Source organism: Scyliorhinus torazame, chromosome 4 (genome assembly GCF_047496885.1).
Source record: "Scyliorhinus torazame isolate Kashiwa2021f chromosome 4, sScyTor2.1, whole genome shotgun sequence".
NCBI lineage: Eukaryota > Metazoa > Chordata > Chondrichthyes > Carcharhiniformes > Scyliorhinidae > Scyliorhinus > Scyliorhinus torazame.
In genome coordinates, this window is record NC_092710.1 from 142,764,084 (window position 1) to 143,305,335 (window position 541,252).

At 49.0% G+C, this 541,252-nt stretch overlaps 2 protein-coding genes and 1 long non-coding RNA gene across 19 annotated transcripts; 2 read left to right on the forward strand and 1 right to left on the reverse strand.

Annotated features, from left to right (window-relative positions):
• The first annotated feature begins 11,524 nt into the window (after positions 1 to 11,524).
• Positions 11,525 to 76,876, forward strand: allc (allantoicase). 8 transcript variants are annotated; one of them, XM_072498713.1, is made up of 12 exons: positions 11,525 to 11,583; positions 23,695 to 23,785; positions 31,865 to 31,915; positions 34,038 to 34,125; positions 47,687 to 47,812; positions 49,521 to 49,600; positions 50,541 to 50,673; positions 53,494 to 53,649; positions 54,979 to 55,052; positions 56,910 to 57,018; positions 60,698 to 60,825; positions 74,451 to 76,876. In XM_072498713.1, exons 2-12 carry the CDS (start codon positions 23,696 to 23,698, stop codon positions 74,592 to 74,594), a joined length of 1,179 nt encoding a protein of 392 aa, XP_072354814.1. In that variant the 5' UTR covers positions 11,525 to 11,583; position 23,695; the 3' UTR covers positions 74,595 to 76,876. The 8 variants fall into 8 exon arrangements, with proteins under 8 accessions (XP_072354814.1, XP_072354813.1, XP_072354816.1 ...); XM_072498712.1 differs by lacking the exon at positions 11,525 to 11,583 and adding an exon at positions 17,976 to 18,083; XM_072498714.1 differs by lacking the exon at positions 11,525 to 11,583 and adding an exon at positions 18,575 to 18,594.
• On the reverse strand, positions 32,921 to 163,300 carry LOC140410517 (uncharacterized). The gene is made up of 4 exons (XR_011940676.1): positions 163,023 to 163,300; positions 89,448 to 89,598; positions 65,310 to 65,376; positions 32,921 to 33,024 (listed from the first exon to the last, which is right to left on the reverse strand). It is a non-coding gene; the product is annotated as an uncharacterized lncRNA (long non-coding RNA).
• Positions 163,301 to 164,711: 1,411 nt separating this feature from the next.
• On the forward strand, positions 164,712 to 419,608 carry LOC140410513 (doublecortin domain-containing protein 2). Of its 10 annotated transcripts, none has more exons than XM_072498707.1 (14): positions 164,712 to 164,855; positions 189,733 to 190,022; positions 196,892 to 196,940; positions 213,016 to 213,092; positions 237,125 to 237,256; positions 238,382 to 238,528; positions 291,532 to 291,586; positions 359,320 to 359,385; positions 366,786 to 366,969; positions 378,223 to 378,326; positions 387,668 to 388,129; positions 405,034 to 405,129; positions 405,945 to 406,007; positions 418,839 to 419,608. In XM_072498707.1, the coding sequence occupies exons 2-13, from the start codon at positions 189,736 to 189,738 to the stop codon at positions 405,993 to 405,995; spliced, it is 1,710 nt and encodes a 569-aa protein (XP_072354808.1). In that variant the 5' UTR covers positions 164,712 to 164,855; positions 189,733 to 189,735; the 3' UTR covers positions 405,996 to 406,007; positions 418,839 to 419,608. The 10 variants fall into 10 exon arrangements, with proteins under 10 accessions (XP_072354808.1, XP_072354801.1, XP_072354803.1 ...); XM_072498700.1 differs by lacking the exon at positions 164,712 to 164,855 and adding an exon at positions 165,642 to 165,692; XM_072498702.1 differs by lacking the exon at positions 164,712 to 164,855 and adding an exon at positions 165,642 to 165,692 and having other exon boundaries at positions 405,034 to 405,103.
• Positions 419,609 to 541,252: the final 121,644 nt, after the last annotated feature.

Sequence of the window (541,252 nt, forward strand, 5' to 3'; positions counted from 1 at the left end):
AGTCCAACGGGAAGGTTGAGAAAGGGGTGCACATAGTGAAGCAGCTCATCTGCAAGGCTGCGGATCCTGCTTCTGACGTCAACCTTGCGCTGCTTGCATACAGGGCAACCCTTCTGTCTACCGGCATGTCACCGGCTGAACTCCTGATGAACAGGGATCTGCGGACGACTCTTCCAGCCATACACTTGCCTGACCTGGATCACCTCCCGGTTCTGCAGAAGGTGCAGAAGCTCAGGGACCAGCAAAAGCAGAGCTATGATGCTCATGCCACTGATTTGCCTGTGCCATCCCTGGCGGATACGGTCCGGATCCAGCTGCCGGAAGGCTGGTCAGCTCCAGCGGTTGTTGTCCGACAGGCTGGTTCCCGGTTGTATGTTGTGCGGATGGCTGATGGCACTGTTGTGCGGCGCAACAGACGGGCCCTGCGCACAGTTGCCCACCCCCAACCACATTCTTCATTGTTTCCATCCGTTATTGTGCCACCTCCTGATACCTCGAACCACGAGGCCACCAGTCAGGCTTCCATCCCGCCTATCAAGGCGCCGACGTCCCCACCACCACCTCTCCGGCGGTTGACCAGGATCAGACGCAAGCCCCAGGGACTGGACTTATGAACTCTTGTTTTGTTTGCTATGTTCTGTTTTCGCACCTTAGACACCTCTTTTCACATGTACATATGTTCCCATCTGCTACTGTATGTAAATAAGTTAGATTTTCAGCCTACACATGTAAATACTTTCACATAGGCCATAGAAAAACATTTCAAAAGGGGAGATGTCATGATATGCAGACATGCACATAATGAGATACAAATAGGCAGCTAATGAATACAGAGAACAGGACATGACCAATCAGCAGGCAGAACACTTGGGGGTGGTTTCCCACTATAAAAGACACGAGGCACTCACACTCCGCCTCTTTTGACTGGTGACATCTACAGTGTGAGTCAGGGCGTACATATCATATAACTCCTACAGCACGTGGCTAAGAGCTAGTCTGGTTCAGTCAGACAGATTAATCACACTAGGTTAGCAGAGAGTTGAACTCACGGAGGATTGAGGTAACTGTGTGACAGGTTCAATAAATCATATTGAACTAACTTCAAGGTGTGGAGTATCTCTGAGGTAAAGCTGCATCCAGTTGCAGCCCGTGTTATCTTACTGTGCTTAGCACGACAACTGCCACTTGGTACAAAGCATCCAGGTAACTTTCCCCCTCCCTGTTAAGTTGCAGTGCCTGCAGATCAACATCCAGCTCAATGACTGAGCCGAAGCTCCTCAAGCTTGCCATCAATCACTCTCATGTCCAGGAGCTCCCAAATGCTGCAGCCATGCCACATCACCTGCACTGCCACACTTATATGTTTTAATTAATTGCATAATTATTTTATTCAATGATTTATTTTATGTATTTTATTAATCTTACCACAAAATCCTGTACTATTTTAAACCTTAGAAATATAATATACATTAATCACTCACCAAACAGCGAACCTCTCCTCCTGTATTAGAGCAATAACTAATTCTTATAGAGGAAAAAAGTTAGAAAAGAAATGGAACACCTCCCTCCTCTGACTCACACAACTCACCAAACCCCCAGTACTCGGCTGAGGTCATACTCCAATATTAGGTAGCACTGAGAGGCCTGCATATATGTTCTGAAATTAAAAGCACTGCCTGAGCCCCTTTACAGTTTTTACCTAGGGTCCTTATTTTGCTACCTACAAGTGGGCAGCTTCTATCTCGTTGCTAGGCGCCCTGGGATGGCATTTGGATTTTAAGCAATACTTGCATTGAAATGTTAAATACAATCAATTTATTAGATTTTTAGAAATCTGAAGACAACCCAGTAAATCTAACATCCTCTCTTTAATAATAACTCTATAAAATATAGAGAGCATCAAGATAGGACAGATACAATGGTGCTGCAATATGATAAGACAGAAAGGAGAACAGCAAGGGGGTGTGGGCAGAAACTATCACCTAATTTTCCAACTGTATCATTTTAAATTGAGCAATATTTTGATAAAATTCTTCTTCCTGCTCATCAAAGATTAATTATCTTTATTTCCCGAGTAATTATTCCCCTCGTCTCCCCCACAGATTATGGAAGTCACACATTCCCAAGTGTTGTTGGTGTACATTTGGCATCAGGTGGAAGTACTCACCCTGACTACTGGGTGTAAATACTCAGCATGATCACTGAGTGTAAGTACTCACCCTGACCACTGGGTGTAAGTATTCACCCTGACCACTGGGTGTAATTCCTCACCCTGACAACTGGGTGTAATTCCTCACCCTGACCACTGAGTGTAAGTACTCATCCTGACCACTGGGTGTAATTCCTCACTCTGACCACTGAGTGTAAGTACTCACCCTAACCACTGGGTGTAAGTATTCACCCTGACCACTGGGTGTAATTCCTCACCCTGCCCACTGAGTGTAAGTACTCACCCTGACCACTGGGTGTAATTCCTCACCCTGACCACTGAGTGTAAGTACTCACCCTGACCACTGGGTGTAAGTACTCACCTTGACCACTGGGTGTAACACCTCACCCTGAACACTGAGTGTAAGTACTCACCCTGACCACTGAGTGTAATTTATGAAAAGGTGTTTATCAAAAGGTTTATAACCAAAAAAAATACAACCGCTGTAAAGATCAAGAGAAAGGCTCGAGGGCAGGTAGAAGTAGAAAGAAGTTGAAACGTGACGTCACAGCCTGCAGGTAAGGGATTGGCTGGTGACTGGTAAGGAGTTTTTGTTTTATTTTCCCTCAGGCGTTATCGTGCCGGGTGCAGAGGTTGCTGAATGAGTGCTTGCTGAGAAGGGGAGTGAATAACAGGTAAGCTCTTTCTTCCTTTTTCTTTTTCTTTTATCTGGAGGGGATGGCAGGGAAGGTAGTGCAATGTTCCTCCTGCAGAATGTTTGAGGTGAGGGACGCCGTCAGTGTCCCTGCTGATATCATCTGTGGGAAGTGCACCCATCTCCAGCTCCTCAGAAACCGCGTTAGGGAACTGGAGCTGGAGCTGGATGAACTTTGGATCATTCGGGAGGCAGAGGTGGTCATAGATAGAAGCTTCAGGGATGTAGTTACTCCGAACAATAAAGATAGATGGGTGACGGTGAGAGGGGCTGGGAGGAAGCAGTCAGTACAGGGATCCCCTATGGTCGTTCCCCTTAGTAACAAGTATACCGCTTTGGATACTGTTGGGGGGGGGGACTTACCAGGGGTAAGCCATGGGGTATAGGTCTCTGGCACAGAGTCTGTCCCTGTTGCTCAGAAGGGAAGGGGGGAGAGGAGTAGAGCATTAAATATTGGAGACTCCATAGTTAGGGGGATAGATAGGAGATTCTGTGGGAACGAGAGAGACTCACGGTTGGTGTGTTGCCTCCCAGGTGCCAGGGTGCGTGATGTCTCGGTTCGTGTTTTCGGGATCCTTAATGGGGAGGGGGAGCAGCCCCATGTCGTGGTCCACATAGGTACCAACGACATAGGTAGGAAAAGGGATAGGGATGTAAGGCAGGAATTCAGGGAGTTAGGGTGGAACCTTAGATCAAGGACAAACAGAGTTATTATCTGGGGGAAAGGCAATTATGCTGCGATGAGGCAAGACTTGGGATGCATCGGATGGAGAGGAAAACTGCAGGGGATGGGCACAATGGAAATGTGGAGCTTGTTCAAGGAACAGCTACTGCGTGTCCTTGATAAGTATGCACCTGCCAGGCAGGGAGGAAGTGGTCGAGCAAGGGAACCGTGGTTTACTAAAGCAGTCTAAACACTTGTCAAGAGGAAGAAGGAGGCTTATGTAAAGATGAGACATGAAGGTTCAGTTAGGGCGCTCAAGAGTTACAAGTTAGCTGGGAAAGACCTAAAGAAAGAGCTAAGAAGAGCCAGGAGGGGACATGAGAAGTCTTTGGCAGGTAGGATCAAGGATAACTCTAAAGCTTTCTCTTGATATGTCAGGAATAAACAAATGACTAGGGTAAGAGTAGGGCCAGTCAAGGACAGTAGTGGGAAGTTGTGCTTGGAGTCCGAGGAGATAGGAGAGGTGCTAAATGAATATTTTTGTCAGTATTCACACAGGAAAAAGACAATGTTGTCGAGGAGAATACTGAGATTCAGGTTACTAGACTAGAAGGGCTTGAGGTTCATAAGGAGGAGGTGTTAGCAATTCTGGAAAGTGTGAAAATAGAAAAGTCCCCTGGGCCGGATGGGATTTATCCTAGGATTCTCTGGGAAGCTAGGGAGGAGATTGTGGAGCCTTTGGCTTTGATCCTTAAGTCATCTTTGTCTACAGGAATAGTGCCAGAAGACTGGAGGATAGCAAGTGTTGTCCCCTTGTTCAAGAAGAGGACTAGAGACAACACCGGTAACTATAGACCAGTGAGCCTTACTTCTGTTGTGGGCAAAATCTTGGAAAGGTTTATAAGAGATAGGATGTATAATCATCTGGAAAGGAATAATTTGATTAGAGATAGTCAACACGGTTTTGTGAAGGGTAGGTCGTGCCTCACAAACCTTCTTGAGTTCTTTGAGAAGGTGACCAAACAGGTGGATGAGGGTAAAGCAGTTAATGTGGTGTATATGGATTTCAGTAAAGCATTTGATAAGGTTCCCCACGGTAGGCTACTGCAGAAAATACGGAGGCATGGGATTCAGGGTGATTTAGCAGTTTGGATCAGAAACTGGCTAGCTGGAAGAAGACAAAGGGTGGTAGTTGATGGGAAATGTTCAGACTGGAGTCCAGTTACTAGTGGTGTACCACAAGGATCTGTTTTGGGGCCACTGCTGTTTGTTATTTTTATAAATGACTTGGAGGAGGGCGCAGAAGGATGGGTGAGTAAATTTGCAGATGACAATAATGTCGGTGGAGTTGTGGACAGTGCGGAAGGATGTTGCAAGTTACAGAGGGACATAGATAAGCTGCAGCGCTGGGCTGAGAGGTGGCAAATGGAGTTTAATGCAGAAAAGTGTGAGGTGATTCATTTTGGAAGGAATAACAGGAAGACAGAGTACTGGGCTAATGGTAAGATTCTTGGCAGTGTGGATGAGCAGAGAGATATCGGTGTCCATGTACATAGATCCCTGAAAGTTGCCACCCAGGTTGAGAGGGTTGTTAAGAAGGCGTACGGTGTGTTAGCTTTTATTGGTAGAGGGATTGAGTTTCGGAGCCATGAGGTCATGTTGCAGCTGTACAAAACTCTGATGCGGCCGCATTTGGAGTATTGCGTGCAATTCTGGTCGCCACATTATAGGAAGGATGTGGAAGCATTGGAAAGGGTGCAGAGGAGATTTACCTGAATGGTGCCTGGTATGGAGGGAAAATCTTATGAGGAAAAGCTGAGGGACTTGAGGCTGTTTTTGTTAGAGAGAAGAAGGTTAAGAGGTGACTTAATTGAGGCATACAAGATGATCAGAGGATTGGATAGGGTGGACAGTGAGAGCCTTTTTCCTCGGATGGTGATGTCTAGCACGAGGGAACATAGCTTTAAATTGAGGGGAGATAGATATAAGACAGATGTCAGAGGTAGATTCTTTACTCAGAGAGTAGTAAGGGCGTGGAATGCCCTGCCTGCAACAGTAGTGGACTCGCCAACACTAGGGGAATTCAAATGGTCATTGGATAGACATATGGACGATAAGGGAATAGTGTAGATGGGCTTTAGAGTGGTTTCACAGGTCGGCGCAACATCGAGGGCCGAAGGGCCTGTACTGCGCTGTAATGTTCTATGTTCTATGTTCTATCACCTTGACCACTTGGCACAATTATTCATGATGTGGGGAGACCGGCATTGGACTGGGGTGGGCACAATAAGAAGTCTTACATCACCAAGTAAAAGTCCAACAGGTTTGTTTCAAATTACTAGCTTTCGGAGCACAGCTCCTTCATCATGTGGGCCACCATGATCATTGGTTTTAATTACTCACCCTGACCACTGGATGTAAGTACTGACACTGACCACTGGGTGTAATTACTCAGCCTGACCACTGGGTGTAATCACCCACCTTGACTGCTGTATATAATTACTCAGCACAATGACTGGGTATAGGTACTCACCCTGTCCACTGGGTGTAAATATTCACCCTGACCACTGGGTGTAATTACTTATCGTGACCACTGGGTGTAATTATTCACCCTGACCACTGGGTGTAATTCCTCACCCTGACCATTCCTAATCACTGGGTGTAATTATTCACCCTGGCCACTGGATGTAGGTACTGCCACTGACCACAGGGTATAATTACCTACCCTGACCACTGGGTATAATTATTCACCTTGACCACTGGATGCAAGTACTGACACTGGCCACAGGGTGTAATTACCCACCCTGGCTACTGTGAGTAAATACTCACCTTGACCACTGGGTGCAAGTACTGATACTGACCACAGGGTGTAATTACCCATCCTGGCCACTGTGTGTAATTGCTCATCCTGACCAGTGGGTGTAAGTACCGGCACTGACTACTGGGTGTAATTACTTCTCCTGCCCAATGGGTGTAATTACTTATCCTGCCCACTGGGTGTAATTAATTTCCCTGACCACTGGGTGTAACTCATCACTCTGATCACTGCTTGTAAGTATTCACCCTGACACTGGGTGTAAGTACACACCTTGACTATTGGGTGTAATTACCTACCCTGGCCACTGGGTGTAATTACCCACCCTGACCACTGGGTGTAATTCTTCACCCTGACCACTGGGTGTAATTACGCATCCTGGCCACTGGATGTAAGTACTGACACTGACCACAGGGTATAATTACCCACCCTGACCACTGGGTGTAATTACTCACCTTGACCACTGGGTGCAAGTACTGACACTGGCCACAGGGTGTAATTACCCATCCTGGTCACTGTGTGTAATTGCTCATCCTGACCAGTGGGTGTAAGTACCGGCACTGACTACTGGGTGTAATTATTCACCCTGACCACTGGGTGTAATTCTTCACTCTGACCACTGCTTTTAAGTATTCACCCTGATACTGGGTATAAGAACGCACCTTGACTATTGGGTGTAATTACCTACCCTGACTACTGGGTGTAATTCTTCACCCTGACCACTGGGTGTAATTACTCACCCTGGCCACTGGATGTAAGTACTGACACTGACCACAGGGAATAATTACACACCCTGGCCACTGTGTGTAATTACACACCCTGGCCACTGGGTGTAATTATTCACCCTGACTACTGGGTGTAATTCTTCACCCTGACCACTGGGTGTAATTACTCACCCTGGCCACTGTATGTAAGTACTGACACTGACCACAGGGTATAATTACACACCCTGGCCACTGTGTGTAATTACTCACCCTGGCCACTGGGTGTAATTATTCACCCTGACCACTGTGTGTAATTATTTATCCTGACCACTGGGTGTAATTATTCACCCTGACCACTGGGTGTAATTCCACACCCTGACGACTCCTGATCACTGGGTGTAATTACTCACCCTGGCCACTGGATGTAAGTACGGTCACTGACCACAGGGTATAATTACCTACCCTGACCACTGGGTATAATTACTCACCTTGACCACTGGATGCAAGTACTGACACTGACCACAGGGTATAATTACCCACCCTGGCTACTGTGTGTAATTACTCACCCTGGCCACTGGATGTAAGAATTGCCACTGACCACAAGGTGTAATTACCCACCCTGGCTACTGTGTGTACTTACTCACCCTGACCACTGGGTGTAATTACTTATCCTTACCACTGGGTGTAATTACTCACCTTGACCACTGGGTGCAAGTACTGACACTGGCCACAGGGTGTATTTACCCATCCTGGTCACTGTGTGTAATTGCTCATCCTGACCTGTGGGTGTAATTACCTACCCTGGCCACTGGGTGTAATTACCCACCCTGACCACTGGGTGTAATTCTTCACCCTGACCACTGGGTGTAATTACGCATCCTGGCCACTGGATGTAAGTACTGACACTGACCACAGGGTATAATTACCCACCCTGACCACTGGGTGTAATTACTCACCTTGACCACTGGGTGCAAGTACTGACACTGGCCACAGGGTGTAATTACCCATCCTGGTCACTGTGTGTAATTGCTCATCCTGACCAGTGGGTGTAAGTACCGGCACTGACTACTGGGTGTAATTATTCACCCTGACCACTGGGTGTAATTCTTCACTCTGACCACTGCTTGTAAGTATTCACCCTGATACTGGGTATAAGAACGCACCTTGACTATTGGGTGTAATTACCTACCCTGACTACTGGGTGTAATTCTTCACCCTGACCACTGGGTGTAATTACTCACCCTGGCCACTGGATGTAAGTACTGACACTGACCACAGGGTATAATTACACACCCTGGCCACTGTGCGTAATTACTCACCCTGGCCACTGGGTGTAATTATTCACCCTGACTACTGGGTGTAATTCTTCACCCTGACCACTGGGTGTAATTACTCACCCTGGCCACTGGATGTAAGTACTGACACTGACCACAGGGTATAATTACACATCCCTGGCCACTGTGTGTAATTACTCACCCTGGCTACTGGGTGTAATTATTCACCCTGACCACTGTGTGTAATTATTTATCCTGACCACTGGGTGTAATTATTCACCCTGACCAATGGGTGTAATTCCACACCCTGACGACTCCTGATCACTGGGTGTAATTACTCACCCTGGCCACTGGATGTAAGTACGGCCACTGACCACAGGGTATAATTACCTACCCTGACCACTGGGTATAATTACTCACCTTGACCACTGGATGCAAGTACTGACACTGACCACAGGGTATAATTACCCACCCTGGCTACTGTGTGTAATTACACACCCTGGCCACTGGATGTAAGAATTGCCACTGACCACAGGGTGTAATTACCCACCCTGGCTACTGTGTGTACTTACTCACCCTGACCACTGGGTGTAATTATTCACCCTGACCACTGGGTGTAATTCCACACCCTGACGACTCCTGATCACTGGGTGTAATTACTCACCCTGGCCACTGGATGTAAGTACGGCCACTGACCACAGGGTATAATTACCTACCCTGACCACTGGGTATAATTACTCACCTTGACCACTGGATGCAAGTACTGACACTGACCACAGGGTATAATTACCCACCCTGGCTACTGTGTGTAATTACACACCCTGGCCACTGGATGTAAGAATTGCCACTGACCACAGGGTGTAATTACCCACCCTGGCTACTGTGTGTACTTACTCACCCTGACCACTGGGTGTAATTACTTATCCTTACCACTGGGTGTAATTACTCACCTTGACCACTGGGTGCAAGTACTGACACTGGCCACAGGGTGTAATTACCCATCCTGGTCACTGTGTGTAATTGCTCATCCTGACCAGTGGGTGTAATTACCTACCCTGGCCACTGGGTGTAATTACCCACCCTGACCACTGGGTGTAATTCTTCACCCTGACCACTGGGTGTAATTACGCATCCTGGCCACTGGATGTAAGTACTGACACTGACCACAGGGTATAATTACCCACCCTGACCACTGGGTGTAATTACTCACCTTGACCACTGGGTGCAAGTACTGACACTGGCCACAGGGTGTAATTACCCATCCTGGTCACTGTGTGTAATTGCTCATCCTGACCAGTGGGTGTAAGTACCGGCACTGACTACTGGGTGTAATTATTCACCCTGACCACTGGGTGTAATTCTTCACTCTGACCACTGCTTGTAAGTATTCACCCTGATACTGGGTATAAGAACGCACCTTGACTATTGGGTGTAATTACCTACCCTGACTACTGGGTGTAATTCTTCACCCTGACCACTGGGTGTAATTACTCACCCTGGCCACTGGATGTAAGTATTGACACTGACCACAGGGTATAATTACACACCCTGGCCACTGTGTGTAATTACTCACCCTGGCCACTGGGTGTAATTATTCACCCTGACTACTGGGTGTAATTCTTCACCCTGACCACTGGGTGTAATTACTCACCCTGGCCACTGGATGTAAGTACTGACACTGACCACAGGGTATAATTACACACCCTGGCCACTGTGTGTAATTACTCACCCTGGCCACTGGGTGTAATTATTCACCCTGACCACTGTGTGTAATTATTTATCCTGACCACTGGGTGTAATTATTCACCCTGACCACTGGGTGTAATTCCACACCCTGACGACTTCTGATCACTGGGTGTAATTACTCACCCTGGCCACTGGATGTAAGTACGGCCACTGACCACAGGGTATAATTACCTACCCTGACCACTGGGTATAATTACTCACCTTGACCACTGGATGCAAGTACTGACACTGACCACAGGGTATAATTACCCACCCTGGCTACTGTGTGTAATTACTCACCCTGGCCACTGGATGTACGAATTGCCACTGACCACAGGGTGTAATTACCCACCCTGGCTACTGTGTGTACTTACTCACCCTGACCACTGGGTGTAATTACTTATCCTTACCACTGGGTGTAATTCTTCACCCTGCCCACTGGGTGTAATTTGTCACTCTGACCACTGCTTGTAAGTATTCACTCTGACACTCGGTGTAAGTACTCACCTTGACTACTGGGTGTAATTACCCACCCTGACCACTGGATGTAATTCACACTGACCACTGGGTGTAATTCTCCACCCTGACCACTGGGTGTAATTCGTCACTCTGACCACTGCTTGTAAGTATTCACTCTGACACTCGGTGTAAGTACTCACCTTGACTACTGAGTGTAATTAACCACCCTGGCCATTGGATGTAATTATCCACCCTGACCACTGGGTGTAATTACTCACCTTGACCACTGGGTGCAAGTACTGACACTGACCACAGGGTGTAATTACCCATCCTGGCCACTGTATGTAATTGTTCATCCTGACCAGTGGGTGTAAGTACCAACACTGACCACTGGGTGTAATTACCCACCCTGACCACCGAGTGTAATTCTTCACCCTGACCACTCCTGATCACTTCGTGTAATTACTCACCCTGGCCGCTGGATGTAAGTACTGACACTGACCACAGGGTATAATTATCCACCCTGACCACTGGGTGTAATTACTCACCCTGGCCGCTGGATGTAAGTACTGACACTGACCACAGGGTGTAATTACCCATCCTGGCCACTGTGTGTAATTACCCACCCTGACCACTGGATGTAATTCACACTGACCACTGGGTGTAATTCTCCACCCTGACCACTGGGTGTAATTCGTCACTCTGACCACTGCTTGTAAGTATTCACTCTGACACTCGGTGTAAGTACGCCCCTTGACTATTGGGTGTAATTACCTACCCTAGCCACTGGGTGTAATTACCCACCCTGACCACTGGGTGTAATTCTTCACCCTGACCACTGGGTGTAATTACTCACCCCGGCCACTGGGTGCAAGTAACGATACTGACCTCTGGGTGTGATTACCCAACCTGACCACTGGGAGTAATTACTCACCTTGACCACTAGGTGTAAGTACTGACACCGACCACTGGGTGTAATTACCCAACCTGACCACTGGGTGTAATTATTACTTTCGGGCACTTGGGGCAACCGCGAATGAATTCAGTGTTTGGACTCCGCCATCCTTGTTATCTGCAGGTAAATTCTTTCTATTAAACTTCATAAAACATCGTTTGTTAAAATTCCCCTCCCCGCTGGACCGTTTTATTGTTTCATTTTACTCAAACTTACATTAGTATATATAAAACTTGTTGCCATATCCCCTCTTTCTGCCGGGGCTCGACCTCCCTCAGCAGCGGTTTCTTCCGGGTGTCCCGTCTGGAGCAACTTTGATCCTTCCTCAAAGCTGCTGCAATAGGGCTAATCCTGGTCCCAGCCACAGCCTCCCCCAAACTCCATTCAAACCAGCTTCAAACTGAACCAGCCCCACTTCATCACTGTCAAACTCCACCAGCCCCACTGCAACACTGTCAAACTCCACCAGCCCCACTGCAACACTGTCAAACTCCACCAGCCCCACTGCAACACTGTCAAATTGTCCCAGCCCCACTGCAACACTGTGAAACTCCACCAGCCCCACTGCAACACTGTCAAACTCCACCAGCCCCACTGCAACACTGTGAAACTCCACCAGCCCCACTGCAACACTGTCAAACTCCACCAGCCCCACTGCAACACTGTCAAACTCCACCAGCCCCACTGCAACACTGTCAAATTGTCCCAGCCCCACTGCAACACTGTCAAACTGTCACGGCCCCACTGCAACACTGTCAAACTCCACCAGCCCCACTGCAACACTGTCAAACTGTCACGGCCCCACTGCAACACTGTCAAACTCCACCAGCCCCACTGCAACACTGTGAAACTCGACCAGCCCAGTGCAACACTGTCAAACTCCACCAGCCCCACTGCAACACTGTCAAACTCCACCAGCCCCACTGCAACACTGTCAAACTCCACCAGCCCCACTGCAACACTGTCAAACTCCACCAGCCCAGTGCAACACTGTGAAACTCCACCAGCCCAGTGCAACACTGTCAAACTCCACCAGCCCCACTGCAACACTGTCAAACTCCACCAGCCCAGTGCAACACTTTCAAACTGGCCCAGCCTTACTGCAACATTGTCAAACTCCACCAGCTCCACTGTGTGGTATTATAGGTATTACGGTACCTGATAGGCTAAAGCACCATTGGTGGAAACTGTATGCTTTCTATTGGTTAGAATGTATGATAGCTCCGCCCTGCTAGGTGGGGTATAAGAACCCGTGCCGCCCCAGCAGCCTTCATTCTGTACCTGAGCTGCTGGGGGAAACATCTAGCTTATTAAAGCCTTCAGTTGGACTACAACCTCGCTTTAGCGGTCATTGATCGTGATTTAATAAGCTAGTTTTTTAAGAAGAAAGGATGGAGCTCCGAATCAAGCCAGAGTGTCTGCAACATAGCCCCCACGCGGCGAATTCAGCGGCAATCTTTAAGCACTGGCTGGCGTGCTTTAAAGGGTATCTCGGGATGGCCAAAAATGCACCCACGGGAGAGCAGAAACTGCACGTCCTGCACTCAAGGGTGAACCCGGAGATTTACACCCTCATCGAGGAAGCGGAAGACTTCGATGCAGCAATAGAGCTGCTAAAAGGACACTATATTCACGGTAAACCAGGTCTACACCCGGCACCTGCTTGCAACAAGGCGACAAACCCCTGGGGAATCGCTGGAGGAATTCTACCGTGCACTCCTGGTGTTGGGAAGAAGTTGCAGCTGCCCGCAGGTTTCGGCGAGCGAACACACGGAACTCTTAGTCCGGGACGCTTTTGTGGCAGGTATGCTATCTTCACAAATCCGCCAGCGTCTGTTAGAAAAGGACACCCTGGGTCTCAGGGAGGCACGGGCCCTTGCAGGCTCCCTGGACGTGGCTTCCAGGAACGCCCGCGCTTATGTTCCCGACCGTGCGGCAGCCCCCTGGGCAGCGTGGAAACCCTCCGTGGCCAACCCCGAGACTTCCCCCATTCCCCCACAGGTCTGCGCTGCAAGGCGGCCTGGCAACCCCGAGGGGCCCCGCTGCTACTTTTGGGGCAGGCCAAGCACCCCTGCCAGCGCTGCCCGGGCCACGCATCCACCTGCAAGGGATGCGGCAAAAAGGGCCATTTCGTGGGGGTACGCCAGGCCCATGCGGTTGCCGCGGTCTCCGGACCGCAACCACAAACTCCTCCACGGGCCCCGTGCGGCCAGCGGTCGCCGCCATCTTCATATTCCAAGGCAACGTGTGGACCCCGGGCGCCGCCATCTTGTTCCGCGGACGCCACGTTGGAGGGATGGGCGCCGCCAATTTGTGCACCCCCAGCCATGTGTGAACAATGGGAGCCGCCATCTTGGATCAACTCCCAGGACCCCAGCTCGGCTGACCACGCATTGCCCGAAGAGAACTCTCAACTGCTGCGATTAGCCTCGGTGACTCTGGATCAGTCTCGGCCTCGAACACTCAACTGCTACGACGACCGTATTCATCAACGGGCACGAGACGTCCTGCCTAATAGAATTTGGGAGCACGGAGAGCTTCATACACCCCGACACGGTAAGGCGCTGTTCTCGCCTCATCCACCCCGTTAATCAAAAAATCGCCCTGGCTTCCGGTTCACACTCAGTGGAGATAAAGCGGTTTTGTGTAGCAAACCTCAGTCCAGGGAACGGAGTTCAACAATTTCCGTCTCTACATCCTTCCCCACCTCTGCGCGGCTACACTCCTGGGTTTAGACTTCCAGTGTAACCTTCAAAGTCTGACCTTTAAATTCGGCGGCCCTATACCCCCCTTACTGTCTGTGGCCTCGCGACCCTTAAGGTCGACCCGCCTTCCCTGTTTGCGAACCTCACCCCAGATTGCAAACCTGTCGCTACCAAAGACGCTACAGTGCCCAGGACCGGATCTTTATTAGGTCAGAGGTCCAAAGGCTACTGAGGGAAGGGGTCATTGAAGCCAGTAACAGTCCCTGGAGAGCTCAAGTAGTGGTGGTAAAGACCAGGGAGAAACATAGAATGGTCATCGACTACAGTCAGACCATAAACAGGTTTACGCAGCTGGGCGCGTACCCTCTCCCCCGCATATCCGACCTGGTAAACAGGATCGCGCATTATAAGGTCTTCTCCACGGTGGATCTCAAGTCCGCCTACCACCAGCTCCCCATCCGTACTAGTGACCGCAAATACACTGCCTTCGAGGCAGATGGGCGGCTCTATCACTTCTTAAGGGTTCCCTTCGGTGTCACCAACGGGGTCTCGGTCTTCCAGCGCGAGATGGACCGAATGGTTGACCGGTACGGTTTACGGGCAACATTCCCGTATCTCGATAATGTCACCATCTGCGGCCATGACCAGCAGGACCACGACACCAACCTCCGAAAATTTCTCCAGGCCGCTAAATTCCTTAACCTTACATACAACAAGAATAAATGCGTGTTTAGCACGGCCGCCTAGCCATCCTCGGCTACGTAGTGCGAAATGTAGTTATGGGCCCCGACCCTGAACGCATGCGCCCCTTTATGGAGTTCCCCCTCCCTCACTGCTCCAAGGCCCTGAAACATTGCCTAGGGTTTTTTAGCTACTGCGCCCAGTGGGTCCCCAACTACGCGGACAAGGCCCGTCCCCTGATCCAATCCACAGCTTTTCCCCTGTTGATAGAGGCCCGCCACGCCTTCAGCCGCATCAAAGCAGACATTGCGAAGGCCACGATGCATGCCATCGACGAGTCCCTCCCCTTCCAGGTCGAGAGCGATGCGTCCGACGTAGATCTGGCGGCCACCCTCAACCAAGCGGGCAGACCCGTGGCCTTCTTCTCTCGTACCCTCCATGCTTCCGAAATCCACCACTCCTCAGTCGAAAAGGAGGCCCAAGCCATAGTAGAAGCTGTGCGACATTGGAGGTATTACCTGGACGGCAGGAGATTCACTCTCCTCACGATCCAACGGTCGGTTGCTTTCATGTTTGATAATGCACAGCGGGGCAAGATAAAAAACGACAAGATCTTGCGGTGGAGGATCGAACTCTCCACCTACAACTGTGAGATCTTGTATCGTCCCGGGAAGCTAAACGAGCCTCCTGACGCCCTCTCCCGTGGCACATGCGCCACCGCACAAGTGGACCGCCTCTGAGCCCTCCACGAGGATCTCTGCCACCCGGGGGTCACTCGCTTTTTCCATTTTGTCAAGACCCGCAACCTGCCCTACTCCATCGAGGTCAGGACAGCCACCAGGAACTGCCAAATCTGCGCAGAGTGCAAACTGCACTTCTACCGACCAGAGAAAGCGCACCCCGTCCCTTTGAACGGCTCAGCATGGACTTCAAAGGCCCCCTCCCCTCCACCGACCACAACACGTACTTCCTGAACATGATTGACGAGTACTCCCGGTTCACATTCGCCATCCCCTGCCCCGACATGACAGCAACCACCATCATCAAGGCCCTCCATAGCATCTTTGCACTGTTCGGGTTCCCCGCTTACATACACAGTGATAGGGGGTCCTCCTTTATGAGCGACGAACTGCGCCAATTCCTGCTCAGCAAGGGCATCGCCTCGAGCAGGATGACCAGTTACAACCCCCGGGGTAACGGTAAGGTAGAGAGGGAGAACGGAATGGGCTGGAAGACCGTCCTACTGGCCCTACGGTCCAGGGACCTCCCAGTTTCCCGCTGGCAAGAAGTCCTCCCGGATGCCCTCCACTCCATCCGGTCACTGCTTTGTACGACCACCAATCAGACACCCCACAAACGTCTCCTTGTCTTCCCTGGGAAGTCCTCCTCTGGGACCTCGCTCCCGACCTGGCTGGCAGCACCCGGACCCATCCTGCTCCGAAAACACGTGCGGGTGTACAAGTCGGACCCGTTGGTCGAGCAGGTCCATCTGCTCCATGCTAACCCCCAGTATGCCTACGTGGCGTACCCCGACGGCCGACAAGATACGGTCTCCCTACGGGACCTGGCACCCGCCGGAACCCCTCGCACATCCCAGCCACCAGTCCCACCCTCCCCTCCACCGCAGCACCTTACAGGAGGATCGGTCCTTCCGCCGGCCCAGTCTAGGCCCCCCCACCCACTGACGCCCCCCGCAGGCGCTCCCTTCCCAGGTCAACCGTTTCCCCCACCAGCCGTCTAGGGGTGCCGAAGCTGCCATGGAGATCGAAGCCACGCTCCCGGAGTCACAGACGCCCGAGCCTCCACCGGAGTCACCACCGAAGCTCCGACGATCACAGAGGACGACCAGGGCCCCCGATCGACTGATTGCTTCATTTTAATTGTAAACTGTAAATATAAACCATCAAATGTACATAGCTATCAGAATTGTAAATAGTTACTAAACACTGTACGGAGGTGTTACGGTACCTCCATAACTAATTCTACCATGTTTTGTAGTTTGAGGCCACCACCCCCGCCGGGCTCTTTTTTTAACAGGGGGTGAATGTGGTATTATAAGTATTATGGTACCTGATAGGCTAAAGCACCATTGGTGGAAACTGTATGCTTTCTATTGGTTAGAATGTATGATAGCTCCGCCCTGCTAGGCGGGGTATAAGAACCCGTGCCACCCCAGCAGCCTCCATTCTGTACCTGAGCTGCTGGGGGAAACATCTAGCTTATTAAAGCCTTCAGTTGGACTACAACCTCGCTTTAGTGGTCATTGATCGTGCATCACATTGCAACACTGTCAAACTCCACCAGTCCCACTGCAACACTGTCAAAGTCCACCAGCCCAGTGCAACACTGTCAAACTGGCCCAGCCTTATTGCAACACTGACAAACTCCACGACCTCCATTCCAGATTTTCCATCTCCCTAAGACTGTCCTCAAATCGTTTAAAGCAGAGTACTATCCTCCCTTCACCAGCATTGACATCAGAGCAGTGCAGAGGTCACCCTCTGCCCCGCCCCAAATAAACAAAACCTTTATTTTCTCTCTATTAAGTATTAAAAAGATGTTGTTATTTAGACCGATCTCCTGAATATGTATAGTATAGATGTTAAATTGTTACTCCTGACTTCCCCTGTTTTTCCAAACCCACCCCAATTCTATTTCCTATGGATGGAAAGCGTTTCAAAACATTGAACAAAATAATCTTTGCACTAGATGTGATGGGTATTATGTGGATGATCAGACCTCTGTTTAAAAATGAGACACTAGCACAGTGATTTTGCTAGTTTAACATCACTGCACATTTAGTGGTGAGTTTCGAAACTGTGCTACTTTACGTTTTGCCCTCTCTTAGGAAACTCAGGAATGCTCTGTTCTGTGTAATAATTGAGCCAGGGTGGGATGAGTAAGATCTTTGCATTAGAGCCTGTGGCGCATAGAGCAGTTACTACAGATAACAGTATTAATTAAAGACTGGTCACATCAAAGGTGGATGGAAAGGAATTTTAATTCTGTATATTGTGAGACTGAATAAGAAAAGCTGATTAAATGCAGAACTTTAGTCTGTTTTCCGTTTTGCATAGTTTGCAATGCCGGATGGTGCAGTTCGAGGTCAGTGCCTGCCTGACTATAAGTTCACTCTGCAGGTTTACGGTTGAGTTGTTGAGCAGGCTGCAACGTTTTTGCATTTCAACGTCACTCGCTGGCTGGTGAGGTTGTAAACTGGTTTATCAAGGAAAAGTGGTATGTCAAATGCATAACTTGCATATTCATGTGAATTTGGTGTTGGAGTAATTTAAATTGTAGAAATCGGAATAAAATGAACAATTTGCGATGGAATTTTCATTTTGAGAAACGTTTGTTATCTTTAGTGGCCGTTTAAAATTTGAAGCATTTGATGTTGTTATTTCTGTTTTGACTTTAAGATTTGCCAAAGAAAAAATACAAAACTCTTATTCCTATGGGAAGTTCAAAATGCCGATTTAGAATCTATTCAAGCTAGAACGTTGATTGCTAAAAAATATAGCTCATTAGCCTATAAAAGGCCATGACATAGAAGCAATTTAATGCACCAGTTAATGTGTGAACAATAGTGGAAAGATTTAATCATTTACAGGTCTGTAAATTTTCGGAAAAAGGTGACAATGTGCATTTGGATAGCACCTTTCAAGTTAGACAACCATTCCAGTGTGCTTCACCGATAGACGTGTAAGAAATGGTTTCACGCTCGAGAATGTGTGGTGATTAAAACTTGGTGAGGAGAAGGCTTTTCAAAGGTTTTTAAATGAAGAGGAAGATGGAGAGACAGAGCAATGTAGGGAGGTATTTACAAAAACCTGACAGCAGCATCTGAATGCTCTGCTGCCAGCTGTGGACGGAGGGAGAGTGTATGCACCTTAAAAAGGTGGCTGTGGAGATAGTAAATACATTGATTAGAATTTTCCAACATTCCTGATGTTCTGGAAGGGTCCCAGTGGATTGGAAAATATCAAATGTAATACCTTTATTCAAGAAAATGCGACAGAAAACTAGCTAGTTAGCCTTACATCTGTCAGAGGGAAATTGCTCAAATATATCATAAAGGAGCTGATAGATCACTTAGAAAATCACAATGGGATCAGACAGATTTTGTGATAGGGAAATCGGGTTTAGCTAATTTAATAGAGTTCTTTGAGGAAGAACAAGCAAGGTGGCTAACATTAGTGTACCAAAAGGCATTTGGTAAGGTGCCATACCAGATAAGAGTGCATGTAGGGGGTAATGTATTAGCATGGATAAAGGATTGGTTAGCGAACAGGAAGTAGAGAGTAGGGATAAATGGGTATTTTTCGGATTGGCAAAGGAGGAACTAGAGGAGTGACATAGGGCCTCAACCATTCACAATCAATGTCAATGACTTTGATGAAGAGACCAAATATATGGGGCGCCATTTAGATAAATGTGAATGGGGTCCCACAGTGAGCGCGTTTAGCCATGTGTTACTCCCGGTGCTCGCAGTGTCTAGAATCATAACGCTATTAAACGTCACTCGGGTTATTTAGGGGGCCTCAGCGGAAAAAGCATGGCCAACACCACACATAACCCTGTTTGCTGCACTGAGGCGCTCACCTCGCCAGAATTTCTCTGTGTAGCGAGAGATTGGGATGCCATTTTTAAATGGCATCACAAACTCTTTGCAGTGCCAACCTGGTACTCTGGCAGTGCACCTGAAAGCTGGCATTGCCAACTGGGCCTTAGCACGTCTGGTCCTCCCCTATTACCCCTGGGACGTAGTCTTCGATCCTTGTGGGCAGGATCTTCGCCAATAGTTTGGCATCCACATTTAACAGGGAGATCAGCCTGTACGACCCACAGTTTTCCGGGTCCTTATCCCGCTTTGAAATGAGGGAGATTGACGCCTGTGACAATGTCGGGGGGGGGGGGCGCACCCAACTCCTTTGCTTCATTGAAGGCCCTTACCAACAACGATCCCGACACCTCCGAGTACCTCTTAGAAAATTCCACCGGGTACCCATCCGGTCCCGGGGCCTTGCCCCATTGCATCGCCTCCAGCCTCTCTACTACAACAAGCCCATTTGGGGCCCCCAGGACCTTCACCAACTCTTCATCAACCTTGGGGAACTCCAACCCTCCCAGAAACTGCCTCATCCCCTCTTCCCTGGCTGGCCTTCCCGCTCATACACCTCTTCCTCTGCTAACAGTCCCACATCCAGATTCCATTGTGGGCGCCTCCCCCCCCCCCCACTCTTGCTCACTTGTAAATCCACACAGTGCAGGGCATGGTCTGACACCACTATTGCCTAAAACACAACATCTACCTCCGCTGCCAACAACGTCTTATCCAACACGAAGAAATCTGTTTGGGAGTACACCTTGTGCACATGGGAGTAAAATGAAAATTCTTTTGTCCTCGGCCTCCCAAATCTCCACAGATCCACCCCCCCTCCCCAATGTGCTCCATGAACCCCCAAAGCTCCTTAGCTGTAGCCGACACCCTCCTCAACCTCTAGCTCGATCGTTCCAGCCTCGGATCCAGGACCGAATTAAAGCACCCCCCCCCCCACCCCCCCCCCCCCACCCCCCTCCAATCAGCTGATGAGAGTCTAGGTCCGGAATCTTCTCCAGCACCCGCCTCATAAATTCCACATCGTTCCAGTTCGGGGCATAGATGTTTACTAACACCACCGGCATCCCCTCCAATTTCCTGCTTATCATAACGTACTTCCCCCAGAGTCTGCCACTATATTTCCCACCTCGAATGCCATCCGCTTATTAATCAAAATCGCCACTCCCTTCATTTTAAAGTCAAATCCTGAATGAAATGCTTGCCCAACCCATCCCTTCCTCAGCCCAATTTGGTCTCTTGTAGCACGGCCACATCCGCCTTCAATCGCTTTAAGTGTGCGAACACACGTCCCTCTTGACTGGCCCATTCAATCCTTGCATGTTCCATGTGACCAGCCTGGCCAGGGGGCACCCTGCCCCCTCCGCTGATCAACCATAGTCACTCTTGGGCCAGCCTCCGGCCCGTGTCCTGCACCTCCCCAAGCCCGGCCTCGGGCGCCCACCGTCATCGATACTTCTCCCCTTACACTTTAAATGCCCTTCCCCTGTTAGCAGTACACCCTCCCCCCAACCCTCAAATCCCCCAGCAACAACCCCTGTTCCCCATCCCCCCCACTGACCTTCCACTCACCCCCCATTGCACTTCCGTGAACTAGCCTGCCCAGCTGGCCTGGCAGCCCCCGCCCATGACGCCTAGTATCCTACCCCCAACTAATTCCCATCCCTCCGGCTCGAACATTAGTGCAAACAAGCAAAAACAACCCCTACCCAAACCCAAACAAAGAGACTAACTCCCCGTTCCCTATCAAAGAACAAACCTGAAGCCGAAAAAGAAAGAGATGGCGCCAAACATAAGTTCACAGCAACATCATAACAACATCGCCACCAAAGTTCAAAGCCCACCTTCTTCTGCCAGTCCATTGTCTTCAACACAATCTACCACCTCCTTCGCCGAACCAAAGTACATATCCCAGCCTTTGTAGGTCACGTAGAAATGCCGGGTACAGTAGCCCAAGCTTCACCCCCTTGTAGAGGTCTGCCTTGACCTTGTTAATGCTCGCTCTCCTCTTGGCCAACTCAGCACCCAGGTCCTGGTACACTCGGATTTCACTGCCCGCCCAGGTATAGCGCCTCGTCTGTCTGGCGCACTTTATAATTTGCTCCTTGTCCAGGAACCGGTGCAACCGCACCACCATTCGACTCCATTGGAATCGAGTGTGTTCTATGTAGCGCACGGTGCTAGCCACTCAATGGTAGCAGAATCGGTCCAGGTGTGGAGCCAATTATTCTGTAGAAAAAGTCCATGGATTCTCCATTGGAGTCAACACTTAGTCTCAGAATGGAGAATCCCGCACGGATTCCCCTGTGTCTTATGTTTCTGTGGTATTATTGTGCAGAAATAATTCTTGTCTATGTAAATATAAAAGCTGAATTTTGTCTTCCTGCCGATGTCTTTGAAGGCAATTTTAACAGGGAGCATCATTCCTTTCTCCAAGCTCAGACCCAGAAATTGCGTTGTGCTGACAGATTGGTGAGGTCTGGGCAAAAGAATATTTACCTTTTTGGTGGCGGTCTCCAGTGGTCCCTTTAAGGATTGCCTGTGGAGCACATTTGCTACATTTACTGACACAGGTTGTGTTTGGGGCAACCTAATGTTGAAAAGCGAATGTCAAACGGGTACTTTACCCATATTTGCATATGCAAGTGACTAATCATAGAATTTTACAGTACAGAGGAGGCCATTCGGCCCATCGAATCTGCACTGGCTCTTGGAAAGAGCACCCCACCCAAGCCCACGCCTCCACGCTATCCCCATTACCCAGTAACCCCACCCATCACTAAGGGCAATTTTGGACACTAAGGGCAATTTATCATGGCCAATCCACCTACCCCGCACATCTTTGGACTGTGGGAGGAAACCGGAGCACCCGGAGGAAACCCACGCACACACAGGGAGAACGTACAGACTCCGCACAGACAGTGACCCAAGCCGGGAATCAAACCTGGGACCCTGGAGCTGTGAAGCAATTGTGCTATCCAAAATGCTACCGTGCTGCCCATCTCAAACCATTTTCTGCCCTGGCCAATATGGTGGGCAGTGAACTTCCAACACTTAATGAAGATGCAGCATATTGAATGTCAAAATGCCAATTTTGCTGCAAATAAATGGACAGGCATTGAATTTCAAAGCACCAGTGCTCTTGATCTTGTTTCTATTACCTCCCCCGCCCATAAAGCAGGCAAGTGACCTGTTAGTCTTCTGTTACTACCATTCTGTCGGTACTCAGTATAATCTTTGGAGAGTGACATGAAGATAACTTCCCTGCATCGCCGTCTCTTATTGCATTAAAAGGCTGCTGCTGATTTCCTGCAATCTCATGGATCCACACAATGGTCTGTTGTCATGATTTGCAGAACCACATGAAAGCAGATTATCATAGATTATCATAGAATTTACAGTGCAGAAGGAGGCCATTCGGCCCATCGAGTCTGCACCCTACCCAAGGTCAACACCTCCACCCTATCCCCATAACCCCATAACCCAGTAACCCCACCCAATACAAAAGAAAATTTTGGACACGAAGGGCAATTTATCATGGCCTATCCACCTAACCTGCATATCTTTGGACTGTGGGAGGAAACCGGAGCACCTGGAGGAAACCCACGCACACACGGGGAGGATGTGCAGATTCCGCACAGACAGTGACTCAAGCCGGTATCGAACCTGGGACCCTGGAGCTGTGAAGCAATTGTGCTAACCACTGTGCTACTGTGCTGCCCTGATCTTCATTTCCTTTGGAAAAGGTATGGTAGGTGATTTTATACAGGAGATATTGGGGTCTTGTCAACCTGTGAAGCAATTATGGTTAGCACAATTGCTTCACAGCTCCAGGGTCCCAGGTTATCGCCTCAGAACGTTGCTTGTACCATCGTGAAATGAAGTGCTTTGTGACTATCGGTCGTCTGGGAGAGTTTTGATGTCCCTTCCTGGTGCTGAAGGGGCTTACTTCAATCCTAATAGTCCAACAACACAGATCAAGTACTTAGTGCAACCTTAACATAAGGACCCACATTACTGTGCCATTGCACATTTAATGTATTCAATATAAGTGCTGGGCTGCAGGGAAAATATTTCAATCTTATTATTGCATTTCACCTTGGATTGATTTCAATATATAATTTACAAAAAGAAAAGATTGCTTTGCGATTTGTTGCAATAGTTTCATTTGTCAAGAGCATTATAATCAGAAAGAAATTACAACATTTAATCTGTTAAAACTGATTGAAGAATGGCAGCTCGCCCAATCCAGGAAAAGACGGGAAAACTTCCAGACTTTGTCCAGTTGAATGACCTGGCTTGTGAAACAACAGGAGCAAAGGTAAGCTTACATTAGCTTTCGATAATTTGACAAGCCCTTGTGGAATGTATAAATAAATAAATTGCTTTTATATCAAGACTTGAATGTCCTAATTTTCCCAAAGTCATTCAAAACCATTGGATTACTTTGGAAGTGCAGTTAATTCTTGTTTGTAGGAAAATGTGACAACTAGTTAATGTACAAGATCCAATGAACAGCAAATAAATATGTGAGTGACCTAGCTAATACATGTTTGGAATGGTAGGTATATTACTGGGAAAATTCTCTACAATTTTTCAAATATGAAAACGGATCTTTGACATTTAATTAAATAGGGCTAAGTTTAATGTGAATGCGAATGCCAGCACCTCAGGCAATGCAGCACTCCCTCAGCCTGGAGCCTAAATTCTATTTGTGAATCTTTGGGGGAGGGGGGGGGAGAATTGCAAAATACAAGCTGAGGCATTTGTAACCATTTTCAGCCAAAGCACCAAGAAAACTATTCTTTTGACCTATTTCTGACCTCCGGAGCATCACAACTACCAGTCCTCAGCTAATTAATTTCACTGTAGGGGCGGCACGGTGATGCAGTGGTTAGCACTGCTGCCTTACGGCACCGAGGATCCAGGTTCGATTCAGGCCCCGGGTTACTGTCCGTGTGGAGTTTGCACATTCTCCCTGTGTCTACGTGGGTGTCACCCCCACAGCCCAAAGATGTGCAGGGTAGGTGGATTGGCCATGCTAAATTGCCCCTTAATTGGAAAAAAAAAGTATTGGGTACTCTAAATGTGTAACAAATAAAATTAATTTCACTTTATGCAACATCAAGAAATGACTGAATGCTCTGGGCTAAACAAGCCTCCTGACAGCATTTGAGCTGTAGTGTTGTAATACACTCCAGGAATAGCTGTGATCCACTTTCTCCTCCTCCCCACACACCGCCCCCCCTCCTCCCCCAACTAAAGCTTTCCAATAGAAAATTGGCTTCTACCTGATAATTGTGGGAAAGTGTCCGGTTTGGCACTTGCTCACCTAAACCTGCCCACTGAAGATCAGTTTGGGTTCCACCAAAATCATTTGGCTCCAGTCCTCATTGCAACCTTGAGCAAAACATGGATAAAGGAATCTAATTCCAAAGATGAAGTGACTTCAAGACAGTGACTTTTTCTTAAGCCCTCGCAAAATTGAAGCCATTGAGGAGCGGGGAAAAAAAATATCCACTGGTTGGAGTCACACCTGGTGTTCGAAATTGGGTGGTCTTACACATAAGTTTATAAATTACTCTTCAAAATTGTATGATTCAAACCATTTATTGTTGATGTTCACAGGAATTAAGCGTACAGTAATCACTGTAATTGACAATAATTAAACATGCACTTACAGCAATACCTTGCCAATGGTAGAAAATAAAAATACATTCTGTTTCAAGTATGTTCAAGGTCAATCCGGCCTCATCAAATTCTCAGAGATCTCTCTAACACACACTTTTTCCCCAAATCCTGCTGCCTCCAAATTCACATTTCCATTGAATTATCGTATTCAATTATCTGAAGTGTCCATTCCCTCCACCGCTGGCATACTATGATTGCAGTGTGTACTATTTACATGATTCACTGCAACAAATAGCTTCTACCACCTAGAAAGACAAAGTGTGGCAAATGCATAAAATCATCATCACTTCCAAATATTCTCCAAGTCAGAAAGCATCCTGGACTTGGAGATGTGGGGCGCATTCTCCGCCGGCGGGAGTCTCCGTTCTGCCGGCGCCCGGGGGTTTCCCGACGGCGTGGGGCTGCCCCACAATGGGAAACCCCATTGACCGGCCGGTGTTACGGAGACTCCCGCCGGCCGGTCGGCGCAGAAATGTGGCGGGGCGGGTAGGAGAATTTCGCCCATGGTGGTGTTCCTATGTTCTCCCATGTCGGCCAAAATCCTGGAACTCTCTGCCTAACAATGGTGCAGGCATGCTTTCACCACAGGCTGTAAGGTTCAAGAAGAACATTCACCACCGCTTTTTATGATAACTAGATAACTGGGCAATAAATAGCAGTCTTGCAAGTGACACCTATATTTAAAAGGTGAATTAAGAATGAGTCATTGAATCAGAGGTTAATATTTAATGGCGAGCCAGCAAAAGCCTTGCATTGCCTCTTCTTGGGAAGGTCCGCTGTGCAAACTGTCGCACAAGGAGAGCAGCAGGCCTTCAAGGATCCCAGAGCCAAAGGCCCGCCTGCTGTTAGTTGCTGATCAGTCAGAGGCCGGCAGATCTATTAAACAGCACTACCAGGGGGCGGTGGCTGCAGTCCGTATAACATCCTCCTGTGGTCTGGTATTGTCGCTGTATTCTAGGCAGAGTTGAGTCATGTCAGAATTGGGGGGAGGTCACAGGGTGGGCAGCGTGGGGATGGTCGGTAACAAGGGCAGGGGTTGTCTCTTAGTGGGCACCCACTTCCCGATGCAGGGTCCCGTGATCAGGCACTAAATGTTTTTGATTAAGGACCCTCCCCTCCGAGCCCACAAGGGACTCCACACGGATTTTCTGCTTGCGGCGAGCCCGCCGCCAGCTGCTGTGTTAATAATGACCTTTAGGGAAGGAAATCTGCCATCTTTACCTGGTCTGGCCTACATGTGCCTCCAGACCCACAGCAATGTGGTTGACTCTTAACTGCCCCCTCAAGGGGAATTAGGGATGGGCAGTCAATGATGGCAGAGCCTGCGATGCCCACGTTCTATGAACAACAGGAGGCCATTTGGCTCATTGAGTCTATGGTGGCTCTCTGTGCAGGTATCCTGTCAGTTCCACTCTTCCACCCGATTCCCATAGCCCTTGAAGTCTATTTCCTTTAAGTGCCCACCCAATTTCCTTTTGATCTTCTTGGGCGGGATTCTCCCATGCCGCGCCGTATGGGAGAATCGCCGTACGCGCCATTTTTTCCTGCGGCACCAGTCCGATGCCGGCAGGCGATTCTCCGAGGAGCAGAGAATCGGTGCCATTTGCGCCGGCGCATTTTGCGTGGCGCTGGTTGTGGGCTGCTGTCTGCGGCCGGGCCGCCGATTCTCCGGCCTTGGTGGACCAAGCGGCCTCGCGGAAACGGCAGTTCCGCCGGCGCCGTTCACATCTGCTCGCAGCCAGTGGGAACTCTGCGCGTAGGGTCGGGGGGCGGCCTGTGGGGGAGGGGGGGGAGAGCCGCTCCTTCACAGGGGGGCCTCCGATGGGGTCTGGCCCGCGATTTGGGCCCACCGATTGGCGGACCGGCCTCTCCAGCTCAGGCCCTATTTTATTTTGCGGCCGGCCCCTGAACCCCCACGCCATGTTGCGTCGGGGCCGGCACGTTGAGGAAGTCTCCCGCGCATTCGCGGATTGGCGCGGCCCAACTGCGCATGCACATGTTGGTGCGGCGCCACTGCGCATGCGTGGGTTGGTGTGGCGCCCAGTTGGCGCCGGGAAGGGAGGCTGGGACGGCGTGAACCGCTCCAGCGCCGTGCTGGCCCCCTGTGGGTGCCAGAATTGGTAGGGCCCACGCCCGTTTCACGCCGTCGTGAAACACGACGGCTTTCACGACGACGCGAACACTCTGCCTCCATTTCGGAGAATCCCGCCCACTGTTTCTGCTGCCATGCCTCCAAGTTTGGTATCATGTGCAGTTTTGAAATGTTATTCTGTGTGCCAAAATTCAAGTTATTTATATGAAACAAAAAAGGGTCTACCGCTGCGAATACTGTCTACTGTCCAAAAAACAACCATCTACCACGACTTTGCTGCTTTCTGTCTTCAAGCCATTAAAAAAATCTAATAGAGCACAGACCCCCGCTATTCTTGGACCTAGATTTTTTCAGCCAGCCTTTTATATGGTACCTTGCCAAACACTTTCTTAAGATCTATAGAAACACCATCCCTCATTGACCTTTTATTTCATTAAAAATTCAGTTAATTCATCACACATATTTGCCTTTTGCAAATCTGTGCTGACTCTTCTTAATTAATTCAAACCTCTCCAAGTGCCTGTTGATTTTATTTCCCTGATTAAGGATTCCAAAATGTTACCCACCACTGACATTAGACTGACAGGCCTGTAGCTGCTATATGACTGTCCTCACATCCTTCTTGAATGAGAGTGTCATATTTGTTGATTTCCAGTTTTCTGGCACTTCCCTGACATCTAGGCAAACTTGAAAAATTAAGGTAAGCCCTTTCGCCATCTCTACCGCCACTCCCTTTAGCAACCTGAGATGCAAGCCATCTATTTTCTGCCTCCACTATCTCTGCTTCGACCGATAGTTTGTCAGATTCCTCTTCCTCAGTAAACATGGATACAAAGAATTCATAAGTATTTTAACTTTGTCTTGTGGTTCTATATATCCATCTTTGTCCCTGATCGGACCCGCTTCACCTCTCACTACCCGTTTACTATTTACATACTGATAGAAATGTGTTTGGTTCCTTTTAGGTTGATGCCATTCTATGCCCATACTCTCTCTTTGCCAATCTTATTTTCCTCTTCACCTCCCCTTTCAACCTATTATATATGACCTGTTTTTCAATTGAAGAATTCACCTGATCTGCATTATACAACGTCCATTTTTGTTTCCTCACCACATCTATCTCGCTTGTCATCCACGGAGCCATGTTTTTAGCTCCTTTCCCTTTTGCCCCTGTTGGTATTGCCTAACGTCGACCTGAAGCATCTATTCTTTCAAGATCACCCATTGTTCTTATTATTATTGTTCTGTTACAGTTTTTGTCAGTCATAGGTTCCATTTTATTCTGGATAAGTCCCTTCCCATTGAAATTAGCCCTCTTCAAGTTTAATAGTTCCAGTACCGTAATGGCCAGCTGTAACATGAAACTTTACTGCATCTTCCTGCAGGCATGTTAGAGTGTTAACATAGGGGGTGGTACCTTATGTAGCATCTCCATTTCAAGTGACATCAAATAGGGATTCAGATAAAGAGCTGCTCTGTCACTTGTCTGCAGAAATTGTGCCTCCATGTAGAGTTCTATTTTTCTTAATCTTTCCCCCCTGCCTCTTCAGTTTTGCTAAAGACTGTTATGTGGATGACTTGCCTTCTGAGGCTCTCCATAGCTTTTCACATTTAATTTCCCTCTATTGTGATCTGCTATTTTAATTGTCTCATTCTTTTAAAATTTGCCTGGCATGCATATTTTCTCTCTCATTTCTAGTGTGTTTCTAGACTTGAGTCTTGGCTCTGAGCATTTACTCGATTTAGCTAACTTTGGAGAATTGGGTGCCATTACCACATGACCTTTCAGGCCATAGTTACAGAGTTCTCAAATGTGTAAGGATAAACATTTGTCTGGGTCCTTTTTTGAAATTGGTGCTCTGGGCTATCAGCACATTCATTGGAAGCTGCCGGTGATGGGCATGTTTCCATAGTCAGCTCAGCAGACGGGAAGCGCTAATTTAGGGTTGACTGCCTTCCCAGCAGATGCCTTCTGGGGAAGCGTTGGAGCAGATTCTGGTATGGAGGGCAACAATGATACTTGTGGACTTCGAGGGAGCATTCTTGTTCCTCTTGATCCATTGGAAGTGAGTCCTTCTTAATCAATTATTTTTACACTTGCTTGTGGGGTCCATTGAAGAATCCTGTCTAGTGCAGGCCTGATTTCTACTTGGCTCCTCAGTGACATAGTTTGAGATGGAGTCCTAAAACAGGGATATGGTTGCTTGTTAAAATATGCAAGGTGCCTAGCACCTTTTTTAGATGTCTGCCCGGGTGGTCTGAAAAGTAGGGCTACACAAATTTGTCCACAAAACTAATGGATGTTCAGATTAGATGTAGGCCACTTCACTGTTAAACTTGTATGCTTTGTGCCTGTTGTACACCCAAATAAATGGGGCTGGATTCTCCGTTATTGGGACTGTGTCCCTATGCTGGCGTCAAAACTGTGGCGTTTCACACCAGAAAAACTGGCATGAAAGGAGCACATATTCCTAGCCCAGCAGGGGGCTAGCAGGGACCTGGCGTAAATCTAGCAGCTTTTGCTGCAGGTTCGGGCCCCGCACTTCCGGGTCGGAGGCCGCACATGCGCACGGCAACGGCCTCCAGCGGCCGCGCCATGCTCCATGGCGGACGTGGACCGCGCAGCTGGACCCTAATTATAAACCCCTTGAACGGCCATGCCCCCGACCCTCAATGCCCGCACAAATATTTCCCTGCCGCCTAGAAAGCCCCGACCAGGGCGGCGCGGCTGGACCATATTAGATCCACGCCGTCGGGACTGCGGCCGGTCGGGGGTGGATAATGGCGGAGTGGGCCTCTGGCAATGGCCCCAGGTAGGTCCTAGGTGGCACGGTGTACTCAGAGTACACTGCTTTTCGAGGCTCGCAGAATCGGGGAACCAGCACCTGTCCCGGTTCCATGCGGGAAAGTGGATTCTCCGCCCCCGCGCCGGCTGCGATTTCGGCATCGGGGTGTGGAGAATCCAGCCCAGGGTGTTCCTGACCCTTAGAACTGTCCTACACTCTAGACTAAGATAGGCTGCAGTATCACTGGAGTTACACTCTGAGCAGCTTGGTAATACTAAGTGTTACATATATTAGTTATGTTTTTATGTATTTATTAAGTTACTTAAGTATTAAACCAACTTTATAGAATATAAATCAGGATTCATCTTGCTTCTGGTGATAATAAGTTATGGTTTTCACTCAGCAGAAAACGTAGGTGATTGCATGTGGAAAAAACAAAGCTGAAAACATGATGAAGAAGGACATTTATTTGATTACTTAACCCAACAATTAATTCAGTGTTTAATTTCATAGAAGATACTGATTGACTCACAATGGGACATGAAGCAGCAATCCAATGCAGAGATTTATAGGGTAGCATCCACTCTCAGAATGAAGTATAAATTGTGGGCGTGATTCTCCAAAATGGAGACTAAGTGTTTGCGCCGTCGTGAACGCCGTCGCGTTTCACGACAGCGCGAAATGGGCTGGAGCGGTTCATGCAGCTCCAGCGTCCCATCCCAGCACCAAATGGGCGCCCGCGCATGCACAGTTGGGCCGTGCCCACCCGCGCATGCGCGGGGGACTTCTTCAGCGCGCCGGCCCCTACGCAACATGGCATGGGGGTTCAGGGGCCGGCCGTGCAGTAGGCCCGGGGGGGGGAGAGGCCGGCCTGCCGATTAATGGGCCCCGATCATGGGCCAGACCCCATCGGAGTTCCCCCCCCCCGGGGACGGAGCCCCCCTTCTTCCCCCCCCCCCCACCCCACAGGCTGCCCCCGACCCTTCGTGCAGAGTTCCCGCCGGCAGCGACCAGGGGTGAACGGCGCCGGCGGGACTCTGCCTTTCCTGCGCGGCCGCTGGGCCCATCCGGGCCGGAGGATCGGCGGCCCGGCCGCGGACAACGGCCCGCGACTGGCGGCGTGCCAAATGCACCGGTGCAAATGCCACCAAATCTCTGCACCTCGGAGAACTGCGTGCCGGCGTAGGGGCGGCGTGGCGCAGTTGCGCCGATTCTCTGGCCCGGCACGGGGCTCGGAGAATCGTGCCCAGTGTGTTTGCAATGAAATGGTGGGATTCAATTATTGCCTTAATTTCTGACAAACTGTGACATTAGATTTCAATATTTATGAGGATATTTTGAATGGGAAGGTATAGATGCGTTCATCATTGTTTATATAATAATGTACATGGCATTATAGTGCAAAATCTGATATTATGTTGACATCTCAGATTGCTTAAATTATTCCCAGTGTTTTCCCTTAAGAGAAAGCTAAAGTTAAGATTATAGAAAGAAACAGAGTAATATGTTACCTAATAAAATGAATGCTTAATTTGCATATTTTGTCATTTTGTGATTGTTTATTTTTCTTCTATTCTCTTTCCTGATTTTAGTGCTTTGTCTTTCTCAATTTAGGCTATCAAAGCTCTCCTCTTTATCCATGTCCACAACAGTGCCCAGATTTCCTTTTTCCAAACCATTACTTTATACGGATGTGCATGAGCACAGTCTGAGCAGATATTCTTTCACTACCTGTGGGAACTGTGTAACTCTGCTAATTATTCAGATAAGAAACCGTCTACATGGTGAACGTTGGGGCAAGGCCGATGTACTAACTAACCTTATTTTGCAGATTCTATTTGCAACAGATGATTGGTTTGCAGTTGCAGAGAATCTTTTGAAGGTGAGTGCAAGGCATAAAATGGTTCCGTTGATTTTGCTAGTGGCGAATTGGGCAGTAAATTGAAGTGATCCATCTATTCTTTGTGAACCAGGTTCTTAAATGATGGTGCTTTTACCACATGTGTTTTGCTGCAGATAATTTGAGGAAAAACATACAGTTTGAAAATAAATCTCAGCTATTATGAAGAACAAGGGTATGACCAAAACCTTTTGGTGTCCTCTTACTCTCCGTGCATCATCTTGTGCCCCCCCCCCACTGGCTCACTGACTGCCACTCCCTCCCCGCCTGCCCCAGATGCTGAAGTGAGGAGATGCTGGCTGGATTCAAAAGCAGAAGATTCAGGTGACCATGCAGCTTGATGTAGCATAGCTTAGAAACACAGAAAAAAAGAGATAAGTATGTGTAGGTGACTGACACAGTGCCAAACGCCATCATGTATTTTCAGTATTCATAATGTTTTGAAATGACAGCTAACAGGGATGAAATTAGATTTTGGCAGTGCCTGGTGTTCTTTCACATTGACAGCCGTGGAAAAGAACATCAGGAATAGTGTAAAGAAGACAGTAAATTTACCATCACCCAATATACGTTCCGAGGTTTCTTCCTCATAGAAGGTGAGATAAAAGGTATCATATTAACTGATCTCCGTCATTGTTTATGAGTCATTTTTTTAAGTAGACAAGGTGCAGGCGCCTATGTTTGCCAACTTATAAAATGGAGTCTAGACACCAATCAGCAGATCTTAATGAGAGTGTTCAGAGATGCATAAAACAAATACAGATTCTTTGAGCCTTCTGTTGGCTGTGAGTGTAAGTACAAATGTGAAGGTACCCCCTACATTATATTTTCTTGGTTTTATTCCAGATATTCTGCTCTAACTTTCTGTCACAAACCACTTTGCTCTGTTCATTTCACTTCCACTATGGTCCAGATTGTGCCATCACCTGTCCAATACCTAGGTAAATGACAGAGGCGCCCAGGTTCAAACAGAAATTCCTTACCATTGTGTATCTGCTCACTAGAATGTACCAAGTGCAGGCACATGATTCCTCTTTCTTTTGTAGGCAGATGCTCTATCAGATCAAAATGAAGGGTGCAAGCCAGAAAACCTATTTAACAAACATACATATATGGACAATATTCAATGAAAACCTGTATCCTTCAGAATACATATCAAATTAAATAAGACACATCTACTTCAGCTGCCTATCAACGTGTGTTGAACCTGTGTTAGACCCCGACCAGACCCCAAATTTTGTTAGAATACTCCCAACATTTTTAAATTTGTAAAAGTGAGGAAAGAATACTTCACCCCAGGCGTGATGATTGACCATCTTTTATGCTGAAACAAACTTTAAACAAAGAATTAACCAAGTTAATACCAAAGAAATAGCTTTACAGTTAACTGTTAAACAGTTCTTAAATAAGCCTGGTTAGGTTTGAAATCATATTCAAGAGGAATCAGACCAGATTTTCATGGAATTGTTTGATTCGCCAGATGTTTAAAACTGGACATGTCAGTCCCACTCCTATTTCTGACATATCTCATTTTCACTAGTAGGGGAAAGGGGCAGTGTATGACATTTTGTTTGACAGCCCAGAGAGGTTATTAAAGAATTAACTGTCTTTGTGGGGGATTATGAATAGAAGTTTGTTTGTTTTTATAAGAGATTAAGCACTTGAGATTTAAAAGTTTCGAATTGTCTTTCATGAGTGAGATTTTTAAAAATAAAATGAAGGCTGTAATAGATAATTAGACCTTTATTTTATCTCCGCATGGCCTCTGAGATCTGACCATGGTGGTCACTGGGTAAGTTGGCATTTAAGTGACACAGGTGGTGGGTGGGTTGACATTAAGTTAGCATGGGGGGTTATAGGATGCCAAGGGTGGATGGGGTGTCATGGATTTGCAATATATTAATATGGGGGCTATAAGGAGCTATGGGGATGGATGAGGGCATGGCTTGACATGAAGTTGGCATGGGGGCTATAAGGGGCCATGAAGATTGAGTTGGGAGGATTCTTAAGTTGATATATGGGGAGTGCCTCCTGAGGCTGGTATGGTGAGCAGTGTACTCATCAAAATCCTGCATCTCAAATTTTAAAACAAATTGTTTTATAGCGAGTAGCACCGCAATGGAAAGCAGAAGATTTTACAAATTTTGGTAAATGGATGGATGGATGGGAAACCAGGAGAAAACGAATTCCAGGTAAGTTAAAATCAAAACTAGAGATGCCTCAGAACGCCGAGGATCCAGGTGGTTCCCGGCTCCAGGTCACTGCCCATGAGAAGTTTGCATTTTCTATCCTTATCTGGGTGGGTGTCACCCCCACAACCCAAAGATGTGCAGGATAGGTGGATTGGCCAGGCTAGACTGCCCCTTAATTGGAAAGAAAAATCAAAACTGGAATTCTGTAAAAGTGGCACTGTTTGATTTGATATGTATCAAACAGATGACAAAGGAATTCTATTAAAAAAAGAAAAACGTGCATTTATGGACAACTTTTTGGGATTATTGGACGTCTCAAAGCACTTTGCAGCTAATGAAGTACTTTCGATACATAGTCATTGTTGTAACACAGAAAATGTGGTGTCCAGTTTTGCATGCAGTGAACTCCCACAAACAGCAAGGTGATAATGTTCAGATAATCTGTTTGTGTGATGTTGATTATGGGATAAATATTGGTCAGGACAACGTTATGGTGATTTATTTATTAAAGAGATAGGCAGGGCCTCTCTTTTTTTGTAAAATATTTATATTCTCCTTTTTCACATTTTCATCAAATTTACACCCACCAACAAATAATCAACAATAACAAATACAATGGCAATCCCCTGGCCAACAATCCCTTTATCCCACCCACCCCCAAACAGCCCCCAACATTTTGAATACAAAACACAAAAGAAAAAGAATCAGGAATCCACCATTATCGCACACATAATCACCAATAACCTAGACAATAAACTCATGTTTGATGTCATCCAATTCTTGAAAATGCAGGATAAACAAAGGCCATGAATTGTAGAACCCTTCCATCCTTTCCCTCAGCTCGAACTTCACTTTCTTGAGTGTTAAGAACTCCAGCAGGTCCCCTCGCCACGCCGAGGCACAAGGCAGAGAAGTTGACCTCCGCCCCAACAGGACCCGCCTTCAGGCGATCAGCGAGGCGAAGGCTAAGATATCTGCCTCCGCACCCACTTCCAACCCCGGCTGATCCAACACCCCGAATATGGCTTCTAGGGGACCTGGTTCGAGTCTCATGTGCACCATCTTCGAGATTACCCTAAACACCTCTGTCCAATACCTCTCCAGTTTTGGACAAGACCAAAACACATGAACCTGATTTGCAGGGCCCCCCGCATAGCGTTCACAAACATCTTCCACCCCCTCAAAGAGTCAGCTCATCCTCGTCCTTGTGAGGTATGCCTTATACACCACCGTCAACTGTATCAACACCAACCTCACGCACAAAGTTGAGGCATTCACCCTCCGGAGCACCTCACACCACAACCCCTCCTCCATACCCTCCCTCAACTCTTCCTCCCACTTTGCCGTAATCCCCTCCAGTGATACCTTATCCTCCCCCAGCATCACCCCATAAATCGCCGACACCACCCCCTTCTCCATTCCCCCTGCAGTCAGTACCTCTTACAACAGTGTGGGGGCCGGCACCACTAGAAAACTCTGTACCTCCTTCCTAGCGAAATCTCGGACCTGCTTATATCTAAACATCTCCCCCTGCCCCAACCCATATTTCTCCCCCAGCTCCTCCAGCCTCACAAACCGGCCCCCAGACACAAATCCTTTAATATCCTAACTCTCCTCTCCTCCCATCTCCGAAAACTCCCATCCCATTTCCCTGGCTCAAACCTATGGTTCCCCCAAATCGGCCTTTGCCTTGACCCCGCCTACAACCTAAAGTGCTGGCACAACTGCCTCCAGATCTTCAACATCGCCACCACCATCGGACTCCCTGAATATTTTCACGGGAAAGCGGGAATGGCGCTGTTGCCAATGCCCTCAACCTCCTCACTCTCCTCCATTCTAACCCACTGGGAGTCCCCCCCCTCTAACCCAGCTCCTCACCTTCTCAGCATTTGCCACCCAGTAATAATATAGTAAATTCGGGAGATCCAACCCCAGAAAAAGCCGCAGAATCGGAGAATCCAGCCCTTAGTCTCAGGAATGGAGAATGCCGCCCTCTGTATCCAAGGATATATGTCTTATCGAAAGGACAGGCAGATGGGAAAAGGGGGCGGGGTCGTATTGTTAGTAAGGAATGAAGTTAAATCGATAGCAAAGAGCGATATAGGATCAGAAGGCATAGAATCTCTGTGGATAGAGTTGAGGAATCGCAAAGGTAAAAGCACCCTGATGGGAATTATGTACACGCCCCCTAGCAGTAGTCAGGATGTGGGGCAGAAAATAAATCAGGGGATAGAAAAGGCATGTAAAAAAGGCAACATTACAATAATCATGGGGGACTTCAATATGCAGGTGGACTGGGAAAATCAGGTTGGTAGTGGATCCCAAGAAAAGGAATTTGTGGAATGTCTAAGAGATGTTTTTTCCGAGCAGCTTGTGACAGAGCCTACTAGGGAACAGGCAATTCTGGATTTGGTGATGTGGGACTTGATTAGGGAACTTAAGGTGAAGGAACCCTTAGGGAGCAGTGACCACAATATGATAGAATTTACCCGGCAGTTTGAGAGGGAGAAGCTGCAATCAGATGTAACGGTATTACAATTAAATAAGGGTAACTACAAAGACATGAGGGAGGAGCTGGCCAGAGTTGATTGGAAAAGGAGCCTAGCAGGGAAGACAGTGGAACAGCAATGGCAGGACTTTTTGGGGGTTATTAGGGAGGCACCAACAGAAATTAATCCCAAGGAGGAGGAAACATGCTAAGGGGAGGACAAGTAATCCATGGCTGACGAGGGATGTCAAGGACAGCATAAAAGCAAAAGAAAAAGCATACAAAGTGGCGAGGATTAGTGGGAAGCTAGAGGATTGGGAAGCCTTTAAAAGTGAGCAGAGGACAACTAAAGAAGCAATAAGGGGGGAGAAGATGAAGTATGAGTGCAAGCTAGCAAGTAATATAAAGGAAGATAGGAAGTATTTTTTTCAATATAAAGAAGGTAAGAGAGAGGCAAAAAAAGACATTGGACCACTGGAAAATGTGGCTGGAGAAGTAATAATAGGAAACAAAGAAATGGCAGACAAACTGAATAGTTATTTTGCATCAGTCTTCACGGTGGAAGACACCAGTAGGATGCCAGAGCTCCAGGGGGCAGAGGTAAGTGCAGTGACCATGACTAAGGAGAAGGTTCGGGGAAACTGAAAGGTCTGAAGGTGGATAAGTCACCTGGACCGGATGGACTACACCCCAGGGTCCTAAAAGAGATGGCTGAGGAAATTGTGGAGGCATTGGTGACAGGAAGGGTTCCAGAAGACTGGAAAGTGGCTAATGTAACACCCATGTTTAAGAAGGGAGGGAGGCAGAAGACGGGAAATTATAGGCCGGTTAGCCTGACTTCGGTCATTGGTAAGATTTTAGAGTCTGTTATTAAAGATGAGATTGCGAAGTGCTTGGAAGTGCATGATAAAATAGGACTGAGTCAGCACGGCTTTGTCAAAGGGAGGTCGTGTCTGACAAATCTGTTAGAGTTCTTTGAGGAGGTAACAAGAAAGTTAGACAAAGGAGAACTAGTGGACATGATATATTTAGATTTCCTGAAGGCCTTTGACAAGGTGCCGCATAGGAGACTGTTAAATAAGTTAGAAGCCCATGGTGTTAAGGGTAAGATCCTGGCATGGATAGAGGATTGGCTGACTGGCAGAAGGCAGAGAGTGGGGATAAAGGGATCTTTTTCAGGATGGCAGCAGGTGACTAGTGGTGTGCCTCAGGGGTCTGTGCTAGAACCTCAACCTTTTACAATATACATAAATGATCTGGAAGAAGGAATTGAAGGCACTGTTGCTAAGTTTGCAGATGATACAAAGATCTGTAGAGGGACAGGTAGCATTGAGGAAGCAAGGGGGTTGCAGAAGGATTTGGACAAGCTAGGAGAGTGGGCAATGAAGTGGCAAATTAAATACAATGTGGAAAAGTGTGAGGTTATGCACTTTAGAAGGAGGAATTTAGGCATAGACTATTTTCTAAATGGGGAAACGCTTAGGAAATCAGAAGCACAAAAGGACTTGGGGGTCCTTGTTCACAAATCTGTTAAGGTTAATCTGCAGGTTCAGTCGGCAGTTAAGAAGGCAATTGCAATGTTAGCATTCATGTCAACAGGGCTAGAATATAAAACCAGGGATGTACTTCTGTGGCTGTATAAGGCTCTGTCAGACCCCATTTGGAGTATTGTGAGCAGATCTGGGCCCCGTATCTAAGGAAGGATGTGCTGGCCTTGGAAAGGGTCCAGAGGAGGTTCACAAGAATGATCCCTGGAATGAAGAACGGTTGAGAACTCTGGGTCTGTACTCGTTGGAGTTTAGAAGGATGAGGGGGATCTTATTGAAACTTACAGGATACTGCGAGGCCTGGATAGAGTGGATGTGGAGAAGATGTTTCCACTTGTAGGAAAAACTAGAACCAGAGGACATCATCTCAAACTAGAGGGACGATCCTTTAAAACTGAGACGAGGAGGAATTTGTTCAGCCAGAGGGTGGTGAATCTGTGGAACTCTTTGCCGCAGAAGGCTGTGGAGGCCAAATCATTGAGTGTCTTTAAGACAGAGTTAGATAGTTTCTTGATTAATAAGGGGATTAGGGGTTATGGGGAGAAGGCAGGAGAATGGGGATGAGAAAATATCAGCCATGATTGAATGGCGGAGCAGATTCGATGGGCCGAGTGGCCTAATTCTGCTCCTATGTCTTATGGTCTCTGTGTTTGGTCCTGGTTTGTGTTAAGCAAGCTGATCATAGCAAAGTGCAAAACTATAGGCATGCTAATGGACAAAAATAAACCCACTTACAAAGCCTATTCAGGCTTCTGGGTGAGGAAAGAACTAGAAGTGGTTATGATGTCTCCACGATAAGAGGTTCTATCAACATTTGATACAGGAGCTCACGTATGAAGAATAGCTAGTTGGGTGAAAAAATAGAAAATACCTGGCACTGATGGAGCTTTAGAATCATAGAATCCATACAGTGCAGAAGGCTGCCATTTGACCCATCAAGTCTGCACTGACCCTCCAAAAGAGGCACAACCCCCCACCCTAACCACCTAACCTTGTAACCCCAAAACCCCACCTAAACATTGGACACTAAGGAGGCAATTTAGCACGGCCAATCCCCCTAACTTGCACATCTTTGGACTGGCATAACCCAGTGCCTTGAAGAAAGAAGAGAGAATAAGGCTGGAGGGGATTGAAAGAGAATACAAATGATTAAGTATTACAGCAGAGCCTTATGATATTAGCATTATACTAAAGGTCAGATGTTAATGTGGGTAATTAATCATTGCGACAACTAATAATCATAACAGTTATTAGCAAAGATGAGTGTGTGTCTGGGAAATAATTATGAAAGCATCGAACAAGCTGAAATCCCAAACTATATGAATCTAATTTTTCAGGATATTAGGAGTAGAAAATGATTGAAGGAATTGGAGAATGTTCTTGTCCTTTAGAATTATCTGAATCCTGAGTTCTTCATTACAATATGATACAATGAGATTGTCCATCATTAATTATGTTCAGAATGTTCAGTAGAGAATTTTGCTAGCCTCAGTTTCCACTATTTCTAAAAATACACCCTGCAATTACCTCACCAGCACGTACCATAATTTCCAACTATCCACCTTGACATTGCAGCCTCAATTGACATGCTCAACATCTCCCTTTCCTTTCTTCTGCCAACCCTTCATCGTTTCTCACCTCTGGACTTTCCCGGCTGTGGGCTATTAACTTGAGTGAACCTTGTGTCTGGCTGACCTTGTCATCATTGCCGGACTTGAGTGGACTATCTTAAAAAGAATAATGCCTACCTCTCATTTTCCGACTACTTCATTGTCACATGGAGATTAAGGACAGAACCAAACTCCTCTTCTCAAGGCAACTTCCTCCTAACTCTGTTCTTTTGGCCCCTCTACCCTCATCGTTAATGCCAAGACTGATTATTTTCTACTCATCAATTCTGGACCAGTGTTACAATCATGTGACTGTCCCTTGTGTTGTGATGCAAATTTGTATTCCAGACCTTAGAGCTTTGATGACTTTATAATCTATTGTTCACATAAACTACTGAGGAACACACTGTGGCGGAAAAGGCTTTGTGGAAAATCAAAAACAGAACTCCTGTGACCAGTAAGCACATGGTAACATTTTTCTGGATCAAATGGCACCGCCAGATCCTCATATGCGATAAAAACAGAAAATACTGGACAATCTCAGCAAGTCTGACAGCATCTGTGGAGAGAAAAGGGAGCTAAAGTTCTGAGTCTGGATAACTCTTTGTCAAAAAATACACAATGGGCAGCTTACCAGAATATCAAATCTACTTAAAATTTTGACCAAACGACCAGCCTCCTGATAGTGAATTGGTTAACTGCCTCTCGTTCCACTTCTGTTAAAACTGAAAATCGGCAGATTTGGTTCCTGTTTCAGGTTTTAACTTTTTACCTCACTGAACTCCACTTATTTTGTGTGTGTGTGTGTGTGGGGGGGGAGCGCGGGGGGGGGGGGGGGGGGGGGGGGGGGGGGGGGCGGTTAAAATTAGGTCTCAAGTGTCAGTTATGTGCTGAGTGTGCATGCAGTACTTGTCTTTAACAAAATATATTTCCACCAGGGATAAATTACATTCATTTAGGAATCAGAATTGATCAGATTTGACCCATCTTAAACCTTATTTATCCCCAGTCGTACTCAGTTCAAGTAGTTTGACTTTGGAGTTGCCTATTTTTATTCCAGACAAATACATATATGTGTGATATCAGTCCGATGCTGGCTTTGCAATTGATTGCATCAGTTGGAAATCAGGGGCGAAATTCTCCGTTATCGGCGGAAAGTCCGCCGATCGGCGCAAAAAACGGCGCAAATCCCACTTGCGTCACGTCATAAAAATGGGCCGATAGTCTCCGGCCCGAAATGGGCTAGCAGTGAAGTGACGGGATCCGCGCTTGCGCAATGGTTCACGCCGTGCAGCGTCATACGCGCTGCACGGCGTGACGGCTCATAAGGCCGCGCAGCTCCCCCCCCACCCGACCGCAACACCCGACCGCAACACCCCGACTGGATGGCTAGCCGTCGCTCAGCCCCGAGGTTCGAGTCACGCGATGTGGAGGCGCTCCTGGACGCGGTGGAGCAGAGGAGGGACGCCCTGTATCCCGGCACGGCCGCAGAGTTGCCCCACGCCACAGCCGGCATCTGTGGAGGGAAGTGGCAGAGGCCGTCACCGCTGTGGCCCCAACACCACGGACAGGCACCCAGTGCCACAAGAAGGTGAACGACCTCGTCAGAGCAGGCAGGGTGAGCCTCCCCCATATCCCCCCCTCCCCATATCCCCCATATCCCCCCCCTCACCATATCCCCCATCCCCCATATCCCCCCTCCCCCATATCCCCCCTCCCCCATATCCCCCCTCCCCATATCCCCCTCCCCATATCCCCCCTCCCCCATATCCCCCCTCCCCCATATCCCCCCTCCCCCATATCCCCCCTCCCCCATATCCCCCCTCCCCCATATCCCCCCTCCCCCATATCCCCCCTCCCCCATATCCCCCCTCCCCCATATCCCCCCCTCCCCCATATCCCCCCCTCCCCCATATCCCCCCTCCCCCATATCCCCCCCTCCCCCATACCCCCCTCCCCCATATCCCCCATATCCCCCCCTCCCCCATATCCCCCCTTCCCCCATATCCCCCCCTCCCCCATATCCCCCCCTCCCCCCATATCCCCCCTCCCCATATCCCCCCTCCCCCATATCCCCCCTCCCCCATATCCCCCCCCATATCCCCCCTCCCCCATATCCCCCCCTCCCCCATATCCCCCATATCCCCAAGTGAATCCAGCTCTAACCTTAACCTCTGCAATGCACGCGCAAACCGATGGCGTGCATTCATATACCTGCCTAACACTTGCCTTTTACCCCTGCCACCACCCCCCCCCCCCCCCCACAGGAGAAGCGCGCACACAACAATAGGGAGCATGTGAGGACTGGAGGAGGGCCCGCTGATGAGAGGCCACTGACCGTACACGAGGAAAGGGCCCTGGAACTGGCTGGCGGACCTGAGGACCGGGAGGTTGCTGATGCAGAGGTCGGGGCCCCACGAGCAAGTGAGCCACCAACAGCCCGTCCCCATATCCCCCCTCCCCTATATCCCCCTCCCCCGTATCACCTGATCACTGCCTGATGTCTAACCATGCATGCTTCATTGTGTATCGCAGGACCAAACGTCCAGGCATCCATCCCCGCAGATGCACACCGCCCGCAGGATGCCCCTCGCACACCACGGGAGACGGAGAGACCCGCACCCTCCAGCATGCGACGCCCGCAGGATGCCCCTCGCACACCACGGGAGACGGAGAGACCCGGACCCTCCAGCATGCGACGCCCGCAGGATGCCCCTCGGAGACCACGGGAGACGGAGAGACCCGGACCCTCCAGCATGCGACGCCCGCAGGATGCCCCTCGCACACCACGGGAGACGGAGAGACTTGGAGCAACAGGGAGACGACACCCCCCGTCACGTGCGGGAGCGACCACCCAGCGATGAGGGGGGCAGCCACAGGCCCCCGTCACATCCGAGCCAGGACACCACTACCCAGGACACCACTACCCAGGACACCCCTACCCGGGACACCCCTACCCAGGACACCCCTACCCGGGACACCCCTACCCGGGACAGCACTACCCGGGACAGCACTACCCGGGACAGCACTACCCGGGACAGCACTACCCGGGACAGCACTACCCGGGACAGCACTACCCGGGACAGCACTACCCGGGACAGCACTACCCGGGACAGCACTACCCGGGACAGCACTACCCGGGACAGCACTACCCGGGACAGCACTACCCGGGACAGCACTACCCGGGACAGCACTACCCGGGACAGCACTACCCGGGACAGCACTACCCGGGACAGCACTACCCGGGACAGCACTACCCGGGACAGCACTACCCGGGACAGCACTACCCGGGACAGCACTACCCGGGACAGCACTACCCGGGACAGCACTACCCGGGACAGCACTACCCGGGACAGCACTACCCGGGACAGCACTACCCGGGACAGCACTACCCGGGACAGCACTACCCAGGACACCCATACCCGGGAAGACGAAATACCGGACAGTGACTCAGAGTGGATGGGTGGAGACGAACCCCCACCCCAAAGTGCCATGGACTCAGAGTGGGACGAAGAGCACGACACAACGCCACTGCTGTCACCAACACCCTCCACCATCGCAGAAACACTCACCACGGTTGGGCACTTTAGTGATGAGGCGTCTGGTACACTCACTGGTGCGCACAACACAGCCGTCCCGGTACAGCAGGTGGAGGTAGGAGCAGCAGAGGGACCGGGCGGTCGGAGGGCAGCCCAGGCCAAGCGAACATCTGCCGCCCAGATGGATCCCGGGTTCCTGCAGTTACCACACCCACACATAGATCCGATGCAACCACCGACACGGAGACGAGCGAATAGGGTGACGGGTGGCTTGCGGCGGCTGCGGTCGCAGGTGGAGGAGTCCACCCGCGTCCAGGAGCTGGGAGTGGTCCCGGTCATGCGTGCCACCCAGGCTAACACCGCACAGGTGGCGTCCGCGGTGGAGGCAATGGGTGCGACGGTGTCAGACATGGGGAACGGTTTGCGAGGCCTGGGGCCTTCCGTGCAGGCGGCATCTGTGGCCCAGGAAATGGCTGCCCTCTCACAGGAGGCCATGAGCCAGTGCCAGCGCCAGATGGCAGAGGCGCTCAACGCCATAGCCCAGTCTCAGCAGGCCATGGCCCAGTCTCAGCAGGCCATAGCCCAGTCTCTGCAGGCCATGGCCCAGTCTCTGCAGGCCATGGCCCAGTCTCTGCAGGCCATGGCCCAGTCTCAGCAGGCCATCGCTGAGGGCATCGGCGCCAGTGGCCATGTGCGAGCCGGCGTCGCACTGTCACAGACAGGGTTCGACAACCCCCTGGGCTCCATGGCTGCAGACCTGCAGACCCCTGTCGATACCAGCACGGGCCTCCAGGACTGGCAGCGCCAGATGTCGGGGGCGCGTCGGATAGCCAGTCCGTTCGCATCCCCCACCCATGTAGAGGCCTGGGGGCCATCGGGCACCCCGAGGGAGGAGGAGGTGATGTGGTCCGTCCCGGCTCCCTCTGTAGGGGAGGTCCCGGTACACCGCGACACCTCGGACTCCCCCCCCCCCCCCCCCCCTTCCGTCCCAGGTGCATCGGGTGGGCAACGGGCAGGACAGGCTGGCAGCTCGCCATCCCAGTCGCCCGGGCCGCAGCCTGGCCCATCTAGGCCAGGACGCCCCAGGAAACGGCCGCCAAAGGGATCCAGTGTCAGAGGGCAGGAATCACAGGAGTCCACCTCCAGTTCTGCTGTACCGTCTGGGGAACCACGTAGACGTAGTCAAAGGGCCCGTAAGGCCAAACAATTAGACACTGAGTAAGTTGGCACGGGTGCAGGGCACAGATGAGTTTTAGGGGCTAGGGCACGTGCATGAACTCCTTTGGTTATTAAAGTCAATGTTACACCTACCGAAGCTGCCTTTGTGCTCTGTCCAAAGTGTGCGGGCGTGTCATGTACGTTGAGCGCAAGTGTGTGTGTGACGGGTGGTCTTACCTCAGCCCCAGGTGAGTCTGCCCCCTTCCCCCTGGGCCGCCATCAACATCCCCCGGGCAGAGGACGGGACCGTGCGCTGCAGTGTCACAGCCGCATGCAGGGATGGTCCGGGTGGATGGTGGTACTGTGGCCATGGGTCAGACATAGTCCAACGATGTAGAGCCAGGAGCTCATCGGAAGCGGGTTGTCATCATCCTCCATGGCCTGCGATAGACACGCGTCCACCCGCAACTGGGTGAGCCCGGCCCGTTGTGCCGCCGGTGGATCGGCAATTGGGGGGGGTGGTGGTGTGCATGCGGGTGGGGTGTGTGGGGTTGGGGAGGGGGGTGAGGGTGCTGGGTGGGTGGATGGGTGGGGGGGTGTGGGTGGTCGGCTGTTGTCATGGTGTGCGGTCTGTGGCCATACTACCCGATTCCCACGCCCATCTAGTCAGTGAAGCGGGCGTCTATCAGTCTGTCCCGTGCCCGCTGGGCCAGCCGGTAACGGTGGACAGCCACCCGCCTGTGTCTACCCCGTCTGCCCTGACCATTGCCCCCATCCCCCTCATCTGGGGAGGACTGGGCCTCTTCCTGCTGCTCCTCCACTCCGCCCTCCTCTGCCTGCGGCACATCGCCCCTCTGCTGGGCTATGTTGTGCAGGACGCAGCACACCACAATGATGCGGCCGACCCTATCTGACCGATACTGGAGGGCGCCCCCAGAGAGGTCCAGGCACCTGAAACGCATCTTCAGCTCGCCAAAGCACCTCTCGATCACTCCCCTTGTCGCTACATGGGCATCATTGTAGCGGTTCTCCGCCTCATTGCGTGGCCTCCGTATAGGCGTCATCAGCCACGATCGCAATGGGTAGCCCCTGTCGCCCAGAAACCAGCCCCTCAGCCGGGGATGGCATCCCTCGTACATGCCGGGGATGGATGACCGCGACAACACGAATGAGTCGTGTACACTGCCTGGGTGACGGGCGCAGACGTGCAGGATCATCATGCGGTGGTCGCAGACCACCTGTACGTTCATTGAATAGGCCCCCTTCCTATTAGTGAACACGGCCCTGTTATCTGCAGGTGGCCGCACGGCGACGTGCATCCCATCGATCGCGCCCTGGACCATGGGAAACCCGGCAACGGCAGAGAAGCCCACGGCCCGGGCATCTTGGCTGGCCCGGTCCACGGGGAAGCGGATGTAGCGGTGCGCCATGGCATAAAGGGCATCTGTCACTGCCCGGATGCACCGAAGTCTGCGATATGCCGGACAGGTCCCCACTCGGTGCCTGGAATGACCCCGTTGCATAAAAGTTCAGGGCCACCGTAACCTTGACGGACACGGGGAGAGGGTGTCCCCCGCCAGTGCCACGCGGTGACAGGTGTGCCAGCAGGTGGCAGATGTGTGCCACGGTTTCCCGGCTCATCCGGAGTCTCCTCCTGCATTCCCGGTCCGTGAGGTCCTGGTATGACTGCCGGGGCCGGTACACACGGGGCGCCCTCGGGTGCCTCCGTTGCCGTGGGGCCGCGACGTCCTCCTCCCCCTCCTCGTCCTGTCGGTCAGGTGTCCCTCCAGCCTGGGCGGCTGCCGCCTGCCCCTCTGTGGCAGCCTGCGCCGCCTCTCTGGCACGCTCCTCCTCCTCCTCCTCCTCATCCAGGGCATCATAGACATGAGCGGCTGCCACCACGGCGGCCAACATCGCTGGATGGTCTGAAAACATGACGGCCTGGTGGGGGGGAGGGGAACGACGACATGTCATCATTGCTCATATCCCCTCCTCCCCCCAGCCAGGTGGCATGGACCGCATGGGTCCAACTGTTGGAGGCTGGCACCTGGCCAGGTGGACCAACTCATTTGCCCTCCCATCACCCACCCCAGCACGGACCCCCTCCCCAACCCCCAACCTCCACCCCAGCACGGACCCCCCCCCAACCTCCACCCCAGCATGGACCCCCCCCCCCAACCTCCACCCCAGCACGGACCCCCCCCCCAACCTCCACCCCGGCACGGACCCCCTCCCCAACCTCCACCCCAGCACGGACCCCCCCAACCCCCAACCTCCACCCCAGCACGGACCCCCCGTCCCAACCTCCACCCCAGCACGGACCCCCCCCCAACCTCCACCCCAGCACAGACCCCCCCCCCCCAACCTCCACCCCGGCACGGACCCCCCCCCCAACCTCCACCCCAGCACGGACCCCCCCCAACCTCCACCCCAGCACGGACCCCCCCTCCCAACCTCCACCCCAGCACGGACCCCCCCCCCACCTCCACCCCAGCACGGACCCCCCCCCCAACCTCCACCCCGGCACGGACCCCCCCCCCAACCTCCACCCCGGCACGGACCCCCTCCCCAACCTCCACCCCAGCACGGACCCCCCCCAACCCCCAACCTCCACCCCAGCTCGGACCCCCCCAACCCCCAACCTCCACCCCGGCACGGACCCCCTCCCGGCACTCCCCCGGAGCCCAGCCTACTCTAACCACCGCCCCCCCCCCCCGCCCCCCCCGCCGCACACACACACAAGCCGAGACACACCTCTCCTCACGCAATCAGTCTGCGGCCACGCCATTTCCTGCCCAGAGCCAACCCCCCAGGCCGTCACTCACCTCCTCGCTGGTCGGCGTGAGCCTGGAGCACCGGGTCACGCCGATGAAAAGGAGGTTTGATTGACGTCGACGTGAACGGTCATCACGTCGACGGGACTTCGGCCCATCCGGAAGGGAGAATATCGGCAGGCCGAAAATCGGCTGCCTTGCGCAGACCCGTGACATTCTCCGCGGCAGCGGCGCCATTAACGCCCCGCCGACTTTTCTCCCTTCGGAGACTTCGGCGGGGGCGGGGGCGGGATTCACGGCGGCCAACGGCCATTCTCCGACCCGGCGGGGGGTCGGAGAATGACGCCCCAGATTTTGTTTCAAGTCTGACTCTGCTGTTGCTTTTCGTTCCTCTAATGTATTAAGGTCTATTCTTTGAATGTACACCGATGTTTGTTCTTCACAGGTCATGATTGGTGTGTCATCAAGTTGGGCGTGCCTGGAGTCATACATGGATTTGATATAGACACTTCTTACTTTACTGGCAATTATGCTCCCTCTGTGTCGATTGCAGCAGCATGTCTAGATGCTGGTTAGTAAGCAGTGACTTATTCGACTATAGCATTTAGCAGATTTTAGATAAGACCTCAATTCTGCAAAATTATACTAAATATAGCTTTCCTTCATTCCTCACAACTTATTTTTCCCTCCTGAGAATCCACTCTGTGCTTTATAGAATTCCTAACCTTTTTTCAGGCTTCTGCATGTGTTGGTTGCAGTGGTGAGTTTTTATGGACCAGCTCTGATATTTGCAATGTACCTCTGAGGAATCATTTGCTTTACCTCACAGTCTTTTCACTTGAAATCAAGAACTGCTACTGTGACAATCATTGTGGGGAATTGCTGTACCAATAATTTTGCTTGATTCACTGAGCCATCAGGTCAACTAAACTTGCTTCTATTTAGTGTCCCTCATATCTGGAGGAATTCCACAACACTTTGCAGCCAGTGAATTGCTTCTGAGATAGGAGATAATTTACACACAGCTAGTCCCAAAAACAGCAATGGGGATAAATTACCAGTTAATTTGTCCTATTTGGTCCTGGTGTTGCTTGAGGGATAAAGGTTGGCTAGGACGCTGGAAAATCCCCCGCTCTTTGAACAGTTCTGTGGAACCTTTTATGTGCACCTGAGAGATTGAGTAGGGACTTTTTTAAAATATCCCATCCAACAGTACAGCACAGTTTAGCTCAGTTGGCTGGACGGCTGATTCGTGATGCAGAGCGAGGCCAACAGCGCCAATTCCTGTACCAGCTGAGGTTATTCATGAGGGCTGTGCCTTCTCAACCTTGCCTCTCGGGCGTCATTCTCCGACGCCCCAGCGGGTCGGAGAATGGCTGTTGGACGCCGTGAATCCCGCCCCTGCTGGTTGCCGAAGTCTCCGGCACCGGATATTCGGCGGGGGCGGGAATCGGGCCGTGCCGGTTGGCGGGTCCCCCCGCTGGATTCTCCGGCCCGGATGGGCCGAAGTCCCGCCGATAAATTGCCTGTCCCCCCGGCGTGGATTAAACCACCTTTTGAACGGCGGGACAAGGCGGCGTGGGTGGGCTCCGGGGTCCTGGGGGGGGGGGGGGGGGGGGCGCGGGGCGATCTGGCCCCGGGGGGTGCCCCCACGGTGGCCTGGCCCGCGATCTGGGCCCACTGATCCGCGGGCGGGCCTGTGCCGTGGGGGCACTCTTTCCCTTCCGCCTCCGCCACGGTCTCCACCATGGCGGAGGCGGAAGAGACTCCCTCCACTGCGCATGCGCGGGAAACTGTCAGCGGCCGCTGACGCTCCCGCGCATGCACCGCCCCGAGATGTCATTTCCGTGCCAGCTGGCGGGGCAACAAAGGCCGTTTCCGCCAGCTGGCGGGGCGGAAATTCCTCCGGCGTAGGCCTAGCCCCTCAATGTTGGGGCTCGGCCCCCAAAGATGCGGAGCATTCCGCACCTTTGGGGCGGCGCGATGCCCATCTGATTGGCACCGTTTTGGGCGCCAGTCGGCGGACATCGCGCCGTTTTGGGAGAATTTCGCCCCTCGTCTGAGGTGTGGTGATCCTCAGGTTAAATCACCACTAGCCAGCTCTCCCCCTCAAAGGGTCATCTGGGACTATTTTCCATCACAAGCCATTGTTCTTTAACCTCACTCCCCGAGTAACCCTCCATCCTCACATTTGATGTCAATTGCACATTATCTGTTATTTGTAAGCATAATCATCAGCTTCATTGAAATGATCATCTTTAATACTTCTTATTGACTAGATGAGGTTCCAGACTTCCCTTCAAGAGGGGAGAAGATGGGAACTGCTGCCTCAGAGCAAGAAGTTGAAGCCATCAGAAAGGTTTGTCAGTGATGAAATGCAGTTTCCCTGCAGTAGATAACTAAAGGCTTTACTCACATTTGATCAACGACTACAGTTAAAATATTTACATGACTGTGATTTTCCGAGACTTCACCTGTGTTAAAGTGCCTGCCTGCTCTGAGTACTGACAGATAGAATATGGTTGCTCGAGCTGTGATAGTTCAACCATTGCTGTGTGCATGATGAGAACTCAACCTTTTATGCTTGGCTGTACTCTTTTTCACTAAAATAAACAATCAGGAGAAAGCATACCACGAAGAGGTTATAGAGTATTTTTTTTAATTCTCCTGGTGAAGAACATTAGGTGATGGGAGTGCCTATCAGGAATTCAGGTGCTTTGGGAATTCAATACAAAGGTCAGAAAATTGTTCCTATATCATCTCATTAGAATGTCATTAGATCTACAGTAAAATATTTGTGCGGTTGTATATTATTTAACTATTGTAAACCATGTAGCAACAATACCACTTTTACATAAATAACAGCTATGTTATAATTATAATCTTTATTAGTGTCATAAGTAGGTTTACATTAACACTGCAATGAAGTTACTGTGAAAATCCCCTAGTCGCCACACTACGGCACTTGTTCGGGTACACGGAGGGAGAATTCAGAATGTCCAACTCACCTAACAAGCACCTCTTTTGGGGAGGAAACCAGAGGACCCGGAGGAAACCCCTGCATACACAGGGGGCAAACTCCACACAGACAGTGACCTGAGGCCGGAATCGAACCCGGGTCCCTGTAGCTTTGAGGCAGCAGTACTAACTACTGTGCCACCATGCCGCCCTGAGAAACATAATTTGATTTTTATTTAAGAATACTTTAAAATTGTCTGGACACTTATCCTCAATTTAAGATGAAGAATAATAAATGAAACTTTGCAACTTTTTCATATTTGTTTTACCCTCTATGGCAGTTGAAGTCAGAATTCTGGACTGAGTTGGTTCCTATGACAATCCTGCAACCAGGCTATGTTGACACTTGCCACAATTATCTTCCTGCTAAGCAACTGAAGCGATGGACTCACATCAGACTGAACATGTACCCAGGTAATCTTTCAATGGCTTTTTATTAGAAGGAACTAAGGAGAATCAAGGTGCTCCCTAGTCTAGAACATGACCAAGCTTGAAATGAAAAGACAAGCTAAATCCAAGAGTCGTGATCAAGAGATGCCAAACTCTGGTCCTAACAATCCTTATATCGTGGATGTAGAGGAATTTTCAACATGGACCATATTGGTGCATGCCAGGGAGCACTTATACATTCCTGTTCCAATGATCTACATATATCTCAAGCTATTGACAGTCAGAGATGTTTGATTTAGAATTAATCCATAAATGAGGCAACATCACGAAGAGCAGCAATTTAATAGCCTTCAGCTCTATGAAATTTCAACAGGAATAACTAACATAATAATCTTTTTTTACAAAAATATACTTTATTCTTCAAATACCTTAAAAATATAATAAGAAAATAAAAGATCCGGTGGGATTTAGCTGAGGATGTGAATTGCAAGACTTCCCCGTGCCACTATGAACAAACCACACTAAACTATCGCACACTGCTAACTCTTTTGCCCTAGTTCTACAGAACAGTGCTGCAAAGCCCCACATCCTTAGAAGGATAATTGGACACCTCTGCTTTTTTAATCTGGCCCACGCTGGGCACGAGCACATTTTCCACCTTCCTAAATTAACATTTCCACAAATTAGCTTTCACAATGCTGATACTTAATGATGGTTCTAACTTAATGATGGTTCTAGCACCATGGTTACCCAAACCCTCTCGCAACAGTTACTTACATATGAAACTCTGAAACCCCTTCCACTACTCTTAACAGTCATGTACCCCAACATTTGTTATTTTGCTCACCCATATCATTTGGTATCCCTCCCCATATTTATTCTATCTTCCGCATGGGATAAATTGGCAGCATTGTGGCACAGTGGTTAGCACTGCAGTCTCACAGCACCAGGGACCCGGGTTCAATCCCTGCTTTGGGTGACTGTGGCGATTGCATATTCTCCCCGTCTCTGCGTAAGTTTCCTCCTGGTGCTCCGGTTTTCTCCCACAGTCTTAAGATGTCGGTTAGGTGGATTAGCCATGCCAAATTGCCCCTTGGTGTCCAAAAGGTTAGGTGGGGTTACGAGGATAATTTGGAGATGTGGATCTAGGCAGGGTGCTCTTTCAGAGGCTCGGTGCAGACTCGATGGGCCAAATGCCTCCTACATTATACGGATTTGATAATTTGTTCTCAGTGACCATCAGAGGTAAGGCACTAGGTGGGAACTTCCCCAATCTTACACACTTTGAGTAGAAAGCCACAGAGCTTGTGGAGTGGCACTTAGCACTTTCTGTAGGAGAGTGTGAGATCAGTGGCATCTTGCTATTGCTAGTTTACTAACTGAGTAAAGTCGTCATAGTGCCAGATGATTATAGGCTGCTTTCTCCCTTGAGAGGGAGAGCTGACTGGTGGCAATTTAACTGGAGGACCATTATAAATAACTTCAGACGACACAGGAATTGAACCCACACTGTTAGCCTTGCTCTGCATCACAAACCAGCTGTACAGCCAACTGAGCTAAACTGGCCCCGTACCTACATTGTCACCCTGGCATCCTTATGTACTACCATGCAGTCAAAACTAAACCCCCCGGGCGGGATTCTCCAACCCCCCCCCCCCCCCCCCCCCGCCGGGTCGGAGAATCCCTGAGGGGCAGCGCGAATCCCGCCCCGACGCCGGCTGCCGTATTCTCCGGCGCCATTTTTTGGGCAGGGGCTGGGTTAACGCCACGCCGGCCGGGGACCGTTGACAGTGCCCCCCCCCCCCGACAATTCTCCGGGCCCCGATGAGCCGAGCGGCCGTCCGTTTTTGGCCAGTGCCGCCGGCGTGGGTTACGTATGGTCCTGTATGGCAGGACCTGGCAGGAAAGTCAGTTGGGGCGATCCTCGGGGGGGGGGGGGTTGCAGGGGGGATCCGACCCCGGGGGTGGGGGGGGCTACAGTGGCCCGCGATCAGGGCCCACCGATCTGCGGGTGGGCCTGTGCCGTGGGGGTACTCCTTCCTTCCGCAATGGCCCCTGTAGTCTGCCATGGCCGGCGCGGAGAAGAGAACCCGGGCGCATGCGCCAAAACACGGCAGTGGTTCTGCGCATGCGTGAGATCACGCCAGCCCTTTGGCGCATGCGCTAACTCGCGCAGTCCCTTTGGCGCTGGCTGGTGCGGCGCCAACCCCTCCGGCGTCCACCCCGCCCCCGGGACAGGTGAGAATTCGTCACCTTGGGGGGCCCGTTGATGCCGGAGTCGTTGGCGCCGGTTTTCCCACCGGCATGGGGACTTAGTCCCCGGAAAAGAGAATCCCGGCCCCCATTTTCTGTCGCCGTATCTCAAAAGAGTAATATGCACTTGTGCTTTATCTCAGCAGTGGGTGACATGGGAAGATGATGGTGGTGAAGAAAGCAAAGTGACTCCGAAGATGAGGCTGAACCTTACTGCCACATCTCAGGACAGCCACTCACATCAAACCTCACTAACCACCTCTCCCCACACCCGTCCCCACAGCTAGTAGAAATTGGAAGACAACACCAAGCAACAAACTGGGAATGAGGCAAAGGCCACTTAATTCCCATGCCCATTCTGTACAGGATGAGGGGCCAGTCACCTTGTTTGATCCTGTTCCTCAGGTGTCACTTAGAATAAGTGATAGGAAGGGATGTTTGGGACACACTGGAAGTAGGTTACATTACACAAGTTATTGTGTCACAACACATTTTGCTCATATCGGTTTTCTTTTCTAATGCTACATTCCTTTTAATATATCTTACCAAGCTTCTTCAAATAGTTAACATTCCAACGTTTCCTTTCTTCAGATGGTGGGATTGCCCGACTCAGAGTTTACGGCATAGGCCACAGAGATTGGTCAGCAGTTTCACAGGAGCAGACAATAGATCTGGTTGCAATGACCAATGGAGGTGTCTGCTTGGGATACAGTGATGCTCATTTTGGACACCCTAAAAACATTATAGGTAATTTTTTGCAATACATTTTCTTTAAAGTACGGCATTAAAGTTGCTGCATGTTTTATTTTATGAAATTTAGCAATGTATATGAGTTTAAAGTTCCCCCAGCCATTTTAGGGTTCTTTCCATATCAAAATAATGAAGGAATCCAGTTCCTGAATGAGACCAATGCAACCTCTCATTATTAGTTAGTCTCACATATATCAGTTGTTGCACTTTGTACTACTGTTAGGGAAAATGAATAGACTTAGTGAAAGTCACCTGGCATAGAGCAAGCGTACATGCTAGTCAAATGCTTCTACAACCAGTAAACCTTATACACCAGTGAACCTTACACACCCTAAGGGCCTGAATCAGCAGAACTCTCAAGCAAAGCCTTGGTTGTGTATTGTGAGGACAGACATTGAACCAGAGGAGATTAAGAGCAACCTCTGGGATGATGGGGAAAGACAGAGAGTCTCTAGCCAGGAGGAGATCATGAGCCCTGCTCCAGGTGAAAGGTTTAATGTAAATCTATACGTGGACAAGATTGGAATTTAAATAATGTTTTGTGTACGTGGCCAATAGTGTATAAATATAGTGGAAACCTGTGACTTGGCAGAGTGCTGTATGAGAGGAGAGTGCTGTTTCAGAGGTCTCTCTGTGATAGTGCTGTCCCTGCATGCTTGACTCTTCAATAAATTATCTTAACCTGTACCTTGAGTCTCCTGTAACTAGTTTGCAGAACTTCACCAGAACGCAACATAAAAAATAGCAATTGGCGTGAATGCGGTATTTTCTGCTGTAGCCTTTCACATTGCAGTTTTCTCAGGCGAAACATGAGTCTTTAGCAACTCTTTAAAGCTGTTACTTTAAAACAAAATTATACAATTTTATTTGGCTGTTTGTTGATAGAAGAATCAATGCTATTAACAATAATAGAAATTATTTAATCATCAATCCATGCATGTATTATTTTTAAGTATACATTTGAGAAAAATGAAGCCATATCTACTCTATCATGATATATTGCTCTTAATGTCACCAGCTTTTTAATTTTTGTACATTCAGCAGTTTCTCTGTTATTTTCCAAATGGTATGTATGAGACAGACTACCACTGATATCATAAGTTAACATTGCTTGACAATTTAGATGAGCCTTCATTTCCCTTTGAATCATAGAATCATACAGTACAGAAGAGACCCTTTGGCCCACCAAGCCTGCACTGACAAAAAAAACTTATCTTCTAATCATTTTCAGCAAAGACAAATTAAATAATCCTTTCTCTGCTTGAATTTCGCGTTTTAATACTTGACCATTCAAAACGTTAAAAAACTCATAACTTATCCCTGAAGGCATTGGAAGATCCAATGTAATGTCTGATGGATGGGAAACTGCCAGGAGATTGGACAGACCGCCAGTATTAAAGGTAGGAAAGAAATGGTCCAATGATGCTCAGTTTTGCAGTTCACGCTGAGTGGAATCTTCTTCTCGCCTTGCTGACCCTGACGATGAGCTCGGAAGTACGTGGCACTTACGCTCAGAGTCAGAGAGGCTGGCTTTGCATAATTATGCAGTAATTAACCTGTTAGATGTTGTAAAGGTCCTTCCTGTTTATTCTGTCTATTCCCTTATTTCCCTATTAGTTTATTTTGCCATTATATTTTCACTTCAGGGAAGATTAATGGACAGACAAGTGGCCTGTGCCTTTAATTCAAGCAGAAGATTTCAGCAACAGGAGAGATCACTGTGCTTGTTCAAACTGTAGCTGGAGCCACCAGTAGTCCGGCACCAATAACAGAAATTGGCTGGGACTCAGTTTTATTGATTTGGCTGGTGCCCAATGAATGAGCCTAAAAGGCTGTGCTCTGCCCGGTAACAGGTGGTGATTGGGTATTATCCCACTGGAATGTTTTCAGAGTCACGAGGTTCCATTTTGGTTTCACTTTTGAACCTGCAGTCTGGATGGAGGGATCTAACCAACTCGGGTCAGAAAATATCCATATAAACCTCTACAGGAACCAACTGTGAGTGCTGACTCTCTCCAGCAAGCCTGGGTGTCATTCTCTTGAGACTGCAAAGGTTTCAAGTCAAACCATGAGCTGAAAGCCAGGTTTGATGTGAAATACAGTGTCTACATCAAAAGATATAGGGCTGAATGTAACCTACAGATGAAGGCCCAGTTTGATAAGAAATGAACCTTCTCTCCAGAAAGCCTGCTGCCTGTAAGCACTGTGATTTCTAGCATGTGAGAACCTTGAATTAATGACTCTGGAAGGAAGACCATTACCATCAGTAAACCAGAGGTTTCGATCCACTAGCGTGCTGTGAGGAAAGTGTGCTAAAGAACCACCATTTGAAGCAAAGACTCTTTTGACCTGTATCCTTATTACCTTTAGGCCTTTCCACCCCTCTGTGTTTGTCTGTCTTGTGTGTGTGGGTAGAGGGTTGGACAGTTAAAGGGGGTAGTAGGTATTAGCTTGTTGTTATCCAGTTGTATTTACTGCATCCTTCATGATAGTCCCTGGTATAAATAAACAGTAATTGTGTTTCAACTTACAAACCTGGTGACTGTAATTATTGGGCTAAAGACTTCCGATATTTTTATCAGAGTTATTGGTTAATTCACTTGTGTTGTGTCTCCGGGACACGTGGGGCTGGAATTGACCGCGCACTTGCCCAGGGTGGCGGGTGTAACAATATGCAGAGGTGAGGACCCCCAACCAATCATGCGGTAGGCACATGCAGAAATTCGGCGGTCCAGCTGTTACTTCATGAGGTCAAAGGTCAGTGCACCAAATTTGAGTGGCACCCGTATAGACATTCTTGCTATCCAGCAGCATCAATCTAGCAGTTTGTGACGAGTTTATAATCCCTGAATCTGCTGACATTTACGCAACAACATTTTGTGAGGCGATTGCGAGTCATACAGGGCCCTCATTCTGTCTGGAATCTGGTTGCAAGGGTAGAATTTAATCTGGTGAAGTTGTGTTTTAATGACCATGCATGACACGCTAATGTGTTAAAATGCGGTTCGTTCTGCTTGCCGTCGGGTAGCGCGATCCGCTATCAATCTGTTGCCAACTCAATACCCAAATTTCTTTCTGCTGTCGGGAAGCTGACATTTTGTCTCTTGTTCAATAAGTGCCCCCACCGGTCTTGTTTCCCGCTTCTGGGAACTTCACAGGATTTTGCCCTCTGTTTCAAAAGCACTGCTGTTTTTCTAAACGGTTGTTTCTATACATGCTGTCGACTGATTTTTGCTATTTGTACTCCATCTTTCTAGGCAGATGATCAGGGTATTTTACAGGTTCCTGGTTGTGAATGGGCTGTTTTTAAGCTTGGACATCCTGGCATAATAATTCACGTTGAGATTGATACAAGTCACTTCAAAGGTAGAGTGAAAGGGCAATAAATGAAGACTTTTTAATCATATAAATACCTTGAAATTAAGTTATTTGGATATTATTGTACAAATGCTCAGCATATTATATGATACTGCCTTACCTGTTCTTTTAATGGAGGCATTAAACCATTGATTTAAAATCTTAGTGCCTTCTATACATTTGGAAGCAAAGGAATTTAAAACATTGAGCTAAGTATTTGTTTCCTTGTTTTCACGAACCTAATTGCAAGGCAAAAAACTTTCAATATGACTTAACAAAGAACAAACTTGCATTTATATAGCACCTTTCAGAATTCCAGTACCTCCTAAAGCATTGAACAGTGAATAAGGTACTTTTATAGTGGTCATCGTGGTAATGGAGAAACCGTTGGAACCAATTTGAACATAACTTACTTACAAACAGCGGAAATAGATAATAATCAGATAATGGGCTAAAGCTTCTATGTAGTGGCAAACCCCGTCAAATTGCCACTCTGCTCTGATTTACTGAAGCGCGGCATTTTCTGCCTGGACTTCCGAACTGGGCCTCCTCCGAAATGCAGTCTATTTGTTCTCGGAGTTCTTCCTTTTGGTGCAGGATCATCAGGAGAAACCAAACCCCGCCCACCTTTTACAACACTAGCTGCCATATTCCAGTAGACCATAGAATCCCTACAGTTCAGAAGGAGGCCATTCGGCCCATCGAGTCTGCACCGGACCTTGGAAAGAGCATCTTACCCTATCCCCGTAACCCAGTAACCCCGCCTAACCTTTTTGACACTTAAGGCGTAATTTATCATGGCCAATCCATCTAACCTGCACATCTTTGGACTGTGGGAGAAAACCGAAGCACCCGGAGGAAATCCACGCAGACACGGGGAGAACGTGCAGACTCCGCACAGACAGTCACCCGAGGCTGGAATTGAACCTGGGAGGCTGGAGCTGTGAGGCAGCAGTGCTAACCACTGTGCCACTATGCTGCCCAAAGCCACTTTGAGAAGCTAGGGGGTGGCAGACAAGTGAGTGAAGAGGAAGGGTGGCATGTGAAAGGGTAGGCTGGCAGCTGGGTGGGTGAGGTGGTAGTTAGGTAGTTGAGTGGATGAAGGGGTAGGATTGCAGGTGGATTCGTGAGGGTAGGGTGGATAGGTCTGGAATAGTCACTTTGTGGAGTTGTTCGAGGGTCGGGGGGTGTTCCTGGAGGGGATGTCCAGGGTCAGAGGTTGTAGTTGGTGGGGGGTTTGGTCCAGTAGGGTGTTGGGAGGTCAGTAGTATAGCTGCGCAGGAGTTAAAACTGGTTTTAATCCTCCTAAATGTTCCTGGGCAACTATTCTGGTAAGTGAGATGGAACAATTTGAAGTCACTGACTCTAACTCACAGTTTCAGACACAGGGGAATTGACCATCGGAAATTCAAACTACCCAGGCAATTCCCCTGTAGTCAGTGTGTGGAGACTTCTGAGGGGTCTCCCTGAGCACAACTCAGTTGGGGGGGGGGGGGGGGGGGGGGCAGGGGTGGGGGGGGGGAGTGCGTTGGGAGGGGTAACCTCTGGGTACGACCATCTGGAGAGCAAATGTTCTGTGCCAATAGGTTAGATGGAGTAGATATATTTAGGGTACAGATCAGGTGTGACCTAATTGAATGGGAGAACGGGCAAGAAACTAATTACCTGCTCCTGCTCCTATGTCTCTAGATGATTTACTTTAATATTGTTGGTAGGAGGAACTCCCCTGCACTTCTTCAAAATAAAATCATGCAATTGTTTACATCCACCTGAGAGGGCAAGATGGAACCTTGATTTAAGGTCTCATCTGAAACACTCCCTCAGCAGTGCACAGGGAATGCCTTCTTGCATGTTGTGCTCTAGATTCTGAAGTGAAACTTGAACCCTCAAATTTTGACTCAGAGGCGAGAGTCCAACCCCCCCCCCCCCCCACCCCGAGTTACACTGCCACTCATCAAGAAAGAAAAATAAACTGATTGCAGAATTGGAAAGTTAGTTTTATCCTGTTTCTACAATACATCCATTTTCCTTTTGGAATTTGAAATAAAAATTCAATGTAGCAAGATACAGGCGGTATAAAAAAAAGAGCGATCATTGATCAGGGAAGGCTGGTGTGTGAATGGACTGTGCTTCCGTAAAGATATGGGCGGGTGGGAGGAGATAGCTGGAACATGTCAGGTACTGTATGGTCAGAGTGAGATGGAGGGATTTATAGAACGGACAACGTGTCAAAAAAAATGACTGGAGTTCTTTGAGGGAATGAAAGCCCTCATTACAAGGGATGTTTTGTGGACATAATATATTTAGCATTACAGCTTTTAGAACCCGTTCATCCACAAGCCTAGCTTGAGATGTACATGTGGAGGAGAAGAGTACAGATTCCATAAGATGTTAATGGAGTGCCCATGATCCACTTGAGCTGGGAGTTGGGTATGATGACTAAGCAGTGATGGTGACATGGCTATTTGTAATTTACATACATGATTCAATTTAAATTGCCACAAACTTTAAAACTAGGGGTGAGCTTGGAAGAGGAAAAATTCACAAAATGTTTAGATGCACTACTTCATGGAGAGGGTGTTGAACATGAAATGGCCTGTTCAGGGAGCCTGTAGGAAAAGATTGTCTGAAAAAATATCAAAGCTGATTGGATAAATATTTAAGAGCCTTTTAATTTGTGGCGTAGACCAAAAAGTCATTTCCGCTTTTTCTTTACTTCTATTTCAAAGTGGGCGAAGAGTCAGAATGAAGATTGCAATGTGAATTCCTGAAACAGGCATTATTTGCACAGTCTGTTAAACACGCTGATTGTGTTAGATTATAAATTAAACATATTCTAACACCATATCAGGTTTGTGATTTTTTTTTTTGTATGTCTGTGATCCATGAACTACATTACTGATTCACACTTGCTTGTGACAGATTAATTTTAGCATCAGTGGTCTCGATGTTTATAGCAAAAGAGGAGGGCATGGAAGTGATTGACATAGGCCAGTAACGGCAGAGGCCCTGTCAATTTTAATGGAAGGGTCTCATCTGGATTCTTATGCAATTTCCTGTTAGACATCCAGCCAGTATGAGAGTCTGCCTGGCAGGTGGAAAGCCTGTTGTATAAGGTGACAGCTGGGGATTGGAGAATCACAGGAGAGGTTGGGGTTGAGTGGCGGTTAGAGATCATGGGGCCTATTGGAGATTGCAGAGAGGAAGGCATCAGGTTGCAGGGCCATGAGTACATGGACTCTGGAGATCACAGAGAGCAGATTTGGAGTCTGGGGGGGGAGGGGGTGGGGTGGTTGGCGGCAGATCACAGCAGGTCAATTTGAGTGGAAAATGGATGAAGCACATAAGTAATGCCGGATCCAACAAATCTCACCTCCCTTCAGCTATCAGGTTTCCTGATCCCCGGGAATGCGAGTCTGCAGCCGTTAAATCCATACACCTACCTCTTGAAAACAGGTTACTGGTCTGACCCGCCAACCTACTTTTAATGAAAGTAGGCAGGTTTGCAGTGGTTTCGGCTCAAGTTCCTGTTTTTTTGAATTTAATCTGCCTCCCTTTACTGAGAGAGTTTAAATTATCCCTATAGTTTGTAGCAGCTTCAACAGTGTCAGCCTTGGCTGAGGTGAAAATTGGGGTGAAAATGTGAATAATGTGCTTCAACAATGCATTCTTAATCTTTTATCACCAGGGAACTTCCCAGACAGTTGCAAAATTGAAGGATGTGCCATATCTCCAGAAGAGGAAAAGCAAAGGATTACTATGAAGTGGAAAGAGAGTCTTCGTTTGAAATGGGAATTACTGCTGCCAATCACGAAGGTATTTGTCGCTGGAAGTTAAACTTTTACTGCTTTTACCCACCATTTCCCAGTCAGAACAGGGGGCGGGATTCTCCGATCCTGGGGCTAAGTGTTGACGCCGTCATAAACGCCGGAGCGTTTTACGATGGCACATCTGGCCCCGAGGATCAGCGATCCTGCACCGCACAGGGGGCCAGCACGGCACTGGAGCGCTTCACGCAGCTCCAGCTGCTGATACGGGTGCCGGCACGGCCGGCGTGAGATCGCGCATTTCTCCTTTTACTCTTTTACTCTGTCCTTTCTGTGGCTCTGTTCCAATTATGACAATCAGTGAGTTTGCCCTTCTTTCTATATTATCTATGTCCTAATGCTCAGAGTTGCCAGGTATCAAATGTTCCACCACAAGTTTCAACCGGTTATCGATCAAAGAGCCAAACACCAGTTAGTTAGTTCAAGGGTAGACAATAGAAAAATACAGCACAGAACAGGCCCTTCGGCCCACGATGTTGTGCCGAACCTTTGTCGTAGATTAATCATAGAATGTACAGTGCAGGAGGCCATTCGGCCCATCGAGACTGCACCGGCTCTTGGAAAGAGCACACCACCCAAGTCAACACCTCCACCCTATCCCCATAACCCAGTAACCCCACCCAACACATAGAAAAATACAGCACAGAACACACAATTAGTCATGCAACATAAACACTACTAGTTAACTACACCTATCGACTAAGACAACCTGTACTTAACTTCGGGCACCCGGCTTAGGCCAGAGAAATAGTGGCCGCTGTTGGATTCTGGATCTATCGAGTCCGAAGGAGTAAGTGCTGCTCAGCTGGGCTCACCCGTCTGGTAGCGAGCGTTGAACTTGGACTTGCTTCTGGTGTTGCTGCACTTGGAGATAGCCGTGCCCGGGGTACCAAGACCAAGGGAGAGCGAACATGTGGCGGACTCTTCTTCTTATACTTAGGGGTTTTCGCGCTCTTTTGGGTAGTCGTTCAGTCTGGGCCCTACTAATTGGGTGATCCCTGATCACTCCGTTCGATTCCTAACCAATAAGTGGGTGGGGATCTGGATGGCTGGGCGTGTCCCAAGCGGTCACTGACCCCGTTGTTTGCGTTTCCCTTGAACAGGGAGTGGCGCCGAAATGTCTGGGACTGTACAGGTCGCTCGAGTACCAGTCCTTTGTTTTGGTGAAGATGGGCCATCAACTGCTAATCGGCCCCATTACAATGCTAATTGGTCGGAGTTTCGAAATCAACTGGACTTCTTGCTGGCAAATATGCATTTCAGGCTCTGAGCCTGCCTGAGCCTTGGCTTGTCCATTTTACCCGCTAGACTTTGAGAGTTTCCCTGTACCTAGTTAGAAGTGGCCATCCCAGATGGCTACAACACCATGGCCGGCGCGAGTTTGCGCATGCACGTGGGTTGCCTTATCCGCGCCGGCCCCCGGGCAACATGGTGGAGCCCTACAGGAGGAACATAGCCCCCCACCCCCGGAATAAGCCTGCCCACCGAATCGGTAGGCCCCGATCGCGGGCCCCCCCCCCCCCCGGAGTCGGATCCCCCCTCCCCCACACCACGACGGCTCCCGCAGCATGAACGCCGAGGTCCCGCCGGGTAGGACTACACGTGAATACACCGGCGGGACTCCACCGAATTTGGCGGGCATTTGGCCCATCGAACACGAAGAATTGGCGGGGTGGCCACGTTGGAGCTATTGCCACCGATTCTCTGGTCACCGGAGAATCGGCGGACCGGCGTCGGATCGACGTCGAGTGAATCGCGGGGTCAGAGAATCCTGCCCAAGGTATTTAGTTTTGGCCATGGAGCCATATTAGACCCAAAATACTATGAAGTAATCGGAAGTGGGTTCACTGGTAATTGTTCACTGTCCAAGGTGGAATTTACAGGGTTATTGGGAAAAAGCAGGACAGTGGGTTTATTAGTGAATTACCTACTTCTGCATAATTCTAGGACACCTGAGATATCCCTAGGCCTAACCTTTGTTATCTTGTTACTGGAGAGTGGAGGGAAAAGTTAACTTGACCACTCATGCATCTTCTAGTATCTGCAGCTGTTTGTGGCTTTGAAACAGTTTGCTGAGCTGCTGAGACTCAATAAAAGAAGGAGAAAAGCACATTTAAAAAAAAAGAGGGCCTCATCTAGCAATGTTATTTCTTTCCGGTTGGATGCCTGTCTGAGTTAGGACTGGGTAATCTGTTTTATGTGGGGTTTGTCTGGAAATTACCGAACTATAAAACAGACGGCCAAAGTCTATTATTTTTTAAAAAGCTCAGTGACATGAAGGCAGTAATTTGTTAAAACAATTTGAGCATTTCAAATCATTCCCATCATCAGCAATATAAGCTGAAAATGTAAACCATGATCCCACCCAGATTTTACTTTGTCTGGTTTTGAATTTAACAATTTACATTTTTGGCCTTGGAAGCAAAGAAAATATGATATAATATACGGTCTTAATTGGGTCTGCTGTAAGATATATATTTCTCCATCCTACTTTCTAATGGCCATGGCACAGGATTGATGCCTGCTGTTAGAATTCCGGATCAGACCCCAACATTTGCTAGGATACTGAACATGAACCCCAATACTTTTTTATAATTTGTAAAACTGTGAGGAAAGGATACGTTACTCCAGAAGTGATTCCTTGCAAAAAACAGGGATATGATATATTAAAGCAAGCATTATTATTAGCACCGTATTAAACTATCTTAACATCACAGAAATGTAGCTTACAATTAATTACCAGTTAAACAATGCTTAATAATAAAAGGAAACATTTTAACTTCGAACTTCCTTATCTCCAATCAAACAAAACCCTTCACAGATCAAAAACCTCTTTTAAATAGGGTTAGTAAACGCAGGATTACTTGCCTAACTTTGGATAAACATATTTTTTGAGAGAGTGCTTGAGATTTAATGCTGAATCTCTGACAGCCTTATGCAGAAGATGATTTTCAGCTCACAGTTTCCAGAGAACTGAAACTAAACTGCCTGCTATCGACCTGGATCCTCCCACCCACTCAAATCCCATGACCTACTTACTTACATTTAAACACAATGGGGTGTATTTTCTGTCTCCTTGACTGAGTGTTTCTCGAGGCGAGCCATCGCTGGCAATGAGATTCTCCGTTCCTTCACTGGCCAAATGGGATTTCCCATTCTAGCCACCCCACGCCATCGGGAAAACCGTGGGTGGGGGTGCACTACCGGCAGAAGGGAGAATCCCGCCGGTGGAGCATTCATCCCAATATTTCTAATTATTTACTCCCCAGAGAATCCCCAGAAATCATAACAAAAACCCATTAGGCCTCTCTTTGTGAACATATACAGGGTTTGAAAGAATGATGATCTCACTTTTATGACATCTTAATGGCACATTTTGCAGCCAAAAGTCTGGTTGTTTTTCAAACCAGGATCTAAAAAACAATTAATGTAGCAGATACATACACACCCTAACCATATTTTTAAAACATTATTGCACCAAATAAATATAATACAATGCATTTGGCAATTTCTTACATTTAGCACACTGTTGAAGTCTATTGCTGTGCCAGTCGCTGGTGTTGTCCTAAAACATTTGAAACTTGAAGAATTATTATATTTATTTTGTTTTTTTTTAACGTAGCCCTTTAGCTATATTGTTCTTTCACCCTGATAGCGTTGTCTGCAAATTCTAGGTTAACTCAGTCATATCTGTATTTGTATATTCTATTTGCCTCTTTTCCTTGTTTGAAGGCTGTTCTTTCGTCGATAAATCCTGTATGCGAATACTGAGCATAGCACAAGATTCTGGCGCATGTAGGGTTAATGTCGGACTGAGTACAGTATCACCCACGCAGCGATGAAAGAGAGGACATGGCCTTCACCCAGGGTCAGTCTGCCATTGGGCAGAGCTGTGTGTACAAACAAGCATGGAAACTCCTCCTAACTTGTATCCAGAACTGTATTTATAAATAGTTCCAAGAATCAATAGAGGCTCAATAAGGACGGTAGCACAGTACTTAGCACTGTTGCTTCACAGTGCCAGGAACCCGGGTCCGATTCCCGGCTTGGGTCACTGTCTGTATGGAGTCTGCACCTTCTCTGTGTCTTCCTTTGTCAACTGGGTGCTCCGGTTTCCTCCCAGAAGTCCCGAAAGGTGTGGGGTGGGATTCACCGCCGGCGTGATTCTCCATTTTGCCGGCGCCCGGGGGGGGGTTTCCCGACGGCGTGGGGCTGCCCCACAATGGGAAACCCCATTGACCTACCGGAGTAATGGAGAATCCCGCCGGCAGGTCGGGGCAGAAATGTGGTGCGGCGGGGCGGAGAATCCAGCCCAGGCTGTTAGGTAAATTGGACATTCTGCCTTAGTGTATCGGAACAGGCGCTGTGGTGCGGGACTAGGGGATCTTCACAGTAACTTCATCATAGTGTGAATGTAAGCCTACTTGTGACACTAATAAAGATTATTATTTTAAAGACTCACCGTTAACCTACCGTGTATGACTGCAAAGACTTCTTCAAATCTTCTGAGCTGTATCCAACACCGTACAACATTGAGTACCTGAGAGAACGATAAATTAATGGGATGTTAGATGCAAACTTTATATGCAGCTTCTAGCACAGTGGTTAGCACTGCTGCCACACAGCTCCAGGGACCCGGCTTTGTTTCCGACCTTGGGTGACTGTTTGGAGTTTTACATATTCTACCCGTGTCTGCATGGATTTCCTCTGCATGCTCCGGTTTCCTCCAAATATGTAATTTAGGTTACAGGGTTGTGGGTAGGAGGCAGAGGAATGAGTCTAGGTAGCGGGCTCTTTTAGAGTGTCAGTGCAGACATGATGGGCCAAATGGCCTCCTTCTGAACTGTTGGGATTCCAAGGTTCTACTTGCCACCACTCCAACCCACTGCTTCCCACCACCGCGCCACGGTCCATGACCTGTACGTAAGTGGCTCGTGAAAACAATGAACTTATGTTCTCTGGGGTAGCACACACCATTTAAAAATCAGGTTTTTATATCTTTTCACTTTCTATGCCAGTCTCTTTATTAATGCATCAAGAAAATTTAATGGTTAAACGTTCTAAACGGGTCCTTTGTTTTTGTTGTAACATCCTCTTGGCTTTCAGTTTAAGTAGGCGACGATTGGTGGTTTGCATATGAAAGAGTCCTTCCATATCCAGTCATGAATGGTGGTGAACAATTAAACAACTGGAAGAGGAGGCTCCACAAATATCCCCATCCTCAATGATGGAGGATCCAGCATATCGATGCAGTAGACAAGGCTGACGCATTTGCAACAATCTTCAGCCAGAAGTACTGAGTGGATGGTCCATCTCAGTCTCCTCCGGAGGTCCCCAGCATCACAAATGTCAGTCTTCAGACAAAACAATTCACTCCACGTGATATCAAGAAACGGATGAAGGCACTGGACACTACAAAGATTGTGGGCCCTGACAATATTCCAGCAATAGTACTGAATACTTGTGTTCCAGAACTTGCTGTGCCATTAACCAAGCTGATCCAGTACAGCTACAACACTGGCATATACCTGGCAATGTGGAAAATTTCCTAGGTGTGTTCTATACACAGAAACAGGACAAATCCAACCCACCCAATTACTGCCCTATCAGTCTACTCTCCATCATCAACAAAGTGATGGAAGGAATCATCAACAGTGCTATCAAGCATCTCCAAGTCAGTGACAATCTGTTCATGGATGCTCAGTTTGGGCTCCGCCAGGATCACTTAGCTCCTGACCTCATTACAGTCTTGGTTCAAACATGGACAAAAGAGCTGAATGCCAGAGGTGAGGTGAGAGTGACTGCCCTTGACATCAAGGCAGCATTTGACTGAATATGGAATCAAGGAGCCCTAGCTAAACTGGTCAATGGGAATCAGGGGGGAAACTCTCCGCTCATGGTTGGAGGTCAATCACCTCAGCTCTAGGACATCACTGCAGGAGTTCCTCAGGATAGTGTCCAAGGCCCAACCATCCAGATACTTCAACAATTACTTCCCTTCCATCATAAGGTCAGAAGTGGGGATGTTTGCGGATGACTGCACAATGTTCAGCACCATTTGCGACTCCTCCGATAATGAAGCAGTCTATGTTCAAATGCAGCAAGGTGTGGACAATATCCAGGCTTGGGCTGACACGTGGCAAGTTCCATTCGCGCCACTCAAGTATCAGACAATGACCATCTCCTACAAGAGAGGATTTAACCATCGCCCCATGACATCCAATTGCATTGCCATCACTGAATCTCCCACAATCAATATTCTGGGGCTTACCATTGATCAGAAACTGAACTGGACTAGCAATATTAATACTGTGGCTACTAGGGCAGGTCAAAGGCTAGGTGTCCTATGGCCAGTAACTCACCTCCTGATCTCCCCCCACCCCCCACCCCCACCCCCTCCCCCCTCCCCCAAAAGCCTGTCCACCATCTCAAAGGCACAAGTCAGGAGTGTATTGAAATACTCTCCACTTGCCTGGCTGAGTGCAGCTCACACAACACTCAAGAAGCTCAACACTATCCAGGACAAAGCAGCCGCTTGATTGCTGATCCTTCCACAAACATTCAAGCCCTCCACCACCGCCGAACAGTGGCAGCCGTGTGTACCATCTACAAGATGCACTGCAGTTACTCCCCAAGGTTCCTTAGGCAGCACCTTCCAAACTCACGACCACTAAGATCTAGAAGGACAAGAGCAGCAAATACATGGGAACCCCACCACTTGGAGGGTCCTCTCTAAGTCACTCATCACCCTGACTTGGAAATATATTGGCATTCCTTCACTGTCACTGGATCAAAATCTTGGAACTCCCACCCTAACAGCATAGTGGATATACCCACACCTCAAGGACTGCAGCGGTTCAAGAAGGGAACTCACCATCACCTTCTGAAGGGTAACTAGGGATGGGCAATAAATGCTGATCTAACCAGCATTTTCTCATAAATGAATTAAAAAAAATATGTTCCATAAACTGCTCCACTACAAGATTCAAAACTTGTTAATTTTTACATGTGGTGATCTGAGCTCTCTGGTGAGCATTCTTGAGGATGATCTAAAGTTTCTTAGCCGCTTATTTGTTTAGAATCCTGCACAGTGGGGTAATAATTGGGTTTGTTCATGCAGTACACAGATCTCTCTCAGGAATGAGAATTGCTTTTTCGCAGTTGTTTGTTCTGTTAGATGTCTGCTTCATGGATGGTTGCATGAGGCAGCAACTTCAGGGCTTTCACAGATTTATGTCTTCCTCTTGACTGCAGCTGCTTTCGGAAGTTAATATAGTTAGTGATTTAATTCAAAGGCATAACAGATTCATTTTAAATAATCATTTTAAATAATTCTTCCCTCAGTTCAGGGGGAGCAAAATAAATGTAGAATTCAATTATTACATCGACCACAAAGTTAATTCTCTACCAATAGTAAATAAGGGTAAAATCAAATACTTTATCTGCACAATACTTAATTGTAGAAATATAATCACCAACTATTTAATTCCTATAACTCAAGACTTTGTACCCTTCAGCTGTGTCCTTTCACCTTCCTTAAAGAACATGTTTCAACTTAGCTGCTGCCAGTAAATGTTAAAATGTGTCTTTGATTAACCACTGGTCCTTTAACCTTTGTGGTGTGACTGTTAACCCCACATGAACCTGAGAAATCCTATCATGGGCCACAGGTTACTGTCTGCCTTCTGGAGATTCTCAACGCTCGGAATTCCATTGATTGACTATTACTATTATTATAATTATAGAATCCCTACAGTGTAGGTGGAGGCAATTCGACCCATTGGGTCTGTACCGACCCTCCAAAAAAGCACCCTACCCATGTCCACCCCCGTCCACCCCGCCCCATCCCCGTAACCTCATATCCTAACCTGCACATCGCAATGTGAACTCTCTTGATGTGAATGAGAGCAGCTACCCCCATACTTCCCCACACAAACTTCACCACACATTCTAGTCCCCTTTGCAATAAAGGCCAACAGTCTATTTGACTCCCTAATTATTTGCTCTACCTGCATGTTGACTTTTTGTGATTCATGTACTGGACACCAGGGGCGTCATTCTCCGACCCCCCGCCGGGTTGTAGAATCGCCGGGGGCTGCCGTGAATCCCGCCCCCGCTGGTTGCCGAAGTCTCCGGTACCGGATATTCGGCGGGGCGGGAATCGGGCCGCGCCGGTTGGTGGGCCCCCCCGCTGGATTCTCCGGCCCGGATGGGCCGAAGTCCAGCCGATAAATTGCCTGTCCCGCCGGCGTGGATTAAACCACCTTTTGAACGGCGGGACAAGGCGGCGTGGGCGGGCTCCGGGGTCCTGGGGGGGGGGGGGCACGGGGCGATCTGGCCCCGGGGGGTGCCCCCACGGTGGCCTGGCCCACGATCGGGGCCCACCGATCCGCGGGCGGGCCTGTGCCATGGGGGCACTCTTTCCCTTCCACCTCCGCCACAGTCTCCACCATGGCGGAGGCGGAAGAGACTCCCTCCACTGCGCATGCGCGGGAAACTGTCAGCGGCCGCTGACGCTCCCACGCATGTGCCGCCCGGAGATGTCATTTCCGCGCCAGCTGGCGGGGCAACAAAGGCCGTTTCCGCCAGCTGGCGGGGCAGGAATCCCTCCGGCGTCGGCCTAGCCCCTCAAAGATGCGGAGCATTCCGCACCTTTGGGGCGGCGCGATGCCCGTCTGATTGGCGCCATTTTGGGCGCCAGTCGGCGGACATCACGCCGTTTGGGGAGAATTTCGCCCCAGATCTTTGTATTCTGCAGTCTCTCTCTCTATTTAAATAATACTCTCCATTTCTATTCTTCCGGTCAAAGTGGACAACCTTACATTTTCCTACATTATTTTTCATTGCCAGATTTTTGCCCATTCAGTTAACCTTTTAAGACAAAGCCCTATCATCAATCATTACATACAAACATACTTAAATGATCATGCAACATTTAATTCTCACATGTGAAGTTGTCAAAATTTTTTAAAGCTGTCAAAAGGTTCCCATCTCCAGAACAGGCTTCCTCATGGTTCACAGCCCCTCTCTCCTCTGCTGGTTAACATGAGCTTCAAATACCCACCTACCTCAATGAAAATATCAAAGTCAATAAAATTCAAAACTGAGGTGGCTACATAGCCATTCCAATGCCAGTTACAGTCACACATCCTTCCGCATGCCCTAATCTCTCTGAACAGTACTCAGCTACGAATCCCTGTGTTTATCTCGAAATGTTCTACAATCACATTGCTGCCTATTTGTGCTACCTTGCACTGTCCATGTGTTATAATCCCTTCTGTTGGAAACTGGGTCTGTTCCAATGCAAAGGGGGAAAGGCAGCACAATGTACTCCACACTGCACCTACTTGACACTCATTGCTTCCACCCCCTGCCAGTCCTGCATCACTTGCCCTGAATTTCACCATGTTTCTCCATCTTCATCACTATTTAATTATCATGAAATATCCCTACACTGGACCTTCTTCCAGCAGATGCAATAAAGTGAGTGAACAAATCGCGCAGATAGTTATAAATGGGTACGATGTAATTGGGATTACGGAGACATGGCTGCGGGGTGACCAGGGATGGGAACTGAATGTCCCAGGGTATTTAGTATTTAGGAAGGACGGGCATAAAAGGAAAAGTGGTGGTGTGGCACTGCAAGAGGAAATGAACACAATAGTGAAAAAGGATATTAACTCTGACAATGTGGAGTCTGTATGGGTAGAGTTGAGAAATACCAAAGGGCAAAAAACATTCGTGAGTTTCATACATAGATCCCCAAACTGCAGTGGTGATGCTGGGAATGGCATTAAACAAGAAATTAGAGACGCATGTAATAAGGGAATATCAGTGATCATGGGCGATTTTAAACTTCACATAGATTGGGCAAATCAAATTAGCCACAATGCCGTAGAGGAGGAATTTCTGGAGTGTATACGGGATGGTTTTCTTGACCAATATGTGGCAGAACCAACTAGAGAGCAGGCCATCTTAGACTGGGTACTGTGCAATGAGAAGGGAATCATTGGCAATCTGGGTGTGCGAGTCCCCTTGGGGATGAGCAACCATAACATGATAGAATTTTTTATCGGGATGGAGAGTGAAGTAGTTGATTCGGAGACTAGGGTGCTGAATCCTAATAAAGGAAACTATGAAGATAGGAGGCGTGAGTTGGCCTTGATAGATTGGGGAGATTTACTTAAAGGGATGACAGTGGATAGGCAATGGCAAACATTCAAGGAACGCATGGGGGCAGGGACCTGGGTTCGATTCTGGCCTCTGGTGTCTGTGGAGTTTTCATGTTCTCCCCACCGACGAAACCACTCTGGTTTCCTTCCACAGCCCAAAAGTGTGCAGGTTTGGTGGGGTTGCGGTGATGGGGTGGGAGAGTGGAGTGCTCTTTCAGAGAGTTGGTGCAAACTTGATAAGCCGAGTGATCTCCTTATGCATTGAAAGGATTCTATTTTTAAAACTCTATGCCTCTGCACCCACCTCCATGGTCCTTTATAGCCCCGCATTCCAACAACACAAATCATGTTAATCCATGCCCCATCACCTTTACCCTCATGCCTTCCGTGCCACCTCACTCAGCATTCACCATGGGCATACCTCCAGACCCATTCTGAGATTAAATTTAAAAAAGTTCTAAGAACTATTGCAGTCTTTATTTTTTTAAAATCTCTGATAAATACACATTATAAAAACATTTATATTCCTTCAACTACACAATGTCTTATTAAAAACAAACATTTAATTCAAGTGATTAATCCCTTCTAAAGCAAACATGGAATTCATAGTTCCACTTCAAAGAGTCACCACTTGTATATGCCAAATAAACTATGATATTGCCTTTGTGATAATGGCAGGTTGTAAACTCTGTCACCCAACATTAATCCAGTCATGATAACCCTCAGGTTTACATCAACAGACAGTGAAATAACACGTTTTTAAAAAACGCAACACATATTGTTCCAAGAATTAAAGGACAGGCATTTTAAATTTCTTGACAGTTGCTTTTGCCAGTTGCATTTGACGGTTCCTTTTGACATTTTTGACAGTTCATTTCGATAGCCGGCTTAACAGTTCCTGTGGGCTTATACGCATCCCACACAATCATGTCCACTTTTAACAATGTCAAAAAACACCTGTCCCCCAAAGAAGTCCTAGGACCATATCCAAAGAGGTACCCTCCTCTCCAAAAGGGTACCCTCTTCCCCAAAGGACTCCACAAAGTTTAGACCTGCTTCCACCTAATCTAACCTGCAAACATTGTATTTCCCTCTCCTGGCTAAGGAAAATGACACATGACTAGAGAAAGTTGCTGTTTTATATAGCTATATAGCTTATATAGCTGGGTAGCTGCTTTCACAAAACGTCCATCCCCACAAAAGTAGTAGGCGCTGTGTTGGGACAGGACTTCTGGATTTTGGTCTCCTCTACCATTTTCGCAATGGTGGAGAGGCTCTCTGTTGCGAAAATGTAGGCCTAGCGGTCTGCCTTATGGGTGTTCCGTACTTGAATGGCTTTCTTCTTTTTCAGCCACCAGAACTGGTCAGAATGCTCAAGGTGTTTCTCTGACCAAAGCACTGACTTTTGTCTACCGAGTTCAGCATTATTGGTTGCTGCTCTGTATTGATTGGCCATACTGAGCATTAAGTCTCAGAAGACCCTAAGGTTTCTTTCAACATCATCCTTGGCTATTTCATAGATTACATGTATAATGCATATTTGCTTCCTTCATACAACTGCGATGATTTTACATTCATCTACATTTAACTTTCTCTGCCATTGATTAGATCACTTATATTTTAATTGACTGGTTTTGTAATTTTTCGGCTTTTCAGTTTTTAGTCTCCCTCCTAATTTGAAAATTTGACCAATTTGCGTTTAGTTTTGACAGTAACCTGATTTAGAAATTAACCCAACATTGAGAACAAGGACACTCCACTCAGTACATCTCCCACCTCGACATGACCCTCTAATCAGTATCTGTTGTTTTCTATGCTTCAGCCGATTTCTTATCTTTTCCTAGGTTTCACCCTGATCCCACCCCAGCTTTAAATGACACGGTGGCTTCAGGATGATACAAAGGGTTACAGGTTATTGGGTGCATGGACCTGGCTTGTATTCCCTTGACTATCAACGATTGAGGCCTAATCCAATTGGGGTTTGGAAAGGATTCTATAGGGATGATGCAAAGAAACTATTTCCTTTGATTGGGCAATTAAGAACAAAGGACATAATCTTTAAATTTGAGCCATTCCATTTAGGAAGCAAATCAGGCAATTATTTTTTCACACATTTGAAATAGGAATTCTCTGTCCTGAAAGGCATTGGATGCTGGGACTATTGTGGATATTAAGACTGAAATCGATCGAATTTTATTAGGTTTATTGTATCATAAGGCTATAGAGCTAAGATGGGAAATGGCGTTGACATGCAGATCAGCCATAATCTAAGTGAGTGGCATGCAGGATTGAGGGTCTGAGTGGCCTAGTCCTTCTCCTGTGACCTTAAGTTATAGCCTTTTATGTGAACTTTACCAATGGCTTTTGGAAACAATATGGTAGGATTTACAACTTGGGTTATCATGTCACGAATTAAATCAGCGTGGTTTATCAGGCAAGTTCTTCTCCTTCTAAAGCCTCACACTGCTCTTTATTAGGTTGTTGTCAGGTTTACTGCTGATAATTAACTATTCTTTTGCAGGGAATTGAACAGGTTTGTAGTTGCTTGTGTCTATTCTGTCACCTTCTTTGAATATGGGCACTACATTGGTTTCAGTCTGTTAGTACCCCCCAATGTCCATTGACTCTTTCACAATTATTTTCACAAATTTCCTCCATGGTCTTGGTGGGCACTCTGGTATGAATATCACTTGCCTTGGACCCTCATCTCATTTCTAAAGAAATAGAAAGAAAATTGCTGATGTTAGAGATGTGCCATCCTTGCTATTCTTTACCCATGTGGTACTTAAAGCCCATGTGGTAAGGACTAAAATCTATCCCATAAAGAATCCAAGTTTTTGGAAGGAATATACCAGTCCTGTGATCAGCCACCATTTGGAATACTGGTAACTCGGTCCACTCCTGTTGATGGCACCTTGGGCTGTTCTCAGATCCTACTTATCACATGACTTATACTCCCCACAACTCCTTTAATTACTTCAGAGTGCTTTCATAAAACAGAAATTACACTTTTGCTTTTGAGTTGTTTCAATTAAGGGGCATTGTTTTACTAAAAAGGGTTCAATTATCCCCTTGCACTCCTTTCGTTTGTTTATAAAGACATGATGCAGTTATGTAAATCATGTGAAATAGAAAGATAAAATTAAAGGAGTATGGGAAAGGGGAGGGAAATGGAACTCAGTTGATAGCTCATTGTGAGAGCAATCTCTGGTGCACTGGGGTTAGTGTCTGTAGCATCCAACTATCGTCCGACTATGCGTCAAAATGCTTTACTATCTCACTTGCACACAATCTCATTGTGAGGCAAATAGCTCATGGTTCACCCCATTCTTCATCTCTTTCTCTAAGATAAGTTTTTTATAACCAATTTTATTTGAAAAATGCCCCTTTCCATCATTATTAGTCTGTAATAACTACTTGGTTCTTTCTCTTTCAATTTTAGTTGAAACCACACCAGCAACACTTCTACTCCATCGAAATGAAAGACATTGTAACTCATGTGCGACTGACGATTAAACCTGATGGTGGGATCAGTAGATTGCGGCTCTTGGGACACCCATGTACTTTGTCTTCCATAAACCTGTGAAAAGGATCTCTGCAAATGCACTGCAAAGTCGTCTCTAAATTACAAAATCAGCTCTGCTAGAATTCTACTTCTGCTGGTCTGCCAACTTTTCTTAGTTCCAAATTTGTCTTATTGACTTTATAAAACTATGGGCCTCCTGAGAGGAAGCTAAAAAACTAAAGTTATGAGGGAAATCTTCTCTCAAATCCCAATCATGCATGCTTGTACTACTGTGATAGTACCTTTTACTACTGCAAGTGCAGTGGAGGTACTGGCCCTTTTTGAAATCATGAACTAGTCTTATTTTGTGATTTTATAACTTATAAATGTGTTCAAGTTTAAATCCTGAAGCAAATCACTGCTGCTGACTTGGCTGATTTAATTGAGGTCCCTTGTCTAAATCAAACCAGGTGCCATTCCGCCACTATGCATACCTGCCATACTGCTAAGGGCAAGAGAAATGGTGAAGACCCACTACATGTTTGGTCTGCAGTGGCCTTGCCTATCAATTCAATAATAATAATACTTTAAAGGGTCTATTGGCTCCTTACACCGAGAGCTGATCGGACCCAAAAACTACCAAAATTCCTCAGGAATTCTCACAAGCCAGCAGAATGATATGGCTTATTTTACCCTGCTGTACCTAAGGGAACTTGCTCAAGGAAAGCCCTCCTCTACTTTATCTCCTTTGATGGAGGCAAGCAAATTTGGGCTGGGGAGAGGTTCTGACTCAATTAGCCCCTGAGGAGGGAGTATACGCCAGGATCTAGTACATTTGAGTCTAATTTAAAATCACAAGTCTTTCTCAACAATTTAGCCTGCCTGTTGTCAGGACTGAATGAATATCTGCAGGTTTTTGGAGCCTATGTCTCACTTTTAAGTAATATTTGATGACACTCACTAAATAAAAATGTACATTCATTGAATGGATGTATTTGGAAAGTTGTGGGCCAGGAATTACTTTCACAGTAAGTAGGTATTATGGTGCGAATATTTAGTGTACTTGGATCAAAGTTATCTCTGCTTTTTTAATGGAGATGCATGGGTTAATGGCTCAATTAACATTGTCATGAATTGCCTAGCAACAGCAGTAAACAAATTTAACAAAACAGAATAGGATGCAAGATGTTTGCCAACAGGTAGAAATCTGCCTAAAGACAGCAGTAGACAATATACAAAAGGCTCCATTCATATGCGTCTCTTCCAATAACGAGCTAGACGGCCATTTAGGTAATCAGGTGTGAATAGCTTATGAGGAGAAACAGAGTGTAGATGTTTGGGAATGTCCATGAGGTGGGTGGCACTGTAGCACAGTGGTTAACACTTGCCTCACAGCAACAGGGACCCAAGCTCAATTTCCAGCTTGGGTCATTGTCTGTGCGGAGCCTGCCCATTCTCTCCATTTCCATGTGGGTTTCTTCCGGTTTCCTCCCATAAGTCCCGGAAGACTTAGGTGCTTGTTAGGTGAATTTGACATTCTGGATTCTCCGTCAGTGAACCCGAACAGGTGCCGGAGTGTTACGACAAGGGGATTTTCACAGTAACTTCATTGCAGTATTGATGTAAGCCTATTTGTGACACTAATAATAAAGATTATTATACATATGCTAATGTATAGTCAAGGAAGTTAATTGGGGCAGACAACCAAATACACAGAAGGCATAAATAAAGTAGAACAAGGGTATAATTGACCGGATGATCAGAAGCCAGAGGATGCAGTTAACATCTAGCAGTCTCAGAAAGCAGATAAGACAATTTCCAGCCACCAAGCCTGAATGCCAGTTTTCCAGCTCCATCCTAGGGGTCAAGTTTATAAGAAACAAGCTTCTAAGTCTCAGAGCGAAGGCTGTGCAGAAAACCTTCATAACGGCAGTTTTAAATATCGTTGCTGGACCAGGAAAGGATGTTTCCCAGATTTAAGTGTCATCCCTGTATTGTGTGGTAACTATAAGATGGTTATTTAATTCATGAAGGCTTGCCTTCTCAACCTTGTCCCTCGTCTGAGGTGTGGTGATCCTCAGGTTAAACCACCATCAGTAACCTCTCCCCCTCAAATGGGAAAGCAGCCTATGGTCATTGGGACTATGGCAACTTTACCTTAATTTAATTTGGATGTTGTTTGGAGAAATGGGGAAGCTGTACAGAGTTCAGGTCTCATAGATATATTTTGGAACAACGGTACATTACACGGTGGTGTGTTTAGGAATTTATGCATCTTAATTGCATGAGAATAGAGTAATCATGTTCATGCGTATTTGTCTTTTCTTTACTTTAATAAATAGTCTTCAATAATTGTTACACAACGACTGGGCTATTTATTCTCACTGGTGTTTCACTTGTCTCCTCACACCAAAAGAAAATAAAACTATACCCCCACGAACCGGTGTCCAAGTTGCAAAACCCTTGCAGATAACATCAGTGTGCTTCGAGACAGAAAATTGAGGGCTCTAGTCTGGTATCTTAAAAAGTGACTTGAGTGTAGGGAATTTGGACTTTTGAACGTAAAAAAGCAAGCGTGAGAAACAAGTAAGAACGTGTTACATGAAGTAAGATAGCTGCAGAAAATTACTCTTGACCTCACCCAATCTTATCTGGATGTAGATAATGTAACATTAGTGTTATAACCTGCCTGCTTACCATTGGCTGGGGACTAATGTCAATCCCACAATCCTGTGGAAGTATGAGCTTTCCCAATGAGGGGGCCGGAGAAACCATTAGTAAACTCCAAGTATAAATAAAGCTGGCCAGTTTAGGAACCAGCAGGAAGGAGTGTGCAGCAAGGGAAGTTGCTGCTGCTGTTATATATATATATATATGTTATTGTAAATAAATGTTATTACTTTGTATCCTTAAAACTCGTGCTGGATTCTTCGTGGCCCTCACCAAAATTAGCAAGTTTGAAAAGTGTGCCGAAAACAAAATTAATTGAATTAGCAGATAAATTAGAAGTAGTCTTGTCTACAGGATCTAAGAAAGCTGAAATACATTTAAATATATGCGAGGGGTCAGCCAGACCCAAAATTTCAAGAATTTTGAATGAGCGAAAGAGAAAGGAAGAGCAGGTTTCAATGGAAACGAGAAGAGAGGAACTTTAAAAGGGAAATGGAGAAAGAAATTCCTTTAGTAAAAATAAGCTTACAGAGTAGCTTGAAGACAGGGAAGTAGTGGTAGATACGGGAGAAACCATTTCCATTCCAGGCATTCAATTCATTCTAGGGAATGATATTACAGGATCCTGGATGGTAGTGATGCCTACTGTAGTTGAACAGCCTATAGATAACCCAACCACAGAGAAAGTAAATACAGTCCCCCCCACCCCCCAGGTGTATTTCCAGATTGTTTGGTGATTCAATCAGAGGTTCATAAGTTAAGACAAAAGAGGGAGGAGCTGCGTGTGAGATCAGGTTATCTGATACCATTTTTAGCAAGCTAAATGACAATAAGACAGGAAGAGAGAATGAGGCAAACGTATTCAATTTAAAGAGGTTGATTGAATTGCAGCAGAGTGAGTTGAAAGTAAAACATTTAAAGACAACCCAGGAGGGAATACAAACTAGGGCTGATACGAAGGCCCAGACTTTACAACCGAAGAGAGTGCTCATGTTGTTAACTGTATCAGGCAAACCCCTGAAAGCTAGATTCGGTGAACCCTACCACAATGAAAGAAAATTGAGTGGGGTAAATTATCTGGTTTGCACCCCAGATAGATGTAAATCACACAGAGTATGTCATGTCAAAGAAGTATTGGGTTAGAGTAGATGAGAACAACAGGAAGCATTGTTAGTAATGAAGCAAGCGAAGACGAGGGGTTAAATTCTGACTGTGGCTTCCCGATAATTCATTTGGGCAATGAGGACGTACTGGACTAGTTGAACCAGTGGTTAAGTCACCTCCCAGATAAGAGCCGGAGCAAACTGACAGAATTACTGCAGACCTGTAAATGTATTTTCAGAAATAAACCAGGTAGAATGGGGTCAATGCATGCCCTGGATATGGGGATGCGATTCCAATCAAACAACACCCATACAGGTTAAATCCAGCTAAGTTATCGCAGGTGTGGAAGGAAATTGAGTATATGCTCAGGACTGATCTTATTGAATTGTATTACCCTGTCGTCACGATGCCCAAACCGGATGGAACCCAGAGACTGTGCGTGGACTACAGGCGGTTGAATGCCATAGCCCAGAGGGATTCATTTTCTATTCCGCATGTGGGAAGATTGCATCGAAATCATTGGATGGTGACAATTCATCACCAACATAAACTTGCTAAAGGACTATTGGCAACTACCTCTGACTGAGAGGGCAGAGGAGATCACTGTTTGTGTGATGCCATCAATCCAAAGGTAAGGAGTTTGGGAGGTAGAACAGCCCTACAACTGTTAAAGGCCCACACACAGAATGATTCAAGGATGGAGCCACTGTGCCGTATAAAGTAGTGACTTAGTGGTGTTCAGCCAGATTTGGGAAGAGCATCTGCACAACCTAAGGGAACTGTTTGACCGCTTAGAGGAAGACATTCTTGTGAGGAACTGAGCAAAAAGCAAATTTGCTAAGGCCCATAATTTCATATTTGTAACAAATAGTAGGGCATGGTCAAATGGCACCATGAGATGCAAAACACAGATCATGTGGGACTTCCTGAAGCCCACCACTCAGAAAAGAGACTTAGGCCTGGTACTGCCATTGCAACATTGTGAGACTTGTATTGCCAGAAACCCAGTAGAGACAATCAAATATACGGACCACAACCCTTTGTACATTTCTGGAGAGATTTCAAGATTGGAACACCTAGTTATTCTGATGAAGATTGCTATTGAAACCATGTAACTTTTTTAAAAAATCTGCCTTGAGACAGCAGTAGATTGTATTCAAATGCTCCATTGATACGTATCTCTCCCAATAACAAGATTAGATGGCTGTTTAGATAAAAATCAGGTGTGAAAAGCTTATGAGGAAAAACAGTTTAGAGAGTTTGGGAAGGTCCATGAGGCATACATATGTTGATGCATAGTTAAAGAAGTTGATACGGATAGACAGCCAAATACACAGAAGACATAATCAAGGCAGAACAAAGGTATAATGGTCCGGACAATCAGAAGCCAGAGGAGGCAGTTAATATCTAGCAGTCTCAGAAGGCCAGTTTACCGCCACCAAGCTTGAATGCTAGTTTTCCATCTATCATCCTAGAGGCAAAATTTATAGGAAACAAGCTGCTGAGTCTCGAGCCAAGGCAGTGCAAATAACTTTCATAACGGTATTTTTAAATCTATTGCTGGAACAGAAAAGGACGATTTCCAGACTTAAGTATCATCCCTATATTGTGCAGGAACAATAAGCTGGTTATTTAATTTGGATGTTATTTGGGGAAACGGGGAAGTCTTACAGAATTCAGATATCATAAATATATTTTGAAACAAAGGGTACATTATATGGTGTGTGTGTTGCATGAGAACAGAGTAATCCTGTTTGCCTGTATTTGTCTTTACTTTAATAAATAGTCTTTAATAATTGTTACACAATGACTGGGCTGTCTATTTTCACTGGGGCTTTGCTTGCCTCCTCACACCAAATCAAAATAAAACTATACACTCCATGAACCAAGTTGTGAAACACTTACAGTTAACATCAATGTGCTTCGTAACAACATTTTGAAGAAATAAATCTGTTACAAGTATAATTGTTCCAACCGACGTCTACGTTATTTCTTACGCGCCAGATCTTTCTCGTATTTTCCTTAAATGTCTGCAGGCAGTGGCGCAGTGGAATTTCACTGGACTAGTAATTCAGGGACCCAGGGTGATGCTCTGGGGATCTTGGTTTGAATCCCACTATGGCAGATGGTGAAATTTGAATTGAATAAAAAGTATCTGGAGCTAAACGTCTAATGATGACCATGAAACCATTGTGAATTGCTGTAAAAACCCACGTGGTTCGTTAACGCCCTTAAGGGGAGGAAATCTGGTCTGGCTAACATGTGACTCCAGATCCACAGCTATGTGGTTGACTGAAATGGCCTAGCAAGCCACCCAGCTAGAAGGTAGTCAGGGATGCCTACATCCAATGAATGAATTAAAAGCTTATTTTTTTCATGGGGTCAAGGGAGAGGAATCAAATACAATTTTAAGAATTGTAAACCAAAGCAAAAGGCCTTGGCTCAAAATTGCGCTTCAAAGAAACCAACCATTAAAGACGGCATTTTAAATGTTATGTGGGTGGTTTCTGTGCTAGTTGCAAATGAAGTAATATCTGATAAAATGATCAACGGAAAGAGGAAACATAGTGCAGAGGAGTGAATTGATTTGTAATTAATATCTTATTTATTACTTTATTGCTATATACAGAGCCAAAAGTGACCGTGTGTACCAACAGTATGAACTCAGAGTATTTTGCATTACATGTCCCATGTCCCCCCTTCTATTTGCATTGACTACATGTGACAGTTGAGGAGTATTCTATCTAAGATCTTCCCGATTAGTCGAGGTTGTAAGCTACCAGACAAGGTCTTGTGAACATCTAAAGTAAGGCTCGCTATTTGGGAGTGCTAATTATAGTATCCACAATGTACCTTGCTTTCACGACCTTCAGTGTAAAGGATAGACTGTGACCTAGATTGCTATCTTTTCCTTAACTTCAACTAAATATTTCTAATTCTTGAGAGCAATTCATGGGTAAGTGACCCTTCAGATAGCCTCAAAGGGTGAGAATATGATGAGCCTTAGTTAAATGTCACTCTTATTTATTAAAATAGACACGGATCTGTATGGTAAAATATATACACAATTTATTTAAAGAAAAAAGGTAATACAAGTATTTTTGATAAATGATACAATTTGACAAATACAAGATATATTATGAGTTAGTCTGTGACCTCCCTAACTACATATTTGCTTAAGCTATAAACATATCATACTTACATCGACTAGTAGCCTCGGAATTCGATACTCAATCAATGAGCAGAACTCTACGAGATAGCAGCTTGGCCAAATAAACACCAGCAAGCTCCTGAACAGCTCTTCAAGCGAAACTCTAACTTTCGCAGCCTGTTTGGAAATACGCCATTGGCGTATTTTTTGGGCATCCAATTGCCATGGACCAAATCCAATTTCGTGACTTACTTCGTCACAGACCATTTTCAGCGTAAGGTTGGAAAATTTAGCTCCCGTGTGCTCATAGGCCGGGGGGCATGGGGGTTGGTTGTGTCCCCATCCATGACAGAGGGAGAATTCCTTGAATCCTTTCTTAAATTGATCAATTAATCTGTTCTCATCTCGGGCGTTCTTGGCATAGAGGATATTTTCGCATTCTGAAAGGACTGAAAATATTTCTTGGAAGTTTTGGGTATCAGCTTGTATTATTACTTTATGGACGTCTTCTTGTCCTCTAAGGGACACTATCCTTTCCAGGCAGACCATCCATCTACCATCATCTGGGTAGATCATACGGAAGGTGTCTGTCTGTAGGAGTTCTGCTAGTGTCATGGTATTTGGGGAGTTATGCCTGGTTTGGATGCAGTTGGCATATCCTTCTGCCCAGAGTGTACATATTGGATTGAATGGGGTGTGCTGACCTGTTTCTTTTTCCATGGTCAGTATTTTGAGGGCTTGTTCAGGGGTACATCCTATTTGAGGTGCTATTTTATAAGAAGCTAATTTCAGGATTATCTTTTCTGCCAGCCTAGAGTCGGCTTCATAGTTGTCAGGCGCTTGGGAATCTGAGATTATTGGGTCAGAGGACCTTGAGTCATAGCTAAAACTAATTTCTATTTCCATATTAAATTCCCATGCTTGGATCAAACAGTGCAGACAAATGGGAGAGTACTTCCAGTAAATATTCTGGTTGGAACAGGTTGCACACTGGAATTGTGTAAGGTACCTTTGCTTCACGGGATGATTGTGGGCAAAGATAGGCATTCCTGTGTTTAGATTACAATGGCTAGTATGGGCTTTCAGGAAGTCCTTGCTCTTGAGTCCTTGCAAAAGGGTTTATTTTGGTCGCTCTGGGATGTAAGGGCAAGTATAGGAATGAGAAGGCAAATGCCACAATATATCCTCCTTTAATAATATCAAAGTTCTTTGTTCATAGCAGTACGGTAGCATTGTGGATAGCACAATTGCTTCACAGCTCCAGGGTCCCAGATTCGAGTCAAGCTTGGGTCACTGTCTGTGCGGAGTCTGCACATCCTCCCCGTGTGTGCGTGGGTTTCCTCCAGGTGCTCCGGTTTCCTCCCGCAGCCCAAAGATGTGCAGGTTAGGGGATTGGCCATCGTAAATTGCCCTTAGTGTCCAAAATTGCCCTTAGTGTTGGATGGGGTTACTGGGTTATGGGGATAGGGTGGAGGTGTTGACCTTGTGGTAGGGTGCTCTTTCCGAGCACCGGTGCACACTCGATGGGCCGAATGGCCTCCTTCTGCACTGTAAATTCTATGATAAGGCAATGGAGAATACAAGATTGAGAAAGTGTTAGGTCAATACTATATATTGGGAAATTGGGAAAGTGTTACAGAAAGGTGAGGCAGACTGGGGGGACATAATCTGCAAGTCATAATGCACAAGTTGTTGGTCATATCCTCCTCTTGGCCACCTAGGCTGCTGAGTAGACCGGTGGAAATACTAGTGTCCAAGTAACCAAAAATGGGGAGTGGAAGATTTTTAGTCAGAGAGAGACACATCGAAGTTACGGTCGAACGTATTGATATAAGAACATAAAAACATAAGAACTAGGAGCAGGAACAAAGAACAAAGAACAAAGAAATGTACAGCACAGGAACAGGCCCTTCGGCCCTCCAAGCCCGTGCCGACCATGCTGCCCGACTAAACTACAATCTTCTACACTTCCTGGGTCCGTATCCCTCTGTTCCCATCCTATTCATATATTTGTCAAGATGCCCCTTAAATGTCCCTATCGTCCCTGCTTCCACTACCTCCTCCGGTAGCGAGTTCCAGGCACCCACTACCCTCTGCGTAAAAAACTTGCCTCGTACATCTACTCTAAACCTTGCCCCTCTCACCTTAAACCTATGCCCCCTAGTAATTGACCCCTCTACCCTGGGGAAAAGCCTCTGACTATCCACTCTGTCTATGCCCCTCATAATTTTATATACCTCTATCAGGTCTCCCCTCAACCTCCTTCGTTCCAGTGAGAACAAACCGAGTTTATTCAATCGCTCCTCATAGCTAATGCCCTCCATACCAGGCAACATTCTGGTACATCTCTTCTGCACCCTCTCTAAAGCCTCCACATCCTTCTGGTAGTGTGGCGACCAGAATTGAACACTATACTCTAAGTGTGGCCTAACTAAGGTTCTATACAGCTGCAACATGACTTGCCAATTCTTAGACTCAATGCCCCGGCCAATGAAGGCAAGCATGCCATATGCCTTCTTGACTACCTTCTCCACCTGTGTTGCCTCTTTCAATGACCTGTGGACCTGTACTCCTAGATCTCTTTGACTTTCAATACTCTTGAGGGTTCTACCATTCACTGTATATTCCCTACCTGCATTAGACCTTCCAAAATGCATTACCTCACATTTGTCCGGATTAAACTCCATCTGCCATCTCTCCGCCCAAGTCTCCAGACAATCTAAACCCTGCTGTATTCTCCGACAGTCCTCATCGCTATCCGCAATTCCACCAACCTTTGTGTCGTCTGCAAACTTACTAATCAGACCAGTTACATTTTCCTCCAAATCATTTATATATACTACAAAGAGCAAAGGTCCCAGCACTGATCCCTGTGGAACACCACTGGTCACAGCCCTCCAATTAGAAAAGCATCCCTCCATTGCTACTCTCTGCCTTCTATGGCCTAGCCAGTTCTGTATCCACCTTGCCAGCTCACCCCTGATCCCGTGTGACTTCACCTTTTGTACTAGTCTACCATGAGGGACCTTGTCAAAGGCCTTACTGAAGTCCATATAGACAACATCTACTGCCCTACCTGCATCAATCATCTTAGTGACCTCCTCGAAAAACTCTATCAAGTTAGTGAGACACGACCTCCCCTTCACAAAACCGTGCTGCCTCTCACTAATACGTCCATTTGCTTCCAAATGGGAGTAGATCCTGTCTCGAAGAATTCTCTCCAGTAATTTCCCTACCACTGAAGTAAGGCTCACCGGCCTGTAGTTCCCGGGATTATCCTTGCTACCCTTCTTAAACAAAGGATCAACATTGGCTATTCTCCAGTCCTCCGGGACATCCCCTGAAGACAGCGAGGATCCAAAGATTTCTGTCAAGGCCTCAGCAATTTCTTCTCCAGCCTCCTTCAGTATTCTGGGGTAGATCCCATCAGGCCCTGGGGACTTATCTACCTTAATATTTTTTAAGACACCCAACACCTCGTCTTTTTGGATCACAATGTGACCCAGGCTATCTACACCCCCTTCTCCAGACTCAACATCTACCAATTCCTTCTCTTTGGTGAATACTGATGCAAAGTATTCATTTAGTACCTCGCCCATTTCCTCTGGCTCCACACATAGATTCCCTTGCCTATCCTTCAGTGGGCCAACCCTTTCCCTGGCTACCCTCTTGCTTTTTATGTACGTGTAAAAAGCCTTGGGATTTTCCTTAACCCTATTTGCCAATGACTTTTCGTGACCCCTTCTAGCCCTCCTGACTCCTTGCTTAAGTTCCTTCCTACTTTCCTTATATTCCACGCAGGCTTCGTCTGTTCCCAGCCTTTTAGCCCTGACAAATGCCTCCTTTTTCTTTTTGACGAGGCCTACAATATCACTCGTCATCCAAGGTTCCCGAAAATTGCCGTATTTATCTTTCTTCCTCACAGGAACATGCCGGTCCTGTATTCCTTTCAACTGCCACTTGAAAGCCTCCCACATGTCAGATGTTGATTTGCCCTCAAATATCCGCCCCCAATCTATGTTCTTCAGTTCCCGCCTAATATTGTTATAATTAGCCTTCCCCCAATTTAGCACATTCATCCTCGGACCACTCTTATCCTTGTCCACCAGTACTTTAAAACTTACTGAATTGTGGTCACTGTTACCGAAATGCTCCCCTACTGAAACATCTACCACCTGGCCGGGCTCATTCCCCAATACCAGGTCCAGTACCGCCCCTTCCCTAGTTGGACTGTCTACATATTGTTTTAAGAAGCCCTCCTGGATGCTCCTTACAAACTCCGCCCCGTCTAAGCCCCTGGCACTAAGTGAGTCCCAGTCAATATTGGGGAAGTTGAAGTCTCCCATCACCACAACCCTGTTGTTTTTACTCTTTTCCAAAATCAGTCTACCTATCTGCTCCTCTATCTCCCGCTGGCTGTTGGGAGGCCTGTAGTATACCCCCAACATTGTGACTGCACCCTTCTTATTCCTGATCTCTACCCATATAGCCTCACTGCCCTCTGAGGTGTCCTCTCGCAGTACAGCTGTGATTTTCTCCCGAACAAGTAGCGCAACTCCACCTCCCCTTTTACATCCCCCTCTATCCCGCCTGAAACATCTAAATCCTGGAACGTTTAGCTGCCAATCCTGCCCTTCCCTCAACCAGGTCTCTGTAATGGCAACAACATCATAGTTCCAAGTACTAATCCAAGCTCTAAGTTCATCTGCCTTACCCGTAATGCTCCTTGCATTAAAACATATGCACTTCAGGCCACCAGACCCGCTGTGTTCAGCAACTTCTCCCCGTCTGCTTTGCCTCAGAGCCACACTGTCCCTATTCCCTAGTTCTCCCTCAATGCTCTCACCTTCTGACCTATTGCTCCCGTGCCCACCCCCCTGCCATACTAGTTTAAACCCTCCCGTGTGACACTAGCAAACCTCGCGGCCAGGATATTTATGCCTCTCCGGTTTAGATGCAACCCGTCCTTCTTATACAGGTCACATCTGCCCCGGAAGAGCTCCCAGTGGTCCAGATAATGGAAACCCTCCCTCCTACACCAGCTGTTTAGCCACGTGTTTATCTGCTCTATCTTCCTATTTCTAGCCTCACTGGCACGTGGCACAGGGAGTAATCCCGAGATTACAACCCTCGAGGTCCTGTCTTTTAACTTTCTGCCTAGCTCGCTGAACTCCTGCTGCAGGACCTCATGCCCCTTCCTGCCTCTGTCGTTAGTACCAATATGTACAACGACCTCTGCCCGTTCGGAGACATCCTGGACCCTGGCACCGGGGAGGCAACATACCATCCTGGAGTCTCTTTCACGTCCACAGAAGCGCCTATCTGTGCCCCTGACTATAGAGTCCCCTATTACTATTACTCTTCTGCGCTTTGACCCTCCCTTCTGAACATCAGAGCCAGCCGTGGTGCCACTGCTCTGGCTGCTGCTGTTTTCCCCTGATAGGCTATCCCCCCTACAGTATCCAAAGGGGTATATCTGTTCGAGAGGGGGACAACCACAGGGGATTCCTGCACTGACTGCCTGCCCTTTCTGATGGTCACCCATTTCTCTGCCTGCACCTTGGGTGTGACCACATTTACATAACTGCGATCTATGACGCTTTCCGCCACCTGCATGCTCCTAAGTGCATCCAATTGCTGCTCCAACCGAACCATGCGGTCTGTGAGGAGCTCCAGTTGGGTGCACTTTCTGCAAAGTGCCATCTGACACAGTGGAGTAGGCCATCTGGCCCCTCGAGCCTGCTCCACCATTCAATGAGATCATGGCTGATCTTTTGTGGACTCAGCTCCACTTTCCGTCCCGAACACCATAACCCTTAATCCCTTTATTCTTCAAAAAACTATCTGTCTTTATCTTAAAAACATTTAATGAAGGAGCCTCTACTGCTTCACTGGTCAAGGAATTCCATAGATTCACAACCCTTTGGGTGAAGAAGTTCCTCCTAAACGCAGTCCTAAATCTACTTCCCCTTATTTTGAGGCTTTGCCCCCTAGTTCTGCTTTCACCCGCCAGTGGAAACAACCTGCCCGCATCTATCCTATCTGTTCCCTTCATAATCTTATATGTTTCTATAAGATCCCCCCTCATACTTCTAAATTCCAATGAGTACAGTCCCAGTCTACTCAACCTCTCCTCGTAATCCACTTGGATCTCCAATGCCGACATCCACCTCTGTGACTACCCGTTCTCCAACTCCACCGACCAGGCCCATCACCCTCTGCTGGCCTGGGGGGGGGGTTGCCCATCCTCTCCCAGCACTGCTTGCTGGAGCCGCATGGGGGCAGGGGGGGAAGGCGGTTGATGGCTTGTGCATTGTCTGGGATGGGGGTGGTGCAAGGAGCTGGTGACTAACCCTGGCGGTGGGTCCCACGGCGCTCATGGCCTCTGACATCTGCGCCCACACCCAGCTGACGTTGGCAGCCTCCTTCTCACCATGGAGAACAGGGTGTCCCCCCTCTCCTCCAAGGCATCCAGCAGTGTCTCCACCTCCGCATCAGTAAACCTTGGTGCTGCTCTTTGGGGTGACATCATTGTGGCTGGAATGATGCATGGTGAGTGGAGTGATTTTATGCTGCTGCAGCTTGTCAGGTTCTTGAGTGCCAATCCCGACCCCAATGTTTCACACGCCGGCGTGCATTGGAGTTACACTAGTTCCACGTGGCGCTGGTCCTGTCCCATTAGCTTGTCCTGAATGGCTCCGGGACCGGCGCCTCCATTGGGTCTGCAGAACATCCGCGATTCAGTCCTGGCATCAGCAGGAATCCCTTTTTAAAAAATAGATTTAGAGTACCTTGTTCTTTTTTTTTCCAATTAAGGGGCAATTTAGCTTGGACAACTCACCTACCCAGCACAACTTTTTGGGTTGTGGGGGTGAGACCCACACAGACACGGAGAATACATAAATTCCACACAGACAGTGACCCGGGACTGGGCTCGAACCTAGGTCCTTGGCGCCGTGAGGCAGCAATGCTAACCACTGCGCTACCGTGCCACCCTTTCTAACAGAGAATCCCGCCCTATATTTTTATTTGGGTTCCTTGAATGCTAAGCAGGGAGTAAGTGTGGACTTTTAGTGATTCTGTGTGTTTTCTGTGAAGTCTGGATAGATTTTCCTTTAAAGTGCCCATAACATTTTAGCATGAGAAAAAAATATGGGTTACGCACTTATATGTGCAGTAGCCATTGTTTTTTTCATTGAACATTAGACTCCATGTACCACAGGTAAATAACGACCGATTTAGGAGAATTAGAAGAACGGCAACCTATAAGACTTTTCATCCAATACAAGCAAACATCCTTACTTTGCTATCTTTGGAGCTATTAGGCAGACAAAAATGTACACAAATTTCCACATATTTGTATTTTTAGGCATTTTATAATGGTGTAATATCAATATTAGCTTTGCAGGGTTATAGAAATTCCCCTGTCAGGGATACTGAAATAACCTTGAGCGTGTATTTTAAACACAGAATTGTAAAACATTAACAACTGAATTAGACCAACAAACATCCTTTGTGGGAAAAGTGCTTTTGCATTACGTGACATTTTAGCTTTCATGTAAAGAGCATAGAAGCCATAAGTGGAAACCAGAATGGATTTTCAAGCAATAGGTCATGCCTCACTAATCTACTGGAATTCTTTGAGGAGGTAACTAAAATTAGAGGAGGAGTTAGCCAATGGGTTTAATATACATACACTCTCGGAAAGCATATAATGAGATTCTTTATCTCAGATAATTAAAGAAGGTAGTGAACTTTGAATTTAACAGCAAATTAGTCTGGGAGATTGCATGGACAATAGAATACAGAAGGTGACGAGTTAAACACTGCATGCGCTGAAAATCAAAATCAAAGGCAGAAAATGCTGTAACCACACAGCAGATTAATCAGCATCTGTAAGGAACAGGCAAATTGAGGTTTCAAGTTCAAACCTTTTTCACACAAAAGATAAGTTTATTTCATACTTAATATCATAGATTTGCAAATTGACGTGCAATAAAACTCCTTACCTGCGCTCCTGGTCGTCTGAAATTCTGCACTCGGAGCATGAAAGATATTAACCTTTGTCTTTTCTGTTGGTATCTGCTGTATTTTGGTCACAATTGGAGTAGATACTCACAATATGATCTCCAGCACAGGAATGCAAGTCTCAGAGAAAACCTACAGGCAATATAAAAATAAATATTTTCCACGTTGTAAGCATCGAGCATCAGCTTGACCAAGATGAATTAATTCTGTGCTAATTAATTTCCATAAAGAGGAAATAGATGAGTTTTGGTTACCTTGATGTTAGATTAACATTCTGCTACTTGTTTCCCCTATATGAGGTAATATTAGTACAAATAGTAATAATGAATACAGTACATTACTGCTAGTAATTTACAGGTTATCGCAAATAATGCTGTTCCACCACATCCATGTGATATCAAATGTAACTTTAATTAAATAATGCCAATCGGGTTAAACACAATTAAGACATCTATTTTGGTGCAGGTACATCATCTGGTTTGAACCCAGGTGATATGACTTTGCTTTCCAGCTGCTCACCAGTTTTGTATTAATAGCTAGACCGTACATTTTTCAGTTATGCCCAAGAAGTTGGTAAGTATATATTCTCACTGCAATATTAAAATTTAATTTGTGGGATTTTGGCGTCACTGGCTGGTCCATCCCTAATTGCCTTTGGACTGAATGGCTTGCTCGGCCATTTCAAGGGGCATTTAAGAATCAATAGGCAAGGACAACAGAAAGTCGATTTCGGCGGCGTGAGAGCAGCTGGCTGGTTAGTCAATTTCAGCGGGAGCATTGCGGAAGGAGATTGCTGGGAGGTAAGTCAACCTTTAAAAGCACTTCTCTTTGCAGGGGCAGGCCAGTCGATTTCGGTGGCGTGAGAGCAGCTGGTTAGTCAATTTCAGCGGGAGCATTGCGGAAGGAGGTTGCTGGGAGGTAAGTCAACCTTTAAAAGCACTTCTCTTTGCAGGGGCAGGCCAGTCGATTTCGGCGGCGTGAGAGCAGCTGGCTGGTTAGTCAATTTCAGCGGGAGCATTGCGGAAGGAGGTTGCTGGGAGGTAAGTCAACCTTTAAAAGCACTTCTCTTTGCAGGGGCAGGCCAGTCGATTTCGGTGGCGTGAGAGCAGCTGGTTAGTCAATTTCAGCGGGAGCATTGCGGAAGGAGGTTGCTGGGAGGTAAGTCAACCTTTAAAAGCACTTCTCTTTGCAGGGGCAGGCCAGTCGATTTCGGTGGCGTGAGAGCAGCTGGTTAGTCAATTTCAGCGGGAGCATTGCGGAAGGAGGTTGCTGGGAGGTAAGTCAACCTTTAAAAGCACTTCTCTTTGCAGGGGCAGGCCAGTCGATTTCGGCGGCGTGAGAGCAGCTGGTTAGTCAATTTCAGCGGGAGCATTGCGGAAGGAGGTTGCTGGGAGGTAAGTCAACCTTTAAAAGCACTTCTCTTTGCAGGGGCAGGCCAGTCGATTTCGGCGGGAGTGGAGCTGGCTGGTTAGTCAATTTCAGCAGGAGCTGAGAATTTTTCTTTTTTTTTTAAATTAGTTTTTTAGGCGGGATCAGGAAGTCGACCCGCGGACGTCTGGGAAGACCCTCACCAATAAATTCTGGTGGAGAGGAAACCCGAGACACTACACGTGTAGTGTCTCCCACCCGCCCTCCTCCTCTAACCTAATAATAAAACCCATTGGTCTGAGGTAAGTACCATATTTTTATTATATTATTATTTTTTATAAAAATTTAATTAGTTGTTAGCCAGATCTTGGTAGAAAGTGAGAGGAATGGCAGGGAAGGGAGTGCAATGTTCCTCCTGCAGGATGTTTGAGGTGAGGGATGCAGTTAGTGTCCCTGCTGATTTTACCTGCAGGAAGTGCTGCCATCTCCAGCTCCTCCAAGACCGAGTTAGGGAACTGGAGCTGGAGTTGGAAGAACTTCGGATCATTCGGGAGGCAGAAGGGGTCATAGATAGCAGCTTCAGGGAATTAGTTACACCAAAGATTGGAGATAGGTGGGTAACTGTAAGAGGGACTGGGAAAAAACAGTCAGTGCAGGGATCCCCTGCGGTCGTTCCCCTGAGAAACAAGTATACCGCTTTGGATACTTGTGGGGGGGATGACTTACCAGGGGTAAGCCATGGGGTGCGGGCCTCTGGCACGGAGTCTGTCCCTGTTGCTCAGAAGGGAAGGGGGGAGAGGAGCAGAGCATTAGTAATTGGGGACTCTATAGTCAGGGGCACAGATAGGAGATTTTGTGGGAGCGTGAGAGACTCACGTTTGGTATGTTGCCTCCCAGGTGCAAGGGTGCGTGATGTCTCGGATCGTGTTTTCCGGGTCCTTAGGGGGGAGGGGGAGCAGCCCCAAGTTGTGGTCCACATTGGCACCAACGACATAGGTAGGAAAGGGGACAAGGATGTCAGGCAGGCTTTCAGGGAGCTAGGATGGAAGCTCAGAACTAGAACAAACAGAGTTGTTATCTCTGGGTTGTTGCCCGTGCCACGTGATAGTGAGATGAGGAATAGGGAGAGAGAGCATTTAAACACGTGGCTACAGGGATGGTGCAGGTGGGAGGGTTTCAGATTTTTGGATAACTGGGGCTCTTTCTGGGGAAGGTGGGACCTCTACAGACAGGATGGTCTACATCTGAACCTGAGGGGCACAAATATCCTGGGGGGGAGATTTGTTAGTGCTCTTTGGGGGGGTTTAAACTAATGCAGCAGGGGCATGGGAACCTGGATTGTAGTTTTAGGGTAAGGGAGAATGAGAGTATAGAGGTCAGGAGCACAGATTTGACGTCGCAGGAGGGGGCCAGCGTTCAGGTAGGTGGTTTGAAGTGTGTCTACTTCAATGCCAGGAGTATACGAAACAAGGTAGGGGAACTGGCAGCGTGGGTTGGTACCTGGGACTTCGATGTTGTGGCCATTTCGGAGACATGGATAGAGCAGGGACAGGAATGGATGTTGCAGGTTCCGGGGTTTAGGTGTTTTAGTAAGCTCAGAGAAGGAGGCAAAAGAGGGGGAGGTGTGGCGCTGCTAGTCAAGAGCAGTATTACGGTGGCGGAGAGGATGCTAGATGGGGACTCTTCTTCCGAGGTAGTATTGGCTGAAGTTAGAAACAGGAAAGGAGAGGTCACCCTGTTGGGAGTTTTTTATAGGCCTCCTAATAGTTCTAGGGATGTAGAGGAAAGGATGGCGAAGATGATTCTGGATATGAGCGAAAGTAACAGGGTAGTTATTATGGGTGACTTTAACTTTCCAAATATTGACTGGAAAATATATAGTTCGAGTACAATAGATGGGTCGTTTTTTGTACAGTGTGTGCAGGAGGGTTTCCTGAAACAATATGTTGACAGGCCAACAAGAGGCGAGGCCACGTTGGATTTGGTTTTGGGTAATGAACCAGGCCAGGTGTTGGATTTGGAGGTAGGAGAGCACTTTGGGGAAAGTGACCACAATTCGGTGACGTTTACGTTAATGATGGAAAGGGATAAGTATACACCGCAGGGCAAGAGTTATAGCTGGGGGAAGGGCAATTATGATGCCATTAGACGTGACTTGGGGGGGATAAGGTGGAGAAGTAGGCTGCAAGTGTTGGGCACACTGGATAAGTGGGGCTTGTTCAAGGATCAGCTACTGCGTGTTCTTGATAAGTATGTACCGGTCAGACAGGGAGGAAGGCGTCGAGCGAGGGAACCGTGGTTTACCAAGGAAGTGGAATCTCTTGTTAAGAGGAAGAAGAAGGCCTATGTGAAGATGAAGTGTGAAGTTTCGGTTGGGGCGATGGATAGTTACAAGGTAGCGAGGAAGGATCTAAAGAGAGAGCTAAGACGAGCAAGGAGGGGACATGAGACGTATTTGGCAGGAAGGATCAAGGAAAACCCAAAAGCTTTCTATAGGTATGTCAGGAATAAGCGAATGACTAGGGAAAGAGTAGGACCAGTCAAGGACAGGGATGGGAAATTGTGTGTGGACTCTGAAGAGATAGGCGAGATACTAAATGAATATTTTTCGTCAGTATTCACTCAGGAAAAAGATAATGTTGTGGAGGAGAATGCTGAGCCCCAGGCTAATAGAATAGATGGCATTGAGGTACGTAGGGAAGAGGTGTTGGCAATTCTGGACAGGCTGAAAATAGATAAGTCCCCGGGACCTGATGGGATTTATCCTAGGATTCTATGGGAGGCCAGGGAAGAGATTGCTGGACCTTTGGCTTTGATTTTTATGTCATCATTGGCTACAGGAATAGTGCCAGAGGACTGGAGGACAGCAAATGTGGTCCCTTTGTTCAAAAAGGGGAGCAGAGACAACCCCGGCAACTATAGACCGGTGAGCCTCACGTCTGTAGTGGGTAAAGTCTTGGAGGGGATTATAAGGGACAAGATTTATAATCATCTAGATAGGAATAATATGATCAGGGATAGTCAGCATGGCTTTGTGAAGGGTAGGTCATGCCTCACAAACCTTATTGAGTTCTTTGAGAAGGTGACTGAACAGGTAGACGAGGGTAGAGCAGTTGATGTGGTGTATATGGATTTCAGCAAAGCGTTTGATAAGGTTCCCCACGGTAGGCTATTGCAAAAAATACGGAGGCTGGGGATTGAGGGTGATTTAGAGATGTGGATCAGAAATTGGCTAGCTGAAAGAAGACAGAGGGTGGTGGTTGATGGGAAATGTTCAGAATGGAGTACAGTCACAAGTGGAGTACCACAAGGATCTGTTCTGGGGCCGTTGCTGTTTGTCATTTTTATCAATGACCTAGAGGAAGGCGCAGAAGGGTGGGTGAGTAAATTTGCAGACGATACTAAAGTCGGTGGTGTTGTCGATAGTGAGGAAGGATGTAGCAGGTTACAGAGGGATATAGATAAGCTGCAGAGCTGGGCTGAGAGGTGGCAAATGGAGTTTAATGTAGAGAAGTGTGAGGTGATTCACTTTGGAAGGAATAACAGGAATGCGGAATATTTGGCTAATGGTAAAGTTCTTGAAAGTGTGGCTGAGCAGAGGGATCTAGGTGTCCATGTACATAGATCCCTGAAAGTTGCCACCCAGGTTGATAGGGTTGTGAAGAAGGCCTATGGAGTGTTGGCCTTTATTGGTAGAGGGATTGAGTTCCGAAGTCGGGAGGTCATGTTGCAGCTGTACAGAACTCTGGTCCGGCCGCATTTGGAGTATTGCGTACAGTTCTGGTCACCGCATTATAGGAAGGACGTGGAGGCTTTGGAGCGGGTGCAGAGGAGATTTACCAGGATGTTGCCTGGTATGGAGGGAAAATCTTATGAGGAAAGGCTGACGGACTTGAGGTTGTTTTCGTTGGAGAGAAGAAGGTTAAGAGGAGACTTAATAGAGGCATACAAAATGATCAGGGGGTTGGATAGGGTGGACAGTGAGAGCCTTCTCCCGCGGATGGATATGGCTGGCACGAGGGGACATAACTTTAAACTGAGGGGTAATCGATATAGGACAGAGGTCAGAGGTAGGTTCTTTACGCAAAGAGTAGTGAGGCCGTGGAATGCCCTACCTGCTACAGTAGTGAACTCGCCAACATTGAGGGCATTTAAAAGTTTATTGGATAAACATATGGATGATAATGGCATAGTGTAGGTTAGATGGCTTTTGTTTCGGTGCAACATCGTGGGCCGAAGGGCCTGTACTGCGCTGTATTGTTCTAAAAAAAAACCAGATAGATTTTTGTGACAATGGTTTCATGGTCATCACCAGATTTTGTTTTTTTAATAAATTTAGCGTACCCAATTTATTTTTTTTCCAATTAAGGGGCAATTTAGAATGGCCAATCCACCTATCCTGCACATCTTTAGGTGTGGGGGCAAAACCCATGCAAACATTGGGGGGGGGGGAATGTACAAACTCCACAGGGGCAGTGACTCCGTGGCAGGATCGAACCTGGGACCTCAGCGCCGTGAGGCAGCAGGGCTAACCCACTGCGCCACCATGCTGCTCATCACCAGGGGCAGGATTCTCCGACACCCCGCCGGGCCGGAGAATCGCCAGGGGGCGGCGTGAATCCCAACCCGCCGCTCCGAGGCCGGCTGCCGGATTCTCCGGTGCCGGTTTTCGGCAGGGGCGGTAATCGCGTCGCGCCGGTGGGGGGGCCATGGCAGTGGCCCCCCCGGCGATTCTCCGCTCTGCGATGGGCCGAGTGGCCGTCCGTTTTTGGCCAGTCCCGCCGGCGTAAATCAAACAAGGTCCTTACTGGCGGGACCTGTCTCTGCGGAGTCTTCGGGGGGCGCGGGGGATCTGGCCCCGGGGGGGCCCCCGCGATCGGGGCCCACCGATCTGCGGTCGGGTCTGTGTCGTGGGGGCACTATTTCCCTCCACGCCGGCGGCTGTAACGGCCCACCATGGTCGGTGCGGAAAAGAACCCCCCCCGGCGCATGCGCTGGGATCACGGCAGAACATGCTGGCGCTCCCAACAATGCGGCAACTCGCGGCTGAGGCCCCTCGGCGGCGGTTGGTGCAGCGCCAACCCCGCCGGCGCCAGCCTAGTCCCTGAAGGTGCGGAGGATTCCGAACCTTCCGGGTGGCCCGACACCGGAGTGGTTCATGCCACTCCTCGGTGCCGGTACTGCCCGCCCCGCCGGATAGCGGAGAATCCCGGCCCAGATTTTTAATTCCAACTTATATTTGATTGAAATGTCACCACCTACCATGGTGGGATTTGAACCCAGGTCCTCTAGCATTACCGCTGGTCTCTGGATTACTAGTCCAGTGACAATACCACTACACCAATACCTCCCTATTAAAATCTTGAATGAGTGGAATCAGTATTTGGAGTTTGTGCTGTTGCTGGGAGCTGGCATTTCCCATCTCTCTTCAGCAGTGTTCATTGGAATGTATCTCCATTTTGCCATCTACTTGAACTGGTATTTTCCCAAGACTCAGACGTATGAAAACTTTATTATTTACATCTACTTGTTTCAATCTTGGTGGGTCTTGGCTTTCCATCCATTTTGATTATTATTGAAAAAAGAACAGTGGTTGGCTGTGGTTTATCTCTGTAGATGTACGCATTACCAGAAAAGCTGGGCTGACTCAGAAACTGGGATTTTCAGGTCCCATGAGGTGGGTTTGCCGACGGGAGGGGAAAATATTGTGAAAAAGGCCAAAGTTGCATTTTCTATCAGTGTGAAAGCCTGCTGTGACCATCCCCGCCCCCTGCCAGTGGTGGGCAGCCCGTATGCTGGAATCATATTGACGTCAAATTATCCATCGGACTTCTGGAGGCCACCATGGAGTGAGTGGTCGCATATTTGGTAGCTCCCGCTCGTGGTGGACCTTTTGGGCCTTTTTCCCCGATTTACGGTGGATTTGATTGACAAAACAAGGGACTGGTGAAGTGGAGGAGAAGGATGCCCCACCAGTGTATGGATCCGTGGACTAGAAGTGGTCTGAAAAGAAGAGGACGTTGGTCGAAGATAGGAGTGGAGGCTGCGACACAGGAGAATGCGGCGGATGGTCAGGGATCGAAGCTGCTGGCCCAGTGGTCGACGCAGCAACTGGTGGATTTTCTCCATGAGACATTTGGTCAGCGGAGAAAGGAATATCTGGATCCGATTAAGGCGGGGATTGATCGTGTGGAGCAGAGACTGGAAACCCAGGGCCAGGCGATCCAAAAGATGGAAGAGGCGGTGGATGAGCACAATGACCAGCTAGCCGCGATGGAGGTGGAGATGGGGCTGATGAAGGACCACCAGAAGAGGCTGCAAGAAAAAGTGGAGGATCTGGAGAACAGATCGCGTAGACAGGCGTGAGGATCGTTGGCCTGACGGAGGGCAGCGACGGATCGGTTTTAACAAGGTGAAATGGGTCCTCTTTAAGAAGGGGGTGAAGTTTGGTATGCTGTACCCAGCACGCTTGTGGGTCACTTATGAGGGCCAGGAACTTTACTTCAGAATACCAGATGAGGCGATGAACTTTATCACGGACAGAGGACTGGCAGGGGATGGAGGAACATTGAATTTGGGGGGCAAGTAGTTGTTTTCTTGATCTGCTGTTAAACTTCTTTTTACTTCAGGTTTTGTATCTATTGTTTTGTACTAAGTTTGGGGCCATTGCTCTGTTTTGCTTATGGGTTAACTTTGTTCTTAGTGGGGGATGGTGGGTGGAATTTCCTTCTTTGTGTTTGTTGGGGACTGTAATGTTTGCATATGTATGTTCGAGCGGGGAAGGGAGATCAGTGGGGGTTAGGATGTTTACCGCCATGCACGAGGGCTACCAGGCTAGGTGGGTGGGCTCACTCACGGAAGCGCAGTGGGGGACGAGCAGGTGATAAGTTTGCTGAGGGGGGTTGGATTATTATTTTGTTATGGGAGGGAGGGGGGCATTGATCTGCTGACAGGTGAGGGACTGGTGCTTGGAGACAGTTTGGGGGCCGATGATGATGGGCGACCGAGGACGGGCCTGAAGTGGGGCGGAACGCAAGCTGGAGGCTGGCAAAAGAAGGGTTATCGTTGATCGTTAGGGGAGGGGGGTGTAGTGATCTTTACATGGATATATACATAAGGGGTTAATGGGAAATTGAAAGATCACTAGGGGGCAGCACTGGCGGGTATAAAAGCAGACGCAAGCGGCTCTCTGCCCCTCTTGGTGATTAGACTGTGACGGGAGCAGGAGCATAGAGCTAGCTCAGGGCTACTAGTGTGCTCAGACATAGCTACTGTATATAAACATTGTAACCTTTCTACTGGTATTGATCTTAAAGTAAGAACTCACGCAGTTGTTAAATTCTGTTACTCAATGAACCTTCCAATACCTCTGGACGACTTTGAACCTTCTTCATCAAGGTGCAGAAAGCCTCTGCCGCAACTGGATTGAGTAACGCATGTTACATACAGTAGTGCTACCAAACACACTACAGTATGGTAACAAAAGAGGGGGCGGGGGCGGCATCTACAGCACAAAATGCAGCCTTTTAATCGACAATTTCAGTCCATTAAAAAGACCACAGCTGAACAATAGGAGTAAAAAGACAACCTAAATTACAAAAACAATTGCACATTAAAAGTACATTGCCTGCCAGCAGTAAAACATTTCAATTTTTTGTTTCCAATTAAGGACCAATTTAGCGTGGCCCCCCGACCAGGCTAATCACATGGAACATGAGAGGGCTGAATGGGCCGGTCAAGAGGGCTCGCGTGTTCGCGCATCTGAAGAGTTTGAAGGCGGACGTGGCATTGCTACAGGAGACATACCTGATGGTTGTGGATCAGACTAGGCTGAGGAAGGGGTGCGTGGGGCAAGTTTTTCATTCGGGACTAGACCCTAAAACTAGGGGGGCTTGCGATTCTGATTAATAAGCGGGTGTCATTTGAAGTGGGGAGCATAGTGGCAGACCCGGGGATAGGTACGTTATGGTGAGTGGGAATCTGGAGGGGATGCCGATGGTATTAGGGAATATCTATGCACCAAACTGGGCGATGTGCAGTTTATGAGGCGGGTGTTAGGGAAGATTCCGGACCTGGACTCGCATAGGCTGATCATGGGGGTGGGGGGGAACTTTAATACGGTTATAGATCCGAGGTTGGATCAGTCGAGTTCGAGGACAGAGAGGCTGCTAGCGGCTGCAAAGGAACTAAAGGGGTTTATGGAACAGATGGGGGGGGGTAGATCCGTGGAGTTATGGAAGACCAAGATCGAAGGAGTTTTCATTTTTCTCCCATGTGCACAAAGTATACTCTCGGATCGACTTTTTCGTTCTGGATAAGGCTTTCCTGGCCGGGGTGGTAGACGCCGAATGCTCGGCAATTGTTGTGTCAGACCATGCCACACTGGGTGGATTTATGGTTGAGAAAGGAGGAGGGTCAGCACCCGCAATGGAGATTGGATGTAGGACTGTTAGGAGGTCTGTGGGCAGGTGAGGGAGGCCATACAGAACTATGTGGAGATAAATGACACAGGGGAGGTTTCGACAGCAACGGTATTGGAGGCACTGAAAGCAGTTGTTGGGGGGCGGGGGGGGGGGGGGGAGTTGATTTTGGTACAGGCTCGTAGGGAGAAGGTGGAGGGTGCAGAGATGGACAGGCTGGTTAGGGAGATTCTCCAGTGGACAGGCAAATTGCTGGCCAAGATTTTGGCCTGGAGAATAGTGGATTGTATTCCGGGGGTGATAGGGGAGGACCAGGCGTGATTTGTCAAAGGAAGGCTGTTAACAGCCAACGTTAGAAGGGTATTGAATGTTATCATGATGCCCTCCGAGGGTGGGGAGGTGGAGGTAGTGGTCGCTATGGACGCGGAGAAGACCTTTGATTGCGTGGAGTGGAAATATTTGTGGGAGGTCCTGGGGCAGTTTGGATTTGGGCAGGGCTTTGTGGACTGGGTCTGGTTGCTGTTGACCGGGCACTGGTGGCGAGTGTGCGGGCGAACCGAGTGAGCTCAGGCTAGTGAATGAGCTGGGGACAAGGCAGAGATGTCCACTCTCCCCACTGTTATTAGCCTTGGCTATAGAGCCACTAGCGATGGCGCTTAGAGCTTCAAAGGACTGGAAGGTGTTAGTCCGGGAGAGGGGGCGCCGGGGGGTGGGGGGGGGGGGGGGGGTGGGGGGGGGGGGGGGTGGGGTGGGGGGGGGGGGGGGGGGCGGTGGGGGGGGGGTGCTGGGGGGGGGGTTGCTGGGGGGGTGGTGGAGCACAGGGTTTCGTTATATGTGGACAACCCATCTGGGGGGGGAATGGGAGTGATTATGTGGATCCTAGGGGAATTTGGCTGGTTTTCGGAGTATAAATTGAACATGGGTAAGAGTGAGGTCATTGTGATGCAGGCGAGGGGGCAGGCGAGGAGGTTGGGGGTGTTGCCGTTTAAAGTGTTGGGAGGGAGTTTTCGATACTTGGGAATTCAGGTGGTACGGGGATGGGAGCAGCTACCTGGTCCAGTTAGTTGAGCAAATGAAGGAGGACTTTTGAAGGTGGGATATGCTCCCATTTTCACTGGCGGGGAGGTACAGACCATAAAGATGATGGTGCTCCCGAGATTTTTTTTGTTTTGCAGTGTCTCCGTATTTTAATCCCAAAAGCCTTATTTAAGCGGGTCAATAGGGAGTTCTCTGGGTTTGTATGGGCAGGCAAAACCCCGCGGGTAAGGAAGGTGTTGTTCTAGCGAAGCCGGAGTGGGACGAGGTGGGGTGGGCAGCTGGCTTTACCGAACTTTGGGAATTATTACTGGGCGGCAAATAAAGCCATGGTTAGGAAGTGGGTAGTGGGGGAGGTGTCGGTGTGGGAGAAGGTGGAGGTGGCATCATGTAAGGACACAAGCTTAGGAGCACTGGTATCGGCACCTCTGCCGTTCTCGCCGGCTCGGTACTCCACAAGCTGGGTGGTGGTGGCTGCTCTGAGGGTATGGGGGCAGTGGCGCAAGCATATGGGAGTGGAGGGAGCATCGGTGTGGGCTCCAATTTGTGGCAACCACCGGTTTGTGCCGGGGAGGTTGGATGGTGGGTTTTGGAGGTGGCAAAGAGCAGGGATTGAGAGGCTGGGGGACCTGTTTATCGATGGGAGCTTTCCATGTTTGGAGGATTTGGAGGAGGAGTTTGAACTGCCGGGTGGGAATGGGGTTTCGCAATCTGCAGGTGAGAGACTTTGTACAAAGGTGGGTCTGTGGGACGATGCCCTGAGTAGAGTCAAAATGTCCTCATCATGTGCCAGGCTCAGCCTCATACAATTTAAAACATTTAAAAAATAAATTTAGAGTATCCAATTAATTTTATCCAATTAAGGGGCAATTTAACATGGCCAAATCACCTACCATGCACATCTTTTGGATTGTGGGGGCGAAAACCATGCAAACACGGGGAGAATGTGCAAACTCCACATGGACAGTGACCCAGAACCGGGATCGAACCTGGGATCTCAGCGCCATGAGGCAACTGTGCTAACCACTTGTGCCACCATGCCGCCCGAGCCTGATACAATTTAAGGTGGTCCACCGGGCACACATGACGGTGGCCCGGATGACCAGGTTTTTTGAAGGGGTGGAGGACAGTTGTGGGATGTGTGTGAGAGGGCCCGCAAACCATGCCCACATGTTTTGGGCATGTCCGAAGCTTAGGGGATTTTGGCAGGGCTTTGCCGATGTAATTTCCACGGTGCTAAAAACGAGGGTGGCGCCGAGTCCTGAGGTGTCGATTTCTGGAGTATAGGAAGACCTGGGAGTCCAGGGGGCGAGAGAGGCTGACGTTTTGGCCTTTGCCACCTTGGTTGCCCGGAGATGGATCCTGTTAGTGTGGAGGGACACGGAGCCCCCAAAATCGGGGGGTATGGGTTAGTGACATGGCTGGGTTTCTCAGGCTTGAGAAAATTAAGTTCGCCCTAAGGGAATCAATGTTAGGGTTCGTCCGGTGGTGGCAGCCATTTATCGACTTCTTCGGAGAAAACTAAACTGTTAGCAGATACAATAGAAGTGGTGGGGGGGGGGGGGGGGGGGGGGGGGCTGGTGTTAGGGAACGGGAGCGGGGATAGGAGTTAGTATTGTTTAGTTTAGGCAGGATCTGTGAGAGGAGGTGGTGGGACTGGGGAATTGTGTGTATAGGCCTGTTGGCTGGGTATGGTTGTTGGTTAGGGGGGCGTTATTTACTGAGTTATGTTTACATTTGTATTTGTTGTTATAAAATCATAAATGCCTTCATAAAATGTTTTCAAGAAAAAGAATTATCCATCCGCAGCAGCGTGATGTCAGAGCGACACGAATCACGACTGGCTTCAAAAGGCACACACCTGGCGAGCATCCCTCCGAGGGGAGTGCAGCGCTCGCAGTGTGGCTCCGTGTATTGAGGGAAATACTGGCTCCGACTTGGAGGCAACCAGGGTCTGACTGGAGGGTGACCAGCCTTTGACTCAGGGGTACCGGCTCTGACTCGGGGCAACAAGGTTTGACTTGGGAGAAACCAGGATAACTCTGGAGTGAAACTGTGTTAACACTGGAAGGGTAGCGGTCACTTTCCACCCCTCTGCATTAAAGATGGATTTAGAACATTTCTGTCAACGATCGACCAGCACTGAGCTCAGACCATAGAGCTTCTTGAACTTGAATCCAGCTGTGTAAGTGCAAACAGGAATTGATTCACCTGTGTTTTGGGGTGAGATGGTGAATTTTGTGGACTGTTTATGTTGTACGACCTGTAGCTTGGATATTCCCGGATTACATATTTACGCGATTGATAAAGGAAAAATCAGCTCACAAATGGCATATGTTTAAAGCAATGCTTGACAGTCCCAGTAAGAATTTCGTTTTCACTTCCCCCAGTGCTCTGTGTGGAATCCTGTGCCAATGTTTCATATTTTAATTGATTTATTTTTAAACTTTTTTTCTTTAAAATTGTTGAACAGATGACGATTTTGGGCGGCACGGTAGCACAGTGGTTAGCACTGTTGCTTCACCGCTCCAGAGTCCCGGGTTCGATTCCTGCTTGGGTCGCTGTCTGTGCGGAGTCTGCACGTTCTCCCCGTGTCTGCACGTTCTCCCCGTGTCTGCATGGGTTTCCTCTGAGTGCTCCAGTTTCCTCCCACAAGTTCCGAAAGACGTGCTTTTTAAATGAATTGTACATTCTGAATTCTCCCTCTGTGTACTCGAACAGGTGCTGGAATGTGGCGACTAGGAGATTTTCACAGTAACTTCATTGCAGTGTTAATGTAAGCCGACTTGTGACAATAATAAAGATTGTTATTATTAAGTCCTTTGTGGTTTACTTAGAAACTAAAACAAGGACATTGCCCACTGTTGCATTGTTTCTGACACTATTTGAGAATGAGCTCCAGTTTTCCTGTGAGTTGTGGAAGTTGTGTAGTACACATTAGATCATTGTCATCCACACTCGGACATTTAAGAGATGAAGAAGTAAGCATAAACTACACCTGCGGTCTGTAATCGAGTGATACACTCTTCGGCATCAAAGTGAAATATTCAACCCTGACAAATGCCGTATAAAATGACAACACATAGAGAGACAACAAAGAGACAATCACAATAAAAAAAGTAATTAATCACAGATATTGAGTTCCTGAATGCCTGACTAGACGTGGTATGAATAATGGATGTATGTGAAAAATTAATATCTATGAGCAAGGATACAATGACACTATCTAATTCAGTTCAGTCTCCATTATATACTTACTCTGGACTGGTAGGAGACTGATAAAATTTAAGATGCCATATGAGAGCAGTAAACTCCCAGCAGGTTATTGCTTGTGTTTCATTATCATCAGTGATCCCCAGACTGACAGAATTTGGCACAGCCATTTGTACAAATCTGACAACTTCATTGGAGACTTCACAGAATCCATTCTACACCATCCAAAATTCATTGCAGTGCTTTGGGATATAAATTGCTCAACAGTGAGATCAATAGGTGGAGTGCTATTAGCAGTGCTGGTATGACTTTTGGACTAATACTGCACCAATCACACATTGCAGCAGCCTGCGTTTCTGTTTGTTTAAAGTATCCCAATGCATTTCCGAAAGTTTACTTTCCTGCAACATGGTTGCCCTGGTTTGTGAATAAAATCAGAATCTGATTTGTTTGTAGTTCTAATTATGTTGTTGTTTGTAATGTTTGTTGTACTGTTCAAATTAAAAACAGTTTTAATTGGCCTTTAGAGCTGCTGAGACTTGGTTTGCAGTCACCTGTGCAAGACCCACACCCCGACAATGCCACTGCCACCGATAAAAAGAGTGACAGAAAAAAATCAAATGTGCACTTGACTTTGTAGCTACGCAGGTTCTACACTTCAGCTGTTAATTACAACACAGTTTTTCAGTTGGTCTGAGCAACCAGGGATCTCCTCATAGTTCAATAATCATCAAAGATTCCAATTCAATTCCAGAATGAGCATCGGTGAAGCAATGTAAAGGAATAACAGCAGGAAAACATGTGGGGGTAAAGATTCCACAGACCCTTTTGTGGCAGCAAAAGTGTAATATGGTGGGGTTCTGCCCACTGCTTTGCCCTTTTGCTCAAAACTAGCAGCTTTTGCTCCAGATGCGGGCCCCCGCACTTCCGGGTTGGAGGCCGCGCCGTGTTCCATGGCGGAGCTGGACATTAAAAATAGACCCACCATTTGGACGCGAGCCCAACCCCTGACTACCTGCCCAAACATTGCCCACCGGGTATAAGTCCCCCCTTCCCTCCGATTGGCCCGTCCCCGACCATGGCGGGTGCGGACTGAGTCCGCAGCAGCCACGCTAGTATCTCGACCAGCAGGACCACATTAGATCTACGCCGTCGGGATTTCGGCTGGTCGGGGACGGAGAATGGCGGAGCGGGCCTCTGGCAATAGCTGCAGGTAGGTGCTCTGCGGCGCTTTCGGGGCCCGCAGAATCGGGGAACCGGCGCAGACCCTGATTGCGTGCGGGGAAATGGATTCTCTGCCCCGGCGCTAGCCGCGATTTCGGCGTTGGGGTCCAGCCCCAGATGTGTCTGCATTACTGAGGGGACAGATGTTGAAGGGGCATGCTATCCCTCTGAAAGAGACCAAATGAGCCCCAAGTTGGGCCGAAGAAAAACGGGCTAAACAATTTCTATGAGGAAGATGTAGGGACAATTTAATAAAGGTAGTTTACCAATTACTGAGAGCAGTTCTGAAAAACAGTCATATTTGACTCGAAACATGAACGCTGGGTGGGATTTTCCAGCCTTCCGCTGACGGGATCTTCCGGTCCCACTGAAGGTGTTGAGTCCCCCAGCGGCGGAATGGAGCGAACAACGTAAAACATAGACATTGGCGGCGACCAATCTCTGTCTCTCAGCGAGCTGTCTCTGCTGCTGGAAACACGCCATGGGGGGGGTCAGAAAATCCCGCCAACATTTCTCTCTTCACAGGTGCTGCCACATCTGCTGAGTATTTCCAGCACTTTTTGTATTTGTTGTCAACTACTTACTTAGATGGGGCCTACACCTGTTCTCTGAAGGTGTGGATCCTGCCCAACCTATTCCATTTTGGGTAGAAGTTCCAGGGGAAACAGAAAATGGCCACCGGATGTTCTTTTTTAGTGCAACAGAATGTGGGGAAAAATCCATTGCAGTGTGATGCTCGATCAATAACTCCAGAAGCGAGATTGGAAACAATTGAAGGCCTTATTACACTAGATGTTTCCCCCAGCAGCGCAGGTACAGAAGGCAGCTGCTGGGGAGACATGGGCTCTTATCTCCGCCTTACTGGGCAAAACCAGCAGGCAGGCTTAACCAATGAAAACAGCACCTCCTACACCAATGGTCTTACAGCAATACAGGGTACAGTAATACCTCTAATACCGACTACCACATTCACCCCCTGTTAAAAAAAGAGTCCGGCGGGGGTGGTGGCCTCGCATTACATAGTGGTAGAGGTTAAGGTTATGGAGGTACCCGCTATACATCAGTACAATGGTTTTGCCTCGTTACATCGCAACTATTTACAAAATTTATTTACAGTTCAGAATGAAGCAATTAGTCGATCGGGGGCCCTGGTCATCCTCTGTTGCATCTGTGGCTCCAGGAGCGTGGCTTCGGCTTCTTCGGCAGCTTCATCACCCCTAGACGGGACCGGTGGGAGGACCGATCCACCTGGGAAGGGGGCGGCTGTGGGGTGCGCCAGTGGGAGGGAGGGTGGGATTGGTGGTGGGGGTGTGTGTGGGGATCCAGTGGACGCCAGGTCCCGTAGGGAAACCGTATCCTGTCGGCCGTCGGGGTCCAGGAGCTGCCAGCCAGGTTGAGAGCGAGGTCCCGGAGGAGGACTTCCTAGGGAAGACAAGGAGACGTTCGTGAGGTGTTTGGTTGGTCGTGGTACACAGCAGTGACCGGATGGAGAGGGGCCCATCCGGGAGGATGGCAGCGGGAGACTGGGAGATTCCTGTACCGTAGGGCCAGTAGGGCGGTCTTCCAGACCGTTCCGTTCTCCCTCTCTACCTGTCCATTTCCCCGGGGGTTGTAACTGGTTGTCCTGCTCGAGGCAATGCCCTTGCTGAGCAGGAATTGACGCAGTTCATCACTCATAAAGGAGGACCCCTTATCGCTGTGTATGTACGCGGGGAAACCGAACAGTGCAAAGATGCTATGGAGGGCCTTGATGACAGTGGTTGTGGTCATGTCTGGGCAGGGGATGGCGAAGTGGAACCGGGAGTATTCGTCAATCACATTCAGGAAGTACGTGTTGTGGTCGGTGGAGGGTAGGGGCACTTTGAAGTCCATACTGAGGCGTTCAAAGGGACGGGAAGGCTTTATCAGGTGCGCTTTCTCTGGCCTGTAGAAGTGTAGCTTGCATTCCATGCAGATATGGCAGCTCCTGGTGGCTGTCCTGACCTCCGCGCCGGGTAGCGGACATTGCGCCGTTTGCGGAGAATCCCGATCCCGGTTTTCAATCCGTCCTGAAAATGTGTCAAACCAATCTTCATAAAAATAATTATATTGAATGGCCATTTCTGAGAAAATAAAGTCTTACATTGAAAATGAATGCACAGTTCTTAGCTCATTCACAAACTAAAATAGAATGGGACTATTAATTGCTCGCAGCTAAAATATGCAGTTGACCCCAGCCTGCAGAGGGCATGGCATAGCAGCTCCTCATTGAAGATTAAAAACAATTAAAACACTTCCTAAAATTAGTTACTCTGCAAACGTCAACATTTAAATCTCCTATTCTACTGTCCTATCAGTACTGGGGTGAGGACAAACATGCGTGCTGTAAAGTGCTGACAGGACTGGAATCAATGGGTCTGTTGTGAGTACATCCAGAGGGGGAAATAAGATTATGTACAGTGGAGCAGATTTTGGGATCGATTCTCTGCTTGGTGACGCCGGAATTGTGAAGCGCAATCTGGCGGAGAATTGGGTGTCAGCCGGAAATCAAGGTTGGCGCCGGGCGCCGAACCAACTGCCATGCTCTGGTGCCTCGCTGGCGATGTCAACACGATCCATGCCCCGCGCTGGCGTCGTCATGCACAACTGTCATTTGCATGTGTTAACGTATCATTACCGGTTCTGGCCCGGTATTTTGCGGGCCTCCGCGATTGATTCTCCGCCTCTCCCAGATGGAAGGAGCACCAGCGCGGTTCACTTGTTGTATTTAAAAATAACCTCCATGGGTTCGCCTGCTTGGGGGCCTGGTCACCGGCAGCCCAGCCTCCATGCCCCACCTCCCCACAGTGTTCCTCCTCTGATGCGCAATCAATATACTCGAGACGAAGGTATTCAGTAACTGAGGCTTTAATGCACTAGAACTGATCCCCAGCAGCTTCGTTACAGAAAGTGAAGGCTGCTGGGACGGCACCATCTCATACCCCGCCTTCAGGGCGGAGCTACTTCACACAGCCAATGGTAGACTCCAGGGTCTCAACCAATGGCGTCGGCCTCTCAGGTACCGCAATACCTGGTATTACCACATTCACCCCCTGCTAAGAAGGAGTCCGGCGGGGGGGGGGGGGGGGGGGGCGGGGGGGGGGGGGGGGGGGGGGGGGCGGGGGGGGGGGGGGGGGCGGGTGGCCTGTGAAAAAATAGCCCTTAACATGGTAGGATCAGGTATCGAGGCACCGTACAGTCGAGGATTCGATCAAAATGTTCATTTATGGTGAGAGTCAGGATGAAGCAATAAGTCGCTCTGGTGGCCTGGCCGTCCTCCTGGAGCGTCGGAGCTTTGGTGGTGATCCTGGTGTAGGTCTCAGTGGTTGCGACTCCGGGAGCATAGTTTCGGCCTCCTCGGCAGCTTCGTCACCCCTGGGCGGCGCTGTTGGGGCAAGCGGTTGGCCCGGGGGGGGAAAACCGGTAGGGGGCGCCGATGAGTGGCCGGGCCAAGGCCGGAGTGGCGGGTGTACTGAGCCCTCCCACTGCTGCGGGGGTGGTGGAGGTGGGGGTAATAGATCGGGAGCGCATGGGGTTCCGGCGGGCGCTAGGTCCCGAAGGGAGACCGTGTCTTGTCTGCCATCGGGGAACGCCACGTAGGCGTACTGCGGGTTAGCGTGCAGCAGGTGGACCCTCTCGACCAACAGGTTCGACTTGTGCACCCGCACGTGCTTCCGAAGCAGGATGGGTCCGGGTGTTGCTAGCCAGGTTGGGAGCGAGGTCACGGAGGAGGACTTCCTGGGGAAGACAAGAAGACGCTCGTGAGGTGTCTGATTTGTGGCTGTACAGTGACCGGATGGCATGAAGGGCCACTGGGAGGACTCCTTGCCAGCGGGAGACTGGGAGATTCCTAGACCGGAGGGCCAGTAGGACGGTCTTCCAGACCGTTCCGTTCTCCCTCTCTACCTACCCGTTTCCCCGGGGGTTGTAACTGGTCGTCCTGCTCGAGGCGATGCCTTTGCTGAGCAGGAATTGACACAGTTCATCGCTCATAAAGGAGGACCCCGTATCGCTGTGTATGTACGCGGGGAAACCGAACAGTGTAAAGACACCCTGGAGGGCCTTGATGACGGTGGTTGTGGTCATGTCTGGGCAGGGGATGGCGAAGTGGAACCGGGAGTATTCGTCAATCACGTTCAGGAAATACGTGTTGCGGTCGGTGGAGGGGAGGGGACCTTTGAAATCCATGCTGAGGCGTTCAAAGGGATGGGAAGCCTTTATCAGGTGCGCCCTCTCTGGCCGGTAGAAGTGTGGTTTGCACTCCGCGCAGATTTGGCAGTCCCTGGTGACTGTCCCGACCTCCTCGATGGAGTAGGGCAGGTTGCGGGTCTTAACAAAGAACAAAGAACAAACAAAAATTTACAGCACAGGAACAGGCCCTTCGGCCCTCCAAGCCCGTGCCGACCATGCTGCCCGACTAAACTACAATCTTCTACACTTCCTGGGTCCGTATCCCTCTATTCCCATCCTATTCATGTATTTGTCAAGATGCCCCTTAAATGTCACTATCGTCCCTGCTTCCACCACCTCCTCCGGTAGCGAGTTCCAGGCACCCACTACCCTCTGCGTAAAAAACTTGCCTCGTACATCTACTCTAAACCTTGCCCCTCTCACCTTAAACCTATGCCCCCGAGTAATTGACCCCTCTACCCTGGGGAAAAGCCTCTGACTATCCACTCTGTCTATGCCCCTCATAATTTTGTAGACCTCTATCAGGTCTCCCCTCAACCTCCTTGGAAGTGGAAGAAACGAGTGACCCCCGGGTGGCAGAGGTCCTCGTGGAGGGCGTGGAGACGGTCCACTTGTGCGGTGGCACATGTGCCGCGGGACAGGGCATCAGGAGGCTCATTGAGCTTCCCCGGACGGTACAAGATCTCGTAGTTGTAGGTGGAGAGTTCTATCCTCCACCGCAAGATGTTGTCGTTCTTAATCTTGCCCAGCTGTGCGTTATCGAACATGAAGGCGACCGACCGTTGGTCTGTGAGGAGAGTGAACCTCCTGCCGGCCAGGTAATGCCTCCAATGACTCACAGCCTCTACTATGGCCTGGGCCTCCTTTTCGACCGATGAGTGGCGGATTTCGGAAGCATGGAGGGTACGGGAAAAGAAAGCCACGGGCCTGCCCGTTTGGTTGAGGGTGGCCGCCAGAGCTACATCGGACGCATCGCTCTCGACCTGGAAGGGGAGGGACTCGTCGATCGCACGCATCGTGGCCCTTGCAATGTCTGCTTTGATGCGGCTGAGAGCATGGCGGGCCTCGGTCGACAGAGGAAAGGTCGTGGACTGGGTTAGGGGTCGGGCTTTGTCTGCTTAGTTCAGGACCCACTGAGCGTAATAGCTGAAGAACCCGAGGCAGCGTTTAAGGGCCTTGGGGCAGTGAGGGAGGGGGATCTCCATAAGGGGGCGCATGCGTTCGGGGTCAGGGCCTATAACTCCGTTCCGCACTGCGTAGCCAAGGATGGCTAGGCGGTCGGTGCGGAACACGCATTTATCCTTACTGTACGTGAGGTTAAGGATTTTTGCGGTCTGGAGGAATTTGCGGAGGTTGGCATCGTGGTCCTGCTGATCATGGCCACAGATGGTGATGTTATCCAGATACGGAATCGTTGCGCGTAAGCCGAACCGGTCAACCATTCGGTCCATCTCTCGCTGGAAGACCGAGACCCCATTAGTGACACCGAAGGGAACCCTTAATAATTGGTAGAGCCGCCCATCTGCTTCGAAGGCAGTGTACTTGCGGTCACTATTACGGAGGGGTAGCTGGTGGTAGGCGGACTTGAGATCCACCGTGGCGAAGACCTTGTATTGCGCGATCCTGTTTACCATGTCGGCTATACGGGGGAGAGGGTACACGTCCAGCTGCATAAACCTGTTGATGGTCTGACTGTAGTCAATGACCATCCTATGTTTCTCCCGGTCTTTACCACCACTACTTGAGCTCTCCAGGGACTGTTGCTCGCTTCGATGACTCCTTCCCTCAGCAGCCTTTGGACTTCTGACCTGACGAAGGTCCGGTCCTGGGCACTGTACCGACTGCTCCTGGTGGCGACGGGTTTGCAATCCGGGGTGAGGTTTGCAAACAGGGAAGGCGGGACGACCTTAAGGGTCGCGAGGCCGCAGACAGTAAGGGCAGGTAGAGGCCCGCCAAATTTAAAGGTCAGGTTTTGCAGGTGGCATTGGAAGTCCAGCCCCAGGAGGGTAGCCGCGCAGAGTTATACAGGCAGAAATTATCGAATTTCGGACCTTGGACAGTGAGGTTCGCCAGGCAGTACCCCTTTATTTCCACCGAATGTGACCCGGAGGCCAGGGAGATCCTTTGGCTTACAGGGTGCGTCACGAGTGAACAGCGCCTTACCGTGTAAGGGTGGACGAAGCTTTCCGTGCTCCCAGAGTCAATCAAGCAGGGCGTCTTGCGACTGTTGACGAGGGCTGTCGTTGTAGCCGTCGCGAGTGTCCGGGGCGACTTTGGTCTAATGTCACCGATGCCAGATGAAGCAGCTGCGAGCTCTGGTCGGGCAGCGTGTAGTCAGCCGAGCTGGGGGCCTGGGGCCCCATTCAAGATGGCCTCACCCACGGGTCGCACATGGTGTCCGGGGAACCCCAAGATGGCGGCGGGGATGGACAAAATGGCGGCATCCACCCATCCAGCGCGGTGTTCGGGGTGCAAGATGGCCACGCCCTTGGGTCGCACATGGCCCTAGGGAAGGAGCGCTGGTCGGTCAGGGCCTGCGGGGGGGGGTTTTGCCGCGGCGGTCCGGAGCCGCCAGAGAGCGCGGCGACGGCGCGGGCCTGACAGACCCCTACGAGGTGGCCCTTCTTGCCGCATCCTTTGCAGGTGGTGGTGCGGGCCGGGCAGCGCGCGCGCGGATGACCTGCCTGCCCGCAGAAAAAGCAGCGGGCTCCGATGGCGTTAGCGGGCCGTCCGGTATCGCAGGCCAGCGGGGTCAGGGGGAAGATCTGGGGGGCTGCCGCAGCGGGGTGCCATGCGGGCCAGGGGGCGGACGCGCGGTCGGGAGCGTAGGCTTGCGCGTTTAGGTATGCGATGTCCATGGACCCAGACTGGGCCCGTGCCTCTCTGAGCCCTAGTGTGTCCTTCTCCAGCAGCCTCCTGCGGATATCAGGGGAGCTCATATCTGCCACGAAAGCATCTCTTACTAAAAGTTCAGTGTGCTCGCTCCCCGAAATTGGTGGGCAGCCGCAGCATTGGCCCAGCACCAGTAGCGCCTGGTAGAAGTCTTCCAGTGATTCCCCGGGGCTTTGCCGCCTCGTATCGAGCAGGTGGCGAGCGTAGACCTGGTTAACAGTGCGGATGTCCCTCCAGTAGTAGAATGGTGGCATCGTAGTTCGCCGCCTCCTCGATGAGGGGATAGATCCCAGGGCTGACCCTTGATCGCAGGAGATGCATTTTCTGGCCTTCAGTGGGCTCACCTCCGGCCGACTCCAGGTAACCCTTAAAACACGACAGCCAGTGTTTAAATATAGCGGCCGAGTTCTCCGCGTGGGGGCTGAGTTGGAGGCACTCCGGCTTGATACGGAGATCCATCCTTCCAGCTTAGTTGTAGTGCATTAAATTGATGCGCAATCAATATACTCGAGACGAAGGTATTCAGTAACTGAGGCTTTAATGCACTAGAACTGATCCCCAGCAGCTTTGTTACAGAAAGTGAAGGCTGCTGGGACGGCACCATCTCTTATACCCCACCTTCAGGGCGGAGCTACTTCACACAGCCAATGATAGACTCCAGGGTCTCAACCAATGGCGTCGGCCTCTCAGGTACCGCAATACCTGGTATTACCACACCCTCCCATTGCCAGCAACCCCCTCCCCCCTTCCCGCTCTCCATCTCCCACCCCAGCACCTGCACCGCTCTCCTAGCTTTCCACCAGCTTCACTACAGGGTATTGGCCCTGGGTTGGCAGTTTCAGTGGGTCTGATCCATGTGATGGGGATTTAGGGGCTGGTTTAGCACAGTGGGCTGAACAGCTGGCTTGTAATGCAGAACAAGGCCAGTGACGCGGGTTCAATTCCCGTACCGGCCTCCCAGAACAGACGCTGGAATGTGGCGACTAGGGGCTTTTCACAGTAACTTAATTGAAGCCTACTTGTGACAATAAGTGATTATTATTGTTATGATGATGATGTCAAACCGCTCTGCGATGAGCTCAGGTGCTCCGTGACGTCTGACAAATGTCTGATCCCTGTTTCAGGTATCACATTCCGATGTCTGCTGGGGTGATCACTGCACAATGCTGGCGATTCCATCGGGCCCACAGACCTTCTTGGGTGGTGGGGATGGTGAGCAGTGGTTGGTCACCCACCGGGTGGAACCTACCACGTGGTGCCCCCGCATCTCTGCCCCCGTCCTCTGCCGCCTCCGGGGGCGATCAAGGGGAAACGTCAGACTTCCATTGGGGGCCCTGCCCTATGCTTTCCTCCAACACACACACCACACACCACCAACCCACCACCCCCATCCAACATACCCTCTCCAACCAGCTCAGTCCATCCCTCACAACCTTCAGATCGAGGGCTGAGGCACTTCGGAACATCGTAGACAGGTATTTATTTGCAACAGTGCTATGTACTCTAGTCTAGAACGCAATCAGATGTGCTGCACCTCTCCGAACTTAACTGGTGTCTTCCTTTCTAATCTTACCTGTCCTAATGCTCTGTCTAGGTGGGTCCTCAGGTGGTACATCGGATGTGGAGGCGGCCTGCTATGTATCCCGCTCTGTGACCTGGGTCCCCTTTGGTGGCCGTCCTCTGGAATGAGCGGCCTGGATGTGCCCGGCCGACTGTCGGGTGTCACATGTGACGAAGTGTCACTCTGTTTTTCCTGCTGCCCACGGATGCACCATTGACACATGGGGGGGGGGGGCGGGGAATTCAGAGGTGTTGTGGAGTTCCAACACCTCCCTTGCGGAAGTCACCGGAACTGGCCCCATCAATTCCTTCTCCTTCAGGGAGCCCGGTGACCCCCCAGGGGTGTGGCCGGAGTGACCCCCCCGGGGGCGGGGCTCTGCTGTGCTGCCAGTCCTGGAGGCACGCTCTCGTCTCGACCAGGGTTTCGATGTTTGCGGCGACGTCCCTCAGAATGTGCCATGTCCCTCTGTGACTGGCTCAGGTGAACCATTGCCCAGCCAATGCTCTCAGCACCCGCAGCCATGGCCTGTTGTGACTGGGCCACTCGCGGGCCCTGGTACATGGCTGCTTGTGACTTGACTACCCTGTCCTGCGCCTCAGCCTCCGCCCGCACAGTGTGTCCCAGGCCTTGGGCATCTTGACCATCGCCGTGCTCCTCACACCCAAGGCTTCCATCGCGAATGCCACCTATGTTGCCCTGGTGGCACGCATTGTCGGCATCACCTCTTGAACCTGCATTGTCGGCATCACCTCCTGATGCTGGAAGGTGGCTGATACCCCCCTCCTGTAGTCACTGGCTCTGCGCTTGCATATCTAGCATTGATGGGACTGCCCACCCCAGAAACCCGAGACCAGCCTGGACGGCAGTTAGTCCCAGGGATTGGGCCGGACTCCGACTATGTGCCTCCTCGGAGGTACATACCTCCACCCACTGTTCCGGCATGTGTGCCATGCTCACCAGCTAGTGTCCCAGGAGCCTCTTCACTATAATGACCCACTGAGGTGAATCTCTGGGTGGAGGCAGCCGGTGCCAGCAGTGATGAGAAGTCGATGTCGTCCCCCGGACTGGTGGTCAGGGGTGTTGTGCAATTGCAGCTGGGGGTGAGGAACTAAGGACATTGCGAGGTGATCCTGCAAAACAAAAGACAAGACATATTGTGAGATTGTGTGTAGGCGTGGTGTGGGATGAGGGCTGACTCACTTGCCACAGGGACATCGCAATTCATTGGGGGCTCACTTGGTTGTCCCATGCTGATCTACGCCTGGGCAACTGGCTCCTCTCCCACTCCACCGACCAGGCCCATCGCTGCCTGCTCCACAATGGTGAGGGCCTGCAGGTCTGGCGGGCCAGCTCCAGTCCTCGCCTGCTTCCAGCGGTTGTGGGTTGTTTTCTCCTAGGGGGACAGATATTACATAGTGTGCAACAATCAGGTGCGGGCTGCACAGTATGCAGGGCACCCGGCAATGGCGTGTTGTGCAGGGTGGGTTGCAAGAGGGTTGCTGGCGGCTGGGGTTCAGTCGCCTGCTGTGGGGCGGCATTGTGTGCAGGGAGCGGTACAGGGGGTGATGCCAGGGGCACGTGTGTGGTGCCTCACCCTGGCTGGCCTGGGGGGGGGGGGGCGGGGGTTACCCATCCTCACACAGCATTGCCTACCTGTTTGCCTGGTGGAGGCCACATGGGGGGCAAAGGGTGTGCGAGGTGTGGGTGGGGGCGTGTCGGATGGGGGGTGATGCCAGGGGCATGGGGGCGGTGACTGATCGGAGCCAACATGAGAAGGTGGTGCGGCTTCTTTCGACACTGCTGGCCGGTCCTCGTGGTGGGGCCCACGGTGCTCATAGCCTCTGCCACCTCTGCTCAGGCCCGGTTGACCTTGGCGGGTGGCAGCCTCCTTACCACCCTGGGGAAGAGGGTGTCCCACCTCTCCTCCATGGATTCCAGCATGGTGTCCAGCTCTGCGTCTGCGGACCTCGGGGCCGCTCTACGTGGTGCCATCTTCTTGGATGGAATGTAGTTTGTGGGGGATGGAGTGCTTATATGCAGCTCCAGCTTGTCAAGCTCTCGCGTGCCAATCCTGCCCCCAGTGAATGCATGGCCAATGTGAGTTGGAATTGCACTAGTTTCACGTGGTGAGAGCGATGGCCCATTAGCAAGTCCTGAATGGCTCCGGGACCTGACCCCCATCGGTACTGGGAACTTCCCGATTCAGTCCCGGCATCAGGAGTAAGTCTCGCAAACAGAGAATCCACCCCTCTGCCTTTCAGCCTGTACCACGATCCTTCCAGCCACACTCCCTGGCCGCTTCCAAAGGTCGAACCAGACTGCTTTGCAATTTTGTCTGGCACTGTAGCAGAATCCGACCTTGTCACAATTGTAAATTTGTTTGAGTAGATCAGCTCCTGTAACAAACCAGGGAGCACTTCTTCAGCAGCAGGTTTGTCACTGTTTGCTTTATCACAATGCAGCATTTTGTAAATAAGATTATGTCTCACTGTCCAGTAGACAGGAAACTACTTGACCTTCAGAATTTTCCGTGCAGAGTTCCTTGTCAAGTTCATTAACTTTAGCTCTCAACATCAAGCGGGACTTTGTGAGGTCTCCTGGGATCAAGCTGGTGCAGCAGGACTTCATCAACAGAGGCCATCTTTCACTCTTGCACTGCACAGCCTCCATCCATTTATACCTGAAAATGGGAACTGATTGATATGCCATCAATGAACACGACGAGTGGTGAACGTAACTGAGGCTTTAATACACTAAACAGAAAGCCTCCTGGCCTCAGATCCCGAACTGGATCAGAGGCGGAGACCAGCCACCTTTATACCGGCCCGAGGGGAGGCGGAGCCATCGGCAGTGGTTTACCACCTTGCACATAATACAGTGGCCATTTACCACAATACACGTATTATACATTACAGTGGTTTACCACACTGATATCTGCTGATTTACATTATTAAGCAGTAACAACCCCCCCCCCCCCTCCCCCCCTTCCGCAGCACCAGAAACTCATTTATGCCATCAAATTGTATGAGAAGAGCACTGGCTGTCAATGGGGTGTCTCAGGTATCTCCTCCACAGTTATTGACTGTTGGCTGATCATTTTTCAAGTGACCAGAGGATAATAGTTTGCAAAGCATTGAAGATCAATGATGCAAATATGTAGGAAAGCTTAACAGAGTGTTGGAGTGTACATACTGGCTCATTATATATAAAGGAAGAAATACTGGGTGAAAATCTTCGTCTCGCTAAGCCGCAAACAGGGCCATAATGACAGAATGGATTCAGGGAACGAGAGGAGCTGGATTCTCCATTGCCCGGCACCGAAATCGGGAACGGCGACCGGGCGAAGAATAGCTCCCAAGGTAAAATTGCGACAGGCGCTGGTTTGACACCGAATCGTGATGCTCCACTCCCTCAAAAACAGTGTCATTGCGACGCCCGCCACGCGTGGCTGCAACGGTGTTCGCATCTCATTAGCAGGCCCACACACAATGCTCCGCCTCTAATGGGCCGAGTTCCCAACGGTGCGGTCCACGTGTGCTCACAACAGTTGTGAACCTGGTGTGATGGCAACGGAGAGAGAGAGAGGGCGTACGAACAGTGTCCAGCACTGCCATACTTCACGGACTTTCATGCTGCTGGTTGGGGGGCCTCGTCCAGCACAACCGGTGACGTCTTTTTGGCCGCGATTGGTGTATGTGTGAGGGGGTTGTATAGTGTACGCAGGGCTGCAGCTTGTCAGCCCTGCGCGTGTCCATCAGGGCCCGGCGATCCCCGCATCGTTTCCCGTGTGTTCTGCAGGTGTTCGGTGATAGCCCCTCACTGGTGCAGGTTTGGCGCCGATTTTTCTGACGTGGAAGTCCATGAATTCTCCGTTGGCGTCAGCACTTAGACTCAGAAATGGAGAATCCAGCCCGAGATTTTTCACAGAAGCATGGGGCGGGATTCTCAGTCCCGCCAGCCCAGTTTTCCTATGCCACATGCCCTCACCGGCAGCGGGATTCTCCATACACACAGCCAGCCAATGGGGTTGCCCTTTGTAGGCCACCTCACGCATCGGGGAACATTTGGGTGTGAGTGCACTGCCAGCGGAGGTGGATCCAGTCAACGGTAAATTCCGCAGATTGAAAGAATTGAATTCTGTTTTAGTGGAGAGATTTCTTGAGCCGCATAGGGAAGGAACACCTAGAGGGCATTAGTACAAAACATAGAAGTAGGTTAGGTGCAAGCACGCATTCCTTTTTGCAGGTACCAACTACGGAATAGATTGCCAGAACAGTCATGAATACACAACAGGTTTTTAAAAAAGACCGAGAGGGCGGCACGTGGCACAGTGATTAGCACTTCTGCCTACAGTGCTGAGGACCCGGGTTCGAACCCTAGCCCTGGGTCACTGTCCATGTGGCGATTGTGCATTCTCTCTGTGTCTGCGTGGGTTTCACCCCCAGAACCCAAAGATGGTGCAGGTTAGGTGGATTGGCCATGCTAAATTTCCCCTTAATTGGAAAAAAAATAATTGGGTACTCTAAATTTATTTTAAAAAAGAGACCTAAATGCTATATTACAGAGATGTAATATATAGATTACTCATTTGTCTTGCCGAGTGTATTTAACTTGATGATAAACAGTTAAAGTCTTCCAGTTGATGATAAATTATTTATTGAGTAACAAAAATAATATTCTTGTGAGTTCTTTTACTTTAATACTTTGACTAGTAATAGAATTAACTAAGATTAGATTAAATTATCAATTAATATAATATAATATAACACTCTGAGCTGGTCACGTCTATCCTCCAGCTGCAATAAACACACACTGACACTAAGAAAGAGCGGGAAATTCCTTGTATAGCCTCCTGTTAGTGTTGCCAAGTAGTGATCATCTGACTGTACCGGCTGCACATTAACTAATCATGTATTAACATATACAGAGATGACTACATCCCAATTTTTTTGTGCTGCATTTTTCTATATACACGATAAAGAAAATTGTACATAAGAAATTAAGTATTCTGTCATGCATTGTAGATTAGTTATGAATCAATCAGTCAAATGTTCATAAGTTCAAACAATTTGGTTTTCTTCTTCATCTCGTTGATCTTCTTAATTTATTTGGAGAAGTCGACACTTTAATGTTCTTCTGTTCACTTTCAACATGTTGTTTGATATTCACATGTTGACTTAAAGATTGATTTAAATTCAAAGTTGGAAAGACAGGTCGACGAATTTGCTCTTTCAAAAGGCCACACCTATTCCTTCTAATAAATCCCCTTCTGCAGTTTTGATTATGTAGGAGCGTGGTGATATTTGCCTAATAACCACAGTAGTATCCGACCATCCTCCATCAGGTGTTTGATTCTAACAATGTCATCTGCTGTTAGAGGTTTCAGTAGTTTTGCGTGCATGTCATAATAACTTTGTTGTTTTTCACGTTGCTGTTGAATTTTTTTCAGCACACCCAGTTGATCTGCATCACCAACATGAAATTTTGGTAGAGTTGTTCTTACTTCACAACATTTGAGCTGGAGATAAACCTGAATTTAACGGAGAAGCTCTGTATGATAGTAAAGCCAAGTAAAAATCTGATTGCGAATCACTTGCTTTGCTTAACAATTGCTTCACAATGTATACACCTTTCTCCACTTTTCCGTTTGATTGAGGAAAATGGGGACTTGAGGTAATGTTGTTTCGCATTATATGTTCTTGAAAATTCTGTTCACTCCCAGCTTGCATAGCACGGACCATTATCTGACATAACAATTAGCGGACTGCCATGTCTCACAAAAGTTTCCTTACACGCTTTGATCACTGCTGTAGAGGTGAGACCAGGTAGTCTCATCACTTCCGGAAAGTTGGAATAATAATCAATGATAAGAACATAGTCTTTTCCACTTGCATGGAACAAGTCAATGCCTACTTTCACCCATGGTGATGTAGCAATGTCATGTTGTTGTAGTGTTTCTTTGCATTGTGCCGGTTGATGCAGTTGACATGTCGAACACAACATTATCATCTCTGCGATGTCTTTGTTTATTCCAGGCCAATACACAGCTTGTCTAACTCTTCTTTTGTACTTCTCGATGCCAAGATGTCCTTCATGAATTTGCCTGAGCATTTCTGACCTGAGATTTGATGGAATGACAATCCTAACATTTCTTAATAGTATGCCAGCTACCACAGTAAGTTCTGCTTGAATACTTTGATACTGAGGACAGTGTCCTTTTGGCCAGCATGCTGTAGATGATTGATAACTCTAAGCAAGGTTACATCTTTTTGTATTTCCTCATGTATCTGCTTCAACTCTATATAACTACAGTTGAGCTTCTACGTCATTGATGGATTCAAATGGTAGATTCTCAGTATTTACAGATCTTGAAAGTGTATGTGTAATTACGAGATCTTTGCCAGGGAGTATAGATTAAAGTAAAATCATACCTCGTCAACTTCATCATCATTCTCTGTAATCTTGGTGTCATATCATTGAGGCTTTTCTCTATGATATTTACTCGAGATCGATGATCTGTCTCAACTATGAACTTATGTACACCATGCACATAGACATGAAACTTAGTGATGCCTGTTATTAGTCCTAGACAATCTTTTTCTATTTGCGCATACCTGCACTCTGTGGCGGTCATCGCTCTAGAAGCGTATGCTACAGGAATCCAGCTTGTCTGGTTGGCCAATTCCATCTTGACTTGCGCCTGTCGAGATTTTTGTGGGTTTGTTTGGATCAAAGAAATTTAAACTTGTAGCTTTTATTAATTTCTGTTTGAGGTCCAGCCATTCTGCATGGTGGAGTGGAGACCACTCCAACTCAATATTCTTTCTGATCAAGTTTCGTAGAGCAATAGCTCTTGAAGATAAGTTGGAGATGAATTTCCCGAGGAAATTTAGGAATCCAAAAAATCTAAGTATAGCTTTCTTGTCTTTTGGTTGCTGCATTTTCTGTATGGCTGATATTTTTTTTTCATCTGGCCTGACACCTTTAGCTGAAATGGGATCGCCTAACAATTTTAACGACGAGGTAGTAAATGTGCATTTAGATTGGTTCAATTTTAAACCATATATAATGTATTCGGTGAAATACTTTCCTTAGCCTTGCAATATGCCCTTCCTCAGTAATTGAATATATAATTATGTCGTCCACATAGACTCTAACACCATCTATGTTTTACGTCATCTGCTCCATAATTCGATGAAAAATCTCTGAGGCGGAGATGATCCCAAAGGTCATTCTAATAAAACAGTACCTTCCAAAAGGCGTGTTGAATGTACAGAGTAGCTTGCTGGAGTCGTTGAGTTGCATCTTCCAAAAATCTTGTGAATGGTCTAACTTTGTAAAAAGGTGTGCGTTTGACATTTCAGAAGTAATTTCTTCTAATTTGGGAATAGTGTAATGTTCCCTACGTATGTTTTTACTTAGATCTTTGGGATCCATACAAATTCTAAGATCTCCTGAAGGTATTTGACAGAGACCAATGAGCTGACCCAGTCAGTCGGTTGTGTGACTTTGGAAATTATACCTTCAGATTGTAATCTCTGCAATTCAGCTTTTAATCTCTGCTGGAACTCTTCTTGGTGGATGTATGATGGGTTTTGCATCCTTTTTGAGCCAATGTTTGTACTGGTATGACAATGTGCCCATACCACGAAATACTTCAAAATGTCTTCTTCCAGTCGTGATGTCTCATTTGTGTGCATGAAGAATCTTTCAATTAACTGCAGCTCCTTGCATGCTTGAGCACCTAATAAAGAAGCTTTGTGATCATCCACAATTTGAAAACAAAGTGTTTTCTGTACTTCTTTGTTGACAACTTTTAAATGGCACGATCCATGTGACACACAATTTGGTTACCATTATAATCTTTTAACTTGCATGCCACAGGTACAATCTAGTAATCTCCTTGGTTTGATGAGAGGTTCTTGCAATTCATCAAGTTGGCTAAAGCACCAGTGTCAAGCTTGAATAATATTGGGCTGTCATTCACATGTACAGTCATTGTCCATTCATTGTTGTTGTCAATGAAGTTAAATCGATGAGGAGCCTTTGGTGTTGATTGAAGATGCTTTGATGTGCCAATGATGCCAACAAAAAACGTATTTTCCAGAGAAACATTTTCATCATCTTCTGAGAAATCCTTTTGTGACATTTTGTTTTCTGTTTTATCGATGGATCGAACAGTGAAATGCTTTTTCTGTGTTGTATTGGGATAAATTGGTGTTGATTTACACTGAGAAGCGAAATGGTTACGTTTTGAGCACTTCTGGCAGGGGAAGAGAGTGGTCGCGGGTGGAGGAGCTCCTGGGGGGAACAAAGTTGCGCCCTGCTCCTTGCCGAGAACTTGCAGCCAAGCGCGCAAATTTCCCTGTTTGGGCCCCCCGCATCAAGAGAGTGGGGCGAAGAAAAACACGGACTCTAAAGTTCATTAAAGCGGGAGACCTTGGCACTCGGGAGCAAAGCGATCCAGCGGGCGCCCCCCCCCTTCGCACGGCAGCAGAGCGCAGGCAGGACGAGCGGGGACCGAGCCAGCAGCAAGGACCGATCCCCCCCCGCCACCCCCCTCGGTGGCGACCACCACGAGGCAGACGGCGGAACAAAGAGGGACTCCCAACCAGAAACCTCTCTCTCGACCCTGGGTGAGTGAGGGAAAAGAAAAAAGAACTTCCCCTTTTTCAAAAAAAACTTTGAAAAGAAAACTTTTAAAGAGAAAGAAATCTTTTCACTTTAAAAAAAAAATTTCTGGAAAATAATTTTATTTAAAAAAGTGGTAAAGGAGAGAAGGGAGAGGAAAGAAAAAAAGGAAAGAAAATGCCGGAAGGGAGCCAAAGTAGAGGGAGAAAGGGTACCAAAAGCAGACGGGGTAATGTGCGAGCCTGTTCAGAGCTAATCAGTGCATGAAGCGGCGGAACGGAAGGTTTGCTGCAACAAAAAGAACTGGGCAGACAGGAGAATTTTCCCCCTCAGCCAGGGGGGAACTGGAACTGGAAGGCAGCCTTTGCCGAGGCGCTGAGGTAACATCAGCAGGAAACAAGGTAGAGGCCAGAGCAAACATAGAGGCCGTAGTGCAGGCAGCAATGGCCAAGGCCCTGGCGGAGGTGCAGCTCGCCCTGGCAGAGCAGAGGAGAAACTGGAAGCCCAAGTGGAGAAGCTGGAAGCCCAAGAGGCGACCATTAAGGAGCTGGATAAAGCCGCGACTGACGTGAGCGATTGGATCACGGCCCTGGAGAAGGAGGTGGCATGACTGAGCACAACGCAGGGGAGCCTGAAGGGCAGAGTGGGCGATCTGGAAAACCGCTCGAGAAGGCAAAATGTCAGGATAGTGGGCCTACCAGGGTAGAAAACCCACGGCCTACATGGCCGAGATGCTGGGCAACTTAGTGGGGAGAAAAACTTTCCCCAACTCACCAGAAATGGACAGAGCACACCGGTCGCTGTGCCCGAAGCCCAAGGCAGGGGACCACCCGAGAGCAGTTATAGCTAAACTGCACCGGTACCAAGACAGGGAAACAATCCTGCGCTGGGCCAGGAAAAACAGAACCTGCAAATGGGAAGGACACTTCATTAGAATTTACGAGGACATTGGGGCAGACCTAGCCAGGAGACGGGCTGAATTCAACAGGGCGAAAGCAGCTCTTCGCAAGAGCAACCTGCGTTTTGGTATGCTGTACCCAGCGAAACTCTGGGTCACATACTTCTTCTCAGCCCCCGCCGAAACAAACAAGTTTGACGAGGAACACGGGCTGGAAAACCTACAGCTAGGGTAGAAATAAGGGGCCCCTGGCAAGGGGCAACAACACGCCGACGGGGGGAGGAGGGGAGGGGTGAGGCAACACCAGGCCCGCCCACCCCCATCACGGCGAGCGCACCCTGAACAAAAAGCAAACCACTGCCCGAGGGTCCGCATCAGGTGGGGGACCAGGCCCCAGCACGAGGGAACGAGACTCGTGGAGAAGGGGAGCAAGCAAGAGGAGTGCAGGGTAGGATGGGGGAAGAGCCGGCAGAAAACCGCAGAGGCCGGGCAGGGGAGAAGCAACACAGTAACTCCCGAGAGGGGGGCCACCGTACTAGCGGGAAAGCTAGCGCCGGGGGCATGCAACAAAGCAGGGCCGCAGCGCGCCCCCAACAGGGGGTAAGGCGCCAGGCAGGGGGTGCGGGGGGGGGGGGGGGAACACTCAACAGAGGCGGGAGAGCAAACGGATATAGGAACAGGGGGAAGAGGGACAAAGGAGGGGTATACGGGAGAGGGGGAAAAAGGGGAAGAAGTGGAGAGACCGGGGTGGGGGGACATGCACGGAGGGAGAGACTGGGGGGGAGGGGGTAACACAGGGAAGGAGAGACAAACGAGGCTAGAAAAGGAATAGCAATAGGGCTACAAAGTGCCACAACTAAGGGCTCGAAACAAAGAATTGCTGCAAGCACCCACCCAGTACGGTCTCTGGGTGAAGGAAGACCCCAGAGTGCAGAGGACTACACGCGTGGCGGACACACAGTAGGCGGCCATGTCGGGTGCCCCCTAACAAAGGGAAACCCCGGAGGGCAGGGGCCCGTCAACCAGGTAAGTATGATTAATCCCACAGGAGCGAGGGGACAGAAGACCCCACCAGGAAAGTCACCTGGAACGTAAGGGGACTCAATGGCCCAGTGCAACAATCCAGAGTCCTCACCCACCTAAGAAATATGAAGGCCAACATAGTCTTCCTCCAAGAGACACACCTGAGAGAGCAGGACCGACTGCGGGTAAGAAAGGGCTGGGTGGGGCAAACCTACCATTCCTGCTATGGGCCAAGGGCCAGGGGGGTGGCGATATTGATCGGCAAGAGGACGATGTTTTGGGCGACAAAGACGGACCCAGGGGGACAGTACGTCATGGTCAGTGGTGCCCTGGATGGGGCACCGGTAGTACTAGTTAACGCGTACGCACCCAACTGGGACGAAACAAGCTTCATCAAGAAGACCATGGCAGAAATCCCTGACATAGCGACGCACCGACAAATAAGTGGGGGGACGGGGGACGGACTTCAACTGTACAGGATCCAACGACTGACAGATCAAACCCCAAAACGGGGAAAATCTCAAGCATGGCAAGGGAACTCGGTCACTTTATGGAACAGATGGGAGCGGTGGAACCCTGGAGGTTCGCCCACCCAGGGGAGAAGGAATTCTCCTTCTTCTCCCCAGTACACAACGTATACACCAGAATTGACTTCTTTGTGGTGGGGAAAACGGTGCTTCCGGGGATAGACAAAGTGGAATACTCGGCAATTTTGATATCAAACCACGCTCCACACTACATGGACGTGAGGCTGGAGACGGGCAGGGCCCAACGCCCCACATGGAGGTTGGGCATTGCCCTACTAACTGACAAGGCCTTCAATGAAAAGATATTGCGGGCCATAGCAGAGTACACGGAGAACAACCAGAACGGGGAGGTCTCACTCTCCACGTTCTGGGAAGTGCTAAAGGCCGTACTAAGAGGGGAAATCATTGCTTTCAATACCAGCTTAACTGTGGACCCTTTCCTATCACTAGCTATGGTGAGGCACCCAGCACATGGTGAATCTCTGTGATGCAGGCTGTGAGCTCTGTGCTCTGAGCTGGCTGCTGCTAGAATGAGCGGGAACTCTCCTGTCCCTTGTCTTTATAGTGCTTGTGCTCTCACTGGTGATTGGCTGCGGTGTTATGTATGCTGGTTGGTCCTACTGCATGTCCATCAGTGTGTGTATGTGATTGCAACATAATGTACTGATGTATATTATGACATCCTCCTTTTTTACAAAGAACATGTGCCTATGTGAGAATAAATAACGTGTAATGAGTGTATCTGACCATGTGTGTGCAGTATTTACATAACTATGTACATGAGGCTAGTCTGTATACACGGGAAGGTGCCTGGTGCAGAGAAAAGAAAAACAAGGTGTCGCACCAACAACAAAACTAATAATGAATGCTATAAACAAACTAGTGGAATGCTGAAACAGGATGAAAGAACAAAGCATTGAGTCCAACATTGTAAGGCTCATAAATCAAGTCTCTGAGGTGGGCGCCGAATTCGGGTTGACCGCCTCAAGGGTGGTTCAGGTGCCACCGGCTGAGGATCGGACTGGGCCACGGCCAAGTGAGGAGGATGCAGAGTATCCGGAAGCTCTACAAAATCCAGGTCGGGGACAACAGGAGGGCGTGGCACCGGTGGAGGATGGCGTAGTGAGCGTGGAACCAGACGAAGGGCACGCCGATTGCGGCGGCGAATGGAGTCATCAGGCAGACGAACCAGGAATGAGCGGCGAGCCACCAGCCGAAGAACCACAGCAGTCGCAGACCAGCCATCCTCCGGAAGATGGATTTGGACGTAGTCACCTGGCGCCAGAGCAGGACGATCAGTCGCTCGAGTGTCATGCGCCACCTTGTGCTCCGCACGAGACTGTTGCATCCGCTGAAGGATCGGAGCATGGTCGAGGTCTGGGACGTGAATGGACGGTACAGTGGTCCTGAGGGTGCGACCCATCAGCAGCTGGGCTGATGACAGGCCCATGGACAGTGGAGCCGAGCGATAGGCCAGCAAGGCGAGGCAGAAGTCGGATCCTGCATCAGCAGCCTTGCAGAGGAGCCTCTTTACGATGTGGACGCCCTTTTCCGCTTTGCCATTTGACTGGGGGTTCAGGGGACTGGACATCACGTGTACAAAGTTGTACCTGCTAGCGAAGTTAGACCATTCCTGGCTCGAGAGGCAGGGGCCATTGTCCGACATCACAGTGAGTGGGATGCCGTGACGAGTAAAGGTCTCTTTGCAGGCACGGATAACAGCCGATGACGTGATGTCGTGCAGGCGTACAACATCGGGATAGCTGGAAAAATAATCAACTATGTGAACATAGTCCTTGCCGAGCGCATGGAACAGGTCCACGCCTACCTTAGACCAAGGGGATGTGACCAACTCATGGGGCTGAAGGGTCTCCCGTGGTTGGGCCGGCTGGAACCGCTGACAGATGGGGCAATTAAGCACAGTGTTGGCAATGTCCTCATTTATGCCAGGCCAGTAGACAGCCTCTCGGGCCCTCCGTCGGCACTTCTCTACGCCGGGATGGCCCTCGTGCAGCTGCTCTAAAACCAGGTGATGCATGCTGTGTGGGATCACGATGCGGTCCAGCTTCAGGAGGACACCATCAACGACCGCCAGATCGTCTCGAATATTATAGAACTGCGGGCATTGTCCCTTGAGCCATCCGTCAGTCATGTGGCGCATCACACGTTGTAGCAGGGGGTCAGCCGCAGTCTCATGGCGAATGTGGGTTAGGCGTTCATCCGTGGCCGGCAGATTGGCAGCCGTGGAGGCCACATGGGCGTCGACTTGGCAAACGAACCCCTCTGGGTCGGACGGAGTGGTGACTGCCCTGGACAGAGCGTCGGCTATGATCAGGTCCTTACCCGGTGTGTACACGAGCTGGAAATCGTATCTTCGGAGCTTGAGCAGAATGCGTTCTAGGCGAGTGGTGATGTCATTGAGGTCTTTTTGAATGATGCCAACCAGCGGGCGATGGTCGGTCTCCACAGTGAACTGGGGAAGGCCATACATGTAGTCATGGAACTTGGCGACACCGGGCAACAGGCCTAGGCACTCCTACTCGATTTGCGCATAGCGCTGCTCTGTGGGGGTCATGGCCCGTGACGCATAGGCAACAGGGGCCCATGACGGGGCATCATCTAATTGCAGGAGCACCGCCCCTATGCCAGATTGGCTACCGTCCGTTGATATTTTCGTCTTCCTTGCAGGATTTAAAAACGCCAATACCGGGGCAGTTGTCAGCTTGACCTTAAGCTCCTCCCATTCACGCTGGTGGGTGGGAAGCCACTGGAAGTCCGTCGTCTTCCTAACTAGGTTGCGGAGAGCCGTGGTGTGGGAAGCGAGGTTAGGGATGAACTTTCCTAGGAAGTTGACCATTCCTAAGAACCGGAGCACCGCCTTCTTATCCGCCGGCTTCTGCATGGCCGTGATGGCTGCCACCTTGTCCGTATCCGGCCGCACACACAACCGGGAGATGTGGTCTCCTAAAAACTTGAGTTCTGTGTGACCGAAAGAACATTTGGCTCTGTTGAGGCGCAGGCCTTGGTCCCGTATTCGCTTAAAAACGCGTTGGAGGCGACTGATATGCTCCTGCGGGGTGGTGGACCAGATGATGATGTTGTCCACATAGACGCGCACACCCTCGATGCCCTCCATCATCTGCTCCATGATGCAGTGGAACACTTCAGATGCTGATATGATTCCAAATGGCATTCTATTGCAGCAATACCTGCCAAATGGGGTGTTGAAAGTACCCAGCTTTCTGCTGGACTTGTCCAATTGGATCTACCAGAAGCCCTTTGATGCATCCAGCTTGGTGAATATGTTGGCTTGAGCCATTTCGCAGGTGATCTCCTAACGCTTGGGGATAGGGTAATGCTCCTGCATGATGTTACGATTTAAATCCTTCGGGTCGATACAGATCCGGAGCTCGCCGGAAGGCTTCTTGACGAACACCATGGAACTGACCCAGTAGGTTACTTCCGTCACTCTGGAAAGCACTCCTTGGGTCCTGCAGCTGCTGCTTGAGGCGGTCCTTGAGGGGTGCTGGGACTCTGCAACGTGCATGAACCACAGGCGTGGCGTCCTGTTTGAGCAGGATTTTGTATGTGTAAGGAAGTGTGCCCATGCCTTCGAAGACATCTCGGTGTTGAGTGGTGATGGCACTCAGTTACGCCCTGAAGCCCGCATCTTGGAAGTCAGGCGTGTCCTCTGGAGAGAGGGAATGTACGCGCTGCACGAGGTTGAGGAGCTTGCATGTCTGTGTGCCGAGCAGGGAGTACTTTGAGGAGCCCACGATCTCGAAGGGAAGGGTGACTTTTCGCGAGTTGTGCCTAACCTCGAGTTGGCATGGCCCGGTGGCGGGGATGACGTTACCATTATAGTCAACCAGTTGGCAATTGGATGGAAGAATTGTTGGTTTGACCCCCAGGGTTTGAAATGCTGACCATGCGAGGAGATTGGCGGAAGCACCAGTGTCCAGACGGAATCTGATCTGGGATCGGTTGACCGTCAGGGTGGCACACCACTTATCGTCCGGATCAATGCTGTGTACCAACAGCGGCTGGTGCTTTCTATTCGGGGTCAGCCTGTTCTTGGTTATGACAGCGACTCGAAAAGGCTCCCTATCCTCGGTGTCACTGGTCTGCATGAAGTCAGGATCGGACTCGGTGAAGGTGGGTTGGATTGCCCGAACATTCCTGCGAGGCTGGTTAAATCGTTGTGAGTTGGCAGGCTGGGCTGCTCGACAGCAGGCAGCATAGTGGCCACGCCTGCCACAGCGTAGGCACTGTCGCGATTTTGCAGGGCATTGCCGCTTTAAGTGGGCGGAGCTACAGTTGCCGCATGTCATGACGTCAGTGCGTTTGTTACGCCACCGCGCATGCGTGGTACGGTCTTGCATGGTGCGGGCCTGCGCATCGTGTTCCTCCACGTCACCGTTCCCTAGATTGGCACGTACAAGCGCGAGAGGCCTCGGAAAGTGCACAAAATGGCCGCCCTCCTCCAGACTGCGGCCCGGGAGGTGATCGATCGTTTGGACCCGTTCCGCCTTATGGGACCCTTGCCGTGCCGTTTCAGCTGCCTGAATGTAGGAGTACCGGCTGGTGGCATTCTCATGCAGGACACAGGTCTCGATGGCAGTTGCTAGGGTTAGTTGCTTAACTTTAAGGAGCTGCTGACGCAGGGTGTCCGACATAACCCCAAAAACAATCTGGTTGCATATCATGGAGTCGGAGGTGGGCCCGTAGCCGCAGGATTGTGCGAGGATGCGGAGGTGTGTTAAATAGGATTGGAAAGGCTCGTCCTTACCCTGCAAGTGCTGCTGGAACAGGTATCTTTCAAAGCTTTCGTTGACTTCAACACTGAAGTGTGTGCCGAATTTGAGGAGCACCGTCTTGTACTTGGTCTTGTCCTCGTCGTCCACGAATGTCAGGGAGTTAAAGATGTGGGTGGCATGTTGCCCCGCCATGGAGAGAAGAAGGGCTATCTTCTTGGTGTCCGATGCATTCTCCCTGTCCGTGGCCTTGAGGAAGAGCTGGAAGCGCTGTTTAAATATCTTCCAATTTACCCCAAGATTGCCAGCGATACGGAGCGGAGGTGGCGGGTTGATGTTCTCCATGCTGTAGGATGCCGGAATGCTGAGAAGTTGCAGGTAGATCTCACAAGTGCTAGATTGCGGCCACTTCTTGTACCATGTCGTGTTGGGTGTTCTGGTTCACAAACAAGCCAACAATGCTGGAAGTGGTGTAACGCTATTTTATTAACTGTTCAACTATGCTAACATACTGTAAACGTGGGTATAAGCAATACCAGCTTAACTGTGGACCCTTTCCTATCACTAGCTATGGTGAGGCACTCAGCACATGGTGAATGTCTGTGATGCAGGCTGTGAGCTCTGTGCTCTGAGCTGGCTGCTGCTAGAATGAGCGGGAACCCTCCTGTCCCCTGTCTTTATAATACTTGTGCTCTCACTGGTGATTGGCTGTGGTGTTATGTATGCTGTTTGGTCCTACTGTTATGTCCATTAGTGTGTGTATGTGATTGCACCATAATGTACTGATGTATATTATGACACCTTCAACGCCTTCTACCAAGGGCTGTACACCTCAGAACCCTCAATGGGGGAGTCCGGGATGAAACGGTTCCTTTATGGACTGAACATACCAGTCGTGGGGGAGGGCAGAAAATGGGGCCTGGAAGCACCACTAGCACTGGGAGAGATCATTGACATCATTAGCCCCATGCAGATGGGGAAGGCGCCGGGACCAGACGGGTTCCCGGCGGACTTCTACAAAACATTTGCGACAGCACTGGTACCGCACCTGTGGGAGATGTTCACAGACACTCTAGCGAGGGGCACACTGCTGCCCACGCTAGCACAGGTCTCAAACTCGCTGATACCGAAGAAAGTTAAAGACCCAACGGAATGTGGGTCATACAGACCCATCTCACTGCTGAACACAGATGCCAAAATATTGGCCAAAATCCTAGCCAAAAGGCTAGAAGACTGTGTACCTGAGGTGGTCGCAGAGGACCAGACGGGCTTTGTCAAAGGTAGACAGCTTACCTCGAACATCAGGCGCCTGCTGAACGTGATAATGACGCCCTCTGGGGAGAAAGTAGCAGAGGTGATTGTCTCCAAAGACGCAGAAAGGGCCTTCGACAGAGTCGAATGGAAATACCTCATAGAGGTACTGGAGCGGTTCGGTCTTGGAACAGGGTTCACTTCCTGGGTAAAACTTCTATACAACGCTCCCATGGCGAGTGTATGGACCAACAATACCAACTCCCGATACTTCCAGCTGCACAGAGGCACCAGACAAGGATGTCCACTGTCCCCACAGCTGTTCGCTCTAGCGATCAAGCCACTAGCAATCGCGCTCAGAGCAGCAAAAAGCTGGAGGGGGATCCGAAGGGGCGGCAGAGAGCAGAGTCTCACTCTATGCAGATGACCTGCTCCTCTACATTTCGGACCCACAAAGCAGCAAGGACGGAATTATCGCGCTCCTGAAAGAGTTTGGCGCCTTCTCGGGCTACAAACTCAACATGAGCAGGGGGGGGGGGGGAGAATCCATGTGGGGGCTAGCCCTCCCAAACGAACAATTCTGCCACTGGGCGGCGACGGCTGAGCGAATAAGGGGATGGATCAAGGAGCCAGAAGCCGAGTGGGTGTGCGCGGAAGAGGCCTCCTGTAAGGGGACCTCCCTCAGGGCCCACGCCACGGCAGCACTGCCATCCCCACACAAAAAACACTCCAGCAGCCCGGTGGTGATAGCCACCCTCCAGTCCTGGAACCAACTACGGCAGCAATTTAGCCTGACCAAAATGTCGGACAAAGCTCCCATCTGCAACAACCATAGGTTCACACCAGCGCTGACTGACGCCACCTTCAAAAGGTGGGGGCAGGACGGAGGGACACTGACAGTCAGGGACCTATACACCGACGGCAGGATCGCAACACTGGACGAACTGACAGAAAAATTCCAGCATGCCAGGGGGAACGAGCTAAGGTATCTACAGCTCAAAAACTTCCTACGAAAGGAGACAAGGACATACCCACAACCTCCATGACAGACATTACTGGAAGAGGTACTGGCTGCAAGCATACTAGATAAAGGGAAATGTAGTGACATGTATGACCGACTGGTAGAAAGGGCCGACACTGTACTAGACGCAATAAGAAAGAAATGGGAGGAGAACCTGGGGATTGAAATAGGGTGGGGACTCTGGAGTGAAGTACTGCATAGGGTCAACTCCACCTCCACCTGCGCAAGGCTGAGCCTGACGCAGCTAAAAGTGGTACATAGAGCCCATTTAACAAGAATCTGTATGAGTAGGTTCTTCCCGGAGGTGGAGGATAGATGTGAGCGGTGCCAAGGAGGCCCGGCCAACCATGCCCACATGTCCTGGTCTTGCCCCACACTTGTGGGGTACTGGACAGCCTTCTTCGAGGCAATGTCCAAAGTGGTGGGGATGAGGGTGGAGCCATGCCCGAAAGTGGCGGTCTTCGGCGTTTCAGACTAGCCAGATCTATTCCTGGGTAGGAGGGCGGACGCCCTTGCCTTTGCCTCCCTGATCGCCCGCCGTAGAATCCTGTTCGGCTGGCGGACAGCAGCACCACCCAAAGCTGCAGACTGGCTGTCCGACCTCTCGGAATCCCTCCAAATGGAGAAAATCAAATTCGCCATCCGAGGGTCAGACGACGGCTTCCACAGAACATGGGAGCCATTCATCCGATTGTTCCGGGACCTGTTTGTGGCCAACGAACAAGCAGAAGAATAGCCAGGTAGCCAGGAACCAAGGGAAAGCAGCCAAAGCATGAGAGGGAGAGATAGGCCGGGAGGGGGGGTGGGGGGGAACTAAACCTAAGAGGAAAGAAATGCGAACCACAGGAGGGGGCAGAAGTGGGGGGTGGTGAGGGGGGGGGAAGAGGGAAGAGACAGGGAACAAGAGAGGAGAACCCGGGAGGTGGGGGGGAGGCAGGGAAATGATAACTGGAAGGAGGGCATGGAAACGATAACAAACTTGGCATCTACAGGATCAGAGAACAAGGAGAATACAGGCGAAAGATGGAAGGAACGGCTGAAGTGGAAGTGAGCGCGAGACGACAACGGCAGTGAAATCCATCCGGGAGAAGGAAGTGACAACAGCAACACCAAACCCATTCGAGTATTGCCCTCTGTAATTGTTTCTCCGGCACCCAAATGTATACCTACCTCCCCAGTCTCCACCCCCGCCACCCCCCCCTCACTCCCCACAAACAATTACCTACATTTGTGTTGTAAATAATTTTGCCAGTTGTACAGAGTTGCTGCAGTTGAGCTGGTGCATAATACCCTGCCAGTCATTTTATTTTTATATTTTCTTTTTCATTATTACTTTTTTTTTGGTATGTTGCCCTTCTCTTCTATAAATATATATATATATATATCTTATTCTGTGTACATAACGGTAAATCTACTTTGCTCAAAAACCCTATAAAAAGACATTTATAAAAAAAAGGTTTTGGGCACTTTAAACACCGTTTTCCCTGAGCAGGACAATTCCCCTTTAAGTGGGCATTACCACATCCGTGGCACGTCATGATGTTGTCTCTCTGACTCATGAGTGATGATCATGCATGCGCAGACGTCTTCTGTTGAGTTTCAAATTTCTGAACGAACTGCGCATGTCCCAAGTTGGAATGTGCGCGCGTATGATTGCTGCCATCTCGAACGTGCTTCTTTGCTGCCTGCGACACCATTTTAACATTCTCAACCTCGTGATGTACTTTCACTCCCTGAGTAAAAGGTGCTATGTTCAAGCCCCACACCAGACCTCGGTGCACTATATACCCGGTCGGCACAATGCACAAATTTAATGTGGACCGAGACCACCAGGATGCCCGAGCAGCGGGGTTCCCTGTCATCGCTGAGATACCCTGGATCCAGGGGGTGATCAACAGGTGGCATGTCGTCCTAGGAGCACCGGCCCATGGCAGGTCCGTCTTCAGAAACTGAAAGAGGTTCCACTTAATGAATGTGCAGCTGGTGCGTGACCATGAGATGCATATCATGCACGTCTACGCCTGATACCCAGGCAGTGTGCACGATGCCTCCATCCTGGCACACTCAATGGTTCTTGACCTCTTCGAGGCTAAGGGATTGGCTGTTGGGCGACAGGGGCTATCCGCAGCAGTCGTGACTGATGGCGCCTATCCGCAGGCCACAGACTGATGCGGAGACCCGCTACTACGATGCCCATGCTGCGACCAGGGGTGTGATTGAGGATTCGTCGGCCTCCTGAAGATGCGGTTCAAATGCCTGGACCACTCTGGAGGGGCCCTCCAGTATAGCGCTGGGATGGTCTCCCACAACATCGCGGCCTTTGCTGCGTCCGCCACAACATCGCACATCAGAGGGGCAATGTGCTGGAGGAGGAGGATGAATGGCAGGCAACACTGTGCCCCTGGCACTGAGCCCTGTCCCACACACCCATAAACCGCCCCCCACCTGGAGAATGACCGACTGTAGTCTGCTCGCACCCCACCCTACACCACATGCCAGCACCCAGACCGCTCGCCATGACCGCGTGCCCTGGCCACAAAGGCCACCAGCTGTCCACCCCCTGTGATGCATGTGTCCGACTGCCTGACACTGTGCACTTTCTGTCTGCCCCCACCCCCAGGAGAAGGCAGAAATAACCGCAGAGAGAGAAGACCAGAGGGGGACTGCCAGATCTGCGGCCCCTCACCGTCGTGGATCAATGGCTGCCCTGGGGAGGACATGCAGCTTCATCCTGCACTGCTGTCCGGTCCTGGCATTGAGGCCCCTGAGGCTCACGGCCTCTGCCACCTGCACCGAGGCCCAGTGTCTGGAGGAGGGTGACAGCCTCCTTACCACCCTGGGAAACAGGGTGGCCTGTCTCTCCGCCACGGCATCCAGCAGGGTTTCGAGCTCTGTGTCCGCAAACCGGGGTACCGCTCTTGTGTTGCCACCTTGTTGGCTGGGATGACTGTATGTGGGGACTGGAGAGCTAATATGTGGCTGCAGTTTGTCAGCCTTTCGAGTGCCAATTCTGACTCTGTTGAATCATACACCATTTTTCATTGGAATCAATCGAGTTCCATGTGGCATCGGTGCTAGCCCATTAACGGATCTTGAATTGCTCCGGGAGCAGCGTCAATTTAGTTGTGGTAGAAATCCACTGATTCAGTCCCAGCATCAACACTTGATTTCTGAAACGGAGAATCCCGCCCTTGTTCTTCTTAAAAAATTCTATAGATTCTAGGTCATGAAGTTATAAATTATGCAATAGTGCTTTGTGGAGACAACAGAGTAAACAGATAGTTTTGCCCTTTATTGTGGGAGCAATTTACTCCTCCACAGTTCTTAGCTTCTCATTACTTAGAAAATACTCAGGACTGTTTTTCTTGGGTTCAAAGTGGATGACCTCACACTTTCGCACGTTGAATATCATCTGCCACAATTTTGGCCTCTCACTTCATCTATCAAAATTCTTTTGCAGCTTTTTTTCTGCTGCGCCACCAAACCTGGTGTCATCAGCAAGCTGAGATATTTAGCACAGGGCTAAATCGCTGGCTTTGAAAGCAGACCAAGGCAGGCCAGTAGCACGGTTCAATTCCCGTAACAGCCTCCCCGAACAGGCACCGGAATGTGACGACCAGGGGCTTTTCACAGTAACTTCATTGAAGCCTACTTGTGACAATAAGCGATTTTCATTTCATTTTTCATTTCATTTATTGCTGAAGACAGAAGGAAAACGAAAGAGTCTGAGGCCAACCCATATTGCCTGTGCGCAGATGCTGTGATATCATGGCGCAGTGAAAACAGAGCATGCTGGGAATACTTAGAAACTCTGACAGCGTCTGGAAAGAGAAACTAGAGTTAATCTCTCAGCATTGTAAACGTTTACCAATACTAGGAAAAGTGAGAAATGTAATAAGGATGATGAAATTAAAGGAAGGGAGTGTGAAGAAAAATGGGGAAGGTTTGTGATTGGGCAGAGGGCAGGAGAGAATATGGGCAAAGGATTTCTCGGTACAAGGATCAATGGAGAGGAAATAGGAAACCAAAGAAAAACATCTGTCCAGAGGAGGTGGGAATGGCAGGGGGTGCATCAGGGACCCCAATTTTTTTAATTATTCATTTTTGGGATGGGGGCACCACTGACTAGGTCAGTATTTATTGCCCATCCCTAATTACCCTTGAGAAGGTGGTCGTGAGCTACCTTCTTGAACTGCTGCAGTTCAACAGTTCAAAGACTGGGCGTCCAATTAGAACATCTTGTTCAATCCGATTCCCCAGCCATTCTAATGTTGTTGAGGACAAAAGATCATCGTCACTACTTACATGTCTGAAGTGAACTGCAAAAAGCAGAAGAATGTGTGTGTGCGTGTGTGTGTGTGTGTTATACTGGGAACTGAAACAACAAAATAGTTCATGTTCTTTACTGGCATCTATCCCAACACATCACTTGCAAGCACACACATTTCACCTGAATAATTCAAATCATTCAATCAGGATCTCTGGGTGTGAAATGAAACATCAGATACAGTTTCAGGTGTGATGAGCCCTTTCATGAGGTTTCTGAAAATATCCAGCAGAATTCCATGTACTGGCAAACTTTGGCTAATAATTATCTTTGGAATGGAACAACTGCAATTTGTTTCTGATCAGTCATGTCACTGTATGGGTAGAAGTTCTGGAATATTAATGATTATTTTCTGGTGGTTTGAAAAGAACATCTTTTCCCCCCAGAGGTGACTGCACCACATATTCAAGGACAGATCAACTATTTATTTCATCCTGGTGGGAGGAGTTAATTGTTAGTACAAAGAGCAATTAGTCAGGTAGGATAGGTAGATAATGCGAGTTCTAGTTATGAATTTTTAAATGTGCCTGGTTTCATCCCCCCCCCCCCCCCCCCCCCCCACTCCACCACAAGTACAGACACTGTGGAAACTATGGACAAATTCTGTTTGGGAGACGAGAGGCTGGATTTTCCGATTTTGAGGCTATGTCTGGAGCATGTGGCTAGTATTACAAGCAAAAAGTCGGCGCTGCCCCTGCATCGATGCTGCGCCCGGTGAGGGGCCAGCAGCACACCATGTAACCCCCACCCCCCCGGCTTTCCCTGCAGATACAGACGGAGAATTGGCGGGTCCATGGCCGCGTATACGCATGGCAGCAACCTGCTGTGGTCGCGCGCAGACCCGGCCTATCAGATAGTGCACCCCTGTAACCCCCCTCGCCACCCCCGGACCACTCCCCATCAGTATTCCCAGCCCCCGCCGAAGCCCCCGGCCAGTGGAATGGCTCCCCTCCCGACTGTGGCTGCGCTGAACACAGTCCGCAGCCGCCACGCGAGGTTGACGAAACATCAGACCACAAGTGATCCACACCGTCGGGAAGTCGGCCCATCGGGGTGGAGCATTGGGGGAGGGCCTTCAGGTGATGTCCTGAGGCCGTCCCAATCGCGTGCGGCGTACTCACCGATGACGCCATTTTGGAGGGGACGGAGCATCCAAAAAACAGCGCCGACCCCGATTGCGGCGTCAAAATGGAATCTCCGGCCAATCAGCGAAAGCGATTTTGGCGTCGGCAATCAGAGAATCCAGCCCTAAGTTTTGGTGCTGGGGCTGAATCGATGCAGTTCGCTTTCCCACTGGGGCGCTATTTCTGGTGCAATTCAGGACATGTTAATGAGACAACGCTCTGCCCACGTGAATCTAGAGAAATTCTCATTTTCACCAGTGCCGCATTCACTGGGGCCGGAATTGGCACTGGAGCGTTTGACGAGCTGGAGCTGCTAATAAGCACTCTAGTCCCCACACTCTCCCATTCCAGCCAAGAAGATGGCTCCACAAAGAGCAGCACCACACTTTGTGGGCCCGGAGTTCGAGAGACTGTTGGATGGGGCAGAGGAGAGGTTGGACACCCTCTTCCCCAGGGTGGGCAGGAAGCTACCGCCGTGGTCATTAACTGGGTCTGGTTGGAGGTGTACGAGGCGCTCAGCGCGGTGAGCCTCACCAGGCGAACTGGCATACTGTGTCGCAAGAAGATGAACAACCTCTTTAGGGCAGCTCGGGTGAGTCACCACCTCTGTTCCCCTGGCATCACTCCTGTCACTTACTCCTCACATCAGAGCTGCACGACCATAGGAGCCAATCAAAACCCATCTGCTCGCATGTCTCTCACATCCTACTCTACACAAAACCCCAACACCTGTAGAGTCCTCTGTGGCCAGGTGACATGGTTGAGGTCATCGATACCCTAGTTGAGACGAGAGCGGGCCTCCAGGACTGGCAGCTTCAGGTGACAATGGAACCTCCTACGCCTCACCTCCATCCCATGGAGTCGTCCGGGCAAAATCAAGAATCCCAAGGGAGGAGTAAGTGATGGGGCCTGTGCTTGTGCTTTCTCAGCGCCTCTACAACTGACACTGGCCCATCTGACGGCCAGCCTGCAGAACAGGATGGCATCTCATCACCTGTGATTCCCTAAATTTGGCCGGGCCCATCCAGGATCAGGCGCTCCAGAGGACGGCCGTCAAAGCATCCCTGATCAGAGGGCGAGATACGCAGCAGGCTGCCTCCACGTCTGATGTAATGTCTGGGGTCCCATCTGGGAGGAGCGGTAGGCCACATAAAATAAGGACATCTTGAGATTATGATGAGGTGAGAATAGCCATTTTAAATGCATAAGAACTAGAGCCAGAAGCCTATAAACAGACATTCAGAAATCTAAGGAAAGAACCAGGTCAGACTTATATAGAATTTGAAAGAATTAAAGTGAAAATTGTGACAGGTGGTTAACACATTAAAAATAGACTTCATCTTGGCCCCTTCTTTCACTATGGGTGTTATACTCTTTATTTTATTTTGTGATTGTTGCCCCTATGCCTTTGGAAGGGGGGGGGGGGAGGGGGAGAGTGGTGGTATGTATTAGGGGTAGTACGGTACCCAGTGATGCCGAGAGGCTATTGGTGGACAGACACTGGGTCCTGATTGGATCTGCCGCCTGCTGGCTCCACCCAGTAAGGAGGAGTATAAGAAGCCGGGTTCTCCCAGCAGCCGCATTCTGTAACCGAGCTGCTGGAGAACAAGTCTGCGTAATAAAGCCATCGATTGACTTCATCTCTTCTCGCCTTGTGAGTGATTGATTGTGCTACAATTTATTACGCACACTTTAAAGGACTATGGAGCTCCGGATCGCCCTGGAGTGTCTGCGAATCAGCCCCCATGCAGCAAACTCAGCGGCCACTTTTAAACACTGGCTAGCGTGCTTTGAGGGATACCTCCGAACGGCCCCCGGTAGACCTGCAGAAGACCAGAACATGCAGGTCCTGCATTCCAGGGTGAGTCCGGAGATCTACATGCTAATCGAAGACGCGGAGTATTTCCCGATGGCGCTCACCACGCTGCGAGGGATCTACATTCGGCCCGTAAACCAGGTCTACGCACGCCACCAACTCGCGATGAGACGGCAAAGCCCCGGAGAATCGCTGGACGGGTTTTACAGCGCGCTGCTAATATTGGGAAGGAGCTGCAACTGCCCACCGGTGATGGCTAACGAACATACGGAACTCCTAATCAGGGATTGCTTTTGTGGCAGGTATGACCTCATCCCAAATTCACCAGCGACTGCTGGAAAGAGACTCGCCGGGGCTCACGGAGGCACGGGCCCTTGCGGCCTCCCTTGATGTGGCATCGCAGAATTCCCGCGCTTACGCCCCCGACCGCGCGGCAGCCCCTTGGGCTCCGTGGACCCCCGCCGCGGCACCCCCCATCCCCCTGTAAGCCTGCGCGGCCAGAGCACTAGACCACCCGGGGGGGCCCTGATGCTACTTTTGCGGACAATCGAAACACCCCCGGAAGCGCTGCCCGGCCCGCTCGGCCATCTGTAAAAGTTGCGGCAAGAAGGGGCATTATTCAGTGGTGTGCCAGTCCCGGAGGGTCGCCGCAATCTCTGGGGGAGAACTGTGATCACAGACTCAACCCCCCCAACGATCCATGTGCGGCCAACGGGCGCCGCCATTTTGGGTCCCGAACTCCATGCGGGGGGGATGGACGCCGCCATCTTGTGCCCCACCGACCACGTGCGATTCATGGGCACCGCCATTTTGTCCGCCCCTGACCGCGTACGATCCGTGGACGCCGCCATCTTGGCTGACAGCCAAGCACCCCACCATGAACGGCCTCACGGGGCCTGAAGAAAACGCCCCGATGCAGCAACCGCGACTGGCTTCGGTGACCCTGGACCAGTCGCGGTCCCGGACGCTCCAAACGGCAACGACGACGGTGCTGGTTAACGGGTACGAAACGCCATGTCTGATCGACTCTGGGAGCACGGAAAGTTTTATCCTTCCGGATGCGGTAAGACGCTGTTTTCTTTCAATCCACCCGAGTACCCAAAAGATTTTTCTGGCAGCTGGATCCCATTCCGTAGAAATCAAAGGGTTCTGCACCGCGAATCTAACGGTGCAGGGGAGAGAGTTTAAGAATTACCGACTTTATGTCCTCCCCCACTTCTGCGCTCCCACTCTCCTGGGGTTAGAATTTTAATGTAACCTTCAGAGTTTAATGTTCCAATTCGGCGGCCCTTACTGTCTGCACCCTCGCCTTCCTTGTTTGCGAACCTCACCCCGGATTGCAAACCCGTCGCCACTAGGAGCAGACGGTACAGTGCCCAGGACCGAACATTTATCCGGTCTGAAGTCCAGCGGCTGCTGAAGGAAGGCATAATCCAGGCCAGCAATAGTCCCTGGAGAGCTCAGGTGATAGTTGTAAAGACCGGGGAGAAGCAGTGGATGGTCTTAGACTATAGTCAAACCATCAATAGGTACACGCAGCTAGATGCGTACCCTCTCCCCCGCATATCCGACATAGTCAATCGGATTGCACGGTACAAGGTCTTTTCCACCGTGGACCTTAAGTCCGCATATCATCAGCTCCCCATCTGCCCGAGCGACAGCAAGTACACTGCCTTCAAAGCAGATGGGCGGCTCGACCACTTTTTAAGGGTTCCATTCTGCGCCACTAACGGAGTCTTGGTCTTCCAACGTGAGATGGACCGAATGGTTGACCAGCACGGTTTACGGGCCACGTTCCCGTACCTTGACAACGTCACCATCTGCAGCCATGACCAGCAGGACGACGACGCCAACCTCCGCAAATTCCTCCAGACCGCTAACGCCCAGAACCTCACCTACAACAGGGAAAAATGCGTGTTTAGCACCGACCGTCTAGCCATCCTTGGCTACGTAGTGCGTAATAGAATGATAGGTCCCCAACCCTGAACGCATGCGCCCCCTTATGGAGTTCCCCCTCCTTCACTGTTCCAAAGCCCTGAAACATTGCCTGGGCTTTTTCTCTTATTATGCCCAGTGGGTCCCCAACTACGCTGACAAGGCCTGCCCGCTAATTTAGTCCACCGTCTTTCCCCTGTCGACAGAGGCCCGCCAGGCCTTCAGCCGCATCAAAGCGGATATCGCAAAGGCCACGATGCACGCATTCGACGAGTCCCTCCCCTTCCAAGTCGAGAGCGACGCATCTGACGTAGCTCTGGCGGCCACTCTCAACCAAGTGGCAGACCCGTGGCCTTTTCTCCTGTACCCTCCACGCTTCAGAGATCCGCCACTCCTCAGTGGAAAAGGAAGCCCAGGCCACAGTAGAAGCTATGCGGCATTGGAGGCATTGCCTGGCCGGCAGGAGATTCACTCTCCTCACGGACCAACGGTCGGTAGCCTTCATGTTCGATAATGCGCAGCGGGGCAAGATCAAGAACGACAAGATCTTGCGGTGGAGGATTGAACTCTCCACATATAATTATGAGAACTTGTATCGTCCCGTGCCTGCCCAGGAGTAGTGAAACAGGAACAAACATCGCGACGCTCCCAGAGACTACAGTGCCCGAGCCAGCGCCTGCACCACCACCGGAGCTGAGACGATCGGCAAGGACGACCAGGGCACCCACTCATTGAATCTGCGTGACAAAGCAAGATCTGTAAATAATTCAGTAGCCCAGTAAAAGCGGCATTGTAAATAGTTAACAGTTGATATCGATGCATAGCCACTGTGTTAATGGAATCCCAGTACCGACCTTGTAAACCCTTACCACTATGCGACCCACCACCCCGCCGTGTTCTTTTTTAACAAGAGGTGAATGTGGTGGTATGTATTAGGGGTATTACAGTACACAGTGTTGCCGAGAGGCTATTGGTGGACAGACACTGGGTCCTCATTGGATCTGCCGTCTGCTGGCTCCACCCAGTAAGGCGGAGTATAAGAACCTGGGTTCTCCCAGCAGCCGCATTCTGTAACCGAGCTGCTGGGGAACAAGTCTGCGTAATAAAGCCATCGATTGACTTCATCTCTTCTCACCTCGTGAGTGATTGATTGTGCTACAGGGAGCAAGTAAAGGGGGAGGACCGATGAAAGGGGTACATGTAAATTGTACATTAGAAACGTCTCATGCTGTAAGTATTATGTGTTTCATATGTCCAATTCTTAAATTATTAAAATTGGAAAATTCTAATAAAAATATATTTTTTAAATAGACCTAATGTATGAAGCTTTTAGGGAAACAATTAATTTGGAGGAATTCAAAGATTTACTTCCTGCAGTAGTGCAAACTCATATGTGGCAGGGTAAAGTTTTGGAACTGCTAGACAGGCAGCAGAAATGGCAATGATTTTGAATTAGTTCAGAAATCAAGGTTTGATTTTCAACATCAATTTCAATCTGTAAAAGTTAGAAACTGTGGAAATGAGAAATGCACAGGTAGTCAATGCAAAGAATGTCTAGTTGGAGATATTAAAGAGATTTTGCCTCAGGTTAAAAAGGAAACTTATGATGGTGGAAGAGATATAAGAAAACGTAAATATTTTCATTGTAATAAAGTTCGATGCACAAAGTCAAAGGGTTGGTGGTTCAAGAAAAGTACTGGGACAACAGACTCTATAAAACAGGATAAACCAGTGAGGTTTATTGAAGTGGAAAAAAACAAGGTTAAAGCTGAAGAAGTGCAAATGTGTATGCAGCCAATTCAGAGGTTGTTTCATAGGAAGGTGTTAGATCTTTTTAAAGATTTTTTAGTGAGGATAAGATTTACTCACGTGTACAAGGTGGAGTAGGTAAGGAGGTTAAGATCCTAAGAAATGCAGGAGTATGTCAATCTTTAATGGCCAGAGATAAGGAGATATGTAGTTCAGAAGTAGGTGGTAATATGTGGGATTACTGGTGAAATGAGTTACATTTGTGCCACAGAAGCGTCAGGCAATTACCTTATCTGACAAGAGAGGATCTAACGATCGCCCCTTGACATTCAATGGTATTGCCATCGCTGAATCACCCACAATCAACATCTTGGGCGTTATCATTGATCAGTATTCCATTATGTTAGGTAAAGTTAGAGAGTCCGGTGAAAAGTGGTGAAGTAGGAGCAATTAAAAAATTGCTTTTTTTTAGGGGTACAGTTTATCCTGGGTAATGATATAGCTGGATCACGTGTGTGAGTGATGCCTATTGTGGTTGAAAAGCTGGCAAAAAGTCGAGCAACTGAGGTGTTGCAAGAAGCATATCCTGAGATGTTTTTCGATAGTATGGTAAAAAAATCGTAAAGCCACAGGTTGAGACAGGAGGAGAAGAAATGTATGAGTAAAGATAGGGAGGCTGAAGTTTAATTTTCAGAAACAACCTTTGACCAGATGGTTGATAATGAACAAGAGCAGGTCGAGGATAAAGCTGATATCTTTAGTTCAGGAAAATTGGTAGAATTACAACAGAAGGATTCAGAGATAAAGCAGACGTATCAAGTATGGCATCAAGGAACCAGAACAAAACTCAAGTCAATGGGAATCTGGGGGAAAAACCTCTGCTGGTTGGAGTCATACCTGGCACAAAGGAAGATGGTTGTGGTGGTTGGAGATCAATCATCTCAGCTCCAGGACGTCATTGCAGGAGTTCCTCCAGGCAGTGTCCTCGGCCCCACCATCTTCAGCTGATTCATCAATGACCTCCCTTCCATCATAGGGTCAGACGTAGGAATGCTCGCAGATGACTGCACATGTTCAACACCATCTGCGACTCCTCAGATAATGAAGCAGTCCATGTTCAAATGCAGCAAGACCTGGTTATTATCCAGGCTTGGGCTGACAAGTGGCAAGTTACATTTGTGCCACAGAAGTGCCAGGCAATTACCTTGTCTTACAAGAGAGGATCTAACGATCGCCCCTTGACATTCAATGGTATTGCCATTGCTGAATCCCCCACAATCAACATCTTGGGCGTTATCATTGATCAGAAACTGAACTGGACTAGCCATATAAATACTGCAGCTACCAAAGCAGGTCAAAGGCTAGGAATCCTCCGATGAATAACCCAACCTCCTGAGCTCCCAAAACATGTCCACCATCTAGAAGGCACAAGTCACGTTTTTAATGGAATACTCTCCACTTGCCTGGATGAGTGCAGCTCCAACAACATTCAAGAAGCTTGACACCATACAGAACAAAGCAGCCCAGTTGATTGCTATCCCTTCCACAAACATTCAATCCCTTCACCACAGACAAACACAGGCAGTTGTATGTGCCATCTACAAAGGTGCGCTGCAGGTTCCTTGTGCAGCACCGTCCAAACCCACGACCACTACCATCTAGAAGGACAAGGGCAGCAGAGACCTGGGAAACTCACCACCTGGAGCTTCCCGCTCCAAGTCACTCACCATCCTGACTTGGAAATATATCACCGTTCCTTCACCCCCAACCCGTAAATGAAATTTTTAAAAATCAGAATGCATGCACAAAAGTAGAATCTATGTGTATACCGGAGTTCCATTACATTTGAAATAATGTATTAATTAGGGAGTGGAAACCTTTACATATTCAGGCAGATGAAAAACAGGCAGAAGTTCATCAAGCTGTATTACTGGTGGGTTATAGAAAGGAGGTTTTCTGGATGGTGAATGGGGTTCCAGTAGTGGGGTCATTTAGGAATAAGGAAAACTCAAACAAAAATATAAAATCATTTTTATTGGCCTGGACTTCATAAGGATTTCGTTCAATTTTGCCGTACGTGTCACACATGACAGATAATAGGAAAACCTCAAGCATTAATCAAACTAGCACCGACTCACTGAAAGAGCACTCTACCTAGGCCACCTCCCTGCAATTCCATAACCCCACTTAACCTTTGCACCACAAGGGGGCAATTTAGCATGTCAATCAACATAACCTGCACGCCTTTGGACTATGGGAGGAAACCGGAGCACCCGAAGGAAACCCATGCAGACTCAGGGAGAAAGTGCAAATTCCACACAGTTACCCGAGGTCAGAATTGAACCTCGGTCCCTGGCGCTGTGAGGCAGCATGCCTCCGTGTGCCACCGTGCTGCCCTATGTCGAAGTTATTCAGGAAAGTTATGGATAGCTTAGGAGTTAAGCAATTTAAATCAACTGCATATCGTACAGAATTGCAGCATCAAACTTGTGAGAATATGTTGAGGGCCTCTAGTCAGGAGTATCCAGAGGATTGGGATAAAGGAATTCCATTTGTTCAATTTGTAATTATCATAGAATTTACAGTGCAGAAGGAGGCCATTCGGCCTATCGAGTCTGCACCAGCTCTTGGAAAGAGCACCCCACCCAAGGTCAACACCTCCACCCTATCCCCATAACCCAGTAACCCCACCCAACACCAAGGGCAATTTTGGACACTAAGGGCAATTTATCATGGCCAATCCACCTAACCTGCACATCTTTGGACTGTGGGAGGAAGCCGGAGCACCCGGAGGAAACCCACGCACATACGGGAAGGATGTACAGACTCCGCACAGACAGTGACCCAAGCCGGAATCAAACCTGGGACCCTGGAGCTGTGAAGCAATTGCGATATCCACAATGCTACCGTGCTGTCCCTCAATGCTACCGTGCTGCCCCGAATTAGGGATACAATTAATAAATCAATTAAATTCTGTCCGTTTGAATTGATTTTTGGTCATGAGGTGAGGGGACCACTTCAATTGATCAAAGAGAAATTGGTGATTCAGCATTCGGAGACTACCTTGTTTGACTATGTATCAACTTTTAGGGAGGGAATAAATAGAGCTGGTGATTTCACTCGACAGCATTTAAAATTGGCACAGCACATGATGAAAAAAAGAGGCGGACAAGACATCAAAAACTCAAGGTTTTATTAGTGGGGAGAAAATATTAGTATTGTTACCAGTGGTAGTTGAACCATTAAAAACAAGATTTAGTGGGCCTTATCAAATTAAAAGGAAATTGAGTGAGGTGAATTATTTGGTAAGAATGCCAGATAGAAGGAAAACTCACAAGTATGTCATGTTGATATGCTCAAAAGGTATTTTGATAGGGAAGGAAATGAGGAGGATGTGTTAGTCATTATGATTCAGAGAGAAGAGATAAATCCAGAGGATTCTGAATTTGATATTCCTCAAATTAGATTGGACAATGAGGAAGCAGTAAGAAATTTGGATACATTATTGAGTTACCTTCCACAGGAAATTCAGAGTGACCTGAAGGAGCTATTACAGTCACATAGAGCTACTTGTGGTAGCAAACTAGGAAGTACAAAGGTGATTAAACATGATATAGAGGCAGGAAATTATATTCCAATTAAACAACAAACAAAGAACAAAGAACAAAGAAATGTACAGCACAGGAACAGGCCCTTCGGCCCTCCAAGCCCGTGCCGACCATACTGCCCGACTAAACTACAATCTTCTACACTTCCTGGGTCCGTATCCTTCTATTCCCATCCTATTCATATATTTGTCAAGATGCCCCTTAAATGTCCCTATCGTCCCTGCTTCCACTACCTCCGCCGGTAGCGAGTTCCAGGCACCCACTACCCTCTGCGTAAAAAACTTGCCTCGTACATCTACTCTAAACCTTGCCCCTCTCACCTTAAACCTATGCCCCCTAGTAATTGACCCCTCTACCCTGGGGAAAAGCCTCTGACTATCCACTCTGTCTATGCCCCTCATAATTTTGTATACCTCTATCAGGTCGCCCCTCAACCTCCTTCGTTCCAGTGAGAACAAACCGAGTTTATTCAACCGCTCCTCATAGCTTATGCCCTCCATACCAGGCAACATTCTGGTAAATCTCTTCTGCACCCTCTCTAAAGCCTCCACATCCTTCTGGTAGTGTGGCGACCAGAATTGAACACTATACTCCAAGTGTGGCCTAACTAAGATTCTATACAGCTGCAACATGACTTGCCAATTCTTATACTCAATGCCCCGGCCAATGAAGGCCAGCATGCCGTATGCCTTCTTGACTACCTTCTCCACCTGTGTTGCCCCTTTCAATGACCTGTGGATCTGTACTCCTAGATCTCTTTGACTTTCAATACTCTTGAGGGTTCTACCATTCACTGTATATTCCCTACCTGCATTAGACCTTCCAAAATGCATTACCTCACTTTGTCCGGATTAAACTCCATCTGCCATCTCTCCGCCCAAGTCTCCAGACAATCTAAATCCTGCTGTATTCCTCAGACAGTCCTCATCGCTATCCGCAATTCCACCAACCTTTGTGTCGTCTGCAAACTTACTAATCAGACCAGTTACATTTTCCTCCAAATCATTTATATATACTACGAACAACAAAGGTCCCAGCACTGATCCCTGCGGAACACCACTAGTCACAGCCCTCCAATCAGAAAAGCACCCTTCCATTGCTACTCTCTGCCTTCGATGACCTAGCCAGTTCTGTATCCACCTTGCCAGTTCACCCCTGATCCCGTGTGACTTCACCTTTTGTACTAGTCTACCATGAGGGACCTTGTCAAAGGCCTTACTGAAGTCCATATAGACAACATCTACTGCCCTACCTGCATCAATCATCTTAGTGACCTCCTCGAAAAACTCTATCAAGTTAGTGAGACACGACCTCCCCTTCACAAAACCGTGCTGCCTCTCACTAATACGTCCATTTGCTTACAAATGGGAGTAGATCCTGTCTCTAAGAATTCTCTCCAGTAATTTCCCTACCACTGACGTAAGGCTCACCGGCCTGTAGTTCCCGGGATTATCCTTGCTACCCTTCTTAAACAGAGGAACAACATTGGCTATTCTCCAGTCCTCCGGGACATCCCCCGAAGACAGCGAGGATCCAAAGATTTCTGTCAAGGCCTCAGCAATTTCCTCTCCAGCCTCCTTCAGTATTCTGGGGTAGATCCCATCAGGCCCTGGGGACTTATCTACCTTAATATTTTTTAAGACACCCAACACCTCATCTTTTTGGATCACAATGTGACCCAGGCTATCTACACCCCCTTCTCCAGACTCAACATCTACCAATTCCTTCTCTTTGGTGAATACTGATGCAAAGTATTCATTTAGTACCTCGCCCATTTCCTCTGGCTCCACACATAGATTCCCTTGCCTATCCTTCAGTGGGCCAACCCTTTCCCTGGCTACCCTCTTGCTTTTTATGTACGTGTAAAAAGCCTTGGGATTTTCCTTAACCCTATTTGCCAATGACTTTTCGTGACCCCTTCTAGCCCTCCTGACTCCTTGCTTAAGTTCCTTCCTACTTTCCTTATATGCCACACAGGCTTCGTCTGTTCCCAGCCTTTTAGCCCTGACAAATGCCTCCTTTTTCTTTTTGACGAGGCCTACAATATCACTCGTCATCCAAGGTTCCCGAAAATTGCCGTATTTATCTTTCTTCCTCACAGGAACATGCCGGTCCTGTATTCCTTTCAACTGACACTTGAAAGCCTCCCACATGTCAGATGTTGATTTGCCCTCAAACATCCGCCCCCAATCTAGGTTCTTCAGTTCCCGCCTAATATTGTTATAATTAGCCTTCCCCCAATTTAGCACATTCATCCTCGGACCACTCTTATCCTTGTCCACCAGTACCTTAAAACTTACTGAATTGTGGTCACTGCTACCGAAATGCTCCCCTACTGAAACATCTACCACCTGGCCGGGCTCATTCCCCAATACCAGGTCCAGTACCGCCCCTTCCCTAGTTGGACTGTTTGCATATTGTTTTAAGAAGCCCTCCTGGATGCTCCTTACAAACTCCGCCCTGTCTAAGCCCCTGGCACTAAGTGAGTCCCAGTCAATATTGGGGAAGTTGAAGTCTCCCATCACCACAACCCTGTTGTTTTTACTCTTTTCCAAAATCTGTCTACCTATCTGCTCCTCTATCTCCCGCTGGCTGTTGGGAGGCCTGTAGTATACCCCCAACTTTGTGACTGCACCCTTCTTATTCCTGATCTCTACCCATATAGCCTCACTGCCCTCTGAGGTGTCCTCTCGCAGTATAGCTGTGATATTCTCCCGAACAAGTAGCGCAACTCCACCTCCCCTTTTACATCCCCCTCTATCCCGCCTGAAACATCTGAATCCTGGAACGTTTAGCTGCCAATCCTGCCCTTCCCTCAACCAGGTCTCTGTAATGGCAACAACATCATAGTTCCAAGTAGTAATCCAAGCTCTAAGTTCATCTGCCTTACCCGTAATGCTCCTTGCATTAAAACATATGCACTTCAGGCCACCAGACCCGCTGTGTTCAGCAACTTCTCCCCGTCTGCTCTGCCTCAGAGCCACACTGTCCCTATTCCCTAGTTCTCCCTCAATGCTCTCACCTTCTGACCTATTGCTCCCGTGCCCACCCCCCTGCCATACTAGTTTAAACCCTCCCGTGTGACACTAGCAAACCTCGCGGCCAGGATATTTATGCCTCTCCGGTTTAGATGCAACCCGTCCTTCTTATACAGGTCACGCCTGCCCCGGAAGAGCTCCCAGTGGTCCAGGTAATGGAAACCCTCCCTCCTACACCAGCTGTTTAGCCACTTGTTTATCTGCTCTATCTTCCTATTTCTAGCCTCACTGGCACGTGGCACAGGGAGTAATCCCGAGATTACAACCCTCGAGGCTCTGTCTTTTAACTTTCTGCCTAGCTCCCTGAACTCCTGCTGCAGGACCTCATGCCCCTTCCTGCCTATGTCGTTAGTACCAATATGTACAACGACCTCTGCCTGTTTGCCCTCCCCCTTGAGGATTCCCTCTACCCGTTCGGAGACATCCTGGACCCTGGCACCAGGGAGGCAACATACCATCCTGGAGTCTCTTTCATGTCCACAGAAGCGCCTATCTGTGCCCCTGACTATAGAGTCCCCTATTACTATTACTCTTCTGCGCTTTGACCCTCCCTTCTGAACATCAGAGCCAGCCGTGGTGCCACTGCTCTGGCTGCTGCTGTTTTCCCCTGATAGGCTATCCCCCCCGACAGTATCCAAAGGGGTATATCTGTTCGAGAGGGGGACAACCACAGGGGATTCCTGCACTGACTGCCTGCCCTTTCTGGTGGTCACCCATTTCTCTGCCTGCACCTTGGGTGTGACCACATTTACATAACTGCGATCTATGACACTTTCCGCCACCTGCATGCTCCTAAGTGCATCCAATTGCTGCTCCAACCGAACCATGCGGTCTGTGAGGAGCTCCAGTTGGGTGCACTTTCTGCAGATGAAGCCATCCGGGACGCTGGAAGCCTCCCGGACCTGCCACATCTCACAGTCAGAGCACTCCACCCCTCTAACTGACATTGCGTCAATTAATTAAAATTTGGCTTTTATTTTTTTTAAATACTTTTTTTAAAATTTCAAAGTTACTGTCAACTATCTGTTTCCTAGCACTAGATTTCTAATAGAAATGCGATAGCTAACTATAATACTCTCCGATCTCTGGCTTAGATATCCTCTAAATTATAATTAAGTTATTATGTTTAATTAGTTCCCAAGTACTCAAATTTTTTTTAAATTTAGGTTAGAATCCCAACCAGCCACAGCTTTTCTGTGATGTCACTTTAGTTTCCCCCCGACACACACACAATTTGAAAAACGGTATAAAAGTAAAAATCACTTACTTACCTTCTTAGTGTCTGAGATGTTCTCAGGTTCTCTTGCTGACAGAGACTGCTCCTCCACCTCCGATCCTTGACCTGCACAATGCTAATAATATAATAATATAATATGGCACTTACCTTACACCAATGGGTCTTATTATTATTAGGTTAGAGGAGGAGGGCGGGTGGGAGACACTACACGTGTAGTGTCTCGGGTTTCCTCTCCACCAGAATTTATTAGTTGGGGGGGGGGGGGGGGACTTCCCAGAGGTCCGCGGGTCGAACTTCCGGTTCCCGCCTTATATAAAAACAAATAAAACAGAAAAGAAGAACAGACACGGGACCAGGTAAGGCTTTTAAATACACTACTCACCTCCCAGAAGGCCCCTGCGCACCGCTGCCGCCGAAATCCAAAGGGCTGCTCCTGTAAAGGTAAGGCTTTTAAATACACTACTCACCTCCAAGAAGGCCCCTGCGCACCGCTGCCGCCGAAATCCAAAGGGCTGCTCCTGTAAAGGTAAGGCTTTTAAATACACTACTCACCTCCAAGAAGGCCCCTGCGCACCGCTGCCGCCGAAATCCAAAGGGCTGCTCCTGTAAAGGTAAGGCTTTTAAATACACTACTCACCTCCAAGAAGGCCCCTGCGCACCGCTGCCGCCGAAATCCAAAGGGCTGCTCCTGTAAAGGTAAGGCTTTTAAATACACTACTCACCACCAAGAAGGCCCCTGCGCACCGCTGCCGCCGAAATCCGAAGGGCTGCTCCTGTAAAGGTAAGGCTTTTAAATACACTACTCACCTCCAAGAAGGCCCCTGCGCACCGCTGCCGCCGAAATCCAAAGGGCTGCTCCTGTAAAGGTAAGGCTTTTAAATACACTACTCACCTCCAAGAAGGCCCCTGCGCACCGCTGCCGCCGAAATCCGAAGGGCTGCTCCTGTAAAGGCAAGGCTTTTTAAAGTAAGTACTCACCTCCCAGAAGGCCCCTGCGCACCGCTGCCGCCGAAATCCAAAGGGCTGCTCCTGTAAAGGTAAGGCTTTTAAATACACTACTCACCTCCAAGAAGGCCCCTGCGCACCGCTGCCGCCGAAATCCGAAGGGCTGCTCCTGTAAAGGTAAGGCTTTTAAATACACTACTCACCTCCAAGAAGGCCCCTGCGCACCGCTGCCGCCGAAATCCAAAGGGCTGCTCCTGTAAAGGTAACATTCATATAGACTAAATCCACTAAAGTTGGCACAGATACAAAAGGAGATTGAAAGTATGCTTAAGAATAATATCATTGAAGTGAGTTGCAGCGATTGGAGCTCACCTATTGTGATGGTCCCAAAACAAGATGGAGCGTAATGATAGTGTGTGGATTGTGTGAATGTCAGTGCAATTATGAAGCCAGATTCATATCCTATTCCTCATTTGGATGGCTGTATTGAAAAGGTGGGGCAAGCAAAATTCATTACCAAAATTGAATTACTAAAAGGATACTGGCAAGTACCTTTATCAGGAGAACGAACGAAGTTTCAGCTTTTGTAATGTCAAATGATCTGTATCAGTTTAAAGTTATTCCATTTGGAATGAACACCAGCAACATTCCACAAACTAACCAGCAAGGTAATTTCTGGACTAAAGAATTGTGTATCTGGTGGTGTTCAGTCAAAGGAGGAAGGAGCATTTGGAACGTTTAAAGGAAGTTTTTGATCGACTACAAAGGAGGCTGGCTTCTTGATAAATTTGATTACAAGTGAGCTTGTGAAAGCCCAAGTCACATTCTTAGACCATAGTGTTGAAAATGGTTAGATGGCCCCACGGAGTGTGAAAACTAAAGCTATTGGGGAGTTCCCAATAAAATCAATGAGAAGACATGTTCTGAGATTTCTGGGCATGAGTGATTTCTGCTGAAAATTCATGCCAAATTTCAGCCGTATGGTTGGGCCACTGACTGAACTCTTAAAAAAGAACTGGAAATTTCATTGGATGTCAGAATGTCAGGAGGCATTCGACAGCCTGAAAACTGAATTGACCGCCACACTCGTTTTGGAATTAAGACAAGCAATTTAAGGTGGCCATTGATGTGAATGATGTTGGCATTGGTGCTGTACTGTTACAAGAAGACGACAAAAGTATAATAGACCTGTTGGTCACTTTTCCAGAAAAACAAAAATGTCCATCAAAAGAAATATTCAACCATTGAGCAGGAGACATTGAGTTTGGTATTGGCTTTGCAGTATTTTGACATTTATGTTCCTAACACTTCTTCAGAGACAATTGCTTATACAGACCATAATCCAATGAGGTTTAAAGATAGAAATGCCAGACTGTTTTGATGGAATTTATTGCTTCAACCATTTAACTTGATAATTATACATGTGGCAGAATGAGAAATGTGATTACAGATGCTTTAACATGACTTTGAGATGTAAAAAGAATGGAATATTCAAAGTTTGGAATGGACTATATTAATGTTTAAATTTGCATGTATAAATATGATTAGATATGTATCATATAATGTAATAATAGTGTTTATTAATGAGTAGCATTTGAAGTTGGAAAGGCTTTGAAAAATGAAGCCATCTTTCCTTACTGCTGGTTCATTTTTGAAGGGGGAGGTGTGATAAATGTAAGGAAATATTTTTAAAAATCTGGGACAAAGCATATATTTGTCACAGTAATATTATTAAAGAACCTAGGTTAAGGCATCCAGACTGTGTCTGCTAAAGCGGTAAAATTGCAAGAGTTGAGGTCATGATTGATTCTATCCGTTTACTTGATTACAGATAAAGGGCTAATGGGACATTGTTATGATTGCTGGAGATTCCCTGGAGAGTAGATAACTTATGAGGGCTTATACTTAGTCCTAGCTAATCAGGTTATGTGACATCTTAGTGGGATACAGATGATGTAATTAATGGAAGGATCCAGGTCTGTTTGTAGTTTTACAGTTTGGCATAGGATTTGGGTCTGACCAGACAGAAGGATTTTAAGTTGAACAACAATTTTGCCAAATTCTGCTGGGTTGATTAGAAGTATACCGAATCTGCTCTTGAATGGAACTCTCTCCAAAGGTCTACACAACTAAACATGTGATCTCTTAACTCTATTTATAAGTAGAATTTGAACTGTATTGGGTTGCTTAATTGGAGTTAGTAGCAGGTATAGATAGTAAGTTTAAATTTTTCCATTTGGTTTAGGATTGTTTAACTTATCATTGTAAAGCTTGTGGCCATCTAAAATGGCCACCCACAAAGGATAATGGGAATTGTGGTCAGGTTGGGACACAGACGATACACAGCCCCTGTGTATTGCGCAGAGGAATGCAGACCTGCACCGATACTTGCACCTGCTAAAGGTCAATCACCGATTTCCCCAGGACAACGGGACACAGATTGAAACATTGCAGCAGTAACAGACTTGGGGGCACCTATTCACCTTATTTGGGAATGCCTATGTGCCTTGGACAATGACAACTAGGACCTGCCCAGCTATCAAGGTACCCGTCCCAAATTGGCCAGAATCGATTAGGGTGATCGAAATCCTATCAATCCATTGGATCCTGAGTTGGGATCACCCAAAAGAGCACGAAGGATCGGAGGATAAGAAGAACTGCGTGACCAATATTCTGTCTCTTTTGGGACCGGCCTCTGCAGCACCTCGACCAGCCAATTTCAAGGACCCGCAATCATTACCTGAAGGACGTGCCGCAGCCTAGACGTACCTGACGACTTCCAGCCGCCACACGTGGGGATTCTGACAAAGGCCTTGTTTAACCTGCACAGAGCTGGTCACTTGAAAGTGAAGTAAAGGTCATTTAAACTTTTAGGTATAGTTTAATGTGTAGCCACGTGTAGATTATTACGCATAGAATCAAGCCTGTGTGTAATAATAAACAATAATTGAACTAATATACTGGTTGCGTGGTCATTTGTCCAATACAAGGAACATACTTGTGTCTTGTGGTTATTATTAATAAAGATAAAAGAGCAACAAGCTATTTTATTTCATGCTAATGTGGTTAATTCTGTGTTTAAATTAAAGTTTGTTTGACATAAAAGATACCTATTGGTCAGAGTGATCACACCTGGGTGCAATATCCTTTCCTCATGGTTTTACAAATTGGAAATATTTTTTGGGGTTCTTGTCTGCTATCCTAACAAATGTTGGGGCTCGTCCAATATCTGAACACTGGGAATAGTTGATACAGAATGTTACACCTTTTAAGGCAAAATCAAATAATTGTTTGAAGTAGAGGAAAACATTAGACTATTAGGAAGTCAAGGGAAGTGTAATCAGTTTTTAAGTGCTCCAACAAGGATCTGGCACATGATGTTCCAAATGGTTATGTTCTATGCTGTAGATTTCCATGGTTCTATTCCTGTGATTTACTCTTTTTCAGGACATCAAAATTGTGAAACACTTTATTTTCCTCAGCCATTTGTTATATGTACAATATACAGACTTTAAAATCAAAGTTTGGCATTTCCAATTCTTACATCCCGACTTGCCTGTTCTCTTCCACATGGTTTACTTTGGTGGTTGTGTTTGCACTTTAGAATTTGTCCTTTAATGTTGTTTCTCATTAAAAATGACCTCTGGTACTCACACAAACACTAACTCGAGAATAAATGGAACAAGTAAAGGTCATTCACACCATTATACTCATTGCTTCTGCAGATGTTGTATGATTTAACTTTATGGTGGACTCCACTTAAAGTTAATCTCTGTAGGGAAGGTTCTGTAAAATTACCCATGCACAGTAGCACAGTGGTTAGCACTGTTGCTTCACAGCACCAGGGATGCTGTTCGATTCCCGGCTTGGGTCATTGTTTGTGCGGAGTCTGCAGGTTCCCCCCATGTCTGCATGGGTATCCTCCGGGTGCTCCGGTTTCCTCCCACAAGTCCCGAAAGGCATGCTTGTTAGGTGAATTGGACATTCTGAATTCTCCCTCTGTGTACCCGGACTGGTGCCCAAGTGTGGCAACTAGGAGATTTTCACAGTAACTTCATTGAAGTGTTGTCATGAGAGAGTACCTTTAAGAAATGGGTGTTTATAAATGGGTGTGTATATAAATGTCTGTAGTGAGAGTGCCTTTAAGAAATGGGTGTTTATTACTGCAGTGATGTTAGAGAGTGGGTGGAGCTGGGCGGTCTGTCAGCTTTTTACTTTTGTTTTAGGCTGTTTGCTGCAGGGTGAGTTTTAGTTTCGTTTTCAATGTTGGAGCTGAAGCCAGACCAAGCAGGTGTACTGTTGGTCTCTCTGCCATGAAAAGACAATCTCTTGATCATTTGGTGAATTTGGAAATATAAATGTTTTCAGTAGTGAATGTAAACCTGGTGTGCTTCTGTTAAAAGGTGTTTCTTTTGTCTTCTGGATGTTGTTTGGGAAGTTATTAACGGTTACTTAATGTTGTATTCTTTGGGGGTTGTATTTGAATTGATGGTTGCTAAGATGTTCACTGTATGTTTTAAAAAGGATACCTTGAGTTCATAGAATAAACATTGTTTTTGCTTTAAAAAAATACTTTTCCATTTCTGCTGTACCACACCTGGAGAGTGGGCCGAATGCTCCCCATACCACAATCCATTAACAGTTGTGGGTCAGGTGAACTCTATGATACACTTTGGGGTTCTCTAAACCCTGGCCCATAACAAATTTGGGGCCCGAGGGCGATAAAAGTCTATCTATTGGATTGGCTTAGTGAACCTAAAGACAGTGAGGGGTGAGCATATTGTGGTTGCTTTTCAGGTGTCGTATTCTAGTTTAAGTGGGGAGTGTGTTGTGGACAATGGCTCTTTCAGAGGCTCAGAAGTTTTTGGGGGTGGAGACGGTCACATGCAGTACCTTACGGACCGAGACTAAAAGTAGACTGTTAGATTTGGCAAAAAAGTTGCAGTTAACATTACATGACAAATTGCGAAAAGACAAAATAATTATGGTGGTGGCTAAGCATTTAAAGTTGTCTGAGATACAGTTTGACTCATTGGAAATGGCAGAACTTCAGTTACAAATGAAACAAATGGGACATGAGAAAGAATTAAAGCAGCTTGAATATGAAAGAGAGGAAAAAGAAAGAGAGAGAGTGGCAAAAGAAAGAGATCAAGAGGAAAAAGAAAGAGAGATAGAGGAAAAAGAAAAGGAGAGAGACGAAAGGAGAAAAGAAAGAATAGCCCTAGCAGAACAAAAAGAAAGAGAAAGGGAGATACAGATCAGGGAAAAAGATAAAGAGAATGTTTGAACTTCAGAAAATGGTCATGAAACATGACAGTCAGTTAAAATTGGCAGATGTAAAGGGAAACATACAGTAGGTTAGCACAATTGCTTCACAGCTCCAGGGTCCCAGGTTCGATTCTGGCTTGGGTCACTGTCTGTGCGGAGTCTGCACATCCTCCCCGTGTGTGTGTGGGTTTCCTCCGGGTGCTCCGGTTTCCTCCCACAGTCCAAAGATGTGCGGGTTAGGTGGATTGGCCATGATAAATTGCACTTAGTGTCCAAAATTGCCCTTAGTGTTGGGTGGGGTTACTGGGTTATGGGGATAGGGTGGCGGTGTTGACCTTGGGTAGGGTGCTCTTTCCAAGAGCCGGTGCAGACTCAATGGGCTGAATGGCCTCCTTCTGCACTGTAAATTCTATGATGATGAGGTTGATAATGATGAGGATAGTGAGAAAGAGCGTCAACATCGAAGGCGTGTTGGGGATCTATTTAAATATGTCCAAGCATTGCCAAGGTTTGACGAGAAGGAGGTTGAAGCCTTTTCATTTCATTTGAAAAGGTAGCTGAACAAATGAAATGGCAACAGGACATGTGGGTATTACTGATTCAAACAAAGCTGGTAGGTAGGGCTAGTGAAGTGTTTGCATCACTACCGGAGGAGGTATCTGGGATGTATGAGGAGGTGAAAAAAATCCATCTTAGGTGCATATGAACTAGTGCCTGAAGCCTACAGACAAATGTTTAGAAATTTAAGGAAAGAATTTGGTCAAACATACATGAAAGGCTCAAACAGAGTAATTTTGATAGGTGGATAAAGGCTTTGAAAATAGACCAAACGTATGAAGCCCTCAGAGAAATTATACTTTTGGAGGAGTTTAAAAATTGAATTCCTGATGTAGTGAGAACTCATGTGGAAGAGCAGAGGGTCAAAACTGCGAGGTTAGCAGCAGAAATGGCAGATGATTATGAATTAGTTCATAAATCAAAGCTTGGTTTCCGACATCAGTTTCAGCCTGTGAAGGATAGAAACTGGGGACATGAGATATACTCAAGTGGGAAAGGTAAAGGTGATCTGATGGGAGATAATAAGGAGAGTGTACCTCAGATTAAAAAAGAAATCCAGGAGTGTGGAAAAGAAATGAAAAGTTTCAAATGTTTTCACTGTAATAAACTAGGCCATGTAAAGTCACAGTGTTGGTGATTGAAGAAAAGCACTGGGAAGGCTGATGTGGGAAAACAGGATAAGACAGTGGGGTTTGTTAAAGTGGTAAAGGAAAGCCCAAGTGAAGTGAAGGAGGTGTAAAAGATTGTACAGCCTGATCAAGAGGTGATTGATGAGAAGGTGCCAGATCTCTTCAAAGAATTTACTTGTGTGGGTAAAGTTTACTCATGTGTATCAGGAGGAGCAGGTAAAGAAGTCACAATTGTAAGAGATACAGGAGCTAGTCAATCTTTAATGGTAAGAGATGAGGAGTTATGTAGTTTGGGAAGAATGTTGCCAGCAAAGGTGGTAATATGGGGAATTCAGGGTGAGAGGCGTAGTGTTCCATTATATAAGATAAGGTTGGAAAGTCCAGTGAAGAGTGGTGAAGTGGTAGTAGGAGTAATAGAGAAACTATCTTGTCCAGGAATACAGTTTATCTTGGGTAATGATATAGCTGGATCGCAGGTGGGAGTGATGCCTACTGTGGTTGATAAGCCTGTGCAAAATCAGACAACTGAAGTGTTGAAGGACGGATATCCTGGGATTTTTCTGGATTGTGTTGTAACTAGGTCGCAAAGTCACAGGTTAAGACAAGAGGAGAAATCAAAGAGTGAAGATGAAGTTGAAGTGCAATTATCAGAAACAATTTTTGATCAAATGGTTGAAAAAGAATAAGAACAGGTGGAGGATGAGGCAGATATTTTTAGGTCAGGAAAATTGGCGGAGTTACAACAGAAAGATGTAGAAATAAAACGGATGTATCAGAAATCATACACGGAAGAGGAATCTGAGTGTATACCAGAGTGTTATTACCGTAAAAGTAATGTCTTGATGAGAAAATGGAGACATTTACATATGCAGGCGGATGAAAAGTGGGCAGAAGTTCATCAAGTCGTATTGCCGGTAGGGTATTGAAAGGAGGTGTTGCGAGTTGCACATGAGGTACCAGTGGGAGGTCATTTGGGAATCAGGAAAACTGAAGCTAAAATCCAGAAACATTTTTATTGGCCTGGAATACATAAAGATGTAGTTAAATTTTGTCAATCATGTCACACATATCAAGTGATAGGGAAATCTCAAGCAGTGATAGAACCAATGCCCTTAATACCCATTCCAGCATTTGAGGAACCTTTTACAAAGGTCCTAATTGATTGCGTAGGACTGCTTCCTAAAACAAAATGTGGGAATCAATATCTTTTGACTATAATGGATGTGTCTACTAGGTTTCCAGAAGCCATTCCAGTACGTAATATTACAGCTAAGAAGATTGTGGAGGAATTACTTGAATTCTTTACTCGATATGGACTACCCACAGAAATGGAATTGGATCAAGGATAAAATTTTACCTCAAGGTTATTCAAAGAAGTTATGGATAGCTTAGGAATAAAACAATTTAAATCAACTGCGTACCATCCAGAATCGCAGGGAGCATTAGAAAGGTGGCATCAGACATTAAAGGCAATGTTGAGGGCTTATTGTCACGATTATCCAGAGGATTGGGATAAAGGAATTCCATTCGTACTGTTTGCAATTAGGGATGCACCTAATGAGTCAACCAAATTCAGTCCTTTTGAACTAATTTTTGGTCATGAGGTAAGAGGACCACTTAAATTGATTAAGGAAAAATTGGTGAGTGAGAAATCGGAAATTATATTATTAGATTATGTGTCAAATTTTAGGGAACGATTAAATAGAGCAGATGAATTGGCTAGACAACATTTAAAAGTTGCACAAAATGTGATGAAACGGGTAGCGGACAAGAAATTCAAAGTTTGTAGTTTTGCCAGTGGAGATAAAGTTTTAGTATTGTTGCCAGTGGTAGGTGAACCTTTAAAAGCAAGGTTTTGTGGACCTTATCAGATTGAAAGGAAATTAAGTGAGGTGAATTATGTGGTTATAAACACCATATAGAAGGAAGATTCACCGAGTGTGTCATGTGAATATACTTAAAAGGTACTTTGAAAGGGAAGGAGAGGAAAAGGAGGTTTTAATGATTCTAACACAAAGTGACGAACCAAATCCAGATGACTGTGAATTTGACATACCTCAAATTAAATTGGAAAACGAGGATGTTCTTAAAAATTGGGATAAATTGTTGAGTTACCTTCCAGAGGAAAATTGAACTGGCCTGAAAGAGTTATTGATATCACATGGGTAAGTTTGTGGAGATAAATTGGGAAGTACTGAAATAGCTATACATGATGTAGATGTGGGAAAGGCTGTTCCAATCAAACAACATCCATACAGATTTAACCCTTTAAAATTGGCACAGGTTAACAAAGAGATTGCGAGTATGCTGAAGAATGGCATAATTGAAGTGGGTTGCAGCCAATGGAGCTCACCCATAGTGATGGAATCAAAACCAGATAGTACCCAACGATTGTGTGTGGACTATAGAAAGGTTAATGCAGTTACAAGATCGGACTCTTATCCTATCCCACGTTTGGAGGATTGCACTGAGAAAGTGGGACAATCAGCTTTTATTTCCAAACTGGATTTACTTAAAGGTTACTGGCCGGTAACTTTATCGGATAAGGGCGAAGGGGATTTCAGCTTTTGTGACTCCAGATGGTATATACCAATTCAAAATTATGCCATTTGGCATGAAAAATGCCCCAGTCACATTTCAATGGTTAACTAACAAAGTTGTTTCAGGATTACCCAATTGTGCAGTATACATCGACGATCTGGTAATTTTCAGCCAGACATGGAAAGAACATTTAAAACATCTGATGGAGTTATTTGATCAACTTCAGGAGGCGGGTTTGGTGATAAACATCGCCAAAAGTGAATTTGGAAAAACCCAAGTAACTTTCCTTGGACAAACAATCGGATAGGGTCGAATGGTAACATGGGATGTGAAACCAACAGCTATTGAGGAGTTTCCGATACCCTCAAGACGAAGGGAAATAATGTGATTTCTTGGCATGAGTGGATATGATCGAACATCTGTGAAAAATATTTGTAGCATGGTTGCTCCACTGATGGACTTGCTGAAGAAACGTCAAAGATTTCAGTGGACAGCAGAATTTCCACAGGCACTTGTCTGTCTGAAAGCTGTGATAACCAATGCTCCTGTGTTGGAGAATTACAAGGGACTCTGATCAGACTGAACTAAAGTATCTGACTTTAAAGAGAAATGCCGAGGCGTAGAGAAATGGACGGATCGTGCAAGGACCTTCTTGTTCAAAGAGAGTGTCAATCGAGAAGGATTACAGTTGGAGGGAGAAGAACAAAAATGGCAGATGGAATACAATGTTGACAAATGTGAGGTTATCCATTTTGGTAGGAATAACAGCAAAAGGGATTATTATTTAAATGATAAAATATTAAAACATGCTGCTGTGCAGAGAGACCTGGGTGTCCTAGTGCATGAGTCGCAAAAAGTTGGTTTACAGGTGCAACAGGTGATTAAGAAGGCAAATGGAATGTTGTCCTTCATTGCTAGAGGGATGGAGTTTAAGACTAGGGCGGTTATGCTGCAAGTGTATACGGTGTTAATGAGGCCACACCTGGAGTATTGTGTTCAGTTTTGGTCTCCTTACCTGAGAAAGGATGTACTGGCACTGGAGGGTGTGCAGAGGAGATTCACTAGGTTAATCCCAGAGCTGAAGGGGTTGTATTACGAGGAGAGGTTGAGTAGACTGGGACTGTACTCATTGGAATTTAGAAGGATGAGGGGGTATCTTATAGAAACATATAAAATTATGAAGGGAATAGAGAGGATAGATGCGGGCAGGTTGTTTACACTGGGGGGTGAAAGCAAAGCTAGGGGGCATAGCCTCAAAATAAGGGGAAGTAGATTTAGGACTGAGTTTAGGAGGAACTTCTTCAAACAAAGGGTTGTAAATCTATGTAATTCCTTGCCCAGTGAAGCAGTTGAGGCTCCTTCATTAAATGTTTTTAAGATAGAGATAGATAGTTTTTTGAAGAATAAAGGGATTAAGGGTTATGGTGTTCGGGCCGTAAAGTGGAGCTGAGTCCACAAAAGATCAGCCATGATCTCATTAAATGGCGGAGCAGGCTCGAGAGGCCTGATGGCCTACTCCTGCTCCTAATTCTTATATTCTTATGTAAAAATGGACTATATTATTATACCTGTTTGCGTGTGTTGTTTTTTGAAACGAAAATATATATTTACTGTGTGCATTTCTTAAAGGATAGTGAAAAGGTGAAAAATGAAACAATCTTGAAGTTGATGGTTCATTTGTTTTGGGGGGGAGGTGTCATGTGAGAGTACCTTTTAAAAAATTGGGTGTTTATAAATGGGTGTGTATGTAAATATCTGTAGTGAGAGTACCTTTAAGAAATGGGTGTTTATTACTGCAGTGATATCAGAGAGTGGGTGGAGCTGGACTGTCTGTCAGCTTTTTACTTTCGTTTTAGGCTGTTTGCTGCAGGGTGTGTTTTAGTTTCGTTTTCAGTGTTGTTGCTGAAGCCAGACAAAGCAGGTGTACTGTTGATCTCTCTGCCATGAAAAGACTATCTCTTGATCCATTGGTGAATTCGGAATTATAAATGTTTTCAGTAGTGAATGTAAACCTGATGTGCTTCTGTTAAAAGGTGTTTCTTTTGTCTTCTGGATGTTGTTTGGCAAGTTATTAAGGATTACTTAGTGTTCTATTCTTTGGGGGTTGTATTTGAATTAATGGTTGCTAAGATGTTCACTGTATGTTTTAAAAAGGGTAACTTGAGTTCATAGAATAAACATTGTTTTGCTTTAAAACAACACTTTTCCATTTTTGCTGTACCACACCTGTAGAGTGTGGCTCATACCAGTGTTAACGTAAGCCTACTTGTGACAATAAAAAAGATTATTATTACTGCCAAAGTTAATCAAGCAAAACTCTAGAAGATCTGTGGTTAGTGCTGCTGCCTCCCAGCGCCAGGGATCCGGGCACAATCCCACCTTGGATGACTGTATGGAATTTGCATGTTCTTCCGTGTGTGCGTGGGTTTCCTTTGGGTGCTCCAGTTTTCTCGCACAGTCCAAAGATGTGCAGGTCAGGTGGATTGACCATGATCAATGCGCAGGGTTAGGGGGGGGGGGGGGGGGCTAGGTAGAGTCCTCTTTCGGAGGGTCAGTGCAGACTCGATGGGCCAAATGGTTTCCTTCTGCACTGTAGGGATTCTATGGATTTTCACATCCCTAGCAATTGCGAGATGTCAAAGGAGCAATTATTTTGTGAAGGCTGAAAGACTGCACTCTCAGATATCAGAAAACTCATTAATGGTTATAAAATATTTACGTATTAATACTTTTTAAAAACGCAGAATCTCTTACCTTCCTTATTTCAGTGCCTAAAACATTATCCTTCCTGCCACCAGTCCAAAAATAGAGTTTCGCATAAACGTGAGACAGTGTATGAGTTACTAAGCAACAGTGGCCAATGGTACAGATATTCGTGTTGCATATTTCTCCGATGACAGTACCACTCCCAGAACGATTTCACACCTTCTAATATCGGTGAATCGATACCTTAGCTTGACAAACGTGACTTAAAGGTATAAAGACCAGTGACTGTGCCCAAGATTAACAGCAACAGTGGCGGCCTTGGGTGTGTGAAGTAGGTATTATTCATGCGGAGTGAGAGAGATTTGCCAGCTTGTTCTCTGATTGTACAGACGTGGATCAATTATTTATTTACAATTGTTATCTGCTTCAGGGGAGTCCTTCTCAAGCGGCTTTCATTGTGGTGACTAAATTAGATTTTAAGAAAAGCAAGATTAATGATTTGCTAATTATGGCCATGTGAGGCATGAAGCATACCTTGGAACATGTTTTGCAAGCTAGTTAAAGAAGCCTGCAGACCTCGCTCGACTCCCTTTGTGGCTCTCATTTATGTTTTCAACAGTTTACTTCAATGTTGAGTCTAATACCACTCTTTCGCTCCTCCAGAGAGCAGGAGTTGAGGATAAAACGTTGTCCTTATATTAACTTATAAAGGATGTCATTTTTCTTTTGAAGTGGGGTTTGATTTCAACGGTGCGCAGCTTATATATATGTCTTTGCTCCTTACTTTCCAGTCAGCCCCAGAACCAGAGGGAGGAAAGTGAACAAAAACTGAAATCCGGCATTTCTGACAGAAAGCGCGGGGAATGCTCAGCAGATCACAGCGTTTCTAAAATTGACCATTATTTCGAAACCCCGAAATCTTCCTTAGAGATGGGTGGCAGAAAGAACTATATCTGGGACAGGGTGGGTGAGAATGTATTGATTTTCAGATTGCAGGCGTTGTTGGTAAGGTAACTTAGAGTCCATCCCTAACACCCTTGAAGAGGTGGTGCTGCGCCTTCTTGAGCTCCTGCAGAGTGTGGAAAAGGCGCTGGTAGGAAAGGAGTTCGATCCAGTGATGATGAGGGGAATGGTGATGTGTTTCCAAGTCAGGGCCGCGTGTGACTGACTGACGAGGGCCACCTTCACGTTACCACGCGCCCGCCTCCCTTATCATGGCGGAGGTGGCAGGTTTGGGACGCGACGCCACTCAGGAGTATTTCTGGGTTCCCGCTCTGTTCAAAGTGCCGAGCCCATATTCTCGTGGGTGAACTCCTGCAACTCCTGTTTGGAACAGCCTCAAATCGGTCTTGGGACAGGGAGTGTGTCAGGCGGGAAGGTGGCAAGGCAATAATGACAAGACGAGGAAGGGTCTGAGTGAAAGTGAATAAGGGAGAGGAAAACCAAAGGGGGAGGGAGGGAGGGGGAGAGAGAGAAGAGAGCGAGAGACAAGGACTGAAAGAGGCAGATAAAGGGACGTCCACTTCTAAGAATGAAAGCCAGAGAAATAACTATTGGAAAGAATGTGAAGGTGAGAAAAATCCAGTGTCTTACACTAAGGTGAGAGTAAGCTCTGGTTAAACACCCCTCTGGAATCTGGTTTCCCACCTTTGCTCTTGGCTGTGGGAAACGTTTAAAAACAGCCAATGGTAAGAAGGAAAGTCGGAGCCTTTGCATTGTTTGCCCATGGCCTGTACTTCAGTGTGGCTCGAAATAAATCACCGGGTGAATGGGTTCTGGTGACAGCAGCAACCGAATGCCAACACTGAGCGAGCGACTGCAACAAGTCAGTCAGGAGTGGCGCGGCGCACAGCCAGCACAGGACATCCATTGCACGGTTAAGTAAGTGAGCTCAGCGACTATCCATTACATCGCTATTTCCCCACCTCTTCTGTCACAGACTCTCTCTCTCTCTCCCTTTCACTCTCACTGGATTGTTCGAAGGATAGGACCTGAACCCCCCACGCGTTAACAAAGGTTCAGACACTATTGTGACCCAGCAGACACTCATTCTGCGTGTGCTTGCAAGAAAATCCCTCGAGTGGGCCGGCTATTAAAACCTATCCTCAAGGTATAGAATTGGATATCTCCCAAAGGGTTGATAACACATCGGAATGCCCGAAGCACAGTTAATTACACTGCAACCCCTGAATAGCACCAAATTCCTGGTTAACAGAAAGGTTAACAAGTTGGTGCAATGACCACCCACCGCTGTCTGTCTGACACCTGCCGAGCATCTTCAAGTTCATTTAAGCAGAAGTATAACGAAAGGACACTACCTCGTGAAGTGATTTTACAGTAAGGTCATGCAAACAGAGAAAATTGGATGCCCCAACTCCTTCAACCATTAGCTTCTAATCTTAGTTAATATGTAATCCTGTGCTCCGCGTTACATTTTCCCATTAATTCATTTGATTCGATACTTCATTTTTTTAAGTACACAAAAGGCTTCAAACAATCCGGCGGAAATAAATGCACCTGTATTTCAGGCGGCAAGTTACCACCTGGAATGGTGGAAGCAGATTTAATAATTTCCAAATGGGAATTCGTTGTTTATTTGACAAGGAGAAATTCGTATGGCTGTGGGGAAAGGGGCAGACAGTGGGAATAATTGGTTCGTCCCTTCAAAGAGCTGGTTCAGACATGATGGAACGAATGGTCTCGTGCGATGAGACTGAGGTAAATGATCACGAGTAAACTGCAATGTGATGGAGGGTTTGAGATATGTCATAAAATGCACGAGAAAATTTTAATTTTTGTATAATGGGCAGAACCCCTAAAACAGACTAGGCTTAAAATACGTTTAAAGGAGAGTGATTTCTGTTCATATTTCTGACAAATAAAATTTGTGGTCATTAGATGATCATCTAAATTTGCGGTACAATGCATCTTACTGAGATGTAGAATTGACATGGTGGGTGGAGTGTAGGGGGTGGTGAAGTTTCACTGTGTCCTGTGCAGTGAATTGATTCACCCCTGTTTATGCTCTTTTAATTTTGTTCTTCATTAATTTATGTTAATTGTATAAATGGCTGTTAAAATTGCGTAGAAAAGGATATAATGTCTAAGAATGGATAGAAAATATTGAAGGTACACATGAATTAATGAATTATATATTTACTACCTGCTACAGTCATTTTTATTTCAACTTGGAGATCTCCAAGCTTATAACAAGGAATTGGATAGTTAGAATCATTCAATTTTACAGCACGGAAGAAGGTCCATAGAATCCCTACGGTGCAGACGGAGGCCATTTGGCCCAGCAAGTATGCACCAGCCCTCTAAAAGAGCACCCCACCTAGGCGCACCTCCCTGCCCTATCCCAGTAACCCCACCTATCCAGCACATCTTTGGTCACTAAGGGTTAATTTAGCATGGCCAGTCCACCTAACCTGCATATATTTGGACTGTGGGAGGAAGCCGGAGCACCCGAAGGGAACCCACGCAGACACAGGGAGAACGTACAAACTCCATGCAAACAGTCATCCAAGTTGGGAATGGAACCCGGATGACTGAGGCAGCAGTATTAATCACTAGACCAATGTGTCGCCAGCCATCTGATTGTTGGATTCATTTACCCCAGTAATATTACCCAACTCAATAATGCTCACATGATTAAGTCTTGTGTATAGGTAAAACGCCATGGTCAGTAAAGGAAATATCACCACAAGTAAGGCTGTGCAGATAATTTGTTCAGGATGATGCCACCCTGGAGTGACCAAGCTCAATTTCATGAGCGGTTGAATGACAGGAGAGTTAGTCTCCAGGTCCAAAGGGAATAGTGATGGAACAAGGAAAGAAACAAAAGACCTGGACGACTGACTCCTGACTTTCACCCTATCCTAGATCTTCCTTTTGTCCTTGCCCCACCCACCCTTTCCTGCAAACCCTTTTTCTCATTTTGAACTATTCCCAGTTCTAATGAAAAGTCACAAACTTGAAACGTTAACTCTGTTCCTCTCTCCACAGATGCTGCCATGATCTGCTGAGTATTTCCAGCATTTTCTGTTTTAATTTCCAATTTCAAGAATGCACATATCTTTTCTCTCCTTGTTACTGTCAAAAGGTAAAATACTCTTTCCCTTAATGAAATATTTTGAGCGTTGAAATTATAATCACTAATGACATTTCCTCTGGTTTCAGTTATGACTTTTAGTGCTCCAACCATGTTCAACCAACTCAAATATTTAAATGATGAGTGAAAGAGGGTGTGAGTCACAGAATCATTATGGGGAGGCGGTGGTGTAGTGGTATTGTTGCAGGACTAGTAATGCTCTGGGGGCCATGGGTTCGAATCCCACCATTGCAGATGGTGAAATTTGAATTCAATAAAAATCTGGAATTAAAAAGTCTAAAGATGAAACCATTGTCGATTGTCGTAAAAACCCCATCTGGTTCCCTAATTTGCTGTCCTTACCTTATCTGGCCTGCATGTGACACCAGATCCACAGCAATCCCCAAATGTCCTCAGGGATGGGCATTAAATGCTGGCCCAGCCAACAATGTCTACATCCCATTAGCAAATTTAAAAAAGCATTTTACAGCACAAAAAGCGGTCCTATGGCCCAGGCATTTACAAAGTTGGGGTCGCGGGCGGGTGTCGGGAAGGTCGCGGAGCCGTCCGTCGCAGCGTTCCCGATTGCACAAATCCACGCACAACAGCCGCAGCAGCCGGCTTTTAAAAATGCCGGCTGCGAGCGGCCTTCAAAAATGACGGTCGTGACCATAAAATAAAAATGCCGGCGCGCTGTGCATGTTGCCCACTCATCGGCGCGCATGCGCAGAACCATGTTCCTAACATGTATTCTAATACTGAAACACTTTGATATGCATTGTGGGTGTTTAGGCTTTGTAACTGCTTGTTGGGTAGGTTTTTCCTCTAAGCTTATTGAACTGACAAAACAAGAAATTTTAATTGATTGTGAGAACCAACCCCATTACGCTGGATTTTATCAGGCAGCTGGAGATGGGCTGGGAGGCAAAGTGTCCCGTTTAGTGATATAGGGAGGCGGGAAGGATGCACATTTATTTGCGGGGATGGGGTGGTGGAGGCATACCTGAAATTTCCCCGCCACCAAGCTACCTTGCAAGAGCTCAGTTGAGCTTCTTGAGCGGCCAATGAAGGGTTTCTTCCAGCCTTTGTTGTTGATGAGGTGCAGCCCCTGCTCCCGCTGACTGCAAAGTGGGATCACACCAACTCCAGTGAGTGGAGCTCCTCGGTGCAGGACACGGGATAAAGTGCGGCCTCGGCAGGGAGTCCCCCACTGAGGCTCTGAATTTCAACAGTGTCTTGATAGATAGAGTGGTCCTTCTCAGCACTGCAAGCTCATCCTGGGACTGTTTCAATTTGCATTTATGTAGCACCTTTCATGACCTCAGGATGTTCCCAAAGTGCTTTACAACCTAGTAAGTACTTTTGAAGTGTTGTCACTGCTGTAAGGTAGGAAACACAACAGTCAATACGTGCACACAGGCTCTCACAAACAATAGCCAAATCATCTCATGTTGGTTGGGGATTAATGTTGGGTCGAGAATGTCGGCCCAGATGAGTCACGAAGGCCGGCCCGCGTGAGTCGCGAATGTCGGCCGGTGTGGATCCCGAAGGTTGGCCTGTTGGCAAAAATGGATCCCCGGAAAAAAAGTTTGTAAAACACTGCTTTGGCCCATTGTATCTTTGCTGGCCATCAAGATCCGAAGACTTGTACGCTATGGTATTTCATATGCTCATGCACCATGCCATGGACAATTTTGAGGTATTACCTTTTATAGTCCATGTGGATGTGTACACCTCTTACCCTTGGAGTGACTGAGTCACTTTTAAATAACACAGCATTAAGCCTCTTGACATTTAAAAAGGGAAAAAGCTTGTTTATTTTTTCACACCCGTGTCTTTGAGGTTACTACCAAAAGCTATTTCTCACTTGCGCTCTCTCACACAAAACTAGGTACAGATAAAACAAAACTTATAAAAATGTGATGGCTCTCAGTGTTTGTTTTGATGCAAGTTTGGTAGTCTAGTTATGTTGTCTGAAGTGTAGGCTTTGAAATTGCAGAGACATCTCAGCAGTTACGATGGTGGCTCCATCATTAATCTGCTGGGGGTCTCACAGGTAAGCTTGAAGATGGAATAAGGTGGGTGGGGGAGAGAGGAAGTTCCTTATTTCAGTATTAAGGGACCGCATTATGGCCCTTTTTTAGCCCAGTTGATTAAGCAGTTTGATGATTCTGCTGCTTGGTCCCTCTCTCCCTGTGTGATCGGGTTCTATCTGCTTCATAGAATCATAGAATTTATAGTGCAAAAGGTGGCCATTTAGTCCATTGAGTCTACACTGGCCCTTGGAAAGAGCCCCCTACTTTAAGCTTATGCCTCCACCCTATCCCTGTAACCCCACCTAACCCTTTGGACACTAAGGGTCAATTTAGCATGGCCAATCCATCTAAACCGCAGACCTTTGGCCTGTGGGAGGAAACCGGAGCACCCGGAGGGAACCCACGCAGACACGGGGAGAACTCCACACCGACAGTCACCTGAGGCCAGTATTGAACCCGGGATCCTAGGCCTGTGAAGCAGCAGTGCTAACCACTGTGCCACCGCACGCTTATCATGGTTTGTTATATTTTGAACATGGCGTAAAGATGGCCACTGTATCAAATGCCAAACCAGCTTCCAAATACGACATTATGATAATCTGAATTACAGTCTGAATCCTCTTCCCATCTGATATGGTGGCTTTTCACACTTTAATGTTTCTCATCAGTCAATGTCTTTGTGTGTGAAGGGAAATGCTTAAAGTCAATGGTGTATATTTGGTGTATAATGGTGTGAAACTCATTGAATCCAAATATATTTCATGCCTGAGAATAGATCATTTTCTCTCCGCATGAGAGACGAGGAAATGGTTAAAATCCACCAGAGAAGTTATGTGATCTGAATCTATTTTTGGTTTATGTTCCTTTTTAAAAAGTTTGTTTTAAAAAGTTAAAAAGTAACCTCTAAAATACAGTTTTCCCAATTTATAATAATGTCAAACCACTCACAAGTGAACTTTTAAATAAACTAAAGATTTCAAGTTTTTTTAAAGATTATTTTTTTAATATAGGTGTCCTCCTGTTCAGTACCGCTTTCCTTGGCTGAGGAAGTAATCAGACACGGTTTGCTTCTGAGTCACTGTCAGTTTTATTCTGAAGGTGGCCACTAGGAGGCATATGAAAGCAATTCAGGTGAGATTGTCTGAGAATTTCTGTGCCTCCCCATGAGGATACAACTCAATATGTGAACTTCATCCTCCACCATGCCATATGAACAAATGATTGACATTTTTTTGTTGATTTTAAAAAGAGTTCCATTTGATGGTCATCATGACAGCACAGTGGACTGGTAGAACAAGAGCAAATGCTCATGATCCATTGTGTAATATAACAATGGTCCTTTTGTGGGAAATTACTAAGCAGAGCAACTGAAGAGGAAAGTTCAAGACCACAAGGCATGGAGAAATTTAATTCCGGCCTCGGGTGACTGTGTGGAGTCTGCACGTTCTCCCCGTACCTGTGTGGGTTTCCTCCGGGTGCTCCGGTTTCCTCCCACAGTCCAAAGATGTGCAGGTTAGGTGGATTGGCCATGCTAAATTACCCCTTAGTGTCCAAAACGGTTAGGTGGGGTTACTGGGTTATGGGGAGAGGGCTTAAATAGAGTGCTCTTTCCAAGGGCCAGTGCAGACTCGATGGGCCAAATGGCCTCCTTCTGCATGTAAATTCTATGATTTTACGAAATGAGTGGGCTCCTGCCCTTGGGATTGTCACCACCGCTAAACAGAAGCCAGGAGTTTTCCCACAAGAAAGAAAACAAAATCAGGATCAGCAGAAACAAAGTAATATTGAAAAAAAAAATTTATTTACTCAACTATTTCCATAACTGGTGGATGAGGTATATCTGGATTTCCAGAAAACCTTTGACAAGGTGCCACACAAAAGGTTGCTGCATAAGATAACGATGCATGGTATTAAGGGGAAAGTAGTAGCATGGATAGAGGATTGGTTAATTAATAGAAAGCAAAGAGTGGGGATTAATGGGTGTTTCTCTGGTTGGCAATTGGTAGCTAGTGGTGTCCCTCAGGGATCAGTGTTGGGCCCACAATTGTTCACAATTTACATAGATAATTTGGAATTGGGGACCAAGGGCAATGTGTCCAAGTTTGCAGACGACACTAAGATGAGTTGTAAAGCAAAAAGTGCAGAGGATACTGGAAGTCTGCAGAGGGATTTGGATAGGCTACGTGAATGGGCTAGGGTCTGGCAGATGGAATACAATGTTGACAAATGTGAGGTTATCCATTTTGGTAGGAATGACAGCAAAAGGGATTATTATTTAAATGATAAAATATTAAAACATGCTGCTGTGCAGAGAGACCTGGGTGTCCTAGCGCATGAGTCACAAAAAGTTGGTTTCCAGGTGCAACAGGTGATTAAGATGGCAAATGGAATTTTGTCCTTCATTGCTAGAGGGATGGAGTTTAAGGCTAGGGAGGTTATGCTGCAATTGTATAAGGTGTTAGTGAGGCCACACCTGGAGTATTGTGTTCAGTTTTGGTCTCCTTGCTTGAGAAAGGACGTACTGGCGCTGGAGGGTGTGCAGAGGAGATTCACTAGGTTAATCCCAGAGTTGAAGGGGTTGTATTATGAGGAGAGGTTGAGTAGACTGGGACTGTACTCGTTGGAATTTAGAAGGATGAGGGGGGATCTTATAGAAACATATAAAATTATGAAGGGATTAGATAGGATAGATGCAGGCAGGTTGTTTCCACTGGCGGGTGAAAGCAGAACTAGGAGGCATGGCCTCAAAATAAGGGGAAGTAGATTTAGGACTGAGTTTAGGAGGAACTTCTTCACCCAAAGGGTTGTGAATCTATGGAATTCCTTGCCCAGTGAAGCAGTAGAGGCTCCTTCATTAAATGTTTTAAGATAAAGATAGATAGTTGTTTTGAAGAATAAAGGGATTAAGGGTTATGGTGTTCGGGCCGGAAAGTGGAGCTGAGGCCACAAAAGATCAGCCATGATCTCATTGAATGGTGGAGCAAGCTCGAGGGGCCACATGGCCTACTCCTGCTCCTAGTTCTTATGTTCTTATGTTCTTATATCAAACACGCAGTTCTTATACATATTTCTTGATACCCTATGTGAGTCTGGCCACTGGTAGGTTAAATGCTGTTAAGAAACCCACTGATGTTACCTGCGAGAGTGTCCAGAACCTTGAAGAACAAGATGAAACACTGGTTCTTTGTGGTGTATTTTTGTTTGGAATAATGTGAGGAACAATGTACAATCCAGTGAGGACCAGTCCAGTAAAAACATACATGACAAACGACTAATATACACCATGACACTTAGATATGGAATCGTAGAACCATGGAATCATAGAATCCCAACAGTGCAGAAGGATGCCATTTGACCCATTGAGTGCGCAATGACCCTCTGAAAGAGCACCCTAACCAGGCTCCCACCCTAACCCTGCAATCCCATAACCACACTTAACCCACTCAACCCTGGACACTAAGGGGCAAATTAACATGGTCAATCCACCTAACCTACCAATCTTTGGACTGTGGGAGTAAACCGGAGCACCCGAGGGAGAACGTGCAAACTCCATATAGTCATCCAAGGCCAGAATTGAACCCGGATCCCTGGCGCTGTGAGGCAGTAGTGCTAACCACTATGCCGCTGTGTTGCCCCCCCCAGATATAGTGATAACTAAACACATTTTTCAATCTGAAGTTACCTCTTGTCACTTTTTCCCAAGCAACATCCAATTTTCGTAACCTCTATAGATCAAATCCAACTAATAGTTAACACACAATACTGCTTAGCTGACCAAGTCTGAAAAATTATCTCTTCCTGAATCAGCGAGGGCATGAACTATATCTTTTAGAGGAGAATATCTTCAATGTGCCATGGCTCTGAATGTTAGATGGAACAGGCTTTCATGGCTCGGATCATAAAATCACTGTATTGAACATACAGTGCAGAAGGAGGCCATTTGGCCCATCGAGTCGGCACCGACCCACTTAAGCCCTCACTTCCACCCTATCCCCGTATCGCAATAACTCCTCCAAATCTTTTTGGACACTAAGGGCAATTTATCATGACCAATCCACCTAACCTGCACGTCTTTGGATTGTGGGAGGAAAGTGGAGCACCCGGAGGAAACCCACGCACACACGGGGAGAACGTGCAGACTCCGCACAGACAGTGACGCAGCAGGGAATCGAACCTGGGACCCTGGAGCTGTGAAGCCATAGTGCTAACCACTATGCGACCGTTCTGCCCATTATAGATGGAACTGGCCTATCTGACTGTTGGATGGACTGTTTCCCCAATGAGGATGCTAGCAGTTATACTGTTCAGTCTTTTTGATATTCCACCGTGTGGATTCCATAAGACCATAAGACATAGGAGTAGAAGTAAGGCCATTCGGCCCATCGAGTCCACTCCACCATTCAATCATGGTTGATTTCAACTCCATTTACCCGCTCTCTCTCCATAGCCCTTAATTCCTCGAGAAATCAAGAATTTATCAACTGCTGTCTTAAAGACACTCAACGTCATGGCCTCCACCGCCCTCTGTGGCAATGAGTTCCACAGACCCACCACTCTCTGGCTGAAGAAATTTCTCCTCATCTCTGTTCTTAAGTGACTCCCTTTTATTCTAAGGCTGTGCCCCCGGGTCCTAGTCTCCCCTGCTAATGGAAACAATTTCCCTACATCCACCCTATCTAAGCCATTCATTATCTTGTAAGTTTCTATTAGATCTCCCCTCAACCTCCTAAACTCCAATGAATATAATCCCAGGATCCTCAGACGTTCATCGTATGTTAGGCCTACCATTCCAGGGATCATCCGTGTGAATCTCCGCTGGACCCGCTCCAGTGCCAGTATGTCCTTCCTGAGGTGTTGGGGCCCAAAATTGCTCACAGTATTCTAAATGGGGCCTAACTAATGCTTTATAAAGCTTCAGACGTACATCCCTGCTTTTATATTCCAAGCCTCTTGAGATGAATGACAACATTGCATTTGCTTTCTTAATTACAGACTCAACCTGCAAGTTTACCTTTAGAGAATCCTGGACTAGGACTCCCAAGTCCCTTTGCACTTCAGCATTATGAATTTTGTCACCGTTTAGATAATAGTCCATGCCTCTATTCTTTTTTCCAAAGTGCAAGACCTCGCACTTGCCCACGTTGAATTTCATCAGCCATTTCTTGGACCACTCTCCTAAACTGTCTAAATCTTTCTGCAGCCTCCCCACCTCCTCCATACTACCTGCCCCATCCCCTATCTTTGTATCATCGGCAAACTTAGCCAGAATGCCCCCAGTCCCGTTATCTAGATCGTTAATATATAAAGAGAACAGCTGTGGCCCCAACACTGAACCCTGCGGGACACCACTCGTCACCGGTTGCCATTCCGAAAAAGAACCTTTTATCCCAACTCTCTGCCTTCTGCCTGACAGCCAATCGTCAATCCATGTTAGTACCTTGCCTCGAATACCATGGGCCCTTATTTTACTCAGCAGTCTCCCGTGAGGCACCTTATCAAAGGCCTTTTGGAAGTCAAGATAGATAACATCCATTGGCTCCCCTTGGTCTAACCTATTTGTTATCTCTTCAAAGAACTCTAACAGGTTTGTCAGGCACAACCTCCCCTTACTAAATCCATGCTGACTTGTCCTAATCCGACCCTGCACTTCCAAGAATTTAGAAATCTCATCCTTAACAATGGATTCTAGAATCTTGCCAACAACCGAGGTTAGGCTAATTGGCCTACAATTTTCCATCTTTTTCCTTGTTCCCTTCTTGAACAGGGGGGTTACAACAGTAATTTTCCAATCCTCTGGGACTTTCCCTGACTCCAGTGACTTTTGAAAGATCATAACTAACGCCTCCACTATTTCTTCAGCTATCTCCTTTAGAACTCTAGGATGTAGCCCATCTGGGCCCGGGGATTTATCAATTTTTAGACCTCTTAGTTTCTCTAGCACTTTCTCCTTTGTGATGGCTACCATATTCAACTCTGCCCCCTGACTCTCCGGAATTGTTGGGATATTACTCATGTCTTCTACTGTGAAAACTGACGCAAAGTACTTATTCAGTTCCTCAGCTATTTCCTTGTCTCCCATCACAAAATTACCAGCGTCATTTTGGAGCGGCCCAATGTCAACTTTTGCCTCCCGTTTGTTTTTAATGTATTTAAAGAAACTTTTACTATCATTCCTCATGTTACTGGCTAGCCTACCTTCAAATTTGATCCTCTCTTTCCTTATCTCTCTCTTTGTTATCCTCTGTTTGTTTTTGTAGCCTTCCCAATCTTCTGACTTCCCACTACTCTTTGCCACATTATAGGCTTTCTCTTTTGCTTTGATGCATTCCCTAACTTCCTTTGTCAGCCATGGCTGCCTAATCCCCCCTCTGATAACCTTTCTTTTCTTTGGGATGAACCTCTGTACTGTGTCCTCAATTACACCCAGAAACTCCTGCCATTGCTGTTCTACTGTCTTTCCCACTAGGGTCTGCTCCCAGTCAGTTCCTCCCTCATGCCCCTGTAGTTACCTTTATTTAACTGTGACACCTTTACATCTGATTCTACCTTCTTTCTTTCAAATTGGAGATTTAATTCGACCATATTATGATCACTGCCTCCTAAGTGCTCCCTTACTTTAAGATCTTTAATCAAGCCTGGCTCATTATATAACACGAAGTCCAGAATGGCCTGTTCCCTCGTGGGCTCCATCACAAGCTGTTCCAAAAAGCCCTCCTGTAAACATTCAATGAATTCCCTTTCCTTGGGTCCACTGGCAGTATTATTTACCCAGTCCACCTGCATATTAAAGTCCCCCATGATCACTGTGACCTTGCCTTTCTGACATGCACTTTCTATTTTGTGGTGCATCTTGTGCCCCTGGTCCTGTTAGGAGGCCTGTACATAACTCCCATTATGGTTTTTTTGCCTTTGTGGTTCCTCAACTCTACCCACACAGACACCACATCATCCGACCCCATGTCGTTTAGTGCTATTGATTTAATTTCATTCCTAATTAACAAGGAAACCCCGCCCCCTCTGCCCACCTCTCTGTCTTTTCGATAGGTTGTGTTCACGATAGCCATGTGTTCTGTCTCTTTTGGATCCGGCCTGTGCCAACCCAATTGCGGCAGGAACAACCAGCTAAGTTCAAGACCAACGATCCCTACCTGACGGATGAGCCCAGCAGAGACAGAGCCACTTTCTTCGAACCAGCCAAGTGAAATCCAGATAAAGGCCTTATCCATTTGCACAGTGCCGATCAGCCTGAAGTTAAGTATAGGTTATTGTAGCTGTTAGGTGTAGTTTAACTCGTAGTAGATATTGTGGTTGCATGTTGGGATAACTCTTGTGTATGTAAATAAACCATCTTTTGAACTAACTAACTGGTCGTGTGGTCATTAAATCGACATAAGGGAAGGCTTGTGGTTCACCGAGATAAATAAAGAGTACAACACTTCCGCCCGTTTAGTTCACCCTCTCTGCCTTCTTGCTCCCCCCACCCCCAGCTCGTGCAAGTGTTCAGTCCAGAGAACAAAGAAACATTGTTAATGGCCCATATATGTCTGCTATTGCTGTCATCCCAGCTGCTTTTTCTGGATGAACTTGCCTACGTCCTAAGGCATGTTTAAATAGTGTTCCTTATTGCCGTATGTTACCCAGGGCCTTGCCGGGTACAACATTCTGAACCGCACCTTGTTCTTAAATAAAGCCGCCTTGGCCCTGTTGAACTCAACCCGCTGCTTGGCCAGGTCGGTCCCAATTCCTGATAGATTCAGATTGTGTGTCCCTCCCATCTTCAGGACGGTGTGCTGCTTGGCCAGTTTAGAATTCGCTCCTTATCCTGGTATTTATGGAGTTCTGCTATCAACGTCCGTGAAGGTTCTCCTACTTTAGACCTTTGTTGTAGTGACCTGTGGGCCTGGTCTGCCTCTGGTGGCTTCGGGAAACACCACCCCCTTCCCCCGACCAACTTACTGAGCATCTGCGCGAGGTACTCCGTCGGGTTTCTGTCCTCTGTGCCCTCACGTAGCCTGACAGTCCTTAGCTTCTGGCGGCGAGACCTGTTCACCTGATCTTCCACCTTCCCTTTGAGCACTCTCTAGGTTGTTACCAGCCTTGCTACTTCTGCCTTGAGCGAGGCGATACGATCGCTCTGGCCGGTGGCCGCTTTCTCCAGATCCCCCACTGTGGTCTCCTGGGCCTCCTGTGCTAACTACTGCACCACTGTGCCGTCCTGCTGACAGAAAGTTAAAGCAATAAATTAAGACATTTGCAATAATGTTGATCTGCTTAACTAGTTGGAAATTGACCCTTGTAAGTTACTGCAGAGCAATAGCTCTGCCGTTAGCTTTAAGATCTAGTGAGGTTATGTTCTGTATAACAGGAGGTCAGGCAGACTATGGAAGTGATGCTAAGGAGACCGGCTTCTTTCTTGGAATCATCAATGAATTGATCAAACCTCGAAGCTTGTAGATACAGCAAAGGGTACAAACAGTTCAATCAAGCCCAGTATAGCTCCTAAGGTTAAGATTGCATTTGAGCATGAGGTCTGCCAAGGATGTGAAGATAGGCTTCACAACCAGAGCCTCTTCAATCACAGGAGGGAGATGGTATTGGAATTTACCTTCATGGAACAATTATTGGAAGAAGATGCAGATTATGAGGTAGATGGCGGTGATTCCAGTTTGTGATTCTTCTTTGGTCTGAGGTCATTGAGGTGAGGCACGTTTGAGTTGGGCGCCGAATCTAGCTTTTGGAACACATTCTCGTCACTGATCAGGTTAGATGGAGTAACAGATTATGTGCACTGGCAAACATTGTGTCTCAGGTCTAGTATGGCAAGCTCTGCTCGACTGATGTAATTTCCTTTTCAATTCCCATGTCAGTCGTTCTCTGGCTTCTCTGTACGCTGAATTCACTGCAGGCTGCGGATCCACAGGTAATTGGACATCGAATGTTCCAGTAATTTTATTTTAGTGTGCTTACAGCCAGCATATGAAGAAAACTTTCATCTCATAAATCTGAGTTAAATTTGAACTCAGATTGCTGAGGTAAAAAAACAAGTATCTAATTCACTCCAGCAGCCAGCTCCCCCAGGTAAGTTATTTTTCGAACACAATGTCGTGTTTCATTGATTGCTCAGGATGCCAACCATATGCAATCCATTTATACTAATATATAGCATGAGTAAATCTCCTCTGGTATTGCACAAGGGAAGTAGATGTGAACTTCAGGCGAAGCAATGTTAAGAGATGGGGGATAATTGGAACATTTAGAAAATGCAGTTGAATCTCTTTTTTATAATGTGGAGATGCCGGCGTTGGACTGGGGTGAGCACAGTACGAAGTCTTACAACACCAGGTTAAAGTCCAACAGGTTTGTTTCGATGTCACTAGCTTTCGGAGCGCTGCTCCTTCCTCAGGTGAATGAAGAGGTCTGTTCCAGAAACACATATATAGACAAATGCAAAGATGCCAAACAATGCTAGGAATGCGACCATTAGCAGGTGATTAAATCTTTACAGATCCAGAGATGGGGTAACCTCAGGTTAAAGAGGTGTGAATTGTATCAAGCCAGGACAGTTGGTAGGATTTCGCAGGCCAGATGGTGGGGGATGAATGTAATGCGACATGAATCCCAGGTCCCGGTTGAGGCCGCACTCATGTGTGCGGAACTTGGCTATAAGTTTCTGCTCGGCGATTCTGCGTTGTCGCGGGTCCTGAAGGCCGCCTTGGAGAACGCTTACCCGGAGGTCAGAGGCTGAATGCCCTTGACTGCTGAAGTGTTCCCCGACTGGAAGGGAACATTCCTGCCTGGTGATTGTTGCGCGATGTCCGTTCATTCGTTGTCGTAGCGTCTGCATGGTCTCGCCAATGTACCACGCTTCGGGACATCCTTTCCTGCAGCGTATGAGGTAGACAACGTTGGCCGAGTCGCACGAGTATGTACCGCGTACCTGGTGGGTGGTGTTCTCACATGTAATAGTGGTATCCATGTCGATGATCTGGCACGTCTTGCAGAGATTGCCATGACAGGATTGTGTGGTGACGTGGTCACTGTTCTGAAGACTGGGTAGTTTGCTGCAAACAATGGTTCGTTTGAGGACTACCCAGTCTTCAGAACAGTGACCACGACACCACACAACCCTGTCATGGCAATCTCTGCAAGACGTGCCAGATCATCGACATGGATACCACTATTACACGTGAGAACACCACCCACCAGGTACGCGGTACATACTCGTGCGACTCGGCCAACGTTGTCTACCTCATACGCTGCAGGAAAGGATGTCCCAAAGCGTGGTACATTGGCGAGACCATGCAGACGCTACGGCAACGAATGAACGGACATCGCGCAACAATCACCAGGCAGGAATGTTCCCTTCCAGTCGGGGAACACTTCAGCAGTCAAGGGCATTCAGCCTCTGATCTCCGGGTAAGCGTTCTCCAAGGCAGCCTTCAGGACCCGCGACACCGCAGAATCGCCGAGCAGAAACTTATAGCCAAGTTCCGCACACATGAGTGCGGCCTCAACCGGGACCTGGGATTCATGTCGCATTACATTCATCCCCCACCATCTGGCCTGCGAAATCCTACCAACTGTCCTGGCTTGATACAATTCACACCTCTTTAACCTGGGGTTACCCCATCTCTGGATCTGTAAAGATTTAATCACCTGCTAATGGTCGCATTCCTAGCATTGTTTGGCATCTTTGAATTTGTCTATATGTGTTTCTGGAACAGACCTCTTCATTCACCTGAGGAAGGAGCAGCGCTCCGAAAGCTAGTGACATCGAAACAAACCTGTTGGACTTTAACCTGGTGTTGTAAGACTTCGTACTGTGCTCTTTTTTATAGTTATTATTTCCGTCTTTATTTTCATTATTTATTTAGATTTTAATGTAATGCATGTATATTAGGTTTTGAATGCACAGCAAAAGTTATCCCAAATTGAAAAGCCAAGAAGGAGTCCAAAGATGGGCAGGTCAGGTAGATTGGCCATGATCGATGTGTGGGGTTACGGGGATAGATGAGGGGAGTGGGCCTAGGTAGAGAGCTCTTTCAGAGGGTCAATGCAGACTCGATGGGCTGAATGGCTTCCTTCTGCATTGTAGGGATTCTACGGATTCTGTGGATTCTAAATTGATTTAGAACATATGGATTTTTTTTAGTGCAGGTTGAGAAGCTGAAGGTTTCAAATCGTGAGGTGCTACACTGCGACAGGCATAATTATAACGCCATAGATTTATATGGACTATTGCATAAATGTAATCACGGGCAACTATAAAGGAAAACATTGACACAGGAAGTATTTGCAGAAACATACAGAACAATAGATTAATGTCAGTTACACCTTACAGACTAGATCTAATTTTACAAAATCATATGTGCCCAGCTAGGAGTCTCACTCATTGGGATGACAATTTCGTAAATTGCCCCAATAACAATTGCTCAGATTTTGTGGTAAAAATAACATTGAGGCTTTCAGCTCTCACTGCGACTGAATAGGAATTTGGACAGCAAATCTCGATGGTTGCAGTTACGTGTGGAAATACGAAAAGTGCTGTTCAAATTACCCCGCTCTGCCAGAAACTATAAAATAATAGTATCTCGCTGAGACATTTGGTATGGAAATAACAAAAAGATGTGAAGTTTCTGTACTTACATGATGGATACTCACTGAACATTTGAATTTTTTGTGGTCTGATAAATCTTAATTACCACCAAACAACCTCTTGGAACTGAAAATTAGCTTTTACAAACGTGGAGTCTTATTCCTTCAGAGTTTAATTATTGTTGAAGAATCAAAAAATAAAATATTGAAATTAAACATTTATTTTGCTTTTTCTTTCCATCCCTCCCTCCTAACTCCATCTTTCAGTCCTAAATTGCTATCCATACAGTTTAGGGTTGAATTAACACTTCCAGCACATCCTTTCTGCTTGATAATAATGGGATGGAGTAGGGTGGAGAGGCATTTGGATGGTTGGAAAACACAGAAGAATGGTGTCGCTCAGGCATAACTGAAATTAATAGAAATGCCTGCTTACCATTTTTTGCATCTGTTTCCTGTCCACAGTGAACCAGATTGAAAGGATGGCAGGCCATTGGGTGGGTAGCTCTTTAGCACCAGGTCACAGCTGGAAAAAGGAGATTAGAGTTGGAGGAGACATCAATGGGGTGGAGGAGGTTGGAGAGATCAGAGAGGAAGGGGAGAAGGTTGTTAAGTGTCTAGAAAGATTGGAAAGAGGGGAATAGGTCGCAGAGGAACCATGGCGAATAGCAGGACAGCATCAGATAATGGGGAAGCTCGAGGTTCTATTGCTGGAGGGGGTAATAGGTTTTCTTGAAGGGGTTGATGAGTTGATGAGAGGCACTCTTATTCCTCCTGGCCCACATACGTGCTGGAAAAACATAATTTGATCCATTTTTCGTCTTCCTTTAGCGATCAAATTTTCAGGGCCTGGGATATCTAGCATTAAAGTTGGGAGAGTGTCATAACCCGCACAGGACTTACGGGGGAGGCGGGGGGGGGGGGGGGGGGGGGGTGGTGGGGGGGGGGGGGGGGGGAATGATTGTCTCACCTGTGTCCCTTTTGGAGTATGAACCCACCCGATTGGGAATGAACAGAAACGGTGTATTGTAGCCTTATAAATAGACCTAAGTTTCTTTGATGCAACTCAGTGTGGACTCTCCGTGACATCTTAAAACTGGTGACGAGGAGTAAACTGGTTGCTGTCGGTGCTGCAGCCCTGGCGACTGAACCACCTCCCTCACTCAGTGAACCCAGGTTGGATCCTGTTTCTTTCGCCATGTCTCTGTTCGACAGTTGGATGCATTTGATGTCGGAATCGAGGACTGGAATCAATACGTGGGATGGATGCATTATTTTGTGGAAGTAACGTCACGAAGAGCGATTGCCAGATGCTGATCGCTTGTGATGCCCATATGGGGTAATTCAGAGTCTAATTCTGAATACCCCAGTGCCTGACACCACACTTTCGAATAGCTTGTGACGGTTGTGGGTCTGCATTTCCACCTGACGCTGTCTGTTATTGTTCAACGGTATCGCTTTAACACGGCAGAATGTTCCCCGGGTGAGTCAGTCACCAAGTTTGTGTCCCGACTGAGTAAAATTGCCAAGTTCTGTGAGTATGGGACTGCTTTGTCTGCATGATGCTGTGCGAGCGTCTGTTCTGCGGCATCAACAACATGGAGATGCAGAGAAAGCTCTTGGCCGAACCTTCCCTGAGTCTGCAGCAAATGCCACAGCTCTCCTTATCCTGTGAGAGTGCTGAGCGAGAGGTGCTAAAGATACAGGGGATGGAGGTGAATGCCCTGGGGCCTGGTTCCTGCAGTGGAGTTCCCTCTCCCTGGTCCGACCCCCGAAGAGACTCCGGCTTATGATCACATGCCCGACTGTCATGGCGGGGCACGTCCCCGGTGTCTGTTGAAGGAGATTTAGGCCTGTGTGCATTGTGTGGCCGCCAGCCCAGGAGGTACCACAGGCAGCGAGGGTCACAGCAGTCCATGCACCCCGGTAGGGGTAGGTGTCTGCCTCGGGACCGGACTTTTTATCTGGATGAGCCGGGAGAAGATGCCGTGATTCTGTTGAATTGTGTGGCAGCGCCCTTTGGGGTCCGCATTCGGGTTCGGGTGCAGGCGAGCGACCACTTGTTGAACATGGATTTGGATAAGGGGAGCTGGCGGCATAGTGGTATTGTCACTGGACTAATAATCCAGAGACCCAGAGTAATGCCCTGGTGACCCTGTTGAAATCCTGTCACTACAGATGGTGAAATTTAAATTCAATAAAAATCTGGAATTAAAAAGATGACCATGGAACCACTGTCAATTGTCTTAAAAACCCTACTGGTTCACTAATGTCCTTCAGGGAAGAAAATCTGCCGTCATTACCCGGCCTGGCCTACATGTGACTTCAGACCCACAGCAATGTGGTTGACTCTTAACTACAGCCTCAAGGGCAATTAGGGATAGGCAATAAATGCTGGCACAGCCTGGGTTGCCCACAGAGAGAAAATGCTGGAAAATCTCAGCAGGTCTCGCATCATCTGTAGGGAGAGAAAAGATCTAATGTTTCAAGACCAGATGACCCTTTGACAAAGCTAAAAGGCATAGAAAGTGGGAGATATTTATACTGTGGAGTGAGAATGAAAGATGAGTCATAGCCACAGAAACCAAGGGAAAAGAGTGCTAATGGCAGTCCCCAGAGAGAACAAAAGGTGTGAAAGGCCAGACAGCAGAGAAACTAAAATCAGAGGGTAAGCTGTGACAGATGTTGGGGGGGGGAAAGGGGAAGCAAAGGGGAGAAAAGGTAAGGAGAGGGAGGATAAGATAGGGGGGAAATATAAACAAAGACAAAAAAGAAATAAAATGTAAAAGACAGTTAAAATAAAATGGAATGAAAACAAAGGGGTCGAGGTGGGGTAGAGCTAATCATCTGAAGTTGTTGAATTCGATGTTGAGACCCGAAGGCTGTAGCCTAACTGGAAGATGAGGGGCGGGATTCTCCGACCCCCCGCCGGGTCGGAGAAACGCCGGAGGGCGGCGTGAATCCCGCCCCACCGAGCCGGCCGCCGAATTCTCCGGCACCAAAATTTCATCGGGGGCGGGACGCACCGGTCGGCGGGACCCCCGGCGATTCTCCGGCCCGCGATGGGCCAAAGTCCCGCTGCTGTCATGCCAGTCCCGCCGGCGTGAATCAAACCACCTCCCTTACCGGCGGGACCAGGCGGGGCGATCTGGCCCCGGGGGGGGGGGGGGGTGCCCTGACGGTGGCTTGGCCCGTGATCGGGGCCCACTGATCGGTGGGCGGGCCTGTGCCGTGGGGGCACTCTTTTCCTTCCGCCTCGGCCATAGCCTCCGCGATGGCCGATGCGGAAGTAACAACCCCTGCGCATGCGCGGGGATGATGTCAGCAGCCGCTGATGCTCCCGCGCATGCGTGTACTTCCGCCGGCTGGCGCAGTCCCCTTGGCCCCGGCTGGCGTGGCGCCAAAGGCCTTTCCTGCCGGCCGGCGGCGCGCCAATCTCTCCGGCGCGGGCCTAGCCCCTCAAGGTGAGGGCTTGGCCCCTAAAGGTGCGGATTTGGGCGGCCCGATGCTGGAGTGGTTCCCGCCACTCCATCCCGTCGGGACCCCCCGCCCTGCCGGGTAGGGGAGAATCCCGGCCGAGATGTTGTTCCTCCAGTGTGCGCTGAACTTCACTGGAGCATTGCAGCAGGCCAAGGACAGACTGTGGGCATGGGAGCAGAGTCTTGTGTTAAATTGGTAAGCAATGGGAAGGTCAGGGTCCCGAATGTGCACAGACCGAAGGTGCTCAGCAAAGCGATCACTCAGTATATGTTTGGTCTCTCCGATATAGGGGAGACCACGTGTAATACCCATGTTCCATGAACGAATAAAATAAATACTGCCGCAGTGGCTTGTGTTGTGGCACAGATCACCTTTGACTGCATAAGGGGTGTGCAGACTTTGGTATTGGCGGACACAGTGGCTCAGTTGGCCACGTATAATGGGGAGCAGCTGCGTATTGTAGGGACGACGTTGACTCCCGTCGTTTATGGCTGTTAGCTGGCTCACCTCCCACTTATCACCGTTCCAGGGAATGACCTAGCCTGTTGGGGCGTGATTGGTTGCACCACTTGCACTTACTGGCAGCACACTCTCCAAGTGGGTTCCGGTGGCATGTGCGAGGTGCTTGCCAAGTACCCTGAAGTCTTCCAGCCTGGCTTAAGGACCATAACAAGGGCTGTAGCCAAGGTCCAGCTTAACCCGGAAGCTTAACCATGATACTATTGGGCATGCCCTATGTCTTGATAGAGAAGATGGAAGCTGAACTCAACACTATTTGGGCATTATTTGGCCCGTACGCTGCACGGATTTGGCGGCACCACTGGTCCCCGTCAAGAAACCGGACAGAACAGTCTGTTTGTGCGGGGATTATAAACTGACGGTCAGTACGGCTCTCCTGCGGGGGTCGCCGCGCTTTGCAGTGTATTTGAACGACGTACTGGTCACAAGGGTGACTGACCAGAAGCATATGGAGAACTTTGAGGCGGTGTTACAACACTTCTCGGAGTATGGTGTCCACCTGCACTGTGCGAAGTGTATGTTCCATGTGAAGGAGGTGGTCTACTTAGGGTATCAGGTGGACCGTGACAGCTCGTACTCGGATTGCTGAGAAAATGTGCGCCATCCAGTTGGCCCCTGCCCTGAAGGATGCCACGGAACTTTGCTCGTTTGTGGGGTTGGCTAATTACTATGGAATGTTTGTCCCACATCTGGCGGCCTTACTGGCTCCTTTACATCTGCTCCTTAAGAAATACCAGGCCTGGGTGTGGAGTGTTGCCCAGGAGGTGGCTATGCTGCGTGCCAACACAGGCTATTCACAGGAGTACTGACTCACTATGATCTGGCCAAGCCTTTGATCATCACGTGTGATGCGTCAACCAATGGAATTGGGACCATCCTGGCCCATTGGATGCTGGATTGTCGGGAGCGGCCGATTTTTTTTGCCTCCCGACCGCTGGCTGAGGCTGAAGGTAAAGACGCGCAGATTGCGAAGGAGGGTCTGGCGGTGGTGTTCAGGGTGAAAAGGTTTCAGGAATATGTCCTTGCCCACCATTTCTTTATCGTTACAGACCATAAGCCCTTGCTAGGTCTTTTCTGCGAAGACAAGGCAATCCCACCCCGATCTGGCACTGGGAGCTGTTGCTGGCTGCTTATGAATGCTCCTTTGAGCATTAGCCAGGTCCCCATATTGTGCATGCCGACACACAGAGCCATTTGCCTTTGCAGGCCAATACTACGCCCCCCCCCCCCCCCCCCCCCCCCCCCCACCAAGTGAAGAAATGGCCGCTATTTTGAATTTCACGGACTGCCTACCGGTCACTGCATTGCATGTCCGCAACTGGACTCAGACGGACCACGTTCTCGTCAAGGTATGAGATCTAGTGTTACATGGTGGTCAGCTTCGACAGCAGCCTTGCGAGTTGCGTGCCTTCACCTCAAAGTTGTTTGAACTGAGTGTGGAGGATGGTATTCTGCTCTGGGGCAGGTGGGTTGTTATCCAGGTGAAGAATCTTCACAGTGGATACCTGGCGAGGTGGGAATGATTACTTCTCCATGGCCCTTGTGGAGCATGAGCTGCCCCACTAGGAGCGGGGAATCTCTGTTAACTTCTGTATAAAAGGTTAGCCAATAAGGCACCGTCTGGAACTTCTGGGTAGTGTAAATATTGTGTTGTAAATAAAGCTATGTTTCTTTATTTTACACAGTGTGGACTCCCCGTGTCCTTATTAAACTGGCGATGAGGAATAAACTGGCTTGCTGTTGACACTGTGACCAACTCAGCTGAGTCACCTCCCCAGTTTTATGGACTCAGGTTTGGATTTACTTGTTTCGCCATGCCTCTGTTTGGGTGGTTGGATGCATTTGACAACGGTTCTGAAGACTGGAACCAGTACAGAGAAAGAATACGTTACTTCTTTCGGGCCAACAACATCATGGAGAGCGAGAGCCAGACATTCATACTGTTGACAGCCTGTGGAATGTGGGATGATCGGAATCTCACATACTTGGCGGCGCCAAATGCAATCATTCAACCAACTCGTGGCAGTTGTGGCACAACACATTAACCACTCCGTCAGTAATCGTTCAAAGATATCGGTTTAATACTGCGGAGAGGCCCCCTGGTGAGTCCGTCACTGAGTACGGATCACGGTTCCAGAAGATAGCCGAGTTTGGAGCTACTTTATCCGATATGCTCCGCGATCGTTTGGTCTGCGGTATATATAATATGGAAACACAGAAGCCTCCCTCACCTTTCCACAGACACTGCAGATCTCCTTGTCCTGGGAAAGTGCAGAACGCGGCATCCAAGAGATACAAGGGATGGAGGAGAACGATTTGGGATGTAGCCTCTCACATGGTATCCCCTCCCCTCCCCCAACATTGTGTGTCTCATGAAGGATTCTTAAATTTGATTGGTTAATGAAACACACTATTGCTTTTCCCTGTTCATACAGATCCCTAATCTCCTGCAGGGGATGCCGTGCTGATTTGTATGGCTAATAACTACAAATTCCATTCCATAGAAAGTCAGTGTGTCAGTGAGCTAGTGTAAATATAAGGAACAGTGAGGGCCAAAATCTGAGCCATTAACCTCCCTCTTTTGTCTCATTTTATTGTTTATTTTCAAGTAAATGAATGTAGCTCAGCAATCTTATAAAAAATATGCTCCAGTTAAGTGCAGGGTCAGTATTCAAAAATGGCACATTCATGTAACCACGTGGATGATTCATTCAGCCATGCAGACGCAGATCCATCCGGCGCAAACACATTGGGGCAAAGGACCTCTTTCTATGCTGTAAATCACTATGACTTTATAACTAACACCGTGGCTGACTTCTAAGGAGGAGATGCGATTGTCCTCAAACAAAATCAGAAAATACTGGCCAATCTCAGCAACTCTGACAGAATCTAATAATAATAATGATAATAATCTTTATTATTGTCACAAGTAGGCTTACATTAACGCTTGCAATGAAGTTACTGTGAAAATCCCCTAGTCCCCACACTCCGGCACCTGTTCGGGTACATAGAGGGAGAATTCAGAATATCTAATTCACCTAACAGCACGTCTTTCGGGACTTGCGGGAGGAAACCGGAGCACCCGGAGGAAACCCATGCAGACGGTGCACAGACAGTGACTCAAGCCAAAGATCGAACCTGGGACCCTGGCGCTGTGAGACAAAAGTCATCCAGACTCAAAACATTAGCCCCCTTCTCGCTCCACAGATGCTGTCAGACCTGCTGAGATTGTCCAGTATTTTCTGTTTTTGTTTCAGATTCCAGCATCTGCAGTAATTTGCTTTTTCATATGTATTGTCCTGCCTGCTTTGGCAAAGAAAAAGATGATTTGGGATGGATGCACTGAGGCAGTAGAATGCCTTCCAAGAGTTCAGCATAGCTTTGTGGGCAATAGAGAACAGCAGGAGAATATCAGCTCAGTCCCATGATCATCCGCAAGGTCACCTCATGAAAGAGAGAAGTTGTTCACTTAAAAAAAACATTAAGGCACATTTATATTATAGGGATCTGGTCAGAAATTTCTTTCCAATATTACTTAGGCGCATCACATCCATACAGTTCAAATTCGCTGAGAAAAGTTAAGGTGGACTGTCTCATCAAACCGCTGAGTACACTGTCCACTGTCGACCTCTGTCCAACATTAAGCCCTGGCATGCTGTCAACCAGAACTCCTTCGTATCCTTGCATGGCCAGTTAAGCAAGATTAAAAATTTGCTGTAATATGTTTGAAGGTGCTATCAGCTTGTTATTTTAAAATTGATGACTATGTAGACCGTATAATGTTTGCCAAACCGGTGTATTTCTGCCTTGCAACGTGCTTCTTGATGTGTTGCAGCCTTGTTAGGTGCTCCTAATTATCTATCACCCTTTATGCTAATTAAAAATTATATTGTTCCAGCCTCTCACATTTCTGATTGTACTTTTGGAGTGAAGGAGTTCTTTGTTCATATATTTTGGCGTTTCAGCTGATGATTATTTTATGTTCTAGCTCGGTGATTAACTTATCTCACAGCTGAAAAGGAAACTTACAAAGGTTTCATTACAACCGTCTATTTATTAAGGCAAAATGTGGTTTTAAATGTATCATTTTCAAAACTTACCTACATATACTTGGGCATACACAGCCACTTTCCTTTTACTCTAGACTTCACTCGCTGCAGTCTGTATAAAGTCCAATTTTTCCTAATTGAACCCGTATGCAACCAAGCTCACCTTATACATCTATCCTCACTGAACGCCATTGGCTCCCCACTCTCCAATATATTGTTTGTAAATTCTGCCTGATTTATCCTTCATTACCTTCTCAGTCCAATGGGCCAGTGTGTGCGCTCTACTCTCTTGACTCTAATTTTGTATACATTCCCTCGCCACACGTAGCCTGACTCTTCACCACCCAACCTTACGTTCTGAAACTCTCTACTTAAAACTCTTGTTGAGCTATTTCTCTTCCAACCTGCAAAGGTCTCTTACTGGGGCTGTCTTGTGTTGTTCACTATGTTGAAGACACTATATAAATGTAAGTGGTTGTAATGTGAAAGCTATATTGCTAAGGTACACCTAAGCAAACAGCTGACTAAAATATGCAGAGTACGTGGAGTTTGTGTTTATGAGCATTTCTAAAAGGTGGTTTTTCTATTCGTTATTGCTTTTTGCTTTAATACTACAATAAGTATTCAAATGCAATGCTTTGAATTGATATTTGACGTACAATCATTAACTCGATGTAATGTGTCCTGGAACTGTTTCTTAACCTAAGTAGTTTTGTGTTGCTTTATTTCAAGGTTACATATTTTCCCTCCAAGTCAGAGTTTTTTTTGTGGTTGAGTGATTTCTACCTTTAGTTGTTGTCGTGAGGTTGAACCTGAGGTAGCAGACAAACAAGCTGATTGGCTTTGTGTTCCACACAATTTGACAGTGGGACCTTCTGGAGAACATTAAACCTTGACGGTCCGCACTAAACTCCGTGACTGTGAACACAAGTGACTGCTGACATTTCCAGTCTAATTTGTTATGATTGTTGTTGTTATTTTTAAAGGGCATGGCCACAGCATCAAGAGGAGCTCCCCTTCAGCTACCGCCAGCTAAGAGTGTAATAGTTTACCGAAATGGAGATCCGTTCTTCACTGGCAGAAGGTTTCTCATCAACAAACAAGTCTCCACCTTTGACACTTTCCTTAACCAGGTAACCAAGGGCATCAACGCACCCTTTGGAGCTGTCAGGAACATCTACACCCCTAAGCAAGGTCACAGAGTCTTGGATCTGGATGATCTGGAGAACGGAGCCAGCTATGTAGCGGCGGGAGTGGAAAAGTTTAAAACCCTGGAGTGAGTACCATATTGTACCGTTGATCTTGTTGTGGTATAGCAAGATGTCTAGACAAGCTTAGTTGATATTATATAAGCCTGATAATCCTTATTCCATTACATCAGTGTGTTTAACAAACTCACGATTGACAAGGTGGTGAACAGTTTCAATGCATTATTTCAAGCTATTACTAGTTTTTTTGCTAGAATGACAAATGGGGGCGGCACGGTAGCATAGTGGTTAGCACTGCTGCTTCACAGCTCCAGGGTCCCGGGTTTAATTCCCGCTTGGGTAACTGTCTGTGCAGAGTCTGCATGTTCTCCCCGTGTCTGCGTGGGTTTCCTCCGGGTGCTCCGGTTTCCTCCCATAAATCCCGAATGACGTGCTGTTAGGTGAATTAGATATTCTGAATTCTCCCTCAGTGTACTCGAACAGGCGGCGGAGTGTTGGGACTAGAGGCTTTTCACAGTAACTTCATTGCAGTGTTAATGTAAGCCGACTTGTGACAATAATAAAGATTATTATTATTATTTGTCAAAGTGAGAAATTCTGCAAACTATTGGTTAGGTAATACGACATGTTATTTGGAAAAGAGCCACTTTTTGTTTGATCAAGGACTCTGTTCATAACCAGGCATGTTAATGAATTCTGTTGTGTATGTATGAAGGTGGAAATTTGTTGACCACAAACTAAAAGTATCTCTAAATTTACAATTTTGATATTGACAACCGATATCACTCCTACATCACCAGGGTTATAGAGACAGCAGAAACCACCATTATGTAACAGCAATGTAAGCCTTAATTATAAGCCTGCTCTCCCCACAGGAATGGCACTGCAGTCCTGACATGTCCAGAAATGGTTTTACCATCACTGATTCAGTTTGTGGAGAAGCTGGTATTTTGTGTTGAGATAAAAGGGTATTCAGGATGGACAAATGCCAGTGCTGCTCACATCTCGAGGAGTGAGAAAAGCATCAACCACCATAAAAGTTTTTCTCCAAGAACATCAGGAAAGAGACCGAGAGAGGATTGCTGTGTGTTTATTTCCTTTTTATTCCAGTTACCCCACAGGTGAAAATTATTTAGAAGTGTTTAACATATTTACAGACTTAAGTAAGTTTGTAAAAGCATCGTTCAAGCACAGAAGTGTTGCGACATATTGATTAGACAGAGTGGCTTTTTCTAATGTCAATGATTATGCCAGAGGTGCATAAGGAAAACTGGTTGACTCTCCTGACCTTGTGTAGCCAAATGCACGTTAAGGCATGGAGTTTCACGTTGGACACGAGTGGTGATTTTCACTCAAAATTACAATAGTTTTCTGAATTGAACTTTTTGCTCAGACTCGTCACTGAACATAAAATCTTTCATGAAACGGTTCAATTGGCCAGCGTCTTAGAGTGTAATAAAACCATGTCTACATGGGTTTCCTCCGGGTGCTCCGGTTTTCTCCCACAGTCCAAAGATGTGCAGGTTAGGTGGATTGGCAATGATGAATCGTCCGTAGTGTCCAAAAGAAAGGTTGGGTTGGGTGGGGTTACTAGGTTACGGGGATAGGGTGAGGGTGCTCTTTCCAAGGGCCAGTGCAGACTCGTTGGGCCGAATGGCCTCCTTCTGCACTGTAAATTCTATGATTCTGAGTTTTATTAATATAGCTGAAAATGGGCTTTTTGCATAAATCTTTAATCTTTGTCCAGTTTGCCACCTTTAAATAACTTGGTTTTAATGACCTGAAAATGATGTCAGGAAGCTATAGAAAACTATTTACTAGTTTCAGTAAGTTAAATATTTTTTTAATAAAAACAACTTTAATTTTATAAGCCTGTTTGGAGCCATGCAAGCAGGCACAGTTAATGAAAATTCTCAATTAATTTTTTTGGAAAATATTTTTTTTGGAATTTTTGCACTTAATGTCAAAACATTGCAGAACAATATAGAAATAATAATATTAACCAAAAACAATAACAATACCAACACAAGTATCACAAGTTACCACTGCATCTGTGACAGTAGTTCCAGTTTTTTAATTTCCTGCATTATTTACATTAGTGTGTATCATACAGTTTTTATCCAGATGTTTTAATTGAGATTTTTAATGTTTAGTAATTAGAATTATACACAACTTTACATAGGTATTTACAATTGCTGCCAGGACTCTTTACATTGTTTATAATTACATTTGTTTTGCAGGGGTTTGGGGGGGATGTGGTGGGGGGCGGGGGGGGGGAGGGAGGTGGTGAGTTCTGTTCCTCTTTTGAGTTCTCGGGGGAGGTTAGGAGGTCCGCCGTCCCAGTTTGGCAGGTGTGGGAGGGATCCATGGCCCCTCCAGTGAGTAGCCTTCCTCCCCGATCTCCTTCTGCTATATGTGAGCTCCCTTTCATCCGGGCGGTGCTGTCTGCCCCCTCTTTCTGCCTCCGCCTTCCTTCCCCTCCCCCCACCCTGTCTTCCCAACTGCTCCCTTTCCCCTCGTTAGTTGCTGGTTGCGAACAGGTCTGCAAAGAGATTTGTGAACTTCTTCCATGTGTCCTAGAATCTCTCCTTGGACCCCTTATTGAGAATTATATTTCTTCTAGTTGCAGGAACTCAGCCAGCTCCGAGAGCCACTCCGAGGCCCTGGGTTGGGCTGCCGACTTCTAGCCTCGCGATCAGTGAGGCAAAGGCCAGGGCGTCTGCCCCCTTCCCTGTCCAGAGCTCTGGATGCTCTGACATTCCAAAGACTGCCATAGATGGGGACAGCTCCATCTCGACCCCCACCACTCCGGACAAAGAACTCGAAAAAGGTCATCCAGAATTCCCGGAGTCTGGGGCATGACCAGAACATGTTGGTGTGGTTGGTTGGGCCCCCCAGACACCGCTATCACCTATCCTCCACCTCCGGGAAGAACCCACTCATGTGTGTCCTGGTAAGGTGTGCCCTGTGCACGACCTTGAAGTGCATCAGGCTTAGCCCTGTACAGGAGGAGCTGGAGTTGATCTTATGCAGCGCATCGATCCAGAGTTCACCCCCCCTCCCCTCCCTCCCATCTCCATGCCCAGCTCCTCCTCCCATTTCCATCTGGTCTCGTCCAGTGGGGTCTGGACCTTTTTGATGAGTCATCCATAAAAGTCGTCACATTTGTTGTCCCCTAACCAGTTCAGCCCTACCATTGCGCCCCTAAATGTGTGTCCGGCTCTCTGGGGGAACGTGTTTGTCTCCTTGCAGAGAAAGCTGCGCGGCTGCAGGTATCTGAGCTCATTCCCTTTTGGGAGTTGGAGTCTCTCTGAGAGTTCCCCCAGGGTAGCCGGTCTATCATCCAGGTACATATTTTTCACTTTCAGTGTCCCTCTGTCCACCCTCCACGTCCCAAATATGCCGTCTATCCTTGCCGGTATGAACATAAGGTTGTTGCAGATGTGGGCCTCTATGGATATCTTGCCAAGCTTGAAATGGAGCCTGAACTGCTTCCATGTCCTTAGTGTGACCACAACCATTGGGTTCCTGGAGTGTGTGCGTGCGTGTGTGTGCCGGGAATGGTGCGGTGGCCAGTGCTCGGAGAGACATCCCCATGCAGGAAGCCTGCTCTATTCGGACCTAGTCCGCCTCCGGTGCCCTTAGCTACCCCCTCACCCTCTCCGTGTTTACCACCCAGTGTTGGAATAGGGGATTCAGTATGGCCAGGCCTCCCACATGTCGCCCTCGCTGTAAGATGGTCTTGCGTATCCTAGGGACTCTTCCCCCCTCCCGCCCCCACACCAAGGCCATGATTAGTTTGTCAACCCTGGTGAAGAAGGGTGAAGATTGGGAGTGATCTGAATATGAAGAGGGACCTAGGCAGCACGTTCATTTTGACTGCTTGTACCCTTCCCGCCAGTGAAAGAGGGAGTGAGTCCCATCTCTGCATGTCCCACTTCACCTCCTCCACCAGGCTGGAGAGGTTCCATTTGTGGACCCTTGTCCAGGTGTGGGCCACTTGGATCCCCAGGTACCTGAACTTGGTTTGGTCACTTTACTTTAAAAAAAATATATTTTTATTGGTGTTTTCCAGTTTTTACAGAATAACAGCTCAATTGTATCTGGTATTTACAAACAATGTTGTGTCTTATTTACAATGATTTTTACATGAGGTCCCCCCTCCCTTCCCCCTCCCCTTCCCTCGTTGGTAGTTTATTTCCACTCTTAGTGTTGCCTTTTGCCCTGGACGTGGTGAGTTGTGCTCCGCTTCTTTCTGCTGGGGCTTTTAGTTTTTATTGTTGGGAGGGGTGGGGGTTTCGGTGACCCTTCCCCTCCTGCCCTTTACCCCGTGCTTCATTTTGTGCTTCCCTTCGGTTCCATTCCCTCCCCTCCCCCCTTTGCCCCTTTCTTTTGTGTGTGCCTTCCCTTCCCTTCCTCCCTCTCTTCCACCCCCCCCTCTTCCTAGTCGCTGTTAGCCGCGAACAGGTCTTGGAACAGGCTGATTAATAGACACCATGCTTGGTGAAAGCCCTCGTCCGACCCTCGGATGATGTACTTGATCTTCTCCAGGTGGAGAAATTCCGAGAGGTCTGCCAGCCAGTCTGCAGCTGTCATGGTGCTGCTGATCGCCAGCCGAGCAGAATTCTCCAGCGTGCGATCAGGAAAACAAAAGCCAGGGCATCGGCCCACTTCCCCGTATGAAGATCTGGCTGGTTCAATACCCCGAAGACTGCCACTCTCGGCACGGCTCCACCCTCACCCCCACAACCCTGGACATCACCTCGAAGAAGGCTGTCCAAACCCGCCACATCTGGCAGGTCCAGAGCATGTGGGTGTGGTTGGCTGGGCCTCTCTGGCAGCATTCACATTTGTCCTCCACCTCTGGGATGAACCTGCTCATTCGGGTTCTAGTCAGGTGGGCTCTGTGCACCACTTTAAACTGGACGAGGCTTAGCCTTGTGCAGGAGGAGGTGCTCAGTGCTCCACTCCAGGATCCCCAACTCACTTCCGTCCCCAATTAACCTCCCATTTCCATCTAGCTTCATCCAGTGGCAGACTTGCCCTGTCCAGCAACTGTTTGTATTTGTTTATACAGTTCCCCCCCTCTTTACTATCCGTGTTGATTAGTTCCTCTAGTATAGTGTCTCTCGGACCCTTGGGGTACTTTGCCATCTCCTTGCGGAGAAAGTGTTTAATTTGGAGGTCCCGTCCCATCAGCAGGTCCAGATCCTCCGTCAGCTCATCCAAGGTTGGGAGTCTGTCCCCGATGTAAAAGGTCCCTAACCGCTAGCGTCCCCCCCCCCCCCCCCGAACCTGTCTCCATTTTTTAAAGGTGGCGTCTAGCATGGCTGGTGGGAATTTGTGATTACCGCAGATGGGGGCCATGGTGGAAATCTCGTTTAGATCCGAAAATGCTGCCTCATTTAGTTCCACGCCTTCAATGTGGCTACCACCACTGGACTGGCTGCCTACTTTGATAGGGGGGATGGGAGCGCTGCCGTGGCGAGGGCTTAGAGGGTCGTTCCTTTGCAGGAGGACACCTTCAGTCTCACCCATTGCATGTTTGGTTCTTGTATCCATTCCCTTACCCTCACGGCTGTGGCTGCCCAGTGGTAGTACTGTAGATTTGGCAAGGCTAGATTAGACCGCCCATGTTTTTCCTTCTTTGCAGAGTTGACTTAGTGATCCTCTGATTCTTCCCCCCCCCTCCCTTGGGATAGTTTGAATGGTAGTCTCTCCAGATCTATCCCTCCCCCTTTCGAGTTCACCGGGAATGTCTTGTTCTTGCCGATTTGGGTCACTTTAAACGGTAGCTCTCCCAGCTCCACCCTTCCCTCTCGAGAGTTCACGGGGAAGATTTCGCTCTTTCCCGAGTTGAGTTTGTAACCTGAGAAGGCAGTGAGCTCCCTAAGGAGTCCAGTTATCTTTCCCATGTTGGCTGGGGGGTTCAACATATAGAGGAGCAGGTCATCCACTTAGAGCGAGACACTATGCTCCCTGTCCGCTCTCTGAATGCCCATCTGCCCCTCTACCACTCCGCTGATCTAAAGGCGATGGCCAGGGGTTCAACTGCCAGTGTGAACAAGAGTGGGGATAACGGGCAGCTATGCCTCATTCCCCTGTGCAGCAGAAAGCATTTGGCGTTGGTGTCGTTCGTATGCTCGCCGGATGGGCACTGTACAGGAGCTTCACCCACAAGGTGAACCCAAACGTTTCAAGTACCTCCATTCTACTCAATCGAAGGCTTTCTCAGTATCCAGGGAGACGATCACCTCTGATGTCCTCTCCCAGGATGGATCACTATTACATTCAGATTTTCACTGTTAGTTGTCTGCCCTTGACAAACCCGGTCTGATCTTCCACAATCATTTCTGGCAGGCAGCTCTCCAGGCGCCTCGCCAGTGCTTTCACGAGGACTTTTGCATCAGTGTTTAAGAAAGGGACGGGTCTGTCTGCTCCACACTCTGATAGATCTTTGTCCTCTTTGGGCCCCCTTTGATAGTGAGTCGTTGAACATCCCCCAAAATGCGGGGCCAGCGCTGCTGCAAATTTTTGTCAAACTCTATTTTATGAAAAAGATTTTATGAAGGAGGTTTAAGGGAAATATATGACCTTGTTTTGTTGGTCAAAATACAATGTGTTGGAATGTTTTGTTGGATGGTATTTCCTGGAAATAGGTTAATTGTGCAGTTGGTCTGGTTATGTGAATGCAAACTGCAGAATAAAAAGGCTGGAGTAATTCAGAAAATGAAATCATTATAATTTACATGTTTAGTGACAGAAATACAACAAATAAAAATTCCAAGTAAATATTATTGAAAGCATAACATCTTTTTCCACAATAATATTTAAACATGACCAACACTTGTGAAATAGGTTCATAACTGTTGTTGGTTTCAACTTCATTAAATCTGCCATTCTGTTTAATCTTATTAATAATTTTATTTTTCTTCAGTTATTTGCAAATTACAACAAAGAAGCCACAAAAAAAGACAAATGAAATGGTGAGTCTTTTGCATAGCAGGTATTTACTTGTTCCAGTATTCCACTTTGTTTGTTCTTGTTCACTAACTTTATTTCCAATGCAGTATTTGTAAGCCTTCTATTAACTTGGTATTAGTCGTATGGGCAAAGGCCAATGTTGATGCAAAATGGTCTTGTCTTCACATTGACAAAATCTGCTTTGTGTAGTGTGAGTGTGAACTCATTGACTCATACTGATAGTACATGAGACCACCTCCAGGAGTGAGCTTCAATTTGACACTCACAGATAGAACCACAACTAATTTAAATGGGTAGATCTGCATTCTTACTGTCTGACTTCAAGCATTGCCTCAGCAGCATGAATAAATGAAAAATGGACAGAAAGGAATATGTTTCTGTCATATTAACAGGATCCACCTGGTTTTCTTCCATTAAAGATGAAAATCTACACCAAAGTGGCATGGAACTTTCATCTTAACCTTTTTTCTTTGAACCTTTGCTAACGTTAGGGGTGGCTCTCCCCTAACGTAAAAATTAAAAAAAAAGAAAGATTTGCTCTTACGTAGCACCTTTCCAACCATCAGGACACCTCAAAATGCAAAATACAGTTGTTTAAATACTTTTTTTGAAACGTAATCACTGTTATGTCTGAAGATGTGCAGGTTAGGAGGGGTTATGGGATGGGGCAGGGGAGATACCTAGGTAGGGTGTTATTTCAGAAGGTCGGTGCAGGATCAATGGGCCAAAAGGCCACCTTATGCACTGTAGGAATTCTATGGTTCTATGGTTGTAATTTGCTAATTTGCAAATGGAAAACCCCAACAACAGCAATGTGATAATGGCCAGATAACCTATTTTAGTGCTGTTGCTTGAGGGATAATTATCATCCAGCCACAGGGAAGTACTCCTTGCTCTTCTTCAAAGTACTGCCTACGTTGTTTGACAATCAACTGCGAAGACTGATGCGGACTCACTTTAATGTCTTATTTGAAAAGTGGCATTCACCACAGATCTGGTCGAACAACATCAAAATGTTATTGGGTCTTGTTGTTCTTTAATTATTCCAGCATCATCATGGTATGCAAAGATAACCCCTCACTTCTATTCTTCCATCATCTCTCTAATATCACTCTTGCTTTCCCCACCAACCACGCATCCAACAACACTTAAGGATTTCCTTGTCAATATGATTGAGACTATCCATTCTTCTGCATCCTCCTTTCTCTTTGCCCATCTGGTCAAACGTTTCTACTGGTTCCTCCCTGTCCTAATACTAAACCCAGACCTTTTGTAACCTCCAGACCAATGCACTACTGGCCAGTCTCCCTTCTTCCATCACCTTGAGGTAATTCAAAACTCTGCTGCCCATACCTGAACATCGATCAAGCCCCACCTATTCATTACCCCAGTACTTGCTGACCTACATTAGCTCCCACTCCACCAACATCTCAAAATTACAATCCTCATGCTCATATTCAAATCTCTTCATAGCCTCGTCCCTCCCTACTTCTGTAATCTCCTGTAGATTTACAAAAGTCCAAGATCACTACATTGCTCCAACTCTAGTCACCGACATTGTCTTCACTCACCGTTGGAACATATAGCTTCAGCTGAATGTACCTCAAATGCTGTCATTTTTTCCCCTAAATCTTTCCATCTCTTCACTGCTGTCCACCTTTTGGAGTCTCCTTGACATCTACCTCCTTGATCAAGTTCGAATCACCCCTCCTAACACTTTCTTCATTGGCTCAGTGCCAAATTATTGTACGATTATGCTTCTGTGTAGTGCTTTGGGATGTTTTCCAACATTAAAAATGCAAAATAAATGTAAATTGTTGTTGTTGTATAAGTCAACCATGTAATTAATGTTTGAGAGCTCTATGCAGCTCCAAGCAGGTAATAAATAGTCTGCAGCTGGTAGTTACAGTAGAACAAACACCATTCATAATAAACAAGTGGTTTGTTATCCAAAAGTGTGCTCAGAAACTAATGTTTGTTCTGCTTCTAGGACTCTTATGTAAAATTGTGATCCTTCAGTAGCAAACCATATTCCAAGTAACAAATGTAGAAAGTACCAGAATCATAGAATGATACAGCACAGAAGGAGGCCATTTGGCCCATTGTGCGTATGCTAGATCTTTAAAAGAGCAACTGTTCCCACTTATCTGTTTGTTGCCCGTAGCTGTGCAATTGTTCTTTTCTTTCCAAGTATTTATCCAATGCCCTTTTCAGATTCACTGTTGAATCTCTTTTCAAACATCAGTTTCTCACTATTTACTCAACCAAAACCCTACATCTTTATTAAATCTCCCTTTAACTATACAAATTTCATATTATTATCCAATTATTTGCCCTACCAATCAACCACCAGAACATCGGGAAGGTCTCCAGTTTCACAGCGTTTGAGCGTGTTAATCTCCATCATTATAGATATGGGGCGGGATTCTCCGCTTACCGATGGCAAAATCGGGGAGTGTGATCGGAGTGGCTTCCGATGCCAAAATCGCAGCAGACGCCAGTTTGACGCCAAATCTTGATTCTTCATCACCTCAAAAACAGCGTCATTGCATTTTACTCAGCGTGTACTTTACACACCGTTTGCATATCATTAGTGGATCCACCCTCGATTCTTCGCCTCCGATAGGCCGAGTTCCTGACGGCATGGTTCACATGTGCTTTCAAACATCATGAACCTGGCGTGGTGGCTGCTGAGGAAGAGAGAGGGTAATATGGACAGTGCCCAATATCGGCATAGTTTGTTGACAGTTGGGCCACTGGCTGGGGAGGCTTCTGTCATTGCCAAGGGGAGTAGTGGGTGATGGTCAGGAGGTGGGCTGTGGGGTCAGGGTGGACGGACACGGAGCACCATTGCCGCGGCCAGCAAGTCAGCATGCAGCTGTGCACACCGCTAACAGCTCACTTTATATCTAGTGCCAGGGGTCATATAGGTGTCTCCTCCGGGTGCCCTCTGGCCCTAGCTGACCCATCAGCTGTATGGGCATGCTCCAGCACAACCAGCGCCATCTTTTTGGCTTCGTGAAGTGTTGTGTGGGGAGAGAGTGGCTGCAGTTTGTCAACCTCCCAAGTGTCAATCACGGACCCGGCCAATCCTGCACCGCTTTTCATGGGGATCGACTGTGTTTCCACGCGGCACCAGTGTTAGCCCCTCAATGGTAGCGGAATCGGTCCAGGTGCAGCACTTCGTCACAGAAATGGCGAATTCGTCCCATGATTCCTACCTGGCAAATTTCTGATCATGCCTCTGTTGTCATGAGGGGGTCCTGACTGACTAAGTACTTCTCAAAGGAACATCAGATGCCAAATTGTGTTGTAAGGGGCTTGAAAGCAGATTACTTCCCCACTATTTTTTGACTGGAAAATGATATATTAGTTGTTTGACATTAGATATACAGTACGGAAACAGGCCAACCATGTTGACATTTATGCTCCACCCAAGCCACCTCCCATCTTTCTTCATCTAAATCTACCATTATTAGCTCTCTGTTTCTCTTCCCCCTCGTATGCTTGTCTAGCTTCCCCTATCTATACTGTTTATTTTAACCACTCCCTGCGATAGAGAATTTATTCTGAATTCCCTGTTGGATTTCTTGGTGATTATCTATATTTATGGGTTCTAGTTATGCTCTCTGCCATAAGAGGAAGCCCCGGCTCGATAGATTGTGGGCGGGATTCTCCGGTCTGCTAGCTGCGTTTTCCTGTGTGGTGCGTTCCCACGGGCAGCGTGACTCTCCATTCCTGCAGCTGGCCAATGGGGTTTCCCATTGCGGCCACCCCACACCTTTGGGAAACCCAAGGTCATGGGTGCGCTGCCAGCAGTCCGGAGGTTACGCCGATAGAGAATTCGGCTGGGTATCTTTTAATTTTTTGTTTTGAGACATTGATGAAGAGAGTCACAGGAATGCTGATTAACTTTTAACAAAACAAGAAAAGATTAACTATAATACTGTACTACATCATCCCCTCTATACCTTTATATATATAAACAGATTTATAAGGATAACACGAGTACAAAATAGGTTTTATACTCTAATGTTTTTAGTAGGTGCACAGTCCAAGTAAACCAACAGGCGAAATGTGGTCAGATACACCACACCCTGAAATCAAGTGACAGACGCCACCCAAAACAACTTTTGTGGGTTTCTCATCAAACCTGCCAGATTCTTGTTACACTGTGAGCCAATTGCTCTCATCGGAACTCTGACTTTCACACAAAGGTCCCCAAACTCCATTCTCGAAAGACACATTTTGGAATCTTCTCCAAAACAATGCTTTTGCTTGGACATCATCAAAGATCCACACCCAGCGTTTCAACCTCTCCTTCCAGTATTCCTCTCCCTTGACCACACGTGCATTTAAGCTATCGCAGAATCTTTCAGATACCCAGCCATGCCAACAGAATGCCACTGCTTCACAAACTGTATTGAGGTGTCACCAACATTAGGACCATCTCAGATGCCTGGCTCTCACTAGCTGATGTCTGCAGATCTGTATCTTGCAGCCCGGTCTTTTATGGGAGCCTTGATCTGCTTCTGACTTCACTGAACAGAATCCTTTTTCCAAATTTCTACCGTTTGTTCCTTAAACGTCCTGCAACTCTCATTCCCTGATTTCAGACCATTTAGCCTCTGTTCCTTTGTATTGTCCTACCTATGCTGGAAGTTTCTGTGGAAAGCTTCTTGCTTATGGGTTACCTGTTTCCAACTGAACTCAAATGCTTCTGTTTTTCAGCGTGGCCCTCTGGTTGCTAAGCAACAGCTTCATTTTTTAAAAAGCCTATAATTGCTTTTACGTCATAAAACCTCAATTACAATGCAGGCAACATTTAAAGTGAAACTAAACTATAGACTTGTAGGCACCTTTGTTCAACAAAAATTTAAACTGAAGTTTTAACCCTTAGCACATAATTTCAGAAATACAAATTAAGCTTAAGCTTAAAACTGTCCCTTATTTCTAGCACATACAGTACAAATATTGACTACTTAAACTATCTCTATTTCCTAACACTTTCTTGACATGCATATCCAAGTAATTCTGGTATCATCCTTGTAAATCCTCTCTGCACCCTCTCCAGTGCCTCAATATCTTTTTATGATGTGACAATCACAATTGCACTCAGTACTTTAATCACAATCTAATCAGGGTTCGATGTAGGTTCAGCATGACCTCCCTACTTTTCAATGATAACCCTCTATAAATAAAGCCTAGTGCTTAGTTTTATTTTTTTTTATGACCTTGTTAACCTGTGGTGCAACTTTTAGTTTTTGTTAACCTGTGGTGCAACTTTTAGTGATTGGTATATTTGTAACCTGAGGTATTGTTGTTCCTCTCCGGCAGTAGAGGAGGGGGAGAAATATTTTCATCGAGACGGAGCAAAAAGCAATGCATTCCAGCTGGGGAAGGAAACTATTTTGATTGAAAAATGAAATGAAAATGAAAATCGCTTATTGTCACAAGTAGGCTTCAACTGAAGTTACTGTGAAAAGCCCCTAGTCGCCACTTTCCGACGCCTGTTCGGGGAGGCTTGTACGGGAATTGAACCGTACTGCTGGCCTGCCTTGGTCTGCTTTAAAAGCCAGCAATTTAGCCCTGTGCTAAACCAGCCCCATAGATTGCGTAGGTAAGGCTTCAAAAAGCCCAGGATAAAGTCAATTTGAAGTCTGTAGATGTTATCAGAAAACTGTGTCCGTGCCGAATAACAAGCTACTTAAACAGAATGTCATGCACAGTCCATCAATGGAAGTTTATTTTAGGAGAAATGTTTGGTGTTGCCAATGCTGGAAGCTGTGTGGAGACAATCAAAGGTGAAAATGTGAAACAAGCTATCAAGGTGTCCTTGATCCTATTATCGCTTTGGCACTTGTGTAGCCCGAAGCATTTTTTTGTCGGTGGTTTCACATCGCTGAGAACTGTCGGATAGTTGGGTGTGAGCTCATTTAACGTTGCCCCCCCCCCGGATTCCAAAGTCCAACATTTCCCTCCTTTTCTATTTACCTGCATTTATGTGCTTCTAGTCCCTGTTGGAGCATTAACAGGAAGAGGTGCTTGCTTTCTGTATCACTGAACTCTGTTCTGGGTCCAACAAGAACTTAACCTCTTGAAGCTGTCAAAGTTGTGGTGGTGAGCTAACTTATCTTGCCACATGTGCTTGATAGTGAGGTTATTGTTCAATTGCCAAAAATGGCAGACTACCACTACCAACATACAAAAGTCTTATTATAATGTCAGTAAAGATTTAAAGGTCAGGGTATTCACCCAAATATATATTTCCAATGCATGTTTTGTAGCATAGCTATTTAAATCATCAGCATTCCAATATTGTTTTTGAAGTGTTTTTTTTATGTGCTCTGTTACGACTAAGTCCAGAGGGGTGAATAAACTCAGTCAAGTTAAAGTATATGACTTATTCAAAGGTACAAACGTGTCCCGAATCCCATGACTTACACACACACACACTAACGTGCAAAACAGAGCCTGAGGGCGGCATGTGGCGCAGTGGTTAGCACTGGGACTACGGTGCTGAGGACCTGGGTTCAAATCCCAGCCCTGGGTCACTGTCCTTGTGGAGTTTGCACATTCTCCCTATTGTCTGCGTGGGTTGCACCCCCAACCCAAAGATGTGCAGGGTAGGTGAATTGGCCACGCTAAATTGCCCTTTAATTGGGAAAAATATAATTGGGTATTCTAAATTTATTTAAAAAAACAGAACCTGTTACAGAATGGAGGAAGTGGAATTTGAAAGAGTTAATGTGTATAAATATATACATTCTAATGTTCCTTTCGTGGTCTTGATATTCCAGGGGTTCCAGCTGATGTAAGTAGGTTATTCTTCTGGAAACAGTCTTTTTTAAACTGTAATCCATCTTTTTCCAAAGTGGATGCAATGACAGCTGAATAGTCTTTCGATTGAAGTTCTCCATCTCTGTGATGTAACAGGGTCTGAATGTGAAAATAGCAGTGTGAGAGAGAGAGATGATGTTACATTTTGCAGTGCTTCTTCTGTATGTTCCTTTCTGTAGACTCCTTTCTTGCTGTTAACCTGTAGACAAACATATAATTATAGCTTTTCACATGTGGTGTTTTGACCATGTGACAGTTATCGACACACAATGGAGGAGCTTCAATCTCCCATTGTCATAGCTGGCAAGATGCCATAGAAGCAGAAAGGTGTCCTTAGCACCCTCCTTGCATTTTGAAATTTGTTAGTCCTTCTTTGCTCCTGGCAGTTTTTGGAGTTCTGAAGCCTAGTAGCCTCGCAGTAGTCCTTAGATTTTGCAGAAAGATCAGACAATGTCATGGAAATCCATCAGGTGAACTGCCCAGACATGTGCCCTAGTCATCCGTTTTTGGATTGGTCCAGAAACTTGGCCAATTTGTAGGTCAGTTAAGTTCTGGAGACATTTTAAAACAGTGTCTTTGCAGATTTATAGCTATTTCTTTTTCTTTTAAAAAACAATCTAAGTGATTACACCAACAGATGCAACTAATGATTAATAGTTCTCATTGTACACAATGTATCATTGCAACAGTTCTGACCATATCCAGTTATAATCTACAATTGCACTGTCTAGAGCTGGATGAGAGTTTAGGTTCAGATTCCATTACTGTTTCAAAGTTTAGATTATTATTTACTTTAAAGCATACTTTCAACCCAAAGACATGAGCTGTGCTTAACAACACAATTATATTGATTAAATATTTTTATACAGTTTTTACATTTATTGCCCATCCCTAATTGCCCTTAAACTGATTGGCATGCTAGGCTATTTCAAATGGCATTTTAGATTCAACCACATTTCTGTGGGTCTGGAGTCACATATAGGCCAGACCAGGTAAGGATGGCAAGATTCCTTCCCTAAAGGGCACTAGTGGCAGTAAGACGGCACAGTGATTAGCACAGCTGCCTCACAGTGCCAGGAACCCAAGTTCAATGCCGGCCTCGGGTGACTGTCTGTGCGGAGTCTGCACATTCTCCCCGTGTCTGCGTTGATTTCCTTTGGGTGCTCCTGTTTCCGCCAACAGTCCAAAGATGTGCAGGTTAGGTGGGGTTATGAAGATAAAGCAGGGGAGTGGACCTGGGTGGGATGCTCTTTTGGCGTGTTGGTGCAGACTCGGTGGGCTGAATGACCTCCTTCTGCACTGCCTCGCCCTCCCCATGCTGAATAACAGTGATGACTAACAGAATTGAAAAGCCATTATAGTCTAACATAGTATTGATTATCTCTCTAAACTTGGGAAATATCCAACAATATATTCAAAAACTACAACCTCATATGGTGTGTGTTAGTGTTCTTGGTGAGTGAATATATTTAATTTAATTCGTATTGTCTCAGCTCATTACATTTTATCTTTTACTTTAATCTTTTGCTACAAATGGAAACATTAATATTTGATTCTGCTCCTTGCTATCTTACTTAATCATTCTCATACCTAAAAGCTACTGGGAGAGATTCTCCACTTCAGAGACTAAGTGCTGACGCTGGGACTGAATCGTGGGCGTTCTATGGCCCCAATAGTGGCGCCGGTCCTAGACTTATTCAGGACATGCTAATAGCCCAGCACCAGTGCCAAGCATACTAGTGCGATTCCAACAGATGCCGCCATTGGATTCACTGTGGTCGGGATTGGCACTGGAGAGCCTGACAAGCTAGAGTTGCATATAAGCACTGCACTCCCCCCACACTCTCATTCCAGCCAAGAAGATACCACCCCAGAGGACGGCCCCGAGATTGGCCAACGCAGAGCTGGAGACACTGCTAGATGCCGTGGAGGAGAGGCGGGACACCCTGTTCCCTGGGGTGGGAAGGCGCCCGCACGTGCCAACTGGGCCTGAGCGCAGGTGTGCGTGTGGATCCCACTGCCCAGGGCCTGGCAGCAGTGTAGGAAGAGCTCCTCAGGTCACCTCCACCACCGTGGCCCTGGCATCAACCCCTGTCCCACACACCCGACATCCTATGCAGCATCCTCACCACGCAGACCGCTGAGTGAAGATGGGCAACACTCTCCCCCCAGGCCAGCTAGGGTGTGTCACCACCCTGGTTCCAATAATAATAATCGGGGGGTATTTTTCCAACTGGAAGCCTGTGTCCAGTGGGGTCCCCCAGGGATTAATGTTGTTGCTCCTGTTGTTTGTGGTTTATATAAATGATTTAAATATGAATGTAAGAGGGTTGATCAGTAAGTTTACGGATGATACAAAAATTGATGGGATGGTAAATATTGTGGAGGATAGCCTTTGATTACAGGAGGATATAGACGGGCTGGTCAGATGGGCTAATGAGTGGCAAATGGAATTTCAATCCGGTTAAGTGTGAAGTCATGCACTTGGGCAGGACAAACAAAGCAAGGGAATACATTACAAAAGGCAGGAACCTGGGAAGCACCGACGATCAGAGGGACCTTGGTGTGCATGTACACTTGTCCCTTAAGGTAACAGAGCAGGTGGATACAGTGGTTAAGAAGGCATATAGTATACTTGCCTTTATTAGCCGAGGCATAGACTTTAAGAGCAGAGAGGTTATGCTGGAACTGTATAAAACAATGGTTGAGGCACAGCTAGAGTATTGTGTGCAGTACTGGAACCCACAATTTAGGAGGAATGCGATAGCATTAAAATGCGTGCAGAGGAGATTTACCAAGATGTTGCCTGGGCTGGAGTGTATTAGCTATGGAAACAGATTGGATAGACTTGGATTGCTTTTCTTGGAGCAGAGGAGTCTGTGGAGGGGCATGATTGAGATGTATAAAATTATGAAGGTCATAGATAGAATAGACAGGAACCACCTTTTCCTGCCCGTCTATAACAGTAGTGAATTCGCCAACATTGAGGGCATTTAAAAGTTTATTGGATAAACATATGGATGATAAGGGCATAGTGTAGGTTAGATGGCTTTTGTTTTGGTGCAACATCGTGGGCCAAAGGGCCTGTACTGCGCTGTATCGTTCTATGTTCCATGTTCTATGTTCCCCTTGCTGGAGGGGTCAATGACCAGGGGGCATGGATTTAAGGTAAGGGGCAGGAGGTTTAGAAGGGATGTGAGGAGGGTGGTGTGAGTTTAGAATATATTAAGAACTCAGAATGGAGAAGCCTTGGGATTGCTCTGTAATATTTTCTGTTTGAAAAAGCCACAGCAGTGCTTTTCTAATCAGTTTTATTGGACATGATGCATCTCTTATTTCATATTTTAAGTGGCACTATTAATTCTGGCCACTTCTGCCCACACATATGCAATGTTAACAAAATATAGAGCTATTTTCCTGCAATATATATCTTTCTGTCATTTTAAAACTTCACACATTAGAAGATTAAGATTTGTTGGCATTTTTCAGCAGTTATTGCAAGTGGAAAGAACACTATACTTCATTATTAAGATAAACTGGTTGAAAGAAGCAGAATAGTAGATAAACTTTGTAATGAATATTAAATTAATAGCTACTGGACAGACCTTCATCTTCATTCTCTTCAAGTGTCTGGGAATTCAAGGTTCATGTCTAGAAATGATCAGATGCTGACTTGTTTATCTTCATTTCAAGGTTGGGGAACACATTAAGCTGAGCCATTATCGGGCCTTTCAAATGGACATTGGAAATCTTCTGGTATGATTTCAAAGAAGAGTAGGGGAGCTATTCTCGGTGTTCTGGGCAATATTTATCCCCAGCCAACATCACTCAGGCAGGCCACCTGCTTGTTATATCATTGATGTTTGTGGGAGCTTGTTGTGTGCAGTATGACTACTATGTTTCCTACATTATGGTAGATTTCCAGACCAGATCCCAACATTAATTAAGATTTCGGACAAGAACCCCAAACAATTTTTAAAAAATTTGTAAAACTGTGAGAAAATTATACTTCACCCCAGGAGTGGGACGACTCTGCCCAATAGGTATATTTTATGTTAAAATAAACTTTAATTTAAATACGGAAATAACCACATTAATGAAATAGCTTCACAATTATCAGTTAAATAGTTCTTAAGCACAAGGAGAAACTTAAATTTACTGTCTATTCCTGCCACTAACTCCAATTAAGCAAAGCAATACATTTCAAATGCCATTTATAAATAAAGTGAACAGACAGATTACTTTCTTAGTTGTGTAAAGAGAGAGAGAGACCATTTCAGGAGCAGAACCAATACACTTCTGCTCAACCTAGCAGCATTAGGCAAAACTGCTGTTCAACTTAAAATATTCTAGCAGACTGCAAAACTACAGACAGATCTGGCTCCTCCCATTAATTACATCATCTGTATCCCAGTAAGTTGTCTCATGACTAGCTAGGACTAATTAGCAATCCGTCATCAATTATCTACTCCCCAGGGAATCTCCAGCAATTGTAACAGTATTCCATCAAATTTTTATTTGTAATCAAGTAAGTGGTTGGAATGAATCATGATCTGCCTTTTTACGCCTCCTTATTTGCTTTAGCAGATATACTGCCTGTATGTATTTTAAACATGGGTTTTTAATAACATTGCTGCAACAGAATATAAAATATAATATATAACAATTTCTACATTCATCACAATTACAACAATGACTACACTTTCAAACTACTGTTGTGAATATCTCGTTCATAATTGATATGTCATAACTGTTAGTTTTGGGGAATTAAAGTTTTTAACTAGATAAATGGGGATATCTGGTTAAGAAATTGGTAGACATCTCCAGTGAATGCACTTCAAACAAGCTGGAGTTCATTACAGTTAAAGCTAACTTACATTTATCTTGCATGGTCAGTAGAAGTATAAAACTTGAACAATTAATTTCCCATCCTGTAATGATCCATGTTATAATGGAGCCAGAAGGTCTACACTGACCTCTGTAAAATATTTAAATTATGTATGTAGTTTCCAGATCAAAAGAAGGTAAAACCAAGTTGTAAACAAGAAAGTTCCTTACTCGGGTCAGTAATTCTGGGAGAAGAAGGTTATAAAACTCCAGCAGCACAATAAACTATTCAAAGAGTTGCGTTGAAGGCAAAATAACTTGTTTGCATTTCTGTTTGAACTATCCCCAAGCATACCACGCTGCCATAACGATCCTGAATCAGGGTGAATCTTTCATTGGAAGGTTCTTTTGTTTAATTTATTTGTGCGAATTTACTGACCGAAGCATGCAGTTCAGTTTGAGAACTAATGGAGGGAGTTGCAGTTTTGTGTTGGTCTAGGCGATAACTCACTGAACTGAGAGAGCCAATGCTAGCCAGATGGGCCTGTACTTCAGACCGAAAGAATATTAACATCATTGAGCCATAAGTTCCTCAGAGTGGCAATCAGCATCAGATTGCCACTCCATACCCATTTAACTACACTAAAACTTTTAAGCACCTTAAAACATTTTTTTCTAACTTCAGCATAATTATTTTAAATACCAACTCTCATTCTCCCGACCTCCCAAGGCAACCCCCCCTAACTAAACACCCCCCATGGTATTCCCAACACCCCACCTTCCACTTCTGCACGAGATTCCCTGATTCCCCCTCGACCTAACTCCTGACCCCCCTCTCTGACCCGACCACACCTACCCCGATCAGACCTGACACCCATGTAACCCCCAACATGGTCCCCAACCTGACCTGACCTGACTCCTACCAACGAGCGGCAAGGCCCCGCTCCCCCAACCTGACTCCCTTCAAAGCTCGACTTCCCGTCCATGTCCGAATACCCACCACCACATCCCATTCACTTACCACAGACACTTTCTGCTCTTTGACCAGTTATTTTCAATTGGACATTTCAAATCATCTGCTTTAAGACCTAGAAAAGGAAGCCTCTCCTCCTTCTCTCTGCTTCTTTTGGACTTCGAAACTGGAGCTGGGGTGCTGCCTGGGTCTCACTTGACTTCAGTCAGGAAGGTCGAGCGAGAAGCTGTTTAAGAATTTTAGCTCAGTTAAGTCAGTACGGAGTAGCCATCTGCCTCTGATGGCTACTCCGAGGAAATTATGGCTCATAGTTTCTGTCCATTTCCTTTTGTTGGCTGGCAGGAAACCTGGAGTTAGAACCTATCTCAGTTATCAGCACATTTTTGCAAAGTGTAATTTCCAGTTCAGCAATGAGAAATGGTACAATTCTGTCTCCCCAGGACCCCCCACCACCCCCTCATTGGCATCTTAGACTTACCGGGTCCATCACTGAATGCCACCTCCTTGGTCTACAGGCAGTGCTGCTGCTTGATGCTGTTGGTTTGCAGAGCTGGTGGCCTCTGATTGGCCAGCAGCTCTATAAGGCAGGACGTCTTGCTGAGATGGAGGGAAGACGTGCCTTGTTCGAATTAATGATTCATTGCCCATAACAATAAAGCAGGGCGAGCCTGCTCAGCGGAGGTGAGCTCACCCCTGAAGTTTATCATAGATTATCATAGAATTTACAGTGCAGAAGGAGGCCATTCGGCCCATCGAGTCTGCACCGGCTCTTGGAAAGAGCACCCTACCCAAAGTCAACACATCCACCCTATCCCCATAACCCAGTAACCCCACCCAACACTAAGGGCAATTTTGGACACTAAGAGCAATTTATCATGGCCAATCCACCTACCCTGCACATCTTTGGACTGTGGGAGGAAACCGGAGCACCCGGAGGAAACCCACGCACACACGGGGAGGATGTGCAGACTCTGCACAGACAGTGACCCAAGCCGGAATCGAACCTGGGACCCTGGAGCTGTGAAGCAATTGTGCTATCCACAAGGCTACCGTGCTGCCCCTTTTTTTTGAGGAAAGATCAAAAACAGAGCACATGGCATAGAATCTAGCCCCATGAATTCAGATGAAGGATACAATGCTAAGGTGCATTTCTGCTTATATCCAGAGAATAATGAGGTACCTGAATTAATTATAAGATCAGCAAGAATATTTTAATGCATTTATGCCTCATATATTATCATTAACACCTTCTTGTGACATGGTGGTTGCTGCTTCCGTAGGTCTTTTATTATTTCTGACAGTTTGTAGACTGGTAGAATGTCCCAGATGTTTTGACGTTACACCTGCTGGATTTGAGCCATTTCTCATATGCTACATTTTAAAAATTCTTTCATAGGATGCGGGTGTCGCTGGCTAGACCAGCATTTATTGCCCATCCCTAACTGCCCTTGAGAAAGTGGTGATGAGCCACAGCCTTGAACCACTGCAGTCCATGTAAGCCAGGTACATTTAAAGCTCAGTTAGGAAGGGAATTCCAGGATTTTGACCCAGTGACAGTGAGAGAGTGGCGATATAGGATGGGATTTATTGGTCGGATTTCAATTTAGACCTAATTTGATGGTTATATTTCAATGTTATCAATGTTCAAAAATTTCTGGTGTCTTGGGTACAAAACCTTCTGATTTACCATAAAAAAGCCAAAAGTGAGTGAGATGGTACATGTAAAAATTTACAGCATGAACATCTGGGGCGTCATTCTCCAACCCCCCGCCGGGTCGGAGAATGGCCGTTGGCCGCCGTGAATCCCGCCCCCGCCCCCGCCGAAGTCTCCGGTACCGGCGATTGGGCGGGGCGGGAATCGGGCCGCGCCGGTTGGCGGGACCCCCCGCTGAATTCTCCGGCCCGGATGGGCCGAAGTCCCGCCCAGAAATTGCATGTCCTGCCGGCGTAAATCAAAGCTGGTATTTACCGGCGGGACCAGGCGGCATGAGCGGGCTCCGGGGTCCTGGGGGGGGGGCGCGGGGCGATCTGACCTCTGGGGGTGCACCCACGGTGGCCTGGCCCGCGATCGGGGCCCACCGATCCGCGGGCGGGCCTGTGCTGTGGGGGCACTCTTTCCCTTCCGCCTCCGCCACGGCCTCCACCATGGCCTCCACCATGGCGGAGGCGGAAGAGACTCTCCCCACTGAGCATGCGCGGGAAACTGTCGGCGGCCGCTGACGCTCCCGTGCATGCGCCGCATTTCTGAGCCAGCTGGTGGGGCACCAAACGCCATTTCCGCCAGCTGGCGGGGCAACAAACGCCATTTCCGCCAGCTGGCGGGGCGGAAATCCCTCCGGCGCCGGCCTAGCCCCTCAATGTTGGGGCTCGGCCCCCAAAGATGCGGAGCATTCCGCACCTTTGGGCCGGCGCGATGCCCGTCTGATTGGCGCCGTTTTTGGCGCCAGTCGGCGGACATCGCGCCGTTGGGGGAGAATTTCGCCCCTGGTTCGCAAATTAACTTACCTCAGGGAAGAATCCTTAATGTCCACTCAGGACATCAGTTGCCTTAGTTTTGTTACTACATGAGTATTGCTGGCTTTGATATGATTATTGCTTTATAAGATAAGATTTTAAAAACAAGACCAAAGGTTTACTGGATATCCTGGGCTGGATTCTCCGCATACCGAAGTTGGAATCGCGTTCGGCGATGGGGCGGAGAATCTGGTTTCCCGCACGAAATCGGGACCGGCGCCGGTTCCGCGATCCCCCCCGAAAATCGGCGTAGTCGGGGAGTATGCTGATTATCCACCAACTCAGGCCATAGCCTGAGGCCCGCCTGGCTATTTTCCGTACCTGACCTGCCGAATTCCCGGCATCGTGGACAACTCATGGTCACACCAGCTGTGATACTGTGGTGCCTGCGGACTCAGTCCTTGGCCGCTACAGTCGGAAGAGGGCCGATCGGAAGGCAGGAGGGGCCTCGTTCGGGACTGGGGGACTATGTGTGCGGGCCGTCCAGGATGGGCGAGCGGCCGATGTGGGGCACTATTTCGGGGGTCCATGTCCGCTGGCTGAGTCCACCATGGAGCACGGCGCGGCCGCTGGAGGCCGCCGCCGTGCGCATGCGCGGCCTCTGCCCAGGAGGTGCAGGACTGTGACTCTGTGGCTTTTTGACTCCAGTTTTCCTGGCGTAAATGACCACAGTTTTTACATTGGCGTGGGGACATAGACCCAAAAACGGAGAATGCAGTCCCCTGTCTTTCTGTATTGGGTAGAGATGAAAATTAATAAGTTCTCTTTTACTGGCACCAATTTATTATAATCCAATGAGGCGAACTGGAATAAAGTTGCAAGAAATCAGACTAACTGCTCGAGCTTTACACTAGTTAACATAGTCACACAGTTTTCTGCAATAGGATAGAACAAAATACATTATCCTTGCATTTTTGTTTCAGATTCGACCAGTTGTTCACAGCCGCATTGTTGTTTCTGCAAGATGGAGGAAGTACAACTATGAACCATGTACTATCAAGTCAGTATGCTTTTTTATTTGGAATATTTACCCTTTTCTATACAAAGTTCTTGGTACGGCGCAGGGCAGTTTTTTCCCACTCTGTTTACAGAATCAAGCACAGTGTTGCTTGGGCTGGAGCATTTCAGCTATAAAGGGAGATTGGTTAGGCTGGGGTTGTTTTCCTTAGAGCAGAGAAGGCTGTGTGTGTGTGTGTGGTGGGGGGGGGGGGGGACTTCATTGAGATGTACACAATTATGAGGGATTATAGATAGGGTAGGCAGGAAGAAACTTTTCCCTTTGGCAGAGGGGTCAATAACCAGGGGGCATAGATTTAAGGTAATGGACAGGAGATTTAGAGGAAAAACTTTTTCAACCAGAGGGTAGTTAGAATCTGGAACTCGCTGCCTGCAAGGGTGGTAGAGGCAGGACCCTCACAACACTTAAGAAGCATTTAGATGAGTACTTGAAACTTCATAGCATTCAAGGCTACAGACTAAGTGCTAGAAAATGAAATTCATAGAATTTACAGTGCTGAAGGAGGTCATTCGGCCCATCACATCTGCACCGGCCCTTGGAAAGAGCACTTTACCTATCCCCGTAATCCAGTAACCTCACGTAACCTTTTTGGACATTAAGGGCAATTTAGCATGGCTGATCCACCTAACCTGCACATCTTTGGACTGTGGGAGGAAACCCAAGCAGACAGGGGGAGAACGTGCAGACTCCGCACAGACAGTGACCCAAGCTGGGAATCGAGCCTGGGACCCTGGAGTTGTGAAGCAACTGTGCTAACCACTCTACTACCGTGCTGCCCTCATGCCTTAGAATAGGTAGGTGTTTGGTGGCCGGCACAGACACGATGGGCTGAAGAGCCTCTTTCTGTGCTGTAAAACTTTCTGACTCTATGACGTCTGTGAGAGAAAACTCGGCTGTTTTAAAACAAAATAGCCGCTTGATTAAAAGGAGAGACAACAGATGTGGTGTGGGTCATCTTAAGCCTGGAAATACAACACTGTTGTCAATACTCAGCGGTGTGAATTCATAAATATTTTAATGATGTAACATCAAAGAAAAGCGGCAGCTGTGTTTTACTCAAACAAGTGATTTCCTGTGTATAAAGCTGCTTAATGGATCCAATTCACTTTAATTTGTGTTCTGCCTGCAGTTTCTTTTGCTTTGTTTGATGGATTTAAAAGCAAATAGAGATGGATATATATCCCCCGAGATATAAGCCAAATTAATTGTGAAATCTATTTCATCATAGCTACGTTAGATATTATTGGTGTATCATGTGATTAAATCTCTAGCGTCCTGTCGTGTTTTATGGTATTCGGGCAGCACGGTGGTGCAGTGGGTTAGCCCTGCAGCCTCACGGCGCCGAGGTCCCAGGTTCGATCCCGGCTCTGGGTCACTGTCCGTGTGGAGTTTGCACATTCTCCCCGTGTTTCCATTGGTTCCGCCCCACAATCCAAAGATGTGCAGGGTAGGTGGATTGGCCACGCTAAATTGCCCCTTAATTGGAAAAAGATGAATTGGGTACTCCTAAATTTAAAAAAAAATGTTTTATGGTATTCACAGAAACATCAGGCACTAGGGCTGATTCTGATGTTGGGCCATGTGAAACTCGAGAGAGATGGATACTGTGTAGTTGAACTGATATTGGTCCTTTTACATCATTATCGAAAGACAGAATTACCCCCAATGAACAGTGAGCAGAAAACACGCTATGCAAAACAAAGTTCAAGCAATCTTGGGAAATGGTCAATGATTGTTGGTTAATGTAATTTTTATAAGGTACAAAGAGTCCACACCGGGTTTTGTAGAAATTAAAACTTACTTTATTGTACAACTACTATCATACACAGCTCCAGTAGCTCCATACTGGGTCTTCCTTACTGGCCAGCTCTATTTGTACACAGCCAGACATTGTTAGAGGTCCCCTGTCTCCTTATTCCCACCCCATAAGATCCGTGCAGGTTATAACATCCCTCCCACCCCAAACGTCTGAAAAAGTCTCTGAAGACTGTGGTGAAGGAGAGCGCCGGACTCTCTTGACGTCTGGCTGGATGTCATGCATCCGAGGTGCCATGTCGACTGGCATGTATCTAAAAGGTGAAGCTGCTTCCGTCACAAATGTCTCTGTGGTTGCAATTCCTGAGGCTGTAGCTCCAAAGGCTCCCCATCGGAGACTTCCTGTGTTTTCATCTCCGAGTCCGAGTCAACGACCTCAATCATGACCTCAATCATGACTCTCTTGGGGCTCCGCCGCAGCCTGATCAGGCAGCAAATGCGGTTCGAGAAGATTATTCCAAGGACGAAGAAGGTTCCGAAGAAGTGGTTGCCTAGATCAAATGTGATCAAGGTGCTTTCGCATGATCCGACCTTGGGCTTCCAGCTGGCAAGAAACCGATCCTGTTTGGCAGAGGATAATGCCGGAGACCCACTGGGCACTGGTAGCAATGTTTTGAATAAACACCGAGTCAGCTGGTATAAAGTGCCTGGGCAGTCATCGTCGGATTGGGCAACACCATTTCTGCTCCTGATTGTGGTGCACTTTCGCATCTATGTCTGGAAAAACCATACTTAGGTGCGTACGAAGTCTCCAGCCCATAATCATTTCAATGGGTACCACTCCAGTAACTGCGTGCGGCGTGGTCCTGTAGCAAAACAAGAGACGAGCCAGCCTAGTATCTGTCGATCCAGAAGTCTGTTTCTTAAAGCCCCGCTTAAATGTTTGAACTGCACTCTCCGAAAGGCCATTTGAAGCCGCGGGGGGGGGACGGGGGAATGGGGTGCAAATATGCTGCACCCCATTTGCTTTCGTAAACCCGGCGAACTCCGCACCCATTAGCGGAGTGCCATTATCTGTGACAAGCACTTCAGGGATGTCGTGCGTGCAAAACTATGTACTTAACTTCTCAATGGTTGTCCGTGATGTGGTCTCCATCCTGGGTATCTCTAGCCACTTCAAATGGGCATCAATCAACTAGAGGAACAGGGAGCATTGGTGGTGCAGTGGTTAGCACTGCTGCCTGATGGCGCCGAGGACCCGGGTTTGATCCCGGCCCGGGTAACTGCCTGTGTGGAGTTTTTACATTCTGCCCATGTTTGCATGGGTCTCAACCCCACAACCCAAAGTTATGCAGGGTAGGTGGATTGGCTGTGCTAAATTGCCCCAAACTGGGAAAGTTAAAAAAAAAATCAGTATGACGAACATGAATCCCTGATACGGACTAGCGAAGTCGGCATGCAATCACGTCCACGGCCGTTCTGGCCATTCCCAATGATGTAGGGGCGCAGTCGGTGGGAGCTTCTGATGCTCTTGGTAAACAGGACATTGTTGGGCCATTTTCTCAATGCCGCATCCAGACCCAACTGTATCTTCAGGCCAGTACTTTCATCTTGGTCACGCCTGGATGTCAGTTGTGGACGTCCTTAAAGATCAACTTCTGACCTCTGCCCTGAACGTTAACTCGCAAACCCCACAGCAGGATGTCATCCTCCATGCTGAGCCCGGACAGCTTGGAAGATAATGGGCTGAATTCTCAGTCTTTGGGATTCTCCGTTTTATCGGCAGCTCGGGGGTTTCCCGACGGCATAGGGCTGCACCACAATGGGAAACCCCATTGGCCAGCTGCCGAAACGGAAAATCCTGACGGCCAGATTTCTGGTGCAGCGGGACGGAGAAACCTGCCCAATGCCTGTAACTCGCCTGGAAGCTGTCGATGCTTCACTCCATATAGCACCACGTGCCGAACTTTCAATAGGATCGGATCTGTCCGGGTCCATTCACAGATCCGGTATGGTGTGACAGGCAAGGAGTCCATGAAACTCATAGTCATGACTATCTCAACTGTCCCGGGGGTTGATAAGGGCCTGGTCGGTAAAGGCAAATGGCTCAGTGCGTTGGCATTCGCGATTTGAGTCCCAGGTCTATGCTCAAAAGAGTAGTCACAGATGGCCAATAACAGGGCCCAGAGCTGGATCCGCTTGGAGGCAATGGACGGGATCACCTTATTCTCCTTGAAAAGTCCGAGCAAAGGTTTATGGAGCGGGATTCTCCCCGCCGGGTCGGAGAACGCCGGAGGGCGGTGTGAGGGCGGTGTGAGGGCGGAGGCAGCCCCCGCCTGCTGCCGAATTCTCAGGCGCCGGGGATTTGTTATGACGGATGGGGCCAGATTAAAGTGCTGGACTACTAAGGTTAAAAGCTCATCGAATGTTCGAGGGCTGGATTCTCCATCGGTGGCATCCCCCATTTCACTGGCAGCGCACTCATGTGGATTTCCTGACAGCTTAGCAGTGACGATAGCAACCCAGTTTTTATCCTCTTTGCCAGTTTTATAAGGCCTCGAACAGTCCACACCGAGTTTTGTAGAAATGAAAACTTCCTTTATTTCACAACTACTATTATATAAAGCTCCAGTAGCTCCCTACTAGTTCTTCCTTCGTTGGTGCCTTACTGGCCGACTCTATTTATACATAGCCTGACATTGTTAGAGGTCCCCCTTCCTGTTATCAGGAGAACTTGTATTCTGCAAGGTCCACGGGGTAGTTAATCATTCCCACCCCATAAGACACGTGTAGGTTATAACAGTAATGTAATGAAATGGTTAATTTTAAAAAATAAATTTAGAGTACCCAATTAATTTTTTCCAATTAAGGGGCAATTTAGCGTGGCCAATCCACCTACCCTGCACATCTTTGGGTTGTGGGGGGGGAAACCCACGCAAACACGGGGAGAATGTGAAAGCTCTACACGGATAGTGACCCAGAGCCGGGATTGAACCTGCGGCCTCGGCGCCGTGAGGCAGCTGTGCTAACCACTGCACCACCGTGCTGCCCTGAAATGGTTAATATTGGCTGTAGCTATGAGCCCACTCCTGTTTATATTGGGATGGCTAAATTTGGTAGCAGCGCTTGGTTTGGTTAAAGTCAGCATTATTCTGCAGTGGCTGATGTTTAAGTTTAACAGAGGTCAGGTTTTGGCAAATTTTAGGTGTCATTTGAACTTGCTTTAATAACATGAAGAGGAAAATTGAAGCTAATTGGAAACTGTGAGCTTTTTTTATAAGAATCTCTTTATTTTTTGAGGCTCCACTGGTGGTAGGTGCTGATTGGAAAGTTCGGTACCCGACCATAATTTGCCATAATCTGAAAGCGAACAAAGGTACCTCCTTATGTTTCAGCGAGAGAGAGAGGGAGAAGGGGTTTTAGCTTGAGGGACACTACCAAACATGGCTGACCAGGAATCGCTCCCGCTCTCACCGCCTACCATCGGCATGAGGTAAAGATTAGAGACTTAAAAGGCTTTCCTGAGGTACATTGTTATGTCTGTTTCCATGGCTATTTCATCCTGACATAGTGGCTTGTCAGCAGAGGCTATAGCTTGAAGGGTGTCACTCTGCATCAAGCATGGATGACCAGACTCTCCTGCTCTTATATCCGTCAGAGGCGTATTGGAAGGAGTTTTGGCCACATTGTGAACGTACCTTCCATGGCTATCAAGTCCTGGAGTGTAACTTGAATCTGAAACTTCCGGCTCAGAGCCATGGACACAACTCACAGTAACACAAGACCTCCCTCGCATTTACCTCACCTCACAAACCTGTTTTGTCAATGGGCGGTGTTGGAGGGATTAAATGAGGTGTGCACACGAAGCACTAGTTAAGTGGAGTATTTAGGCAAATCCCTAAATTCCACCTCTGATGAACTTCACACCTTTTGGCATACTCTTCACCTGTAAAAAAATTGGAACATGTATACTAAAGCAGCCTGGATTGCTTCCTTATTTAAAGTGCTGGTGATGTTTCAGTTAATGTTGAATTCTATCTTTTTGCCTGTCAACATTTCGCTACTGCATCGAACATCTTGCATACATTTATTGGCTTCTATATATCAGCCCTTTTGCTGAAGTCTGCAAGTTGCTAAGCCACATTTTTGTGAACTCTTGCCAATTACTGCCGCAGTACAAGTTACACCTCAGAACTGAGCTGGAGACATAATGCCATTTGAATTAAATGATTAAGATCAAAATATGGGGGTCACAATATTTTCAGGCAGTTTGCTCACTGATATCAATACCTAAAGACCTATATTTACAGACCAGCTACTTCAACCAGGGGTGTGCCAGAGGAAAAATCTGCTTCACCAATTCCAGTTCATTACAGACCCAGCACCGAGAGATGGCATTTGCAATGGTTTATTAATAATAACCTCAAGGATTTGGACAGCTCTCCTTAATGCTGGTGACTGATTTTTAAAAAAATCACTTGTCCTTGTTGTGGTTCTTTGTTGAGGATAATTAAAAGCCAAGCATTTTGCTGCAGGTATAATCAGCTGTTAATTAACTTAACATTCAGACCGCCCTGTGACACTGTGCTATCATACTGCACATTCCACAGTCGTAGCACACCAACCTTTAGCTTCTGTGTAATAAGACCCTTGCCGATCACACAGAGACTGCTTTCAGAGAAGACATTTTTCCGTTCATGCCTGGCTAAAGCAAGTGATTGATGCTGTGGTTGCTAGGTGAAACACCTTTGTTATTTTCCCAATGGAAAAGAGACAATTGGAAAGGGAACATAACCTTTAGCACCTGACAGGCATTGCAAGAATCCAGGACATTATGACATGGAATCCATGTGGGTACCAGAGCTCTACATGCCAATGCAAAGGTTATACACAAAGAGGAAAGTGTAGTGCTGCAAAAATGAGCTGGTTGGTTCAGATGATAGAAGTCCCAACCTGCACCTTTAAGCCTGTTTTATGAGAAGCAGTCATGACGTTTTCAATCTGCAAGAGTTTATGGTGCTTGCACTATCACAAGCGAATAGATGGATTGATGTTGGAAAACAACAGCCACTGTTTAAAACAATGGCTAGTAATCCCAATTCAGGCTTCTCCATACATCAGGACGTGCAGATACAATGACACCCATGTGGCCAGACAAAGGACTGTCAAACATACAATAAGGATGCAGAAGCAATAATTCAATAGTTCAGTCTGTTCAAGCATGATGCAGCTCTACATTCCAGTCAAAGGCACCATTTGCTACTTAAGGCCAATTCAACGAGAAGTGAACATGCAGCAGGATGAGGAGCAATAACATTGGACGGCAGGCCCACTGAAAGGGGATGAGGAAGTGGTGAACGGTTGGGAGATGAGGTAAAGCAGAATTGGTACAGAATTCTGTAATTGAGAGCTACCTCCAATAATTCTGCCAGTGACTCACAAAGAAATGTTTCATCTATTTTTGTATACGTTCCAGGATTCCGATTTTCTAAAAAGGTATGAATTAGTGAAAGTTTGGGAATAAGGGCTGGATTCTCAAGCCACCCCCCCCCCCCCCCCCCACCCAATTGCGTGTTTCCCAGCGGTGCGGCGTTCGCCGGTGGCGGGATTCTCTACTCCTTGTCAATGATATATCCCCTTCAAGCCATCTCACGTCGCCAGGAAATCTGCAGGCGGGATGCGCTGGCAGCGGGATCAGAGAATCCCACCAGCCGGAGAATTCTGGCCTAGGTTCGCGTTTGCCTGTCTTTCTAAGGTCATTGGTGGAGGATAATTGAGAAGCAAGTATTTTACAGTAGATTAGATCTACAGTTAGAGAGCTTTATGGTGATTCCACCACAGCACAGTACTATCACACCACTCTAAGGCACAATATTTTCATACCAGGGGTATGGTAGCTTAAAAGGTCTGGAATGATGACCCAGAGAATAAGAATTCAACTCCCACTAAGGCAGCTTGAGAATTTGAATTCTCAATGCTGGCATACAGATATCCTTTTACAGAGAGAAACCTGCTAACCATAGATGGTCTGGGATTTATCATTGTGGTTGACCCTCAATTGTGCTGTGAAATGGTCCAACAAAACACTCAGTTCATGCAGGAGGTCAAGAAGACAACTTCAGTAGCAGCTAGGGTTGACCAATAAATATCCATCTTGTCAGTAATGCTTATACCCTACAAAGGAACTAAAAAAGGAGCATGCATAATTCTATCGTGCAACCTGTGACATAGTTCAATCACACTGCCCAATGGCATACTGTTATTGTAACCCATTATTGTAAGTTAGAAATATCATGGGATAGTATGATTCTATTACACCATGATACAAAATTGTCACACAAACTATGGTGTAGTGGTATCATATCATAGTATCAAATAACCCTTCGTCGGTTTATCGTTCAGGTAAGCACCATTATAGCTGTGGGCTTGCAACCCTCTTATCACTGAGAGATGATGGCAAATTTATTGTTTTGTCTGCAGAAATTGAGGGATGAGAGATTCTCATTTCCCAAATGTGTTCTTTGGGTTTTAAGTGATCGAGTTGTGGTCCCGATGTCTTCATATTTATTAAATGGAGCAGAATAAAGAGTTGGGTGTGAAAGAAAGTAGTCCTGATGATTGTGAGAATTCAAATGTGTTGCTAAATGTTTTCTGTATGGCAAATTAGATGGAAATTATCTGACAATAGTTTTGTTTGCTCGAGTAGTGTTGCTTACAGAGAGAGTATCAACATTGGGTATAGATTTAACTCTTTGAGGGCTGAGGGATTTATTTACTTTCAATTTTACCCTCCACTCCTGAATCACACTGGAATACAATTCCATACTTGAAGAAATGACGATTTTTTAATGTTTAGACTTGGGTGGTGAAAGGAATGCAATACTATTTAACCTCAGTTCACTGGCTTCACTGGCTATCAACATGTGGGCTCTTTTTCAGCAGGATTACTGGATAGTGATCAAGAATGGTAATCTGGCCTTCCCCCAATCACTCCCTCCTGCCCAATGTTACTGAACCAATAGTAATACCCACATTGATATCTTGACAGACATCAGCTAACATGGTATAGAACAGGGATACGCATTCTTGATCTCTGTGGCTGCTGGACATTTGTTTACCCACTTGGCCCATTTTTTTGTTTGGCAGTCTTTGAGAACATCTGCATAAAGTAATTGTAATAATGAGTGAGATATTTTAAAAAGCCAAATAAAATTCAATCGTGTTTTCTTGGGTAGATCACAAAAGTCTTTGAGGTGGATTTTGTTTGACAAGAAAAATCCACTGGGTGGTGCCAGTGATCTGCTTATTGTGAAGTTTAAAATGAAGCTAAGAGACAGAATGTGAACAAAGATATCCTGCACTTTCCTCACACCCTGCTAGGGGGATCTGAGGGCAGACTGTGGTATTAGACTGGTTCCCTTGGATGAACCATTGAATCCAGCTTCCACCTCCCTGTTTTGATGGTCCAGGTGGACATTAAAGATATGGTGGCACTGTTTGGAGAAGAGCATCAAGTTCTACTGACATCCTGAATAGTTGCCTCACTTGAACATGCAAATTGTGGAAATGCGTTTCATATTCTAATAGCCATGTGTGTGCAAAGACCACCACCTCATTCTTCTCAGAATAAGCGTGAAAATATGCCCCTCGTTTTTGATAAACACTAGAAACATTCCTTTACCTTCCCTCTCAAAATCTGAATTTTCTTTATTTTTCTAAAATCTTACAGCCATGGTATCATTTTGTACCCATTACACAGCTCTAATGTTCTGGTGATGATGTGCGCGTGACTCCAGCTATGGCTAAGCTCGTGACTTGCCTGGATTTGACCTGATTTCCCCATGCTTATATCCTATGCGTTAACCCAGAACCAAGTATCAAAATTCTGACTGTAAGACATTCCTTTACGCAGTACTTCCATGGTGACAGGCTTTGCGTTAAGTTGTACTTGAGTTGGGCAGCATGGTGGCGCAGTGGCTTGTACTGCTGCCTCACGGCGCCGGGATCCCAGGTTCGATCCCGGCTCTGGGTCACTGTCCGTGTGGTGTTTGCACGTGTCTGCATGGGTGTCGCCCCCACAATACAAAGATGTGCAGGGTAGGTGGATTGGCCACGCTAAATTGCCCCTCAATTGCAAACAAATGAATTGGGCACTCTAAATTTATTTTTAAAAAGTTGTACTTGAGCACGTGCTTTTGTAAGAGTGTTATGAGGACTGGGCAAAAGAATAACGAGGGAAAGGATAGTACTAGCCCTAGCTTGGAGAAAGGCTTTATTTTCACTCTGTCCCACACACTGCGGTGTATATCTGTGTGATTTGTAAAGTGCCTTTTCCTTTTAATAGCCTTTCTCCTTTTTTGTGTTTTCCATGTTTTTATGTGTTGCATTATCTTGCAAGATAATGTTAAGATGTTGGAAATTTGAAAAACAAATACAATGAGACCTGAATGCCCGTCTAGCGAACATGCAATGCCTTGTGCACCTCGGCTTTTATTTGTCAGGGTGTTTTCTTGCCCTACTTTTAAAGATGTAAGACCGACAGTAGTTTTGCTATCAAAATTCTAAATTCTGGGTTTTGGAAAAGTAGTAAGGCTGTCAGAGTACTTAGCATGGCATTGCAGGTTGTAAGGAAACACTTAGTTCATGCATAGTTTGCCCACCTACTTGGTGGAGGGAAATAAAAACAGAAAATGCTGGATGAACTCAGCAGGTCCGGAAACATCTGTGGAGAGAGAAACAGAGTTAATGTTTCAAGTCCATATTGACCCTTCTACAGAACTGAAAAGGGATAGAAATAGAATCATAGAATCAACAGTTAATGTAATGAATTGTATCGTTGGAGAGGTCAGTTGGAGAGGGATAGGTAAGAGCTAAGGAGAAATTGACAAAGAAATCATGCACATAAGACAAAAGCGTGCTTTTAAAAGAAATTGTTCATGGGATGTGGGTGTCGCTGGCTGTGCCAGCATTTATTGCCCATCCGTAGGGGGGGGGGGGGGGGGGGGGTGGAGTTAAGAGTCTACCACATTGTTCTGGGTCTAGAGTCACATGTAGGCCAGACCAGGTAAGGATGACAGATTTCCTTCCCTGAAGGACATTAGTAAACCAGATGGGTTTTACGACGATTGACAATGGTTTGATGGTCATCTCTTTATTCCAGATTTTATTTTTATCAAATTCAAATTTCACCATCTGCAGTGGTGGAATTTGAACCTTGGCGCCCCAGAGAATTACTCTGGTTTACTAGTCCATTGACAATACCAGTAGGCCACCGCCTCTCCTAAGGACTGAAGAAGTGCTAATAGTGGCAAAGGGAATTGGTGGGTTGTCTTATCCTGACAGACTTTCTAGCTGATGAACTCCCATCTGAATGCCACTCTGGGTGTTGGACCCAGGTTACACCTCTGTCTTCTACACTCTCTGCACTTCTGTCTTTTGGAAAGGATATCTCAGAGTTCGAAACATGGTTATCAAGATTTCCTGAAGCTACACAGTTGCATCCGGTAAAATATGGGGTTCATTGCTTGAGGAGATTTTCAAGCTCTGGAGAATGTTTGGCTGTTACAAAAAAACCTCCCCATTTAATGGCTGCTGCGAATTCTTTGCTGGAACAGCATCAGAATTTCTTTGCTGCCTCTGTGCCCTCCCGCTGCTATCTCTCACTGAGGAATCTCCCAGCAGAAGGGCCAATCCTGGATATGAACTCACCATGAATACTAAATTAAGGCTGATCCTGGATTTACCAGTAAGCTCAGGACATGGACATGCAAAAGTTATTGTCAGTTTTATTTTAAATGGCACAGTGGAATGGTTAACGCATTGATTTTAAGATATTGGGCTCAGTTCCTCCCCAAAATTTCTATGTTTGGTCTCCAATGGGGAACTAGGTGGATCAGCGCGATCCAAGGCCAACTCCTCAGAGACGGGGCACCCTTTTAAAAGGATCTCAGAATAACACTGCAGCCCCCTCACCCCCAGTCATTGGCACCACGCCATGGGTTTGCCAAAGGCTCCATCAGGACCCCCCTTCAGGCCCTCCAGAATCCCTCCATTGAAATAGCTTGGACCTGTTATCCAACAGGCTTGTAAAAGATAATGGACTGTGAACTACAAAAGCAAAGCTAACCCTCCTTTGAGATATTGACCTGCTTGGAGAGAGTTTAAAGGTTTTCAAGGCTACAGAGGGAAGACCTGCCACACAACCCCATCCTGGGATAAACCCCTGATCTGAGACTCTCCAACCCAGCCCAAGCGTCCCCGAACCCCAGCTCCCATGATGTATCCAGTCGCCATCCTGGAGGTAAGTATAGAGAGGGCACTCACCCCTTTGCTCCTCTTGGTGTCCCTGACATCTTGGGCGGGATTCTGCCCTAATCTTGGTCGGGGCTAGGCCTGCCCCGGAGTGGTTTGCGCCGCGCTGGCCGGCGGGGAAGGGGCTTGGTGCCACGTCAACCGGCGGCGAAGGGCCTCTGCCGGACGGCGCGAGTTGGCGCATGCGTGGGAGTGCCAGTGTGTGCTGTCGTCATCCCAGCACATGCGCGGGAGGGTTCGTCCCGGCATCGGCTATGGCGGAGGGCCACAGCGGCCGACGCTGAGGAATGGAGTGCCCCCCCGGCACTGGCCAGCCCGCAGATCAGTGGGCCCCGATTGCAGGCCAGGCCATCGTGGGGGCACCTCCCGGGGTCAGATCCCCCCAAGGACCCCGGAGGCCGCCCGCGCCGCCAGGTTCCGCCGGTAAGGACCTACTCTAAGTTATGCCGGCGGGACTGGCAGAAAAATGGGCAGCCACTCGGCCCATCGCGGGCCGGAGAATCGCCGGGGGGGCCGCTGCCAGCGGCGATTCCCGCCCCCGCCAAATCCCTGCCGCCGGAGAATCCGACAGTCGGCAGGGGCGGGATTCACGCCGCCCCCTGGTGATTCTCCGACCAGGCGGGAGGGCGGAGAATCCCGCCCCTTGTCTCCGTTTTTAGGAACCAGTAGTGATTCTCACCCACGGGACTTGCAGCTGGGGGGAATGGGAGCATCCCAAGAGGCCGCAGCACACACTTCAATCTCACCATGGCAAGCGGTCCGGGAGACTCGCGATCAGTTTGACACCTGGCGTGAATCACCCCGTTATCAACAAATAGTGTTGCCACCTGTGCTATTAAAGGATAGCATGGCCAGGAAAGGTTTCTACTTCGATTCAGGCTATACTTGGGAAGCACTGAACTGCCTGTTCAAACCAGCAGGAGATTTTGCAGCATCTGTGTTCATCTGTACGAGCATTGGTCAAAAAAAGATAAGAGGTAAACAAAAATCAATTTCCCATCCTGGATCCCATTGAAAGATGTCAATGAAAATTGATTGTTGACCAAGCATTGCAGTTTCCTTTGATCAGCAATGTTTCCAATCAACAGTAATGTTCCCTTTTAAGGGGAAAAGGTGCCTTTTTGAAAAGCTGTTTGGCAAACCATTTTCCCTGTCTTTGCCAATTGCTGGAATACTGCCTGCATATTCCCTTCAAAATAATTAATTGGTTGTGAAGTCTCTGGAAGAGTTCTTGTGAGACATGATGAAATATTGCATGAATTTACACTTTCCTTTCTTTAGAACATGCTGAAGTAAATCACATGTGATTTCATTGTAATCAAAACCATTTGTAGCGGTTTAGCTGCTTTCCCTATCTAGACAATAAAGACATGTGCCGAGAACCTTTGTTTATTCTTTGGTGAGCCTCAGGAATTGAAACTGGATGAGGAACCACCTGTGCTGGGGTTGCATCCTTTGGATAAAATTGAATTGCTCTCTTGGAGGTGGGCTAAGAGGTGGGGAGAGGCTGTAGAATCAGTGGGGGAGGGGTACGGTGGGGTGGTTGTGGAGTGCCTTTGCCTTCCGAACTCCTTGATATTCGGGCAGATATTCTTATCCAGGTACTAATTCAGGCCCTGAAGTTGTCAAATAATGGTCACCTATGGGCCTTATCCTGCCGCTACTGGTATTCCACTAATGGTGGACTTGGGCAATGCACCACAAGGCAAAGCCACACAGTAAAAGCTGCAAGCTATGCTTTGGGTTTGGCAATGGAGCCCTCCTCATTGGGCATCCGGTGGCCCAAGAAAGGGCCATTCACTACGAAAGTCCACTCCTACTGAAAAACTACCCCGGGCGGGATTCTTCGTAGGCCAAAGCCAGAATCAGAAAAAGCGATTGGGCGGAGAATCGGTTTTGATGCCGAAATCTTGACGGGCACCAGTTTCATGCCAAATCGCAATTCTCCGGTGCCTCGACAGTGGCGTCAATGCGTTTCACTCTGCACATACAGTAAACATCCTTGGCATATACAAAGAACAAAGAGCAGTTTAGCACAGGAACAGGCCCTTCAGTCCTCCAAGCCTGTGCCGACCATGATGCCCGTCTAAACTAAAATCTTCTGCACTTCCGGGGTCCATGTCCCTCTATTCCCATCCTATTCATGTATTTGTCAAGATGCCCCTTAAACGTCAATATCATCCCTGCTTCCACCACCTCCTCTGGCAGCGAGTTCCAGGCACCCACTACCCTCTGCGTAAAAAACTTGCCTCGTACATCTCCTTGAAACCTTGCCCCTCGCACCTTGATGCAACCATCAATTCACGCGAGACGGGAGTAGAAGTAAACTGTGACTTTAATCAACTTAGAACAGTGCCTGCCTGCGACTGGTCCAATACTGAGAACCACCACCCTTCAAGGGGAGGAGCCATGGACGGAGACCATACAGGCCCCAACATGTTCCCCTATGGATAATGCCATACAGTGGCCCATAAGAGGAGCCCACAAGGGCAACAGCACAGCACCGATACAAATAAAAAGGCAACAGCATAGATGCAAATACAATGTTGGATTATTGGCATAATACATTCACCACACACCTTAAACATATGCCCCCTAGTAATTGAACCCTCTACCCTGGGAAAAAGCCTCTGACTATCCACTCTGTCTATGCCCCTCATTATTTTGTAGACCTTTGGTGAATGTATTCACCTAAGCATGAACTGTCTGTATAGTGCTGTGACCTATGACCTGGAAATGGTGATACTGTCTACTTCCAGGTACTGTACTGGAACTCCGGTGGGCCCCCCCTCTGGCTCCGCCCTCACCGGGGCAATATATGGATCGGCCACCTATGGGTGGCACTCATTTGTACAGCCGACACTGCAGTCGAGTTCATGGATAAAAAAGCCTAATGTTCACTTGTTCTCAAAGTCACACCGTGAATTGCCGGTATAACAATTTATTATCCATCGACAGCACCATGGAAGCCGCTCTAAAACCAGATAAGCTCGAACTCGACACGCGAGCGACAGAGGCCAAGGAGATCTTTGAACATTGGCTTCGCTGCTTCGAGGCCTACCTCGACTCCTCCACAATGCATCCCACTGAAACCCTCAAGCTGCAACTCCTCCACGCTAGGGTGAGCCACCGAATCTCCGTGATGATAGTGAAAGCTGCCACGTACGAGACGGCGGTCGCAACCCTCAAGGTGCATTTCGTGAAGCTCGTAAACGAGGTGTTTGCCTGACACCTTCTCACTACTCGCCGTCAATGCGCTGGGGAATCGCTGGACGAGTACCTGGAAAACCTGACCCTACTCGCAAGGAACTGCAGCTATCGGGATGTGACGGCGGAGGAACACATGAACCTACAGATCCGGGACACCTACGTGGCTGGAGTCCGATCGAACTACATAAGGCAGAGCCTGCTTGAAAACGGGATCTCTGACCTGCGGGACACGGTAAAACTAGCCACCTCGTTAGAGGTGGCCTACCAGAGCCTCAGTGCGTTCCCCGTGGTCCCGGCAAACCCCTCATGGACACCATCATTGCGGCCCCCGTCGGACCCGACTACGTCACAGGCCTGTGCCGCGCGGCTGCCAGCCCAGCCCGGGGAACCGCAGTGCTACTTATGCAGCAAGGGTCAACATCCCCGGCAGCATTGCCCAGCCCGCACAGTGACGTGCAGCGACTGTGGCAAAAATAGACACTTCGCCAGAGTCTGTCGGGGCTGACCTAAAGCCCAGAAATCGAAAATTCACCAGGCCCGACCCATGGACTCGCAAGCCCACAGACCCCGCAATGTGGCTGTGTGTCTGCCCGGAACCCCCTTCAGACGCGTCATCAGCCTCGTGCGACTCGTGGGGGCCGCCATCTTGGCCGCCGGCTCCAACACTGGCCGACACGTGCGACACATGGGGGCTGCCATCTTGGCCGTCGGCTCCGGCATCGACCGACACATGCGACCGATGGGGGCGGCCATCTTGGTCGCCATCTTCGACCTAGCCCGACACATGCGACTCATGGGGGCCGCCATTTTGTGACCCCGATACCGCCGACCACGCAGACTACCCGCAGCTTGGCGCAGTCACCCTCGACTAGTCACAACCAAAGCACCTGAAAAACTCAATGATGGTCGGCCGGGTCAACGGGCATGAGATCCCCTGTCTTTTCGACTCCGGGAGCACGGAGAGCTTCGTTCACCCTGACACGGTAAGGCGCTGCTCCCTTCACATCTACCCCGCATCCCAAACAATCTCCCTTGCCTCCAAATCCCATTCGGTACAGATCCGGGAGTACTGTATCGCTAATCTCGCGATGCAGGGCGCCGAGTTCGCTCGTTTTAAACTGTACGCCCTTCTGCGCCCCCTTCACCTCTGCGCCCCCCTACTGCTCGGATTAGACTTCCAATGCAGTCACCGAAGCCTGACTCTACAGTTCGGCAGACCCTTGCGCCCCCTCACGGTGTGCAGCCTCGCGACCCTCAAGGTCTCCCCCTTTTCGCTCTTTGCAAACCTCACTCCCGACTGTAAGCCCATCGCCACCAGGAGCAGGCAGTACAGTTCCCAAGACATGGCTTTTATCAAGTCGGAGGTCCAGCGACTTTTGGGTGAAGGGATCATCGAGGCCAGCAACAGCCCCTGAAGAGCACAAGTGGTTGTCGTCCAGACTGGGGAAAAGAATCGGATGGTTGTGGACTACAGCCAGACCATTAATCGGTTCACGCAACTGGATGCACACCCCCTCCCCACATAGCGCAGATGGTCAACCAGATCGCGCAGTACCGTGTGTTCTCAACGGTCGATCTGAAGTCGACCTACCACCAGCTCCCGATCCGCCCGGAAGAGCGCCACTACACTGCCTTTGAAGCAACCGGCCGACTCTTCCACTTCCTCAGGGTCCTCTTCAGCGTCACAAACGGGGTCTCGGGTTTTCAGAGAACCATGGACCGAATGGTGGACCAGTACGGTTTGCGGGCTACATACCCATACTTGGACAATGTTACCATCTGCGGCCATGATCAGCAGGACCATGACGCCAACCTTCAGAGGTTCCTCCAGGCCGCCCAGTCCCTCAACCTCATATATAACGGGCAGCACGGTAGCATTGTGGATAGCACAATTGCTTCACAGCTCCAGGGTCCCAGGTTCGATTCCGGCTTGGGTCACTGTCTGTGCGGAGTCTGCACATCCTCCCCGTGTGTGCGTGGGTTTCCTCCGGGTGCTCCGGTTTCCTCCCACAGTCCAAAGATGTGCAGGTTAGGTGGATTGGCCATGATAAATTGCCCTTAGTGTCCAAAATTGCCCTTAGTGTTGGGTGGGGTTACTGGGTTATGGGGATAGGGTGGCGGTGTGGACCTTGGGTAGGGTGCTCTTTCCAAGAGCCGGTGCAGACTCGATGGGCCGAATGGCCTCCTTCTGCACTGTAAATTCTATGAATAAATTCTATGAATAACAAAGAGACGTTCGTTTTCCGCACTACCCGACTGGCCATCCTCGGCTACGTCATGGAGAACGGAGTCCGAGGGCCCGACCCCAACCGCATGCGCTCCCTCACGGAACTTTCCCCTCCCCGCAGCCTCAAGGCCCTCAAACGATGCTGGGGCTATTCTTCTACTACGCCCAGTGGGTCCCCAACTATGTGGACAAAGCCCGCCCACTGATTCAAACCACCACATTTCCCTTGGCGGCTGAGGCCTGCTCGACCTTCAGCCGCATCAAGGCCGACATCACCAAGGCAGCAATGCACGCGGTGGACGAGTCCGTCCCCTTTCAGGTAGAGAGCGATGCGTCAGACGCCGCACTGGCCGCTACACTCAACCAGGCGGGCAGGCCAGTAGCATTCTTCTCTAGGACCCTCCACGCTTCCGAAATCCATCACTCCTCGGTCGAGAAGGAAGCACAAGCCATAGTGGAAGCTGTGTGGCACTGGAGGCACTACCTAGCCAGTAGGAGGTCCACCCTCGTCACCGACCAGCGGTCGGTCGCCTTTATGTTTGACAACGCACAACGGGGCAAAGTTAAAAATGACAAAATCTTGAGGTGGAGGATCGAACTCTCCACCTACAATTACGACATCGAGTATCGTCCTGGGAAGCTCAATGAGCCCCCAGATGCCCTGTCCCGTGGCATATGCGCCAGCGCGCAAGATGTCCGACTTCGGGCTATCCACGATGACCTCTGTCACCCGGGGGTCACCCGGCTTACCCACTTTATTAAGGCCCGCAATCTGCCCTTCTCCACCGAGGAGGTCAAGGCCATGACCAGAGACTGCCAGGTCTGCGCGGAGTGAAAACCGCACTTCTACTGGCCAGACAAGGCCCACCTGGTAAAGGCCTCCCGGCCCTTTGAGCCTAAGTATTGACTTCAAAGGGCCCCTCCTCTCCACCAACCGTAATATATACTTTCTAACCATCATCGATGAGTACTCCCGCTTCCCCTTCACTGTTCCCTGCCCCGACATGACCTCGGCCACTGTGATAAAGGCACTGCACAGCATCTTCACACGGTTCAGTTTCCCTGCATACATCCACAGCGACTGGGGCACATCATTCATGAACGATGAGCTGCGTCAGTACCTGCTCAGCAAAGGCATCGCCTCGAGCAGGACTACGAGCTATAACCCGCAGGGAAACGGGCAGGTGGAAAGGGAGAACGCGACGGTGTGGAAGGCCGTCCTACTGGCCCTCCGGTCTAGAAGTCTCCCGACCCCCCGCTGGCAGGAGGTCCTCCCCGACGCCGTCCACTCTATTAGATCGTTCCTCTGCACAGCCACGAATGAGACCCCTCCCGACCGTTTGTTTGTCTTCCCCAGGAAGTCCATCTCCGGGGTCTCGCTTCCATCCTGGCTGACAACTCCGGGACCTGTCCTTCTCCAGAGGCATACGAGGAGCCATAAGACCGACCCTCTGATCGAGCGGGTCCAGCTGCTGCACGCCAACCCCCAGTACGCCTACATCGCGCACCAGGATGGACGGCAAGATACGGTCTCCATACGAGACCTGGCGTCAGCTGGTTCCCCTCCCAACGTGCACCCCCCCCCCCCCCCCCCCCCGCTGCCTACCGCCACCCGCAGTGCCACTTACACCCCCCTCGGTCTCCTGTATTGTCCCGTGCCGGCACTGCTGCAACCCATCACCCCCATGCCTACCCACCCCCTCCCAACTGTCTCCGACTGAAGCTCAAGCTCCAGACACATCGCCCCCGGAGTCACCACCTGCAACAACCGTGCCCGCCGCATCGCCAGAGCTGAGGAGTTCTAAAAGAACGATCCGGCCCCCAGACAGACTGAATATATAATGACCCCACTTCACCCCCGCTGGGCTTGATTTTTTAACAGGGGGTGAATGTGGTGAATGTATTCACCTAAGCATGAACTGTCTGTATTGTGCTGTGACCGATGACCTGGGAATGATGATACTGTCTACTTCCAGGTACTGTACTGGAACCCTGGTGGGATCCGCCTCTGGCTCCGCCCTCACCGGGGCAATATATAGACTGGCCACCTGTGGGTGGCACTCATTTGTACAGCCAACACTGGCAGGCGAGTTCATGGATAATAAAGCCGAATGTTCACTCGTTCTCACGTCTCACAGTGAATTGACGCTATAAGCTCTATCAGGTTGCCCCTCAACCTCCTTCGTTCCAGTTAGAACAAACCAAGTTCATTCAACCTCTCCTCATAGCTAATGCCCTTCATACCAGGCAACATCCTGTTAAATCTCTTCTGCACCCTCTCTAAAGCCTCCACATCCTTCTGGTAGTGTGGCGACCAGAATTGAACATTATACTCCAAGTGTGGCCTAACTAAGGTTCTATACAGCTGCAACATGACTTGCCAATTGCGATACTCAATGCCCCGGCCAATGAAGGCAAGCATGCCGTATGCCTTCTTGACTACCTTCTCCACCTGTGTTGTCCCTTTCAGTGACCTGTGGACCTGTACACCTAGATCTCTCTGACTGCCAATACTCTTGAGGGTTCTACCATTCACTGTATATTCACTACCTGCATTAGACCTTCCAAAATGCATTTACTCACATTTGTCCGGATTAAACTCCATCTGCCATCTCTCCGCCCACGTCTCCAAACGATCTAAAACCTGCTGTATCCTCTGACAGTCCTCATCGCTATCCGCAATTCCACCAACCTTTGTGTCGTCTGCAAACTTACTAATCAGACCAGTTACATTTTCCTCCAAATCATTTATATATACTACGAACAGCAAAGGTCCCAGCACTGATCTCTGCGGAACACCACTAGTCACAGCCCTCCAATCAGATAAGCACCCTTCCATTGCTACTCTCTGCCTTCTATGACCTGGCCAGTTCTGTATCCATCTTGCCAGCTCCCCCCTGATCCCGTGTGACTTCACCTTTTGTACCAGTCTGCCATGAGGGACCTTGTCAAAAACCTTACTGAAGTCCATATAGACAACATCCACTGCCCTACCTGCATCAATCATCTTTGTGACCTCCTCGAAAAACTCTGTCAAGTTAGTGAGACACGACCTCCCCTTCACAAAACCATGCTGCCTCTCACATTTGCTTGCAAATGGGAGTAGATCCTGTCTTGAAGAATTCTCTCCAGTAATTTCCCTACCACTGACGTAAGGCTCACTGACGTGTAGTTCCCTGGATTATCCTTGCTACCCTTCTTAAACAAAGGAACAACATTGGCTATTCTCCAATCCTCCGGGACATCACCTGAAGACAGTGAGGATCCAAAGATTTCTGTCAAGGCCTCAGCAATTTCCTCTCTAGCCTCCTTCAGTATTCTCGGGTAGATCCCATCAGGCCCTGAGGATTTATCTACCTTAATATTTTTCAAGGCACCCAACACCTCGTCTTTTTGGATCTCAATGTGACCCAGGCTATCTACACACCCTTCTCCAGATACAACATCCACCAATTCCTTCTCTTTGGTGAATACTGATGCAAAGTATTCATTTAGTACCTCGCCCATTTCCTCTGGCTCCACACATAGATTCCCTCGCCTGTCCTTCAGTGGGCCAACCCTTTCCTTGGCTACCCTCTTGCTTTTTATGTACGTGTAAAAAGCCTTGGGATTTTCCTTAACCCTATTTGCCAATGACTTTTCGTGACCCTTTTTAGCCCTCCTGACTTATTGCTTAAGTTCCTTCCTACTTTCCTTATATTCCACACATGCTTCGTCTGTTTCCAGCCTTCTAGCCCTGACAAATGCCTCCTTTTTCTTTTTGACGAGGCCTACAATATCTCTCGTTATCCAAGGTTCCCGAAATTTGCTGTATTTATCCTCCTTCCGCACAGGAACATGCCGGTCTTGAATTCCTTTCAACTGACATTTGAAAGCCTCCCACATGTCAGATGTTGATTTACTCTCAAACATCCGCCCCCTATCTTCAGTTCTTGCCTAATATTATTATAATTAGCCTTCCCCCAATTTAGCACATTCACCCTAGGACCACTCTTATCCTTGTCCACCAGCACTTTAAAACTTACTGAATTGTGGTCACTGTTCCCGAAATGCTCCCCTACTGAAACTTCTACCAGCTGGCCGGGCTCATTCCCCAATACAGGTCCAGTACAGCCCTTTCCCGAGTTGGACTATCTACATATTGTTTTAAGAAGCCCTCCTGGATGCTCCTTACAAACTCTAACCCGTCCAAGGCCCTAGTACTAAGTGAGTCCCAGTCAATATTGGGGAAGTTAAATATCATTAATAGGCCTGACCCAGTATTCTCCGGGGCCTCTGCAATTCTCCGCCACCACTGGATTGAATTGCCTGTGCCGAGGTTCACCTGTGCGTTTAAAAATCGTGAAGCAGGCTCAGTTGAGAGAGGGGGTACGGGAGGTGCCCAACATGGCCATAGTTTGCTGACAGTTGTGCCGCTGGCTGGGGAGCTTCTGCCTGAGGGGGAGGGGTGGTAGCGAGGGGTGGCCAGGAGATAGGCTATGGAGTCAGGATGTACGGCACGGAGCACCATTGCTGCGGCCTGCAAGGTAACCATGCAGCTGCGCACGTCGCTGACTTCCCGCTGTGAACCTAGGACAACAAATGGGTGTTCCCCCAGGCCACCCCCATTGGTGTCCTCTGGCCCCAGCTGACCCATCATCCATATGGGCGCACACCAGCGCAACCAGTGCCATCTTGTTGGCTGGGATGAGTGTGTGTGGGGAGTGAAATGAATACATGCGGCTGCAGCTTTTCAGCTTCCCGAGTGTCAATCATGGACCCAGCGAATCCTGCACTGTTTCTCATTAGAATTGATTGTGTTCCACGTGCCGCCGGTGCTAGCCCCTTACGAGTCGCTGAATCGGTCCAGGAGTGGTGGCAGTTTTGTTGTCGTGGAACTCCACGAATCCTGTGCCGGCGTCAACATTTAGTGCTGGATTCTCCGCTCCTCGACGCCAAAATACCGTTCGGCGATGGGGCGGAGAATCCGTTTAGACGCCAATGTTGGGGCCGGGGCCGGTTTTCACCTTCTCCACCCTCTGAAAAGCGGCGTACTCGAGGAGCACACCGCGCCACGTATCCACAGCCTCAGGCCATTGCCTCAGGCAATTTTCCTGGCATAAAACCCACCGTTTTCACGCCCGGCGTGGGGACTTAGTCTCCAAAACGGAGAATCCAGCCCTTCGACTCAGGAACGGAGAATAACGTCACCCATGTTCTCATGACTGACTCCCCTGACCCCGGTGGGCTCTACAACGCAGGATTCTTGAGCTTTCCCCATGCTGGCTGGCCCATCAATGTGGCATTGCTAGGACTGAAGAGCCCTCAGTCCTCTGACTGTCCAGTAGCTCCTGGAGGCTGAAATCTGGATCGCAGGCTGTTTATTGCTTGATGGTCATTGAATTCCATTGGGCTAACAAACATGGGCATGACAGTGTTGCTCTTGATTTTCTAGCCAGTGGATAAGGTCACTGCTGTGGTGTTTAAATTAAAGCACTTGAGTGTGAAAGGGTTATGTTATAGCCTGTTGGCAGCTCGTTATACATGATTCCTGATTTTTATTCTTATTTCTACTATCCCCCTGAGAGCTGCCATGTATCTCATGTACCTTTTATTTCTTTGCTGTTTCTCACTTTATCTCGATTTGCCTTCTGCTACTGTCAGCAATTTAATCAGCCCTTCCACTGAAACACTTCTTAGGTCATTCTCTGCACGTCTCCTTTTTCTCATTCTGCCCCTCCCTCTCCTTGTGCTGTTCCATTTTTGAATTTTCGATCAGCTATAACATTTCCTGGTCCTGAGGAAAGATTTAATGACCTGAGGCTGTATAAGGCTCTGGTCAGACCCCATTTGGAGTATTGTGAGCAGTTTTGTGCCCCGCATGTAAGGAAGGATGTGCTGGCCTTGGAAAGGGTCCAGAGGAGGTTCACAAGAATGATTCCTGGAATTAAGAACTTGTCGTATGAGGAACGGTTGAGGACTCTGGGTCTGTACTCGGAATTTAGAAGGATGAGGGGGGATCTTATTGAAACTTTCAGGATACTGCGAGGCCTGAATAAAGTGGACGTGGAGAGGATGTTTCCACTTGTAGGAAAAACTAGAACCAGAGGACTAAAGGGATGATCCTTTAAAACAGAGATGAGGAGGAATTTCTTCAGCCAGAGGGTGATGAATCTGTGGAGGCCAAATCACTGAGTGTCTTTACGACAGAGATAGATAGGTTTTTGATTAATAAGGGGATCAAGGGTTTTGGGAGAAGGCAGTAGGATGGGGATGAGAAAATATCAGTCATGATTGAATGGTGGAGCAGACTCGATGGGCCGAGTGGCCTAATTCTGCTCCTATGTCTTATGGTCTTATGGTCTAAATGTTGACCAGCTCCTCTTTTTTCAACAGTTGTCTGGGCCACTCCTCCTCCTAATATTCTCCTCACTTGCAATTAATTTTAGATTGGATGTGTGATTAGCCTTCAGAGATGGCAGAAAATAAATGCCTGAAGTAACAAGAATTTACTTTTTTTTCTTCCCATCAGCATTTTTACCAATGGAGACCTGCTGATTCCCCCTGTGAGATTGCTTCTACCGAAATACATCATTCAAGACTGGAATCGTGTCCTTGCCTTGATCACAGAAAAAGTTCACTTGCGCACTGGAGCTGTCCAGAGGTAAACTTTTACTCTCACTAATTAGTCAAGTTCTGAGAATGTTCTGATATTCTTCGGGTTTTGTGCCATTGTTGGAGATTCTTAAAGGTTATGGTGGGTAAGAATTATGGAGGTAGTTGACAAATCATGGGCGGGAATCTCCGCTGCTCGTCTGCCCCGCTACTGCTGGTAGCGAGGATGGAGAATTTGGCGTGTCATTCGCTGGCTGCGGAATTTTGCATTGAAACCACCCACGCTGCCAGGAATCCCAAGGTCCGGATGTGATGCCGTCAGGACCTGAGAATCCCGCCAGCAGCGAATGTCCGGAGAATCTTGCCCCATTTCACACAGTGAAAGATAGCATTGGAGGCAGACCAGAGACGGTTCGCTCGGTTGATCCTGGGTATGGAGGGATTTCTTTTGAGGAGAGCATGAGTAGATTGGGCCTGTACTCACTGCAATTTATAAGAATGGGAGGTGACCTTATTGAGACAAATAGCATTCTCAGGGGGCTTGACAAGGTAGATACTGAGAGGATATTTCCTCTTGTGGAAGAGTCTATGAACAGAGGGCATAAGCAAAGAGTAGGAATTTGCCCATTTGAGACATTGATGAGGAGGAATTTCTTCTTTCAGAGTATAGTGAATCTGTGGAATTCTTTAGCACAGAGAGCTGTAGAGGCTGAGCCGCTAAGTATATTCAAGACTGAGATAGACAGATTTTTAATCAGTAAGGGAATCAAGGGGTATTAGAATAAGGCGGGAAAGTAGAGTTGAGGTTTATATCAGAGCAGCCATGATCTCATTGAATAGCGGAGCAGACTCGATGGACCGAGTGGCCTATTCCTGCTCCTACATCCTATAGAACTTTAAATATTGGTTAAAATAAAAACAGTGTTGGGCGGCATGGTGCCACAGTGCTGCCTACGCTCCTGAGGACCCGGGTTCAATCCCGGCCCCGGGTCACTGTCTGTCTGTGGAGTTTGCTCGTTCTCCCCGTCTCTGCTTGGGTTTCATCCCCACAACCCAAAGATGTGCAGGTTAGGTGGATTGGCCACACTAAATTACCCCTTAAATAGAAAAAATAATAATTGGGTACTCTAAATTTATATTAAAAAAAGTGAAACTTTTTTTTTAACGTATTCAGACTCTGCACACTAGATGGAAGATCGTTGCTGGGTGCAGCTGAGTTAGACAACCACCAGCATTATGTGGCTGTGGGATCAGAGAAATTCAAGAAGCTGCCTTACTATCAAGCCTTGTCAAAGAAAATTACAGGTCGAGAGACTCAAGGGTAAGTTCTAAACATTACAGTTCTCTGATGTCTGAGCAGATAAACGTGTGGTTAAAGTTTTGCTATGTCAGCAAAGCGTTACTTTTTTTATTAAGTTATGGGATGTGGACATTGCTCATTGCTGACAAGGCCACCATTTATGGCCCATCATTAATTGCCCGTGAGCAAATGGTGGTGAGCCACCTTCTTGAACTGCTGAAGCCCATAAGTAGTTAGTGAGGGAGTTCCAGCCTTTTGATACAGCCACAGTGTGACTTGGGGAGTAATTTGTCTACTGCTCTTTTCTTTCTAGATGGTAATGTATGAATTATATTATGCAATGCAAAATTAAGTTTTGCTCATAGATTGGGTTGGAGGAATTTTAGGATTCTTCAGGAAGGATATTGATTTTTAATATTTCTTTGACAAGGGTGAAAAAGGTGTCTTCAAATCCCCTCTAAACCTCCTGCCCCTCACCTTAAAATTATATCCCCTCGTTACTGACCCTTCAACTAAGGGAAACGATGCTTCCTATCTACCCTGTCTACAACACATAATTTTATGCACCTCAATCAGGTCCCCATTCAGCCCTATCTGCTCTGAAGAAAACAACCGGAGCCTATCCAGCCTCTCTTCATAGCTCAAATGCTGCACTCTGGAAACATCCTGGTGAATCTCCCCTGCACCCTCTCTACTGAAATCACATCAAGTAAGGAGCACTCCTCCATGGGGGAGAGTTGGGAGTGGGGTGTGGATATTGATGCTGATGAGACCACAGGGGTTGAGGGTGGGGTAATGGGAGGGGGCAAGTGTGGGGCGGGGGAGGGGGAGTGGCGTGGGGGAGATGGTTTCAAGCTTGGACTTGAGTCTGGGACTGACTGGGACACCACTTTTCTGAACACCTGCTGGATACCTTATGCCACATTCCAAACTACCCACGTGCCAAAGTTGAGCAATGCTCAGAGGCGTCTGCTGGCTCATACTCCCCTGGTCCCTTGTGGCTGTGTGGGCTCAAGTCTGCACATGTGAAGCAGCACTGGGCACATGCACAGACAATAAAGATTCAGACACAAGAGTAACCCAGCACCAACGGCATCCCCGGAGGTTGGTCACTGTGGCTGGGTCATTTCGATATTAGGAGTTTTACTATCAGGTGAGGAGGGGTTGACTGGCTGCTCCCAATTCCCTCTCCTCCTTTGACCGCAACAGGTTTTAAAACAGATATACTTGCCAGTTCCGTGAGCGTTTAACTGTTTATCTACTGACATAATCAGATAGACTTTCTTGAATTTTCAAACAGATAAGAGGATAGTTTTTATTGTACCTAATGCAGTCTAAATGAAAAACTAAAAGCATTCTGATTTTCACACTCACACACTCGCAATGTTCACACACTGCAATGAAGTTACTGTGAAAAGCCCCTAGTTGCCACATTCCGGCGCCTGTTCAGGTACCCAGAGGGAGAATTCAGAATGTCCAAATTACCTTCTAGCACGTCTTTCAGGATTTGTGGGAGGAAACCGGAGCACCCGGAGGAAACCCACGCAGACACATGGAGAACGTGCAGACTCCGCACAGACAATAACCAAAGCCAGGCATCGAACCTTGGACCCTGGTGCTGTGAAGCCATAAAGCATGGTTTCACAACAGGAGGCATCTATCTGATAGACTGCTACTGGACACAAATTATTTTGCCAGCAGCTCTCCCATGTAAACAGGTGGGGGCACCAGTGCTTGGAGCGTGCTCTGTCTCTGTCTGAACTAGGCTGACCTGCTTGCCCTCTGGACATTGTTGTCCTATCTCAGCACAAGACACAGCAGATGACACTCAGCTTCATTATTTGCCACCAGTAGGAAATGCAGATTATCACTTTCAGAAAGAAACTAAAACAGCAGGCTTACAGTCCTGCTGAAGACATGCGGATCTCGGCATTCACAGTGCCTGACTTAAATAGTGCGCTACATTTCAATAAGCAATAGTGGAAAGCCCATGAGTTCCCTCTATCTGGTGGCAGATCAAAATGTGGCTGGCAAAATGTAACCCATTCAGAGCAGGATTTTAGCCTCATGATTCCTTGGCAGCCAGTGCAAATGGAAGCAGGAGATGTGGATGGGGAAAGATGTAGGATCGGATCCTCAATCTCAGAGCAGGCAATTGCAGATGCAGTAGGAAAATTGTAGATCACACAAAGCTGAGTGGGACGGTGAGCTGTGAGGAGGACGCAGAGATGCTTCAATGTAATTTGGACAAGTTCAGTGAATGGGCAAATGCATGGCAGATACTGTATAATGTGGATAAATGTGAGGTTATCCATTTTGGTAGCAAAACCTGGAAGGCAGATTATTATCTGAATGGCCATGGGAGAGGGGAAAGTACAACGAGACCTGGGTTCCTCGTACACCAGTCACTGAAGATACAGCAGGCGGTGAAGAAGGCAAATGGTATGCTGGCCTTCATAGTGAGAGGATTCAAGTACAGGAGTAGGGATGTCTTACTGCATTTATACAGGGCTTTGGTGAGACTGCTCATGAAATATTGCATGTAGTTTTGGCCTTCTTATCTGAGGAAGCATGTTGTTCCTGAATAGGGATTGCAGCAAAGATTTACCAGACAGATTTGGTAGTTTGGTGGGACTGACGTATGAGGAGAGATTGAATTGGTTAAGATTGTAGAAGAATGAGGGGGGGTTCTCACAGAAAACTATAAAATTCTATAGAGATCTCGCGATTGAGGGCGAGATCCAGATTTACATATTTAAGTGAGCCATTCGGCTCATTTAAATATGTCGGCAACCGATTCTCCCGAGGTCCGGGATTGAACGCTCGAGGCTGGGAGACCTCGCCATGGCTCCGTTTAATATTGGTCCACATAAACGTGGACCAGGTGCAATGGCACCTGGGCACCTTGGAGGTCCCCGGGGCGGTTGTGCTCTCGCAGGGTAGTAGTCTGGCACTCCTGCTGCCACCTGGGCATCTTGACACTGTCACCTGGGCACTCTAGCAACAGGGTGCCTGAGTGACACTTATAGTCTGGCAGGGGCACTGCCAGATTGTTAGATTGTCAGTGCCAATATTCCAAAATGCCAGGTTGCCCGTGCCAGGGATCGGGCCAAGGGATGCCCTGCGCTTAAGAGCTTGAGGACCCCTAAAGAGGTCGGTCAGGGTGTTGAGGTGGTCTGGAAGCTGTGATGGGGAGTCTGAGGGGCTCGACAGATCAGGGCAGCATTTAAAAATGGCACCCCGATATCTTCCTGCACTGACAAATTGAGCTCGTCGGTTCAGGAAGTAAGGTAACTGCGTTCTTGGCGGGGTGTTCCCGAACGAGGCAAGAAAAATGAGCCTCGTTTGATAGCATGACGACAAAAAAGAGCGTCGTTTGATAGCGGCATTGTTCTCGGTGCTGCAGGCACCAGGAAATACATCGTCGTTCGCGCCCAAAATGGGACTCTGCTAAATCACATGGACGGAATTTTGCACTCTGTGCTGGGGCTCTCCAGCTGCAGAGCCAAATTTTCTCTTCAGATCTTCTGGCACTCTGTGGACAGAAAATATGGGTGCGTGGTTTTTGTCGTCATGCTAGTGGGACGGGGCACTGTCCATGCATGTCCCTTTGCCCCCTGAGGGCTGTGTCATAATATGTACTCATGCACATAATGAGATACAGACAGGCAGTGGCAGACACCCAGTGCAGCCAATCAACACACAGGACAGAACACAACCAATAACCAGGCAGAACACTAGAGGGTGGTCTCCCACTATAAAACACACGAGGCATCAGCACTCTGCATCTTTCCACTGGTGACAACTGTAGTGACAGTCAGGGTGTATATATCAGTTAGCATCTTCTACACGTGGCTCACGGCTAGTCTGGTCTAGTTAGTTATAGTAAGCACGCTTAGATTAGTAGAGTGTCAACCCACAGAATGCTGTGTGCACTGCTCCAGAAGTTCAATAAAATGTATTGAACTAACGTCTAAGTTTGGTGTCTACTTTACAGTACAACTGCATCCAGTTGCAGTCCGTGTTACCCCAGGGTGAATAACACAACATGCTGTACTTAATTTTGCGCTCCTACTGGGTTCCCCTCGACTACCTCTCTTTTGCAGAAGCTGCTGTAAACCTCATCGACGTGACATCATGTTGACGAGTGGGGACCTCCTGGGGGTGCACGGGAGAGAGGAATGCATGGTGGGAAGTTCTTTAAGTGTTAAGTAAAATTAATTTGGACAGGAACCTCAGTATGTCACCAGCGGTCTCATGAGATTTTCTGCTGGCATTGACATTTTTGCCCATGGCGAGTACCAGCAGATGGATACATTGGGTGTGCCTGAACTTTTAGATTCAGAACTTGATGCTGGTTTGAGTTCCAGTCAGCTTAATTCTCCTTACCTGGAATGAGTTCCTTGTGAACCAGCCGGTCATTCCTTCTGTAGATCACATATGGGTCTTAATCAAGGTTAGCTAGGTAGTTGGCACCTCAATATCTCCATTGTGAAAAGCCTGAACTGCCATTTATTTCTATATGCACACAAGTAAGCCAGAAGGGGTGAGTTCTGTCGACTGGCTTCTTCAATATTGTCTGATCCCAGCCCCGAGTGGGGTTACATTGTTGAATAATATTAACATAAGGGAATAAGTTGGTCTGCAACAATACCGAACTAGAATCAGTGACAAATAGATATGTAAAAAATCCTTTGGGTAGCTTTTTGCGATATTAAGGTGTTTAGGGCTGAAGGAGTGTGTGGGACTGGGGAAACGGTACAGGGTGTATATATCAGAGATTGAGTGTCCAGACGCAGACATGGAATGCACATAGGGAAATTGGAGAGACAAACAGTTTCAGATTGTGTACTCCTACTTCACCATCTCTTGTAAATTCCTTTTATTTTCTCATTGAGACACAAATGCCTCCCTTGCAGAGATGATATTTACTGTTAGGTTTACAGGTTTTGTCATTTTATCCCCTGCGATTTTTAAAATGATTCAATTTCTCAGCCTCAAGCTTGCTTAATCTAGTATCTCTCCCCAAGGATTGGAAAAGCTAATATTACCCATTCCTTTCAATATCACCGTTATAATTCCGATCTGTCATCGTGTGATATCAGGACCAGTTATGGCAAGGCAGTAGTCTAAAATGCCTCTTTCAGATGACCAAATGTAGCATAAGATGAAGCCTCATGCCACTCTGGTACATATAAATTAGACTGAACATAATAATAATCTTTATTAGTGTCACATCAACACTGCAATGAAGTTACTGTGAAAATCCCCTAGTCACCACAGTACCATACCTGTTCAGGTACACTGAGGGAAAATTCAGAATGTCCAATTCACCTATCAAGCATGTCTTTCGGGACTGCTGCATGTTGTGTTCTGTGATCTTGTCTATGCAATGAACCTACAGACCTGCTGATGACTTAACTGGAGTGATGTTTTATTGATGTATACGTGGCAGAGTAACAATCAGAATTGCTATACAGACAAAGTTATCCTAGAGTTACATTAAACTCTCTTGGAACTACCCTTATGTGCGACTGTCCTGATGTGTACCTTAGAACCTTCTGCCGTTAGCCGGATGTCACATGATGGATGTCTGATGCCACCGAGCAGCAGGGAGTCAATTACCGGAACCATTTCAGAGGCCTGAGATGACTCACCATGTGCTTCTGGAGTCAACTTCTCCACCGTTGGTTTTATGCCCAGTGCTATCACCTCATTGCGCCCTCGAATCCACTTGCCAGCGTTTTATCATCGTCCTCCACTGCCTCACTCTGGGAGTCGTCCTTTTTATCATATTCACATTCTTCGTATGTGTTCTCATCGTCCTCATCATCGGAGTTCATGCCATTGTACTCATCATCAATATCCTCGTACTCATCATCAATAACCTCGCACTCATTATCAATATTCTCGTACTCATCATCAATATCCTCATACTCATCATCAATATCCTCATACTCATCATCAATATCCTCATACTCATCATCAATAACCTCGTACACATCATTAATATCCTCGTACTCGTCATCAATAACCTCATACTCTTCATCAATAACCTCGTACTCATCATTAATATCCTCGTACTCGTCATCAATAATCTCATACTCATCATCAATATCCTCGGACTCATCATCAATAGCCTCGTACTCATCATCAATATCCTCATACTCATCATCAATATCCTTGTGCTCATCATCATCTTCTGTGAAGTATAACACAGCTTGTGGAAGTATGAGTTCATGCAGTAATTGACTTATTTTCAAATCAGTAGCGAGTCTTGCTGCAAAGCTTCCACCTAACACTCCATGTTTCGGAACTTCAGGGGGAGTGAAGAAATTGTAAAAAGAGTTATTTAGCACAGTTTTCATGACTGCTTTACAAGGCCAACTCTCATGCAACTGGTTCAGTCTAATGGTTTTCATTGTGACATTTTTTCCATTCTTCCAGTCGATGTGGCAACCCGTGCACCCCGTGATTGTAAATACAAGGAAGCCTGCCCCAACAGCCACAATTCCATTTGGATGCTTTTACGAGCCTTCATTCGTGAAGTACTCATTCGATTCAAACTTGAACTCCAGAGTGAAGCCCATTGGCTGTCCGGGATCCGAAAAGTTTATTGCAACGTCCTGTCGATGCTCATCATGCTTCTGGGCATATCCTCATCCTTGAAGACGGACAGCCAGAACTCTGCAGTGTCCTTTGGATTCTCCATTTACATCCCCGGTTGATCTTCCTCCACTTTCGCCATCGCTTGTATCTCATTGGACAGTTTTGCCACTGTATTTGGTTGTGAATCGCTGTGACCTTCTGTTGGCTTGCTGACTGGAACGTACGGCTGCTCCACCAGGTTCAGGGTCTCACACACATCTGCTCCTAGGATAGATTCACGTTCCGTGTCCACAATGGAGAAAGGTATACGTATCTTCTATTGTGTACCCATGCTCCGAGGACATATTCCCCCAATGTCTCAAACTCATTCCCACTGTAGTCGATCAGCATTCTTGGCCGGGTTACGACTTTCGGCGGCACTCACAGGCCGTGCAGATCAGTCAAACTGAGGAGGTTTGCCTTTGCTCCCATGTCAAGTTCACATTTTATCAGCATGTCGTTTAACATCACTGAAATGGTCCATCTGCTTTTGACGGTATCAGCTGGATTGGAACTGTCTTTCCAATTGGTCATCAAAACTTTTTCCTCTTTTGTTTTCAGACTTATCGTGTCCTTGGTTGAGATTAGATCCGCAAAAAATAATTCATCAAGGGTCATCTCATTAACTGCATTGATCAATTCCATCTGGTCCACTGTAGGAAGCAGAAAACACTGTTTTGCAAAATGGCCGTCATGGCCACACCTGGAACATACTTTACCAAAGGCTGGATATTGTCGTGGGCCATGTCGGTTGCCACATTTCTGGCACAAGATGGCGGGCGGCTCCTGTTGGTCGCTTAAAATGGCCACCCGCACTGAGACCACGTTTCTTATTGACCTGCGTCACAATGCTAATGGCGCTGGCGTCATCCTCCATGTTGGCGCCAGAATGTTTTGAGCTGAGTGTGTTGATTTGCTGTGCAGCTAACTCACTTGCATGACAAATCTTTATTGCTTGTTCCAATATCAAATTTTCTTCCCGCAGCAACCTCTCTCAGAGCTTACCATTTGATAACCCAAATACAATTTAGTCGCAGATCATTGAAGATTTCAGACTACTGAAATTGCAGGACTGGGCCTTCAGCTTCAAGTCAGTGACAAAACCGTCAAAAGATTTGCCTGGTTTCTGGGTATGCGGAGAAAAGAAAATGTATCTTTCAAATGTTTCATTTTTTTGGGGGGAGCAATGCCGATCGAAGTACCTGATGACTTCATCGTATCTCTTGCTCCACTTCACTATCAAAAGCAAAAGTTTATATAGTTTAATTGCTTGTGCACCCCCCCCACCGTTAGAAGCAACGCAATTCATCTTTCGTTACACTGTGCCTGCAGGCTGAGACATAGAGTTTTAACTGCTGTTTGAAGACACAGCAGTTTTTGTCTCCATTACCCTATACGTGAAGCTGGTCGGGTGCCGTTAAACCTTCCATCTCAAACATCAGTGTCTTTTACGGCGTTGAATCGCTAAACGCCGTAGTTCACAGGTCGGTGGAAGAATCTTTTCGTTTTTTTTGTTCTTCGGCCGATTCAACTTAGCCTTTTCTGTGGCAGCATGGTGGCGCAGTGGGTTAGCACTGTGGCCTCACGGCGCTGAGATCCCAGGTTCAATCCCGGCTCTGGGTCACTGTCCGTGTGGAGTTTGCACGCTCTCCCCGTGTTTGCGTGGGTTTCGCCCCCACAACCCAAAAATGTGCAAGCTAGGTGGATTGGCCACGCTAAATTGCGCCTTAGTTGGAAAAAGTGAATTGGGTATTCTAAATTTAAATAAAAACTTAGCCTTTTCTGTTGTTACCATCAAATCTTCAACATTCTGGCACCATGTTGTGTTCTGTGATCTTGTCTGTGCAATGAACCTACAGATTTGCAGGCGACTTAACTGGAGTGATGTTTTATTGATGTACACGTGGTATCAGAATTGCTATACAGACCAAGTTATCCTAGAGTTACATTAGACTCTCCTGGAACTACTCTTATGTGCGACTGTCCTGATGTAACCTTACAACCTTCTGTCGCTCGCCAATGTCACATGACTGATGTCTGATTGCACCTGCTGGTCGGAGGTCTCACCGCTGAGTGCACGTAACATCGTCCACAATCACCCCACTGCAGAGGTCCAATCTATATTTATTTTATTCGTATGAAATTCTGTAAGTCTACCTTTGATCACATGCCCTTGGTGTAAGTCTGGTGCAAACTTCAGAGAGACAGTGTAAATAGTTGTAAATGGCCATTTATACGGTCTCCTTGGGATTTCTGCTGTCTCAAAGTTGTAACAGGAGACCGGTTGTAGTATTGTGCATTTTACGAGGCTGGTGAGTCGAGTATACATTTCACAGTTACATGGAATTACACAGAGTTCAAAGCACAGAAACAGGCCATTTGAACATGTCTGATCTATACTCACATTCATGCTTCACACACGCTTCCTCTCTCTGACTCTTAATCTAACTATTTCATGATTTGAACTCCATTAAAAAGTGTTTCTCGGACCCAGCATTCAGATATCTATTATATATTAACATTGATATGTGACTAAATGTTTTATTGACAATTCTAATATAAATATTGCTGTTACGGTAAAGCCCCATGATCGTACCTGCTGTCCTAATTGCTCCAGTAGATGGCACTGTGGTAGGAATTTTCATGTTACATCTAGCTCGACGCAGATTTGCCCAACCTTATGTTCCACGCTGCTGTTAAGATATATATATAGGGTGGCAAACTCTGGTCAGATTTACTGCAGGAGGTTTCATCACATGAACTCCCCCTCCAACTTGGTCATACTACCATTTGTTTTCCATCTTCAATACCTATCTTACAAATAAATGAAGTGGTCATGAAAATGAAATGTCCCTCCAATTTTTCTCCCATGTTGCTCCAGATGTAGTGTCCAGATGATTAAAATTCCTGCTTTAGTTCTTGAAGACTCCATGCAGGCTAATTCTGGATGGTTAACAACTGTCTATCTAGCCGCGAGGTTTGCTAGTGTCACATGGGAGGGTTTAAACTAGTATGGCAGGGGGGTGGGCATGGGAGCAATAGGTCAGAAGGTGAGAGCATTGAGGGAGAACTAGGGAATAGGGACAGTGTGGCTCTGAGGCAGAGCAGACAGGGAGAAGTTACTGAACACAGCGGGTCTTGTGGCCTGAAGTGCATATGTTTTAATGTAAGAAGTATTACGGGTAAGGCAGATGCACTTAGAGCTTGGATTAGTACTTGGAACTATGATGTTGTTGCCATTACAGAGAGCTGGTTGAGGGAAGGGCAGAATTGGCAGCTAAACGTTCCAGGATTTAGATGTTTCAGGCGGGATAGAGGGGGATGTAAAAGGGGTGGCGGAGTTGCGCTACTGGTTAGGGAGAATATCACAGCTGTACTACGGGAGGAACCTCAGAGGGCAGTGAGGCTATATGGGTAGAGATCAGAAATAAGAAGGGTGCAGTCACAATGTTGGGGGTCGACTACAGGCCTCCCAACAGCCAGCGGGAGATAGAGGAGCAGATAGGTAGACAGATTTTGGAAAAGAGTAAAAACAAGAGGGTTGTTGTGATGGGAGACTTCAATTTCCCCAATATTGACTGGGACTCACTTAGTGCCAGGGGCTTAGACGGGGCAGGGTTTGTAAGGAGCATCCAGGAGGGCTTCTTAAAACAATATGTAGACAGTCCAACTAGGGAAGGAGCGGTACTGGACCTGGTATTGGGGAATGAGCCCGGCCAGGTGGTAGAAGTTTCAGTAGGGGAGCATTTCGGGAACAGTGACCACAATTCAGTAAGTTTTAAAGTGCTGGTGGACAAGGATAAGAGTGGTCCTAGGATGAATGTGCTAAATTGGGGGAAGGCTAATTTTAACAATATTAGGCGGGAACCTAGATTGGGGGCGGATGTTTGAGGGCAAATCAACATTTGACATGTGGGAGGCTTTCAAGTGTCAGTTGAAAGGAATTCAGGACCGGCATGTTCCTGTGAGGAAGAAGGATAAATACGGCAAATTTCGGGAACCTTGATAACGAGAGATATTGTAGGCCTCGTCAAAAAGAAAAAGGAGGCATTTGTCAGGGCTAAAAGGCTGGGAACAGACGAAGCCTGTGTGGAATATAAGGAAAGTAGGAAGGAACATAAGCAAGGAGTCAGGAGGGCTAGAAGGGGTCACGAAAAGTCATTGGCAAATAGGGTTAAGGAAAATCCCAAGGCTTTTTACACGTACATAAAAAGCAAGAGGGTAGCCAAGGAAAGGGTTGGCCCACTGAAGGATAGGCAAGGGAATCTATGTGTGGAGCCAGAGGAAATGGGCGAGGTACTAAATGAATACTTTGCATCAGTATTCACCAAAGAGAAGAAATTGGTAGATGTTGAGTCTGGAGAAGGGTGTGTAGATAGCCTGGGTCACATTGAGATCCAAAAAAACGAGGTGTTGGGCGTCTTAAAAAATATTAAGATAGATAAGTCCCCAGGGCCTGATGGGATCTACCCCAGAATACTGAAGGAGGCTGGAGAGGAAATTGCTGAGGCCTTGACAGAAATCTTTGGATCCTCACTGTCTTCAGGTGATGTCCCGGAGGACTGGAGAATAGCCAATGTTGTTCCTCTGTTTAAGAAGGGTAGCAAGGATAATCCAGGGAACTACAGGCCGGTGAGCCTTACTTCAGTAGTAGGGAAATTACTGGAGAGAATTCTTCGAGACAGGATCTACTCCCATTTGCAAGCAAATGGACGTATGGCAGAAAGTAGCAATGGAAAGATGCTTTTCTAATTGGAGGGCTGTGACCAGTGGTGTTCCGCAGGGATCAGTGCTGGGACCTTTGCTGTTTGTAGTATATCTAAATGATTTGGAGGAAAATGTAACTGGTCTGATTAGTAAGTTTGCAGACGACACAAAGGTTGGTGGAATTGCGGATAGCGATGAGGACTGTCGGAGGATACAGCAGGATTTAGATTATTTGGAGACTTGGGCGGAGAGATGGCAGATGGAGTTTAATCCGGACAAATGTGAGGTAATGCATTTTGGAAGGTCTAATGCAGGTAGGGAATATACAGTGAATGGTAGAACCCTCAAGAGTATTGAAAGTCAGAGAGATCTAGGAGTACAGGTCCACAGATCACTGAAAGGGGAAACACAGGTGGAGAAGGTAGTCAAGAAGGCATGCGGCATGCTTGCCTTCATTGGCCGGGGCATTGAGTATAAGAATTGGCAAGTCATGTTGCAGCTGTATAGAACCTTAGTTAGGCCACACTTGGAGTATAGTGTTCAATTCTGGTCACCACACTACCAGAAGGATGTGGAGGCTTTAGAGAGGGTGCAGAAGAGATTTACCAGAATGTTGCCTGGTATGGAGGGCATTAACTATGAGGAGCGGTTGAATAAACTCGGTTTGTTCTCACTGGAATGACGGAGGTTGATGGGCGACCTGATAGAGGTCTACAAAATTATGAGGGGCATAGACAGAGTGGATAGTCAGAGGCTTTTCCCCAGGGTAGAGGGGTCAATTACTAGGGGGCATAGGTTTAAGGTGAGAGGAGCAATGTTTAGAGTAGATGTACGAGGCACGTTTTTTACACAGTAGTGGGTGCCTGGAACTCGCTACCGGAGGAGGTGGCGGAAGCAGGGACGATAGTGACATTTAAGGGGCATCTTGACAAAACATGAATAGGATGGGAATAGAGGGATACGGACCCAGGAAATGTAGAAGATTGTAGTTTAGTCGGGCAGCATGGTCGGCACGGGCTTGGAGGGCCGAAGGGCCTGTTCCTGTGCAGTACATTTCTTTTTTCTTTGTTCTTTGTATCTATCTATCTTTATCTGCATATGTGTGTGGCAAATTGGCAGTTAGTTTCTGGTCTCTGGTTAGTCTTGTGGAAAAGTTATTTTTAAATTGGTTTTACTATCATCAATTTTAAATTGGTAAGAATTGGTAAGATTTTCGCAGTTCAAGAAATAATTTTGCCAGAGTTTAACCTACCCTTGTTACTTAGACCACAGATGCCAGATCAAAAATTAAAATTCACCACTGACATGTGTGCCAGCCTCCATTTGGATCTTCACAAGTGCCTTCATGTCAAATAAAAAGTGTTTCGTTTTATTCTGCTCTCCGTACCTGTGCGGGGACAGAATCTGGGATTTTTTTCTCACAGGCCTTTTAGCTGTCATGCACACCAGGCTTGATGAGTCATAACTAGCCTTCCAGCCAGCAAGATAATATTCTCTATTTGTTTGTGAATAGATGAGCATGCATGCGCCTTAGAATGTTACCTATAGAATGACCAACTCGAACACCATTGACTGCAATCTGATGCATGATGCCTTTTTAATGAGCATTTAATTCTTTTTTATTGTTAAGGGGAATTTAGCGTGGCCAATCCACCTACTCTGCACATCATTTTGGGTTGTGGAGGTGAGACCCATGCAGACACGGGGAGAATGTGCAACTCCACACGGACAGTGAATAGGGGCCGGGATCAAACTCGGGTCTTGGGTGCTATAAGGCAGCAGTGCTAGCCACTATGCCACAGTGTCATCCTTAATTCCTTTTCTCTAATTTTGTTTTAGCTTCAAATGAAATTTGTCTTTCTCTTAATTTTGTGACTTCAGTTTTTTAAATTAACTTTTCAATCTCTTCACCCCGCATTTATTGTAGAAACTGATATATTTCTATTTATTTGCAGTTAAAACTATGCAAATTCATGAAAAAACTGGTTAAATCTTTATCTTTTTGTGACATGCTTTGTAGCTGGTGCTGGTATGTAGTTCTGGTGGGTGGACTAGATGAGAGAAAGCTAAAGTTAGTCCATCCAAATATTTCCACTACTGCCCTGTTTTTTTAATTTGTAGGGATTTTATTTTACCGTTATTCTTCGAGAATTTCCACTCCTTAAAGTTTGGACTCATTGTTAACGTTTTTCAACATTTTTTATATGACACACAGAACTCCATGTGCGAGATTTCACGGAAATTGGCTAAGGCCAATGGTGGTCGAGAACTCGGCATTGACGCCGGCAAAGGCAATGGCGGCTTTCTCCGCATTATAGTGCAGCACTCTGGGAAAGACAATCCCCAATGATTGGGTCCCACACGTAATATTGGCAGGGCGGCCTCTGATTCATCCACCTCACCAGCAACTTAGAAGTCCGAGGATTGTGGCGCTATATGGAAATGCCACCCCAGCGCACGTGAACAAACCAGTTAACTCTGGAACTCCTCCTCACACTACCCGGGACAGCCCCTTGGGATTACCTGGGCATTGCCTGGGATGCCTGGGCAGTGTCAGGGCAATACCTGGTCATGGTCCTCCCCCTACACCACCGAGCGCTGCGAAACCCGAGCTCCCCGGGAAGCCTATCACCCGGTGCAGAGACCAGTCGTGATTCACGTCCTTCTGCCGTTATGTCGCTATGGATCGATTTTCTGATGGGGAGAGATGATTCTGGTGTAGGGGCCTGACAAAGATATGTTAATGAACTATAATGACGCGCCTAACATTGAACATTGCGAAATGCATTCCATCACCGATTGGTCTCACTGGAACGACGGAGGTTGAGGGGCGGCCTGATAGAGGTCTACAAAATTATGAGGGGCATAGACAGAGTGGATAGTCAGAGGCTTTTCCCCAGGTTAGAGGGGTCAATTACCAGGGGCCATAGGTTTAATGTGCAAGGGGCAAGGTTTAGAGGAGATGTACGAGGCAAGCTTTTTACACAGAGGGTAGTGGGTGCCTGGAACTCGCTACCGGAGGAGGTGGTGGAAGCAGGGACGATAGTGACATTTAAGGGGCATCTTGACAAAACATGAATAGGATGGGAATAGAAGGATACGGACCCAGGAAGTGTAGAAGATTTTAGTTTAGTCGGGCAGCATGGTCGGCACAGGCTTGGAGGGCCGAAGGGCCTGTTCCTGTGCTGTACTTTTCTTTGTTCTTTTGTAATGGGGACAATCGCATCAACCGCCAACATTAAATGCGACTTTGCACTTTTCATGATACGTGAACGGGAGCAGAAAATCTTGGCCCATGTAATGAGCTTCTACGGTGAAAAATTAATTATGGTAGATTCCTCCCAATCCTTGAAGTGTAGGGTGGCTTGAACAAAGAACAATACAACACAGGAACAGGCACTCCAAGCCTGCACCGGTCATGATGCCACCGTTGGCCAAAACCCTCAACACTTCCTTGTGCCATATCCCACTATACCCATCCTATCCATGTATTTGTCAAGATGCCTTTTGAACGCCGTTAATGTATCTGCTTCCACAACCTCCCCTGGCAACATGTTCCAGGCACTCACCACCCTCTGTGTTAAAAATCTGCCTCACGCGTCTCCTCTAAACTTTGCCCACGGACCTTAAACCTATGTCCCCTGGTGACTGACCCCTCCACCCTGGGAAAGAGTGCCTGTCCATCCACTCTATCCATGCCCCTCATAATCTTGTAGACCTCTAACAGGCCACCCCTCAGCCTCTGCCGTTCTAATGGTTACAGAGTGGGGAGAGGGTTTTGTAAAATTACCAGTTCCCACCTGCCCATCGTGGCTCCCGTCACAAATTTGCCAGTTATGGGGAGGCACTGGGAGGCATGACTACCTCTTGGCAAATTGAAGCCCTCAAGCGGCAATGTCCCAACTTTTTTGTGGGATTTTACCTGTGCCAGCCTGCCAGGCTTCACTGGGCAAGCTGGTGGCTGATCAAGGTGGGTTTCCACCTGTATGAATGCTCTGTGCACATTGGACGCCCCCAATATCTTCCCACCCACCTGTTTCTCCCCCACCTACCCACTTTCCTGCCCTGTCCACCTTGGCCCCTACCCCTTTCTCCCCAGCCTGCTTGTCTGACGCTTGCGAGATCCCAGACTTAAGTCTAGGCTCCATCGCTGAATGCCTCCATTATGATTGGCTGCAGTCCCAGGAGTGGCAACTGCTCCCAGAGGCAGGATCTACTCCCTGATGAGGGCAGAAGACCTGCCATAAGCTAATTAATAGGTCAGTGGCCATTTATGGGTGTGGGGTGTGCCAGAAAATGAGATTAGGGCTTCTTCTGACAGTGAACACTGATGCCATCCAGCCCCTCTTGTTGTGAAAATGTGGATTTGCTGTACAGATTCCAGCGTGTTTGGAGTGGCAGGAGAGTCCAGCGTGTTTGCACACTGGGAGTTTGCATTGGTCTAATTAGATGATTTAGCAGTGTTGGGCCTGGGCAGGTCAGTTGCGTTCAATACCGAAACATAAAGTATCAGCTGCATTCATAGACATCATAGAATGTCCCCCTCTCTATTTCTATATTATACATTTTTGGTTTCTTCAAACCTTATCTCAATGGAGCAAATATTTTCTTCAGAAAGAGTTATTTACTGAAGTGAAGGAACTTTTTGTGCCTAACTATATATTCCAGGATGTGCACACAATAAATCATTTTTGAAGCAGAGTTATTGTTGCTATATCGCTGATCTTACATAGCAAGATACCACAAAGATAATTAAGATAACTAACCAGTTAATTCAGTTTTCATGGTATTGCTTGAGGGACGAATGATTGGGATATTGAATGAATGCACTGCTCATCTTCAAGTAGTTATTGATAATCATATTGCAGCTAAACACAATCTCAACTTAATACTTCTTGGTTTCCCGAGCCGCATTTGGGGCAGTGTGAGGGAGGCTCACTGAGATGATGCACTGGGGAAACCCTCTTGAAAGTTCTAACGTAAGGGTTGACACGGAAATTTTCCAGAAGTTCTCACTTCCTCCGGCTGGAAGCCATCCAACAGAAGTGATTTAAATCACTAATTTGGATAGTTCTGCCAGTTTTACGCCTCTCCTCTCCACTACTTGACCCAAGCTGACCCCCTCCCTTGACCCGACCCAACTCCCCCCGACCCGCCCCCCCCAACCACAGGACCGACCTGACACCCCCTCCCAATCCGTTGCCCTTCTGTTGTGACCCTGACCCCCTGGACTTCCTCCCTCCCCCTCTGGCCCAACTCCCTCCCCCTCTGGCCCAACACCCATCCCGCCGTAGAAAGGGGTCGCGACTTATCTCTCTGTGCCTCATTACTCCATGCCGATAAAACGGAGGGCGATGGGATGTTGGCAATGCGCTTTGCTGCTCCTACCTCACCCCAAAGACTATAGGCACGATTTTCCCACTACGTTCACCCTGCGCCAATCCTGCTATTCCTGGTGAATAGCGCGAGAGGCGAAATAAGAGTTTTGTATTGGGGGCCGAGCCCTGCACCCGACTCACTATGCCCGATGCTTTTTGGAGATCAGCATATTTAAATCTGTGATTAAACTTATCTAAATATACGCTGTCCGTTCGAGGCCGGAGCTTCCTGGCTCCCGGTATTCACAGGTCACAACGGCAAACCCTGAAGCCGGCACAAATTAGTACTGGTCTCCAAAAATGATGCGATGGCCGCACCAGGAGACTTAGAGTCCAATGGAGCTCCCAGGTGGTCATGGACAGGGCAGTGCCCTGGCACTGCCTCTGGTACCCTGGCAGTGCCAACCAAAGTTTCAAATAAAAATGACTAAGTGTGGGTGAATACAGGTCTGGATCGAGCCCAAGCACTCTGTGGGAATCGCCCTCCGAAGCCTGCCCAAAAGGACAATTTGGGCACGATTCTCAGGCCTCGTTATGCTGGAGCGAAATTAGGCCGCTGAATAGCGGGCGAGACCAAAAATGAGAACCGCGCCAAACAGTTTCCCGTAGGCGAAATCGGGATCTCGCCGTAATGTGATGAGAAACCAATTATCACCCTTGAGCCCCATTTTCATACAATTAGCGAGAGCCATCCCATATCCAACAGCCTCCTGACATTCAGCGGCCTCCCCAGCAAGTGCTCACGCTGGCGCCGATTAGTACTCCTTTGGAAAAACATAAACCTGGCGGTAGGGCATCTGTGGGGAGCTGAGGAGTTGAGTAGCCATCTTTGCTCACAGGTAAAGAGCCCGGGGGCACTAGGCTAGCCGCCCCAGTACTTGGTGGGGGTGGGGGACCCTTCACAGGCGTGGGCTGCCATGCAAAGGTGGGGAGGGCAAGGAGGGAGGCGCTGGGGGCGTGCAGTACTAGCATGCCAACCCCTGGATCATTCCGAAGGCAATCCTAGCCCTGGCCCGTCTGCCCCACCCAACACCTCCACAAACTGCGAGGCCTCTGGCTATGCGTCTGAAGGCTTTTGCTAATGGGGAATTGGAAACCCAGGTGGATTCCCGTGGGTGGGCGGCCATGTAGCATGTGGGAGTCATTGCCTAGCATCCCAATCACACCTTGATGCCTGGACACTGCGGGAGGCAACACCACACACGCAGCAGCCAACATCCAAACACCAAGGGGATGGGATACAGCTCCGGGGGATATGTCCACAGAAGAAGGGTGGGTGAGTGCAACGGGGAGGGGGAGATGTCTGGAGAGATGGGCCAAGAGCTCAGAGATCGGGCTGCATCGCGGAAGAAAGTGACAGAGGCGTCACACTGCTTGTGGTCAAGGGTTTTTAATGTGTCACAGGTGTCCAACAATGCCCCACTGTCCTGAAGATGCCACCCCACTCTCCCCACCACCCCTTCACCCCCCTCACTCCCTACCTACCCCCACCCTCTTCCCCTCCCTCCCTCAGTGATGTTCAACATTCCATCTCTACCGCTATGTCTTGGTATTTCCCCAGGATGCACATCTGAGGTGGAGGCAGCCAGCTGCTTACCTCATCCTGTGGCCTTTGATGCCCCTGGCAGCCATCCCATGGGGGCTCTGAGGCCGGATGGCTCTGGCACACTTGTCGATGGCACATGCACAGCTGTGTCTTGATTTTGAGACATGCCCTCATTGGAGGGGTGGAACTCGGGAGAGCTGGTGCTCCCCAACCCCCACCCCATTGGGTGGATCCAGGTTGACACCTAGCACCCTCCTCCTGCCTGATGCCCATACGGCCCTGAGGTTCATCTCGGGATGGAGGGGCAGCTCGTCAGAGCCCCGGCTACCCCTGCGTCATCTGGCTCTGCAGTCCTGACGGCCCCCTGATGTCTGCACCATGGTGTCAACGGTGCTCCTGTGATTGGCCACCTGCAGCACCTCGGCAATGCCCACCAGCGACTGGGACAAGCTCCGCAGCACCTCGCCCATTCCCATCTGAGAGCGGGCCATGTCCCGCAGCACCTCATCAAGGTCAGCCTGGTACTGGGTGACATCTCCCAGCAAGTCGATCATTATTTTAAAAATAAATTTAGAGTACCTAATTAATTTTTCCCAATCATGGGGCAATTTAGCGTGTTCAATCCACCTACCCTGCACATCTTTGGGTTGTGGGGGCGAAAACCACGCAAACACGGGGAGAATGTGCAAACTCCACACGGACAGTGACCCAGAGCCAGGATTGAACCTGGGATCTCGGCGCTGTGAGATTGCAGTGCTGCCAATGCGCCACCGTGCTGCCCACGAGTCGATCATTCTGCTGAATCCCTCAGCCATGGCCATCACCAGCTGCTTCACCTTGGATACTTTCATTAATGGTGGGGATGTCGTTCACCAGGCTCTCCACTGCAGTCACCACCCCAGTGGTTTTGGCCTCAGTGCCAGTCATTGCCAGTGTCATCTCCTGCGCCCGTAGCCTCCAATCAGCTATGGACTTGCTGGAGTGTCACTAACATCTCTCTCTGAATGTCCCGGTCGCTCTCTAACGTCTCCATCAGCTCCGGGTAACCCTGTACCAGAGGCTTAGCATCTGGCTGGGACCCAGCTGGGACCTGGGATCCAGCAGATCTCTAACTGCTGCCTCCACCTGATGTGCATTAGCAACTGTGTGGTGCTCACCAGATTGTGCCCCAGAAACCTGATCACTAATGTTTCCAACAAAGATGTGCTTATCTGCGCGGGTGGAGGGTGGAGATGACAGCTGTTACACGTCGATCGTGGCATCCTCGGAGCTCTCTTCCTGGGAGGCAGGGGAAGGGCCACCCGGGATGGGCTTGCAGCATCGGCTGGAGGACTTGCGGGAGAATGGACATGTGGTCAATGGGAGGGATCTTATCTTGGTCTTATCTTCAGCCAGAGGGTGGTGAATCTGTGGAACTCTTTACCTCAGAAGGCTGTGGAGGCCAAATCATTGAGTGTCTTTAAGACAGAGATAGATCGGTTCTTGATTAATGAGGGGATCAGGGTTTATGGGGAGAAGGCAGGAGAATGGGGATGAGAAAATATCAGCCATGATTGAATGGCGGAGCAGACTCAATGGGCCGAGTGGCCTAATTCTGCTCCTATGTCTTATGGTCTTATAGTCTTCTGGTCTTATGGGATGGGTCAATCAGTATGGCAATAACATCTCACATGTGACAGGTCTTCCAGGTGGGGCCCGGTGGTTCCTCACCTCTGCTGTGTGCGCTACCCTCCGCCTTGGTGACCGCTCTGTCCTCGGCCATACCGGTCACCTCCAGGGCATGATCCTCAAAGATGGTGAGGATTCGTATGTCCGGCACCTCTCTGCCAGTCTGGGCCCTCTCCCAGCAATTGTGGGAGAGATTTTCCTGCAGAGAGACGGAAAGGGCATCGATAGCCGTATGCATGGTCCACAGTGGTGTTGGGGGGTTGGGTCTGTGAAGGAAGGGTTGTGGGAGTTGAAGGGAGAGCGGGGTGAAGCGAGTGTTTGGGCCGCATCAAGGGTTGGGGGGGTGAATGCTCGCATGGAGGCTGACAGGTCTTGGGGGTGGGGGGGGGTGAAGAAGGATGGGGGCCGCATCAAGAGTTGGGAGGGTGGATGCTTGCGTGGTGGTGGGGGGGGGGGGGGGGGGGGGGAGGTGTCAACTCACCTGCGCTGTCCGGTGTAGGTCGTTGACCTTCTTGTGAAACTGGAAGCCAGTCCCCCTGGTCAGACTCCCCGAGCTCACGGCTGCAGCCAACTAGTCCCAGGCAGCACTGGCTGCCCTGTGGCTCACCCTCCAAAACCTTCTGGGGAACAGGACATCCCTCCTGACCTCCACCGCACCGAGGAGCCTCACCTTATTCATTTTTGCCGCTAAAGTATATTTTTAGCGATTAAACAATTATGCAATTTAAATCAATAAAACATTTTCAAGCAATTGTGCAACAATGCAATCATCCATTAGGATGGGCTCATTCTCAAACTTGTATTACATCGCACTATCGACTGCATTGTCATGTATTATAAAGATACTCAGGTGTGAATTGTTATTATTAAAGAGACGGTGACTAATGATATAATTAATTCAACATTAACAGGTGTTCCTAAATAAAATATTCAATGCGCCATAGAAAAATCTGTGGACATATTTATATATTCTGGATAAATGTAAACTCACTTGGCTTCATGATGTTTGTCCTGTTGGAAGTACCTTTGTTCAAATTGAAATTGAAAAGGACAGGGCTAACTGTTGTGCATCTCTACTTCGATTGTTGACAAACCATTGAGTGCAATTCTCGGTGTAGATTCATGAGGAACAAAACAGGTGTTCTGCTTGCACTAGTCACCTGACATACCTTCAGCAAAAGAGCTGAAGAAGCCCGCAGTATTATAACCATCTCTAACAACAGTAACAATGACGCAGTTTACTTGCTGAAAGCAATTTCTCTGAGAGATTTAGCCAACATCACCTTTTGCTAGCATCTCATCATTTACGCACATCACCATTCCGACCCACCAGTTTGTCAGTGTCACTTGATTTGGTTGGTGCTAGCTTCACGTTTTTAAGTAGATGTGCCGCACGACTGCTTGCTGGGGAGCTGGTTAGATCACGAGAGGCCGTTAGATAGGGGTCGGCACGATATGGAGCTTGGCCTTAATTGGTGATTATTGGTTTCTCACCAGGTCGCGCAGGATCCAGATCTCGCCAATGGGAGCGGGCCGGTTAGATCAGAAACCGATCCCCGCCCGGCGCGGATCGCGCTTTCAGCCTCTCCCTCGAGCTAACCGGCTCATCGGATTGCACCTGGCGCAACACAGCCATTAGATTTCACCCCCTTCATATCACCTTCTGAACTCCAAGGAGTACAGACCCAACCTGTTTAATCTTTCCCATATGGCAGTCCCTCCATACCCGGGATCATCCTAGTAAACATCCTCTGTACTGTCTCCAATGATAATATATCTTTCCTTAAATAAGGGGACCAAAACTGTAGCAATTACAGCAACGCAGACAGAACTGATCTTTGAAATACACTTTTATTAAACAGTTTGTACTTCAGGACATTGCTCGTTCTGTTTTTTTTTATTGTTCACCTGCCCCATTCGTAGTACAGGATAATCCAAACAGCAACAATGCCACCAGTGATACTCTATAGTCCACAGCTAAGAGATATGTATGTTTAGTATAAACAATCTAAAGTCTAGCCATATTTGTCTGCTATCCTCCATTAGCTGGAGCTGATAGCACTTCCACCTTCCTTTAGGAGAGTTTAATACAGTTGAGTACTCAGTTGAGCAGAGGAAGGGCTGTCTCACAACTGAGACAGATAAATGACATTAGAAAAAATCTTGCATGGCTGATCTTGTTGAGAAAGATGCTGGCCCTAAAATATCCCACAGTATCTGGAGTAAGCAGACCAGTTTAAAAAAAATTTCAGGGGCGACATTCTACGACCCCCCCGCCGGGTCGGAGAATCGCCGGGGGCTGGCGTGAATCCCGCCCCCGCCGGTTGCCGAAGTCTCCGGCACCGGATATTCGGCGGGGGCGGGAATCGCGCCGCGCCGGTTGGCGGGCCCCCCCGCTCGATTCTCTGGCCCGGATGGGCCGAAGTCCCGCCGATAAATTGCCTGTCCCGCCGGCGTAAATTAAATCACCTACCTTACCGGCGGGACAAGGCGGCGTGGGCGGGCTCCGGAGTCCTGGGGGGGGGCGCGGGGCGATCTGACCCCGGGGGGTGCCCCCACGGTGGCCTGGCCTGCGATCGGGGCCCACCGATCCGCGGGCGGGCCTGTGCCGTGGGGGCACTCTTTCCCTTCCGCCTCCGCCACGGTCTCCACCATGGCGGAGGTGGAAGAGACTCCCTCCACTGCGCATGTGTGGGAAACTGCCAGCAGCCACTGACGCTCCCGCGCATGCGCCGCCCGGAGATGTCATTTCCGCGCCAGCTGGCGGGGCAACAAAGGCCGTTTCCGACAGCTGGCGGGGCGGAAATTCCTCCGGCGTCAGCCGAGCCCCTCAATGTTGGGGCTCGGCCCCCAAAGATGCGGAGCATTCAGCAACTTTGGGGCGGCACGATGCCCGTCTGATTGGCGCCGTTTTGGGCGCCAGTCGGCGGACATCGCGCCGTTTCCGGAGAATTTCGCCCCAGGTGTCCATGCCTGGTGGGCCCCACAGCTGTCAGCAAATCATTCAATATTACTGGTACAACCAAGCATACGCACACCAACTAAATAATGGGCGCGATCTACCCGAATGGGGACAGAGTTCCATAGCGCGAGATTAGCCCGGTGTTTCCTGGCACTCGGAGCACGAAGAAACACCCCGCTATCTAATGCCCATCCAGGTAGATCGAGAACCTCAGTGAGTCACTCCCCGATGAGGCCGCACTTAGCCCCATTTTCTGCACTGAGGAGCTCTGCTCGCCTCAACTGCTCAGTGCAGCGAGAGATCGGGACACCATTTTTAAATGGTGCAACCCCCAAACCCACCTCACCCCCTAACTCGCTATAAGGGCATTCCCCGCAGCCCCCACACTCGTGCAGGGCATCCCCAGCCCGATCACCGGCGTGTAAAAAATACCAGTTTGGTACTTTGACAGTGCCACCTTGGCACCCTGGCAGTGCCACCTTGACACCTTGGCAGTGCTAAGCTGGCACCCAGGTGGCAGTGCCAGGGTGCCAGGTGCCAGGGTGTCTAGGTGACAACAGCAGTGTCAGGGTACCACCGTGCCCAGAGGGCAAGCCTCTGGGGGCCTTCAATCCCCTGGGTCACCCCCCCACGTGTTCCATTCCATCTGGTGCACGTTTGTGGAGGCCAGTACTGAACGGCGCTCACCCGAGGTCTCCAAGGTGAAGGGGTTAGATCCAATTGGTTTTCTGGAACAGCCTTGGATTTGAAGAGCCTGAACAGGGCAGAAGGCCCTGTGCATTCTTTCGCGTTTTGTGGATAAACATTTTGCAGACGTCACGATTCTTCAAATAGTAATGATGCAATTATGATTTTCTTGTTGATTCTGATTGTGACACAAATGAACAGGACTCCCTTCCTTTCTAAAACAGTAGCGGGATACAGTGGCAGAGTGGTAATGTCAGTGAGCCAGTAGTTCAGATGCCCAGGCTAATGCTTTGGGGTCATGGGTTCAAATCTGTCCGCAGTAGAAGGTGGACCTTGAATTCAATTAATAAAAGCTGAAATTGAAAGCTAGGCTCAGTAATAGCGACCATAAAACTATCATCGATTATCATGAGCATCCATCTGGTTGACTAATGCCCTATAGGGAAGGAAATCTGCCTTCCTTAAGTAACCTGGCCTAGGTGACTCCAGATCTAAATGATTGACTCTTAACTGGCCTCTGAAATAACCCAGCAAGCCACTTAGTTCAAGGATAGAGACAGTTCAGAGAAGGTCCCCTGGAATGGGGATGTTGGATAGGAGTGGTGGGTGAGTTATCTTGCAAGGAAACATTGGCCAGGCTAGGCCTTCTTTGGAGTTTAGAAAATTGATAATAATAATCTTTATTAGTGTCACAAGTAGGCTTACATTAACACTGCAATGAAGTTACTGTGAAAATCCCCTAGTCGTCACACTCCGGCGCCTGTTCGGGTACACTGAGGGAAAATTTAGATTGTCCAATTCACCTAACAAACATGTATTTTGGGACAGAGGTGATCTTATTGAAACCTACAAGGTTCTGAGGGGACTTGACAGGACCAGGCGGGGCTGGATGACGAACCTGGGGAAGACCGTTGGCAGCAGCCAGAGGAAGGAGCACAGGTGACAGAGCTGAAGGGATGGAATGCCCAGAGGTCCAAAGAAGCCCTCATTCAATTGTTTTTCCGAAACAAACCTCCTAGCGAGTGGCCCACAGGCAATCCCGGGTCACACTTGTGGCCTAACTGAGAACAAGTAAAACCCACAGCTGTCAATCCGGCTTCGGTATGCGTTTATCAGTTTGGGAGGTGATCACTGATACATGAGAAGGATTGCTGTCAGGGGAACAGCCAGGATGACTGATATATGACTTGGACCTCTTGACACAGTTGGGGAGCGAGGGTCATTAATGCAACAAGTTACTTCCAGGAGCAGATTCAGGAGTCTTCATACATTACTGTTTCTAGCCAGAAGAACTGAAGCTCTGTAAGGTTTTTTAAAAATTCAGAGCAGTGATACAAGTCCTCTTGGCAGGAAAGCATGATCCATGACCAGCTTGTGTGCCAGGAGCACCAATATATGACCTGGTCTCTAACTAGGAGTGCAGCCAAAAGCATAGGTTCATTGTAAGGTCTGTTGCCAGGACTGGAGTGAGCCAATGGCATTAATACCTGATGAATTCCTATCAGAAGTGATGCCAAGAGTACTGATACATGACACAGTCTCCTGCTCGCTCAAGGACCAGGAGCACTGATATACAATTAGGCCTCTTGCCAGGAGTAGAATCAGAAGCACTGGCACCTGGCAATTGAATTTTGCTATGAATGGATTGAGCGAGAGCATTGATACATGATAAGGCCTCTTTGCCAGGAATAGATTGAGACAGGAGAACAGATATATAATTAGGTCTCCTGTCAGGATTGGAGCCAGGAGTGAAAAAGTGTGACGGCCTTTTGTCAGAAACAGATTGAATCTTATGCACTTGGACGTGACAATGCCTTTTGCCGGGTCGGGATTGTGCTGAAGGCTGTGATACATGATGATCCCAACAGGTGTACAACAAGGACCACTGATGCATGAAGGCCAGGAAACTGATAAATGAAAAGACCTCTGAACAGGAACAGAATCAGAGCGCTGATACACAAAGTTAAGATAACAACAGGAAGAATGAAAGGGGGAGTTTGAAAAAGTGTCTGCTTATGGCAAGTAATTAGAAGGTGGATTTTCCTGCAGTGAAGTACAATTCATAACTACTTTAATAGGACAAAAGCAAAATGCTGCAGATTTTGGAGGTCTGAGATAAAAACAAAGTGCTGGAAGTGTTCAGCAGGTTGGCAGCATCTTTGAAGAGAAAAACAGTTAACATGGCCTTTCTTCAAAACTGGAAAAGTTTAGAGATCTCCCAGATTATAAACAAGTAAGGGGAAATCAGTGATGGGATTCAGCCAGGAGAAATTAAATGGCAAATGAGATAATAGTGCAATGCAAAAGGGGACGGTGATGAGACAAGTAAAGAAATAAAAGATGGTCCCATAAATGGGAACAGCAGAACTGTTATGACCGTTGCATTTTCATCTCTGATCCTGTATGATTGGTCTTCAACAAAAGCCTCAGTTTCCTCCTCGTCTGCTATCACATCAATGAATTTCATGTTTGGCATGATGCTGACTTCCTCCTCCATGGTCTTCAGCTCTGTGCCCACTACCTTTGACCAGTATCCCCCTACACTACACAGTGGAACCTTTATTGCAGAGTTCCCACAGGAGTGCATTGCTGAGGCACGGCAGAGCTTGGCCCAGTGATTGAGGACCATCGCTGAGGGAGTCGATACCATGGTGCAGACAATGGGGAGCCGCTGGGAATGGGAGAGCTAGATGACTCAGAGGCCTCTGGAGCACAATCCAGCTGCCCCTCCGTCCCATGGGAGGAGGCAGCGCTGGAGGCCAACCCGAGACCTGCCACCAAGGAGACGACGGGGGGTCGCCAATTCTTCCAAATCCCCCCTCCTGACACCGGCGCATCTCAAGGGCAGCGAGCAGAACAGGGCGGCTGTGGCACCGATAAGTTGGCCGGGGCCCTCCGGCTCCAGGCCCACCAGTGGGGAGCTACGGAGCCCTTAAGCTGTATGCAAGAAAATGGAAATAGCTACTCATCTCCTCACTTCCCCTCAGCAGCCATTGCGCCAGCTTCATGTTTTTGAAAAGGAGTGCTAAAAGACCCTCACGTGACTTCCGGCTGCGGAGTGAGGTAATTCCCAGGAGGCCACTGCATTTGACTTCAATCTCGCTAATGAGATTAGATGATTGCAAATGAAGGTTAATGATATGCTCAAAATTTTTGGGCAAGATCTGGAATTTGCCATGGGGAGTGGGCCGAATGAATTCCAAACTGGTTAGCACCTGGCGCGAATCTTGATTTTGGGCTTTCCCGCTATTTACCCGGCGTGCCAAAATCATGCCGGGCGCAACACGCTGGTTAAGTCGCACCCGTTAACGCCACAGAGGCTTGATCTAGACTGAGGTAAAGCCCGCAAATCAGCTATTAACTATAGTCATGGGGCTGGTGGGAAAACCTGTGCAAAACTGCCACCGATTCCCTGTTTTGCTGGGGGCTAGCAGGGAGACAGCTTACAGCACCCGGCTCTAGCTGCCAATACAGCCTGGAGAATTGCCAGGTCCATGGCTGCGCATGTGCTTCATGGCAGAGGTCGCTCGCTGACCCGGCACGCGGAATAGTGCCCCCCTTCGGCCAGCTTGCACGCTCCGGACCGCCTCACCACATTGCCCTCACCCCCAATAATGTCCCCCCCTGCCCACGGATCGGCCTTCCCGCCACGCCGAGTTCCCGACGGGTGAGACCATACGTGTCCCGTGCCGTCGGGAACTCGGTCAGTTGGGGACGGAGCGTCGGGGGGTGGGCCTCAGGCCTAAGGCCGTTGATACGTGGCACGGCGTACTCTGTGATTTTGTCGAGAATTTGGATTCTCCGGCCGTTCGCCGAACGCAATTTCGGTGTCAGCGACCGGTAAATCCAGCCCATGAACTATACACATGACTAGTCTCTTAAAGTAACCATGCGACAACACAACAATCCCAACTATATAACAGGTATGCAGGGCACAATTTCAAACTAATTAGATGGCACAAAACAAATATTGCGAGTTGAGAGGAGGATCATTATAGACTTCAAGAGGACAATACCTGGTGGAATGGGTGGACACAGCAGATTAAATTCAATGCAGAGAAGTATGGAATGATACATTTTGGTCGGAAGAGCCGAGAGCAACAATAGAAAATAAAGGATAAAATTCTGAAGGGAATACAGGAGCAGAGTGATCTGGGGCTTTCAATGTATAAATCATTGAAGGTGGCTGGGCAGCTTGAGAAAGTGAAAATAAAGCATGTGGGATTCTGGGCTTCATAAATAGGAACATTGAGTAACAGAAACAAGGGACTGGCTTCTCAGCCCTGCCGCGCCACATTTCAGGTTCACCCTACCGATGGGATGCTCCGTTTTGTGGCTGGTCAATGAGGTTTCCAATTGTGGGGCAGCCCCATGCCGTCGGGAAACCCCCAGGCTGCCGGCAAAATGGAGCATCCCGCCGGCGGAGAATCCAGCCCCAGGAATTTATGCTGAATATTTATAAAATACTGATTTGGTCTCAACTGAAATTTTGTTTCCATTTCTGGACACCACACTTTAGGAAGCAGATGAAGGCATTAGAGAGGGTGCAGAAAGTCTTTGAGAATGGTTCCCTGGAGGAGAGGCTTCAGTTATGTGGATGGATTGGTAAAAGTTTGTACTCCTGAGAGAAGACAAGATTGAGAGAAGATTTGATGGAGATGTTCAAAATCATTCAGGGTCTGGACAGAGTAGGTAAGAGAATAATTATTCCTGTTGGTGGAATGGTCGGGAACCAAAGGACACCAATTTAAGGTGAATGGAAAAAGAATCAAAATCGGTGTGAGGAAAAACAGTTTTACAGAGTGAGTGGTTAGGATCTGGCATGCACTGCCTCAAAGTACGGTGGATGCTGATTCAATCATGGCTTTCAATCAACCAGAAGAGAAAATATTTGTCGGGCTTTGGGAAAAGGGCGGAGGCATGGGAATAGCAGAGTTGCTCTTGCAGAGAACCAACACAGACACAATGAACAGAAGGACCACCTTCTGTGCTGTAACTAATACATGATTCAATGTAGGAAAAGTCCTCCGAGATAAACTGCAGGAAGCAACAGGCAGGAAGAAACTATTATTTGCAACAGTGAAATTTGTTCTCTGACCTCCGAAGAGCACTTGAAACATCAGGAAAAGATCACTTGTGCTTGTGTTTTGACAAAGCTAATAAAAGTTCAAGACAGAGAAATGAACCAGAGAAATTACCACATTCTGAGAAAATGTTTATGTCATTTTTAATAAATTGCTGAAACATGTAATTGGGTTTGGGATCTTATTAATCAATATGGTTAAGGACCATAGCACTTGTTGCAGTTGCTCAGCACACTAGGATGAGCTGAGATTTTACAATCTCATTAATACATACATTTCCATTATAGCTGCTCAATCTGATTAGTTAATGTATTATGTTTAGTAGTAAACTGCAGCTCAAATATGACTGTCCCCTGACCTGAGCTTAATTGATTCCAGTCAGGCCATATTGGAAGTACTATAATTTATTAAATTTTGCCCTGATTTTTCTTTCTCCCAACTGAGTCTCTATTCTCTGGAGTTTAGAAGATTGAGAGATGGTCACATTGAAACATCCAGGATTCTGAAGGGGGGGGGGCTTAACAAAATCGACACGGACACATTGGACAAATTTTCTGTTTGGGAGACTCAGGGGACGATCTAACTGAAAAAAAAAGAGTTTGTTCTGGGCGGGATTAGCAATATCTAATGGCACGCTGGTTTTTGTTTAGTCTCCTGACTGAATACAACCCCTCCCCCCCCTCCACAACCCCGTGGCCACAATCAGCGTAATTTCCTATACTGAGGAGCTCCGGTGGAGGGCCCAATCGCGGCAGGGGCATAATGCCAGCCTGACACCATGGCATTGCCAGCCTGACACCCTGGCAGTGCCATGCCAGACTGGCAGTGCCACCTGGGCACCCTGGATGTCAGTGTGGCACTGCCAGAGTGCTGAGCTGGCAGTGCCAAGGTGCCCAGCTGGCACCAGCATTGTCAGGTTGCCACCTTGCCCAGAGGATCCCAACTTTTGTGGGGACTGGTAGAGAATGGCACCTGGCTGGGGTCTCCTCAGCGAGGCCGGTAAATGTCGAGTGGCCGTTCGATCAGGCATGAACACGGCTAAATCGATTCTTAAACTCGAGAATCATGGGTTTGAGCCGGGAGGGCGGGGGGGGGGGAGATGGATAGTGCATACAGGAGGTGGGGGGGAAGTGGGGTTCGCCATCTGGAGAAGCTAACGGAGAGGGTAGAGCTGTCGAGGGGGAGTGAGTTCAGGTATCTGTAGGTTAGGGACTTTGCGCGAAAGGTCTGGAGGGGGTTCCTTAGGTTGCCGGGATACACCCTGCTGGAATGACTGCTGCTTCTGGATAAGGAAGGGGAGGGATTATATACAAGTGGCTGGGGGAGTAGGGAGGCAAGCAGGTGGTGAAGATCAAGGAGAAATGGGAAGCAGGGTTGGGAGTGGAGATCAATTGGGGGATATGGAGCCAGGCACTGCGAAGGGAAAATGGGACCTCTTGTGCAAGGATGACCTTGATACAGTTTAAGGTGGTGCACAGGGTGCATATGACTCGGGCGAGAATGAGTGGGTTCTTTCAGGGGGGAGCAGTTGAATGTGAGAGGTGTGGGCGGGGGCCAGTGAATCACAGCCACATGTTTTGGAGTTCCGAAAAATTGGGAAGATTCTGGACGGGAGTGTTCGCGGCCTTAGCCAGGATATGGAGAAGGAGGTGAACCCAGACCCTTTGTAGTGATATTTGGGGTTTCAGAGAAGCCGGAGCTCATGGAGAGGAGGAAGGCCGATGTTGTGGCTTTCACCTCTCTGATTGCACGGCCGCAAATTTTACTGGCGTGGCGGTTGACATCGCCATCGGGGGTAGCGGCTTGGTTGGGTGACCTGTATGACTTCCTGCGGTTGGAGAAGATAAAGTATGAGTTAAGGGGCTCAGCAAGGGGGTTTGAGAAAAGTTGGGGGATGTTTGTGACCGTGTTTGAGGAGCTGTTTGCCGCAGGGGGGCGGGGTGGGGGCTGAAAAAAGGGAAAATTCTGTATAGTTGATTGATGGGAAGTATGTTTCCTGGGGTGTTTATTTGCAGTAACCTGCTTTGATACATGTTTGTAATAAAATACATTAAAAAAAAAATCAAATCCCAGGGTGGCCTCCCCGGGAGATACCAGCTGCGTCCCGCTCCAATTCTGGCGGGACCTGGCCGGTTGATCAAGCCTAAACTGTTGACGGCGGGACTGAATTGCGTGCGATTCAGATTCCCTTTGGGGGCGCTATTTGGTGAGCAATTCGGGACATGCGAATGGGCCAGCACTCCGCTGCCGCAAATTCTGAGCAATTCCCGCTCCAGCAGGCGTTCCAACTGCTGGAGCCTGAGTTAGCGTCAAAGCGCCTGGCCGTTGGAGCGGTTTTTAAGTGCATCACTTACCATATACTGACTGGAGCCGCCAAGATGGCTCAGAGAAGACCTGCCCCCTGAAGTCAGGAGTCCGAGGTGGACCCACAGCTCCATGCCAGTGAGGAGTGGACGGACACCCTCTTCCCCAGCATGGGCCGCAGAATCAGGCCTGCCCTCCTGGACACTGCCTGAGAGGTGGTAACAGAGGCAGTCAGTGCTGCCAGTCTCACCAGGAGGAGACAGCTGGTGATCCAAAGAGGTGGGGGTCACGGGTGACCCTTCTGCCCTGAGAAGGGCAGAGACCAGGGAGGGTTCAAAAGGCTGCAGTGTAGATGTCCTCTGGTTAGGGTGAGCTCTGCTGACCCCCTGCTTCCCCTGCAGTGGGGCAGTGCTTCTGAGGAGTGCCAACAACTGGTGGCTTCTGATTAATCTTGGCACTTGATGATGCAGCTGGGCTATGAGTGTGTCCAGAGGGGTGTCCTGGGTGGGCTCCCAGATGGCCAGAGGCCTTCTGAGCATTTAAAGGACAAAGGGAGCAGTCAGCAGTGTGAGCAGCCAGGAGCATGTGAGGAACACCAAAGGGGTACATTTGAAAGACAGACTGCACAATGACGTTCTGAGTCAGTCCACCCCGATCCATAGGGGGACACCCCAAGTCCACGCATTTGGTACCAGGTCACTACCCGCTACTGTCCCTGGCCCGGGCAGCCATCCCCCAGCAAGTCCGACAGTTTTCAACTGTTTTTCACTGTTTTAGCCTCCCACTCGCCCTTCGTAGCCATGGCACCCAGTCCACATTTATCAATACTTGTACTAATTCACGCCCGTGAGACTTCTGCATGAGAGGAGCGGAGCATCGTGAACTGGCAGGGCATGAAGTGTTCAACCCATTAATCACATTTAAATACATGCAAATGCCGGGTTTGCATGCTGCCACCGGCGCGGGGCGCTAATCTCATTATCGCCAATAGTGAGGGACCAAAACATGGCACCCGAATCGGTTGCAGGCGTTCACCTCAGTTTCGGCTGCCCAATCGCGGTTCGCATTAGCAGCGCCCCGAGGCAGAGAATATTGCCCATTGTTTCTCCTGGCTGTAGAATCTAGACCATGGGGGAACGGTCTTGGGATAAGGGGCAGATCATTCAGGTTAGAGGTGAGGAGCAATTTCTTTCCCCAGAGAGAGTTATGAATTTTTGGAATTCTCTATCCTGGGAGGGGTTGTCGATTTTGATTACTGAACATATTTAAGGATGAGAGAGAGAGTTGGTCTCTCAGGGAAGCATGGGATTCAGGGAGATTTAGCAGTTTGGATCAGAAATTTGCTAGCTGGAAGAAGACAAAGGGTGGTGGTTGATGGGACATGTTCAGACTGGAGTCCAGTTACTAGTGGTGTACCACAAGGAGCTGTTTTGGGGCCACTGCTGTTTGTCATTTTTATAAATGACCTGGAGGAGGGCGTAGAAGGATGGGTGTGTAAATTTGCAGATGACACTAAAGTCGGTGGCGTTGTGGACAGTGCGGAAGGATGTTACAAGTTACAGAGGGACATAGATAAGATGCAGCGCTGGGCTGAGAGGTGGCAAATGGAGTTTAATGCAGAAAAGTGTGAGGTGATTTATTTTGGAAGGAATAACAGGAAGACAGAGTACTGGGCTAATGGTAAGATTCTTGGCAGTGTGGAGGAGCAGAGAGATCTCGGCGTCCATGTACATAGATCCCTGAAAGTTGCCACTCAGGCTGAGAGGGTTGTTAAGAAGGCGTACGGTGTGTTAGCTTTTATTGGTAGAGGGATTGAGTTTCGGAGCCATGAGGTCATGTTGCAGCTGTACCAAACTCCGGTGCGGCTGCATTTGGAGTATTGCGTGCAATTCTGGTCGCCGCATTATAGGAAGGACGTGGAAGCATTGGAAAGGGTGCAGAGGAGATTTACCAGAATGTTGCCTGGTATGGAGGGAAGATCTTATGAGGAAAGGCTGAGGGACTTGAGGCTGTTTTCGTTAGAGAAAAGAAGGTTAAGAGGTGACTTAATTGAGGCATACAAGATGATCAGAGGATTGGATAGGGTGGACAGTGAGAGCCTTTGTCCTCGGATGGTGATGTCTCGCACGAGGGGACATAGCTTTAAATTGAGGGGAGATAGATATAAGACAGATGTCAGAGGTAGGTTCTTTACTCAGAGAGTAGTAAGGGTGTGGAATGCCCTGCCTGCAACAGTAGTGGACTCACCAACACTAAGGGCATTCAAATGGTCATTGGATAGACATATTGACGATAAGGGAATAGTGCAGATGGGCTTTAGAGTGGTTTCACAGGTCGGCGCAACATCGAGGGCCGAAGGGCCTGTACTGCGCTATAATGTTCTATGTTCTAGGTGATAAAAGTGGAGGTGAAGTCCAAGATTGCTCATGGCCATATAATGATGAAAAGGGGGCATTTGACCTTCTCCTGCTCCTATATCTTATGCTCTCATTCATAGAATCATAGAATCACTACAGTGCAGAAGGAGGCCTTTCGGCCCATCGAGTCTGCACCGACCGTTCAAATAATCACTCTCCCCATGCCCACTTCCCACCTATTCCCATAACCCAATAACTTAACCTGCACATCCCTTTTTTTAAAAGCACTTTATTCAAACTTGTATCAAAGTAGGGTGCAGCAAATAAACACCGTGGGAAACATTCTTCCCAGCAATCAACTTTACAGTTTGTACAGATTTTCCTCCTCATTTTTCACCCCCCCTCCCCATAACCCCCCCCCCCTCCCCCGCAGCACCACAGTGATGAACAGCTCCTCAAACACGGTCACAAACATCCCCCACCTTTTCTAGAACTCCCCTGCTGAACCCCTTAACTCATACTTTATCTTCTCTAACCGCAGGAAGTCGTACAGGTCACCCAACCATGCTGCTACCCCCGGTGGCGATGTTGTCCGATACTCCAGCAAAATTTGTTGCCGTTCAATCAGAGAGGCAATGGCCATGACATCGACCTTCCTCCTCTCCATGAGCTCCGGCTTCTCTGAAACCCCAAATATCGCCATCAAAGGGTCCGGGTCCACTCCCTCCTCCACTATCCTGGCTAAGGCCATGAACACTCCTGCCCAAAATCTTCCCAATTTTTCACAACCCCAAAACATATGCGCATGATTCGCTGGCCCCCGCCCACACCTCGCACACTCATCTGCTCCCTCCTGAAAGAACCCACTCATTCTCACCCGAGTCATATGCACCCTATGCACCATCTTGAACTGTATCAGGCTCATCCTTGCACAAGAGGAGGTCCCGTTTACCCTTCGCAGTGCCTCACTCCATACTCCCCAATTGATCTCCATTCCCAACTCCGCTTCCCATTCTTCCTTGATCTTCACCACCTGCTCACCTCCCTGCTCCCCCAGCCACTTATATATATCCCCAATTCTTCCCTTCCCTTCCACATCCGGAAGCAGCAGTCGCTCCAGCAGGGTGTATCCCGGCAATCTAGGGAACCCCTTCCAGACCTTTTGTGCAAAGTCCCTAACCTGTAGATACCTGAACTCACTCGGCAGCTCTACCCTCTCCCTTAGCTCCTCCAGACTGGCGAACCCTTCCTCCAAATACAAATCCCTCACCTTGACCAGCCCCACTTCCCTCCACCTCCTGTATACACTATCCATCTCCCCGGCTCAAACCCACGATTCTTGCACAGCGGCGTTAGCACCGACATCCCTTCCACCCTAAAATGCCTCCTCAGCTGATTCCATATCTTCACCGTGGACTGCATCACTGGGCTCCCCGAAAACCTACTCTGAGCCATTGGCAATGCTGCCGTCACCATAGCCCTCAAACTAGACCCCTTACAAGATTCCTCCTCCATCCTAACCCACTCTACCCCTACTCCTTCTCACACCTTGTCCACATTCGCCGCCCAATAATATGAAGCAAGTTTGGCAACGCCAACCCCCCCGCTGCCTCTGCCTCTGTAGCAGGGCCTCCCCCGCCCTCGGCACCTTCCCCGCCCATACAAAGGCAGAGATGAAAAATGAAAGTCGCTTATTGTCACAAGTAGGCTTCAAATGAAGTTACTGTGAAAAGCCCCCAGTCGCCACATTCCGGCGCCTGTTCTGGGAGGCTGTTACGGGAATTGAACCGTGCTGCTGGCCTGCTTTGGTCTGCTTTCAAAGCCAACGATTTAGCCCTGTGCTAAACAGCTAAAGAGATGATTGTGTCCACTTTCCTAAAAAAGGCCTTTGGTATAAAGATCGGGAGAGCCCGAAAGATGAACAAGAACCTCGGCAGAATATTCATTTTCACCACTTGGACCCTCCCCGCCAACGTTAAGTACAGTGTATCCCACCTCTTTAGATCCTCCCTGGCCTCCTCCACCAGCTTCGTTAAGTTCCACTTATGGAGCCCCATTCATTCCCTCGCTACCTGAATCCCCAAGTACCTAAACCTATCCTTCGCTACCGTAATTGTCATCCTCCTTAAATTAGCCCGCTGTGCCAGCTCATTCACCGGGAATACCTCGCTTTTCCCTACATTCAGCTTGTATCCCGAGAACCCTCCAAACCTCCCCAACAGGCCCATAATCCTTCCCATACTCTCCAACGGATGCGAAACAAACAGCAGGAAGTCATCGGCATAGAGCGACACCCGATGCTCCCTCTGTCCCCTCATTATCCCCTGCCACTCTGCCCAGCCGCTGAGAGCCATCGGCAACGGCTCTATTGCCAGCACAAACAGCAGCGGGGACAGCGGGCACCCCTGCCTCGTACCCATGTGTAAGTCAAAGCTTCGTGATCTCATATCATTCGTCCTCACCCTCGCTCTTGGTGCCACATACAGCAACCGCACCCATGCCACAAATCTCGGCCCGAACCCAAACCTTCCCAAAACTTCGAACAAGTACCGCCACTCCACCCGATCAAATGCTTTCTCCGCGTTCATGGACACCACCACCTCCGGGACCAGAGCTCTCGACGGATTCATCACCACATTCAACAGCCGTCTTATGTTACTCGCGAGCTGTCTGCCCTTCGCGAAGCCTGTTTGATCTTCTGCAACCACCCCAGGGACACAATCCTCCATCCTCCCCGCCAACAACTTAGCCAATACTTTCACATTCGTGTTTAATAGTGATATGGGTCTATACGACCCACATTCCACCGGATCCTTCCCTTTTTGGGGGATTAGTGTGATTACTGCCTGCTTCATCGTCTCCGGCAACTCCCCCTTCTCCAGTGCTTCATTAAACGCCCCCAGCAGATGTGGTGCCAGGTCCGCTGCAAATTCCTTATAAAATTCAGCTGGATACCCATCCGGCCCAGGGGCTTTCCCCAACTTCATCCCCTGACACTATCCAGCACCTCCCTCAGCCCCAGGGGCTCCTCCAATGCCTGCCTCATTGCTTCCTCCACCTGGGGAAATTCCAGCTCGTCCAGAAACTGCCCCATATCCCCCTCCTCTCCTCCTGGGTCTGCCTCATAAAGTCTCTGGTAATACTCTCTAAATGCCTCATTTATCTTCCCTGGCTCTGACACCACATCCCCAGCCCCAATCTGGATCTTCAATATTTCCCTGGACGCAGCCTGCCTCCGCAGCTGGTGCGCCAGCATGCGGCTCGCCTTCTCCCCATACTCGTATTGCACCCCTCTTGCCCTACGCAGTTGCCCTACCGCCCGTCCCGTCGTCAGCCTGTCAAATTGCTCTTGCAACTTTTCCTCCTCGCCAATCCCTTCACGGTGGGCGCCCTCGAATATTCCCTGTCCACCTCCACTATCTCGCTCACTAGGCGGTCATGTTCCGCTCTCCTTTCCTTATTCGCACAAACCATAAATGAGATAATTTCTCCGCGGACCACTGCCTTCAGTGCTTCCCAAAAAGTGCCTGCTGACACCTCCCCATTCTGATTGAACCCCACATAATCCCTAATCGCCAACCGCACCTTATCACAAAAACCTCCATCCGCCAACAACCCCGAGTCAAACCTCCATCCCGGCCTCTGCTCTCGTCCCGCACTGAACCGAATATCCAGCCAGTGGGGTGCATGGTCCGAGATAACTATCCCCGCATACTCTCCCCCCTCCACCCCAACCAAAATCTCCTGACTCACTACAAAGTAATCAATCCTCGAATACACCTTATAGACGTGTGAAAAGAAGGAATACTCCCTTCCCCCTGGGTTCTGAAAGCGCCATGGATCCACCATACCCATCCTCTCCATAAGCTCCCCCAGCTCCCTTGCCATTCGTATCCTACCCATCGACCTGGGGCTCGATCTATCCACCCTCGGCTCCAGGACCCAGTTAAAATCTCCTTCCATGATCAACTGGTACGTGGCCAAATCCGGGCTTGCTGCCAGCAACCCCCTCATAAAACCCACATCATCCCAATTTGGGACATACACATTTACCAACAGTACCGGTGCCCCTTCCAATACCCCACTCACAATCACATATCTCCCACCTGGATCCCTCACCTCCTTCGCACTCACGAATCCCATTTCTTTGCTCATTAAAATAGGCACACCACTCGATTTCGAATCAAACCCCGAGTGAAAAAACTGCCCAACCCACCCCTTCCTTAACCTAACCTGGTCCTTCACATGAAGGTGTGTCTCCTGCAAAAAGGCCACCCCCGCTTTCAAGCTCCTGAGCTGAGCGAACACCTGCGACCTTTTAACCGGCCCATTCAGTCGCCGGGCGTTCCACATTAACCTGCACATCCCTGGACACTGAGGGGCAATTTAGCATGGCCAATCCACCAAACCAGGGGCTGGTTTAGCACAGGGCTAAATCGCTGGCTTTGAAAGCAGACCAAGGCAGGCCAGCAGCACGGTTCAATTCCCGTACCAGCCTTTCCAAACCGGCGCTGGAATGTGGCGACTAGGGACTTTTCACAGTAACTTCATTTGAAGCCTACTTGTGACAATAAGTGATTTTCATTTCATTTCATTTTTTCATCTTTGGACTGTGGGTGGACACCAGAGCACCCTGAGGAAGCCCACGCAGAAACAAGGAGAACGTAGAAACTCCACACAGACAGTGACCCACGCCGTAATTGAACCTGGGTCCCTGGTGCTGTGAGGCAGCAGTGCTAGCCACTGTGCCACTGTGCCGCCCCTTTGTGTCTTTTCAATTTTGGAGGTCGGTCGCTAATGGACTTAATCATTTCTGTTTTTTCATAAGCTGATGGACTCATCACTTGGCAATAAATCCAAGTGATAATTTTTCCCCTCAGAGGCAGCAGGGGATGGAGCCAGAGATGTGGGGTCGCCATGTGGTACAGCCTGTCCGGTGCATGACCATCACCGCTCACCACGCCCATAACCGCCCCTCCTTCCTAACACCAATCCCATCCCCGCCTCCCCAGAGAGTCTATGGTCCGTAAGATGGAATGGCCAGTACGCATGCAGGGTTCACTGGGCAGACAGTGGAATGTGATACTGAAGGCAGCAGTCAGACTTTGCCAAACGATGCGGAGCACCAGGGCTCATATCACAGTAGGTCATCATCATCCTCCATCCCATGGCTGGCACAACTGTCAGCCAATTATTGTGATTTTGGAAACTTTTCTTACCTCTTCTCTCTCTCAGCAGCCAGGGCGCCTGGTCCCATTTTAAAATACCTGTAATGAATTGCGCTCACTCCACTTCCACTTGGCGGAGGCCCGGAGAATACTGGGCCAAACCCAGTAATGATATGTTAACGCTCTCATATACTGGTTTTGCATGCTGACACCAGCGTGTGGAGCACGTTGTCATCACCAGCAGAGCCCTGGAGCACGGCGGTCAGTTTGGCACCCGGCACCAACCTCGGTTTTCGCCGGACGCCCGATCCTCCGCCCAATCACAATCCGCTTTTCTGGCATCGCTGGGCCAAGAATCCACCCCAGAATCTGGGAAAACAGTTTTATTTGTGTTTCTGTAAATATTCAGGCAATAGGAGCTGTAAACTCTACATATGTTCTTATACTTTGAATATACTTATTTTAAAGGAGGGTCAAAGGAGGATCCATGGACCTTTATATTTTAATGACTTTCCAGAAACATGAGTTAGCGTTTGAGCAGAAATCGCAAAACGTCACCTGATTACCCCTTGGATTCCATCTTTGGTCAAAGCAAATTGGTCAGCCGCCATGCTACTTTTTTTTAAAATAAAAAGGTTCTCTATCTCCGTAAGTTCACAGGCCTATGACCCGAGTGTCACCGGATCAAAATCCTGCAGCGGTTCAAGAAGGCAGCTCACCACCACCTTCTGAAGGACAATTAGGGATGGGCAATAACTGCTGGTTTGGCCAGCGATGCCCGCATCCTGAAAATACATTTAAAAAATGCCAGAGAAGATGGAGAACACTTGACTATGTTTTTGGGAGCTCAGACTGAGTGGATGCGGAGAGGTTGTTTCTCATGTTGGAGATTCTAGGCCTAGGGGTCACTGTTGAAAAATAAGGGTCACACGTTTGAGACAAAGATGAGGAGAAATGTTTTCTCTCAAGAGGATCGTGAGACTCTGGAACTCCCTTTCTCAAAAGGCAGTGGAATCAGAGTCTTTGAACATTTTTAAGGCAGAGCTAAAGAAATATTGTCAAGAAATATTAACTCTGTGAAGTCTAAATTTGAAAAATTTGGTGGTGAAGTCGAATGTTTTACAAAGCACATCTGTTACGTCGAAAAATCATGCCTTCCACTGACTTGGTAAGCAAGGGATTGAAAGGTTATCGAGGGTAGGCAGGAATGTGGGGTTGAGATCACAATTAGATCAGCCATGATCTTATTGAATGGTGGAGCAGGCTCGATGGGCCGAGTGGCCTACTCTTCCTAATTCGTATGTTCATATTGGTTACAACAATTGTAAACAAATTATTTCCAAATCTTCACATGTTTTTGAGCACCTGGATATGATGGAATGCAAAGTTTCACAATATTGAATACAGTTTGCTAATTTTCAAAGTGAAATGGTTGCTAATAATTAGAGTGGAACCTGGTCAAGACTACATCTTAATAATGGATTATTATCCTAACTACCCAGAAGTTATGAAACTTCCAGACTTGACATCAAACTCAGTAATTAAAGCATGTAAAGAAACATTCTCAAGGCATGGAATACCGGATACTGTCATGTTGGACAATGGTCCATGTTTGGAATGATCAGAATTCTCGAAGAAATATAACTTCATGCATGTGACATCCAGTCCTCACTACCCTCAGTCCAACGGCAAGGTAGAGAAGGGCGTTCACATAGTTAAACAGTTGATTAGTAAAGCAAATGACTCGATGTCAGATATCCATCTTGCGTGGTTATCTTATAGAGCTACACCACTATCTTCAGGACTCTCGCCGGCTCAAATGGTATTTAACAGGGATCTCAGGACTACCTTACCAGCAATTAGACTGCAGAATCCAGACCATTTGCCTGTTCTGAAGAAGATTGAAGAACAACGTTCAGGACAACAATCATACTACGACAGACATGCATCTGAATTGGAACCGCTGGCAAAGGATGACCTTGTCAGAATCAAAAATCCAGAAGGAGGATGATCTGCTCCAGCTACAATCATTAGGCAAGCAGCTCCACGTTCCTACATAGTAAAATCAGCGGAAGGCACGATTTTTTGAGTAACAGACGTGCTTTGCAAAGAATTCGACTTCACCACCAAATTGTTCCAAATTTAGACTTCACAGAGTCAATATTTCGTGACAATCTACTGCATACCAGAAATTCAGATGACATGCACAAGACTGTGAAAGCTTCAGATTCACCACCTCGTCAGCCAAGAAGATCAACAAGATGACGAAGAAAACCAAACAGACTGAACTTATGAAATATTGCACAATTGTGTATAATCATTACTCCAGTTTTGCTTGTACAGGCATACGTATCATGATTGGGCAGCATGGTAGCATTGTGGATAGCACAATTGCTTCACAGCTCCAGGGTCCCAGGTTCGATTCCGGCTTGGGTCACTGTCTGTGCGGAGTCTGCACATCCTCCCCGTGTGTGCGTGAGTTTCCGCCGGGTGCTCCGGTTTCCTCCCACAGTCCAAAGATGTGCAGGTTAGGTGGATTGGCCATGATAAATTGCCCTTAGTGTCCAAAATTGCCCTTAATGTTGGGTGGGGTTACTGGGTTATGGGGATAGGGTGGAGGTGTTGACCTTGGGTAGGGTGCTCTTTCCAAGAGCTGGTGTAGACTCGATGGGCCGAATGGCCTCCTTCTGCACTGTAAATTCTATGATAATTCTATGATTTATACTTATCTTGTTATACAATTTGTCTGCCACATAGAAAATATGGTTAAAAAAAAGGGGATATAGTGATCTGTATAGCTGCTGGTATGTAAAGGGTTAACATCTGTATTATGGTGCGAGACAACAACTAGATGGCAGCATCAGATCCATGTATATAAACTGCACAGAGGAGATTCCTGCCTCTTCGTATCAGGAGTGACTAGTGAACAGAGTGTTAGAGATATAGCTTAGTTGGCATGTGGAGTTAAACATTATTTATACTTCTTATTTACTTAATCATCAGTTATAGTTGCAGAAGAGTGAACAAACTCATAGATATTTATATTTGTTATTCAATAAATGTTATTTGCTTAATTTGAAGACTGATAGTTTTATTGAACTACAACCATCAGATCATTCTGGAAGTAAGCAAAAGAGTATTACAATCACGTAATATAACAGGGACGAGGCAATTTTCTCACAAGATTTGCCACGCTCGAAACGCCTCATCAGACTAAATGGAGTCTCGTGAGATGTCGTGATCTGGATCTCACCCTCACTGGGAACGGTCCAGATCAGCATATTTAAATGAGCCATTAGTCCTTGTATTAGGCTCATTTAAATATGTGTTTGTGGGATTCTGCCAGGTGCTCGGAGATGTGCATGTGTGTAGACCTCTGAAGAACTAGGATGACCTCCAATAGTGTGTGTGCAAAGGAGAACCCAGGACTCTGAGGGCTCATTTGTTAAGAAAGCTACAGCTGAGTTTAGGATCTCAACCAGTAAAATGCAGGGTTCATTGCACTTCAGATAAATGATGGTGGTCTGCAGCTTCGAGACACTACTTAACAACAGATTATGCTGTCAAATCGCATTTGTAAGCAAGTACTGTGATTCCTGATTTCTGCAGTTGCTGGAGTCCTTGGGCTAAGCCTCCAGTCATATGAACTTCAACAAATGCAATTCCACTTGCTCTTTTCCCCCCTCCCCTGTGTTTTATGCATCATCAAACGCTCCCTCCAACTATTCTCTGAGTGACTCCTCCCCAGTTGATAATTGCCACTGCAGCATTTAGAAATGAGTGTTTTTGTGAAATATTTGGTTCAGAATGCATATTGACCAAAGGCATCTCTATCTCTTTTAACCAGAAGAAGCAGAAGAGGAACAGAGGGCTGAATTTTGGCACTCCGTCAAGGGTGGGATTAGAGGTGGATGGGGCCAGAATATACCGGCAATAGTCGGCATGTCGGTCTGCTGACGCTGTTTCCGGTGTCAGCTATTTTTACCAGGGTGGGATGAGGGTTCACCAGCTATCCTGACACATTCCCCCATTGAGACCAACTAAAGTGATTGCTGAGCTAATTGCTGAGATTTTTCTGGGGTAAGGGGAGTGGGCTACACACGTTCTGACTGTCCAGACAGATAGTCACAGACAATCTCCTCTGGCACTGGCTCTTGGTCATCTCCAGGTAACTCCTTCTCCAGCAGTACACCTTATTCAGTGTTCTTCCATCCTCTTGTACCTTTCCCTTGCCATTCTGATGACTGGAGCTGGGAGGTTAAGCAACCCTTCAGGGCCAGAGCTTAATGCTGTTTTCATACATGTATTCCTTTTAGCAGGGGTAGTCATTTTTCAAATTTTCTCCTCCCTAACCTAATCTCTTAAACATCCATTTTAAATTAACTTTTAGAGATACTCTAGATGATCTTGGATTTGAGGGTCAAGGTGAACAGAAACTGAGAACCAATCTAAGATGCACCAATAACCCTGTGCTGCCTGTCAATATTTCAAGAAAAGTTACATTCAAAATCTGCTTGATTTTATAATGTTGCTTGACAAAGCACCTGAACAGGATTTCAGGTGAAATCAGAAATCAGGGGCAGCATATACAAAAGTTGCCAAATGTGATTAACCATATTCCTGGGGGTTTCCTCACATGACTTGTCGCCATGTTTTTGTCATTAATCCCTTGACGCACCCACCCTTGTGATGGATTGCCTTCCTCTGCCAATTGGAAAGCAAAAAGACTCATTACCTAATTGGATGATGTTTCACTGCCATCCAAACAGCCTTTTTAATTCCAATTTCAATAGTTTTATATCCTGTAAAGGGAAATAGTCTAAGAAAACGATCCCAAAAAAATGTTTCATTGAGCCGGTGATTTTTCTCCAGGGTTGTGGACAGCAATGCTCTGGAGATTGATCTTCAATCCTGGAAACTATGGGTTAATTCTGGAGTGGTGGAACTCTAGCAGGTACAGCAGTCCGACAATACCGTGTAATAACATGGCAATCAGTTGGGGGATGAAAAATATCAGTCCATCATTCCAAACCTTTCTTCAGTGTCTTCACTTTGATTGGGGGGGGTAATAACTTTATCTCTCTTTTTCGAATAGAAATTCAAGCCCTTTTTCTTTAACAACATGCCATGGCTTTATGCTCCAACACCTGTGCTGGTAATTTGGACCCTAATCACTCTTGCCAAAAAACCCTGGAAAATTCTAGTACTTTCTTTTGACATCCTTACTTCAAAACTGAGCTGCACCCAACCCCTTGATAACCCCCAGATCCCGTGTCTGACAGAAGAACCTATTTGTATCCTAAAATGAAAAAATCCACTGGGTGGAAAATGTCGCCGGATGTGCCACATGCAGGCCTCTAACACTAACAACAACATCTGCAACACCAAGCTGTGTATATTTATTTTCACCTGAACATCTTTTCCTTTGTATGTTCGACATCGCTGACAAGATGGTCTTGCTATCCTGTGATTGAACAGTTGTGAAGAGCTGCAGCTTATCTCAATACATGAGGAGATAAATGATCAAAGTATAAAGATCCATCATCTCGTGAACATGACACCACAGAACCTAAGTCAAATTAGAGATGAGACCAGAAAAGACAGAAAGTTATAGAGGCTCCCTCGGCAAGTGATCAATGGATGGCCTGATAAGCACAGCCAGAAATATGGCAGTAATGGTCTATCAAAGATAACAGGCTGGATTTTCATCTTAGAGGCAGGCAGCTGGAGTCGGGAAATTTCTTGGCTCAGCATTCCTGCTTTGGGATAAAGCGACTGGACAGTGTGTGTGATTTTTACTTCGGGGCTGGGAGGCGTGCATGCGGGCTGGGTGCTGGTTGGATTCGGGCCTGCTGCCCCTGGATGCAGACCGGAGGCAGCCATGTGGGTTGGTTTGTTTTCAAGGCCCCCTCAGTTCTCTGGGACTTTGCCCCAGTTGTGTTGTTAAATATTAGGTCTGCTAATCCTCATCCTGCACATCCTCCTTGCCAATTCAGCCCAGCCTTTGCCCCTCCACACATCCCCATTGCCTCCTGATGACCTCCATACCAATCTATCCCACTCCCCCATCCGCAATATCTTCCGTATTCTCCATGCCAACCCATGCCACTGCACTTTTCCTCATGACCTTCTAGTCTCTATGCTAACTTAGTGTCAACTGATGACGTCCCACTCATCCTCATGGCCCCTTATAGCCCAGTGGCAACTTAGGGGCAATGCATGACCCCCTCCCCCACCTACCGTCCTCAAACTCCCTATGCCAAGTTACCTAGCATCTCCAGACTTCAGGAGGCATGCTAAGCTTAAATAAAATGAAGTTCTAAGTTTCTGGTATGGACGTCACTATATATAATAAAACAATATCATTCATGAAATCCATTCAATATATTTAAAAACTTCAAGTACTTAATTCCTTATAAAACAAACATATGTATTCATAACCCCATACCAAAAACAGCTAAACATTCAGCTTTGATCAAACTTGCAGCTGTTGATTAAACTATGATCTTAAAGCTCCCCACTGTGATGATGACAGGTTATGGAAGCAGTCAAGCAATAAAAATGCTCTAATGATACACTTTAGGATTACGTCAACAGTCATGTATTGAAACTGCAAGAACTAATGTTTTTTACTCATAGACAAAGGCAAGCTTATTTTTCGCAAAAGTTAAAGGGCAGGGGATTTAAATAATTTAACAGCTTGGCAGTTTTAAGTACCTTCTCCGTCCTTCAAGAGCATTTATGTCTCCACCATAAATTCATAAAGCACGCGTTGCGAATTGTGGTAATTCCTGGAGTAAAAATTGGATCTGTGCACTGACTATAATTGGCCCAGCTGATTCGTAATTGATGCCTGTATGTTTCAGGCCCCGCTCCCTTGGTGTCTGCTGGAGGTGGGGACAGGATTTCTGGTTGTGGGTCCCATCTTTCACTTTTACAGGTCTGTGGAGTCTCCTCGACTCTGAAAATCCAGCCCAACACCTCACTAGAAGGTGGTGTTTGCCAGCTGGTTCCAGAATAATGATACCCAAAACGATGCAGGAAGAATCTCGGAGAAGATACATGAAGGCCACATGGGAATGGAGAAATGTAAGTTCCGAGCCAGATTTGTTGTGACTGGATAGGAATATAGAAAGACATTAAAAGATTTGCCAGATCTGCAATGAATGTCAGAAGTATAGAAATACAGAGCAGCAAATGGCCGAAATTCTCCGGTTGTTGCGATTCACTTTTCCTGTTGGCAGCGCATCCCCGCCAGCAGATTTCCCGGCTACAATGGGAAATACCGTTGACAAGTATAGAATCAGAGCATCAACGAATGGCACACCACCAAGGCGGACCAGAGAATCCCCCCCAATGTGTATCGAAGTACCACCCAGACCATTGCATACTGTGGGAACCGAACTATTCACACACAATCTTTGTGGTTTTTATAAATGACTTGGATGAGCAAGTGAAAGGGTGGGTTAGTAAGTTTGCCAATGACACGAAAGTTGGTGGAGTTGTAGGTAGTGTTGAGGGCTGTTGCATGTTACAACAGGACATTGACAGGATGCAGAGCTGGGCTGAAAAGTGGCAGATGGAGTTCAACCTGGATAAATGTGAAGTGATTCATTTTGGAAGGTCAAATTTGAATACTGAATACAGGGTTAAAGATAGGATTCTTGGAAGTGTGGAGGAACATTGGGATTTTGGGGTCCACGTACATAGCTCTCTCAAGTTGTCACCCAGCTTGATGTGGTGATATGCATCACTGTAAATACACAAGGGGTTAATGTAAATACACATAGACTAGATAGACACTAGAGGGAGCACCAGAGACATGACACACAGATATTCAACCAATAGGCCAGTAAGATAGGACATGACCAATGGGCAGTCACGATACACACAGAGGTGACACTACCACAGGGGGGCATTACACCAACCCATATAAAAGGGCACAGTACACATGCTCTTCCTCTTTCCAGTGGAGACACTTAGTGAGTACATAGGGTTGATTCAACACATCACACCCACCACGTGGATTGTAGCAGACTGGTTAGTTAGTCTGAGTAGCTGTAGCAGGATTAACAGGAGAGTCAAATCCAAGTAGGAATATTGTTAACAGTAATAAATGTGTTAAAGCTATCTCCAAGTCTGAACCTTCCTTTGTCAGAGTGCACATCAAGGAAGCACCTTATGCTACGTCAAGAGCATAACAAAACAGTTGATAGGGTTGCGAAGAAGGCATATGATGTGTTGGCTTTCATTAACAGGGGGATTGAGTTTAAGAGCCGCGAGGTTTTGCTGCAGCTTTATAAAACCCTGGTTAGACCACATTTGGAATATTATGTCCAGTTCTGGTCACCTCATTTGGGAAGGATGTGGATGCTTTGGAGAGGGTGCCGAGGAGATTTACCAGGATGCTGCCTGGACTGGAGGGCATGTCTTATGAAGAAAGGTTGAGGGAGCAAGGGCATTTCTCACTGGAGCGAAGGAGGAACAGAAGTAACTTGATAGAGGTGTACAAGGTGATGAGAGGCATGGATAGAGTGGATAGCCAGAGACTTTTCCCCAGGGCGGAAAAGGCTGTCACGGGGAGACATAATTTTAAGGTGATTGGAGGAAGGTATAGGGGACATGTCAGAGGGCTGGTTTAGCACACTGGGCTAAATCGCTGGCTTTGAAAGCAGACCAAGGCAGGCCAGCAGCACGGTTCAATTCCCGTACCAGCCTCCCCAAACAGGCGCCGGAATGTGGCGACTAAGGGCTTTTCACAGTAACTTCATTTGAAGCCTACTTGTGACAATAAGCGATTTTCATTTTTTTCATAGGTTCTTTACACAGAGAGTGGTGGGTGTGTGGAATGCACTGCCAGCAGAGGCGGTGGAGTCAGTATCATCATCATAGAATCATAGAATTTACAGTGCAGAAGGAGGCCATTCGGCCCATCGTGTCTGCACCGGCTCTTGGAAAGAGCACCCTACGCAAGGTCTACACCTCCACCCTATCCCCATAGTCCAGCAACCCCACCCAACACTAAGGGCAATTTTGGACACTAAGGGCAATTTAGCATGGTCAATCCATCTTACCTGCACATCTTTGGACTGTGGGAGGAAACCAGAGCACCCGGAGCAAAGCCACGCACACACGGGGAGGATGTGCAGACTCCGCACAGACAGTGACCCAAGCCGGAATCGAACCTGGGACCCTGGAGCTGTGAAGCAATTGTGCTATCCACAATGCTACCATGCTGCCCACGTGTCATTAGGGTTATATAAGTGACTCTTGGACAGGCATATAGACAGCAGTAAATTGAAGGGGTGTAGGTTAAGGTTGACCTTAGATTAGGATAAATGGTCGGCAGAACATCGTGGGCCGAAGGGCCTGTACTGTGCTGTACTGTTCTATGTTCTATAATCAAGAACAGCATCTGCCTGTCACTTTGATCCACACCTCTCGAGGCTGACATGAAATCACCTGCAGAGCTATTGAAGGAAGAAAGTATAAGACAACACTGCCAAACAAGATAGTCCTTCCAAGTGACCAGGAGATAGTAATACTACAACTTTCTGATGCACAGGTAGAAGCAGGTCAACACTTCAACAAGCATGGTAAAATGCTGCCAAAGCTGTTGAAATGACAAACTGTACATGTGCAAGATCCAATCATGAAAACCGGGAACCCAGCAAAGGATGTTGGTGAGACTGAGATTCCAAGGTCCTGAATCATTGAGAATGAAACCGGTAAACAAATGAGAGAGAGCAGAGTCCTGTTTGACCGACACCTGAGCAGGAAAAGCAGAAAAGATCATCAGCAACACCAGTGACATCATTAACTGGTGATACAACATCAACAGCATCACCAACAAGAGGTGCAACATCGTCAGCAAGTGACACAACATTCGCAACTTCATGCAAGATTCACGCCACAAGTAACACGCATAACATGCCCTGTGCAGTGTGCCAATTCATCACTGAGAGCAAAGAATACCAAATCTGCAAGATGGGGGCACAACATCCTCCCACCTGAGCACCATGAATAATATTTTCAGAAAAGAAAACAAACTTTAAAATATTCTTAAGCTGTTCAGTTTATTTATAAAAGTTGATTGTTAATCCTCTTTGGCTTAGTGTTGGGTTCTGCCAACACGAAACAGAAATCCAACACTATATATGTTTTGAAAGGTTATCCTTATTGCTATTTATTACTGTTAAACTGGACATTTCTGCTGAACAAACACAATTGAGGTGGCCGGCCCTCTGGGCGTTACCTCCCACAGTCTCCAGGACAAAATAATTATCTTCTCAGTTTTAGGAATGCCGCACCTCATTATGCCTAAGGAGCTGCCAACGGACCACCTGGGACTGCTCAGATTAATATCAAAGGGAGCTACAAGAAGGTCATTCTCATTTAATAACTAATTTTGCTAGCAGGGTCAGTGAGTCTATTGAGACAATGGCTTCTCATACACCAGACTCTGAACATAAATAGAAGCACTTTCAACCCATCCTGAAAATAAAGTCAATTCCAGATATTGGTCGAGATCCAATGGTCGTCTTGTGACAGAAATGCAGCTCGACGTGGCACAGCGTGGTTGATAAAAGCTGGGAGACTTCGCTCCCAGATCTACCCGGCTTGCAATGCCTTGCGAGTTAGTCTCACTCTAATATGTAGATTCCCGAGGTACCTGAGGATTTGGGGACCAGATTGAATGGCACTCGTGGAGGTCTCCCAGGGGATCCGAGGCCCCCAGTTGCATGCCCTTTGGGCAGGGTGGTGCCCTGGTACTGCTGGTGCCACCTAGGAACCCTGGCTGTGCCAGCCTGGAACTTTGGCAATGCCAGCTTGGCACCCTGGCAGTGCCACATGGGTGCCAGTCTGGCACTAACAAGGTGCCCAGGTGGCATTGCCAGCTGGCATAGATACTTCCGGGCGCCAGTTTGACACTGCTAACCTGCCCATGCGTGATCAGGCTCAGTGTGGGCTGCGTGGTGGAACGGAGGGAGCCAGGGTCCCTCCCACAGTGCGTTCGGGTTGTGGGAGGTCGAGGGCCTTGGAGATCGTGATGCTATTTAAAAATGGCATCCCAATCTCTTGCAACACTGGGGAGTTCCTGCGAGCGGAGCACCCCAGTGTTCAAAATGGGGTTATGTGCGGCCTCGGCCATGCATTCCACGATGAGGCCCCTTATACAATACGAGTCGCCTTAAATAGCCATGTGTTTCTTGGCACTGCGAGCGCCTGGGAAAACGTGGCTAAATGTGCTCGCTAGGGGACTTTGTTCCCACTTGGTTGAATCGAGCCCATTGGCTAAATATCTCTTTTTGAAGTTATTGTGGAGCTGGACAGTCATTTGGTCCAAGACTCTGACCTTTTGAACAGAATAACATTACTTTTCTGAGCTGCACACCCAGTTTGCTGTTTCACTATCCAACTGGCAAGCCACAAAGAAGATGGCTCTGTCCAGCTAGAAAATTTTGTACCATTTCTTAGAGAACTGAATCAATCTTTGCCTGCCTACTTCATTTTATGGCATCAACACCACCTGAAAAGTAAATCCTACAATCCTGATCGCTGGTCAGTTGAATTCAAATTGTGAAAAATTTGTCTTGAACTCTGACTTTGGAACTTTGGAACTCACAATATCCAGTTTTTGTATGGTCCTTGTGCTGTAAACGTTCTTTTCTCTATCCCTCCTTGACTCTGTGAATGTGGAGTGGGATGTTGCTGACATGCCTTTCGTGGATTTTGAATGTGTGAAATCAACTAACCTGCTGAGTTAATCTTAATTTGAGTTTGCTGTAGATTCTTTGTGAAATGGGATCACACAAAGATTGAGGGGTCAGGAAAAAAAATGTCCCTATTTATTCCTTAAAACAAACTAGTTCAAAGTACCTTCTGTCTACAGACAGGTGTAAAAGGAAAATCTGGGCTGTTTGAATTTACCCCCTTTCTGTCCGTTAGTTTGGAATAAAAAAGTTTAATAATTGGAGCATTATATTGATATAGAGGCATGACATATCTTTTTTAGAAAGAGGGGTGTAATATAGCTATCTTATTTGTAAAGAAGTAGGAACTAATTGTTATGAGAATGTAATCCAGAGTTTCAAATTTGACTACCGCACCGCAGTTATGTGCTGAGTAGCAACGCATGAGTCAGTCCACCAATGATGCAACAAATACCCTCGATGAAGCTTCAGCATTTTGACTATAAAGTATGATAATTTTTAACTTAAGGGAACCAAAAGACATTGCAATGGCCAAAGAAAATCCTGTATTAATGATTAATTTTATCCCATGAGTGTAATGATACTTTTACGACCCAATTATGTTATAATTCAATACAATTGATAGTCACTTGAGAATTCAATTCCAAAATCCACATTTATATACAGTTTAGGTTCATTTTATATGCTATATAAAATTTGTACTTGTATGCATTTCTGACCAATTACTGGCTAGCTTGGTCATTATGGTTAGTGTTTGCAAACTGTGAGTGAAAATCGTGAAGTTTAACATTTATATAGGAAGTCATAATCGATTATAATCACAGTTAAATTCATCTTAGTGTATTTTGTGAAGTGCGCTTAATATAAATTATTAACATCAAATTGAACTGTGTTTAAACTATATGCTCATTCATCTTGTATGTAGGAAGAAAACTTGTTCATATGGGGGAAAAGAATCAGTTCACCCTTTCTTGTGCAAAATTAACTATTGATTTTGCCCTCTTGAGTGTGAATGACAATTTCACCGACCAGTGATGTAGTAATTTACCAAAGTTAATGATCAGTTAAGAGTCCAATTACACAATGCATTTAAAATCTAAAAGTGAATCATCTGTGAAATAAATATGTGACCGAAAGATATGAAAGCATCATTGCTGGTGTAGTGCCTTAATATGTCTGTGACCTCAGTCGACTTGAGAGCTCAGAGCAGTGTAATGTAGCAAAAGTAACTGACCTAACATTCAGTTTGAGTCAATAGTGTCACAAATGGGTGAAGGCTAGCAGGTTTTCTCTGATTGCTGCATATTAGTGACATTTTGGGCCATAGTTTTTAACTCAAGTATAACTGGATGGGTTTTGTACGAGTTAATATTTCACATGAGTGAGGGGACATGGGTGCTCCTCTTGCACCACCAGCAAACGTTCAGCCCATTGCGAGTTTGTTTGAGATTTCCACCAAAATTTTCACTGAACACTGCCAGCTTTTCCCCATGCCCAACCAACGTGTGTGAACCTCACCTCACACCGCCGCAAATGGACAGGCGGAAGCAGATATTGAGATGGTTTTGTGCCTGCAAAATCACTCCCATGAGAGATTGGGATTATTCTACCCCGCTTCATTTGCATTGATGGGCAGGACATCTGCTTTTTGAGGTTGCTTGCAGCACTCCACAAGTTAGGGGGAGCCATAGAAATCTCAGAACAGCCTAAAGGAATCACAAGTCCGTTGCTGTATGTCTCTTTCCTCTTTCCCAAGTTTTGTGCCTGGGAGAAAAACAAATTTCTGGGACAAAAGTGAGGAAAATCTACTTGTTTGTTTGCCAGGGTTCTAAAATAATCTGATCTTTATTTACTATTTTGCGGGAATTCTTGAGGCACAACAACCAGTGAAACCTTCGGTAAAAGCAAATTACTGCGGATGCTGGAATCTGAAACCAAAAGGGAAAATGCTGGAAAATCTCAGCAGGTCTGGCAGCATCTGTAGGGCTGGACCAACAGGGGTATAAAACGCAGCCACATTGGGTCTCTCTCTCTCTCGGGTGCACTGTGATCAAAGCAACAGCAGACTGGTTTAGATGGCCAGTGGAGTTACGTATAGTTACCACAGTTAGATCTTGTTAACCTTATCACTAGTATCAAAGATAAAGTAAAGAACTCATGTAAATATTGTTGTAGTTACTCAATAAACCTTTTGTTACTACTGGAAGAGTTCGAATCTTCTTCATCGGGATTCAGAATACCTCATCACCAACCAAGGATTGAGTAGCACATGTTACCTACCACACGGGTAACAAAACAGTGTTCACCAGTAGAAACACAGTAAACTGTTGTAAAAGAGACCGAGAGAAAACTTCGAACCAAACCACAGAGATGCCTCTTGCCGTGCTGTCAATGGTTAAAGCTCACTGGAAATCTGGCACGATTTGTTTTTTTTGGGTTAAACACAGTATTCACTATAGCCCTCTCCCGGGCAAGTCCGTGTTAATTTATTTTATATTTTTACAACTGAATAAGGGACCTGTGTTCTTCTTGCAGAGCATTTATAATGTTAGTTACACAAAGCTATCATTTTGTACCTTCTCTTCAATTTATTTCGACCAGTCTGGCATTTATGTGTTGCTTGTTTGATATTTATCAAATTTAATGACTTTCAAAATGTTATAGAGCAAAGAGGAAAAACTTGAAATGGTTCCCAGATTAATAAAATGAGCTGGTTTACAGAGCATGGTAAGTGCCTAGACAATGGATGTTGACCTCAGGTTTATGATGATGGTTACAAAGATGTGTGCATTTTGTTACAGATTTCACTCCGATCTGCTGCCTCCAATCAGAAGAGGTCGAAAGTTCAGGGGAAGGGTATGGTTTTACTTTATTTCCTCTGTTTTTTTATAATTGAATTTATTATACTGTTAGGTTGGAACCTGCTGCAATAACTCAATAAATCTCTATCATCTTCACAGCAATTTAAAATGTGATAGGTTAGGAGAGTTAACATGGTCATACATCCTTCATATGTTTCACAACTGACGAAGAACAGATTCTCTCTTAGATACTAGCAAGATGTTGGTAATGTTTGAAATATGGAATTAGTATTTTTGAAATTTAGTAACGTTTTAAATATGGATTGTTCCATAATATTCCTGAATGTGCTGCCTATAGCCAACTCATTACTACTTGAGTAATGAAGTTGGGTTGGATTCCTGTGTGTTTAAAAAGATCCAACCTAGAGTTGGGAAAGTAAAACAAATTAAGTGCATTCCAGATTGAACCCAATCTCCTCTAGTTCTGTATTATCAAAGTAGTCTAGCTGAGGAGTGTGAAAGAAAATAAATCAAGTACATGAACGTTCCTTAAACTATTGGCTATAAAAATGCAGGGAGATATTAATCAAGCTGACGAAGAAGCATGAAAAATATACATTTCTGACTGCCTTTACAGTTCTTTTGAATATGGGTTTTGCATGTCTCCTGACAGGTATGAATTGACTGGAATGTATTGTAATGGCCAGAGAATGCTTCTAAAAAATGATCACTTAACTACAAGCAGAGTTAATTATAAATTCTATGTACTGTATATGTGTGCAGTCTTGATGTACCTTCAGAACTGTCTTTAGGATCTTTGAGAGTCCCAACTTGCCATGTTGCCTGACCTAGCTTGCTTTCTTCTGGTGCCTCCCAATGTAAAAGTCAACTTCTTGACAACAGCAGTTTATCCAGAATCAAGACTGATTTATTGAACAAAACTATGCACATTCTAGCAGAAAACACACTGGGGGCAATTTTGATAAAAGCAAAACACAGAAAACAGTTTTTAAAAATTCATTTTTTTACGGGATGTGGGCATCACTGATTAGGCCGGCATTTATTACCCATCCCTAATTGTTCTTGAGAAGGTAGCGGTGAGCTACTTTCTTGAACAGCTGCAATCCATGTGGTGTAGGTACACATTTTATGCTATTGTTATGGGCAAGGTGTTTTCAGAACCCCAAAATGTATCATGGAGTTCAACCAACCTCTTCCTTTAATGGATTGCTGCTTTTGAACCACACGGCTTGTTCTCCAGGGGTTCTCACAGGGACTAGCCCCTGTGACTTCTTTACCTGCTCCTCCTGATACACATGAGTAAACTTGACCCACACAAGTAAATTATTTTCTTAAACACCTTCTTAACAATTACTTCTTGAACAGGCTGTACAATCATTTGCACCTCCTTCACTTCCCTTGGGCTTTCCTTGACCACTCTAACAAATCCCACTCCTATCCTGTTTTACCACATCAGCCTTCCCAGTGCTTTTCTTCAACCACCAACACTGTGACTTTACATGGCCTAGTTTATTACATTGAAAACATTTGAAACTTTTCATTTCTTTTCCACCCTCCTGGATTTCTTTTTTAATTCAAAGAATTTATAGTGCAGAAGGAGGTGCTAACTGAATATTTTTCGTCAGTAGTCACACAGGAAAAAGACAATGTTGTCGAGGAGAATACTGAGATTCAGGCTACTAGACTAGAAGGGCTTGAGGTTCATAAGGAGGAGGTGTTAGCAATTCTGGAAAGTGTGAAAATAGATAAGACCCCTGGGCCGGATGGCATTTATCCTTGGATTCTCTGGGAAGCTAGGGAGGAGATTGCTGAGCCTTTGGTTTTGATCTTTAAGTCATCTTTGTCCACAGGAATAGTGCCAGAAGACTGGAGGATAGCAAATGTTGTTCAAGAAGGGCAGTAGAGACAACCTTGGCAACTATAGAACAGTTAGCCTTACTTCTGTTGTGGGCAAAATCTTGGAACGGTTTATAAGAGATAGGATGAAAATCATCCGGAAAGGAATAATTTGATTAGAGATAGTCAACACGGTTTTGTGAAGGGTACATCTGGCCTCACAAACCTTATTGAGTTCTTTGAGAAGGTGACCAAACAAGTGGATGAGGGTAAAGCAGTTGATGTGGTGTATATGGATTTTAGTAAAGCGTTTGATAAGTTTCCCCACGGTAGGCTACTGCAGAAAATACGGAGTCATGGGATTCAGGGTGATTTAGCAGTTTGGATCAGAAATTGGCTAGCTGGAAGAAGACAAAGGGTGGTGGTTGATGGGAAATGTTCAGACTGGAGTCCAGTTACTAGTGGTGTACCACAAGGGTCTGTTTTGGGGCCACTGCTGTTTGTCGTTTTTATAAATGACCTGGAGGAGGGCGTAGAAGGATGGGTGAGTAAATTTGCAGATGACACTAAAGTCGATGGAGTTGTGGACAGTGCGGACGGATGTTACAAGTTACAGAGGGACATAGATAAGCTGCAGCACTGGGCTGAGAGGTGGCAAATGGAGTTTATAGCAGAAAAGTGTGAGGTAATTCATTTTGGAAGGAATAACAGGAAGACAGAGTACTGGGCTAATGGTAAAATTCTTGGCAGTGTGGATGAGCAGAGAGATCTCAGTGTCCATGTGCATAGATCCCTGAAAGTTGCCACCCAGGTTGAGAGGGTTGTTAAGAAGGCGTACGGTGTGTTAGCTTTTATTGGTGGAGGGATTGAGTTTAGGAGCCATGAGGTTATGTTGCAGCTGTACAAAACTCTGGTGCGGCCTCATTTGGAGAATTGCGTGCAATTCTGGTCGCCACATTATAGGAAGGATGTGAAATCATTTGAAAGGGCGCAGAGGAGATTTACTAGAATGTTGCCTGGTATGGAGGGAAGATCTTATGAGGAAAGGCTGAGGGACTTGAGGCTGTTTTCGTTAGTGAGAAGAAGGTTAAGAGGTGACTTAATTGAGGCATACAAGATGATCAGAGGATTGGATAGGGTGGACAGTGAGAGCCTTCTTCCTCGGATGGTGATGTCTAGCACGAGGGGACATAGCTTTAAATTGAGGAGAGATAGATATAAGACAGATGTCAGAGGTAGGTTCTTTACTCAGAGAGTAGTAAGGGCGTGGAATGCCCTGCCTACAACAGTAGTGGAGTCGCCAACACTAAGGGCATTAAAATGGTAATTGGATAGACATATGGACGATAAGGGAATAGTGTAGATGGGTTTTAGAGTGGTTTCACAGGTCGGCGCAACATCAAGGGCCGAAGGGCCTGTACTGCGCTGTAATGTTCTATGTTCTATGTTCATTCGGCCCATCGAGTCTGCACCGGACCTTGGAAAGAGCACCCTACCCAAGGTCAACACCTCCACCCTATCCCCATAACCCAGTAACCCCACCCAACACTAAAGGCAATTTTGGACACTAAGGGCAATTTATCATGGCCAATATACCTAACCTGCACATCTTTGGACTGTGGGAGGAAACCAGAGCACCCGGAGGAAACCCACCCACACACGGGGAGGATGTGTAGACTCCGCACAGACAGTGACCCAAGCCGGAATCGAACCTGGGACCCTGGAGTTGTGAAGTAATTGTGCTTTCCACAATGCTACCGTGCTGCCCTAATCTGAGGTACACTCTCTTTATTGTCTCCCATCATATCACCTTTACCTTTACCACTTGAGTATTTCTCATGTCCCCAGTTTCTATCCCTCACCGGCTGAAACTGATGTCGGAAACCAATCTTTGATTTATGAACTAATTCATAATGATCTGCCATTTCTGCTGCTAATCTCACAGTTTTAACCCTCTGTTCTTCCACATGAGTTTTCACTACATCAGGAATTGAATTTTTAAACTCCTCCAAAAGTATAATTTCTCTGAGAGCTTCATACGTTTGGTCTTTTTTCAAAGCCCTTATCCACCTATCAAAATTACTCTGTTTGATCCTTTCACACTCCATGTATGTCTGACCAAGTTCTTTCCTTACATTTCTAAATCTTTGTCTGTAAGCTTCAGGCACTAGCTCATATGCACTTGAGATGGATTTCTTCACCTCCTCATACGTTCCAGATACCTCCTCCAGTTGTGATGCAAACACTTCACTAGCCCTACCTACCAGCTTTGTTTGAATCAATGATACCCACATGTCCTGTGGCCATTGCATTTGTTTAGCTGCCTTCTCAAATGAAATGAAAAAGGCATCTACCTCCTTCTCGTCACCCTTGGCAATGCTTGGACATGTTTAAATAGATCCCCACCACGTCTTCGACTATGACGCTCTTTCTCACTATCCTCATCACTATCATCCAACTGTACGTGTCCCTTTACGTCTGACAATTTTAACTGATTTTCATGTTTCAGAGCCATTTTCCGAAGTTTAAACTCTCTCTCTTTTTCCCTCTCCTCTCTATCTCTTTCTTTGTTTCTTTCTTCTCTCTCCTTTTCTTTTTCCTCTCTATCTCTATCTCTTTCTTTTTCTTTCATTGCATATTCAAGCCGCTTTAATTCTTTTTCATGTTCAAGTTGCTTTAATTCTTTTTCATGTTCAAATTGCTTAATCTACAACTGGAGCTTTGCCATATCTAATGAGTCAGAATGTATCACAGGCAAATGTAAATGCGCAGATACCGCATTAACTACCTCATCTTTTCCTATTTGGCTAGGCAGTGTTAACTGCAATGCTTTTGCCAAACCTAACAGTCTGTTTTTAGTCTCTGTCTGTAAGGTATCGCGTGTTACCGCATCCACCCCCAAAAACTTCTGAGCCTCTGAAAGAGCCATTGTTCACGACACTCTCCCCACTTAAACGAAAATACCACACCAGAAAAGCAATAATCCTTCACTGTCTTTAAGTTCACAAAATCTAATCTAATAGATCAACTTTTATCCCCCTCGAGCCCCCAATTATTATGGGCTCGGCGTTTTCAGAACCCCAAGATGTATCATGGAGTTCAACCAACCTCTCCCTTTAATGGATTGCTGCTTTTGAAGCACACTTTTTGTTCTCCAGCGGTGGGATTACAATTATGGACACACGGGTTTTCAAACACAACACAATGCTTATTCCATGAACTCAATTTAACCTCTTAAATAAACATTGGATCTCTTAACACCCCTTACTTCAAAGATAACCCCAAAAATATTACAACACTAAATAACCCTTCAGTTATTCCTTTCAACATCCAAGAGAGACTTAACACCTTTAAACAGAAACACATCAGGTTAAAGGCTTTACAATTATGAGTTTAAATCACCCAAATGATCCAGACATAGTCTTTCATGGCAGAGATCACAACAGATCCAGCTCACTGCAAGCTGCTTTCACAAACTAAAACCCAAAAGCAGAAGTGAGCTCAGCTCCCCCCAACCTCTGACATCACTTCAGTAATATGATCATCTCCATTTCTGAAAGGTACATTGCTTAAACATCCATTTCTGAAAGGTACTCTCACATGACACTATTAAGGAGCGAGTTCCAGGATTTTGCCCCAGCGACAGTGAAGGAACAGCGATATATTTCCAAGTCAGGATGGTGAATGACTTGGAGGGGAACTTCTAGTTGGTGGGGTTTCCAGGTATCTGCTGCCCTTCTCCTTCTAGATGGTAGCAGTCGTGTGTTTGGAAGCTGCTGCCTTAGGAACCGTGGTAAGTTCCTGTAGTGCATCTTGTAGATGGTACACACTGATGCTACTATTTTGTCTTGAATGGTGTTGAGCTTCTTGAATGTTGTTGGAACTGCACTCATCCAGGCAAGTGGAGAGTATTCCATCACACTCCTACCTTGTGGTGGTGGACAGGCTTTGGGGAGTCAGAGGCTGAGTTACTCGCCGTAGGATTCCTAGCCACTGACCTTTCTCATCGCCACAGTATTTCTATGGCTAGTCCAGTTCAGTTTGTGGTCAGTGGTAACCCTGAGGATATTGATAGTGGGGGATTCAGTGTCAAGTTGTGATTGTTTGATCCTCTCTTATTGGAGATGGTCATTACCTGGCACTTATGTGGTGTGAATGTTATTTGCCACTTATCAGCCAAAGCTTGGATATTGTCCAGATCTTACTGCATTTGTACATGGACTGCTTCAGTGCCTGAGGAATCATGAATGGTACTGAACATTGTTCAATCATCAGCGAATATCCCCACATCTGAACTTATGTTGGGAGGAAGGTAAGTGATAATGCAACCGGAGATGGTTCGGTCTAGGACACTATCTTGGAACATCTGCCGTGGTTTCCCGGGACTGTGATGACACATTTGGACAATTTTCCACATTCCTGGTATAGATGCCAGTGTTGTAGCTGTACTGGCATAGTTTGGCCAGAGGAGTAGCAAGTTCTGGAGCATATTTCTTCAGTATTATTGCCAGAATATTATCAGGGCCCATAAGCCTTTGCAGTATTCAATGCCTTCAGCTGTTTCTTGATATCACGTAGAGTGAATCGTATTGGCTGAAGACTGATATCTGTAATGCTGGGCACCTCAGGATGAGGCTGAGATGAATCATCCACTTGACACCTCTGGCTGAAGGTGTATTATCTAGCTTTTCCCATAAATGTGTCAATGCTATTTGCCTCAACTACTTCATGTAACCTGTTATGGGCCAGGGTTTAGAGAACCCTGAAGTGTATCATGGAGTTCACCTGACCCAACTTTTACTAGATTGTGGTATGGGGAGCACACGGCCCACTCTACAGTTGTGGTACAGCAGAAATGGAAAAGCTTTTTTAAAGTCTATGAACTCAAGTTAACCTTTTTAGAACATACAGTGAACATCTTAGCAACCATCAATTCAAATACAACCCCCAAAGAATACAGCACTAAGTAATCCTTAATAACTTCCCAAACACCATCCAGAAGACAAAAGAAACACCTTTTAACAGAAGCATATCAGGTTAAAGTCACTACTGAGGACATTTATAATTCTGAATTCACCAAATGATCAAGAGATAGTCTTTTCATGGCAGAGAGAACAGCAGTACACCTGCTCTGTCTGGCTTCAGCTCCAACCCTGAAAACAAAACCAGAACACACCCTGCAGCAAACAGCCTAAAACGAAAGTAAAAAGCTGACAGACAGTCCAGCTCCACCACTCTCTGACATCACTGCAGTAATAAACACCCATTTCTTAAAGGTACTCTCACTACAGATACTTATATACACACCCATTTATAAACACCCATTTCTTAAAGGTACTCTCACATGACAAACCGCAAGTTCCACATTCTAACCACTCTCAAGCAAAGCAATTTCTCCTGCATACCTCATGGATTTATTTTTCACTATTCTATATATATGTTCCCTACATTTGGTTTCCCTTCTGAGTGAAAACACCTTCTTTGAATATACTCTTTAAAATTCTGGCCAACTCTCAGATTTCAATTTTCTAGAAAATACGTTGTGGCCCATAGCTGTGCCCTTCTATCTCTGCTAACACCTTCGCATATTGTGGTAGCATGTCTCCTTTAAGGAGTGATGCTTCAGTGGGCCACATGACCTACCCGAAGCCTATGGGGATGGAGTGGGTGAACCCCAGCCCGTCGGGTGTCTAGCGGCAGACATGTCTATTGGGGTATCGACAGAGTAGGCTTGGGAGTTGAGGGAACTAGACCTGTGTTTTTTTTAATTTAGAGTACCCAATTCATTTTACCCAACTAAGGGGCAATTTAGCATTGCCAATCCACCTACCCTGCACATCTTTGAGTTGTGAGGGTGAAACCGGCGCAAACGCGGGGAGAATGTGCAAACTCCACACGGACAGTGACCCAGAGGCGGGATCGAACCTGGGACCTCGGCGCCATAAGGCTGCAGGACTAACCCACTGCGCCACCGTGCTGCCCCCAGACCTGTGTTTCAACACTGTCTCATCGCTTTGCCTCGCACTACAACACATATCTTCTTTGAGCTTTCTCCTGTGCTTCAATAACCCTTTTTCTAATAATGAGGCGATTAAAGACCCCTACATTCTAACAGGGCCAAAAAAAAGCAATCTTGCCTCTTCCCAACAACACGTACATGCATTTAATTAAGGATTAGAAAACTGCTTCTACAGAAATCTGTTTTGCATTAAAACACCAAAACATCAAAAGCCCTTGAAGGTCACATTTTATGGATGAAACTCAAAGCAAATAAGACTCAAAGGACTGCATTTTGCATGCCCTATGTGTCTGAAGGGGGCGTGGGGCGGCCTGAAATAGGGCAGATGCCCACCCCACCACCTTCCCACCCACCCCTGAGTTCACCCCATAGTATGCCAAAATCAGCATATTCAAATTCAATATTCATATTCAAATCGCCATATTCGAATACGTAATCTAGGGTCAATTAGGCTTGTTCCCAAGCCAATTGACCCTGATAATGTGCTTTTCATGTCAGAAAACGATTGGCGTGGGCTGCTGGGCAGGAGCTGGGGGGACATCCTGATTTTTAAAAATGTGACCTTCCAAGGGCAGGAAGAAAGGTGAGAGTTCAATCTTCAGGGCTGCCCTTTGTGGATTGGGGATGATCGGACACCCAGCCTCACTTTCTTCCTAATTTTGGACAGCCTTAAATGCAAATGCCTAATGCCCTTCCCTGACCAACGGAAACCCACCCTGCCCAAAACCCATTTTATTCCGTCCAAAGTATTTGTTTTAAGGTGATTAACTCCCTTTTAAATGCAGATCAGAATTATTTATGTGAACAAACAAATCCCCAACCAACAACACAGCAGTATTAAGTACCTGCCAGGTCAACAGGTGTAATGACTGCTTCAAGGTACAGGGGTCCTGCCAGCAATTTAGCCAAAGCACTGACACTGACAGCCCTCTAGCCATGGCCTAGCTCCGCACAAGGTGGTGCTTTTGAAAGCTGCCAAACTGTCCACATCTGAATGCAGTTGTTTTTTAACAAGGGCCTGACTGCATTCAGATAACTCTCCAGAACAAGATTTGCCTGCCTTTGGGCCAGGTACCTGTAATGATATGCAGACATGTAACCAATGGATCATCAGAACAAGCCACAACCAAAGGGTAATCAGAACATCCAGCGGTGGCATCACCACAAGAGGACACCACATGACCACTATAAAAAGGACAAGGCACACAGGCCCTGCCCCTTCCACCGGCAGAAACCTAGAGAGCAAGACATGTGTGGTGAACAGCACCTTCACACCATAGCATGTGGTCTAGAGCAAGTTCATATAGTTAGTAGAGTATACTGTGTTACTAGAGTCAGATTAGCAGAGTATAGAACTTATTTAGGAGCTTTGTTAATCGCTCAATAAATATGTTCAACTTACCTCAAGTTCTGGAGTATTCTTCAACAACGCCTACACCAAGTAGCAGCTTATGTTACTCAAAGTAACGTAACAACACAGTACCTGAATCTGACTGGGCATGGTTAGCCCCAGGATCCTCTGCGTGGTGGAAATTCTTGGTTTTGGCATGGTTCTTGACAGATCAGGATTCCTTTCTGGCATAATGGGCACTCCTTTTTCAGAGTGAGGCAGAAATGTCTGGCTAGAGCTGGAGAGCTGACTGAGAGTGAGGTGCCTGCAAAAGAGTGGGGAACAGATTTGTAATTGAGGGGATGGGAAAAGGGGGAAGAGTGGATCTATGAAGGGAGGAGGATGGTTTTGTGTGGTGTGGAAATTAACCTGTGGAAGGAGGAACATGTCATCTGATAGGACAAAGTGCTTCTGAAATGTGAGCAAATCACTGGAAACATTCTGTCATTTGTTTCCCTTACAGGGGCATTTTAACCCCTATGTCAAACAGAAAAGTGTGGTGCTGGAGGGGGGGTGAGGAAAAATTGCATCATGCGCCCACATTTCTCTGCCTCTCCTCAGTTGGTCTTACTAATGACGTCTTGATCCCATGAAGGATTAAAGAAAGCTCCTGCAAGGCTGCCTGTCACGCAATAATGGTGAAACCAATTCCCAATGATGTCATTGGGGCATGCATGGTATTTCAGCCATTGACTAGACTCAGAGCCACAGGGTTTCAAACCTTCAGGTACCGTCCAGGCCTTTGGTGGTGCAAGTGAATGCTTTTTTTTTACTTTTTAAAGCTGTAGCTGGATCAACAAGCATATTCCGATCTCCACTGCTCCAGCCGACCCCCCTAACCCCTGATCAGAGACTTCCTTTATTTCTCTCCTCCATATTTGTGACTTGCCTTGGCAGGAAACTGTTTCCTTGGGACCCTACACTGACCTGAAAACCTGCCAATCTCTGTTCCCGCCTGTCTCCCATGACATGATTCCCACCGGCTTTGGGAGACAGTTTCAGAGTATACAAATGAAACTCATGAGTTAATACCTCTCACGCTTCACAGGGTTGGAAGGCTCACCACCGGCTTTGCATTTGGTGCCCCTGATTTTCACCCAGAGTTCAAATCATGGTTTTAAAAATCATTTAAAAAATTTACAAGGAAAACTAATTTATGTAAATGCACACACACATTTATATATAAACAATTCTTCAGATCCTTTCTGTTAATTCTTTTCATTGTAAATTCCTGTGCCCACATTCATGAAGGAAACTTTTCTTTGTGTAATTCCACTCTCCTCCAAATAATACCTCCATTATTTCACAGCTCCAGGCACCTGGGTTCAATTCTGGCCTCCGAGTGGAGTTTGCACTTTCTCCCTGTATCTACGTGGGTTTCCTCCGGTTTCCTCCCACAGTCCAAAGATGTGCAGGTTAGGTGGATTGGCCATACTAAATTGCCCTTCGTGTCCAAAAAGATTAGATGGTGTTACTAGGTTACAGGGATAGGTGGAGGTGTGGGCATAGGTAGGGTGATCTTTCCATGGGCTGGTGCAGACTCGATGGGCGGCCATCTTCCTTTCCCAGCGTCAGCTGGAGTGTATGTCTGTGAGAGAGCACCCGAAGACCAAGAACCATTTCACAACTGTACCGAAGCACCAGAATCTTTTTTAAAGTAGTTGGAAATGAAGATTAAATAACTAATTGCACTTCTCCTATCCAATACTCTGAAAAAGCCACAATCGTATAAAAATAGTTGGTATCAATTGCAAAGTAACAACAGTCTGAACTACAACTTCTTCCTTTTGATTGATTGATTGATATTTATTGTCACATGTACCGAAGTACAGTGAAAAGTATTTTTCCGCAGCCAAGGGAACGTACACACGTACGTACATAGTAGACAAAAGAATAATCGACAGAGTACATTGACAAATGGTACATCAACAAATAGTGGTTGGTTACAGTGCGGAACAAGGGCCAAACAAGAGCAGCATAGGGCATTGTGAATAATGTTCTTACAGGGAATAGATCAGACCAAGGGAGAGTCATTGAGGAGTCTCGTAGATGTGGGGAAGAAGCTGTTCTTATGTCTGGATGTGCGGGTCTTCAGACTTCTGTACCTTCTGCCTGATGGAGTGTCTGGAAGAGGGCAAAGCATGGGTGTGAATGGTCTCTGACAATGCTGTCTGCCTTCCTGTGGCAGTGGGAGGTGAATACAGAATCAATGTGAGGGTGGCAAGCTTGTGTGATGCGTTGGACTGAGTTCACCACACTCTGCAGTTTCTTGCGATCTTGGGCCGAGCAGTTGCCATACCAAGCTGTGATGCAGCCGGATAGGATGCTCTCTATGGCATATCTGTAGAGGTTTGTGAGAGTCGATGCAGACATGCTGAATTTCTTTAGATTCTGTAGGAAGTAGAGACGTTGTTGGGCTTTCTTGACTGTTGCATCAACGTGAGTGGACCAGGACAGATTGTTGGTGATGGTGACCCCCAGGAACTTAAAACTATCGACCATCTCCACTTCAGAGCCATTGATGTAGATGGGGGATGGGGGACCGGGGGTGGGGGGGGGGGGGGGGAACGGGGGTGGTGGTGGTGGGTGGGGTGGGGGTGTCATACTACGCTTCCTGAAGTTGCTGATAAGTTCCTTGTTCTTTCCAATATTTAATGAGAGTTTGTGTTCGGTACACCATGCAACCAAGTGATCTACTTCCCTTCTGTAGTCTGATTCGTTGTTGTTTGAGATATAACCCACCACAGTCATATCATCTGCAAACTTATAGAAGGAATTGGAGTTGAGGACTATTGTGGAGGAGGTGCTGTTACCTATCCTGATAGATTGCGGTCTGTTGGTGAGGAAGTCAAGGATCCAGCTGCACAGGGAGGGGTCAAGTCCAAGGTTGCAGAGTTTGGTTATTAGTCTTGTCGGGATGATGGTGTTGAAGGCAGAGCTGTAGTCGATGAACAGCAGTCTGTCGTAGGTGTCCTTGTTGTTGAGATGTCCGAGTGTTGATTGTAGGGCCTGAGAGATAGCATCTGCTGTGGATCGGTTGCCGCGGTATGTGAACTGCAATGGATCAAGACCATCTGGGAGGCTGGCGTTGAGCCACCTCATGACTAGCCGCTCGAAGCATTTCATGAAAACAAATGTCAGGGCCACCGGTCGGTAGTCGTTGAGGCACGCTACCTTGTTCTTCTTTGGTACTGGTATTATGGTGGTCCTCTTGAACCAGGTGGGGACCTCGGAGCAGAGAATTGAGGTGTTGAAGATACCTGCAAATACACTCGCCAACTGGTCAGCACAGGCTCTGAGTGTTCGCCCAGGGATTCTGTTGGGGCCCATCGCTTTCCGTGGGTTTACTTTCAAGAAGGCAGCTCTTACCTCCGAGGCTGTAATAGTGGGTATGGGTGTTTCCAGGGCTGTTGGGGCGGGTGGCACTGATGTATTGGCTGACTGTTCAAAGCAGGCATAGATCCTGTTCAATACATCGGGGAGGGATGTTCCAGCCCCAGAGATTCCGCCTGGCCTTGCTTTATAGTCTGTGATAGCTTGATCCGGTATTGTCTTTTGGCGTCCCTGATGGCTTTCCGTACGTCGTACCTGGATTTCTTATATCGGTCAGGGTCGTCAGACTTGAACGCCTCCGTCTGGAACTTTAGCAGGGATTGAACCCTTTGGTTGAGCCAGGATTTATGATTGGGGAACACCGGTATTGTCGTCTTTGGTACACAGTCCTCGACACACTTACCTCGTCCAGGTTAGCTGCCGCGGCCTTGAATATGGACCAGTCCACAGACTCCAAGCAGTCACGGAGAGTGTCCTCTGATGCCCCGGACCAGCACTGCACGGTTTTCTGTTCCTTTTTAAATATGTGTTAAATTCCATCTCAAACAAAGTTATATGCCTTGAATGTCCTTGTTGCCTTTAGCACTCGCAGCATTGTTATGCGTTTAATGTGGCAAAAGTATGGAGACAATTTGCCTGTGTGCCATTCTGGTTGAAGTATAAAATTCCTCAATTTCTTTTGAATTGACTGTATCATATGCCTGCTAAAACCTCCAAGACTCTCAATTGTATAGCTTTATTGTTCAAGTATTTGGAGGATTCCTTGGCTTACACCACTCTTGTAACTAGTATGAGTTTCACAGCCATGTCCCGAACCCCAAAAAGATGGTCTAAAAGTCCCCTTTATCATTTCAGGTAAATGTAAATGAGTGTTGTGAAACTCAAACAATCATCAGAACAGAAAGATTTAATGCTGGAAATCACGATTGACAAGCGCAGATCACAAGAAAAAAATAACTTTACGTTTTTAACAAGAAAAAACGGCAAAAAGTTCTCTTCCACGGGTCTGAAGAAGTTAAAATGGCGCCTGAGCACATTTTAAACTGCCCGGGGAACAAAAGTCCCAAATCTGGGTCTGCGCATGTGCAGGAAATGGCAGCTGCGCATGCGCAATTGAAAAAAGATGTTTTGGGCATAAATCGTTCTGCGCATGCGCAAGCCACGCATGCGCATTTGAACAAAAAAAGCACACAGCACATGCGCAGTTTCTGAAAAAGCGCACAGTAAAGGAAAATCGATATGCGCATGCGCAATCGATTCCTACATTTTACATCACGAGCATCATGACATCAGAGGCCCCGGACCACGCCCACTTAAAGGGGAAATGCCCGAAAATTGAAAAAAAGAGTTTTAAAGCTACAAAACACAATTTATTTATCTCGAAAGACAGACAACGCCTGAACTTCCACCAGCAGTTGAAAATAACCTCTGCAGCACCCTGGAACAAGCAGTTTGCACCACCCGAAGTGAAGAGCACAGTGACAAATCCGAAACCAAAGAAGATGATTTGTTCATTGAACATGAAGAGCATGATGACAAATCCGAAACAAAAGAAGATGATTTGCTTATCGAAGAATGCTACTCAGACATGGCTGAGTTATTTGGATGTGATGATCATAAAAGCATCAGCGCCACGATTGAAAAGCTCAACACGACTCTACTCATGGTAGATGAATCCGATACCACGATGCAATGGCAGATCATCGATACATTGGATGACAGCAACCTGTCAAATACCCAAGAAGAAACGATGCCACACAGAGAGTACTGACCGACTCCGTTGAGAGAGCCCAGATCGACTCCACAGAGAGACCACTGCACGACTCCACACAGAGAGTGATGAAAGACTCCACAGAGAGAGCGATACAAGCCACCCCAGAGAGCTCGTTGACAGACTCCAAAATGGAACCAACTCAAGACTCCATAGCAAAGTCCATGCATGAATAAGACCATGAATGTCTATTAACCTTATCTGAGCACCCAGCAGCAGACTATGAAAGCCTACCAAGCTCACGTGAACAACAAAAAGACTATGAAAGTCTATCAGCTTATTTGAGCCACCAGAAGAAGATTATGAAAGTCTACCCAGCTCATTTAACCAACAAGAAGACACTGAATGTCTACCCACTGTATGTGAGAATAGTGGCAATGTGATCACGATCGACATACAAGATGTGCAAGATCACAGCGAGACTGACAGATCTCAGCTTGTATGTACAGAAGCACTCAACAATCAAAGTGAAACTACTCATGAGTCCAGTGAGACCACGTCAATTAAAACCTCATCTACTCTTAACTACCCACAAGAAAATGAAATCTTGAAGATTTTGACTCCAGAAGAGAAGCACCAAGAAACCAAAGATGATTTAAATGTACCTGAAATGACTCCAAAAGAGGAGCACCAAGAAATCAGTGATGATTCAGGTGAACCTGAAATGACTCCAAAAGAGGAGCACCAAGGTATCAAAGAGGAATCACAACAACCACAAAGGAATGATAGCACCAAGATCAAAGCAACATCAGATCATTCTCACAATCCTCAAGAAGAAATGCTCAATGAAACATCAGATACCACAACGGACACTGACACAAATAACTTTGAGAATGACTCGAATTATCCACACGGAACAGCCATTGAGCGCAACAAGAACAACAAAAAACCACAAGAAGCACAAGAACAACAACAAAAACTACAAGCACGATAACTAAAACTATAAGAACAACAACAAAAACAAAAACAAGAGGCATAACAAAGACAGAAACAACAAGTATGACAACAACAACAAGAACAACAAAAACAGAAACAACAAGCGCAACAAAAACAACAAGTACGACAACGAAAACAAAAAGACAGAAACGAAAGAAACAACAACAATGAGACAACGACCTGTACAGCATGGTACAACTCTGCACATGATGGACAATGCAACAGCACAGCTCAAAACAATGGCAAGAGTACAAACATACCATGGCATGACAACAAATCTCACAAATTCATATTTGCTCCACTACAAACAAGCAAACCAGCTTTCAAGGCAGATGACATACAGCATCAATACCGCAAACACAGAAAAAAGTCTCGGTCAGCCAACAAAGATGACATATAGAATCAATACCGCAAGCACAGAAAAAAGTCTCGGTCAGCCAACAAAGATGACATATGGAATCAATACCGCAAGCACAGAAAAAAGTCCAGGTCAGACAACAAAGATGACATACAGAATTGTTACCAGAAGAACAGAACAAAAAGTCTAAATCAGACAACAAAGTGATTCGACCATTCGAACACCTCATGATGACTTCTTGGTTATTTAAACACAAGAACACTGACGACGTTCACAAAGAAATGACAACATCAACATTACCACTTCAACAACAGAAGAAGAAAGCAACTCAACCGAACAAATTCATAAAGTTTGGAGTCATAATTTAAAAAAAATTAAGATTGGACTCATAAATATTAATTGGCACTGTATAATCATCAATATCATCACAACTTGTACACATCAGTTATCTGCCTGTTTTGTACAATTTTCTTTAACAAATTACAGAAAATATGTAAAATGAAAAAAGGGGGGATGTAGTGATATGCACTGTATATACACAAGGGGTTATGGTAAATACACTACAACTAAGTAACCACTAGAGGGAGCACCAGATATATATACATAGACAAACAGGAAGTTGGCTCTCTTCATAGGAACGGCAGCTGGTGAGCAGGACACAGACAGGCAGCTCAGATGTAACATAGTATAAGCGCTGAAGAGAGAATGAACTCATAGAAATAAAGCATGGAAGACTACGCGCTTTAATCAGACACAAGGAATAATAGTGTTAGACCAGCTTCAGTTACTAATTACAGGTTTCTGCTGAAATGTTATTTGAAAAGAACGCAACTACATGAAGCATTTATTTTCATTAAATAAAACAAAAATGGTCTTGCAAACACTCTAGATTTTGAAGCAATATTTTATATTAGCGTAAAAATATCAAAGCCTTGCTGCCTGGTGAAATTTACATGTGTGACAAGGCTGGATGGTAAACGTGGCAATTCTTGTCAGCGCAAGTTTAAAATAAACTTTTAATTTCATTGAGCATCAAAAACAACCAGGGCGGGATTCTCCCTCGGACGCCACCAAAATCGGGAAACACGATTGGGCAGAGAATCGGTTCCGATACTGAAGTCATGGCGGGCGCCGATTTGACGTCAAATCGCAATTCTCCATCGCCTCGACAGTGGCACCAATGCGTTCTGGAACGCACGTACAGTAAACACCGTTTGCATGACATTACCGGGCCTGAGCCAGTATTCCCCGGGGAGTCTGTGATGGTCCGAATTCCCAATGGCGTGGTTCATTGTGCTGTTAGAAAATTGTGAAACCGGTATCGTGGCTGATGAGGTAGCACAGTGATTAGCGCAGTTGCTTCACAGCTCCAGGGTCCCAGGTTCAATTCCCGGCTTTGGTGACTGTCTGTGTGGAGTCTGCATGTTCTCCCCGTGTCTGCGTGGGATTCCTCCGGTGGCTCCGGTTTCTTCCCACAATCCAAAGATGTGCAGGTTAGGTGGATTGGCCATGATAAATTGCCCTTAGTGTCCAAAAAGGTTAGGTGGGGATACTGGGTTATGAGGATAGGATGGAGATGTGGGCTTAAGTAGGGTGCTCTTTCCAAAGGCCGGTGCAGACTCGATGGGCCGATTGGCCTCCTTTTGCACTGTAAATTCTATGATTCTATGATGAGGGAGAGAGAGGAGGTAGGACACAGAGAGGTGCGAATTTGTCTGCCGGGCCAGATACTGGCCGGGCTGGCTACGGTGGGGGGAACCCTTATGGGGAGCTGGGGGGGGGGGGGGGGGGGGATGACGGAACAATGGGCTGCGTGGCCGGAGCGCACCACCGGACTGGGGCAGTGTCCAGGCATGGACCGCCATTTTGCGGCCTGCAAGGCAGCCATCTTGCTGCGTACCCCAGTGATCACGTACCTTGGCCCCTGGTTCTGCAGAGTGTCACCACACTCCAGCTCTCACCCCGCACCCTACCCTCCGCTACACCCCCACCACCCAACCTGACGCCACCCACTCACAGGGCATCACACGTCTCAATCAAGGGCAATGCCCTCTGTAGCCCCTACAGGTGCACTGGACGGGGGCATGGAGCATACTGCTGGCAAGGGCAGTTCCAGTTGACGGTACCCATGGCATCAGAGATGGGCACCTGGGCTAGAGGCCCCCACGCGTCCAGGCACCGACAGGCTCAGGGATGCACAGATGGAGGAGGCATGTGGGGCAGAGTCTGCAGTGCCAACCGGGGCCACCATGTAGCCCGTTGGATCTGGTTGGGCACGGGAGGACGCAGCATGCTAGCATGTCAGCCTTTCACCCCCTGCAGACAATGGATATTTTAATTCAACCAGCAATGGTGACCATCCTCCTAGTCGCTGCAGCCCTCGGGGATGCCCTGCGACTGTATGAGCAGGAGATGCTTGAGGAGGAGGAAGCTGCAGCATCGGAGTGGGTAGCAGTGGAACCTGCCGCAGAGGAACAGGAGCCATCCACCCAGGATGGAGAGCCAGCTGCCCGACAGGCCAAGGAGGAGGAGGAGACGCAAAGGAGGTGCAGCATGTGATTTGTTACGTTGTAGGTGTAACATAAGCGGCTTCCTTGTGGTGCACTTGACAAAGGAAGGTTCAGACGTGGAGATAACTTCAACACGTTTATTAAACTATTTACTCTTCTATTACTCGGGTTCGACACTACTGCTAATCTTACTATAGCTACCCAGACTGACTAACCAGCTGCTGCAATCCACGTGGAGGGTATAATATTGATTCAACCCTGTGTCTCTACTCACTGACTGTCTCCACTGGAAAGAGGCAGATCATGTGTGTGGTGTCCTTTATATATGGGTTGGTGTAATGCCCTCCTGTGGTGGTGTCACCTTTGTGTGTATCGTGAATGTCCTTTGGTCGTGTCCTGTCTAACTGATCTATTGGTTGAGTGTGTGTGTGTGATGTCTCTGTAGTTACTAGTGTCTAGCTAGCCTACATGCATTTACATTGATGCACATCAACACAACCCCCCTTTTTTATATGTTACATATTATCTGTGCACTTTGAGAAAATTGAACAAAAAACAGGTAGATAGGTTAAGGTATATACAAGTCATGGGAACAGTGAGTAAACAATAAGTCCAAATCATTCGTGTGAGTCCAAAAACCATCAATCATCATGATCAAATGTCTCTCTTGGTTATGAACACCATCAACATCCCTGTGCCACAGGAACCAAGAAGTGGTCAAATCACTTTGCTGTCTGATCTGGAGTCCCTTTCTTTTTCGATATTTATGATGATGTTGTTGGATGGCATCTTGTAGCTGATAAGGTGTTGACGTTGAAGAGGTACCATCAACAGTATAATTCGAGGTCATGGATGTGCCATATGTTGAAGTTGGATAAGACTGTATATACTGGTTCTGGCCACGTGCTGTGCTGGTAGGGTGATCCTGCTGAGAAGCGTTGAAGCTTGTTGAATTGGAAACAGAATTACTGCTCGCATAAATACCTGGTGATGGTGTGAAACTAGAACCTTGCATCTGATAGGAATATGCTTTCTGGCCAGGCTGGGGTGCAGCAAATCCTGGGCTGTAACTAAGCCATCCAGTCTGTAGTGCAGATTGCGCTTGCGGTAGTCCTCCTTCGGTCTTGATTCCAGTAATGGGCAATCCGTAGTGCTGGCCTGTTTGAGAATATGCTGCATAGACTGCTGGCTGCTGCATGCCTGAATACTGGGTTTGTCCAGCATGAGCTGTCATTGGCTGCACTGCTGGTGTGGAAACAATGTGTGGATATAGCTGTGGTGAATATTGCTGTATTCCTCTTGGACTGTAGCCGTTGCTTATTACTACTGACCCAGTGTAATTGTTTAGTGATCCATCACCTGTCGTTGTGGCATCTGCTGTCACCCTGAGCGTGCCATCACTGAGGTTGCGGCACTCGCTGTCTGGAGTAAAGTCCGGCTTACGTGAATCAGAGTCGGCGTTTGGTTGCTCCCCATCTGGAGTCTGGTCTGTTTTAACTGAGTCAGTGTTGGTTTGTTGATGCTCCCCGTCCGGAGTCTTAGCAGGTTCACTGGAGTCAGCTGAGATTTCTTGAAGCTGCACGTCTGGAGTCGGAACATGCAGGAATACATTGACTTGTGGAGAGGTTTGAGCGAATGAGGCTGGAAATATCATGGTGTCACCGGAGTCACCAGTGGTCTCACAGTGATCGTCGAGTGCCTCTGTACACACTAGCTGAGGTCTGTCACTTTGCACATCTTGCATGGGAAGTGGGATGCTGTCGTCACTCGTCTCACATACCGTGGGTAGAGCCTCAGTAGCTGCTTGTTGTTCACTTGGGTTGGGTAAATTGTCAAAGTCTTCATCTGGTGGCGCAACCAATGTGGGTGGACTGCCATTGTCTTGCTGTTGTCCTTCATTTGGGCTTGGACTGTCATCATCGCTTTGTTCTTCACTGTAGCATGATAGACCGTCATGGTCGTCCTGCTGTGCACTGGAGCGTGGTAGACTGTCATAGTTTCTCGCTGTTTACTTGAGCATGGCAGACTTGCATCGTCTGCCGCTAGTTGGTCAAAGGAGGTTGCTAGACCCTCATGGTCTTGTTCCTGCAAGGACTGCGCGTCGGAGTCTTGCGTTGCTTCTATCGTGGAGGCTGTCCACGAGCTTGCTGTGGAGGCTTGTGACACTGGAGTCACTTCTTGTTCGTGCATGGACTGCGCTCTGGAGTCATGCATTTCTGCAATTGTGGAGTCTGTCCACGAGCTCGCTGTGGAGGCTTGTGACACTGGAGTCACTTCTTGTTCATGCAAGGACTGCGGTGTGGAGTCTTGCATGTCTTCTTTCGTAGAGTCGGGAACCCTGAGCGGTGCGTGGACCACACTCTGTGTGGCAGCAGGCCGCTCTCTGTGGGCTTGTACCGCTCTCTGTCTCTTGGTTTCAGGCCGCAGCATAATCCTGCACTCACGGGTTGGGATGTCATATCTGCTGGGCTGAAGACCCTCAAATCCGAAGAATTCGTCATCGGGGTCGTCAATGTGCAACACGTCTAGTTGCGGTTTGGATTTGGTACTGGTTCAATTTGAGGCATTGTGCTGTCATTCCAGGTGAAAGAAGGTTGTTTTATGGCTTTAAAATATTTTTTCTTTGATTTGGGACGTTTCCCCTTTGAATGGGCGTAGTCCGGGCCCTCTGACGTCATGATGCATGTGACATCATACGTAGGAAGAGTTCGCGCATGCGCAACTCGCTGTTCCTGTACCGGTTCCGTTTTCGTGATTGCGCATGGGCGGCGGCGGCTCGCGCATGCGCAAACAGACCATCCCGTTCTGTGCGCTTCTCGCGCAACTGCGCAAGTGCAGTCCCTTTAGAAAGATGGCCGCCGATCAAAATTGTTCTCTGTTCCGGGATCTTGGCATCGTGGTGAGTACTGCCGCTTCTCTTTCCTTTTCTTGCTGGTTGGAGTGTGTTTTCCTTAGAGTATTTGCTGAATTTGTCCAGGACTACCTTGAAGTCGCTCCTGTTTTACCCTTTGGAGAACTTGAATTTTTAAAAGATTTCTTCTGCTCTGGCACCGACGATGGTGAGCAGAAGCTCTGTCTTTTCAGCATCGGCCACGTCTTTTAGGTCGGCTGCTACCAGGAAGATTTCAAACATTTGCTGGAATACCTGCCAGTTTTCACGGAGATTGCCGTGGCACTGGAACTGCTGCGGAACCCGGATCTCGAACATCTTGCCTGGGTATTGTTGCTGGTTGTCACTGTACACTGAGGTATGGCTATATGGATTGAAACAGTTCACTCTGGTACCATGATTTGTTATGTTCTCGGTGTAACATAAGCGGCTTCCTTGTGGTGCACTTGACAAAAGAAGGATCAGACGTGGAGATAACTTCAACACGTTTATTAAACTATTTACACTTCTATTACTCGGGTTCGACACTACTGCTAATCCTACTATAGCTACCCAGACTGACTAACCAGTTGCTGCAATCCACGTGGTGGGAGTAATATTGAATCAACCCTGTGGCTCTACTCACTGACTGACTGGAAAGAGGCAGATCATGTGTGTGGTGTCCTTTATATATGGGTTGGCGTAATGCCCTCCTGTGGTGGTGTCACCTCTGTGTGAATCGTGAATGTCCATTGGTTGTGTCCTGTCTAACTGATCTATTGGTTGAGTGTGTGTGTGTGATGTCTCTGTAGTGTCTAGTGTCTAGCTAGCCTACATGCATTTACATTGGTGCACATCACCACAGCATGAGGCCTCGTGTACTGGCAGTGCCTGTCATTCAAGGACCTGCCGGACTGGGCATGCTGTTGAAGACTCCAGTTGAGCAGGGAGACAGTGCGACATATCTGCCAGATCATGGCGCTCCTGGCACCATGGGGAATGGAGAGGACACCCTCTCCCAGTGGCTATCAAGGTGAAGGTTGCACTGAAGTTTTACTTCATGGGGCCCTTCAAGGTGCCAAGTGGGGACCTGCCCAGGATCTCACAGACCTCGGTGCATAGGTGCATCTGCGCCGTCATGGAGGCCCTATATGCCCAATCAGCATAATACATCTACTTCAATGTGGACCGAGCTCACCAGGCTGACTGGGCAGCAGGGTTCGCCATCATCGCCGACATGCCCCAGGTCCACAGGGTGATCGATAGAATTCATGTCCTCCTGCAAGCACCTGTAGATGACAGGCCACTCTACACAAACCAAAAGACGTTCCACTCGATGCAGCTGATATGTGACCATCAAATACGCATCATACACATCTGCGCCCGATACCTGGGCAGAGAGTATGACACCTTCATCCTGGCATACTCGACGATTCTTGACATGTTCGAGATGCCCCCCCCTCGGTTGGGGGGTTGACTCCTGGGTTGCGGTCATCGCTGATGACGCCTATCTGGAACCCTCAATCCGACGCCGAGACCCTCAACATCGATGCCCATGCAGCGACGAGGGTTATGACCGAGCGGTGCTTTGGTCTCCTGAAGGTGCGGTGCAGGTGTCTGGACCGCTCTGGAGGGGTCCTCCACTTTGATGCTGAGAGGGTCACCCACATCTTGGCGGCCTGTTGCGTTCTTCACAAAATCGTGCAGCAGAGGGGCAACGTGCTGGAGGAGGAGGATGAACACCGGTCCTCGTCGGATGAGGAGGGTGTCGGGGAGGGAAAAGATGGGCAGGACATGGCCCGGTCAGGCATGGGAGGCTGCATGACGTGTGCGCCAGGACGCACGCGTGCGGGATGCTCTGATCGCCTCCAGGTTCACCGAGCAGGTGGGGGGGGGAAGAAACTGACCAGGGCACGGACACTGCACCCCACCCTCACAACAACACTGCCCCCCCCCCCCCCCGCCTGCAACCCCTTCTGTGATACATGCAACCCCTTCTGTGATACATGCCTGCTGCTTTACAGGGTGCGAGCTCTGGATTGGAAGTAACACCGGGTGTGGTCCATGGGATGAAGGATGATGCCAACCCACTCTGCGATGAGCTCTGGTGCTCTGCATCGTTTGACAATGTCTGACTTCTGCCCACGGTAACACTCTCCACCATCCACCTGGGTGATACCTGCATGCGAGCTAGCTATTCATAGAATTTACAGTACAGAAGGAGGCCATTCGGCCCATCGAGTCAGCACCGGCTCTTGGAAAGAGCACCTTACCCAAGGTCAACACAAGGTCAACACCGCCAACCTATCCCCATAACCCCACCCAACACTAAGGGCAATTTTGGACACTAAGGGCAATTTATCATGGCCAATCCACCTAACCCGCACATCTTTGGACTGTGGGAGGAAACCGGAGCACCCGGAGGAAACCCACGCACACACGGGGAGGATGTGCAAACTCCGCACAGACAGTGACCCAAGCCAGAATCGAACCTGGGACCCTGGAGCTGTGAAGCAATTGTGCTATCCACAAGGCTACTGTGCTGCCCATGACATGGTCTCATTGGATCCCTGGGGTGATGGTGGTGGGGACGGTGACGACAGGGCCTGGATGGGCCCGGCTGCTGCTCGAGTGTCGCAGGTGGCGTGGTTCGTCCCACTGTCCACCAGGTGCGTCAGGGACAGGAAGGGGGGAAGTCCGAGGTGCTGTGGTGTTCTGGCACCTCCGCTGTGGGAGTCCTCGACACGGGCCCCATCACCTACTCCTCCCTTGGAGTGCCTGATGGCCCCCGGACTACTCCTTGGGACAGGAGTGCGAGTGGAGCCATCCCCTGAGGCTCCCCCGCCACTTGGTACTGCCAGTTTGGAGGCTCACTCTGGTCTCGACCAGAGTATGCTTGCTGGCTGCCAGGGAGCACAGGGAGTGAACCATCACTGTCTGAGACCTATTGACTGTGCCGCCACCTTCTGGGTCTGTGTCATTGTGATTGGTCCACGCTCAGAAGCGTCACGACAATTTCCAGGTGGCTCTCGCATTTGACTGACTGTGGGGTGGTAACCATGTCCTGGGCTTTGGCCAGTGACTGCACAGAATGGCCTTGGGCATGCTGATCCATAGTCGCAACCCTTGCCTCCAATGCCACCACCTTGCAGTGTTGGCCTGGGTGGCACGCATGGTCAGCACCACCTCCTGCTCTTGCACGCGCCTGCAGGTGCTGGATGCTCGCCGACAACCCTTCATCCAATCCCTGGCTCTGCGACTGCATCTCCACAATTGATGAGATTGTTCGTTCCAGAAGCCCGAAACCCATCTGGATGGCCGCTCGTTCCTGGGTTCAGCCCGCCCTCTGACCGCCCTCCCCCTTGTTGTATCTGATTAGCTGTGTAGTGCACACCAGATAATGTCCCAGGAGTCTCTTCATTAAAGAGCCCAACCGAGATGAGTGTGTCTGGGATGGGGAGGGTGTTGGAGACAGCTGTGAGGGGAAATCCGTGTCATGCTCGGACTTGAGCTCCGGGGTGTCCTTGGTCACAGGTCCATGACGCGTGTTTGTGATGCTCTCCAAATCACTTCTCGGCACCCGGGCTCCGGCTGTGGCACTAGCTGGGTTAGGGGGACACCAGATGGACCCGTCCCATCACCTACAAGCCAAAAAACAAGATGCATGAATAGACTTCGGGCTGATGGGGGTGAGGGTGGGGGTGTTGTGGGGGTGAGGGTGAGGATGAGGGTGGTGTGGGGGTGTGGACGATGCGGGGGAGGGTGGTGTTGGGGGGGGGGGTTTGACACACGTGTCATGGGGAACCGCAGGAGGGCTGACAGACGTGTCACAGGCAACCACAACTCAGCAGGGTCTCACTTCCTCGCACGTGGCCAATCTCCACCATGATAACCTCCCTTTCCTCTGGGCCACCGACCACGTCCAGGGTCCTCTGCTCAGCCACGATGAGGGGCCGCAGGTCCAGTGGTCCCCCTCCAGTTTTCTGCCGCTCCCTACGATGATGGGTTGCCTTCTCTTGGAGTGGGGTGGGGGGGAACAGAAAATGCAATGTCAGACAATCCGACGCATGCAGCCCAGGGGGTGGGTAGCTGATGGCCTCAGTGGCCAGGGCACCCGGCCAAGGCTGCTGGTATGAGTGCCGACATGTGCAGGGTGGGGTTCAGCCGCCCTCTGGGTGGGGGGGGGGGGGCGGGCAGGGTTACGGATGTGTAGGACGGGGGTTGGTGCCAGGGGCACAGTGCTGCCTACTCACCCTGACCGTCCTGAGGTCTGCAGTTTTTTACAGCGCTGCAGGCAGGTCCGGTAGGTGTTGCTCGTGACGCTGACAGCCTCTGCCACCTGTGCCCTGGACGGTGAATGGCGGCGGGTGGCAGCAAGAGCGCGTCCAGATGGGTCTCCAGCTCTGCGTCCGTAAATCGTGGTGCTGCTTTCCTCGCTGCCATCTTGTTGGCTGGGATGGTGTGTGTGGGGAGTGAAGCGTATATATGTGGCTGCAGCTTGAAGGCCTCCTGAGTGTCAATCGCAAATCTGGCGAATCCCGCACCGTTTTTCATTGGAATCGATTTGTGTTTCACATGGTGCCGGTGCTGTCCCCTCCACAGTCACTGAATCGGTCCAGGTGTGGCGCCAGTTTTGCTGTCATGGAAATCCACAGATCCTGCGCTCATGTCAACACAGAGAACCCAATCCCCAATCTTTTTGTTCTCTTTTTGTAAATTATTCTGTAACCCATATTCTCAGCATCAGGCAGGATCGCTGGCTTTAATTTCAGTTTTGGTATCACTTTCTCCACAAATATAGATCATGGGTTTCTGTTTCGGAGGCTGCAGGTCCTTCTGGATATCCATGTCTATCAGACGTTTTGAGCTTTCCTGGAACCGTCTAGAAGAAAAAAGCTCACCCATGGAGGCTGCATTCACAGAGTTTAAATCACTGCCACCTGCTTTCATTTCAACATGGCGCTTTCATGCCTTCCCAAGAATAAACTATGGAACCACCAAATCTACAATCAGATCAATGTCAGGCATTGAACAGCATTTCCCATGTCCTAACCTTTCTGTGCAGCAGATATTGCAGCAGTAACATATTGAGGTCAGGAGAAATAAGAATCACACAACAGTGAATTGCTGTTGTACATTCTTCTACTGTTATTCATTATTTTGTGGGATGTAGGCATCGCTGGTGAAGATGCTGAAGGTGATCAAGGTGATGGAGGTGATGATGAGCCACTTCCTAGAACCACTGCAGCCCATCTGCAGCAGGCTGTAAGGAAGAGAGTTCCAGGATTTTAATCTAGAAACATTGAAGGAACAACAATAAAGTTCCAAGTTCAGATGGTGTGCGGCTTAGAGAGGAACTTGCAGGAGATGGTTTTCCCATGTGTCTGCTGCCCTTGTCCTTTTAGATGGTAGCGATATGCTTGGAAGGAGGTTTGATGGGTTGCTGGAACATATCTTGTATATGGTAGGCACTGCTGCTACTGTGTGTTAGTGGTGGCGGGAGTAAATATTTAAGTTGGTGTTTGTCCTGCATGGTGTTGATCTTTCTCATTTTGTTGGAGCTGTGCTCATCTTGTAAAGTGGAGAGTATTCTATATATTCGATCACACTCTTAACATGTATCTTTAGATAGAGTTCAGGCTTTGGGGAGTCAGGAGGTGAGTTACTTGTCACAGAACTCACAGCCTCTACACGTGCCCGAGGAGTCACAATATTTATATGGCTGGCCCAGCCCAGTTCAGTTTCCGATGAATGGTAATTCTCAGGATATTGATAGGTTTAGTGATGGGAATGCCATGCCAAGGGGAGATGATTAGATTCTCTTTGTTGGAGATGGTCATTGCCCGGCACTTGTTACTTGGCACTCATCAGCCCAAGCCCTATTGTTGTCCAGGTATTACTTCATATGAACACAAATATGGGTTTAGTTACACTTTTATTGTGCTGAATAGTCTGAAGAATGCAGTTCAACAGATACCCTGGATGATATTTAATGCACAAGACATTTTTCTTGCCCGCTGACTCTCCCACTGGTATGAGGTCCATGTTGCTTCCTTTGGGGATTATGGGTATTAAGTTCCTCTTAGGCACTTAAGTGGCAAGTGGCAAGTCCTGAGGGGGCATAAATCCTGCCCCCGAGACTTGGTGTAAATTAGAGGCTGACAGCTCTCCATTGTAGGCAGTGCCAGTGACAGTGGTAGTTACTGACAGTAATACGCCCAGGATCACAGAGGGGCCACAGGTCACAGGTGAGTGAGGGCATGACGGGGTTTGGGGAAGGGGAGGTGGTTAGCAGCATGGTCGGGGGAGGGGGGGTTTCAGTCCCCCCACCCTTCCTGATGTCGGTTCCTCAATCAGGCACTATGTGCCATTGAGTGATGGTCCTCTCTCTCCCGAGAGTCCTTCTGTCTGATTAAACACCCCTGGCTCCAAACTTATCTTTGGAGGACATTAAATTCTGCCTCCAGCATTGTACTCAAGTTTCCTGCAGAGTCAGGTACTTACATTCATTTTTTGAATGTTGGGATTGTTCACTGCATCCATTTTTGGGGTTAAGCTCAGGATTTTTGACCATGGTGTCAGACTCCACATGACCACACTAGTGCCAGGCAATGACCATCTCATACAAGAGGGTCTAACCTTTGCTCCTTGGCATTCAATGGCATTGCCATTGCTGAATCCCCCACAATCAACATCCTGGGGGTTACCATTGATCAGAAACTGAACTGGACTAGCCATATTAATATCATGGCTACCAGAGCAGGTCAAAGGCTAGGAATCGTATGGCGAGTAACCGCCCCCCCCTCCCTCCCCCCTCCACCACCACCATCTAAAAGACAAAAGTCAGGACTGTAATGGAATACTCTCTATTTGCCTGGATGAGTGCAGCTCCGACAAGAAGTTTGATACCATCCAGGACAAAGCAGCTCGCTTGATTGCCACAAACATTCAATCCCTCCACCACCGCCGAACAGTGGCAGCCATGTGTACCATCTACAAGATGTACTGCAGGAACTCACCAAGGTTCTTTCGACAGCACCTTCCAAACCCACAACATGTACCATCTAGAAGGAAAAGAGCAGATACCTGGGAACCCCACCATCTAGAGGCTCCCCTCCAAGTCACTCACCACCCCATGTTGGAAATATATTGCCATTCCTTCACTGCCACTCAGTCAAAATCCTGGAGCTACCTTACGGACAGCATTGTGGGTTTACCTACACCTCAGGGACCGCAGCGGTTAAAGAAGGCAACTCAACTAGGATGGGCAGCAAACGCTGGCCTAGCCAGCGATGCCCACATCCCATAAATGAATTTTATAAAACATGGTCAATAAAATACTGACCTCTATGTCTCCAGCACCTCTTTTGGTCCCTCTGCCACTTTGGCATTGTTAGACCTACTTGTATGACTTTCAGTTTTCGAGATGTTGCGATTTTACCCACTTCAACTTTTGGAATTTAAAAGTCATCATCTTCAGTTTTGACCACAAACTCAGTGTTGTTGCTACTGATTCTATCCTGCTTCGCCGATGCTGTCTCAGATTGGAGCAGAGCTCATAACCTTGACCCAGAGATGTCCGTCCAAACTTATATCCTCATCATTACAAGGAATTCCTACTTCCACCTCTGGAACGTCACCCTCATCCTCCATTGACTCAGTTCATCTGTTGTCAAAATCCTCACATGTGCTTTTGTCAACTTCGGATTAACTATTCCAAAGTTTTCCTGAACAACCTCCCATTGCTCACCCTCCACAAACTTCACCTCATATAAACTCTGTATAATATCTCACTACAAAATACCCCATCCCGCACCACATCCCATTCACCTGCCACTCTTTTATTTACTCGCCTATATTTTTCCAAATTAAAATTCTGATTTAACGGTAATCATGTCCTTACCCCCTCCCATTCCCTGTAACCACCTCCAGCAGTACAATCTCCCATGAACTTTGCATTGCTCCAACTCAGGTCACTTGTCAATCCTTTTCTTTGTGTCTCATCAGTGATAGTTGTTCTTTCAGCCATCTGGGTCCCACTTTCTAGAATTCCCTCTCTGAATCAATATGCCACTCCATCTCCTTCTCCATCTTTATGATTCTCAATAAGACTCTTCGACCAAGCTGTTGGTCATCCCGCCTAATATTTCCTCCTTTGTCTCAGGATTTTGTTTTGCCTGATCCTGTCGTTGTGAAGAACCTTGAGTAAAGGTGATTTCTAAGTATAAGCTGTTGTTTTGTATTCTAGCTGGGAAGACCATATGCATAATTGTTGAGGATAACTGCCTGCGGTGTGGCACCTTTACTAACTTGAAAAGTATATCCCGCTTTAAAAAACAAAACAATGATATAACACCATGGATGAATAAAGACAGGGAAAACGCCGGGGGTAAGGAAAGAGGTGTTTACTAAGAACATGGAAAGTGGGGATGGGTGGGCAAGCATAACATTGGAGTATATTTTTTTAAAAAGGAAGGCAAAGAGGAACTACAAAAGTAAATTATCAAGCAGCATAAAAGATAGTAAAATATCCTGCAGGAAGGGGTGAGGTAAGGACAGCGATGGGTTGCATTAGAAATTTTGGAAATAGGTAGTCTTAGTACTGGATTGGGCATCTGGCTTTCAAATTAGTTCTTGATCAAATAGAACATTGAGCACTATCAAGAAGTCAGCGTGAACAATATATGAGATTTACTCACTCTCCTTCTGTCCACGTGAGACTTTAAACTGAGCAAAGCGTCAAGTTGAGAGTAAGCCATCAGTTGCTGCTTCCGTAGGACTGTGGGTAGAAGCATTATTGGCTGTGAGATATCTTTTAATTATCTGTCTTATTCTTTACATTTGCTATGCCTCGAGGTTCCGCAGCTCAAATTCATGGAATGTCGAGTAAATAGGAATTACTCAGGGAATTATGTTTGGTTCCACTGTATTTCGTGTTTTCATCAGAATTAGTTGATATCACTAAGGCGATATTCTCACAGTGACCTTCCTTTTGTTAAGCTAACAAAATATAACAAGAGCAAAACACCTTGAATCACAGGACAATTTGTTTGAATTCAAAAGAGAAATTGATAAAATCAGGGTTTCAAGTTTCCCATTGATTTTGACTCAATGCACTTTGGTAAATACAGCGATAAAATGCACATATTCTGTCATGTTTGGTTGTAAGGTTCTTACTTTTTAATAAGTTATTGTTTTATTCCTTTACTAGTAATCTGTTTTTTAAAATTTTACTAAGTTATTCTGCAAGTATAAAAAGAATCAAACTCAGAAGTTACTGAATGATGGATATGCCTTGACATTTCATAATTGTCATTGCTTTCCACGAAACATAATTGATGCTGCAGATAGCCAATATTTCACAATCAATGCTTAAAAAGTCATATCATTAATCAACAACAGCAGGGAAATATGTCACAGTTTAAGCATTACCTATCTTTCCACCTTAATAAATGATTAGATTAGACTTGAGCAGAATAATCAAATGTGTAGAGTCTCCGAGGAGAGAAATAATCCATTCAAGAATAAAGTCTTGTGTCTTTGGGCGGCAGTGGTCATTTATTTTTACAGGGGGATGAATTGATTCTGGAGTAAACTTTTATATTGTTCAATTTAATAACTGCCGTTAGGTTGGTCACATATTTAGTGGAATCACTTACGGTGAAATTAACTCTCTGGCGCTTTGCAATTTCACACATGGCCTAATTCCTGCTTCTCACTCACTTTATAAATAGAACTGACTTCTAAAGGTTGGTTGAAACAATGCATTGGTTCACATACACTTCTGGGATTTGGGTTTAAATTCGGCCTGGAATAAAAATGTAACCTAACTATTGTTAGCGTTCCTCCTTTTGATTTCCCTTTGTTCCCAGCAATTCTTTCAATTTATGTTTATTGGTTTTTTTTGGCTGGGGGATCACTAATTGAGATATACCTTTCAGTTGAGCGGACGAAACACAAAAGTCAAAGTTTCAAATAGCTTGACAACTGGAACACTATGTCCTCAAGTTTTGTATTTAAGAAAGGAAATCCCAGACTTTCTGGCACCCAGCAGATTGGAGGTATTCGGTTCGATTGGTTGGCTGGTGGCCAATGGGTTGGCCAGGGAATGTGTTCTGCCTGGCAACAGACAGCGATCAGTTCCTGCCAGGTGAGGTTTTTCCATAGAGAATTCAGCAGAAGACCTGAGACCCTTGAAGTAAGAAGCTGTGTTTTCTCCCTCTCCTTCTCGGCTGCTGGCTGCCTGCTGGCTCTGTGAGTCTACAGTGAAAACCATTACAAGCTGAAGGGAAAATTACATCCAACTGAAGGCCTAAGCTGGAGAAAGAAATTAACTGGAAGATAGCCATCTGAAGTCAAGGAACCCTATCTTTTTTTTAATCATCATTTTCTTCCCTCACCACCACTCTTTCCCGCTGTGTTGTCTGTATGTGGGTGTGGAGTGGGTAATTTAGAAAGGGGAGGGGGTTGGCAATTAGATAGTTGTTAACCAGTTGTATTGTCGCCTACTTAATATTAATTGCTGTTAAATAATAAAAGGTTACTTGTGTAATAATTTACTAACCTGGTGGCTTACTTAATCAGGATCAAACCAACGACATTGGATATTTAATTAACTTTAATTTCACCTGTATTGCGACCCTGAGTCAAATGGGGCTGGGATTGCCTGTTAACTAGCCCTGGGTGCTGTGACACTGTTGACAGTGGAAATATTATTGCAAGAGAATGGAAAGAAAACTCCTGATGGTTGTTTGGGTGCAAGGCAGCATTTATAGAAAGTATGGCAATGTCTAGTATAGATAGCACCAGCTGGAAGAGGTATGAAAGTGGGGGCAGGAATAGGAAATAAGAATCGGCAGTATCAGAACAGCCATGTAAGATCAAACCTGGTTATAAAAAGAATCAAATCTACATAGGTTTAGAAGTACAGCCAAAGGTTCCACATTTTTCAAATCTAAAACAATAATTGATTTCTCAGCCTCGACTGTCATTTCAATGATATCCATTTTGAAAAAAGTAATCTTTCCTCTCTGACTCATCCTTTGTTTTTCCTTATGATCTCTTTATAACTCCTAATGCATCTGCACGTTAAGCAATTGTGGCAGATGTTTTCTTATTAAGTATGATTATTCTGGGCTCAATCATGCCGCTTTTTCAAAAATTATCCTAAGAAATTATGTAACAATAATCTTAAATCATGCATCCGTATCATAGTGCTATTATTAATGGGGATGATCTAGTTTTGGCACTTCAAGTGGAAGAAATCAGTTCAGAGGAGCAAATGAGCATTCACTCCAGAGATGCACCAAGAGACCCAACCAAACCATGAGAGATCTCTGGCAAACTTGGAAATAGAATCTAAAAGCAAAGCATTTTTTAAAACTGGCAATGCAGTGCTGGTTGATAATTATGCATAAGTTTGCTATTCCTAAATTGTCCTTGATGAAAGCTGTCGTTTGTTGCACCAGCAGATCATTAGTCGATATTGTTAAATGCTATAGAAGGGATGGCTTTTGGAAGCCTAAAAGGATGGCTCTAGTCTTGAGAAGGTGGAAAAGATTCTGCTTCATCCATAACTTGGATGGAAGAAAGCTTTACAGCACCAAAGCAGTCATGGGGTAGAGTTTTAGGCGCAATGTGTGTGCTCGACAGGCGGAACAAGACGCTGTCGAGATTCCCGGTCCCACCCAACATCAATTAAGAAGCATAGGCCACATTGGGTGATCGGGTTTGACAGGGGTGGGTGCATGGCAGGCGCTGTGTCCAATGGCGGCCCACTGCCAAGTTTAAAGACGGCGCACTGAGGTCGCTGAAGAAACTGGAGGATGCAGACTGTTGTCTGCTGTGAGACACAACAGGTGGGAGGGGAGCTTCAGTGGCCAGCAAGCCCCTCATTTATCCAAGAACTGTCTGTGAGCCCTGTTGGAGGCGGTGACAGCCAGGAGGGACGTCCTAATGCCCAGGGATGAAAGGAGGAAGCCACTCCGCCTAACAAAGTAGACGTGGACAGAGGTGGCAGCTGAGGCCAGTGGGCATGACCTGAGGCTGACACACCTGGATCCACACCTGGAAAAGGTTCAATGATCTTCAGTGCTCTGCAAGAGTGAGTCCTGAGAGGGCATTGTCCAGTGTGGGGGACAAAAGAAGGATGCCCATCCATAATTGCAACTAAACATCTACCTGAGCATCCCAAGGCTGAAGCGAAGAATATGAAGCTCTGGGTCCATCAAAGGGTCAGGTATCCAAATGGGTGATAACGTTCTCTAACATCTCGGGGGTGATCTGAAACGGTGCTGGCGATAGAGGGTGCAGTATTCAATGGAGTTCTGCAATGGAGAAAGCAGCCAATGGTGGTGAGGTGCCAAACCTGGCCATCCTCACCAGCCATGAGCTGTGAGCCCTGGAGCTCGAGTGTGAGCATGAAGGGAAATGTGCGGAGGCATAAAGTGCCACAGCAACCTTCAGAGGCATGGGCATTGGGTATCCTCCCACGCAATTGGAAGTTAGCTCTGGCCCAATCATCTGGCAAATGGTCATTATGGCTTCCCTTGAAAGTCGTAATCTCCTGCAACACTGGACCACAGTCATGTCAAGGTAGTGGGATCGCTGTACACCCTACCATCTGGGTAGTGGCATCTTCTGCAGGGGGGTCTTCCTTGCCCTCCCTAATGGCCCTGAGCATCCTGTGCCTTCGCCTCTGCTAGAGGGTGATGCCTGCGACTACCAGGCCACCTCTTTCTTTGTCCCTATCCTTCTCCTACAAGGGTGTGCTCCCTGCTGAGTAGACTGTATCAATCTGCTGGTATGCAAATGGTGCTGCCCCATGTGCAGAGGAGAATAGAGGAGCACAAGTCTGCGGCATCAGAGTACAGCAGTATCCTGTGAGCTCCACACAATGACGAACCCTACATAGGAAATCCACTCTCAATATTCACAAACAACCCATGACCCCTGACCCCCAAACTCTTGGCTCCTCAGCCTGCCTTTACTCCAGCCCCCTTTTATCCTGCCCTCGATTGAGAAAAGTGCAAAGAATGGTTGGTCCGCCTGCCCGTGTTGCCCATGTGACGATATTTAAATCGCTCAGGCAATGTAATACTCCCATCAACTGGAGAGATAATCCCCCCAAGTGGCTGAATAATTGAGGGCAGATGCGCTGCTGGCCTGCGCGTGTGCCCACCAACCGTGACATTGCGCCAATGTGCGCCAATGTCAGCATAATTTCAAACGTTTCTGGGTCAGGCATCCGACCGGTGTACATAATATTCTACCCGTGGAGTTGAGGAGTGCAGGAGCCAGGGGAAAAGCTGGGTGCTACCAGCAGACATGTGAAAACTGATCCCCTCACTTACGTGGTAGTGTTGTTGAGAGGCAGCATTTGGACAAGGAATGGAAGAGTTCAAGAGGCCACAGAGGAGGTACTCATGAGAAGGTAGAAAGGGGAAACATTCCAGGAAATGCCAGTCAACAATGGTTTCCTTGTTGCTCATACTGTCCTGATTTCAGTGACTTATCCCCGAGCATCTTCCAAAACTTCTGCTATATTGTTCCCTCAGGGAAGAACTGCAGACTTAATACCAATCCACATTAAACCATATAAATCAGAACTATTTCAGCTCCAGTTTCGATTTGATCCAAATCCCTCTGTATTGTGTTTCCTGGGCCTTGTATTTCTTACATGATATGTCGTCCCATCTTTTGTTTTGGCATTTTACAGCCTTTCAAACTCAACAATGCATTCAAAATAATCCAGACCCTAAACTCTGTCCCCATTTTGTCTCCGTTTGTTTGACAGGATTTGATTTCACTTGCTTTGCTTTTTTCTTGCTTTTGTTTTCAGATGGCAGCTGTTCATTAATCTGCTGTTCAGACCTCCTCCAGACACGGGACGGGCGGTATTCTCCCCCCCCCACCCACCACCCCCGCCGGGTAGGAGAATGGCCGGGGCGTCGGGCGAATCGCGCCACTCTGCCACGACCCCCGCACACGATTCTCCCACCCTCCAGAAACCAGCGCCGCGCGAATGGCGCTGGGCCTCTCGGAGAATCGCCACAAACGGCGAGCGGCGATTCTCCGGCCCGGATGGGCCGAGCGGCCACGCGTAAACGGCCTAGTCCTGCCGCCGCCGTCCACACCTGGTCGCTGCCGGCGGGTACTCATCGCGAAGGCTTGGGGGGCGGCCTGTGGTGGGGGGAGGGGTCTCTGTTCCGGGGGGGGGGGTGGGGGGGGGGGGGGCGCCTCCGGAGTGGTCTGGTACGCGATCGGGACCAACCGATCGGCGGGCTGGCCTCTTTGTCGGCGGACCTCCTTTCTTCTGCCGGCGAGCCAGGATCCATCCGCCATGTTAGTGTGGGCCGGCCTGGGGGAGGACGGCCACCGCGCATGCGCTAGTTGGCGCCGGCACAACTGCGCATGCGTAAACGATGCGGCGCATTGGGTCCTTGACACTGCGCCAAGGACCCGCCCCCGTAAATCACGCGACGCCCCTGCTAGCCCCATGGAGGGGGGAGAACAGGGGTCTGGGAATGGGCGCTGACGCCGGAGTAAAACACTCCGGTTTTTACTCCGGCATCGGCACTTCGACTCCCGTTGGGAGAATCCCGCCCATCTTTTGCTTCTTTACTTATCCCAGTATCAATCCATTTGTCCTTGCACCATCAACCCTTTTGTCATTTAATCTCTCCTTTGTTTTTCTGTTCTCTCCCCCACCCCCGCCCCCCCACCCTTTCAGTTGCTTAAAATCTATTACATTTCTAGCTGTTACCATTGCTGATGAATTCTGACAGGGCAGAAGGAGGCCATTCTGCCCATTGAATCTGCACCAACCCTTCAAAAGATCTGTCTACCTGGGCCAAGTCCCTTGACCTATTCCTGTAACCCACCCAATCTTTGGACACTAAGGGACAATTTAGCATGGTCAATCCACCTAAACTGCATATCTTTTTTGAAAACTAAGGCAATTTAGTGTGGCCAATCCACCTAACCTGTACATCTTTGGACTGTGGGAGGAAACCGGAGCACCCGGAGAAAACCCATGCAGACATGGGGAAAATGTGCAGACTCCACACAGTTTCCCAAGGTCAGAATTGAACCCGGGTCCCTGGCACTGTGAGGCAACAGTGCTAACCACTGTACCACTGCGCCGCCCCTGGAACATGAATTCAGTTTCTCTTTCCCCAGATGCAGTCTAACCTGCTGAATGGTTTCAGCATTTTCTGTTTTTATTTCTCAGATGTTCAAATGTATTAATGCTGATTTTTCATGGTATTGCTCATAGTTAGACTGAGACCAGGGCACAATTAAAAAAAAAAAAAATTTAGAGTACCCAATTAATTTTTTCCTATTAAGGGGCAATTTAGCGTGGCCAATTCACCTACCCTGCACATCTTTGGGTTGTGGGGGCGAAACCCATGCAAACACGGGGAGAATGTGCAAACTCCACACGGACAGTGACCAAGAGCCGGGATCGAACCTGGGACCTCGGCGCCGTGAGGCAGCAATGCTACCTACTGCGCCACCGTGCTGCCCTAGAGCACAATTTTTAATGTTGGCTCTTGGGCGACAAGGGTTATCCGCTGCGGTCGTGGCTGATGACGGCTAACAGAAGGCCACAGACCGACGTGGAGACCTGCTACAACGATGCCCATGCTGGAACCGGGGCGTGATCGAGCGGTGCTTTGGCAGATGCAGCTCAGGTGCGTGGACTGCTCTGGAGGGGCCCTCCAGTATAGTACTAGGAGGGTCGCTCACATCATGGTGGCTTGCTGCGTCCTCAAAAACATCTCGCAGAGGAGGGGCAATGTGCTGGAGGAGGAGGATGAATGGTAGGCTTTGTCCGAAGGGGAAGATGCAGAGGAGCTCTTCTGTTGACCAGGATCTCCATACTCGCGGCCATGGAGCACAGGGACTGGGCCGCTCACTTCTGGGACTGTGACACATCACTCAGAGACTGTGGCGCCTCCCTCTGGGACCGGCACAGGTCAGCCAACACCTGGGCATACCGGCAACACCCTCAGCCATAACCCTTTCTGACTGGGCCAAGCTCTGGAGCACTGCTGCAATGTCTAGGTGCCCCTGGTACATAGCTGCCTGAGACAGGGAAGAGTTGTCTCATGCCTCAGGCACTGTCTGCACAGAGTGCCCCAGGTCTTGGACATCTTGACCCATGGGCGATACCTACCTCCCCAAGGCCTCCATTATGAATGCCACCTGTGCGGTGTTGGCACACATGGCAGGTGTGGTAATCACCACTGTTGTATATATTAGGAGATGTATGGTAAGGCCCTGTACTACAAGTACAGAGGTAGTCCCTGCCTGCTGGCTCCGCTCAGTAGGCGGAGTATAAATATGTGTGCTCCCTATACAGCAGCCATTTCGTCAGCTGCTGTAGGAGGCAATACATCTTAGAGTAATAAAGCCTCAGCTGTATTTAACTCTCGTGCATCAATTTATTACTCTAAGATTTTCAGAAGATGGACCTCTGCATCAAGCCGGATCGCCTGCAGCTGGATCAAGCGACGCCAAAAAGGACTTTCAATACTGGCTAGCTTGTTTCGAAGCTTACATCAGGTCTGCACCAGACCCAATCCCGTAAGCTCAGAAGATCCAGATACTCCACTTGCGGCTGAGCTCCAACGTCTTTCCGCTTATCCAGGACGCGCCGAACTACGATGAAGCCATGGCGCTACTGAAAGAGAATTATGCCCAGCAGACGAACATGCTCTTTGCCAGACATGTACTCTCTACTCGCAGTCAACTCCCTAGTGAGTCCGTAGAAGATTTCTGGCGTGTTTAATTCCTCTGGTCAGAGACTCTGACTGTCAGGCCGTCACGGCCACAGAACATTCGAACCTCCTCATGCGGGACGCCTTCGTTACGGCGATAGGGTCAGACCTCATACGCCAGTGACGTTTAGAGGGGGCCACGCTCGACCTCACAGCAACAAAAAAACTGGCGATATCGATGACGGTCGCCTCGCGCAATATTCAGGCCTACAGCCCCAGCCGCGCGGCCCACCCCATCTACGCATCGTGGACTCCGCAGACGGCCGCCCCACCGGGGACCTCACCCAGTCAATACGCCTGTGCCATGCGCCAGCCAGCCAACCCCGTGGGCCCCTAATATAACCATCTGCGGCCACGATCAGCGGGACCACGATGCCAACCTTGCCATATTTCTCCACACCGCCACTCTCCTAAACCTCACCTATAACAAGGAGAAGTGCGTATTCAGCACAAACCGCTTAGCCATCCTCGGCTATGTGGTCCAGAACGGAGTTCTGGGGCACGATCCCGACCGCATGTGCCCCCTCATGGAACTTCCCCTTCCCCACTGCCCCAAGGCCCTCAAACGCTGCCCGGGGTTCTTTGCATACTACGCCCAGTGGGTCCCAAACTACGTGGACTCATCCAGTCCACCCTTTTCTTCCTGACGGCCGAGGCTCAACAGGCCTTCAACCGTATTAGAGCCGATATCGCCAAGGCCGCGATGCACGCAGTAGACGAGACGCTGCCCTATCAAAGTGGAGAGTGACGCATCAGACATCGCCCTAGCCGCCACGCTCAACCAGACAGGCAGGCCCATGGCATTCTTTTCCCGCACCCTTCATGCCTCCGAAATTCGGCACTCCTCCATCGAAAAAGAGGCCCAAACCATCGTTGAAGCTGTGCGGCATTGGAGGCATTACCTGGCCGGCAGGAGATTCACTGTCCTCACTGACCAACGATCGGTAGCTTTCATGTTCAATAACACACAGCGGGGTAAGATCAAAAATGATACAATCTTGAAGTGGAGGATCGAGCTCTCCACCTACAACTCAACGAGCCCCCAGATGCCCTATCCGAGCTACATGTGCCAGCGCACAGGTGGCCCGACTCCGGACCCTGCATGATAGCCTTTGTCACCCGGGAGTCACACGGTTGTACAATTTCATAAAGGCCCGCAATCTGCCCTACTCCATCGAGGAAGTCAGGGCAATCACCAAGGATTGGATTGGATTTGTTTATTGTCATGTGTACCGAGGTACAGTGAAAAGTATTTTTCTGCGAGCAGCTCAACAGATCATGAAGTACATGAGAAGAAAAGGGAATAAAAGAAAATACATAATAGGGCAACACAACATATACAATGTAACTACATAAGCACTGGCATCGGATGAAGCATACAGGGTGTAGTGTTAATGAGGTCAGTCCATAAGAGGGTCATTTAGGAGTCTGGTGACAGTGGGGAAGAAGCTGTTTTGAGTCTGTTCGTGCGTGTTCTCAGACTTCTGTATCTCCTGCCCGATGGAAGAAGTTGGAAGAGTGAGTAAGCCATTTGGGAGGGATCTTTGATTATGCTGCCCGCTTTCCCCAGGCAGCGGGAGGTTTGGGTGGAGTCAATGGATGGGAGGCAGGTTCGTGTGATGGACTGGGCGGTGTTCACGACTCTCTGAAGTTTCTTGCAGTCCTGGGCCGAGCAGTTGCCATACCAGGCTGTGATGCAGCCCGATAGGTGCATCTGTAAAAGTTGGTAAGGGTTAATGTAGACATGCCGAATTTCCTTAGTTTCCTGAGGAAGTATAGGCGCTGTTGTGCTTTCTTGGTGGTAGCGTCGACGTGGGTGGACCAGGACAGATTTTTGGAGATGTGCATCCCTAGGAATTTGAAACTGCTAACCATCTCCACCTCGGCCCCGTTGATGCTGACAGGGGTGTGTACAGTACTTTGCTTCCTGAAGACATTTACCAGCTCTTTAGTTTTGCTGGCATTGAGGGAGAGATTGTTGTTGCTACACCACTGCACTAGGTTCTCTATCTCCCTCCTGTATTCGGACTCATCGTTATTCGAGATCCGGCCCACGATGGTCGTATCGTCAGCAAACTTGTAGATGGAGTTGGAACCAAGTTTTGCCACGCAGTAATGTGTGTACAGGGAGTAGAGTAGGGGGCTAAGTATGCACCCTTGCGGGGCGCCGGTGTGGAGGACTATTGTGGAGGAGGTGTTGTTGTTCATTCTTACTGATTGTGGTCTGTTGGTCAGAAAATCGAGGATGCAGTTGCAGAGTGGGGAGCCAAGTCCTAGGTTTTGGAGCTTTGATATGAGCTTGGCTGGGATTATGGTGTTGAAGGCGGAGCTGTAGTCAATAAATAGGAGTCTAATGTAGGAGTCCTTGTTTTCGAGATGCTGTAGGGATGAGTGTAGGACCAGGGAAATGGTGTCTGATGTGGACCGGTTGCAGCGGTATGCGAATTGCAGTGGATCAAGGCATTCTGGGAGTATGGAGGTGATGCGCTTCATGATCAACCTCTCGAAGCACTTCATTACGACTGAAGTCAGGGCCACTGGTCGGTAGTCATTGAGGCACGTTGCCTGGTTCTTCTTTGGTACCGGTAGGATGGTGGTCTTCTTGAAGCAGGTGGGGACTTTGGAGTGGAGTAGGGACAGGTTAAAGATGTCTGCGAATACCTCTGCCAGCTGGTCCGCGCAGGCTCTGAGTGCACGACCAGGGATCCCGTCCGGGCCCGTCGCCTTCCGAGGGTTCACTTTCAGGAAGGCCAATCTGACTTCGGAAGCTGTGATGGTGGGTATTGGTGAATTATGGGCTGCTGGGGCACTCGACAGCGGATTGTTGGTTACCTGCTCGAACCGAGCACAGAATGCATTGAGTTCATCGGGGGTGGGTGCGCTGCTGCCAGAGATACTGTTCGGCTTCGCTTTGTAGCCCGTTATGTTGTTTAGTCCTTGCCACAACCGCTGAGAGTCTGTCTGTGACTCTAGCTTGGTTTGATATTCTCTCTTGGTATCTCGGATGGCTTTGTGGAGTGTTGCTCGTTTTAGCCTTAGTTTACTTATTCTTATTCTGTCACCTTTGCTCATGAGTTGCCAGGTATCTTTCTGATACCGCCACGTGGTTCAAGTCCAAGTAATGATTAATAATGGAACACACCACTTAGTAAGAGTTAAATCAACGCTCATTTATTATATACAGCAATTAATACTTATACAATAATCCTACTTCTAGACTACTACCTACCACTAAAGGCCAATACTTAACTTTTGGAAATGGCCCACCAGGTCAGGGAAACGAATGGTCTTTCGAATTGGTTCTGTGCCTGCGGGATTCAAAAGCTGGTACAAGTCGATAGTCAGGAGTGCCTATCTGGTAGCGATCGCTGGAGTAAAACTTTCGGTTTCTTGTAGAAGGGACTCAAAGGTTGCGAGCAGGAAAAGAAGGGTTGAGTTGAACTTGGCCCCTATTCTTATAGTCCCCAGGGGCTTCCCGCCTCTCGGGGCGGACCTTGTACCTGGTTCCAAGTGATTGGACTTGGTCCCAATCACTTGGTTCGATATGCTCCAATGCTGGAGCGATTCCTTGATCGGGGGGTGGTCGTTTACCTTTCTTTGTGTTAGCCCCTGCTGGCGCCGAAAGGTCTGGGTCGGCTTTGTGTTGCTAATTTGCAGCAATTGTTCCCGGGGATGGCTGATTAAAATGCAGATGGCTGGGTTGTTGTGATGTTGATGGCTGCAGGTATCGGTTTGGTCTGGCTTCTCCAGAGGCAAATACACTGTTTTACCTGCAGCTGTCTGTTTGAGTCCTGTTGGCTGATTTTCCCATCAGCCTCTTCCGTTTGCCATTTTAAATCGAGGTTTGACCATTCTAATCGGGAGTCAGCCATTTTACATGGCTACAATCCCTCCTTGTGATTCTAACGCGAAGCGTGAAGGATCACATTAATTTGTTACTTTCCATTCCCTGACCGGGGGGGACACCTCCTACATGGCCTCTGCTCTGACCCTAGCTTTGCACAACATTTTTTAACTAACAATTCTAAGGGCGCTATGTCAGACAGGGACATGCATTACAAAATAACAAACTTGGAACCTCTAATTTATCTTTATTACACTACCCTCGCTAAACATTCCATTATTCTATCTTCCCTAATCATACAACAAAAAATCAGAACATTTCATATACTCTTTCCTGGCTTGGCAGTCAAGCTCAGGATCATACATTTTTTTGTTCATGAAAAGATTTGTACATCTCTTTATTTACAACAATAAATGCAAGTGAATGCACTTTATTATTTTATTATGATCGCGGGGGCCGGGGGCCTGGTCGTAACCGAATAAAAGGGATCTGATCCTATATACCGGGGTTCGAGCGCGGTACGCTCTCCTTCTCCATTTACGTAGGCGCATAGTCTGCACTACACATCGCCAACGCTAACAGTGCTTCGATCACGTAGGACAGGAGGTACCAGGTTATGAACCTGGCACACCAGGAAGATGCAGTGTCGCTGGTGACTGGGCTCTGGGTACTGCGGGGGAGTGAAACATTAACGGCTGGGAGGTTTGAAGTCATGGGGTTCGCTTTCACGTGCAACCAAATGTCCAAGAAAAAAATGTTGATCACGATGAAGGAAATCCTCATGGCTGTCCTCTTTCCTTTTCTTTGAGTTCTCTTTATTTTCTCCGATCCTGGAGCTTCTGGAGTTCTGTAAAAACAAGCATAGTATCTGTAACTATCTTTGTTTAATATCCGGTATGCTAGTGTGTCTGTCCTTTGGTGCCAATTATTCCCTTATAATTGGTCACTATGTTTGACTCCCTCATTTTTTTTTTCAAAAACAAATGTTAGGACACGGCTCACTTCCCAATGATGGACCAGTGCTGATTTACCATCCAAATGTTCCAGGATGTAAATAGCAGATGGCGGGCAACCTAAAGGTTCCCTAAACAAACAAAAACATTTTGAAATGAAAAATGCCAAATGAGGTGCGTATGGGCCGCGACGGGTAAGATTTGGATGGAGTCCCCGGGTAGGACGGCTACCAATGCCGTATCTCCCCTACCCGAGCGTGTTTGACTAGCAGGGGGGTCCCCAGGCAGGGCGGGTCTCACGCCGTTTCTCCACTGCATTCTTCTGAGCAACCAACAAGAACGGGCAAATATGTAGTCATCGTGGTGGGGCTGCCATAGTGGTTCTATCCTTCGAACCAGAAGAGCAGCTACGATCGGGCGTCTGATACCCGAACAAGTATCAGCTGAAAAGCTAGTTCCACTGAACAAGCGTGTGGTTTGTTGACCAGGTATCTGCAGATAAGTTGGTTCCGCTGAACAAGCGTCTGGAAAAAAAAATTCTCCTGTCTGACAAACAACACTAAACAAACGCACGAACACCATAAAACATCCTGCAGGTTCCATCAGGAAGGACAACACTTTTCCCAAGCGTCTCCTTTAAAACATCATGTGGACACCTCAGTTCGGGTTGCGAACAGGGTCGCAAAGGGGTTGGCGGTTTGGGAGTCAGACCCAAGGTCGTCACCTTCTCCCGGGTGCCAAACTCTGGAGTGGATTAGGGCTGAAAGGGCTGATTGGTGTGAGTTGGGGTTGCTCTCGTCGTTGCGGACGAGTCTGTAGGAGTTGTCGCGGTGCCAATAAGTTGTGTGGGGACAAAATCGGGGTCGTCCGTGTGGTTCGGTGGTCGGTGGTGGGATTTATTTAGAAAAGTGATCAGGAAGGGATCACTTGGATCGTAGTCGGAGTTGCTGGGTGTGGGTCTGGTTGCATGGGGATAGTAGGGCGGCGTGCTGTGGCTATCGTCCGAGTCACAGTCACTGTCTCTGCTGCTGCAGTCTGTGGGCGTTCCGGGGCGGAGTGTATATTTCGGGGGTGGAGTCGAGGTCGAGTCCGTGGCTGGGCTGGACGTGGTGGGGGTTGGTCGGGTTACGTTGGCTGTGGGCGGGGTGTGGTCTGCTGCGTCAAGCATGACGTGGTGTGCGTGGTTCGACTGTGTTCCATAAGCCTTTAACTGGTTTATATGAAACCATGCAGTCTTACCATTGGGGTACTTTATTTTGTAAACGGATGGGCTTACTTTATCCGCAATGGAATACGGACCCGAGTATTTAGGTGACAGGAATGTGCTGGGGTTATATACAGACAACATCACTTGCTGGCCGATATCATACTCCGTTACATGCACTGCCTTATCGAAACAAGCCTTGCTTTGTTTCTTTTTGGTGCCCAATTTTAGTGCGGCTGCTAACTGAGCCGTTTTAACATTAGCAACTAATTGCTCCAGGGCTTTCTCGTGGGTGAGGGCCGTTACATCGGGGCTGGTCAGGTCTATACCTAACAAGTATTCTGTCCCTTTCATGGGGCGTCCGGTCATGAGAGTGTGTGGGGTGTAACCTGTGGAGGTGGAAACAATGTTTAGCAAAAACATCAGTGCAAAAGGGAGGACTGAGTCCCAAGTGGTGTTGTTCTGCTGGACCATTTTTCTGAGGGTGGGTTTTAGGGTCCGATTCATGCGCTCCACGATACCACTCGACTGTGGGTGGTATGCAATGTGGAATTTTTGGGTGATGCCAAATATCGTGAGGACGTTCTGCATGGTAGAGGCGGTGGAGGCCGGGACGTTGAGTGTCTTTAAGACAGAAGTTGATAAATTCTTGATTTCTCGAGGAATTAAGGGCTATGGAGAGAGAGCGGGTAAATGGAGTTGAAATCAGCCATGATTGAATGGCAGAGTGGACTCGATGGGCTGAATGGCCTTACTTCCGCTCCTATGTCTTATGGTCTTATGACGCATCCCGTAAAATGAGAACCTTGGTCCGATTCAATACTGCGGGGGAGTCCCCATCTTGTAAAGATGTGGTGGGTTAGGATCTTGGCTGTGGTTTTCGCGGTGTTTGTGCGGGCTGGTAATGCTTCCACCCATTTTGTAAAGGTGTCTATGACCACCAGTACATATTTATAGCCATTCCTGCAGGGGGGCAATGGACCTATAAAATCAATCTGGAGGTTAGTCCAGGGGCCGTTAACGGGTCGGGTGTGGCTGAGTTGGGCCTTTTTGGCATATCTGTCGGGGTTGTTCTGCGCACAGATAAGGCAATTCTCAATGTAATGGCTTACATCTTCCTTGAGATTTGGCCACCAACAAAGCTGTTTGAGGTGGGCTGTAGTGGGATCGATTCCCTGGTGTCCATGACCATCATGGAACAAACAAATCAATTGGTTCCTGTCCTGTTCAGGAACTACATAAAGCGTGTCCTTTAACACCACACCGTCATGTGTGGTCAGTGTATTTCTGAACCTCTCGTAGGAGGCTGGAAACTTTCCTTTCACAATCTCCGCGAGATTGCTGTCCTGCTTCTGGGCCTCTACTAGATCCTCTATTCTAGTCTGTGTGACCTGAACTGCACTCACTGGCGCGCTTTCGGGGGTTTCCAAAAATACCCATGTCTGGAACCTGCCTTAGCCAGTGCGTCGGCTTTTACATTTCCAGGGGGGGAGGAACGATGGTGGCTGCGGACTTTTATGATCCCAAAAGTCCTGTCCTGGGCTTTCTCTAAAATATGGCGGAGTAATGGGGCTGAGGGGAGGGGTTTCTCATCTGCAGAAACAAATTCTCTTGCTTCCCACAGGGGCAGAAATTCTGTAAGGCTGTTACAGACATAGAGGCTGTCCGAGTATATGTCTGCTGGGCTGGGGAAGGAATCCGGGTGCTCTACTATATATGCAATGGCCGCAGGCTCTGCTGCCTGCGCGCCTAAGTGTCCCCGTGCGTCCTCAACATAGATCCCGCAACCTGTTATGCGTTGCCCATCTAAGACTGTGGAAGATCCATCCACATAAATCTTAATGGGTTCACACGTGTCCGTGTGCGGGGGGCTCTGAGATGAATTTCCTATATTTCGGGGGGGGGGGGGGGCGGCGGGGGTGTTTTTGCTATAAAGGGGTCTGTGTTATGGTGTGGAGAGATGATCTCACATTCATGGGGGGTTCCGGGGTACTGCAAATTGTCCGCTAAGTAGGTGTGTGTCTTTGTCCGTTTTACTGTGATGTCCTGTCCCTGCAAGAGAAGGGTCCATCTAGCTGCGCGTATTTGGCTGACGGTACCGTCCTTGAGTCGTCCGTCCAGTAAAATTTGGGTGGGGGTGTGTTCGGTCCGAATGGTGATGGGGTTCAGTCCGGTAATATAGGAAAAGTACTGGACTGCCTAGAAAACTGCGTTCAGGTGCCTCTCACAGGCTGAAAATCCCTGCTCCACAGCGTCTAAAAGCCGGGAGGCTTAAACTATGGGTCTTAACTGGTCGTGCCGTTCCTGGAGGAGCATGGCTGAAAGGGTGCGGTCTGTGGTCGCTACCTCTATGGCGTAAGGTGAAAGCGGGTCTGGAACTTGTAGTGCGGGGGCAGCTATGAGTGTCTGTTTTAAAGAGTCCACAGCATCCGTATGCTGCGGAAGCCACTCCCAGGGGGCTCCCTTCTTTAGGAGGTCTGAGAGGGGCGCTGCCTTGCTGGCAAAACCGTCAATATGGTTTCGGCAGTAGCCAACCAGTCCTAAAAACGACTGGAGGGCTGAAACGGTCTGGGGAAGGGCAATTTAGCGATCGAGTCAATTCTTTTATGCTCAATCTCGCGTTTACCGTACATGATAATTGTTCCCAAATATACCACTTTTTCTTCCAAAATCTGGGCCTTTTTGGGGTTGACTTTACAACCAAAGGAATGTAACAATTCCAGGAGTTCGGACAGAAGCTCAATGTGCTCTTCCTTAGTGTCTGTCTGCAGTAGTAGATCATCTACATACTGTTCCAGACATTCGGGGTGAGAAAATTTCGCTAGTCCATTTGCCAGCTGTCGGTGGAAAATGGAGGAGGATTTGTAGAAGCCTTGTGGCAGGCATGTCCACGTGTACTGCTGTGCTTTAAAGGTGAAGGCACATTTGTACTGGCACGCCTTTGCCAATGGAATGGACCAGAATCCATTACTGATGTCCAAAACCGTGAAATAGCGGGAGTTGAGTCCCCTTTTGAGCATGGTCTCGGGACTTGTTGCTACGGTGGGGGCTGCTGCGGGGGTGACTTTATTGAGTTCCCGATAATCAATGGTCAGGCGCCATGATCCGTCGGGCTTCCTTACTGGCCAAATCGGGGCCAGTACAAGTAGAGGCTACTGATCTTAGTATGCCCTGCTCTAATAAGCTCACTATAACTTTTAGGATTTCTCCCTCTGCTTCTAGGGGGAATCCGTACTGTTTCTGGGGTCTAGGGTCAGGTCCTGTTACTCGTACGGAGCCAGTCATCCGTCCACAGTCGTGCTTGTGGGCCGCGAAGGCTGCCCTGTTCTTTTGCAGGACTGCCCTAACCTGCTTGTCCATGCTAAGCGTGGTCGGGTTGAACCAAAATTCGCCTACAGCGCTAATTTTGTTCATGTAGTCCCCTATGTTAAGCGTTGCGGGGGCTCTAGCGGATTTCGCCATCTTCCAGACACACTGGTTGACTGGATCGAAGGAAAGGTGGTGGGAATTCATAAAGTCGATTCCCAGAATGTGTTCTGCTGTGTGGGGCAGATCGATTAAGACTATGGGGTGTTTGGTCGTGATGGTTCCTATTTGAATGGGTACAGGGTACAGGTACATTTACCCAGGCGGGGTTGTGATGTGTTGCTTTTACTGCCTACATGTCTGCGGCGGCTTGCTTTTCTTCGGTGTTTTTAGCTGTGGGTTTATTCTGAACAGATTGCTCCCAAACGCGGGACAATCTTTTAACTACCCACTTCTCGTTATGGGCCTCCTCTGAGGTTTTCATAACTATTACAGGCATTCTGTCCTGCATCTGTGGCATGGGAGATTAGGGTGCGGGTCCATTTGGCCATATTGTCTGGGGACAAATGGGCACTGTCTACGTCTCCAAAAACGGCTGCGAAGTGAATCCACAGGCGCCCTGCGAACACTGTGGGGTGCTCAGACTTCTTCTGCCTACACTTATTGAGGCCATCTACGGGGTCACCCCGGTTATACCCGATCGCATCCAGGATCGCGGTATGCATTTCTGCAAGGGTGCCTCCTCCTACGTTCTGTGGGTCGGGAAGGGCTGCTGCTACCGATGGATCTAAACTTAGAACCATGAGCTTTACATGCTCTCTCTCATCCAGGCCGTACATGTTCGCCTGATGTTTGACTGCGGTAAAGAAATGGTGGGGGTCTGCGGCGGGGAGGAACGGTGTGATCTTTGCACATGCGTCCCGTAATTGGGTCACTGTTAAGGGGGTGGAATATAGAAATTCCTCCTCGTCCGATGTGGCTGTGTGGTGGGTGGTTACAGGGTTCATTGGAGCCTGAACTACCTGCTGTGTGGGGGGTTGGGGTGCTTTTCTCCTTTGGGGCTTTCCCTGCGCACATGTTCCCTGAACATATCTCTGCGCTATTTCTTGTACCTCTTCCCAATCAGGGCTGTCTTCCTGGTCTAACTTTTCCCCAAAGGTTCCCTGAAATCCTTTCTGGACAGAAAGCAGTGATTGCAGGTCTGCAATTTGCTTCCGGCACTTTGCATGGTCTGTGCTGCTGTGTCTTTGTTCTGTGGTGGCAGCGTGGAGCGCTCTCAAGGCTGCCTTGAGATCACTACATTGTTTCTGTAGCATCTCCACCTGCTTTTCTGTTTCTTTCCTTACCAGGACTGCACGCTGCATGTCCTGATAGGCCTTTTCATACTGTGATTGGAAACTGCTTAAATGCGCCAGACAAGACTGGTGACCCCGTTTGGCGTCAGCCACCTCTTCGTCTTTTGCTGCTAATTTCCCTTTCAATTCCTGGTTCTCTTTCTCAATTTCACATATATCGGTTTTACTTATCCGATGTATGCCCTCTACTTCTTTGCGGAGCGTCTTGATGACCTCCTCTGTGCTTTGCAATTGTGCCAAACAGGACATGATTGCCATCGGCTTGCGAGCTTTCGCTAAGCTCTTTTTATGTATCTCACTCATGTTCTCCCACCAAGTATGCCCTATACTTCCGGGGCCTGATTCGTCATTATCGCAGAAATCATTCCACATGGGCCATCCTTTGCCCTTGAGATATTTCCGGAGTTCCTCTTCCCAAATGGGACACTGTCCCACTCTACTGCTGCTAGTCGCTGCGACCGCAAATTCCTCAGGGTTCATGAGGCGCTGCATTGCCTGCATGGCCATCTTTCCTATCCGGTTGCTTCATTTAAATTTGGAACAGGGGGCTAAGGCGGTGTCGTAGATACGGGTACGGCTTGCGCTAATTTCCGGAAATACAGACTTCCGACAGTTTTGACGCAACAAAAATCTATCAGTTTTACCTTATAGCCCTGTTAGTTATGCATGCATACACACACTTCTGAATTATGACTATTAATCAGAACCGCTTGAACACTTGTGGTTTTCTGTTTCCAATTGGGTTTCTAATTCAAATTTCTTGGGTTCTCCCGGAGTGGTTTTCCACTTCTAGATCGGGTCCCACCAGAGTCGCCAAAATGTTGCTCGTTTTAGCCTTAGTTTACTTATTCTTATTCTGTCACCTTTGCTCATGAGTCGCCAGGTATCTTTCTTATACCGCCACGTGGTTCAAGTCCAAGTAATGATTAATAATGCAACACACCGCTTAGTAAGAGTTAAATCAACGCACATTTATTATATACAGCAATTAATACTTATACAATAATCCTACTTCTAGACTACTACCTACCACTAAAGGCCAATACTTAACTTTTGGAAATGGCCCACCAGGTCAGGGAAACGAATGGTCTTTCAAATTGGTTCTGAGCCTGCGGGATTCAAAAGCTGGTACAAGTCGATAGTCAGGAGTGCCTATCTGGTAGCGATCGCTGGAGTAAAACTTTCGGTTTCTTGTAGAAGGGACTCAAAGGTTGCGAGCAGGAAAAGAAGGGTTGAGTTGAACTTGGCCCCTATTCTTATAGTCCCCAGGGGCTTCCCGCCTCTCGGGGCGGACCTTGTACCTGGTTCCAAGTGATTGGACTTGGTCCCAATCACTTGGTTCGATATGCTCCAATGCTGGAGCGATTCCTTGATCGGGGGGTGGTCGTTTACCTTTCTTTGTGTTAGCCCCTGCTGGCGCCGAAAGGTCTGGGTTGGCTTTGAGTTGCTAATTTGTAGCAATTGTTCCCGGGGATGGCTGATTAAAATGCAGATGGCTGGGTTGTTGTGATGTTGATGGACTGACTTCCCCAGAGGTGAATACACTGTTTTACCTGCAGCTGTCCGTTTGAGTCCTGTTGGCTGATTTTCCCATCAGCCTCTTCCGTTCGCCATTTTAAATCGAGGTTTGACCATTCTAATCGGGATTCAGCCATTTTACATGGCTACAGGAGGTTGTACCTGGATTTCTTGTACAGATCAGGGTCATCTGCCTTGAACGCCTCAGATCTGTCCTTCAGTAGGGAGTCAATCTCGCGATTGAGCCAAGTTTTCCGGTTGGGGAACGCACGTTCTGCTTTCTTTGGCACGCAGTCGTCCACACATTTGCTGATGAAGTCTGTGACGGTGGTGGCATACTCATTTAAGTTGGTCGCTGAGTTATTAAATATGGACCAGTCCACTGTCTCTAAGCAGTCACGTAAGAGCTCTTCTGTCTCCTCGGACCAGCACTGCACAACCTTCTTAGCTGGATTCTCCTGCTTGAGTTTCTGCTTGTATGCCGGGAGAAGGAGCACCGTCTTATGGTCTGATTTCCCAAAGTGCGGTCGGGGGATGGAACGGTAGGTGCCCTTGATTTTTGAGTAGCAGTGGTCAAGAGTGTTGTCACCCCTGGTGGGACAGGAGATGTGCTGGTGGAATTTTGGCAGTACACTCTTGAGGTTGGCCTTGTTGAAGTCTCCGGCCACAATGAACAAGGCCTCCGGGTGTTCTGTTTCGTAGTTGTTTATTACTGTGTATAGTTCGTCCAGCGCCTTCCTCACTTCTGCCTGGGGTGGGATGTAGACCGATGTGATAATGGCTGAAGTGAACTCATGTGGAAGATAATATGGGCGGCACTTCACGGTCAGGTATTCCAGTTCTGGGAGCAGTAGGTCGCCAGAGTCGCCACATCCAAGCACCAGGAGGAGTTGATCAGGAGGCAAACCCCTCCACCCTTCGCTTTGCCTGATGATGCCGTGCAGTCCGCCCAGTGAATTGTGAAGCCTTCAGGTTGTATGGCACAGTCCGGTGAGGCGGGGTGAGTCATGTCTCTGTGAAACAGAGCACACTCTTATTTCCCTCTGAGAGGTAAGTCTGGCGTTAAGTTCATCCAGCTTGTTTTCGATCGCTTGGACGTTTGGCAGGAGTATGTTGGGGAGAGGGGTCTTGAAACCACGTTGCTTCAGTCTAACCTGCAGACCGTCGCACTTCCCTCGCTTCCTCGGTCGGCGGGTGCTGTTGGATGATCCTGGGATCCAATGGCAGATGTCAGCTCTTGTGGAAGGTATGTGGATGCGTCTGGCGGGGTCCAGGGCGCTGGCGGCGAAAAGGGCGCTGTTTATGTATCTGGGGTCGCGTCTGGCAGGGTCCCGGGTGCTGGTTGAGGTAGAGGGGTTGCTAGGAGGGCATGTTTGCGATCCGGGTGGGTCCCGGCTTTCTGCGGGCGCGGGAATACCTTGCAGCGCGTTCGGGTCCTCGTGCGCGGTCTCCGCCTTTTCGGGGGTCCTGGGTCATGGGCAGGGGCTTCCTGAGGCAGGTTGGGCTGGATCCCGTGGTCTGTTCCCTCCCTGGGCGCTCCTGGGGTCAGATCTTGAAGTAGGCCCGGTCGGGCCTCCACGTGGATTTTTCTATCGTCCATCACCAGGTAGGTTGGGTTTTTGGGCGGGCCTCTCCGGGTCGGGTCGCTGGGCGGGTCTCTGGGGGTCGCGTTGGGCTGGGTCTTGCCGTCGGGGCTCGGGTCGGAAGCTCCGGAGACTGGGCAAGGCAATCTGGGGGCTGGCGTCGGTAGTTAGGCCGGGTTGGGAGCTCCGAGGCCCGGGTCGGCTCCAAATCGAGGTCGGAGCTTCACTTCTGGTTTGAGCCCGATCTTCTTCCAGGTCGCGGAGGTCAGGTCGGGTCGGGTCAAAAGGTCTCCAAGGGCCTTGGAGGATGTTCAAGCCTGCAAGAGAAGATAAGAGAGAGAGGTTAGTAAGAATGTTAGTTTTAGAATTAATTTTTAAAAGATTTGAACGAGTATAGGTTAAGTAAAAAGTGGATCTGTTTGGGAGAGCTCGCAGAGAGTCGCCTCGCTCTTGCGCCATCTTGGTAAGGTTTTTTGGTAAAGGACTGCTAGGTCTGTGCGGAGTGCAAACCGCACTTCTACCAGCCGGACCGCGTGTGCCTGGTGAAGGCCTCCCGCCCCTTTGAATGGCTCAGCGTGGATTTCAAAGGACCCCTCCCCTCCACCGACCGCAACACGTATTTCCTCAGTGTGGTCGACGAATACTCCAGATTCCCCTTCGCCATCCCATGCCCCATATGACGTCTGCCACCGTCATCAAAGCCCTCAACACAATCTTTGCGCTGTTCGGCTTCCCCGCCTACGTCCACAGTGACACGGGATCCTCATTCATGAGCGATGAGCTGCGTCAGTTCCTGCTCAGCAGGGGTATCGCCTCCAGCAGGACAACCAGCTATAACCCCCGGGGAAACGGGCAGGTAGAGAGGGAGAACGGGATGGTTTGGAGGGCCAACTGGCCCTACGGTTCGGAAATCTTCCGGTCTCCTGCTGGCAGGAGGACCTCCCCGATGCACTGCACTCCATTCGGTCGCTACCATGCACCGCCACTAACGACACACCCCATGAACATCTCTTTGCCTTCCCCAGGAAGTCCATATCCGGGGTGTCGCTCCTGATTTGGCTCGCAGCTCCAGGACCTGTACTCCTCTGTAGGTACGTCCGACTCCACAAGGCGGACACATTGGTTGAAAGGGTGCAGTTACTCCACGCTAACCCCCAGTATGCCTACGTAGCGTACCCCGATGGCCGCCAGGATACTGTCTCCCTCAGGGACCTGGCACCAGCTGGTTCCACACACACCACCCCGCTGGCTCGGCTCCACCCCCCCTCCCCCGGCTCACCCAGCAGCACTCCCCCCAGGACCATCCGTCCTCCCCCTGCCCACGCCTGAAGATGAAGAGAATTTTGGCACGCTCCCGGAGTCACCGAGGACAGACCAACACCGGAATCACCGCCACCACTGTGTCGCTCCCAACGCCACATCAAGGCCCCAGACCGGCTAAATTTATAATTGGTTCGGGACTATCAAACCACCTTGTACTGGACTTCAGAAAGAAATATTTTTTTTCGCTTCTGTATATTAAACTTGCTCTGTATATAGTTCTCCGCCACCCCCGCCGGACTCAATTTTAACAGGGAGTGAATGTGGTAATCACCACTGTTGTATATATTAGGAGATGTGTGATAAGGCCCTGTACTACAGGTACGGGGGTAGTCCCTGCCTGCTGGCTCCGCCCAGTAGGCGGAGTATAAATATGTGTGCTCCCTATACAGCAGCCTTTTCGCTAGCTGCTGTAGGAGGCCACACATCTTAGAGCAATAATGCCTCAGTTGTATTCAACTCTCGTCTCTGTGCAATTGATCATGCATCAATAGGCACCGTTTCCTGCCCGTGCAGTCAGTTGGACTCCTCCAACTCCATCTGCAGGTGCTGGATGGCTGCTGACAAGCCCTCACGTGGTCCCTGGTTCTGTGTCTGCATCTCCATTATTGATACGACCACCCTTCCCAGAAGCCTGAGCCCATCCGGATGGCAGCTGGTCCCTGGGGTAGGGCTTCCCGCCGACTATCTGCCCCAAGGGGGTTCCTACCTCCACCTGATATACTAAATTACGTGTGTGGTGTGCACCAGGTAGTGCCCCAGGTGTCTCTTCACTAAAGTGCCCAGCCAACGTAGTATCTCTGGCATGGTGGAGGGTGTTGAAGACGGCAGTGACAGGAAGTGTCATTCACGGACTGGTGCTCCAGGGTGTCTCGGGCTGGCGTTTGGGGGCTTTCTTCAGTGTCCATGTGTTCCTCATTGCTGGGGTCCACGTGTGGTTGGTGTCGGGGATTGGGGACACCAGAAGGGTCCACCTCGCCACCTAGTGATCCTGCAAGACATATCCAAGATTGGATCGCGGGTTGGGGTGGTGGTGTGGGGATGGTGAAGCGGAGGAGAGGACAGGGTGGTGAGGGGGTGGGTGTGGGGTAGGTGTGAGGTGGGGTTTGTCAGGGGGGTGGGGGGTGAGTGGGTGGTGTGGTAATGGTGCCGTGCATGCTATAGGAAACCGCAACGCAGCAGGTCACTTAGTTTCCCAATGTCGACCTCCACCTTGGTGACTGCCCTCTCTCCGGGCCCACCAACCAGGACCTGTGCCCGCCACTCTGATGCAGAGAGAAGCCACAGGTCCAGCAGTCTTCTCCTGGTGTGGGGTGCGGAGACAGAAAGTGCACAGTGTTAAACAGTTTAACGCGGGCAGCACAGGGGTTAGGCAGCTGGTGGCCTTTGTGACCAGGGTTCCCGGCTATGGTGGCCGGTATGGGTCATGACATGTGGTACAGGCTGGGGGTCGTGCACACTGCTGGCAGGTGGGGTTCGCTAATCCTCCGGGTGGAGTGGGTGGTTACTTTTGTGTGGGATGGGGGTTGCTGCCAGTGTTAGGGTGTTGCCTGCTCACCCTGGCTGCCTTGAGAAGGTCGTACAGCTTTTTCCTGCACTGGTGTCTGATCCTGTCAGTGGGGCCTACGGAGCTCACGCCCTCTGCCCCCTGTGGCCAGGCAGGTGTACAGCGGCGGTTGGCAGCCTCCTTCCCACCCCAGGGATCAGGGTGGCCTGCCTCTCCTCTACAGTGTCTATCAAGGTCTTGAGCTCGGCATCCGCAAACTGGAGTGCCGCTTTCCATTCTGCCATCTTGTTGACTGGGGTGAGCGTGTGAGGGGAGTGGAATGCTGATATGCAGCTGCAGCTTGTCAATCTCTCGCGTGTCAATGCTGACCCTGGCAAATCGGACACCGTTTTTCATTGGAATCGCTCAAAGTTCACGTAGCGCTGGTACTAGTCCATTAACTGCTCCGGGACCTGCGCCAATTTAGTTGTCATAGAAGTCCACCGATTCAGATCCGGCGCCAAAACCTAGGGTGGGATTCTCTGATAGCCGACACCGAAATCGCGTTTGCTGATTGGTCGGAGAATCCGGTTTTATACCAAAATCAGGGGCGACGCTGTTTTTCGGATGATCGGCCTTTCAAAAATTGCGTAATCGCTAAGTACGTCGCACACCGTTGGGACGGCCTCAGGACGTCACCTGAGGCCCTCCCCGTGCCCTCTCAGTTTTCGTGGACCTCGCATGGCGGGCTGCGGACTGTGTCCAGTCAGGGGCGGTGCCCTTCCGCTGGCAGGGGGCCTTCGGCGGGGCTGGGGGGGTGGTCTGGGGGTGGCGAGGGGGGTTACAGGGAGACACTCTCTGGCAGGGCGGGACCGGCACGGTCAGCGCTATGTTGTACGGCGTGGCCGCCGCTGTGCGCATGCGCGGCCATGGGCCCGGCCATTCTCCGTCCGTATCTGCAGGTGAAGCCGGGGACTATACATGGGGCGGCTGCTAGCCCCCCACTGGGCAAAGCACCAACGAAAATTCCTCCGGACATAGCCGCAAAATAGGAGAATCCAGCCTGAAGTGTTGCCGCTGGGGCAGGGTTCGTGGATTTTCGCGACAGCGGAACTGGCACTGCACCTGGACCGATTCAGCGTCTGTTAAGAAGCTAGCACTGGCACCACGTGGAACACAATCGATTCCAATGAGAAATGGTGCCAGATTCACGATTGGCACTCAGGAAGCCGAAAAGCTGCAGCCACAAAACACACTTCACTCCCCACACACCATCCCAGCCAACAAGACGGCACTGGATGGCAGGGACCAAAAGGCGCCTAAGGGGGTGTGATGGGGGTAATATCCATAGGACCCGTGGCCCTAAGTTCACAGTGGGCAGTTAGCGGCGTGCACAGCTGCACGATTGCCTCGCAGGCTGCAGCAATGGTGTTCCATGCCCGTCCACCCCGACCCCACAGCCAACTTCCAGGCCACCCCCCGGCTACTCCACCCGGCCCTGGCCGAAGCCCCCCAGCCAGCAGCACAACTGTCAGCAAACTATAGTGATGTCGGACACTTTCCACACCCCCGCTCTCTCCCTCACCAGCCACAATGTCGGTTTCACGATTTTTAAATGCACAAGTGAATCTTACCATTGGGAATTACTATTGAAGGCGGAGAATCGCGGAGGCGCCGGAGAATACCGGGTCTGGCCCACTAATGATATGCAAACGGCATTTACTGTACATGTGTTCTGGAACGCATTGACGCCGCTGTCGAGGCAATGGAGAATTGCGATTTGGTCCGAAATTTGTGCCCGCCGTGATTTCGGCATTGTTACAAATTCTGCGCTCAATCGCGTTTCCGGATTCCGGCGTCGGCTGACTGAGAATCCCGCCCCTGGTATATCATGGACTTGATGCATACCAAAGCTCCTGCTATTCTATATGAACTTTGGCCGGAATTATCTATGTTTTTGGCAGAGTGTTGTCTCGGACGGTCCCATGACATCATGCCAGTAGATGGAGCTGCCCTGCCAACAATTATGTTTCTGAAAGATCGGGGAACCCGAAAATGGATAAGTGAACACCCCCTTCACCCACCCCCACCAGGGAACAATCCCTCTCAAGAAGCAGTGCCAGAGGCCATGCCCAAGCAGTGCCAGGGGGCCATGCAAGGAGGCAGTACTACCTGTGCATGATCCATTTCCTCCAGTGGCTGTACTCGGCCTCTGGTGGGTTCTGTTCGCAGGGGCGTGCCATGGCGGCCTGTCGATGTGGTTGAAAGAACAATTTAACATGTGGGGACGATCAGGCGTAAAAGCCTGGTAATGAGATTTAAATTGATGTAAATGGAGCTCTCGACTTTTCAAGTCTGTTTCCTGTTACGCCATTGGCGGGGGTAGGGACAATTGAGTGGGGAAATCACTTTGGCGTAAAACCTGCTTTGGGATTCCTGTTCGATTCCCTGCGCCCCACTGCCATTCCAGTCCCCCCGAAAACAAAGGGAGGGGGAACCCTGCCTTTGTATCTTATCTCTCAATCTCAAAAGAGAACTGAGGTAGGGCGGCATGTGGCACAGTGGATAGCACTGGAACTGCAGTGCTGAGGACCCGGGTTCGAATCCCGGCCCTGGGTCACTGTCCGTGTGGAGTTTGCACATTCTCCCCATGTCCGCGTGGGTATCACCCCCACAACCCAAAGATGTGCAGGCTAGGTGGATTGGCCACGCTAAATTGCACACGGACAGTAACCCAGGGCCTGGATCGAACCTGGGACCTCAGCACCGTGAGGCAGCAGTGTTAACCACTGCGTCACCGTGCTCCCCCCCTGCCAGACATGGAGGTTTTCATCCAATCGAGAACCGGAGATTCCATACATTGTGTCATTATTTCCTTGACAAAGTAAAAAGCATGATTCTTTAAAAGGATGTGTATGTCTTTGGAATTTTGTACAATGACAAAAACTTTTAAAAGGTCGGTGTAACAATAAGCTGTGGTGTTATTTAAGATTTTGGTGGTGGATTATCCGTTTGGGAGACTATGGGCTGGATTCTCCATCGGCGGGATTCTCCGTTTCCCCGGCAGCGCCCTCACACCCGTAGATTCCCCAACGACGTGGGGGGGCGCCCACAATGGGAAAACACATTGGCCGGCTGCCGGGACGGAGTATCCCGTGCTGTGCGGGGCACGCTGCACCAGAAAACAGGAGCACGGAACGGAGAATCCCATCCTATGTTCAACCGCGGGAGGAGAATTGCAAATGATTTACGTTCCCCCTGGGGGCGCAAATCGGGAAACAATTCCGTACCCCTGCCATGCAAATTTATTGCCATTTCGAGCGAACGGCCCAATAGCAGAGTCCCGCGCCCCACCCTCCCCCGACCCCTGCACCTCCATGCAACAACCCCTGCATTGCAAAGCATCCCCCACCCCCAGATTGCCCGGGTGCCCCCCTTTCCCCAAGTACAGGGGTGACCTGATCCACTCCCCCCCCCCCCCACCTCCCAGGGACCCTCTAACAAGGGGGACCCCCAAAGGGCCCCCCAACTGGAGGCCCCCCACACTGGGTCCCTCTAATTGAAGGGGCCCCCACAGGGACCCCTAACTAGAGGGCTCCACCCCGATAGAGACCCCCTAACTAAAGGGATCCACACAGAGTCCCCCTAACTGAAGGGGCCCCCACAGGGACCCCTGAACTAGAGGGCTCCACCCCCACAGAACCCCCTAAATGCCCACAGGGACCCCCTAACTAGAGAGACCCCCTAACGTTAGAGAACCCCCACAGGAATTCCCTAATTAAAGAGACCTCTCTACAAGGACCCCCTAACTAGAGGGACCTGCACAGAGACCACCTAATTAAAGGGACCCCCAACTGAACCCCCTTACTAGAGGGCCCCCCACAGCACCACCCAACAGAGACCCCTACTCCCTACAGAAAAGAGACCCTGTCTGGAAGCTAGACAGCAGTCCGGACAGGGGGAGTGAAAAAAATTATATCTGGAGTTCCACGTGTCCATTCCGAAAGGGAACAGCTGTAAGCTGTGTTTCAACCCCACAGATTCATTAGCTGCAAGCCAGTCATTCATCTCTCGTAGATTGCTGTGATTGGTAGCTTCCATAAACCAGCTGCAGCCTTAATTCATTCATCTCCTTTCATGGATGTGTGACTAAGTGGTGAAACCCCAATGTTTACAAACCTCAACCACATCAAAGAGAGGTAAGTGCATTCCAATCACATACGTGCATTCCAATCACTCATGCATGTGTTAGTGGGTAGGTGGGTCCCTATTCATGTGGTCCCTGAGGGAGGGGAGGGTCTCCCTATTAAGGTTGTCTCCTTATTCAAGGGTTTTTGGGGGTGGTGTCTGTTAGAGGTGTAATGATATGTAGATAGACATGTAACTAAAGGGGTAATCGCAACACTTAGCTGTACTACCACTAGAGGGCACCACCAGATCACACTATATAACTGAGCTCCCAAAGGCTCTTGGTCTCTTTCCACACAGGAGTAGCTAGACAGCAGTAGTACAGTATAGTTAGATCACAGCCTAGACACCACGTGTAGTTCAGATACAGTTTATGTAGTTATATCTCATTACTTTAATTCTAGAGTTAGTTCACTAGATTGTCAAACTCATTTATTAGTTTTATCGTTACTTAATAAATTTGTTTACTTTACATCAAAGTCTCGCGTATTCTTCAATATCATCTGAAACCAGTAACATCAGATATTACTTTAAGCAAGTAATATAACATGCTGCCAGGAGTTGCAATATAATACAACAAGAGGAGGGGTGGAGTGGGAGTGCAGCCCTCTGTGGGCATTGGGGGTAACTCCCATAAGGGGTTACCATCTTGGCCCACTGCAAGGTCCGCCACAACAGGGCCATGAAGGTAAATACCAGGGGAACGGAGAATCATGAAGCGCCAGAGACTCTGGTGCTGCGCCGGCCAAGTGGATGCAGATGAGGCATTAAAGACCCATTTGCATTCATTTACATCCTCCTGCTGGTGCACCGTCGTGAACCTCGATCCCTGCTTCAAAGGATGGTCGGAGCATCGCATGGGTGCCCGATCCCGATCCCGATTTTCCCCCGAAGACTGATTCTCTGCCCCATCGAGAAACATGCTTCGGGTGTCACGAAACAGAGAATCCAACCCAAATTTAACTTTTGGCTTACACCAAATCAGTTAAATACTTCCATTTTTGGGACAATTATTAAAACTTACTACTGTACGTTAAGGGAAGATCAACCTCAGAAGAAGAAAGGCAATTGAGGAGTTTTCTCTATTAACTGTCTGGAAAGGTTTACTTGGAGTCTGGTTAATTTGTTTTGTGGAAAGAACACCGAGTAATTTATCTCACTGCCGATGAAGTCAGCTAAATCGTATAAGAGGCTGTGTGCTTACTGCCAATTGGCACAATTACAAATGACTTCATTCAGCAACACTGGCAGTCATGTTGTGAACAGCAACACTTAGCATGTGAACTACAGCATGATGCTAAGTAGCTGCAGACAGATAATTGAACAGGAAACAGATGTACGAGAGCCTCCTCTTTGTGATATGTGTGGCAGCAAGGTAGGAATTATGCCCACCTCTCTGACTATGCCCTGACCTTGCCAACTTTCCCTGAATTGGAAGAGAATGTGGCGAGGCCAAGGTAATAGTGTATGCGTGCAGGGCTGTCGGCAAGATTTCCAGATGGCAAGGTGGAGTCTGCCAGCGCTGGGCACAAATTCCCTGGTGGTGCTGCAGTAGGATCACCAGTGTGGAACCAAGAAAGGTAGCTGGGTATTTAAAGAGTCAGTGGATTCCTAATTGACAAGCTTCATGCAGCCTTCCTGGGGTGGTTTCACGGAGAAACAGTTACTGGATCATCAGGTGGTGAAAAATGGACTTGGGCTTACTGTATTTTGCATTTCATGTGTGTACAATGGAGGAGCCTTTGAGGATGAGGGAGGAAGTAAAATTGAGCTTGGGTGGTGAGATGACAGTATAATCATTGCCAGGCATTGCCTCATTCCCCACCATTATTCTGCCCCACTTCCAATGGGAATACAGAAGAAAATCCAACTCAATCTCTCCCTGCATTGTTTGCAAGTAGGATCTTTATTCACAATGAAGAAACCTGCAAAATGCACTGATAGATTAAGCTGAATAACATAAAAAAAGCTCCTACTTGAGTACTAAATACGCTGGTAGAATTCTCCCAAGCCCCGCTAGCGGGTTCGATGGATGGCATGGGGGGAGAATATGGCGGGAGGCTGAGAAATTATTTTCACACCAGCTTCAATTTACAGTGGGATCTTCCTCTGGTGCCTGCTATGGCAGGCTGGAAGACTCACCAGAGGCTGGTGTTAACCTCACTTGCATCCCGTTAATGGATGCATATGAAGGCCTGACCCCCTCCATGCCAGACTCTCCTCGATGCCGGTGGGAAAACACGCCAGCATAAAATATGTCTTGGACAATGTGGCGTGTAGGTTTCGGGACTCACTTGATCAATGCCTAGTGCTGTGTCCGGAGTTCAAGATGGAGGCTCTGCTGGAGGGGACTATCTTCCAGCCTCAGAATGCTCCTGGAGATCCATCTTTCTTCTCAGGCGACCCATCTTCTAGCCTCAGAGTGCTCCCTGAGATCAATCTTCATTTACAGGAGGTCCACTTTCTTCCTTCAATAGTGGATCACTGATGTTGGGCGCTTATTCAAATGGAATCCGGACATGATGGCGGACTACGCGCCATCAGGCCTTCCTCACCACGGAATACAGGGTGAAATGTAGGTGTATAATTAATGAGGTTGGGTTCTCTTTTTTTTGTGTGGATTGTATTTTCTACCACAGATATTATCCATGGTCTGAATGCAATTACTCCTGAAAACTATTGCAACACGTCCAACTAAAGCATGCCAGATTATTCAGTTTTGTATATTATCATAGTAGATAGCATTTAAAGAAAAATGCCTGGGTTCTTGATAACCTTCTGATTGCAATCAATATTGGTGAATGGATTAGAAATGTCACTTGTCTTGAGGATTTATAATAACAGTAAACTATGTTTGAGAATGGTTAATTTAGCGATTAGCTACTTTGACAGTGCAACTCTACATTGTTGGTCAAAAGAATCCTCATTGCTTTGTAGGATCCTTTAAAGGCCTCTGCTCAACAGTATCCACAACTCTTCCTTCTAACCCGTACTTAGAACACAGAACATAGAACAGAGAAAAATACAGCACAGAACAGGCCCTTCAGCCCACGATGTTGTGCCGAACTTCTGTCCTAGATTAAGAACAAATTAATCTACAGCCCATCATTGTACCGTAATCTATGTACCTATCCAATAGCCACTTGAAGGTCCCTAATGTTTTCGACTCAACTACTTCCACAGGCAGTGCATTCCATGCCCCCACTACTCTCTGGGTAAAGAACCTACCTCTGACATCTCCCCTATATCTTCCACCATGTCCCCTTGTAATGGTTTGTTCCACCCGGGGAAAAAGTCTCTGACTGTCTATCTATTCCCCTGATCATCTTTTTCAACCTCTATCAAGTTGCCCCTCATGCTTCTCCGTTCTAATGAGAAAAGGCCTAGCACCCTCAACCTTTCCTCGTAAGACCGACTCTCCATTCCAGGTAACATCCTGGTAAATCTACTTTGCACCTTTTCCAAAGCTTCCACGTCCTTCCTAAAATGAGGCGGCCAGAACTGCACACGGTACTCCAAATGTGGCCTTACCAAGGTTTTGTACAGCTGCAACATCACCTTACGACTCTTAAATTCAATCCCTCTGCTAAAGAACATTAGCACACCATAGGCCTTCTTCACAGCTCTATCCACTTGAGTGGCAACTTTCAAAGATCTATGAACATAGACCCCAAGATCTCTCTGCTCCTCCACATTGCCAAGAACCCTACCGTTAACCCTGTGTTCCGCATTCATATTTGTCCTTCCAAATGGACAACCTCACACTTTTCAGGGTTAAACTCCATTTGCCACTTCTCAGCCCAGCTCTGCATCCTATCTATGTCTCTTTGCAGCTGACAACAGCCCTCCTCACTATCCACAACTCCACCAATCTTCGTATCGTCTGTAAATTTACTGACCCACCCTTCAACTCCCTCATCCAAGTCATTAATGAAAATCACAAACAGCAGAGGACCCAGAACTGATCCCTGCGGTACGCCACTGGTAACTGGGCTCCAGGCTGAATATTTGCCATCCACCACCACTCTCTGACTTCTATTGGTTCGCCAGTTCGTTATCCAACTGGCCAAAGTTCCCACTATCCCATGCCTCCTTACTTTCTGCATAAGCCTACCGTGGGGAAATTTATCAAATGCCTTACTAAAATCCATGTACACTACATCCACTGCTTTACCTTCATCCACGTGCTTGGTCACCTCCTCAAAGAATTCAATAAGACTTGTGAGGCAAGACCTACCCCTCACAAATCCGTGCTGACTATCCCTAATCAAGCAGTGTCTTTCCAGATGCTCAGAAATCCTATTCCTCAGTACCCTTTCCATTACTTTGCCTACCACCGAAGTAAGACTAACTGGCCTGTAATTCCCAGGGTTATCCCTATTCCCTTTTTTGAACAGGGGCACGACATTCGCCACTCTCCAATCCCCTGGTACTACCCCTGTTGACAGTGAGGACGAAAAGATCATTGCCAACGGCTCTGCAATTTCATCTCTTGCTTCCCATAGAATCCTTGGATATATCCCGTCAGGCCCGGGGGACTTGTCTATCCTCAAGTTTTTCTAAAATGCCCAACACATCTTCCTTCCTAACAAGTATCCCGTCGAGCTTACCAGTCTGTTTCACACTGTCCTCTCCAACAATATCGCCCCTCTCATTCGTAAATACTGAAGAAAAGTACTTGTTCAAGACCTCTCCTATCTCTTCAGACTCAATACACAATCTCCCGCTACTGTCCTTGATCGGACCCACCCTCACTCTAGTCATTCTCATATTTCTCACATATGTGTAAAAGGCCTTGGAGTTTTCCTTGATTCTACCCACTCTCTTAGCTCTCCTAATCCCTTTCTTCAGTTCCCTCCTGGCTATTTTGTATCCCTCCAGCCCTGTCTGAACATTGTTTCCTCAGCCTTACATAAATATCCTTCTTCCTCTTAACAAGACATTCAACCTCTCTTGTCAACCTTGGTTCCCTCACTCGACCATCTCTTCCCTGCCTGACAGGGACATACATATCAAGGACACGTAGTATCTGTTCCTTGAATAAGTTCCACATTTCAATTGTGTCCTTCCCTGACAGCCTATGTTCCCAACTTATGCACTTCAGTTCTTGTCTGACAGCATCATATTTAGCCTTCCCCCAATTGTAAACCTTGCCCTGTTGCACGCACCTATCCTTCTCCATTACTAAAGCGAAATCCACAGAATTGTGGTCACTATCTCCAAAATGCTCCCCCACTAACAAATCTATCACTTGCCCTGGTTCATTACCAAGTACCAAATCCAATATGGCCTCCCCTCTGGTCGGACAATCTACATACTGTGTTAGAAAAGCTTTTTGGACACACTGCACAAACACCACCCCATCCACACTATTTGATCTAAAGAGTTTCCACTCAATATTTGGGAAGTTGAAGTCACCCATGACTACTACCGTATGACTTCTGCACCTTTCCAAAATCTGTTTCCCAATCTGTTCCTCCACATCTCTGCTGCTATTGGGGGGCCTATAGAAAACTCCCAACAAGGTAACTGCTCCTTTCCTATTTCTGACTTCCACCCGTACTACCTCAGTAGGCAGGTCCTCCTCGAACTGCCTTTCTGCAGCTGTTATACTATCTCTAATTAACAATGCAACCTCATTTATCACCCTCCCTAATCCTATTGAAACATCTATAATCAGGAACCTCCAACAACCATTTCTGCCCCTCTTCTATCCAAGTTTCCGAGATGGCCACCACATCGTAGTCCCAAGTACCGATCCATGCCTTAAGTTCATCCACCTTATTTCTGGTACTTCTTGCGTTGAAGTATACACACTTCAACCCATCTCCGTGCCTGCAAGTACTCTCCTTTGTCAATGTTACCTTCCCCACTGTCTCACTACACGCTTTGACATCCTGAACATCGGCTACCTTAGTTGCTGGACTACAAGTCCGGTTCTCATTCCCCTGCCAAATTAGTTTAAACCCTCCCGAAGAGTACTAGAAAACCTCCCTCTCAGGATATTTGTGCCCCTCTGGTTTGGATGCAACCCGTCCTGCTTGTACAGGTCCCACCTTCCCCAGAATACACGCCAATTATCCAAATACCTGAAGCCCTCTCTCCTACATCATTCCTGCAGCCACGTGTTCAACTGTACTCTCTCCCTATTTCTAGCCTCGCTATACGTGGCACCGGCAACAAACCAGAGATGACAACTCTGTCTGTCCTGGCTTTTAACTTCCAGCCTAACTCCCTAAACTCGTTTGTTACATCCACACCCCTTTTCCCACCTACGTCGTTGGTACCAATGTGCACCACGACTTCTGGCTGCTCTCCCTCCCCCTTAAGGATCCTGAAGACACGATCCGAGACATCCCTGGCCCTGGCACCCGGAAGGCAACATACCTTCCGGGAGTCTCGCTCGCGACCTATCTCCTATCTATTCCCCGAACCATTGAGTCCCCTATCACTATTGCTTTTCTATTCTCCCCCCTTCCCTTCTGAGCCTCAGAGCCAGACTCAGTGCCAGAGACCTGGCCGCTAGGGCCTTCCCCCGGTAGGTCATCCCCCCCAACAGCATCCAAAATGGTATATTTGTTTTGAAGGGGAACGGCCACGAGGGATCACTGCACTGTCTGCCCGTTCGTTTTCTTTCCCCATGAATGACCCAGCTTCTCTTGTCCTGTACCTTGGATGTGGTTACCTCCCTGCAACTCTTCTCTATTAACCCCTCTGCCTCCCGGATGATCCGAAGTTCATCCAGCTCCAGCTCCAGTTCCCTAACACGGACTCTGAGGAGCTGGAGTTGAGTGCACTTCCCGCAGGTATAGTCAGCGGGGACACCGGTGGTAACAGGAGGAGCATGCAACTGCCCTAGCCTCCATCTCCTCTTACCTCACAGAATATAGCTGCACTGTGGAGCAACTGGAACTCCGCCCTCCGACTCTGCTCCCAGTCAGCTGCAGTCTCTGTAAACTCCCGGCTCCCTTCACGCTCTTTGAGGAAATGTAGGAAATGAAATGAAAGGAGCACCGTACTCCCTCCTCATCTAACTCCCTCAGTCGCCAAACTCTCACTATAGCACTCAAATGCACCCACATTCAGCACTCCCTCAGTCACCAAACTCTCACTATAGCACTCAAGTGCACCCAAATTCAGCACACCCTCAGTCACCAAATCACATCGCACTCAAATGCACCCAAATTCAGCACTCCCTCAGTCACCAAACTCTCACTATAGCACTCAAATGCACCCAAATTCAGCACTCAGTGCAAACAAAGTCTCCACTGTAGCTAACTCAGATTTATACTGTGACTCTAGCCTCTGAAAACTGGCCTAATCCAATTAACTAATTTACAAGCTCCAGCTGCAAGTGGCTACAAGTAGAACCTTTGTTTAAAGCTGATTGAAAATTCACCTTCTTCTCAACCAAACAGCGACCTTTAAGTTAATTAAATAAAGAAAAGAAAGACTAGACTTTAGATAAAAATTAAAAATAAACCTTAATATCCCTCAGTCACCAAACTCTCACCTTAGCACTCAAATGCACGCAAATTCAGCACTCAGTAGTCTGCACTGTAGCTAGCTCAGATTTATACTGTGACTCTAGCTTCTGAAAACTGGCCTAATCCAATTAACTAATTTACAAGCTCCAGCTGCAAGTAGCTACAAGGAGAACCTTTGTTTAAAGCTGATTGAAAATTCACCTTCTTCTCAACCAAACAGCAACTTTTAAGTTAATTAACTAAGTAAAAGAAAGACGAGACTTTAGATAAAAATATAAAATAAACTCTTAATATCCCTCAGTCACCAAACTCTCATGCTAGCAATCAAATGCACTCAAATTCAGCCCTCAGTGCAAAAAATTCAGTACTTGCTACCAGTTGTACGAGGCTAGTTTAAATTTAATCGCAGTTTCATATTTTGTCACTGTTTGAGGACGTAAAAGAATCTAGGGTAAAGAGAGGGGGGCAGATTGCTCACATAAAGGAAGCCCATTACGAACCTAGAAAGTGCTGCTGACAGGCTAAACCGGCCAAGACACAACCTCTGTGCCTCCTGCCATAGAGATCTGCCGGTCAATCTCAGTGGCTGACTGACGGAATTGGGAAGGTATTGTCAGTGGAGTAGTAAAGCAGAGACCCAGAGTAATGTTCTGGGACCCAGGTTCAAATCTCGTCACTGCAGATGGTGAAATTTGAATTTGTTAAAAATCAGAATTAAAAGTCTAATGATGACCATGAAACCACTGTCGATTGTTGTAAAAACCCATCTGGTTCATTATGTCCTTTAGGGAAGGAAATCTGCCGTCCTTACCTGGTCTGGCCTATATGTGTGTCCAGATCCACAGCAAAGTGGTTGACTATTAACTGCCCCCTCAAGGGCAATTAGGGATGGGCAATAAATGTTGGCCCAGCCTGCGGCACCCATGTCCCATGAACAAATAGAAAAAATAAATAAATAGTTGGTGCTTCTAGGATTACAGCCTGCAGGAAAGGCAGCCGTGGTGTCCTGGCACAGGTAAGTCGAGGTCTTCGATAGGGAGTGGATTGGGCAGCCTAGAGAAGGGGGTGAGAGGTCAGGTGGTGGGGGGACAGGTGTGAGTGCTCCCGTTGTGCGAAAGGAACCACTCGAATGATGTGCCCTCCATTTTTTTGCAAGTATAAAGTATGCCCACTCCCACGTAACTGTCCACGTCAAACATTTTATGGCGTGGGCAGTGTTAACAAGCTCAATTAACCCTTAATCATTTATTTAAAAGAGGCAGGTGGGCTGCCCACCCACCTACCGTGTTGGGAACAGCTCAGGGGTGGGTGGGAAGATGGTGGGCTTGCCACCTCTTGTATTTTACATGAACCCCACCCCACCTGCTGAAAACATACCCAACACAAGGCTGTAAAATCCAGCCCCAAACAAACCACTTGTAATGACAACGACACAAAATGTTCAAGGTGCCAATAACGTTACTATATTATATAGTCATGAGAGGAAGAGGGTGTTGCTAATTACTTTATCGGGGTAACACTGGATAGTTCTTTCTAAAGAGTAAACACGGAGGTATATCTATGAAGTTCTGTAATAAGCAGCAGTGGCCGTGTGCTTACTTTTGGAATAATGCAGTCTTTCCAGTTTGGGTTTTCAGCACTTGTTCTCTCCCATGTCCAAAGTTTTTGCCTTGTAATTCGGCTGAACTGCTATTAATCTGAATTTTTGTTTCTTCAGTTTGAGCTACAGCACATTTCACAAGGTGGATCAAGTGATTCTGGAATGTTAGCCTCTCCCCAACAGGTAAACTGGTTGTTGACCACCAGTGGCTTAGTTTGCAAAACGGCAATCCTACGATTAGCCCATGTTATATTACACCAACATTGTAATTCGTAGATGGTGCTGTGCGCTAGATTCTTGAGAGTGTGAAATGGGCTAGTGGGGAATTATCGGCCCCCTTTTACACTGCAACTGATTTCCTTTCCCAGTGAAGCCAGTGGCATAGAGTGGAGAAATTTCACAACCTTAATGTGTTAATTACCTTCATTACCCTTTCTGTTCTGACATGTTCATTTTGATTATTAATTATTGATTGGCATTGGCTCATTGCTTTCATGGACAGAATTGATATGATTAAATTATCGGCAAACCCTGAGAAAAATATTTTATTTCTGTCGTCCTTTGCAAACTCCCCTTCACATTTTGCCCAGCATAGGAGACGGACAGGGTAGAAATTCTGTGAATGCTTCAGTAAAAGCAAAATACTGCCGATGCTGGAAATCTGAAACAAAAACAGAAAATGCTGGATAAACTCATCTGGTCTGACAGCATCGGTGGAGAGAGACACCGAGTTAATGTTTTAAGACCATATGACCCTTCTTCAGAGCTGATTTCAATGAATGCTTAATGTGTTTGTGTGAAATTTCTTCCTCTGCTGCATTAGTGGAGATATTAATGGCCTCACCCCTTCAGAATAGGAGACAATAGAATTTCAAATGGAAAGATAAGCATTTGCATGCTAATGTCACACAGCATGATTTTGTTCTCTTTGATGCACAACCAACAGTCCAGAATCAGTTGAGTAAAGAGTCAGATTTGTGACTTCCGGTGGCGGCCAAGGTGTGAGTGATCGCACATTTGGCAGCTCCTGCTCGAGGCAGTTCTTTTGGACCTTTTCCCGTTTGTAGGGTGGATGTTTTGCGGAAAAAAGGTGCAGGGCTGACTGGAGAAAAGTCAAACTCCACTGGTGAGACTGGTGGATGCATCCACGGGCCAGAGGTGGGTCGAGACGAAGGGAGCAGTTGGAGCAAGAGAAACTTTGTGCACCACAGGTCAAGATGGCGGAGGGTAAATGGTCAGCCTTGCCGGCCCAGTGGTCAACAGAGCAGCTGGTGGATTTCTTAAATGAGAAGTTCAGCCAGCAGAGGAGGGAAGCCCAGGAGGACCTAGCCAAGGCAGTGCAACCATTAAAAGTGGGAACTGACCGTGTGGAGCAGAGGCTGGAGTCCCAGGGCCAGACTATTCGGAAAGTGGAGGAGGCAGTGGGGGAGCACAAGGAGCAGCTTGCCTCGTTGGTGGCTGAAGTGGGTCTGATGTGAGAGACCCAAAAGCGGTTGAAGGAGAAGGCGGAGGGAGGACTTAAGAACCGCTCCCGGAGACAGAACCTAAGAATCGTGGGGCTGCCTGAAGGCATCGAGGGAGCAGACGCTGACTCACATGGAGCCAAAATGTTGGACACGTTAATGGGAGAGGGGCATTTGACTGGCTCTGGAGGTCAACCGAGCGCATAGGGCTCTGACGAGGAAGCCAAATGAGCTGCCGACGTCGATGGTGGTGCGTCTTCACCGGTTCCCGTTCAAAGAGAAGACATTGAGATGGGTGAGGCAGACGATACACCTGGGAGGGGAGCGAGCTTCGGGTGTACCAGGACCTGGGTGCGGACCTGGCGAAGAGGAGAGCCGGGTTCAATCGGGTGATGGCTGCCCTCTTTAAAAAAGGGGTGATGTTTGGGATGTTGTACCCGGCCCGCCTCTGGGTGACTTTTAATAGCCGAGAACATTATTTTGGAACACCAGAGGAGGCGATGGAGTTTTTAAGAGACAATGGACTGGCAGGAGAAGGAGGACATTGAACTGTGGAGGAGGTGTGAGGAGATGGGTGCTCTTTCTGTCCATTTTTTCTTGTATCTTTGTTTTTTTTGGTCGTCGGAGAACTTTTCGCCTTCGAGATGTTTTGTTGCGATTGAGGCTGAGTTCACCTTGTTTTTTCTTGTTTCATTGTTATTTGTGAGTTGTGCGAGCAGGGTGGGGGGCAGGGGAATAAGCGTGGGATAGGATACTTAGGCGCCTTGGGCGGGGACTGCCAGGCTAGCAGAGACGTCTAGTTAACAGGAGCGCAGCGGTGGGTGATCAGGTGGCTGGTGTTGCTGAGGGGGATGGGGTAGTTGTTTTGTTTAAGGGAAAGGAGAGAGGGGGGCTGCTGACAAAGGTGTTGTTTCTGTGGCGTAGCATGGGAGGGAGTGGTGACGGTGGACATTTAAGGGTGGGCCTGCAGGGGCGCGTGGTATGGGCCGGGGGCTGGCCCAAGAAGGGGTATGGTTGATCATCAGGGGAGGGAGGCAGGGTGCCCTCCGACCATGAACATGGAACGTGAGGGGGCTGAATGGGCCAGTTAAATGGTTGCGTGTTTTCGTGCACCTGAGAAGCTTGAAGACGGACGTGGCCTTTTTACAAGAAACACGCTTGAAGTTCAGGGATCAGACAAGGCTAAGGAAAGGGTGGATAGGGTAAGTCTTTCATTTGGGATTAGACATGAAGACATGGGGTTGGCGGTGCTGGTAAATGAACGGGTGCCGTTTGAGGTGGGGAATATAGTCGCAGATTCGAGTGGGAAGGTTCGTGTTGGTGAGTGGAAAGCTGGGGGGGATGCCAGTTGTCCTGGTAAATGTTTGTGCCCCAAATTGGGATGATCTGGAGTTTATGAAGTGAGTGCTGGGGAAGATTGGACTCGCACCGACTGATTATGGGGGGAGACTTTAACACGGTCAGTGATCCAAGGTTGGACTGGTCGAGCCTGAGGTCAGGGACGGTGTCAGCTGTGGCGAAGGAGCTGAAGGGATTCATGGAGCGCATGGAGGGGAGGGGAGGGGGGGGGGGTAGGGGGGTTAGGCCCGTGTAGGTTTGAAAGGCCGACGGCGAAGGAGTTTTCGTACTTCTCCCATGTGCACATTATGTTCTCTTGGATTGATTTATTTGGGGTGGGTAAGACATCATTGTCGGAGGTGGTCAGCGTGGGGTAATGGGCGATCATGGTTTCAGACCACACTCCGCATTGGGTGGATTTGCAAGTGGGTCGGGTGAGGGGCGCAGCGGCCGCAGTGGAGGCTGGACGTAGGGCTGTTAGGCCGACTTTTTGGCCTTTTCCTCTTTGGTAACCCGGAGAGGAATCTTATTGGGATGGAGGGACGTGAGTTCAACGAACCTGGGGGTCTGGGTGAGCGACCTCCCGGAATTCCTTCGGTAAAAAATCTAGTTTGCCTTGAGCGGGTCTGTGGAGGGATTTGTCCAGAGATGGAAACCGCTTATCAATTTCTTCCAGGATAGTTAAGTCAGCAGGGAGCTGGGGGACAACTTTGAGGTTAAAAAAAGAGGCAGAGTGGGTGGAGGGTAGCAGGAAGGAGGGTGGGGCGCAGGGGTGTTGGTTATGTATTTGTTATGAGATTTCCTGTTTGTTCTCTTTTTGGTTTTGGGTGTGTTTGATGTGTATATATATCTATAAGTGCCTTAAAAACATTTAATAAAAAAAGATTCAGATTTGAGGGTGGAATTGGTCTGTGCCAGTGAGGCGACATGAGCTCATCGTAAGTTGGCAACCCTATTACACAGTAACCTTTTCAGTGGAAATGTGCATGGAAGAATGCCAATTCACCACAAGCCAGCTTTGAGATTCTGGCACCGATTCCATCCTTCATGAGATAAAACTAGCAGTCTCTCGCAATCTCCTCCATGCAAAATGTCACAGTTGAAGCTTTTCTCCAGTCAGTGATAGATCTGCTTCGACTTTGAAGAATTACCAATTAAACAAATTGTTGTTTGTGGTAAATTTGCCTTAGCAGTCAGATTCGCATAGTTCTTTCTCCTGGACTAGTCCAGCTCAGATTGATGGAACTAATATTTTCCCTACACCCATTTAAAGTGAATTCTGAAATTGTCAACCCAACCCATCGTGAATGTGAGTTCACATCATAAAAGAGGCACGATTCATCAATTTGATTCAAAGAAGTCATGCATTGATTGGTGATAGGTGGGAAAATTTACAACAGTTCAGGAGGGAGCAATCTTTTGACATTAGTGTTCAGATATATTTTGTGAGACTATATGGAGACATTTTGCTGTTCATCTCACCCATGTTATATCAAAGCTATTAGCCAGGATTCTCCGTTTGGGAAATTATGGGAGGGATTCGTCATTTCCCAATGCCGATTTCGTAATTGAAGATCGGGCGGAGAATCCCTTTTGACGTCGAAATCGGGGGCGGCGCCTGTTTGACGCAGGTTTCGTATGCTCTGTCCCCTCCGAAATGGCGTCATCGCGATGCGCGCCACACACCGTTCGGAAAGCCTCAGCGTGTTAGCTGAAGGCCCCCCCCTAAATGCTCCACCCCCGATAGGCCGGGTTCTCGATGGCACGGTTCACTTGGGGTCTCAGCCGTGCGGGAACCCGGCATGGCGGCTGCGGACGGTGTCCAGCACGGCCACAGTCGGGCGGGAGCCATGCTGCTGGTCAGGTGGGGCTTCGCAGGGGGACTGGTGGGGGGTGTCCAGGGGATGGTGAGGGAGTGGCTAGGGGACACTATATGGCAGTTCAGGTCCGTGCACGGCCGGCACCATGTTTTACAGTGCGACCGCTGCAGGTTGTCGCAGTGAACATGCTCGGCCGCGGATCCGGCCATTCTCCAGCCATTTATTTTGTGGAGGCCGGGAGTCACAGCATCGGTGAGGGGGCGGCGCCAAGTTTTTCCAGGTAATACACCACAGATCCTCTGCACTTAGCCTCAGAGTCGGAGCTGATATGCACCAGTTTTATAATCCCCGTGCTGTTGTAAAGCGGGATGCAGCTCAGTGTTCCATAGCATGCAAATATATGCATGGCGTGGAATGTGAGGGATTCCCAGGGAATCACACTATCGAGCCGCCACCTTGAGCGGGTGGCCCGATAGCGAGTTCCTGCGGCCGGCCACTGCCCCATCACCCCAGCACCGCAACTCGGCCTGGACACCCCAACTTTAAATTGGCCCTGACTTCCTCCCCAACTGTAAATCACCCCAACCCCTCTCCCCACTGCACAGCAGCCCCCCCTCCCACCGCACAGCAGCCCCCCCCCCCCCAACACTGGATTGCCTGGATGCCCCATGACCCCCCATGTATGGGGTGACCCGATCTGCCTCTCCCTCCAGTGACCCCTGTTATAAGGGGAACCCCCCCCATAGGGAACCCTGTAACAGGGAGACACCCCCAGACATCCCTGTAAAAGGGAGTCCACACCCCAAAAACCTCTGTAATAGAAAGACCCCCCAGGAACCCCTGTAATAGGGGGTAACCACAAGGGCCCTCTGTAATAGGGGAACTCCCACAGGGACTCTCTGCACAGACCCCCTCCCTTTCACACACAGATCCCCCCCTCCCCAACACCCCTCCCAGAGACACCTGTAATAGGGAGACCCCCTCAAGATCCCCTGTAATAGCAGACCCAACCTCCCCCCCCTCCTCTCCCCACAGGGACCCCTGTGATAGTGGAACTCCCACAGGGACCCCCTGCACAGACCCCCCTCCCTTCCACACACAGACCCCTCCCCCCCCAACACCCCTCCCCCCACAGAAAAGGGACCACTGTCTGGAAGTTAAAGAGTGGTCCAGACAGGGGCAGTGGGAAGTGTTATAGCTGTAATACTTACCTTGCAGCTCCATGTGTTCATTCCTCAAAGGAGAGCAACTGTACCTGCGCCTGGTTCCCACAGATCCACCATCTGCAGGCCATTCATAGCTTTTGAGTAGTGGTCTGTGATTGGCAGTTTATAAAAACCATCTGCAGTTTGATCCATTCATATCCTGTCACACTCAGTGGCCTAAGTGGTGAAACCCCAATGTATGTGAACATTAACCACATCAAAGCAAGGTAGGTGCAATGAAATCACACACTTCAGTGATTGGAATGCACTTAGTGCTTGGAATGCCGAATGGGCATTAAGATCCGATTGCATTTATTTTCAACCCCCTCGCCAGCGCGCACTGTTCACCTCATTCGCTCTGCCAGCAGGGGGGTGGGGGGGCGATCCCAATTTCCTCCCAATGCCCAATTCGCTGTTCCATCTGGGGTCCCGGTATGGAGAACCCCACCCATTATGTTTTGAGGTGATGCTGAGAACGGGCACATTCTCCTATCATTGTCCTTTAAACCATTTCTAAAAGCTGACTTTAAATTCAGGCAAGACAGATGAACTGAGAACATCCTCTTTGTTAAATGTAAGGTGGTCTTATCCTCGTTCTGAAGACTCATGAGAATGGCTGGTGTGGAAGATATAAAACCCGCTTTGATGTAGTTGGAGTGCTCTTAGAATCGAGTGTAAGACTTGTTATTGGAGCAGATAGAAGCAACTCTTCTCTGGTTATGCATGTGTGAAGCACGTAAGAAAATAAAAGCAAATTGCTGCGGATGCTGGAATCTGAAACCAAAAGAAAAAGTGCTGGAAAATCACAGCAGGTCTGGCAGCATATATGTAGGGAGAGAAAAGAGGTAACGTTTCGAGTCCAGATGACCCTTTAAGTCCAGATGATCCTTTGACAAAGGGTCACCTGGACTCAAAAAGTAAGCTCTTTCCTCTCCCTCCAGACGCTGCCAGATCTGTTGAGATTTTCCACCACCTTGGAAAATCTTTCTGCTGTAAAGGTGCTATATAAATGCAAACCATTGATTTTTGTTTTAGTCTGCACTTGACTGACACAACAGATTTGGCCACTAATTGTGCCTGACACGGAAAAGCATTCCATTTCAAGGTGCTGACAGACCCTCATTTTGCTGAGCACAAGAAACGCTGAAAATAGCAGTACTTTCTCAGGAAATTGATGACAGGATTTATATTTTGAGAAGAGGCAAGTAACCTTTGTGAACTCCTCGACGTCGAGAAAAATAACTTTCAAAAAGTGATAGGAGGGAAAATTTCCAGGCGACCCAAAACCTGACCAAAAGAATGTTATTTTTCTGAACTGGAATGTACTCCAAATCTATGTACCAGCAGCCCCCCTCCCCATCTCAGAGTCAGTTACAGTGAGTATTTTGTATAAATGGGGACAATGAAGAAATTAAATGGATCATTTTGTGCAGACGGTATTATACAGCTTTGGGCTTGTGCTGCTCCCAAATTTAGTGAAGAATTTTTTTCCCGCAAATGCTATGCTCCCACGATCAGTCAGTAAATCATGAGGTTGTCCAGCTCTCTGATTGATAAACTGTTTGGTGAAACAGTGCAGGAATTAAGGGGAAATCAATGACTGGCTGTTCCCGTGTGTTTAATGTGTCATTAAAAAAGGATTAATGAAAAATGAATTTGCAGTGTGTATTCATTATGCAAGCCATTTCATCTGTCTGATGCACAGAAATAAAAACCATTTTAAGAACATGGAAAATGTTTCTCTCCTTCATTTCTAGTCTGAAGGTGATAGCTCCCATTCCACAACAGATGGACAAGTACTTGTGGGACTTCCACAAACAGTCCAAGGACAATCAAAAGATCTGGAAGCAAAGCCGTCGAGGGAGAAGAACTCTATTTTCCGCGCAAAGCCCATGAAGGTCAAACATCACAAACATTCAACTGGTCCTTTGGCAGAATATGGTAAGTCGCAACCTGCCCCCTGAAAGCAAATTTAAGCACTTTTTATTTCTCAAAGTGTTTTGTTTCCTGTCACTTTCCTGATTTTAACTCTGGATAAATGAATCGATTTTGAGCGTTTTCAAATCAACTCCACAATTTCAGAAACACTTTCCCCTTGTTACCCTGTGACAGATATAGAGAGCAAAACAAAATGCACACAACTTAGATTGCGTTACCCTTTACTGTGTTTTAAATCATGGCCGATAGGCTGAAGTTTTAACTATTTTTATGATGCTAAGCACTGACATTTTCCTGGCTAATTTTATGGGTGGCTCATCAGTGGGGAGGACAGAGCCACATCAAAAATTAAGAAGTCAGATCTTCTCATTCATTATCAAATGGACACCGACAGCTAATCACTGCAATCAACAATTCTGTAGGATATGCTGGCAAAGATGTAAAAACGCACAGGAAAATAACCTAAAGCAGCAAACATTTGCAACAAAATTCCTGTGTTTCTCCCAAGGCAACACATGTTTATAATGTACTTCAGAAAAGAACGACAGCGGTAATAGTCACACTGCAAACAGGCCAGGTTCCTGGCTTACCAATTTGCCTGTTTTCTATGGGGACAGGAAGTAATGAGGTTGGAACTTGACCCAACGGTCTGGATTTTGGGCCTGGGACATCATTAATGCATGTCCTTCTCTGCAGGGAGACTATTCCTGTTTGGCAGGGCAGCTTTACTGTGCCACTGCTTGTAATAATCAGGGGAAGTAAAGCTCTACAGATGGGCACAGATTGTTTGAATTTAGCCTTCACTCTGGCTTCCAACTTCTAGTGACTTTGTTTTGTGAAGTTTGAGAAGAATTGATTACATTGGGCGTGATTTAACCACCCCATAGCACCTGGCGCAGATCTGGGTGCGCCAGTTAAACAGCGGGTAAGGCCAGAATCAGCGAATCAGTTTGCCATCTAATTGACCCACTCCCGATGGCAGGATCCCGATCTCGCCCAAATATCATTATTTACGAGCAAATCATTAACCCCAATTTGCATTTACTTCAATCTCATGAGCGAGATTGAGAATGAATGTAACTTCCTCATGGGAATTAACTAGCTCCCCAGTGAGAAATCACTCGGGCGTCGTTTTTCCGAACAGGCCCCGGAATGTGGCGACTAGGGGCTTTTCACAGTAACTTCATTGCAGTGTTAATGTAAACCTACTTATGCCAATAAAGATTATTATTATTAAAAACATGAAGCTGACGCAATGACTACTGAGGGGAACTGACGAGGTGAGTAGCCATTTCCATTTTGGGGTATGCAGCTCAGGGGCACTGGAGCTGCTCCTTCAGTCCTCAGGGTGGCTGGAGGACCCTTAGGGGGGTTTGGCTTGTGATGCACGATCAATTGTACAAAGACCCAGTTTGGATACAACTGTGGCTTTATTGCAGTAAAATGTGTGGCCTCCCACAGCAGTTGGCGAAATGGCTGCTGAATAGAGGACACGTATATTTATACTCCTACTGGGCAGAGCCAGCGGGCAGGGGCTACTGGCGAACCTGTAGTACAGGTCCTACCTTACATCATCTAATATAGGTGCAACAGTGGTTTACCACATTCACCCCCTGTTAAAAATAGGTCCGGCGGGGGTGGTGGAGAACTATATACAGTAGTGAATTTATGTACAGTGTTTTATTAGGAGACAAAAAAAGTGTCTTTTGAAAGTCCGGTGCCAGTTAGAGATTCAACCGATCTGGTGCCTTGATATTCCGCTGGGAGCGACGTAGCCGTGGTGGCGATGTCCATGCTGGCGATGTCGGTGCTGGCCCGATGTCGGGTGACCCCGGGAGCGTGCTGAAATCCTCTTCATCCTCTTGCATGGGCAGGGGAAGGAGGGATAGTCCTGGTGGGGTTAATGTTGGGAGCGCCGGGGGAGGGGAGGGTGGCGCCCGGGCCGGGGAAGTGTGTATGAGTGGAACCTGCTGGTGCCAGGTCCCTGAGGGAGACAGTATCTTGGCGGCCGTCGGGGTACGCCATATAGGCATACTGGGGGTTGGCGTGGAGCAAGTGCCCCCTATCCACCAACGGGACCGCCTTATGGAGTCGGACGTGCCTACGGAGCAGGACCGGTCCAGGAGCTGCGAGCCAAGTCGGGAGCGACACCCCGGATGTGGACTTCCTGGGGAAGGCAAAAAGACGTTCATGGGGTGTGTTATTCGTAGCGGTGCACAGTGGTGACTGAATAGAGTGGAGTGCATCAGGGAGGACCTCCTGCCAGCGAGAGGCTGGGAGGTTCCTGGACCGGAGGTCCAGTTGGACGGCCCTCCCACCCATCCCATTCTCCCTCTCTACCTGCCCGTTTCTCCGGGGGTTATAGCTGGTCGTCCTGCTAGAGGCGATACCCCTGCTGAGCAGGAACTGACGCAGCTCATCACTCATGAATGAGGATCCCCTGTCCGGGGGTTATAGCTGGTCGTCCTGCTAGAGGCGATACCCCTGCTGAGCAGGAACTGACGCAGCTCATCACTCATGAATGAGGATCCCCTGTCACTGTGTATGTAGGCGGGGAAGCCGAACAGAGCGACGATTGTGTTGAGGGCTTTGATGACGGTGGCAGACGTCATATCGGGGCAGGGGATGGCGAAGGGGAACCTGAAGTACTCATCGACCACACTGAGAATATACGTGTTACGGTTGGTGGAAGGGAGGGGCTCTTTGAAATCCACGCTGAGGCGTTCAAAGGGGCGTGAGGCCTTCACCCGGCGCGCACGGTCCGGCCGGTAGAAGTGCGGCTTGCACTCTGCACAGACCTGACAGTCCCTGGTGACTGTCCATACTTCCTCGACGGAATAGGGCAGATAGCGAGCCTTGACAAGATGGTACAACCGTGTGACCCCCGGGTGACAAAGGCTGTCGTGTAGGGCCCGGAGTTGGTCCACTTGTGCGCTGGCACATGTACTACGGGATAGGGCGCCTGGGGGCTCGTTGAGTTTGCCGGGGCGATACAGAATCTCGTAATTATAGGTGGAGAGCTCGATTCTCCACCGCAAGATTTTGTCATTTTTGATCTTGCCCTGCTGTGTGTTATTGAACATGAAGGCTACCGACCGTTGGTCAGTGAGGAGAGTGAATCTCGTACCGGCCACATAATGCCTCCAATGGCGCACAGTTTCAACGATAGCTTGGGCCTCTTTTTCGACAGACGAGTGCCGAATTTCTGAGGCATGAAGGGTGCGGGAAAAGAATGCCACGGGTCTGCCTGCCTGCTTGAGGGTGGCGGCAAGGGCGACGTCTGATGCGTCACTTTCTACTTGAAAGTGCAGTGTCTCATCTACTGCGTGTATCCCGGCCTTGACTATATCAGCTCTGATACGGGTGAAGGCCTGTTATGCCTCGGCCGGAAGGGGAAAGTGGGTGAACTCCATTCTGGACCACATAGCCGAGGATGGATAAGCGGGTTCTGCTGAACACGCACTTCTCCTTGTTGTAGGTGAGGTTGAGGAGAGTGGCGATGCGGGGGAATTTAACAAGGTTGGCATCGTGGTCCTTCTGGTCATGGCCGCAGATGGTGACGTTGTCTAGGTATGGAAAGGTGGCCCGCAAACCGTACCGGTCAACCATTCGGTCCATCTTCCTTTGGAAGACCGAGACCCCGTTAGTGACGCCAAAGGGAACCCTGAGCAAATGATAGAGCCGACCGTCCGCCTCGAAAGCAGTGTATGGACGGTCCGATTTACGAATGGGGAGCTGGTGGTAGGCGGAGTTTAGGTCTATCGTTGAGAAGACCCGGTACTGCGCAATCTGATTGACCATATCAGATATGCGTGGGAGGGGGCACGCGTCGAGCTTCGTGCACCGATTGATGGTCTGGCTGTAGTCCACGACCATTCTGTGCTTCTCCCCAGTTTTAGCTACTACCACTTGAGCTCTCCAGGACCTGTTGCTGGCCTAGATGTTGCCCTCCTGAAGCAGCTGCTGGATCTCGGACCTGATGAAGGTCTTGTCCTGGGTTCTGTACCGTCTGCTCCTGGTGGCAACGGGTTTGCAATCCAAAGTTATATTGGCGAAGAGGGAGCATGGGTCGACCTTTAGGGTTGTGAGGCCGCAAGCAGTGAGGGGTGGTAGGGGTCCGCCGAATTTGAGGGTGAGGCTCTGGAGATTGCACTGGAAGTCCAGGCCTAGTAGTAGTGCAGCGCAGCGATTAGGTAGGACGTAGAGGCGGAAGCCGCTGAATTCTACGCCCTGGACCGTGACAGTGACCGTGCAGAACCCCCGGATCGGGACGGAATGGGATCCGGAGGCCAGGGAGATTCTTTGATTGGCGGGGTGGACCGCGAGGGAGCAGCGCCTTACCGTATCCTGGTGGATGAAGCTTTTGGTGCTCCCGGAGTCCAGCAAGCAAGAGGTCACGTGGCCGTTGATTTTCACCGTAGTCGAAGCGGTGGCCAGGTTGTGTGGACGAGACTGGTCGAGCGTCATTGAGGCGAGCTGCGGTTGGTCATCGCTGGCATCCGAAAATGGAGAGGGTGGGGGGCCCAGGTCGTGGAATGTTGTCGCCGTCCATGCCCCGTGGGGAAGACAAGATGGCGGCGCTTGAAGTTCCTGCGGGTGACTAAATGGCGGTGCCCATGGGTCGCACGTTGCAGGGGCTGGACAAGATGGTGGCACCCATGGGCTGCACGTGGACTGAGGGGGAAGATGGCGGCGGCCACTGGCCGCTCGCGGCCCTGGGAGGTGAAGATGGCGGTGCCCACTGGCCGTGCGTGGTCCGGGATGAAGATGGTGGCACCCATTGTGTGTGGGTCAGGGGGGAGGGGGCGATAGCGGCGACTGCGCGGGTCTGGCACACTGCGGCGAAGTGGCCCTTTTTGCTGCAAGCCTTGCAGATGGCAGTGCGAGCCGGGCAGCATTGGCGAGGGTGCTTCTGCTGGCCGCAGAAGTAACACCGGGGACCCCCGGGGTGCGCGGAGTGGCGTGTGGCGCAAGAATATTGGCTGGATAAAGCCCCAGCTGCGGCGGCCGTTTGTGGGGTCCATGAGGGATCGGAGGGGTGGGCCGCGTGGCCTGAGCATTACGTGAGGCAACAGTCATGGAGAGTGCTAGCTTCTTAGTCCCAGCTAGGTCGAGCGTGGCCCTTTCAAGAAGTCTTTGGCGAATGAGGTCCGACCCAATCCCCGTTACAAAAGCATCACACATAAGAAGGTTAGAATGTTCGGTGGCCGCAACGGCCTGACAGTCCCAGTCCCGGACGAGTGGGATTAGGGCCCACCAGAGGTCTTCTATGGACTCACCAGGGAGTTGAGAGCGAGTGGCGAGTACATGCCTGGCGAAGAGTGTGTTCCCTTTCTGTGCGTAGTTTTCTTTGAGGAGCGCCATGGCGCCTGTGTAGTTCAGGGCGTCCTGGATCAGCGGAAACACGTTGGAGCTCAGCCTTGAGTCCAGGATCTGTATCTTCTGAGTCTCCGTCAGAGGGGTGGTCGCTGAGTTGATATAGGCCTCGAAGCAAGCTAGCCAGTGATTAAAGTCCTTTCTGGCGTCGCTAGACTGCGCATCCGGCTGCAGGCGATGTGGTTTGATTCGGAGGTCCATCTTCTAGAAAATCTTACTGCAATAAATTGATGCACGATCAATTATACAAAGACTCAGTTTGGATACAACTGTGACTTTATTGCAGTAAGATGTGTGGCCTCCCACAGCAGCTGGCGAAATGGCTGCTGAATAGAGGACACGTATATTTATACTCCTACTGGGCGGAGCCAGCAGGCAGGGGCTACCGGCGAACCTGTAGTGCAGGTCCTACCTTACATCACCTAATATAGGTGCAACAGTGGTTTACCACAGCTTGGTTGGGGCGGGCTGACGTGTTCCATGTTGGGATATGCCCAAGGGCCGGGGGGGGGGGGGGGGGGGGCGAGCGGTTTTTCATTTGTGAAGCCTTCAAGCCAACTTTAAATATTGTGGAAACCCATAATAGCTGCCGCCTGTCTGTCCTACCAAACACTTCCACTTTTGAAGATGTGAGGACAGCATGTGCCGCAGGAGATTTCGTCTCAACAGAGACAGTGCAGCACCTGTGCGATATCCTCACAGACCTGGAACCCATGGAGGAGGAGAACCCCTGATGTGTGTAAGATCACTGCAACCCTGAACTTGTATGCAACTGGTTCATTCCAGGGCTCTAGCGAGGACTTGAGGCATTTCACAAGTTATAGCCCACAAGTGCATCCATGAGGTCACGGATGCCCTGTATGCCTGGGCAGCTGAATATATCAAATTTGAACTGAACCAAGCCCACCAAGATCTCTAGGTAGCAGGATTCTCTGCCATTTCCCTCCCTCCTGACTACCCTATTCCACCCTCCCATGGTGTGTAATGTCACCCCAGGGTGATGGGCCTGTGTCGGCCCTGTCAGCAGGTCAATATACAAGGCAGGAGAATGATGAACACCCTCTGTGAGATAAACTCTGGCGCTCCTCAGTTTCTATCAAAATCTGACTCCTGTCTTTCTGCTGATAGATCGGTCACACCCATGCTCTGAACAGGGTCTGCATTGGGGTCATTAGACCTTGAACCACTGTGCCAGGAGGCGGGTGAACAGGGGAGTGCAGGGAAACAGGGGGTGGGGATGCTGACAGATTCGCTGTGAAGAATAATGTGACAGAGGCTTCACTTGTATCACATGAAACATGTCTTAATAGTGAACATTGGATATTTCCATTCCCACTCATGACAGATCGTGAACCCCCCCAGTGCCCACTCAGTGATCCTCAAGCTTCTTGATTTTACGTGGTCTTGTGCTACGTCTAGGTTTATCCCCAGGATGCACATCAGAGGTGGAGGCAGCCTGCTGCTTTTCTCCCCTGTGGCCTTTGATTCCCGTGGCGGATGTCCTGTGGAGGACCTGGAGCCTGAAGGCCTCGGCCGACCTACCAGTGTCACTAGCATCGCCGTGCCACCCTGTTCTGCCCGCTGCCTTTGAGATGTGCTGGTGTCAAGAGGGAGGTATTCGGAAGAACTGGAGACCACCATCGTCTACTTGGTTGGCCTCTAGTGTTTCCTCCTCTCTGATAGTGCCCTTAGGGCCCTGGGGGTATTCGTGGGCTGGAGGGGCAGCTGGAGTGAGTTCCAGAAGCCTCGGCATTATCTGGCTCTGTGAGCTCTGGCGCCTCCCCATTGTCTGCACCATGGTGTTGACGGCCTCAGCGATTCTCCTTAGTGACTGGACCACGCTCTGCAGAGCTCCAGCAATGTCTCCCTGAATCTGGAACACATCTCTCAGTGACTGGGACATGCTCTGCAGTGCCTTGGCAATGTCCACCTGCATCTGAAACACATCCCTCAGTGACTGGAACATGATGTCGGTCGAGGCCTTCCGCCATGGTCATCACAGGCTGAGCCTTGCCTTGGACACCACCACTCAAGACACTGATGTCTTGATCCAGGCTTTCCACTGCAGTCGTTCCCTAACCGTGTTGGCTTCAGTGCCATGCATTGTCAGCATCATATCTTGCACCCAAAGCCTTTGGGACTCCTCCAATCGCTGGAAAATGGCTGACATCCCGTCTGAATCTCATGGCCGTGTCCTAGCATCTGTATCAGCTCTGTGAAAACCTTATTCAGAGGCTCGGCATCTGATCGGGACTCAGCAGAGTCCTGGGATCCAGCAGACCTCTGACTGCTGACTCACTTGGATGTTCCTGCCTCCACCTGATTTTCATCAGCAACTGTGTGGTGCTCATTAGGTTGTGCTTGAGAAGCATGTCCACTAATGTCGTCCACTGAGGTGTATGTCTGCGCTGGTGGAAGGTGGGGGTGATAGCTGTGACGCCTCACCGATGGTCTAACTGGGGCTCTCCTCTGAGGTATTCTCTTGGGTGGTGGAGGAGGTGGTTGTGGGGGTTGATTGTGGGAAGTGATTGTGTATGGGAGGGGGGGCGGTACTCCGGGTGACCCATTCCAATCAGATGGAGATCGTGCGAGTGAATCAACATGTGGTCAGTGAGAGGGAAGGATCATTTTGTCTGACATGAACAACACACCTGAGATAGGTCATCTGGGTGAAGGGCAGTGGATCCTCACCTCTGTGGTACAGGCGAACCTTGCTGTCAGTGACTGCTCTCTCCCCGGCCAACTCCACAATCTCCAGGATCCGTCCTCATAGTGGGTGAGGACGCATATCTCTGGTACTCCGCCCCCTGGCTTGGCCCTTTCCAGCTTCTAGTGGGCCATTTTCTCCTGCAGGGACAAAGAGAGGGCTTTGTGATCAGCGTGCTTGGTGGGTCAGTAGAGTCGATAGCCGGTGGCATGCGTGGGCACTGGAATTAGATATGAACGGGTTGTGCTGGTGGGTGCCAGGAGGTGCTAAGGAGCAAGCATGAAGGTCAGATGTGGGGAGGGTGTGAGGTGTCAGCCAGTGATTTGTCAGTGGGGGGAGCGTTTGTGAATTTGAGGGTTGGCAGGCGGAACTGATGCCAGGAGAGAGGTAGTAACTTACCCTTGCTTCTCAGTGGAGATCGTTTGTCTTCTTCCTACACTGTACGGCAGTCCTCCTTGACATGCTGCCCACACTGACAGCCGCTGCAACTGACTCCCAGGCAGTATTGGCGATCCTGATGCTGGTCCTCCGACCCCCTCAGGGGAACAGGTTGTTCCGTCTCGCATCCACTTTATCGAGAAGCCTTGTGAGGTCGGCATACCCAAAGCGAGGAGCAGGTCTGCGGGCTGACATGCTTATGTGTCAACTGGAGTGAGTGGTGAGGGAGAGTTTAAAATCAGCTCCTCCTTGTTAGCAGCGAGATGCTGAGGCGCGAGTCTGACAAATCAGACGGTGAGACAGCCAGTAATGGCGAGAAGCTCGAGGAGGCTCAGAGATCTTTAGGCTCGATTTTAACTCACTGGCCGGAGAGTGGCAAACTAGGCAGTCTGCTGGCAGGCTTAGCCAGTTTTAGTGGCTGGTCCTCATTAGTATGCCACTTGTAGACCTGGTGAGCACAATTGCTGGTTGGCCAGTAAGTGGTACATGGCCATAAAAATCAGGAAGTGGATCCAGGGAGGAGAAGAGGAAGCCTGGGGCAGGGGAGATCCAAGGCTTCCTTGCAGAGATTAAAGGAATACATGTACGTTTCCAGGGCCACAAGCAACAAAATGGAATTGTGATATTTTAAAGTGGAAAGGCAACCTCTGCTGCATAATGACTTTTGAAATAGATTGTGTGGTCGTGATGCCTCCTGCAGTCAAATAACCACTTAACACTTAATTGTCAAGATTTAATGGTCAGTTGAGCAATCGGAACCCACTGATTTATAGGCCAGGCAGATCAACATTGTCGGAAGAGGAGGGGAAAAGTGGAAAAATAGGCAAAGATGGAGGCATGCACTTGACAGCAGCCTCCTCTATGATCATGGTCAATGCTATATTCATTACATTATCAAACAGAGAGGAAGAGAGAGACAACAAATGTTAACTTGTCATTTGCCCTAGAAGTGAAATGATACAGTGCTGGGTGGCTCTCTAACTTGAAGCGCAGGATAGATTTGATTAAACTCATTCATTTGAGGCAAAGAAGAGACCAGGAAATCAAGACATGACTGGAATCAAATCTTCGATGTCTCATACCGCTAGGTTCAGGTTCTTGAATCCTTTTCTGGGTAAATTAATTAGTAGTTCAAGCAGCTAATTTCACAAATACAGGCTTCGCCTTACAACCTGTGAAATATCAGCCTCTTCTGGGTTTTGAAATTCCTATGTTGGAAACTGGATTGCTCTGGATAGCTCTATGACGTTTGGTGAAATGTATTTATCTCCTTTTTAGAATTCATGATGTCTGAAAATTACAAAAATTCTCTTCTTCAGTCAATAGACAGTGAAGAGTCAATAGAGGCTGGTTATACTGTTCCTAATAGCTACCAAATCCGACAATTTTTCATTTCCTGCACCTGGGAATATTGGATTGCCTGGGCACGGTGAATACAAGAAAAGGTTGGGAGGTGTGTAAGCAGATTAAGAAGACGTCCCAATTTTCCATCTATGTAATTTAGTGGACAGAAGATCCCATATGGGGAATGGGATCCTCCCTGCCTAATTTTCCTGTATTCACTGAGTTGAAGCTTCAATAGCCCGTGGTTCAGCAGCTGAAATTTTTTTTCCCAATGTCTGTGGGTACTTACCGAAACAAACAAACTGTGATCCATCTGAAAACCATTGTTGTGCTGTAAATGAAAACTGTTACCCTAACACACAGTGTATATTTTGGAGCATGGGTTGCAAGCCTGTATGGGTTGCATACAGTAGAGCAATAATGTACTCAATGGATGGGTTACTAGGGTAGTTTTCTTCTCAATCATTTAGACTTCCTTGCATAGCAGCATGGTTAGCACTGCTGCCTTAAGGCGCCGAAGGCTCAGTTTCGACCCCAGCCCCGAGTCACTGTCCGTGTGGAGTTTCACATTTTCCCCGTGTCTGCGTGGATCTCATCGCCACAACCCAAAGATGTGCAGGGTAGGTGGATTGGCCAGGCTAAATTTCCCCTTAATTCGAAAAAAATAATTGGGTACTCTTATAACATTTTTTTTTAGACTTCCTTATGGTACAGAGGCTAGTGCTTTCTACTGTAGAATTCATCCCATTATTATGGAATCAAATCTTGTTTGGAACATTGTACCAAAGAAGTCACAATCCAGATGGTACGGTGGCACATTGGTTGGCACTGCCGCCACACAGCACCAGGGACCCGGGTTCAATTCCGGCCTTGGGTGACTGTCTCCGTGTGGAATTTGCACTTTCTCTCTATGTCTGTATGGGTTTCCTCCAGCTGCTCCGGTTTCCTTCCACAGTCCAAAGATGTATACATTAGGTGGATTGGCCATGCTAAATTGTCCCTTAGTGTCCAATAATGGTTAGGGGAGATAGGGCAGGGAGTGGGCCCAGTTAGGGTGCTCTTTTAGAAGTTTGGTGCAGACTTGATGGGCCAAATGGCCTCCTTCTGCACTGTAAGAATTCTATGGTTCTGTGATGAACTTAGAACTATGGGGATGGGATCCATTTTGGTGATGTTGGCGAATAGTATTGAAATGACGCCGGTGTTTTGGAAAAATTACTTGTTAAGCGTCAACCTTTCAATGGTCTACATTTTAAGGGACATTGATTTTCCTAACATTTTTGACTTTAATGTAATAAATGGTCTACTCTCATTGAAAGCATGACAAATATATGCAAAGGTTTCTGTAAATGAGCATGCAACAAGTTGAACATTATGTTAATTTGATGTAGAAGACAATGGTGTGTTTAAAGCTCAAGACACTCGGAAAGAAACTCAAGGTGCTGCTGAGGTGAGAGAAGATGCAGATATGAGGGTGGATCTACCTATTGATCAGGTTAGAATGTAAGCAATACTGTTGCTTTTGCCATTCTTTGACATGTCTAGCGGTCCTTTTTTCCTATTTTATAGATGCAGGATATGAAGATTAGAACATGCATAGAAAGCTAACATAATTTCCTGTGTCTCTCAAGATGGTGTTGGGTCTATCAATAAACTATTCTATAGCATTTTAAATTAATTTTTTAAAACCTTCATGCTCCAAAAGTTTATTTTATTATTTGATTATCCATTTAACCAAATATATTTTTCAGAAGAGTCTGATTAATCCTTATGCAATGCCTGACAGTCAGACGGGGTTCTGTATCAGACTGGCCTAGTGTTCGAATGGGGTCCGAACTTTCCCTAACAAGGCTCACTCACCTACCTCTGTCCTTAAAATTTACCATCTACTTTTTGGTGGGTGATGGATATTGGGATCAATGTCCAGTTAAATTAAAAACTCATCCTCGCCTCTACAAAATAAAAAAGTAACTAGGTCCATTTATTGTAAAATAAATTGCATTTTGGCTGGCTAACGCATCTAAATTCTGTGTTAATATAGGTTAAAAAATACTGTGACTGCCATTTCCAAACAGGGACCATCACCACATTGACATTTAATAGCACAGTCACTGCTTGATCCCCTGCCAACACATCTGGAGGTCACCATTAATCAGAAACTCAACAGGATCAGACATATAACTGCCGTGGCTACTAGAAAAGGTTTTGGCGCTCTCATAGAGTCATAGAGGTTTACAGCATGAATCAGGCCCTTCGGCCCAACTTGTCCATGCCGCCCAGTTTTTACCACTAAGCTAGTCCCAATTGCCTGCATTTGGCCCACATCCCTGTATACCCATCTTAACTGATATACCCAACTATAACTGTCTAAATGCTTTTTGAAAGACAAAATTGTAACTGCCTCTGACAGCTCGTTCCAGACACTCACCACCCTCTGTGTGAAAATATTGCTCCTCTGGACCCTTTTGTATCTCTGCCTTCTCACCTTAAACCTATGCCCTCCAGATTAGACTCCCCTACCTTTGGGAAAATACGTTTACTATCTACCTTTTCTATGCCGCTCATTATTTTTTAGACCTCCATAAGATCACCCCTAAGCCTGCTACGCTCCAGGGAAAAAAGTCCCAATCTATCCAGCCTCTCCTTATAACTATCAAGTCCCGGTAGCATCCTAGTAAATCTTTTCTGCATTCTTTCTAGTTTAATAATATCCTTTCTAAAATAGGGTGACCAGAACTGTACACAGTATTCCATGTGTGGCTTTACTAATATCTTGTAAAACTTCAGCAAGACGTCCAAACTCCTGTATTCAATGTTCTGACCAATGAAACCAAGCATGCTGAATGCCTTCTTCACCACCCTGTTCACCTGTGACTCCACTTTCAAGGAGCTATGAACCTGTATTCCTAGATCTCTTTGTTCTATAACTCCCCACCTCCCTACCATTAACTGAGTAGGTCCTGCCCCGATTTGATCTACCAAAATGCATCACCTCACATTTATATTAATTAAACTCCATCTGCCATTCATCAGCCCACTGGCCTAATTGATCAAGATCCCACTGCAATCCTAGATAACCTTCTTCACTGTCCACTATGCCACCAATCTTGGTGTCATCTGTAGTAAGTAACTCACTTCTTGACTCTCCAATGAATTTCGACCAGCTGTAAGGCACAAGTCAGAAGTGTGGTGGCATGCTCTCTATGGATGGTTACTAATGATCAAGATGCTCAGCACCATCTGGGATCATGGCTGTACCATGGTTGCAGTATGTACCATTCGCAGGATGCACTGCAGAAATTAAATAAGGCAGCACTTCCCAGGTCACCACACCCATTACCTAGAAACACAATGGCCATTATTTCCCTCAAAGTCATCATAGAATTTATAGAATTTACAGTGCAGAAGGAGGCCATTCGGCCCATCGAGTCTGCACCGGCTCTTGGAAAGAGCACCCTACCCAAGGTCAACACCTCCACCCCATCCCCACAACCCAGTAACCCCACCCAACACCAAGGGCAATTTTTGGACACTAAGGGCAATTTAGCATGGCCAATCCACCTAACCTGCACATCTTTGGACTGTGGGAGGAAGCCGGAGCACCCGGAGGAAACCCACGCACACACGGGGAGGATGTACAGACTCCGCACAGACAGTAACCCAAGCCGGAATCGAACCTGGGACCCTGGAGCTTTGAAGCAATTGTGCTATCCACGATGCTACCGTGCTGCATCCTGGGACTTTTTTCAATTAATTGAATGTGGAGTTGCTGGGCTTCACCATTTATTGCCCATCCTTAATTGCCCTTGAAATGGGTGGCTTGCTAGGCTATTTCAGAGGGCATTTAAGAGTCAACCCCATTGATGTGGGTCTGGAGTCTCACAAAGGCCAGGCCAGGCAGATTTCCTCCTCTGAAGGAGATTAATGAACCAGATAGGTTTATGATGACAATCATTAAACCTTAATTCCAGATTTTAAAATGTTACCATCTGCTATGGTAGGGTTCGAAACCGAGTCCTCAGAGTCTGCTGGGTTGCTCAATAACAAGTGCAGTGACAATATTACTGCCCCTCTGCCTCCCAGATATACATCACTGTTCCTTCATCACCACTTAACAGAATTAGGGAACCCTATGCCTAATAACACTTTGGAAGTCTTTTACCACAGAGACTAAAAGTGTTTTAGCACAAGGCCCAACACCACCCTCTTAAGGGCAGCAAGGGATGAGCCACATAAATACTGTGGCTACAAGAGCAGGACAGAGACTGTATTCTGGGGCGAGTAACACATTTTCTGATTTCCACAGCCTGTCCACAAAGCACAAGTAAGGATTGTGATGGAATACTTTCTATTTGCCTGATGAGTGCAGCTCCAAAAACACTCAAGAAGCCCAACACCATCCAGGACAAAGCAGGACAAAGCAGCCCATTTGATTGGCATCACTGCCACCATCTTAAACATTCACTCCCTCCACCACCAATGCACAGTGACAGCGGTGTGTACCATCTATAAGATGCACTTCAGAAACTCACCAAGGTCTCTGTGCACCTTTCAAACCTATGACCTCTACTGCCTATATGGACAAGCACACCAAGGGCATGGGAGCATCATCACCTGCAAATAGCCTTTCAAGACACACATCATCCCAACCTGGAAATATATCACTGTTGTTGGACCAATATCTTGGAATTCCCTTCCTAAATGCATGGACTTTTAAGTGGCTCACCACCATCTTCAAGGGCAATTAGGGATGGGTAATAAATACTGCACTTACCAGTAATACCCATATTCTGTGACCAATCAAGAAATAAATGCTGGCCAGCAGTGACCCCCAGATTGTGAGGATGTGTTAAAATAAAAGTAAATATCAAGTCATGATTATGAAAGGGTTCTTTGAATTGGAAATATAATTTTATCGCCGAGCCTTTGTTCATCCCTCCCTACAACTCAAAACATTTTTTTAAAATTAAGGGGCAATTTTAGTGTGGCCAATCCACCGACCCTGCAAATATTTGGGTTGTGGGAGTGAGACCCACACAGACACGGGGAGAATGTGCAAACTCCACACGAACAGTGATCCGGGGCCGGGATCGAATCTGGGTCCTTTGCGCCTTGAGTTAGCAGTGCTATCCGCTGCGCCACCGTGACATCAACTTAAAACATTGTTAAATAAAAATATAAACCTGACATTTCTCCAAAGTTCACATATTTGGCTCTATTAGCCAAACCTTCTCTTGTATTCTGAATTAATTTCTGTTATGTGAACGTCTAAGCTTTTATTTTTTCAAAAATGCACACACCTGTCGCTTACAGTTGTGGTGATAGAGATGAAGAATATGTTACAGTAAATCATTATTTTACTTTCATAAGTAACTGTGATCTGTGTCCTTAGTGGCATTTAGAATTCATATTTTATTATATTCCACAATGCATAATGATGATAACAGTTTTGTGTTTGTTTCCAGTTGACTCATTTTAGTATAATATTTTACTGACTAATACCACAGCAGATGATCCGCTATGACATCTGAGCTGCCTCTCACTGATCTCCAAGTGTGATTTAACTGCTATTTCAAATTTCCCCATTTTCCTGGAACTGATTCAAGGTGCTAATTTGACTTAACTTTGAGACTTGAAGTTAATATAAATTTGGTATTTATTAGTGTATGTAGCAAAGAGCATATTTTCCAAATCATCAGCCAATGTATAGCAAGACAGACCCCTCTACTACTTCAATAGTATATGTAAAAGATTTGCATCCTATTTTTGTAAAACAACCCAAGCTGTTAGAATAATGCTCAGGAACATCCTCAGTTTCTGGTGGGCAAATGTTCCTCATCTCAATGAAATGTGGAAATAGAGCTGATATCTTTTCATAGTTTCTCGGCAACAGAAGTCTCTTAAATACATCTGAAAAGGTTTCCAAACCATTAATTTTTGATTTGATTCATGACTATCAAAGGAAAGATGTGGTGCAGCCAAGGTTCACTTGATTGGTCACTGATGGGGCCAGAGGACTATCTGTGATGAGAAGCTGACTGAATTAAGCCTATCCTCTCTGGAGTTTAGAAGAATGAGAGTATATCTCATTGAAACATACAAGCTTCTGAAGGGACTTGCTACTTTAGAGATGTTGCTTCTCCTGGTTGGGGAATCCGGTATATCGGAAAACAGGCTCAGGATAAGGGGCCAATCATCTAGGAATAAGATAAAGAGAAATTTCTCCATGCAAAGGATTGTGAACCTTTGGGATTCTCTACCCCAGAGGGTACAATGTCCCACTATTGAAATACATTTATTTTTAAAAATTCATTTTTTCAAATTAAGAGGCAATTAGCGTGGCCAATCCACCTACCCGGCACCTCTTTGGGTTGTGGGGGCAAAACCCACGCAAACATGGGGAGAATGTGCAAACTCCTCTCGTTCAGTGACCAAGAGCCGGGATGGAACCTGGGATCTCGAAGACGTGAGGCAGCAGGACTAACCCACTGCGCCATCATGCTGCCCTATTGAAATACATTTATGACTGAGTTGGACAGGTTTTCGGTCACTCAAGTAGAAGGTCAGCCATGATGATATTGAATGGCAGAGCTGACTGAAGGGAGCGTATGGTCTACTCCTGCTCCTATTTCTTACATTCTTATCTATTTATTTTCGACCAGGACAAAGTGCCCTTCTGTTCGCTGCACATGCAAAATAATTTATCTGTCCTGATCCATTGATGAAGTAGTCTGGTAGCCATGAATGTAAATGGATTTCTGCACTCTATCATCTTACTCGGCATTGACTGTGATGGATGTGAAATATGGACCACAGTCTAATAATTAATCCACATTGAAGTCATGAGCAAATTTAATTGAATTTTTATGTGCAGCAAATTGATGGGGTAACTGTTGGAAGTTATGTGTCTCTCAAAAATTACACTATATCTTATGAAGCAAATTTTAAATTCTAAGTATGTCAAAATTAATTTGAGAAATACCATGTGAAAACACATTTTTCAGTACAATTATTTCATAATGCCATATTTTGTTGATCGAAAAGATGATTTTGCAAAATGATTTTGTGGGCGAGATATTTTAAACAATGTACAAATTGTCAAACAAATCTGAACGTGCTGTGGGTCAAAAGAAAATGCACTTTGGGTGGCATTGACTAAAGAGGTTTACTCCCCCCCCACCCCCCCTCCCCGATGTTTACATTTGGTGAGCCAATTGGCTGGTTGGGTGAAGAAAAAGTCCATTCACAAGAAAAACAATTAGTTGAACTGCTTAGGCTAGTAGCTGTGGTCATTAACGGGGCTGATTATTCTGGACACTGTATGCCTAGCCGCTAAATAGGAACAACACACCCAAAGTGTGCCACATGTGTCTCGCGCCATGTCCTACTGGGTTTCCCCATCTTTGTCATTTAATTCCTATGCCAGGAGCCATTGTCATTTTTTTCAGGAATATCACTGTCCCTAAATGGAAATTGAGATCAATGGAGATTTGGAGCTGTCAGGTTCCAACTGACCATTAAAATTCTCAAGAGAGCAGTTTAAAAAAAAGTGAAATGCTGCACATACCCTCAGACCTTCAGCTTGTTCCTGACAGTCCTGAGGAGGGTAGGCCATACATACGTGCTAACTTTTTCAGGGAGCTCCCGTGTTAGGACACTCCTGTGTATGTGAACACTAGGGCTGGTTTAGGACAGGGCTAAATCGCTGGCTTTGAAAGCAGACCAAGGCAGGCCAGCAGCACGGTTCAATTCCCGTACCAGCCTCCCCGAACAGGCGCCGGAATGTGGCAACTAGGGGCTTTTCACAGTAACTTCATTTGAAGCCTACTTGTGACAATATGCGATTTTCATTTTCATTTTCAGAAAGCATCCTATTCAGCAATATAACCGGAAGGTTGTGAACATACCTACTATCTCTTTTGTTTCTTTCTGTCTGGCCTGTGTATCCTACAGGTGCAGGTATAGATAAGCTTCTGTTCTCTTATAAAGTTCCTGAGAACAGACTTGAAATCATAGGGCTGAATTTTACATGCCCCATGTGGATTGTTTTCCACAGGACAGCACAATCCTGCCCACCCAAGTTCATAATTGACCCTGAGAATACACTGCTGTTCTAACCTGCACAGGTCCTATTGGGTAGGGACAGTTGGTTACTCCATGGATCTTGGGGAATATGAGCTCCCTCGAAAAGGGGGCGGGGCAATTGTTAACCTTTTCAGTTGTATAAATAGAGCTGGTCAATTAGGTAACGGCTAGAGAGAAGACCAGCAGTGAACTATTGGTGCTGTGTAAAGATTAGTGTAAACAAAGTTAAGTTCTATTTGACTCACAAGCTCGTGTTGGGAGTCTTCACAGCCCTCACAAAGGTTGCCCATGCCATAAATGTCCGACGTCAGCAGCAGGGTGGTAGCGGGCAGCCCGAATTTTTCACTTTGCACTTCCATGTTTAAAGGGCTGGAAGGAAAGGTGTGGGAGGGGGAGATTACTCTTTCAGAGCTGCTCTTTGATGATCATAGGGCAGCCCCCCCCCCCCCCCCCCCCCGCCTGCCAGTAAGGTTGAACTCCCTTCCTAATTGACTCCACCCTTAAACTTAACGACTCCCATCACCTTTCCCGCTCCACTTCCTAACCTCCCCAAACTTTCCTGGCTGAAGAGCCTGGACCTAGCTGCTCCAAGGGTCCATGGGCCTTGCTTGTTTTCTCCTGCAGTGCTGGCAGCAGCTGCTAATGCCCTCGGTGCTGTGGGGACTGATAGACCTGCTGGCCAATCTACTTATCTGTAATCTCCAGTGGGTGGAACCTTGTCCTCAATGAGGGGTGGCAGGACCATTCTGTCCTCATTAATCTGCCTTGTAGCGTCATAAGGCTGCGGGGAGGGGCAGCCTGGAGCAGTCGCCTCACACTGACTTTGTTTTTGGGGGTGGGGCAGGGTATGCCATATACACACACCCCATCTTGTATTATTTTACAGCAGCACGATAGCACAGTGGTTAGCACAGTTGCTTCACAGCTCCAGGGTCCCAGGTTCGATTCCTGGCTTGGGTCACTGTCTGTGCGGAGTCTGCACGTTCTCTCCGTGTCTACGTGGGTTTCCTCCGGGTGCTCCGGTTTCCTCCCACAGTCCAAAGATGTGCAGGTTAGATGGATTGGCCATGATAAATTGTCCTTAGTGTCCAAAAAAGGTTACCTGGGGTTACTGGGTTATGGGGAGGAGGTGGAGGTGTGGGCTTAAGTAGTGTGATATTTCCAAGAGCCAAATGGCCTCCTTCTGCACTGTAAATTCTATGAAATTTTATTCCCTCTTGGTTAATGAATGAGTTTGATTATAAGACAATGCAGAATGTACTGATTTCAATAGTACTCCTGCACTCAGCAGAAAACTCATCAGGGTCAGAGAATTGTCCTTCTAATGCTGTAACTCTAACTCCGACAGCTGCTTCCTGTGAGCACAGTTCTTCTCTGGTAGTGAGGAATCATGATATTACAAGCAGTGACAATACAGGAAGGAAGAAAATGATACAATTAAGCCTTAAGTGGAGAGGGGACGGAGGGACACGAGCAATTGGGGACCGTTACATAGGGATAGACTCGCAACCTTGAGCTGATGGAGGACTTGGACCTGCCGATGGAACAAGAGCTCAGGCACCTCCAAATTAAACCCTTCCTCCGCAAGGAGACACCAAAGTACCCCAGGTCCCCGAGAGACCCTCGACCAGAGGAACTAATCACCACGGATATTAATGAAGGGGGGGAATTGTGGGATCAAATACGAACAGTTGCTGGACAGTGCAAGACTGCCACTGGACGAAGCTAGACAGAAATGGAAGGGCGAACTAGAGACGGAGATGGTTTGGGGACTCTGGAGCAAGGCACTGAGCACCTCCTCCTGCGCTAAGCTAATCCTCATCCAGTTTAAGGTGGTGGATGTCCAGGGTTGTGGGGGTGAGGGTGGAGCCTGGAATGGCCGTCTTCGGGGTATCATAACAGCCAGATCTTCATATGGGGAAGAGGGCTGATGCCCTTGCTTCCCTGATCACACACCGGAGAATCCTGCTCGGCTGGCGATCGGCAGCACCACCACAGCTGCAGACTGGCTTGCTGACCTGGCGGAATTTCTCTACCTGGAGAAGATCAAATACACCATCTGAGTGTCGAACGAGGGTTTCCACAAAGCGAGGGGGCAATTCATCAGCCTGTTCCAAGACCTGTTCAAGGCCAATAGTGATTAGGAAGAGAGGGGGGTGGTGGGGAGATGAGAGGAAGAAAGACAAAGGAAGGCATACACAAGAGAAGGGGGTAGAGTGGGGAGGGGAAGGAAGGGAACCCAAGGGAAGAACAAAATAAAACATTGGAACAGCAGCCCCCCCTCCCAATAATAAAAACATTAACAGGGGAATTTAACCATCAATGAGGGAAGGGGGGGACGTCATGTAAAATCAGGTGTAAATAAGACACAAACCTGTTGTAAATACCACATACACATGAGCTGTCACTTTGTTAAACTGAAAAACGCTAACAAAAATATTTTTAAAAAGAGGTGCAAGGGAGAAAAGCTTAGTGGATCAGTGACCATAGTACTAATGATAGAAAAATAAAGATTGTAATGGGCAGTATAATTACTGCACAGAAGTGAAAGAGAGAGAGAAATTGCCTATTAGGTTCTAAAATTGTTTTTGTTTCCTGCACAGTTGCAGCCTGTCAGGCTCATTTGTTGTCCAACCTGAAGATTATTGAACACTTAATTAACTAGAATGCTGTAATAATCACCATTTGGAGACTAGGACAATGGAAGTGCAATTTCTAGCCTCGCAAAAACATGTGTGTTGTCTTTTCCAGGTCCCTGCTGAAATTGTTTATGAGGAAGAAATACCACCTTATGATGATAATATGTCCACAAACCATAAGGAAGATCTCCATTATGAAGTAGACGGTTATGAGAATAGAAGAGAGCAGTGGAATGACCCAAATGGGTGGACAGGAGATGAGGACGGACTAGTTGAGAACGTACAAAAATACAATAAATCTGAAGAGGATAGTCTGTACAATAATGTTGATCGTAATACCTTAATACTTGGAAATTTTAATGCACTACCTTCAGGAACAGATGGTGGATTTCACGGAGAAGAGGAGGATCTGGGGAAAAAACATTCACGGCCAGCCCATGATGACAAAGTTGCAGGTGTGACTTCAGAACAAAAGAGCTTACAATCAGCTCAGAAAGAGTCACATGAATCGGCAAAATGGCAGGAGCTAGCAGAGAAACAAGAGAACGTTGACGAAGTCTCAGAATTAGAAAAGGTTAGCGATAAAAAGAAACATAATGAACTGTAATATGCAAATGATAGTTATTGCGGAGGAGTATGCATTAAGAATCTATTGTTGGGTGTGTAAAACATTTTTTGAGCAGTTAAGTAAGACAAATTCTAGTAAACCCCAAGAATCAAAAACCCGATATATTGCAGTGATACCGTGTAACCTGTCTTAAATGAGAATAAAAGAATACAGTTTGGCAGGTTTGTTAATTATTACCACTTTATGTTGAGTGTAGACTGAGGGAAGAGTAGTTTAATAAAGCAAAATTAAAGACCAAATGGAGATTTGAGTGTGATAGTGTCATGACACCCTGGGCTAGTGCGCCGTCAATTCCTGTCCCACTTGACCCGGAATCAAAACACTGGTGTAATTAGATTTTGTTAAAATACCCAAGGTCCTTTTGAGCCCAATCAATTACAGTAACCAGGTTTGTACTTTAAAACACAAGTACCCTTTTATTTTGAACAGTATTATCGTTAAATAGACAGAAAATGTAACTGACTATCTGCTGCTCCTTTCCCAACCTTCCCTTTCTAATTTGCCCCATTCTCTATATGCACACACACAAACAACACAGAGGGGAAAGGGTGACGGAAAGGAAAATAAAATATTAATAAAATAAAAGGATAAGGATCTTTGCACTGGGATGACTTCCAGTCAATGCCTTTCTGAAACTCAGGATTTTGTTTTGGTACTTCTTCCTTCAAGGCTTGAGATGATATTCTCTGGCAAGTTTATCTACCTTCTCTGCAGACTCAGCATCATTTCAGGTTCACAGCAAAGGGTGTGCGAGGTACTCACTGCTTTAGAACAATAGAGCAGTTCTTTCACTCCAGCATGCAGGAGAGAGAGAGGTAGGGAGAGAGAAAGACTCTTCCTTTCACTTCCAAGGTCTAAACACTTCTGCCAAGTTCTCCCAGAAAGCATCATGCAGTAGCCAATCACTGACTGTCGTCAGGTAGAACACTGTCCCTGGCCAACCCACCAGTTGTCTGTTAACCAATCAAAACAAGCTCCTCCAAAGCTCGCTCCTAAGTGCCGAGGGGTCTGGCTTCTCCTCTGCCTGGGAACACTGTGTCCTGACAAGCAGGCCGTTTCAACTTAGAGTCTTCTTTTTGAAGGCACATCTAGCTGATGGGTCCATGGAACAAAATAATAAAATAACATTAAATAAATGGGAACTAAGGAAATAAACAGGAAGGACTCTTACAGTATGCTTCAATGAGGTGCTCAAACTTTGAACGAGACAAGGAATTTGAATGTCAAAGAAGGCTGGTTTCATACTTTTGTCCCTATGCTGTAGGATGGAAGATTTAGTGCAGTTAGAAAATGATGACCGTAAACGTTATAAACAATACAGAACTAATTCTTACCATGACAACTGAAACGTTTTATTCTGTACGTATCAAAATGACTTGATTCATTTTATAATAGCCAGATCTAGTGGAGAAATTAGTTTGTTAATGTTCCGCAGATTATGTTGATTCCCAGAGGGGAGGGAAATCGTGCCATTTCCTTCTATCTGCAGAAAATGTGTATCATTCTTCAATTATATCAATGAAGAAAGCTTCATGGGCCACACAAGTAGCAGGCCATGCCATGGTCCTGCCCTGGGGATCCTACGTTAAATGTGTGTAGCGCCACTAGAAGCAGCAGTCTGTGAACAAATATCTCCCCCACAATATTAGATTTAAACTCTTCACTTTGCTCTGTCACTTCTCACCTTTTTCCAATACACTGTGTGAATATGCTGCTTGTACAGTACGAATCATGGTTTGGATTAGCAAAAGGCCATTGCTTGAAAATCAATTGATTTTAGTTATCAAGGAAAGTTAAATCTTTGGGAAGGGTGGGCCGATTTTAACTCTGCTTGCCTGGTAGTAATAGGGCAGGTTGACAGGTAAACTGCTTGACCTGCAAATTGTTGACAAATATCTTCTCTTCCTCCCAGTTTCTCACTCAGATAAATATCATACATTTTTTCTTTAAAAGTTGGCTCTTTGGTTTTGGCCTCTGAACAGTGATTGGTTAGATCAAAAATACACATGATCAGCACGGTAGCATAGTGGTTAGGATAATTGCTTCACAGCTCCAGGGTCCCAGGTTCGATACCCCACTGGGTCACTGTCTGTGTGGAGTCTGCACATTATCCCCGTGTGTGCGTGAGTTTCCTCCGGGTGCTCCGATTTCCTCCCACAGTCCAAAGATGTGCAGGTTAGGTGGATTAGCCATGATAAATTGTCCTTAGTGTCCAAAATTGCCCTTAATGTTGGGTGGGGTTACTGGGTTATGGGGATAGGGTGGAGATGTGGGCCTGGGTAGGGTGCTCTTTCCAAGAGCCGGTGCAGACTTGATGGGCCAAATGGCTTCCTTCTGTACTGTAAATTCTATGATTCCAAATGCAGCGGCCCAGACCTTTAGGCTGTTTCAGGCACAAATTCTGGATGCCTAATCAGACCTTCCTGATATAGCTGCTTAGGCCCCTAGTTATGCTTACCAAACAACAACAACTTGCATTTATATAACACCTTTAACTTGGTAAAACATCTGGGGCGAGATTCTCCGACCCCCCCCGCCGGGTCGGAGAATCGCCGGGTGCTGGCGTGAATCCCGCCCCCGCCGGTAGGCCGAATTCTCCGGCACCGGACATTCGGCGGGTGCAGGAATTGTGCTGCGCCGGTTGGCGCCACTCCCCCCCCCCCCCCCCCCGCGATTCTCTGGCCCGGATGGGCCGAAGTCCCGCTGCTAGAATGCCTGTCCCGCCGGCGTAGATTAAACCACCTACCTTACCGGCGGGACAAGGCAGCGCTCGCGGGCTCCGGGGTCCTGGGGGGAGCGCGGGGCGATCTGGCCCCGGGGGGTGCCCCCACGGTGGCCTGGCCCGCGATCGGGGCCCACCGATCCGCGGGCGAGCCTGTGCCGTGGGGGCACTCTTTTCCTTCCGCCTTCGCCACGGTCTCCACCATGGCAGAGGCGGAAGAGACTCCCTCCACAGCGCATGCGCGGGGATGCCGTGAGCAGCCGCTAACGCTCCCGCGCATGCGCCGCCCGGCAATGTCATTTCCGTGCCAGCTGGCGGGGCACTTCCGCCAGCTGGCGGGGCAGAAATCAGTCCGGTGTGGGCCTAGCCCCTCAAGGTTAGGGCTCGGCCCCCCAAGATGCAGAGGATTCCGCACCTTTGGGGCGGCGCGATGCCCGACTGATTTGTGCCATTTTTGGCACCGGTTGGCGGACATCGCACCGATACCGGAGAATTTCACCCCTGAGGTGCTTCACAGGAGAATTATCAAACAAAGTTTGACTTAATGGCCGGAATTCTCTGGCCGTTGGATTCTCTTTTCCCCATCGGCAGCTGGAGGAAATCTGGAACTGTGGCTGGGAATGGGCGGCACAGTAGCACAGTGGTTAGCGCTGTTGCTTCAAAGCACCAGAGAACTGGGTTCGATTCCAGGCTTGGGTCACTGTCTGTGTGGAGTCTGTACATATGTCTGTGTGGGCTTCCCTTCTCTCTGTGTCTGCGTGGGCTTCCTCCGGGTGCTCCGGTTTCCTCCCACAAGTCCGAAAGACATGCTTGTTAGGTGAATTGGACATTCTGAATTCTCCCTCAGTGTATCCAAACAGGTGCCGGAATGTGGCGACTGGAGGCATTTTACAGTAACTTCATTGCAGTGTTCATGTAAGCTTACTTGTGACACTAATCATAGAATTTACAGTGCAGAAGGAGGCATTCGGCCCATCGAGTCTGCACCGGCCCTTGGAAAGAACACCCTACTTAAGCCCACACCTCCACCCTATCCGTGTAACCCAGTAGCCCCACCTAACCTTTTTTTGTAGACACTAAGGGCAATTTAGCATGGCCAATCCACCTGCACATCTTTGGACTGTGGGAGGAAACTGGAGCACCCGGGGGAAACCCACGCAGACACAGGAAGAACGTGCAGACTCAGCACAGACAGTGACCAAGCCAGGAATCGAACCTGGGACCCTGGAGCTGTGAAGCAACAGTGCTAACCACTGTGTTACCGTGCCGCCTATAAAGATTATTGTTATCAGTTGCAGTGGAACTGCAGTGAGAAACTAGCAGCAGCTACAAAATGTGGGAAGGGAGAGTTTTGTAGAGGGGACCAAAGCCCCTGAGGTCAGTGCTGAAATCTTCCCAGGGGTTCGTGGTGCAGTGACTAAGAAGTTGAGGAAATGATTGATTTCCTTATCCCCAGCCCCTGCCATCATCTAAATGTGACAAAGCTGTCAGGGATTGAATGGTTACAATCCTGTCACAGAGAAAGGAGAAGAAAACCCTGAATTGTCACATTCAGGGGTAAAGATCAAGTTGAGACCACTTTCCTTGCTCCAGGACTCCTGTAGCATCTGACTTTAGGCAGAATAGCAGTAAATTATATCTTGCATGTCTGTATGGCATATACTGGGCATGATTTAACTAAATGAGAACAAAGTCCCATTGTGAACGCATTTAGCCCCGTGTTTCCCGGTGCTCCCAGTGCCGAGAAACACAATGTTATTAAACATCACTGTGATTAGATAGAGGGTCTCAGCGGGAACCCGCTACCGAGGCTGCATAGTCTCGTATTCTGCACTGAGGAGCACCACTTACTGGAACTCCCCAGAGATTGGGACGAACCCTCCAACCCCAACTCACCCCAACCCCTGCACCCTCCACCCCCAACCCCCGCACAGGGCACCTGGACCTGATCGCCGCCATGTGAAAATGCCAGCTTGGCAGTGGAAACCTGATACCCTGGCTGTGCCACCTGGACACCTTGGCACTGCCAGGCTGGCACCCAGGTGGCACTGCCAAAATGGCATTTGATTTGATTTATTATTGACACATGTATTAGTATACAGTGAAAAGTATTGCTTCTTGCACCTGGGGACCCCGATCCCCTGGGAGACCTCCACGAGTGCCGTTCCATCTGGACCCTGTTTGTGGAGACTAGTACTGAACTGCACTTGCCTGAGGTCTCTGAGGCAAAAGGGACAGATCCCAATGCCTCGGGTGCCTCAGGAAACTGCATATTAGAGTGAGACTAACTGAGCGGGATTCTCCTGAACGGCGTGAACCACTCCGGCGTCGAACCAACCAGAAGTTGCGGAATCCTCCGCACTTCCAGGGGCTAGGCCGGCGGTGGAGGGGTTGGCGCTGCTCCAGCCGACGTGAGTTAGCGCATACGCAGAACCGCCGGTATGGTTCCGCGCATGCACAGACCAGCCGGCGTATTCTAGCGCATGCGCAGGAGGGTGTGTTCTCCGCGCCGACCATGGCGGAACCCTACAGGGGCCGGCGCGGAAGGAAGAAGTGCCCCACCACACAGGCCCGCCCGCAGATCGGTGGGCCCCGATCGCGGGCCAGGCCACCGTGGGTGCCACCCTCAGGGTCGGATCCCCCCACGCCCCCCGAGGACGGCACCAGCCGGCCTACCAGCCAGGTCCCGCCGTGTGGGACCATGTCCAATTCACGCCGGTGGGACTGGCCAGAAACCGGCGTCCGCTCGGCCCATCGGGGCCCGGAGAATTGCCGGGGGGGGGACCGCTGCCAATGGCCTCCGATCGGCGTGGCGTGATCCCCCCCCCACGCCCGAAAACCGGCGCTGGAGAATACGGCTGCTGGCCTCGGAGCGGCGGGGTGGGTTTCACGCCGCCCCCCGGGGATTGTCCGACCCGGCGGGGGGTCAGAGAATCCCGCCCACTGTCTCTCAGATATGCAGACGTTGCAACCTGGGTAGATCCCGGGAGCGGGGTCTCATGGCTTTTATCCGCCATGTTGCGGTGCTGAGCGCTGCTTTTCAGGAGCAGAATGGCCGTTCGATCGCGTCCACGGTGTATTGCCTTGTTTAAAGTAAAGGGAGTGATTGTGCCTGCAATGATGATGCCTGGAAGTGCATTACTGTACCGCAACCGGTGGACAAGTTTGAACAAGCTCACCGACTAAAATAATGTGGAAACACCCATAAAATGCTGGTCTATTTTAGATTAAAGATTTTTTTTTATTGAGAGTTGGGTCTCATTAAACTGAGGAGTTAAGCTATTAATTTGTTTCTAGTTGTGGTAGTCACCACTGTATAATATTGTATATATTGGTATTACGGTAAGGCCCCTGTACTACAGGTACGGGGGTAGATCCCTGCCTGCTGGCTCCGCCCAGGAGGCGGAGTATAAATGTGTGTGCTCCCCATACAGCAGCCATTTAGTAAGCTGCTGTAGGAGGCCACACATCTCTGCAATAAAGCCTCGATTACATTCTACTCTCGTCATGTCGTAATTGATAGTGCATTGGTAGTGAAAACAGTTTAAATTGGGGACGGGTGAGAGAAGGAGAGTTTGAAAGGTATTGTGTAGTTTCTTGTTGGTTGGCGTATATATTTTTTTTAATTTATAAAAATCTTCCTTCGCTTCTGTATTTGTTTTTGCAAACTTTTCTTTTCCAAACACAGTTTGCATTTCCAGGTCAAAATATCTTTGGCCACAGGAATACCGAGAGTACCTTTATCTTTTTCTTTGCATGAGACAGCAGATATTCCATTCTTCAATATATTCTTCACTGTTCTCAGTCCTAAAAAAATAAATTAAAATTGTGTTTGCAGATGACACAAAACTTGCAAATGTCGTCAGCATTGAGGAAGATAGTAACAGACCCCAGAAGCACACAGACTGGTGAAATGGACAGACACAGGGTAAATTAAATTTAATATAGGCAGGTGTGAAATGATACATTTTGGAAAGAAGGATGAGTGAGGGTGAAATTAACACCATTGTACAATTCTGAGTGGAGTATAGGACCAGAGGGACCAAGGAGGTTGCATACACAGATGTAGCACTTGGGGAGAATGAGATCAAAGGCTATGGGGAGAAAGCAGGATTAGGGGCGAAATTCTCCGGAAACGGCGCGATGTCTGCCGACTGGCGCCCAAAACGGCGCCAATCAGACGGGCATCACGCCGCCCCAAAGGTGCGGAATTCTCCGCATCTTTGGGGGCCGAGCCCCAACATTGAGGGGCTAGGCCGACGGCGGAGGAATTTCCGCCCCGCCAGCTGGCGGAAACGGCCTTTGTTGCCCCGCCAGCTGGCGCGGAAATGACATCTCCGGGCGGCGCATGCACGGGAGCGTCAGCGGCCGCTGACAGTTTCCCACGCATGCGCAGTGGAGGGAGTCTCGTCCACCTCCGCCATGGTGGAGACCGTGGCGGAGGTGGAAGGGAAAGAGTGCCCCCACGGCACAGGCCCGCCCGCGGATCGGTGGGCACCGATCGCGGGCCAGGCCACCATGGGGGCACCCCCCGGGGTCAGATCGCCTCGCGCCCCCCCCCCCCAGGACCCTGGAGCCCGCCCACGCCGCCTTGTCCCGCCGGTAAGGTAGGTGGTTTAATTTACGCCGGCGGGACAGGCAATTTATCAGCGGGACTTCGGCCCATCCGGGCCGGAGAATCGAGCGTGGGGGCCCGCCAACCGGCACGGCGGGATTCCCTCCCCCGCCGAATCTCCGGTGCCGGAGACTTCAGCAACCGGCGGGGGCGGGATTCACGCCAGCCCCCGGCGATTCTCCGAAACCGGCGGGTGGTCGGAGAATGTCGCCCCAGGTTATTGAGTTGGATGATCAGTCATGATCGTGATGAATGGCAAAGCAGTCTCGAAGGGCCAAAAGTCCTCCTTGTGCTCCTAACTTCTATGTATCTATGTATCTTTAAAGGTGGCAGGAAAATTGAGATGGTTTTTGAGAGAAAAAAGCATTCGGGATCTGAGGCTTAAAGCCATATTCTCAAATCAATCACCAAGGCCGGGATTCTCCCTTCTGGGGACGAAGCCTCCCGTACCAGCCTCCCCGAACAGGTGCCGGAATGTGGCGACTAGGGGCTTTTCACAGTAACTCCATTTGAAGCCTACTTGTGACAATAAGCGATTTTCATTTCAAGTCCCCACACCAGCGCCAACCACTTTGGTGTCAACAGCCCCCGAAAGTGCGGAATTCTCCACACGTTCGGGGGCTAGGTGGACGCCGGAGGGGCTGGTGCCAGCTTGCTCCCAAAGGGACGCCGCGAGTTCGCCGAAGGGCCGGTGTGATCCCGCGCATGCGCGGAACCGCCGGCGTGATTACGCGCATGCGCAGTCTGGCCGGCGTATTTTGGTGCATGCACGGGGGTTCTCTTCTCCGTGCCGGCCATGGTGGAGCCCTACAGGGGCCGGCAAGGAAGAAAGGAGTGCCCCCACGGAACAAGCCGCCGCAGATTGGTGGGCCCCGATCGCGGGCCTGGCCACCTTGGGCTCCCGAGGACTGCCCCCGCCGACTTACCTGCCAGGTCCCGCCGGTACATGAGTTGAGTGATTCACGCCGGCGGGACTGGCCAAAAATGGACGGCCGCTCGGCCCATTGGGGCCCGGAGAATCGCCAGGGGGGCCGCTGCCAACGGCCCCCGACCGGCGTGGCGGGAACCCTGCCCGAAAAACGGCGCCGTAAAGTACGGCAGTCGGCGTTGGGGCGGCGGGCCGGGATTCGTGCCGCCCCCCGGGCATTTTCCGACCCGGCGGGGGGGTTCGGAGAATCCCACCCCAAAGCTGGCTGCAGCATGTCATGTAACCTTTGGGGGTTGAGCTGTAAGAAGTAGAGTCTGTGGCAGTACCTGATTAAAAATGGACCTGAATGTAGAAACCTCACAGCCACTTATGAAATTCACACATCTCATGGCTCAAGGATGGACCAAAACCTACAGACAGTGGGGTTTACAGGCAATTTGTCTCCATGTTTCACCGGGGCAACAGAGACTTTGAAATTCAATAGGTGTTAAACAAAAGTGATTTTTTTTAAAATTCATTCATGGGACGTGGGCGTCGCAGGCTGTGCCAGTATTTATTGTCCGTCCCTAATTGCTCTCGAGGGGCAGTTAAGAGTCAACCACATTGATGTGGGTCTGGAGTCACATGTAGGCCAGACCAGGTAAGAATGGCAGATTTCCTTCCCTAAAGGACATTAGTGAACCAGATGGGTTTTTACAACAATCGACAATAGTTTCATGGTCATCATCAGACTTTTAATTCCAGATTTTTATTGAATTCAAATTTCACCATCTGCAGTGGCGGGATTTGAACCTGGTCCCAGAGCAGTACTCTGGGTCTCTGCTTTACGAGTCCAGTGCCACCGCCTCCCTGCAGAGGAGATTTACCAGGATGTTGCCGGGCTGGAGAGTTTTAGTTAAGAAGAGAGATTAGATATGTTATGGGCGAGGTGTTTTCAGAACCCCAAAATGTATCATGGAGTTCAACCAACCTCTCCCTTTAATGGATTGTTGCTTTTGAAGCACACGGCTTGTTCCCAAGGTGTGATATTACAATTATGGACACGCGGTTTTAAAAACAAAACAACGTTTATTCCATGAACTCAAATTAACCTATTAAATAAACATTGGATCTCTTAACACCCCTTACTTCAAAGATAACCCCAAAAATAATACAACACTAAATAATCCCTCAAAATGTTCCTTCAAACATCAAAAAGGCTTCAAACCTTCAAAACAGTAACACACCAGGTCACAGAATATATATATTTTCTGTTGGATGGCAGAGATATATCAGCTTGGTTGACTTCAGCTCGAGCACCTTGCTTTTCTTCCTGCAACTCTCTGGAAACACACAGACACACACAAGCTGCTTTTTCAAACTGAAACCAAAAGCAGAAGTGAGCTCAGCTCCCACCCTGTGCCATCACTTCAGTAATATGATCATCTCCATTCCTTAAAGGTACATTGCTTAAACATCCATTTCTTAAAGGTATTCTCACATGACAGATAGATTGCCATTGTTTTCCTTGGAGCAGAGGAGACTGAGGAGGGACATGATTGGGATGTATAAAATTATGAGAGGCATGAATAGAATAAGCAGGAAGAAACTTTTCCCCTTGGTGGAGGGATCAATGATTTAAGATTGAAGGTAAGGGGCAGAAGGTTTAGAGGGGATGACAAGGGTGGTGGGAATCTGCAACTGACTGCCTGAAAGGATGGTGGAGGCAGAGACTCTCGTAAAATTTATGATATATTTAGATGTACACTTGCGATGCCAAGGCATACAAAACTATGGGCCAAGTGCTGGAAAATGGGATTTGAATAGTTAGATGGTTGTTTTTGACTGGCACAGGCACGATGGACCAAAGCGCCTTTTCTGTGCTGTAGATCTCTATGACACTGATTCTTTTAAACAGCTGTTACAGACAAGATGGTCTGTAAGGCCTTCTTCCAGGGCTTTGTGGTTCCATGGCATAATATGTTGGCCACGCATGTAATAGTTTGAACAGAGATGATCAACTTGTGGAATGAAACTGTTACACATTATTCTAATTATTATACATATTTGGAATGTGGATGGCACTAGTAAGGCCAGTTGGCATTTATTGCCCATCCCGAATTGTCCTTAAGAAGCTGGTAATAAGCCACCTTCTTCAATGTAGCTTGGTATGTAGAGTGGTTTTCTAAGTCATTTCAGAGGGAAATTAAGAGTCAACTATATTGATGCGGGTCTGGTGTCACATATAGCTTGGGTTGGATAAGGAGGGAAAACCTCCTGTCCAAAAGGACATTAGTGAATCAGATGGATATATACAACAAACCTGTAGTTTCATGGTCACCACTACCGATACTATATTTTAATTCCAGATTAATTTACTTTACTGAATTTAAATTGTCCATTCACCATAGTGGGATATGAACTCATGTCTCTGAGGCCACTAGTCCTGGTGTCTGTATTGCTAGTCCAATAAAATAACCACTGTGCCACCATCGCTGCAGATTATATGCATTAAAGTATACATATGAGGCTTGGCAAGAGCCCAGACAGCTATTATAAGAATGGAACACCTAGTCCCCAGAGGAAACATTGGGTGGGATTCTCCGGCCGCACCCTCCCGGTGACTGGAGAATCCCTCCCGAGGTCGAAGGCACTTTTCTATCGCCCACGGCAATCTTACGACAGGCAGGGCGGAAGAATCGGGCCCATTGTCTGATTGACATCTCAGGCTCCCTGATCTTTGCTGTCAATTTTACAATGTTTACATCAAGTTAAGAGGTTTTAAGTGTTTGTGACTTTTGTTTATTTTAAAGGGCCGGGATGATTGTCACTTTTATTAGCTTGTATTCAGACATTTTTTTTAAATTGGAGAAACTTCTCAATTAATGACTCTTTGAAAGGTTTTTTAGATATTCAACTTACCACTATATGGTTAATTGGTTCTAGAAGGTGTACAGTATGTCAATGGAAATGGAAGTGCCAGACTTTGACATGGGGGCATGAGAGGCCATAGAGCATGGGTGGAATGGCAGAGCTTGGCATTGGGGGCATGAAGGGCCACAAAGGGTGAAGGGGAGCCTAACCTGGAAAAGGGGGCATGCTCTGTTGAACTTACCTTGTAAACAATTCCCTCATGCAAACTAAGGTTCATGACTCCTCTAAGAGGCCGTGAACCACAGCTCTTTAAAAATCTGCTTAGCTCCATGAAAGTTGTGGACTAATAGGAGATGCCTATCTCTGCAATGTAGCCAGCCAGGTCCAGAGTGCCGGATATAGGTTTTTGACGGGAACCACCCCGCACCTCTTACAGTCACTCTCAAAAGCATACAGTCTTTAACTAGGGTGGAAAATCCTGCCTGCCATTTTTAGGGGGCACCCGAGTCACCAAGGCTCAGTGAAAATCCAGGTCCATATGTTAATAGTGATTCAGATCAAATTAAATCTATAGGTGCTTATTTTTTAGAGCAGAAACTCTTATTTTCTACACCCACTATAAAGCATTTCCTAGAAAGCACATAAAATACATGCATTGTGGGTGAAACCTTATTGTTGACTGTCAATAAGATAATTGGAGTAGTTAGCAGCTCTTAAAGGGTTGCATCTAGCCAATTAAGTGGAGCCACTTAGGTTCAGGTGCAACACACTGGTTGGAACTGCGGAGGAGATTGTCATGAGGAAGGTTTCTGCACTCAGCACTTTAGCTTTGGAAGTGGTGATATGGGGACACAAGGTTTCAATCTTCAGGACAGGTGACCCAACTCTCTGAAAAAAGCAAAGTCTGAAGTTTGGAGGAAGTTGCACCAACAAACAATTGCTGTGACTCAGATCAAAAGGATCTAACAAATTCAGAACTTCAGTAGTGCCAGAAGAAATGTCAAGGTGGGTGTACTAACTAAAATGTGCTTACATTCTCATTCACCATACAAGGTACAGTCCAATTCAACCCAGCATAAGATTTCACATTATAGTACTACACACGCTCATTCTATAGAAACTGCCAGCACAAAAAGATAACTAGCAGGAAGCAGGTTACTGGGAGATTTTGAGCTGGGGAGGAAAATACTCAAGACGAAAGGATCCCACTTCTGTTAATCATTCACAAACTAAAGTGCTGATCATTATGCTCTGTTTCCAGATCTTGGTTCCCATCGTCTTATGAAGTGAATGAGAACAAAAGGTGAACTCGCTCAAAAGAGCAGCTGACAACTTTAGAGTTGATGTGGTACCACTCAGCAAGTACTCTTCATTTGATATGTCCACTCATAGTGTCACTCACAGCAGGACTTACGCCTGCATGAAGCACTCAATTCTTACCACCTCATCTGTCTTGGAAGCTATTGTCTGAGGGATGTATTGAGAATGTTGTCCCGGTTTCTCCTTCCCATGAAGAAAAAGGATAGGTGTCCCCAGTACCTGCGCTAGAACATTGCCACAAACACGCCAACTACCGCTCATACCAGCACAGATAAGAGAATCCTGGAAAATATCGTTAGTGAGTTGGATGCAGGGGCACTCGGTGAATACAATGTACAGATAAGGAGCAACAAATGATAGTGGGGGAAAGGAAAATGAACCAGCTGACCCAGTCCATCATCCTCCACTAACTGTCGCTAACAAGGCCATGGGACTAATCTCCTTCAGATCCTGCTTTCAGAAGTTAGTACAGGAGCATCCTTTGAACATGCGCTGAGTAGCCTGCAGCCCATGTAGAAGTGTGTGTGTGTGTGCACCTTTTTGCTACAGTCGTACAGAAGGCATTTATTGAAATACAGAGTTCTTTGAAGCAAGTAGCATTTTCCTGACCATCTGTACAGGAGCCCCAAAGCAGTGGGCGGTGATGCATGGCACAGATTTCCCTCAGTGCTGTGACTGAGACCATGGACACCCAGTTCCATGGTTCCAGGAGTCTGGGCAGTATCAGATCATAGTTTTGGGAGAGTTGTATTGCATATAACCCTTTTTACACTAGAATTCAAAGCCGAAGTTACCTCCAATGTGTCTTGGTCTACTAGCAGGCCTGAATATTAGTTTCCTCAAAGTAAGTAGCCTTCACCTCTTCATCCTGGAGAGAGTGGAGCACAGTCTCTGATCAGTCTCTGCTGCTTAGATGCTCACAGCTCTTTTGAGGTTGGTGATGTTCACATTGTTCACATTGGCTAGGTAATACAACAGTTACACTAATAGTGGATGGTTTGGGCCTCGGGTGTAAAAAGGTTAACTCTTGAAAATGAGTGTGGCGACAGTGAGGTGCTGTGAACCTGTGCCCCTTTAGTGGAATTGAGGCAACGTACCAACTTCAACCTGCCCACTCGTTCTCGTGGATATAGCCTCCTGCTGACAGCTCTTCTCGCCCTCTTCCATCTTTTATTTATTTGTCCTGTGCTGCATGCTTCCTGCCCATCCTTCCAGTTATACCCAATGCCAAGAGAAAACCCGACACTCAAATTTGGGAGCAACATGTTTTAAATCACCAAAAGGGTAGTTCAACACCTGACTGACCACTTCCTGCAATTCTGAAACTTTAACCAACTGTAGAAAGCATCCAAAACCCATGGAATTACAGCAACAGCCAGGACAAATAATCCAGCACTAACCTGGATCGTCTCTTCAAAAAGGAGGGATTCATGCTGTTTAATGAGTTCTACCGTGGAAGGTAAAGTCAGAGCATTAACTGCAGCATGGAGCTCCAAAATTGCTGCATGAACATCAAGTCAGCATTACATGCTGATCGATTTCATAATTTTCGTGCTCTGTGTGCTTTCAGTGGGCATTAAGTGCACGTGGCCTAGCTTTTACTAAAATGGTACCTGGCTCACTTTATTAGGTGTATGCGTGGGTGCCACAGCCACCATTCTGGAAATGTTAAGGACCTTATAGCACCCACAAAAGAGGCAATACCGAGGCCAAATGTGCATTTTGGAAGGCGGAAGGACTGAAGAATAAAATGTTTTCAATAAGCACGATGGTGAAAATCAAAAGCATACAGTAAGCACCATAGTGGAAAATCAAAAGCACAGAGTGTTGGAGCAAGTTCTGCCTCTTCCACACCATGATTTTGATTTGATTTGATTTATTCTTGTCACATGTATTAGTATACAGTGAAAAGTATTGTTTCTTGCATGCTGTGCAAACAATGCATACCATACATAGGGAAGAAAGGAGAGACTGCAGAATATAATGTTACAGTTATAGCTAAAATATAGAGAAAAGATCAACTTAATACGAGGTAGGTCCATTCAAAGGTCTGACTGGAGTAGGGAAGAAGCTGTTCTTGAGTCGGTTGGTACGTGACCGCAAACTTTGGCATCTTTTTCCTGACGGATGTCGAAATTACCTGATGTCAAACTGATGGTCAGACAGTACAGTCACGGTCCGGATTCAAGGGTCCGTGTCGCGAGTTGGGTATTTTCACTACGCGTGGAAGCTGAGACTGACCTTGTTGATGTTGTCAAGGGCCAGCATGCATGTATAGAACACGGTGAGGCCAAAGGTGAAATGTTGAACCACATTCTACAGGCTGGGAGAAGTGATTCATTGCAAGAAAAGTGCTGCTGATGTTTGGCTAGGAATCAGTGCCGTGGAGGAGAGGACAGAATGGTTAATGGCCTTAAAATCTGCTGAGAAACGCATGAATCACAGGAGTCTTGACCATGGTTGAGTGGCTGCATGGATATCAGAATGAAGTGATTTAAACAGGGGATGGTGCGAGAACTTGTTGCCAGATTAGTTGGAATGAAGTATTTGAGAATTTTTGGGAGAAAGAGATGGTTGTTTGGATAAGATGTAGGAACTCTTCTAAGGAGAGTGGGTGGGAGCAGCATCTTTGAAGGGTGGAGGGACAGTGCCAGAGGAAAGGGAGCAGTACATGATGCCAATGAATCTTGGGCATGTAGAGTTGTTTGCCTGATTTAGGAGATGAGTTGGGAAAGCAGCAAAGACACATGTACGATGCCTCATGGAGACTATTCTGGAGAAAGTGACAAGGGAGATAAGTGAGATGCTTCTGAATATTGTTGGGATGGAATCTAGGGGTGAAGAAGGAAGGTGCAGTTAGGAACAGGAGAAGCTGTCAAGCAGATGGGACAGCAGAGCAGGAATCTTAATTTTGGGAATTAAGGAAATTCATGAAAAGATAAGGATGTAGAATGCTTGGGTGGGTGATTGAAGGAATTCACTTTCCACACATTAATTGTACAGAATATGATATCATTCTGAGCATACTTCTGTTCATTGTCGTTTTCAACTATGTAAAATTAATTGAAGTATTTTATCCTGAGGCAATACACGTGTGAATTACTCTAACTCAAGTATTTCTAAACATGTGGGATTAATCCCTTAGAAAGTTAGTGTTTTTTGTATGAGAATGATTTTCAAAAAGGGTACATGTGAGAAAAATGAATAAATTCCTGGTGGCTTTCTGCAGTAAATTCCCATCACCAAGATAGACCGGATAACTTTTGAAACCCTAAGCTGTCAAGGCCTGTGTGTGTAATATTAATTTGCAGTTCAAGATGGAGACCTTGATGATGGTAGAGTACCGCCAGCATTAGGGTGGGGGTAAAGCAAGATAAATGGTCACTGGTCCAATTCTATACTGTTAAACCTGGCCTTGCCTATCTTACCAATCATACCTTAGTCTCACCTTCACAACAAAAGGAAAATGTGAGGAATCTGCAGTTGGGATATAAAAAGAGAGAACTGACATAGTGTTCAGTTAATGATCATGACAAATGTTAATGTAATACGTGAATAATCTCCTTTCTTTCAATAATTTCTCATTAAACAGCCATAGTTTGCTCTTAAGGACAAGGTAATTTTATGTACTAGGCATATGAATTATTTATCTTTATATGTGACCACATAATAGTATTCTTTGTCACTCAGAAATGTATTTTTATTCAATTTACTCATTTGCTTTTCTGAAAGTAGTGATGTTACGGTGGGCTACGGATCTAATACCATTACCCAGTCAAATCTAAAATAACAGAAAATGCTGAACAACCTCAGCAGGTCTGACAGCATTTGTGGAGAGAGAAGGGAGCTAACGTTTCCAGTCTGGATGACTGTTGCTAACCATCATTCAGTACCGCATCTAAGTGGCCACTTTACATGTGTGATTCTTTACCGTGAAAGCTGGGCCATGATAGCAAAACACAATCCTTCTGTCATCCTGATTTCCACACCATGTAGCCCTGTGGCTTGTTTTCCACCTCCCCCCCCCCCCCCCCACCCCACTGCCCCCCACCCCCACTCCCACTCACCCACCCCCACTCCCCCACTCCCACTCACCCACCCCCACTCCCCCACTCCCTTTTCCTTGAATCCAAAAACTGTGCCTCAGCATTGCTCTACATCTGAGGTACACAATTTACCAAAACATAAAAGTCTTCAGAAGGTTTTTCTTCTCCCAGACTTGCATTTTGGCTGTTAATAGATTGGCTTCAGAATGTCCCAGATGCCACAATGAAGAGGGATAACACCTTGGCGTAGTTTTGGTTGTCAGAACATTCCGGTTCAGCGGTTGGGCCAGTTGACGTTACTTCTAGCTGTGCTTTAGGTTAAGGAAATGAGAAGGACTGGCTGAAAGACCGTGGTTTACATTCCAGGCACCAAAGGGGCAGGAGAAATTCAGAAAACTGTTTGGATTTCATTGCAGGAGGTCAGCAAAGGCCAAGGGTAGGTCTTTCAGGTGCACAGACCTGGTAAGATTTAGTAATTTATAGATAACAACAAGAAGGCAGTTTATTTAGATTTCATTGTTGATTGAGCAAATAAAATGCAAGCATGTAAAATGAACTCCTTATCCTGGAAAACCTGCCAGGGTTGGTTTAGCACAGGGTTAAATCTCTGGCTTTGAAAGCAGACCAAGGCAGACCAGCATCACGGTTCAATTCCCTTACCAGCCTCCCTGAACAGGCGCCGGAATGTGGCGACTAGGGGCTTTTCACAGTAACTTCATTTGAAGCATACTTGTGACAATAAGCAATTTTCATTTCATTTCATTAAATTGCATCAGTTTATTGACCTCAATGGTACCCATTGATCTGTTTCAAAATGCACTTTCAATTTCCCATGAAATTAGTTTTAAATGAAAATGTTGCACTTGAGTATTCGTCTACAAAGGCTGATTCAGCATATGGACTGGATCGAGAAGCTTGAAATTAAACATTATAATTCACAAGTGTGTCAGCTATTTACTGCTGCGCTTCTGCTGTGCTGCATTCTTCCTCAGCTTTTAATTGGCAATACGTGAGCAACTAACACAATGTTTACAAAGCTAAATTATCCAGATTGGGTATGATTTTTCTGACATGTAAACATCTGGCCACCACAGCTGCTTCTTCAATAACACCATCATATTTTGGTCACCATTTGTTGCACAGAATTAGGGGCGCTAGCATTAGTGAGCCTGAATTTTAGTGGATTGGGGACTTATTGAAAAGAGGTGTATTAATTCATATCATGCTTCTTCGTGCATGTTTATTGAAATGACTTTGTGCTCTTTCATCTTTTTTAGATGGTTATAAAGATAACAAATGAAGAGAGCCTCCCCTGTTCCAGACCCTAGATGAAGGACGTGGTAAGTGTAGATGGTCTCAGGGTGATCTTTCATAACTTGAAATAAAAAGCTCCGAAGTAAGCTTCGAGAATGGCAGCAATAACACTCAGGCCTCCTTGTTTTACACAGAGGTGCTTATTATTGGCAGGAATTAAGCCAGCCTTGTGTAGAGAATGGGGAATTTAATTACTGCTTTGATGACATGTGATGAATATGATTGGCCTAACAACCTATATAGCCACATGCACATGGTAGACCAAACACACTGAGAATTGATATTGTCATGAGGAAGTATAGTTGGATAATGCACACAAAAAATTGCTACTCATTCTTTGTGCTGTTTGTAAATGTCAAAGCTAATGGGGCAGCCACACTTCTTCAAAATCCCATGAAATGTAGTTGCAGGTTTGCAAAGCTCAGGCTTGAGAACTCTCAAGTGTTACTAATGTGCTGCTGGAGCTCAATTGCAGTGCAATTCATTTATTGTGTTGACACATGCAATGACCTAGTAGACCTACAGAGAAACAAATAAAATTCCCCTGTTTTCCCTCTGGGTGTGATGTAACCTTCACTGATCCTTTCGATCCTGATTCTCTACAAATTATTAAGGAAAGTGTAATAAACTGCACAAGACTCATCCAGCTGGGGATGATTGTTCCCCGTGTTCAATTGGACTGAGTTAACCCAGCACGAGCATAAAAGGCCGGCAGCTGTAGAGCCAGCTAAAGAGGACCCGGTGAAACTGGGCCCTGTGCATGTATGATGCTGTTGCTGAAATAAAGGACTTTTAAGAAGCTCGTTGAACTCCCCTGGCTGCATCACAGAAAGCTCAAACTTTTATAAGCCTTTAGTCACACACAGTCTGAGATGATTCATTTCATCCAGATAATATTTATTGTGAACAGTAGTTTATGGTTTGGTTTCCACTTTAAATACTATTTGGATGTCTCTTTGGGTACTTGTGGCATGTCCTGACTTGAGAATGTTTCCCATTACCTATGAGTGACTTCAGTCTCTTTTATTCACACTGCAGTACATTATAGGCTCTTGTCACTTTCTTGTCAAAACTATTCCATTTTCTTTTCTCAGTCTCCTGCACATGACTGCTGATGTTACTGTTCCATCATGATACACATTACTATCTTATTACCATAACTATTATCCCATTCTACATCTTCACCCCCAAGTATAATCTCAACTTTTTTAATAACACTGTTAAACTGTTTTCTTAAACTATTTAATGCCAATGTCTTATTAGTTACATTAGTTACATTGTTAAGGTCCAGAGCAATTGCTTTGTAAAAGCAGTTTAATGGTGTGGTAGTCACCACTGTTGTATTGCATATATCTATATAGGAGATTTTGTGGGAGCGTGAGAGACTCAGGTTTGGTATGTTGCCTCCCAGGTGCAAGGGTACGTGATGTCTCGGATTGTGTTTTCCGGGTCCTTAGGGGGGAGGGGGAGCAGCCCCAAGTCGTGGTCCACATTGGCACTAACGACATAGGTAGGAAAGGGGACAAGGATGTCAGGCAGGCTTTCAGGGAGCTAGGATGGAAGCTCAGAAGTAGAACAAACAGAGTTGTTACTCTGGGTTGTTGCCCGTGCCACGTGATAGTGAGATGAGGAATAGGGAGAGAGAGCATTTAAACACGTGGCTACAGGGATGGTGCAGGCGGGAGGGATTCAGATTTCTGGATAACTGGGGCTCTTTCTGGGGAAGGTGGGACCTCTACAGACAGGATGGTCTACATCTGAACCTGAGGGGCACAAATATCCTGGGGGGGAGATTTGTTAGTGCTCTTTGGGGGGGTTTAAACTAATGCAGCAGGGGCATGGGAACCTGGATTGTAGTTTTAGGGTAAGGGAGAATGAGAGTATAGAGGTCAGGAGCACAGATTTGATGTCACAGGAGGGGGCCAGTGTTCAGGTAGGTGGTTTGAAGTGTGTCTACTTCAATGCCAGGAGTATACGAAACAAGGTAGGGGAACTGGCAGCATGGGTTGGTACCTGGGACTTCGATGTTGTGGTCATTTCGGAGACATGGATAGAGCAGGGACAGGAATGGATGTTGCAGGTTCCGGGGTTTAGGTGTTTTAGTAAGCTCAGAGAAGGAGGCAAAAGAGGGGGAGGTGTGGCGCTGCTAGTCAAGAGCAGTATTACGGTGGCGGAGAGGATGCTAGATGGGGACTCTTCTTCCGAGGTAGTATGGGCTGAAGTTAGAAACAGGAAAGGAGAGGTCACCCTGTTGGGAGTTTTTTATAGGCCTCCTAATAATTCTAGGGATGTAGAGGAAAGGATGGCGAAGATGATTCTGGATAAGAGCGAAAGTAACAGGGTAGTTATTATGGGAGACTTTAACTTTCCAAATATTGACTGGAAAAGATATAGTTCGAGTACAATAGATGGGTCGTTTTTTGTACAGTGTGTGCAGGAGGGTTTCCTGAAACAATATGTTGACAGGCCAACAAGAGGCGAGGCCACGTTGGATTTGGTTTTGGGTAATGAACCAGGCCAGGTGTTGGATTTGGAAGTAGGAGAGCACTTTGGGGACAGTGACCACAATTCGGTGACGTTTACGTTAATGATGGAAAGGGATAAGTATACACCGCAGGGCAAGAGTTATAGCTGGGGGAAGGGCAATTATGATGCCATTAGACGTGACTTGGGGGGGATAAGGTGGAGAAGTAGGCTGCAAGTGTTGGGCACACTGGATAAGTGGGGCTTGTTCAAGGATCAGCTACTGCGTGTTCTTGATAAGTATGTACCGGTCAGGCAGGGAGGAAGGCGTCGAGCGAGGGAACCGTGGTTTACCAAGGAAGTGGAATCTCTTGTTAAGAGGAAGAAGGAGGCCTATGTGAAGATGAGGTGTGAAGTTTCAGTTGGGGCGATGGATAGTTACAAGGTAGCGAGGAAGGATCTAAAGAGAGAGCTAAGACGAGCAAGGAGGGGACATGAGAAGTATTTGGCAGGAAGGATCAAGGAAAACCCAAAAGCTTTCTATAGGGATGTCAGGAATAAGCGAATGACTAGGGAAAGAGTAGGACCAGTCAAGGACAGGGATGGGAAATTGTGTGTGGAGTCTGAAGAGATAGGCGAGATACTAAATGAATATTTTTTGTCAGTATTCACTCAGGAAAAAGATAATGTTGTGGAGGAGAATGCTGAGCCCCAGGCTAATAGAATAGATGGCATTGAGGTACGTAGGGAAGTGGTGTTGGCAATTCTGGACAGGCTGAAAATAGATAAGTCCCCGGGACCTGATAGGATTTATCCTAGGGTTCTCTGGGAGGCCAGGGAAGAGATTGCTGGACCTTTGGCTTTGATTTTTATGTCATCATTGGCTACAGGAATAGTGCCAGAGGACTGGAGGACAGCAAACGTGGTCCCTTTGTTCAAAACGGGGAGCAGAGACAATCCCGGCAACTATAGACCGGTGAGCCTCACGTCTGTAGTGGGTAAAGTCTTGGAGGGGATTATAAGAGACAAGATTTATAATCATCTAGATAGGAATAATATGATCAGGGATAGTCAGCATGGCTTTGTGAAGGGTAGGTCATGCCTCACAAACCTTATTGAGTTCTTTGAGAAGGTGACTGAACAGGTAGATGAGGGTAGAGCAGTTGATGTGGTGTATATGGATTTCAGCAAAGCGTTTGATAAGGTTCCCCACGGTAGGCTATTGCAGAAAATACGGAGGCTGGGGATTGAGGGTGATTTAGAGATGTGGATCAGAAATTGGCTAGCTGAAAGAAGACAGAGGGTGGTGGTTGATGGGAAATGTTCAGAATGGAGTACAGTCACAAGTGGAGTACCACAAGGATCTGTTCTGGGGCCGTTGCTGTTTGTCATTTTTATCAATGACCTAGAGGAAGGCGCAGAAGGGTGGGTGAGTAAATTTGCAGACGATACTAAAGTCGGTGGTGTTGTCGATAGTGTGGAAGGATGTAGCAGGTTACAGAGGGATATAGATAAGCTGCAGAGCTGGGCTGAGAGGTGGCAAATGGAGTTTAATGTAGAGAAGTGTGAGGTGATTCACTTTGGAAGGAATAACAGGAATGCGGAATATTTGGCTAATGGTAAAGTTCTTGAAAGTGTGGATGAGCAGAGGGATCTAGGTGTCCATGTACATAGATCCCTGAAAGTTGCCACCCAGGTTGATAGGGTTGTGAAGAAGGCCTATGGAGTGTTGGCCTTTATTGGTAGAGGGATTGAGTTCCGGAGTCGGGAGATCATGTTGCAGCTGTACAGAACTCTGGTACGGCCGCATTTGGAGTATTGCGTACAGTTCTGGTCACCGCATTATAGGAAGGACGTGGAGGCTTTGAAGCGGGTGCAGAGGAGATTTACCAGGATGTTGCCTGGTATGGAGGGAAAATCTTATGAGGAAAGGCTGATGGACTTGAGGTTGTTTTCGTTGGAGAGAAGAAGGTTAAGAGGAGACTTAATAGAGGCATACAAAATGATCAGGGGGTTGGATAGGGTGGACAGTGAGAGCCTTCTCCCGCGGATGGAAATGGCTGGCACGAGGGGACATAACTTTAAACTGAGGGGTAATAGATATAGGACAGAGGTCAGAGGTAGGTTCTTTACGCAAAGAGTAGTGAGGCCGTGGAATGCCCTACCTGCTACAGTAGTGAACTCGCCAACATTGAGGGCATTTAAAAGTTTATTGGATAAACATATGGATGATAATGGCATAGTGTAGGTTAGATGGCTTTTGTTTCGGTGCAACATCGTGGGCCGAAGGGCCTGTACTGCGCTGTATTGTTCTATGTTCTATGTTCTATGCATACGAGGGTATTACGGTAAGGCCCCTGTACTACAGGTACAGGGGTAGATCCTTGCCTGCTGGTTCTGCCCAGTAGGCGGAGTATAAATGTGTGGGCTCTCCGAGCTACAGCCATTTTGGCAGCAGCTGCGTGAGGCTCCACATCTCTGCGTAATAAAGCCTCGATTACTCTCTACTCTCGTCTCATCGTAATTGATAGTGCATCAATTTATAACACAGAGCTTTTACAACGATGGATCTCTGCATCAAGCCGGATCGCCTGCAGCTGCACCATCAAGCAGACAACGCCAAGTCGGCCTTCGCACATTGGCTAGCTTGCTTTGAAGCATACATCGGACATGTGACAGAACCACCATCAGAGGCACAGAAGCTCCAGATCCTCTACACGCGTCTGAGTTCCGATATTTTTCCCCTCATCTGGGACGCGCCGACCTACGCTGAGGCCATGGCACTACTGAAGGAGAACTACACCCAGCAGACTAACAAAATCTACGCCAGGCACCTCCTGTCCATGCGATATCAACTCCCCGGTGAGTCTGTGGAAGATTTCTGGCATGCCCTGCACGTCCTGGTGAGAGACTGCGATTGCCAGGCCGTTTCGGCCGCTGAACATTCTGACCTGCTAGTTAGAGACGCGTTCATTACGGGCATAGGGTCGGCCTACATCCTCCAGCGCCTCTGAGAAGGGGCTACCCTTGGCCTCGCGGCGACCAAGAAACTAGCGCGTTCGCTCACAGTCGCCTCACGCAATATAGCAAATCAGTGGCTACCGGCTCTACGTCTTCCCCAACCTCTGCGCTGCCTTGCTACTTGGCCTGGACTTCCAGTGCAACCTCCAGAGCCTAACCCTGAAATTTGGCGGGCCCCTACCACCCCTTACTGTGTGCGGTCTCACAACCCTTAAGGTCGACCCACCTCCCCTGTTTGCGAACCTCACCTCGGATAGCAAACCCGTCGCCACCAGGAGCAGACGGCACAGTGCCCAGGACAGGACCTTCTTCAGGTCGGAGGTCCAGTGGCTGCTGCGGGAAGGTATTATCGAAGCCAGCAACAGCCCCTGGAGAGCCCAAGTGGGAGTGGTGAAAACTGGGGAGAAAAACAGGATGGTTGTTGACTACAGTCAGACCATCAATCGGTACATGCAGCTCGACGCGTACCCCCTCCCACGCATATGTGATATGGTCAATCAGATTTCACAGTACCGGGTCTTCTCGACAGTGGAAATGAAATCTGCCTACCACCAGCTCCGCATTCAAGGCGGACCGCCAGTATACCGCGTTTGAAGCGGACGGCCGCCTTTACCACTTTCTTAGGGTTCCCTTCGGCATCACTAACGTGGTCTCGGTCTTCCAACGGGAGATGGACCGAATGGTTGACTGGTACGGACTGCGGGCCACTTTCCCGTACCTGGATAACGTCACCATCAACAAGGAGAAGTGCGTGTTCAGCACGAACCAATTAGCCATCCTTGGCTATGTGGTTCAGAACGGAGTTCTAGGGCCCTACCGCGATCGCATGCGCCCCCTCATGGAACGCCCCTTCCCCACTTCCCCAAGGCCCTCAAACGATGCCTAGGGTTCTTCTCGTACTACGCCCAGTGGGTCCCTAACAATGCGGACAAGGCCCACGACTCATCCACTCCACCGTTTTCCCACTGACGGCCGAGGCTCACCAGGCCTTCAACCATATCAAGGCCGACATTGCCAAGGCCGCGATACACGCAGTCGATGAGACGCTCCCCTTCCAAGTCGAGAGCGATGTATCAGACGTCGCTCTGGCCACCACCCTCAACCAACAGGCAGGCCCGTGGCATTCTTTTCCCGCACCCTCCATGCCTCCGAAATTCGGCACTCCTCTGTCGAAAAGGAGGCCCAAGCTATCGTTCATTGGAGGCATTACCCGGCCGGCAGGAGATTCACTCTCCTCACTGACCAACGGTCGGTTGTCTTCATGTTTAACAACACACAGCGGGGTAAATCAAAAATGATAAGATCTTGAGGTGGAGGATCGAGATCTCCACTTACAATTATGAGATTTTGTATCGCCCCTGTAAGCTCAACGAGCCCCCCCATGCCCTATCCCGAGGTACATGTGCCAGCGCACAAATGGACCGACTCTGGACCCTGCACGATGATCTCTGTCACCCAGGGGTCACCCGCTTTTCTCATTTCATGAAGGCCCGCAATCTGCCCTACTCCATCGAGGAAGCCAGGGCTATCACCAAAGACTGCCAGGTCTGCGCGGAGTGTAAACCGCACTTCTACTGGCCAGACCGTGCGCGCCTGGTGAAGGTCTCCCGCCCCTTTGAACGCCTCAGCGTGGACTTCAAAGGGCCCCTCCCCTCCACCGACCGCAACACTTACTTTCTTAATGTGGTCAACGAATATTCCAGATTCCCCTTCACCATCCCATGCCCCGATATGACATCTGCCACCATCATCAAAGCCCTCAACACCATCTTCGCTCTGTTCGGTTTCCCCGCCTACGTCCACAGCGACCGGGGATCCTCATTTATGAGCGATGGGCTGCGCCAGTACCTGTTCAGCAGGGGCATTGCCTCGAGCAGGACGACCAGCTACAACCTCGGGGAAATGGACAGGTGAAGCAGGAGAATGGAACAGCCTGGAATGCCGTCCAGCTGGCCCTACAGTCCAGAAATCTCGCCAGGCCTCCTGCTGGCAGGAGGTCCTCCCCAATGCCCTCCACTCCATTCGGTTGCTCCTGTGCACTGCGACTAACAAAACTCCCCATGAACGTCTCTTTGCCTTCCCCAGGAAGTCCACCTCTGGGGTGTCGCTCCCAAAAAGGCTGGCAGCTCCAGGACCCGTTCTCCTCCGCAAGCACGTGAGGCTCCACAAGGCGGACCCGTCGGTTGAGTGGATAGAGCTACTCCACGCGAACCCGCAGTACGCCAACGTAGCGTATCCCGACGGCTGCCAAGACACAGTCTCCCTCAGGGACCTGGCGCCAGCTGGGTCCCCATACACGTCCCCCCCCCCCCCAACCCCCCTGCTGCCCCGGCGCCACCCTCCCTTCCCCCAGTGCACCCCACCACAGCTCCCACTCCAGGACGATCCGTCCTCCCCTTGGTCCCACCCGGGGATGAAGAGGAAATCGACACGCTCCCGGAGTCACCGACGACCGAACCGTCGCCTGAATCACCACCAGAACTGCGGCGCTCGCAACGGCGGATCAAGTCACCCGATCGTCTAAATTTGTAAACTCTTTCTAAAATGTTCAGCAACTGTATGTAAATAGTTTTCCACCACCCCCACTGGACTCTTTTTTCACAGGGGGTGAATGTGGTAGTCACCACTGTTGTATTGTACATACTGCATACAAGGGTATTACGGTAAGGCCCCTGTACTACAGGTACGGGGGTAAATCCCTGCCTGCTGGCTCCGCCCAGTAGGCAGAGTATAAATGTGTGGGCTCTCCGAGCTACAGCCATTTCGGCAGCAGCTGCGGGAGGCTCCACACCTCTGCGTAATAAAGCCTCGATTGCTCTCTACTCTCGTCTCGTCGTAATTGATAGTGCATCAAATGGCAATTACGTTGTTGAGATAAATTTCATTGTTAAACAGGTAATGGGTATTCATCCACCTATAAATGATCTGGAGATGCCGACACTGGACTGGAGTTGGCACGGTAAGAAATCGCACAACACCAACCTAAAGTCCAACAGAGTTATTTGAAATCACAAGCTTTTGGAGCGCTGCTCCTTCGTCACCTCCGAAAGCTAGTGATTTCAAATAAACCTGTTGGACTTTAACCTGGTGTTGTGCCCACCTATAAATGGGAACAAGCTCAAAAGACCATAAATGGGGAGAAGTGGAACACTGAGGTGCGGGGAACTGGGAGAGATTGTGATGTCGCTGAGTTGTCTTCGAAATAAACCTGTTTTAAGGTACAGGCTAGCTTCAGCCTCAACATACAATTATTGGAATTAACATTTCCAGTACATTTTCAAACTTCTATAAACCACCTGCACTGTTAGAGATTCTATCCATCTCTTTCCCTTACTCCCCTGCAGCTGCTTGCATAAAGGGTTTCCATATTGAGCAGCACGGTAGCATTGTGGATAGCACAATTGCTTCACAGCTCCAGGGTCCCAGGTTCGATTCCGGCTTGGGTCACTGTCTGTGCGGAGTCTGCACATCCTCCCCGTGTGTGCGTGGGTTTCCTCCGGGTGCTCCGGTTTCCTCCCACAGTCCAAAGATGTGCAGGTTAGGTGGATTGGCCATGATAAATTGCCCTTAGTGTCCAAAATTGCCCTTAGTGTTGGGTGGGGTTACTGGGTTATGGGGATAGGGGGAGGTGTTGACCTTGGGTAGGGTGCTCCTTCTGCACTGTAAATTCTATGATATTCCACAGCGTTCTCAGCATTGTAGGTGAACATTGTGGACATATATGGCTGTTTGTCCTTTCCATGGAAGAGACACAAGTTGTGGGGTTTGATAGTAGCTTTCCATGACTCCTGTTAACTGGGCTGTGATCTCCATGACAACTAACAGCAAGGGTCATGAAACCTTTTCAATGAGATGCTGATACTAGAGAAAAGACTTCAGAACATGGGCGGCCGCACTCTCTTGAACAGGAAAAGGACAAATACGCACTCTTGCTGGAATCATCTGCTCCCTCTTAGCACATGTTGAGAAAGGCCTGTGAGGTTGAAGCATCTTCAACTTGAGAAAGAATTGCACAGCTGTAACATGCATTGCTGCACTGATAATGACGAAAAAGGTATTCAATATCTGAGATTTGAATAAATCTACAAGACAAGAAGGATGAAAATCCTGTAGACATCTGCAGAATATGAAGAAACTATGATTTCCCCACTATGCTCAGGGTACTACTTGTACTTTCTGAAGGTAGTGGTATCATTGTCATGCCTGCTTCAGCATGAGACTGCTCCACTGCAAGCAATGGGATGATGTTCTCAACATAAGGAGGTAAGACTACACCATCATCAACAATGGATCGAATCTCCAGAACTGAATTAAATACCTGTACAGAACTGTTCGGCTGAAGAGGCTTTGTAGTTTTGGCCACTGTGGCTGCACTGAAGGATGACTTTAGTGGAAGGATAACTTGCTGATGAGAATGAAGCATGGGCATCAATCAATTAAATTCGCTCTAACTAAAAAGCACAACCTTCACTCTAACAGTCTGATCCAACTTGGAATCAAGCACATTGTTATCCCTGGACAATGCACTGAGGTCAGGAATGCATCTCATTGGTGGGTTCAGTGGGACAAATATACCTTGGGCGGGATTCTCCGGTCTCGAACATCAAAATCTCATTCGGCGATCATTCGGAGAATCCACGCTGGCGCCGAAACCGGGGGTGGTGTCATTTTTGCGATGCTCCGTCCCCTCCAAAACGGCGTACTTTAGGAGTACACCACACGCTGTCGGGACGGCCTCAGGACATTACCTGAGGACCCCCCCCCCCCCCGATGCTCCGCTCCCGATGGGCCGAGTTCCCGTCAGTCGCATGTTGTATTTAGTTTCGGGAACTCGGTGTGGCGGCTGCAGACTAAGTCCAGCGCCGCCACAGTCGGGGAGGGAGCCGTTCGGCGGGCAGGTGGGGCTTTGGCGGGGGCTGGGAGAACTGGGGGGTGGTCAGGGAGTGGCGAGCCTGGCCAAAAGGGATCACTATTTGGCAGGCTAGGTCCGCTTGCAGTTGCCATGTTGCGCGGCGTGGCCGCTGCAGGCACCACCAAGCACATGCATGGCCAGGGACCCAGTAATTCTCTGGCTGTATCCGCAGCTAGAGCCGGGGCTCTACCCCCACAAGACAGAGGATCGGTGGCCGTTTCGCGCTGTTTTTTCGATTGTAAAAGCTCATCGTTCCCAAGCCGGTGTCAGCAGTTAGTCTCAAAATCGGAGAATCCAGCCCAAAATCTAGGACAGCTGAGTTCTCCTATGGCCGGAATTCTTCGGTCGTTGCGACTTTCCCGCCGGCAACGCCCCTCCGCCTATGGGTTTCGCGGCTGTGTGGGATGCTTACACAAGAAATCCCATTGACAATTGGCGGGAAGAGAGAATTCCGTCGCCAGTGAACGGCGTGCGGCTGAGAAATATGCGGAACATCCCGCCCTTTATATGCTTTGGTAGTGGATCAAAAGCGTACTAATCTTTAGAACCTCATCTTCCAGCCTGTGTCGCTGCAATAACCTTTGTCAGGAAACAGCCAACCTAGGCCTGGAAGCTCCTCTTGCAGATGGTCACCCTCTTCTTCAGTGCCATATATTTCTGTGCCTGTCTATAAAAATAACTGAGATCTTCAATCTCCCCCTGTATTCCAGTGAGTGGTGTGTCTGTAATAACGAATGACTCACTGCTGAATGATTAAACCTCACCAGCTGTTGCTGAATCCAAATCTATCGATTCTTCATCCAACTATGGAAATTCATCCTTGAATGGTACCTGGCTGTCCTCCTGTCGATCTTTGCTACTTTTCCCAGTAAACCCAATTGTGTACATGAATTTCTGTTCAGTAGAGATGTGCTTTGATTGTGCAAGTAATCTCTCACCCCATGTGGCTAAGGGTGGCAGCTATCTGACGTATTATCGATCTGGGCTTGCAATTTGACTCTTAATGGCTGGATATCTGCTGCTTTGAGTCCTTCCAAATGGTCAGCCAGTATGTTAACACTGGCCCCAGTATCAAGTTTGAACTTGGAATGAAGCCTGACTTATAAAGCATCGGAACAAAATTTTTGTCTTGATCTTTTATCTTACCTAAGAAATTTGCATTCTAATTTCTTTCCTCTTTCCTTATTTCCAGTCTCAGACCTGCTTTTTTCACCGCAGTATTTATATGGCTAGTCCAGTTCTGTTTCTGGTTAATGGTAACCCCCCAGGATGTTGATAGTGGGGGATTCAGTGATGGTAATGCCATTAACTAAGAAGGGGAGATGGTTCTCTCTTGTTGGAGATGGTCATTGCCTGGCACTGTGCTGCTGGGAGCCAATCCATTGTCTTTGTCTTCTGGTCCCAGTGAGAGGGGTGGCTGTGAGCTCAGCTACAGCTGTGAATTAGGGACCCAGAGCCAGTTTGCCAAGATGGTTGAAGAGGGGAGGTTTTCTGTGTAACGGATAGATGATGCATGCTCAGTAGCTCTTCATTCACTCTCGCTATCACTGTGGATTGCAACCCTATGCCATCAGCCACATGGTGGGCAGAGGTGAAGGAGTGAGCTGCCTCCTTGGCTGTTCCTCTCTGGGGATGGAGGAGGGAGCTCAGACAGTAGCATATGACCATCCTCTCTCCTTCCCTCTTTCCCTTCTATAACTCCAACAATGAAACAATGCAAGCTGCAGCATGCAGGCATTATTTTGTTTCCATACAGCACAGGGTAGTCAAAATATGTAAAACAAAATCTGCCTAACATGCTGAGTATTTGCAGCATCTTTGTTTTATTTCTAATTTTCAGCACCTGCAGTATTTTATGAATTTGCTGTCAATGTACAGAACATGTTAATGAGGTGATCCCTGAAATATCCCCTGAAATTATTGTTATAAATTTCCAATGGGATAGTTTCCTGTCATAGAATCATAGAATTTACAGTGCAGAAGGAGGCCATTCGGCCCACCGAGTCTGCACCGGCCCTTACAAAGAGCAGCCTACTGAAGTCCGCGTCTCTACCCTATCCCTATAACCCAGTAACCCCCACTTAACCTTTTTTGGACACTAAGAGCAATTTAGCATGGCCAAACCACCTAACCCGCACATCTTTGGACTGTAGGAGGAAACCGGAGCACCCGGAGGAAATCCACGCAGATACGGGGAGAACGTGCAGACTCTGCACAGACAGTGACCCAGGAGGGAATCGGGCCTGGGACCCTGGAGCTGTGAAGCAACTGTGCTAACCACTGTGCTACCGTGCTGCCCTCAAATTAACAATATCCCACAAGGGGAAAGGGGCCCTGACTGGTGCTTCTCTTGATTCTTGGCCCATGCTTTCTCTCCCTGGCCCTGTGTGGAGGCACAATTATGGGTTCTAATGGTACATAACTACTTTCCCATAATAGTCCTTTCTTTGTTTACTTTTAGGGTTAAGCCTATAAAGAACCTTTTTGAATGAAAAGCAAAGTAACACCTTGAAGAGGCATTTTCAGCACGGGTGGGCAATCGTCCTGTAAAGCCACCAATATGCATTTAGATGAAGCTGCAACTTTCAGATGCTCATTAATATGATTATTTTAAATATATTAACATTTTAAAAAAATCAAACAGTTTGTGTACTCCTGATGCATCCTGACTAATATATTTGTTAGTAACATTTCATTATTGTATAACAGATGAGGACATTATGTATGGTGATGATTAATTCTATTTTGTAATTTTCTAATTAATTATTTCTGTTTTTGCCTAATCAGCAGGCTAACTGTTAAATATAATTGCGTTTGCAAAATAATTACATTCTTAGGAGATGAATTAAATTGATTACATTGAAAAGAATAAAGCAATAAGTTTCAAATATCTAATCAGTGTAATCTTCTTCTTTGTCACAGTTTAATGAACTTTATAAATAACGAGAAGGCTTTTTGTTGTATACTCCAGCGTCTTAGAGTTTGCAAAAATACAGACAAAACTAAGCATCTTATCATTGAACGCTTCCTCGCCAAGCAATGTTTCTGTCAGGACTGATTTGAATTGGAGTCTTTAGATATGATAAATTTTTGAATAGCATAATGTTAGTTATAAGTCGTGTGAATTTATAGTTCAATTAAGGCTCACAAATCTTTTGTGGTGGATTCTCTGTTGACTAAATATGCAAAACTGTCCTTCACAACAAAGCAATAAATGAGGTTTGGAAATTGTTTGAGAATCCTTTGTTACAGTTGCATGATGGCTGTTATTCCTGATCAGCTGATTTCCTTGGGAATATCGGACACCTACCTAACCTGAGGCATGACACCATTGCTGTATTACAATTATTGCTTACAATAACATGGCCTCTGATCTAAACTCTTCTGTGTAATTATTTCCTCTTACTCCACATGTAACGAGAAGTTGGTGGTCAATTTCCATTTTTGAGATGGTGCAAGATATTGCAGTTCAAGTTTTCACTTAACGTTTTGAACTTGTGCAAACAGTGAAAGACAGGGGGGCCAAAAATCTATATTGCCTGTATCCTAAGTGTTGGGTGTGCCCAGCCACAACCTACAGATCTGACCCCGCCATTCCCAGAATCAGAGGTTGATCCCTGCACTTAGGTTACATGTACCTACATGTATATAGTTGATGAGGAACATAAAATGAATTATAATGAATTTAATTGTATTTAGTTTTGTATTAAGCCTTGTGAAAGACTGTTCTAACCTTTAGAGAGAAGCAATGGCACAGTGGTATTATCACTACTAGTAATCCAGAAACCGAATGGGACACGCATCCCACCGTCTCCCGTGCCACAGCATTTTGTTGAGCAGCTAGATGTTGTGCACCTCCATGAAGCCCTCCAGAATCCCTGGTGGAAGGCAACCACCCAGCATATTACGATCCTGGTCAAAGGGGTGTGACTTTTCAGCCCTGGGTTTCCATTAGGAGGTCTAGTTCCTCATAAACTGAAACTTACGCACTGGACTTATAATTATTCTTTAAATATAGAAGGAACAAAACGATGCTCCTCTATATACGCCAAAAGGTGGCAAATACTGCAACAACAACTAAAATCACCAAGCCGACTCAGTTCTAATGAAGCCTGAGACCCCACATCTGAAGATCTTAGGTCTCATCATTCAAGCTAAGTAAAAGCTGGGGAGGGACCTATAATTGGCAGGGCTGTAGGATCCAACTTTACCTTAAGGAGCCTGGGAAAGCAATCTTGCTCCTCCTAGTCATTAAGGAGTGCTGAAACAACCACTCACTCTGTGAAGCCGGCAGCTGCAACCTCCCTTTCACTGCAGAATTTATTGACCCTCGGAAACATGTGCATTAGCAGTGAATTAAAAAATAAATTTCAATTAAGGGGTAATTTAGTGTGGCCAAGCCACCTACCCTGCACCTCTTTGGGTTGTGGGTGTGAGAGCCACGCAGACACAGGGAGGGAGAATGTGCAAACTCCACACGGATAGTGACCCGGGGGCCAGGATCGAACCTGGGTCCTCGGCGGTAGGAGGCAGCAGTGCTAACCTGCACATCTTTGGACTGTGGGAGGAAACCGGAGCACCCAGAGAAACCCACGCAGTCATGGGGAGAATGTGCAAATTGCACACAGGCAGTCACCCGAGGCCGGAATTGAACCCGGGACCCTGGTGCTGTGAGCAAGCAGTGCTAAGCACTGTGTCACCATGTCTCAGGGCTCGAGTGCATGAACTCTTTTCAGGAGAGAATAGCCAACTTCATGGAGAGCCACATGCTCTAGTAATAGAGAACATGCATGAGCCGCACAAGATTCTGCACAGAGTACAAGGCACACTCAGTACCCTAGACCAACCTGTTCATAACATATGTACTGATCTCATAGAGTCATACAGTTAGACAGCGCAGAAGGAGGCCCTTGGTCCATCGTGTCTGTGCCAGCCATCAAGCACCTATCTATTCTAATCCCATTTTCCAGCACTTGGTCCATAGCCTTATATACTATGACATTTCAAGTGCTCCTCTAAATACTTATTAAATGTTATGAGGGGTCCCACTTTTTTCACCCTTTCAGGCAGTGAGTTCCAGATTCCCACCACCCTCTAGGCTTTTCTTCAAATCCCGTTGAAATCTCCTGCCCATTACCTTCTCTGCTCTAAGGAGAATGACCCCAGTCTAACCAGCCTCTCTTCATAGCTGAAACACTCCAGCCCAGGTGGGCTATTACATCAATCTTAATTTCTTCATTGAACAATTATTTATTGTTACATTCAAGAATAAAGCACTTTTAGAAATTCATCAACTCACAGCACACACTGTGAATTCTTGTTTTCAATGCCATTAGCTGCTTCCTGTAAGAGCAATACTCACTTTTCATTGCTGTCACCATATGAATAGTTTTACAATCCACAATGCCTAACAGCTCTTGTGAGCATGGGAGATTACAATGTTTGGCATTATATGAAATAATTGAATAAGTAACCTGTTTAAATACTAAAATGTTCCAAATACATGTTTTACTGACAGGGCACCATTAAAATACCCATAAGATAGTTGGTTCATTATTGAAAGTTATTTGACCAGATTTCAGCGGTTAATTTGCTGATTTTCCCCTCAAAGCATCTCAGCAGATTCCAGGCTTCAGCTTGATTTTATCAGTGAACAGTGCTTGTTCGATCTCCCAATGATTTCTACCATTCTTACTTGTGTACTTGTGATCTTCTGCTGTTGCCCACTAACCGGGTAGTGAATCTATGTGGTTTGGAGCTGGATTCCGATTAATTTTATGGGAATTAGGCTCTACTTTCAAGATCAGCCTTGTCCTAGGTTGTCTGAGTTTGTTGCCTGTTTCAGGGTTGGCATGCCCAATACCATTCTCCTCCCAAGATCTGTTAAAATTGGGGACAGTAAATGAGCATTTATTTTCAAACTGTGGCTCTCCCTTCTTACTTCTGATTTGTAGTGCTCTATCTCTTGGTAGCCTGCAGTTTACATCTAACCTCCTGACTTGGAACGGCTGGGAAAATGAGTGATTATTTTCCTAGACTCTTGTGTGTCCTCTATCATAGATAGAGGTGTAGATTTATTAAATTCAAATCATATTTTATACTCTCTGGTGTACCTTGATTTATCCGTATTGATGAGCTTATTTCCAATGTGGTCAATTAGATTTATTTACTGTAAGCAATATGGGTTAGAAAGTTTAATTTCATTGCGTTGAAATCAATTAATGAGCACTTCATTTTGACAGCATATTTTAAACATATTTACAGAGTTATGTTTCATGGATGGATAGCGGCTACGAGATTCATTGTGATTTTTTTGCCCTATCTATTTAAATTCCCAATAAATCCTAATGTACAGCAGACCTAGAAGTGTGGACCTCGGTCAAATGCGCCTTAATCAGCTAGTGTTGAACTATGTTAATCTTTGTAACATGGAAGCAGTATTTGTAAACACCGAGAGCGGGAATGTCCGATTGCCGACGCCAAAAATGTATTCAGCATTTGGGTGGAGAATCCCTTTTGACGCCGGAATCAGGGGCGGCGCCTGTATAGAATGCTCCGCCCCCTCCAAAATGGTGTCATCGGTGAATACGCCAGAGGGACGGCCTCAGGACGTCACCTGAAGGACCTCCTCCGATGTTCTGCCCTGATGGGCCGACTTGCTGACAGCGTGGATCACTTGTGGCCTGAGGTTTCTTAAACCAGCGCCGCCACAATCAAGGTGGAGCCTTTCGGCTGGCCAAGGGGGCTTCGGCAGGGGCTGGTGAGGCGTGGTCCTGGGGTGGCGAGGGGGGTTACAGGGGGGCACTATCTGGCAGGTTGGGTCTGTGCGCGGCCGGCGCCATGTTGTACGGCGCAACCGCTGCGGGTCACCGCCGTGCGCATGTGCGGCCACGGGCCCGGCAATTCTCTGGCCTTACCTGCAGGGAAAGCCGGGAGTTTGACATGGCGCAGCTGCTAACCCCCCACCAGGCAGAGCCGCCGACCTTTTGGTTGTAATCCTAGACACATTCTGCTCCTATGTTTTATGGCCTTATGCTCTGGACATAGCCTCAAAATCGGAGAATCCAGCCCATAGTCCAATAAGCCTACTTTGCCTTCAGCTAAAAGATCATTAACAACATAAATTGCACATGTCCCGATAGCTTCTTCCATAAGCTATCTGACCATAAATGCATTCTCTTTAAGTGGATGAATATATTCTTAAAATTATATTTCATCAGACAGAGTTCTTTAGGGTTTAAGTCACTGTGTAAGATTAACCTTAGTATGTTAATTGGAGATGTTACTAATTTGATAAATTGGGGCCATTCTGAATTAAGGCTTTACAGCTTGTTGGGCAAAGAGGTACTGAAGATGGTTAAAATGTTGACCATTCCTTAAGGCATGTATATAGCAGCTCACAAAATAAATTATGTGAATATATTTAATTGTATTTAGTTTCATACTAAGCCTTGCAAAATACTGCTGTATACTTTAGAGAGAAGCAATGGCACAGTGGTATTGCTACGACTAGTAATCCAGAAACCTAAAGTTCAAATCCATGGGGACATAAGCTCGAATCACACTGCTGCTGGAAGAATTTGAATTCAATAAAAAGAAATCTGGAATTCAAAGTCCAATGATGCCCACGGAAGCATTGCCGGTTGTCATAACAATCCACCTGGTTCACTAATGTCCTTTAGGAAGGAACCTTTAGGGAAGTAAATCTGCCATCCTTACATGTGACTCCAGACCCACAGCAATGTGCTTGACTCCTAAAATGCCACCTGAAATAATCTAGCAAGCCACTCAGTTCAAGGGCAATTAGAGATGGGCAGTAACTGCCAGCCAGAGATGCCCTCATCCCATAAATAAAAATAACTTGAAGTTTATTTCTTCCCCACCATCATTTGTGATGATAAGTAGGTACTCATCATTAAATCAAGAAACATTGACAGTCGGCAAAATGCCCTTACAGAGATATATATCTTGAAATTGTAATGTTTCAAACATAGTTAGAAGGAAAGACGACTTTTCTAATATTTGGCGTTCACTAGGTAAATGGATAAGTATTGGAAAATCACAGGGCCCCATTGCAGCTGGATTCCATAACTCTAGGAAGAAACAACTTGGATTACAACAGTGTACAATTGAATTTATTTTTGTTTGCTCTCCGTCAATCCATCGGGTTACTAATTTTGGGGCATATTTTCGAGCTGACAACTTAATGTACAGATTAAATGTGAAATCATGCACACACAGGTAACAACTACTGGACAGGTAGCAGTTCGCCTCTGGCCGTCTCTGCCACTGTTGCAGGAGCAGAGATGACTGGATATTGATTGTAATGCTTGACGTAGCAACTCTCGGTGTCCAAACTGATAAGTCCATAATTATAAGTATATATAACAATTATTAGGAGACAGAACAAAACATTTTGTTCTGAAGGAATAGATTTGTTTATTGAAACATGATCAGGTGACTTTGATATTTTGAATTATGGCGAGCTATTATTTCCTGGAATATTGATTTTGCAATTGAAGGAAACATCAGTGTTTATTGAACAGAAAAGGAACCTCAAAACAACACCACAGGCGAGATTCTCCGGCCCCCCGCCGGGTCGGAGAATCGCCGGGGGCTGGCGTGAATCCCGCCCCCGCCGGTTGCCAAATTCTCCGGCACCGGATATTCGGCGGGGGCGGGAATCGCGCCGTGCCGGTTGGCGGGCCCCCCCCCGCGATTCTCCGGCCCGGATGGGCCGAAGTCCCGCTGCTAGAATGCCTGTCCCGCCGGCGTAGATTAAACCACCTACCTTACCGGCGGGACAAGGCGGCGCGGGCGGGCTCTGGGGTCCTGGGGTGGGGGCACGGAGCGATCTGGCCCCGGGGGGTGCCCCCACGGTGGCCTGGCCCGCGATCGGGGCCAGTCTTCGACGCAGTCTCCACCACGGCGGAGGCGGAAGAGACTCCCTCCACAGCACATGTGCGGGGATGCCGTGAGCGGCCCCTAACGCTCCCGCGCATGCGCCGCCCGGAGATGTCATTTCCGCGCCAGCTGGCGGGGCACCAAAGGCCTTTTCCGCCAGCTGGCGGGGCGGAAATTAGTCCGGCGCAGGCCTAGCCCCTTAAGGTTGGGGCTCGGCCCCCAAGATGCGGAGGATTCCGCACATTTGGGGCGGCGCGATGCCCGACTGATTTGCGCCATTTTGGGCGCCGGTCGGCGGACATCGCCTACATCACTTACTAGGTAAGTGGCAAGTAACATTTGCACCACATAAGTCATGGAATCATAGAATTTACAGTGCAGAAGCAAGCCATTCTGCACTGGTTCTTTAAAGAGCACCCTACTAAAGCCCACGGCTTCACCCTATCCCCATAACCCAATAACCCTACCTAACCTATTTGCCGGAATGTGGCGACTCGGGGCTTTTCACAGTAACTTGATTGAAGCCTACTCGTGACAATAAGCGATTTTCATTCATTTCATTTCATTTCATTTTCAAATACGGTGGTTATTGTCATAAAAAGGTGGGGGGGACAGTGGATTTTCTGTGCTGCTCTCCATGAGGTTTGCTGCACTGAATCAAATATGAAGGATCCTCCATCAGAAGACTGTGTTGAATAATCTGTGGGAGATTAGTTTGTATTTTTCCATCTGATTGTGATAAGAAATAGGGGACGGGATTCTCCGAGCCGAAATCGCAATCGGCGCGGAGGTGGAGAATGGGCATTGATGCCGAAATCCGGCGCGACGCCGCTCCCGCAATTCTCCGGTCCCCGGAGAATCTCCGTGAATCGCACATGCGCAGTCTACGCAGCACGAGTCAGGGGCCATTGACAGAGGCCACCGTGGCGATTCTCCGACGGAAACTGGCCAAGTTCTCGACGGCATGGTTCTAACCATGTTTTGCCTGTCGGGAACGGCCAGTGGTGGCTGCGGAGTCAGTCTGCGGATGCCCTGGTGGGGGCAGTGGGATCCTTCACCGGGGGCGGGCCTCACGGATGGTCAGGCTAGCGATCGGCTGCCACCGATCCGTGGATTGCGCCATCTCGGGGTGGCCTATATTTTCGGGGCCGGTCCACGGCCCAACTAGAAGTGCAGGGCCCCGTATCGGCAGCCAGAGCTGCGAGGAGTACTTTGCGGGAGGCATTTGTCACCATGCTGCTGGTTTTCCTACACCCATGGGGGTACAGAGTGTCCTGCCTCTCCACAGCATCCAGCAGCCTTGTCAGGTCAGTATCCCCAAATAGAGGAGGTGGTCTCTGCACTGCCATCCACCTGGTTTGACTGGGAGTGAGTACAGAGGGACTGTTTAAATGCAGCTTCCCTTTGTTAGCTGTGAGGAGCTGAGCTGCGAGTTGGGTGAATCACACGCCTGGGAACCCGGACATAGCGAGTTTCATATGGAGTTCGTTTTTGCACTAAATGTGGGTGAATTCTGAACTCGATCGTGCCATTACAGCCGATACAAATCACCCCGCAAATCTCACCCTAACTGACATTTAATCATTTTTCGGGTGAACCACACCCAGAGTTTTCTATGAGTGTAATACAAAATGTAAATGTAGATTAAAAGATATGCATTATCACAATAAGGAGATTTTCATTTCCCCCACCTCAAACTGTGACTCCCTGAATCTGCCTCATCAGCAATACAGTATGGAAAATAAGCACAGGGGTCAATGGATCTGATTCATGAACCTCCCAATTTTCCAGCCACTAATTTTAATCACTTCACCAATTATGATAAAATGATTCCAATCGATATGTGCATTTTTTTTGAGACCTTGGGCATGAAGCAATATCATTTATTGGCGATCTTCAGTTTAGTCCAAAGCTTTATTTCAAAAGAACAAAGAATAAAGAAATGTACAGCACAGGAACAGGTCCTTCGGCCCTCCAAGCCCGTGCCGACCATACTGCCCGACTAAACTACAATCTTCTACACTTCCTGGGTCCGTATCCTTCTATTCCCATCCTATTCATATATTTGTCAAGATGCCCCTTAAATGTCCCTATCGTCCCTGCTTCCACTACCTCCTCCGGTAGTGAGTTCCAGGCACCCACTACCCTCTGCGTAAAAAACTTGCCTCGTACATCTACTCTAAACTTTGCCCCTCTCACCTTAAACCTATGCCCCCTAGTAATTGACCCCTCCACCCTGGGGAAAAGCCTCTGACTATCCACTCTGTCTATGCCCCTCATAATTTTGTATACCTCTATCAGGTCGCCCCTCAACCTCCTTCGTTCCAGTGAGAACAAACCGAGTTTATTCAATCGCTCCTCATAGCTTATGCCCTCCATACCAGGCAACATTCTGGTAAATCTCTTCTGCACCCTCTCTAAAGCCTCCACATCCTTCTGGTAGTGTGGCGACCAGAATTGAACACTATACTCCAAGTGTGGCCTAACTAAGGTTCTATACAGCTGCAACATGACTTGCCAATTCTTATACTCAATGCCCCGGCCAATGAAGGCAAGCATGCCGTATGCCTTCTTGACTACCTTCTCCACCTGTGTTGCCCCTTTCAATGACCTGTGGACCTGTACTCCTAGATCTCTTTGACTTTCAATACTCTTGATGGTTCTACCATTCATTGTATATTCCCTACCTGCATTAGCCCTTCCAAAATGCATTACCTCACATTTGTCCGGATTAAACTCCATCTGCCATCTCTCCGCCCAAGTCTCCAGACAATCTAAATCCTGCTGTATCCTCAGACAGTCCTCATCGCTATCCGCAATTCCACCAACCTTTGTGTCGTCTGCAAACTTACTAATCAGACCAGTTACATTTTCCTCCAAATCATTTATATATACTACAAAGAGCAAAGGTCCCAGCACTGATCCCTGTGGAACACCACTGGTCACAGCCCTCCAATGAGAAAAGCATCCCTCCATTGCTACCCTCTGCCTTCTATGGCCTAGCCAGTTCTGTATCCACCTTGCCAGTTCACCCCTGATCCCGTGTGACTTCACCTTTTGTACTAGTCTACCATGAGGGACCTTGTCAAAGGCCTTACTGAAGTCCATATAGACAACATCTACTGCCCTACCTGCATCAATCATCTTAGTGACCTCCTCGAAAAACTCTATCAAGTTAGTGAGACACGACCTTCCCTTCACAAAACCGTGCTGCCTCTCACTAATACGTCCATTTGCTTCCAAATGGGAGTAGATCCTGTCTCGAAGAATTCTCTCCAGTAATTTCCCTACCACTGAAGTAAGGCTCACCGGCCTGTAGTTCCCGGGATTATCCTTGCTACCCTTCTTAAACAGAGGAACAACATTGGCTATTCTCCAGTCCTCCGGGACATCCCCTGAAGACAGCGAGGATCCAAAGATTTCTGTCAAGGCCTCAGCAATTTCCTCCCCAGCCTCCTTCAGTATTCTGGGGTAGATCCCATCCGGCCCTGGGGACTTATCTACCTTAATATTTTTTAAGACACCCAACACCTCGTCTTTTTGGATCACAATGTGACCCAGGCTATCTACACCCCCTTCTCCAGACTCAACATCTACCAATTCCTTCTCTTTGGTGAATACTGATGCAAAGTATTCATTTAGTACCTCGCCCATTTCCTCTGGCTCCACACATAGATTCCCTTGCCTATCCTTCAGTGGGCCAACCCTTTCCCTGGCTACCCTCTTACTTTTTATGTACGTGTAAAAAGCCTTGGGATTTTCCTTAACCCTATTTGCCAATGACTTTTCATGACCCCTTCTAGCCCTCCTGACTCCTTGCTTAAGTTCCTTCCTACTTTCCTTATATGCCACACAGGCTTCGTCTGTTCCCAGCCTTTTAGCCCTGACAAATGCCTCCTTTTTCTTTTTGACGAGGCCTACAATATCACTCGTCATCCAAGGTTCCCGAAAATTGCCATATTTATCTTTCTTCCTCACAGGAACATGCCTGTCCTGTATTCCTTTCAACTGACACTTGAAAGCCTCCCACATGTCAGATGTTGATTTGCCCTCAAACATCCGCCCCCAATCTATGTTCTTCAGTTCCCGCCTAATATTGTTATAATTAGCCTTCCCCCAATTTAGCACATTCATCCTCGGACCACTCTTATACTTGTCCACCAGTACTTTAAAACTTACTGAATTGTGGTCACTGTTACCGAAATGCTCCCCTACTGAAACATCTACCACCTGGCCGGGCTCATTCCCCAATACCAGGTCCAGTACCGCCCCTTCCCTAGTTGGACTGTTTACATATTGTTTTAAGAAGCCCTCCTGGATGCTCCTTACAAACTCCGCCCCGTCTAAGCCCCTGGCACTAAGTGAGTCCCAGTCAATATTGGGGAAGTTGAAGTCTCCCATCACCACAACCCTGTTGTTTTTACTCTTTTCCAAAATCTGTCTACCTATCTGCTCCTCCATCTCCCGCTGGCTGTTGGGAGGCCTGTAGTATACCCCCAACATTGTGACTGCACCCTTCTTATTCCTGATTTCTACCCATATAGCCTCACTGCCCTCGGAGGTGTCCTCTCGCAGTATAGCTGTGATATTCTCCCGAACAAGTAGCGCAACTCCGCCTCCCCTTTTACATCCCCCTCTATCCCGCCTGAAACATCTAAATCCTGGAACGTTTAGCTGCCAATCCTGCCCTTCCCTCAACCAGGTCTCTGTAATGGCAACAACATCATAGTTCCAAGTAGTAATCCAAGCTCTAAGTTCATCTGCCTTACCCGTAATGCTCCTTGCATTAAAACATATGCACTTCAGGCCACCAGACCCGCTGTGTTCAGCAACTTCTCCCCGTCTGCTCTGCCTCAGAGCCACACTGTCCCTATTCCCTAGTTCTCCCTCAATGCTCTCACCTTCTGACCTATTGCTCCCGTGCCCACCCCCCTGCCATACTAGTTTAAACCCTCCCGTGTGACACTAGCAAACCTCGCGGCCAGGATATTTATGCCTCTCCGGTTTAGATGCAACCCGTCCATCTTATACATCATATTTCATGAGGGGAATCTTTATGTGAATTAGAAAATGACCAATGATCCCAGGCTTCTTGAGCCATAATTGTCCTTGTGCAGTTGGCAGAGAGCCCCAGCTGGAGACAAGTCATTATTGTGTCACCTGCAGGACATTCTACAGTGGGTTGGAATTTATTTAGTTATTCCTAATTTACTAGATCTTTGATCTGTTAGAAATTAGAAATTTCTATAGTATAGTTTTTGGTACAGAATAAAAAAATAAATATAAATTTAGAATACCCGATTCATTTTTTCCAATTAAGGGGCAATTTAGCGTGGCCAATCCACCTATCCTGCACATCTTTGAGTTGTGGGGGTGAGACTCACACAAACATGGGGAGAATGTGCAAACTCCACACGGACAGTGACACAGAGCCAGGATCGAACCTGGGACCTCGGCGCCGTGAGACTGTAGTGCTAACCACTGCGCCACCGTGCTGCATCATTGGTAGAAATTTACTGGACAGACTGACTGAATCAGCACTTAGTACACTGGACTGTGATAATTTTGCTAGATATATAAATTATATTCCCACTCAAGCACTAACTAAATGAATCTATTTTAACATAACATAGTTCGAGAGTGAATGATATTGAGTCACTTATAGAGTGAGGTTGATACAAACACTTTTTCCACTTAAGGGTAATTTAGCTGGGCCAATCCACCTATCTTGCCCTTCCTTGGGTTGTGGGGGGTGAGACCCACGCAGACACGGGGAAAATGTGCTTTTTTATTTGCATTTATGAAACTGGTCATAAAGTAGTGTATTCATTGATCTCAATCAACGATCCTCTATATATCATTGCTTTATGAATTACTGCATTACATCAGAGAGGATCATTGCTCTATCAGACGTGGCTGGTGTTTTGTTGCAAAGCAGATGAACGTTTCCTCATCCCAAGGTGAGTATCAGTTTCACTTCTGATCCATTTCTTTTGCAATGATCTCAAGCAGACAATGTTAATGTCAGAACTATAAGCTTCTTTCGGACTTAGATGTTTTGACACGGAGAAGAATAATTGCATGTGGTCACAATTAAATCCCATAATATATATTGGAGCGATGAAAATTATGAGCCAACAACAAATTTTGTAAGCGGGTTGTCCGAAATCATAGACGACATAAGAATATAAGAACTAAGAACAGGAGTAGACCACCTGGCCCTTCGAGCCTGCTCCGCCATTCAATGAGATCATGGGTGATCTTTTGTGGACTCAGCTGCACTTTCTCGCCCGAACACCATAACCCTTTGTTCCTTTATTCTTCAAAAAACTATATCTTTATCTTGAAAACATTTAATGAAAGAGCCTCAACTGCTTCACTGGGCAGGGAATTCCATAGATTCACAACCTTTTGAGTGAAGAAGTTCTTCCCAAGCTCAGTCCTAAATCTACTTACCCTTATTTTGAGGTTAGAATCAGAGAATTGTAGAGTGATACAATGCAGTGTTATGATATGCAGACACACACATAATGATACAGGCAGGCATAGACAAGCAGCTAATGGACACAGAGAACAGGACATGACCAATAAGCAGGCAGGACACTCGGGTGGGATCTGACTATAAAAGACACGAGGCACTCACACTCCACCTCTTTCCACTGATGAACATCTAGAGAGTCAGTCAAGGATGTTGATACAATCTCACCCCCCCACCACGTGGCTAAGAGCTAGTCTGGTTCAGTCAGACAGAGTAACCACACTTAAGTTAGCAGAGAGTCGAACTCACAGAGAACTGTGCTAACTGTGCTTTTAGTTCAATAAACCTGATTAAACTAACTTCAAGGTCTGGAGTATCTTTTTGATCTAAGCTGCATCCAGTGGCAGCCAGTGTTATGCCAGTGTACCTAACACGACATGCAGGACCCCATTCAGTCCCTCCTACCTGTGTTGGCCCTTTGAGAAAGCTACCAATTAACCCCACTGTTCTACTCTTTCCCCACAGCCTTGAAAAATATTCCCCTTCGGTATTCATCCGATTACCTTTTGAAAGTTATTATCGAATCTGCTTCCTCCACTTTGGGTGAAACCCTGTTGAGTCACTGGGGGTCTTGCCTGCCCGCTGGAGAATTGGTGGGAGACCCATGCTGTCCCTTGTCGGGAAGGCCTGTCGAACCACATAGCAGTCAGACAATGGCGAAGCCAGAGGTGGCTCAGCAGCAGCACCTGGGAGGCCGTGGTCTCCAGGTAGTGGACCAGGTAGTGGAGTCCCAAGATTAAGGAGTGACACAGTGGGGTGCGGTTGGGTTCCATGGGGTGGGGTTCACAGAGGGAGGTGCAGGGTGGGGTAAGCAGCAAGCACAAGACGGTGACTCTCAGCAGTCTCCTCCTTCTTGATGTCCAGTCCCTTAATCAGACACTGAGTTGTTTTTATTGAGGAACATAGAACATAGAACATACAGTGCAGAAGGAGGCCATTCGGCCCATCGAGTCAGCACTGACCCACTTAAACCCTCACTTCCACCCCATCCCCGTAACCCAATAACCCCTCCTAACCTTTTTTGGTCACTAAGGGTAATTTACCATGGCCAATCCACCTAACCTGCACGTCTTTGGACTGTGGGAGGAAACCGGAGCACCCGGAGGAAACCCACGCAGACACGGGGAGAACGTGCAGACTCCGCACAAACAGTGACCCAGCGGGGAATCGAACCTGGGACCCTGGCACTGTGAAGCCAGTGCTAATCACTTGTGCTACCATGCTGCCCCTACTCCCACACCCACACTCCCGCTCCCCAGGTGGCGACTAAATTGCCATTTGGTTTTAGCTGCCATACACTGTTTGGCAATAGGCCTGCTCATCACCGGTGATGCCAGATCAGGCCCTTAAGTGTCATTAATTGGCCACTTAAGGGCTCCAATGGGTATCATGGTGGGAAGCTTGACATGGGCCTTCCTGCCTCGAACTTAATTCTAGTGGAGGAGCGAAAGCGGCGTTGTACTTTGGGGCCAAAATGGAAAGGCGCAGAAGGGTGGGTGAGTAAATTTGCAGACGACACTAAAGTCGGTGGTGTTGTTGACAGTGTGGAAGGATGTAGCAGGTTACAGAGGGACATAGATAAGCTGCAGAGCTGGGCTGAGAGGTGGCAAATGGAGTTTAACGTAGAGAAGTGTGAGGTGATTCACTTTGGAAGGAATAACAGGAATGCGAAATATTTGGCTAATGGGAAAGTTCTTGGAAGTGTGGATGAGCAGAGGGATCTAGGTGGCCATGTACATAGATCCCTGAAAGTTGCCACCCAGGTTGATAGGGTTGTGAAGAAGGCCTATGGAGTGTTGGCCTTTATTGGTAGAGGGATTGAGTTCCGGAGTCAGGAGGTCATGTTGCATCTGTACAGAACTCTGGTACGGCCGCATTTGGAGTATTGCGTACAGTTCTGGTCACCGCATTATAGGAAGGACATGGAGGCTTTGGAGCGGGTGCAGAGGAGATTTACCAAGATGTTGCCTGGTATGGAGGGAAAATCTTATGAGGAAAGGCTGATGGACTTGAGGTTGTTTTCGTTGGAGAGAAGAAGGTTAAGAGGAGACTTATTAGAGGCATACAAAATGATCAGGGGGTTAGATAGGGTGGACAGTGAGAGCCTTCTCCCGCGGATGGAAATGGCTGGCACGAGGGGACATAGCTTTAAACTGAGGGGTAATAGATATAGGACAGAGGTCAGAGGTAGGTTCTTTAGGTAGGTTCTTTACGCAAAGAGTGGTGAGGCCGTGGAATGCTCTACCTGCAACAGTAGTGAACTCACCAACATTGAGGGCATTTAAAAGTTTATTGGATAAGCATATGGATGATAATGGCATAGTGTAGGTTAGATGGCTTTTGTTTCGGTGCAACATCGTGGGCCGAAGGGCCTGTACTGCGCTGTATCGTTCTATGTTCTATGACTTGCCTGTGGCAAAGCGCACAATCTAGATGGCTAAGTTTGGACAGACTGACCTTGTTCCAGTCCAGGAGGAAGGAGAGCCTTTCAGTCCTGTGTCAGTCATGTCTAGCAAGGTGTGTGCAAAGCATGGTGACCCCCTCACACATGTCAACTCTGGGTGTTTCAAGCCTCATGCCGGGCCGCAGATGGCACAATCTCAGGGGGGCCACCTTCAGCCTATATGGGGAAAGAGGGTGGGCACTCGATTGTTCCATGGTGAGGAGGGTCTCTGTATGTGACAGTGCTGTATACTTCAAGATACAGAGGGGTTAGGTCAAGACGGAGCATAGGGACATCAAATTTAAAAGGTTCAGGGTAGGTCATGGATATCTCCGACTATGACCATGGGATTAAGGAGGAAAAGAGTATTGGAGTGATAGAAAACTGAGAATGATACTCCTCCAGGACGATGGGAGGGATTTTTCCCATGGCCACAGGGGGAGGGTGGAAGCTGGGCTGGAAGTAGAATGTCAGCACCACCATTTTCCAACCTGAATCTATGGTGCAGTTGAAAAAGAAAGTGTGAACAGAATTTGTAGCTGAGGACTCTCAGGGCTTGTGGCAAGAGTCGGCCAGTGTAGTTGTGGGCTGGGTGAAGGGGCACCCTCCTGATTTCCGAATGCAGAGAAAGGCACAGCTGAGACATGTCAGGAACATTCCAAACTCAGAGAGAACTTGGAGCCTGAGCTGTTATTGCTCTCCCATGTGAATTTATAGCCAGGCCATTAAACCATGTTCTTGCCAAACCCTTTGTGCCATTCTTGGCAAATCCCCATTTTAAGAAGGAATGATAGATAAGGGGGCAATGGAACAAAGTGCAGTTCGAAATTGGCCATAACACCTAAACCTTGCAACTGGCAGGTTTAGAAATAGTAACCCTGTCCACACCCGCAGGATCTCTTCCGCCCCTCCAAGCAATCTCTTTCCTTCACTGGTCACTTGGCTATTTGGGCTTCTTTGTAAACCAAAGGATGAGTCTCAAAGTGCTCTGCCTGAGGTTTCCACTGCCTGCAAGATGTCTTGCAGATCCAAGCACCTGTCCAAAGAACTGTCATTACAGTGGCGCCAGTTGGGAGAGAGCGAGGTGGGGGTTTGGGGGGAGGAGCTGGCGGTAACATTTCAGGTGGTCCTGTAATTGCACTGCCGAGGAACTAGTTGGGGATGTAGAGGTGACCCATAGACATCACAGTCACTCCCCAGTCAGTGACAGGAAGATGACCTTTGGAGGCTGATGCTTTCTCATGTCTCGCCCAATGTTCCTGCAGAGATGTTTACGAGGGAAAGGTGGTTTGAATAGCTACAATGTCGCTCATCCTGGCACACAGGCAACAGCAAAGATGGAGAGGAAGAACACGTCGGCACCATGCTAGGCAGAGGGTAGCAGTTCACCCTGATTAACAAGAGACAGTGATGCCCTTTCAAATCCCAAAAGTTGAGACTCACAGGGCCATTGAGTATAGGTCTGGGCAGACCAAGGGTGTGTGCGAGACCTTTCTCATACATTGAGATGAATGAGAGGCACTACCGTTGATGCCTCTGCATCAACGGATTCTACTGATTCGATGGATTCTATGGGATGTATAGGGTAATGGAGCTCACATCTGCCTTACTCTCCAGGAGGAGGTGATGTCACAGAGGTTGGGACGCCATCCATTGCCAATGGCTCTCACAGTCACCGGCACACTAAACTTCATTGTGAGTGGCTCATTCCAGGACTCCGTCGGGGACCTCTGCAGGAACTCTCAAACCTCTACACACAAGTGCATACAGGAGGTGGCGGACACCCTATTTACCGAGGCACACAATTATGTGAAGTTCTTTCAAGATGAAGCAATCCAGGCTACGAATGTACTGGGCCTTCCTGCTATTTCCAGATTCCAAAGGTTGCAGGGTGCCATCGACTGCACTTATACCTGACTCTTTCAAGAGAAGGGACACATGGAATGAGGTCGAAGTGCCCTGCTCCCTCTTGTGTAGCCACTACTGGATGCCATAAGGCCTACAGTGATGGAGTTCAACTCCTGGAGCGCAGCACACACTATTTGCCGAACCATGGCCTCCACGGCATTCACCATACTTCCAGTCCTGACCTTAGTGTGCTGGCATTTCAGCACAATAATAGCAGAATGAACACAGATGGACTCCTCCATCATATGTTGCAGCATGTTGACTGAATCGGACAGTCTCGGACAGCATGTAATGGGTCCTACGAGGAAGCAAGCTATCCTAGATCTGTTATTGTGTAATGAGACAGGAATAATTAATGATCTCGGAAGGAACGATCATAATATGGTTGAATTTAAAATACAGATGGAGTATGAGAAGGTAAAATCCAATACCAATCTTGTGCTTAAACAAAGGAGACTACAATGGGATGACGGAGGAGTTGGCTAACTTAGACTGAGCAAAGACTTTATGGTGGGACCATTGAGGAATAGTGGAGGAATTTCAAAGAGATTTTTCACAGTGCTCAGCAAAAGTATATACCAGTGAAAAGGAAGGACTGTAGGGAAAAATATAGTCAGCCATGGATATCTAAAGAAATAATGGAGGGTATCAAATTCAAAGAAGAGGCATACAAAGTGGTAAAGATTAGTCGGAAACTGGAGGATTGGGAAATCTTTAAAGGTCAGCAGAAAGCCACGAAAGAAGCTATAAAGAAAAGTAAGATAGATTATGAGAGTAAACTAGCTCAGAAGATTAAAAAAAATAGCAAAAGTTTCCACAAATATATAAAATGAAAAAGAATAGCTAAGGTCAATATTGGTTCTTTAGAAAGAGGAGGGGATTTAATAATGGGAAATGAGGAAATGGCTGAGGCATTGAACGCGTATTTTGTGTCGGCCTTCACAATGGAAGACACAAATAACATACCAATAATTGTTGGCAAGGAGACTATGGCAGGTGAGGACCAAGAAATTATCAGTAAGAAGGTAGTGTTGGGCATGTTAATGGGGCTAAAGATAGCTAAGTCTCCTGGCCTTGATGGAATGCATCCCAGGGTACTGAAAGAGGTATCGGGGGAAATAGCAAATGCACTCGTGGAAATTTCCCAAAATTTGTAGACTCTAGGGCGTTTCCGGCAGATTGGAAAAAAAGCAAATGTGACGCCACTGTTTAAAAAAAATGGTAGCCAAAAGACGGGTAACTATCGGCCGGTTAGCTTAAATTCTGTAGTGGGGAAAATGCTTGAATCTATCGTTAAGGAAGAAATAGAGGGACATCTGGATAGAAACTGTCCAATTGGGCAGTTCATGAAGGGCAGGTCATGTTTGACTAATTTAGTGGAATTCTTTGAGGACATTACGAGCGTGGTGGACAACGGGGATCTGGTAGATGTGGTGTACCCAGATTTCCAGAAGGCATTCTGCAACGTGCCACACAAAAGGCTTCTGCATAAGATAAAGGCGCATGGCATTACGTGTAATGCACTAGCATGGGTAGAGGATTGGTTAACTGACAGAAAGCACAGAGTGGGGATAAATGGGTGTTTGCTGGTTGGCGATCAGTGGCTAATGGTATGTCTCAGGGATCAGTGTTGGGTCCGCAATTGTTCATAATTTATATAGATGATCTAGCGTTCGGGACCAAGTGTAATGTGTCAAAGTTCACAGATGAAACCAAGATGAGTGGACGAGCAAAGTGTGCAGAGGACACTGAAAGTCTGCAGAGAGATATAGTTAGTTTAAGTGAGTGGGCAAGGGTCTGGCAGATGGAGTTCATTGGTAATAAATGTGAGGTCATCCATTATGGTAGGAATAACAGCAAAATAGACTATTATTTAAATGGTAAAAAATTGCCACAGCGTGCTGCTGTGCAGAGGGACCTGGGTGTCCTTGTGTATGAATCGCAAAAAGTTGGTTTGCAGGTGCAGCAAGTAATTAAGAAGGCAAATTGAATTTTGTCCTTCACTGCTGGAGGGATGGAATTTAAAAGCAGGGAGGTTATGTTGCAACTGTACTAGGGAGTGAGTATTTAATGTTGGTGCCCTCAAAGTCCATTGAAGGACCCCTCTCCTCCACAATGCTCACGATACTGCCCACCCCAGCCCCTCCTCATCAGTCCCCCAACAGAGACCCACATATCAGAGGCCCCCCATCAGAGACCCCCATCAGAAACCCTCAAAGCAGAACCCCCCCATATCAGAGACCCCCCCATCAGACCTCCATCAGAGACCGCCATGTCAGTTACGCCTGCCTGGAAGCTAAAGAGCCATTCACGAGGAAACAATGGTAAATCACAGCTTTTTAACTCATCTGTCCCTTACACCTGCTGCCTCAGACAGAGGTGTAGAAAGCACCAGATGCTATTTCATAGTAAGTCAGAATAACATTACAAGGTTTTAAACACCCCCAGATCCTTTGATCTGCAAAGCTTATATTCACTTTCAAAGAGAAAAAAAGAACTTCCAGTCAACCAGAGGTCTGGATTGTTTATTTTCATTTCCCTTCATACTCGTATTGTGCTTTGACCTTATGCAAAATGTTTACAAACATCTATCTATGATTCACAGTTCTTGACCACATCAAAAGTAGTTACGCTGATAAAAAGAGGAAGTGAAAGGACTTATCTCCGAGATGTTTTTAGACATTGTGGTTAAGCTCAATGCCAGCCACCTGAGATGTATTCAAGTGTAGAGATCTAACCATCTGAGGGAGCTTATAGCTTGTGATGTGGTTTTGGCTTTCTGTGATGTAACAACTGCTGCTTTCTACACCTCTGTGGCAGCAGGTGTAAGAGATAGGAGTGTGCAAATGCAATGCTTTTTCACTATTTCTGCCTAGACTGCTCGTTAGCTTCCAGGCAGGAATAGCTGATCCAGGGAGGGGGGGAGGGGGCAGGGGGAGGCTCTGATATGGGGGATCTCTGAGTGGGCGGGGGGGGGGGGGGCTCTCTGACATTGAGGGATCTCTGATATGGGGATCTCTGATATGGGGGTCTCTGATATTGATGTACGATGGGGATCTAGGCGGGGGTTTGGGGGGTGTCCCATTCTCCTCATGCTGTGGGGGAAATGGCCCATAATTCTTGTGATGGTGAGGGGGAGGATGCCCCCAATTGTCAGCAGGGGGAGGTGGGGGGTGGATAGGGGCGCAGAATTCACAGAGGGGGAAATGGGGAGACAGCCACCTGACCTCGGTATACCGGGATTCTGATAGAATCCATGAGCTCTGTCCATGTATATATTTGCATAACAAGGGAGAGCGAATCGCTCCTGGGCACCACTCCTAGCATCAGCACAGACCAGGAGTGATTTTACTCCAACAGGAGAACTTAATCTCCCAAACAGAGAACGCAGCCTATTGTGTTTCTGATGAAATAGAAAATTGTCCACTAAGTCAGGGGAGCATCTATCTCTCTAACAGCAATGATTTTTATGAGTCAGCCTCTTTGTTCTCAAGGAACGACCAACTGTGGGGGTTGCTCCTTCACTTGCTATGAAGCACTCAAGAACAATTGGCAGATTCATTAAAAAATTGTGGTTAGAGAAATAGCTGTGACCCAGACTTAATGGATCCCTGCAGAGCTGTAAAAATAAACAATCTGATTCTAAGCTTTGAAGTTCCAGTGAGCTGCCTATCATGATGTTCTAAGCAAGCAATGGGGTGTGAATTTCAATGCAAACAATCCACTTCAAAGCATTCAACCGCCTAGCCATGAACAGTGAGAAAACTTTATTCCTTACATACTGACTTGCTGTTTAAAGCTTTTAGGGGTGCAGAAAAAAAACATTTTCACTTTATTATGAACATTTTAAAAATTTTACATATTGAGTGACTGTTTAATGGTTTGTAAACGCCGCAGACGGAGAGAGCAACCAAAGGAGCACCTTCACAGGGAAGACCCCCCCGACTTGAGCCCCACAAACCCATCACAAGTCACCTTGACCCCCACCTCCCAGGAAGCACCACCTTGGCATCCTGGTGGCTATTGTTGATGGGGTTACCTACCACCTTGCCACCCTTTCGACTGTGAGGTGCCAAGTTGGCACTGCCAAGGGGTGGGACAAGGGGCGGTCTGAGGTCGTGAGGGGGTGATGAATAGTGGGCCTGGGTTGGCTTAAGGGAAGTTCTGGGGGGGCGGAGGAGAACCTTGCCAGTGATTAGGGTACCCTGCCTATGATCCGGGGTGGAGGGTGGGCTGCAGTGACTTATGGAGATCTAGTGAACACTACATACACCATCTCTAAGGTAGACCAGGCTTGGAAAAGACTGAAAAGTGTCCCCCTTCTCCCCCAACCATCAGCCCACCATGGATTGTGCCCAAAGAGATGTTAAAGCATTAGAAACTGTTGACTTTCTCAAATACTGCAAGACCCAAAGAACAGTTATGAAGTATAATGACAATGTTGACTGTCCTTTTCAAAAAAATTTAGAGCACCCAATTTATTTTTTTTCCAATTAAGGGGCAACTTAGTGTGGCCAATGAACCAATGCTGCACATCTTTGGGTTGTGGGGTTGAGACCCACGCAGACACGGGGAGAGTGTGCAAAATCCACACAGACAGTGACACAGGGCCGGGATTGAACCCGGGTCCCTGAAGCCGTGAGGCAGCAGTGCTAACCACTGCACCACCATGCTACCCCTCAATGTTGGCTGACCTTAGTCTAAGATAATAATGCACAGTCCAGCTGTGGGAAATTATGGAATTGCACAAAAATTAGGACTCATCTATTCCGGCTAATTATCCCCCCATTAGTACGCTCTTTATCATAAGAAAAGTGGTGGATGGTGTCCCCGACAGTGCAATTAAACAACACCTACATAGCAAGAGCCTGCTCGCTGATACCCAGGGCCATTTGACTTCAGACCTTATTGCAGTCCTGCTTTGTGGCCAATCGTCTAAGCCCCAGGACACCACTGCAGGAATTCTTCAGGGTAGTGTCCGAGAGCCAACCATATTTAGCTGCTTCATCAATGACCTTCCTTCCATCATAAGGAGAGAACTGTGCATGTTCACTGTGTTGCGCACCATCTCTGGCTTCTCAGACACTGAAGTAGCCCACATGCAGCAAGACCTGGACAATATTCAGGCTTGGGCTGATAAATGGAACATTTGGGTTAAAAAAGTGCTTGGCAATGACCATCTTCAACAAGAGTAAATCTGCTTATTTCTGCTTGACATTCCATGGCAATACCACTGCTGACTCTCCCTCTATCAGCATCCTAGGGGTTACCATTGACCAGAAACTCAACTGGACTATTCATATAAATACCATGGCTATAAGAGCTGGTCAGAGGCTCGGAATTCTGCGATGAGCTCATGTTCTGATTTCCCCAAATAATCCATCCACAAGACAGAAAGTCAAGAGTGTGATGGAATAATTTCCAGTTGCATGGTTGAGTGCCGTTCTCTCAACACTCAAGAAGCCCAATACCAGCAGCAGATCCACTTCCTTAAACATTCACTCCCCCCACCACCATTGAGCAATGGCAACAAAATGTTCCATCTACAAGATGCACTGCAGCAACTTGCAGAACACCTTTCACTTTCCAAAACCATGACTTCTGCCAACTGGACGGACAAGGGCAGCAGATGCTTGGGAACACCATCAGCTGCAATTTTTACTCCAAGCCAAATAATGGGCTGGATTCTCCTCAGCCCCGCGCCAAAATCACGTTTGGCACGGGGGCAGAGAATTCATTTTTACATGGGGATCGTGGCCGGCGCCGCTCCCACAATTCTCCAGGGACTGAAGAATCACGCGCATGCGGATTATGCGCCGTGACTGGGGGACCATTGGCAGACGCCCCACCAGCGATTCTCCGGGCAAAACTGGCCGAGTTCCAGACGGCATGGTTCTAACCATGTATTGCCTGTCGGGAACATCGGGTGGCGGCTGGGGACTCAGTCTGCGGCCGCCCTGGTGGGGGGCGGGGGGATCAAGCAGCGGGGGATGGGGGGGGGTCCTCATGGGCGACCGAGGCGGCGATCGGGCGGCTCGGATCCATGGGCGCGTGCCATCTCGGGGGGAGGGGCCTACATTTTGGATGTCGCTCCATGGTCCAAGTCCGCCATGTCGCACGGCGCGACCGCTGCAGGCCGCCGCCCTGCGCATGCGCAGGTTCCCAACCAGACGTGCAGTGGCGTTCCCTCAGCCAGATCTGTGAGCAGCTCCCTGGGGCCCAGGTAGGAGAATCGCTTTTGACTTTTTGAAGGAACGGCAAGAGTGAAACGCCCCATTTTTGGAGAATCCAACCTACCGCACTTTAATTGAAACTGTATCATTATTCCTTTACTGTGGCTGGATCAAAAACTTGGAACTTCCTTCCTCACAACACTGTGAATTTCTCTACATTACAAAGACTGCAACGGCTCATGAAGGTGGCTAATTTTTACCTTCTCAAGGACAATTAGGGACGGGTAACAATTGTTGACCTTGACAGTGACTTCACTTCCCATAAATAAATATGAAAAAAGAAAAGGATCAGAAGAGGACAATGATAAGACTATAGATTAATAGTTATACCATTTTACTTTCAGTATTGGCCCTCAGTCATGACCAATTCATGTGTAATTAGTGTCTTACACACAATAATGTTATTGTATCCAATCAGTCATATTGTTGCTATCCTGTAACATTATGTTATCTTCTAAATAATAAATTTTAGACAGGATTCGCCATTCTGGAGGCAAAGTGCTCCCACCAGCAGAGATTTGCTACTGGTCTCCGCTGGCACGAGGAGCGGCGCACAGGTGCGATTCCCTCCCCTTTATCATGCTCAATTACGCATTGAGGAGAGCTCGCCCGATTCCGTCCGAACCCAGTATTGGACCACCATTTTGAGCAGGCTGACCGATACCGAGTTCTGGCGGCAATCCCTCCTCCCTCCTGCCCCTCTCTTCTGACAAATAGGGGCATCCTCATCCCCCACCACAGAAATAATGCCCCCCTCCACAGCACGCACAAAGGATGGCCCCCCCCCACGACCTCCCTGCCCCCCAATTGACTCCCCTCAGCCCCTCATATCAGACCCCCCATCAGAAACCCACCAATAGAGACCCCCATCAGGCCCCCCATTAGAAACCCCCAACAGACATCCCCATCTGATTCCGCTATCATTCACCCTTTCCTGAAAGCTGAAGAGCAGTCGTGGCCGTAGAGTGAAAAATCCTTGCAATTTCACTCACCCCTATCATCTGCTGCCTCAGGCAAAAGTGTTTAAAGCAGCAGTTATTACAAGTGTCAGAGGTTTCCTTGAACGCAATGAACACTTTAAAGGGCTTCAATCCCTTGACAGCCTTTCAAATGCAAATCTTCCTTTCAATTTCACATCGCAATACATTTCATGAACCAGGCAGTTTTATTAATCCAGAAACAGATACTTGGTGGATTGTTGATGTAACTTTTCCTTCATGCTTGAATGCATCTCAAGTACCATTCCATGATGCTAACCACAATATTAATAATCACTCTAGCTATGATTGACAGTTCCTCACCATGCAAAAAGCAGCAAAGTGTTTTCACGTCCTCTTTCTCACAGCAGAAAGCACTTTGATCGAGGTCTCCGATGGGGGTCTCAGTTGGGGATCCCTGTTGGGGGATCTCTGATGGGGGTCTCTAATGGGGGTGGTATGATGGGGTGGTCTGATGGGGAGGCTGGAGGAGCTGGGGGTGGACCTCAAGCATGGGGGCTGAATATGCATTGTTGGGGGAGACAGGGATCTTTCGATGGCCTTTGTGGGCCACCTCAGTTATGCACCGACCCCCTTGACCCACCGCGGGATCCACCGTGTCAGGCCATGTTTGGAAAAACTTTCACCAAATCCCGCCTTGAGGACTTTCCGCTGTGGGGTTCAGTACATAATGGGAAGGGGAGGGGTGAAAACCCAGGCATCCAGCCCGTTAATCGGATAAAATGACCGATTTGCATCCTCCCGCCGGCGCAGGGCGTCTTTCTAAAATCTCCCATTAAACATTTAAATTTGGTGTAAATTCTGGGCAAGTTAACACTCAGTCAATTTAAGGGTCTATCACAAAGCACCTCCCAATCCAAAAGTTACAAATTTGTCTCCGATTCCTCTGAAAATCTGACAGCAACCTTTGTAATTCAATACAAATCCTCAATGATTTATGTTGTGATTTATCAGAAATACTTCAAGACTCCAAAGGGGTTTGCATAATGTTCCAATTAACTTTTTCTATCCTCCCAAATCAGGCACATTGTTTCCACACTGCTTTTCTGTACATTAATGAAACAAAATGTAAGCAAACACGCATCAGCCACATCATTAAGTAGCCATCAATATTTTAATTGCAAAATAGTGTGTGAGCGAAAGATTCAAGCATTAGAGATATTCTTTCATTGTTTCATTACTTGGAAAGAGTCCTGACAGGCTGATGGATATAAGTTGCAGCATGAGGTCACAGATAAAGGTCACCACAGCAATAAAATGCAGTCACATGATTGAGTACTGTCCCATTTGTGAACGTTCAGTCACATCCCATCTATAACGAAAGAAGATTGCTCTCAGATGTTGCATTACTGTCATTATTTGATCAGTCTTGCAAGGGTGTATATCATATCACCAACATAAAATAAAACACGGTAGAGTGTAGGCTTTCAATTACAGGCACTCTTGGGGCTGAACTGCTTACAATGGGTCATTTTCCTGGTGTGCTGCTCGTAGCCATTTCCATTCTTCCTCACCCACTGCTGATTATCCCCTTATTGTGAATCATCAGCACCTCTGTCCAAGTCACAGACATGAATTCAGCATTTTGAAACATACTGCAGCGACTTAAAAGGAAGAATGGGGACTTGGGACGTCTATGACAGCCAGGATCTGGCAAAGGTTTGGAGCACATGAGATCCAGCAATAGACCTGTCGTGACGGTAGCAAAAATAGCAAGGCAGATTATTATTTGAATGGGTGTAAATTGTGAGAAGTGGATACTCAGCGAGACCTTCATAGTGAGAGGATTTGTGTATAGGAATAGAGATGTTTTACTGCAATTGCATAGGGCAGTGGTGAGGCCATGCCTGGAGTATTGTGTGCAATTTTGTGTCCTTATCTGAGGAAGGATGTTCTTACGATGGAGGGAGTGCAGTGAAGGTTTACTAGGCTGAATCCTGGAATGGCGGGACTGTCATATGAGGAGAGACTAAATCAGTTAGGATTATATTCTCAGAATAAAGGGATGATCCTTTAAAACAGAGATGAGGAGGAATTTCTTCAGCCAAAGGGTGGTGAATCTGTGGAACTTTTTGCTGCAGAAGGCTGTGGAGGCCAAATCACTGAGTGTCTTTAAAACAGAGGTAGATAGGTTTTTGATCAATAAGGGGATCAGGGGTTATGGGGAGAAGGCACAAGAATGGGATGAGAAAAATATCAGCCATGATTGAATGGCGGAGCAGACTCGATGGGCCGAATGGCCTAATTCTGCTCCTATGTCTTATGGTCTATGCTCATTGGAGTTTAGAAGAGTGAGAGGGGATCTCATAGAAATTTTCAGAATTCTAACAGGATTAGACTTGTCATGTGGGAGTACCTTTAAGACATGGATGTTTAAGCAATGTACCTTTCAGAAAATGGTGATGTCAGAGAGTGGGTGGAGCTGAGCTCAGTTCAGCCATTTTGAAGTTTCAGTTTGGAGGAAAAGAGCTTGGGGAGTGTCTGTGTTTTGCAGTGAGCTGGATTTGCTGTTATCTCTGCCATGAAAGACTATCTCTGGATCATTTGGGTGATTTAAACTCATAATAGTAAAGCCTTTAACCTGATGTGATTCTGTTTGAAGGTGTTAAGTCTCTTGGAAGTTTGAACGAACATTTTGAGGAATTATTTACTGTTGTAATATTTTCGGAGTTATCTTTAAAGTAAGGGATGTTAAGAGATCCAATGTTTATTTAAGCTGTTAAGTTGAGTTCATAGAATAAACATTGTTTTGTGTTTAACAACCCACGTGTCCATAATTGTAATCCCACACCGAGGGAACAAGCCGTGTGCTCGGTAAAGCAACAAATACATTAAAGGGGGAGGTTGGTTAAACTCCATGATACATTTTGGGGTTCTGAAAACTCCTCGCCCATAACAGACTGGATAGATTCAGAAATAATGTTCCCGATGGTGGGGGAGACCAGAACTAGGGGTCATTGTTTGAGGATAAGGGGTAAACCTTTTGGAACTGAGGGGAGGAGAAATTTCTTCACCCAGAGAGCAGTGAATCTGTGGAATCTGCTACCACAGACAGTAGTTGAGGCCAAAACGTTGTGTAATTTCAAGAAGGAATTGGATATAGCTCTTGGGGCTAAAGGGATCAAAGGATATTGGGGGTGGGGGGGGGGGGGGAAGGCAGGATCAGGATATTGAACTTGATGATCAGCCATGATGATAATAAATAGAGGGCAGCCTTGGAAGGCCGAATGGTTTCTTCCTGCTACTATTTTCTATGTAGGTTTCTATGTGAGATTTGATCTATTCTACATTTACAGCTTTCCTGAGCAAAACACTCAGGCAACTTTACAGCCCTTAGCTTGTTTCCTATGCATGCTTGCACTACAACATGCACATACTTAAACAAAGAACAAAGAACAATACAGCACAGAAAAAGGGTCTTTGGCCCTACAAGCCTGTACCGGTCATGATACCATGATTTGCCAAAACCCTCAGCACTTCCTTGTGCCGTATCCCTCTTTCCATGTGTTTGTCAAGATGCCTATTGAATGCCGTTAGTGTATCTGCTTCCATAACCTCCCTGGCAACGCGTTCCAGGCACTCACCACCCTCTGCGTAAAAAACCTGCCCCATGGACCTTAAACCTATGTGCCCTGGTGACTGCCCCCTTTACCCTGGGAAAGAGTGCCTGCCCATCAACTCTATCCATGCCCCTCACAATGTTGTTGACCTCTATAAGGTCACCCTTCAACCTCCGTCTTTCTAATGAAAACAATCCGAGCCTATTCAGCCTCTCCACATAACTAACACCCTCCAGACTAGGCAACATCCTAGTAAACCTCCTCTGCATCCTCTCCAAAGCCTCCACCTCCTTCTGGTAGTGAGGTGACCAGAATTGTGCCCAATTGTGGCCTTACCAAGATTCTATCCGACTGCGGCATGACTTGCCAGTTATTATCCTCGATGCCCGTCCAATGAAGGTAAGCATTCCGCATGCTTTCTTGACTACCTTGTCCTGCTTTTTAGATCATTGCCTAACTCCCTGAGCTCCTTCTGCTGGACTTTATTACTCTTCCTGCCTATGTCGATAGTACCTTTGTGCACTGTGATCTCTGGCTGTTCACCGCCCCCCCCCCCCCCCCCCCCCCCCCCCGCTTCAGGATGTCCTGTGTTCGTTCAGAGACATCCTTGACCCTGGCACCAGGGAGGCAAATACCATCCTGGAGTCTCTCTGTGCCCCTTATTATTGAGTTCCCTATAACTATCGCTCTTCTGCACTTTGCCCTCCCCTGATGATCAATAGAGCCAGTTGTGGTGTCACTGTTCTGGCTGCTGTTGTTTTCCCCTGATAGGCTATCCCTCGAAACAGTATCCAAAATGGTATACCTGTTCGAGAGGGGGACAACCACAGGGGGTTCCTGCGCTGACTGCCTGCCCTTTCTAGCGGTCACCCATCTGTCTGCCTGCACCTTGGGTGTGACCACGTCTCTATAACTTCTATCTATGATGCTCTCCGCCACCTGCATGCTCCTAAATGCATCCAATTGCTGCTCCAACCAAACCACACGGTCTGTGAGGAGCTGCCATTGGTTACACTTCCTGCAGACATAGACCGGGACGCAATCTAGCAAGGGAACTCCTGCCATATTAGCACCTTAAAAGGGATTTGCACTAAAGAGTATTCCAAAATAAGCCAGCTACATGATGCATGTTCATCCTCGCACATGCACGCTGAGGCAGCCAGTACGTGTTGCTTTGTTACCTTAACACCAAGTTGGCAGGAAGTCTAGATGTTAACAATTTCAACTAGGGACCTAATTCACCTCAGTCAATGTTTCCATTTGTAATGGAGGAATTTTGGGTGATCAATCTTCTTTCAGAGGGCAGATAATTCAATGAAGCATTTTCAGGAGACTGCGTTTTAATTTTAATAAAGGGGCTCATTTTTTTCCTTCATGGTTGTCCTCTGTATATCCTTGGCCTTAAGGAGCTTATCCAATAAAATAAGGTGGGAAGGATTGGATGAAAAGGGAAGTACTTTTATAGCTTATGTGCCAGGAGGAGGAACAGGTATGTTTTTTTCCAGGCCCAACAAGCATTCTTATAAGCCCCCTGACCTGCTCCCACCTCCATAATTTCTTCTTAATCCCTATAATCTCTCTCCTTTGATCATCCCCCAACCAAGCTTTGCTCACCATCACTTGAAATATCGCTCTCCACCTCCCATTATCATAAACGTAACTTGGGCTGTGGCCTTTGCAAGATCCTTTCCCCCCTGACAGGAAACCAAGTCAAGTTCAATACCCTGATCAAGGTGCCTCCGCACCCCCCCCCCCCCCCCACCCCACTCATATACCTTGATCCCTTCTTGAAATTAGACAACATTTTGGCCTCAACTACTTTCTGTGGTAGCTTTTGGGAGGGGAGAAAAAATCTCTCATATTTTGGAGTTAGAACTTCAAGGCTTCTGGATTTCCTGACCATATCCCCCCATCTTGCTCAGAAGCCAGGCAGTGAATTTTGGGACCTAAGTCTCTGCTTACAAGACAAGTTGACATGTAACAGGAAGAAACACATGTGGAAAGTAGAAGAAGGTAAATTTTCAGCCTCTCACAGGAATTGAAAATGCCAAATTGGACTGATTTACATTGGAAGCATGGGGATTAGTGGTCAGTGTTTCACAAGCTGGGGAGGTGCCATACTAACTTATGTTGTTTTCCACCCCTAGACACTCACTCACTCACTCATCCAACCCACCAATCCACTCAGACATGAGGACATGGGCTAATGAGAATTCTGAGTGGCTTCCAAGGTTCTCCAACACGCACTGGAGGCCTTTGGGTAGACAGTAGTGAGAGGAGGAACATCCTTTCCTGATAACTGCTCCCAATCAATGGTGTTTTCCTTACAGCTTCCACTTATCCTCTTGCCCTAAAGTCCAAAAGACCACCCATACCTGTCTTCAAAATACTTCTGAGGTGAGCAGAAAAATCTTTCTCCGTGTTTCCGTGCTGCAAAAACACATAGTAGAAAAAACTAAAAGTAACTAGCAGCAAGAAATGAGAACCAAGCAACTAACCTGTAGCCACCGCATTATGTCTCTAAATATTGCCGGTGCTGGAGACTCATTGTGATGTTAGCTCAGGGCAAATTCAGTACTGGAGTGATTGTAAATAAAGACTAAGACCACCACAGGATGCAAATTTAAATAAATTATTCTGAACTGAAAGTGTTCCTGATGTGTGCACCTTAATCAATATTGTAAGCAGTGCGCTTCTATCTGAAAAAGAACATCTTCCTCCACTACATTGGAACTATTATGCAATCAATTGTCAGGCACTAAATGGAGTGGGATGAGTTTGTGGTCTTGTGGTGGGAGGGGTGTGTAGGGTGTGGGATGGGGGGTGGGTGGTCAGTGGGTGAGGTGAAACAGTAAGGTGGGTTAGGTTGGGGTAAGAAGGTTGGGGGTCACTTCTAAGGTTAAGTGCCACAAAATTAAATCTTGGACGCTTCCCAAAATGCTGTTTTGAATTTAAATAAACATATAAATAGCAGTCTAAATTTTCATTATGCCCTAAAGCAGACACATTCTGATGACACACTGTGTTGAGGCACCAGAGGCCTGAGAATTTTGGACCTCGTCAAAATAAACGTAAGAAACTGGGATTGTTGCAGAACAGGATGGTGACTCACCATCACTTGATTTATTACTCTTGCAAAGTCTGGGAACAAAATTTATATTTGCTTAATGAAAGGTTTTAAAAATCTCTACACCATCCGAGGTTCACCCCAGATAGGCTGTAAATCCACAGTGTACAGTACAGTTTGCATGACAGCTTCTGGGGGAAGGGAAGAACAATCCGGTTCCTGAGATAAGGCTGGTCTGAATTTATTTACCATGTATCATTTTTTCCTGAGATGTCTGATTGACAACTCCTGGGGATAGTGTCATTAGCATAAAAGGAGCAGATGTCATACATGGCTTATTGTGGGTTGGCGCCAGAGGAGTCAGAATTGTAAGGTTGTATCAGCTACAGAATTTAGTTCTTTTGCTATTTCTTTGCAGCCACTTTCCTAACATTAGTTGATTTCTCTGTGATTAATGAATCTTTGAGAATCAACATTGGGCCACAAATTTCACCCTTGCTACAGTCACTCCATGCACTGCATACAGGTGTTGAAAGAAAGACAAATTCTACATTGATACAGCACCTTTCATGATGTCCCAAATCACTTTGCAGCCAATTAAGCACTTTTGAGTTGTAGTCAATGGTATAAAGTAGGCAATGTTAACAAATGGCGGAGCAGGTTTGAAGGGCTGAATAATACGTATGTTCATATATCATTTAAATGAGCTGGGCTAGATGGCCTTTGTTACCCATACCTATCTTGCGAACAAAGGCTGGAATCATGACTGGAGTTCTGTTTATTTTGTTGATGGATGTTTACTGAGCAGGCTTTGTGGAGTGAAGTTGTTTTACGCTACACATGATTCTCAAGAGTCTTTTCCATTGACTTCCATCTTGCCCATTTGTCTATTTACCTTCTCCATCTTGGTGCTTTATGAGTTTTTGAGGTATTGATGACAAAGTTCTATTGCATTGTAGATATTGAAAATATATTGTAGTGAGAAGCAGCATTCAGCAGGGTCTGCAGACTTGCTGATCAAGAAAATATACAATTTTGAACCATTCAGCTTTTGTCCTGTGGCTCTTAAACGCTATGTGCACAGTGACACCTTAGGGCTCCAATTTTTATGGGGCCAGGGAAAACAGGAATGCTCCCTCCCCACACTCCTAATCCCAGAAAAAGACCGTCTATCAACCTCCCTTTCGGCAGGCCTGGCTGCCCCTTATCATGGAAACCCGGTGTCACCTGACTTTCCAGAACCCGGCTTTGGTTCGCAAAAACAGGCAGCCAGCCAGCTGCCTGTGAATTGAACAGAGCAGAATTCTACCCCCTAGTTCTTGGATGACATTAAACAGACTGTTTACTTGACACTGTTTCACATTAGAGGAAGCAAAGCATTTATGTCACAAGTTCACAAGATTCTGCTGAGAGACAAATTGTATTGTTTTATGATTATCTACTATTTCTGGTTTTGGTCTTGATATTCCCTGTACTTATTCCAGATCTCTATTCCAATGATAGTTCACTATACAGAGGTGTGTTTCCTGTTCATAGCAAATTACAGAGACAAATATAGATTGGAACTGGCGAGGGAAGTTAAAGTGACTTCAACATAATGGAGATACCATTTAAGTTGCATGAACTTCGCCAAGATACTGAAGTCATTGTTTACTTTTTCAGTCGTGTAGTCAAGATATCATAGAATTTACAGTGCAGAAGCAGGCCATTCGGCCCATCGAGGCTGCACCAACCCTTGGAAAAAACACCCTATTTGAGCCCACACCTCCACCCTATCCCCGTAACCCAGTAACCCCACCCAACCTTTTTGGACAATAAGGGCAATTTAGCATGGCCAATCCAACTAACCTGCACAGCTTTGGACTGTGGGAGGAAACCCACAGACACAGGGAGAACGTGCAGCCTCCGCACAAATAGTGACCCAAGCTGGGAATCGAACTTGAGACTCTGGAGCTGTGGAGCAACTGTGCTAACCACTGTGCTACCATGCTGCCCTAAAAGGTATTTCTAAAAGCAAATAAAATTTTTGAACATGAGCTGATTAGAAAAATCAAAATACATTTTGTCATGTCAAATTGAACAAAGCGTGCTGTTACAAGCCTAGCTGATGTTACGACTGGACAGCAGGTCCCAGAATGAATCCCTGGCTCAATAGACTGTAACATTTACTTTTCTTTTTTGAAATGTGGTTCAACAGAGTCACAGGACTGCCAATTAACTTTTTACAAAAGAACAAAACATGTATTAAATGTAATAAGATTGACTATAACACAATTCTCCTTCACTCCATCTAGATAAGTCCCCTGGGCCGGATGGGATTTATCCTAGGATTCTCTGAGAAGCTAGGGAGGAGATTGCTGAGCCTTTGGCTTTGATCTTTAAGTCATCTTTGTCTACAGGAATAGTGCCAGAAGACTGGAGGATAGCAAATGTTGTCCTCTTGTTCAAGAAGGGGAGTAGAGACAACCCCGGTAACTATAGACCAGTGAGCCTTACTTCTGTTGTGGGCAAAATCTTGGAAAGGTTTATATGAGATAGGATGTACAATCATCTGGAAAGGAATAATTTGATTAGAGATAGTCAACACGGTTTTGTGAAGGGTAGGTGGTGCCTCACAAACCTTATTGAGTTCTTTGAGAAGGTGACCAAACAGGTGGATGAGGGTAAAGCAGTTGATGTGGTGCATATGGATTTCAGTAAAGCGTTTGATAAGGTTCCCCACGGTAGCCTTCCTTGTCGATCGACTTGGCCCCGGTGGTGGTGCTTGTTCCAGTGTTGTCGTCTCCGGGAGCCTTACGGTTTCTGCTTCAGCTTCACTTCTGGTTGGACCTGGGAGGAGGACCGATCCTCCCGGGAAGGGGGCGGTCGCGGGGTGCGCCGGTGGCAGGGAGGGGGTGATTGGTGTCGGGGGGGTGTGCGTGTTGCCGGCGGGCGCCAGATCTCGCAGGGAGACCGTGTCCTGTCGGCCGTCGGGGTACTCCACGTAAGCGTACTGCGGGTTCGCGTGGAGGAGGTGAACCCTCTCGACCAACGGGTCCGACTTGTGCGCCCACACATGTTTTCGGAGCAAGATGGGTCCTGGGACCGCCAGCCAGGTCGGCAGCGACGTTCCAGAGGAGGACTTCCTGGGGAAGACAAGGAGGCGCTCATGAGGCGTTTGGTTAGTGCTAGTACACAGTAGCGACCGGATGGAGTGGAGAGCGTCCGGGAGGACCTCCTGCCACCGTGAAACTGGGAGGTCCCTGGACCGGAGGGCCAGTAGGACGGTCTTCCAGACCGTGCCGTTCTCCCCCTCTACTTGCCCGTTCCCCCGGGGGTTGTAGCTGGTCATCCTGCTCGAGGCTATACCGTTGCTGAGCAGGAACTGGCGCAGCTCGTCACTCATGAAGGAGGACCCCCTGTCGCTGTGGACGTATGCGGGGCAACCGAACAGTGTGAATATGGTGTTAAGGGCTTTAATGACTGTGGCCGCTGTCATGTCAGGGCAGGGGATGGCGAAGGGGAAACGGGAGTACTCGTCCACCACATTCAGGAAGTATGTGTTGCAGTCGGTGGAGGGGAGGGGCCCTTTGAAATCCAGACTAAGGCGTTCAAAGGGACGGGAAGCCTTGATCAGGTGCGCACCATCTGGCCTGAAAAAGTACGGTTTGCACTCTGCGCAGATGTGGCAGTTCCTTGTGACTGTACGGACCTCCTCCACAGAGTAGGGGAGGTTGCGGGACTTAAGTGGTAGAACCGAGTGACCCCCGGGTGGCAGAGGTCCTCGTGGAGGGATTTGGAGGCGGTTAATTTGTGCGTTGGCACATGTGCCGCGGAATAGGGCATCGGGCGGCTCGTTCAGCTTTCCGGGACGGTACAGGATCTCATAGTTGAAGGTGGAGAGCTCGATCCTCCACCCTAAGATCTTGTCATTTTTAATTTTGCCCCACTGTGCATTATCGAACATGAAGGCTACTGACCGTTGGTCCGTGAGGAGAGTGAATCTCCTGCCGGCCAGGTAATGCCTCCAATGTCGCACAGCTTCCACTATGGCTTGGGCTTCCTTTTCCACTGAGGAGTGGCGGATTTCTGAAGCGTGGAGGGTTCGGGAGAAAAAGGCCACGGGTCTGCCCGCTTGGTTAAGGGTGGCCGCTAGAGCTACATCGGAGGCGTCGCTCTCGACCTGGAAGGGGAGGGACTCGTCGATGGCGCGCATCGTGGCCTTTGCGATATCCGCTTCGATGCGGCTGAAGGCCTGGCAAGCCTCTGTCGACAGAGGGAAGGTCGTGGTCTGTATTAGGGGGCGGGCCTTGTCTGCGTACTGGGGGACCCACTGGGCGTAATATGTAAAGAACCCCAGGCAGCGTTTTAGGGCTTTTGAGCAGTTTGGGAGGGGAAATTCCATGAGGGGGCGCATGCGTTCGGGGTCGGGGCCTATTATCCCATTGCGCACTACATATCCCAAGATGGCTAGCCGGTTTGTGCTAAAAACGCACTTGTCCTCGTTGTATGTGAGGTTCAAGGCTTTAGCGGTCTGGAGGAAATTTTGGAGGTTGGCGTCGTGGTCCTGCTGATCGTGGCCGCAGATGGTTACATTGTCGAGATACGGGAACGTGGCCCGCAACCCGTGTTGATCAACCATTCAGTCCATCTCTCGTTGGAAGACCGAGACCCCGTTTGTGACGCCAAATGGGACCCTTAGGAAGTGGTATAATCGCCCGTCTGCCTCGAAGGCTGTGTACTTGCGGTCACTTGGGCGGATGGGGAGCTGATGGTAGGCAGACTTGAGGTCCACGGTGGAGAAGACCTTATATTGGGCAATCCGATTGACCATGTCGGATATGCGGGGGAGAGGGTACGCATCTAGTTGTGTGTACCTGTTGATGGTCTGGCTATAGTCTATGACCATCCTTTGCTTCTCCCCTGTCTTTACTACTACCACCTGTGCTCTCCAGGGACTATTGCTGGCCTGGATTATGCCTTCCTTCAGTAGCCGCGGGACTTCGGACCGAATGAATGTCCGGTCCTGGGCGCTGTACCGTCTGCTCCTAGTGGCGACGGGTTTGCAATCCGGGGTGAGGTTTGCAAACAAGGATGGGGGCGCAACCTTGAGGGTTGCGAGGCCGCAGATAGTGAGTGGGGCTATTGGGCCGCCGAATTGGAAGGTTAGGCTCTGCAGATTGCACTGGAAGTCTAATCCCAGTAACGTGGGCGCGCAGAGTTGGGGAAGGACGTAGAGCCTGTAGTTTTTAAACTCCCTCCCTTGCACCGTTAGGGTCACTATGCAGAAGCCTTTAATCTGTACGGAGTGGGATCCTGCAGCTAGGGAAATCTTTTGCGCACTGGGACGGATGGTCAAAAAACAGCGTCTTACCATGTCGGGGTGGATGAAGCTTTCTGTGCTCCCGGAGTCGACCAGGCATGGTGTCTCGTGCCCGTTTATCAGCACCGTTGTTGCCGTCGTCTGGGGCCGTGCTTGGTCCAGCGTCATTGAGGCCAGACGTGATTGTAGTGCTTGAGCGTCTTCCTCGAACCCGCTGGAGCCGTCGACACTGGGGACCGTTGTTGCCGTCCAAGATGGCGGCGGGGGTGAACAAAATGGCCGCCCCCATGCATCGCACATGGCTGGGGGGGTCACAAGATGGCGGCGGGGTGGACAAAATGGCCGCCCCCATGCGTCGCACAGGTCTGGGGGGTCCCAAGATGGCGGCGCCCCTCCTCCCCTCGTGGTGGCCGGGACCCAAAATGGCGGCGCCTGCGGGTCGCACATGGGGCGCTGGGGGGGTTGGGGAGCGTTAGAAACGCGCAGGACTCCTTGTTCTCCGGGGACAGCGGCGACCTCCCGGGACCGGCACACAGCCGCGAAATGGCCCTTTTTCCCGCAGCTCTTACAAATCGCTGCGCGGGCCGGGCAGCGCTGCCGGGGGTGTTTCGCCTGGCCCCAGAAATAGCAGCGGGCTCCCCCGGGACGACTTGGCGTCTGAACCGCGCAAGCCTGTGGGGTGGGGAGGGGGTTGTCGTGACGGGGGTCCACGGAGCCAAAGGGGCTGCCGCGCGGTCGGGGCCGTAGGCGCGGGCGTTTTGCGCGGCCACATCCAGGGAGGCTGCAAGGGCCCGTGCCTCTGAGAGTCCTAGCGACTCTTTTTCTAAAAGTCTTTGGCGGATTTGGGAAGAGTTCATACCAGCCACAAAAGCATCGCGCATTACCATGTCCGTGTGTTCAATTGCGTTTACCGGCGGGCAGCTGCAGGCCCGTCCCAAAATTAGCAGCGCGGCGTAGAATTCATCTATCGATTCTCCGGGACTTTGCCGTCTCGTTGCGAGTTGGTAGCGTGCGTAGATCTGGTTCACTGGGCGAACATAGATGCTCTTTAGTGCTGCGAACGCCGTCTGGAAATCCTCTGCGTCTTCGATGAGAGGGAAAATTTCCGGGCTTACCCTCGAGTGCAGGACCTGTAGTTTCTGGTCTTCTGTGACCCGGCCGGGGGCCGTTCTGAGGTAGGCCTCGAAACAAGTCTGCCAGTGTTTGAAAACTGCTGCTGAGTTCACTGCGTGGGGGCTGATCCTCAGGCATTCCATAGTCCTTTAAGCACGCTTAATAAATTGTAGCGCACAAAGACTCACGAGAGACGAATAGAGATGAAGTCGATGAGGCTTTATTAAGCGTGACTTGTTCCCCGCAGTTCAGTAACAGACTGGCCTGCGGGGGAGAACTCCTGGTTCTTATACTCCGCCTTCAGGGCGGAGCTAGAGGTCAACAGCCAACCAGGACCCGGGATCTGTCAGCCAATGATATCACGGCTTCACAGTCCCACATGACCCCTAATGCATACTACCACAATGTGGTGCATATGGATTTCAGTAAAGCGTTTGATAAGGTTCCCCACGGTAGGCTACTGCAGAAAATACGGAGGCATGGGATTCAGGGTGATTTAGCAGTTTGGATCAGAAATTGGCTAGCTGGAAGAAGACAAAGGGTGGTGGTTGATGGGAAATGTTCAGACTGCAGTCCAGTTACTAGTGGTGTACCACAAGGATCTGTTTTGGGGCCACTGCTGTTTGTCATTTTTATAAATGACCTGGAGGAGGGTGTAGAAGGATGGGTGAGTAAATTTGCAGATGACACTAAAGTCGGTGAAGTTGTGGACAGTGCGGAAGGATGTTACAAGTTACAGAGGGACATAGATAAGCTGCAGCGCTGGGCTGAGAGGTGGCAAATGGAGTTTATAGCAGAAAAGTGTGAGGTGATTCATTTTGGAAGGAATAAAAGGAAGACGGAGTACTGGGCTAATGGTAAGATTCTTGGCAGTGTGGATGAGCAAAGAGATTTCGGTGTCCATGTACATGGATCCCTGAAAGTTGCCACCCAGGTTGAGAGGGTTGTTAAGATGGCGTACGGTGTGTTAGCTTTTATTGGTAGAGGGATTGAGTTTCGGAGCCATGAGGTTATGTTGCAGCTGTACAAAACTCTGGTGCGGCCGCATTTGGAGTATTGTGTACAATTCGGGTCGCCGCAGGAAGGATGTGGAAGCATTGGAAAGGGTGCAGAGGAGATTTACCAGAATGTTGCCTGGTATGGAGGGAAGATCTTATGAGGAAAGGCTGAGGGACTTGAGGCTGTTTTCGTTAGAGAGAAGAAGGTGACTTAATTGAGGCATACAAGGTGATCAGAGGATTGGATAGGGTGGACAGTGAGAGCCTTTTTCCTCGGATGGTGATGTCTAGCATGAGGGGACATAGCTTTAAATTGAGGGGAGATAGATATAAGACAGATGTCAGAGGTAGGTTCTTTACTCAGAGAGTAGTAAGGGCGTGGAATTCCCTGTCTTCAACAGTAGTGGACTCGCCAACACTAAGGGCATTCAAATGGTCATTGGATAGACATATGGACGATAAGGGAATAGTGTAGATGGGCTTTAGAGTGGTTTCACAGGTCGGCGCAACATCGAGGGCCGAAGGGCCTGTACTGCGCTGTAATGTTCTATGTTCTGTGTTCTATATCTTCACAAATGAGCAGATTTTTAAAAGAATAACACGAGTTACAGAACATCTTACATTCTAATGTTTTGCTAAGTACACAGTGCCAACAGGCCAACTATGGTCAGACATACCCCACTCTGAAACCAAGTGGCAGATGCCACCCATTGTAAATTAAGTGTATTTCTCCTCAAATCCCCTCAGGTGCTTGTCACACTGTGAGCCCAGTGGCTTCTTTGGAACTCCGATTTCCACATGAGTGTTTCCAATCTCCACGCTTGAAAAAACATGTCTTAGAATCTTCTCCCAGCTGATATTTTCCCTCATCCACCTTCACCAGTGATCCACTTCCAGGACTTCACTCTCTCCTTTCAGTATTCCTCTGTCTTGAATTGCCACATGCATTCAAGCTTCCACAAACTTTCAAAGGTACCCAGCCATGCCAACAGAACTCCATCACAGGCTATACTAAGGTCACCAACCTTAGACTTACTTCAGATATCTGGCTTCTCACTGGTCAACTTCACTAGGTCTACATATTTCAGTTTTGGGAGCCTATCTCTCTGGAAGCCTATCTCTCTGCCCTTTTCTTTCATTTCAGTGAACAATGCCATGTTCAATTTCCAGTTTCTGTTGTCCCTTTGACCTCAGTCTTCCAGGGGGTTCTCTTTGCATTCCCTGGTTATCTGTTCTATAGCTTCTGGAACTTGCTTTCTTCCCATTACTCCATTGCTCTACCTCTCTGATTCTGGCAGTTTTCCCTGAGAGATGTTTCCCCTCCAGCTTGTTCCAACTGTTTTGGGTCCAGATTAAAACTAAACTCAGGAATTCTTTCCAACCCAAAGTGACCCTTGGCTGCAAAGCAACAATCTATTTTTTCTTTACATTTGATGTTTTCATGTCGTAAACTCTCTAATCACAATGCAGACATAGTTTAAAATCAAACAAAAACCCCCATACATGCCTTTGTTTAACATGAATGTAACTAACGTTTTAACCCTTTCTTACACAGAACCATGCAATTAAGCTCACCTAAATCTATACCTTGTTTCTAATACCGAAAAGTACAAATAAAGATTGCTTAAGACTACCTCTGTTTCTTGACAATGCACTCAGTTGGTAGCACTGATGCTATGTGATCTCAACAGATATTTGAAGAGAATAATAATAATAATCTTTATTTTCACAAGTAGGCTTACATTAACACTGCAATGAACGGGGGGGGGGGGCTGGTTTAGCTCAGTGGGCTAGACACAACACAGCCAAGCCGGGAATCGAACCTAGGACCCTGGAGCTGTGAAGCAACAGTGCTACCCACTGTGCTACCGTGCAGATAAGGGGGATTATCTGAGAACGGAATTTGCAGTCATTATAATTTGAGTACTTGCTCTGGTCAAATGATTCAAGAAAAGCAATAGGCATTCCGACAACATTCATTTGTAGTAACAAAGATAGAAAAGCATGGACATCGAGCAGGAGGGGAAAAGAGTAAAGTTAAAGTGGGTGAAATGTGTATAAAATGCCATTGAGTGTGTATGAGGTGGGTTTCTGGAACAGTACATTGAAGAACCAACTGGGGGGTCAGGCTATTTCAGATTTAGTATCATATAATGGGAAAGGGCTCAGTACTAAATTTGCTGTAAAGAAGCTTTCAGGAAATGGTGATCATAATATGATGGAATTTTACATTATGTTTGTAAGTGATATCGTTCATTCTGAAGCTGGGATATTAAATCTGAACAAAGGAAACTATGAGGGGGCAAGTTTGCTATGATGGATTTGAAAAATGCACTAAAAAAATGTTGATGGTAGACAGTTAATGGCTAGTAATTAGAATGTAATTATATGATCTACAGCACATATACATTCCTCTAAGATACCAAAATCCAACAGGAAAGGTGAATCAACCGTGGCTAACAAAATAAGTCAAAGTTTGCATTATATAGAAGAAAGTGGCTGAGAAGGTTCCCAGAAAGTGGTAAGCCCGAGGGTGGGAGCAATTTAGGTTCTATCCCGGCTCTGGGTCAATTTCCGTGTGGAGTTTGCACATTCTCCCTGTGTTTGTGTGGGTTTCGCCCCCACAACCCAAAGATGTGCAAGGTAGGTGGATTGAACATGCTAAATTGCAGCTGCAGCCTTGATTCATTCATCTCCCTTCATGGATGTGCGAATCTAAGTATTGAAACCTCAATGTTTACAAACATCAACCACATCAAAGAGCAGTGAGTGTATTGCAATCACATGCTTGAGTGATTGGAATACACTTAGTGATTGGAATGCATTTCGCTCTTAGCTCCAGATAATCATATTTAAATGCTCCATTTGGCTCATTTAAATATGCACAGCCAATTTGAAACTGCACTGGACACCAATTAGTACTGGTCTCAACAAGTGGAGCCCAGCCATGATGGCCACTCGGGGCCTCAGAGGCCAGTGGAGCCCCCGGATGGTTGGGGACAAGACGGGGTAGTACCCTGGCATCCCAGCAGTGTCAACATGGCACCTTGGTAGTGCCACCATGCACACTGCCAGGGTGCCCAATTGCCACTGCCAGGGTGCCTGGAGCATTGTGTGGGTGTGAGGCTGGCAGTGCCAGGGTTCCAGGGTGCCATGTTGGCACTGCCAAAAGTCAAGGTCTAAGGGGGGGGGGCATGCCAATAAAGACAGGGTGAAGGGATATGAAGGGTGGAGGGGGTTAAAAGGGGAATATTAAGGGGACTTGTAAATGTTGGGAGGGTGAAGGGGATACTGAAAGTGGGAGTGGCCTGACAAAGGGAGTGGGAGGGCCTGAAAAGGGGCATTCAGTGACCCAATAGTGGGGTGTCCTGACTTGGCGGGGGGGAATATCCATATAAATGGGGGAGGAATGGCATTGCCCTTGGGGACCTTCAAGCTCACTTAGAGATCGGGGTGCCCTGTCAAAATGGCGCCCTGATCTCTGAGGAGCCGGTCACATCGGCAATTTCAGCACCCCACTCCTTAAAACATTTCTAAGTGTGGACTAGACCCAGGAGAAGCCACCCAAGGCCCCCAAAAATCGACTAAATGTTGATGAATACTCGTCACAAATTCACCCAAAAAACCTGTGGGAAACACCCCGCCAAACCTGCCCGCATTTGGGTGAATCATGCCAGGTGGATGTGGGTAGGATGTTTTCCCTGGAGGATGAGTCTAATAATAATAATCGCTTATTGTCACAAGTAGGCTTCAACGAAGTTACTGTGAACAGCCCCGAGCCGCCACATTTTGGTGCTTGTTCGGGGAGGCCGGAATTGAACCCGTGCTGCTGGCTTGTTTTGCATTACAAGCCAGCTGTTTAGCCCACTGTGCTATAGAATCAGGGGACAGTCTCAGAATAAGGAACAGGCTATTTAAGATTAGGATGAGGATGAATGCCTTCATTCAGGGAATTCTCTACCCAGAGGGCTGCGGAAGCTCAATCATTGAGCATGTTCAAGGCAGAAATCAATAGATTTCTGGATACTAATGACATCAAGGGATATGAGGAAAGTGCAGGAAGTGATGTTGGGATAGATGATCAGGTATGATCTAATTGAATGGCAGAGGAGGCTTGATGGGCCGAATGGACTATTCCTGCTCTTATGTTCCTCTGTGTTCATTTTGCCATGATGCTCAACAAGAGGGGACAAGATAATAAGACATTGCATCACATCCTATGATGCTGTATGCTTTGTCTCATTAGCATATTGTACAGTTCGAATTGACCCCTTACACTACAATTACCTCCTTAATAATGCATTCTCGCAATTTCCCTATGATAGATGTTGTGGTGGTATGTATTAGGGGCAGTACGGTACCTGTGAAGCCGAGAGGCTATTGGCGGACAGGTCCCGGGTCCTGGTTGGATCTGCCGCCTGCTGGCTCTGCCCAGAAGGCGGAGTATAAGAGCTCGAGTTCTCCCAGCAGCCGCATTCTGTAACTGAGCTGCTGGGGAACAAGCCTTGCTTAATAAAGCCTCGATTGACTTCATCACTTCTCGACTTGAGTGAGTAATTGTTGCGCTACAATTTATTAAGCAAGCTTAAAAGACTATGGAGCTCCGGATCGCCCCGGAGTGTCTGCGAATCAGCCCCCATGCAGCAAACTCGGCGGCAGTGTTTAAACACTGGCTAGCATGCTTCGAAGATTACCTTCGAACGGCTCCCGGCCGGACCACGGAAGATCAGAAAATGCAGGTCCTGCATTCCAGAGTGAGCCCGGAGATCTACATGCTCATCGAAGACGCGGAGGATTTCCCGACGGCGCACGCCATGCTGAAAGGAGTCTACATTCGGCCCATAAACCAGATCTACGCACGCCACCAACTCGCGACGAGATGGCAAATCCCTGGAGAATCGCTCGACGAGTTCTACAGCACGCTGTTGATTTTGGGAAGGAACTGCAACTGCCCGTCGGTGAGCGCAAACGAGCACACGGAGCTCCTAATCAGGGATGCTTTTGTGGCAGGTATGACTTCTTCTCAAATTCGCCAAACACTGTTAGAGAGAGACTCGTTGGACTCACAGAGGCATGGCCCCTTGCGGCCTCCCTCGACGTGGCCTCACAAAATGCCGCGCCAGGGCCCCAACCGTGCGGCAGCCCCTTGGGCCCCGTGGACCCCCGTTGCGACCGACTCCCCGGCACCCCCCAACACCCCCGCAAGCCTGCGCGGCTAGAGCACCAGACCATCCCGGTGGGCCCCACTGCTATTTTTGCGGGCAGGCGAAACACCCCCGGCAGCGCAGCCCGGCCCGCTCAGCTATTTCTAAAAGCTGCGGCAAAAAGGGGCATTACGCAGCGGTGTGCCAGTCCCGGGGGGTCGCCGCAATCTCCGGGGGAGAATGGGGACAGCAGACTCGATCCCCCCAGTGATCCATGAGCGGCCCGTGGGCACCGCCATTTTGGGTCCCGGACACCACGCGGGGAGGATGGGCACCGCCATCTTTTGACCCCACGGCCACGTGCGATCCATGGGGGCGGCCATTTTGTCCACCCCCGACCGCGTGCGATCCATGGACGCCGCCATCTTGGCTGATAGCCAAGGACCCCAGCATAGACGGCTCCACGTGGTCGGAAGAAAGCGCCACGGTGCAGCAACCAAGACTGGCTTCGGTGACCCTGGACCAATCGCGGCCCCAGACGCTCCAAACGGCAACGACAATGGTGCTGGTCAACGGGTACGAGACGCCATGCCTAATTGACTCTGGGAGCACGGAAAGTTTTATCCACCCGGACACGGTAAGACGCTGTTTTCTTTCAATTCGTCCGAGCACCCAAAAGATTTTCCTGGCAGCGGGATCCCATTCCGTAGAGATCAAAGGGTTCTGCATCGCGAACCTAACGGTGCAAGGGAGGGAGTTTAAGAATTATAAGCTTTATGTCCTTCCCCAACTCTGCGCTCCCACTCTCTTGGGGTTAGATTTCCAGTGTAACCTCCAGAGCCTAACGTTCCAATTCGGCGGCCCAATACCCCCACTCATTATCTGCGGCCTCACAACCCTCAAGGTTGAACCGCCTTCCTTGTTTGCGAACCTCACCCCGGATTGCAAACCCGTCGCCACTAGGAGCAGACGATACAGCGCCCAGGATCGGACGTTTATCCGGTCTGAAGTCCAGCGGCTGCTGAAGGAAGGCATAACCCAGGCCAGCAATAGTCCCTGGAGAGCCCAGGTGGTAGTTGTGAAGACCGGGGAGAAGCAGAGGATGGTCGTAGACTATAGTCAGACCATCAATAGGTACACGCAGCTTGATGCGTACCCTCTCCCCCGCATATCCGACATGGTCAATCGGATTGCACAGTACAAGGTCTTTTCCACCGTGGACCTCAGGTCCGCGTACCACCAGTTCCCCATCCGCCCGAGTGACTGCGAGTACACAGCCTTCGAGGCAGACGGGCGGCTCTACCACTTTTTAAGGGTCCCATTTGGCGTCACGAATGGAGTCTCGGTCTTCCAACGGGAGATGGACCGAATGGTTGACCAGCATGGTTTGCGGGCCACGTTCCCATACCTCGACAATGTAACCATCTGCGGCCATGACCAGCAGGACCACGACGCCAACCTCCGCAAATTCCTCCAGACCGCTAACGCCCTGAACCTCACCTATAACGAGGAAAAATGCGTTTTTAGCACCAACCGTCTGGCCATCCTGGGATACGTAGTGCGCAATGGAGTGATAGGCCCCGAACGCATGCGCCCCCTTATGGAATTTCCCCTCCCCCACTGCTCCAAAGCCCTGAAACGCTGCTTGGGCTTCTTTTCGTATTACGCCCAGTGGGTACCCCAGTACGCAGACAAGGCCCGCCCGTTAATCCAGTCCACTACCTCCCCCCTGTCGACAGAGGCCCGCCAGGCCTTCAGCCGCATCAAAGCGGATATCACAAAGGCCACGATGCACGCAATCGACGAGTCCCTCCCCTTCCAGGTCGAGGGCGACGCATCCGATGTAGCTCTGGCGGCCACCCTCAACCAAGCGGGCAGACCCATGGCCTTTTTCTCCCGGACTCTCCACGCCTCAGAAATCCGCCACTTCTCAGTGGAAAAGGAAGCCCAAGCCATAGTGGAAGCTGTGCGACATTGGAGGCATTACCTGGCCGGCAGGAGATTCACTCTCCTCACTGACCAACAGTCGGTAGCCTTTATGTTCGATAATGCACAGCGGGGCAAAATCAAGAATGACAAGATCTTGAGGTGGAGGATTGAGCTCTCCACCTATAACTATGAGATCTTGTATCGTCCCGGAAAGCTGAATGAGCTGTCCGATGCCCTATCCCGCGGCACATGTGCCAACGCACAAGTAGACCGCCTCCAAGCCCTCCACGAGGACCTCTGCCACCCGGGGGTCACTCGATTCTGCCATTTTGTGAAGTCCCGCAACCTCCCCTACTCTGTTGAGGAGGTCCGTACAGCCACCAGGAACTGCCAAATCTGCGCAGAGTGCAAACCGCACTTTTTCAGGCCAGATAGAGCGCACCTGATAAAGGCTTCCCGTCCCTTTGAGCGCCTCAGTTTGGATTTCAAAGGCCCCCTCCCCTCCACCGACCGCAACGCATACTTCCTGAATGTGGTGGACGGGTACTCCCGTTTCCCCTTCGCCATCCCCTGCCCCGACATGACAGCGGCCACAGTCATTAAAGCCCTCGGCACCATCTTTACACTGTTCGGTTTCCCCGCATACATCCATAGCGACAGGGGGTCCTCCTTCATGAGCGACGAGCTGCGTCAGTCCCTGCTCAGCGAGGACATTGCCTCGAGCAGGACGACCAGCTACAACCCCCGGGGGAACGGTCAGGTAGAGAGGGAGAATGGTACGGTCTGGAAGACGGTCCTACTGGCCCTACGGTCCAGAAATCTCCCAGTTTCCCGGTGGCAGGAAGTCCTCCCGGATGCCCTCCACTCCATCCGGTCGCTGCTATGTACCACCACTAACCAAACGCCTCATGAGCGCCTCCTTGTCTTCCATAGGAAGTCCTCCTCCGGAACGTCGCTGCCGACCTGGCTGGCAGCCCCAGGAGCCATCTTGCTCCTAAAACATGTGCGGGCGCACAAATCGGACCCGTTGGTCGAGAGGGTTCACCTTCTCCACGCAAACCCTCAGTACGCCTACGTGGCGTACCCTGAGGGCCGACCGTACACGGTCTCCCTGCGGGACCTGGCGCCCGCCGGCAACACACACACCCCCCCAACACCAATCACCCCCTCCCTGCCTCCGGCGCACCCCACGACCGCTCCCGGGTGGATCGGTCCTCCTCCCGTGCCCGCCCAGGAGTAAAGAAACAGGGACGAACAGCGCAATGCTCCCAGGGACGACAGTGCCCGAGCCAGCACCTGCACCACCACCGGGGCTGAGGCGATCGACAAGGACGACCAGGGCACCCGCTCGACTCGTGGAATCCGCGTGGCAGAAAAAAAAAATTTGTCAATAATTCTAATAATTCTTGTCAGTAATTCTGTACATAGTTAACTTTGGGCTAAATGCATAGCCATTGTACGAAATTAGTTCCAGGACCAGCCTTGTAAACCACTACCACCATGCGAACCACCACCCCGCCGGGTTCTTTTTTAACAAGGGTTGAATGTGGTGGTATGTATTAGGGGTAGTACGGTACCTGTGAAGCCGAGAGGCTATTGGCTGACAGGTCCCGGGTCCTGGTTGGATCTGCCGCCTGCTGGCTCCGCCCAGAAGGCGGAGTATAAGAGCTCGGGTTCTCCCAGCAGCCGCATTCTGTAACTGAGCTGCTGGGGAACAAGTCTTGCTTAATAAAGCCTCGATTGACTTCATCACTTCTCGACTTGAGTGAGTAATTGTTGCGCTACAGATGTGAAGCTAATTGGCCCATTGTTTCCTGCTTTCTGTCTCCCTCCTTACTTGTACAGAGGAACTGCATTTGTGATTTTCCAATCCAGGACCTTTCCAGAATCTGGGGAATTTTGGAACATCACAACCAATGCATCCACTACATCTGCAGCAGCTTGCATTAAGACCCTTAGATGTAAGCCGTCAGGTCCAGGGGACTTATTCTGATAGTATTCCCAACACATTTTCTCTACTGATTGTGAATGTTTTAAGTTACTCCACCCCTTTTACCTCTTGAGAGTTCCTTTTATGTCTTCAACAGTGAAGGCAGATGCAAAATGCCCATTCAACACTTCCTCCATTTCCTTTTCTCCCATTATTAGTTCCCAGTCTCACCCTCTAAGGGACCCACACTCATTTTAGTTACTCTTTCATTTTTTTATTACTTGTGGAGATTTTCACTATCGAGTCATAGAGTGAGAGGTGTTTACAGCGAGGAAACAGGCCCATCGTCCCAGCTGGTCCATGCCGCCCAGTTTCTATCACTAAGCTCGTCCCACTTGTCTGCATTTGACCCATTTCCCTCTATACTCACCCTGCCCTGTAACTGTCTAACTGCTTTTTAAAAAAAAATTTTTTTATTGAAGTTTTCACAAAATATCAACAACAAAATGGAAAAGGAACCCAATAGAATTAAATACAAAACAAAATAAAACAACCTCCATGCCCCCTTCCCCCCATACATAAATAATAAATTAACACCCCGAATTAACACATAGCAAACATATACACCCCCTCAGATCCCCCAGTGTAGACAAACAAAAATAAAATAGAACCCCCCCCGCCCTCCCCCCCGGGTTGCTGCTGCTGCTGACCATTGTCTACCGTTCTGCCAGGAAGTCCAAGAACGGTTGCCACCGCCTGAAAAACCCTTCCACTGATCCCCTTAAGGCAAATTTCACCCTCTCCAATTTAATAAATCCCGCCATATCGTTGATCCAGAATTCCACGCTTGGGGGCCTCGCATCCTTCCACTGAAGAAGAATCCTTCGCCGGGCTGCCAGGGACGCAAAGGCCAGAATACCGGCCTCTTCCGCCTCCTGCAGTCCCGGCTCCCCTGCAACCCCAAATATTGCGAGCCCCCAGCCCGGTCTGACCCTGGATCCTACCACCCTCGACACCGTCCTTGCTACGCCCTTCCAAAACTCCTCCAGCGCTGGGCATGCCCAGAACATATGGGTGTGATTTGCTGGGCTCCCTGAGCACCTAACACACCTGTCCTCACCCCCAAAAAACCGGCTCATCCTTGTTCCGGTCATGTGTGCCCTGTGCAGCACCTTAAACTGTATGAGGCTGAGCCTCGCGCATGAAGAGGAAGAGTTCACCCTCCCTAGGGCATCTGCCCACGTCCCCTCCTCGATCTCCTCCCCCAACTCCACCTCCCACTTAGCTTTCAACTCCACCACCGAGGCCTCCTACTCCTCCTGCATCACCTGGTAAGTTGCCGAGACTTCCCCTCTCCAACCCACCTCCCTGAGAGGACCCTGTCCTGTACCGTGCGTGGCAGCAGCAGCGAGAATTCCACCACATGCCACCTGGCAAACGCCCTTACCTGTAGATACCTAAAGGTGTTCCCGGGGGGGAGCCCATACTTCTCATCCAGCTCACCCAAGCTCGCAAACTTCCCATCCACAAACAGGTCCCCCAACCTTCTTATCCCTGCCCTGTGCCACCACAAAAACCCTCCATCTATTCTCCCTGGGACAAACCGGTGGTTCCCCCGTATTGGGGTCCACACCGAGGCCCCCACTCCCCCCTGTGCCGCCTCCACTGCCCGCAAATTTTGAGGGTAGCCGGCTTGTGGTATACCTCATTGGAGGGAGCGGCAGTTGCCAGCGCCTCCAGACTCGTACCCTCACAAGATGCCGTCTCCAGCCTCTTCCATGCAGCCCCCTCACCCTCCATCACCCACTTGCGCACCATCGCCACATTGGCGGCCCAGTAGTACCTGCAGAGGTTGGGCAGTGCCAGCGCCCCCCCATCCCTACTCCGCTCCAGGAACACCCTTCTCACCTTCGGAGGCCCTCGCGCCCACACAAACCCCGTTATGCTCCTGTTGACCCGCCTATAGAAGGCCTTCGGGATAAGAATGGGGAGGCACTGGAACAGGAACAAAAACTTGGGAGCACCGTCAGCTTAGCGGACTGCACCCTACCCACCATGGACAGCGGCAACGCGTCCCTCCTCCTCCATTTGCTCCCCTAGCCTCGTGAAATTAAGTCTATGCAGGGCCCCCCAGCTCGTAACCACCTGGACCCCCAAATACCTGAAGCTCCTCTCTGCCCTTTTTAGTGGGAGCTCGCCAATCCCCCTCTCCTGGATCCTGGGTGAACCACGAACAGCTCGCTCTTCCCCATTTTGCGCTTGTACCCTCAGAAATCCCCGTACTCCTCAGGATCCTCATTACCTCCGGCATTCCCCCCACCGGGTCTGCCACATATAGCAGCAAGTCGTCCGCATAGAGCGACACCCTATGCTCCTCCCCACCCCGCACCAACCCCCTCCAGTTCCTCGACTCCCTCAGTGCCATAGCCAGGGGTTCAATCACCAGTGCGAAGAGCAGGGGGGACGGGGAAACCCATGTCTCGTCCCTCGACGCAACCAAAAGTACTTAGACCTCCTCTTGTTCGTGGCCACACTCGCCATCGGGACCTCGTACAACAGCCTAACCCACCTGACGAACCCCTCCTCAAACCCGAACCTTTTCAGCACCTCCCACAAGTACCCCACTCTACACTGTTGAAGGCCTTCTCATCTCCATCGCCACCACTATCTCCGCCTCCCCCTCCCTCGCCGGCATCATAATAACGTTCAGGAGCCTCCGCACATTCGTGGTCAACTGCCTCCCCCTCACGAACCCCGTCTGGTCTTCGTGGATGACCTGCGGCACACAATCCTCAATTCTCGTTGCTAAGACCTTCGCCAGCACCTTGGCATCTACATTTAACAACAAAATCGGCCTGTAAGACCCACACTGCAGGGGATCCTTGTCCCGCTTCAGGATCAAGGAGATCAGTGCCCGGGACATCGTCGGGGGCAAAGCCCCCCCCTCCCTTGCCTCATTGAAGGTCCTAACCAGCAACGGGCCCAACAGGTCCACATATTTTTTGTAGAATTCGACCGGGAAACCGTCCGGTCCCGGTGCCTTCCCCGCCTGCATGCCCCCTATCCCTTTGGCCAGCTCCTCCAGCCCAATCGGGATCCCTAATCCCACCACCAGTCCCTCCTCCACCTTCGGGAACCTCAATTGGTCCAGAAAGCAGCCCATTCTTCCCTCCTCCAGTGGAGGCTCGGACCAATATAGTTCCTCATAAAAGTCCCTGAAGACCCCATTGAGCCCACCCCACTCCGCACCACACTCCCTCCTCTATCCTTAACTCCCCAGATCTCCCTAGCTGTGCTCCGCTTCCGGAGCTGATGCGCCAGCATCCGATTTGCCTTTTCCCCATATTCATAAATCGCCCCCTGGGCCTTCCTCCACTGCGCCTCCGCCTTCCTGGTCACCAGGTCGAATTCAGCCTGGAGGCTACGCCTCTCCCTCAACAGTCCCTCCTCAGGCACCTCCGCATACCTCATGTCTACCCTCACCATCTCCCCCACCAGCCTCTCCCTCTCCCTCTGCTCTCTCCTCTCCTTGTGGGCCCTAATGGAGATCAGCTCTCCCCTAACCACCGCCTTCAGCCCATCCCAGACCTTCCCCACTTGGACCTCCCCGTTATCGTTGGCCTCCAGGTATCTCTCTATGCTTCCTCGGACCCGCTCACTCACCTCCTCGTCTGCCAACAGCCCCACCTCCAAGCGCCACAACGGGTGCTGGTCCCTCTCCTCCCCCAGCTCTAGGTCTACCCAATGCGGGGCGTGGTCCGAAATGGCTATCGCCGAGTACTCGGTATCCTCTACTCTCGCTATCAGCGCCCTGCTCATAATAAAAAAGTCGATCCGGGAATAGGCCTTATGAACGTGCGAGAAGGATGAAAATTCCCGAGACCCCGGCCTTGCAAATCCCCAAGGGTCCCCCCCTCCCATCTGGTCCATAAACCCCCTCAGCACTTTAGCCGCCGCCAACTTCCTACCCGTCCTAGACCTGGAGCGGTCCAGTGCCGGATCCAGCACCGTGTTATCCCCCCCATTATCAGGCCCCCCACTTCCAAGTCCGGGATCCGACCCAACATGCGCCGCATAAAACTCGCATCGTCCCAGTTCAGGGCATACACATTGACCAGCACCACCCTCTCCCCTTGCAGCTTACCACATACCATTACATACCTGCTGCCATTGTCTGTCACAATGCTCGCCGCCTCGAACGACACCCTCTTTCCCACCAAGATTGCCACCCCCCGATTTTTGGCATCTAGCCCCGAATGAAACACCTGACCTACCCACCCCTTCCTCAATCTTACCTGGTCTGCCACCTTCAGGTGTGTCTCCTGAAGCATGACCACATCCGCCTTCAGCCCCTTCAGGTGCGCGAATACCCGGACCCGCTTGACCAGCCCGTTCAGTCCCCTTACATTCCAGGATATCAGCAAGATCAGGGGGCTACCCGCCCCCCTCCCCCGCCGACTAGCCATAACCCCTCCTCGGCCAGCCACGCACCCGCATCCCACGCCCGGCCCGTTCCCTACGGCAGCAGACCCCTGTCCCAACCCCCTCTACTCGCTCCAGCTACCCCCTTGACCATACCAGCAGCAACCCGGTTTCCCCCCCCCCATCCTCTTTCCCCCCCCCCCCCCAGCTAGGACCCCTCCTAGCTGCTTTGCTCCCCCCATTGCACTCCCGCAAGTTCGCTGACTCCTGCTGACCCCGGCCACTCCTGCCTCTCCTTTGACTCCTCCCATTGTGGGACATCCCCTCCTCCTCCATTACCCATCAGCAGGCTCTCCGCCTCCCCCTTCCATCCCGAGCGCGGGAAACAACCCTCGCTTCCCCACCCTGGCCCCGCCCCCTCCAGCCTTCAGCGCGGGAAAAAGCCCGCGCTTTCCACCTGCCCGGCCCCGCCACCGCTGACACAGCTCCTTTTACAGGCCCAGTCCCCTCACCCCCGACTCGGGCCTCACCCTCCCCTGTGGGGCCTCATTCCCCCTGCCGGCCATCCACCCCTACTCCATTTACTTGCCACCCTCCAAGAGCCCACCCGACAGACCCAACCAAAACAGTGCCCAATCCACCCTAACCACCCATACCAAATCAAAAAGAATCAAGAGCAAAGAACCCCTCCTCAAGATGTAACACACCAACAGCAATCCCCGACCACCCATCCTGGCCCTCAGTTTGTGTCGAGCTTCTCGGCCTGATCAAAGGTCCACGCCTCCTCCAGGGACTCAAAATAATGGTGCCGATCCTTGTAGGTGATCCACAGTCGCGTCGGCTGCAGCATGCCGAACTTCACCCCCTTCCTGTGCAGCACCGCCTTCGCCCGGTTGTACCCGGCCCGCTTCTTCGCCACCTCCGTGTTCCAGTCCTGATATATTCGAACCTCCGCGTTCTCCCACCTGCTGCTCCTCTCATTCTTGGCCCATCTGAGCACACACTCCCGATCAGCGAACCAATGAAACCGCACCAGCACCGCCCGCGACGGCTCGTTAGCCTTGGGCCTCCTCGCCAGCACTCTATGGGCCCCTTCCAGCTCCAGAGGCCCCTGGAAGGACCCCACTCCCATCAGCGAGTTTAACATGGTGACCACATAGGCCCCCACGTCCGACCCCTCCAGCCCCTCCGGGAGGCCCAGGATCCGCAGATTCTTGCACCTCGACCGATTCTTCATCTCCTCGAACCGCTCCTGCCATTTCTTGTGGAGCGCCTCGTGCGCCTCCACCTTTACCGCGAGGCCCAAGATCTCGTCCTCGTTATCGGAGATCTTTTGTCGGACCTCGTGGATCGCCACCCCCTGGGCCGTCTGGGTCTCCAGCAGCTTATCGATAGAAGTCTTCATTGGCTCTAGCAGGTCCGCTTTGAGCTCCCTGAAGCAGCGCTGGATAACCTCCTGCTGCTCCTGCGCCCACTGCATCCACGCTGCCTAGTCCCCGCCTGCCGCCATCTTGCTCTTCTTCCCTCGCACTTTCTTTGGGTTCACCACCACTTTTTTAGTCGCCCCGCTCCTGGTCGAAGCCATACACTGTCGGGGAAATGTTGCAGTCTTCTTCCCACACCGGGAAATGTCAGAAAAGTGCCGTTGGGGCTCTGAAAAGAGCCCAAAGGTCCATTCCAAGCGGGAGCTGCCGAACGTGGGACTTAGCTCTGCATAGCCGCAACCGGAAGTCGTCTAACTGCTTTTTAAAGGACAAAATTGTACCTGTCTCCACCCTGCCTCTGGAAGCTCTTTCCAGATGCTCACCACCCTCTGTGTGAAGAAATTTCCTCTCTGGTCTCTTTTTTATCTGTCTCCTCTTACCTTAAACCTATGCTCTTTAGTTCTAGACTCCTCTACCTTTGGGAAAAGATGTTGACTATCTACCTTATCGATGCTTCTCATTATTTTATAGACCTCTATAAGATCACCTCTAAGCATCCTACTCTCCAGGGAAAAAAGTACCATCCAGCCTCTCCTTAAACCTCAGACCATCAAGTCCTGGTAGCATCCTTGTAAATCTCTTCTATACTCCTTCTAGCTTAATAATATCCTTCTTATAATAGGGTGTCCAGAACTAAACACAGTATTCCATGTATGGTCTTACCAAAGTCTTGTACAACTTCAACAAGACGTCCCAACTTCTGCATTCAATGTTCTGACCAATAAAACCTAGCATGCTGAATGCCTTCTTCACCACCCTGTCTACTTGCGACTCCACCTTCAAGGAGCTATGTACCTGTATTCCTAAATCTCTTTGTTCTGTAACTGTCCCCAACTCCTACCATTAACTGAATAGGTCCTGCCCTGATTTGATCTACCAAAAATGCATCAACTCATATTTATCCAAATTAAACTCCATCTGCCATTCATCGGCCCACTGGTCCAATTGGTCAAGATCCTGTTGCAATCTTATATAAGATTCTTCCCTATCCACTCTGACACCAATCTTGGTGTCATCTGTAAACTTACTAACCATGCCTCCTACATTCTCATCTAAATCATTTATATATATCACAAATAACAGTGGACCTAGCACCGATCCCTGAGGCATATCGCTGGTTACAGGCCTCCAGTTTGAAAAACAACCCTCCACAATCACCCTTTGCCTTCGGTCGCCAAGCTAATTTTGTATCCAATTGGCTACTTCGCCCTGGATTCTGTGAGAGTTAACCTTTTGCAACAACCTACCATGCGGTACCTTGTCAAAGGCCTTGCTAAAGTCCATGCAGACAACGTCGGCCACACTGCCCTCATCTACCTTCTTGGTTACCCCTTTAAAAAATCTCAATCAAATTTGTGAGACTTGACTTTCCCCTTACATGCTGACTTTCCCTAATTAGCCCTAGCCTGTCTAAATGTCTGTAGATCCTGTCCCTCAGAATACCTTCTGACAACTTATCCACTACAGAAGTAAGACTCAGCGGTCGGTAGTTCCCAGGCTTATCGCTACAGCCCTTCTTAAACAAGGGCACAACATTTGCTACCCTCCAATTTTCAGGCACCTCTCCTGTGGCTGTCGATGATTTAAATATCTCAGCTAGGGGCCCGGCATTTTCCTCCCTAGCCTCACATAACGTCCTGGATACATTTCATGCATCTGTTTTTATATGTCTAACTAGCCTTCTCTCACACTATTTATCTCTCATTACATTTTTAGTTATTGTTTGTTGGTTTGCAAAATATGTTCACTATTCTGACCCACCACTAATCTTCGCAGTAGTATTTTTCTTTCAATTTAATATTATCTTTGACTTCCTTAGTCAGCCATAAGTGATGCATCCTTCTCATAGTCTTCTTTTTCAATTGGATATAACTTTGTTGAGAGTTGCAAAATATCTCCTGGAATTTCAGTTTTTGCTTCTCTACCATCTCACCTTTTAACCTATTTTCAATTTTTCTTGACTCCATCAGGAGACTGATGGTCACAAAATAGATATGGACCAGTGGTGAGGTTGGGATCCTGGCCTTTCCAACATGGCGAGCACAGATGATGCAATAATAATCTCATGGGCATGTGCCAATCTGGTTTAAATTTAGTGCCCAATTTTGGCAGGGTCATTTCTGGGAGTCACAGGTGGATGCATTTGATATTTATGCTTTACATGTCATAATGGAATGCTGTGTGCTAAGTTATATATATTTTTAATAGGGTAATTGATAATAGGACTTTGCTCTTAAATTGACCAGCATTGTGAAAATGAAAAGGTTTTCAGATGCAGTTATAATACATACCAGGATGTTGCCTGGAATGGAGAGTAGGTCTTACGAGGAAAGGTTGAGGGTGCTAGGCCTTTTCTCATTAGAGCGGAGAAGGTTGAGGGGCGACTTGATAGAGGTTTATAAGATGATCAGGGGAATAGATAGAGTAGACAGTCAGAGACTTTTTCCCCAGGTGGAACACACCATTACAAGGGGACATAAATTTAAGGTGAAAGGTGGAAGATATAGGAGGGATATCAGAGGTAGGTTCTTTACCCAGAGAGTAGTGGGGGCATGGAATGCACTGCCTGTGGAAGTAGTTGAGTCGGAAACATTAGGGACCTTCAAGCAGCTGTTGGATAGGTACATGGATTACGGGAAAATGATATAGTGTAGATTTATTTGTTCTTAAGGGCAGCACGGTAGCATTGTGGATAGCACAATTGCTTCATAGATCCATGGTCCCACGTTCGATTCCGGCTTGGGTCATTGTCTGTGCGGAGTCTGCACGTCCTTCTCGTGTCTGCGTGGGTTTCCTCCGGGTGCTCCGGTTTCCTCCCACAGTCCAAAGATGTGCGGGTTAGGTGAATTGGCCAATGATAAATTGCCCTTAATGTCCAAATTGCCCTTGGTGTTGGGTGGAGGTGTTGAGTTTGGGTAGGGTGCTCTTTCCAAGAGCTGGTGCAGACTCAAAGGGCCGAATGGCCTCCTTCTGCACTGTAAATTCAATGATAATCTATGATTAATCTAGGACAAAGGTTCGGCACAACATCGTGGGCTGAAGGGCCTGTTCTGTGCTGTATTTTCTATGTTCTATGTTCTATTATCCACTGGATAAAGTGCCCTTTTGCATTGAATAATATTAAAATCCATATTTGACTGTGTCAACTGTTTCGAGTGTATTGATATTTTAAATTTAATTTCAGCTCAACCACTTGCTTCATTCCTTTAAAGCTTGAACAAATGGCTGAACCCTTTGAATGATAGCTTGGCCATCTGGTTTCACTGCTTCAAACCTTTGACAGCTGGCTGAGCTTTGGCTGTCTTCAAAGGCTTTAGTTTATTCAGCTCTGGAAGCTTTCTTGAAATAGTTATGCAATGGAATCTCATTATGAATGCTTGGTTGAGCACCAAACCAACTGCTAGATTCAGCTCAGCAGGGGTTGTCCATACAATGCTCAAGGAGACTGAGCATGGTTATTTTGCACAGTTTTATTACCTCTCAACAGGTTAACAGGGTGATTTCTTGAAGTGGTTTTTGAATGACTGTTTATGAATGTTGACAGTTTTATTTGATTCCAGTCAGATTATTGTTTCTTAAATGCAATTTGAAGTGCTGTTTCTTTATTTTATTTGCTATAAGAGCATCTTGGGTACTTTCCAATGTTATTATAGGGTTCAGAAATTCTGTACATAGTGCATACTGGCTGAGTAGTTGCGAGGGGTTGAGGATGCTTGGGGGGGGGGGGGGAGTGAGGAGCTAGAAAGGGGTGGAGGTTAGTTGGCCTCTTATTCAGGCTATTCGTAATTTACCCCCCTCAGTGTCCCCCCACCTCTACTTCTGCCTCGGCACTGTTTTGGAGAGCGTTGGCTCCAGCATCATCCCGGCCCCATCACCACACCAATGAATGGTCACTGCCGGGCGGGGTTTGGGATTGCAATGTCGAGAAATGGCCTTTACTCCTGATTCCCGCCTCCCATGTGAATGTCCAACCCTGCGAGGCCAATGAATCAAACAGTCACAATACTGCAAGAATGTAAATGGATTTATAAACTCTGGACTGTTACTTTAAGCAGTCACTGATGAGATGAACCTTTCTGATTGTTCAGGTGTGTGCCAGCTCCAATCATAACTTTCTGACCCAAGGACCTCCTACAGACGTTATTTCCCCTTTCACTGGAGCATCTTAAAAGACGATAGCAAAATTTATGAAGTTTAGATTGAATTATGCACATTTCTAAATGAGAATAACTTTAAAAAATATTGTAACCACGGCGATCTGGTACAATTCTGACATCAGAAGTTCAAATTCATTCATCTCAAGCAAGTTAATGTGGTAATGTTATAAATAGATGAGTGTCATAAAATGTGTTATTCATTCAGTATTCTCGGCAAACATAATTTATAATCTGTTTAACTCATATCTAAAATTATTGGTCCATTGCAGAATCAGTTCTGAAAGCTATGCTGGAACCGTGATTACAGTTGACTCAGAGAAAGGTAACTTTCGATGGTGTAATTTTGCACTCTGTGCAATAGGCTGCAATAAGTTCTTCTATGAATGCATGATGATACTGTATATCAAGTTTTCATCACATTCTCAGAGGCTTATTTGTCATGTAAAATGCCAGTATTTGGATGATGTTAAAGCAAAATCTCCACATCACTGAACAAACCCGTTAATATGTTCCACTTTAGTGATTTTTATCATAGTTGAGCTTTATAATTGCTTGGTTAGCATTTACATCAGAGTCTGTTCCATTCACCAGTTTCTACATGCCTCCAGAGTGTGGCTACTTCAAATCTTCTAAACTAATGACGGTCCCGAAGCTCTGCCTCAATGTTTTAATTAACAGGATGAGAATTTCCTAATGGATGAAAAGGATGTCTTAAGTTATTGTGCATTCCCCAGGGAAATTCTGGAAGTCTGCATGGCAGAACGAAACTTTAAATATCCACTTTGCGGGCTGATGCTGCGGGCTGCGTACGATGCTCGGGCTTATGCTTACCCTGAACTTCGAGGCTGCCGTCTCCATGGGTGTGGGTGTGTGCTACAGAATCACAGAGGGGATGGGTTGCTTGGTTGGTATTTCTGACCTTTGGAGAATGTAGTGATCCATCCCTTTTTTCCACACTGCCCAACAAACAAATGTTGGATGTAATAAAATTGCTTAGTTCTGCTCTGAAGTGGACTGCGGGGAAAGTGCGAGCAGGGTGATATTTGGAGCACTTTCTAGCAGTGACGACCGTGGAAACAGACAGTGCCCCCCTCATTCTCTTGGATGCAGAGGTGTCAGGCGAAAAGAGCTTGAAAAAAAGGACAGCAATATATTCAACAAAATCCCTCATACAGAAGAACTGATTACTTAATTCATCGAAATTTTACAGACTGATATTCAAGTTATTTAAAAATTATTTTAAAAGATGACTGGAATTCCATAATTATTGTTTCTCTTATTAGCCTTAGTTTTATTAGCTCTAATTATGTCACCTTTGCTCACGAGTCGCCAGGTATCTTTCTGATACCGCCACGTGGTTCAAGCTCGAGTTATGATTAATAAGACAGCACACCGCTTAGTAAGATTGAAATCAACTGTCATTTATTATGTACAGCAATAAATACTTACACAATAATCCTACTTTCTATATCACTACCTACCACTACTGGCCAATACTTAACTTTTGGGAATGGCCCACCAGGTCAGGGAAACGAATGACTTATCGAATTGGGTCTGGCCTGCGGGATTCAAAAGGCTGATACGGGTCGATGGCTAGGAGTCTCTATCGGGTAGCGATCGCTGGAGTCAAACTTACGGTTGCTGGTCGATGGTTCTTGCGAAGGTTGCGAGCAGGAGAAGAAGGGAGAGAGAGCGAGATCTGAACTTGGCCCCTCAATTTATAGGGCCCAGGGGCTTCCTGCCTCTCGGGGCGGCCCTTGACCCTGAGTCCCAAGTGATTGGACTTGTTCCCAATCACTGGGTTCGATATGCTATGCTCCAATAATGGGGCGATTCCTCGATCGGGGGGTGGTCGTTCACCTGTCGTTGTTTCGGCCACTGCAGGCGCCGAGAGGTCTGGCCCGGCATTCAATTGCTAATATGTTGCAATTGTTCCCGGGGATAGCCGATTAAACTGCAGATGTCTGGGTTGATGTGCTGCTAATAGTCGTAGGTATCGATCTGGGCCGACTTCCCCAGAGCCGAATATGCTATTCTGCCTGCAGCTGTCCGTTTGTGTCCTGTTGGCTGCGTTTCCCATCAGCCTTTTCGGTTAGCCATTTTATATTGGGTTTTGGCCAAATTAATAGGGAATCAGTCATTTTAGGTGGCTACATTATGAATGATAGGTATTTTTTCTTTCACTGCGCCTGACAAATTGGGACACCCTGAGCACAGTAAAAAGAAAAAAAAGAGATTCTTAAGTGAGGAATTTCTTATGGTGTCCTCAAAGGCCCACATCGACACTGGAGCCATGTTGTTTAATGCTGCTAACTAGTCACAGGTGGTATCATTTTTGCTACTGTCACAGACAGGAGGGGCATTACTTAAAACAGCATAATTCCTCTTCTGGCCAGCCGCAAACAGAAAGTGTGGTTTTGATTTGTTTCCCTCTGTAAGTGCTCAACCCTTCGGTTTTTGTCCAATTAAATTTTCCATTAACAACCACACAGCAAATCTGAGATAGGATGAATTCAATTTATTTTCATAAGACTCAAAGCATGAATGGAATGTCACAATGTTGTCTCCACACTCAGATAGTAAAGAGGGGGAATGGGAAAAAGAAAGATTTACAGTGCAGAGACTACAGAGAAAAGAAACATTGGCCGGAGATTTCCGGCTGATCCTTCTGTGACATTATACAAATGTACAGAATGTGAAGAGTTAATGTTATGTTAAGCCTAGCCACTAGAGGGAGCTAAGGGATAAGTTTCAATGGCTTTTAAACTAGGGGGAGGAGATTAAGCTGGTGATGTGCTGGGTGTTCTGGATCACAAACAGTTCACCAACACTTGAAATAGTGCAACACTATTTTATTGAATCATTAACTGTTTAAACAGGGGCTGTTTAGCACAGGGCTAAATCGCTCGCTTTGAAAGCAGACCAAGGCAGGCCAGCAGCACGGTTTGATTCCCGTAACAGCCTCCCCGAACAGGCGCCGGAATGTAGCGACTAGGGGCTTTTCATAGTAACTTCATTTGAAGCCTACTTGTGACAAAAAGCGATTTTCATTTCATTTCAACATACTTAGACTGTGGGTTAATACGATACTAGCTTTAACTAAAGACCCCTGCCTTGTCCTAACCTGTCGATGCACTCAGCACATGGTGAATGTCTGTGTTACAGGCTGTGAGCTCTGTCCTCCTAGTTAGCTGCAACTCGAATGAACGGGAACTCTGATGCTCCCTGTCTTTATAGTGCGTGTGCTCTCACTGGTGATTGGCTGCGGTGTTGTGTATGTTGATTGGTCCCACTGTGTGTCCATCAGTGTATGTCTGCACCATGATATACTGGTGTATATTTTGACATCCCCCCTTTTATAAAAAATGTACCTGCGTGGCAATAAATAGTGTATAGTGAATGTGCCTGACTACGTGTGTGCGAAATATTTACAGGACTATGTACATAAAAACTAAGCTATTTACATGGGAAGGTGCCTGGTGCAGAAAAAAACAGTGTGTCACAAGAATAACGAGATGAACACTGTATACAAACCACTTGAACGATTAAACGGAAGAACAGAACAAATCAAAAAGTCCATCAGTCCACAAAGTTCACAAATTAGGTCTCTGAGGTGGGCGACGAATTCTGGTTGACCGTCAGGGTGGCACACCACTCATCGTCTGGATCGATGCTGTATACCGACAGCGGCTGGTGTCTTTGCTTCGGGGACAGCCTGTTTTTCGTTACGACACCGACTCGAAAAGGCGCCTTCGGGTCCTCGGTGTCACTGCTGTGTGGGAGGTCCGCATCGGACTTGGTGACCGTGGGTTGAATTGCCCGAACATTCCTGCGAGCTTGGCTGAAGCGATGGAAGTTGGCAGGCTGAGTTGCTCGACAGAAGGCAGCATAGTTGCCAAGTCTTCCACATCGTAGACATTGTCGAGATTTTGCGGGGCATTGCCGCTTTAAATGGGCGGAGCCACAGTTGCCGCACGTTGTGACGTCAGCACATTCACTGTGCCACCACGCATGCGCAGTGCGGTCATGCGTGGTGCGCGCCTACGCATTACGTTCCTCAACATCGCCGTCCCCTCGTTTGGTGCGTACAAGTGCGGGAGTCCGCGAAAAGCAGGCGAAATGGCCGCCCTCATCCAGGCTGAGGCCCCGGAGGTGCTCAATCACTTGACCCGTTCCGCCTCGCGGGGACTGTTTCAGCCGCTTGTATATGGGCATACCGACTCGTGGCGTTTTCATGTAAGACACAGGTCTCGATGGCGGTCCCTAGGGTGAGTTGCTTTACTTTGAGGAGCTGCTGACGTAGGGGGTCCGACTGAACACCGAAAACGATCTGGTCACGTATCATGGAGTCAGAGGTGGGCCCTTAGCTGCAAGATTGCTCAAGGATGCGGAGGTGCGTGAGAAAGGATTAGAAAGGTTCACCCTTACCCTGCAAACGCTGCTGGAACATGTAGCATTCAAAACTTTCATTCACCTCTATGCTGCAGTGAGTGTCAAACTTGAGGAGGACAGTCTTGAACTTCGTCTTGTCTTCATCATCTGCGAAGGTGAGAGAGTTGAAAATGTGGATGGCATGGTCCCCGGCCGTGGAGAGGAAAAGAGCAATCTTTCTGGTGTCCGAGGTGCCCTCCCTGCCCGTGGCTTCGAGGAAGAGCTGGAAGCACTGTTTGAAAATCTTCCAGTTGGCCCCGAGGTTGCTGGCAATGCGGAGCAGCGGCGGCGGGCTGATGTTGTCCATGTTGAAGGATGGTGGAATGCTGGCGGAAGGCAGATCACTTGCTGGTAGGTCTAAGAAGTGCTAGTATCCCACCACTCCTGGTATCATGATGTGTTGGGTGTTCTGGATCACAGACAGGTCACCAACACTTGAAATAGTGCAACACTATTTTATTGAATCATTAACTGTTTAAACATACTTAAGACAGTGGGTTAATACGATACTAGCTTTAACTAAAGACCTCTGCCTTGTCCTCACCAGTCGATGCACTCAGCACATGGTGAATGTCTGTGTTGCAGCTGTGAGCTCTGTCCTCCAAGCTAGCTGCAACTCGAATGAACGGTAACTCTGATGCCCCCTGTCTTTATAGTGTGTGTGCTCTCACTGGTGATTGGCTGCGGTGTTGTGTATGTTGATTGGTCCCACTGTGTGTCCATCAGTGTGTGTCTGCACCATGATATACTGGTGTATATTATGACAGCTGGAGCTTCCAAAGATAAGATTCATAGTGTATTGCAGAGGTAGTTAAGATATAATAATTGTAATTAGTAGATCGAGATAGTGTTAGTGAGTGTAGTTTAATTCTTACATGTATGTTTGCTATTCAGAATAAGTGTTGAACTCAAACTTAGTAGTGTTAATAAAATTAGTTAAGTTCTTCAAAAGAGCTTTGTGTATCTTTGTGATCACTACGCCTTCCATCCTGGAAACACCTCGCAAAGATCACCACACCTTCCGGAGGGATATTTTGGACCCACCAACAATGAGCCCCTGACACTGGTTTCCCCAGCGATGAGGGGGCGGTGGGGGCGTATTCAACTGGAAGCCCCGTTGACAACGGCACGACAAGAAGATCCTGCCGCTGGCCAACGGCAGGCAGCCTCTGCCGCTGCAACACACGGCGGGGCGTGAGGAAAATCCAGCCCGTCATTTCATGTGGGTTCCAGAGTTTAGAATCAAATTCCAATGAGATATTCCATCACGGAATTCAGGGGCTAAAAACCAATGCTGCATAATTTACTTTTCCGGTGGTATTGACTTCACACGATGAGATAGGCATGCAGAGATGAATCAGTCTTGTAGGTTCTGGTTCAGAACTTCCAGCAGAAGCTGTGTAGATGGGGTCAGGTGTTCAACCTCAGCAGAGCTCCTTTTCTGTGAGACTGCCAGTTAGATGGTAAAGTGCCTCTTTGACAAGGGATGTGTATCTCACATCTGGGTAACCAAGATTGTTACATATCTCAACTATTAAGAATTGAAAGGGCAGTTGCAGCGCCCTTTGTCTTAGCAGATGAGCAAATTCCTTAGACCGGCCTGGGTAGAAAACGTAGATGGACCTTGTATAGTTCTCTGAATTTGGCTGGTGCAGCCCACAGAGGTTTTTTAGAGGCTTCACAGAGATAGCAATGTGCGAGTTTCCCCTGATACTCTCAGGTAGTTTTGTTTGTTCAGGTGTCACTGACAGACTTGGATTCAATTATTTTTAAAGGTCTTTGTTCAGTTTTTTTAGAAATTTATAAATAACCATGAGGACATCTATATATATATATATATTTTACAAAACTAAACTGAGGTTTTAGTCCCCTCACACTGCATTAATTAATTTTTATAGGAAATGAAATATACTCTTTTAATACAGGTAGATACATTTGACATACATGTATTTGCTTGATGAAAATTTAGCACCATTCAATAACCAAGCATTCACTCACATGATGGAACAACACTTGCGCATTCTGCTTTTTGTGTTCACATTCTACCAACAAATTCAGAGAAAAGTTGATGGAACTAAGTGCGTGTCTGTGAATATGGGCATTGAGATTGCATGTCTAACCTAAGTCTATTGCTTATTATTTATCTTCAAATCATAAATGCAATTGGGCATATCTGGATTCCCAGTTAGCCAAATATGGCTAATGTTTTTAAGAGTTTTCTTCATGGGTTGTGGGTGCCGTTGGTTAGTTATTGCTCATGCCTAATTGCCCCTGAAGGCAGCGATGAGCCATCTTCTTGAACCCCTGCAGGCCATGTGGTGTCAATACAACCACAATGCCGCTAGTAAGGGAGTTCCAGGATTTTGACCCAATAACAGTGAAGAAACGGCAATATAGTCCCAAGTCAAAGCAACATGTTGCGGACCGAACAGCAGAAGGAGGGCCAGATCGCGGCCGCCCGCTGATCAGAAGCCTTCGATCGCAGGCCTGGAGAGGGGGGGTTGTCCAAGCACGGACCACCATTGCAGCGGCCTGCAAGGTAGCCATCATTCTGCGCACCCCACTGACCACCCAAGGTAGCTCTAGCTTCTGCAGAGCGACACTGGCCGTATGTGTGGCCCCACCCCACCATCTCCCCCGCACCCCAGCCCCCATCTTACGACAGGGCCGCACCCAGCCCCCAGCCTACCACACCGCTGCACCCCAGACCCCAATCGCCACCCCACCCCACCACTCCCTGCACCCCATCCTTTATCCCCAATATCCCCCACCCTCCGCCATACCCCCCCTCCCAACTGGCTGCCACCTGCTGGCAGGGCACCAGGCAGCCCACCCAGAGCTACGCCCACTACAGCTCCTACTAGGGCGGCACCGGACTGGTGTGCCATCATCTGGCAGATGTGTCACACTGTCTCTCTGCTCATCCGGAATCTCTGACGGCATGCCTAATCCGGCAGGTCATCGAATGACAGGTGGCGTCGGTACACATGAGGCCTCATGAGGCGCCTCCTTGACACCTCCTCCTCCTCGCCCTGCTGGACCGCCCGCCCTCTAGATGTACGGTTCCCACCTGCCACTTTACAGCCCGGTCCTCTGCTGTCCGCTCCACTGCTGTGCTCTCTGCTGCTGCCCTCTCTGCTGCTGCCCGCTCCATTACTGCAGAGATGCGACCATCACCACGGCGGCCACCATTGGCGGTTGAACGCCAAACGCCATTATCTGCATGGGGTGAAAGGGCATGTTAGCATGGTGCGTACTCCTGTGCCCAACCAGGTTCGATGGGCTACACGGTGGACTCGGTTGGCAATGTTGGCTCCGCCAACGCATGTCCCTCCCCCACCCCAGCACCCCCTACCCCATTGGTATCCGGCACCGTCGGTGCCCCCGGTCCTGGCACCTGTCCCTGCTGCCAGGGGTACTGTTGGCTGGCACTTCCCTCATTGGGGGCTGCCTTGGGTGTGGCCCTGGGTGGTCCCACGATGAGTGGCAGCTAGTTGGGCGGGGTGTTTGGGGGTGGGAGGGTGCACTGTGGCAGGGGTGCGGGGTGTGGGGGTGAGCGCACAAATATGGCCGGTGACACTGTGTAGAACCAGGGCTGAGGTGGGGTGGTCAGTGGGTGTGCATGAAAGATGACCACCGTAATGGCGGTCGGTACCCCAGTCCTATGGGGGGGGGGCACCCCAGCTGCTCGGCCTGTTTCCCCCCTCCCCTGACCCTGGCAGGGGGGCCCTCCACCTCAGCCAGCAGGGCCGGTGGCCGGGCCAGCAGCCCGCAGTCACTCCACTCCGTTTCCTACTTCCTCTCCGTCACCCTCAGCAGCCACAATGCCAGGTTCACAATTTGAAACCACAAGTGAACCACGGCATCGGGAACTCGGCCCATTGGAGGCAGTGAATCTCTGAGACCCTGGACAATAGGGTGTCAGGCCCGCTAATGATATGCCCACTGTACTTGAATGCTGCGCGGCGAGTGACGCATTTACACCATTTTCGGGGTGCCGGAGCATCCCGATTTGGCGCCAAATCGGCGCCTTCCCCGATTTTGGCATCGGAGGTGATTTTCTGCCCAATCGCGTTTCACGAATTTGGCATCGGCTAACAGAGAATCCCGCCCAATGTCTCTGTGAGACAGCATGTAGGTGAAGAAGTGATGCACAACTGATGAATCCTTTGAGAACATCGGAAGTGATGCTGGGGTGGGGCAGGAGGTGATGGTGTTGGGGTAGTGTTTGGATCGGGTGTTCGGGCAACACGTTATCACAGGAGGTGACTCCGGTTTTGATTTTAGAGATAAAAGTGAAATGAGATGAGGGCATTTCCTTGAAGCTGAACAATGAGGCTGGATGAAATTTTGTAGGCAGATTTTCCCATCTCACGTTTGCCTAGGGTGTTGCAAGGGTTCTATTCAATCTCAGGGAAGCAGGAGATCTAGCTTTAATAATCTTAAGGTTGTTGTTGAAGGAATTATTTACTTTATCACTACAAAATGTGTGTAATAATCCTCCAGCTCAATAGATTTGTCATTTTATCTCCTTTGTGTATATAAACCTGGGACGTCATTCTCCGACCCCCCGCCGGGTCGGAGAATGGCCGTAGGCCGCCGTGAATCCCGCCCCCGCCCCCGCCGAAGTCTCCGGTACCGGAGATTGGGCGGGGGCGGGAATCGGGCCGCGCCCGTTGGCGGGACCCCCCGCTGGATTCTCCGGCCCGGATGGGCCGAAGTCCCGCCCAGAAATTGCCTGTCCCGCTGGCGTAAATCAAACCTGGTATTTACCGGCGGGACCAGGCGGCGTGGGCGGGCTCCGGGGTCCTGGGGGGGGGGCGCGGGGCGATCTGACCCCAGGGGTGCCCCCACGGTGGCCTGGCCCGCGATCGGGGCCCACCGATCCGCGGGCGGGCCTGTGCCGTGGGGGCACTCTTTCCCTTCCGCCTCCGCTACGGCCTCCACCATGGCGGAGGCGGAAGAGACTCTCCCCACTGCGCATGCGCGGGAAACTGACAGCGGCCGCTGACGCTCCCGCGCATGCGCCGCATTTCCGCGCCAGCTGGCGGGGCAACAAATGCCATTTCCGCCAGCTGGCGGGGCGGAAATCCCTCCGGCGTCGGCCTAGCCCCTCAATGTTGGGGCTAGGCCGCCAAAGATGCGGAGCATTCTGCACCTTTGGGCCGGCGCGATGCCCGTCTGATTGGCGCCGTCTTTGGCGCCAGTCGGCGGACATCGCGCCGTTGGGGGAAGAATTTTGCCCCTGATCTTTCAGTAGGACTATAACTTGTTTTACTGAAGTGATTATAGACCACAATATGGATATCCTGCAGTTTTATTGTTCAGCAATTCAGTAATATATCTGCATTACTTTATGTGTGCAATGTATCACAAATCTTCCTTATTAAAATGCTTCTTGTTGCATGATTTGTGATTCTGCCTCAATCCAATTTAGCTAGCATTCTTTCAAATGATCTGACTGACCTCCTGATGATCAGGTGTCTTCAACAGCACCTTATAAATGTTGCACTTAATTCAAGGCAAACCCTTTACTCTGTCCTCAAACTTACAGTAAATTGCAGCTTTTATATTCTTTGTTGTAGCCACAAAGAGAAAGAATCAGAAGTGGCACACATCAAGTTTGAAGCACATACTGCAAGGGGTTTATTTTGCAAGGGGTTTATTTACATATGCTGCTCAAACAGGGTACAACGGTGAACACATGGCATTACAGCAGCCAATGGTGTTACTCTGATACATTACACCCCTCCCTCTTTACCACTTTAGAGTCTCTGGCATTTTTACTTAATCAAGCCCTTTAACACAGATCCAACACATTATGCCATAATTAACATTGTTATGTTATGGATACATATGTACATTAGTTAGGCACTCTCTTGGCAGGACATGACAGTCAAAATCTTGGCTCTTAGGGGTACTAGGAGTGTCTTCCTGTACACTGGTCAGTGCTATATCTGACAAAACCAACTCAGAAACTGTCCCTGGTCGCGTGGATGATTCTGTTGTAACAGATTCCATAATTTCACCAGTAGTAGTCCTCAAGTCGGGCATGTAACTGTCCATACTGTCTGTGTGAAAACATCTGGTACAGATTCTGTACTCTCACTACCTGCAGACAATAATTGGTCAGCGTGCCAACATCAAATTTGTTTATTGTCAGATTGTAAGTATATGAAATCAGACCCGTTTTGGCTAATACAATTGCTGGAGGCCATTGCCTGAGGTGTAATTTTTCGCAAGTGCGCGTTCTCCATGGTCAAAGACTCTGCTTTTGGAATGTTGTTCACTTCCAGCCACTTGCTTTTGATGTTGTTGCCTGACTATATCTGAAGTTGAAGGGGGAGTAAAAAGGTCATAGTTTCCTTTTAAACATCAGTATAGCCGGTGAGCTTTGTGTTGATTAATGCACAGTATTTTTGTATGTCACTGGAAAGATTTTGACACATTTAGATAGTGAGCCTTTATCCCTCAAAACCTTCACTAAATGCTTGAGCGATTGCACAAAACATTCAGCTAAGTCATTGGTAGCTAGTTGGAAGGGGGCAGATGCCACACCCCGTCAGGCAGTTCTTGAATTTGGCTGATCTGAACTGAGTACCATTATCGCTCAAAAGTTGTTCAAGTCGCCCAAATCTTGCAAATACCTCGTCAAGTCTTTCTATAGTTTGTTCCATAGTTGTCACTTTCATAATGGAAACCTGGGACCACTTCGAATGCGCATCAACCATGACCAAAAACATGTGTCCTTAATAATCAACATGGATTCTTTGCCATGGCCTAGAAGACAATTCCCTTGGATTCCAAGGTTGTAGTGGAGGTAGGTACATTTCTCAATGCAGTGCAGGATTGGCATAACCCCACCTTCTCGTCTATTTGGGCATCCAACCTGGGCCACCAGAATTAACTTCTCACCAACTCCTTCCCTCTAACTACACCGGGATGGCCCTCGTGCAGCGGTTTCAGATTCCACTTGTAGATGCGACAAAATGATTACTCTAATACCCCACAACAATACTCCATTTGTACTGTTAATTCCTTTCATGGGGTGTGATTAAACTAAATGGGAACAAAGCGAGCGTGTTTAGCTGTGTGTTTCACACTGCTCGCAGCGGGGTTAGACAGGGGGCCTCAGTGGGGAACGCCCGACCGAGGCCGCACATAGTAGTGTTTTCTGCACGAGGAGCTCCACTCGCCAGAACTCCTCAGTGACCCACTGCACCCTCCCCCCAAACTCAACTTACTTACTATTTGGGGTCTCCGGGCTGGGCCCCCCCACAACCCCCCCCCTCAAACACCCAAGCAGGGCATCTCCCCCCCCCCCCCCCCGCCCAGCTCTCTGCAGTGCGCATAATGCCAGCTTGGCACCCTGGCAGTGCTAATGTGGTACGCTGGCTGTGTCCCTGCCAGCTGGCTGTGCCACCTGGGCACCTTAGCAGTGCCAAGCTGGTACCCAGCAGCGCTAGGGTACCGCCCTGCCCAACGGGCATGCGCCTGGGGGCCTCCGATGCCTTGGGAGACCTCCATGAGTGCCGTTCCATCTGGTCTATGGAGACCAGTACTGAATGGCATTTGCCCGAGTTCCCCAAGGTGAAGGGGATAGATCCCAATGCCTTGGTTACCTCAGGGACTTGCATATTGAGTGAGACTAGCTGTCTCGCTCTAATATGCAGATTTGTCAAAATGTGATCCAGCCCACAATGGGTGGGATTTACATTGCAACGCCTCGCGAGATCTAACGCGATTTTGTGAGGCGTTGCAAGCCGGATCGATCACGGGTGCGGGGTCTTCCGGATTCTATCGGCCACATTGCACCGCGGCGCGCTGCTTTTTGGGTGCAGCATGGCCGTTCGATCGTGCCCAAGATGTCTGGTAAGTGATGTGTTGGGTAGGCTGGGTCGATGTGGACTGCACTTGATGCAGTGTAGCGAGAGACAGACCTCCACTTGATAAGATGCAACACAATTTTATTTAACATCTAAACTATTATACATGTTCAACTGTGGGTTGACACTATGTTGACTTGACTGGAGACCTGATACTAGCCTAACCAGACTTACTAGCTACCACATGGTGTTTGCACTGGCCAGCTCACTGACTCTGACTGTCGCAGAGGCTGGGTCCCGAGAGAGAGCGGGAAAACTGGTGCCCTCTGGCTTTATAGTGGTCGTGTCCTGTCTGGTGATTGGCTGCTCTGTTCTGTGTGCTTACTGGTCATCCTGTGTGTCAATCACTGCCTGTCTGCACTCCATTGTATACATAGATGTATATTATGACATCTCCCCCACTTTTTTTTGTATTGTGTGTGTTGAGATAATAAATATTAAGGTGCATGTGCGTGTGGATGTGTATATGTGCGTGACTATACACAGAATGTGCTAAAATTACCTTATGTACACAGGAAGGTGTCACTAGTGCAGAGATAGGGCAGATGAAATGGTAAAAAATTATATTTACAGAGGTCAAAACGATAAGGTAACACAGTTGTGCAAAAGTTCAGTCTATAAGTTTAGTCTCTGTGGTGGGCGGCGAATTCTGGTTGACCGCCTCAAGGGTGGATCAGGGGCCACCTGCACTTGGATAGGTGGGACCGCCGCCAATGCGGTGGTCGTAGAGGTCGGCAGGATTGCTGGTAGATCTGTGGCCTCGTGGTAGGGCACGTCCGGAGGAAGCATTGTGTGAGGCGGGACATCATGGTTAGGTGGCGGGCATGGAACTCTGCGCAGGGCCCGTCTGTTGAGTGGTAGGAAGGAGCCATGCGGACGAGGAACGAACTCGGGGCCATTTGCTTGACCACCACAGCTGTGGCGGACCAGCCGGCATCAGGCAACTGCACACGAACACGATCAGTTGGGACCAGCTCGGGGAGATCCGTGGCATGAGCGTCGTATGCTGATTTCTGTTGGGCCCGAGACTGCTGCATCTTTTGTATGGCCGTGAGGTGGTCAAGGTCTGGAACATGAATGGCTGGAACCGTGATTCGCAGAATGCGATTCATGAGCATCTGCGCGGGAGACAACCCAGTGGACAGCGGGGATGCTCTGTATGCCAGCAACACCAAGTTGAAGTCGGAGCCTGAGTCTGCAGCTTTGCATAGTAATCTCTTGACGATATGGACCCCTTTTTCGGCCTTCCCGTTTGACTGCAGGTAGTGGGGGTTGGAGGTTACATGACGAAAGTTGTATCGGCGGGCAAAATCAGACCATTCCTGGCTGTAAAAACAGGGACCGTTGTCACTCATCACCGTGAGTGGTATCCCATGCCTGGCAAACGGTTCTTTGCATGCTTTAATCACCGCCTTCGACGTGAAGGTCGGACAGTTTCACCACTTCTGGGTAATTGGAGAAGTAGTCGACCAGGAGGACATAGTCACGTCCCTTGGCGTGGAAAAGGTCGACACCGACTTTGGACCATGGGGAGGTCACTATCTCATGTTGCTGCAGAGTTTCTTTGGGCTGAGCTGGCTGAAATTTCTGACATATGGGGCAGTTGAGGACCGTGTTGGCAACATCCTGGCTGGTGCGCGGCCAGTAGACTGCCTCTCGAGCTCTGCGTCGACATTTCTCGACCCCCAGGTGACCCTCATGGAGTTGGCCGAGCACCATAGCTCGCATGCTCTGCCGAATCACAATCCTATCGAGCTTCATGAGGATGCTGTCCACCACCGTCAGGTCGTCCTTGACGTTATAAAACTGGGGACACTGTCCCTTCTGCCAGCCATTCGTGAGGTGCTGCATCACACGCTGTAGCAGAGGATCCATGGCCGTTTCCTCACGAATTTGGATGACCCTCTCATCAGTGGCCGGAAGGTTGGAGGCACACAATTGCACCTGCGCATCGATTTGGCAGACAAAGTCAGTTTGTTCACATGGTGTGGTGATCGACCTGGAAAGGGCATCTGCAGCAATGAGTTCTTTGCCTGGCGTGTAGACAAGTTCAAAGTCATAGGGGCGTAGCTTGAGGAGGATTCGTTGTAACCGAGGCGTCATGTCATTCAAATCCTTCTGGATTATGTGGACTAATGGCCTGTGGTCCGTCTCAACTGTGAATTTTGGGAGGCCATACACATAGTCGTGAAATTTGTCAATTCCCGTTAGGAGGCCCAGGCATTCCTTCTCAATCTGAGCGTACCGTTGCTCAGTGGGCGTCATGGCTCTGGAGGCATACGCAACTGGGGCCCATGAGGAGGAGTCATCCCATTGGAGGAGCACCGTCCCAATACCGTCCTGGCTCGCGTCAGTGGATATTTTGGTCTCTTTGGTAGGGTCGAAGAACACCAGAACCGGGGCTGTGGTGAGTTTTGCCCTCAGCTCACGCCATTCGTTCTCATGAGTGGGCAGCCACTGGAATTCCGTCGACTTTTTGACGAGATGGTGGAGGGCTGTGGTGTGTGCCGCCATGTTGGGAATGAACTACCCGAGGAAGTTGACCATCCCTAGAAAGCGGAGGATCGCCTTCTTGTCCTCTGGAGTCTTCATGGCGTTGATCGTCGAGACCTTGTCAGCATCTGGCCGCATGCCTTGCTGCGAGATGTGGTCACCAAGGAATTTGATTTCTGATTGACCGAACGAGCACTTGACTGTTGAATCGGAGGCCATACTCATGGATTCTGTGGAATACCTGCTTGAGGCGATCGATGTGTTCTTGAGGAGTTGTGGACCAGATTATGACATTGTCAACATACACGCACACCCCCTCGATACCCTCCATCATCTGTTCCATGATGCGGTGAAATACCTCTGAGGCAGAGATGATGCCAAAAGGTATCCGGCTGTAGCAGTAGTGACCAAACGAGGTATTGTATTTTCACAGCTTGTGACTTAATGCATCCAGCTGTATTTGCCAGAACCCCTTGGAGGCGTCCAGCTTCGTAAAGAGTTTGGCATGAGCCATCTCGCTGGTCAACTCTTCTCGTTTTGGTATCGGGTAATGTTCCCTCATGCTGTTGCGGTTTAAATCCTTGGGGTCGATGCAGATTCGAAGCTCCCCTGACGGCTTCTTGACGCAGACCATGGAGCTGACCCAGTCTGTGGGTTCTGTAACCTTTGATATGATGCCCTGGTCCTGGAGGTCCTGTAACTGCTGCTTGAGGCGGTCATTGAGGGGTGCCGGCAACCGATGTGGTGCGTGGATCACAGGGGTGGCGTTCGGTTTGAGCAGGATTTTGTATCGGTATGGGAGTGTGCCCATTCCGTCGAACACGCTGTGGTACTGCATGATGATGTCATCAATTTCAGCCTGGAAGTTCACATCAGGTGAGGCCGTCGCCTGTGTGGATGACATGGTGTGGACTCGCTGAACCAAGTTCAGGAGTTTGCAGGCCCAAGCACCGAGCAGGGATGCTCTGTCAGGTCCCACAATCTCAAATCGCAGTGTCGCTTTAAATGACTTATTGGAAACTCTGAGTTGGCATGAGCCACTGGCAGCTATGGCATTGCCATTGTAGTCAAGGAGCTGGCAGGCCAGTAGAAGAATGCTTGGTCTGACGCGGATGGTGTCGAGATCGGATTTGGAGATGAGGTTCGCCAATGCGCCCGTGTCCAGTTTGAACCGGATGCGAGCCTTGTTGACTGTGAGGACAGCACACCAATCATCATCGGGATCCACGCTGAGGATCGGGAGGTGCATCGCTGTCTTGGAGAAAGGCAGCGCATGCTTCGTAATGATGCCCACCTGCTATGGAGATTTGAGGCACACAGCATCAGGATCTGTTGGGCTGTCGGGGTCGGAGTCTGGCATGGCCTGCTGTATTGAATGGACGCTTCTGTGCCACGGCTGGGATCGCTGGATGCTGGGCACTGGAGCAGATCTGCAAAGGCCTGCATAGTGGCCAAGCTTGCCACACTGTGGACACTGCCGTGATTTTGCCGGACATTGCCGCTTTAAATGGGCGGAGCCACAACTTGGACATGTCATGATGCCAACGTCAGCGCGTTTCATGCTCCATCGCGCATGCGCAGTGCGGTCGAACGACGTATGCACCTGCGCAGTCTGGTCATCGGTCTCGCCGTCCCCTCGGTCGTGGCGCACATGCGCAGCGGCCCGGGAAAAGCGCGCGGAATGGCCACTCTCGTCGATACTTAGTCCCTGCATTTGTGCAATGGCCTGCATCCGTTCCGCCTCGTGGGAAGTTAGCTTTGCCGATTCTGCCGCCCTGATGTGGGAGTACCGATTGTTAACATGTTCGTGGACAACGCACGTTTCGAAGGCGATGGTGAGGGTGAGCTGGTTGACTTTCCGGAGCTGCTGGCGAAGGGAATCAGAGGACCCCGAAAACGATCTGATCCCGGATCATGAAATCAGTGGTCGAGTCACAGTTACATGACTGCGCGAGGATGCGGAGATGGGTCAGAAAGGATTGAAAAGGTTCATCCTTACTCTGAAGCCTCTGCTGGAAAACGGACCGTTCAAAGCTCTCATTCACCTCAATGTCGCAGTGGCTGTCGAACTTCAGTAGGACTGTTTTAAATTTTGTCTTGTCTTTGCCTTCAGCGAATATAAGGGAGTTGTAGATGCGGATGGCATGGTCCCCGGCTGTGGAGAGGAATAGTGCGATCTTCCTGGCGTCCGATGCGGCCTCGAGGTCGGTGGCTTCTAGATAGAGTTGGAACTTTTGTTTGAAGATCTTCCAATTTGCACCGAGGTTGCCGGCGATGCGGAGCTGCGGAGGAGGGCGGACGTTTTCCATGTCACCGGATGGCTGTTTGCTGGTCAACGCTGATTCACTCAAGGTAGGTCCATCAATTTTCAGCATCGCTCACTGATACCATGATGTGTTGGGTAGGCTGGGTCGATGTGGACTGCACTTGATGCAGTGTAGCGAGAGACAGACCTCCAACACTTGATAAGATGCAACACGATTTTATTTAACATCTAAACTATTATACATGTTCAACTGTGGGTTGACACTATGCTGACTTGACTGGAGACCTGATACTAGCCTAACCAGACTTACTAGCTACCACATGGTGTTTGCACTGGCCAGCTCACTAACTCTGACTGTCTCAGAGGCTGGGTTCCGAGAGAGCAGGAAAACTGGTGCCCTCTGGCTTTATCGTGGTTGTGTCCTGTCTGGTGATTGGCTGCTCTGTTCTGTGTGCTTACTGGTCATCCTGTGTGTCAATCACTGCCTATCTGCACTCCATTATATACATAGATGTATGTTATGACAGTAAGATGGGATTTAAGGTCTGGATTGTTTCTGTGCTCGTGTTCGATTCCCTGCTTGAGACATTGCCTGTGTGGAGCCTACATGTTCTCCCCGTGTCTGCGTGGGTTTCCTCCGACTGCTTCGGTTTTCTCCCACAAGTCCTGAAAGGCGTGCTTGTTAGGCGAATTGGACGTCCCTCAGCGTACCTGAACAGGCGCCGGAATGTGACGACTAGAGGATTTTCATAGTAACTTCATTGCAGTGTTAATATACGCCTACTTGTGACACTGATAAAGATTTAGCTTGAACTCCAATCAACAAGGCTTCTCTCGCAGAAGGTTCCATAGATATTGCGATTTCTTCAGTAGATTTTAGGGATAATGCACCTTCCATCAACAATTTCCTTTGGATAGCTTCATCCCTGAGGCCACAAACTAATCAGTCACTAAGTGTATCATCCAAAGACTGGTCAAATTTCCTAGCTTTCGCAGTGATGCAGCAAATGTTTTCTTCTTCTTCCTGTGTATGACGGTGAAAGTGGAGTCTTTCAGATATTAATAGTGGACGGCGAGTGAAATGGGCAGCAGGTGACACGGTGGCACTGCTGCCTCACAGCACCAGGGATTTGGGTTTGAATCCGGCCTTGGGTGACTGTGTGTGTGGTGTTTAAATATATTCTAGTACTTGCTTATAAAGACAAATAAAATTATTGTTCTCTGCCGCCCTTCGACTGTTAGCCACCGAGCTGGGAGAAGAGAATCTGCTGAAGGAGATGGTTTCAATTCGCAAAGGCCCGTCCAGTGGATCAGCCCAGTGATAGGCCCCTTTCAAAGGGGTGACGAGCAGAATGTTGGCATTAATGAAAGACCAGTGGCCTCATTTCCATGCCCTTGCTTCACTGTTAATGCTGCTTTCAGTAAGTTCAATACAACCCCGAGAATCATGGAACCCATTACAATTTGAACATAATTCATGACATGAATGCAGTTGAAAAATTATGGAACCGAACACTGGAAAAAGTCATAGACTAGCTTTTCTTTTGCTAATGATCATTTCGAGCATGAATATTTCAGCTTTATTCTTAGCTGCAGAGAACAATAATTTTATTTGTGTTTAGAAGCAAGTACTAGAATATATTTAAATGCCGATTATACAATTTGAAATTCTGAATGATTTGAAATTGAGCCAAGGCAAGCTGGCAGAATAGATAGAGTACCTCTTGTTTAGGGATCAAGTTGCATGGCTGAAATTTATTTTAGTCTTGTGGCTGTTTTGTTCTTTCAGGAAACACTTATGCTATATTCTGCTTTCAAGATGTTGTCACCACTCGATGGAATAGATTGCATAAAATCTTCATTACAATGTGTTTGCTTCAAACTCACCCATGAAGAAAGCGCACATCATTGCAAGGCAGGAATCGATGGTAGATTATTACTAAGGAATGCATATAAGCAGTCAAACAATCAAAACTCAAAAACTGACAGGTCCAAAGTTTTAGTTTGCCACCTCTGTTAGAAGGTCTGTCAGGTTTAACTACTGGATTTTAAAATAATTTATGGTTTTAAAGAAAACTATGAGAAAGGAACCTGGCTGATTATTAATTGAATCATACGTGTGCAGTGACAATCTAAATCTAGCAATAGAGTAAACCAATTTTAGCCTTGCAAGTTAACTTCCAATTAACCCAATTATAAATCCTTAATTGACTTGTTTGCTCAAAAATTGTGCAAGTTATAACAGGACAATCTTTCACTCATTGGAACTGCAGAATAAGTTTTCATTTTGACTTCTAAGTACGTCCAGCCTTGATGCCATGCTGTCAACTATAACCACCATTAGCACTGAATCAGAAACTGTGATATCCTCTTCAAGGACTACAGCAATTCTTTTCATACTTAAACATGATATAGAAGGGAGACTTTTCCATTTTATTCAAGGCATTCAATTCATGCATTTCTGACACCATCAGGGACAACTTTCACATGGATGGTGATGGCACCATGCTGCACCTCTTTGCCTCCATTACAAAATCAAATGTTTACTTTCTGACCACCTGTCTGACACCCAGTTGAAACTTCCTCCAGCTCAATGCAACTAAATCATGGTTCCCACCAGCATCTATGAAGACAAGTGGAGCAGGGTACTATTAGATCTGTAAGCACATTTCTGGCCTGACAAGCAGATTCTTGTGCACTCCCTGGTGGTGTGATTGGTTGCGGGCATTTGATCAGGTGGGAGGGTGGCAGGTGGGGTCCCTGCCACCATCGGTCCTCTACCCTGATTAAGTTTATGGTGGGAAGACCCATTGACTGCCTTCCTGCCCGTCTACCACAAATCTCTGCTCCTGCCACCATGCTGACTGTTTGACCAGCTGTTGAGCAGGAGCCAAGAGATTATAAAAATAAGGCACGACCTTTAAAATTGGTAGGGCCTCCATGACCTTGGCCTTGCTACATTTTCCCCATGTTCTGCTGCATCCTCCTCACTTCCTCCAGTAATATTGGAGTCAGTCTTATTGGGGATTTAGTGTTGTTTGAAGAGACCTTGCTGAGCACAACTTACAATAAGGTTACAATCTTTATTATTGTCACAAGTAGGCTTACATTAACACTGCAATGAAGTTACTGTGAAAATCCCCTCGTCGCCACATTCCGGCACCTGTACAGGTACACAGAGGGAGAATTAAGCATGTCCAATTCACCTAATAAGCATGTCTTTTGGGACCTGTGAGAGGAAACGGGAGCACCCGGAGGAAACCCACGCAGACACAGGGAGAACGTGCAGACTCCACAAAGACAGTGACACAAGCGGAAATCGAACCCGAGTCAATGGCGTTGTGAAGCAACAGTGCTAACCACTGTGCAACCTTACTGCTCTATTGGCTGCTGCATTAATACACTATGACAGAGACTACACTTCAAATGTATTTCATTGGCAAAGAGGCATTTTGAGATGTCATGTGGTCACACAAGCAAAGGCAAATTCTTTCTTTATTAGTCATTATGTTAGTTTTATGATTAAGGAGGTCAGGTCATCCATCTTGAATCCTGAAAAATACATTTTTCTGCTTTCAATGCTTCATGTTGTTCACTGATTCCCTCGTAACAATTGTTTGATCTTCATTCTTTTCTTCTCTCTCTAAGACTGCTGGCACATCATTCATCTGTCCCAGAAGATTTATTATTTGAAAGCAGCACAAACCTGTCAAGAATCTGTTGTACCAAAGTCACAAACTCTGAGCATGGATGGCTTGTGTTTGATGTTCAATTCTGTATTTTGACAGTAGCTATGCCTTAATTAGTGAATACGAGTTGCAGTATGAAGATAGGTGATGTCTTCTGTGAACACATAAGTCCAAATTTAAGTCATTCTGCCTGGCCTTGAATCGGGTCGTTGGCGGCCCCTGTTCTCACCAGGACTTCGCTCAAGGGTCTCCACTAGAGTAGCTTATGTGCCCACCTAATGTCTTAATAAGGTATTAAATGGGATTCTATGATCTTAATGGGACCCAATACGATTTCAAGTAGAGAAATCAGAACTAGCCTGCGATGCTAAATCCATCTGGTATTTAAAATCACTGATCAGGGATGGAGGGTTAGAATGGCTCCCCTCTTTTACTACTCTTTGCTTGACCTCAGCAAGTTCTCTTTTGTGAAAGGATGTGCTTGCCAATTCAGTGAGTATTTAACTGTTTCCGTGCGGTGACAGTAAAAATGCTCACGGATAGGTTTCCTTGTACCTTTCAAAAGAGGAAAGAGAGTAATATTTATTGTACTTAACCCAGTCTCAACAATTTAATGCAAATGTTCCCACTTTCATGCACACAACATACACACACAAACATTACGTTGAGGGATAATTTATATCTTGAGATGAATGTCTAACACATGTTAATATTTTAAAGTTTAGTTCTGGGAATATTGTTGTTACGAAGGTATGATGGGAAGTGAGCAGTCATTGAGGCAGTCTGGGCCATATTGGCTTTTAAGATAATTCACAGGCTCTAGGTCTTTAAAAGTGAAGAGTTGGAAGGAGCGATTCACCGGAAAATGTTAAAGTCTGTTTTCCAGGGCGTTTGGCGAGATGTTTCTCAACGGCTGCTGTGACGAGAATAACTCCGCTATTCATTGGAACTTTGCCATTTTTCTGGCCTCAGGGAGTTTCTCCCCATTGAGGGCACACTTAGGCAGCTGTCCTGCACAGGCGAACTGAGGTCGCCTGTGGAGTGGCTCCTCACAAATCGGGGTGCCATTTTGGAAGGCTGCCCCAATCTCTAGACACCCCCCTTTTCAGGACCACCCACAACCTTCTAGAGGCCCCTGGAACGCCTCCTCATCCCCTCTAATGGGCAAGGCACCCACCCCCTGGGTCCGACACCTTTCAGTGCCAACCCGCCAACCAAGTACCCTGGCAGTGCCCGGGTGCCAGGGGATGTGCCAGCATACTACCCCGCCCTGTCCTCAACAACCTGGAGGTCTCTAAGGGCCTGCGAGATGCCCTGAGGTGCTGTCATGCCTGGTCCACATTTGTGGAATCCAGGCTAAACGGCGCCCTGTCGAGGACTCGCAGGCAAGGCCATTGACACCCGGGGGCCGGGTGAAAGTGGCATCCGGGTATTTGAATGAGCTTAATGGCTCATTTAAACATGTAGATCTGGATCACGCCACAAGGCAGCAGTGCTAACCACTGTGCAACTGTGCCGTCCCCGAGCCGAGAATCCTATGACTTTATCCTCCGATTGGGTAACTGGGATTTCAAACTTTGTCCACTTTAGATAGAAGATTACTGGTTCTAATGAAGTCAGCAGCTGCTTGGTTGATTCTTAAAACCCTTAAAGTGGGTGAGCAAACAGCAGATAGGGCTCAAATTTGGGGTTGGATGGAGAAAGAGTGAGAGAGAGAGAATGCCCTACTCAGGGGCTGTGTCTCTTCGGCGTCTCTTCTGCCTCTGTTCTGGACTGGGTAAAGAATAACACAAAAGAGATTTAGTTTGTTTATCACGTGATCCCATCTCTCCAGTTGACCAGTTATCCAAACATTGTTGTGATTAGTGGATTGCAACCCATGATTTATGCTGTTAGATTACAGCTGGATAAATTACTTTCTCAGCTAAAATTTATTGTCTGAGGTGATTGCACTGAATTGTTGGTGCTCACCCAATTGAGTACCCAGGTGATTGCCTGGATGTCTTGTAAATGGCCCATTTACATTCTAGGCAGATGACACCATTTAAATGGCTTTGGAATGTATAAGCTGCAATCATGAACATTTTCAGCCATCTCAGGAAATGCTATTACAGATCACTGGCATGCAACGGGGAGAGGAGCAGCAGCGGGATGAGGGGAGCAGCAGCGGGATGAGGGGAGCAGCAGCGGGATGAGGGGAGCAGCAGCGGGACGAGAGGAGCAGCAGCGAGACGAGGGGAGCAGCAACGGGAGGGGACCAGCAGCGGAGGGCGGGAGGAGCAGCAGCGGGGCGAGAGGAGAAGATGCGGGGAGAGAGGAGCAGCAGCGGGGCGAGAGGAGAAGATGCGGGGAGAGAGGAGCAGCAGCCAAGAGAGTGGAGTAGCCGCGGAGGGAGAGGAGCAGCAGCTGTGAGAGAGGAGAAGCAGCGGGGCGAGGGGAGCAGCAGCGGGGTGCGGGGAGAGGGGACCAGCAACTGGGAGAATGGAGCTGCAGTGGGGCGAGGGGAGTAGAGGCGGGGGGAGAGGAGCAGCAGCGGGGAGAGAGGAGCAGCAGCGGGGAGAGAGGAGCAGCAGCAGGGGGAGAGGAGCAGCAGCGGGGAGAGAGGAGCAGCAGCGGGGAGAGAGGAGCAGCAGCGGGGAGAGAGGAGCAGCAGCGGGGAGAGAGGAGCAGCAGCGGGGAGAGAGGAGCAGCAGCGGGGGGAGAGGAGCAGCAGCGGGGAGAGAGGAGCAGCAGCGGGGAGAGAGGAGCAGCAGCGGGGGGAGAGGAGCAGCAGCGGGGAGAGAGGAGCAGCAGCGGGGAGAGAGGAGCAGCAGCGGGGAGAGAGGAGCAGCAGCGGGGGGAGAGGAGCAGCAGCGGGGGGAGAGGAGCAGCAGCGGGGAGAGAGGAGCAGCAGCGGGGAGAGAGGAGCAGCAGCGGGGAGAGAGGAGCAGCAGCGGGGAGAGAGGAGCAGCAGCGGGGGGAGAGGAGCAGCAGCGGGGGAGAGGAGCAGCAGCGGGGAGAGAGGAGCAGCAGCGAGGGGAGAGGAGCAGCAGCGGGGGGAGAGGAGCAGCAGCGGGGCGAGGGGAGCAGCAGCGGAGGGAGGGGAGCAGCAGCGGAGGGAGAGGAGCAGCAGCGGGGGAGAGGAGCAGCAGCGAGGGGAGAGGAGCAGCAGCGGGGAGAGAGGAGCAGCAGCGGGGAGAGGGGAGCAGCAGCGGGGAGAGAGGAGCAGCAGCGGGGGGAGAGGAGCAGCAGCGGGGAGAGAGGAGCAGCAGCGGGGAGAGAGCAGCAGCGGAGGGAGAGGAGCAGCAGCGGGGAGAGAGGAACAGCAGCGGGGAGAGAGGAGCAGCAGCAGGGGGAGAGGAGCAGCAGCGGGGAGAGAGGAGCAGCGGCGGGGAGAGAGGAGCAGCGGCGGAGGGAGAGGAGCAGCAGCGGGGGGAGAGGAGCAGCAGCAAGGGGAGAGGAGCAGCAGCGGGGAGAGAGGAGCAGCAGCGGGGAGAGAGGAGCAGCAGCAGGGGGAGAGGAGCAGCAGCGGGGGGAGAGGAGCAGCAGCGGGGCGAGGGGAGCAGCAACTGGGAGAGAGGAGCAGCAGCGGGGCGAGCGGAGCAGCAGCTGGGGGAGAGGAGCAGCAGCGGGGAGAGAGGTGCAGCAGTGAGGCGAGGGGAGCAGCAACTGGGAGAGTGGAGCTGCAGCGGGGAGAGAGGAGCAGCAGCGGGGCGAACGGAGCAGCAGCGTGGAGAGAGGAGCAGCAGAGGGGAGAGAGGAGCAGCAACTGGGAGAGTGGAGCTGCAGTGGGGAGAGAGGAGCAGCAGCGGGGAGAGAAGAGCAGCAGCGGGGAGAGAGGAGCAGCAGCGGGGCGAGAGGAGCAGCAGCGGAGGGAGAGGAGCAGCAGCGGGGAGAGAGGAGCAGCAGCGGGGGGAGAGGAGCAGCAGCGGGGAGAGAGGAGCAGCAGCGGGGAGAGAGGAACAGCAGCGGGGAGAGAGGAACAGCAGCGGGGAGAGAGGAGCAGCAGCGGAGGGAGAGGAGCAGCAGCGGGGAGAGAGGAGCAGCAGCAGGGGGAGAGGAGCAGCAGCGGGGAGAGAGGAGCAGCAGCGGGGAGAGAGGAGCAGCAGCGGAGCGAGTGGAGCAGCAGCGGGGGGAGAGGAGCAGCAGCGGGGAGAGAGGAGCAGCAGCGGGGAGAGAGGAGCAGCAGTGGGGGGAGAGGAGCAGCAGCGGGGAGAGAGGAACAGCAGCAGGGCGAGGGGAGCAGCAGCGAGGGGAGAGGAGCATCAGCGGGGAGAGAGGAACAGCAGCGGGGAGAGAGGAGCAGCAGCAGGGCGAGGGGAGCAGCAGTGAGGGGAGAGGAGCAGCAGCGGGGAGAGAGGAGCAGCAGCGGGGAGAGAGGAGCAGCAGCAGGGAGAGAGGCGCAGCAGCGGGGAGAGAGGAGCAGCAGCGGGGAGAGAGGAGCAGCAGCGATGGGAGAGGAGCAGCAGCGGGGAGAGAGGAGCAGCAGCGGGGCGAGGGGAGCAGCAGCGGAGGGAGAGGAGCAGCAGCGGGGAGAGAGGAGCAGCAGCGGGGCGAGGGGAGCAGCAGCGGAGGGAGAGGAGCAGCAGCGGGGGAGAGGAGCAGCAGCGGGGAGAGAGGAGCAGCAGCGGGGAGAGAGGAGCAGCAGCGGGGAGAGAGGAGCAGCAGCGGGGAGAGAGGAGCAGCAGCGGGGAGAGAGGAGCAGCAGCGGAGGGACAGGAGCAGCAGCGGGGAGAGAGGAGCAGCAGCGGAGGGAGAGGAGCAGCAGCGGGGAGAGAGGAGCAGCAGCGGAGGGAGAGGAGCAGCAGCGGGGGAGAGGAGGAGCAGCGGGGAGAGAGGAGCAGCAGCGGGGAGAGAGGAGCAGCAGCGGGGAGAGAGGAGCAGCAGCGGGGCGAGAGGAGCAGCAGCGGGGAGAGAGGAGCAGCAGCGGAGGGAGAGGAGCAGCAGCGGGGAGAGAGGAGCAGCAGCAGGGGGAGAGGAGCAGCAGCGGGGAGAGAGGAGCAGCAGCGAGGGGAGAGGAGCAGCAGCGGGGAGAGAGGAGCAGCAGCGGGGAGAGAGGAGCAGCAGCGGGGAGAGAGGAGCAGCAGCGGGGAGAGAGGAGCAGCAGCGGAGCGAGTGGAGCAGCAGCGGGGGGAGAGGAGCAGCAGCGGGGAGAGAGGAGCAGCAGCAGGGCGAGGGGAGCAGCAGCGAGGGGAGAGGAGCAGCAGCGGGGAGAGAGGAGCAGCAGCGGGGAGAGAGGAGCAGCAGCGGGGAGAGAGGAGCAGCAGCGAGGGGAGAGGAGCAGCAGCGGGGAGAGAGGAGCAGCAGCGGAGGGAGAGGAGCAGCAGCGGGGAGAGAGGAGCAGCAGCGGGGCGAGGGGAGCAGCAGCGGAGGGAGAGGAGCAGCAGCGGGGAGAGAGGAGCAGCAGCGGAGGGAGAGGAGCAGCAGCGGGGAGAGAGGAGCAGCAGCGGAGGGAGAGGAGCAGCAGCGGGGGGAGAGGAGCAGCAGCGGGGAGAGAGGAGCAGCAGCGGGGCGAGAGGAGCAGCAGCGGGGCGAGGGGAGCAGCAGCGGAGGGAGAGGAGCAGCAGCGGAGGGAGAGGAGCAGCAGCGGGGGAGAGGAGCAGCAGTGGGGAGAGAGGAGCAGCAGCGGGGAGAGAGGAGCAGCAGCAGGGAGAGGGGAGCAGCAGCGGGGCGAGAGGAGCAGCAGCGGGGAGAGAGGAGCAGCAGCGGAGGGAGAGGAGCAGCAGCGGGGAGAGAGGAGCAGCAGCAGGGGGAGAGGAGCAGCAGCGGGGAGAGAGGAGCAGCAGCAGGGGGAGAGGAGCAGCAGCGGAGGGAGAGGAGCAGCAGCGGGGAGAGAGGAGCAGCAGCGGGGAGAGAGGAGCAGCAGCGGGGAGAGAGGAGCAGCAGCGGGGAGAGAGGAGCAGCAGCGGAGTGAGTGGAGCAGCAGCGGGGGAGAGGAGCAACAGCGGGGCGAGAGGAGCAGCAGCGGGGCGAGAGGAGCAGCAGCGGGGGGAGAGGAGCAGCAGCGGGGAGAGAGGAGCAGCAGCGGGGAGAGAGGAGCAGCAGCGGGGGGAGATGAGCAGCAGCGGGGGGAGATGAGCAGCAGCGGGGGGAGAGGAGCAGCAGCGGGGAGAGAGGAGCAGAAGCGGGGAGAGAGGAGCAGCAGCGGAGCGAGTGGAGCAGCAGCGGGGGGAGAGGAGCAGCAGCGGGGAGAGAGGAGCAGCAGCAGGGCGAGGGGAGCAGCAGCGAGGGGAGAGGAGCAGCAGCGGGGAGAGAGGAGCAGCAGCGGGGAGAGAGGAGCAGCAGCGGGGAGAGAGGAGCAGCAGCGAGGGGAGAGGAGCAGCAGCGGGGAGAGAGGAGCAGCAGCGGAGGGAGAGGAGCAGCAGCGGGGAGAGAGGAACAGCAGCGGGGAGAGAGGAGCAGCAGCGGAGGGAGAGGAGCAGCAGCGGGGAGAGAGGAGCAGCAGCAGGGGGAGAGGAGCAGCAGCGGGGAGAGAGGAGCAGCAGCGGGGAGAGAGGAGCAGCAGCGGAGCGAGTGGAGCAGCAGCGGGGGGAGAGGAGCAGCAGCGGGGAGAGAGGAGCAGCAGCGGGGAGAGAGGAGCAGCAGTGGGGGGAGAGGAGCAGCAGCGGGGAGAGAGGAACAGCAGCAGGGCGAGGGGAGCAGCAGCGAGGGGAGAGGAGCATCAGCGGGGAGAGAGGAACAGCAGCGGGGAGAGAGGAGCAGCAGCAGGGCGAGGGGAGCAGCAGTGAGGGGAGAGGAGCAGCAGCGGGGAGAGAGGAGCAGCAGCGGGGAGAGAGGAGCAGCAGCAGGGAGAGAGGCGCAGCAGCGGGGAGAGAGGAGCAGCAGCGGGGAGAGAGGAGCAGCAGCGATGGGAGAGGAGCAGCAGCGGGGAGAGAGGAGCAGCAGCGGGGCGAGGGGAGCAGCAGCGGAGGGAGAGGAGCAGCAGCGGGGAGAGAGGAGCAGCAGCGGGGAGAGAGGAGCAGCAGCGGAGCGAGTGGAGCAGCAGCGGGGGGAGAGGAGCAGCAGCGGGGAGAGAGGAGCAGCAGCAGGGCGAGGGGAGCAGCAGCGAGGGGAGAGGAGCAGCAGCGGGGAGAGAGGAGCAGCAGCGGGGAGAGAGGAGCAGCAGCGGGGAGAGAGGAGCAGCAGCGAGGGGAGAGGAGCAGCAGCGGGGAGAGAGGAGCAGCAGCGGAGGGAGAGGAGCAGCAGCGGGGAGAGAGGAACAGCAGCGGGGAGAGAGGAGCAGCAGCGGAGGGAGAGGAGCAGCAGCGGGGAGAGAGGAGCAGCAGCAGGGGGAGAGGAGCAGCAGCGGGGAGAGAGGAGCAGCAGCGGGGAGAGAGGAGCAGCAGCGGAGCGAGTGGAGCAGCAGCGGGGGGAGAGGAGCAGCAGCGGGGAGAGAGGAGCAGCAGCGGGGAGAGAGGAGCAGCAGTGGGGGGAGAGGAGCAGCAGCGGGGAGAGAGGAACAGCAGCAGGGCGAGGGGAGCAGCATCGAGGGGAGAGGAGCATCAGCGGGGAGAGAGGAACAGCAGCGGGGAGAGAGGAGCAGCAGCAGGGCGAGGGGAGCAGCAGTGAGGGGAGAGGAGCAGCAGCGGGGAGAGAGGAGCAGCAGCGGGGAGAGAGGAGCAGCAGCAGGGAGAGAGGCGCAGCAGCGGGGAGAGAGGAGCAGCAGCGGGGAGAGAGGAGCAGCAGCGATGGGAGAGGAGCAGCAGCGGGGAGAGAGGAGCAGCAGCAGGGCGAGGGGAGCAGCAGCGAGGGGAGAGGAGCAGCAGCGGGGAGAGAGGAGCAGCAGCGGGGAGAGAGGAGCAGCAGCGGGGAGAGAGGAGCAGCAGCGAGGGGAGAGGAGCAGCAGCGGGGAGAGAGGAGCAGCAGCGGAGGGAGAGGAGCAGCAGCGGGGAGAGAGGAGCAGCAGCGGGGCGAGGGGAGCAGCAGCGGAGGGAGAGGAGCAGCAGCGGGGAGAGAGGAGCAGCAGCGGAGGGAGAGGAGCAGCAGCGGGGAGAGAGGAGCAGCAGCGGAGGGAGAGGAGCAGCAGCGGGGGGAGAGGAGCAGCAGCGGGGAGAGAGGAGCAGCAGCGGGGCGAGAGGAGCAGCAGCGGGGCGAGGGGAGCAGCAGCGGAGGGAGAGGAGCAGCAGCGGAGGGAGAGGAGCAGCAGCGGGGGAGAGGAGCAGCAGTGGGGAGAGAGGAGCAGCAGCGGGGAGAGAGGAGCAGCAGCAGGGAGAGGGGAGCAGCAGCGGGGCGAGAGGAGCAGCAGCGGGGAGAGAGGAGCAGCAGCGGAGGGAGAGGAGCAGCAGCGGGGAGAGAGGAGCAGCAGCAGGGGGAGAGGAGCAGCAGCGGGGAGAGAGGAGCAGCAGCAGGGGGAGAGGAGCAGCAGCGGAGGGAGAGGAGCAGCAGCGGGGAGAGAGGAGCAGCAGCGGGGAGAGAGGAGCAGCAGCGGGGAGAGAGGAGCAGCAGCGGGGAGAGAGGAGCAGCAGCGGAGTGAGTGGAGCAGCAGCGGGGGAGAGGAGCAACAGCGGGGCGAGAGGAGCAGCAGCGGGGCGAGAGGAGCAGCAGCGGGGGGAGAGGAGCAGCAGCGGGGAGAGAGGAGCAGCAGCGGGGAGAGAGGAGCAGCAGCGGGGGGAGATGAGCAGCAGCGGGGGGAGATGAGCAGCAGCGGGGGGAGAGGAGCAGCAGCGGGGAGAGAGGAGCAGAAGCGGGGAGAGAGGAGCAGCAGCGGAGCGAGTGGAGCAGCAGCGGGGGGAGAGGAGCAGCAGCGGGGAGAGAGGAGCAGCAGCAGGGCGAGGGGAGCAGCAGCGAGGGGAGAGGAGCAGCAGCGGGGAGAGAGGAGCAGCAGCGGGGAGAGAGGAGCAGCAGCGGGGAGAGAGGAGCAGCAGCGAGGGGAGAGGAGCAGCAGCGGGGAGAGAGGAGCAGCAGCGGAGGGAGAGGAGCAGCAGCGGGGAGAGAGGAACAGCAGCGGGGAGAGAGGAGCAGCAGCGGAGGGAGAGGAGCAGCAGCGGGGAGAGAGGAGCAGCAGCAGGGGGAGAGGAGCAGCAGCGGGGAGAGAGGAGCAGCAGCGGGGAGAGAGGAGCAGCAGCGGAGCGAGTGGAGCAGCAGCGGGGGGAGAGGAGCAGCAGCGGGGAGAGAGGAGCAGCAGCGGGGAGAGAGGAGCAGCAGTGGGGGGAGAGGAGCAGCAGCGGGGAGAGAGGAACAGCAGCAGGGCGAGGGGAGCAGCAGCGAGGGGAGAGGAGCATCAGCGGGGAGAGAGGAACAGCAGCGGGGAGAGAGGAGCAGCAGCAGGGCGAGGGGAGCAGCAGTGAGGGGAGAGGAGCAGCAGCGGGGAGAGAGGAGCAGCAGCGGGGAGAGAGGAGCAGCAGCAGGGAGAGAGGCGCAGCAGCGGGGAGAGAGGAGCAGCAGCGGGGAGAGAGGAGCAGCAGCGATGGGAGAGGAGCAGCAGCGGGGAGAGAGGAGCAGCAGCGGGGCGAGGGGAGCAGCAGCGGAGGGAGAGGAGCAGCAGCGGGGAGAGAGGAGCAGCAGCGGGGAGAGAGGAGCAGCAGCGGAGCGAGTGGAGCAGCAGCGGGGGGAGAGGAGCAGCAGCGGGGAGAGAGGAGCAGCAGCAGGGCGAGGGGAGCAGCAGCGAGGGGAGAGGAGCAGCAGCGGGGAGAGAGGAGCAGCAGCGGGGAGAGAGGAGCAGCAGCGGGGAGAGAGGAGCAGCAGCGAGGGGAGAGGAGCAGCAGCGGGGAGAGAGGAGCAGCAGCGGAGGGAGAGGAGCAGCAGCGGGGAGAGAGGAACAGCAGCGGGGAGAGAGGAGCAGCAGCGGAGGGAGAGGAGCAGCAGCGGGGAGAGAGGAGCAGCAGCAGGGGGAGAGGAGCAGCAGCGGGGAGAGAGGAGCAGCAGCGGGGAGAGAGGAGCAGCAGCGGAGCGAGTGGAGCAGCAGCGGGGGGAGAGGAGCAGCAGCGGGGAGAGAGGAGCAGCAGCGGGGAGAGAGGAGCAGCAGTGGGGGGAGAGGAGCAGCAGCGGGGAGAGAGGAACAGCAGCAGGGCGAGGGGAGCAGCATCGAGGGGAGAGGAGCATCAGCGGGGAGAGAGGAACAGCAGCGGGGAGAGAGGAGCAGCAGCAGGGCGAGGGGAGCAGCAGTGAGGGGAGAGGAGCAGCAGCGGGGAGAGAGGAGCAGCAGCGGGGAGAGAGGAGCAGCAGCAGGGAGAGAGGCGCAGCAGCGGGGAGAGAGGAGCAGCAGCGGGGAGAGAGGAGCAGCAGCGATGGGAGAGGAGCAGCAGCGGGGAGAGAGGAGCAGCAGCGGGGCGAGGGGAGCAGCAGCGGAGGGAGAGGAGCAGCAGCGGGGAGAGAGGAGCAGCAGCGGGGCGAGGGGAGCAGCAGCGGAGGGAGAGGAGCAGCAGCGGGGGAGAGGAGCAGCAGCGGGGAGAGAGGAGCAGCAGCGGGGAGAGAGGAGCAGCAGCGGGGAGAGAGGAGCAGCAGCGGGGAGAGAGGAGCAGCAGCGGGGAGAGAGGAGCAGCAGCGGAGGGACAGGAGCAGCAGCGGGGAGAGAGGAGCAGCAGCGGAGGGAGAGGAGCAGCAGCGGGGAGAGAGGAGCAGCAGCGGAGGGAGAGGAGCAGCAGCGGGGGAGAGGAGGAGCAGCGGGGAGAGAGGAGCAGCAGCGGGGAGAGAGGAGCAGCAGCGGGGAGAGAGGAGCAGCAGCGGGGCGAGAGGAGCAGCAGCGGGGAGAGAGGAGCAGCAGCGGAGGGAGAGGAGCAGCAGCGGGGAGAGAGGAGCAGCAGCAGGGGGAGAGGAGCAGCAGCGGGGAGAGAGGAGCAGCAGCGAGGGGAGAGGAGCAGCAGCGGGGAGAGAGGAGCAGCAGCGGGGAGAGAGGAGCAGCAGCGGGGAGAGAGGAGCAGCAGCGGGGAGAGAGGAGCAGCAGCGGAGCGAGTGGAGCAGCAGCGGGGGGAGAGGAGCAGCAGCGGGGAGAGAGGAGCAGCAGCAGGGCGAGGGGAGCAGCAGCGAGGGGAGAGGAGCAGCAGCGGGGAGAGAGGAGCAGCAGCGGGGAGAGAGGAGCAGCAGCGGGGAGAGAGGAGCAGCAGCGAGGGGAGAGGAGCAGCAGCGGGGAGAGAGGAGCAGCAGCGGAGGGAGAGGAGCAGCAGCGGGGAGAGAGGAGCAGCAGCGGGGCGAGGGGAGCAGCAGCGGAGGGAGAGGAGCAGCAGCGGGGAGAGAGGAGCAGCAGCGGAGGGAGAGGAGCAGCAGCGGGGAGAGAGGAGCAGCAGCGGAGGGAGTGGAGCAGCAGCGGGGGGAGAGGAGCAGCAGCGGGGAGAGAGGAGCAGCAGCGGGGCGAGAGGAGCAGCAGCGGTGCGAGGGGAGCAGCAGCGGAGGGAGAGGAGCAGCAGCGGAGGGAGAGGAGCAGCAGCGGGGGAGAGGAGCAGCAGTGGGGAGAGAGGAGCAGCAGCGGGGAGAGAGGAGCAGCAGCAGGGAGAGGGGAGCAGCAGCGGGGCGAGAGGAGCAGCAGCGGGGAGAGAGGAGCAGCAGCGGAGGGAGAGGAGCAGCAGCGGGGAGAGAGGAGCAGCAGCAGGGGGAGAGGAGCAGCAGCGGGGAGAGAGGAGCAGCAGCAGGGGGAGAGGAGCAGCAGCGGAGGGAGAGGAGCAGCAGCGGGGAGAGAGGAGCAGCAGCGGGGAGAGAGGAGCAGCAGCGGGGAGAGAGGAGCAGCAGCGGGGAGAGAGGAGCAGCAGCGGAGTGAGTGGAGCAGCAGCGGGGGGAGAGGAGCAGCAGCGGGGAGAGAGGAGCAGCAGCAGGGCGAGGGGTGCAGCAGCGAGGGGAGAGGAGCAGCAGCGGGGAGAGAGGAGCAGCAGCGGGGAGAGAGGAGCAGCAGCGGGGAGAGAGGAGCAGCAGCGGGGCGAGAGGAGCAGCAGCGGGGAGAGAGGAGCAGCAGCGGGGAGAGAGGAGCAGCAGCGGGGAGAGAGGAGCAGCAGCGAGGGGAGAGGAGCAGCAGCGGGGAGAGAGGAGCAGCAGCGGGGAGAGAGGAGCAACAGCGAGGAGAGAGGAGCAGCAGCGGGGGGAGAGGAGCAGCAGCGGGGAGAGAGGAGCAGCAGCGGAGGGAGAGGAGCAGCAGCGGGGAGAGAGGAGCAGCAGCGGGGAGAGAGGAGCAGCAGCGGGGGGAGATGAGCAGCAGCGGGGGGAGATGAGCAGCAGCGGGGGGAGATGAGCAGCAGCGGGGGGAGAGGAGCAGCAGCGGGGAGAGAGGAGCAGCAGCGGGGAGAGAGGAGCAGCAGCGGGGAGAGAGGAGCAGCAGCGGAGCGAGTGGAGCAGCAGCGGGGGGAGAGGAGCAGCAGCGGGGAGAGAGGAGCAGCAGCAGGGCGAGGGGAGCAGCAGCGAGGGGAGAGGAGCAGCAGCGGGGAGAGAGGAGCAGCAGCGGGGAGAGAGGAGCAGCAGCGGGGAGAGAGGAGCAGCAGCGAGGGGAGAGGAGCAGCAGCGGGGAGAGAGGAGCAGCAGCGGAGGGAGAGGAGCAGCAGCGGGGAGAGAGGAGCAGCAGCGGGGCGAGGGGAGCAGCAGCGGAGGGAGAGGAGCAGCAGCGGGGAGAGAGGAGCAGCAGCGGAGGGAGAGGAGCAGCAGCGGGGAGAGAGGAGCAGCAGCGGAGGGAGAGGAGCAGCAGCGGGGGGAGAGGAGCAGCAGCGGGGAGAGAGGAGCAGCAGCGGGGCGAGAGGAGCAGCAGCGGGGCGAGAGGAGCAGCAGCGGGGCGAGGGGAGCAGCAGCGGAGGGATAGGAGCAGCAGCGGAGGGAGAGGAGCAGCAGCGGGGGAGAGGAGCAGCAGTGGGGAGAGAGGAGCAGCAGCAGGGCGAGGGGAGCAGCAGCGAGGGGAGAGGAGCAGCAGCGTGGAGAGAGGAGCAGCAGCGGGGAGAGAGGAGCAGCAGCGGGGAGAGAGGAGCAGCAGCGAGGGGAGAGGAGCAGCAGCGGGGAGAGAGGAGCAGCAGCGGAGGGAGAGGAGCAGCAGCGGGGAGAGAGGAGCAGCAGCGGGGCGAGGGGAGCAGCAGCGGAGGGAGAGGAGCAGCAGCGGGGAGAGAGGAGCAGCAGCGGAGGGAGAGGAGCAGCAGCGGGGAGAGAGGAGCAGCAGCGGAGGGAGAGGAGCAGCAGCGGGGGGAGAGGAGCAGCAGCGGGGAGAGAGGAGCAGCAGCGGGGCGAGAGGAGCAGCAGCGGTGCGAGGGGAGCAGCAGCGGAGGGAGAGGAGCAGCAGCGGAGGGAGAGGAGCAGCAGCGGGGGAGAGGAGCAGCAGTGGGGAGAGAGGAGCAGCAGCGGGGAGAGAGGAGCAGCAGCAGGGAGAGGGGAGCAGCAGCGGGGCGAGAGGAGCAGCAGCGGGGAGAGAGGAGCAGCAGCGGAGGGAGAGGAGCAGCAGCGGGGAGAGAGGAGCAGCAGCAGGGGGAGAGGAGCAGCAGCGGGGAGAGAGGAGCAGCAGGGGGAGAGGAGCAGCAGCGGAGGGAGAGGAGCAGCAGCGGGGAGAGAGGAGCAGCAGCGGGGAGAGAGGAGCAGCAGCGGGGAGAGAGGAGCAGCAGCGGGGAGAGAGGAGCAGCAGCGGAGTGAGTGGAGCAGCAGCGGGGGGAGAGGAGCAGCAGCGGGGAGAGAGGAGCAGCAGCAGGGCGAGGGGTGCAGCAGCGAGGGGAGAGGAGCAGCAGCGGGGAGAGAGGAGCAGCAGCGGGGAGAGAGGAGCAGCAGCGGGGAGAGAGGAGCAGCAGCGGGGCGAGAGGAGCAGCAGCGGGGAGAGAGGAGCAGCAGCGGGGAGAGAGGAGCAGCAGCGGGGAGAGAGGAGCAGCAGCGAGGGGAGAGGAGCAGCAGCGGGGAGAGAGGAGCAGCAGCGGGGAGAGAGGAGCAACAGCGAGGAGAGAGGAGCAGCAGCGGGGGGAGAGGAGCAGCAGCGGGGAGAGAGGAGCAGCAGCGGGGAGAGGAGCAGCAGCGAGGGGAGAGGAGCAGCAGCGAGGGGAGAGGAGCAGCAGCGGGGGGAGAGGAGCAGCAGCGAGGAGAGAGGAGCAGCAGCGGGGAGAGAGGAGCAGCAGCGAGGAGAGAGGAGCAGCACCGGGGGGAGAGGAGCAGCAGCGGGGGGAGAGGAGCAGCAGCGGGGGGAGAGGAGCAGCAGCGGGGCGAGGGGAGCAGCAGCGGGGCGAGGGGAGCAGCAGCGGGGAGAGAGGAGCAGCAGCGGGGGAGAGGAGCAGCAGCGGGGAGAGAGGAGCAGCAGCGGAGGGAGAGGAGCAGCAGCGGGGGAGAGGAGCAACAGCGGGGCGAGAGGAGCAGCAGCAGGGCGAGAGGAGCAGCAGCGGGGGGAGAGGAGCAGCAGCGGGGAGAGAGGAGCAGCAGCGGGGGGAGATGAGCAGCAGCGGGGGGAGATGAGCAGCAGCGGGGGGAGAGGAGCAGCAGCGGGGAGAGAGGAGCAGCAGCGGGTAGAGAGGAGCAGCAGCGGGGAGAGAGGAGCAGCAGCGGAGCGAGTGGAGCAGCAGCGGGGGGAGAGGAGCAGCAGCGGGGAGAGAGGAGCAGCAGCAGGGCGAGGGGAGCAGCAGCGAGGGGAGAGGAGCAGCAGCGGGGAGAGAGGAGCAGCAGCGGGGAGAGAGGAGCAGCAGCGGGGAGAGAGGAGCAGCAGCGAGGGGAGAGGAGCAGCAGCGGGGAGAGAGGAGCAGCAGCGGAGGGAGAGGAGCAGCAGCGGGGAGAGAGGAGCAGCAGCGGGGCGAGGGGAGCAGCAGCGGAGGGAGAGGAGCAGCAGCGGGGAGAGAGGAGCAGCAGCGGAGGGAGAGGAGCAGCAGCGGGGAGAGAGGAGCAGCAGCGGAGGGAGAGGAGCAGCAGCGGGGGGAGAGGAGCAGCAGCGGGGAGAGAGGAGCAGCAGCGGGGCGAGAGGAGCAGCAGCGGGGCGAGGGGAGCAGCAGCGGAGGGAGAGGAGCAGCAGCGGAGGGAGAGGAGCAGCAGCGGGGGAGAGGAGCAGCAGTGGGGAGAGAGGAGCAGCAGCGGGGAGAGAGGAGCAGCAGCAGGGAGAGGGGAGCAGCAGCGGGGCGAGAGGAGCAGCAGCGGGGAGAGAGGAGCAGCAGCGGAGGGAGAGGAGCAGCAGCGGGGAGAGAGGAGCAGCAGCAGGGGGAGAGGAGCAGCAGCGGGGAGAGAGGAGCAGCAGCAGGGGGAGAGGAGCAGCAGCGGAGGGAGAGGAGCAGCAGCGGGGAGAGAGGAGCAGCAGCGGGGAGAGAGGAGCAGCAGCGGGGAGAGAGGAGCAGCAGCGGAGGGAGAGGAGCAGCAGCGGAGGGAGAGGAGCAGCAGCGGGGGAGAGGAGCAGCAGTGGGGAGAGAGGAGCAGCAGCAGGGCGAGGGGAGCAGCAGCGAGGGGAGAGGAGCAGCAGCGGGGAGAGAGGAGCAGCAGCGGGGAGAGAGGAGCAGCAGCGGGGAGAGAGGAGCAGCAGCGAGGGGAGAGGAGCAGCAGCGGGGAGAGAGGAGCAGCAGCGGAGGGAGAGGAGCAGCAGCGGGGAGAGAGGAGCAGCAGCGGGGCGAGGGGAGCAGCAGCGGAGGGAGAGGAGCAGCAGCGGGGAGAGAGGAGCAGCAGCGGAGGGAGAGGAGCAGCAGCGGGGAGAGAGGAGCAGCAGCGGAGGGAGAGGAGCAGCAGCGGGGAGAGAGGAGCAGCAGCGGGGAGAGAGGAGCAGCAGCGAGGGGAGAGGAGCAGCAGCGGGGAGAGAGGAGCAGCAGCGGGGAGAGAGGAGCAACAGCGAGGGGAGAGGAGCAGCAGCGAGGGGAGAGGAGCAGCAGCGGGGGGAGAGGAGCAGCAGCGAGGAGAGAGGAGCAGCAGCGGGGAGAGAGGAGCAGCAGCGAGGAGAGAGGAGCAGCAGCGGGGGGAGAGGAGCAGCAGCGGGGGGAGAGGAGCAGCAGCGGGGGGAGAGGAGCAGCAGCGGGGAGAGAGGAGCAGCAGCGGGGAGAGAGGAGCAACAGCGAGGAGAGAGGAGCAGCAGCGGGGGGAGAGGAGCAGCAGCGGGGAGAGAGGAGCAGCAGCGGGGAGAGGAGCAGCAGCGAGGGGAGAGGAGCAGCAGCGAGGGGAGAGGAGCAGCAGCGGGGGGAGAGGAGCAGCAGCGAGGAGAGAGGAGCAGCAGCGGGGAGAGAGGAGCAGCAGCGAGGAGAGAGGAGCAGCAGCGGGGGGAGAGGAGCAGCAGCGGGGGGAGAGGAGCAGCAGCGGGGGGAGAGGAGCAGCAGCGGGGCGAGGGGAGCAGCAGCGGGGCGAGGGGAGCAGCAGCGGGGAGAGAGGAGCAGCAGCGGGGGAGAGGAGCAGCAGCGGGGAGAGAGGAGCAGCAGCGGAGGGAGAGGAGCAGCAGCGGGGGAGAGGAGCAACAGCGGGGCGAGAGGAGCAGCAGCGGGGCGAGAGGAGCAGCAGCGGGGGGAGAGGAGCAGCAGCGGGGAGAGAGGAGCAGCAGCGGGGGGAGATGAGCAGCAGCGGGGGGAGATGAGCAGCAGCGGGGGGAGAGGAGCAGCAGCGGGGGGAGATGAGCAGCAGCGGGGGGAGAGGAGCAGCAGCGGGGAGAGAGGAGCAGCAGCGGGGGAGAGGAGCAGCAACGGGGGGAGATGAGCAGCAGCGGGGGGAGAGGAGCAGCAGCGGGGCGAGAGGAGCAGCAGCGGGGGGAGAGGAGCAGCAGCGGGGAGAGAGGAGCAGCAGCGGGGGGAGATGAGCAGCAGCGGGGGGAGATGAGCAGCAGCGGGGGGAGAGGAGCAGCAGCGGGGGGAGATGAGCAGCAGCGGGGGGAGAGGAGCAGCAGCGGGGAGAGAGGAGCAGCAGCGGGGGAGAGGAGCAGCAGCGGGGGGAGATGAGCAGCAGCGGGGGGAGAGGAGCAGCAGCGGGGAGAGAGGAGCAGCAGCGGGGGGAGAGGAGCAGCAGCGGGGAGAGAGCTGCAGCAGCGGGGAGAGAGGTGCAGCAGCGGGGAGAGAGGAGCAGCAGCGGGGGAGAGGAGCAGCAGCGGGGAGAGAGGAGCAGCAGCGGGGGGGAGAGGAGCAGCAGCAGGGCGATGTGAGCGGTAGCTTGGAAAGGGGAGCAGCAGTGGGGCGCGGGGAGCAGCAACTGGGAGAGTGGAGCTGCAGCGGGGAGGGGGAAGCAGCAGCGGGGAGAGGGGAGCAGCAGTGGGGGGAGAGGAGCAGCAGCGGGGAGAGAGGAGCAGCAGCGGGGGAGAGGGGCAGCAGCGAGGCGAGGGGAGCAACAGCGGGGAGAGAGGAGCAGCAGCGGAGGGATAGGAGCAGCAGCGGAGCAAGGGGAGCAGTAGAAGTGGGCGAGGAGCAGCAGCGGGGCGATGGGAGCAGCAGCGGAGGGATAGGAGCAGCAGCGGGGCGATGGGAGCAGCAGCAGGGCGAGAGGAGCGGTAGCGGGGCGAGAGGAGCAGTAGCAGAGGGAGAGGAGCAGCAGCGGGGCGATGGGAGCAGCAGCAGGGCGAGAGGAGCGGTAGCGGGGAAAGGGGAGCAGCAGCGGGGGTAGAGGAGCAGCCGCGGGGCAAGAGGAGCAGTCGCAGTTGGAGAGGAGCAGCAGCGGAGCAAGGGGAGCAGCAGCGGGGCGAGGGGAGCAGCAGGGGGCGAGAGGAGCAGTATCGGTGAGGGGAGCAGCAGTGGGGCGAGGGGAGTGTGGTAAACCACTGTTGTACCTATATTAGATGATGTACATGATGTGGAGATGCCGGCGTTGGACTGGGGTGAGCACAGTACGAAGTCTTACAACACCAGATCAAAGTCCAACAGGTTTGTTTCGATGTCACTAGCTTTCGGAGCGCTGCTCCTTCCTCAGGTGAATGAAGAGGTCTGTTCCAGAAACACATATATAGACAAATTCAAAGATGCCAAACAATGCTAGGAATGCGAGCATTAGCAGGTGATTAAATCTTTACAGATCCAGAGATGGGGTAACCCCAGGTTAAAGAGGTGTAAATTGTATCAAGCCAGGACAGTTAGTAGGATTTTGCAGGCCAGATGGTGGGGGATGAATGTAATGTGACATGAATCCCAGGTCCCGGTTGAGGCCGCACTCATGTGTGCGGAACTTGGCTATAAGCTTCTGCTCGGCGATTCTGCGTTGTCGCGGGTCCTGAAGGCCGCCTTGGAGAACGCTTACCCGGAGATCAGAGGCTGAATGCCCTTGACTGTTGAAGTGTTCCCCGACTGGAAGGGAACATTCCTGCCTGGTGATTGTTGCGCGATGTCCGTTCATTCGTTGTCGCAGCGTCTGCATGGTCTCGCCAATGTACCACGCTTCGGGACATCCTTTCCTGCAGCGTATGAGGTAGACAACGTTGGCCGAGTCGCACGAGTATGTACCGCGTACCTGGTGGGTGGTGTTCTCACGTGTAATAGTGGTCTCTATGTCAATGATCTGGCACGTCTTGCAGAGATTGCCATGACAGGGCTGTGTGGTTTCGTGGTCACTGTTCTGAAGGCTGAGTAGTTTGCTGCAAACAATGGTTCGTTTGAGGTTGCGCGGTTGTTTGAAGGCAAGTAGTGGGGGTGTGGGGATGACCTTGGCAAGATGTGCATCGTCATCAATGACGTGTTGAAGGCTGTGAAGAAGATGACGTAGTTTCTCCGCTCCGGGGAAGTACTGGACGACGAAGGGTATTCTGTCGGTTGTGTCCCATGTTTGTCTTCTGAGGAGGTCGGTCCGGTTAGCAGGTGATTAAATCTTTACAGATCCAGAGATGGGGTAACCCCAGGTTAAAGAGGTTAAAGAGGTGTAAATTGTATCAAGCCAGGACAGTTGGAAACGACTACACGATGACATTAATAAGTTCCATCCAACCATCAGACTCACCAAGGACTACTCTCCAAAATCAGTTGCATTCTTGGACACACTCGTCTCCATCAAGGACGGTCACCTCAGCACTTCGCTTTACCGCAAACCTACGGATAACCTCACGATGCTCCACTTCTCCAGCTTCCACCCTAAACACATTAAAGAAGCCATCCCCTATGGACAAGCGCTCCGTATACACAGGATCTGCTCAGACGAGGAGGAGCGTAACAGACATCTACAGACGTTGAAAGATGCCCTCGTACGAACGGGATATGGCACTCGACTCATCGATCGACAGTTCCAACGCGCCACAGCGAAAAACCGCACCGACCTCCTCAGAAGACAAACATGGGACACAACCGACAGAATACCCTTCGTCGTCCAGTACTTCCCCGGAGCGGAGAAACTACGTCATCTTCTTCACAGCCTTCAACACGTCATTGATGACGATGAACATCTTGCCAAGGTCATCCCCACACCCCCACTACTTGCCTTCAAACAACCGCGCAACCTCAAACGAACCATTGTTTGCAGCAAACTACCCAGTCTTCAGAACAGTGACCACAACACCACACAACCCTGTCATGGCAATCTCTGCAAGACGTGCCAGATCATTGACATGGATACCACCATTACACGTAAGAACACCACCCACCAGGTACGCGGTACATACTCGTGCGACTCGGCCAGCGTTGTCTACCTCATATGCTGCAGGAAAGGATGTCCCGAAGCGTGGTACATTGGCGAGACCATGCAGACGCTGCGACAACGAATGAACGGACATCGCGCAACAATCACCAGGCAGGAATGTTCCCTTCCAGTCGGGGAACACTTCAGCAGTCAAGGGCATTCAGCCTCTGATCTCCGGGTAAGCGTTCTCCAAGGCGGCCTTCAGGACCCGCGACAACGCAGAATCGCCGAGCAGAAACTTATAGCCAAGTTCCGCACACATGAGTGTGGCCTCAACCGGGACCTGGGATTCATGTCACATTACATTCATCCCCCACCATCTGGCCTGCAAAATCCTACCAACTGTCCTGGCTTGATACAATTTACACCTCTTTAACCTGGGGTTACCCCATCTCTGGATCTGTAAAGATTTAATCACCTGCTAATGCTCGCATTCCTAGCATTGTTTGGCATCTTTGAATTTGTCTATATATGTGTTTCTGGAACAGACCTCTGCATTCACCTGAGGAAGGAGCAGCGCTCCGAAAGCTAGTGACATCGAAACAAACCTGTTGGACTTTAACCTGGTGTTGTAAGACTTTGTACTAGATGATGTACAGTAGAACCTGCACTACAGTTTTGCCTGTAGCCCCTGCTTGCTGGCTCCGCCCAGGAGGCGGGGTATAAATATGCGTGTCCTCCAGCTCGTAGCCATTTCACCAGCTGCTGTGGGAGGCCACACATCTGATAGCAATAAAGCCTCAGTTGGATTCAACTATCATCTTTAGTCCAATTGATCGTGCCTCAATTTATTGCTATCAGTTTCTAAGGATGGACCTCCGTATCAAACCGGATCGCCTGCAGCTGGATCCGCACTCAATCAACGCCAGAAAGGATTTCTAGCACTGGCTAGCTTGCTTCGAAGCTGTTCCAGAGGCTCAGAAGATCCAGATTTTATATTCCAGGTTGAGCTCCAAAGTCTTCCCACTAATCCAGGATGCGCCGAACTACGCCAAAGCCATGACTCGACTCAAGGACAACTACGCACAGAAGACGAACACGCTCTTCGCCAGGCAAGCACTCGCCACTCGCTCTCAACTACCTGGTGAGTCTATAGAAGACTTCTGGAGGGTTCTAATCCCACTAGTCCGGGACTCTGACTGTCAGGCCGTTAAGGCCAAGGAGCACTCAGACCTCCTTATGCGGGACACCTTTGTGACTGGGATTGGGTCAGATCTCATACGCCTGCGGCTCCTAGAAGGGGCCACGCGCGACCTCGCAGAGACTAAAACGCTAGCGCTCTCCATGACGGTCGCCCTGCGCAATGTCCAGTCCTACACCCCCATCCGCGCGGCCCACTCCTCCTATGCTTCATGGGCCCCACAGACAGCCGGGCGCTGCCCACCCAATATGCCTGCGCTGCACGCCAGCCAGCGAACCCCGGGGTGCCCCGATGCTATTTTTGCCGCCAGCAAAAGCACCCCCGCCAGCGCTGCCCGGCCCGCGCTGCCCTTTGTAAAGCCTGCGGGAAGAAGGACCACTTCGCCGCGGTGTGCCAGGCCCGCTCAGTAGCCACTATTGCCCCACCCAACCCCGGTCACGGACAATGGGCGCCGCCATCTCCACCCCCCCCCCCCCCAGACCATGTGCGACCAGTGGGCACCGCCATCTTCCCCTCCGAGCAACATATGCAATTCATGGGCGCTGCCATCTTGTTCCGCCCCCGCAACGTGCGTTCCATGGGTGCCGCTATTTTGTAACCCTCAAGATCTTCGGGCGCCGCCATCTTGTCTACCCCTCAGCAGATGGGCACCACCGGCGTTCCAGGACCGGAGCTCAACGGCCGCCCCATTACCCGACGACCAACCAAGGCTTGCCTCCATGTCAATTGACCAGTCTCGCCCGCATAACCTGACCAACGCATCCACAAGAGTGAAAGTCGACGGCCATGTAACCTCCTGCCTGCTGGACTCTGGGAGCACCAAAAGTTTCATATACCCGGATACAGTAAGGCGCTGCTCCCTCACGATACACCCCGCCAATCAGAAAATCTCCCTGGCCTCCGGATCCCATTGCGTAGCGATCCGGGGGTACTGTACGGTCACGCTCACGATCCAAGGCGTAGAATTCCACGGTTTCCGCCTCTACGTTCTCCCTAACCTCTGTGCTGCACTAATCCTCGGCCTGGATTTCCAGTGTAACCTCCAGAGCCTAACCCTGAAATTCGGCGGGCCCTTACCACCCCTTATTGTGTGCGGCCTCACGACCCTGAAGGTCGACACACCTGATGCTCGATCAATAACTCCAGAAGCGAGATTGGAGACAATTGAAGGCTTTATTACACTAGATGTTTTGCCCAGCAGCGCAGGTACAGAAGGCAGCTGCTGGGGCGACACGGGCTCTTATACCCTGCCTTGCTGGGCGGAGCCAGCAGACAGGCTTAACCAATGAGAACAGAGTACCTTCTACACCAATGGTCCTCCGGCATACCTCTAATACTGACTACCACATTCACCCCCTTTTTAAAAAAAAGTCCGGCGGCGTTGGTGGCTCCGGCGGGGGTGGTGGCCTCGCATTACAGAGTGGCAGAAATTAAGGTATGAAGGTACCTGGTATCCCTCCGTACAGTGTTTCCCCTCGTTACATCACAACTATTTACTTAATTTATTTACATTTCAGAATGAAGCAATTAGTCGATCGGGGGCCCTGGTCGTCCTCTGCGATCGTCGTAACTTTGGTGGTGATGCAGGCGCCGGCACGGGCATCTGTGACTCCGGGAGCGTGGCTTTGGTTCTTCGGCAGTTTCATCACCCCCTCGACGGGACCGGTGGGAGAACCGGTCCACCTGGGAAGGGGGCGGCTGTGGGGTGTGCCGGTGGGAGGGAGGGTGGGACTGGTGGTGGGGGTGTGTGGGGGGATCAGCAGGCGCCATGTCCTGTAGGGAGACCGTATCCTGTCGGCCGTCGGGTACGCCACGTAGGTGTACTGGGGGTTAGCGTGAAGGAGATGGACCCTCTCGACCAATGGGTCCGGTTTGTGCGCCCGCACGTGTTTGCGGAGCAAGATGGGTCCAGGAGCTGCCAGCCAGATCGGGACCGAAGTCCCAGAGGAGGACTTCCTAGGGAAGACAAGGAGACGTTCATGAGGTGCTTGGTTGGTCGTGGTACACAGCAGTGACCGGATGGAGTGGAGGGCATCCGGGAGGACCTCCTGCCAGCGGGAGACTGGGAGATTCCTGGACCGTATGGCCAGTAGGGCGGTCTTCCAGACCGTTCCGTTCTCCCTCTCTACCTGTCCGTTTCCCCGGGGGTTGTAACTGGTCGTCCTGCTCGAGGCAATGCCCTTGCTGAGCAGGAACTGACGCAGTTCGTCGATCATAAAGGAGGACACCCTATCGCTGTGTATGTAGGCGGGGAACAGGGTAAAGATACTGTGGAGGGCTCTTATGACGGTGGCTGCGGTCATGTCGGGGCAGGGGATGGTGAATGGGAACCGGGAGTACTTGTCAATCACGTTCAGGAAGTACGTGTTGCGGTCGATGGAGGGGAGGGGGCCTTTGAAGTCCATACTGAGGCGTTCAAAGGGACGGGAACCTTTATCAGGTACGCTTTCTTTGGCCTGTAAAAGTGCGGCTTGCACTCCACGCAGATTTGGCAGTTCCTGGTGGCTGTCATGACCTCCTCGATGGAGTAGGGCAGGTTGTGGGTTTTAATGAAATGGAAGAATCGAGTGACCCCCGGGTGGCAGAGGTCCTCGTGGAGGGCCCGGAGTCGGTCCACTTGTGCTTTGGCACATGTGCCGCAGGATAGGGCATCAGGAGGCTCATTTAGCTTCCTGGGACAATACAAGATCTCATAGTTGTAGGTGAAGAATTCTATCCTCCACCGTAAGATCTTGTCGTTTTTTATCTTGCCCCGCTGTGCATTTTCGAACATGAAAGCAACCGACCATTGGTCAGTGAGAAGAGTGAATCTCCTGCCGGCCAGGTAATGCCGCCAATGCCACACAGCATCTACTATGGCCTGGGCCTCCTTTACAACTGAGGAATGGAGGATTTCTGAAGCGTGGAGGGTGCATGAGAAGAAGGCCACGGGTCTGCCCGCTTGGTTGAGGGTGGCCGCCAGAGCTACGTCGGACGCGTCGCTCTCGACCTGGAAGAGGAGGGACTCATCGATGGCGTGCATCGTGGCCTTTGCAATGTCTGCTTTGATGCGGCTGAAGGCCTGGCGGGCCTCTGTCGACAGGGGAAAATCCGTGGATTGGATTAGCGGGCGGGCCTTGTCTGCATAGCTGGGGACCCACTGGGCATAATAAGAAAAAAACCCGAGGCAGCGTTTCAGTGCCTTGGGGCAGTGAGGGGGGGGGGAACTCCATAAGGGGGCACATGCATTCAGGGTCTGGGCCTATAACTCCATTATACACTACGTAGTCGAGGATGGCTAGACGGTCGGTGCTGAACACGCATTTATCCTTGTTATATGTGAGGTTAAGGATTTTTGCAGTATGGAGGAATTTTTGGAGGTTGGTGTCGTGGTCCTGCTGGTCGTGGCCGCAGATGGTGACATTATCGAGGTACGGGAATGTTGCCCTTAAACCGTACCGGTCAACCATTCGGTCCATCTCTCGTTGGAAGACTGAGACTCCATTAGTGACACCGAAGGGAACCCTTAGGAAGTGATAGAGCCGCCCATCTGCTTTGAAAGCAGTGTATTTGCGGTCGCTAGGGCGGATGGGGAGCTGGTGGTAGACGGACTTTAGATCCATCGTGGAAAATACTTTGTATTGCGCGATCCTGCTGACCAGGTCAGATATGCGGGGGAGAGGGCACGCGTCAAGCTGCGGATATCTGTTGATAGTCTAGCTATAGTCTATGAACATCCTGTGCTTCTGCCCGGTCTTTACAACCACTACTTGAGCTCTCCAGGGGCTGTTGCTAGCCTCAATGACACCTTCCCTCAGTAATCGCTGGACCTCCGACCTAATAAAGATCTGGTCCTGGGCACTGAACCGTCTGCTCCTGGTGGCGACGGGTTGGCAATCCGGGGTGAGGTTCACAAACAGGGAAGGTGCATCGACCTTGAGGGTCGCGAGGCCGCAGACAGTGAGGGGGGGGGGGGGGTATAGGGCCGCCAAATTTGACAGTTAGGCTTTGGAGGTTGCACTGAAAATCTAACCCTAGGAGTGTGGCAGCGCAGAGATGGGGAAAGACGTAAAGCCGGTAGTTTTTAAACTCCCTTCCCTGGACCGTGAGGTTCGCTATGCATAACCCCTTGATTTCTACTAAATGAGTCCCGGAAGCCAGGGAGACCTTTTGGTTAACGGGGTGAACGGGAAGAGAACAGCGCCTTACCGTGTTCGGGTGTATGAAGGTCTCCATGCTCCATATGCCCAGAGTCGATCAGACAGGACGTCTCATGCCCATTGATGAGCACCGTTGTCGTTGCAGTCGAGCGTGTTTGGGGCCGCGACTGGTCCAGGGTCACCGAGGCTAGTTGTGGCAGCAGTTGGATGTTCTCTTCGGGCGGTGTGTGGTCATCCGAATTGGGGTCCTGAGAGTCCAGCCAAGATGGCGACGCCCACTGGTTGCACATGGCTGGGGGTGTACAAGATGGCGGCGCCCATCCATCGCACGTGGTGTCCGAGAGACAAGATGGCGGCGCCCGGAAGCCACACGTGGCCCTGGAGGAGGAAGATGACAGCGCCCGATGGCCGCACGGGGCCCATGGAGAGGGTTGTGGCGGCGGCCCGCATTCGCCTCCTGGGACCGCAGCGACAGCCTGGGCCTGGCATACCGCCACAAAGTGGCCCTCTTTGCCGCATCCTTTGCAGGAGGATAAGCGGGCCGGGCAACGCTGTCGGGGGTGCTTGGCTTACCCGCAAAAAGAGCAGCGGGGCCCCCCCGGGGTTGCCAGGCTGTCTCGCAGCACAGGCTTGTGGGGGGGATGGGAGAGGCATCGGTGTCGGCCGCAGGGGGGTTCCACGCTGCCCAGGGGGCTGCCGCGTGGACGGGGACGTAGGCGCGGGCGTTTCGGGAGGCCACATCCAGGGAGCTGGCAAGGGCCCGTGCCCCCGTGAGGCCTAGTGTCTCTTTCTCCAGCAATCGCTGCCGGATTTGGGAGGACAGCATACCTGCAACGAAAGTGTCCCAGATCAAAAGTTCTGTGTGGTCGCTCGCCGAAACTTGCGGGCAGCTGCAGTTTCTCCCCAACAGCAGGAACGCACGGTAGAATTCCTCCAGCGACTCCCCGGGGATTTGGCACCTCGTCGCTAGGAGATGTCGGGCGTAGACCTAGTTTACAGGGCGAATATAATGTCCTTGCAGCAGATCCATTGCGGCCTCGAAGTCATCTGCATCCTCGATCTCTGGGCTCACCCTCGAGTGCAGAATTTGTAGTTTCTGGTCTTCCGTGGGCGTGTTTTCGGCCGGCCCGAGATATCCGTTGAACCATGCCAGCCAGTGCTTGAAGGTTGTCGGTGAGTTTGCTGCGTGGGGGCTGAGTTGCAGACACTCTGGCTTGATTCGGAGCTCCATTCTTTAAAATCTAGTGTAATAAATTGATGCTCGATCAATAACTCCAGAAGCGAGATTGGAGACAATTGAAGGCTTTATTGCACTAGATGTTTCCCCCAGCAGCGCAGGTACAGAAGCCAGCTGCTCGGGCGACACGGGCTCTTATACCCCGCATTGCTGGACGGAGCCAGCAGGCAGGTTTAACAAATGAGAACAGAGTACCTTCTACACCAATGGTCTTCCGGCATTACAGAGTATCATAATATCTGTAATACTGACTACCACACCACCTTCCCTCTTCTCCAATCTAATTCCAGATTGCAAACCCGTCGCCACCAGGAGCAGACGGTACAGCACCCAGGACAAGACTTTCATCAGGTCCGAAGTCCAGCGGCTGCTTCGGGAGGGTATCATCGAGGCCAGCAACAGCCCCTGGAGAGCTCAAGTGGTAGTAGTTAAAACTGGGGAGAAGTACCGAATGTTCATGGACTACAGCCAGACCATCAACCGGTACACGCAGCTCGACGCGTACCCCCTCCCACGCATATCTGACATGGTTAACCAGATTGCACAGTACCGGGTCTTCTCAACGGTAGACCTGAAATCCGCCGACCACCAGCTCCCCATTCGAAAATCGGACCGTCGATACACCGCCTGCTGCTCCCTCTCCCCACTGCTGCTCCTCTCCCACCGCTGCTGCTCCTCTCTCCCCGTTGCTGCTCCTTTCCCACCGCTGCTGCTCCCCTCGCCCTGCTGCTGCTCCTCTCTCCCCGCTGCTGCTCCTATCACCCCGCTGCTGCTCCCCTCGCCCCGCTGCTGCTCCTCTCTCCCCGTTGCTGCTCCTCTCCCACCGCTGCTGCTCCCCTCGCTCCGCTGCTGCTCCTCTCTCCCCGCTGCTGCTCCTCTCTCCCCGTTGCTGCTCCTCTCCCACCGCTGCTGCTCCCCTCGCCCTGCTGCTGCTCCTCTCTCCCTGCTGCTGCTCCTCTCCCACCGCTGCTGCTCCTCTCTCCCCGCTGCTGCTCCTGTCCCACCGCTGCTGCTCCCCTCTTCCCGCTGCTGCTCCTCTCTCCCCGCTGCTGCTCCTCTCCCACCGCTGCTGCCCCTCTCTCCCCGCTGCTGCTCTTCTCTCCCCGCTACTGCTCCTCTCTCCCCGCTGCTGCTCCCCTCTCCCCGCTGCTGCTCCTCTCCCCCCGCTGCTGCTCCTTTGTACCCGCTGCTGCTCCTCTCTCCCCGCTGCTGCTCCCCTCGCCCTGCTGCTGCTCCTCTCTCCCCGCTGCTGCTCCTCTCTCCCCGCTGCTGCTCCCCTCGCCCTGCTGCTGCTCCTCTCTCCCCGCTGCTGCTCCTCTCTCCCCGCTGCTGCTCCTCTCTCCCCGCTGCTGCTCCCCTCGCCCTGCTGCTGCTCCCCTCTCTCCGCTGCTGCTCCCCTCTCCCCGCTGCTGCTCCTCTCCCACCGCTGCTGCTCCTCTCCCACCGCTGCTGCTCTTCTCTCCCCGCTGCTGCTCCTTTCTATCCGCTGCTGCTCCTCTCCCGGCTGCTGCTCCTCTTGCCCCGCTGCTGCTCCTCTCTCCCCGCTGCTGCTCCTCTCTACCCGCTGCTGCTCCTCTCTACCCGCTGCTGCTCCTCTCCCCGCTGCTGCTCCTCTCCTCCCGCTGCTGCTCCCCTCGCCATGCTGCTGCTCCCCTCGCTCCGCTGCTGCTCCTCTCTCCCCGCTGCTGCTCTTCTCTCCCCGCTGCTGCTCCTTTCTACCCGCTGCTGCTCCTCTCCCGGTTGCTGCTCCTCTTGCCCCGCTGCTGCTCCTCTCTCCCCGCTGCTGCTCCTCTCTACCCGCTGCTGCTCCTCTCTACCCGCTGCTGCTCCTCTCTCCCCGCTGCTGCTCCTCTCTCCCCGCTGCTGCTCCTCTCCCCCTGCTGCTGCTCCTCTCCCCCTGCTGCTGCTCCTCTCTCCCCGCTGCTGCTCCTCTCCCCGCTGCTGCTCCTCTCCTCCCGCTGCTGCTCCCCTCGCCATGCTGCTGCTCCCCTCGCTCCGCTGCTGCTCCTGTCGCCCCGCTGCTGCTCCTCTCTCCCCGCTGCTGCTCTCCTCTCCCCGCTACTGCTCCTCTCTCCCCGCTGCTGCTCTCCTCTCCCCGCTACTGCTCCTCTCTCCACCGCTGCTGCTCCCCTCGCCCTGCTGCTGCTCCCCTCACACCCTTGCTCCCTCCCGCTGCTCCTCTCCCCACTGCTGCTCCCCTCACCCCCCTGATCCCCCCCTGCTCCTCCCCTCCCCCGTCACTCACAGCAGCACCCCCCCAGGACCGTCCATCCTCCCCCTGCCCACGCCCGTCGATGAAGAGGATTTCGGCATGCTCCAGGAGTCAACTTCGACCAGGTCAGCACCAACATCGCCGACACCACTTGAAAATGAAATGAAATGAAAATCGCTTATTGTCACAAGTAGGCTTCAAATGAAGTTACTGTGAAAAGCCCCTAGTCGCCACATTCCGGTGCCTGTTCGGGGAGGCTGTTGCGAGCAGCAGCGGGGAGAGAGGAGCAGCAGCGGGTAGGGAGGAGCAGCAGCAGGGGAGCGGGGAGGAGCAGTGGGGAGAGAGGAGGAGCAGCGGGGAGAGAGGAGCAGCAGCGGGGAGAGAGGAGCAGCAGCGGGGGGAGAGGAGCAGCAGCGGGGAGAGAGGAGGAGCAGCGGGGAGAGGGGAGCAGCAGCTGGGGGAGGGGAGCAGCAGAGGGGAGAGAGGAGCAGCAGCTGGGAGAGAGGAGCTGCAGCAGGGCGAGGGGAGCAGCAGCGAGGCGAGAGGAGCAGCAGCGGAGAGAGAGGAGCAGCAGCGGGGCGAGAGTGGCAGTAGGGGGAGAGGAGTAGCAGCGTGGCGAGGGGAGCAGCAGCGAGGTGAGAGAAGCAGCAGAGGAGAGAGGAGCAGCAGCAGGGCGAGAGTGGCAGCAGGGGGAGAGGAGTAGAAGCGAGGGGAGCAGTAGCGGGGAGAGGGGAGTAGCAGCGGTGAGAGAGGAGCAGCAGCGGAGGGAGATGAGCAACAGGGGGGAGAGGGGAGCAGCTGGGAGAGAGGAGCAGCAGCGGGGAGAGGGGAGCATTAGGGGGAGAAGAGCAGCTGTGGGGCGAGTGGAGCAGCAGCGGGGAGAGGAGCAGCAGCGGGGAGAGGGGAGCAGCAGTGGGGCGAGGGGAGCAGCAGCGGGGGGAGTTGAGCAGCAGGGTGAGAGGGGAGCAGCAGCGGGAAGAGTGGAGCAGCGGCGGGGCGAGGGGAGCAGCTGCGGGGAGAGATGAGCAGCAGAGGGGAGAGGGGAGCAGCAGCGGGGATCGGGGAGCTGCAGCGGAGTGTGGGGAGCAGCAGCGGGGAGAGTGGAGCAGCAGCGGGGGGAGAGGAGCAGCAGCAGGGCATGGGGAGCAGCAGCGGGGGGAGAGGAGCAGCAGAGGGGAGAGAGGAGCATCAGAGGGGAGAGGGGAGCAGTAGCGGGGAGAGGGGAGCTGCAGCGGAGTGAGGGGAGCAGCAGCGGGGCGAGGGGAGCAGCAGCGGGGCGAGGGGAGCAGCAGTGGGGGGAGAGGAGCAGCAGCGGGGCGAGGGGAACAGCAGCGGGGGGAGAGGAGCAGCAGAGGGGAGAGAGGAGCATCAGAGGGGAGAGGGGAGCAGCAGCGGGGCGAGGGGAGCAGCAGCGGGGATCGGGGAGCTGCAGCGGAGTGAGGGGAGCTGCAGCGGGGCGAGGGGAGCAGCAGCGGTGGGAGAGGAGCAGCAACGGGGCGAGGGGAGCAGCAGCGGTGGGAGAGGAGCAGCAGCGGGGCGAGGGGAGCAGCAGCGGGGGGAGGGGAGCAGCAGAGGGGAGAGAGGAGCATCAGAGGGAAGAGGGGAGCTGCAGCGGGGATCGGGGAGCTGCAGCGGGGATCGGGGAGCTGCAGCGGAGCGAGGGGAGCAGCAGCGGGGCGAGGGGAGCAGCAGCGGGGCGAGGGTAGCAGCAGCGATGTGAGGGGAGCAGCAGCAGGGGGAGAGGAGCAGCAGCGGGGAGAGGGGAGCAGCAGCGGGGGAGAGGAGCAGCGGGGGTGGGAAGCAGGGGGGTGAGGGAAGCAGCAGGGGGCTGAGGGGAGCAGCAGGGGGGTGAGGAGCAGCGGGGGAGGTAGCTGGGGGGTGAGGGGAGAAGCAAGAGGTAGCAGGGGGCTGAGGGGAGCAGCAGGGGGGAGAGGAGCAGCGGGCAGAGCAGAGGAGTGAGGGGAGCAGCAGGGGGGGAGAGGAGCAGCGGGGACCGGGCAGGGGGGTGAGGGGAGCAGCAGGGGGGAGGAGCAGCGGGGGGGGCAGGGGAGAAGCAGGGGGGAAGCAGGGGGGTGAGGGGAGCAGCAGGGGGCTGAGGGGAGCAGCAGGGGGGGAGAGGAGCAGCGGGGGGGGAGCAGGGGGGTGAGGGGAGAAGCAAGGGGTAGCAGGGGGCTGAGGGGAGCAGCAGGGGGAGCAAGGGGGGAGAGGAGCAGTGGGCAGAGCAGAGGAGTGAGGGGAGCCGCAGGGGGGGAGAGGAGCAGCGGGGACCGGGCAGGGGGTTGAGGGGAGCAGCAGGGGGGGAGGAGCAGCGGGGGGGGGGGGCGCAGGGGAGAAGCAGGGGGGGAGGAGCAGTGGTGGGGAGCAGGGGGGTGAGGGGAACAGCAGAGGGTTGAGGGGAGAAGCAGGGGGGGAACAGGGGGGTGAGGGGAGCAGCAGTGGCAGAGGAGCAGCAGGGGGAGAGGAGCAGCAGCGGGGGGAGAGGAGCAGCAGCGGGGAGAGAGGAGCAGCAGTGGGGCGAGGGGAGCAGCAGCGATGCGAGAGGAGCAGCAGGGGGAGAGGAGCAGCAGCGGGGGGAGAGGAGCAGCAGCGTGGCGAGAGGAGCAGCAGGGGGAGAGGAGCAGCAGCGGGGCGAGGGGAGCAACAGTGGGGCGCGAAGAGCAGCAGAGGGGAGAGAGGAGCAGCAGGGGGAGAGGAGTAGCAAGGGGGCGAGGGGAGCAGCAGCGGGGCGAGTGGAGCAACAGTGGGGCGCGAAGAGCAGCAGAGGGGAGAGAGGAGCAGCAGGGGGAGAGAAGTAGCAGTGGGGCGAGGGGAGCAACAGTGGGGTGCGAGGAGCAGCTGTGGGGTGAGGGGAGCAGCAGCTGGGAGAGAGGAGCAGCAGGGGGAGAGGAGTATCAGCGGGGCGAGGGGAGCAGCAGTGGGGCGCGAGGAGCAGCAGCGGAGAGAGAGGAGCAGCAGCGGAGAGAGAGGAGCAGCAGCGGGGCGAGAGTGGCAGCAGGGGGAGAGGAGTAGCAGTGGGGCGAGGGGAGCAGCAGCGAGGCGAGAGAAGCAGCAGAGGAGAGAGTGGCAGCAGGGGGAGAGGAGTAGCAGCGAGGGGAGCAGAAGCGGGGAGAGGGGAGTAGCAGCGGTGAGAGGGGAGCAGCAGCGGAGGGAGATGAGCAGCAGGGGGAGAGGGGAGCAGCGTCAGGGAGAGAGGAGCAGCAGCGGGGAGAGGGGAGCAGCAGGGGGAGAAGAGCAGCTGTGGGGCGAGTGGAGCAGCAGCGGGGAGAAGGGAGCAGCAGCAGGGAGAGAGGAGCAGCAGCGGGGAGAGGGGAGCAGCAGCGGGAAGAGTGGAGCAGCGGCGGGGCGAGGGGAGCAGCAGCGGGGAGAGATGAGCAGCAGACGGGAGAGGGGAGCAGCAGCGGGGATCGGGGAGCTGCAGCGGAGTGTGGGGAGCAGCAGCGGGAAGAGAGGAGCAGCAGTGGGGCGAGAGGAGCAGCAGTGGGAAGAAAGGAGCAGCAGCGGGGCGAGGAGCAGCGGGGCGACAGGAGCAGCAGCGGGCAGAGACGAGCAGCAGTGGGGCGAGAGGAGCAGCAGTGGGAAGAGAGGAGCAGCAGCGGGGCGAGGAGCAGCGGGGCGACAGGAGCAGCAGCGGGCAGAGAGGGGCAGCAGTGGGGCGAGAGGAGCAGCAGTGGGGCGAGAGGAGCAGCAGTGGGAAGAGAGGAGCAGCAGCGGGGCAAGGAGCAGCAGTGGGACGAGGGGAGCAGCAGCGGAGAGAGGAGCAGGAGCGGGGCGAGGAGCAGCAGTGGGGCGAGGGGAGCAGCAGCGGAGAGAGGAGCAGGAGCGGGGCGAGGAGCAGCAGTGGGGTGAGAGGAGCAGCAGCGGGGCGAGGAGCAGCTGTGGGGCGAGAGGAGCAGCAGTGGGAAGAGAGGAGCAGCAGCGGGGCGAGGAGCAGCGGGGGAGCAGGGGGTGTGGGGAGCATCAGGGGTTGAGGGGAGCAGCAGGGGGGCCACAGGGGGGTGAGGGGAGCAGCAGGGGGAGAGGAGCAGTGGGGGGTGCAGGGGGATAAGGGGAGAAGCAGGGGGGAGAGGAGCAGCGGGGGGGAGACTGGGGGGCAGGGGGGTAAGGGAAGCAGCAGGGGGGCAACAGGGGGGTGAGGGGAGCAGTAGGGGGAGAGGAGCAGCGGGGGGGAGCATGGGGGTAAGGGGAGCAGCAGGGGGGAACAGTGGTATGAGGGGAGCAGAGGGGAGAGGAGCAGTGGGGGGGGGAACAGGGGGGTGAGGGGAGGAGCAGGGGGAGAGCAGGGGGGTGAGGGGAGCAGCAGTGGGGGGAGCGGAGCAGCGGGGGAGAGCAGGGGGTGAGGGGAGCAGCAGTGGGGGGAGCGGAGCAGCGGGGGAGAGCAGGGGGGTGAGGCGAGCAGCAGTGGGGGGAGCGGAGCAGCGGGGGAGACCGGGGGGGGGTGACGGGAGCTGCAATGGGGTTGAGGGGAGCAGCAGGGGAGGTACAGGGGATCCAGTTGGAGCGAGACTACAAAGCACGAGAGAGAGGGAAAATGACATCACCCTTTAAAAGTGACGACACTGACAGCCAGGCTGATGATTGGTGGATGATGTGTTTTTTAATCCCGGCCCCACAGCGCAGCCTGGTCTCCTGTTGGCTCCGATTTCCCTGCCACTGGGCCAAGACCTCGCTCCACTGTGACCGTGTGGTGGTTGCAATGCAACGACCACCCAACATTAAAAGTATCCACGCACAGACATCTTTCACGCCAATCCCACCCCATCCACCCAAAAGGATTTCGGGACCAAGAACCTCAGAACCCTTCCGGACAATCCCAACAGACCTGAAGGTCGCACCTCCAGCACAGCCTGCTAAATCCGATGCCACAACATTGACCTGGCAGGAGAAGGCCAGCTTAAAAAATGAGGTGCCGGATACACCTTCTTCTGGAAAGGCAAACCAGAAGTAGAACATTGTCTCTATGGGGTCAGCTTCGCCGTAAAAAACAAAGTGGCCGGACGTCTCAACGAACTCCCCTGCGGGATGAGCGAATGCCTCATGACCCTACGGCTCACCCTGGCCCAAAAGCAGCACATCGCAGCCGTCAGTGCCTACGCTGCAACGCAAGATGCCAAGGACGAGACAAAAGAGTCTCTACTCCAGCCTCGACCAATCGCTGTCTCACATCCCAAAGGGAGACAAGCTGATTCTCCTCGGCGACATCAATGCTACAATGGGGAAGGAAGCAAACGTTTGGAAAGGCGGGTTAGGCTGGGAAGGTATTGGGAAAACAAACGTAAGCGGAATTCTCCTCCTGATAAAATGTTTAGAACATGACCTGGTCATCACGAACACCCAGTTCCGCCAGAGGGACAAGCAGAAGGCCTCATGGCAACACCCCCGCTCCAATCACTAGCACCTAATAAACTATATCATCGTCTGAACAAAGACCAGCAGAGATGTTCGCATCACCCGCTCCCCGTCCGGAGCCGATGACTGCTGAACTGACCACCGGCTAATCCGATTTACTATTACCCTGGCCCCAAACCGGCACAGGCCGAAGAAACTCTGCCACAAGAGACTCAATGTTGCTGAATTCAAAGACCCTGAAAAGAAAGAGCTACTCAGTCGGCGCCTCACAGCTAAGCTGGTGACAACCAACGAGACAGAGCCGCAGAACGCTTACAGTGTCTGGTCCACCTTAAAGGCCACCATAGTCAGCATCTGTGAGGAGTCGCTCAGGCTCTCGATCAGGAAACACCAAGACTAATTTGATGAGACGATCAGGAGATCCAGGATCTCCTTGACGACAAATGCAAGGTGTTCCTGTACTGGCAACTCCACCAAAACTTGAGTGAGAGGAAACAAGCCTACAGGCAACTGAAGGCCGATATGCAACAAAGAACCCGCAACCTAAAGAATAGATGGTGGGTGGAAAGGGCGCAGGAGACTCAGCAGCTCATCAACAACCACGATGTGCACGGCTTCTTCAGCACAAACAAAGCCATCTACAGTCCGACTACTCAGGGACCCACCCCACTAAGAGCCAAAAACAGAGAGGCGCTCATCAAAGACTGAAAGGCAGTCAATGCCTGCTGCAGAGAGCACTTTGAGGAGTTCCTCAACCAAGACACAACCTTCGACGCAAGTGCCCTCAACACCACCCACAACATGTCTCCTGCCACTGTCATGATATTCAAGTGAACATCACAACACATACATAATGATAGACAGAGCAATGGACCAATTATCACACATAACACGACAGCCAATCACAGACAAGAGCAGACACAGTACAAAACAAGAAACACTTCCTGGGAAGTCCATCAGGAGAATGCACAGGGCCAGGACCTCAAAGCAAGACACTCACACTGTCACCATGTGCTGAGTACCAAGTTTGTTGTATAAATAAGTTTAACAGAATAAAACTGTGTTGTACCAATCGCAACCGTGTTGGTTCGTCTGTATCTCAGAGCACCCAACACTTCAGCCACCATTTTAGCGCAACCCCAACTCACCATCTGACAGCTGAGTCACAGCCTCTGGTGCAGGTGGAATCCTGCTGAAGTATTAAATTGCAGCGGAGTGGAACTCTTGACAAGAATCCACAACCTCATCATCCTTGTCTGGAAGGAAGAGAGCATGCTGGGTGATCTCAGAGACACCTTCGTTGTGGCCATCTTCAAGAAAGGAGATCAGTCCGACTGTGAAATTACAGCGGGATTTCCCTACTCTCTGCCACAGGAAAGGTTATCGCGGGAATACCCCTCAGTCACTCCTTCCAGTGACTGAAGAGCTCCTCCCTGAATCTCAGTGCGGCTTCCGCCCATCAAGAGGCTCAATGGACTTGATCTTCAGCACACGACCAGTCCAGGAAAAGTGCAGGGTGCAGCATCAACCTCTGTACATGGCCTTCTTTGATCTGCAAACCGTGAGGGATTGTGGAACATCCTCCCTACATTCAGGTGCCGCAAAGATTTGTCACCATTCTGCGCCTGCTCATGATGTCATGCATGCTGAGATCATATAACCATCAAATTTACAGTGCAGAAGGAGGCCATTCAGCCCATCAAGTCTGCACCGGCTCTTGGAAAGAGCACCCTACCAAAGCCCACATGTCCACCCTATCCCCGTAACCCAGTGAGATCCTCACCAACGAAACCACCACAGACCCATTAAGTGTGTAAACCCGGATCAAACAGGGCTGCATCATCGCACCATGGTCTCTGAGGTGTGGGCGTTCGTTCCCGAGCCTCAAGAGAATCGGGCGCCGACATACTTATATAAGCCTAACTGCTCACTAAAATATGGATCTCGCCCTCGCCCTTGCTGGAGCTGTCTCATGAGGCGTTTCGAGAGGCCTCTCGTGAGATTTAACGGCCTTGTTGCGTCGCCGAGTCGGGCGCAACGGGAACATTGGATCGTGCCCAATATCACTGAAATTTAGAATGCAAAGAATGTTGTGGATTAGAGTGAGAATGACAGAAAGATTAACATTTATAAATTGTACCAACCCTTAGCACTGGTTATCATAGAATCCCAACAGTGCAGAAGGAGGCCATTCGGGCCATCGAATCTATACCGACCCTTCGAATGAGCCCATTTACAAGTGTCCACCCCACCCTATCTCTGTAATCCCACAGCCTAACCTGCGCAACCCTGGGAATTAAGGAACAGTTTATCATGGCCAAGTCACCTAACCAGCACATCTTTTGGACTGTGGGAGGAAACCGGAGCACCCGGAATAAATCCATGCAGGCACGGGAGAATGTGCAAACTCCACACTGACAGTGAGCTGAGACTGGAACTGAACCCGGGTCCCTGTAACTGTGAGACAGCAATGCTAACCACTGTGCCACCATGCCGTCCCGGATGAAATCATTGCATTTGAGAATACTTGAGTCTACAATTACTCCAATATATTATTAAATAAGTAGGTCTCAGCTAAAAATATCTCCTTTACTCATCTATCCTTGATTTAACCTCCCCATTGAACTTTTAAAAATATCTGAGAAGAAGATAGGTGAAATAAATTTGGATTGATAATGTTAGGGTATAAGTTCTTGACAGATGGAACACAGCTGGATCAATGTCTCGATATCCGTGTCCAAACCCGGCCACCAGACGTAGCTCCTCACCACCATCTTCATTTTGGACAATCCTGGATGTCCATTGTGAAGGTCCTTCAACTAAGCAGCCTGTGTCTGTGCCTTTGCCAGGACACCAACCCTTTTGCCTCACAGGAGCATGCCATCCTTCACGGTCAGCTCTGAAAATTTTGAGAAAACCTTCAACTCCCCTGGTAGCTGTTGATGCTGGCCACTGTACAGCACCAGGTACGGCACCTTGGCCAGTACACGGTCAGTTTGTATCCAGTCACAAACACATGAGGCACTGACAGGCAAGGAGTCCATGAAATTCAGGACAGCAATCACTTTGTCCGCCGTAGGAGGATTTGCTGATTCGATCTGCAGGGGAAGAAGGCATGCGCAATCTAGGTTCCGAGGCGATGGTTGAAAGATTATTCATAAGCAGCCAATAACAGAGCCCAGTGCTGAATTCTTGAGACGCTATTGGTGGTATCGCCTTGTCTTCATTAAAAAGGCCGAGCAATGTCTCGTGATCGGTGACAATAAAAACATGGCGGCCATAGACCTACTGATGAAATCGGTTTACTCCGAATACGACCACTAGACCTTCTTTTTCGATCTGGGCATATTTTCTTTTGGCCACAGCCAGCATCCAGATGCAAAAGTTATCGGATGTTCATGGCCGTTGCCCATCCAATCGGACAGAACTGCCCCAATGCCATACGGTGAAGTATCGCACGTGACGTACAATGGTTTGGAAGAGTCGCAATGTTTCAACACCCCTGAATAAGACAATAGCCACTTTTTAAATGCCGCATCCTGGGCCTTGCCCCAAGCCCAAGGTTGCCGCTTCTTCAAGAGCAAGTGGAGGGGTCTAGGATGGTAGCCAAATTCCGAATAAATCGGTCATTATAGTTTATTAAACCAAGAAAAGAGCGAAGTTCTGTGGCGCCTCATGGCGCAGGATCCATTTTGATTATCCGTACAATATCGCCGACCGGATGTACTACAAATATACCACTTATTTCACGTGAAACACGCACTTCACGTGGTGCAGGCAGACCCCATATTCACACTGCCTCAAGGTTCTGCAAAGGCTCTTGTTCCATGACCCCTGTTACTAACACGTCGTTTAAGTAAACCACAACACGCGGCAAATCACGCAGGTGTCTTCCATGACTCGCTGGAAGACTACGCACACCGAAGATACCCTGAATGGAAGCCAGTGGACTCATAGAGTCCTTTGTGTGTATTAATCGTGATATTCTTCCGTGAGGATATATTGAATTCCAGCTGTAGATAAGCTTTACTCATGTCCAATTTTGTGAATGTACAGCCACGGGCCAATAGTTGCATACAAATCCTCTATGCACGCTAAAGAGTAACGGTCTAATCTCGAAGCCATGTTCACCGTCAATTTATTCTTCCCTCAGAGGCGGACTATCTTATCTGGTTTCATTGTGGGATCCGCTATCGCTACCCAACCAGCGAAGCACAGAGGCCGGATAATGCCCAAACTTTCTAAATGCCAAATATTGGTCTCAACCATATGGCCATTCAGAAAATAATCTGCCTTCCCGTTTTTGCTTAAAGTGGATAACTTCACATTTATCCAAATTATACTGCATCTGCATCTGCCATTCATTTGTCCACTCATTCAGCTTGTCCAAATCACATTGAAGGATCTCTGCGTCCTGTGCATCCTCCTCACAGCTCATCCTCCCACACAGCTTTGTTTAAATAAGTCCTCCCACCATCCAAAAATATGTAGGTTAGGTGGAGTTGCCATGTCAAAACAAAATTGCCCCTTATGGGATTACGGGGATCGGGTGGGGGAGTGGATCTGGGTGGGGTGCTCTTTCAGAGGGTCGGTGAAGACACGATGGGCCAAACGCCTCCTTATGCATTGGTGGGATTCTATGATAACCAATGATAAGGGTTGGTACAATTTGTAAATGTTAATCTTTCTAATCCACAACATACTTTGCATTCTAAGTTTCAGTGATATTGCGCGTGATCGAACAGCTCAATAATTCTATGGAAATAATCATTAATTTTTACTCTATATTAACTCTTATAGTACAGGTGGTGGTTAGGAGCTGGTTTAGCACAGGGCTAAATAGCTGGCTTTTAAAGCAGACCAAGGTAGGCCAGCAGCACGGTTCAACCCCCGTACCAGCCTCCCCGAACAGGCGCTGGAATGTGACGACTAGGGGCTTTTCACAGTAACTTCATTTGAAGCCTACTTGTGACAATAAGCGATTTTCATTTCATTTCATTTTCAGGTCCAGCATACATCGTTGATGTACATATGTGCCAATGGAAATGTCAGAATGATTAGAACATAAACAGAATGTACAATTATCCTGCAGTGGTTTAAAAAAATTCTAACCCCCACCATTCATGATCAAACATAGAACTTTATGGATTCCCTTTTTGTAGTTCAAGTTTTAGTTACACTGTATTACCTCCCAGAGACTGACCAATGTAAAATGCTATTAGCAAGTCTGGAGCTTTGCTACAGGTTTCAATTTGGACTGTGCCCACCAGGGGACAGCTCTTCTTTTCTTTGTTTATACATTCTGTGGGGGGTGGGGAGTGGCTGGTGTTTCATAGAAATTTTTCATAGAAATTACAGTGCAGAAGGAGGCCATTCGGCCCATCGAGTCTGCACTGGCTCTTGGAAAGAGCACCCTACCCAAGGTCAACACCTCCACCCTATCCCCATAACCCAGTAACCCCACCCGACACTAAGGGCAACTTTGGACACTAAGGGCAATTTATCATGCACATCTTTGGACTGTGGGAGGAAACCGGAGCACCCGGAGGAAACCCACGCACACACGGGGAGGATGTGCAGACTCCACACAGACAGTGACACAAGCCGGAATCGAACCTAGGACCCTGGTGCTGTGAAGCAATTGTGCTAACCACAATGCTGCCGTGCTGCCCACTGTGTAGGAACCAAGAGAGAATATTAAAGTGTAATCGTGAGGCACACAAAATACTGGGAGAGACAGTCAGCACTAGAATAGAGAATAATAAAGTAATAGGTAGAGTTGGAGTAGGGGGGAAGTAATGAAGTCTAAATCAAGGTTATACTGCATGTATGTGATTGCATGGAATATTGTAAAATTAGTGAGTTACAGGCGCAGATTGCCATGTGGAATTATGGGGCAATAACAGTGACCGACTCAAAGGACAGGACTGTGTGTTAAATATTCCTGGGTACATGGTGTTCAGAAAAGATAGGAAAGGGAGAAAAGGGGGAGGGGTGGAGATATTGGTTAAGGAGAGCCTTGCAGTGCTGGAGAAAGAGGATGTCCCAGAGGGTTTCAGGATAGAACCAATTTGACTAGAGCTAAGGAACAAAAAGGGTGCAATTGTATCGCTTGCTGTAGTCTATACCAACTAATGGGGAGAATGTAGAGGAAAAATCTGCAAGGAAATTACAGAGAGATGCAAACATTATAGAGTCATTATAGGGATGTGATCATTGTGTCATAAGGTTCAGACTGGATGTGGAAGTTGAAGAAAGGTTGCTTTGCATGATTTTACTGTTTTTCATCTGTTGCCTTGTACATAATTTACCCACAGTTAAAGTTAATAAATCATTTATAACTTTAACTACAAGTGTGCTTGTAATAAATCAGGCCATCCGATGAGAACATTACAATCGGATCACTTGTGGGTATCTACCAGCGTGATGGACCTCACGGTGGGCCAAGGAGGTAGCCCCTTCAGGGGTTTATGCCCAGAGTCCATACATGGGCCACCCTCCCCCCGTACAATGCACTACCTGACCACCCCTTGTTTACCAGACACCCCCACCCCCACGACCCACCCCCAGGAACCCCCTTGAAACATTCCCCCGCTCCCCCCCCCCCCCCCCCCCCCCCCCCCACCACCACTGACGGTCCTCCTGAAAAGAGAAACTTCCCCCATGGACCCTATGAATGGGGAGACAATCACAGGAACCCTGTACAGGGACCCCTAATTAGAGGGACTCCCCACAGGGACCCCCTGGCTCGAGTGATCCCCCCACAGATACTCACCCTCCAGAGAAGAGACCCGTGTCTGGAAGCTAGATAGAAGTCCAGACAGGGGCAGTGAAAAATATTACAGCGGTAACACTTACCTGGAGGCTCCATATGCCCATTCCCGGAAGGAGACATATGTTTCAACCCCACAGGTCTAACAGCTGCAAGTCATTCATAACCTTCCAGTTTTGGGCTGTGATTGACAGCTTCCACAAACCAGCTGCAGCCATGATTCATTAATTTCCCATCATAGAACAGTGACCCTAAGTGGTGAAACCCCAATGTTTACAAACATTGACCACATCAAAGAGAGGTAAGTGCATTGCAATCACATTCTTATTCAGGGCTGATTTGCGGGGGCTGGCGGGTGGTTGGTGGGGGGTGGCCGGCCACAGGACTTTCAGGTTTCCCGCTGAAAATGCCGACCTTATAGCGGGTTTCTCTCGGAAATCCCTCGTATTTCTCACCATGCATAAATTTGCATGGCAAGGGCTACGGAATTGCTTTCCAATTTGCGCTCCCAGGGGAATCGTAAAACAGGTACAATTCTCCTCCGATGGAAGAACAGTCTCCCAAATGGAGAATCCAGCCCCAGTTTCCTTGTAATATGCAGCACTTATCCCAGTAATACCTCACTGTGTAATTATTTAGCATGTTCATCATTTCATTATTTTCACTGACCAGAATTACCATTATCAGTTATTAAGCAGCTCAAAACACTCCTGCCACCCTTTTTCCGAATATAATTGTACAATTTTGTGTGTTGATTTTGATGTTCTTTGCAAGTTTCTTTCCATGCTTTCATTTTATAGCTCTTATTGCCTGTTTGGTCCTTATTTGATCTTTGTTTTATCTTTCTCAATTGCCATGATCTGTGCTAATCTTTGCTTTTTCTTTTAGCTTTATGCGTTGTCTTTTACCTCTACTAAACCATGGCTTCTTTTAGCAAGTAGAGCGCTTGCCCCTTAAGAGTATAAAATGGTCCTACATTACATTAAATATTCTTTTGAACACCTAACTTGAACTCCTTATGTCACATTTTCAGAAGACAACAAGTTGGGTTGTTCACTCATGGAAGTAGCTACAATTTCCAGAGTGCTTTTCAAAGTTTGTACTTGAGTTACGTCTGGCACATGAATTCCTTGGGGAAAAGTACAAAGCAGGTGGTATCGTCTTTTGGACACAAAAATGATGATTCTTATTGCAAAGAGAATAGGTTTTATCGATTATACTGGCAACTATTAAATCCAGTATGGGAGCAGAAAGCATTCCTGCTTAAACCATCCAGGCTTGACAGATTGCTGAGCATATTTACGCAATAGACTAGTTCTCCTGCAAGAAAAGACAATATCATATATCATCACCCAGTGGGACCATCCTGCAAGCTTTTCACAGCTGTAAACATCCATATAACACAGCTTGAGGTTATATTTGGGCAGCTCTTTAAATCACTTTGACCGTCCAACTTGCTCCTGCATCCAGGATATGATTGCTCTGTATAAAATCCTTTTTGACAACTTGAAGTCTTGTTGTTCTTTTTAAAGATCAGAATAGTCTATGAAAGCAAATTACTGCGGATGCTGGAATCTGAAACACAAACAGAAAATGCTGGACAATCTCAGAAGGTCTGACAGCATCTGTGGAGAGAGAAGGGAGCTTGCGTTTCAAGTCTGGATGCCTCTTTATAAAAGCTAGAGAGAACTGGAAATAGGGTCAGATTTATACTGTTGTTGGGTGGGGGGGGGGGGGGGGGGGCGCGAGGAGCAGTGGGGCTGGATAGAGGACCAGCGATATGTGGAGATTGACAAAGATGTCATGGACAGAAAGTCAAAGAGAATGTAAATGGTGGTGATAATGACTAAGAAGGGTGCTAATAGTGGCACATTAAGAGATCGGAATGTGTTAATGGCAAAACGAAGGTGAGCAGTGCACCAAAGACAACCTGGAACAGGGAACAGTGGGGTGGGGGTGGGGTGGATAGGGGACAATGGTGAGGGAATCATGGATCGATGGAAGAAATTAAAATGAATTGATAGAAATAAAAATCAGGTGAAGGTGGAAGAGAGAGTTCCCAGTCAGATGTTGTTGAACTCTATATTAAGTCTGGAAGGCTGTGAAGTGCTTAATTGGAAGGTGAGATGATGTTCCTCCAGTTTGTGCTGGGCTTCATTGGAACATTGCAGCAGGCCAAGGATGGACATGTGGAAATGAGAGCAGGATGGTGAGTTGAAATGGCAAACGACTGGAAGGTCTGTGGAGAAGGGTGTTCTGCAAAGCGGTCATCTAGTCTGTGTTTAGTCTCTCCAATGTAGAGTAGGCCACATTGAATGGCATTAACGGTGATCAAAAGCTACCTCGACAAATACATGGATAGGATGAGTATAGAGGGATATGGCACTAGGAAGTGCTGAGGGTTTTGGCCAAGGGTGGTATCATGATCGGTACAGGCTTGGAGGGTCGAAGGGCCTGTTCCTGTGCTGTATTGTTCTTTGTTCTTTGAGAGCAGCAAATGCAATAGACCAGATTGCAGGAGGTGCACGTGAAACGCTATCTCACCTGAAGAGATTGTTTAGGCCCTTGGATGTTAAGCAGGGAGGAGGTAAAGGGGCAGGTGTTACACCTTCTGCGATTGCATGGGAAGGTGCCGTGGGAAGAGGGTGAAGTGTTGGGGGTCATGGAGGCCTGGACCAGGGCATCGTGGAAGGAATGGTCACTGCGGATTTCTGACAGGGGGAGTGAGGGGAAGATGTGTTTGGTGATGGTGTCATGCTGGAGTTGGCGGAACTGGTGGAGGATGATCCTATAAATGCGGAGGCTGGTGGGGTGAAAAGTGAGGACAAGGGGTACCCTATCCTGGTACTGTGAGGGAGGGGAAGGGGTGAGAACAGAGGTGTGGGAGATGAGTCAGACATGGTTGAGAGTCCTCAGTTGCCCCCCGTACTCCCCGCCCCCTTCCCCTCCCCGTTCCCAGGCACCGCGGCCCATCTTCCTGGTGCAAGCTTTCCCGCTAGTATGGTGGACACTTTTCCTGGAATCGGCTATATATCTACCCATCGCCCGCTATCTGTTTCCACTCCTGGTATTCCCCTCACCCTTTCCTGCGCTCTACTGCCCTCCTTTCTATGCTGTAACACCCGTCCTCAAAGCGAGGCAATGCACGCAAAGTGCCTTCGAGTTGTTTAAGTAAATAAATAAAGTCTCTTTGGATCGTCTTTTCACTGCTATCCCTGCTGCTGGTTTACGAGCCCGCTCTCCAGGACAAACTTGTTCACATCCGCAGGGGCCATGAAGAAGTGCTCCCTGCCTTGGAATGTGACCCAGAGTTTGGTTGTGTACATCATCCCTTTTTTACACTGTTTTTGTACAGAGCTGTCTTTGCTCTGGTGAACTCTGCCCGGCGCTTGGCCAGGTCACCCTCAATGTCCTGGTCAATCCTAATCCAGTTACCTTCCCAGTTACAGTTTCTTGTCTGTCTTGCCCAGCGCAGTGTTCTTTCCCGGTTCTGGTACCGGTGCATTGTGGCTCACTCTCACCCGCTATCCAGCCTTGGGTCTTGGGCGGAGTGACCATCTGTCTATTTCTGGTGGGTTAGGGAAGCTATCCCTTCCCACCAGATTGCCCAGAATCTGGGCCACATAGTCCGTGCGGTCCCTGCCTTTGACCCCTTCTGGTAGGCCCACTATCCCTCAGTTTTGATGCCATGACCAGTTCTCCTGGACCTCTATCTTTCCCCTCAGACTGCAATCATGTTATTACCTTCTCCAGGGTGGCGATCCATTCAAT

Bases quoted from the DNA above. Each gene is read 5' to 3' on its own strand.
- LOC140410513 (XM_072498700.1), top strand. From the start codon at position 165,657: ATGATGGAACGAATGGTCTCGTGCGATGAGACTGAG. The intron at 238,529-291,531 runs GTAAGTTCTAAA...ATTTTGTTACAG, and splicing joins ACAGGTCGAGAGACTCAAGG to ATTTCACTCCGATCTGCTGC. The intron at 359,386-366,785 runs GTAAACTGGTTG...CTTCATTTCTAG, and splicing joins TGTTAGCCTCTCCCCAACAG to TCTGAAGGTGATAGCTCCCA.
- allc (XM_072498711.1), top strand. From the start codon at position 29,905: ATGCCCCCGACCCTCAATGCCCGCACAAATATTTCCCTGCCGCCTAGA. The intron at 34,126-47,686 runs GTAAGTTAAAAT...TGTTCTTCACAG, and splicing joins CAGGAGAAAACGAATTCCAG to GTCATGATTGGTGTGTCATC. The intron at 49,601-50,540 runs GTTTGTCAGTGA...CCTCTATGGCAG, and splicing joins AAGTTGAAGCCATCAGAAAG to TTGAAGTCAGAATTCTGGAC.